Genomic DNA, 576,716 nt, shown 5'->3' with positions numbered 1-576,716 from the left:
AAGGCACCATATGAGCAGATCTTTTTCTACAATACTACCAGAATTTAACCACCTCCCTTCCTGGATGTCTCAGCCTTGATTTCTGCATTCTATCTTAAAATGGGGCTGATAACCCAGCCCAGAATAACAGATTTAAGTCATATTCCCCAAGTGAACTTTTGGTCATTCTAGGCTGGGTGCAAAACACTGAGCATTTTTGTCACACATACAAAATGGAAGTAATGCCTTGGTACACCTAATCCTATTTGTTTAACAAACAAATTCTACTACTACTACTACAAATTATTTCTATAGCTCTACCAGATGCACGCAGCGCTGCATAGAGTCACAAAGAAGAAAAAAACCAGTCCCTGCTCGAAAGAGCTTACAATCTAAACAGCCAAGACAGACAAATAGGAAGTCATGTATACAGTTAAGGGGAACGGTTAATCAGCTGGCTGGGTTGGAGGGCATTGTGACATAACTGATGAGGTTGGCTCTTATTGGTGGAACGAGGCATTATATGACATGACAATCTCAGCTCTGCTTCCCAAAGACAAACAGGATATCATGGATACAGTTAAGGGAAATGGTTAATCAGCAGGCTGGGTTGGAGGGCAGAAGAGTAGGGTTAAGGAATGAAAGTTATATCAAAAAGGTGGGGTTTCAGTCTGCTTTTAAACAAGGGAAGGGGCCTGACGGACAAACTCGGGTAATTTATTCTGCTCTAGCAAAAGGTCTCTATAGTAAACAAATTTGTTGGTTCCCAAATAATGTGCTTTGAATTCATCAGCACCCTGTTAATCTTGGATGTTTGGAAAAAAAAAAAAATGCTCTATTGTATCTGGTGCCCTAGAAACAAGTCCTTAATGGACTAGCCATTGATTATTCTTCAGACTTAACCCTGGACAATGACTTCGTTAAATGCTATATTGAATTTCACCACTTCTATTTGAACTACCTTGCTAGTAGTTCTCTGAAGGTTTTATAGTGACCAAAGTGCTGGATGCATATACGAGGTCACTGTGTGGAACCATAGACATGCTATAGGGGTGGACGCTCTAAAATAAAACAGCTGCACAAGAAATGTCTGAGGCAATGTGATAGCCGCTATTAAACCCCACTCTGCAAAGCTTCCCTTGGCTTTGATGATCTTTGCTCCTTCATCTTTTGCCCTAGAAGAGTTGTTACATTTTTGCTGACCTTAGAACAACCTCACAAAATCAATTGCATTTCTTCTCTATGTGTTGCATTAATGTTATATGCAGAAATTTAGATAAAGCAGGCAGTACAGGAAACCTTACCTGTCTCGCATACAAAACAGTTTTCTAGAGGGAGCCTTATATGTCACTTAACATGTGATTTCCTGCATCTGGCTGCACAGGTCAGAAATGAAGAAGCTACAGGGAAGCCCAGAGGATGATAAAGCTTCAGAAAAGTAATTTGAGTGTGTTGGTGCAGTGGTTAGAGTCACAGCTTCAGCACCCTGAGGTTGTGGGTTCAAACCCACACTGTTCCTTGTGACCCTGGGCAAGTCATTTAATCCCCACATTGTCCCAGGTACATTAGATAGATTGTGAGCCCACTGGGATAGACAGGGAAAATGCTTGAGTACCTGAATGTAAACCACTTATGCTATAAGTGGTATATAAATAAATACATTATCTAATAACCTCCCTCCCTTTTTTTTTACAAAAGCAAGAAAGAGGTTTTTAGCGCCAGCAGGCATGCTGAATGCTCTGCACTGCTCTGATTGTCATAGAGTTCCTATGAGCATCGGAGCAGCGCATTTGTAAAACGAGGGGTAAATTAGTGTCAGCCCATGGTCAGTGGTCTTTATTCAGTTTTGAACATGAGTGTGAGAATTGGAGAATCTGTCCTGCTTTGACAAAGTTCCTAGTAGAACTGAAGGACCTGCTCTAATCCAACAAATTTCATCCTTTAATATCTTCACAACCAAGTAAAGTAGTAGTGAATATTAAAGAGAATAGCAGATACCCACAATAGTTTAATAGTTTACCGCATTGTTCACACTATAAGACGCACCTGACCATAAGACACACCTAGGTTTAGAGGAGGAAAACAAGAAAAAAATACTCTGAGCCAAATGGTGTACTAATATATTTAACAAAATATACTAGACTCTGCACCCAGCCCTTGTCACTCCTTGCCAGGCTCTGTATCCAACCCCACACTCCTTGCCAGGCTCTGCACCATATCCCCCCTCCCTGCCAGTCTCTGTACCCCATCCCACCACCCTGCTCTGTACCCTGTCCCCCCTCTGGTGGCCTAGTGGTAGGAATCCACATGAAAAATCATAATCGCAAGAAAGTTTGATGACTACCAGTTTATTGTAATGGTGATGGTGAAGAAGAATACATTGCTAAGAAGAAAAAGGAAAGATGATTTATTAGTGAGGAGTGGAAATCAGAGAGAGAGAGATGAAGAGGTGGTTCTGGAATTTAGGGGAAGAGAAATGATGTTAGGGCAGACTGTGGCCTAATGTGTTATACATTGACTTTTTGGTGTCGTCGCTGGAACCATTTCCCATGACAACAGCATGATAGAGTCTGCTGTATTGCTGCTCATAGCTTGTACACAAACCAATTTGGGGGATCTCTAAACACATCAGGGTCAGGGAATGAGAGGTGAAGAAATGAACAGAAAAGCAGAGTCATTTTTAGAACATTTCTTGTGGCCCTTTATTCCCTTAAAATGAATTATTCTTTGAAATTACCTTTGCTGCCCAGTGACTTGCTTCTCTGTAGTGGGAAATATGCTTCACTGATTGACGATAGAAGGAAACCGGACTGTAAGAAATATTAACATAAGCCTTGCCCTGGCAGATGGCCATGAGCTGTCGTCCCGCACAACCTCCCTGTGTGAACATGGTGCCGACACTAGAGCCATTGTGACATTATGGCAGGAGAACGCACCCTGATTGACCAGTGGGCAGCTGTGACGCGCCGCTAATGTTTACCAGCGCTGTGCTGCTGTTGTTTTATTATAAGAAGCAGGCTCCGGCAGGACAAGGCTCCTTCTCGGTGCCCACCCCCAGCTTCAGCATCTCCCCACCCCCACCCCTGAATCCCAGCTACCCGGGCAAGGACAGCTGTCGTCACGTAGATCGCCCGCCCAGAGCAAGCTGGAGCTGACGCCAGGGCAAACTGGAGCCTTCTCTGGACAAAGAGTCGTAGGAAAGGGGGTGGTGGTAAAAAATTATCATATTCAATCCATAAAATGCACAGACATGTCCACCCACTTTTGGGGAGGAAAAGGTGCATCTTATGGAGCGAAAAATATGGTAATAAACTTAATATGCCATCTTTTATAAAAATCAGAGTGGTGTAAAATTCATAATTATACAATAAAAATAGATGAGAACATTTAAACACCATTAAAAAAAAAATAGGAAAGGTCCAACAAATACAAACCACTGGCCAGTGCCCCAGTACACACTGCCACCCCACACAATTTTGCTGGTGCAGCTGTTTTCTTCCTCCAATTGCTGATGTGCTCCTACCACTGTCCCTTCAACCATCAGGGGTGTGCAGATCCAGAAGACAGCCGGATTGCAGGAGCGGAAAGAAGGGCAGCATCGCTAGTGCTAATTTCAAGTTTCAGGTTTATTTAAGCTTGATATACCGCTTTAATTACCAAAGCAATGTACATTATACAGAATTCATAGTAAAAGAAAAATTTTAAAATATAAGTAACATAGGGAAAAGACAACATAAACTACAACAAATAACTGGTAATACATGCTACAAAAGGGAAATGAATGGGATATATTTTGTAAAAATCAAAGGAGGGGGGATGGGAAGAATGAAAGGGAAAAGGGAATTATCTGATATGTGGCCGTTGTCTGAGTCTCGTATGCATTTAGTCCTAGCTATAAATCTCATAAACCTCTTTAAAAAGAAAAGTTTTGAGGCTGGATTTGAACTTGCTAGGATTATTCTCTTGTCTCAGGCCCAAAGGAAGGGCATTCCACAAAGTAAGCGCAACCAATGAATAAGTGGTGTTGCGTGTGGTATCATAAAATAATTGTTGAACCGAGGCGACTGCTAGAAGATGCTGCTGTGATGAACGAAGAGAACATGAAGAGTCATATGGGATCAACAGACTATCGATAAATAAAGGGGTGTGATTGATTTGGACTGTGAAAGCGAGGAAATGAATTTTGAATGTAATTCTGTGGGTGATGGGTAACCAGTGTACTTTATTTTAGAAAGTGGAGTAACATGATCAAATTATTGGCGTTAAAGATAATTTTTATTGCAGTGTTTTGTATAAATTGTAATCTCCCAATCTCTTGTTGAGTTATTCCCTGGTAAAGAGAATTACAATAATCGAGGAAGGACATGAATACCCTCTAATTTGAACTTTTGTGTTGAAAGTGGGAATTTAAGACCAGATTTTGTCTCCATGATCAGTGTGATGCCTCAGAGTTCTTCCCAGTCAGCTATGTTGTCTAATTTGTTTATGGCGCCCATTGGTAAATCTTGCAGGTCTTGGTGTGAAATATCGATCATATGCGGATGATCTGAAGGGGTTTTTTTTTTAGTTTCCTGATGATTATGAGCAAGATTTTTGTTTACTATTTATGTGAATGTCATTGTGGACTGGATGACAAGAAATTGTCTATGTTTGAATGTTTCTAAAACTAAGATTTTGTGGCTGTCGGTGTCTGGGAAATTGGGATACCCCTCGGTCTCTGTATATGATGGGGTCAGATTTCAGTTCAACATGAGGTAAAAGCTTTAAGGGTTTTATCAGATTCCTCATTGTCATTTAAGGGCCACATTGCTGCTGTAGTTAGAAATTTGTCCTTTACTTTTCAAAAACACTGACTGGGCAGAGGTCTTTGAGGGGCTGCTGAAAAGTTCTCGGTCCAACCAACAACCTTGGGGGCAATCTCTATTGAGGGCTATACGGTACACTTAGTCCAGCGATTTTCTCCCTTTTTTTTTTTGTTCCATATTTTTCTGACAGAATAAAATACACTGGACTAAGTGTACTATAGCCCTTAATGAAGTCTGCCCCAACTTTGTTGGTTGGGCTGAGAACTTTTCAGCAGCCCCTCCTAGACCTCTGCCCAGTGTTTCTGAAAAGTAAAGGCCAAATTGGTCAGAAACATTTCAGTGACATGCTATGCTGAAACCTTTTTCTCAAAAACATAGTTTTATATATAAACATGAAAGAAACATTAGGAAATTTGAGCTTGTATTATTTCGAAAAGCCACCTGATTTGTCCTAGCATCTGATAGCCCTACTTTACGAGTTGTCAAAACATTAAAGAAATGATAACACTTACAAATATTTGTCTCAAAATTCCTGTTACCTTTCAAAGGTATTAGGAAAGCGCTCCCAACTGAAAACGTTTATGCAATCCCAACTGTTGTTTTAATAGCCATATTGCATGGGTGGCACTGGCTACTATTTTAAAACAAGGCAGTGGCTGTTCAAGATCAGCCTTTACTGCATGAAACCCAGAGTTTATTGCTAGTTCCAGCCTAAGCTGTCTATTCTGGCTTGGCCTTAGTATTTTAAACCCAAGTTGTGTGATTTTAATGTACGAAAGAGTAAGAAATACAGTTTATATAACTGAATATTGCACTATGTCATGGTTGATGTGGTTGACCAGGGTGTAATTTCTTTTAGGGGAAGGGAACTGACAAGAACCAGGGTACTGCAGATATCCAATCTGCCTTGCGATAGCTACTTTCGCTACTAAGTAAACTAAAGGTTAGAGCAGTCGGATGAGAACCAGAGAAGCCCAGTTCAAATCCCACTGCTACTCCTTGTGATCTTGGGCAAGTCACTTATCCCTCCATTACCTCAAGTACAACCTTCGGGGCACTGTTCCCTCCAAGCTGAGTGAGAGTCCTCCCTCTGTAGTCCTGCCAGTGGAGGGTGCTGCTTCACTATCACATTTTCGATAGTGGGGGCAAGGCAAGCTCTGCAGGACTCCAGGGAACTTGCCTGCCCCTTGCAATTGGAACACACAGTACTGAAGCACCACCCTCTACTGGCAGCAATGCAGTTGGAGGACTCCCACTCAGCTTAGAGGAGCAGTGCTTAAGGGCCCTTTTACTAAAGATCATTAAGTCTTAATGTATGCTTAATATGAGAGAAAATGCTTACTACAAAACATGCAACAGTATCCCCTTTTCCATGTGCTAACCATTTGGTTTTAACATTTGTTTTGGAAGGGATATGTTATCAGCAGAGAATTTTGCCGCGGCTTGCTGAATAGTCTCTTCTGATTGATAGAAGGTAGTCATGTGGTACATGATAATTTAAATGAGCAGAAAGATGATGACGCCATATTTAGAATGAAACAAGTCTGGCAGTGGGTCTTTCATAACGGTGAAATTGATTTTGAGCGGATAAAACTATACTTATTCTAATTGAAATTTTTTTTTCTCTAATATTTATCTTCTTTTTGATGTTTGTTAAGGATCGCTCCTTGAAACAGCATACCAGCTCCTGTCGGAGCCCCGTTTCAGCTTTTTGAATGAAAGATAAGTTATAGTTTTAATACTATTCAGTCTATAATAGAATTGAAAAAATATTGAATGAATATAAAAATAATATATATAGGTTATGGTGGAGGAAGACCGATGATGAGGCTAGCTACACTAAGCCTGAACTTGAATAGAATATTATGTTCAGGTGTAGCCGCTGAGGTTTGACTCTACTAGAAAAATGCTTAAAATTTAAAACTTAAAGTTCAATGATTGAAATTTAAAGTTCAAAGATTACTTTAAATACTCCGAAGCGGTATCGAATAAAATTGATATTATTGAGCAAGATGAAGATAATACTAAGATGAAGCTATATGATATATATATATATATATATATATATATGGTCTAATACTGTAGTGCTTCACTAGATACATTTGAATACAGATTGATACTTAAGTTGTTTATCTGGTGTTTATGGGCAGAGAATGAAAATGGAAGCACTAACCAGCTAGCATGTTGATATTACCTCACACTAACTGTCTAACACTAAATTAGGGGCAGGGACTAGGGCCTGGATTCACTAACCTGCCCAATCAGGCCCGATTCAGGCAGGTCCGACAAATTCTTCAAGCCAAAATATGCAGATGAGGGCGATCGGAGGAATGCCCCATCTGCAGGCATGGATCGCAGTTAAGCGATCCCCGTGCATACGCAGACCATCTGTAGATGGTCTGCGCATGCCCGTCCAGCTGCAACTTTTTGGTTGTTTTTTTTTAATTCTTCACCTGGGCTGGCTCTCCTGCTCCCCCCTTCCAGGCAATCTTGCCACCCAGACTCTCCTGCTCTCTGCCGCCTTTCGTGCAGTGCAAGCCCACGGGTTTAAAGCAGGGCTGCACTGCGGCGTGCATCCCCACTTTAAGCCCGTGGGCTCACACTGCAGGGAAGGTAGCAGTGAGTAGGCGCTCGGGGCGAACAGGTTCTTGGGCTGAGCTCCATTAACTACAATTGCATGTGCTAGACCCAGGGGAAGAGTGGGAGGTTCGGGGCCGGCAGGCATTCGGGGCAGGCTGGTGGCTTTCACCAGCATGTCACATTTTTGTGATGAGGCTCATTATATATAATTATAAACGTTAATTGGGTGATATATCATGCGTTTATAGTATAAACGTATAAGGAGGGTTAACAACAGTTGTCTTTGTTTTTTTATGCTACATACATTATTTACAGTGATTAATATCAGTCTTTATCAGTTTCTGTTACATCTGTGGTTCATTCATGGCGAAAGCACAACATCGCCCAATTACCGAAGATCTGAAGAAGGTATACAAATTGTACTTTGGCTGTCCACTGGGTGACTAGGATAAGTCTTGGGCTCCATATATCATCTGCACCAGTTGCTCCAACGGACTTTGTAACTGGTTCAATCGACAAAAAGCAGCAATATCATTTGCAATCCCAATGATATGGAGGGAATCGCGAGACATATTAAAGATTGCTACTTTTGCCTTGTGAACACAAGCACAAAACTAAGCACAAAATTATATATCCTATTCTGGATTCTGCTATTAGGCCTGTTCCTCATGATGACTCACTGCCTGTCCCTGTACCTCCACAAGATGGACTTGCTTCTATGGAACATGATGAGGAATGTGATGATGATGCAGCAGCTGGTTACAATCCAGAATTATCTGATCCTGATTATGTGAATAATGAAGATTCAGAACCAGAGACCTTTACACAAGCTGAGCTCAATGATCTTATTCTTTCAAAAGAAAAAGCAGAACTTCTTGCTTCAAGGCTTAATCAAAAGCACTTGCTTGCAAAAGATGCTAATATAACTCATTTCAGAAAAAGAAATCATAACTTAACAACATTCTTCACTGTGAATGGCTCATTGTGCTTTTGTCATGACATCAATGGGCTCTTCAACAGTTTGTCACAAGTGCATTGTCCAGATGAATGGCGGCTCTTCATTGATTCTTCACAGAGAAGCTTGAAGGCAGTGTTACTGTACAACGGAAATTCTAAAGCAAGTATACCAATTGCCCATTCTGCTCATCTAAAGGAGTCTTATGAGAATATGAAGAATTTACTAGAAGCAATCAGTTATAAAACATACCAGTGGAACATCTATGATGATCTGAAGGTCATTGGTATGCTAATCGGAATGCAAGGAGGATTCACTAAATACTGCTGTTTTCTGTGCTTATGGGATAGCAGATCTACAGCTGAACATTATGTCAAGCATGTCTGGCAGTTGAGAGATACTTATAACTCAGGGACACGCAGTGTGAAATTTATGCCATTGGTGGATCCACATAAAATATTTCTTCCACTTCTTCATATCAAGCTGGTGTTGATGGAAAACCTGGTAAAAGCCATGGATAAAGCAAACTCGCCTGGTTTTCAATATCTTGTTAAGAAATTTCCAAAAATCAGCACTGCAAAACTGAAGGAAGGGATATTTATAGGCCCAAAGATCAAGTCCGTTATGCAGAATGAAGATTTTAAGCAATCACTCTCAGCAGCTGAGTTTGAAGCTTAGGTGGCATTCAACTTTCTGGGCAACCATAAGTCTCCTTCATACAAGGAAGGAGTTCAGAATCTTCTTGACTTATATTAGAAACTTGGCTGTCGAACGTCATTAAAAATACACTTTTTGCACTCACATTGACATTTTTCCAAAAAATCTTTGTATGGTGAGTGACGAGCAAGGAGAACGTTTTCACCAGGACATTCAGTTATTGAAGCGTCACTACCAAGGTTTCAAGAATGAGAGTATGATGGCCAACTACTGCTGAATGTTGTGCCATGACAATTCAGACACAACTCACAAAAAGAAATCATACTCTAAGCATTTTTGAAGAATGAACTATCATGGCTTTGGCGGTATATAAAAATAAAATTATTATTATTATTATTAAATATTGGTTGCTAAGTGACACAGTCCAGTATAATTATACTATGCTGTGTGCTTATTTGACTTTGGACCGAAGATACTGCAACATTTCTTTAAGTTGATGCTGCAATTCTTAAAACCCTATATACTAAAATGCTATAAAGTAACATTAGTCAAAACTTTAAAAGTTTACGTGACTGAAAAAAAACTAATAACAGATCTGAAGTGGCGTGAAAAACTGATTTAGAAAAATGTGCTGTGTTGTCAGATGATTCTGAAAAAAAAATGTTTTCTTGCCTTGTGTAATTTATTTCATTTCGGGAAGGGAAATTGAAGATAATACTGAATCTTTAAAGCCCATCCTGGTCTACCTACTAATACGGAGACTAATTCCAGCAGAAAAGATGGTCCCTTTAGTAAAAGGGCCCCTTAGATTGAACCTAAGTCCCCAAGGACATGGAAATGCCTAGTGTAATTCAACTTGAGTTATTACTGAAAACGGGGTGTCAGGTCAAAACCGCGGAAGACAAAGGCGCGTGCCAACAACTGAGCGCAGCGCAGAGGTGCGCGCCAAAGAAAATAACTGTTTTTAGGGGCTCCGACAGGGGTGTGTGGGGGGAACCCCCCCCACTTTACTTTATACAGATTGTGCCGTGTTGTGGGGGCGTTGTGGGGGGTTTGGGGGGTTGTAACCCCCCACATTTTACTGAAAACTTCACTTTTTCCCTAAAAACAGGGAAAAGTTAAGTTTACAGTATAATGAGGGGGGTTACAACCCCCCAAACCACCCACAACGCCGCCGTGATCCGTATTAAGTAAAGTGAGGGGCTCCCCAACAAAAACCCCTGTCGGAGCCCCTAAAAACTGTCATTTTCTTCGGCGTGCACCTCCATCTTGCGCTCAGTTGTCGGCGCGTGCCTTTGTCTTCCGCGGTTTTGTCTATGAACCGAAAACGGTGTGAGCTAAACCCCATCCCCCTTCTATATTCACCGATGGACACTCTGGAAGACAACTGTGTTGTTATATTCCGAAAGAGAAAAAGAAATCATTCCAAGCTGCTGAGATGCTTCTGGACCTAGATTTTGACCCTTTTTTTTTCATTTCCATGCAAAGCAAGCTAAGGAGCTCTTATTTCATGCAATGTTGCAACCCTAAAATCCTGTCAAGATTCACGTTTATAAATTTAGAAGAACATAAAGTTTATCTCGCTCAGTGGTGATTTTGAATCTCAGGCACTTAATCATGTCCAGAAATCATTCTTCAGATGGAGAGCTATTTTACAGCACTAGTAATAATACACTTCTATTTTATTCGGAATTTAAAGTAAAATATAGGCCCCCTTTTATCAAGTTGCGTAAGGGTTTTTATTGCAGATCACTGCGGTAAAAGCTCCGACACTCATAGAATTCCTATGAGCATCAGGGCTTTTACTGCAACAGTCTGCGATTTTAAAAAAAAACCCTTACTCAGTTTGATAAAAGGGGGACATAGGCACAAGTACCAATTTCTGCTCAAAAACATGCAGAATCGCATAGCCCTTCCCTCCGCTTCTAAATAGCTCCTGCAGAAGTTTGAAAACGGCTTTGCAGAACCATGAAACCAGAGGGAGCACTTATTAAAGAGATAAAGAGAAAATGTCAAGTAAAGAGAAGAAGCATATCCTGACCTAAAACAACAAAAGAAGAAAAGCTGGATTTCACTGCAGCAGAGAACTGTGTTAAGGTTCCAGGAATTTAGAAGCAGGCCCGGGGGTGGGGAGAGAGGGGAGCTCTGTATCCTAAACCTTCTCCGAGTTTGCTGCAGCAGCAGGCTGGCAGAGCCCCATGAGGCAGGATGGAAGGGCTCTGTGCGCTAGACAAGGCTGCTCCGCTAGCATCTCAGCCAAAAGCCAACCTGTAATTACAAAGCAAACAAGTATGAAATATTGGATTGGTCTCGATTGTGACAAGATCTAGGCTGTTTTACTGCCAATTTGTTTGTGCAGCTATATTTAAAAGTACTTGATTGAGGAAACATTGAAAATAGCCGTTAGTGTTTCCTTAATGAGACCTCTAGAGGAAAACAACTGCATTCAGGGGCTCAAGCAGGGCCAAGGAGGTGGAGAAATAGTTAACCCCTTAAAGGTCTTGGCTTTTATCAGAAACATAAATGCCTGAGTGTGAAAGAATCTGTGTTACCCTTTATACAGGTATCTGTAGATCAGATGTTTCTAATTAATTATGATCCACAGAAGATGTCAGATTATATTCTTCAAAGTACCTTAGCAGCCTAAAGCCAATTTTAAGGACGGAGATTCTGAAGTATTACTATAACTATAAGCTTAGATTTCTTAAAATGGCTTATTACAAGTGTGAGAGAAATGGATTTCAGTCAGGGCTCCTCTGTCACTTATTGGCTTTGACGTACATATTTCAAAAGGTTTGCTGGACTAACATTGGGAATTAGAATACCAAAGCCCCCAGCCCACTCACCATGTGAATTTTGTTTTGCTAATTTGTTGCCCATGCAAAATACAGTGGATTGAAACAGGGCACTACTGCAGTATTCCTGGTACATAAGAACATAAGCAATGCCTCTGCTGGGTCAGACCTAAGGTCTATCGTGCCCAACAGTCCGCTCACGTGGCGGCTCAACAGGTCCAGGACCTGTGTAGTAATCCTCTAACTATACCCCTCTATCCCTTTTTCCAGTAGGAAATTGTCCAATCCTTTCTTGAACCCCAGTACCATGCTCTGCCCTATTACGCCCTCTGGAAGCGCATTCCAGGTGTCCACCACACGCTGGGTAAAGAAAAACTTCCTAGCATTCGTTTTGAATCTATCCCCTTTCAACTTTTCCGAATGCCCTCTTGTTCTTTTATGTTCTGAAAGTTTGAAAAATCTGTCCCTCTCTACTCTCTCTATGCCCTTCATGATCTTGTAGGTCTCTATCATGTCTCCTCTGAGTCTCCGCTTTTCCAGGGAGAAGAGCCCCAGTCTCTCCAATCTTTCAGTGTACGAAAGGTTTCCATGCCCTTAATCATTCTTGTCGCCCTCCTCTGGACCCTCTCAAGTATTGCCATATCCTTCTTAAGGTACAGTGACCAATACTGGACACAGTACTCCAGGTGCAGGCGCACCATTGCCCTATACAACGGCAGGATGACTTCTTTCGTTCTGGTCGTAATACCCTTCTTAATAATACCCAACATTCTATTTGCCTTCTTCGAGGCTGCTGCGCATTGTGCCGTTGGCTTCATTGTTGTGTCCACCAGCACACCCAAATCTCTTTCAAGGTTACTTCCCAGAGATTTGGGTGTGCTGGTGGACACAACAATGAAGCCAACGGCACAATGCGCAGCAGCCTCGAAGAAGGCAAATAGAATGTTGGGTATTATTAAGAAGGGTATTACGACCAGAACGAAAGAAGTCATCCTGCCGTTGTTTAGCTTTGGACAGTGAAGGAGTAATTCTATAAGGAGCCACCTAGATTTAGGTTCCAAAGATGCACCTGAAAGTCAGTACTCATATACTGTACGTGTGTACATGAATACACACAAAAGTAAATGAGCAGCTTCCAGCTAAGCTTGCTTCTGTAAGTAGGCACTAGCATTCAGTGGTGTGTACTTCAAGTAGGCATGCGCATTGGCATAGTTTGAACAGAACGTGGGTGGGATGCAACATTAAACAACAAATCCCGGTATTCAGAGAAACTCGGAGAAGTAGAGTAGCCGAACCAGGAAGTCCCAGCAGTGGTTAGAGCTACAGCCTCGGCACCCTGAGGTTGTGGGTTTGAATCCCGCACTGCTCCTTGTGACCCTGGGCAAGTCATTTAATCCCCATTGCCTCAGGTACGTTAGATAGAGTGGAAGCCCGCTGGAACAGTTAGGGAAAAATGCTTGAGTACCTGAATAATTTGTAATCCACATAGAATTGTAGGACATGTGGAATATAAATTATTAAAGTAAAGTAATTAATGAATAGTAAAAACAATACACAAAATGATTTAAAAAAATATAAAATATGTATAAATCCAATGAGAGCAGCTAATACTTTATATATTTATTTATTTATGTATTCAATTTTCTATACCGTTCTCCCAGGTGAGCTATAATGGTTTACACTTTCCCCTCCAAATCCGCGGTTTCAGCATCCGCAGGTTCGGTTATTCATGATTTTAAAGTAACATTTTAATTTTTTGGGCTATTTTAAGCCCCATAAGCCCCCCCCCCCCTCCCTTAAGCCTTACCTGGTGTTCTAGCGGGTTTTTGGGGCAGGAGTGATCTTCCCACTCTTCTTCCCTGTACAGATTGCTCATAGGAATTTTTCTTATTGCCTATCGCTTCCTTCACTAATTTAGTTATCCACGCCGGGTCTTTTGTTCGACTCTTTTTGCACCCCTTTTTGAATCTGGGGATATACAGATTTTGTGCCTCGCTCACCGTGTTCTTGAGAAAAGACCAGGCATGTTCTACTGTTTGCCATTTTTTGGAAGCGTTCCTAAATTTCTTCCTTACCATTTCCCTCATTGCTTCGTAGTTTCCTTTCCTGAAGTTGAAAGTTGTCACTATGGTTCTCTTTCCTTTCGGTATTCCTACCTCAGCCTTGAACTTGATCATGTTATGATTGCTATTTCCCAATGGTCCCACTATCTCTACTTCCTTTGCAGGTCCCTTAACCCATTTAGGATTAGATCCAGAGTGGCATTTCCTCTCGTTAGTTCTCTAACAAGCTGCTCCATGAAACAATCTTGTATAGCCTCCAGGAATTCTGTCTCCCTAGCGCATTTTGAGCTTCCAAGACTCCAGTCTATCCCGGGGTAGTTGAAGTCTCCCATAATAACCGTGTTACCGCTTTTGCATTCTCGCTTCATCTCGGCTTCCATTTCTTCATCGATATCTCTGGTTTGCCCGGGTGGACGATGATTGCATTAACTCATCAAACAATGTACTGTAGGTGAAGGAGACGAACCCTGGGGAACGCCACAACTAGGTCTTCACAAATCTGATATCTCATCATTCATCTTCACTTTATAAGACTAACTAGTTAAAAAACTAAAACATTGTTACATATTCCAAACATGTTTAAGGTCTATAGCAAAAGTGCATGATCTACAAGGCTACAAGGTCAAAAGTGCTAGACAAGTCAATCTGAATTATTACTGAGCTTATTCCTGATTCAACCAACAGTTACCCAATGCAGAGCCCAAATCAGTCTCTTTAAATCCTTTACAAAATCCGGATTGAGATTTATGAAGAATCTCAAATTTATAACATAGCATAACAGCTCATTTATATACCACATCTTCCTCGCAGTTCTGTGTGGTTCACAATTCCAAGATACTGCACATTTGCTGTGAAATGCAATTCAGCCTATTTAGGTACTTTTCCAAATAAGTAGGTCTTTAATGATTTCCTAAAGCTTAAATATGAGTCAGATGTTAGAATCAATGTGCCAAAATTACGATCCCAAAAGGCCCGCCTGATAAGCCAGTATTTGATTCAAAAATCTTTTATACTGGCAACCCTTTACTGATGGAAATTCAAATAATCTAGGGCCTCATACAGAATGCAAGTACCTGCAAACTTAAAATGATCAGGAAGATAAATCAGAACCAAGCCATTTATCATCTTATAACACATGCAGCCAAACTTAAAAAGTACTCTGGCCACTATCTGCAGCCAGTGTAAATGTCGGTAGTATTCCAATATATGACTGAATTTATTTAAGTTGACTATCAATCTGACAGCTGTATTTTGGATGATCTGCATCCTTTTGATGTTCTTTTTACTTGTAGCTAAATATATCAGGTTACAATAGTCTAGGTGTATTACGAATCTCCAATCCTGGACCCAATCTGTCCAAATGAAACTGAACGAGTCCAAAACAAAACTACTTTGGCTCGGCCCAACATTAGATCATTTACCCACCTCCATCCCATTACCTTCTGGACCCACTCTTCAGCTTGAGTTTTCAAGCAAAGTCCTAGGCATCGTCATAGACTCCTCTCTCTCCTTCAACGATCACCTCAACTCTTTGATAAAAAAATGCTTCTTTTGCCTTCAAATGTTGAGGAAGGTGAGATCCTGCTTTCATCATTCTCACTTTACCGTCCTCGTTCAATCTACTATCCTCTCTAGACTGGATTACTGCAATTCCATCTATATAAGCCTTACTAAGAAAAACCTCCATAGACTTCAGCTAATTCAGAACGCCACGGCTAAGCTTATTTTCGCAAAAAGCAAGTTCGATCATGTCTCCCCACTCTTCTCCAAACTTCACTGGCTCCCAGTATACTCCAGAGTTTTCTTTAAATGTGCCTGCTTGGCCTTCAAGATCCTACATGGCATCCTTCCTCCCGTTATCCCACTCTTTTGGAATTCCTCAAAACCACACTCCACCAGACCCTCCCAAAAACTGAAACTATCATTCCCCTCTATAAAAGGTATATCCCGCGCAGGAAAACTTGGAACATCTCTCCACTTTAGAACCACAGAACTCTGGAACAACCTCTCATCCCCACTCAGAAACTCAAGCTCCTTCCAATCCTTCCGCAAACACTTGAAAACGTGGCTCTTTGAAAAAATCTAATCACCTCCCTTTCTCCAGTACTCTGTCCCTCTCTTTCCTCTTAGTCCTTCTCCTTTATCCCTTATTGTAGTTCCTTTCCTCTTAATTCTGTAAACCGTGCCGAGCTCTGCGCTTGCGGAGATGGCGCGGTATACAAACCTAAGGTTTAGTTTAGTTTAGTTTAGTTTAGGTGTCTTAAAACTAAGGATTGGACCAAAAGTGAAATAAAGTCTGATCATCCAAAACTTCCATAACAAAAAATGACATTTTTAAACTAAAGAATTAATTTGAACATCTAAGATAAGTTCTCAGTCTAGATAGACCCCTAAAATTTTTATTGTTGAAAGGATGGGATACTCTACTCCATTCAATTTCACTGAATCTTCTTTAAGCTTGTTGGATGGTGAAGCAATAAAAAAAATTAGTTTTACTGGGATTAAGTTTTAACTTGAAATCTGTCTTCCGGGATTCCATGGAATGGAGAATACTGGACAAAAATTGTAGGGTTTCTACTGAGAAGTTCAATATTGGCACTGTGATTGTTATATCGTCTGCGCAACCATAAAGTTTGATTCCTAATGATGATAATTTGGTTCCCAGAGAAGCTAGATAAAGATTAAACAAGGTAGGGGATGGGGGGAACCTTGTGGAACCCTACTTGAGTTTTTCCATTGCAAGGAGTATTGCTCTTTGAAACAGACCTGATAAGTGCGACACTGCAAAATTCCGCTGAACCATTTCATAACATTTCCCAATATGCCAATAGTATCCAAACATCTCAACAAGATGTCATGATTGACTGGATCAAATGCACAGCTCAGGTCAAATTGCAGGAACAAAACACTTGTTCCTACAGTGAACAGTTGATGCAGGGCCGCCATCAGAAATTTCTGGGCCCCTTACTGAGCAATCCTATTGGGCCCCCCACGCACCCCTTCCTCCCCCCCCGACAGCCCCCCCCCCTTTCTTCCATGGGCCGAATACACACATACTTTTCTGCTAATGCTCCACCTAAGCCAGTCCCGTAAAATCTTCTCACGTCCATTGGGTGATTTGGCATAGAGGAGATATTCATAAAAAGAACGTCCGTCAAGATCTTTACTCATAGACTGTGCCATTTGCTTTAAATCATCTTCCATCATTAATCCAAATTGCACAATTCTTTCTCTGTCTTTGTCCTGAATGGCATCTGGCCACATTGCTGGATCCTTCCAGTCAACAAATTTATGAGCAGGTGCGGAGAACGCATTTTTAAACAAATGTAGTTTATCCTTATACTCCTTATGTAATTTTAATCATCTATGGATATGTTTGTATGTTTATTGTTCAAATGGTTTTATTTATTTCCCCAAATTTATTTTTGTTATACGCATTGAAAATATTTGATATTGCTTTTAAATCAAAATCTCAATAAACTTGAAACTTGAAACGAGTGCCCATGAGATTGTGGGAGGGTTAAATACTCAAAACTTAGAAGAATAACAATTTACTTAAAGTTTTTGCTACGCCAGCTTTCTGGTATCTTTACATACAGTGGCATACATAGCATATGTAACACCCGGGGCCCATCATTTTTTGGCACCCCCCCCCCCCCCCATCTGTAAGAAAAACATGATTTTTAGTAACAAACCACACGTCACACATGAGTACCTAGGAAAAGGCAGCATCTTACATATTGCAGTGAGCAGTACATCAATACACCCATTGTAAAACTAAACAAGCCAGACCAGCACAGATCAATCCTACATCGTCAATCCTAACAGAAAACCATGTCTTTCGAACACACAGAACACAGAAAACACCTTTGCCTAGTATGGAATATGTCATCACAAACTAACCCCTCACTCTTTTACAAAACTGTAGTGTGGATTTTAGCCACAGTGGTAACAGCCCTGACGCTCATAGAATTCTGAGCATCAGAGCTGCTACCACCACGGCTGGTGCTAAAAAACGCTCCACAGTTTTGTAAAAGGGGGGTAAAATAGAAATACACAGTTTCAACGCTCTAGGTCAGAGGTGCCCAAACTTTTTGAGCTTGTGAGCTACTTTAAAATGACCAAGTCAAAATGATCTACCAACAATAAAATTAAAAAACACAAAGCACAGTATACGCTGAGAAAATGTTAATTATCATTCCTATTCTGGGTTTTTTTCAAAGAGGTCAAGGCAGATGACTCTATGCATTGTCACATCAGTAACAACCATACAAAAATAGACAAATATACCCTCCCTCCTTTTTATTAAACCACAATAGCAGTTTTTAGCGCAGGGAGCTGTGCTGAATGCCCAGCGCTGCTCTTGACGCTCATAGGCTCCCTGCGCTAAAAACCACTATTGCGGTTTAGTAAAAGGGGACCATATTGTAAAATATAGACAGCAGATATAAATTCAGAACTGTGCATAGTAAGTGAAGGGAAGTTTTCATCTCTGGGAATTTACCCAGTTAACTATTAAGTTATTTGGGCAAATTCCTTTGAAAACTGTGGTAATACTGCCTCCACTTTGCTAAATTTAAAATAAAATCATTTTTCCTACCTTGTCTGGTGATTTCATGAGTCTCTGGTTGCACTTTCTTCTTCTGACTGTGCATCCAATCTTTCTTCCCTTCTATCAGCCTGTATGCTTTCTCTCCTCCACACCTCATTCCCTCCCCCAACTTTTTCTTCCTCTCTCCCTGACCTTTCTTTCTTTTTTTCTGTTTCTCTTCTTTCCTTCTGTTTCCCTGCCTGCCCCCTTTCTTTCTTTCTCCCTGCCGTTCCCCAAGCCACTGCCACTGCCGCTGCCATTGGGGAACAGGACCCACCAATGGATAACAGGCCCCAAAGCCGACGCCGACGCATGCTCTCCCTGCTTCGGGCCGATCAGTCTTCCTCTCCCCGATGTCAATTCTGCCGTCGGAGAGGAAGTTCCGCCCAGCCAGGCAGCGATTGGCTGGCCCGAACTTCCTCTCCGACTGCAGAATTGACATCGGGGAGAGGAAGACTGATCGGCCTGATAGATCGCCAAGACAAAGTGAGTCCTGGGTGATCAACTCACTTTGCCTTGGCGAGCTACTGGCGCCCCTGCCTTAGAACACTGCCTAGGACCCTGGGGAAGCCCGGGCCCCCTGTCAGCTCCGGGCCCCTGAATGCAGGACTGGTAGTACTGCCCTGATGGCGGCCCTGAGTTGATGCAAATGGTCCATTAAAGAAGCTAGTTCTGTCTCCTTACTATGGAGTGAGTGAAACCCTGATTGAGTGTGGTGCAAGACTGAGAACTGATCTAAATAATTATTCAGTTCTGTACATACTAATCCTTCCATCAGTTTAATCAAGAGAGGGATAACCGCAATTGGTCTGTAGTTGTAGACCTGCGTAATAGATTCCTTAGAATTCTTGATTATCGGGATAATCAAAATAAGACCTGAATCATAAGGGAAAACTCCTTTTTGTAATAGTGATTTTATCCAGGTATATAATGTACATTAGCTCTAAATTGCAGTGGGGCTGCTGACATTATTGTCAATGAGCATACATCTAATGGGCAATGTGATTTTACATACTTGTTGAACAACTGGCTAAAATTTTCCCATTTAGGAGTTTTGAATTCATTCCAGGATAGGTCAGCTCTACAATTTTGGTACGATGAATGGAGCATTTGGGAATCAAGGTGCTCCTGACCCTTGCTGAAATGTCTCAGCTTCTGCACTTTTGAATAAAAATGATTTGCTAGCTCATGTGGAGAAGGGACTATTTCTTGTGGTGCATGTTTTAAATGGGTGATTTCAAATACAGTATAGTATCAGTTAATCTAAACAATTCCTTGATATTAAGGGCTTCTTTTACAAAGGTGCGTTAGCGGTTTTAGCGCACGCTTAGTGCACGCTAAAATGCCCCGCGCGCTAGCCGCTACCGCCTTCTTTTAAGCAGGTGGTAATTTTTCAGCTACCGTGTGCAATAGCACACGCTAAAAACGCTAGCGCACCTTTGTAAAAGGAGCCCTAAGCCCTAAACTTTGCATAGGAATGTTTGTATTTGTCATTTTAATTTGCTTATATTTATGTCTGTGTGATTCGCTACCCATATTTGGTTATTTTAGCAATTGTACATCGCCTAGAACTTGGAATAGGCGATTAATCAAATTATATAATAAATTTGGAAACTTGTTAGAACCTATTTTAGAAGAATAGTAAGCACGTCTTTTTTCTTTTATAATTTTTCACATCCAATCAAGATTTTTTTGTCCTCGTTGGTCCCTGACCTACGACGTGTTTTTTCTAATTGTCTGTTTGATCTTTTTAGTTCTAAGAACTCTTCATCGAACCAATCATGGGTGTTACGATCTCATTTTCTCTTAATTCTGTGTAGAGGAGTGATTGAATCTAATGTGTCCTTACTAAACTTCTCCCAATTAAAATCTGGATCTTGATCTAAGAAATTATTAGAATTATAAAATTTCCAAAATTCAGAAGGGTCAATTCGACTTCTTACCTCAAATAACTTTAGTTGTGTTTTTATAACTGGAACAAGAAGATTTTTGCCAATTCAATCTATCTAGTTGTTTCACAAGTTTCCATTAAATTAGTAACTAGTGCAATGGATGCAACATTTGTGTTATTGAATATTTCTTGGGCACTAACTTGGGGGTGGGGGTTATTACAGTACATTACATTTCTAGACCGCACGATCGATGCAGTTTACAAAACAGAAAACTGGACATTCCCAATGAATAATAGAATATACATCTATCCATTCAATTCTCTAGAAAGTTTTCAAACAGAAATGATTTCAGTAACTTTCTGTAATGTATATAAGAGGAAGACCTTCTAAACAATGAGCACAATTCATTATCCCAACTAGCTGCCTGGAATGCAAATAAGCACTGCTGGAACTTCTTATACACACAACCACAAACTGGAAGAAAAACAAATAAGGCCGTATTACGTAGTGGACGGTTTGATGTAAATAAAGTAAGTAATTCTAACAAGTACACAGGCGCTTGGCCATATCAAATTTTATAACAGAGTGTTCCCAGTTTGAACATCACAGGCACCTCGAATGGGAACCAATGAAGCTTCCTAAAGTAGAATGTAATGTGATCTGATTTTTTTAAATCAATGATCAAACGTACTGCGACATTCTGTATTCTTCATTATCTTAGTATATTTGTACAATGCCCGACAATGTGAACTGAATTAGAATAGTCCAAAGTACTAAGTATCAGAGACTGAACAGCAATCTGTATAGTGTAATATAGCAGTTTGCAGAATTATATGGCGCAGGACCTGCTTACATTGGAAAGTTGGTCCTTAACATGGCAGCTAGACTTCAATGCTAAGAAATGTAAGGTCATGCACCTCGGAAGCGGAAATCCATGTAGGACGTACTTCTTGAACAGAGAAACTTTAACTAGGACTTCAGCAGAACGAGATTTAGGAGACATGAAAACTGCCAATCAAGTGGAGAAGGCTTCATCTAAGGCAAGGCAGATATTGGGTTGTACCAATAGAAGTTTCGTCAGCCGAAAGCCTGAAGTCATAATGCTGTTGTACAGGGCCATGGTGAGACCTCATCTGGAATACTGTGTGCAATTCTGGAGGTCACATTACAGTAAAGATATACGCAGAATTGAATCGGTTCAGTGGACGGCCACCAGGATGATCTCGGAGCTCAAGGGTCTCTCGTATGAAGAGAGAATGAACAAATTGCAGCACTACACTCTCGAGGAACGAAGGGAGAGGGGAGACATTATCGAAAGTACCTCACGGGACGTGTCGAAATGGAAGATGATATTTTCTTTTTCAAGGGACCCTCAGCCACAAGAGGGCACCCGCTCAAACTCAGGGGTGGAAAATTTCATGGCGACACCAGAAAGTATTTCTTCACAGAGAGAGTGGTTGATCATTGGAACAAGCTTCCAGTGCAGGTGATCGAGGCAAACAGTGTGCCAGACTTTAAGAATAAATGGGATACCTATGTGGGATCCCTATGAGGGTCAAGATAAGGAAACTGGATCATTAGGGCTTAGACAGGGGGTGGGTAAGCAGAGTGGGCAGACTTGATGGGCTGTAGCCCTTTTCTGCCGTCATCTTCTATGTTTCTATGTTTCTATGTCCATGGTAGTTAAGGAGCTCACCAAACTAAACAGTTTCTTAGGATCAAAATTCTCTGTTCCTATCACTTTATAGTAATATTATTTTCTTTTACAAATTATTTCTAATTTCTAATTGCTGGCCTCCAGCTTCTTTTATTATCAGCTGAAGGGTGTATTAAACCACTTATCTGATGTGAACTTTTTTTAATTTCTCAATTCTGGGGGCAATTTTATCTAAAATCTCCCTGCTAATATAATTCCAACCCTACACTAGACTAGCCTATCTGTTCCAACTGTATCAACAGATATCATTTCTTCTGCTTTATGCCAGAAATGAACATCATCTACCTTACTTACCCCTGGAAAAACAAGGGATGATAGATTCCCATTTCTGCTTGCATTTATATCTCCAGATATTAGATAATTATTTAACCCAGGAACCAACTGACAATAATTTAACTTAAAAGAAATAGCCTGAGGCCAATAAGTAGAAAATATTATCTCTTTCATTAGTTATTTGAAAAGGGGAAAAAGCAAATCCCAACAATTCAAAATATTCTGAAACATCAGCAGATTTTGGGTATGTTATTGTCTAAATGCAAGTTAACATTGCCTACTAATAAAATTTAATCATAATTCAAAATGTTTCCTACAGTAATATAAACCTTCCCTAGCAATATTCCAGTTCTACAGAGGACAAAAAAAAATTTACAGGAGTTATCACTAATTTCACAGGAAAACATCTCATAGAAAGGTGAACTCACTGAATCCATCAATTTTATATTGAAATAGCTCTATTAGATAATTGCAATTCTCACCTCCAAGTTACCAAATTTCAGTACAAGCAAGACCTTATAGCCTATTGTGCAAAGATTATTCAACCTTGGATTCTCAACTAAGAGAAATTCCTGATAACAAGTCACCTTCTGCTTCTATTCCTTTCTCTCCTCTCTTCTACCTTCCAAAGTATTTAGATCAATGCTGTCTTGTTAAAATGTTTATTTTATTTTTATTTTTCCTCTAACTCTACTTTTCACTTCTCTATTACCCTCCAGGTACTTTAGTTAGATTGTGAGCCTTCGGGACAGTAAGGGAAGTTTCCAAGTACCTTTCTTATTTCTAATCTTAATGTATATTTTCTGTAAACCGCTTAGAACCTAACGGATGTAGCGGTATATAAGAAATAAATTACATTACATTACATTACATTACCTGTTGACTTCCAATCTTGCATTAATATAATAGCCTAGAATAGGGGTAGATGAGTTAACTTCCTCTATCATACAAGAGGCAGACATCAAATTGCAATTTTTTGTATTTTTCATGGAGTATCTGCCATAGTTTTTATTTAAAATATTATTGGGGCCCTGACATGATATTTTTTATATGTCTTTTTACATATAATTAGAATAATTCGTTTGGTTGGGATATATTACATACACCCCCAACACAACACCTCCTGCTGCCTTTTCATACCACTACACCAGAGAGTGATGCAGGGACAAATATTCATCCCCATCCCTGAATTTTTATTCCCGTCCCCTCACTGTTCCTGCAGCGAAGTGCATTTTTTTATCCCCCCGTCTCCACACCATCCCCACATTTTTCTTCGTCTTAATTTTCTTCCCTACATCTCACTGCGGAAAGCAGGAAGATGATTTTATGCAATTTCATATGCCTTAAGGTATTGCAACTTTTTAAGCCTATAATGGGGTGGGTTCCAACTTTTATTTTGATTGAAAGAACATTAACAAAAGTACAACTTGTGAGGCATGCTGGGTTCTGCATTGCGCATAGAACACCAAACATCAGTTCCATACCAGTGATATTTTAGTCCAGACAATAATTTTTGTTCCAATTATTCATGCATAAAACATGGAATTGCAATTGTTATTATATTCTAGTTCTGTCAATGATAAAAATTTTAGGGCCTCTTTTATGAAGCTATTTAGCACAGGCTGCTATGGTAATGGTGGATTTAAAGGCCTTTTGGACCATTGCTGCTAGCACATCTTTGGAAAATGAGGGGTTAGCTTTTATTCAGTCCTTTCCCAAAAACTGTAGTTCTTATTCAGTTCCCAAACTTACGGTAAATAATTTTAGCTCTCCCAAAAATTTTAGTTCTTATTTAGTTCACATGGAGGACCATTTTCAGTTCACATGGAGGACCATTTTCAATAGGATGTCTAAGGGCTCCTTTTACTAAGGTGCGCTGGCGTTTTTAGTGCGCGCTGCATTGCCCCGCACACTAACCCCGTGCTGGCATTAGCGTCTAGCATGCACAGCAATGCAGCGCATGCTAAGCATGCACTAAAACCACTAGCACAGCTTAGTAAAAGGAGCCTTAAGATTGCCTTTGGACGTTTCCCACAAGATGTCCAAATATCGGGCGGAAGAAATGGCCATTTTTGAACCCGCAAGACGTCTAACTGTTTTTTTCGAAAAAGGCCCAGCTTTTTTTTTTTTTTTTGCCATTATCAAAAAAGAAGTCCATATTAAAAATGACCAAAGCAATTCATTTGCATATAGGAAGGATCAGCATTTTTACTGAACTGGCCACACAGACATACCAGCATAGCAATGGGGCACCCTAGGGGGTACTTCTGTGAACTTCAAATTAAGGGTGCCAGGTACATATCTCACCATAACCCCCATACATTATATGAAGAGCGCTCCAAAATTCCCCCACAACCCACCCACCTGTCTACCACGCCAATAGCCCTTATGCTTACAGGTGTACCTATATAGCAGTACAATGGGGTTTTGATGGGCTCACACTTTCTACCAGAAGTGTAGTAGTTAGGTTGCATATGGGCCTGGGTCCTTTTCTCTGCAGTCCACTGCACTGCCCACCAGGTTACTCTAGAGACCTGATTGCAGCTCTACTAAGACTGGCCATAGTATCTGCAGCTGTCATAGAGACAGATATGTACTGTTTCATGCAGATATTTGGGGAATGGGAGGGGGTCCCTTCATTGGTTATCTGATCAGTTTAGGTACCTTCTTAGTCCTTAAATGTTTTATTTATTATTTATTCAGGTACTTATTTATTTATTATTATTCAGGTACTTTATCATATTTCCCTATCTGTCCCAGCGGGCTCAAACTCTATCTAGTGTACCTGGGGCAATGAGGGGATTAAGTGACTTGCCCAGGGTCACAAGGAGCAGTAAGGGATTTGAACCCACAACCTCAAGGTGCTAAGGCTATAACTCTAACCATTTCACCACACACTCCCATAGGTCTACCCAAAATGTCTAAATTGTGCCTTGGACATTTTGTAAAATGTTTGATTATCTCTGCCCTAATCTCACCCTCTAAAATACCCCATTAATATTTAGATGAACTGGAGACAAAATAACCAGAAAGATGTCTAAAAAGTCAGTCTCAAAAATGCCCACTTTGACGTTTTGACTAATAAGATGTCCAAAGTGCCAATTTATGCCATCTTTTGGACATCTGTATTGAAAATGAGCCCCAAAATCACAACAAATAAAGCAAGAAGTGAATTTTTTTTTTTGTGAGCAAAACAGACACAATTGCAAACATATCAAAAACAGCCCTCAGAATATCACACACAAATTATTTTATTTAGTGCTTGTTTTTTTTCAGCATATAAGCCAGGGGTGTCCAATGTCGGTCCTCGAGGGCCGCAGTCCAGTCGGGTTTTCAGGATTTCCCCAATGAATATGCATGAGATCTATTTGCATGCACTGCTTTCAATGCATATTCATTGGGGAAATCCTGAAAACCCGACTGGACTGCGGCCCTCGAGGACCGACATTGGACACCCCTGATATAAGCAAACCAATAGCACATGGCTTAGTGCCTTTCTCAGTGTGAAGCCAAACCAAACAGCTTAAACAATGTCCATCACCATGCAACAAAACAAAGCCAGCAAATAAAGAAAAGAAAAATGCAATCAAGTACAGCCTTTAGAACAGGGGTAGGGAACTCTGGTCCTTGAGAGACGTATTCCAGTTGGGTTTTCAGGATTTCCCCAATGAATATGCATGAGATTTATTTGCATGCACTGCTTTCAATGCATATTCATTGGGGAAATCCTGAAAACCCGACTGGAATACGGCTCTCGAGGACCGGAGTTCCCTACCCCTGCCTTAGAATATAGCACGCAAATAACTTAGGGAATCTTTTACAAAGCTGTGGTAGCGATACTGCTGCGATAAACGCACTGAAGTCCATGGGAATTGAAGGACTTAAGTGCATGTACCGCAACAACATTGCTACTAAGGCTTTGTAAAAGAGTGCTTTTCTCTCAGTCATTTACATGAACCTTGAAACCTATACAGGCAATCCTTAACATGCTTATTGTCTTTTCAGTGAGAAACTAAACAGACAAAAGAATATCAATGCCCACTATAACTGTTCAAGCTTAGCATTAAGTTTTAGAAATACTCTTGTTTATTTTCTATTTTGTGATTACAATACATCAGATTTGAAATGTGTATGCTGCCAGAGCTGGTGTTAGACAGCAAGAGAGAGCTAGGACCTGTGTTTGTTTTGTTTACACTTGGCAGCGCCTACGTGGAGTTGGAGAGGGCAAAGGGGGTGGGGTGGGTGAAAAAGCTGTAAAATAAACACTTCAGCTAATTTTAAAGCTATATCATAGAAAGTGAAGTGAATAATATCAAATCAAAAAGTTTTTTTTCCTGAATTGGACAGCTCTAGTAGGGAGACTACTAGGAATTTTGTGAAAGAGAAATATAGCAATTATTTTATAAGTGCCTGACCCTTTTACACACACACACACACCCCGAGCATCAGTTCCAACATTAATGTGCAAATCTCCAGAAGGAAACTACATTTCCGAATGTATAGTTACTTTTTATCAAATAATGCAGCTTACATAATAATGAATTACTTTGCATATGCTAGCATATATCAGAGGTCATTATTTTTCATTTCATGTATGGCCTGATTTAAGCTGCCTTGAAATCATTTTATGTAGCATAAACACATTAGCATGCATTTTGGGTGTGCGCATTAATGCCATAACACACTTAGTAAACCAAAGGTTTCAGAATACTGAATTAAAGGAACTCAAAAACAGGCTAGGCAACAACAAATTAAGCATTTCTCAAAAGCCAAGCCTTTAATCTCTTCCTAAGTATAGTTTGTAACAATGAGCTCCTTGTGCTAAAGTGCATTGAGTTTCATTTCATGCTCAAATTCTAATTTTTCATAGGTGAGTTTTCTGCTGGGAATCATATGCAAATGAACCTGATAAAAAACCTAGGGCTCCTTTTACTAAGCTGCGTTAGTGTTTTTAGCGCACGCATTTTAGCGTGCGCTAAACCCGTGCTACGCGGCTAGAACTAACGCCAGCTCAATCATGGTGTTAGCGTCTAGCATGCATGGCAATTTAGCTATTCCGTGCGTTAATGCCCTAACGTGGCTTAGTAAAAGGAGCCCTTAATTGGGTAAGTCTCCTACACACAAATTTGCAGAAAGATAATTAGCTATCCTAAGGTATAGTTTATCATTTATGGCCATATTTTAGTGAGATGAAAATGATGAGCTGCTTTGCATCGCAAGTTATGAAGGTGGCTTATGTAGAAAACATCAACAGTGTAAACTGACAAGCCTTTAGTCTGCTACATGCAAAGCCAGAATTTTTGCAAAGAAAAACTTGTAGCTAAGACCAGCTTACGCTCATTTTTACATGTGAGACAAACTTTACAAGGTATATTTAGGATTCAGAAAGGGGCCTGGCAGACCAATTTGTACCCAGTTATTGGAAACACTAATTACTTTTTTCATTTTTTCCAATAACATAATTAGTCCTCCTTATCTCCATATTCCCTGGCTTGCACCGATACCTATAAGGTAACTAGCTACGTTGGACAATGAATTAGATCTCCCGCTTCCCAAAGTAGCACAGCCATCATTTGCATTGCCACAGAGTTAAAGGACAGAAAACATATCTTTAGAAACACTGCTAAAGATATGTAGTCCTCGCAGGGTAAAGTCTAGTTGTTGATAACAGAAATTTGAAATTTTTGTTTGCATGTTCATTGAATAAATCAAAGTAATTCTTGAAATATGTATAACCTTTATCAATAATCATCTTTTCCTAGATTTTCCTCTGACTCTCTGTTGTCCAGTACACAACGTTCACTGCTGTTGTGTTGGCTTCTGTTTCTCTCCCTTTCATACTGACAGCATTAGTTGAAGGTCAGAATCCCAAAAGAAAGAAAACAAATGACCAGCCTTCTCATTTGATAGCGCCTCCTGTTTAGAATTTTTTTTTTTTTTACTCCCTTGCTTTGAAATATGTTATAAAGCTAAGATATCATCAATCTTTCAATTCACCCAAAAACAAAATTTTTTGTAGCAACTACAGGTCATAATTCCATCGAATCTTCTTTAATGATAAATAATGCTAACCATGTAATACAACCTACTATTAAGATCTTAGGCATCATTTTATATCAAAATTTGACGATGCAAAATCATGTAGATGTTTATGGAAGCTGCGTAGCATTAGATCCTATTTTGATGTTGCATCCTTATGTAAACCGCATTGAACTTCTTGGTTATGCAGTAATGAATTATTAGATTAGACCCAAGTGCGCACAAAATATGTTCACTTTATGTGCTCACAATATATGCTTATAATGTCTTCAGCATTTGATTATTGTGAGCACATAAAGTGAGCATATTTTGTGCGCACTTGGGTGAATTCAAAGATTGATGATTTATGAGTGAGTTAACCAATTATACATACATATATATTCATAAGATAGTCGATATTAACAAATAGAATTGATAAAGCTGAGATATGGCATATGTTGCCTGTTGATAAATAAATATTTGCATTAAATTGTTTTATGTTTCTCTTGGCTTTTGCTAAAATGGTTTTCTATGTTTTTGAAATTCTTTCAGAAAGAATGAAGATAGATCCTCATATAAACTGACAAAGATCACTGAATTCTAAAGTGAGATTCCTTCTGTTCCTCTATGGGCAGTTTGTTGATGCCTTTACAATAGAATAAATGAATTTTAGGAAGGTTCTTCGAGTAAAAGTTGTGTATGCATAGCTTGCAATTTTAGAGAGAGAAAAATAATAAATGTCAATATGTGGAAAATTGGTTTATGTATGTCTGATATAAGTTTTAGCATGGCATTCTGATGTTTACTATAAAAAAGTATACAAACATCCCACTCAATTGCCAAGTAAACAAAAAAACAAACAAACATAAACTAGTTGAGAATCATTCAGAGCATGTAGTTTTGTAGTGAACTCATTACATTTGAAATCATAAAGTGAAGCACTATTTATTAGTAATATTTGGAAATGGGATGGGTGGAGGGGGAAGGGGAGATTTGAAGGGAGGGTGTGTTGGGAGGTACTTTATCATGTTTATATTGTGATGATAATTGATTGTTGATTTCTTTGAATTTATATATCTATAATGTATTAACTGATATTCTTTGTAATATTTTTGTTATGTATATTTTATTTTTTAAAACTCAATAAAAATTATTGAACATTAAAGAAAAAAAAACTAGTTAAGAATCAAAATTTAGCCATGTATTTGCAATAACTAAACAGATTACTACCCATTCATTCTCAGCACAATTTGAAATTTCCTTTTATAACAATTTTTATTTCAGTTTTATGCCATTATAGCACTGAAGTACGGTCTTCTTTTTAAATATATTTTCCTGCCAAATCCTTTTCCTCTCCTCTTTTTAATGTTTGAGTTCTTTATTGAGATTTTCCCAATATTTTTCTAGTGGAAGAACGTGTCCCTGTCTTGTTTTATTTATTTGTATGAAATGCAGTTTGAAAGGAGATCAGAGGGTGCAGGAGGGGTTTGTAATAAGAGAATGACCAAATGACCTAGAGACTGATTATGTGTCATTAACTGGAGACTCGGTGTATCCAAATTACGAAAAAGACCTCACTCAGCCAGATCAATTACGTTGAGACACATATAGGGATAGTTCTATGACCCTGTTTGTTGTAGTTTTGAAAAGTTGTTTTGTGATATTAAAGACTTTTCTAAAGGTTTTGGAGCAGTAAAGCCTATTTTTCGTTTCTTTGTTTGTTTGTTTGTTTTTGTGCAGGGGTTTCTTTAAGAAAACCACAGTGGTAGAATATTATCAGATAATATTTGTAAGATTTGCAAACCCAAATATATGTTCTCCATAAGCTACAGAGAAACTAGTTAACTAGCAGAAGACTAACGAGCACCTTTGAGTCAAATGAAACTGTCTTAAGATGTCCAACACTACCTAGAAAGAACTGTAATAAATTACTTTATAAACATAAAAAAATACAGTATTCTATGACTAAAAGCGATTTGAAAATAAAAATCCTTAACTGCTCACAAGCAAAAAATTACGAAACACAACCTAAGGGACAAAAAATATGCCAAAATAATGTAACTCACAGAAAATATATCCACTCTTCTGTACATTGTCGTTACTTGCGCCCAGAAACTGCGTTTGTGAAATGTTTGTATAGATAAATGTGACAGATATTTGAACAAGCAGTTTCTTTGGAGCTCACAATTTTCTGAGCCACTGTTTAACAGTGGAAATTGTAAAGAAATACCGTTTTATGTTAACGAGCTCCTGTCACTGTCTTATTTGTTCTGACCAATAGACGCTAATAATATTTTTTTTTCTATTGCATAGAATTTCACCGGCATCCTTGAACTTCTGCCTTGTTTCAGTGATGATTAATTACTGTACCGACTCAGCTTCGGGATAGGTTGGGAGCCACGAGTCAATGGCATTAAGTCATTTCTAAATACAGTAATGAGCTAGCAATTGACAATAAGCTGGTCTCAGGTTAATAACATCATCAATATCTCTGCATACAAAGCGAGGTGTTTGGCACTTGCACCGTGCGCTGAGCTAAAGGAGCTTAGTAACTGCAATCAAGGTGACTAAGAAACATAAGCAGTAGTATCCAGTTTCAAATCGGAGATTTGTTTCTGCACTTCCATATCTCTCACGTGTCTCAGAATTATAAGGGTCGTCTCTTCTTTGCGTCAAAAGGACAACATACTAGGTAGGATCTGCCAAAAAATTCTCAGCCCAGCCAAGAAGAGAATTATGTGGAGCCATGGAACTTACAAGTTATTCCCCACTTTTCTTGACACTTTTCGTTTCATTTCAAATAGTGGGGAATAGCTTGCAAGTTATAGTTCTTTATAAATTTATTTCTTCCATTTTCAGAATGTTAAAAAAAAAACCTGACCCATTTGTCAAAAAAAAACATCCAAGAGCAAACAAAACAAAACTGCAGATCTGTACAAGACGTAGGCATTGGAAATTTTCAATAATAATCTAAAAGACATTTCTACCTTAACAAAAACAGAATTCTGTACAGGGAAACATTTCAAATACATTAAATGAGAAGACCAAAACAAAACCCCAGAAAATAGGCTTTTTGACATAGATAAACCCATTTTTTCAGTTGTTTAAAATATTATTTGGCTATTAGAATATAGAAGGATCTTAAATAACTATTGACTCATAATTTTATTCTCGTTTTCTCTCGATTTAAAAAAAAACCATGTAAACAATGTTATATAAACATTATTATTATTAGCTAAATATCTGACAACTGTCTTACTAACAATTGTTCCTATGTCCTAATAGCTCTGCTATATCCGATCAAACTAATTTCACCTGGCATCTTGTCAAGATTTCATTTTTTAGTTATAAAACAAAAATAGATGCAATTTCATTTTTTAACTAAAGGCCAGATTCACTGTATTTTCCAATGGACGCAGAATGAGAAAAATCCCTTTAACACATTTGGCTCTAAATGTTGAAAATATGAATCCTTACAGGCAGATTATTACTTAAAAATACTAAAGAGACTGCTTTCAGCAACAAAACATTGGCAAAGAAGCCGATGTAAAGAATATGTACAGCTATTTATCACAATCTGTTGGTTGTCTGCCAGTAAGAAAGAAAAAAAATAGGACGAGTAAACTGGAATCTATTTTACTCTTGTCTTTTCTTTAGATGGATTGGCTGGAACCTATAAAAATCCTGACTAAATGAGATGCAGATTAATTGTCTACGTAAAGAGAATATGGGGGACTAGTTGTTTTCCTTTGTCTAGAAAGGATGAAACATCAAAAGAGCTACAAAAGAATCACTATGAGTCTGCCTAAGCTGGGAAGTACTGCAAAGTTTTTTGTTGGACTGCGCCCTCCTTAGACAGTTTCAATATTAAAGGGAAGGAATTTTGGTGCAAGATGGGTGGGTATGTGTGTGTGTGGAGATAGAGAGAATGTGAGAGTAAGAGACAGATGCACAGTAAGGTTAGATAGATAGATAGATAGATAGATAGATAGATAGATAGATAGATAGATAGATAGATAGATAGATAGATAGATAGATAGATAGATAGATAGATAGATAGATAGATTCAGCTATTCCTCAGCAACTAGAGGCAGCTTTTTAAAGAAGAAAGAATATGTCACAAACATGTGTGTTTCTGTTTGTCTGTCTGTCTGACTGTCTGTCTGTCTGTCAAGTGCACAAGATGAGTAGATAGATACATTTTTCAGTCTGTCCCTCAGCAACTAGAAGCAGATCTTTACAGAATAGATTGAGCGATAATATTCTGTATGGGTGTGGGCATGTTTGTTTTATGTGTACGGCCAAATATTTAAGTTCTACATATGAGGCAAGAATTATAGACACCGATATATAAAATTGTATAATGCACAGGGAGGTAAAGATGTAAAACATTTTTCCACTTTTTACATTTTCCATATAGGTGCCGATTCGACCGTTTTAAAATGTGCTTGCAATCAATCTGAAAGAGAAAATCCAGCAATTTATATAGTATAACAGCAATTTCCCAGTTTTTGCATAGTTTTGTCTCCCACACAATGATGTTGAAATTCACAGCTGCTTAAATAATGCAATGATCCATTTATAATCCCTAACAACACATGAAAAGCAAAATGGCTGTGACTTTGCAAGCGGGTTTTCAAATCAGTATCTCTAAAGCCCTTTATTACTTGAACTCCGTTTAATAGCATCATCTTCTCCGTTTCTCTCATCACTTGAGCTATTATCTAAACAACTCAGAGATTTATTCCTAAGCACAATAACTGTTCCTTGGGAAAACTAGCTCATGCTTTCCAGAGAATATAAAGATTTGATCAGGAAGGGAAGGAAAATAGAATTTTAGTTAGTAAACATTCTGGGTGTAGAGGGGACCCCACAGACATGTCAGCAATTTGAGCAGCTTCTCCACCCCAAATATGCTAACGTGAAAACAGCCCAGCTTTTCCGTTACCATTTTACTAGTAACTTCTCATTCTCAAAGCAGACTACTCATTATCCCCAAACTATATAGCCTGCTTGTTGCCTAATGGTTTGCGGCAGGACCCAGAGTCTTAGGTACTTATTTGGAAAAGCAGAACAATTCTTTGTTTTGGGGTTTGTTTGTTTGTTTTGCATGCCCCACAAAACTATTTTATATTTAGCATCTGCTCTGATCAAATATACTATAACTTTCATGTTTGTCTCTTGCAAGCCAGACTATAGTCCCTCTTTGAGTCAAACATAAGATATATGTAGAAAAATATATTTCGTATGCAAATAAACTGACTTCTTCAAAAGCTGTGGCCTTGTTTCAGTAGTAAAAAAAAAAAATAAAAAAAACACCCAATTTTCACCCTCTTAAGTTAATTCGCAATAAGTATTAATTTAAGGCCTCTGTTGATCACAATTAATTTCTCCTTTTATGATCATGATTATAGATTAGCATATGTCGACAGTAGTTGGTTGACTGAGACAATGCACTTGTATAATATGTATATCTGTAAATAGCAACATTGCAATATATATTCTCACGTTTTAAATTCAGGCAAGGTTAAACAACCAATTTAATCTTGTCAGGGTTTCCAATGATGTACCACTATTGTATTTTGCCCATAAGTCTTCCCCTTAGCAAGAACCCCCCCCCCCAAAAAAAAAAAAATAAATAAATCTTGGAGTCAGACCTAAGTATTTTGCCTTTTTGTTGAAATCAATTTTGATAAAACAGTCTCATCCATCAAACATAACATTTTTACTAAAGGCTCCCGGGCCCATAACAACCACAAAATTATCACACATTATTAATTGGTGAGATATAAATAGAATCACATTTTCTGTATCGATATAATACTACTATAGCTGAAAAAGGCCTATGTCTTGAAGCCTTATTTGTATTCCTTTCTACAACTGTTATAAGCAGAAGCAGTCTTAAAAGTATGATTAGAAAACCCATCAATTAATTTGTCATCCTATCTATTTGAAGGCAATACTTTACCTGGGTTATGATGATCCAGTATTAAAGACAAGTATTACAGTACTTTAAAAATATTGATATATTAATGAGCCCGTTAAACCCTTGTATTAACATCTATGATTAGTTTTTTTCAAAAAAAAAAAAAAAAAAAGAACTTTTTTTTTTCTTGTTTTAATTACGTTATGGTTATGGAGGGGTAGCCAATCCTTCAAGAGGAGTTCGAACAATTAGCATCGCGAACAGCAAAAAAAAAAAAGTTTTATTGCGGGCTTCTTGGGGTTCCCGCCCCTTTGGCTCGGTGATTGGCTGAGTCAGCCTCTGACGACATATATTAACCCGAGCCGCCCTAAAAGATGTGGCTGTGCGTGGAGCTCGCGCTTGGGAAATCTTGCCCGTGGCGAGACTTACACGCGGCTGCTCGAGCGCCCTTTGCAGAGCCCAGCGCTGTGGGAGCAAAATAGCCCCCCGGGAGCGGCCACAAATGCCTCCGAGAGTTCTTGTTGACTTTTTATGTCAGGGGACACGGAGGGCCCTGTGTGAAGAAGCGTTTCTGTGGCAGGATAAACGGTAGTTGGTCATTTGCAAAGCAAAGAAAGGCGATATGGACGAGGTCTCTTGTAAGTAGCATATTGACTCGCTTCGAAAGAGAAATAGAAACATTTAGAACTTTTCCCAAACACCCTATTGATCTTGGTTTTGTTTAATGAAAAGGATCGCTTGGGGAGAAAATAACCACAAGGAAAGCGATGCGTGACTTTAATCATTTACATCTGCTTTAGCAGCTTTTTGCTTGAATCCTGCAGAAGTCGAGATACGGATGCTATATTTTTTTTAATATTATTATTTTAAATTGCTTTTAAAAGACAGGAGATCTCCCCGGGGGGTGGGGGTGGGGGGGTCGGGAGCCTTTAATCAATCTATGAAGAAATCCCAGCACTAAGAAGGAAAAGAGAGCGAGAGGAGAGCTCCGGGGCTGGAGCAAAGGGGAGCCCGGTGCGGGAGAGCGGGCTGAGGGCCGGCTCTGGACTTTCCCGGGAGGGCGATGAGTCTGGTCGGGGGCTTCCCTCACCACCCGGTGGTGCACCACGACGGCTACCCTTTCGCCGCGGCCGCCGCCGCCAGCCGCTGCCATGAAGACAATCCCTACTTCCACGGCTGGCTCATCAGCCACCCGGAGATGTCTCCCCCCGACTACAGCATGGCACAGTCCTACAGCCCCGAGTATTCCAACGGCGTCGCCGGTCTGGACCACTCCCATTACGGGGGGGTGGCAGGGAGCGGGGCCGGCGGGCTGGTGGTGCGGCCGGTGAAGCGGCGCGGCACGGCGAACCGCAAGGAAAGGCGCCGGACTCAGAGCATCAACAGCGCCTTCGCCGAGCTGCGCGAGTGCATCCCCAACGTGCCCGCCGACACCAAGCTGTCCAAGATCAAGACCCTCCGCCTGGCCACTAGCTACATCGCCTACCTCATGGACCTGCTGGCCAAGGACGATCAGAACGGCGAAGCGGAGGCCTTCAAGGCGGAGATCAAGAAGACGGACGTGAAAGAGGAAAAGAGGAAGAAAGAGCTGGTCAGTATAGGCGAGCCCACAGCCTCGCCTCTCTTCTTTTGCTCCTTCTCTCCTTTTGCTTTTCTCTAGATTTTAGAGCAGTGGTTTCAAACTCAAACCCTTTGCAGGGCCACATTTTGGATTTGTAGGTACTTGGAGGGCCTCGGAAAAAATAGTTAATGTCTTATTAAAGAAATGACAATTTTGCATGAGGTAAAACTCTTTATAAGTTTATAAATCTTTCCTTTTGGCTAAGTCTTAATAATAATATTGTAAGTTATAGTTAAAGAGACATATGATCAAGAAACTGTTTTATTTTACTTTTGTGATTATGATAAACATACCGAGGGCCTCAAATTAGTACCTGGCGGGCCGCATGTGGCCCCTGGGCCGCGTGTTTGAGACCACTGTTTTAGAGGGAACTAGACAGAAGTATATTATTAGAAGTAACTCAAATAACTATTAGCAAATAAAAGAGTGAGAGAGTTGCTTATGTGATTTTTCAGTCGAGATCCCAAACTTATGTACCCGATTGAAAAATATTGATCTCATGTTTCCTAAAAGCTTGGGTGTTTAATGCAGATAGTTACTGTCTCTGTTCAAAACTGTTTCGAAATATAACCCGAAATATAACAGGAGGATCTACCAGGGGGGGGGGGATGCTGAAAATTTCTCAGCCCAACCAAGAACAACTGGATATGGTTCAATCAATGATCTGAAACAATGGTTTAAAAAAAAATAATAATAAAAACACCACCATAGAATTTTGTTTCTGCAAGTTGGCACTTAACTAGATAAAACTTTCAGCTATAGTGGCAAAATAAGGCTCAGAATTTAGGAAGTTGGTTGATTGGTTGGGCTGAGAACTTTTCAGCACCCCCTGGTATGATTACTTTCTCTTGGAAAAACTGGGGAGGGAGCTTTTATAGTTTATTTGCTAACAGAACTACTTTATTGTGGAAAAAAAATTTTTTTAAAAGCAAAGCCTTTCTCATTTGAAAAGATAAAGAAATGAGTGGATTTTTCTTTTATTCAAGAATTCGTATCCACCTAAGTACTACAGGATAGCAGAAGTATTTTGATGTACATATATCTCTTGCATCTAAGCTGTTGCTACATTATTTATAATCTGTTAAATCAGAAGTCTAGACAAGCAAATTAATTATAAAGCATTAGTTTACCCGTTTATACATAGAAAAGGAAGGAATACAACATTTTTCCCTGTTAGACTATATGCATTTTTGGATGGCAGGCCTGGCCGGCAGGCCAGCCAAATAAATTCACACAGCAACCTGATGTATTTCATAAGATTTCCAAGTGTGCTAAAATGATAACCAAACATCTGTATATGCATGTGGTTTTAACTATTTTAAAGTTGCTGTTTGTTTGGGGGTTTTTTTAATGTAGCTTACAATTGAAATATTCTTGCATCTGGATACTTCTGTGTTTCTTCTGCTCGCACAATGTAACTTGAATTGTTATGAGTTCTCCTTTAGCAGGCAAAACAAAAATGTATTTCATTACAAAGACACACATACACATACAATATTTATTATTTTATATTAAACTCTAACCAAGAATTAGGAAAAATACTAACCAGAACTGCCTATATAAGAACATAAGAAGTTGCCTCCGCTGAGGCAGACCAGAGGTCCATCTCGCCCAGCGGTCCGCTCCCGCGGCGGCCCATCGGGCCTATTGCCTGAGCAGTGGTCCCTGACTATTTCATAACCTACCTCTACTCCTATCTGTACCCCTCAATCCCTTTGTCCTCTAGGAACCTATAAGAACATAAGAAGTTGCCTCCACTGGTATCTGGTAATGAGACCGCGATATACTAGGTATACTGTAGAGCAGTGGTCTCAAACTGAAACCCTTTGCAGGGCCACATTTTGGATTTGTAAGTACTTGGAGGGCCGCAGAAAAAAGAGTTAATGTCTTATTAAAGAAATGACAATTTTGCATGAGATAAAACTCTTTATAGTTCATAAATCTTTCCTTTTGGCTAAGTTTTAATAATATTGTAATTTATAGCTAAAGAGACATATGATCAAGAAACTGTTTTGTTTTACTTTTGTGATTATGATAAACATACCGAGGGCCTCAAAATAGTACCTGGCGGGCCACATGTGGCCCCCAAGACACGAGTTTGAAACCATTGGTATAGTGCATTGTATGCATGTGGAATTCCTTAAAAAATAAGGGGAAATTATTGACACCATTAATGGTAGCTGTGAGAAAAAAAACGTTCCCAAGTTAAAACGCAGTGTTGCACTGTAATTGGAAATTGAATTGCAATTAATGCGACCAACCAGAAATCAAATATTTATATTTTTCACAAACTGATGGTGTGGAGTTTGAGAAATGAGGGCTTTCCTCAAGCATTTCTACCAGGAGAAATAAAAGTTGTATTCGAATGGAACATTTATTTCCCTTTTCTCTGAAAAGCTTTGTTATTTTGCTGAGATCTGAGGCCTGGTCTTGAGCTTCAGCTTCAATTGCTTTATCATGTTTAGTGGCTATTTTTATATCTTAATTTATTTATTTATTTATTTTATTTTGTTGTAGAAACTAGAAATACTGAGACCATAAACAATTGAATTTCTAAATACCTTTTCTTGTTTTGTTTTTCTTCTATTATTACCTATCAGAATGAACTCTTGAAAAGCACAGTTAGTAGCAACGATAAGAAAGCCAAGGGAAGGACTGGGTGGCCGCAACATGTTTGGGCTCTGGAGCTCAAACAGTGAAAGACAGAACTCAGCAGTCATGGAAATCTCCGAAACTGATTATCTGTCCTGCAAACGTTCTGTATGTGGAACCATCCAGGTTATTTATGTGCAATTTCTCCCTTACACACTCCCCATCCCTCCCCTCCCCCCCCAAAAAAAAATTGTGGATATTTGAAGAAAAAAAACATTCCATGTTTTCATATGAAGAAACAACTCCAAGTTGGTAAGGGGATTATGTTGTCTGGTAGTTTCGTGAATGTTATTTCTTTGTATAGGACACACTGCAACACAAACCAGTAACAAGAAGAAAAAAAAAAAAAAGACTCCTGGCATTAGTACGTACATGAATTGTATGGTTAAAAGTCATCATTTTGGATCTAAACATTTTTCATCAGAAACGCACCAATGTCTCAGCTGGAATTGGTATTTTAGTGTTGTGGTTTTGTTTTGTTGTGCTGGTTCAGTATTTGAAGCTGTTTCCAACAGTATTTGTCTCTTGTGCACCTCTGTCCTGCAATGTGGAGTTTTAATTAATATTTGAAATTGTAAACGTTGTAAGTGTCCAATAAACCACTGTGTGTGTTTTGTTTTTTACATAATCTTTTGTTTTAATTCACTTTTGTTTCTATAGACCAATTTCTAATGTACATCTATAACATGGCTTCCATAGGTGCATATGCGTTTCACAACCAGCAAAACTCTGGGTGAATCAGAACTTAAGCCTGGACTAGAAATTTTGGGAACCCCTGTGTTTTCTCTCTCTCTTTGCAAAGGGGGTGTATAGTATTCAGAACTGCCCTCCTTTGGCTACAAAATAATGCATGTGATTGAAACAAAATACATATTTGATTGTACAACAGATAGATTTATCATCTGCGACATCTTTTAGAGAACTTCAATTCTATAACCGTTATATGTGTTTATTAAATAGGGCAACCTTTGGTGGAAAAAACCATTGAGCTTAATATATGTGATCATGTCACAGGTACTTTTTCTGAAACAAGGAACAGTACAAAAAAAAAGTTTTAGGAAGAGGGTGGGGCAAATGCCAAGATATAACGATGGGCTTCAGACCTCTTTGCTCTCCAGTGTACGTTCAAATTTGTACCGTGAGTGCAATTTTATATCAAGTCCCTGGCTAAGATTATCTAGGCAACACAGACCCTTATTTTCGACTCTATGGCAGGAAAAAAAAAAAGGGTCCCTTGGTCTTAGAAGCTAGATTTATTTTATTTAGATCTGAAGGTCATGCAATTGCTTCTTGCAAAATTTATCAGCCATTGTGGCATCAGAACGATGCAATAGGGAGGAAAGAGGCATGAGCTCTGTCAACCCAAAAATAACCTTGCAAAATACTAATCTCAAACTGGACAGCTAAATCGATTAACATCCGTTATCTAAACCTGATGCATTTATAATTAGAACTTTTGAAACTTATATACGTGCATCTCGTTCTTAATAGCTTATGATGAACTGTGGCAGTAAGGATGGGCATATTTCCAATTGCCCATAAAAGATAAGGGGAACTTTACACCGTATTCCAGTTTCTCTGACGATAGGAAGGTTGATGGGTTAGAACAACTAGGCAAAAGGGCTGTGCCCTTTCCTCCCCTAGGGTCAGCAAGTCTGCAGTCCAGCTTTACAGGAGTCTTCTGCTTAGGGACACTTGCCTTTGTTTATAACACTCAAGAGAACAGCCACTCCTGTGTTTTTGTTTGCACAGTAACCCAACCATTTCTGTTGTTATAAAGTAGTATACTGTTCCCCAATATGATTCTTACCCCAAAGAGATGTGACCGCTATGCAGAAATACATATTATTATTTTTTTATAAATTTTATTATTTCCAATATGAACAGTGCAATACAAATATATACATCTGAAATATATCAAACCATTACAAAGCACTTTTGAACTACAGAAATTAAAAGACATCATTACCCCCCCCCATCGCTGTATAACTCAGAAATGTAAACATACATCAGATATATATATGCGGTATCCCCCCTCCCCCGGATGTGTATGGGAATCAAACCTAACTTAAAAGAGATATAAGACATAAATATATAACTACATATCTTCAGAAATACAATTTATTTATTTATTTTTTAACAGCCAAACAGATATAAAACTTACCAGTGGCTTTATCTTTTAAAAGTCTAAATATTACACTACTAGAATGGAATCCTTTGAATGTTTTTTTTATGTGTAATTCTGAAACCTAACGTTATTGTCCATAGGCAGAATTGGGAGTGGGAGGAGATGAAAAAGCCTTTGAAAATATTTTCTGTACACCCAAAATCAAAAAGTTAATGTGCCTTTAGAGAACTGGGGAAAAAGAAACCGCACAACAGCACTGTAAAAATGCAGAACTGGGATATTTTTCTAGCTCCTTAAAACGTTGATACAGTGATTGGACTGAGTTTTCATATGGTTTGAGAAATACTGGATTTTGTGTTGTACCATTATCCTCCAAAATTTAGGGAAAGGTCACGGCCTATTTCGGGGTTACAACACAAATCATCAACCAGTTTTCCTGACGGGCTTGAGTCTTCGGAATAAATGCAGTCTGTGGGGGGAGGGAAATTGATCGCAAATGGAAATTATTAATTCTGTTTTAAATGCTCTTGTATTTGTCAAATGGTTGCAACTGTTAGGCCAGCTAAAAGGAATCCATTTTAATTGCTTAGCAATGTGGACGTTGCAGTGTTCTAGAGAGCAATCACTCTTGAAGCTAAATCACAAGAGCCCTAGACAGGCCGGAGCCGACAAAAATGTAGCTTTTGACGTTAAAAGCTAAATGGGGAAGCTGGGCGGTGGGGAAGGTAAATTGATGGTGGATTGGGATGTCAGTGCCCTGGCCTCAGATCGGCTAGTGGTGTGAGCCCTGCACAGATAATGTGGGAAATCCTGACCCAGGAACTTTTCTGAAGCAGCATTACTAGCTTGACTTCCAGGACAGGAGACTTTGCAGGCTGGTAGTATTCAGGGCTTTTTTTTTAAAAGGTTTATTACTAGCGTCTCCTATTTTTCTAATCATATCTCAGACGGTTCAGCTGGTTACTTCCAGCAACAACGGACGCCAGTCATTGAATAATGAGAACTATGAAGAACAAGGACTTGCAGATCATTTTCAGTAAAAAGGCATAAATGCAAGATTTTAACCCAAGCTTAACTTGTTTCCACTTAAATTTTCGGTTTCCTGGAGAAAAGCTTTCCTTTTTCTGCTTATGCTTGGAGTATGAGGGGAAAGAGTGAAGGAGCCTTCAGCAGAGAAAACTCATGACCTAATGGTGCAGTATTGGGAATATTATTGCTGCAGACTCAGAGCCAGATTGGAAACAGAAAGGCAGCTCTCTGTTTTATCTTTACTGTACCCTTGCAGCTTTTCAGTGGCCCATACTTTACAATGATGTAGATGCGTGGGACTGTAGATAAAAGTAAGAAGGGTTCATGTCGCACCTCCCCCCAGCTGTCGTAGCAAACTAAAAAGGTTTTCAAGGAGTTCAAACTAGTTTTGCATACATAAATGGCTCTGTCACACTAGACATCAGTATATTGCATAGGCATAATAGTCACAACTTGAACATTTTTTTTTGTCCTTTGACAGTTTCCAAAGATGTTAATGTTTGGGTTTTTTTTAGAGAGAGTCTAAGATTCATTAGTAGAAAAATATATTAATATCCTTCCTTGACTAAAGCGCCAAAGACATTTTTTGTGAGATGGATATTTTGATCTTTACTAAAAATTCGTAAAACAAAGATAAAATAAACCTAATATTGAATGAAAAAAGAATAGTTTTTAAAACAGCAAAAAAGGCATATGCTTGTGTACTGTAGCAAAAAAGTGAACAGATGAAATACAAAAATGATTTAATATTTTACATGGAAATACAATTCGCAAAAATGGCATGTCATGATTCCAATTTTTATATATACTCCTACTACTATCCATTCAGTCATATCCGACCCTTGGATACGCTGTAGGCCCGTACTTGCTATGCTTCCCTGTTTCCAATGCATTCAGCCCTAGGAGCAGACTGGCAGGTCTGAACAAACAAAAATAAGGTATAAATTGTCGTTTGCAAATGCACATCTAGAAAATGACACCATAAGAGTAATTTAAAATCAACGATAACCTACACATCAATGAAGCTGTAATTATTACTGGTCACTTTTTCAGCCAGATCTATGGAATTTCAGGTTCCCAGGCTTCTCTTGATTTTTATGCCGAAACTGTATCACAAATTCACAAAACCTTGTGCTGTTTGGTGCTTAGAAGCACTAAAGTCCAGAGATTTTCCACTTTTTTCATTCCGTATTTTTCCGATGGAACGAAAAAAAGTGGAAAATCACTCGATGGAGACTGCCCCAACTTTGTTGATTGGGGGCCAAGAACTTTTCAGCGGTTTCTCATATATTTAATAATCTTTTACAAATAAATTAATTTTGTTCTTACAGAATATCCTTAATTTCTGAATAGATGATACAAGACAGTGGGAGTGACAGAGATTTTAAATAGTACGATAAGGACAGTGGATGATCTTCCTGCAACTTCTGGCTATCATTTGTGCTGGTTGTCTGATGACTTGAAACAATAAATTTTACCCCTATGTACATAAATACATACATACATCCATGTGTCTAGAAGCATGTTTATAGAGCTCTTCAAACACACGCATGCAAAGTTTTGTGAAAAGGAAATATAGCCAAGGCAATGCCAGTTCAGCCTTTAACTTACATGTTTTCTAAAATTGTGCCCGTTTGCCTCATAGGCAGAGTTTCAGCATTGCAGTATGTGGCTGCATTAGGTGTCAGTTGATTTGTATATAATAAAGAACAATTGAATCAAAGAAGATGTCCAAGATAAGAACTGTTTGTTAGTTCAGTAATAGGTTTGACGATAAAGGGTTGTTTTTTTATATATTTTTCTATCAGATCCTATTTCCTGTGTTAAATATCGCCCTTCCCCCTCCCCCCCAAAAAAGAAAAAAGCCATGATTGTTGTGTTCATGTGATTATACTCCTTTGAGGAGTAAACTTTGGATCTATGATTGCAAATGTATTCTTGGGCATTGTATGTATAAGGTCTTCGCATGTGCGATTAGAGGCATCTGGGAGTGATTAAAGGCCGCAGCCCTCCCCCATTTCTGCTGCCTCTATCTTTGCAGTTGGAGTCTAAGACAAGTTGACGTCAGATGAGACGGCTAGGAGCCATCCTGCTCTTGAGTTGGGCGTAATCAACGCGAAGCTTTCCAACCCCATGGAAAGTCCAGTCCACCGTCTGGAATGCGGATGCTACGGTACTGAATTCAACAAATATTTTTTAACCCCGAGGAATTTGCTTTCACTGGTTTACAGAGGAATGTATATCACTACCTTGCATATTGAAAACATTCACCTTAAGAATTTTTCTAAGGAATATTTTTAGATTTTTTTTAGTGGGGGAGGGGTGTGCTTCCAATGTAAACATTGGAGGGTTCTATGCTTTAGCCAGCAATTAATTATTACACCGAAGTGGAACTTTAATAATGACGGTTGCTTTTCTACCCACTGTCTCCAGTGCATTTTCCCAGTCAAAGGGCTCCTTTTACGAAGCCGCGTTAGCGGTTTAATGCGCGTAATAGCGTGTGCTAATTTGCTGGCTGCGCTAGCCGCTATCGCCTCCTCTTGAGCAGGCGGTCGTTTTCGGCTAACGCGGGGGTTAGCGCGCGCTAAAAAGTCACGTACGATAAAGCCGCTAACGCGGCTTCGTAAAAGGAGCCCAAAGATTCTGATGAACAATGAGGAAAACTGGGCCTTGTGAAAGCAGATGAATTCTGCAAATAAATAAATGATAGCGTGGAGTTTTGCACCTGTTATTAAATCTTAATCAATCACTTTTTTCTTGCCGTTTAAAGGATGCCAATACAAACTAGAACATGTTTACACTAGTGCGGTTTATTTAAAAGCATTCCTACTACTAATAGCGCTACTAGATGTACACAGCGCTGTATGCAGTCAACCAATTTTAATTTTTACACATATATAAATTCCCAATAGAGTCCGATTCTAAATGCTACTGGGGAAAGAGTAATTGTAACTAGAATGAAATGAGCCAAAATGTCCAGCAGACTACATATGTTGAGATGCAGGGAGAGAGAGGCACTATTTTTCTCTTTGTTACAGTAAAAGGCATCCCGATAATTATCATGTGAGCTGCCATCACTGCTAAAGAAAATCTTGCACCAACTCATATACCCTAAGGAAGGTCCATATTTTATAGCATATTTCTAACTCGGTAGTATATACTCAAAACATTTGAATAGAAACCCAACATGGTCAAGCACCATGAAAGAATTTTTATTTTATAAACTTTATAGATTTTCCTCCATATGCCTGAGAATTTAGTGCATTATTCTTTTCTAACATTCTCCTTTCTTCTTTGAGAAATTGAGGATTTATCCATACCAGCTTGTTTCTCATGTATACAATATGATTTAGATATAATTGCAAGTAATTTGTACTCCAAACTTATCGCATGTGTGTATAACAGGTATTGGGTGGGCTAATGAAGAGTAATCCCTTAGCTGCATTTTTGAGATAATATATAGAATTAAAATAAATAAGACAAAAGAAATAAAGGTAATACCCCTTTTATTGGACTAACTTAAGAACATAAGAATACTAGGACAGACCAAAGGTCCATCAAGCCCAGTATCCTGTTTCCAACAATGGCCAACCCAAGTCCCAAGTATCTAGCTAGATCCCAAGTAGTAAAACAGATTTTTATGCTGCTTATCCTAGGAATAAGCAGTGGATTTCCCTAAGCCGTCTCAATAATGGCCAATGGACTTCTCATTTATTCAAACCTTTTTTAAACCCCGCTAAGCTAACTGATTTCACCACATTCTCTGGAATTGAATTCCAGAGTTTAATTACACATTGTGTGAAGAAATATTTTCTCTGGTTTTAAATCTACTACTTAGTAGTTTTACCACATGCCCCTCCCCCTTATACTAAGCTGTGGTAGAGGTTTCTACCGTGACCCAGAGCGCACCGATTTTCTAGGCGTTGGTAGGTGCCCATATCTCCATTAAAAATGCCATCCAAATAGCATTTTTAGCCAAGATTTGAGGCACATACTGGCACCTTGAAAAATGGCACTGAAACTGCACCTATATAGGCACTTTAGGCTGCCGAACGTCAAAGTACACATGGCCAATGCCAGAGGTGGCATTGGCCATACCAAAAGTGCCTAAGTAGGTGTGATTCTCATGAAGATAAGTGCCAGAAATGTAGGCCCAGAAAACTCTGGCCTACATTTCAAATGCCTGTGCTTAACGTCAGTGTGATTACAAAACTGGCACCAATGCGTGACTGTCATGCAATAGGTGGCCGCCTTTAAGGCCGCCACGGATATTGGTGCCAGTTCGAGAATCCGGGCCTAAATGCTCCAACACTTGTAGAATTCCTATAAGCGGCGGAACAACATCGGAGCATTTAGCGCTCTAGTCCACGATAGAAATATTTACCGCGGCTTAGTAAAAGGGGGGGGAAGGGTTAATGCATTGATTGATTATCTTTCAAAGATAAGCCTTCTTCCTCAGATCAGAAATAGGCAAAAACTTATGGGCCTCAAATTTGTGAAAAGCACATACAATGAACACACCTACTTCTATCTAAAATTATGTCTTTTTCCAATTTAGCATTAAACAGAAATGTAAAAGAGATCACAAATACATTCAGAATTCAATACAAACATTTTTAAACATAAGGTAGTATATTCAGGAGTCAATGGACATTCTCAGGAAACTAATCTTTTAACTCTAGGAAACTAATCTTTTAACTCTTATCATTCCAAATAGCATAGCTCCTTCTTACCATCCCCCAAGAAAACAGATTCCTATTAGCAAGAGTCTCATTCTCAAGTCCAAGAGGAGTAAAATTTTCAAGCCACAAAACTGCAGTAAAAACCTGGTCAATTAACATTTGTTGTGTTGCGGGGGGGGGGGAGGGGGGAGGAGGTCACTCAAGCCAAATTGTGTTTTGGGCCTAGTCATCCAGTGTGACCAGTTCGAGGCTTAAGCACATTTAAGATATGTATACAAATATTTATTGTTGACTATTCGGAGCCCGACAGCAGTTTTGCTGAGTGACCTTAACAATGGGCTGAATGGCTTATGCTAGTCGCATACTAAGACCCTGCCAGAATATTTCAAGGAGAAGGGTCAACAACAGAGAGGCAGGAGAGTGGAGAGAGCGACGGGGGTAGGAGGGCAAGCAGTGGGAGGTGGGAAGCCATTTTTAAAACTAAGCTTTCCCACCAGGTTAGACAATTTGGGATTGAGCGAGGGAATTGGAGTGGTAGGCTATGGGAGGGGTATATAGGCCATTCAGTCTGAGGCACAGGGGCTTTTCCCTGTTCCTTGGATGTGTGTTTTTCCCTCCCACTCACCCTATAAAAATAAGAGGCTAGGCAGTAGGGTTGGCTGCAGTAGCGTAGCAAGGGTGAGGAGGCACCCAGGGGTGGTGGTGCCCCCTCCCCCACCCTTCTCTGCCCCATCTGCATTCGCTCCTTCCCTGCCTCCCTCCTGCCATGCGCCCGCGCCCCTTCCATACCCCCGTACCTTTTTAAAGCTCTGGGCACAAGCAGCAACCCAAACCTGCTGCTCACACCAGTGTCGGCTCCTCCTCTGACGCAACTTCCTAGGCACGGGTCCAGGAACTGACGTCAGAGGAGGAGCCGACACTGGCCCAAGCAGAAGGATGGGGTTGCTACTCGCACCTAGTGCGTTAAAGAGGTACAGAGGAAGGGAAGGGGCGGGAGCACACACGCAGTAGTGGGTGGGACAGTGAAGGAGCGGGCGGGGCGGAGATGATGGGTGCCAGCGCCCCAACAAGATGGTGCCCGGGGCATATCGCCTTTCCCTTAATATGCCACTGGTTGGCTGGCTTGAGATTGTCGCATCTGCAGTAATCCTGAGCTAGTGTGGTGGCTCATCAAGTGATGAGCAGTTCTTCAGGATCTGAACTCAATCAGCGGCTATTCCTTGGGTCAATTGACCCAAAAAGGAAGCATGGGGGGTCCAGTGGCATAGAAATGGGAGATGGGGGGGGGGCCATCCGCCCCAGGAACCGTCTTGGTGAGGGCCCTCCCCCATCTACGCGTGTGTGCTGCTTCATTTCCCCTGTACCTCTGTAATATTCATGGCACGAGGAGCAACCCCAAGCTACTGTCACGCCAGCATCGGCTCTTCCTCTGATGTTACTTCCTGGACCCATGCTAGGAAGTGACATCAGAGGAAGAGCCCATGCTTGCGTGACAGCAGTTTGGGGGTTGCTGCTCGTGCCAGGAATATTACAGCTATGGGGGAAGGGAAGGGAAGCGGCATGTGCACGGCAGGTGGGGGCAGGGAAGGAGTATATGGAGGTGGGGGCGGAGAAGAAAGTAGGAGAAGGGTGCCACCACCCCTGGTGCCCCTTACCCTCGCTATGCCACTGTGGAGGTCCATGCCTACCCCTAGGCCTTAGCTGACATGGCAGGATCAGGGGACTATAATGGGAAGTTATTTCATGTGTCAATGGTTTGCTAAAAATTGTGGTTTAATAAACAAAGCCGTGGCCTGTTTTTTTCCATCAATATAGATTTGAGAGTTTATTATTTATTGCCATTGCTATCGTTAAAGAGTGTATACCAAAGTTATACATAGAAAGAGTTGTAGGGTGCATAAGCTGTTAATTATAAGGATAGGGTGGGTGTTACTGGAGGCACAACCAGGCCATTCCAGATTCCTGAGTTAAGATCCTTGCAGGCATTCCAAGCTTAAGCGAGATAGGTGAAGGAAATCATTCATGGAATTCAGAGGCTCTTCTATTAAAAACCGCAGACCTCAGAAAACCGTACTGCATGTATAGTGGCTTCAAAAGACATACAGATTAATTACGGTAACCATGGTCGTCATAGGTCTCTAAAGTATTTTTATAAATATTTGTTTAGTACATTTTATTAACTTAAAGAAGTACTTATCTTATATCTATGCGGGCGGGGGTAGGCACTCCGACATAGACTATGTTTCGCCCCGAATGGGCTGTATCAAGGAATCCCCCTTATATCAAGCGACTCATGCTTCCCGCTATAGCATGAGTCGCTTGATATAAGGGGGATTCCTTGATACAGCCCATTCGGGGCGAAACATAGTCTATGTCGGAGTGCCTACCCCCGCCCGCATAGATATAAGATAAGTACTTCTTTAAGTTAATAAAATGTACTAAACAAATATTTATAAAAATACTTTAGAGACCTATGACGACCATGGTTACCGTAATTAATCTGTATGTCTTTTGAAGCCACTATACATGCAGTACGGTTTTCTGAGGTCTGCGGTTCTGAAAACAAGAAATTGTTATAGAAAATCTGTATTTGAAGACCTTTTTCATTTAATTATTCTATCCTTTGATGTTCAAAGAGGTTAAAAATTTTTGAGTCTGGATAACATATTCTTCTATTAAAAGGCATTAAGGGCTCCTTTTACAAAGGTGCGTTAGGGCCTTAACGCACGGAATACCACACGCTAAATTGCTGCATGTGCTAGACCTTAACCCCAGCATTGAGCTGGCATTATTCTAGAAGCGTACTGCGCATTTTAGCGTGTGGTAATTTTGTGCGTGCGCTAAAAACGCTGGCGCACCTTAGTAAAAGGAGCCCTAAGTCTGGGGCTTAGCTTACTATAATGTAGGTTTAACACATAGAGGGGACCACAATAGTCATAAGGCAGTTCTGGCGCCAATTAGTGTTTGCTAATGCCAATTCTTGGTATGTATTACCATTTTTTTTTTTTTGCCAATTTCATGCCAATTTGTTAAGTATGTTTCCTAACTGGCCCTAGTCTATAGCTGCACACTCAATTGTGCACTTTGGGCACCATTTATAGAATTGGGGGGTAAGTGCTTAACACCATGTAGTAGAAAAGCCCCTAAGGGCTCCTTTTACTAAGCTGAGCTAGCAGTTTTAGCATGCACTTAGCGTGCTAAATTGCCCCGCGCGCTAGATGCTAATGCCACCATTGAACTGGCATTAGTTTTTGGCACGTAGCGCGGGATTAGCGCGCTACAAACGCTTGCGCACTTTAGTGAAAGGAGCCCTAAGTCTTTTACAGCGGTTTTAAAAAACCCAAAAACAAATCTTACTAACAAATATCTATTAGCTATCATATGCTCTGTCAGTCATCTAACCTGCTGGGAGAAGGAATCTCTGAAACCGAATTCTCTGCTTGCCCCTTACCCAGTTTCACAATCGCTTCAACGCTCTCGGCTCGACTGTTTACAGATTCTGGGTTGTTTTTTTTCTAATTTCTCGGAAAGACTGTCTACAGCTTGCTGCTGTAACCTGTGGTCTTGCAGGCCTGCAGAACCGCTGTGATTGAGTAGGGTGCGCTTTGGAGCTGTAGCTAAGCATTGTGCAGAAGATCATGTCTGTGCCCCATGGTGCTGTCAGCAATGACAGATCCCAGATGGAACCGCTACTGTACGTGAGATTGGGTTTCTCGGCCGAAAAAAAAAATCTCTCTCTGCCTCCCTCTTTAACTTCTTCCTAAATCTTCACCAGATACTCCAGGTCACTTGCGCCGAAACAACAACAACAAAGGCAAAAAAAAAAGAGAAAAATCTCGAGCTTTCCGGGTCTCTGGATTTTTCAGCCCTTCTCACCGTGGCAGTTGCTCTGTTACTGGAGTCAGGCAAGTTTTGTTCATCTCCAGAAAGAAACTTTCCCTCATCAAAGCAAAACCAAACAGAAAAAGTCAGAAAGAAACTGGGGAAACATGGTAAGTAGAGTTTAGCGGCTGAAATCCGCGTTCTGCGTGCTTTGTACGTTCTGTTTTGTGCTGTTTCATGTAGTTTGCAAAAGCCTAAACGGATCGGCAAGGATTAGACGTAGGAACTTCAGCGTCTAATTGTCCACAGCTCACCAGTTGTGGTTTCGAGCTGGCGGGATTGAGTGCCTTCTCTGGACTTCGGTTTCTATTCCGAAAGCAAGGCCGGCAAAACGACATCTCGAGTGCAAGACTTTGGGGGTCTCCTACAGGGCCAAAACTGACCATCATTCGTAACACCGCGGATGGCTCAGGACCCTGCTAACATATCGAGGGCTGCCGGATCCTTTCTCGCATCTTCTGCTTCTCTCTTATTCGATTACTTAAAGAAAGCAGGGGTTGAGGATAGGACAGCTTTTGCCAGATTCGAAACTTCACCAGAAAGAATCATTTGGAACTGTTCAAATCTCAGTGTAGCTCTACTGACTTTAAAGAAGCAGTATGCTGCTGATTACTTTTCTCTTATATAAATAATATTGTTTCAGTACCGGAATGGAAAACCCAGAATTTTCTTAAAGCGAAAACCCAGTATAGCCATGACAAATACAAATGCACGCGAGATTTAGGGCTCCTTTTACTAAGCTGCGCTAACGGTTTTAGCGCGCGCGCTTGACGCTAACGCCACCAATAAGCTAGTATTCATTTTTGGCGCGGGGGCAGCGCGCACTAAAAACGCTACCGCAGCTTAGTAAAAGGATCCCTTAGCGCTGTTTATTCTGTTTTTAAAGATTTTGTTTTTGTAGTTATTGATCAATAAGATGCAAGTCCACTACATGGTCGCAATATCCCAGATCCCCAAATTATTGTTGTCACTGAATATACTTATCAGTTGTTCCTGACACCTCTGAATTGGTTGGCTCAGCTTTACTACAGAACGTGTTTCTTTAGGAATCCCGCAGAGAAATTCAGTTTCTTGTAATTTGGCAGCAAAAATGGTGTCAATTCTTGAAGTAAAACAAGGAAGCTTTAAGCAGTTGTTTCTCACTCCAAGTAAACAAATCAAAGGAGGGGGGGTGTATCCCCACCAAACAAAAGAAGGGGGAGGAAAAAGCCGCCATGTTCATTTCAGCATTTCAGCGCATTCATTTTTTTTTTTCTAGTCTCAGTCCCGTTTTCTTTTAATTCACAATTTACCATAAAGTACACATCATAATGCCCCTGTTTATACTAGGTCGAATGGCTAACGTTTAATGTTTCATTTAATAAAGCTGGTGCCTGGTTGCTAAAGAAAAAAAAAAAACCCTAATTGTAAGACTGAAGTCTTTACAATGCGTAAATATTATAAAAAGAACAGTGACTCGAACCCAGATGTTTTCAACCTGTTTCTAACTAAACTCTGGCTATGTTCAGTGTTGTACTGTATATGTACTTGTGGATTAGACTAGAGAACTGACCACAATCTACAACTTGGCCTGGGGGGGGGGGTTAATATTAGTTCATATTTACTATTATTCAAGTTAGTTTGTGCACAAAAAAGGCATAATGATCTCCTAAACAGATCCAGAGCAATAAAGGGACAGTCTAGCATTAAAACTAAAACTTCACAAGTTCGCAATTATATAATAACAGGGGGGAAAAAGTTTCTGAAAGAGTTTCAGTAAACCTGGTCTATTCCAAGCCTCATCCTACATGCCTCATTTTCTCCGCTATTAGCACAATTCTTAAGCCATGGGAGCTGCGTAATTGAGGGTCTACTCAGGCCAGAGCCTCCTGTGGGAAGCAGTCAGGGGCTGTGACTGGTTTAATGCGAGGGACCTCCCAAGTGGCTATGGCCTGGGTGTCAAAGGCAACGATTCTGCACACTGTCCTCTCTCTCTCTCTCATTTTTCATAAAAATTTCAGGCTTTGTGGACTCAAAAAAATCTTAGGATTTTTTTTTTTTTTTTTTTTTTTTTACATAGCCAAGCAAATCAATGGTACCAGACCTCTCAATAATTATAGGGGAGGAAACAAAATCCGGGAGGATCCTGATGCCTTCTAAGACTGGTAGGATTTTACATCACTAAGGATCTCTTTAAAAAAATATTTCTTCTATAGAACTTTCTTATTTTTATGAAACAAAAATAGTTAACTGTTTCATGGCGTTGTTTACAATTTCAAATACTATGCTCTAGAAAGTGCAATTTACCAATTTATAGCGTTATAAAAAATCAATTTTACAAAAGCACATGGGGCTCTAGAGGTATCTCACTCCACCATAAACCTTTCCAGAAGGAACGGAAATGAACAAATATACAGTAGAGTATATAGGGTCTGCTGAAAAGTTCTCAGTCCAACCAGCAAAGTTGGGGCAGTATACTTAGTCCAACAATTTTCCCACCTTTTTTTTTTTTTTCCAGTGGGAATAATATGGGATGAAAAATTGCTGGGCTAAGTGTATAGCCCTCGATGGAGACTGCCCCAATTTTGTTGGTTGGGCTGAGAACTTTTCAGCGGCCCCTCCGACTCAATGCAAATACATTGCTTGCAACATAATCATGGAAGCAAAATTATACGTAAAGAATAGAAAATCATATAGATAATATATATGAAAATTGGGAAATGAATGATTCCTTAGTAGAGATCCTGAATGCATAGTTCTTAGTGAGAACTGGCAATGAGAAGAATTTTCAAGAGATCAACATAACTTTCAATGCTAAAGACAGTAATGCATCTATATGTAAAAGGGTCAGCAACCTGCAGATTGCGAGCCACATTCAGCTCTTCTCCCATGTTCCTGCGGCTCTTCTCTCATGTATAGATAGGCCCCCCAGATCTACCAAAGTACCTGGTGGTCCAGTGGGGGTCTTCATGGCAGGAGTGCAGCCCTCTCGCTCCTGCCTCCTTGCAGCTTTCTTCTAAAATGGCTGCTGCAGCCTCTCGTGGCAGTTCATGGTACTACATGAAATGCCTCAAAAGGTCACGGAAGCCATTTTAGAGGGCAGCCACAAGGAGGCAGAAGAGAGAAGGCCATGCTCCTGCCACAAAGACCACCGGTGGACCACCAGGTATATCGGTATGTCTGGACCAGCTACCTATACATGGCAGAGTGGAGGAGGTGGGGGGCATTGTGGAACTGAGCTGCCACTAGAGGGTCATGCTCCTGCCCCCAAAACATTTCCCCCTCTGGACCTGGTGCCTAGGTAGGCCCTTAGGGGGAGGGGGAATAGTGGGGTTGGGAGGGAGATCAAAGGGTCAGGACCTGGAGAGGGGTGAGTGCCTTGGCTATGGGTTGAGGGAGGGGGAGGGAGGGAGGGATGAGACATGCAGAGACCTGTGAGGGGTTGGAGGGGAGAAAAGCTAGACCTTGGGGAGGGAAGAGAGAGTGAGAAACCTGGAATATCTCAAACCTCCTTCTCTACCCATTGTGGTTCTTTGTAAATCTTGGGTCAAACATATAGGATAAAATGGCTCTTTGCTTTAAAAAGGTTGCTGACCCCTGCATTAGACCAATAAACCTGAAGAGAAATACAATCAAAGAGTAAGGGGCATATTCTATAAACGGTGCCTTAAGTTAAGCACTGGAGGCACCCTACCAGTACCTAACTTAATTGGCAAAGATGTTAAAAAATTATTTTAAAATGGCACCTTCATTGTACCTTAGAACACCTAAGGTTTAAGTAGGCATGGTTAATGCTGGAAACAACCTTAGGCATTCTTAGGTGCCTCTGTAGACGCTATTCATGTCAAACATAGGTGCCAGAAAACAGGCCTTCAAAACCCTGACCTACATTTCCAGCACCTATGTTTGAGGTACAAGTGACTGTAGAAATGGCACCATTGCGTGATTGATATGCAATCGGTGGCCATTTTGGGGGGCAGCCGCTGATATCTGTGCCGTTTGTAGAATCGATACCTTTTTTGTAAAATGAAATATGAGTGTTGAGCACTTATATTTTTATTGTGGAGTTGAACGATGTGCATTTGAGGAGGCTCTTGTATTTGTTTGTTATTTATGGATGTTTATAATGATTAATATATGTGTACTTTTGTGACCCATCTTGTTAAAGGTGGGCTATAAATAAACTATAATCCGTCCCTAAGTGTTTAAGTGTGCCATTTTGGTCCAACAATTTTTAGATATAACAGTATTAATGTAATGAGATTTGAGGGGTGTCCAAATAGATCTATGAAATAAAAAAAACAAAACACGGATTGCATTAATTTAACAGATCTAGAAATTTTAAAAATCATTTAACTTAGGGTCTCACAATCATTATTGGGCAGTTTTAGTTGAAAATCAACTTTCCAACGTTTATGTATTTCAATGCAAGCAGAGGGAAGTTGATTATTAAGAAGATGCACAATGATCTATTTTATGAAATTTTGTAGAATAAATAAAATTATGAAGAGTACTAGTTACACCATTAATATTAAGACCTAACTTACGAAAGGCTGATTTAAGCTGAAGCCATCAGAAAAATTGGAAATAATTAATTTAAATGACAGTGTAATTGTATTTCAGTAAAAGTTCTCCAAGTTTAAAGGCTACCTATGAAATAATATGCATAAAATGATAAAAATATTTGCTTGTTCTCTAGAGCTATGTGTACCAGATATATTTTTAAAATCAACTTTCATATGAAGTCCTCTAGCAAAGAGCAGTTTTTCAGCATGTTTAGTCTCAGTATTTTTATTAATCAACTTTTTTAAAAAAAATACATAAAATATACAAACAAGTGAACAAAGAAAAGTAAAATACTTGTGTTATCCAAGCAACAAAGTTGTGCTAGCGGTTTTATCGCACACACCGGATTAGCGCACGCTATAGTGCGCGCTAGCCGGAAATCTACCGCCTGCTCAAAAGGAGGCGGTAGCGGCTTGCGCGTGCGGCAATCTAGCGCGCTATTCTGCACGTTACGGCCCTGGCGTGGCTTTGTAAAAGGAGCCCATAATGTAATGAATCCAAGTAACAAAAACAACTTATGTTAACTATAAGGAAGTATTTAAATATGTCCGCAAAGCATTCCATTTTATTAAAGATTTAAAATTAAGCTTTGACTTCTTAACTAAGTCTACCCGACCGGGCAGCAGAGGTAAATGCTCCATCGCTCACAGGAATTTTATGCACATCGGAGCATTTCCCTCACTGACTCACAGAAGAAACATCAACCGCGGCTTTGTAAAAGCCAGTGTAAGTATTTTTCATATGTATATGTGATACAAACCATATTCCACCATATATTATAATTACATTTAGATTTTTCCAAGACATTAATATAATTTTAAAGCTAAAGACAGCAATATATCTGTGAGTAAAGAGCCAGCTTTACTAAGATGAAAACATAATGATTTCATGAAAATAAACTTATAATGCAGAGCCATTGAAATATTACGTTTCCTTAATAGCTGCCCAAACATTAAACCAATAATCAAAGAGCAAACGTTTAAGGGTTTATAATCATTTTCTTTTTAACATATTTGGTTGCCATAATTTGAGTTTATGTAAGATGGATTTATAGTACTTGAAAATATAAACATCACAGAGCAGGCTGCGACAAAGAAAATTGGAGTGGGACTGAATCCCTCATTACCTGGGGCCAATGGGTGCAAATTCAAGAGAGCAACATTTCCATTTAGGTACAGTTCATGTGCAAGCTTTAGGGCGCCTTTTACTAAGCTGTGTTAGGGCTTTAACGCGCAGAACAGCGCGCGTTGCAATGCTGGGCGCGCTAGGCGCTAACACCGGCATTGAACTGGCGTTAGTTCTAGCCGTGTAGCGCGGTGTTGGCGCTCGCTAATCCGCTGTGGGCGCTAAAAACGCTAGCGCACCTTAGTAAAAGGAGCCCTTAATGTAATCCTATATCTTCTTGGTACACTTTATATTTTCAAGTTTATTTCTGTGTGCATCCATAAACATGTATAATTAGATGTATTAAGGCATTTAAGATTGTAATGTTTACGTATATTCTTAACTCTCCAATACTTTACCCAGCCTCCAAAATATCCAGCGTTCCCCCTCCGTAGAATTACAAATTGTTAAACATACTCTCATATATTTCAAATGTAACAAAATGTGGCCTCAGGTACACCTTTTTAACTTTTTTATCATGTAACCCAGTAGCATGATAAGTTAAGTATACAACTTATTTGAACACTTTTAAATAGAATAATCTCAAGGAAACTTCTAAAAAGAGGACGGTGGATAAAAAAGTTTAAAAAAAGTTTACTTAAATAATTGCAAAAAAAGAATGTGAGCCAACGAGGAATGAAAACACCGGTATTCCCACCGATCTTGAACACTACTAAGGGTGGAGGAGGTGTACCTGAGGCCACATTTTGTTACATTTGAAATATATGAGAGTATGTTTAATAATTTGTAATTCTACGGAGGGGAACGCTGGATATTTTGGAGGATGGGTAAAGCACTGGAGAGTTGTGTTATATGATTCCCAACCATAAATGAAACAGATTTAAATAGTGCCATCTTTAGTGTGAGTGCACTATGTATATTCTTAGGCACTAAAAATACACACATCTACCATACATTTAAAAAAAAATTATGGCAATCAAACATTAAAATAATAATGATTAACCAAATGCTGAAGAACTGCAGTGTTTGCTAGAATTCACCATGAAAATTAATTTTTAAAAGTATCTGTTATTCCATTAGGCTTACCTCTTATTTCCATTACTTTTGTATTCTTTTTAGCTATCCATTTCTATTACTTTTTAAACATGATAAGAGATAAAATTGCCTAAATGCTTTGATATCATATCTGGGTTTGAAAATAATTGAAGATATGTATGTTTGAAATTTTGAATCTTTTTCCATAGGCTTATAGGGAGAACGAAACCTTAAAAATATCCTGCTAAGTATGAAAGAGTTGCTGCTGAAAAAAACATGGAAACCACTTATTCAGTATAGCTTAACACTCGAATAACATCCAACTGTTAATATTAGATGTTTAATTTCTTATGTGTCCTATACGTTATTTATCTTTAGTGCACATCCATACTACTTTTTCTCTTTAGATGCCATTTTTGTGGTATATTGTTTTTGATGTTGTTGTCATACATATGTTCTGTATCTTTTATTATGGTAAATTGCTTTGTGTATGATACTTATTGTAATAATTATTAAAAATGTATTGAACTCTACAGTAGAGGTTTCTACCACGGCCCAGAGTGCTAAATGCTCGGACGCGGCTCCAACGCTCATAGAATTCTGAGTGTCGGAGCAGCGTCTGCTTAGTAAAAGGGGAAAAATGTCTAGAAACACTGAAAAGATTGTACCTGACAGAGAAATTCATATCAAAGTTTGATATATATTAAATATTTTAAAATAATAATAAATATTAGAAAGAAAATGGCTGAAAACATACTGAAAACTATTGAGAGGTAAATTCATATATTTCTGTTTTGATATGCATTTCCTTGTCAGGCATATCCATATTCAATATCTGTATAGAAATGTTCTGTTATTGTTACATATCTGTGACAAAAATGTCTGGAAATTCCAAATATTAATTTTCAAACTCAAATATTAAAGCATTTAGGCTGAGCGCTCTGATTCCCTTTATTATATCTAATGATCCTGTTATTTTTACCAAAAGGACAGAACTGACTTCAGATGACCTCTGCCTCGTTTACTACCACTCTGCATTGTATCACTCCGAAAAATGCATATGGTGCAAAGAGTGCCCTGCATATCTTGCAATATATTATGCACATACCACTTATTACTTGAGACCACTTTGGGCTCCAGCCTCTACTGTAATTTCAACCCCTTCCTCTGCAAAAGCTTCAAGAAATTCAGACAACTACAGAAATCAGTCCGTTCTCTGTTACATATTCATTAAATCCCATTTTCTTTGAGAGATCAATTGTAGACTTTGCTATTCAATATTTAGTTAGCATCTGTACATTTTTTTAAAAAGTATTTTGTTCCATGGTTAACACAAATATTTTACATTATTTTGTTCATTTTTTATATTTTTATGTACTGGAAAAATTCTCAATAAAAATACAAAGACAAAAAAAAATTAAATGTGTGTTCTATCAGACTGGTTAACAGGCAAGTCAAAAATATTGCTTTTCCCTGGTATGTTATTACTTTGCCTATATCATTTGTTCCATTGACTTTAAAAAGTTCAGCAAAGGATGCCCTAGTAAACTTGTTTCAAGGTGACAACAAATGCACACATCAGAAGATTCCCTCTTTCTTTTTTTTATTTTCATAAATGGCACAGTTCTGCATACTTCTAAAGTAGATCTTAATTATGTACTATGAGATAAAACTACAATTACTTAACTACTTTCTAAACCAACCAAACAAGTGTCATTTTAAGCTGTCTTTCCTTCTATGATTTATGAATGTAATAACAGAGCATTAAAAGGTGTTAGTCTGCAGCAATTTGGGGAAGAAAGAACAGATTGTATCTGCCTAGCCTATGGAAATTGTTCTACAGTAATATTTTTGATTTATTCTTATTTGTTTTGGTTACAGATCAGGTAGTCAAGCATTTTCCCTGTCAGACTCACAGTCTATTTAATGTACCGGGGGCAGTGGAGGATTAAGTGACTTGACCAGGGTCACAAGAAACAGTGTGTGGCATTTGAACCCCCAATCTCAGGGTGCTGAAGCTGTGGCTCTAACCACTGAGACACACTCTCCTGTATTAAATCCATCCTACAACATACCCTTAAATGCACAAATATGATTGTCAAAGAAAAAAAAAATATTTTCCTTCAAAAATATTTCTCTGGAAATGAAAAACACCAAATTAAAAATAGGAGGGGGGCTGCTGAAAAGTTCTCAGCCCAACCAACAAAGTTGGGGCAGTCTTCATGGGGGGCTATACACTTCGTCCAGTGATATTCCCTATTTTTTTCATTCTATATTTTTCCGACAGAATGAAAAAAGTGGAAAATCGCTGGTGTATATAGCCCACGATGGAGACTGCCCAAACTTTGTTGGTTGGGCTGAGAACTTTTCAGTGACCCCCTTGTAAATTAGTCACTGTTTTTGATAGTACTATTTAAGAAAAGTATTAGCCAGCAGTTGCCATAATACCTTACAAAATGCTTAAAGTCTAAACGAAACGTGGTTTATTATGTTTGAGAGGTAAGTGGACAAGCATATTTCAAGTTGTCACTAAAATTGATGTATCTTTCACTAATTTTTCTATTATTGGCAACGTTTTGGGTGGCCAGTCTATATCCATGCTCATCTTAATCTATACAGAATTTGATGAAATATTGAAAATCAATAGGCCAAACTATTTGTACTGCACAAATAATGTGGTTTTTTAAAAAAATCATTTTTCTCTTTTGTTGAGCGATGACTATAAGAAAGATAAAGCTAACAGGCTTTCCATCCTCTTATTCCCTCATCCCAAGTTCAGTCTCTGGTTTTCCAGGTACCATTCGAGACAGAATGGAAATTTACTGATTTTTGTCTCTTTTCTGTATATTTATATTAATTATGTTGGAATAATATGCGCTGTAAGTTTTATTATATGTATGATTTTATTATTATAATTCAATAAAGATTATTGAACAAAAATTCCGCCATATGCCAGACATTGTCATTCTCTCTTTTATGGGGTTGGGTGTTATTTTAATATCCAGGGTCCTTGATGCCCGCTGATACGAGGATTATTAGAATTAAGTAAGGTAATTAATGGAGAGATTTTAAGCGCCCAGTGGAAAGTTATTGCAACTAATGTTAAATGCTGATATTCTTAAGAAGGAGAAATTTCAGATGTTGTTTAAAGGCGCTTTGTAAAAAAAAAAAAAAAAAGAAGAAGGGGGGTGGGGTGGGGTAAGAGATACTCAGAGCAGAGGAGAAGCCTTTTAAACTGCATTTATTTCCCCTTTTATTGAACTCCAGCTCAGGATTAGAAAATAATTTATTGTTTGCCAGCGGTTTGGTTTTTTTTTTTTAATGTATTCTGCAGATACACATATTCTGCTGAGAAATATGATCCAAACTCTTATCTTTCTGAAATCTAAACCATCAATGAATGGTGGGGTTGGGGTTAGGGGGGTTGTTTGTTTTTTTTCTTGTGAGAAACACCTAAAATGAAAGTCCTATTCACTTACAGCTAAACAAAATGTTGGGGTCTGAAGTGAAAGGGTAAGAGCATTATTGCATAAATACTGTGAATATTTATCTTTTTTAAAGCAGACCCTACTATCATTTACATTAAAAACATTTTATTAAAAGGAAGAAGAAAACTTAATTTAAAAAAATTAGATTTGTTGATACATTTCAAAATATGGGAAAATGGTACATCTTAAATAGTAAATTATTATTTCTCTCTTATGTTTTGCCTGCATTATTTATAAAACTTATTCCAATCTGAGTAATTGTCACACGGAAATATTCCACACAGTATTGAAAACTGAAATCATGCGAGGGGGAAGGGAAAGAAAAAGGATGAAAAAGCATATGGATTCTATATTGCCTTGAAACAAAACAATTGAATTATACATGTCCGGCTTATTTCCTGATCTTTTTCAGCATGAAATAAACTGACTGGCCTGCCCGTTATTTCGGGTCCTTCAAAGTCATATAATGCACAGGGGCGCCATCCTGTGTCTTGTGTGTATTTGAAAACTTGAGAAGGTAAACGTGTCTTATACAGATCATAGTTAAAAACATAAATATTTATTGAGGGTTAATTCACTAAACGGAATTCTCCCATATAATGTACATTGGGAGGGAAAAAAACTTATTCTTCAGTACCTAAACAATAGAATTGTCTGAAAAGAGGTTGTTTATTATATTATTACGATGTCCTATTCCCATTATTATTTTTATCGCAAGAGACAAACGTTTAACAAACCATCATAATAAAATAGAGTCAAAGGACCCTCATTTATCAGTCAACTATCTAATGGGTGTCTACCAATGTATAACAAAAGTAGCATTGCCATGCAAATGGATATTTTACCATTTAATAATGCAAAAGCAATCACCAGTCAAAATTATGTACTACCTCACAGAAGTCACCCGGACAGGCCACGCACGATTTAATTTTCTGTCCTAAAGTTTGCTGCAGCTTGCTATCAAAGGTCTTTAAGCAGATCCTATGGCCACATTTTTAGATGCACTGCTCAAGATCATTTGAACCTGTTTTGCCTGAAGTTCTTGGATTTAAAAGAGAGAAAAAAAAACCTCACACGTCACCTAGCTAAAGAAAACCATTTCTTAAGAAACTTTCTTTTCTGATACAGGCATTTTAGGGGATTTGGGTTAGCTCATGCCTTTTTAAGTAGAGGTTTAAAGGTGAGTTACATTCAGGTACAGAATTTCCCTGTCCCCTAGGATTTACCATCTTTTGTACTTGAGGCATGGGTGGGTTTAAGTGGCCGCTGTTCTATTTCACAACAGGAGCACTCAGGACTTCACACCAATGCTTCTAAAATCAGTCAACATTCCTTCCCATTTTATTTGCATGAACCAGATCAGCCATTTCTCTTAAACCCCTGGTGTACAGCACATTTCCCACGAGAGGCCATCCTTCCAGGTTTGTCTACATAACACAAAAGTGGGCGCAAATGTAAGCCAAAATCCACAGCGTGCTTATCCCTAAAACATTTTCAGAGCTCAAAAAACTGCTGAAGTAATAGGAGATTTTAATGGTCACGTTCCTTTAAACGTAAGAGCTTCATATCTGTTTTGTGAAATAATTATAAGTGTAAACCCTGCATAATCTATTTACAACCTTATGCCAGAAGCATAAATTTAGCCTGCATCTCTCTTGTGATTGCCACAAATTCTGGGGAAGCTGTTGCATGATGTAGGGCTCCTTTGATTCTCTCCTTCCCCCCCATTAATTGCCCATAGGCAAAGACCTTCCAATGAACTGACGCCAAGGAGATTTGAGGGAGCATTTATAACTCGTTAACCCTGGCGTCACATAGCGCTGGCGATTCTATGCACAGGGGGCTGCTTTGGCGCAGATAGAACAGGAAAGGAAGGGCTCGTTCACAAGTCTTTAAGAGCTGCTTGATTATAATATTCCAGATGAGGACAAGCAAGCAGGCAGTCTGCCTCAATGGGATTACACGTCAGGGATTACACGTGACAATTGCGCCTGCCTGACCCTTATGCCAGTGGTCTCAAACTCAAACCCTTTGCAGGGCCATATTTTGGATTTGTAGGTATTTGGAGAGCCTCAGAAAAAAAGAGTTAATGTCTTATTAAAGAAATGACAATTTTGCATGAGGTAAAACTCTTTATAGTTTATAAATCTTTCCTTTTGGCTAAGTCTTAATAATAATATTGTCATTTATAGCTAAAGAGACATATGATCAAGAAACTGTTTTATTTTACTTTTGTGATTATGATAAACATACTGAGGGCCTCAAAATAGTACCTGGCGGGCCGCATGTGGCCCCCAGGCTGCGTGTTTGAGACCACTGCCTTATGCCCATTGCTTCAGGCAAACGAGTTCCAGTTTACATGCCAAATTTTTATCTATGTCTACTACTTGTCCATGGGTGATTTCTATGCATGAAAGATGGCTAAATGGTCTTCTTCTGGGCTGATAAACCGAATTACTTAGAATCTGGTAATGGTTTCACGATGCAGTTCATGCCTAGTCTAAGAAAACCTGCTTCTAGTGTTAACGGTGTATGGCACCAGCTTTATCGTCAGACTTGCCAGTGAGTGAGGTCAATGGGAAACTGTCTCATTGTGGTCGTCTTTATTCAGCAACTTCAGACTTTGAGGGGGAACCCCTCCACCCCCAAAAACCCCCTACATCATTGTTATCAAATTTGCTCTTGCCTCTCAAAAGTGGTAAATTGGGAGGTACTTTATCGTGTCTGTATTGTGATGATAATTGATTGTTGATTTTTTAAAAATTTATATATCTACAATGTGTTAATTGAGTTGAGAAGATTTTTGTTATGTATATTTTATTTTTAAAACTCAATAAAAATTATTGAACATTAAAAAAAGTGGTAAATTGAGAGTGGAAGGAACACCAAAGCAGATTGGCATTTTTTTTTTTTTTAATGTAGTAAATCTCAGTGAAATGCATAGCAAGATTTACATATGGAAAATGAAGATACAGAAAACTCTTTTAAGTATTAAAGTGAACATTGTTGGTTTGTGAATATGATCTCAATATTCACTTACACTAAACCAGTTGATCCTTACTAGCGTTATAAAAATTTGATCAGAATTACCTTTTGGTCCAGAGCCTATAAGAAATCATATAAAATCATTAACTTAAACTCATAATTTATTTGTAAAATATGTTTAGGTTGCTACAGAAGTTAATTAGTGTGAAGAAATGATTAACATTCTATGAAGGATAGCCGAATGAAAACTAGAACATTCAAAAATATATATATAATCTTGGGGGAGGGGATTTTCAAACATCACTAAGTCCTGACATTGGTTAAAAACACACCACTTCCTTCTTAGCACATCGCTACAGATCAAAAATATCTGTACTATTTCAACTCTCACAGACTAAACAAAAGGACATCGGGGCTCATTTGCAGAGTATCAAGCCAGCAGTCATAGATCATATTTACAAAGCAACTATTACAGATAGTGCTGAAAATAACTTTCCTTCTTCAGTGAAGGCGTATATAGTGCTGCTTTATAGCCCAAAACGAAACACCTTTATTTCCAGATACTTGAAGACGTAGCTGTGGACAAATTTCCCTCCACAATTCAGTGTAATAGGCTCTTCTATAATCCAATTCTCTAAACACTAAGGGCCAAGTTAGACACTGAACTGGCATTTTCCTCCTGATTGAGATGTTCTGCCGAAAATGTCTCAAGAAAACCTATAGCTCACAGCCATAACCGAACAAGAAAAATGTCTACATTTCTGTTTTAATTATGGCTTTGAGCTAAACGTTTTCATGCTCCTCAAGTCCATCCGTAAAGACTATTTTCAAAACTGTCCCAGGGAACACAAAGAAAACCAAGACATAGGGAAGTCTGGCAGCATTCCTAGTCAACTGGACACACAGACATTTCAGCAGTGCAGAGGGGCAGCCAAGTGGTCAGTGAAGTGGACTGACCACTAACTACCGTGTTTCCCCGAAAATAAGACACTGACTGTCATATTATTTTTGGGCCCAAAAAGGGCACTAGGTCTTATTTTTTTCATGTACCATGATCATCTCTCCCTTCCTTTCCTTCACCCCATTCTTCCTCTTTCCTTTCTCTCCCCCACATGTGCAAGATCTTCCCTCCCCTCTCACCCATCCCCTTGTGCAGTATCTTTCTATGCCTCCCTCCCTCTCATCCCCCTGTACAGCAGAACCCTTGCAGCTTCTATCCCTCCCTTCCTCCCATCCCCTGTTCAGCATCTTTCTATCCCTCTCATCCCAAGCATCTCACCGCAGCGCACGTACCCACCCCACTGACCCTTTCATCTCTCCCTCCCATCTGAACCCCGACCACGAGACCGAAAAATCTGGTAACAAACAGCAGCGTTGGCAGCACAGGCTGCATCACAGCCTTCTCATGCCCAGGAATTCCTCTGCCATATCACTGATGATGTAATCAGCAACGCGGCACGTGACAATTACAAACAATCCAAAATACAGCACTGAGACTTATCTTTTCATTAAGAAAACATGACCACATCACAGAGGCATACCTCAACTCACACTGGCTCCCAATTCCGGCAAGAATATTATTCAAATTATATTGTCTACTATTTAAAACCATAAACGTCGACAGCCCAACCTACCTGAACAACCGCCTCATCCAAACTACATCAACTAGACATAGGAAAACCCACACTCCATTCACGCACCCCCCAATCAAAGAAATCAAACGGAAAAAACTATATGATAGCCTCCTAGCCACACAAGCAGCAAAACTCGACAACCAAATCTCCAATCTACTAATTATGGCCCCAGACTACAAAACATTCAGAAAAGAAATAAAGACTCTACTCTTCAAGAAATTCCTGCAAACGACTTAATACCGCTAGCTCCTTCCCACTTCCCAATACCTTCCCGATTCCCCAAAGCAACCTCATCTACTCTTTATCTCCTCTAGAAATTACCAGATATCTTTTTCATGTAATACGTTTTTTTGTCATTCTTTTGTAATCCGCTTTGAACCACAAGGCAATGGCGGAATAGAAATCTCTAATGTAATGTAATGTAATGTAATACTTCTTGTTTTTAGCCTGGACCATTTTTTTTCTGTTCCATTATCTGAGTAAAACATCCACATTTTAAGCCCAAGCCCAAGTTTCCAGTACCTCCTCCCCCCTTTGCTATTTGGAATCACTGCCACTTTGTGCCTCTTCAAAGATGTTTATCTCTTTTGAAAATGAGTGCCATTGTTCTCAAAATATTTTCCTTATCCCTGAAAAATATACTCCCCAAAGTTTGGGATATACTTAGAAAAATGTTTAACCAGAAAGGGTAGATGTGAATTACTCGTTTCCTCTTTCCAAAATTACTAGGACTAGGGGGCATGAGATGAAGCTACTAAGTAGTAGATTTAAAACAAATTGGTGAAAATATTTCTTCACACTACATGTAATTAAATTATGGAATTCATTTCTGGAGAATGTGGTGAAATCAGTAAGCTTAGCAGGGTTCAAAAAAGGTTTGCATAGTTTCCATTATTGCGATAGCTTGGGGAAATTCGCTGTTTACTCCTAGGATAAGCAGCATAAAATCTGTTTAATTACTTAGGATCTAGCTAGGTACTTGGGACATGGGTTGGCCACTGTTGGAAACAGGATACTGGGCTTCATGGACTTTCGATTTGTCCCAGGATGGCAATTCTTATGTTTTTAATTTTGTAGACTTCTTCACTGAAGATGGCGAAAAAATGCCATTTTCTGACCAGATGCATAATGGAAGCTACAAGGTCAGCACTATGTATCGGCATTAGATCCAGTTTGTTTAAAACAGGAGTCAAAGTAGCCTTGTGGTTACAGCATCAGGCTGGCAATTAAGAAAGGCCAGCGTGGCTTCTCCTTGTGATCTTGGAAAAGTCATGTAACCCTCCACTATTTCATGTTCAAAACTATCCCCAGCATTAACATGCAGTTAATATGCTCTATAGGCATGTTGCACAGTACTGAATACTCAGATGATTTGCACATCATTGTTAATGCGCATGCCAAAGCTGGCCATCAGGGTGAGCTCAAGGTACTGCGGCACCAGTGGTGTAGTAACAGGGAGGGGGGGAGGTCCGCCCCGGGTGCCGTCATGGTGGAGGCACCAGCACCCATTCTCTTCTCTGCCCCCCCCCCCCCGTTCCTTCTCTGCTCTCCCATCCCTGTAGCACGCACCCCTTCGCTTTCCACGAACCTCTTTAATGTTTCCAGCACGAGCAGCAACCCCCAACCTGCTGCTCGCTCCAGCGTTGGCTCTTCCTCTGACATCACTTCCTGGACCTGCGCCTAAGAAGTGGCATCAGAGGAAGAGCAGACGGTGCGGGCAGCAGGCTGGGGTTGCTGCTCACACCGGGAATATTAAAGAAGTATGGGGAAAGGGAAGGGGGGTGCGTATGACAGGAGGTGTTGGAGAAGGAGCGGATGGGGTGGGTTGGAGAAAAGGGTGGGGGAGGGGTACCACTGCCCCAGGCGCCTCTCACCCTCACTACGCCACTATTGGACACCTTGAGCCAACTTTTCCTTGGTGCTCCCCCCTGCCACCTACAATCTGGTGTCTCTCCCTCCCCATTCCCCCCCCCCCATGATCCAGTATCTTCTCCTCTTTCTCAAGTCCCCTCCTCCTACTGGACCAGGTGAGGCACTGACAATACAGGGGACCAAAATCTCAGTCCAGCATCAATGCCTATAGGAGTCTGAAGGTGGACTGGATAGGGACTTTGGTGCCCTTTATCACTGGTGCCCTGGACCAGGGCCTCATTTAGTCCATAGGATGAGTCAGTTCTGATGACCATAAATAATACTGAAATTGTATTTAAATGGGTGTATAAGAAGTCAGTAGTGTTCCTTCCCAATTCTCAAATGGGAGCACCTCAAAGCTCGGAAGCAAACGATGTCAAAAACGTACACCAACTCAGGGATAGCATTAAAGGTTTTCAGGAGAAGATGATTTTTTTTTTTGTCAATTTGTCTCATTAAACTGTGGGTTTGTCTTCTTTTTCGGGTGGAAGGAAGCTATTGCAAGTTACAAACACGTGCAAGTCCGTGGAAAACCGTACATGGAAGCACATATCAGCACCTATTGCTCTATGCTTTAAAGGTGCAGAAGAATGGCGCCAATGTGAGCTTGCACTTCCATTGTGGACCCATTGTAAGCTTTTGTGCCCAGCTTTGAGTATCTTCTCCGTAGACTGTAAATCCTCCAAGGACAGGAAAATACCTACTGTACCTGACTGTAATTTGTCTTGCACTACAACTGAAAAAGGTGTGACCAAATCCAAATAAAGAACAATTCATTTGTTCCTGCCTTATTTATATACTGTCTATCAAGGTCAGTGGTTCCCAATCCTGTCCTGGAGGACCACCAGGCCAATTGGGTTTTCAGGATAGCTCTAATGAATATGCATGGAACATATTTGCATGCCTCTCACTTCCATTATATGCAAATCTCTCTCATGCATATTCATTAGGGCTAGCCTGAAAACCCGATTGGCCTGGTGGTCCTCCAGGACAGGGTTGGGAACCACTGATCTAGGTGGTCTTACAGTCAGGTACTCAAGCATTTTCCCTATCTGTCCCAGGGTGCTCACAATCTATCTAATGTATCTGGAGCAATGGAGGACTGAGTAACTTGCCCAGGGTCACAAGGAGCAGCATGGGATTTGAACCCCCAACCTCAGGGTGCTGAGGCTGTAGCTCTAACCACTAGGCCACTCCTTCCTCCATCCTACGCTCTTAAATTTTTCTTTTGTACAGTGAGCCTTTCTAAACATACTGTACACACACACACACTCACTTAGTAATACAGCTTGTAAATGAAAACCAATTCAGCTTTAGCTATGGAGGTACTCATTTACATTAGATGAGGGCCAGTGCTATAAGTATAATAATGGAGCAAGTAATTTATAATCTAAGCCAGGCCTGCACAACTCAAAAATGATCCGGGACTAAAACAAAGTCAGAAAATGTAGCAAGGGCCGCAGGTAGTGGCCACGGCTCGAGGCACCCGGAAGTGCCGTGATGACATCATGTGCATGCGTGACATCATCTCTCCCTCATTCTGAAACGCCTCATCTCCGCGTCCTACCTCTGAAGTTTCCAACAACACCCAAAACTTTGCTTCTCCAATGTCCTGCTCCCTCTGCCACAACTTCTTTCCATGTGCCGCGTCCTACCCTGCCAGAAACAGGAAGTTGCGGAATTGGGAGCAAAGCGTAGCCGCTGGAAAGCTTCAGGGCTGGTTCCTGTCAGTGTCAGTGGGAGAACTGGCGGCGCTGATGCGGTAGCTGAACCCCCATGGGCAGGAGAGCGGAGTGAGAGCCGTATTGTGCGTGGGCCGCAGTGAGAGCCATTTTGGGCCACATGCGGGTCACGGGCCGTATGTTGTGCAGGGCTGATCTAAGCTAACAAGGTCAGTGCTAGAAATAAAGATCTGCTTAAGAAAGGCTGTAAATTGTGACCTGATGTAGTTTATTGGAGTGTCATGATTTTAATTTTTAAATCAAGGTACAAAGGCCTGCTGAACAGTTCTCAGCCCAACCAACAACATCCAAAACTTTGCTTCTCCAACATCCTGCTCTCTCTGCCGCAACTTCTTTCCATGTGCCGCATTTTGTTGCACCTTCTAAAACGGTGTATGTGTGCTGATTGGATGAATGTGCAAGGTTCCTGGAAAATCTAGCCAGGAATCTCTCACAGTACCCCTCTACCTTCTCACTTCCATCAAATGTGCCCTCTGTCCTCCCCAATTCTTTCCAGTATGTGGCCTTTCCTTTCCTCTTCCTTCCAGTTTGTGCCCCTGTCCTCCCTACTTCCTTCCAGTATGTGCCCCTCCAACTCCCCAATTCCATCCAATATGCCCCTCTGTCCTACCCACTTCCATCCGATGTGCCTCCTCTGCCCTTCCTTAAAGCATTTGGTTCCTTACCCACTACCTGCACAGCTGCTTCCCCAATTCATCAGCAGAAGCAAAACAAAACACAAACAGTGCGGGGCTGCGCTGCACTTAACTGTGACTGCAGGTTCCATCCCAGAACAAAAAATAACATCGAGGAGTCAGGGTCAGCAGTTGCAGATAGGTACAATGCAGTGCATCGGTTTGCATTTTCGTATTTTACCGTTGCTGCTGATTTGGGGAAGTCAGCAGCAGTGGTAGTGGCAGATGGTGGCAGTGGGTCATGGAAGTTGCAGGTTGGCACGCTGGCTTCACGATTAGCCAGTTTAGCTGCACAGCCTCTTAGTAGATGTGCGGCTGCGCAGCTGCACAGCTTACAGGAGTGTCTCGTAAACTTTTCCGGCCGGCGGCATACTAAATCTAATGCCATGCCAGAAGGCACCCGTAAGTCAATGCGATGATGTCACGTGCATGCATGATGTCATCGCGTTGACATCCGCACATGCGTGGAGGCCCATCTGGCCGTGACCTCACCGTTACAGGGATCTGGGAGGTGCAGGGAAGGAGAGACGCCGGCCAGGAGGAGAGTCAGCTGCGCCGGCTGACTTCCCACAGGACGTGCCTCTCGCCGCGAGGAGCTGGTGTGGATGACTCTCCTCCCCACCAGTGTGTCACAGCACACCAGAAATCTCAGGAGGCACACAGTTTATGATACACTGGCTTACAGGGAACATTGCTCAGGGGGGTTGAATGCTGGCTATTGCCTAACCCCCAGTAAACCTGTTGATGATCAGACTGCTCCAGAGTGTTCCAGATTGAGAAGGGGTTACCAGAGTGACCATGGTGACTAAGCCTACATCCTCAAGTAGGCAGCGAAGGTCCACAGTGGTTTATTCCTACCCTGCATCTGTTGAGGGTATCTGCAAAGCAGGTACTTGGTCCTCAATCCGTACATTTATTTCTTCCTTCTATTTAGAATAAAACTATAGAAGAGACAGTTGGTTTGTACAAACAGTTCTGCAAAGTCTTCTCTACCTGAGTGCCAACTTTCTCTCCAACCCTCTGAGTTTCACCAGGCTCTTGTTTATGTATCCATTATCCTTCTCCGGAGTCATGATCCTGGCAGCTTGGGAGTCACACATGTGAGAATATTATGCCTGCTTGTCCTCAGAGAAAGCACATATACTTACCTGTAGCAGATGTTCTCTAAAGACAGCAGGCATATATTTTCACAACCTACCCACCTCTCCTAGTTGGTTTCTTAGACTTGTTACTGAACTTATGGTCCCACGAGCCAACGTCAGGTGGGAAGGCACCAGCATGCTTGCGATATGGGCACTGCCTAAAGATTTAAAGTGACACTGCACTTGGTAGTGTCTGTACCGGCCATTGCTGGAAACAGGAAACTGGGCTAGATGGACCATTGGTCTGACCCAATATGGCAGTTCTTACGTTCTTATGATTTTCTGGATAAATCTTGCATAAAGCTGCCTCTAATCTATATATATAAAATCGGAGGTATGTATGTGTGTATGTATGTGTGTGTGTATGTGCCGCGATCACGCAAAAACGGCTTGACCGATTTGAACGAAACTTGGTATGCAGATCCCTCACTACCTGGGATGATATGTTCTGGGGGTCTCGTGGCCCACCTGCACACGTGGGCGGAGCTACAAACAGAAAATCGGATTTCACCCATTCATGTCAATGGAAAAAATGTAAAACGCTGCCATTCTCACAGTAATTCACAAACGGCTTGACCGATTTGAACGAAACTTGGTATGCAGATCCCTCACTACCTGGGGTGATATGTTCTGGAGGTCTCGCGGCACTCCTGCACATGTGGGCGGAGCTACAAACAGAAAATCAGATTTCACCCATTCATGTCAATGGAAAAAATGTAAAAAGCTGCCATTCTCACTGTGACCAATTTGGACGAAACTTGGTATGCAGATCCCTCACTACCTGGGTTGATATGTTCTGGGGGTCTCGCGGCCCTCCTGCACACGTGGGCGGAGCTACAAACAGAAAATCAGATTTCACCCATTCTTGTCAATGGAAAATATGTAAAAAGCTGCCATTCTCACTGTAATTCAAAAACGGCTTGACCGATTTGGACGAAACTTGGTATGCAGATCCCTCACTACCTGGGGTGATATGTTCTGGGGGTCTCACGGCCCACAACTCTATTTTGCTTGCTCAAGGGTGGGTTCAACCAAGAATTTATATGTTCTTGCTCCAGGAGATGAAACTAAAATTGTTGTTTATAATCACGTTTTGCGTTAGTTGTATTGTATTCATTTTGTCAAATATTTCACTTTATAATTTGAATATTGTACTTTTTATTAAGCTGTAAAAAAATACTTTCATTCACCACTATAAAGTATCTTTATTTGAATCCATTTACAGTGTTATTGCTATAATTAAATACCCGTGCAACGCCGGGGCATCAGCTAGTATTTTATAAATGAGCTCCAGTCTTACTTATAAAGTAGCACTTTTTCATTTTATGTTTCCAACTAATCTGATTATAATCAATTTCAGTACTAAAGACCACTTTTGCCAAAAATGCCGAACAGAGGTATCATGCCAATGAGAAAAGGATTTTACCAGCCAACTCCAACAGAACACTCAGTTATCACAATCAAATAGCTGTCTTATATTCTCCTTTTTTTTCTTTCAATTAATCCTAACCTAGAACTAATAAGAAGATCAGATCACATTGGATTAATGTTGACACTTTCATCACATAACTGGAAAAATGTCTCTGATAACTCTGTATAGTGACAGTTTTAGGGTAAACATAATATGGAAAAAGAACACTTGTTAAAATGTCACAAGACTTTTTATGGGCTGGTAGTGGAAAAGACATGCTGCCTCACGGCTGGTTTTTTTTTTATAGTGCTCATGCAAATTGCTGTACAGAAGATCATAAGATGTATAAAGCATTAAAAAGAGCATAATAGACGGCCCCTTGCATTTATTATTCTAAGCTAAAAACCAAATGTCTTGTCCAGAAAAGATTAGCTATGGGGAAATAGTAAAAGATGACCTAATTCTGGAATCCATCCATGTGACTTTAGCACAATAAGTACCAGATGAAAATAAATGTTTCAGACAGCATTGCGGTAAAAAGTGTAACATAAATAAAACATTCCTGAGCCTTTACAATTTCTCCTTAACTTTTCTTTCTTTGATTCTTTCATTTATGTAAATATCTTCTAAAAACAAAGAATAAAAGTTCTTCTGACATTCCAGAAAATATAATCTGTTATTCTTTAAATTAGATGACAGTACTGTATATAACTGGAAACTCATCAAACACCCTTGCTGAAATTTACCAAGAAAATACAAAGCTGTACCTCAAATTTCAGCGTCCAGATAATAATAGAAAATATGAAGGCGGTGAGCAAAAAGACTCCTATGATGCAGGAGAATTGGGGGGGGAAGAGGTTCGCAAGATAAGAACTACCATACTGGATCAGACCAGAGATTTATCTAGTCCAATATCCTGTTTCCCAACAGTGATCAATCCAGTTCAAAAGTACCTGGTCTGGTGGGATCCCAGAAAGTGCTCCACAACCTATATTATACCTGAGCCATGTGGCACTTAGCACATGCTAATATCCGTTAGCCCATGCTAAATTTTAGTAATCCGACCCTTCCTCTCTGAGCACACTACCAAAACCCTTGTCCATGCCCTCATCACCTCATGCTTAGACTACTGCAACTCGCTACTCTCAGGCCTTCCACTTAGACATCCCGCTCCCCTCCAATCCATCCAGAATTCAGCTGCATGACTCATATTCCTTGAGAACCACTATACTCAAGTTACCCCTCTCCTAAAGTCACTTCACTGGCTTCCCTCCATTTCCGAATACAATTCAAACTCCTCTTACTGACCTACAAATGCACTCACTTGGCTGCTCCTCACAATCTCTCGTCACTTATCTCCCCATGTTTCCCCCTCTCCCTCCTGTCTGTGCCCTTCTCTTCTCTTCATACTCCATCCCTTCTACCTTGCTGCATCATATGCTTGGAACAAGCTGACTGAATCCCTACGGCGGGCTCTGTCTCTGGCAGTGTTCAAGGCCTAGTTAAAAGCCCACCTCTTTGAGAGTGCTTTCAACTTCTAACTCCTCATCTCCTAACTCCGCATCTTTAACCCTATATGTCATGTGTGTCTGTCCAAGTTAGATTGTAAGCTCTTCTGAGCACAAACTGTCTATTAAATGTCAAAATGTACAGTGCTGTGTACACTTTCCAGTGCAATATACGTGATAAATAGTAGTAGTAGTAGTACAAAGGCCCCATGTGAATTAAGGTAATGTAGTTGATGTGGTGCATCCAGATTTTCCAAAAACCTTTTGACAAAATTCTCCACGAGAAACTCCTGAAGAAAATAAAAAATAATGGTATAAGGTGAAATTGTAATATTATGGATTGGGAACAGGTTAAAGATAGAAAACAAAAAGTAGGGTCAAATGGACTATTATCTCAATGGAGGGAGGGAACTAGTGGAGTACTAAAGGGATCTGTACTGGAATCAGTGTTTTCAAAATATTTATAAATGATCTAGAAATGGTAATGAAAAGTGAGGTAGTCAAATTTGTAAAGGACACAAAATCATTCAATATTGTTAAATCACATGGGGGTTGTGAGAAATTGCAGGAGGACCCTGGGAGACTAGAAGACTGGGTATCTAAATGGCAGATTAAATTTAATATGCAAAGCGATACATGTGGAAGGGCATAATCAAAACAAACGTCTGTCCGATTTGGACGTAGGGCGCTAGTCAGCCAAAGTTGGCAGCAGCAATATGTCCGTTCTCGAAAAGTACGTCCAAATTTTTTTTTTTTTCTGAAAATCATCTACTTCTACATCCAGCCGTTTGATCATCCAGACCACTAGTATGTCTATCTTTATACTACATTCTCGTCCAAAAAATCGTCCAAGTTCCAAACACCTAGAACAATAACTTTTGGAAGTGGGAGGGGCCAGCAAAGTGATACATTAGCCACCCAGACATGGCAATACAGCAATGGGGCATTGCTGTGAACTTCACAAAAAAGATGCCACATAAACATCTCACCAGAACTCCCCTGCAGGTCATGGTGAGCCCCCCAAAACCCACTATACCCACCTGTCTAGAACCCCAATAGCCATTATGGCTGCAGGTGGCACTTATATGGCAGTTTGGGGGTATTTGGTGGGCGCACATTTTCCACCATGAATGTAGTGGTTAGAGTGGCTTATGGGCCGTGGTCCTCCTCTCTATGGTTCACTATCCCACCCCAAGACCACTTAAGCCACCTCTGTGCAGCTCTATTAGACTTTCCTATGCAAAATGCGGATGTTCCGGTGGCAGGTATGTACATTTTTATTCTGAACTTTGTGGGGATGCGACGGAGTCAGTGAACACGGGGGCTGGGGGGTCTTTATTATGTTTCAAAAAATACCCTTCTCAAATGTCATTTCAATTTTCTTAGTCCAAGTTATCCAGAGGTGTAAATCCACTATGAATAGCTCCTGAATTTAAATCCTTTCTAGTTACTATCAAAAGGGCTGAGCCTCAGATCCCCGTGTGTTGTGTGTGTTTTACAATTACACTAGAAAGAAATTACACTAGAAAGAGAATTAACCTCACTGGTTCATGCTCCCCTCCTGCCCTGTTGTTAATCAAAAATACTTATAGTTCTTAAACTTATAGTTCTTAAAACAGGGACTTAACTTTTAGATCCCGGGCAGGGTTTGTTGAAAATAGGCAGTGAAAGTCGTAATGTTAAGCTAGCTGTCCATTTTGCCCTCAGGCCCTCATTATAATATTGCGGCTCTATGATTCACAAGCTCACCACGGGAAAAGACACCAGCACCGTTCTACAAAAGGTATATCCCGTGCAGGAAAACTAGGAACATCCCTCCCCTTTAGAACCACAGAACTCTGGAATAATCTCACATCCCCACTCAGAAATTCTAGCTCCCTCCAACTTTTCTGCAAACACCTGAAAACTTGGCTCTTCTCAAAAATCTAATACCTCCCGCTCTCTGGTACCCTGGCCCCTCTCTATCCTCTTAGCTCCTTTCCTTTAACCCTTCATTGGAGTTCCTTTCTATCCTAACTCTGTAAACCGTACCGAGCTCTACGCTTGCAGAGATGGCGCGGTATACAAACCTAAGGTTTAGTTTAGTTTAGTTTTAGTTTACCGATGGTGTCATTCCCAAGCAGAGAGAAAAGGACACCGGCACCGTTTGCCGATGGTTGTGCTCCAGCAAAGAGAAAAAGACGCCAGTACCATTGGACCATGACCAGTACCAATGGCTTTAAGCCCCAGCAAAGAGAAAAAGACACCGGTACCGTTGGTTCATGACCGGTACCGATGGTGTCATTCCAGAGGAGAAAGAAAAAAGCACCGGCACCCAGGGGCCATGATCGGTACCATCGGTGCCGCTCCCGGAGGAGAAAGAAAAGAAAAGAACACCGGTACCCTTGGTACAGGACCGGTACCATAGGTGTGGCTCTGGAAATAGAAGAAAAGAAAGGGACACCGGTACCTTTGCCTCATGATCGGTACCCTCGGTATTGCTCCACGCTTTGAAGATGAACATGCACATATCAAGACAGTCATCGACGTCGAAGCAGAGCCAGAGATAGGACTGAAAAAGGTCGGCAGGGTTAGACTCACTGCTACAATAACCTGAAGTCTAAAGGAGAAAACCATCTTACCAAAGAAGAAGCATCACATGCGGTGTGGACCGGAGAAGCGGTGCCAGAAGTACGCTGGGTACCAGAGCACTGGCGTCGTTCGGTGCCCGATTGCTAGTACCAGATTCCTGGTACCGCATCACTGGCGTCGACTGGTGCCAGATTGCTGACAGCATTGAAGGGAAACTGCTTCTGGAGAAGACACATGAAAATGCGTTGAAGAGGAAAAAATCAAGGGAAGAAAAAACCACCAAGACCGAGGTCCCGAGATTGCCAAAATAACAGGAGGATGTCGGTGAAGACAAGTTCCACCACAAAACAACCGCGTGGAGGGAAAATGGGCAGGAAAAACCAGCCCAGGACAAAAGCCATGCAGAGGGGAGAAAACAAAATGGCGATCCATAAGGCCCCACTAGGCCAAACTGACAACAGTAAAAGAAAAAATGAAAATGTTATTAAAATATATATATATATTTTTTTTAGAAAGAACCTATCAACGAAAGAAAAGAAGAAACTGACAAAAAGTTAGTAAAACCGCGAGAGCGGGTAGGCAGCAAAATAAAAAATTTTCAACAGCCGTTGAAATGCAACTTCTTAGCTCCACGGAAACTAAGAAACTCAGGGACCGCGCGCCTACGTCAGGCGGGAAGGCACTCACGCATGCGCGGTGCGGGCGTCAATAACTTTTTTCAAGTTCTTGAAGTGTCCTTACCGAGGCTCCATCGGTGCCGTCACCCATCAGTGAGAATATGCTGCCTGCTTGTTCTGGGATAATCACCCCTGCTTCTAATATTGAAGCTCTCATTTTCTCATAGTGTACATTTACGAGCCCTTCACTAGCCAACTTTAACATCCCCTCTGACCTCAAGGGTCTATTGAAGACTTGGTTACAGAGGTCTCCCCAGTGTAATTTGTCTGACTTGGTGTTTTTTAACAAATCAGTTAATGGTGTTGATGTCTCTAAACTTTGGAATAAACTCTTTGTTACATCCATAATTCCTTTTTGATTTTAGGAATCTTATACTTTAAAAACTGGGGGATAGGTATTCAATCGGTGGCAGTCAGTATTTTTTTAAATGCTGACTATCGCTGGTTAAATTACCCCCAGATATTCAGTGCCAGGCTTATGTAGACACCAGAACTGAATATCTGGGGCTAATTTCAGTGGAGCTGGCCACAGGAGGGGCCCACATAGGACAGTTATGTATGCTCTGGCTCAATATTGGCTGGGACATGTATAACTTTGTAAAGTCTTTAGCAATCCTCTGAGCCCCCTCAGGACCCTCTCCTTCCTTCTCCCTTGCCTATAGAAACATAGAAACATGATGGCAGATAAAGGCCAAATGGCCCATCCAGTCTGCCCATCCACAGTAACCATTATCTCTTTCTCTCTCTGAGAGATCCCAAGTGCCTATCCCACTATTCCTCTGCAATGACCCTCACCCTCATCTCAGTAGGCCCCCCCCCATTCAGGTCCAAAATCTATCTAGCCCCCTCCCCATGGTCATTTATCTTTCTATTCCCACCTCCCCTTCCACTGGAGTTCTCCATAACCATGGCAGGTCACTAGTAGAGGAAAGTAGGAAAACAAGCTGCATCCAGCTGGCCCCACCTTTGCCCTTCCTCTGTCACATCCACTTAGAGGAAAAAGAGAATAAGTTAAAGGGTTAAAGAATGGCATAGCTTCAAATGGGACCAGGTAAGCAGGGACTAGAGAATGACACAGGGAAAAAAATTTATCACCGTTCCCGCCCCATCTCTGTGAGTTCGTCCCAGTCCCTGCAAGCTCTGTCCCCGTCCCCACCCCGCAAGCTCGATCCCTGTCCCTATCCTGCAAACTGTTAGATCCCATCCGCACAAACCTCGAATAGTTATGATTTTATACTGAACTTATTTTATTAAAATATAAAAAGAGACAATATTCTGTACAACTGTCATTTTATAAACCCAAATAATACAGGATCAACAAAACTCCTGTCTCCCCTCCTTTTCACAAATATCCCCTCCCCTATTGTGAAAACTGATCAAACCAAATTACTACAGAATGCTACATAGAAAAATCAAACTAACAAAATAGTGTTAGGGGAGTGCAACTAGAGCAACTGCCCCCTGGTCAGAGAGAGAGCCCTAAGCCAGCTGGAAGCTAAAGAGGCACAGCCTGGGCTTTGCGGTCCCCAGTTATGTCTAATACCAGCTCTAGCAGGATACATATTTCAGATCTGAAATATTCTAATCACAAAATATAAAAATAATTTTTATTCCTACCTTTTGTTGTCTGGTAATTTTATTCTTCAAATCACATTGGTCTCAGGCTTTGGTTTTGGGTTCCTTCTGTCTTCATCGTGGCATGGCTGGCTCCTGAAGATGCAACACAACAAAGAAAAATGGGGAGCCCCAATGATCCACAGTGAAACAATCCTCCGATGAAAACAAAAACAAAAAACTGTGGATACAGATGTTCTGGAGATAATTTATTATATACTGACATATAAAAACATGAAAATTCAATTTAAAAAGTACAATGATAAAAAATACAGTGGTAAAAATCCAACCGGACCCTACACGGTCCGTGTTTCGGCAAACACGCCTTCCTCAGGGGTCCAATTGTTTGCAAACTCATATATAAAGAATTGGACTGAAAACAGTCTATTGTCTTTAAACATGTGAGCAAAGAACACCGCAGACAAGCTGAAGTAGCAAAAAAACACTCCTAAAGGTAAAATAGGTGCAAGAGGAACTGGTGAGGAGATGCCGAGTCTGACCTGGGCATAATTTTTGTACCACAGGAGCAAGACTTTTTACCATTTCTGTGGGGCGGTAAAAGTTCTTGTCCCCATTCCTGCAGTAAACCAGTTGCACATGTCTCCATTCCTGCGGATTTACTGTGGTGACCATGGTTTACCGCGGTAAACGGTCCCCGTGTCATTCTCTAGCAGGGACCCACTGACTTTAGGCTCAGAGTCAACTAGCATTGGCACATCCTTGTTGTGGTTGGCAGGGATCACCAAGCAAGTCCTGCCAGCTAAAGACTTACAGCCTCTCTCTCCCCCTTCCTCCTCACCTCCACCAGCATCTCCCAAAGTCTCTTACACATACATACCCAGTATACCTGTAAAACTTCTCTTCACTTCTGGAGGTCATCAGTGGTGAACAGTGATTCACGCGTCCTGCTCGCACCAGACCTAAAGCCTTTAAAACCCTGGCCTACATTTCTGGTGCCTACTTTTCACAGAGCTGTGATTCTCCAAATGATACCGTAGTGTGACTAACACGCAATCAGTGGCTGGTTTGTAGGCAATCGGTGGCTGTTTTTTAGTTGGCAGCCGATAGTGGCATCATCTACAGAATCCAGCCCTAAATGGCCATTAATACAAAAGGATAACAAATGGGCCATTTTACAACTGAGCTAAAAATGACCTTAGTGCCCTTGTAAGGGCATGCTAAGACCACTTTATGCCACAGCTTAGTAAAAGGATCCCTAACGAAATTATAAACATCGACTCATTTGGAATTGATTGTAAAATCATGGTCCTGTTTCCGTATGTTTAGAACTATCTTACACAAGGGGGCGTGGCCTGACTGCCGCGGAGCTAACACGTATGGCATAACTGCTCCTCTTCACCCACACTCGAAATGAGCTTAAACAGTGCTTTTTTTGCAAAAATTTTGTGATATTCGCCAAGATCTTGTTGCCAGGATCCCCTATGTTGCCTCCAAAACCGTCGAAAAACGAGACCGCTTCACCCGCGCCACTCGGAGGGAAAAGGCTGAAACCTGATCCGAGCACGCCGGAGAAAATGGCGCCGAAAACCGATGAGGCCTCACTGGACCTGCTCCTGAAAGAAGTAAGATCGATCAGGGGCATAATACAGGAGCAGGTTGAAGAAACTAAGCTGTTAAGGGGAGAAATAGAGGCACTTAACTCACAATTCGTGGATGCTCGACATCGATTGGATGCACTAGAAGAAAAAACGTCTGCCATTCCTTCACTACAAGAAACGGTAACTAAACATGACAAACTGATTATTACTTTACAGAGAGACTATGAAGATCTTTCTAATCGCAGTAGAAGATCCAATGGAAGAATTATTGGGCTGCCTGAATCATCGGAGGGCTCTGATATGGCTTCCTTTCTTTCTACTTTCCTGCCTGCTACCCTGGGGCTTGTCTTTTCACCTCCACTAGAAATAGAGCGTGCTCACCGCGTGCCATCTCACCTCTCTCCACATGCCACTTCTCCCAGACCCATAGTGGCTAAGATGCTCAGATTTCAGCACGCGCTGCAAATTCTCACAGCAGCAAAATCTAAATCCCAGCTCTTACATCAAGGCAGGAAGTTCTTCATTGTGCCAGATCTCGCAAAAACCACAGTTTTGAAGAGAAAAGCATTTCTTTCCCACCGGCAGGAGCTTAAAGACATTGGAGCCAAATATGGTCTTATGTACCCTGCCAGGATGAAAGTAACTTACAATAACCGTACTACCTCCTATGCTGATCCTGAGGAATTGGCTGCATTCCTGGATTCTTTGAAAATGAACTGACATGCTGTGCTGCTGATGTCTTTGTTTGCCTCTGTTTCTGATGTTATAAATTGCATATACATAATTGTATAATTCACTGTTATTCACTTTTCGTGTGGATAAGCACACCACTCTCAGGTTTCTCAAATTGAGTGGGTGTGGAGTAATGCAAGTTGTTCCGTATGTGTTACTTCTCCGTGCTCACAGGAGCACCCTTAAACTGTTTCATCTCATGCATGATAGTATGGTCTTTCTTTTTTCTGACCTTGTATCGTGCTTTCATTGCTAGTCTACTTACTCTTACTCTTATTCTTATGCTCTCTTTATTTCCTCTCTCTGGCAGGAGTGTCTACCTGGTACCCTGGTTACATTATTTGTCTTTTTCTCATAAAGGTGATATCCACTATGTCCTAACACTGCTTGCAACAAAATATGGTTGATTTACATGTCTTTTCTTTTAATGTGAACGGTTTGAACCATCCCATTAAAAGGAAAAAGATAGCTAACTATGTGTTTAATAAACATCCTGATGTGATTTAATTGCAGGAGACCCACCTCCCGCCTGCTGCCGCCTCAAAATTTAAGTTGAAGGGATATTCCACTCATTTGTATTCCCCTGCAACTCAGAGGAAGAAAAATGGGATATCAATACTTCTCAGTGACAAGCTATCCCCAGTTATTCATTCTGTTAAAACAGACTCTGACGGAAGGTGGTGTCTGGTACATGCTGCGTTGCACTCAGTAGATTTTGTGCTCCTTAATATTTACGCTCCTGTTTTGGATCATCCGGACTTTTTCAAAGATCTTCAGCTGGCGTTAGTTGAATATGGTTTTTGCTCTCTGATATTAGGAGGTGACTTCAACCAAATTCAGGACATTTATATAGATTGATCATCCTCTTGCAGACCCTCAAAGTCCAGATCTTTCTCAGCCCTACATGCTTTAATGGAAGCCTTCTCCCTTGTAGATCCATGGAGTTTACTGCACCCGAAAGGTAGAGAGTACTCTCACTTTTCACCACCACACAACACTTACTCAAGAATTGATTTCTTTCTTCTTTCCCCCTCACTCATTCAAGACGTAACAAATACTATCATACATCCAAAATCTCTTACAGACCACGCAGCCATTTCCTTGCACTTAACTATCTCTGCCCCACGCAAAGAATCTCCCTCTTGGCGACTTAACAATGCCTTACTTTTAGATGATGCAATAGTGGACAAAATCAAATCTTTTACCACGGAATTTTTTGAAATTAACACCAAAGATTCAGAAACCTGTCCTGCTATTGTTTGGGAAGCTTACAAAGCCTCTCTCAGAGGCGAATTGATTAAACTTGCTTCCGGGAAAAAAAAACAATCCATACAAAAAGAAAAAGAATTAGAAATCTCTATCAAAAACTTAGAACTACAACATATGTCCACTCATTTGCATGATCCATCCATGTTCCAACGCATTCAAAACCTTAAATATGAATATAATACTCTGGTTTCCCACACGGCCCGGCGTGACATTTTCATTTCCTCCTCCGGTCACTTTATGGGAGATAATCTTATGGGTCGCCCTTTAGCTAGGTATCTTAAAACTAAATCAAAATGTTTACACATCTCAGCTGTTCAAGACTCATCAGGACAATTAGCTAGAACCAGATCTCTGATTTCTTCCCAATTTGAAAAATTTTATACTGCTCTATATCAATCTGAGCTTTCAGCCCCTGAATCGGATATAGACTCTTTCCTCGCCTCCCTAACTCACCCGACTGTATCGGAATCTATTAAAACAAAACTGGACGCTCCCATCACCACGTCTGAGATTGAAACTGCTATATCCTCCTTACCCACTGGGAAAGCCCCAGGTCCGGATGGCTTTACTAATGAGTTTTTCAAAAGTTTCCGAGCTCTCTTGGCGCCTCAACTCCTCACGTATTATGATTTTCTCCACTCCACTCCGGATAAACAGTTTAATTTCGCTGAGGCCACTATTGTAGTTATTCCTAAACCAGAACGCGATGCTACTTTGGTTAAAAATTTTCGTCCTATCTCTCTCCTTAATTTGGATTACAAAATTATGGCAAAACTACTCGCATTAAGACTCACCACAGTGATCCCAACCCTTGTACACAAAGATCAAACAGGATTCATCAAACAAAGATACATAGGAGATAATTTACGCTTATTTCACCATATCAATGCTCACGCCAAAACACTGTCGGATCCTGTGATTGGTCTAGCATTGATGCTGAGAAAGCCTTCGACCGAGTGGAGTGGCCATTCTTATTCCGAGTACTGAAATGGTACAATTTTCGTCCTTTCTTCACAGATTGGATAGAAACACTATATAGACAACCCACAGCTCGTATTCTGATTAACAACTCTCTCTCTCTAACAAATTCCCCCTTCATAGAGGCACCCGTCAAGGCTGTCCCCTTTCACCATTGTTATTTGACTTAGCGTTGGAACCTCTCCTGTCAGCTATCCGACAATGTCCCCTAATTAAGGGTATCCCCTCGTCCAGTCGAGACATTAAATTAGCAGCCTATGCTGACGATGTCCTTCTCTTTCTCAGAGATCCTCTTGTCTCCTTGCCCCATCTTATTAACACTGTCTCTCAATACTCTCAACTCTCTGGATATTCTGTTAATTGGGAGAAATCAGAGATCTTTCCTCTCAATGACCATATCTCCTCCTCAGATCTGGCTCAATTTCCTTTTTCATGGTCACAGGGAGCTGTGAAATATTTGGGGGTCCTAATTCATAAAGATCCAGTACACGCCCAGGATCTTAACATATCCAAAATCAAAAATTTAGTTTCAAACACTACAGCTCGTTGGTCCCCACTTTATTTGTCATGGTGGAGTAGAATAGCCTCCATTAAAATGACTCTAGCCCCGCAAATTAATTACACCCTTTCCATGCTTCCCCTCCTATGCCGGAAAACATTATTTCATTGGCTTAATATGAAAATCTCTGAATTTATTTGGAACAAGAAAAAACCCCGTATTGCTCTCGCCAAGCTGAAGGCCTCTAAGATTAATGGCGGATTAAATCTACCAGATTTTTATTATTATTATATCGCATCTTTAGCCAAATATGGAGCTCATTGGATCGTTGATTCTAATCCTCAGGATCAACCAGCATGGTTTGAAATGGAACGCTTTTTATATGCACCACTGCACGTTTCCTGCTTCCTTACAGTATCAGTACCTAGACACTTGAGAAAGTATTCTTTGTTGAGTGCAACGCAGCATGCTTTTCATCTTCTAGATGCAACGGCTGAGATCTCTGTTAGTGAAAGCCCACTCATGTCCCTTTGGAATAACTCTAAAATTCAAAATAAAGGTAGATCCCTCTCATGGAAGAGGTGGCAGCGGGCGGGTATCGAGTTTGCTCATCAATTGATCTCCTCCACCTCATTCGTTCCTTTTGATATCTTTTGTTCTGCATATTCACTTCCATCCTCTATACATTCCCAATGGCTTATGCTTACTGGAATACTGTCTAAGGTACATATGCGCCCTGACTTTATGACCTCTATCCACACTGTTCGCCACTGGTCTACTCTGGCCTTAATGAAGGGTAGAGCGATATCTCTTTTTTATAGTATTCTAAGGGATCACTCTTTCACCTTTTCACCTCAATCAATGAACCATTGGGACTCGATTCTGCAGACTACGATTTCTGATATAGATTGGGAACTTTTCTGGTCCTCCACAAACCGTCCTCTCCTATCTTCCAGAGTCTCGCAATCAATGTTCTTCGTTATGTGGAATGCAGTATGGACCCCATTTCGCATGTGGAAAGCGAAGCTAAAACAAGACTCCACCTGCTGGAACTGTTTGAAAGAGTCTGGAACTCTTGATCACATGCTTTTTCATTGCACTATGGTTCACTCCTTCTGGATTCGTATTTGGGACACTATAAAATCTATTACTAAGTGTTCAGAAGAGATTTCCATGGACATTGTAATTCTTCGTTCTCAACACCCTTGTTTCGCACAAACAAACTGCCCACCTAAACTCATTGATGCCATGTTTGTAACAGCTCTTATGCATATTCTGAAAAATTGGAAATCATCCTCGCTACTTGACTACACCTTTTGGTGGAACTCTCTGAGCATGTATCACAAATTTGAATCTTATGCATATGAGAAGAACATGATTTCTCTTCTCTCCACAAACATGGTGCGAAATAAATCACCTTGGTCATTCTTAGATTCATATGTTCATTCTACCCTGTAGACACTTCTGCCTCTCTATCTATCTATATATCTCTCTCTTTCTCTTTCTCTCCTGCTTTCTTTCCCTCTCTCTTATTTCACTCTCCCTGCTTTTCTGCCTTTCATATTTCTTCTATTAGCAGTTACGCATACCCTGGATTCTTTTTATTAATCTGGTTGTATGTTAATGACTGTAGATATGGACTTTTTCTACACCAATGTTTCTTATTAGATTTTGTGTGTTTGAACTGCTTTCTGTATATTTCTTATAATATTCAATAAAAATTATTGAACTAAAAAAAAAAAGAACTATCTTACATGGCCCTGCCATAGTTTATTTTTTCAATTTGGGCACTAAGGCCCTGATTCTCCAAAAGTGCGTCCCAATTTTAGGCAGCTGTAGACGTCCTACAGCTGTCTAATCAGCCAATCGGGATGCACTTTTTTTAAAAAAAATGCTCCCCAGGCAGGCCGCCCGGGAGAGGCGTCCTATACTAAATGCCGATTCTGTAACCGGCATCTTTAGAGAATCGGGTTAAATTAGACGCAGCCGCTATACTTATGGCAGCAAGGGATCTCCCTGCTGCAATATGTATAGCGGCCGCGGTTGTTGCGGACGCCTGTCCCATCACCAACAGGAGAATGCCTAACTCCTCCTGTCGGAACCCCTCCCCCCCTCCCCCCCAAACTCGTAATCGTCGACAGGAGGATGCCCAACTCCTCCTGTCGGAACCCCGGAACCCCCTCCCCCCAAACTCGTAATCGCCGACAGGAGGATGCCCAACTCCTCCTGTCGGAATCCCGGACCCCCCCTCCCCCCCAAACTCGTAATCGCTGACAGGAGGATGCCCAACTCCTCCTGCCGGAAAGCCCAACGACCCCCCGCCCCAACTAATCTCCCTCCCCCAACTAACCTTTGAATGTTGGTCAGCTGGACGGGTCTTGCTGCCGTCCAGCCGACGGGTCTGCCTCGTGGAAATGAGACGGCACGCCCCTTCCCGGCCCATCCCCGCTAAATCTAAGGCCTGATTGGCCCAGGCTAGGCACCTTGGCCAATCAGGCCTTAGGATTAGTGGGGATGGGCGGACCCGCTATGCCTAAGGCCTGATTGGTCCAGGCTTCTACAGCCTGGGCCAATCAGGCCTTAGATTTAGCGGGGATGGGCCAGGAAGGGGCGTGCCGTCTCATTTCCACGAGGCAGACTCGTCGGCTGGACGGCAGCAAGACCCGTCCAGCTGACCAACATTGAAAGGTTAGTTGGGGGAGGGAGATTAGTTGGGGCGGGGGGGTCGTTGGGCTTTCCGGCAGGAGGAGTTGGGCATCCTCCTGTTGGCGATTACGAGTTTGGGGGAGGGGGTTCCGGGGTTCCGACAGGAGGAGTTGGGCATCCTCCTGTCGGCGATTACGAGTTTGGGGGGGAGGGGGTTCCGGGGTTCCGACAGGAGGAGTTGGGCATCCTCCTGTCGGCGTTTATGAGTTTGGGGGGGAGAGGGGGTTCCGGGGTTCGGGGTTCCGACAGGAGGAGTTAGGCATCCTCCTGTCTGTGATGGGACAGGCGGCCGCGGCCGCTATACTTTATTGCAGCAGGGAGATCCCTTGCCGCGATCAGTGTAGCGGCCGCGTCTACTTACAATGTAGACCAGCATTTTGCTGGCCTACATTTTAAGCGTCTCTTCCTCTACTAGGGAGACGCATAGGGCCGCCTAAGTTCACCTAAGGCCTGTAGGCGAGCTTAGGCATCTTGCGGGTCTCCCTAGGCTCCCGGAGGCGCCTTCAGGCCTGCCTGGGGAGCATTTTTTTTTTAAAAACGTGCATCCCGATTGGCTGATTAGACAGCTGTAGGACGTCTACAGCTGCCTAAAATCGGGACGCACTTTTGGAGAATCAGGGCCTAAGTCCTTAAGACAGGTTTACTGCGCAAGAACAGGCCATCCACAAAATGTGTTAAACTGTTTTACATATTTTGCCTGTTGACACATAGGCCCTCTTTTACAAAAATGCACTAAGGGGCTCATAATCAAAACAGAAAAACGTCTAAAAACCAGCCTAAATCGGCACTTGCACGATCAGTAACAAAAGTCGTCCAAGTGCCGATAATCAAACCGAGTTTTAGACGTATTTAAAAATGACTTAGGCCTTCACAGTGATGCTGAACGACCAGAGCTAAAAGGAGGCATTTTAGGAGGAGTGGTGAGGGCGGGATGTGGGCCGTCCTAGACTTAGTTGTACTGCATGTATAAGCAAAAGTTTTACAACACTGCCTAGACAGAACTTGGACGTTGTGACTTAGGCCATCTAAAACCAGGTCTAAGTCACAAGAAGGTATCCAAAGTGACCAGATAAGCAATGCAGACACAAAGTACAAACCCCCACACACTGCCCCAGTGATCACTGATACCCCACCCCCATAAAAATCGTAATAACAACTTTACATATCTGCCTTCAGAACATCAGCATCTGGCAGCCTGGCATAGGAAAGCCTAGTAGAGCTGCACAGAGGTGGCTTAAGTGATCTTTGGGATGGATTAGTGAACCATGGAGAGGAGGACCCAGGCCCATAAGCCACTCTAATCATTGCAAGCATGGTGAAACATGTGCACCCCCCATAAAATCCCCAAACCCTTTTATAATGCTATATAAGTGGCTCCTGCAGCCATAAAGACTATTGGGGTGGTAGATAGGTGGGTCTAGTAGGTTCTGGGGGTGTTTTGGGGGGGCTCACCTTGACCTATAAGGGAGCTGTAGTGAGATGTTTCTGTGGCACCCTTTTTGTGAAGTTCACAGCATTGCCCTGTAAGGTACCCCACTACTCTGGTGCCATCACTTTTCTGGCCCCTCCCGTGCCCAAAAGGTCTTTTTCTAGGCGTTTGTGACTTGGACAAATTTTTGGACGAAAATGGGGTATAAAGATGGACGACTTAGCGGTCTGGGTGATCAGACAGCTGGACATACAGTTGGATGACTTTCAAAAAAAAAAAATATGCTGGATGTATTTTTTGAAAATGGACGTTTTCCCATGTCTGACTTTGGGCGACTTACGACTTAGGCCAAAACGGACTTAGACGTTTCATTTGATTATGTCCCTCTAAGCGTTTTAGCGCGTATTTGGTACGTGCTAAATCAATTTATGCACTACCCGCTAATGCGTCCATAGGATAACATGCATGTGTTAGCGTTTAGCGCGTGATTAGCTCAAGCTAATATTTACCGCACAATAAAAAGCATAGCGCGCCTTTGTAAAAGAGGGGGATAGTAACCCTCGCATTTCATATTTAAAATATTTTTCAGAGGGGCGTGTCATGGGCAGAGTAGGTGTTCCTGAACTATCCAGTTAGTGCATTAGGAGTAGCACAACCTAACTAGGGACTTCTTTTACAAAGCCGCGGTAGAGATTTCTACCGCAGGCCGGCAAGGTAAATGCTCCAATGCTCATAGAATTCCTATGAGTGTCAGAGCATTTACCTCACTGGTCCGCGATAGAAATCTCTACCGTGGCTTTGTTAAAAGGGCTCAAAATGTGCTAAGCCCAACTTTTACGGCACTTTAGTAAAAGGGCTCCTGAACTTGTCAGTTGTCACAGCCACCTTTCTCTGACTTAGTCTATAATATATTCTTTGTTCCCTGTAAAAGAAAGACCAAGAAATATACCCTGACAAAAAGAAAGCAAGCACATTTTATCTTACTGCAGCCAGGCTAAGGTATTTGCTATCAGGTTTGATTGTTTCATACACACTATTTTGTAAGTTAAACAGAGTAACATGGTAAATGATGGCAGATAAAGACATGCACGGTCCATCCAGTCTGCCCATTAGTTACATGCATTATAAATTCATAATTAAATTAAATTGTCCTTTTTTCTTTGACATCTCTGGGCCATAGACCGTAAAGTCCGCCCAGTGCTGTCCTTAGGTCCCAACTTCTGGAGTTGCCGTCAAAGCTAAATCCAGCCCATCCAACCATCTTATCGCTTGCGGATAAATACTATAAAATCTGCCCACCAATGTCCTCATGTTCCAAGTTGACAGGTGATGAGTGAAAAGGAGTGCTTTATGGGTTCATCCATGGCTCTGATTGGCCCTTCAGCAGTTGATTCTTTAATGGAAGGAACTTTTCCCCAGCCCAGAAGTGCTTTTAAATTGTAAGACCCTGTTTATACATCTATATTTATCTTTTTTTTTATTACTTGAATATATGGCAAGCATGTTACGTATAAACAATCAAATTCTTAAGGTGAATGTTGTTTTTATGTTCAGAATTTTTAACCTTCAGAAAATTTGAAAAACAGGCCTTCTTGTTAAAGCTGAAAAAAGAAAAACTTTACTGAACAAGAATCAGAAGACACCAGGCAATCACACAACTGCAGAGTAGAGAATGTCACAGTGATAAAATTCATCACCGTCCCCGTCCCCGCAGATAACCGCGGGAAACCATCTTCATGTCATTCTTTAAGGAGAGAGGAAAGAATCAGAGTATGAATGGCCACAACTACTGACCCACAAGCTTTGCTTTGAATAATGCTGGTGTAGAAGGACTGAGGTTGAAACAGACACTACAGAATGACAGTCTCTGGTATCCAGAGCAGATATTGTGATGTCATAATGCCTCATTCCACCAGTGTCTAAGAGCCAATCACATCAGTGATGTCACAATGGCTTCATTATCCTTGGCTCACATAAGAATCAGAGTATGAATGGTCACAACCACTGACCCTCAAGCTTTGCTTTGCAGAATGCTGGTGTAGAAGGACCGAGGTTGAAATAGACATTAAAAAATGACATGGGATTATTTCCCGCGGTTATCCGCGGGGACGGGAACGGTGATGAATTTTGTCACCGTGTCATTCTCTACTGCAGAGCTCATGATGAAGACGGCAATTAAGGGCCTCTTTTATAAAGGCACGCTAAGCGTTTTAGCGCGGATTTAGCACACACTGAATCAACGCATGCGCTAACCGCTCATGTGTCCATAGGATAACATGCACGCGTTAGCGTTTAGCGTATGTTTAGCACGCGATAATATTTAGTGCGCGCTAAAAAGCATAGCGCACCTTTGTAAAAGAGGGGGGGTAAATTCACTATTTCCAGGAAGAAAGGTCTGCATTTCTGAAATTGGTATATGAGGACGCTTAACATTTATGACTGTGGGATTTTCATAGAGTCCTGTTCTAAGGATAGGGAATACATTAATTTGTGCTAGAACATGAAGTATTAAGAGCGAAATTTCCGGTATTGTTAGAGACGCTGACTGTTTGATAGAGATTGAAATGCAGGTCTTGTTAATGCTCAAGATCCTCAATTTTATTACCGAGATAATATCTTCATTCTTCAAAGAATAATACATTTGAGTACAGAACGGGATCAAAGAGTAGAGTATAAAACATACGGAACACAGATGTTTGAACTGTTCTTTCTTGCCAAAATGTGCTACTATCTTTTAAAATTTGTTTTAAGTTATTGAGAGAAAAGAGATGATAAGCTTCACTGTTAATCATTCTAAATGTGTAAATTATTTAAGAACAGCATTGTTTATCTGTATGAAGGGCAGGCGTTGTGGGGAGGCAAACGGGGCAACTACCCTGAGCCCCACAGCTACGGGGGATCCCTGTTGATTAGCATCTCTTTCCTCCCATTGTCTGCCCAGATGTGGAGCATTCCCTCTGCCATGACCTGCCCCCTTGGATGCAACTTTCTGTTGCTGCCTTGGCAGAACACAGCAGAGAGAAAGTTCTAGAACTGGCCACGGGCAGTTTATCAGAATCACTGCCACTGCCAGCAACCCCTTTAAAGAAAGACTCATTTGAAGATAAACAAGAGAGAAGCCACTGCTTGCCCTGGGATTGGTAGCATGGAATGTTGCTATTATTTGGGTTAACAATTTGGGTTAACAGCAGGACCTGGAGTGACCCGCTTCCCCATAACAATCTACCTCCCACCCAACATACCTCTCACCCTTCCCAAGGAGACACATACTCTTTGGTTGGTAAAAAAAACCTGGCCGCAGCCCTGTTTATTGAACAGTAAACATATTCATATAACAATGTTAACATAATTAAATATATAAATTAACAGCCATAAATAACACATTAACCGATTACCCAGAACAATGGTATCACCATTGTGACCTTGATCCCGAGCTACCTTAATAGATGTAAATGGCCCCCGACCCCGCCATTTAAGCAAGGGTCCGAGGGGTGGCATGTCCCACACATGCCCCATTATCCAGGGTCATCCGACCCACCAGGCACAGCTCCCAGCTGGCCCACCACTCATCCCTTGATGAGCCCAGTAGCCAGTAGCTCGGGATACCGCAACTCAACCAACCCCATACACCCCCTAACATAAAGGGCGGGCGGGCGGGCAAGCTGCCTCGGAGGACCTAAAACCGTTAGGGTCCTCCGAGAGCCCCTCTTTTAACCCCTCCCACCCACAATCCTCTTCGGCTGCGACGGACCAATTGAGGTCGATCCCTCGACGATACGACCTCCCCCGACTAACATCCTGCTGCCCCCTTGACCCAAACAAAACCCCTCCCTTAGTCTACCTAGCCCACGGGTGACTCAGTGGGCCACCCAGACCCGCTTTAAGGTCGCCCATCGAGACTAGCTCTTGGGCTTTTTATTCTAGTAGAATACTGAGTTAGAAGTAGAATACTGGGCTAGATGGACCATTGGTCTGACTCAGTATGGCTATTCTTATGTTCTTAAGGTAAACTGGAGGGGGGAGTTGATAGAGAGAGAGAGAGTTGCTAGACTGTGGGCTAGGGGAGAGGAGAAGAAAATGGAGGGAGAAATGACAGGCTCAGGAGCAAAGGAAAAGGAGAAAGAGAAGCTGGACAATGGGACGGAGGATCAACGGAGAGGTCAGCTGGCAAACATCGAGGTGATCTTTGACTCCTCTCTCTCTCCTTCTCTGCTCAGATCCAACAACCAAGCTGCTAAAACCTGTCGCTTCCTCCTCTATAATATTACCAAAATCTGACCTCTCCTCTCTGAACACACTACCGAAACCCTTATCCACACTCTCATCACCTCATGCTTAGACTACTGAAACGTGCTTCCCTCAGGTCTCCCACTCATCCGTCTCTCACCCCTTCAGTCCATTCAAAATGCTTCTGCACGACTCGTATTCCATGAGAGCCATTATGCTTACATTACCCATCCATTTTCAAATATAGTTCAAACTCCTCTTACTGACTTACAAGTGCATTCATTCTGTAGCTCCTCAATATCTTTCCTCCCTTATCTCCCTCTATGCTCCCCCCACCCCCCCACCCCCATGAATTCCATTCATCAGGAAAGTCCCTCTTATCTGTACTCTTCTCCTTCACTGTGAACTCCAGACTCACGCCATATGTATGGAACAGGCTGCCTGAATCAATACGTCATGGACCATCTCTAGCAGTACTCAAATCCAAGCTAAAAGCCCACTTTTTTGAAACTGCTCTCGACTCTTAACTCCCACTCACTGTCAGATACCTATATCCATTGTATCATTCCTTCTACCAGAATCTCCTCAACCCTGAGATGTTCTATCTGTATGTCCATATTAGACTGCAAGCTCTTCTGAGCAGGGACCATCTATTGAATGTTATATGTACAGCGCTGTGTTCACCTTTCAGTGCTATAGAAATGATAAACAGTAGTAGTAGTGCTGCTGGATCTGGAAGCAGAAGGGAGGTAGAAAGAGATGGTGGGCAATGAGAGGGAAGGGAAGAGAGGGAGGAGATGCTGTACAGTAGAAGGGTCCAAGTTTCGCTTTTCTGCTAATTGTCTTTGCTAAGTGGCTGCTGTCCGTTTGTCTTTCTCTTGTCTCTTCCTGTCTTATTCCATTCTCCCCTACACCTGTCTCTGACATATTGATCTTTCCTTTTAAGAATGTCCTTCTTCTTTTCTGCCTCTGTCTACTGAAATTTCACCTTCTGTCTCACCCTTCGCCTTCTTTTTATTTTTCAGCTACCTATCAACTTTCCATTTCCTTCTCTCAACCCCAAGCTCTCCCATTTCCTATCTCAATCTTTCCATGGCCTCTTATTCCTTTTTCTCTTTCATGTACTCTCCACTACCACTTTTCTATTCTCTGTATTCACCATCCTCTTCTCTCCTTGTCACCTCCACCACCCAGCCTCTCTTACATGGTTCTACCATTGCCAACATCAGCCCTCCCTCTCCCATCCTCCACATTTGTAACACAGCATCTCCTTCCTCTTTCTTTCCCCATCTTTGCAGCCTGACATCTCCATGTTCCTTCCCACTGTCTACTCCCAACATCTTCTTGGCCCATTCCTCTTCACTCTTCCTTTCCTTCCCTGTGGTCTAGCATCTCTTCTTCTCTCTCCCCCTCCATGGTTCTCCTCTCTTTCCTGCAGTCCTTCTCCTCTTCCTCCCCCCATACAGTGGCTTAGTAAGGAGGGGGCATGGGGCAATCCACCGTGGGTGTTGTCTTGGTGGGGGCGCCGACACCCGTCCTTCTCTCCAACTTCCCCCCCCCCCCACTACCACACTCGTACACCCCTTTCCTTCCCTTGAACCTCTTTAACATTCCTGGCATGAGCAGCAACTCAACATGCTGCTTGCACTAGCATCGGCTCTTCCTCTGACATAATTTCCTGGACCCACGCTAAGTGACATCAGAGGAAAAGCCGATGCTGATGCGAGCAGCAGCTTGTGGTTGTTGCTCCCACCGGGAACATTAAAGAGACATGGGGAAGGGAAGGGGCATGCGGATGCGGCAGGAGGGGGCTGGGAAGGAGTGAATGGGGATGGGGTCAGATAAGAGAGCAGGGGAGGGACGCCTCTCACCCTCGCTACGCCACTGCCCCCATAATCTATTGTATCTCTTTCTCTCCCTCCCTCCCTTCCACTGCTGAGCATCTGTCCCTCCCTTCTTCCCTGTCTCATATTTGCCTTTCCTGCCTGGTTGTAGCTGATTTCCAAGCGCCTAATATGTTATGGCCTTTTCACTCTGTGTTTATGAAGTACTTTGCAAATCTTTTGACCTAGCTTTTGAAAAAATATCTTTCGATCAATTATTGGTTCCCAAATATTGCGAACAATAACTTTTTTCAGATTTAGAGTGAAATGTATGGGGGTGGTTGGCCGATTGGATTTAGGGTTCATTAGAAAAGAAAGTGCTTCAGAGGGCAAAAATGAATTTTTACATGCTGTGATTTTATACCCTATGGGATACCTATTTAAATACACTAGGTAACTAGTAGACATTTCACTTGCAAACTTTTATCATCCTTTACAAACTAGAGAATTAGTCCTTAGAAACAGAATGCTATAAAGCCTGTCCAAACCAGTGGCACCCCTCCCCCGCCTTCTTCTCTGCCACCCACCTCCTGCCATGTACGTTGCTTCCCTTCCCCCATATCTTTGTAACGTTCCTAGTGCAAGCTGCTACCCCCAAGCTGCTATCATGCCAGCGTCAACTCTTCCTCTGATGTCACTTCCTAGGCAACGGTCCAAGAAGTTTCTATGTTACATCAGAGGAAGACCCGAGTCTGATGTGACTGCAGGTTAGGGGTTGCTGCTCGCACCAGGAACATTACAGAGGTATGGGGGGAAGGGAAGCGGCATGCCTGGGCCCTCACCAAGATGGCGTCTGGGGTGGACCCCCCTCACCACCACCACCACCTTACTTCGCCACTGGTCCAAACACTTAGGCCCTCTTTTACTAAGGTGCGCTAATCAATTAGCGTGTACTAAATGCTAATGTGTCTATGGACACGATAGCGTTTAGCATGCGCTAATCGGTTAACACACCTTAGTAAAAGAGGGGGTAGCTTTCAATGATTAAACATAATCCGTCTGACATTCAGCGCTATTTAACCAACCAGGAACGACTCCTGGCTGGTTACATAGCACTTAACTGGCTCAGTGCTAATATTCAGCACAAGATGGCTGCTAAATAGGAGCACTTAGCAGCCAGTCCGGTCACCAACTATGTAATGTGTCATAGCCAGTTAGCACCATATTCATTGTCTGACTGGTTAAGCTGAGCAGCCAGATAGCTCCACAAAAATAGCATAAATAGTACTTAGCGGGCCAGCTTAACCGGCTGTGATTTTAGTGGCCACAAAAAAAAACCTGGAAATTCAATGCCAGTCACCAAATACGGCCCAGCATTGAATTTCTGGGTTCACCACTGACCACAGGAGGTAGACTGCCTCTCACAGTGTAAATATTGTGCCTAATATTACCCGACTGGAACGAAGGGTAATATTAGGGTAATTTTTCAGATTATGGGGAACCACAAGTACAAGGGGGCACTCGGAGAAATTAAAAGGGGACAGGTTTAGAACAAATGCCAGAAAGTTCTTTATCACCCAGAGGATGGTGGATACATGGAACGCGCTTCCGGAGGCTGTGATAGGCCGGAGCACGTTACAAGGCTTCAAAGAAGGTTTGGAAAGGTTCCTAGAGGAGAAAGGAATTGAGGGGTACAGAGAGTAGAAGTAGGTTATAGGGATAGTCTGGGACCACTGCTCAGGCAATGGGCCTGATGGGCCGCCACGGGAGCGGACCGCTGGGCGAGATGGACCTCTGATCTGCCTCAGCGGAGGCAACTTCTTATGTTCTTATGTTCTTATCCTGCATCTCTGAGGCCAAATGTTTACAAATGGGTTATTTTTGTGGATACAATATAACTAAAAATGATAGCAGGCCTTTAAAATATTTTTGTATAGATTTGTGTTTCTCCATTCTAGGATTTAGCTAGTAATACATTTCCTTTTCTTGTGTGTTTACTTTTGTGCAGATTTGGATTTTGAGAAATTATATATCATTTTGTAAACTTTTAGAACTTTTCTTTTAAAGACATTTTTCGCATGTTAACTTACATTGTAATATTTCTTGTAATTCCCAGTGTGGTTTCTTAAAATTGGAATCCATACTGAACCATGAGGTAGATGCGGAATATAAGAACATCTTATATGTGTATTTGCAATGGCATATCATGACTATAATGGACCTCCCTCCTTAGCCAAGATTTGTAGAATATGGATCTCAGTCTCTCAGATTTACTACTAACTCTTGTCATAGTGTTTTCATCATGCCAAGAGCTTTCTTACATTTTTTGTGAGCATTTTGGGCCTGATTCTATAAACGGCACCTAACTTGTAGGCCTAGGTCAACGCATATGTCAATCAATCATGTGGCGCCATTTATAGAATCACAGCTAGTAGGCTTAGACATCACTAGACATCTTAGTGGTAGGAGAGGTAGGGTTTTCCTGGCCTAATTTATTGGCTCCTATTACAGACAACTAGCAATGCCTAAGTCAACCACATCTATTTTCCACCCCTAACCACACCTACTTTTCAGGTAATAATAATAATTTATTTTTATATACTGCCATATCTGAAAGTTCTAGGTGGTTCACAACAATTAAGCATAGTACAAACAATGCAAATCATTTGAGATTCGGCAAGTTATATGCATACAATATAGGGAGAAATACATACAATATAAAAAAGATACAAGCAATTTTAAAATAGAATTTTTAAAAAATGGAATAAAAAATGTTAAAATAATAAAAATGCATTAAGAACCCGATCTGTTGAATAACTGAGTTTTTATCTGTTTTCTAAAATCAAGATAAGAGGAGGCTTCTAACACAGTATTGGCAAGCCATAAATTCAGTTTGGCCGCCTGAAAAGAAAAGGTTCTTTCAAGGAACCTTTTGTAATGACATAATTTTATTGAGGGATATGCAAACAAGTGTATTCTTCGAGAGCTCTTGTTAGTGTAACCCAATGTAAAATGAGGGATAAGATAACCCGGTAGCATGCCAAATACTGTTTTGTAGCAAATGCATGAGAACTTAAACAAAACTCTGGATTCCGATGACAGCCCATGGAGCTTTTGATAAAAGGGGGTAACGTTCCCTTTTTTTAGGCTGAAAATAAGGTGGACAGCCGTATTCTGAACCACCCTCAATTTTTTGAGGATTTTCTTGAAAGCGCCCAAATATAAGATGTTACAGTAATCAAGAATACTCAGAATGGAAGATTGAACTAACAGACGAAAAGAGGCTTCGTCATAGTACTTCTTAATGGTGTGGAGTTTCCAGAGCACCGAGATACTTTTCTTAAATACTAAATCAGAATGTTTTTCCAATGTGAGATGTTTATCCAAAGTTACTCCCAGTATTTTTAAGGATTGTTCAATATTATAATCCATCCTATTCACATGTATCATAGTTTCCTTGATTTTATCATTAGGAGCTGCTAGGAAAAATTTAATTTTTTCTGTATTTAATTTTAATTTGAAAGCAGACATCCAAAGTTTGACCTGATTTAAAATGATTGATAGAGAATTTATGAACTCAGATGAAAAACAAATTAGTGGAATGACTATAGTAATGTCATCCGCTTAGATGTAAAATTTGAGCTTTAGGCTCTGCAAGAAATTGCCAGTGGGTTGAGGGTGGGGTTTTGGGGGTGGGGGGTGTTGGGATGGAGCGGTTGGGGGGTTGTGTCTAGTATGGATTTGGAGGGCTCCAGGCTATCAGAGTACAGGCCTGGACTCTCGCTGATATCTGAGATTTCTAGTTGGGTGTTACCTTGTTAATCTGTATTGTGGCATTGTACTGAGAAAATAATTGTGTTCTCTCTGTTCTGTGTATATCTTTCATGTTGGTGAATAAAAAAGTTTATACTAAAAAATAGATGTTGAACAAGGTGGGGGACAAAAGGGAGCCCTGAGGAACTCCACAGGAATTATCCCAACCATAGGAGAGAATATCATCCTTAAACACCTGATAGGATCTTTTTCCCAGGAACTCACTGAACCAATTCAGGACATTTACCCGAGATTCCAAGCAATCCAGAAGAATGATATGATCAACCAGACCAAATGCACTACTCAGATCAAGTTGCAGAATCAAAGCACTTGAACCTTGGCTGAAAAGTAAGTGCAGATAGTCAAACAGTGACGCTATGACTGTTCGGTACTGTAATCTGACCGAAAACCTGATTGGTTGTCATGCAAAATGTTATATTTTTCCAAGTATGTAGTTAGTTCAGCATTTGCCACACCCTCCAATAATTTGGCGGTCAAGGGGATACTAGCAATAGGTCTAAAATTAGATGCACTATTAGTTGGTTCTTTAGCATTTTTTTTTAATTGGTGTGATCACAATATGACCTTGTTCCACTGGAAATTTTCCTAAGGATAATAAAGAATTGACTCAAGTCAGCAATTTAGCCTTAAAATTAACCAGGGCGGTTTTCATAACATTTGGAGGACAGGTGTTAAGTAGGCATCACTAGGTGCATTGCGGTATTTCACTCAAAACTTAAATTAATTGATTTTTTTTAACTGTTTTTTTAATGACATGGTTTACCACACAAATTAAACCAAGTAAAAAGAAATACCATATTTTTTGCTCCATAAGATGCAAAGTTTTCGCCCCAAAACTTGGGTGGAAATAAGGGTGCATCTTATGAAGCGAATATCACCCCCGGATACCTTTTTTAATTCCAGCGCTGTATCGGCAGGAGTTTTCTGCGTTCCTGCCCTTCCCTCTGCTGGACGGCTGGCTCCTGATCTCTTGTGGCAGAGCGACACACAAGGCAGACGTGAGCTTTTCGCGTGCTTGCTTGGTCCCGCACTGCTCCCTGAATGGCTGCCATCAGTTCTCATGGGGACCAACAGCAGCCATTCAGGGAGCATCGCAGGACCAGGCAGGCACGCAAAAAAGCTCACGCCTGCCTTGTGCACTGCTCTGCCACTACCGCAAGAGATCAGGAGGCAGCCGTCCAGCAGAGGGAAGAGCAGGAGCGGGGAAAGCTCCTGCCGATACAGCGCTGGAATTAAAAAAAGGTACCGGGGGGGCCCTACCTGCTGATATAGCGCTGGAATTTAAACAAGGTACGGGGGGGTGCCTGTGCCTGTATGCGCCTGCCTGTCTGCCCCTAGGCCGGCCTGCCCTGTGCCCTGTCCCGGCCTGTCACTAGAACTGCCCTGTCCCAGCCTACCACTAGACCACCAGAGGGAGGACAGGGTACAGGGCAGGGCAGTGGGACAGGGTACACCATTTGATTCAGAAATTTTTTCCTTGGTTTTTCCACCTCTACAGGTAGGTGCGTCTTATGGTCAGGTGCGTCTTATAGAGCGAAAAATACGGTGGAATGTAGGGCCGGATTCTCTAATATCACTGGTAAAATCCAATAAGCCGCTGTCACGGCCGTAAATGTAATGATTTAAAAAAGAACAGTCATTCTTGAAAAACCGCACATGCAAATGAGGTTTGCAGAGGGTCGCCAAATTTACATGAGATGAGTTGCTAGTGATAGCGATTGTCACATGCACAAAATAGTCCATGGAAAGAGGTGCAAATGTGTGCATGTGCCGGGAAAAAGCTACACTGTAAGCATGCATCTCATGGGCATGCCTTATTAGAGCACAATATATGCACACATCATAGGCACATGTCACATGTAGCTGTTGTGTCAATCATAGGTGTGTCAGCGCTTTTGGATGAAGGAGAAAGGAGGTGCAAGCATCGGTTTTTCAACATGAGCGCATAAGACGTGCCTTTAGTACATGCCCAAGATGCTGTTGAGATGTTTTTCCTCCCAAACTATTATACAACTATGCTACTATAATTTACGCGAACGGTGTATTTTTTAAAAAAAGTTTTATCATGAGCCACATCCAGAAACACATTTCTCAGACATGCTTTTCACAGTACTGGCACCTCCAGACCAGCCAGTAAATTTTGGTCATCAAAGCCGGCGCCGCACTTGGAAAATCACCCGGCAATGATGGAGAATTGCTCGGAGTGCTCATTTAAATATTAATGAGTCAGTTTTACTACCATTTTAATATTTATGACCTCATTGTAATACATTTACATGGCAGAGTCAGAAGCTTGGAAAAAAACACTATGAGCCGGTCTGATAATCGCACGGTAAAATACTGCCACACTAAACCGGTTAGAGACCTTAGGAAATTGGGAGACTGGGTCTAGCTGGAGCTGGTTTAGCAACCATCATTAAAGGCACGGTCAGTTTTGAGAATCTGGCCCTCAGTTTGGTGTCGCTCACCTAGGCACAATTAATAGAATTTCCCCCTTTTTGTGTACCCTCTCTTGTCAAACTGCTACTACTATTATTTCTAGAGCACTACCAGACATATGCAGCGCTGTAGAGTCACAAAGAAAACAGTCCCTGCTCTAAAGAGCTTACAATCTAAGCAGATAAACAGAATGTCACGAATACAGTTAAGGGGAATGGTTAATCAGCTGGCTGGGTTGGTGGGCAGTGGGGAGTAGAGGTGGGTTTTCAGTCTGCTTTTAAACAAGGGAAGGGTTTGTGGCATAATGGCAGCCATTTTAACTTCAGAAGTCCATCGAACAGCTTTTGGTCCTCTTAACCTTTTACTTGTTTATGTGGTTTATCTCCAGCTGCAGTAGGTCAATGAATACATTTCCTTTGGCCCTATTGATGCACCAGGGTGTTTCCTCCTAACGTGTTCCAGTATTGTTAGCATCTCCTTAGCCCTCGTGTACAGATGAGCGGCTTTTTATCCTCCTTTGCCCTTCCTACAATATGTCACTTTGCCCGAGCTTTGGTATAGATCTTATACAGCGTGGTCAGGATTTGAAGGTATTCAAAACACTTAGGAAGAAACCTTTATTCTCTTGCTCTCAGAGGTACACAGCAATTCACCAGCTTGCTGATGAAATCTATGCTGTATTCCCAGTTGACCCTCCCCCCCTCTTCATCTCTGCCATAAGTTGTAAACCATGTTTCATTGAATTATTTCTGATGAAACAAAACCATATTTCTCGTTTTGACTCTTCTTTTAAGTATGTGTACTGTATATACTATTGTCCTTCCTCATGACAGTTTAATTTCTTGGCAATAGCCTTAATTTGTTGAACTTCCGCTGTTTCTTTCATCTAAATAGCTCAAAAAGGACACACTACAAGGTTTGATTTACTAAGGTTTTTTGTGCCTATCTGTAGTTTTAGAGAATATTTTTTTTAATAAATTCAGCCTTAAACAGCACAAGTACATTTTATTTTTAAGAAAGATATGTTTATTGAGGAATCAGGGAACAGGCAATTGTTTCTTATTGCCTGTTCCCTAATTCCTCAATAAAAATTAAAAAAATTTTAAAAAAAAGATAATAATAATAACTTTATTCTTCTATACCGCCATACTTCTAGGTAGTTCACATCGAAGAGGGCTGGACAATCAGCTGTGTTTAGTTTGAAACATTTTTTCACCCTAGATTTCCATTTCTCTATTCATGTCTATATAATTTATTTATTTTTAAATGTTCTATTCTGCTTGGAACCTAAGCAGATTACAATATTCACATACACAATTTAAATCATTATAACAACAAGACACAGCAACTTTCACAGATCTGAAAACCTAAATCAAGAAACAGCGCTTTCCGGAAAGAAATTAAGACCGCTCACAGAGATTTATTACCTAGTTAGACAACTCCCTCCTTTTGTAAAGCAAATACTCATCATGTTGATACTGTGTATTCTCTCTAATTGTACCTGTATTCCCTGAATGTTCAGTGACTTCCTCCAACTGTATTCTGAAATTTGCTGGCTATCCAGCCCCCTTCACTGTAACATGTTAATATTACATTGTAACATACAAATATTATAATTCTTACTATTCTGTACTCTATAACCACTGACTGCTCAGTGACATCTTTCCCTATTTGTACACTGTAATTTGCTGATTGTACAGCTCTCTTCACTGTGAACCGCCTAGATGTCGCAAGATTATGGCGGTATAGAAAAAATAAAGTTATTATTATTATTATATAGCACAGCTTCAAATATGCTCTAACAAATAAATGAGTTTTAAAAGTTTCCTAAAAGATTTCAAATCTTGACAACATCTTATTGTACATGTAATTCATTCCATAGTTGTGGACCAGCCACAGAGATTGCTGTCCTCCATGTGCATCTTGTACATGCTCGAGTGTTAAATTTATTGTAGACTCTGAACGCAGGGATCGAGATGGTAAGTACTTTTCAGTGCTTGCACTAAATACCATGGTGCCTTCCCATATAATACCTGATGTATAATTGTCAGAATTTCATATTATATATGGATGTGACAGGCAACCATTGTAGCTGTTTCAACATTGGCGAACTGTGTTGAGCGAGATACTCCACTAATCATCCTAGTAGCTGTGTTCTGCACTACTTCTAAGGCATGTATTTTGGATTTAGTCATCCCTTAAAACAGAGTGTTGCAAAAATCTAATTTAGAGATCACAAGACTCTGTACTACTATCTGAAAATCCCCGGGACCGGATGGCATCCATCCAAAGGTAATCAAGGAACTGAAAGGGACTATAGCTGAACTGCTTCAACTAATACCCAATCTGTCGATCAAATCAGGAAGGATTCCGGAAGACTGGAAAGTGGCAAATGTTACGCCGATCTTCAAGAAAGGTTTGAGGGGAGATCCGGGAAACTATAGACCGGTGAGTCTAACCTCGGTACCGGGAAAGATGGTAGAAGTGCTGATAAAGGACCGCATCATTGATCACCTTAACGGATACGATCTGATGAGGACCAGCCAGCACGGCTTCAGCAAAGGAAGATCTTGCTTGACAAACTTGCTGCACTTCTTCGAGGGAGTAAACAGGCAGATAGACAAGGGTGAACCGGTAGACATTGTATATCAGGATTTTCAGAAGACGTTCGACAAGGTTCCGCATGAATGACTACTTCGAAAAATTGTAAGCCAAGGAATTGAGGGTGAAATACTCATGTGAATTAAAAACTGGCTGGCAGATAGGAAACAGAGAGTGGATGTAAATGGACAATAATCGGACTGGAAAAGCATCACGAGTGGAGTTCCACAGAGTTCGGTGCTTGGACCCGTGCTCTTCAACATATTTATAAATGTCCTGGAAATTGGTATGATGAGTGAGTTGATTAAATTTGCAGACAATATGAAGTTATTCAGAGTAGTGAAGACGCAGGAGGATTGTGAAGACCTGCAACGTGACATAAACACGCTCGAGAAATGGGTCACGACATGGCAAATGAGGTTTAACGTGGATAAGTGTAAGGTGATGCATGTCGGTAACAAAAATCTTATACGCAAATATAGGATGTCTGGTGCAGTACTTGGAGAGACCCCCCAGGAAAGAGACTTGGGAGTACTGGTTGACAAGTCGATAAAGCCATCCGCGCAATGCACGGTAGTGATGAAAAGGGCAAACAGAATGCTGGGAATGATTAAGAAGGGGATCACGAATAGATCGGGGAAGGATATCATGCCGCTGTACTGGGCCATGGTACGCCCTCACCTGGAATACTGTATCCAGCACTGGTCGCCAAACATGAAGAAGAACACAGTACTACTGGAAAGGGTCCAGAGAAGAGTGACTAAAATGGTTAAGGGGCTGGAGGAGTTGCCGTACAGTGAGAGATTAGAGAAACTGGGCCTCTTCTCCCTTGAAAAGAGTGGACTGAGAGGGGACATGATCGAAACATTCAAGATAATGAAGGGAATAGACTTAGTAGATAAAGACAGGTTGTTCACCCTCTCCAAGGTAGAGAGAACGAGGGACCTCTCTAAAGTTAAAAGGGGATAGATTCTGTACAAACGAAAGGAAGTTCTTCTTCACCCAGAGAGTGGTAGAAAACTGGAACGCTCTTCCGGAGGCTGTTATAGGGGAAAACACCCTCTAGGGATTCAAGATAAAGTTAGACAATTTCCTGCTGAACCAATCTCAGCATTAGGCTAACTGATATTGTACTGTTCAGTGTAGCTAAGTTTCACTGAGAAAACCCCTTTTCCTTACAATCATAATTGGGCTCTATCTTTTCACAGGAACAGAACAGAAGGATGTGTTTGGAAAACAAGGTTCTACACATCATCAGTGAACTCAGATTATCTGATTTCTTATACACCAAATTTGACATCCTGAGACTGAGCTTAATTGCTCATGTTTCCAAATGGTGTCTTGCAGGCTGGTGATATAAACATTTGCTGGTCTAATGAGGCAGTAAACATTATTTTTAAGACTCCAGTTTATATTACATCACAGGAGCCAACTTTTCAAAATGATTGGGAGTGCTGAACCAAAAGGAAATCACCTCTCCCCTGGACACTGTCAAGGAGTTTGTTCAATATTGGAGGTGCTTAAGCACCCACAACACCAAGAGCCGGCTCCTATGTTATTACATAATATCACTTTGATCGTGGAAACAGTGATACATGCTCATTAATTGGTGATACTAAGTAAGTGTGTGAATTATCACAAATAAATTTCACCCTACATATCCCAGTCCCGTTCCAAAATGTTAATTATTGTGGGAAAATTTTTAATTGCCTCAGTGGTAAAGTAGGGTTAAGTGGGATAATATATTTGGCACAGTATAATGCCTTTCTGTGGTACAACCAAAGGGATCCTTTTACAAAACTGCAGCTTAAAAGAGCTTACCACGGGGTGTGCTGAAGCATACTGCATTAAGATTCAAATATTTATATTTTTTTGCTGAGGGAGCATGTCTGGGACAGAGAGTAGGTACGTCTATGCTAATCAGGGCTGCAAGGAGGTGGGCAGGGGGCAAGATTGCCCTGGGCCTGGCCTCTGAGAGGGAGTCTGGCAATGGCAGGTCAGATGAGATCCAGCGTCTTTTCCTCCCCACCCCCTTATATCAACCTCTACTTATCTGGAGTCGCTGAATGGCAGGCAGCATCGATTGAGGAAGACTGCTCTGCCAGCCACGGATCCTTCTTTCTGCCACATCCTGCCACCTATGAAATAACTTCCTGTTTCCACATAGGCAAAACGTGGCAAGAAGAAGGATCCGTGGCCCCAAGGAGCAGTCCCTCTTGATTGCTGCTGCCTGCCATTGAATTATTCCAGACAAGTAGATGCTGGGGGGGGGGGAGGGTAGTAGGCTGGGAGGGTGGCAGGAATGGTCCCTTTAAAAATGTAAACAAAGAAGAAACTGCAGACGTGATGTACAAGGCTCAAAGTCTTTAAATGGTAAAAATACAATGCAGAAATACAAATAAAGGATTTTATATATGAAGAGACAGGACCCAACACGGTCCGTGTTTCGGAAAATACACCTTCCTCGGGGGTCTGGGATGTTATGATACATACACGTAGAGAACCTTATAAAAATTTTAGAAAACAGCAACATAGGTAATTCCATTACATTACATTAGAGATTTCTATTCCGTCATTGCCTTGCGGTTCAAGTGAACGATAATCCATGAAAGACAGGCGACGAAGTGCTCCTGTCCTGCTGCAACTGAGGAAGGAGTGTTTTCCGAAACACGGACCTTGTCGGATCCTGTCTCTTCATATATGAAATCCTTTATTTTAATTGCTACATTGTATTTTTACCAATTAAAGACTTTGAGCCTTGTACATCACATCTGCAGTTTCTTCCTTGTTTTCATCGTTTGACTCTCTGCTGAAGATCTGTTGGATCGTTCTTTTGTTTTCCCCTAAACAATGTCACAGGTCTGGCTTTGTCTTTCAGTGGCTCTGATGCTATTCAGTTAGTGCCTCAGCATTGCTATATGCTAGCTGATTGGCACATGCACCCTTACCACCTACAAAATAGGTGATGTTAAGGACCCATGGGCTAATGGCATGGTGGGGGCAGAATTAAGTTCGTGTTGAAGTGGGTTCTCTGAGGCAGCATGGCGAAACGCGTCAGAACCCGTTGAATCCCTGCATTAAAAGCTAAGTCTGTTTTGAAGTTCAGCATTTAAAAAGGCAAAAAGTTTTTTAAAAAGTTTTTTTAAAAAAGCAAAAAAAGTGAGAGAGTGTTATACTTAAAGATACTACAGGGACCAGTACAATGATTGAGAATTGAGCCGTATCAGTAGTGGACTAAAATTTTGCTTCACCCAGCGGGTCTCATAAGCTAAAAACGGTTCTCTGAGCACTGAGAAGTGTTAGAAGGTGTGTGTTATAATCACTTGTGTGCACATTAGTTCATATCTGTTAACATTAGTGTGTGGCCATTTATGCCAAAAATAGAACATGGGTTATTTTAATGCAATGCTAAAAATGATCTGACAGCATTGGCTACTTTTTATCACTGCTTTGTTAAAAGGCCTAAAGTAATTTACGTATTATAATAGTAGTCTTTCAACATGGAAGTTAGAAAGCATACTGGATGCACAACTCTCAAACAAAAAGAGATATTTCAGACATATGGGCAAGTAACTATACCTGACAGAAGTACACAGCTGTCCATGAGAGTTTACCTGGATCCTTTTCACCACAGCAACATCAAAAAAATCAATAGATGGTGCGATATGAACATTCAAGACCATCTGGGTCCCTTTTTCACCTGAACACTGTCTAGGACAGGGGTAGGCAATTCCGGTCCTCGAGAGCCGGAGCCAGGTCAGGTTTTTAGGATATCCACAATGAATATGCATGAGATAGATCTGCATCTCAAGGAGGCAGTGCATGCAAATCCATCTCATACATATTCATTGTGGATATCCTGAAAACCTGACCTGGCTCCGGCTCTCGAGGACCGGAATTGCCTACCCCCGGTCTAGGACAACAGTCCAGGTGGCCATAACATTCAAGTGCTGTTACATCTCATGATTATTGTCAGCTGGTCCCATGCAAAGAATTACACACATGCATTAACATTTTAAAGTGACAGAATTTATGATACGTGATTTTTTTTCCCCCATCAACAAGCAGTATTGAGTTAGGAACAACTTTTCCAGAGCTCAGAACTGATCTTTTTTTTTTTTTTTTTTTTTTTACTGCAGCACTTCTCAACTCTCTCCTGAAGTCACAACTAGCCAGTCAGGTTTTCAGGATTACTACTACTATTTAACATTTCTATAGCGCTAAAAGGCATATGAAGTGCTGTACATTTGACATGTAATAGATAGTTCCTTCTCAGAAGAGCTTACAATCTAATTTGGACAGGACAGGATATATAACGGAAGAGGAGTTTCTTGCAGACTGAATGATAGGAAGGACATAGGTAGCCCGCCTGCATCGGTAGGATTTTATTTTTTTTTTTATATAGAAAACATGCGTCCCGATGTTTTTATAGAAAACGTGAGTCCCGATCTGGTTAAGCAGCAGTTGGCTGCCTACAATCAGGATGCCGTTTATAGAATCCGGGCCTCAATGTGAACAAATGGAAAATAATGCATATGGGAAAGAGGAACTCAAACTATGGCTACGTGATGCAGAGTTTCACATTAGGAGTCACTGGCCAGGAAAAGGATCTAAGTGTCATTGTTGAGGATATGTTGAAACCTTCAGCTCGATGTGCAGTGGCGGAGAAGAAAGCAAATAGAATGTTAGGAATTATCAGGACAGGAATTTTCAGGAAAAAAAGAGAAAATATTATATTGCCTTTGTATTGTTCTATGGTACGGCCACACCTTAAGAGAGAAAGAAATGTTGGACTGGTGGAAAGAAGGGCATGTGCATTTCTGGTCACCGTATCACAAATAAAGATATAGTGGTATTAGAAAAGGTACAGAGAAGGGCAATGAAAATTTTTTTTTAAATTCTTTATTCATTTTCAAACTTACAATAAATGTGACATATGTTCAAACAAATTAATAATAAATACATCACTTAATAATCATCATTGGTACAAAACATAAACTCTTATCACCCCCCCCCCTTCCCACCCTTTCCTACCATATAATCAAATATCTTATAGAATATGTAATAGTAAAATAACCCCCCCTTCCCCCCTCACTATTGAACTTGTAAATTTAAGGGAAACAATTTCATCTAAACAGTACAATATTTTGTTAATGGCTCCCACACATCTTGAAATTTCCTGAAACATCCCCGCTGTATTGCAATAAATCTCTCCATTTTATAAACATGACATAAAGAATTACACCAGAAATTATAATTTAATCTACTCCAATCTTTCCAATTATATGTAATTTGTTGAATTGCAACACCAGTCATTATTAGTAATAATTTATTATTATTTGTAGAAATCTGACTTTTTGCTCTCATTGCCATATTAAATAGCACAGTATCATATGATAATGCCACTGGGTTATCTAATAAACAATTAATTTGGTCCCACATTGATTTCCAGAAATTCATAATAAATGGTCTAAAGTCCCTGCTTGTAGATGACAGTGCCAACATTTATTAGACATAGAGCTATCCAATTTTTGTAACCGAACAGGGGTCCATAACGCTCTATGTAACAGAAAAAAACAAGTTTGTCTCATAGATGCCGACACTGTACATCTCATCCTCCAAGACCAAATTCGTGGCCATTGAGATGCAGTAATTTGATGCTTAATCTCAATGCTCCAAATGTCTCTTAGACCAGTGTTTAATTTCTTTTTAATAAGTCCATTTAATAATTTATACCACTGGGCGACCTGGTGATCCAAGAAGTCTGCCTGAAAACATAGGAACTCCATACTATATTGATTATTAAGGTTTTTCCAGTCAGGTAACCCCCACCTGAATGGCATGCTTCAGTTGCAACCATCCAAAACTTTCTGATTTATTAAGTCCATATTTATGTTGCACTGTGAAAATTCAAGCATATTAGAAATAACATTATCTAATATACTTATTCCTGCTATCATCCAATGCTTCCAGCCAAGCCTTTCTCCGCCAATTTGAATCTTGGAGTTCACCCCTATAGATTGATTTGTAGATTTGTAAATTGGAATAGTTGTTAAATTGCTTACATAACACAATGTTTTCCATGTATCAGCTAATATTCTGTTCTCTTTACTGTAACTAGGCATTTTGATACTGAGCACATGGCAAAGGCACAATGGAGACATGAATTGCCATTCTAACCACAACCATTCTGGGAGTTTTTCCATGAGCTCTGGGAGGACCCAATACATACCCTGGCGCAAAATATAGGCTTGATGATACCTATAAAAATTGGGAAAATTTACCCCTCCCTCTGAAATTGGTCTTTGTAAAGATACCAAGGCCACTCTAGGAGTTTTACCCAGCCAAATAAATTTTAATAATAATAATAATAACTTTATTCTTATATACCGCCAACAATCTTGCGACTTTTAGGCGGTTTACAACGAAGAGAAACTGTACAGACAGCGACTTACAGAGTATAGCTGAGAACATCTGATAGTAACAACAGTGATAATAATAGCAACAGTTTATATGGTCCACCGGTATGTGGTCCACCGACGCAGCTCGGTGGACCACATACCGCCAAGAATCGACCCTGCTCAGCCGGACACCCCTCCCTAACCAGCAGGAACCCAACCGCGAAGCACTTGCGGGAAGACACCAGCACAGGCAGCCTCCGATACCAGCCCACCGACCACAGAACCTGCCCAGACCACTACAGTCACAGCCCCAGCACTCCAACAAAGACTCAACCGTCTCAACCCAAAAAGGAACTCCTTCCCAGACAGATCCAACAGCATCGACTCCGGGTCTCGTGGATAGAACCCTGATACCCCCAATCCGGATACGTTTTACTGTTACAAAAAACTCTAATGTATAACCCTGCCGGACCTATACAGATCATAGCACCACTGTATTGAAACCACATTGTTTATCCTTGTTACATTGCTTAACCTTCAGGACAGCTTACAGGAATATACCAAACCGCCCTCTGACCCACCAATCTAGAAACCCCAACTTCCGTTTTTTCCCCCCTTGCACTAATCCTGTCCTCAATCACAGGAAACACCCCAACGTCTCCAACCACAGCTGGGACGAGCCCCTCACAATGGCCAAGCCAAATACACAACAATGCGTAGCTCTACTTACACTCCTCTTGTTCTCTTCCAGGCTCTGCAACGCAGACAACTCCAATGCATCCCCCATTCCCATCCACATCACGCTGCACCGATCGGTAAAACCCAGAACCACTACATACACTCTCCACACCACACAAGACCACCCACACGCCCACTTGCCCAACAACCCCCCCCACCACTACAAACCGACCAAGTCCCACCCAAAAAAACTAAGAACCCTAAAAAAACTGGCGTACTCCCACTACTCCCCACCCAATCACACCAACCACCAGTCCCTGCAGGGCTTTTACCTGAATATCAGATCTATGAGGAATAAATCCACACTAATCAAAGACTGGCTAACTGAAAACAACCCTGACTTTGTCCTTCTCACAGAAACCTGGTTGCTTTCAGACAAAGACATCATTATTAAAGATTGTCTACCACCAAAATTCAAGATACTCTCTCTAGCCAGAACATGGGGAAGAGGAGGAGGACTAGCAATAATCTTCCGAGACCATCTCAATGCTTCCGTTCTTAACACAACCTCTTCACCTAATTCCGAAATGCTAACCATCGCCCTAGCATCAACATCTCTGCCCTCCTCACTAACCATCACTCTATTTTACATACCCCCCAAAAAATGGACCACGACCAAAGACGACTTTGCTGAATTACTTCTTACCAATTCTCTAACAAGCCCATACAACCTACTGTGTGGGGACATCAACATACACCTCGAGCAAACTGACCAACCTGAAACCGCGGACTTCTGGTCACTGCTCTCACAACTAGGCTTTGACAAACACCCCCCGATCAAAACCCACCAAAGAGGACATCAGTTAGACCTGGTAACTCTATCCTCCAAGGAACAGACCAATCCCACTTTTTATTGGAAACAAGGCAACTGGTCAGACTCCCTTTGGTCCGATCACCGCCTATGTAGCTTCACCATTGGATGCCAACTTAAACCCCCTAAAAGCGAAAAAACAAGAACAGTCAAAACCCACAATACCAGAGGAAAGATTGACCCAATGGAATTCTGGTCCCACTTCGAAATCAACACCAATCCAATAGAAGATACGGAACAAATCATGACCTCCTGGATACAAGATAGTACCAATATACTAAACGAGATTGCCCCCAAAAAAACCCGCAGAATAAGAACCCCCAACCAAGAAGGCTGGTTCGATTCTGAACTGCTGCAATGCAAGAAGGACCTCAGAAAAGCCGAAAGATCATGGCAAAAAACCGGAACGCTAGAACACAGACTGGCATGGAGACAAAAATTAAAACAGTACAAAACCCTCACTAGTGAAAAAAGAAAAAAATTCTACTCCAACAAAATCGGTAATCCTAAAACCAATAGCAATAACCTCTTCAGATTGGTCAATGATCTTTACAACATAGAAACCTACACAAACCTACACGAAGAAGCCACCTTAACCGCCAACACCCTGGCTGACTTCTTCAATACCAAGATCCAAAAAATAAGAACAACTCTACCAGCCAGCCCCAACCCCCTCGAGCTCTTCCCCATCCTCACAGACATGAATCCACCAAACCCAGACCCGGGAGCCAAAGTCGACCTTAGTTGGAAACAGTTCGCAGTAACCGATTGGCAAACCTTCAATACTTACTACAACAAGTATACTCACTCCTACTGCCATCTGGACACATGCCCACCAAAAATCATGAGAACGGCCCCCCCCCCCATTTTAAAGCAAAAATGATGACATGGGTTAATTACCTATTATCCAAAGGTAACTTCCCATCGGAGCAGGGTCAAATAATGATCACCCCAATTTTAAAAAATGAGAAAGAACCACCAAACTCCCCTTCTAATTATAGGCCGATCGCCAGTATCCCCCTATTTACCAAAATAGCGGAAGGGCTGGTAAAAGCGGAACTTTCCGCATACCTTGAAAAATTCAACATTCTAAGTGACAACCAATCAGGATTTCGGGCGGACCACAGCACTGAAACCATCATAGCCTCCCTTCTCGACCACCTCCTCACACTCTTCAGTCAAGGCTCAAGTGCCCTGATCATACAACTCGACCTGAGCAGTGCTTTTGACCTGGTCGACCACACCATTCTCCTGGAATGCCTAGCGCACATAGGCATCTCAGACCAGGTCCTCAATTGGTTTCAGGGGTTCCTACAAAATAGATCATACAAGGTACTCAAGAATAACTCTTTCTCATACTGCTGGGACAACACCTGCGGGGTCCCACAGGGCTCCCCCCTATCCCCCATCCTATTCAACATTTACCTTGCCTCACTAGGTAAACTCCTACACAACCTAAATCTCAAATTCTTCATTTATGCAGACGATATCACAATAACCATTCCATTAACCAACTTTTCACAAGAACTACTCGACCACATCTCAAACACTCTCAACCAGATAGAACTCTGGATGCTTTCATTCAGACTGAAATTAAACCCAGACAAAACAAAATTTTTTCTAGCCTCCCCCAAAGATAAAATTAAGGAAACCACAATTCAACTAAAAGGAAAGACCTTCCCCCTTGATCCGACCATAAAAATTCTGGGAGTCACGCTGGACAAAAACTTATCTCTAGATAACCATACCGACCTCATAATTAGGAAAAGCTTCTCGGTACTTTGGAAACTTCGCACCATAAAAAAACACTTCTATGACAATGCATTCCGCCTACTTGTACAATCCTCCATCCTCAGCATCCTCGACTACTGCAATATCATCTACCTTAACGCCACTAAGAAAACTACCAGGAGACTAAAAACAGTCCAAAATACCGCGGTGCGCCTCATCTTTGGCCTAAAGAAATGGGAACATGTCACCCCTTTCTATCACCAACTACACTGGCTACCATTTGAATCTAGAATTCTCTTTAAATTTGCATGCTTCTGCTACAAATCGGTTAACGGCTCCTCCCCAAGTTACATAAACACACACTTTAACCTCTACTGCAGCAACAGGACATCACGGAGAACTCAATTGTTCGCCTTCCCTTCGCCTAAACACTGCCCTCTCAAAAGATTCCTGGATAGAACTTTTGCCTTCCAAGCAGCCAAGTCGAACCCATGGCTAGCACAGATGATACTCGAGGCCCCCACTTACCTATCATTCAGAAAACTACTAAAAACGTACCTTTTCAGCAAACACGACCCTTAATAACCCATTCACCTCACAGGACACTTACCCCACCGCTGCCCCCTTCCTCCTTCACCAGTCCCTCCCTCCCCCACTCTCTACCTCCCCTACCTAGCTCGGTCAAACCTGCAATTTCTGTAATATTGATGTAAACCTGCCCTCTGTGCAGACAGTTAAGAATCGCTGTAACTTCACGGCTGACTGCGGCAAATCACTGTAATTTATCGTAATTCGGCCTGCAATTTTCTGTCAAAAATTCTTCTAATTATGCTGTAAATCTGCTTCTAATTTTGTAAACCTACTTCTAATTTTGTTGTAAATCTGCTATTCAATGCTGTAAATCTGCTTCTAATTTTGTAAACCTACCTCTAATTTTGTTGTAAATCTGCTATTCAATGCAGATCATTTGCTAATTGATGTAAACCGCCTAGAACTCACTGGGTATGGCGGTATATAAGAATAAAGAATAATAATAATAATAATAATAATATATACTGCAGGACCGTGAAGTTCCGTGCGATTTACAATGAATTAGAAAAATTCCATAAATTGAGTGGAGCATTCATAGTTAGAGATTAGAGGTTAACAGTTTTCAAGATCAGATCTGAGTGGGATTACGAAGGGGGCTATTGTCCTGAATCGTTACCTAGGTATTTCGAGAACAGGTATGTTTTTAGGTGTTTCCTAAATTCACCATAGTTGTTTGTGTGTGTAATTAGTTTTTCTAAGTCTTTGCCCCATAAGGCTGCTTGATACGATAGAAGTTGTTGATGGTATCTCTTATATTTGCATCCTCTAGCCGGTGGGGAAATTTTAAAAGAATGCTATTTAATTTTTTATAAAAGGACCCTTGAAAATAAACCAGCAACATACCCATCTGATAACAAACCACAGGCAAAATCATCATCTTAATAGTTTGGACTCTCCCCATGAAAGATGTAAAGGATTCCATTGCTCACACATTTCTGTAACCTTCTGCAATAACGATTTTTCATTTATTTTCATTGTTTCTTCCAACGTATTTTTAATCCAAATGCCTAAATACTTTATTCCATTTATGAAAATTTTAAAAAAGGGATGGGTCAACTTCCCTATGAGGAAAGGTTGAAGTGGCTAGGGCTCTTCAGCTTGGAGAAGAGATACCTCAGGGGTGATAAATTACTGAGTGGAGTGAAAAGGGTAAATGTGAATTGTTTGTTTACTCTCTCAAAAAATACTAGGACTAGGGGACATTCATTGCCGGAGAATGTGGTGAAATCAGTTAGCTTAGTGGGGTTCCATAAAGACTTGCATAATTTCCTAAAAGAGAAGTCCATAGGCCATTATTGAGATGGCTTGGGGAAATTCACTGCTTATTCCTAGGATAAGCAGTATAAAATCTGTTTTACTATTTGGGTTCTAGCTAGGTACTTGGGACCTGGGTTGGCCACTGTTGGACATATCAAAAAGTCACCAAGAAGGTAGAAGATACAAATATATCAAAACTCCACCCTCAGCAAAAAACTGATCAAAATTACAAAAAGCAACCTAAGATGGATTATGCTACAAAAATATATACAGATTCATGTATAAAAGTGAGATTTCAGCACACCTCATTTCTAATTGAAAAAAAATGGGGAGAGAAATATCAATGTGTATTATAAATGGATAATTGGAACTCCTGTAACACAAGTTATTCCAGGTCTTGGTCTATAGATCCAAGTCTTTAACCATCTGAATCTCTCCTCTATATTACAGGTTACATATGCTGCGCTTTTGAAAAGTGATTATTGTAAGAATGGAATTGTGGATGTAAGGTGGTTAAAACTGGAATAGATGAGGGGGGGTTGATTAATTAGATGATATTATTGATGCATGATTGGTGGGGGTGGGGTGGTGCATTTTGATGTGATGGATTAGGGGAGTTCATTGAAATAAACAAAGTGGAGTATGGTATAATTTGGTATTTAAATAAATTTCCCTCTTATATTGAATGTGTGAGTGAGTGAATGAATGGGCGAGTGAATGTGTAGGTTATTTTAGCATGTGAGGTCAGCACGTATTTACGTGGCTTCTCACATGTGATGCCAGATTGATAAGCCAACGTTCTCGTTTACATTTTCCAGTGGGAGTTAGCACTGCTGAAATTGAACGGTGAGCTTGTATATCCATTTGCTGATTATTGTTTACTAGTCTTTAAGCCCGTTACATTAACGGGTGCTAGAGTAGATGTCTGTATGTATGGTGTGTTGTTGTTTTTTTTATTTGTCTCTCTCCCTGGACGCTGTCTGTCTGTCATTCTTTGTGTCTGTGTCTCTCCCAGGTCCCCTGTCTGTGCGCCTGGCCCCCCCCCTGCTTGCCAAAGCAGCCCCCTTTCACCTCTCCCCCTGTTGTGCAATGCCTGCCTGCTTCGTGGCCCCCCTTCTGTTCCTCCCTCCCCCTGATTGCTGTCTGCCCCCAGCACAACTCTCCCCCCAAAGCAGCCCCCTTTCCCCCTGTTGTGCAATGCCTGCCTGCTTCATGGCCCCCCATCTGTTCCTCCCCCCGATTGCTGTCTGGCCCAGTACACCCCTCCCCCCAAAGCAGCCCTCTTTCCTGCCTGCTCCATAGCTCTTCTTTTTCGCTTCCCCTCCCGTTCTTCCCCTCCCTCCATCCACCCATGGTTGCTTCCGCCGCTGCCGCTCCTATTCAAAGCGGCCTGCTTAGGTTCACGAATGGCTGTAGTGAACCTCGCAGGCCGCTCTCCATATGGTAGCATGTTCCCTCTGACGAAATCGCGTCAGAGGGAACGTGCTCCATGTGGAGAGCGGCCTGCGAGGTTCGCTACAGCTGGCCGCAAACCTCAGCAGGCCGCTTCAAACAGGAGCAGCAGCAGTTGATGCGGGAGGGGGGACTCGTGGACATGTTCCCTACCGGACACTGTCGCCGCCAGCGCTGCTCCGCACCCCCTTCATCTTGCCCTCTGGTGCGCCAAGCCAGCGCATGCGCGTAAGCCGCTGGCCATCCGCCTCGGGGAGAGGGAGGAAGAGAGAGAGCAGAGAGGCGGCGACGGCAAAGTTAGTGTAAGGGAGACGCTGCGTCTTTCAACAGGGAGCAGGACAGAGCGTAAGCCGCGCATGCGCACTTCCTATGTGTCGCTACAGCTCACGGAAAACCGGCGCACACATAGGAAGTGCGCATGCACGGCCTAGCATTTTATTATATTAGATATTATAGGGGTCCTTTTAGTAAGGTGCACTAATCGATTTAGCGCGTGCTAAAGATTAGCATGTGCTAAATGCTAAGGCGCCCGTAGAAGGACCCCTTAGTGTAGGGGGTTGTTTGAATTGTATTAATTATGAGTTGTTATATATCTTTTCTAGTGTTGTGGGCAACTACAACTCCCTCAAAACAGGTTGTTGGAATCGAAATGCTCGGTAGATGAGCGTCAACGCTCATCGATGACTGTTTGAGCATCAAGAGTGTATGCTTGACCAGCACTGGAGTCTTTTTAGACAAAGATAATGATCGCCTAGCACATTATTAAAAAAATGTTTTGATGAATTTTGTTGCTACATCTTTTTGAATGTATGGTCTATTTTGGTAGCATTTTAATATGATCGTTTCAATTGAGGGCTTATTTGCTAGCATAGAGGAGAGATTCAGGGACCTGGAATAGTTTCCCCTCCCCCTTTTTTTTTTTTTTTTTTTTTTACAAAACCATAGCGCAGTTTTTAGTGCTGGCCATGGAGGTAACAGCTCCGACGCTCATTCTATGAGCGTTAGAGCTGTAACTTCTGCCGCCAGCTCTAAGAACTGTGCTATAGTTTTGTAAAAGGAGGGGGGGGTTGTGTTATAAGAGGCTTGATGATCTGTTTATAACACACAAGTCTGATGTTTCCTCATTTTTTCATGCAATTAGAAACAAGAGGTGTTTTGCCTACACTAAGGATTGTGCTGCAATCTTATCTATATTTCTTTATTTTTTAGCATAAGTTATTCATTTATAATTTTGGCCACTTTTGGAAACAGGATACTGTGCTTGATGAATCTTCGGTCTATCCCAGAAAGACAATTCTTAGCCATAATAATAATACCTGTTAGGGTTCATAGACAAGTCGGCGAAAGACAAAGGCGCGCGCCGACAACTGAGCACAAGACGGAGGGGCGCGCCGAATAAAATTACAGTTTTTAGGGGCTCCGACGGGGTTTTTTGTTGGGGAACCCCCCCAGTTTACTTAATAGAGATCGCGCCGGCGTTGTGGGGGGTTGTAACCCTCCACATTTTACTGTAAACTTAACTTTTTCCCTAAAAACAGGGAAAAAGTGAAGAGCTGCGCTGGCGTGCGCTTGCGCACAAAATATTACCTCGCAGCGCACAAGTTTATCGTCACAGCGCACACAGTGTAGAGCACAGTTCTTCAACCGCCGGTCCGCAAAAAAATCTTGCCGGTCCGCGAAGGATTCGGTCCCCGCCGCAACGAAAGGCTGGCGTCAGCTGACTTGCAACTTCCTGTTGCAGTCGCGGTGCCTGGACTCCTGCCTTCGCCGGGACTCCTGCCTTCCACCGCGTTTGCCTCCTGCCTTGTCTCCGCACCTCCAGACCAGCAGCGGCAGCTCTGTATATTTTTAACTTCGGCACAGAGCTGCCCCTAACCAATAGTTTAGCGCGGTTTCATGAGGCAGCTTCGGGGCCTTTGCTATGCCGGCCCGCTTCGATGATGCGATGTGGGCCGGCCTAGCAAAGGCCCCGAAGCTGCTTCATGAAACCGCGCTAAACTATTGATTAGGGGCAGCTCTGTGCCGAAGTTAAAAATATACAGAGCTGCCGCTGCTGGTCTGGATTCTTGGCCCACTGAAGGAGGGCAAAGAGCAGCTGTCCTGAAGGTTTCCCTTCCTCTCGCCTTTGCAGGTCCCTTTTTTCCACCTTTTTTTTTTTTCTTCTTCAAACGGCAACGGGCCCCAGCATCAACATCAATCAAGTAAGTTCCACTGTTCCTTGCAAGCGGTTCTGCTCGGCCAAAGCTTCCCCTCTGACATGAGCCACCTCAGGGGAAAGAAAGTGACCCGCAAAGGTAAGGGGAAGGGGGCAGATAATGGAAGTTGGAGGGGGGGAGAGAGAAGGAGCAGATGATGGAATGGAGGAGATGAGAGAGAGAAGGGGACAGATGATGGAAGTGAGAAGAAGGGAGAGAGAGCAGAAGGCAGATGGATGTCAGTTGAGAGGGGAGAGCAGATGCTGAATGGAAGTGGGGAAAGAACACATACTGGATGGAAGGAGATAAATAAAGGGGGAAGAAAATAGTAAGATAATGGAGGGGTGAGGGAAAGGGGTGACAAGCTTTCCCCACTCCCTTTGCAGCAAGGGAAGGAATGAGAGAGAGAGAGGAAGACATTGCACATGGGGGGTGGAGTAGAGAGGAAGAAATGCTGTGCAGTGGTGGGGAGAAAAAAAAGAGTGCACTTTGTGTAGTTTAATTTTGTGATTACCATTGTGTATTATTAATAAGATTATATTGTATGTCTATGAAAAATGAATGGAAGAAATGGTGTATACAATTAGTGCTATTATTATGGGGGTGAGGTCAAGGGAGGAGCTTGGACAGGTCTGGGGTAGGGGTCTAAGGTGCAGCTTTTGGGCCTCCCAAACAAAAAAGCGTTCCGCTGCCTATGTATACTGTGTTCTTCAGTGGAGTCTGGCTGGTACTTGACAACAGTTTGGGGCCAGATACTAATCGGGTTAAATAGGGAGGATAGCTCTACCAGCATTGGATCCTTGTATCTAAACAGTTAAGACAGGTTAAATGATTAGTAAAATAGCCCTTCCATCTGCAATGAAACCTACTCATGCTTGAAATAGAATAGTTAATATCACCTGGCCGAAAAGAGACAGGGCTGAAGTTTATGTGGCTGAGAATACATATCAGTTTCATAAGCAAATCCCATGTGTTCTTTATGCCTTAGAGAGTTTCCCTTTGTAAATTTTCCTGTTACACTATACGGACTAGAGTATGTCCCCATGAACCTACAAATCTTAAATTCAGTTCCATAACTGGCCTGGAACTTAAGCTGGCCTGATGCCTTGACAACATATTTATTTGGCTTATAACTTGCTGGCGCCCGATATTTTTAGCTCACAGTGAAAAAAGTTTGCTCACAACACCCGCCCGCTTAGAGGGAACACTGGTTACAACCCCCCACACCCCCCACAACTCCCCCACAACGCGGCACGATCTCTATTAAGTAAAATGGGGGGGTTCCCCCTCACGCCCCCCCCGTCGGAGCCATAAAAACAGTAATTTTGTGCGTTGCGCACCTCCGCGCTGCACTCAATTGTCTGCGCGCGCCTTTGTCCCGGCGCGCTTTTGACCTGACACCCCTGTTAGCGCATGCACACTATGATTGAAACTCCGTGGTTCCATGCCACATTAAAACGCATGCATAGTACAATAGAACTGCCGAGCAGGGAAGCATCTCAGCGCACGATATGCTGTCAGTATTCCAGAGCGAATGGGAACTGATTTCATTGGACCAGGGTCCAAGCCACACTTCAGAGGCAAAAGGAGTCAAATAGGAGAAGGGAACTAGGGGCTGAAAAAAGGGGTAGGTGGGAGAAGGGGGATGGAGCTGGGGTTGGTATTGTAAAAAGGGAACATGTTAGAGCAAGGAGCTGGGAGCTAATGGGGATGTGTAAGAGAAGGGGGTTGGGGGCAGAAAAGGGGATATGTGTAAGAAGGAGGCTGCAAAAGGGACATGTGAGAAAAGGAGGCTGGGGCTGGAGGCTGAAAGGGAAAAGATGGGAGAAGGGGGCTGGGGGGGGCTAAAAAAGGGTTTGGAGCTGGGGCTGAAAAAAAGGGACATGTGAGGGAAGGAGGTTTTAAAGGGGGGGGCTACAAAAGGGGACATGTGAGAGAAAAGGACTGGGACTGAAGCTGGGGACTAAAAAGGGGGCATGTGAGAGAAAGGGGCTGAAGATAGGAGCTGGAAAAATAAGTTAAGGTTGATGGGGAAAGGGAGAATGGAGAGGGAGTTCTATGGAGGTGAAGGACAGAAAAAGGGGACATATTTTTAAGTTGGTGAAAAAAAGTTGAAATAGGGAAGGTAAAAGGGAAAATGGGAGCTTGAATACGGGGGTAAGACATAAGAAAAATAGTCCTACTGGATCAGCCTAATCTATTCTAGCACCTGTTAATGTAACGGGCTTAAACATTAGTGCTCTTATATAAGAAGAAGAAGAAAAAAAAAAGAAAGTAGCTAAAGAGGGATTAAGAAAGATAAAGGAACAACAAAAATAGAAGATCAAGAAATAGAGATTTGCAACTGAACAGAAGTGAGGTTTGAAACTGAGGGATTGAGTCTCAAGATCATGTGTGCGAAAGAGAATTGGGGTGGAAAGGGAGAGAAAGCCTTTATCTTGTCCCTTCCCCAAAAAACAATGCTAGTCTGAGAGGGGTAGAGAGTTAGTTATCTTCTCTATCATTCTGGCCTTCTTATTTCTTACCTCTCCCCCCAACTAAATAGGCAAACTACAATTCTGACTAGAAGAAAACATCAATAATTTTGTTCAGGAAGTGCTGGGCCATGAGTTTTTGATATGATAGTAATTTTGGCACATACTGTGCACACAGGTACCACCTGGCTTGTTCTGAAAGGTGACGGTGCAGCACTCTGCATGGCCAGGTTTACAGTGTGTGCTGACCCTGGTGGGGAGAGGGAAGGCACCTGTGACTGTTAAGCACTGGCATTTGCACTGTTTTCCTCAAAAAATTATTTCTGTCCTATAAAATACTCTCCTTGTATGGCTCCTGTCTCGCTGATGCTGCATGGAGTTGCAACGCCCCCTTGTGGCTCCAGTGATATTACAATTTAGTATATAATAAAGGTATTCTTCACAGTGGATAAGCAATTGTTTCCCCAAATTATGATACACATAGGCATGTAGCATTCAGGAAGTTCAAATTTGTATTAAACTTACACTAAGATGTTTCTATGTTTAATTTATATAGTAATTTTAAACCGCATAGCTGTTATGATTTAGTGGTATATTAAAGATATTTGAACTGTGAAATATATTTATACGTTTAGAAGTTATAAGTGAGAAGAAGTACATTTTGAATAAATAACTGTGTTTATTGCACAAGTTAAAGTTTAAAAAATAAATATTGTAGACTTAAAATGTGTACTAGAACATCAAAATGAAAAACGATTTAAAACATTCTGTAAAAACCACAGCTGTGCTTATGTAAACTTTTCTAGATAAAGTACTTAATCTATGTACAATTGGTATATTACAGAATTTAAAATAAACTCCTTCTTACTTTCACAAGAAATATTTTTATACTACTGTTTCTGCAACTTTCACCTCAAATCAGATCAGATAAATAAAACCAAATTTACTTCAGATCTTCACTTTTACTACTGAACCTTGAAAATCATTCTTTGTAGTAATATTTATCTGTTTGTTCATGGTGTCTATTGGCATCCCTTAACCCCTTTTTCACGGCTCCCAGACCCTGCCCATTGTACCTGAAGCCAGGAGCAATGGCCATTTGCTCCTGCCTCTGGCAACGCCATCTTCAAAATGGAGGCACCCTGTCCCACATGATGCAAATGGCAGCACCAGAGGAAGGAACAAGTGCATTGCTTCTGCCTTCAGCTTTAATAGGGGGGAGGGGCTGCTAGATTACCAGGAATAGGGCCAGAACAGGAATTAGTCTAGGACAGGGTACTCTGATTGGAGTAAGAGAGAGGGTGTACCCAGTCCTCTCAATCAACCTTTCTAAACTATCCTGGGCCTAGTACAAAATTTCCCATGTGTTGGGGTTGTTGGGGGGTTTTTTTTGGGGGGGAGTGGGTTTATTCTGCATAGCTGTGAGATAGTAAGGGGTCCTTACTTATTCAAAATTCGGCAGTTGGTCTGATTTTTGGTTTGAAAAAATAGGCCCTATTATCAAAAATTACACTGGCTTGCGATGGAAGCAAGAGTTTTGTTTAAATTATCTTGTCTTTGCTTTAAACTAATATTTGGCTTGGCCCCTGCATATTTGGTCTCACTTTTTCTTGAATTACCCTAACAGGCCTACACGTAGAATCCATATGTTTACCTACCCAACAATAAAGGCTTGTCGTTATAAAAGATTCCTGGATAGAACTCTTGCTTTCCAGGCAGGTAAATTGAACGACTGGTTGAGTAATACTATCATGTGCGCTCCATCCTATTTTAGTTTTAGAAAATCAGTAAAAACGCAGTTGCTTTAATTTTATCTCGTATGGATGTATTTCTGGTGATTTGTATTGTTTCTTCACTGATTGTCCAGTGCTTCTTACTGTAAACCGCCTCGAACTGTTGAGGCTTTGGCGGTATATAAGAATAAAATTATTATTATTATTAAGGTGCGCTATCGTCCACCTGGGCAAACCAAAGCTATCGATGAAGAAATGGAAGCTGAGATGAAGCGAGAATGCAAAAGCAGTAACACGATTATTATGGGAGACTTCAACTATCCCGGGATAGACTGGAGTCTTGGGAGCTCAAAATGCGCTAGAGAGACCGGATTCTTAGAGGCTATACAGGATTGCTTCATGGATCAACTTGTCAGAGAACCGACGAGAGGGAATGCCACTCTGGATCTAATCCTAAATGGGCTAAGAGGACCTGTGAAGGAAGTGGAAGTAATGGGACCATTGGGAAACAGTGATCACAACATGATCAAGTTCAAAGTTGAAGTAGGAATAATGAAGGGAAAGAACCATAGCGACAACTTTTAACTTCAAGAAAGGAAACTATGAAGCAATGAGAGTAATGGTAAGGAAGAAACTTAGGAACACCTCAAAGAAATGGCAGACTATAGAGCAAGCCTGGTCTTTATTCAAGGACACGGTGATCGAGGTGCAAAATCTGCATATCCCAAGATTCAGAAAAGGGTGCAAAAAGAATCGAACAAAAGACCCAGCGTGGATAACCAAAGAAGTGAAGAAAACGATAGGTGATAAGAAGAATTCATTCAGGAAATGGAAAAAGGGCAAAACTGAGGAGAACTGGAACGAGCACAGGAAGTATTCAAAAGAATGTCACCGTGTGGTTAGAAAAGCCAAAAGAGAGTATGAAGAGAGGCTAGCCAGGGAAGCACGAAATTTCAAACTGTTCTTCAGATATGTTAAAGGGAAGCAGCCGGCAAGGGAGGAGGTGGAACCGCTGGATGATGGACACAGGAAGGGAGTGGTGAAGGAGTAGAAAGAAGTGGCGGAAAGACTAAACATGTTCTTTTCGTCTGTATTTACAAAAGAGGACACATCCAACATATCAGAACCTGAGCAAATCTTCAAAGGAGACCAAACAGATAAATTAACATCCATGGAAGTAAGCCTTGATGACGTACGCAGGCAGTTAGAAAAATTAAAAACTGACAAATCGCCAGGCCCGGACAGAATCCACCCAAGGGTTCTGAAAGAACTAAAGGAGGAAATAGCGGAACTACTACAGCAAGTTTGCAATCTATCCCTGAAAACAGGTGTGATCCCGGAGGATTGGAAGATAGCCAATGTTACGCCCATCTTTAAAAAGGGATCAAGAGGTGACCCGGTGAACGATGAGTCTGACCTTGGTTCCGGGGAAAATGGTGGAAGCGCTGATAAAAGACAGCATCGATGAGCATTTTGAAAGAAATAAACTTCTAAAAACAAGCCAACAAGAACGAGAGGGCATTCGGAAATGTTGAAAGGGGACAGATTCAAAACCAGTGCTAGGAAGTTTTTCTTCACCCAACGGGTGGTGGACACCTGGAATGTGCTTCCAGAGGGCGTGATAGAACAGAGTACGGTATTAGGGTTTAAGAAGGGATTGGACAATTTTCTGAAGGAAAAGGGGATAGCGGGGTATAGATAGAAGACTACTACACAGGTTCTGGCCCTGTTGGGCTGCCGCGCAAGCGGATTGCTGGGCACGATGGACCTCTGGTCTGACCCAGCAGAGGCACTTCTTATGTTCTTATGTTAACTGATTTAGCGCACGGTAAATGTTAAGGCATCCATTATATTCTATGGGTGCCTTAACATTTAGCGTGTGCTAAATTGGTTAACGTGCCTTAATAAAAGGACCCCCGAATGACTGCATTAATATGCATTTTAATTGGTTTACAGTAAGGATTTCTATGCATGTTAACACTCACACTGAAATCCTTTCTGCATTACTATTTCTCAGTACAACTGTGTTGAACCCGCAGTAACCACATGAAAGTTATCTCCATGGGCTCCAGAAACAGCTACTACTACTACTCGTTTCTATAGTGTTATCAGATATACACAGCACTGTACACGTGGAGGGACATAATCAAAACATACATCTAGTTTGATTTGGACATATGATGTTAGACGCCCAAAGACTCCCAGGCAGTGGCTGATATAAGCTAAGTACACACACTATTATTTGTGCCGAATTAGAACTGGAGACTACACACTTTTTCACTATAAATAATATTTATAAATTGATTAAAAAGCAACGATTATTAAATCATACAAGGGCAGCCAGTGATGAAGTGCCACATAATCCTTCCCGCGGTCACGAGATAGTACAGCGGTGGAGTGGTGGGGCTGAGGCTAACCCATAAATGCTATTAATCTTTACGATCCGGTCCACTAAATATATATTTGCTACATTAATATTTGGGACTGGTAGAAGACAACTACTAAGGTGCTTGCTATATTATACGAAGGAGAAGGTATTTGATGCATGCTGTGGACTGTCATAAGAAATAATAAATTAATTCTGGAAGAGATCAAACCGGCTATGTCACTCGAAGCCCAAATGATGAAGTTATGACTTTCTTATTTTGGGCACACCGTCTGAAGGGAAAGATCATTGAAGAAGGACATTATGTTTGGGAAGATCAAAGGAACCAGGTGAAGAGGGCGACCTGCAATCAGACGGCTGGACACGTTGAAAACAACCATGGGGGTGACACTGGAGAGAGAACCTTACCGAACTAGCACAAAACCAATCTTTTTTTAGATCTGTAATTCATCAAGTTGCTAGGTCTCGAGCAAGAGCCGATGGCACCTAACTATCCCTTCCTTTTATGAAGCCAGGTTAGACTTTTTTTATCGCTGGATGCAGTGGTATTAGCTCCAATGCTCATAGGAATTCTATGAATATTGGAGCTAATACCACCACGCCGGCGATATAAAAGCCTAACACAGCTTCATAACAGGAGCCCTATATAACTAAGGGACTCATAATCGAAACAAAAATATGTCTAAAAACCCGCCCAAGTCAGCAGTTGGACAATCAAAAGGACAAGTGCCTATAATCGAAAGTTTTTTAGATGTATCCACAGACTTTTTAGGCCTCAGAATCCCAATGTGCGCCCAGAGTAGAAAGGGGCATTTTTGGAGGAGGAGTGATTAGTACAGGATGTAGAAAGGATGTGGGCCAACCTAGACTTAGTTGTTCTGCAGTGATAATCAAAAGTTTGACAAGGCTGCCAGGACGGAACTTATACGTTGTGACTTACGTGATCTATAAACAGATATAAGTGCCCAAAAGTTATCCAAAGTGACCAGATAACCGCTGCAGGGACAAAGTAAGGACCCCACACACATTCCCCTCCCCCTCCTCCCATGTTCACTGACCCCCCCCCCTCATACTACCATAAAACTCGGAATAAAAACGTACATACCTGCTTCCGGAACATTAGCACCTGGCATAGGAAAGCCTAGTAGAGCTGCATAGAGATGGCTTAAGTAGTCTAGGGGGTGGGCTACTGAACCATAGAGAAGAGGACCCAGGCCCATAAGATATTCTAACCACTAAATTAATGGTGAAATATGTGAGCCCACCAAAACCCTACTCTACTGCCATATAGGTACCGCCTGCAACCATAAGGGTTAGTGTGGTTGTAGACAGGTGGGTTTTGGGAAGGTTCAACATTACTTATATGGGAATTCTGGTGAAATATTTATGGGGCACCCTTTTTGTGAAGTTCACAGCAGTGCCCTGTAAGGTGCTCTGTTGCTATATCTGGGTGGCCAGTCCATCACAATGCTGGCTCCTTCCACATCCAAAAGGTCTTCTTCTGGGTGTTTGAGACTTGGACAGATATTTGGATGAGAATGTGGTATAAAGATAGACATAGTGGCGGTCTGGACAATCAAACGCCTGGACGTACAGATGAGCAATTTTTGAAAAAAGTATACTTTAGATGTATTTTTCAAGAATGGGCATTTGTGCCCTGTCGACTTTGGGCGACTAGCGCCCTATGTCCAAATCGGACTTAGACTATGTTTTGATTATGCCTCTCTAAATTACTGTGACTATGTAAAATAATTATGGACCCAGTTCTATACATGGTGCCAAAAAAATCAGCACACAGAAAAAAAGCCCACACTAGGCGCTATTCTATAAATGGCGCTCAAAGTTAAGCATCGTTTATAAAATAGCGCTTATGGCCAGCATCCACACCTAGCTTTAGGCATGAGGATTTACACCAACTGAACTCTGTCGTAAAAAGTGTGCCTAAATTGGGCACAGATTCCCCTTATTTTATCGCAATGCACATAAATTTCAGGAACACCCCTGATCCGCCCATGACCATCCCATGGTCACACCCCCTTTCTGGAGTCACGCATAAAATGTATACACAAATTCCAGGGTCTAAAATGTCAGCCAATGTGTTGCTAATCAATTATTAGCACCCAATTGTCAGTGCTAATTGGTTTGCTATTCAATTAAATTGCATGCCGAAATTGGGCACGTGGCCAAATTTCTGCATGCAATTTTTAGCACCATTTATACAATTAGGACATTAATGGCATGTTCAATTACCACACCACTTAAAGTCAATTAAAACAATTAGATTAGGTGCTTTAGACTAACCCCTTCTTTTACTAAGGTGCGCTATGCTAAATATTAGCGCATGCTAAACACTAACACGTTAGCATTTAGCGTGTGCGTTGATTTAGAGCGCAATGAACGCGTGCTAAAATGCTTAGCACACCTTAATAAAAAGGCCTCAGTTTTGGCAGCCCTTACAGAATTTCCTCCCAGGGTTCTAATTTCAGATGTTTCTGGGCTTTGAGAAAAACAGACAGCCTTTTTTTTTTTTTTTTTCTTCCCCTCACTACCCCCATCCTCATTGCTCTTTCCCTTCCTCTCCTAAACCTAAATGAGCTCCTCACTTCTTTTTATATGTTGCTCTGCCATCTTCTGGCACAGCATGAAAATGAATTCCACCCTTCATTAACCTACATACCAATCACACTGTAACCTAAAGCAGGGAACATTGCCACTTACCACTGTAGCCCTACCACAAGACCACAACATTCTTTATACAATTGAAACATTCTTTGCACAATTAAAACATGTCGTACAGTTTGTTTTAATTTATTTGTTTGTTGGAGAGGGGGGCTAACCAACAATAGTCATTCTGTGTAAAAAAACAACACCCTCACCCCCTTTTACAAAACTGCGAAAGCGGTTAACGCCACTCAATACGCTGAACACTCTGCGTGGCTCCCGACACCCATAGGAACTCTACAAAAGCGCCGTGGAGCATTCAGCGCACCAGCCGGCGCTAAAAACCGCTTTTGCAGTTTTGTAAAAGAGGGGGAAAATATTGTGGTGGAACCAGTGCAGGGTGCTAAATTCAACTCTGACCACCTTGTGGGGCAGGCCGGATGGACTGTTCAGGTCTATATCTACTAACATTTACTTTCTCCGTCTTTTACTAAGGCGCACTAGCCGATTTAGCGTGCGGTAAATATTAGCGTGCGCTAAACTCTAACGCGTCCATCTAATATAATAAAACGCTAAGCGTGCAAGCGCACTCTTACCGCGTGTTCCCTGATCTGTATGTCCATGGCCGGCAAGAGTGCGTATGCGCGCTGAAAACGACCCCACGCTCGCGGCAGCAGAACCCAAATAGTGGCCCGGGAAGAGAAGCGCTGACCAAAAAGACTCCTTTGCCGGCTCCCCACTCACTCTGTAAGTTTTTTTCGCGTGCTGATCCTCCCATCCCTTCCTGACGTCTGACCGGTTCACTTAGTCCTTTGTCGCCCCCCAACTTCCCTTCCTGCGGTCCCGACTATAAACCTGCCGACTCCAGCAGCATCTGCAGCACTCTACACACGCTGCTATGGGGCCTTCTACTGCCCTGATTTGCTCTGCCGCATCTCTGATGATGTCATCAGGGACGTGCCAGAGTAAATCAGGGTAGTAGAAGGCCCCGAAGCAGCGTGTGTAGAGTGCTGCAGATGCTGCTGGAATCGGCAGGTTTGTCGGGACCGCGGGAAGGGAAGGGGGGGCGGTAAGGGACTAAGGGAGCTGGCCAGACCGTGGGAAGAGAAAGGGGGTAGGGGAAACGCTGCTGCTGCACAGGGAAGTGGTGTGGGGGGAGGGAAATGGAGGGGGAGTGAATGCTGCTGCTGTGGAGAGACAGATAGATAGAAAGAAAGACAGACAGCGGGAGGAAGGGAGACAGAAAGAAAAGAAGAAAGACACAGGGGCAGGGAGAGACACTGAAAGACAGACTGACAAAGGGGGCCAGGGAGAGAGACAGACAGAAAGAAAGACAGCGGGAGGGAGAGAGAGACAGAAATAAAGACAGACAGACATATATTCTAGCACCCGTTAACGTAACGGGCTAAAATACTAGTAGAATATAATAGTGTTTCGCGCACATTACATCGGCTAGCGTGCCTTAGTAAAAGGACCCCAATGTTAATATGTATTTAATTTCTAACCAGGAAAGACACTGCTAAATGGAGTTTAGTTCTTGAAAGCTTGTCACAAATGTTAGTTACAGTTCAGGAAGTTTCTCAAAGCACTGTCACACTAGTTAAGTTTTGTCTGAATTATACTAGTGTGTAATTTTATTTGTAGTCCAATGGTATGAATTGTTTTATGTTTTTACATTTTTATGAATGCAATTTTGTAAATCACCTACAGGGGTGTCAAATGTCGGTCCTCTAAGGCCGCAATCCAGTCGGGTTTTCGGGATTTCCCCAATGAATATGCATGAGATCTATTAGCATACAATTAAAGCAGTGCATGCAAATGGATCTCAATGTTGCCTTTCTCTACAAATTTTGTAGTTCTACCCTCTCTCCTCCTGTTTTCTGTAAGTCTGTCTATAAATTTGTCATTGTAAAGACAATTAACCCCCCTCTTTTACAAAGGTGCGATAAGCGTTTTAGCGGATTTAGCACGTGCTAAATCAACACGTGTGCTAACTGCTAACACATCCAAAGGATAATATGCATGTGTCAGCGTTTAGTGCGTGTTTAGCATGCATTACAAAGCTTAGCGCACCTTTGTAAAATAGGGGGTGTTTTTTGTTACCCTAATTTTATTACATTTGTACACTTCTCCCTCCTTATTCGCGGTTTCAGCATTCGCGGTTTTGATTATTCATGGGTTTTAGCTTGCCGACTCCTCCCCACTAATTACATCAGCTTGCATAAAGAAATCTCTGATTCCAAGCATTTACAGAGAAAAGAGCTGATTCCCAGCACTTTCTTCACCATGTTTTGCCTCTCCTTCAGGAACAGGCCAGGTCTCCCACCACGTTCACGATGGTTTTTAATAGAAAAGAGCGAATAACATATGAAAAACTTATTCACAGTTTTTTCTGCATTCACGGGTCTGTTAATCCCCTATCACAGCGAATAAAGAGGGAGAAGTGTAATTCGCTTTGAAATTAATATTATAACCATATGCATCAAATTTTAATAAACATGAAGAATGGAATAATCAAGGGCCAAGAAACTTCAAAAATAAACACATCCATAAAATGGCATAAAGTGGCACTTGGATATTTTATTCGCCAAAATGCCATTTTTGAAACTAATCTTCTAGACAGTTTTCTATGTTGTTCGTCAGTAGTCCATCTAAATTCGAAGAGGGGTATGTTAGAGGTGTGTGTTGGGCAGGACTAGGGCAGGTTTAAGATCTGTACGTTTTGCAGTGATAATTAGAGAATGACACGGGGACAAAATGTATCACCGTTCCCGTCCCCGCGGATAACCGCGGGAAATAATCCCATGTCATTTTCTAGTGTCTATTTCAACCTCAGTCCTTCTACACCAGCATTCTTTAAAGCAAAGCTTGCGGGTCAGTGGTTGTGGTAATTCATACTCTGATTCTTCCCTCTTTCCTTAAAGAATGACATGAAGATGGTTTCCCGCGGTTATCCGCGGTGACAGGAACGGTGATGAATTTTGTCACCGTGTCATTTTCTAGTGATAATCAAACATTTTCCAAAACGTTCAGGGCACAATTTGGATGTTTTGCAGGAATATCAAAACCTATTTAAGAAATGTATTGTTTCACAGTGTTATTCAGTAAATTTGTAGGTATCAAGGACACATTGTTTTTTCTATTATAGACTTTTATAATTCCTGGATATGTTCCAGTTTTAAGAACATAAGAATAGACCAATGGTCCATCAAGCACAGTAGCCCATTCTCACAGTGGCCAATCCAGGCCATTATTACCTTGCCAAAACCCAAAGAGTAGTAACATATTATGAGCCGCTCTGAATAGTTGTCACAAATGATAGAAGCAGATTTTGAAGATTGCTTGGATTTGGGGGATCAGAGTAGGTGCTGTTTCCCAAGGTTCCTCCTGTCTTGTGATTTGAGGGGGAGGTCATATTTCCCAAAAGATATTTTGATGTCATATATGTGCCCACTTGTGTTAGAGATCCATTAGGGCTGTACATCAATTAAATTTTAAACCACACAATTAATCACATAAAGTGCCTCCCCTGCACTGTGTAATATAGAGATAACAAATGTAAATTCTGAAAAGTGACATATTTCAATAACTAAAATAAAAATAAAATAATTTTTCTTACTTTTGTTGTCTGGTGATTTTATCTTTCTAATATTCACGTTCCCTAACTCTGGTTCTATTTCCCTGTGTATGTTGCAAAGTTCTGAGCTGTCAAATCTGTTTCTAGGGCCTCCTGTCTATTCACTATTTTTTTTCTCCTCCTTCACTCCTTGCTTTATATCAATCTTTCACATTCAACTTTCTTCTATTTTTTGTTCTTCCATCTCAAATCTATCTAGTTTTCATCTCTTCCTTTCCCTTCCCTTCCATAGGTATCATTTACTTCAGCCTCTCTTCTCTCCCCCTCTTCTCCTTTCCACATGTACCTTATTATTCTATCACCCTTCCCCTCCATAGGGCACCATCTCTTCCCTTCCCTTCATCCATGGTCCACTATCTTCCTTTTTTGTTTTTCCATCTTCTATCCCTCAAAAATCACTCCCCAAATATTTCTCTCTCTCTTTCCTTCTTTGTTCTGACACCTCTTCTTAAGAACATAAGACTAGCCTTACTGGGTCAGACCAATGGACCATCACGCCCAGTAGCCCGTTCTCACAGTGGCCAATCTAGGCCACTAGTACCTGGCCAAAACTCCAAGGAGTAGCAATATTCCATTCAAGTAGTGGCTTCCCCCATGTCTTTCTCAATAACAAACTATGAACTTTTCCTCCAGGAACTTCTCCAAACCTTTCTTAAAAACATCTGGTCTGGGCTTCCACGATATAATTTTTAAATAACATTCACGCCTGGTTTACAGTTTTAACCTTTGCAACTGATCCTTTTAGCGTCTTTTTAACCATTTTCCTCATTTTATCATAGTCTCCCTTTCGTAAATTAAATGTCCGTACAGTAGATTTCTTTTACAACATTACTCCCGGTATCAGCTCAAATTTGATCATGTTATGATCACTGTTTCCCAGCAGACCCAACACAGTTAACTCCTGTACTATGTCTTGCATTCTACTAAGGACCAAATCTAAAATAGTACCTCTTCTTGTCAGTTCCCGGACCAGTTGCTCCAATAAACAGTCATTTATGACATCTAGGAATTTTACCTCCCTAGCACTCCTCAATGTAACATTTAATCAGTCAATGTTCTTGTTGCACTTCTGAACTTTCAACAACACCCCCCCCCCTCCATTCACATCCTATATGCCCCCCAATCTTGCCTTTAACGCTGTAGTGCTGAAGGAATATTGCTTCTCTCACCCACTTAAAGAATATCTCTCTCTGTAGTGTCCACTTTATGTCTTACTTATGCTCACAACTCCATTCTAGGTCCCACCTCCAGGTTAGGTATCTGCTTCCCCCCTCCCCCAATGCAGCATCATTCTCCCCCTCATCCAAAATCCTTGTCTTATGATCTGGTATCTCCCAATTCCCTTCCTATTCTCCCCCTCCCCCCCAAATCTGTCATCTATCTTCATGGTACCTTCTTGGTGGTGTCAGTGATTGAAGCAGAGCACTGCCAGCTTGCTCCAGAGGCTTTCTCTCTAGCACATCCTGCCTCTTCTGACCCACCAGAGAGAAAGCCTATGAAACCAGCTAGCAATGCTCTGCTTTAATCACTGACACCACCTTGAAGATATGGGAAGTTAGAGGGCCACCTGTGGGTAGAAGGAAGGGAATCAGGAGGAGGTGTTGATCCGATGGTCACTAGACTGCTTGGAGGGATCTTGGGCAAACTCACCTCAGCGGTCAGGTTGAGGCCTCATGTTTGGCTGTAGCATGTGGTAGGAAAGAGGCACTTGTGTGATTACTCCCCTTGTGCATCCCCTTCCCCTGGCTACCTCTGGAAAAAGGTGCCAGTACACTGTACCGGCACAATAAAAGCCCTGAGGGGCATTTAACATGTTAATCACATTATTAATGCGTTAAATGTGCAGCCATAAGATCCATAGAAGCTCGGTTTATTCGGATTCAGGCAAAGTTTGTTGTTTTTTAGGCCATTCTTGAATTGCGCTAAGCAGATAGTCAGTTTATTCAGGGCTGTAGGTAAGTGAGGTTTCATGGGTATGAGTAGCTGCACATCATCCACGAAGATGTAGAACTGGATGTCCATCAACTGAATCTGTTCAGCTAGTGGCTTGAAGCAAATATTGAACACAATAAGTGACAGTATCAATCCTTATAGTACCCCACAGTCAGGGCCCACAGTGGCAATGAGGTGCTGCCAAACCGTATGAACTGTTTTCAATCTGATAAACGGGATCTGAACCGAGTACTATTCCACTGATGCCTGTTTCTGAAAGTCGTGCTAGCATGATATGAGCCACGGTGTCAAAATCTGCTGAGAAATCTAGCAGTGCTAACACCGAGGCGAATCCCCTGTCTTGTGTTTCTGTGAAGATCATCTAGTAGGGATACAAGGACCATCTGTATTTTCATACTTTCATTAATCTATGCATCTGCCACCTCCTATCTTTTCACTTTGGTTTATAAAGGATTTTATAATTGCAAGCATTCATATTTGATTACTTTATGCAACTACTGGTTTTCTGGGTCAGCACTTTTGAAGTAGGTTAGGATGAATATGTATGTAATTTTGTAACCCGCCCTGGGTAAGGGCGGGATATAAATAAACTAGTCTTTAAGCCCGTTATATTAACGGGTGCTAGAATAGATGTGTCTGTCTGTCTGTGTTTCTTTATCTCTCTCCTTGGCCGCTGTCTGTATCCTTCTGTCTCCCCCCCCCCGAACACAGCTGTCTGCCCCCATGACACACCTCCCCCCAAAGCAGCCCCCTTTCCCTCTCCCTAACTGTCTCTCCATGGCCCTCTTCTATCTTCCCCCCCCCGAGCAAAGCTGTCTGTCCCCAGCACCTCCCCCTATCTCTCCATAGCCCCTTCTGTCTCCCCCCAGCACATCCCTCCCCCAAAGCAGCCCCCTTTCCCTCTCCCTGTCTCTCCATGGCCCCTTCTGTCTTCCCCCTCAGAACAAAGCTATCTGTCCCCAGCACACCTCCCCCCCCAAAGTAGCCCCCTTTCCCTCTCCCTATCTCTCCATGGCCCCTTCTGTCTCCTCCCAGAGTAAAGCTGGCCCCAGCACACCTCCCCCCCCAAGCAGCCCCCTTTCCCTCTCCCTCTCCATGGCTCCTTCTGTCTCCCCCAGCACACCCCTCCCCCCAAAGCAGCCCCCTTTCCCTTTCCCTCTCCCCCTGGCTCCGGTATTGATCCCCTTCTTACCCTCCCCTCCATCCCGGCGTCTTCTGGCCTGCTCCTCTTCAAAGCAGCCTGTGATTTGGTGTCCGGCTTTAGCGAACCTAGCAGGCTGCTCTCCAACTCGGTAGCACGTTCCCTCTGACGCGATCCTGTGCGTCAGAGGGAGCGTGCTACTGAGGTTGGAGAGCGGCCTGCAAGGTTCTTTAAAGCCAGCCACGATCGCAGGCTGCTCTGAAGAGGAGGATCAGTGGCGGCGGCGGCGGCGAGTGAGGTGACACGGCAAGGACGCGGGCAGGCGAGTGAGAGGCAGCGGTGAGTGAGGGCGGGCGGTGACGCGCCGAGGACAGGGAGAGAGCACAGTCACGCGCCTTCAGCCCCCGCATGCGCCGTGAGGTTAGAATGTTGCCACAGAAGCACACCTCACGGCGCCATACCTCACGAATTTTCGAGAGTGTATGCGCGCTCTAGCGTTTTATTATAAATAAATAAACCAAACCAAAAAGTGTTCTGTTGTAATAAGTATGTTACTTACTAAATGACACACAGACATGAATAACATCACAATTGTTTGCTTAATTAAGTTTTCTTCAATAAAAGAACACTTTGCTAAGATTTTGCAATAAATAACATGTGGTGAAATTTTTACCACTACAGAGTTATGATGCAAAACCAAATGTAATGACTGATTCTTTCCAGAGAAGTCATCCCAGGTTAAAGAAAACCTTTATGTAGACCGTTAGTCACCATACAGCAGAATCACAAGGCACTGTACTCAAAGTCAAGAAAAAAGTAAGGATTCCATATTAAAAAGTAAAATTTTATTCAAAGTCCAGTATAAGGGCACTGTGGTTTAATCAAAACACAGAAGCACAGCCTCGATCGGGCTGCTCCTGCTTCCAGCATGTTAGTCCTATTTTGAATTAATTTCATTTAGGGTGCCCCATTCCAAAAGGGAGACATTTTGGCTAGTCCTGGTTTTAAAATTATATCCCAAGGCAGTGTAGTATTTGTAGTCCATGATTCTATCAATTGAAATCAGTGCTGCAGGTCCCAGAATGCACCAGAATGAGGTTGGCAGAAATCCAGGACTAGCCAAAAGTCTTCCTTCTGGAATGAGTAACCTGATCACCTTAATTTCATTAGTCACCCGTGCAGAAAAGAATTGATTTTAAAATATTACTTCAATACATAAGGCATTGAAACAGGATTCAGATTTTTATTTGGGTACAGATTTAACATTGAAAATATTCCATCAGACTATTGGATAAAACTAGACAACAGATTTGCCTGACTTGATACAGGAGATAGAGAGTCCGAATAGTTATGGAATGACATCAAAAACCATAATTAGTGATGAAGCTAAAAAAAACACTCCAGAAGAGAAGAAAGCCAAAAAAAAATCGCCTTGGATTTTAGAAAAGTAGCAGAACAAAGAAGACAAGCAAAAATTTCCGATGATAGAGAAAAATTATCACAAATGAACTGAGTGTTTCAACATCAAATTCGGCAAGGCAAAAAACAATATTTAAAGGATATTTGTCAAAAAATTGAAACGGAACATGAAAACAAAAAAAAAACAGATTAGTATATCAGCAGGTTAAGAGGTTGTAGCAAAAATTCCAGTCTCGATTGGGGATGCTTAAAGATGCCAATGGAATGATACTGAATGATCCAGAAAGCATTAAAAAGAGATGGAAAGAATATATGGAAAATAAATACAAAAAAAGGCAATGAGGATAACATTGGGGAAATTGAACAAGAAACTGATGCCAAAGAAGAACCAGATATTTTAAAAGAGGAAGTCATAGCAGCAATTAAAGCTTTATCGAAAAACAAGTCATATGGTATTGATGGCATTCCAATTGAATTAATCAAAAGCTGGGAGAAACAAAATGGCGGTGGTGTGGTAGCCGTGAGATATTCCTGTTCGCTCTACCTTACAATTTTGCTTTTGGAAATTACCTCTATCTATTGCAAGGACTTTGCAGTTCTGCGATGCCTCATACTAAACATAAGGGCTTTCTCCAGGTGGACCCTTTCTCGCCCTGACAAGCTACGCTGGACAGATTTCTCACTATCTCGCCAGATAGTATTGAGGGAGGAAGTTTCCCAGTGGTTACTCCAGCAGAGGGAGCCGCCAGAATCTTGGGTCTGGAAACATCGTTATCCCCTCCTACAATTCGACTTCCACCTAATCCGGTGTTAGAGGACATGGTGAGCATGAGCATCGATAACTAGAAGAGCCTGATGCCTTCACAAAGTGAGGGGTCTCATGCTCTCTTGGATGCTGAGTTTTCAACGTTGCAAGTTGCGGAAGAAACCCGAGCTTCTCAGGTGACTTTGGAAAATGTATGGCGAGTCTTTCAGAAGCTCGAAGTATCTGCTACAAAGTCTGCAGGTGATATCTCAGCTATATTATCTAAAATAAATACGTTATCAGCCTCTGTTCAGAATATCTAAGTTGAAACGAATGTTAAGTTTGATCAAATTAATGTTGAATTTGCCTCAGTACAGAAACTTTCAGGTTTCTTCATTAAAGAAAGACTGTTTCTTCAAAGGAAAATTGAACAGTTAGAAAATTATAATAGAAGGTTAAACCTGAGAATTCTGAATTTTCCTAAGTCTTTAGTTTCAACTCCTTTGGATATGTTCAAAAAGTACCTTATGGAAAATTTAAACTATACCATAGAATCTATTCCGCCAATGAATAGGATTTACTATCTCCCAAGGAAGAAAAGTGAGTTACTAGCAGAGAGTAATCGGGTTGATAAACCACAATCATTTGATTTCAACAACATAATGGATATATTGGAAAGTTCTCATGAGGAAATCAAATATCAAGGGACTTTACTAATATCATTTGTTTTTGAGCAGAATGGTTGAGAGGGGAGGAAAGATGTTGCACATGTGGGGGAAAGCAAAGAGGAAGAATTGGGGTGAAGGAGAAGAAGGAAGAGATGATCATCTACATGAAAAAAGTAAGCCCTACCCAAAAATAAGACTTAGTGCCTTTTTTGGGCCCCAAATGAATATAAGACACTGTCTTATTTTCGGGGAAACATGGTATTTACCAATTATATTGAAAATTGTAGAATACACATACTTTTAACTACAATCAAAGGTTGTAGTTGTGGGGAAAAAAGGTTATTTTCTATAGTTGCTAACTGGCTCCAGATTTTCAGGGTTGTTCAATCCTATCTACTTATAGTTCTAAATTCCTTATTTCCTGCCTTAAGAAAAGCAATCCCATGTATGCAGCCTGTCCTGAAAATCCAGATCCAGGTTGCAACCTCAGGACAGAGAAAGAAAAGTTCGCATAGATTGCATTTTCAAATTTTCAACAAAATTCTACTCTATGATGTCTAAATCCTAGTTTAGTAACCAAAAACCCAGAGAAGAGCACTGAAAGGTAAATGGAGAAAAAAGTCTCCTCTGACCAGTCGAAGGAGGGGAAGAGACAGCCCTGAGAAAGATACCTAATTTATTTATCAGGTATCTTTCTCAGGGCTGTCTTTTCCCCTCCCTCGACTGGTCAGAGGAGACTTTTTTCTCCATAAATCCTAGTTTGGACATTTTGTGGAAAACATCCAAAGCTCCAGCAGCAAATTTGACCATTTTCAATGCAGAAAAATGTGTTTTTGTTTCAATATATGGCCATTTCTTAGTTGTATTTGTCCTCAGTAAATCTATCTTTTAAAACCATTTTCAAAAAACAAACAGCCAAATGAAAATTGAAAAAAACCCAGCAATTTGGATGTAAGAGGGACCAGTATTCTTAGTAGAATGGCCACACAGACATTCCAGCAGAGCAATGGAGCAATCTAGGAGGCTCTGTAGTGAACTTCATTTATTTGTTTATTTAGATTTTTATCCCGTCCTCCCAGTAGCTCAGAATGGTTTACAAGTAAACATTCACAATGGAGTGCAATTGGACATACAAGATTATACAGTAGATTTAAATACTTGGACATATGAGACTGTGCAGGAGTTTAGATATAGGGACTATACAGCAAATTAAGAACAGTAAGTTAAATATAAGTAGTTTAGTTTAAGAACATAAGAACATAAGCAGTGCCTCTGCCGGGTCAGACCATAGGTCCATCCTGCCCGGCAGTCCGCTCCCGCGGCGGCCCAAACAGGTCACGACCTGTCTGAATCACCAGAAGGGGCTCCCTTGCCACCTTGGTTTCTCATTGAAGTCCTATCTTCCCATCGAAGTCCTAACCCTCCGGTCTTGCACATGCACGACCTGTTGGGTTTCTATACTTATTACCTGGTTAGCTTTCTATACTTGTGTTACATCCCAGCTCCTCCCTCAGTATCCCACGATCCCTTTATCCCTCAGGAATCCGTCCAATCCCTGTTTGAATCCCTGTACCGTACTCTGCCTGATCACTTCCTCCGGTAGCGCATTCCAAGTGTCCACGACCCTTTGGGTGAAAAAAAACTTCCTTGCATTTGTTTTGAATCTATCTCCCTTCAGTTTCTCCGAATGCCCCCTCGTACTTGTTGTCCCCTTCAGTCTGAAGAATCTGTCCCTATCCACCCTCTCTATGCCCCTCATGATCTTGAAGGTCTCTATCATATCTCCCCTGAGCCTCCTTTTTTCCAGAGAGAAGAGCCCCAGCCTATCCAACCTCTCGGCGTATGGGCAGTGTTCCAGCCCTTTTACCAGTTTTGTTGCTCTCCTTTGGACTCTCTCAAGTACCGCCATGTCCTTCTTGAGGTGCGGCGACCAATACTGAACGCAGTATTCCAGATGTGGACGCACCATCGCTCGATACAATGGCATGATGACTTCCCGCGTCCTGGTTGTTATGCCCCTCTTTATGATGCCCAGCATCCTGTTGGCTTTTTTCGAGGCTGCTGCGCACTGTGCAGATGGCTTCAGTGATGCATCCACCAGCACACCCAAGTCTCTCTCAAGTCTGCTGTCTCCCAATAATGCCCCCCCAATTTGTAGTTGAACAACGGGTTCTTTTTCCCTATATGCATGACCTTGCATTTTTCCACGTTAAAGCGCATTTGCCATTTGTTTGCCCAGTCTTCCAGCTTGTCCAGGTCCCTTTGCAGGTCCTCACACTCCTCCTGGACCTAACTCTGCCGCACAGTTTGGTATCATCTGCAAATTTTATAACCTCGCACTTTGCCTCCTTTTCCAGGTCATTGATAAATATGTTGAAGAGTAACGGCCCCAGCACCGATCCCTGTGGCACACCGCTTGTGACTCCCCACCAGTCAGAATATTGGCCCTTCACTCCGACCCTCTGCAGTCTACCCGACAACCAGTGCTTGATCCATCTGTGCACATCCCCTCCCACCCCGTGGTTCCACAGCTTCCTAAGCAGCCTTTCATGTGGCACCTTGTCAAAAGCCTTTTGAAAATCGAGGTAAATGATGTCTATGAGTTCCCCATTGTCCACCCGACTGCTTATTCCCTCAAAGAAGTACAGAAGGTTCGTTAGGCACGACCTTCCCTTACAGAATCCGTGCTGGCTTGTTCTCAGTAGGCCATTCCTCTCGATGTGCTCGCAAATGCCGTCCTTGATCATAGCTTCCACCATCTTCCCTATAATTGAAGTCAGGCTCACCGGCCTGTAGTTCCCGGGGTCACCCCTCGATCCCTTCTTGAAGATAGGTGTGACATTCGCCAATTTCCAGTCCTCTGGTACCTCACCAGTTTTCAAGGATAGGTTGCAAACATGCTGGATTGTGCCCGCTATTTCTTGTCTTAGTTCCTTCAGAACCCTTGGGTGGATCCCGTCCGGGCCCGGTGATTTACCGCATTTTAACCTGTCTATCTGTTTGAGGACATCCTCCTTACTTACCTCTATGTGCTCCAATTTTTCGGCCTGTTCCCCACTCATGAGCTCCTCTGAGTCCGGTATATTAGATGTGTCTTCGCTCGTGAAAACCGACGAGAAGAACGTGTTCAACCTCTCAGCTACCTCTTTATCCTCCTTAATCACTCCCTTCCTATCCCCATCGTCCAACGGCCCCACCTCCTCTCTCGCTGGTCGCTTCCCCTTTACGTAACTGAAGAATGCCTTGAAGTTTTTCGCCTCCCTGGCCAGCCCCTCTTCGTATTCCCCTTTCGCTTTTCTAACCTCTCGGTGGCATTCCTTTTGGCATTTCCTGTGCGCCTGGTGATTTTCCTCCGTTGGGTCCTTTTTCCATCTCCAGAAGGATACTTTTTTGTCATTTATTGCCCTCTTTACTTCAGTTGACATCCAAACCAGGTCCTTTGATCGCTTGTTCTTGCAGCCTTTCCTGAAACTGGGGACGTACATTCTTTGTGCTTCCTGCAGGGTGTCCCTGAATAGGGTCCAGGCGCTTCCCACAGTATCCATCCTAAAGATGTTTCTGAGCTTCCTCCCCACCATTTCCCTCATAGCAACATAGTTCCCTTTCTTGAAGTTGAGCGCAGTTGTTGCGGTCCTCCTTACTATGGGTGTCCCCCTTTCTAATGTGAATCTGATCGCGTTGTGATCACTGTTGCCTAGTGGTCCTCCCACTTCTACCCCTCTTGCAGGCCCCCCTAATCCATTTAGGATGAGGTCAAGAGTAGCACCCCCTCGCGTCGGTTCTTTGACTAGTTGCTCCATGAAGCAGTCCCTCACAGCTTCTACAAATCCTGTTTCCCTAGTGCAGTTGGAGTGACCCGTACTCCAGTTATTCCCGGGTAGTTGAAGTCCCCCATCACTGTTACACTTCCAGTCCTGCATTCCTGTCTCAGTTCCGCTTCCAAGTCGTGTCCGACTCCTTCTGGCATACCAGGTGGGCGATAGTACAGCCCCAGTTTTATGCCTGCACCCTTGTTTCCCAGCAATTTGACCCATAGCGATTCCAGCCCCTCTGCCTTCGTTGACATATCCATCCCGACCGAGTGGATATAGTCCTTTATATATAGTGCTATGCCTCCCCCCTTCTTGTGGGTCCTGTCCCTCCTGTAGAGCTTGTACCCCGGCAGCGCCACATCCCATTGATTTTCCTCTGTCCACCAGGTTTCTGCAATTCCAATTATATCTAGGTCCTCCCCCTTGGCCACGACTTCTAGTTCACCCATCTTGGCCATGAGGCTTCTTGCATTTGCGTATAAGCACCGCAGGTCCCGTAGGTCCCGTCGTTTTTCCTCTACCTCTGCATTTACCTGGGCCACCTGCCCTTGGATTTCGGGCAGTTCTCCCGTTCCCTGTGCTTCTGCTTTGCCCTCAGCCTTTACCCTCTTAGCTTTCAGCTTCCCCACATTCCCGCCACCCCACTTCCCCGCTTTTCCTCTGGGTTTTCTAGCCCTATCGGCCCCCTCCTGGGCTATCATCCCTTGAGCCTCTGTTTGATCCCCCTCGCCTTGTGGTACCTCTATATTGCCCTCAGCTTTCGCCCTCGTGCCACCCAGTCCCCCTGTGTCTCCATGCCCCTTAGTCTTCTCCCAGCAAGCTCCCTTTACCTGATGTTTCCCTCGCTGTCTGATCATAAGATCCTCCGGTCCCTCTGCTTCCTCCCTGCAGTCAGCCCGTTCAGCATCTGTTCTGGATACTGTTGTCCGAAGCGTCAACATCAGATCAGCTGTCGGCTTTCCCCCTCTCCTCAGTTTAAAGCCCTCTCGATCTCCTTCCTCACATTGGCTGCCAGTAGTCTAGTTCCCGCTGTGCTCAGGTGCAGGCCGTCCCGCCGGTAGAGCTTGCTCTTTCCCCAGAAGGACGTCCAGTTCCTCACAAAGTGGAAGCCCTCCTCCTGGCACCATCTCCTCAACCATGCATTCACAGCCTGGAGGTCTGCCTGCCTCTTTGCATCTGCTCTCGGTACAGGCAGGATCTCCGAGAATGCTATCCTCCGTGTGCTCTGCTTCAGCTTTCGTCCCAGGACCCTGAACTGGTCAGTCAGTGTGGCCATGCTGAAGTTCCTCCGGCTCCGACGTGGATTCATTCCGACGTGGATTATTACCGCAGTCTCCTCTGTCTCTGCTCCGTCCAGGATCCTCTCGATCCTATCAGTGATGTCTCGTGTCTTGGCCCCTGGGAGACAAGTCACTAGCCGGTCCTCCCTTCCTCCAGCTACGTGACTGTCTACCTCTCTCAAGATCGAGTCTCCCACCACAATAGCAGACTTCCCTTTCCTCAGCAACCTCCTCTGCCTCAGGTCAGTGTCCTTGGTGTAGTGCGGTGTCTCTCCCTCGGGGTCCCGGTGAGTCGCGGTCTCCTCCTCTTGCGTGGTTCCTCCGCTAGGTCCTTCCCCGGTGTCGCCTTGTGGATCCTGGGTCTCGTCTGCCGACATCCGTCTGTGCAGCTGCTGGTCCCGTTCCTCCACCTTCCTATAGGCCTCCTCGATGAATCTCTCGAGGTCCCTCACCTGGTCCACAATGGGGCCTGCTCCGTCTGTGTTCTGGGTTGACCAGCTCGTCTCCTCTGTGGTGCGCAGTCCCTCCAGTCCCTCCAGTTCCTCCAGTTCCTGGACCCTGACCCTCAATCTGCCGACCTCCATCCTCAGGCTTTCCAGTTCCTGACACCGACTGCATATGTACTCCCGCCTTCCCAAGGGGAGGTAGTCGTACATATTGCACTCTGTGCAGTATACCGGAAAGTACCTCTGGGATCCTGGGTCCTCCATCGCTCTCGTAAAGTGCTGGTGTGCTCCTGCTGATTGGAGCCTGTTATTTTGTTAGCTTCAGAATCCAACTGTCATCACTGCAGGCGCTTCACAAAGGCGCGCACTAAGGCGCATGCGCCTTTGTCTCGCGCCTTCGTTGGCGCGCCAAACAGCTGAGCGCCGTTGGCGCTGTGTTCTTTTAAATGTTCCCTTCGGTCAGGGAGAGGGGCGGAGCAGGGCTCCCACGCTGCCTCTCTTCGGGAACAATCTGGATACGCTGTCTCCCGCTGGTGGCCTGAAAGGGGGCCCGGCTGGCTGCTGTGCTCTTTTAGATGTTCCCTTTCGGTCAGGGAGAGGGGCGGAGCAGGGCTCCACGCTGCCTCTCTTCGGGAACAATCTGGATACGCTGTCTCCCGCTGGTGGCCTGAAAGGGGGCCCGGCTGGCTGCTGTGCTCTTTTAGATGTTCCCTTTCGGTCAGGGAGAGGGGCGGAGCAGGGCTCCCACGCTGCCTCTCTTCGGGAACAATCTGGATACGCTGTCTCCCGCTGGTGGCCTGAAAGGGGGCCCGGCTGGCTGCTGTGCTCTTTTAAATGTTCCCTTTCGGTCAGGGAGAGGGGCGGAGCAGGGCTCCCACGCTGCCTCTCTTCGGGAACAATCTGGATACGCTGTCTCCCCGCTGGTTTAGATAAAGGTTATTTGAGTATAGGCTGAGAGTGGACTATACAGAAATTTAGGCAGAAGATTAGAATGGAGAAAGAAGGGAAGAGGTGGGGCTTAAGGGGGAGGGGTGTAGACTGAGGGTGCCCTTTAGTTGAAGAGGAGGGTCTTTACCATTTTCCAGAATGTCATTAGTGAGTTCTGTAGTCTGAGTTGAGGGGGGAGTTGGTTCCAGAGTTGGGGAATGAAGTGGCTGTAGGAGCGTTTGCGGGCGGTCTCTGAGAGGAGGGACCTTCCGGGGGGAATGCATAGGCGTATCTAAAAGGTCCCAGATACACATAGGGTTACCAAACGACCAGGAAAACCCAGATATATCCAGATTTTTAGAGGACTGTCTGGACTCCCAGACAGACTTTCCAAAACCCCCGGCATTTGTCCGGGTTTTGGAAAGTCCTCGACAAGCTCCAGCACATAATGTCGCCCACATCCACGCATGCTTCGGGCCCTCCAGACGTGGCTGCAGCTCGTCTGGAAGACAAAAGGCTTTATGGGGCAGGGCTGGAGGCAGAACAGGGCAGGGTCACATGTTCAAAGTTTCCCAGAGAAAAATATAGTAAACCTAGGTACACATCTTACCATAACTCCCTTACATTGTTTGATGAGCCCTCCAAAACTCACTCCAAACCTACTGTACTATATACCACCCTGATAGCCATTATGCCTCCAGGTGTCACCTACTGCAGTGTTTCTCGACTCGGTCCTGGAGTACCCCCTTGCCAGTCAAGTTTTCAAGGTATCCACAATGAATATGCATGAAAGACATTTGCATATAATGGAGGCAGTGTATGCAAATCAAATTTGTGCAAATTCATTGGTGGATATCCTGAAAACCTGACTGGCAAGGGGATACTCCAGGACCGAGTTGAGAAACACTGACCTACTGTATATGTCAGTACAGTAACTTTTGGATGGGTTTTGGAGGGTTCACACTTCCCACCACAAGCATACCAGTTAGAGGGGAAGATGGGCCTGGGTCCCCTTTTTTACACTCCACTGCACCAATCATGAAACTATTCCAGAGACTTGATTACTGCTCCAATAGGACTGGCCATAAAATCTGAAACTGTAGAACATGCAGGAATGCACTGCTTCATGCCCATCTTGGGGGGGTGAGAGAAGAGTCAGTGACTACTGGGGGAGTAAGGGAGGGCCATGCCTTCCTGCTTCCAGTGGTCATCTGGTCAGTTTGGCCTCCTTTTTGGTACTTATTTGTTATTGAAACAGGTCTAGTCTCAAACGTCTAAGTTTTGACCTGGAAGTTTTCTGCAATGTTCCATCATTGAAGAAAAATGTCCAAATCATAAGTCTACCCTAATTCTGCCCAAAACAAGCTCCCAACACACCTCCTTGAGATTTAGACACACTGCAGGCAAACAGCATAGAAAACCATCTATAAAATGTTTTGATTATGGCAATTTGGATATTTTAGCAAACAAAATATCCAAATGCCACTTTATGCCACTAATCATTAACATTGCAAGATCTACTTTTATGATAGACTAAATTAATTTTTACTATCCTTACTTCTCCTTATTTTATGTATATTCTGGTCTCCTGACTACTTGTAAAACGAGTCGAGCTCTAATGAGAGCTGACCCGGTATATAAACCGAAGACTAGATTAGATTAGATTTTTCTCTTTTTGAAAATGAGTCCCTGTATGTGTTTAGCACCTAACACATACACATATTCAACATAAAGATACATGTGTTTGAAATTTGATGCAAATCTAATCAGTTTGAAAATTGCCTTCTTAGAGACAAAAGCAGTAGGCTGAAAGCAAAGTCTAAAAGCTGAAAATAGGAATTATTTAAAAAAAAATAAGAACTATGGACAAAAAGTGTAATAAATAAATGTTTTCTTTAAAATAGGAATAACTTTCAAAGGAAGAAAAAGGTATCTCTCTCTATTTTGAAATCAGACTCAATAAAAAGTCTGAGGGAATACTTGAAGGGAAGCCATTATGTGCCAACAGCTAACAATAATAGAAGTCAGCTGAAGAATTTAAAGGGCCAACATGAATTCTGGGAATTGTATCTATACCACTAATACAGAAAAAAAAAGAATGGGTAGCTCATTAAAGGGAAAAAAAAAGTACAAAATGGGAGTTTCACTAATTATTACGCTCATTTTGTAATTTATGTATTATGGTGTTCTTGTCAAAAGTAATGTGTACAAAAGACCAAAAGAAGTTTTGAGCCACAGAGCATATGAACACTATTAGCAATAAAAACAGAAAGACTGATCCCATTAGCTACACATTTTTAAAACACTGTGTCACAGTGAGACCTCCCTGTTGAACTCTGTAGAATGGGATCACATAACAAAACAATTTTGAGAAGATGACCATTATAAAAATACAAAATATAAGAACATATCCTATTTCCAACAGGTCTTAAGTACCTGGCAAAATCCCAAGGAGTAAAACAGATGTTATGCTGCTTATTCTAAGAATAAGCAGTGGATTTCCCCAAGTCCATCCTAATAATGGCTTATGAACTTTTAGGAAATTGCCCAAACTTTTTTTAAACACTGCTAAGCTAACCGCTTTCACCACATTATCGAACAATGAATTCCAGAGTTTAATTACACATTGAATGAAGAAATATTTTCTCTGGTATGTTTTAAATCTACTTCTTAGTAGTTTCAGCACATGGCCACACAAATTTGGGACTTAAAAGTTTTCTGCATTTTCATTTTTTTAGACTTCAGTGTCCCTTTTACTAAAGTGTGGTAAAATTTGGACTTAGGGTGTTCTAACAGGGGACCTTCCAACATTCTAAGCCCAGATTAAGGACTCCTTTTACTAAACAGTGCTAGTGGTTTTTAGCACAGGCCTGCGAGGTAAATGCTCCAAATTCCTATGAGCATTGGAGCATTTACCTCACTGGCCTGTCATAAAAACCTCTAGCGCCATTTAGTAAAACCCAGCGTTAATGTGGTATTTGTAGGACATTTCTTTTCTTTTTGTTCTTGTTACAGGTTGTGTGCTAATGCTCTCATTACCATGCAATACCTGAAAAAAAAACTTAACGGGAGTGTACTTACTGCCTCCTATTTAGAAGGCGTTAAGTGCTCCCACATTAACCTGCATTATCTAGTTAGCAAGTACTAATCCTAACATGCTAGCTAGCTGGTAACACAGGAATGCCCATTCTCCACCTATGACATGCCCCCTCCTAAATATGGGGTCCTTTTATGAGCGCTAATCAATTTAGCACGCTAATCAATTTAGCGCGTGCTAATTGACTTAGCGCATGCTAAAGATTTACATTCTATTGTAAATTGGTTAGCGCGCCTTAATAAAATGACTGGGGTTCAAAGCACTGTGTGTGTATGAGGGGAGAGAGGGCAATGGAGGAGGTAGCCTAGAGGGGGGAAGGAAAGAGAGGGAGTGATTGTGCAGTTATTACATTACATTAGTGATTTTTTTTATTCTGCCGTTACCTTGCGATTCAAGTTATCCTTTTTAAAACGTACCACAGAGAATTTTTTGTGGGATTAAGGGTGTGGACTGATTTATCACATTGATAATTTTTACCTCACAAGACCTGTGTTCTTATAGGAGGTGATGGATATGGATGCAAGCCATGGTTGATGACTCTGCTACCAGCACCCCGCACAGAAGCATAGAAATGGCTACAACCCCACATCTTGACTAGGTATATCATCAAGTGCACTTTTGGGGTGCTGAAAAAACACTTCTGCTAATTGCACCTCTCTGGAGGATCCTTGGAGTATAGCCCTCACAAAGTGGCAGACATCATGTTATCATCATCATCCGCTATAATAAAACCCTTAGCGCACATGCGCACTTTAAACTCCTTGCATCCGTGCTTTGTGCTTCTGTGCCACTGCATGCGCAGTAGAGTAGAACTCTGCCTGCGGCGGTTTCACCATTGCCCTCCCTCAGTGACGCTGTGACCGGGCCTACCAAGGGGTGGGGGAGAACAGCAGGCAGGATCATGGCTCTGCAGCAATCCCAGGGCAGGTAGAAGGTTTAATTGTGGCTCTGCAGCGATCCCTCGGGGGCTGAATATGAGGCAGCAGGCCGGGAAGAGCAAAAGAGGGTCCAGGGAACAAGTTAGAGACAGCGAGCAGCGAGCAAGGGCTAAAGGAGCCTTATCAACCCCTCCCCCCCCCCCACCCTGGAGAAAGTGAAAGTATGGAAGTGCATGCTGGGGTTTGGTTTGGCTCGCCATGGCCCAGCAGTTCACGAGCTTCCTGCGGAGCAGCATCAGGCAGCGATCCAGGGGTGAACGAACGGGGTCCGGAGGGGCGATGGAATGCATTTGACCTTTGTGAAGCTGGGCAGGTGTGTGTGGGCAGCTGGCCATAGCTGGATTGAGGAAAGGGTAAGGGATACCTTACTTGGCACAGCTGGAAGGCGGCTTCAGTAAGAGTCTGGGCAGGGAGAGAGACAAACAAAGAAAGATAGAAATAAAGAAAGATAGACATTGGGAGGGAGAGAGACAGAAAGAAAGAAAGATAGACGGGGCAAGGAGACAGAAAGAAAGGTAGACGGGGCAGGGAGACAGAAAGAAAGAAAGAAAAAAGATAGATGGGGGCAGGGAGAGAGACAGAAAGAAAGAAAGACAGATATCTATTCTAGCACCCGTTAATGTAAAGGGCTTAAACACTAGTGTTATATATGTAACTAGCTGATGCCCCGGCGTTGCACGGGTATTTAATTATAGCAATAACACTGTAAATGGATTCAAATAAAGATACTTTATAGTGGTGAATGAAATTATTTTTTTACAGCTTAATAAAAAGTACAATATTCAAATTATAATGTGAAATATTTGACAAAATGAATACAATACAACTAACGCAAAACGTGATTATAAACAACAATTTTAGTTTCACCTCCTGGAGCAAGAACATATAAATTCTTGGGTGAACCCACCCTTGAGCAAGCAACATAGAGTTGTGGGCCGCGAGACCCCCAGAACATATCACCCCAGGTAGTGAGGGATCTGCATACCAAGTTTCGTTCAAATCGGTCAAGCCGTTTTTGAATTACTGTGAGAATGGCAGCTTTTTACATTTTTTCCATTGACATGAATGGGTGAAATCTGATTTTCTGTTTGTAGCTCCGCCCACGTGTGCAGGTGAGCCGCGAGACCCCCAGAACATATCACCCCAGGTAGTGAGGGATCTGCATACCAAGTTTCGTTCAAATCGGTCAAGCCGTTTTTGAATTACTGTGAGAATGGCAGCTTTTTACATTTTTTCCATTGACATGAATGGGTGAAATCTGATTTTCTGTTTGTAGCTGCGCCCACGTGTGCAGGTGAGCCGCGAGACCCCCAGAACATATCACCCCAGGTAGTGAGGGATCTGCATACCAAGTTTCGTTCAAATCGGTCAAGCCGTTTTTGCGTGATCGCGGCACATACACACACACACACATACATACATACACACATACATACCTCCGATTTTATATATATAAGATATAGCACTGAGACATCGACTAGAGATCACTGTCAATGTGGCACCAGTGTTGGACATCTGCCCACCCGCTTCAGGATCAGATGTTGCCAGGGGAAACACGGTGTGATGGAAGCTGATAGAAAATTACTTCTCCTGACAGCTTCACAGTACAGTTGCTGGAATGTACTCTCCCTGCATGTTTTGTATAGAGTTGCATCTTGATATGAATGAAAATAGCATTACAGTACTGTTTCAATTAGAGGTTTTTTTGAAACAGCATATAAGAATGGGTGGCCAGCTCTGTTCTCCCCCCCCCCACTCCACACACATATACTTTCTCCCCAGGAGCAGACGCTCTGTTCTCCTGCGTTATCTGTTTAATAGGCATGTATGATTGATGTAAAGCACAAAAGACTATTAAACCAATAATAATGCTAGATTATGCAGATGGCCAACATGCACAGGGCATATGTGCGTCCAATAGGAGCATGAGCTAGCGTGTAGCTTGCATAAGTTTATAAGCCACACCCATCTCACCCCTGCAATGCTTAGCATTGGTTACAGAAGACGGAATGAGTATGTAAGCTGCTCAATAGTAGGCCATCTGCATATCACGGCCAACATGCACAGGGCATGCAAGCATCTAATAGAAGCATGTTCTAGCGCATAACTTATGTATGTAGGAGCTGTGTTAGATGTATCCCTGCAGGTACAAGCCCAGTTTTTCCAATTACAGCCTTCTCTGCCTGGCACAACTCTTCGTGATGAGCAAGAAGTGCCTCTTCACTAGAGAGGGGAACAGGTACAACATTTTGAAGATGGACAGGGGAAGAAGGACCCTCTAGACCAGGGGTGGCAAAGTCCCTCCTTGAGGGCCGAAATCCATTCGGGTTTTCAGGATTTCCCCAATGAATATGCATGAGATCTATTTGCATGCACTGCTTTCATTGTATGCTAATAAATCTCATGCATATTCATTGGGGAAATCCTGAAAACCCGAATGGATTGCGGACCTTGAAGAGGGACTTTGACACCGCTGCTCTAGATCTTGTTCAATGAGTGGGCTTCATGTCCACGCTCGGTAAGACTATAAATTATTCTGGTCATTTTACTGCGGCCTTGCTCCCTGTCTGCTTCTCTCTCTTTAACTTGTCAATTTGGCTCAGTATGTAAAGGGAAGAAGAATGGGACGATATTCCACATTTCTGTGGTTACTATGAAAGCACTTCATATATTATATTGTGACAGGGAAGCTCCTGTCACAGTGAAAACTACTGCTAAAACTCCCCAGAATGCAGCACAGGGCTCTGTAAAACCCGGCATGGAGCCAGGACAGCTAGCTCAGCCAAAATAATGCAAGCCCAGGCAGGTCCCAGCACAGCTGAAGAGCCAGTTAGGGAAGGCTCTGAAAACTACTAATTGCCCCTATCACTCCTTTCCCCAAGTCAGGGAGAATCCTGAGACCAATTTAGAGAGGGGTGGAGTCCGACCCGGGAGTTTGCCTTATAGGCAAAGTGAGTTTGGAGAGAGAAGGAGGACACAGCTGACTCTGATGAGAGAAGCCAAATCACTCAAGGAGTTTCCAGGTCACAGAGGGTGCCTAAGACCCAGCATGAGCGTATGGCAGGAAGCCAGCACCTAAGGAAAGGTGGTACAGCACTTGGGAGGTACAGTGACTGGCAACTTAAGCCCCAGAGAGAAGGGCGGGGAAATTATCCCCAGGGAAAGGCTGCAGGCATTTTGGCAGACTTGCAGAGAGGGGGATGGGAAGCACAGCCTGGGAGAAACCAGGAAACGTTGAGCCAGAGTTCCCATGAGGGTGAATGGGAAATGTGCAGTGTCCTGAGTGATAATATAAGTGAAGGGGACATGGACCTGGGGGAATACAGTATGTGAAAGTCCTCAGCTAATCTCCTGAAGAACGTTCTCCCAGTATTGCTTTGTTTCACACGGAAGCCAGAGCATTGCTGGCAAAGCTAATGAGGTGAGAAAGACGTATCAATAAGATAAAGGGAGCTGAGAGAGGAAAAGGCTTGACACAAGCCGTGCTCAGCTATAAAAGCCAGAAGGTGTTAAGGTCCAGAGAGATCAATAAATCCCAGTGGGGATACGAGCCAAGGAAGGCATGGAACTGATATAATATTTTGATGTGATAGTATTTTTCCTTTTGATAAGGAGGAGCAATTCAGCTCCTCAGTAAAACACCTGAGACTCACCTGGACTGTAAAATAATTGTGTGCAGGATGCACCCAAAGGACTTGAACAAACCAAGGTGAATGTTTTCTTTTTGCTTCTGGTTTCTTTTCTTTGTACTTTGGGACACTAATAAACCTGGTACTGTTTTTCAAGGAATCCGGTATCCGGGTCTTCCTTTCACCACCATATAAAAGGCGTACTAAAATTCTTACTTGTGGTCCGGGCCGGAGTTTCCCACCTACTCGGGGACGGGCCCGGCCACAAGAAGTTGGTGGCAGTGGTGGGATCGCGCCGCCCACTGGTTAGTGGAGGAAGTACGCCCAAAGACTTGGAAACAAAAAAACACCAAGAAGGAAAAAAAAAAAAAAACACGAACTTTGGTTTTTGGTTTTTTTTTTTTGACAAAGCAAACTGCTGACCTTTTTGAGGTGAAGACTAGTGCCAGAAAGTACTGTGTTCAAAGGCTGGCAATACAGTATTTTGGGATTGTGATTTTGGAGCAATTCGAGTGTTTTTTTGAAAGCCATAATTTACTTAACCTTACTTTATTGGTAGTGTGGATTACAAATACCCAGAGGCAAAGCAGGGAGAGGGAGCAGTATCCGGTGCAGTGTGGTTCCTGGTGGAGTACAAGGCAGCATCCAGGCGTCCGGAGGACACAGTCTGCTGAGGAGTGGAGCGGAGTCCGGAGGAGCGGTTCCTGGTTCCTGAGTTCCTGGTCGGAGGAGTGGCTGGGGAGGCCCAAATATACCCAAGGCTGAGACACATCAGTCCCTAAGGTAACGGTGCTTAGGGGTGGCTGATGTGGATTGGTGGGTAAGGGGACCAGAGGCTCGGGGCTAGTGAGGGAAAACCCTAGCAGTGAAAGTCCGCACTTGGGTTCCTGTTCTCTCTTGTTTGTGTTCTCTCTTGTTTGCGTCTAAGTTCCTGACTGGTCTGGAAGGGGAGATGCACAAAATGCAGCAGCGTTTTCAGGAGATGCTGCAGTCGCAGGCAGAGCTCTGGAAAGCAGACCACCAGGCACAGCAAACTCGGCACACGGAACTTTTGCAGCAAATGTCCGCTCAGATACAGGCCATAAACAATCTGGCACAGAGGCCTGCAACACCGGTGGCTGGCAGCGGTGATGGCGTCATCGGGCCGGTAGGCGCTCCTTTTGGGGAGCCGATAAGACTGCATAAATTAAATGTAGATGATGACATACAAGACTATCTAGTTGGTTTTGAAAGGGTGGCCATGGCTTTGCACTGGCCAGTGGACCAATGGTCCGTAAGACTGATACCATGTCTAAGAGGCAGAGCTTTAGAGGCTTATCAGACTTTGAGCGCTGAACAAGCAGCTAATTATCCCATACTGAAGCAAACTTTGCTAGATTATTTAGGGTATAGCCCAGACCACTATCGGAGCCAGTTACGGGCAGCCCGTTTGGCCCCGAATGAGCACCCAAAAGCCCTGATACAGCGGCTTAAGAGGCTATGTGAGAGGTGGCTACAGCCACAAGGAAAGGGGGTACGAGAGGTCCTGGATGAGGTGGTGAGGGAGCAAGTGTTGGAAGCCATTTCTCCAAGGGCTAAGGTATGGGTAATGCGAAAAGGGTCCCAAACTTTGGAGCAGGTGGGCAAGGATTTGGAACATTATTTAGAGGCTGAAGAAGCCCTAAAGCCTCCCAAGGTGGGTCCTAGTCCTACGAGGGGTCCCCATTTTCCCCTGGTGAGGAAGAAGGTAATGCTAGCCACCAGGGTAGGGGCTGTTCCAGAGCCTACCATAGAGGTGGAGGTGGAGGGTATAAAAATGAAGGCCCTAGTGGATTCCAGGGCAGACCAATCCTTCATTGCTCTTCCCGACTGGGCCAATATAGTGCGAAGGAGGGGACCGGAATGTGTGCGGCCCACGGGGAGGGCCAAGTTGAGATGTGTGCATGGAGTAGCTACCCCATATGATTTAAGGAAGGTTAACCTGAATTACCAGGGTCAGAAGAGCTGGGTAAAGTTGGCTCTAGTAACCCGCCCCCCGGTGGCCCTAATCTTGGGAAGGGATTGGGAGGGCTTTCAGCGGTACACCCAACAGAAAATCATTTTAGCCCACAGGCAGGCAGCAGATGGTCCTTCCAAACGAAGGGATAGGAGGGAGAGGCAGGTCGGGCCTTTTCGACCATGGATCCCTGGGAAAGTGTTGGAGAAATTCCTCTTTTTTTCCCAGGAGCAACAGAAGGATCAGGTTCTTAAACACGCCTGGGAACAGACTAAAGGGCGGGCAGACTTTTACCCCAGGTTCAGGGAGGAAGGGGGCCTGTTGTATAGAGAGACCCTAAGGAAAGGAGGGGGCCGGCCATGGAAGCAGTTGGTGGTGCCCGGGGTCTTTAGGCAGACTATATTGAAGTTAGCCCATGAACATCCGCTAGCTGGACATCGAGGCAGGGATAATACCCTAGATCAGATCCTGGCGCGGTTTTACTGGCCTGGGATTTACAAGGAGGTGAAAGAATTCTGCGAGACTTGTCCCTCGTGTCAGAAGCTGACAGGGTATAAACCCCCCAAAGCTCCATTAATACCCTTACCGAGAGTTGAGGAGCCTTTGGCTCGTATCGGGGTGGATATAGTGGGTCCCCTGGATAAGAGTCGGAGAGGGTTTGAATATATCCTGGTAGTGGTGGACTATGCCACCAGGTTCCCATGGGGGGTGCCCCTGAGATCTACTTCGGCACCGATTCTGGTGCAGGAATTAACGAAGATCTTTTGCCAGGTAGGGTTTCCCCGGGAAGTGTTAACGGATAGGGGGACCAATTTCCAATCGGGGGTGTTCGAGGCCTTTCTAGCCGCCTTTGGCATTGCCCATAAAAACACATCCGCTTATCATCCCCAAGCTAATGGCTTAGTCGAGCGCTTTAATCAGACCTTGAAACGGATGATAAGGAAGGGTGCTGCCGGGGATATTAGAGATTGGGATTTGTGGGTTCCCTTTTGCTTGTATGCGGCTCGGGAGAATACTCAGGAGTCGCTAGGGATATCCCCATTCGAGCTCCTTTATGGGAGACCCCCACGAGGCTTATTGGATATCATCCGGGAAAATTGGGAGCCCCAAAAAGAACAAGACATGAATGTTCTGTCCTATCTGCAGGGGATAAGGGGTAGGCTGAGGGAAGTGACTAAACTGAGCCAACAAGCCCTCCAGAAAAGTCAAGTCAAACAAAAGACATATTATGACCGGTGAACCCGGGTGAGGAATTTGTCTGTAGGGGACAGGGTGGTAGTATTAATCCCTGATGGGCCCCATAAATTTGAAGCCAGGTGGAGGGGTCCTGGGGAAGTGGTAGAGAAACTTAATGCAGTGGATTACCGGGTAAAGGATGACAAGGGGCGAGAGTAAATCTTCCATGTGAACTTGTTGAAGCCATGGAAGGAAAGGACAGTGTTGTACACCCAGGCAGGGGAAGAAGAAGATGGGGAATTAGGACCCCAGGTAGCTGACATGGGGTCAGGGGAGACCCCCAAAATTGGGGATACACTGAGTGAGGTCCAAAAACAACAGATGGGGATAGTGTTGGGACAGTTTAGCTCAATATTATCTTCCAAGCCAGGGTACACTCGACTGGGGAAACATGAAATTATTACCGCCCCAGGGAGAATTGTACGTCGCAGGCCCTACAGACTACCGGAGAGTAGACGGGTGGAAGTGAGGCAACTGGTGCAAGAGATGTTGGACTTGTGGGTGATTGAGGAATCCCACAGCCCGTGGAATAGTCCCATTGTGCTAGTGCCCAAGGCAGATGGAACCACGAGGTTCTGCATAGACTTTCAGGGGGTAAACGCCATATCCAAATTCGATGCATACCCCATGTCACGGATCGAAGATCTGCTGGATAAGCTAGGAAGGGCGCGTTATTTATCTACCCTAGACCTATGTAAAGGGTATTGGCAGATTCCTCTGTCCGAGGGGTCAAAGCAAAAGACAGCGTTTCAGACACCCCAGGGGCTCTTCCAATTCCGCCGCATGCCCTTCGGATTGCATGGCGCTGCTACAATTTGTCAAAGAATTGTCAACAAGGTGCTAGAGGGGCATGAGGAATACGCAGCAGCCTATATGGATGACATCATTTTTACCCAAACCTGGGAGGAGCACTTGGGAGCGGTGGAAGCAGTCCTAATAGACTTAGGTAGGGCAGGACTCACTGTGAATCCCCAGAAGTGTTGGTTTGGGCAGTCCCAGGTAAAATACTTGGGGTACCAAGTGGGCCAAGGGCAGATACGGCCGTTGACGGATAAGGTAGGATGCATCAGGGATTATCCCCGTCCGGTAGACAAGAAACAGTTGAGGGGATTCTTGGGATTGGTAGGGTACTACCGAAGGTTTGTAGCCCGGTTTTCTGAACTGGCAGCCCCCCTCACTGATATGCTTAAGAAAAATCTGCCGGTCCGGCTGGCCTGGTCTGAGAGGGCGAATGAAGGGTTTGAGAGACTGAGAAAATGTTTGTGTCAGGATCCTGTATTAAAAGGGGTGGATTTCGAGAAGCCATTCCTACTACAGACCGATGCATCCCAGGAAGGGTTGGGAGCAGTCCTGTCCCAATTACACCAGGATAGGGAACACCCTACTATGTACCTGAGCAGGAAGTTGTTACCCCGGGAGCAAGCTTACTCTACGGTGGAGAAGGAATGCTTGGCCATTAAGTGGGCCATTGACACTCTGAAATATTATTTAGAGGGGAGATCCTTCACCCTAGTCACAGACCATGCAGCCCTGACATGGTTGGAGAAAATGAAGGACAGCAATGCCCGCCTAACCAGATGGTATCTGGCCCTTCAGCCATATCATTTTAAGATAGTACATAGGCCAGGGGCACTTCATAAAAATGCAGATGTTCTCTCTCGGTTAGGGGAAGAATCCTCTGAGAGTTTAAAGGAAGAAAGGACCGATAGGGGTTTAAGTAGGGGGGTATGTGACAGGGAAGCTCCTGTTACAGTGAAAACTACTGCTAAAACTCCCCAGAATGCAGCACAGGGCTCTGTAAAACCCAGCATGGAGCCAGGACAGCTAGCTCAGCCAAAAGAATGCAAGCCCAGAAAGGTCCCAGCACAGCTGAAGAGCCAGTTAGGGAAGGCTCTGAAAACTACTAATTGCCCCTATCACTCCTTTCCCCAAGTCAGGGAGAAACCTGAGACCAATTTAGAGAGGGGTGGAGTCCGACCCGGGAGTTTGCCTTATAGGCAAAGTGAGTTTGGAGAGAGAAGGAGGACACAGCTGACTCTGATGAGAGAAGCCAAATCACTCAAGGAGTTTCCAGGTCACAGAGGGTGCCTAAGACCCAGCATGAGCGTATGGCAGGAAGCCAGCACCTAAGGAAAGGTGGTACAGCACTTGGGAGGTACAGTGACTGGCAACTTAAGCCCCAGAGAGAAGGGCGGGGAAATTATCCCCAGGGAAAGGCTGCAGGCATTTTGGCAGACTTGCAGAGAGGGGGATGGGAAGCACAGCCTGGGAGAAACCAGGAAACGTTGAGCCAGAGTTCCCATGAGGGTGAATGGGAAATGTGCAGTGTCCTGAGTGATAATATAAGTGAAGGGGACATGGACCTGGGGGAATACAGTATGTGAAAGTCCTCAGCTAATCTCCTGAAGAACGTTCTCCCAGTATTGCTTTGTTTCACACGGAAGCCAGAGCATTGCTGGCAAAGCTAATGAGGTGAGAAAGACGTATCAATAAGATAAAGGGAGCTGAGAGAGGAAAAGGCTTGACACAAGCCGTGCTCAGCTATAAAAGCCAGAAGGTGTTAAGGTCCAGAGAGATCAATAAATCCCAGTGGGGATACGAGCCAAGGAAGGCATGGAACTGATATAATATTTTGATGTGATAGTATTTTTCCTTTTGATAAGGAGGAGCAATTCAGCTCCTCAGTAAAACACCTGAGACTCACCTGGACTGTAAAATAATTGTGTGCAGGATGCACCCAAAGGACTTGAACAAACCAAGGTGAATGTTTTCTTTTTGCTTCTGGTTTCTTTTCTTTGTACTTTGGGACACTAATAAACCTGGTACTGTTTTTCAAGGAATCCGGTATCCGGGTCTTCCTTTCACCACCATATAAAAGGCGTACTAAAATTCTTACTTGTGGTCCGGGCCGGAGTTTCCCACCTACTCGGGGACAGGCCCGGCCACAATATAGATACTTATTTTTCACCCAGTACAATGGAGGGTTATACGACTTACCCAGAGTCGTAGTGGGAATCAAACCCTGTTTCCCAGGTTCTTAAGTCACTGCACTAACCTCTAGGCTACTCCTCCACTCCATGCTGCCTTCCAGGTTCACTGAGATTTCTTTCAGTTCCTCCACATTGTCATCCTTGAAAACTATTTCTGGTTCAGGTAGATCTCTTGCATCTTCATTCAGTCTGCTATGGCTGTAGCCTCTCTCAGTGCCCCTTTTGCTCCTTAATGATTTAACGGTTCCAAGGGTTCCTTCACAGACTTTCTGCTTTTGATGTACCTGAAAAGGTTGTTACTGTGAGTTTTTGCCTCTATAGCAAGTTTCTCTTCATATTCTCTTTTAGCCTTCTTTATCAGTGCTCTGCATCTAACTTGCCAGTGCTTATGTTGCATCTTATTTTCTTCATTTGAATCCTTTTTCACTCTTTGAAGGATGTTCTTTTGGCTCTAATAGCCTCTTTCACTTCACATTTTAATTATGCTGGCTGTTTGCTCTTCTTTCTACATTTTTTAATACATGGAATACATCTAGTCTGGGCTTCCAAGATGGTATTTTTAAACAATGTCCATGCCTGATTTAAAGGTCTAACCTTTTTGGCTGATCCTTATAGCCTCCTTTTAATTTTCCTCATTTTATCATAATCACCCTTTTGAAAATTAAATGCTGCTACAGTAGATTTCCTTTGTAACTTCACTCCAGATATTAGCTCAGATTTGATCATGTTATGATCACTGTTTCCCAGACCCAGCACCTTTACCTTTCCTACTATGCCTTGCATTCCACTAAGAACTAGATCTAAAATAGCTCCCCCTTGTCGATTCCTAACCAGTTGCTCCAAGAAGCAGTCATTTATTGCTTCTAGGAATTTTACCTCCCTAGCACTTCCTGATGTAACATTTAAAAAGTAATCTGTACATTTCATGTAAAACAGGGCTCTAAAACCCAGAAAAACTGAGGGGCCTTTTTACGAGTACTAAAGCTTAGCATGCAAATAGCTCCTGTTTTGCAAATATGAGCTAGGTGGTACTTAAAGCTTACTAATGTCTATTAGCACAGTGGTCCCCACCCTGTCCTGGAGGACCACCAGGCCAATCGGGTTTTCAGAATAGCCTTAATGAATATTCATGGAGCAGATTTGCATGCCTGTCACTTCTATTATATGCAAATCTCTCTCATGCATATTCATTAGGGCTGGCCTGGTGGTCCTCCAGGACAGGGTTGGGGGACCACTGTATTAGCACACACTAAGCTCTAGTAAAAGGTCCCCTGACTAACTTGACATAAGCAAGCAGTTATCCCAGGGCCTACCCATAGAGTGCCTGGTTGATTTATGAACCTTAAAAGGTAAGACAGATTTGCAAATATACCAAATTCTCAGTGCTTTCCTCTTATCTACATTTCTGGTCACCCAGTAAAGCATGTCAATCAGATTTGTCTCACATGTTCTCCATCTCATAAAATCATGCTGCCTCTGATCCAACAAGTTGAAAGAATGAAGATGATTTACTATCCGTTCAGAAATTTCCATTAATGTTTCCATTTCCAAAGTGAGATTAAGAAGCTTGCAATGTCCAGCCTCCTTTTAGCCTAATTGTGTTTTCCTAGGAGGATACATGTACCTGGATTGGCCACTGTGAAAACAGGACACTGGGCTAGATGGACCATTGTCTGACCTAGTATGGCTATTCTTATGTTCCATTTTTATAGTACTGGTATTAGTCCTAAAAGTTAATGCCAGTCGTCTTTTGCTTTCAAACACTGGGTGGCGCCAGACAATAAGATTCATCATTATTCTCAATCTAAATACCAAACACAGAAAAATCAAAAATAGAGGCTATGTTTGCAGTTCAACGATCTCAAAACAGTGCAGAAATGAAAACAATATAAAACCAAAGGCACATGAGCCTGAGTTGCATATTGTGATGCAATAAGGTTGATACACATTAAACATAAGAGACTGAAACCCCCCCCCAAAAAAAAAAAAAAAACAACAACAAAAAAACAACAAAACAATTGGACCAATATTAAAAGGCATTTATCTGGTTAGTAGATGCTACCAGCCAGAGAGATATTCATTGGCACTAACCAGAGCCACTAAATATTTCAGCTTTGAAACCCTGTTCTTATTAACCAGTGTTCTTTTTAATTGTAATACATCTTATTGAAATAGTACTGCAATGCTATTTTCATTCATATCAAGATGCAACACTATATAAAATATGCAAGGAGGGAACATTCTGGCAACTATACTGTGAAGCTGTCCGAAGTAATCTTCTATCAGCTTCCATCTAACTGTGTTTCCCCTTGTGACATCTGATCCTGAAGCAAGTGGGCAGATGTCCAACACTGGTGCCACATTGACAGTGATCTCTAGTCGATATCTAGGCACTATATTATGTATATAACATTCAGCACACAATCATGATGTAGTCCAAGGTGTCACATGCTAGACCCCTGCCTAGGACTGCAGGTGGCACTAAAAGTAACTTTCCAGACCTTGGCATTGCTCCCCCTGGAAATGGGGAGACCCTTCAAATAAGACGATGGACTAGTATGTCAGGAATACACTGAGGAGTGGACAACCCCAGAATAGGAAAATCCAAGCAAAAATAGCATTCAAACAAATCTCAGCCTTTATTTGATATTCCAACTGGCCAATACTGAGCACAGACACTTCCAGCCATGCAATTCACACAAAAATAATGAAATTTGTCAATGCATAAATGGAAAAAGAAATTTCACAAACACTTTACAGCAGTGTCTATCCCAAAGTCTATTTGGTACCCTAAACACCAAAACTCCTGAACTTTGCAGCTTGTTAAACAGTCCTCTTCATCCGGGAAGGTAAGTGTGTATCATAAAGTGCTGTCAGTTCATAAACTCCTCAAAAGTAAAATGAGTCCAAAGAAAACTAAAAGAGAAGCCAAACTTCCAAGGCTCCAATTAGAGAATGGCAAGAGGAAAAAATTTGTCCCTGTCCCCATCTCCACTTATTATATTAAGGTATATAAAGAAACAATATTCTGTACAATTGTCATTTTATAAATCAAAGTTCTGGCTGCCGAACTAGAGGAAGAGATCTTCAGCTGGCCGGGCTTTGTTTATAAATGTTTATCAACACAACTAATATACTACTTTATACTAAAGCAAAAAAAAAAGAAATATAAATTATTTTTTTTACCTTTGTTGTCTGGTTTTTGCTTTCCTCATCTTGTCATTCTATTCCTTCCATCCCCTGTCTGCTTTCTCTCTGCCTCTTCCATATGGAATCTGCTCTATTTCTGTGCTTCTACCAGAAACTGTGCCTCTCTCTTCCATCTCTCCCTCCACCCCACCTCCAATTGGTCTGGCACCCATCTTCTTCCCTCCACTTCTCCCATAGTCTGGCATCTGTCTTCTTCCCTTCCATCTTTCCTTCCCTCCCCCAGGTGGTTTTTAGCATTTCTCTCCTTCTTTCCTCCCCTCAGATCTGGTATCTGTCTTCCCAATCCATCATGTACCCTTTTTTCTTTATCCCCTTCCATCCAGTATGTACTCCCTTCTCTCTCCCCTCCCCACTTTCCTTCAGCATCTTTTCCCCTCTCTCTCCTACCCATTTCCATGTAGCATCTGCTCCCCACTCTCTCCTCCCCATTTCCCTTCAGCTTCTGTTCCTCTATCCCTTCCTCCTCTCTCTCCACTCCCCTTCAGCGCCCTTTGCGCGGTCCAGCAGCCCCCTCCCTCCCGATCGCCGCAGACCGGGCATCTCCCTCCCTTCCTTCTCCTCACATTTGCTGGCCATTTTCATTTTTCTGTCTCTAAGTGGCCCGAGCCTTTAAACAAGTCACATGAAGCTGCACTGAACTTCTGACGCAACTTTCTGTTTCCGGTTGCATAAGAGGAGATGTTTCAGGCAGCCAATGTCACAATACAACTCAAGAGATTTTATTGAAATTTCCTATGGGAAGTCCCAACTAGGATCCTGATTTCAAATGAGCACTACTCTCTCCTGCCGAAATCCCCCCAAACTTTTCGATTACCAGCAGGAGGGAGCCCAAGCCCCCCTGCCAGCAGGAACCCCCCCCTTCGAAACTTGCGATTACCGGCAGGAGGAAGCCCAAGTCCTCCTGCCAGCAAGAACCTCCCCCCGCGAACCTTGTGATTATCGGCAGGAGGGAGCCCAAGCCTTCCTGCCAGCAAATGCCACCTCCTGAACCCTCGATCAATGGCAGGAGGGAACCCAAGCTCTCCTGGCAGCAAATACTACCCCCCCTCCCGAACCTGTGATCAACGACAAGAGGGAGCTCAAGCCTTCCTACCGGAAGGCAAGCACCCCCTCGAACCCCCAGACCGGGAACCCCCCGGACCCACCAAACCCGCAAACCCCCCTAACCTGAAAGGCAGGCCAGCCAATTTTCCTCCAAATCGCAGGCCTGCCCCTTCCCGGTGCATTGTGTGATGCACTGAGGGGCCTAGGGCCTGATTGGCCTAGGTGTCTAAGGAGAGGCCTTAGGTAACTGGCCCAATTCCAGTTAGCCCAGGTGCCTAAGGCACCTCCTATGAGGCACCTGGGCCAATCAGGTCATAGGCCCCCTCCCCGGTGCATCCCACAATGTGCTGGGAAGGGGCAGTCCCGCTATTTGAAGAAAGGCAAGCCTGCTGGATGGGTGGGAGGACCCGTCCAGCTGGCCAACTTTTCAGATTAGAGTGGGGTCCGGGGGGGCTAGGGGGGTTCAGGGATTCCCAGTCGGGGGGTTCGGGGGGTGCTTGCCTTCTGGCAGGAGAGCTTGGGCTCCCTCCTGCTGGGCATCACGGGTTCGGGGGGGTGGTTCTTGCTGGCAGGAGGGCTTGGGCTCCCTCCTGCCATTGATCGTGGGTTTGGAGGGGGTTCTTGCTGACAGGAGGGCTTGAGCTCCCTCCTGCCAGTAATCGCGAGGTTCGGGGGTGATTCTTGCCTGCAGGAGGGCTTGGGCTCCATCCTGCCATTGATCGTGGGTTCGGGGGTGTTTCTTGCCAGCAGAACGTGGGCTCCCTTCTGCTGTTGATCGCAGGTTTGGGGGGGGTTTCTTGCCGGCAAGAGGGCTTTGTTCCCTCCTGCTGGTAATCACGAGGTTCAGGGGAGGATCGCAGCAGGAGAGATTAGGCATATCTCCAACCATGATGTTTGGGGGGGGGACAGTTACAGGATTCTGTAATCGCGTTGTTTGTGATAGATGCAGGTTAGGGAATTCTGCTTTTAGGCGAAGGACTGGTCTTTTTTTGGGCATTTGGAACTTGGGCGATTTTGTAGTTGGAAATGTATCTTAAGGATAGACATAGTGGTGGTTTGGGTGATTAAACAGGTGAACATAGAGGTAGGTCATTCTAAAAATAAAAAAAACTCATTTTGGATGGGTTTTTTGAGAATGGACATTTCCCTGCTGCCTACTTTCTACATCTAGGGACTTTGGCCAAAAGGGGACTTAGACGTTTTTAAATGAAGGAATAGGATCATGGAATACATCTGAGAAGAGTCAGGTGTGACTGCTATCCATTAGACACGAGAAAATTTTTTCAGATGGGGGAGGAAAGGGAGAATGCTGTTAGACACCAAAGATAGCTTTTTAAAAATCAGGGTAGGGTAGTTGGGTGGGAAGGAAAAAATGGGTGCCAGTACTCTCTAACCCTTCTATGCTGCCCCAAATCTGGCATAATTTTCCTCACAGTAGCCATGTGACCCAAACATTTTTTTTTTAATTGTGAATGCTGCAGGATAGTTTCAAGTTTATTTAATCTTTGATATACTGTTTATCAAAAGCATATACTATACAGCATTTGCATGCAGTGTGTTTGCACGTGAGAACCCTTTCTGCATTGCTATCCTGTGGTAAAATGCTAATAAACTTGCATTACTGCCTTTCCGCATTGGCCTCCTAGTCAGTCAGATTTTCAGGATAGCCACTATGAATATGCATGAGCTATATTTGCATAGCTTAGAGACCTACTGTGTGCAGATTCATTGTGGTATTTCTGTAAACCTGATTGGCTAGTTATGCCTCCAGGGCAGGGGTGTCAAAGTCCCTCCTCGAGGGCCGGAATCCAGTCGGGTTTTCTGGATTTCCCCAATGAATATGCATTGAAAGCAGTGCATGCACATAGATCTCATGCAGATTCATTGGGGAAATCCTGAAAACCCGACTGGATTCTGGCCCTCGAGGACCGACTTTGACACCTGTGCTCCAGGGCAACACTATATTTTAGGACTTGGTATAGCTCAGTGGTCTCAAACTCATATCCTTTGCAGGGCCACATTTTGGATTTGTAGGTACTTGGAGGGCCACAGAAAACATAGGGCTCCTTTTACTAAGGTGTGCTAGCATTTTTATCATTCGCGCTAACCCTGTGCGGCAATGCAGCACACGCTAAGCGCGCACTAAAACCGTTAGTGCAGCTTAGTAAAAGGAGCGCATAGTTAATGTTTTATTAAAGAAATGACAATTTTGCATGAGGTAAAACTCTTTATAGTTTATAAATCTTTCCTTTAACTGTTAAAGGAAAGATTTATAAACTATGGGGCTCATATTCAAAAGAGAAAAATGTCCAAAAACCAGCCTAAGTTGGCACTTGGATAAACATTGTCAAAATATGTCCAAGTGCCGATAATGAAAACAGGTTTTGGACGTATTTCCAAACGACCTAGGCCTTCATAGTGCTGCTGAACGACCAAAGCTAAACAGGGCATTTCAGGAGGAGTGTTGAGGGCGGGAGTTGGGCGGGACATGGGCCAGCTTAGACTTAGTCGTACATGTATAACCGAAAGTTATACAGCCCAGGATCGGCGGAACTTGGACGTTGTGACTTAGACCATTCAAAAGTCAGTGTTCTTCAACCTTTTTACACCTATGGACCGGTGGAAATAAAATAGTTATTTCGTGGACCGCAGGGCCGCCATCAGGGCAGTACTACCAGTCCTGCATTCAGGGGCCCAGAGCTGACAGGGGGCCTGGGCTCCCCCAGGGTCGCAAGCATAGTCTCCTCTCCTTCTCCTTACCTGCCCTGCCGCAGCACACAGCCAAACGGAAGTCTTCCCGATGTCAGCGCTGACGTCGGAGGGAGGGCTTAAGCAAAGCCCTCCCTTCCTCCGACGTCAGCGCTGACATCGGGAAGACTTCCGGTCGGCTGCTTGCGGCAGGGTAGGTAGGGAAAAGGCAGTCATGTATCGAAGGGGGGGGGGGGCGGTTCGCCTCGGGTGTAGCCATGGGGGGAATGTGCACAGCCGGTCAGGTCCCCTTAGCCTTGTGGCGCTTCCCCCGACCGACTGACAACAGGCCCGGCCGACAAACCTCCCTGCCCTGTAGCAGTGAATCTAAATTACCTTCTTACAGCAGCTTCAATACTCCAGCTGCTGTAAGAAGGTAATTTAGATTCGTGGCTACAGGGCAGGGAGGTTTGTCGGCCGGGCCTGTTCTGTTGTCGGTCGGGTGGGGATGCGCCACAAAGGTAAGGGGCAGGGAGGGAGAAAGGGAGGAAAGGTGGAGTGGAGAAGAAAAGACACTTAAGGGAAATGGGTAAAACTGAGGGGGGAGAAGGCCGCTGAAAGCACTGGGGAAAACAAAGGGGTGGAGAAGGACGCTGAAAGGACATGGGGAAGACGGGAGGGGGGAGAAGGACCCTGAAAGCACATGGGGAAGACAAAGGGGTAGAGAAGGACGCTGAAAGGACATGGGGAAGACGAGGGGGGGAGAAGGACGCTGAAAGCACATGGGGAAGACAGAGGGGGGGAGAAGGACCCTGAAAGGACATGGGGAAGACAAAGGGGTGGAGAAGGACGCTGAAAGGACATGGGGAAGACGGGGGGGGGATAAGGACGCTGAAAGCACATGAGGAAGACAGAGGGGGGGAGAAGGACCCTGAAAGGACATGGGGAAGACAGAGGGGGGGAGAAGGACCCTGAAAGGACATGGGGAAGACAAAGGGGTGGAGAAGGACGCTGAAAGGACATGGGTAGATGGGGGGAGAAGGACGCTGAAAGGACATGGGGAAGACAGAGGGGGAGAAGGACGCTGAAAGGACATGGGGAAGACAGGGGGGAGAAGGACACTGAAAGCAAATGTGGAAGACAGAGGGGGGAGAAGGATGCTGACAGGACATGGGGAAGATGGGGGGGAGAAGGACACGGAAAGGAAATGGGGAAGAGAGAGTGGGGAGAAGACACTGGCAGGGAAGAAGACAGAGATGCCAGACTATGGGGGGAGCGGAGGGAAGAAGATGGGTGCCAGACCAATTTGGGAGGGGGGAGAAAGGGAGAGGCACAGTAACAGAGCAAATGGAAGACATAGAAAGAAGAGAGACAGTGGATGGAAGGAATTAAATGAGAACATGAGGAAAGCAAAAACCAGGCAACAAAGGTAGGAAAAAAATTATTATTTTTTTTTTGCTTCAGGATAAAGTAGTATATTAGTTGTGTTGATAAAAATTTATAAACATTAGAGGCTCTGGTAGAAACCCGTTTACAAAGTATGTATTCTTCCCAATTAATATTTCCAAATTAATAGTCTTTTTGCTTATTTTTAAATGGGTTTCTACCAGAGCCTTTAATTCAGTAGCATAATTAAATGAAATAACTATTTCTGTAGTTTATAGGGACGGAGGGGATTCCTCGCAGGGACGGGAGGGGACGGAGGGGATTCCTCGCGGGGACGGGTGGGGATGGAGGGATTCCTCGCGGGGACGGTTGGGGACGGGTGGGACTTTGGCGGGGACGGGTGGGATTTCTGTCCCCGCGCAACTCTCTACCCCAGGGTCCTAGGCCACCATAGCACAAATTCCTGTATTATGCTTCTGCTGTGCACAACAATAAACAATAAACACTACTGTCATACTTTTTTTTGTCCCCTGCCAATTTCCTGATAGCACCCCCCCAGGACAAAAGTGGATCCGTCTACCTGGCCCGCGGCCGCAGCCAGCGATATACCAGGTGCATGCCTCTCGTCTCCTGACTCCTTCACCAAGGCCCGCCCTGTCTCCACTCCGATTGGCTTGGGCTTTGGGTGCCTAGCCAATCAGGAGACACATCACTTGCCTGCCACTCAATCTGCGAGAGCGGGTCGGCCAGATGATGTCACCACCTCTCTAGGAGGACAGGACGAGAGGAGCAGCCTGAGGAGCTGCAGAACTAGTAAGGCAGTGATCAATTTAAACATGCACCTTTCTTCCTCCATCCCATGCACCTTTCTTCCTCCATCCCATAACACACACAGCCTGGTGGTGATGATTATCAGATTGATTCATGAATATATAATGATGTTATGAGTGTGCACCTCTTCCTTCCCATCCTCATTAGCATGTCACATACAGCATGTTACATTACACAAAGTCTGTGTAATGTAACATGCTGTATGTGACATGCTGAGGAGGATGGGAAGGAAGAGATGCACACTCATAACATCATTATATATTCATCCATAGCTGCATGTTAATGATGTGCTCATATGCACTTATTTATCATCATAACATATACATCATCATTAACATGCAGCTGTGGATGTGTAAGGACAGGCTGAGGAGGATGGATGGGAAGGAAGGAAGGTGCACATATTGTACATTTTTAACATGCATGATGCAGCTATAGGCAAGCATCATACAGATGTGTATGTTCAGATATGCGCTCAGATGTGTATGTTTAGATATGCGCTCACATATACAGTCAGATGTGTATGTTCAGATATGCGCTCAGATGTGTATGTTCAGATATGCGCTCAGATGTGTATGTTTAGATATGCGCTCAGATGTGTAGTTTTTTCTGATATATTTATTAAGCTTACAGTATTTATAAAAACACATTTAATACTTGTTACAAAAAATATTGTGCAATTGTGATCTACTTCTGGCCTAAAAAGGTCAAAAGAAATCCTTAACTGAGATTTTACATTCAAAAGTGAATTATAGCTACTAGCACTATTATTTATTAGTTATTTATTATGCAGATGTTTGTTAGTTTGTTATTAGTTCAGTATTAGACATATGTTAGTTTAGAATAGATAGGTATAGATTAGTTTAGTTTAGGTTAGGTTAGGGCCCTGCTGAAAAAGTCTACCTTGACGTGGTTGCAGGCTTACAAATCTTTTGGTCAAAGAGTGCGGCGACAGAGAAAAGTATGTGTGTATTCGGCCCATGGAAGAAGGGGGGGCCGGGGGGGGAAGGGGTGCGTGGGGGGCCCAATAGGATTGCTCAGTAAGGGGCCCAGAAATTTCTGATGGCGGCCCTGGTGGACCGGCAAACTACTAAGACTGAAATATTTTTTAAAAAACCATCGCCGCCCCGTCCCCACGAGCTCGGTCCCACAAACCATCTGATCCCATCCGCACAAGCCTCAAATAGCTATGATTTTATATTGAACATATTTTATTAAAGTATAAAAAGAAACAATATTCTATACAATTGTCATTTTATAAATACAAATAATACAGGGCAAAGATCAACAAAACCCCTGTCTCCCCTCCCCTTCACATATATCCCCTCTACTATCAAGAAAACTGAATAAGCCAAATTATTACAGAATGCTACACAAATATCATGTAACAGAATACCACAGTCACACATGAAAGGAATGGTGTTAGGGGAGTGGAACTAGGGCAACTGCCCCCTGGTCAGAGAGAGCCCTAAGCCAGCTGGAAGCTAAAGAAGCACTGCCTGGGCTTTGCACTCCCCAGTTATGTCTAGCAAGATACATATTTCAAATCTGATATATTTGAATCACAAGATAGAAATAAAATTATTTTTTTCTATCTTTTGTCGTCTCTGGTTTCTGCTTTCATTGCCTTTTCACTCTCTTCCAGCCAGTGTCTGCCCTAAGAACATAAGAATTGCCACTGCTGGTTCAGACCAGAGGTCCATCATGACCAGCAGTCCACTCATGCGTACCATGGCCCAGTACAGTGGCATGATGACCTTCTCTGTCTCTTCAGTCCAGCATCTGCCCCTTCCATTCACTGTCTGTCTTTCCCTGCCATCTCTCCTCCTGCCCCCCCCCCAATTTGGTCTGGCATCCATCATCTTCCTTCTGTTCCCCTCATGGTCTGGCATCTCTGTCCTTCCCTCCCCCCCTGTCCTTCCCTCCCCCTCTGTCCTTCCCCCCCTGGCATCTCTCTCTTCTCATTTCCTCTACTCAGATCTGATATCATTCTCTGCTCTCTCTTCCCTTTTCTTCTCTGGTCTTCCTTCTCTAATTTCTGCCTCCATCTAAATTAAATTATTTCTTACTATTTAGTCCCGTTTAATCTTTTCACTGTGTCTACTCACAGCTTGTCACCCCTTTCCCTCACTCCTCCATTATCTTACTATTTTCTTCCCCCTTTATTTATCTCCTCCTTCCATCCAGTATGTGTTCTTTCCCCACTTCCATTCAGCATCTGCTGTCCCATCTCAACTGACATCCATCTGCCTTCTGCTCTCTCTCCCTTCTTCTCACTTCCATCATCTGTCCCCTTCTCTCTCTCATCTCCTCCATTCCATCATCTGCCCCTTTTCTCTCTCTCCCCCCCAACTTCCATCATCTGCCCCCCTTCCCCTCACCTTTGCGGGTCACTTTCTTTCCCCTGAGGGTGGCTCATGTCAGAGGGGAAGCTTTGGCTGAGCAGAACCGCTTGCAAGGAACAGTGGAACTTACTTGATTGATGTCGATGCTGGGGCCCGTTGCCGTTTGAAGGAAAAAAAAAGGGACCTGCAAAGGCGAGAGGAAGGGAAACCTCCAGGACAGCTGCTCTTTGCCCTCCTTCAGCGGCCCAAGAGTCCAGACCAACAGCGGCAGCTCTGTGTACTTTTAACTTCGATGATGCGATGTGGGCCAGCCTAGCAAAGGCCCCGAGGCTGCCTCATGAAACCGCGCTAAACTACTGCTTAGGGGCAGCTCTGTGCCGAAGTTAAAAGCACACAGAGCTGCCGCTGGTGGTCTGGAGGTGCGGAGACAAGGCAGGAGGCAAACGCGGTGGAAGGCTGGAGTCCCGGCGAAGGCAGGAGTCCCGGCACAGCAACTGCAACAGGAAGTTGCAAGTCAGCTGACGCCGGCCTTTCGTTGCGGTGGGGACCAAATCCTTTGCGGACCGGCGAGATTTTTTGCAGACCGGCGGTTGAAGAACTGTGGTCTAAGTCACAAAAACCCACCTAAAGTCATGAGATAAGCACTGCAAACACATAAAACAGACCCCCACACACTACCCCAGTGATCACCGACCCCACCCCACCTCATAAAAATCGTAATCACACTTTTAAAATTCAGACTCCAGGCCATCATCACCTGGCAGCCTGGCATAGGAAAGCCTAGTCATCCAGCACAGAGGCAGCTTAAGCTGTCTTGGGGGTGGGTTAGAGACCCATGGAGAGGCGGACTCATGCCCATAAGTTCCTGTAATCACTGCATTGATAATGAAACATATGCACTCCCCTATACACCCCGAAAACCCTTTTCTACTGGCATATAAGTGGCTCCTGCAGCTATAAGGGCTATTAGGGTGGTAGATAAGTGGGTCTAGGGGATTCTGAAGGTGATTTGGGGGGCTCACCATGACCTATAAGGGAGCTGTAGTGAGAAGAAGACATGGCACCCTTTTTGTGAAGTTTACAGCAGTGCCCTGTAAGGTACCCCACTATTTAGATGCCATGTCTGGGTGTTCAGTCCATCACTTTGCAGACCCCTCCCACGTGGTATAAAGATGGATGATTTAGCGACTTGGACAATCAGATCAGCAGGACGTATAGTTAGATGATTTTTGAAACAAAAAAGTTTTGGATGTATTTTTTGAAAATGTGTTCTAGGCTGTTTTTTTTTACTTTGGACGACTTGCGACTTAGATTTAAACGGACTTAGACGTTCTTTTCGATTATGCCCCTCCACAGTTTTACCTCATACAAAATTGTCATTTCTTTAATAAGACATTAACTATTTTTTCTGTGACCCTCACAGTTAAAGTTTAGCATATTTCCTCTCTCAGAACTGACACATTTCAATCACTTTATTTTTCTGTGCTTTTAACTATGTTTCCAGGGCTGCCTTGTCCATTGACTGTTTTACTCACCGTCTTCACTCTCTGCCTTGCATCCATCTTTGCGTCAGAAGAGAAGCTTCCGCTCAAACACATGCTATTGTTTGCAGGTTCCGACGGCTTTGTGAAAGTTACTCAAAACATGCAGCGAAGGTAAAGGGGAGAGAGGGAGGGAGGGAGATAGATAGATTTGGGTAGGTAGGAAGGAGGGAGGGAGACTGCGCGATTGGTGCCGAAAGGTGGTGAGGTGGCAAGAGGGAAGAGTGGTGGAGGAAAGGAACAGATACTGAAGGGGGTGGAGAGGAACAGATGCTGAAAGAAAATGGGAAAGACAGAGTGGGGAGAAGATGCTGAAAGGACATGGGGAAGACAGAGTGGGGAGAAGACGCTGAAAGGACATGGGGAAGATAGAGTGGGGAGAAGATGCTGAAGGGAAATGGGGAAGACAGAGTGTGGAGAAGACACAGAGTGGGGAAAAGATGCTGAAAGGACATGGGGAAGACAGAGTGGGGAGAAGACAGAGTGGGGAGAAGACGCTGAAGGGAAATGGGGAAGACAGAGTGGGGAGAAGATGCTGAAAGGACATGGGGATGACAGAGTGGGGAGAAGACGCTGAAGGGAATAGGGAAGAGAGAGTGGGGAGAAGACGCTGGAAGGGAAGAAGACAGAGATGCCAGACTATGGGGGAGTGGAGAGAAGAAGATGGGTGCCAGACCAATTTGGGGGTGTGTGAAGGGAGAGGCACAGTAACAGAGCAAATGGAAGACACAGAGAGAAGATGGATGGAAGTGGATGGAAGGAATTGAATGAGAAGATGAGGGAAGCAGAAACCAGACAACAAAGGTAGAAAAAAAAATTCTATTTATTTATTTTATTTATTTTTTTGCTTTAGGATAAAGTAGTATATTAGTTGTGTTTATAAAAATTTATAAACAAAGCCCTGCCAGCTGAACATCTCTTTCTCTAGTTCAGCAACCAGAACTTTGATTTATAAGGAAGGAATAAGTTAAATATTGCAGTACTGAGGCTTGTATGGATACTGCGTGAATAGGAACAGAGCAGGGACAGTGGTCGCGGGGATTTGGCGGTGACAGGGATGGTGGTCGTGGGGACGGGGCAGGGATGGGGACAAATTTTTCCCCCATGTCATTCTCTATTGGAGACCGCTGATATAGCTGGAATACTTTGTTTCAATTAAATGCAACGTTAAAATTTCATATTTCCAAATCATGCATTTTTCCTACTTGCAAATGGCACAATCTGTGGCTCCCAGCTTTCTCATGCAAGCACATTTATCATTTGTTTTTTTAGAATATTTGTGATGAATATGCCTGGAATATTTGCTTATGTTATAGACCCATAATATACATATTCACTGTGGCTATCCTAAAAATCAGAGCACTATAGAAATGATTAGCCATAGTGTGCCTCTAAGACTGAGTCGAAAACTACCTCATCTTACTAGAAGAAAAAAATACAGTGGGAATGGTGGACTTCAATTTTCCTTCCAGTGTTACCAAATTTGAGGTGTGGGGGGGGATAATAATAATAATAATAACTTTATTCTTATATACCGCCAACAATCTTGCGACTTCTAGGCGGTTTATAGCAAAGAATATTGCAATGTACATCTGATAGTAACAGCATTAATGATAATAACAACAGTTATGTATTGCAGGGAAGTGAAGTACCTTGCGGTTTGCACAGGGTTGGAAGTAGCTGAACATAAGAATAGCCTTGCTGGGTCAACCCAACAGTCCATCTAGGCCAGTATCCCGTCTTCAGGGTGACCAATCCAGCTCACAAGTATTTGGCAAAGACCCAAATAGTCGCAACATTCTTTGCTACCCATCCAGGGCAAGCAGAGACTTCCCCCATGTCTCTCAATAGCAGACTATGGACTTTTCCTATAGGAATATTATACATGATTACAAATATGAATAACTGGCATTGAGCTTGGATTGGAAAAGTTGAATACAGTAATTAAATGTAACAATCAAATCTAAGCTTTCAAATTTCTATTTTACCAGTATTTTCAGTGCCTTTTTAAACTGGCCCAAATAAGTTATCCATCATAGCAACTGTTACCAAATACTGAGAAACTCTGGAGAACCTTCAAAATCTTTTCTGTAACTAAACATCAAGATGCCAGACCCTTGGGGTGATAATATTGTCTTAGGCTCTGGACGTCCTCAATCTCTGTACAAATTGTCCAGTGGTCCATAACTCTTCTGTAGCTATTACAAGTTAGGAACTAGAGGTGGAGGAGCCTGTATTGATTTGCTTCTATTTCCTAGCCTCTGCATCTCTAAGGACGGCTTTGTTGCATCCCCTGGAAAGAAGCTGTTTACTGATTTCTTGGAAGCTGCAAAGGTTTGAAGGAGCTACTTTTTTGGCAGCTAAAGCAGGGGAGAAGCTTGTCACTCAGCAGCACTCCAAAGAAACAAAGGCGCCTTTACAAGATATAAAGCTGTTCTCCTCCCTCCAGTCCTTTACTGGAGCCGTAGCATCAGTCCTGCACCCACTCCACCAAGAACCAGAGAAAGAGACATACAACCACAGCAAGGTAAGTCCCTACTCCACCAAACCCATGAAACTAGGGGGAAAGAATAATCACGCTGTCAACGATTCTTCCTTTCTTTGAAGGAAGAGTAAAACGCTCTAAGTAGATGTTACTGCACTCTTCTACCTTTCACTAAAGAATGAAATTTAAGATCATAGTGCAAAATCCAGTACAAAATCAGTCTTTTGATACTTACCAAGCAACAGTTTTTATTATTGATTGGATTTAGCAATACTAATGGCTCAGTTTACTAAGGTGCGCTAGCGTTTTTAGCACACGCAGCAGATTAGCTCGCGCTAACCCCGCGCTATGCAGCTAGAACTAACGCCAGCTCAATGCTGGTGTTAGCATCTAGTGGGCGCGGCATTGTAGCGCGTGCTATTCCGCCCGTTAATGCCCTAATGCAGCTTAGTAAAAGGAGCCCTAAGAATATAGTCCTGAATCAATAAATAATGAAGCTAAAATTCTTGCCAAGAACCTATGGCTTGATAGTGGGTTATTTGGGGGTATTTTGCTTTCATTTTTCTTTCATAAAATGTTCACATCCGAAAAGAAATCCTCAATGGACTGCCCTGCATTTAAATCTCACTTTAAAGACCATTTAAAAAGCAAACATACAAAAAAAAAATCCTTTGATGCTGTTAGTCTAATTTACAGAAAATCTTCACAATCTTACACAAGCATATCAGCAAACCTATAAGATGTCACATATTTATATCTCATGTGTACCATTTAATTGATTTGTAAAATTAAATTATTGACATAAAAGACAATGTAGCATAGAACTAGCAATCCTCTCCAAGGACAGGTTGATTGAATTGCTTCTTTACAACCACACTAGTTCTCTGCATCTGTAAGATTTGAAAGCTGGCTCTGTGATACCTTAAGACAGGGGTGTCCAATGTCGGTCCTCGAGGGCCGCAGTCCAGTCGGATTTTCAGGATTTCCTCAATGAATATACATGAGGTCTATTTGCATGCACTGCTTTCATTGTATGCTAATAGATCTCATGCATATTCATTGGGGAAATCCTGAAAACCCGACTGGATTGCGGCCCTCGAGGACCGACATTGGACACCCCTGCCTTAAGACAAAACAGAGAAGCAAGAATAGCAGTGGCAGTTTGTTTTAGCAGAAAGACCCTGTTCTGGTATGAGTAATTTTATCAGACAAACGATATTATTTATTAAATTGAGTCACTTCTGCTCCCTATCCATTGACCTTAAGCTTAGAACTGGTAAGAGTTAAATCAGTCTGTTGTATTCTCAAGCATGGGTGGGACTTGTTTACTGCTTTTTCTTTATGGTTTGCACAGTCATAGCAATTTACATATTTTCAACAGGTACTTATTTTGTACCTGGGGCAATGAAGTGTTAACTAGCCCAGAGTCACAAGGAGCTGCACTGGGAATCAAACTCACAGCTCCAGGGTGTTGAGGCAGCTGCTTTAACCACTGGTTCACCGAGATTTGTTTGTTTTTAAGTCTCTGAGCAGAGTATACTGTGCCAGGGAATATCTGGCACCAAATTTTAAAAAATATATATATATTTATCATTTTTCAATAACATATCAAGTATCCACTTGTACAGAAAGGTAAAATTAAGCAGAAAATAAAATAAAATACAATGCAAATTTATACTAATATAGGGCTCCTTTTACTAAGCTGCAATAGCGGTTTTAGTGCGCGCTTAGTGCGTGCTGAATTGCCGCACGCGCTAGACCTTAATGCCAGCATTGAGCTGGCATTAGTTCTAGCCGTGGAGCGTGGGTTTAGTGCGCGCTAAAATCCTGCGTGCGCTAAAAACGCTATCACAGCATAGTAAAAGGAGCTACCTTCCTTCTTATCATCCTCTCCCTAACCCCTGATCCTACCTGACCCACTCTTGGAAATGATCTTTGATCTAACTTTGTAACCCTTCTTCTATAACTCTTTTTGTAATCCGCATTGAACCGCAAGGTAATGGCGGAATAGAAATCTGTAATGTAATAATCAACCATAATAAGAAAATTATAGCTTAACTTCGACTCAAGTCCTCAAAATGGGATCCAAGAAGTCGAATCAGCGAGCAATATTAATAAAGACACATTAAAATATAAAAGAAACAAGGGATTCAATTAGCTGACGAAGGATATCAAACAAATCAAAGAGCACTCATGTTGCCCCCGCTACCAGGCGAGCCCCTGACAGAAAAGTTGTCAGTTGGCTAGGGTCAAAGAAAACATATTTTTGCATTTGATACTGTATCACACATTTACATGGGTGACGAAGGAAAAAAAGTCGCCCCAAGAACAATAACGCCTGACTTTAAGATCAGAAATTCACATCGCCGTTTTTGTGTGTCCCGTGCCAGATCTGGAAACATTTATATTTTGTACCCAAGAAATTCTTTTTATTTTTTTTAAAGAGTCTAACGGCCTCTTTTACAAACCCGTACTAGCGGCTGCCACAAGGCAACAGCCCCGAAGCCCTTTAAATCTCTATGGGCTTTGGGGCCGTTAGCGCAGAAGAAGTGTTGCCGCTGTTGCCACTTCCCTATCGGAAAGTTCCAGCATCGTTGTACTATTAAGTGATTGTTGATTATCTTCTTGTACAGTAATTTTAATGGTTCTTCTCTTTTAATGGGTAGGTAATACACTTGGGATAATGGTGGCAACAAATCTTCTGAAATTTCTAGAACTTCCATCATATAGCGTTTCAACATGTCTCTAGGAGATACTGTCACAACTCTAGGAAAATTAATCAGTCTAAGATTGTTATTGCGGGAAAAATTTTCTAGAGACTCCAGGTTTCTTCTGAAATTAATATTATCTCTCACCAATGTTTCTGAAATTTGTTTGGAAACTTTTGTTTACTGAGAAAAGTTTAAAGTGGAGTTTTTTAAAAAAAAATCTTGTAATACAATTTTAAGATTCTTAATGTCAGTTTCTTGAGTATTAACTTTATGCTCCAGCTGAACCAGCTGGGGCTTAATTGATTTAGCCAGGTCTGCCATGAGATCCCAAATAGCTTCAAGAGTTACCTCTCGGGGTTTCTCTAGTGTAAAAGAAACTTTTTAAATTTCAATATTCTCACCAACCGGCCTCTCTTCCTGGCAGTGACTCTCCTGTTTGTGGTCCACCCACGAAGTTGTTAAGACCTCAGGCTCCACAGGACTCTCCTGAAAATGTAGGGAATCCAAATTAGAGAGCTGAACGGAACGGGGACGACGGGTCACGGAGATCCCATGGGGATGCCCCCTAGGGTCACGGGGATCCTGTAGGGATGCCTCCTAGGGTCACGGAGATCCTGCGGGGTTCGATACAACTCGAGCCACGAGGCTCATCTTCTTTTTCCTACCTATCCTGCCGCAGCACACATAGCCGACCAGAAGTCTTCCCCGATGTCAGCGATGACGTCAGAGGGAGGGCTTAAGCAAAGCCCTCCCTCCCTCCAACATCAGCGCTGACATCAGGGAAGACTGTCGTCGGCTATGTGTGCTGGGCAGTGCAGGCAAGAAATAGAAGACGAGCCTCGCGGCTCGAGCTCCATTTGGCTGAGAAAGTTGCTGGTAATTTGCTTGCAGATGAGGGCTGGGAGGCAAACGCGGAACACAAAAGGGGGGAGGGAGTGCATTTTTGGACACAAGGCATGAACTTGGGAAAGAGGATGGAGGAAGGGAAGGAAAGAGATGCTGAGGTAGGGGAGGGAATGTGTTTTTGGACACAGAAGGCATGAACTTGGGAGAGAGGAAGGGAGGGAAAGAGATGCTGAGGTGGGGGAAGGAATGCGTTTTTGAACGCAGAAGGCATGAACTTGGGAGAGAGGAAGGGAGGAAAAGGGACGGTTGTGTACACGGGAATGGAAGAAAGGACAATTTTGGGTCATAGGGAGGGAGTGAGGTACAGATGAGGGAGAAATATTGTGGTGGAAAGGGAACAGTGGGACAGATTGGAATGGATGCAAGAGGGAGGAATGTTGGACATAGTGGTGAAGGGAATGGAGGGAGAGATGTGGCATGGTGCTGGAGAGGGGTGATAGAAGGAAAAATGTTTGGCATGGGGCTAATGGGCAGGCACGAAAGATGAGAAAGGGATAAATGCTGGACCATGGTAGGAGGAACCAATGGACAGCAACAGAAGAATTTACAGAAGATGGGAAAACGGAAAAAAGAAACTGGGACAAACTTTATGGAAAAATAAGTCTCCAGACAACAAAGGTAAAAAATGGAATTTATTGACTAAAATATGTTAGCTTTGGGAAATGTATATAGCAGATGTCTTTGTATTGTGTTCAAAAGAAAAGGAAATGCATTTCTGGTTTTATTTCTACAGTGTTGAAGTACTTGCTGACCCTTGCTGTGACTGGTGGGGATTCCCAAGCACTGCCAGCAGAGGACCTCCTCTAGAGATGGCCAGAACTCCCCTCCACCAAGCACAGCAGTCGCTGACAACATCCATGAGCCACTGAGGTGCCAGCATTTGTGACTCAGGGACGCTACTGCTGCCTTCCAAGCTTGGCAAAAGGGACCCCTGGCTAACTGCAAAGGAAGTCCTCAGCTGACAGCTTGGGAGTTCTCATCAGCTGAGTATTTATATTTTATTATTTACATTAGAGGATCTGGTAGAAACCCATTTACAAAGTATTTATTCTTCCCAATTAATATTTCCAAATTAATAAAGTCTCTTTGCTTATTTGTAAATGGGTCTCTACCAGAGCCTTTAATTCAGTAGCATAATTAAATGAAATAACTATTTCTGAAGTTTATAGGGATGGGCGGGGCAGAGGGGATTCCTCGTGGGGACTGGTGGGGACGGAGGGGATTCCTCAAGGGGACAGAGGGATTCCTCGTGGGGATGGATGGGGACGGGTAGGATTCCTCACGGGGACGGGTGGGATTTCTGTCCCTGCACAACTCTCTAGTCCAACTCCATGCTCCCCTCCATGTTTTTAGTGGCCGCTGGGGAGAAGTGCACACTGCCTTCTGGTAGCTCCTCCACCTGTGGGGAGCTGGTACTCTGAAGGGGAGGGGAAGGTGCTCTGGCGTCGGAGCCCAAGGAGACTGCCTCCATCTCGCCTCTATGGAGCGTTTCCAGCAGGTGTGTCGACACCCCCGAGATTTCCTGCATTCGATGCAGGAGCTCCTCAATATTGTCAAAATTAGTTGGGTCAGGAGGTTGTGAGACTCCAGTGGCGCTACAGCCTCTCCTTTTTGGCATACTTGCAGGTACATGTCTTTTTGAAGAAACAATGTTGAGCGAGCGCCCGTAACGAACTGCTCAGCTAACAGGTCCGTCGTAGAGAATGACACGGGGAAACAATCTGTCCCCGTCACCGGCCCACCATCCTCTGCACCGCCCCGTCACCGCCATCCCATTCACCGCCCCATCACCGTCCCCGCTGCATCCATATAAGCCTTAGTACTGTAATATTTAGCTTATTCCTTTCTTATAAATCAAAGTTCCTGCTGCTGAACTAGAGAAAGAGATGTTCAGCTGGCAGGGCTTTATTTATAAATTTTTATCAACACAACTAATATACTATTTTATCCTAAAGCAAAAAATAAATAAATAAATAAATATAATTTTTTTTTCTACCTTTGTTGTCTGGTTTCCACATCTTCTCATTCAATTCCTTCCATCCACTGTGTGTCTTCTCTCTGCGTCTTCCACTTGCTGTTACTGTGCCTCTCCCTTCACCCCTCCTCCAATTGGTCTAGCACCCATCTTCTTCCCTCCGCTCCCCCATAGTCTGGCATCTGTCTTCTTCCCACTCTGTCTTCCACATTTCCCTTCGGGGTCTGTTCCTCTCCACCCTCCTTCAATGTCTGTCCTATTCCTTTCCACCACCACCCTTCCCTCCCTCCTTTACCATCTGTTCCTTTCTACTACCCTTCAGCTCCTCTCGCGTGGCCTATCTATCTATCTACCTTCCTCCCTCTTATTTTCATGGCACGTTACAATGTAATTTGTGCAAGCCACTGGAGCCTGCAAGCTCAGTCCCTGTCCCATCCCCACAAACCATCTCGCTTCTGTGCTCCTATTTTCTCCTATGTATCTGTCATTGCCCTCCCCCCGTGTCCATATACCATCCCCATGGCATGTCCCCTTTATGTCACTGTCCCTATGCCCCATGCACATAATTTCCCCTCTTTCTGTTACCTTCCTGTGTCCAGATTTCCCCTATCTTCCTCTTCCATACCAGTGTGTCTCTCTTCTTTTCAACCCCATCTAGCTTTTTTCCCTCTTTCTTCCCCTCCCCCCCCCCCTCTTGCTTCTAGCATCTGGCTCACCTGCCTGTCCTTCCCTTTCTTTCCTGCAGTGGGTTTTTCTTTCCGTCTTCATCCCCTTGGCCCAGAATCCTTTTCCCTTTCACTCCCTCCTTCCAATTTGAGCCGGGAACACGAGCGATCGCACGGTCGCTGCAGCCACCACCCGCCTGCCCAATCGATCCTACTGTTTAGCCAGCTCTCTCCCTTCTCCTCACCTTAGTTTGTAGGCGACATGCACGCTTTCCCAAAGCGTTTTTTTCGGCGACATGCACGCTTTCCCAAAGAGCCGCGCACACGCGGCTGCTCAGTGTTCAATCTTCTGCTCTGCTGCAACTTCCTGTTTCCAGTTGCGTCAGAGCAGAAGATCGAAACTGAGCAGCAGCGGGTGCACGGCTCTTTGATAGCCTGCGGGTCGCCGAAAAAGAAAACCTACAAACTAAGGTGAGGAGAAGGGAGAGAGCTGGCTAAACACTAGGATTGGGCAGGCGGGTGTGTGCTGCGGGGACCGCGCGATCCTTCATGCCTCAATGCGGGGACAAGACCATTCACCGCCCCACGTTTTAGCAGATTGGGAAACAAAAATCAGAAAGTGCTAAACAAAAAAAGTGGCAAAGGGACTCCTGACCCCAAAAGCCATGACTTTATCAAACCATGCACAGCACACTCTAATTGTGTAGCACTATGGCATCTTACACACTTGGTTCTGTACTAATGGCAACTAGAGCTTGCACAGAAGTCTGATAATGTGCCCACATATGCTGGAATGCTGTTCTGTGCATAAAATGTTTGCAAGAGCCATACACATGCATAGATGGATATGCAACTCCAGGTGTCAATGCAGTTTTGGGTTTTGTTTGTTTGTTGTTGTTTTTTTGTGGGTTTGTTGTTTGTTTGTTGGGGGGGGGGGTTGTTCTTAGGTCTGTATGCAGCTGAAGCTGCTGTTAGAATAAAATCACATGACCATAAATAACGTGCTCAGCCTTTTGCTTCTGATTTGAATTCATAAAAAAAATAAGCACACCTCCCCTTCAGTTTTGACCTTTTTTTAACTGTGCTCTAAGTCACTGGCAGTATTGAGAAGAAATAGGCATGAAATCCCAATTAGTGTGACTGCAGACGAACAAGCTAACCTTTTAAGCCTTCCAAGAGTTGGTGTTAAAGCCCCATTGATGTGCTCAGCCTTTTTGTCTACTGTGCACTTTCTGGGCTGAATAGCTAGCACAAGGCTATGTTCAGGATTAACATCTGCACAAAACCTTTTTCTGCATCTGTGCTCCTACAAAAATTGTACACTGAAGGTACATTCACTCCACCCTAGCACCACACAAACCTTTGCACCCTTTACTGCATCAGACCCTGAGGCTTTAATGAGTAAGAGAAAGGGATCAAAGAGGGGCTGATGCAGGACCAGAGACAAGCACTGATACTTATGTTAGACAGCAGTGAGCTAAGCTAATGCCACATTTTTGCTTGCTAATTCAGTAAACAAATTATATGCAAATAGGATCTGCAGAAAACTTGCTCACTAACCCCGCCCCCTCCTTTTTACAAAATTGTAGTGCGGGTTTTAGCGCCGGCTGCAGTGATAACAGCTCTGACACTCATAGGAATTCTATGAGCACCGGAGCTGTTATGGTTTTGTAAAAGGGGTGTGAGCTAGGAGAGGGCATTAGACATATGCACATATGATTGTGCACTAAGGGCAGCTAGCATCTAAACAAAAAAAAAAAAAGCATCAGCACACATCTGTGCATGTGTTGGAATGCTCTGTGGTCTGCCAATGACACTATGCTCTACATATACTCCCCTCCCCCCTTTACAAAACCTCAAAAGTGGTTTTTAGCGCAGGCTGGCACACTGAATGCTCTGTGCTGCTCCCGACGCTCATAGAGTTCCTATGAGCATCAGGATAAGCGCAGAGTATTCAGTGCACCAGCCTGTGCTAAAAACCACTTTTGAGGTTTTGTAAAAAAGGAAGGGGGGGGGGGATAATTTTTGCCATGCTGATATTTATGCCCAGGAAGGCATCATAAGAACATAAGAATTGCAGCTGCTGGGTCAGACCAGTGGTCCATCATGCCCAGCAGTCCGTTCATGCAGCGGCCCCCAGGTCAAAGATCAGTTCTCTAAATGAGTCCAGCCTCACCTGCGTACGTTCCAGTTTAGCAGGAACTTGTCCAACTTTGTCTTGAATCCCTGGAGGGTGTTTTCCCCTATAACAGACTCTGGAAGAGCGTTCTAGTTTTCTACCACTCTCTGGGTGAAGAAAAACTTCCTTACGTTTGTACGGAATCTATCCCCCTTTCAACTTTAGACAGTGCCCTCTTGTTCTCCCTACCTCAGAGAGGGTGAACAACCTGTCCTTATCTACTAAGTCTATTCCCTTCAGTATTTTGAATGTTTCGGTCATGTCCCCTCTCAATCTCTTTTCAAGGGAGAAGAGGCCCAGTTTCTCCAATCTCTCACTGTATGGCAACTCCTCCAGCCCCTTAACCATTTTAGTTGCTCTTTTCTGGACCCTTTCGAGTAGTATCATGTCCTTCTTCATGTATGGCGACCAGTGCTGGACACAGTACTCCAGGTGAAGGTGCACCATGGCACAGGACAGCGACATGATAACCTTCTTTGATCTGTTCGTGATCCCCTTCTTAATCATTCCTAGCATTCTGTTCACTCTACATATGTGCAAATGTATGCCGATAATTTTTTTTCTGCTGAGATCTTTGGGCATCAAATCATGCATTCTTGCTCTTCCAGCACACCTCTTCCATTTGTCTTTTTTTAATTCATTCTTCATGGAGGCCAAGAAAAAATTGTTGTGGATGCTGATTCACAGTCAAAAGAACTGGGTATTATATTCTCACAGATGTACTGCAGAACAATGAGCTAACCCCTCTACCTCTTCCAAGACTTGGCATCAAAGGCTCGGCCTATAAGTCTTCTGCTCACTTCCCTGCATCGGCATAGACTCATTATCATTAATTTTTTAACATGCTGTGTGCTAGTGTCTAACCCAAGGCTTTTCGCAGGGTTATCTTGTGGAAAAAAAATGTTTTTTTTTGCATCTGTGTGCTCACAAAATAGTGGAATAAAGTCACACACTTTCTGTGGCCCCAGAGCATTAAGAGTGAGAAGAGCCTTCAGACGCATAGGACTCACATCTAATGAATGAGATTTGGCTTCTCTAAAGAGGTCACTTAACTTGTATGGCAGGAATGATCATAATTTATTTTAGTTTTCCAAAGAGAAAGGCCCAGCTTCTATAAATGGTGCCTGAAGTTAGGCATCTAGATCGGCATGCCTAGCCATTCTAGGCACCTAACTTACCCTCCCCACCCCCTTACAAAGCCACACTAGCAGCTGCCACGCAGCAATGACACTGAAGCCCATAAATTCCCAATGGGCTTTGGTGCAATTACCACTGACTGCCACAGTAATTGGTTTGTAAAAGAGGGCCTTAATTTTATTTATTAGCTCAATTGGTGCCATTAATTGAAAGCATCATTAAAAAAATGATTAAAAAAAAATATATGAATTATCTGGTAAGCGCTGAACTCTAAGATGCCTACTAGATTTAGGCACCCTCACTTAGGCCAAGAAAACACTGGTCTATATGGGAGTGTACCTAAGGTTTCAATGCCTAGTGGTGCCTAAGACTGCTTAGGTGCCACTAGGCCTGATTCTATAAACAGCACCTAGCAGATGACTGACAGTTGCGCTCAATGGTGCCGAGAAGTTTGGTCCTGATTCTATAAATGGCACCTAAGGGGTCCTTTTACAAAGGCGCGGTAGCGGTTTACGTGCGGAATACCGCGCGTTAAACCTCCTGCCGTGTTAGTACCTAACGCCTCCATTGACGAGGCGTTAGGATTTTAGGCTGCCGCGGGGTTAGCACGCCTTGATAAAAGGAGCCCTAAGTGTCTGCATTCCTTTTTTTAAAATTTCCTACGGACATGCTCAAATTTGACAGAGGAAAGGAGGAGATACGATTCAGACATTCAAATACTTGAAAGGTATTAACGTAGAACAAACTATACTCCAGAGAAAGGAAAATGATAAAACCAGAGGGCATAATTTGAGGTTGAGGGGTGGTAGATTCAAGAGCAATGTTAGGAAATTCTACTTTACGGAGAGGGTGGTGGATGCCTGGAATGTGCTCCCGAGAGAGGTGGTGGAAAGGAAAACGGTGACGGAGTTCAAAGAAGCGTGGGTTGAACACAGAGGATCTAGAAATCAGAAAATAATAGTAAATATTGAACTAAGGTCAGTACTGGGCAGACTTGCACGGTATGTGTCTGTACTGTATATGGTCTTTTGGTTGAGGATGGGCTGGGGAGGGCTTCAAAGGCTGGGAGGGTGTAGATGGGCTGGAGTGAGCTTTGATGGAGACTCCAGTAGATGGAACCTAAGCACACTACTGGGCAGGGCTCTGGGTTTCTGGCCCAGAAATATCTAAGTAAAAGGACCATTTAAACTAAATAATTAATTTATGGAACATGTCTGGTTGGGCAGACTGGATGGACCGCTCGGGTCTTTATCTGCCACCATTTACTATGTTACTGTATAACTCAGAAGGCAGGAATAACTCTAAGGAGATTGTACAATAGAATCTCAGATAACCATTACTCGGTCAACCATCCCTCTCACCCAAAAAAAATCACCGGGAAAAAAAAGTCCCTCAAAGCAGCAGCAGTATTGAACTGTGAACCCCTCCTTCCTTCAAGTCCTGAAGCAGTAAATGCAGTGGCAGTCCTGAGCCGTGAACCCCCCCCTCTCCTGCCCCAAAGCACCAGTCCTGAGACGCAAAGCCCCCCTCCCTCAAGCCTCAAAGCAGAAGTAGACAGCGATCCTGAGCCACAAACCTCCCTTACCTGAAGCAGTTGCTAGTCAGCAGGAAGTAGGCTTTGGTTTGTTTTTTGCAGTAGTTAGGGTTGAGCAACAAAGCAATCAAGGCTTTGTTACTGTTTGGATCTTCTTATCTTTGCAAACTTGGATTTTCAGCTCCAACAGAAATTAAATCTAAAAAAAGAGAATGACTGCAGCTAATGGATGATGAATGCATGTTTGCTTATCGACTATCAAGCCATGTTTTGAGTTAATTTCTACTCAAACAAGAACATCCATTGCATTGATTAAAAGTTACAGTTGATTAAAAGTTACAATTATCCATACCTAGCTTAAAGAACTTTAAATAAATAACTCTGAAATTATAAAATTGCGAAACCAACAAAAATTAAGTTATAATGTGCCACAAAAAACATTTGCTCCGTTTAGTGTGCCAGAACTAAAAAAAGTTTGGCATGGCTTTCAGTTTTGTGTCCAGTTACATCAGCCATACTACTACTAATCATTTCTATAGCACTGCTAGACATACACACAGTGGACTCACAATCTAAGCTTCATATCTAGGGCAACGGAGGGTTAAGTGACTTGCCCAAAGGTTACAAAGAGCTGCAGTGAGAATTGAACCCAGTTTGCTGGGATCAAAGCCCACTGAACTAACCATTAAGCTACTCCTGCACTCCATAACTGCAGGCATCTAAATGCAGCAAGGGTGTTTGTAACTTACTGTGTTCTGTAAGTTAGCTGCAGAATTAGCAGCACCGCCAATACCCCTTATGCTCCAGCCATGTGCATGCCCCCTTGCCTTTATATCTTATGCCACTTAAGGGTTTTCAAAGATGTCAAGGCAGATGACTTTATGCAATGTCACCTCAGTAACAACTATACAAAAATAGACAAATATACCCCCTCCCTTTTTACTAAACCGCTGAATGCCCTGTACTGCTCTCAATGCTCATAGGTTCCCTGCACTAAAACCGCTATTGCGGTTTAGTAAAAGGGGGCCATAGTGCAAAATATAGACAGCAGATATAAATTCTCAAAACGGACACATTTTGATCACTAAATTGAAAATAAAATCATTTTTCCTACCTTTGTTTGGTAATTTCATCAGTCTCTGGTTGCACTTTCTTCTTCTGACAGTGCATCTAATATTTCTTCCCTTCTTTCAGACTCCTGTATGCTTCCTCTCCTCTAGACCTCATTCCCTTCCCCAACTTCTTTCTTTCACCCTGCCCCCTTCTTTCTTTCTCTCTCCATGACCATGCCCCCTTTCTTTCTGTCTGTCTTTCTCTCTCCTTGTATGCCCCCTTTTTGTCTGTCTCTGTCTTTCTATCTCCCGTCTCCCTTCTTTCTGTCTCCCTGCCCCCCCCCTTTCTTTCTTTCTCCCTGCCCTCCCCCAAGCCACTGCCATTGGGGAATAGGCTGCCACCGCCGCCATCGGGGAACAGACCGCCACCGAGTTCTGAGCTCTCCCTGCTTCCCTTCCCCATAAAGAGGACGCTGAAGCACCGGGCCGATCAACTTTCGCCACCCAACATCAATTCTAACATCAGAGAGGAAGTTCCAAGCCACCCAGGCAACGATTGGCTGGCCCATAACTTCCTCTCCAACGTCAAGAATTGACGTCGGTTGGCGAAGTTTGGTCGGCCCTGCGCTTCAGCGTCCTCTTTACAGGAAAGGGAAGCAGGTTGGGCACCCCTGCTCTAGACGAGCCATGAGCCGCACTCAAGTGGCTAAAGAGCCGCATGCGGCTCACAAGCCGCAGTTTGCCGACCACTGGTCCAGAGGAAGGCTACTAAAATGGTGAAGGGGTCTTCGTCATAAGGCATATGGGGACAGACTTAAAGATCTCAATATGTATACTTTAGATAGAGGAAAGGTGGGAGAGGGGAGATATGATAGATATTTAAATATCTAAGTGGCATAAATGAGCATGAGTCGTCTTTCATCTGTAAGGAAGCTCTGGAATAAGAAGGCATAGGATGAAGTTAAAAGGTGATAGGCTCAGAAGTAATCTAAGGAAATACTTTTTTACAGAAAGGATGGTAGATGCGTTGAACAGTCTCCCAGAAGAAGTGGTGTAGACAGAGACTGTGTCTGAATTCAAGAAGGCGTGGGATAGGCAAGTGGGACCTCTTAGAGAGAGAAAGAGATAAATGGTTACTGTGGATGGGCAGACTAGATGGTCCATTTGGCCTTTATCTACCATCATGTTTCTATTTAATTGTTGCCGCTTATGCATGTATGCATTAAAGTGTTGTTATTCTACACATTTTGGGCCAGATTCGACGAGTAAACTATTTAGGTGCTCTATAATTAGGGATGCCTAGCTAAGTTCCACCTGGAACTCAAAGTTGAAGGAGCTTAATCGGCCTGGTAAGTGGCCACACCATTAAAAGCACATTTAAAAAATGTAAACAATTGAGTTCTGTGCAGTACTCAAGAGTGGTTCCTACCAACGCCTAAGTTGAGGCACCTAACAATGCCTACCTTTAAAGTAGGTGGTTTGGAGCATAGAATAAGCGTGGCATGACTTGGACATCATTAACCATCTGTGATAGGTGCTGGTAAATTAGGCCAGGAAAACCCTGGCCTAATATACCAGTGCCTAATATTAGGATGCCTAAGTCAAATGTAGACATGATTCTGTAGTGTAAATGGGGCCCAGTGGCTCATTGACAGCCATGCCAAGCTAGGAGTTACCGTACATACTCGAACATATAAAAAATTGGCCCAAAAATGGGAGTCCCGGTTTATATTCGGGTCATCCCCAGTGACCACCCAAAACTCTCCCGGACTTCCTGCAAACCTGCCTTAGGTTGGGACAGGAGGGATCCCTCTCGTCTCCTGCCCCAGCCGACACTAATAATTACTACCCTCCCTCGCGTACCTGTTAGTTCAGCATGTATCCTGAGCTGAAATCCTCCTGAAGATTGTAAATGTAGTAGCCAGTGACGCACCAGGGACGGCACGCAGGAGCGAGCTTTTCATGCTACTGGCCGGCCCTGCACCGCTCCTTGATAGGCTGCCACAAATTCTCGTGGGATTTGTGGTTCTCGCGGCAGCCTATCAAGAAAAGCTCGCTCCTGCATGCTGGCCTGGGTGTGCCGCTGGCTACTACCTTTACAAAGGAGGATTTCAGCGCAGGATACATGCTGGACAACCAGGGAACAGGTATGCAATGAAGGAGAGAAGGTGGTAATTATTAATGTCGGCAGGGGCAGGAGATGGGAGGGTTCCCTCCTGTCCCAGCCTACCACTAGGTGGTTTAAGTTAAGGGGAAGGGTTAATCTGCTAGCTGGGTTAGAGGGCAGAGGGGAAAAAGAGACAATCAAGCCATAGAAACATCACTGATGAGGTTGGCTCTTTTTAGGGGGAAGAGGGTACAGGAAAGGAAGATGGGACAGTGTTCAGAGCCTAGCAGGAAGGGGGGTTTGGTTCACAGCCTGGTAGGGAATGGGACTGAGTGCAGGGCAGGGAGGGGAGGGAAGGGGGCTGAGTGCAGAACCTGGCAGGGCAGGACACTTGAATATTAAGCCGCCCGACTTATATTCGAGTCAACCATTTTTTCCTCCATTTGGGGGGGGAAAATTGGGGGTCTCAACTTATATTTGAGTATAAATGGTAGGTGCCATTTATTGAATCGGGCCCTTTCTGTACAAGGGGCACATAAATGCAGGCACCCAGTTAGAAAATTCCCTATAAAAATCTCAAAGCATTGCATTTTTAGCAAAACCACTATGGTAGAAAAACACTCAAATTTTGTAGCCTGTGCATGGTTAAACACTTATGAGAGCTAGGTGGGACAGAGCTAGGAGACCAATACAGGTGAAAAAAAAATTAAGTAGAAAAACCTTGCATGTTCAACAGGTTTATAGTATTATTATAACTTCTCTCCTCAGCACGTGTGCCCCCATTGGTTGCAGAAGGAGAAGATGAAGATTACTATAGCTTTTGTTTTGCTGGGTACACTGTTTGGAGCTAGTGCAATATCTATCAACCACCTTTCTTGTTATAAGAAGGTTTTACGAGACCACAACTGCCATAACATCCCAGGCCTGGCCAATCTGCATCATATCAATGAAAATCATCAGGGTCACTTCTGGAATGGAAAAGACTGCGAGATGGTGTGTTATTGCAATTTTAGAGAATTGCTCTGCTGTCCAAAGTAAGGCAACTCTCTTTCATCTTATTTGTACTGTTATATGTGAATACTTTTCTGCATTTTATCTGCTTCATTTAGCTATTACAGTAAAAGGAAAGTTAGTAACAGAGATTTCAGTTTTCAACACCTGAAGGCAGTGTTGATGTTAGTGACATCTAACTTCACCCTTGGACTGAGGGGCATAAATGAAGTGATTTGTTTTAACTGCTTGATGCACAGCAGAAAAGCATGCAAATCATATGCATGCTATTTATAGGGCAGCCAGCTTCAGTAAGATGTTATCTCACTGATTTACCATACTTCATTCTGTATGACTTCACTATTTTAAGGTCCTCAGCGGGCCACCACACACTCAAACCATCTCATTGTGTGGGGCTTTATGCTCCCATTCGTCATTGGACCCATCTATATTTTATGTGTGCATGTGTCGCAAATATTAATTTTTTAGAAAATTTTTTTTGTATAAATACATATATGCTAAAAGTACTTAGCTTGTGGAATCGACGCTAATCGGGAGGGTAGAAACATCAATCACCCAACATGTTTCGCCCATGCAACTCAAGGGCTTTATCAAGGCTCCCTCTCCCGTTCATAACCGTTTTCTCCCACCATTTATAGGGAACAGCATCAGTAAAAGGGAAACTGTGCCTGGCACCTGCTCAGAAGAGCAATCACTAAGCACAGCTCCTCCTCCCCATCCCTCCCCCCCCCCCAATTGCTCCTGTCACTGAAAAAAAAATTAAATTTTAAACAGCTCTTTTGGGGCTCTTGTTACCTGCTGCTTCTCCCTGCCGGCTCATCCGAGCATAGCAGGGAATTCCCCCGATCAGCTGAGCTGGCAGAACTCGCCAAAGCTATTTTTCCTACGATACAAAACAACAGGAAACTCATTGGACTAAATATATAGCCCTTGATGGAAACTACATTGTGTTAACTTGCTTTTTTTTTTTTTTTTACCAAAGTTTTCAAACCACCCTCCTAGGTTTTGTGAATTTTTTCTGTGCATTGATCTCTACAGGCAGTTGTCTGTTATTTACTTTTATGCGGTTTGTTTCATACCTTATTTACCATGGACCCCTGAGGAAAGTGTGTTGTCCGAAACACGGACCATGTCGGGTCCTTTGGTTGGTAATAAGGTTGTATATTACTGCATTTTTATATGAGTATAATAAACTTTGCCTGCATCCTATACATAGCCTACAGTTTTCATTTGGTTTCCTCTAGTAGATCTAAGGATCACACACCATTTTGGGTGCCCAAATTTAGAAGCCATTTATAGAATCCCGGGGCATATTTGTCAAACCAGGGAATTTATACCATTTTCTATTTTCAGAGTGGTTATCCAAAGCAGTTTGGAAGTGAAAAGAATTCTATGATTTTTCAATGTTAAATTTATACATTCTTAAAGTAACTTACCCCCTCTTCTATTAAACTGTGCTAGCAGTTTTTAGCGCAGAGAGCCACGCTGCTCCCGACGCTCATGGGAACTCTATGAGCGTTGGGAGCAGCGCGGGCCATTCAGCGCGGCTCACCGCGCTAGAAAACTGCTAGCGCAGCTTAATAGAAGAGGCCCTTAGTATGATTTACTAATCACCTCTATAAAGAGGTTCATTCAAGGCAGTATACAACAGGTACAGTTTAGCGCAAAACTTACAATGTTGTTATGACCACTAAGTCTGACCTTTTTATTCTTTCAGAGACATTTTCTTTGGACCAAAGATCTCTTTTGTAATACCTTGCAACAACACCTGATAAAATCTTCATGTTGCAGTAGGAAGGAAAGCAGGATTCTGATGAGGAAGACCATGATGACTCTTAAATCCAGTTGTTTCACTCAGACCAACTGAGTACAGACTAACTTTTCCAAAAGAAACAATGTTATCTTATTCACTATAATGACCCAAGTACAATGATTTTCATGATCAGCTCTTTTTTGTGCTAAATGGTATAATGCTCCTTTCCAATACAGGCTACATTTATTTTTCTGGTACCTTTTACTGTAGTGGGTAAGTAGTGACTTCTGTGTAAAATTATTCCCTTTTCCACATTTTTGTTTCACAGAAGTCCAGTCATTTTCTTTTCCCTCAGAAATAATTCCGTCCTGCAACAATATTCTCATCCCTCCTATTTTTCAGAGTGCTCAGTTAAAGAATCAATACTGCAATAAATGTTTTAAAACAGTTCAACAGCAAGAAGGGGGCTTTTCATTACCCCTGATCTGTGGTTTTATTATAAGAAATGTAGAGAAATGTTTGAAAGCAGTTTTTCCTAGTCACTCCCACTGTGATGACTATGAGAGTTGACAGTTGCCTGAATCCTCTGCCATTCTTACATACCGTGTGTCCCTGAAAATAAGACCTACCCCGAAAATAAGCCCTAGCATGATTTTCAGGGTAGTTCTTAATATAAGCCCTACCCCCCAAAATAAGCCCTAGTCGTAGGCAGCCGCGCTTTCCCCTACCCCCGCTGCGCAGCCAAACCGCTGCTGACCCTCCACTCCGATCCCCGCCGACCGCGACCATTAATACCTTCCGGCAGAGGAGCGTCGAGCCAGCAGCACTCACAAGCTGCTTTGCGGCCTTCTTGCTGGGGCCTTCTGTCATCAGTACACAGAAGGCCCCAGCGAAGCAGCCTGTGAATGCTGCTGGCCTAACGCTCCTCTGCCAGAAGGTATTTATGGTTGCGGTCAGCAGGGATCAGTTAGGAGGAAAGGATGAAGGGTCAGCAGGGGTTTGGTAGTTCGGCTGCGCGGCGGCAGGTGCTCAAGGTTTGTGCTGCACAAGGGATGGGAAGGAGAGAAGGATGGAAGCTGGGCAAGGGTTCTGCTGCACAGGGGGATGGGAGGGATAGAAAGATGCTGCAGAAGGAAGGCACAAGGGGATGGGTGAGAACGGAGGAAAGATATTGCACATGTGGGGGAAAGCAAAGAGAAAGAATTAGGAGGAAGGGAGAGATGATCATGTACGTGAAAAAAATAAGCCCTACCCAAAAATAAGACCTAGTGCCTTTTTTGGGCCCCAAAAGAATATGACACTATCTTATTTTCAGGGAAACACGGTACTTGCTCAAAGATGAGCATACGGAATATGGCTAAAGAGCACCCTAAAGGAAACAACTTTTTTTTCCAAAATAAAAGGGCAAGGTCTTAAAAAAAACAAAACCCAAAACATGGCCCAAGAAAAAAAAAGAAATCTTTATTTTTATTTTATTTCTGTTATTTGCTATATCGCAATTCCAAATGGTCATTGCGGTATATAGTCTAAAAAGATACAATAAAAGAACTCCATCAAAAAATGGTAAAGAACACAAGCAGCAGACATTCATTCCAAAAGCATACTGTGTTTCTCAGACAGAGACACTGTAGGTCAATGCAAAGGTTATTTTAAAATAATATTAACAGACAGAAGCCAGTAAATTGTATTCCAAGGATTGCTAAATAGTACCAACATTTAACAGAATAGAATTTCATCCTCTGGAACTTTGGTTTTAATGTTAAAATAGAAATCTTTAAATGTGCAAACTTTTATTTCAGCCTCAGCTTTGGAAGAGTATTATGAGCTGTGCAACTTTTGAAGGTAATTATCAAAGGCATTGCCATAAAACAAGAATTTATCCATGAAAATGGCTTTTTTAAAACATGCACGTTTACAGTAACAGGAGGGGGGGGGCTCTTCTATAACTGGGTACCTCTGTTTAAACATCCTGAGGATGCCTAGGCACATAGATCCTGTTATAGAATACCAGCATAACCTAATATTGGCATGTAGCAAAGCTACTTACCTGTAGCAGGTGTTCTCCATGGACACCAGGCTGAATATTTTCACATCTGGCCGACATCATCTACAAAGCCCAACATTTATGCAGAAAGTTCTAGTTGCACCATACCATGCAGGTGCCTTCCCACCCAACGCATGAGCAGTAGTCCCACAGTTCTGATATAGCTTGTAGAATACAAATCCAAAGGAAGGTGGGAGGGTATGTGAGAATATTCAGCCTGCTGTCCTCAGAGAACACCCGCTTCAGTTAATAACTTTGCTTTCTCCAAGGACAAGGAGGCTAGTAATTCTCACATCTGGGAAGCTCTAGCTAGGCAGGATAATAGGGACTCAAAATGTCGAGGCCTGCTCAGTAATTAACCTACAAAACAAACACATTCTAATGTGGAGGTGTAGCCTGGATCATAAAAAATGGGCCTGGGGGAGGGGGTGAAGTTGGATTTTAGACATCAAACAAATTCTGCAGGGCTATCATGTCGAGAATTCTGTTCAACACAGTAGTGAAATGTGAATGTGTGAACAGAAGCCCATGTTGCAGCCTTGCAAATCTCCTCTATGGAGGCTGATCTCAAGTGGGCTATCAACATCAGATTGGCTGTGGCATTATGAGCCTTGACATCACCCCTAAGAACCCAGCCTGGGAATAAGCAAAGCAGATGCAATCTGCTAGCTAGTGCTGCCCGATTCAGGAAACAAATTTCGATTCGATTTAGCCTATTGAATCGGTTTTTCGATTCGATTTTCCTGCCCAGTTGGGTGTTTTTATAAAACATCCTGGTGGGTTTATTTTTTAGCCTCTTCACCCCCTTTGCCTTTTTCTAACCACACTGGTGCAGTGGCGTAAGCAAAATAAACAAATAAAAAATACTTTTCCTCTCTCTGTTAAATCCTAGCTCACGTTTGCAGTCTAACAACAGTTCTAGCAGAATACACTTTTCAAATCTGACATACTGTAATCACAAAACAGAAAATAAAATTATTTTTTCTACCTTTTATTGTCTGGTCAATATTCAAATCTTGATGATCCCAGGCTCTGGTTGTCTTCTGATAACTTGCTTGCCAGGGTCTCCTTCTTTTCTTCTTTCTCCGTGCTAACCATCAATCTTCTATCTCTGTCCTCCCCTTCCGTTTCCCTTCCCTCCCCTGGAGGTCTGGTATCTTTCCTTTTTTTCATCTCTATGCACAGATCCATCTTTTCTCAACTACCCTTTCATACAGCATCTCTCCCTCCTTCCCCACCACCCCAGGGTCCACCATCTCTCCCTTTTGGTTCCCAACTACCCTCCTATCCAGTATCTCTATCCACCCCTCCACACCATCCCTTGTGTCCAACTTCTCTCCCTTTCTGTTCCTTCCCTCTCTAAATCCAATTATCCACCATCTCTCTCCCACTCCTCTGTTTTTAGACCCATTATTTCTTCCCCCTCAAAGTCCGGCATATGCACGTCTCTTGGAACCCCCCTCTTCCCTCCCTCCGTGTACTTCTACAACAGGGCTCCCTCCCCTGAAGGTCTGTCCCCGCTGAAGGGTACCCCACCCCTGAAGGCCTGTTCCACCCAAAGATCTGTCCTCTCTGAAGGCCTGCACCCCCCGAACATCTACACCCCGCCCCTGAAGGCCTGCCTGTCCCCCCTGAAGGCCTGCACCCCACCCCTGAAGGCCTATCCTCCACGAAGAACTGTACCTCTCCCCAAAGGTCTGTCTCCCCCTGCAGGCCTGCACCCCCCCCCCCCCCGAAGGCCTACACTCCACCCTTGAAGGCCTGCACCCCACCCCTGAAGGCTTGTCCCCACTTGAAGGCCTGTCCGCCCCGAAGGACTGCACCTCTCCCCCGGAAAGCCTGTCCCCCCCCAAAGAACTGTACCTCCCCCCGAAGGTCTGTCTCCCCCTGAAGGCCTGCACCCCCCTGAAGGCCTACACCCCACCCCTGAAGGCCTACACCCCCCCAAAGAATTGTACCTCCCCCTCGAAGGTCTGTCTCCCCCTGAAGGCCTGCAACCCTCTGAAGGCTTACAACCCCCCTGAAGGCCTGTCCCCCGTTGAAAGCAGTCTGGGATGGACTCTTTTGGAGGAAGCTCTCGTGGAATCTGAGTGAAATGAAGACAGTATTCTTCCCTGATTATTGACAGCACCCAGAGGTCGAATGTAATGGTCTCCCAAAGATGGTAAAAATGATGGAGACGACCTCTGATGGGAAGAGGTTATGTTCTGTTTGAGACAGTCAAAAAGGCTGAGAAGCCTTTGGGGTAACAGAAGGCTGAGGTTTCTGTTGCTTTTGCTGTTGTTGCGGTTTCTTGGGAGGTGCTCAAGTATAAGGAGCTGCCCTCGGAGGATAACGCCTCTGATAGGATGGAAGAGGTCGAGAAGACTTGGAAGGAGCTGGCTTAGGCTTTGGTCTGATGATGGAAGCAAAAGATTTCTCATGCTCAGACAACTTCTTGGTGGCGGCCTCTATCGATTCATCAAAGAGGTCATTGCCTTCACAAGGAATATTGGCCATACGATCCTGAATGTTGGGATCCATATCAAAGGTGCGAAGCCAGGCAAGGCAGCACTTCGCTACTGAGAAAGCAGTGACCCTTGAGAAAGTTCAAAGGCATGATAAGATGACTGAAGAAGGTGTAACCGGAGTTGTGCTAAAGTAGCAATGACTTGCTAGAACTCTAAAAGCTTGTGTTGACCAAGGTCTTTAGAAAAGCCAGGGAGTATATCAATAAAATACTTGAAATAAGTAGTAAAGATAAAATTATAATTTAAAACCCTGGAGGCCTCATCGAATTTTGATAAAGATGATGGCCAAACTTGTCCATGGTCCTGCCCTCTCTACCAGGAGGGATGGTAGAATAGACCCTGGAAGGATGACTCCTCTTAGATTCCACAAGAAGGGACTGATGAGATAGTTGAGAGTTCTCAAAGCCCTTGCAATATACAGTTCTATATCTCGATTCCAACTTGCCTGGAACAGCAGGGATGGCATAAGGAGTCTCCAGGTTTCGTTTGAAAGTTTGAGAAAGAAGCCTGTTAAGAGGAAGTTTGAGAGACTCTGCAGGAGGCCGAGGCAAACTCATTCCCTCTAAATACTCCTTAGAGTACTTAGAACCAGAGTCCAATTTAAGATCCAAGTCCTCAGCCATTTGACGGAGGAAGGAGTTAAAGGACAATTGATCCGCAAGAAGATGGCCTCGAGAGGGACTTGATGACCTCAAGGCACCTTGAGTGGAAAACGAAGGTGAGGCCTCTCTGGAGTATTGATATCCCAGCGAATAAGCAGACTGGGACGAGGCACTGGGAGAAGCAGAGCCTTCAGGTTCTGCTATTGGTATCCTGGATCGAGGAGTTGGAGGCCTCGAAGAGCTAGAAGGCCTGGACAAGGAAGGTTTCTCTCTGGAGGAGGACCTGCGCCTTGATGAGGGCCTCGATTAGTGATGAGAGTGCTGCCTGGAAGCAGGTCTCGTGCGAGATCGAGGAGACTTCACCCTATGCTTCGTAACGGGCAATGCCTTATGTGAGGATATAGGGCTGGAAGCTGTAGGTCAGGGGTGTCCAACCTATTGGCTTCCCTGGGCCGCACTGGCTGAAAAAAATGTTTCTGGGGCTGCGCAAACGCTGCAGCAAGACAGAGGAGGGAGCCAGCAAGATAGTAAACACCCGGGGGCAGCAGAGGAAAACACTGCATCGCCCTTGACTGGGGCCGCACAAAATACTTCACGGGGCCGCATAAGGCCCTTGGGCCACAGGTTGGACACCCCTGCTGTAGATCAAAGTCCCATAGACTCTGTGGTCTGGATCGAGGTATCTTGAAGCACTCACAAAGATTCGGCTCCTTGTATGGAGTGTGAGGATTCCATACGAGACACTTGCAAAGACTCGACTCCTTGCATAGAGTGTGAAAATTCAAGACCAGACACTCGCAAAGACTGGACTCCTTGCATAGAGTGTGTAGATTCGAGGCACAGGCAAGGATTCAACCTCTTGTGAGACTGCTGAGTGCCCAGGCTGGACTGCAGGAGGTAGAGTCGAGGCAGGACTATATTTGGTCAGTAACTGAACAAATTCCCGCTCTAAAATGGTCTGGATGGTAGCCTGCAATTGTGGATCCGAGTCTGAAACTGGACCACTTGCTGAGGCTAAAGGCTCCAAGGACGAAGAGGAAGAATGCTTCGACTTGGAGGAATGATGTTTAGGTAGCTTGAGGACTACCGCTGGAACCGTCTGCTGAGGTATCTGACCTGAGGGAAGTTCAAGGGAAGATTTGGCAGATTTATTCGAGTATCGAGGACGTTCTAAAAGAGGAAGGTCTGATGAGAGTTGAGGTCAAAGTCGTGGAGGCAGGAGAACACCCTGTAGCAGGCCTGACCGAATCGGAGGTCGAGGGTGTAGCAGGGTTTCCATACCTAAAATCTCTTCCACTTGAACTCGACGTCTGAGGGTTCGAGATTGAAGGGTAGCACAGTCAACACACAACTCCGGGCAATGATCAGACCTCAGACACTGAAGGCACCAGAGGTGTGAGTCAATGAGGGAGAATGCACGCTGGCACTGGCTATACTTCTTGAAGCCCGTGACCGGCCTGGACATAGAAGGAAAGATAGCCGCCGCAAAGTCGAAGCCCGCAGGCTGAGAGCGTGTGACAGGCCCAGCCAGTCACTCGATGAAAAAATTCAACTTTTTTTTTTTCTTCAATGACCGAAAGAAAAGCACAGTGACACAGTAATAAGAAAATAAAACACAAGCCGCAGTGAGAGAAGGCACGAAGCAAACTAAGTTCAGCGTAGAAACATAGAAACATAGAAATTGACGGCAGAAAAGGGCCACAGCCCATCGAGTCTGCCCATACCAATGACCCACTCCCTGACTTCTACTCCCCTATAGATCCCACGTGAATATCCCATTTCCTCTTGAAATCCAACACGCTGCTGGCCTCAATCACCTGCTGAGGCAGCTCTTTCCAATGATCGACCACCCTTTCGGTGAAGAAATACTTCCTAGCATCACCTTGAAACTTCCCTCCCCTGATTTTCAGCGAATGCCCTCTGGTTACCGAGGGCCCTGTAAGACTGAAGATATCATCTTTCACCTCTATATGCCCTGTGATATACTTAAAGGTCTCAATCATGTCCCCCCTCTCTCTTCGCTCCTCCAGTGAGTACATCCGCAATTTTTTTAACCTTTCCTCATACGTGAGATCCCTGAGCCCCAAGACCATCCTGGTAGCCATACGCTGAACCGACTCAACTCTCAACACATCTTTCCGGTAGTGTGGTCTCCAGAATTGAACACAATACTCGAGATGGGGTCTCACCATGGATCTGTACAGTGGCATTATGACTTCAGGTTTTCTGCTGACAAAACCCCTCCGGATGCAGCCCATCATTTGTCTTGCCCTGGACGAAGCCTTCTCCACCTGATTGGCAGCCTTCATATCATCGCTAATGATCACTCCTAAATCACGTTCCACCGTGGTCCTGGACAAGGTTTCACCATTTAGTGAGTAAGTTCTGTGTGGATTTTTTTTGCCTAGGTGCATTACTTTACATTTTTTAGCATTGAAGCCTAGCTGCCAAGTTGATGACCACTGTTCCAATTTCTGTAGGTCTTGCATCATAAAGTCAGGAACACTGCCTTTGCCTACTATGTTGCATAGTTTGGCGTCGTCGGCAAACAGTGATACTTTTCCTCTAAGCCCTTGGGTCAAATCTCCTATGAATAAATTGAATAGAATCGGCCCTAAGACGGAGCCCTGAGGTACTCCACTCGTTACTGCTGATGTTTTGGAGGGGGTACCGTTTACCATTACCCTTTGAAGCCTACCATCTAACCAATCCTTTACCCATGCAGTGAATGTATCCCCTAATCCCATCGATTTTAGTTTGTTCAACAGCCTGCGGTGTGGGACGCTATCAAAAGCTTTGCTGAAGTCCAAATATATCACATCCAGGGACTCCCCGGCATCCAGACAACTGGTCACCCAGTCAAAGAAGTCAATCAGATTAGATTGGCAGGACCTTCCCCTGGTAAATCCATGTTGGTGTGGATCTCGTAAATTTTCTTCGTCTAGAATCTCGTCGAGTTTCTGCTTGATCAGTGTTTCCATGAGTTTGCACACTATGGATGTATGACTCACCGGTCTGTAATTTTCTGCCTCTGTTCTGCAGCCCTTTTTGTGGAGTGGAATTACGTTAGCTGTTTTCCAGTCTAGGGGTACTTTTCCCGTGCGCATGGAAAGATTGAAGAGCACGGATAGTGGTTCAGCCAGAACTTCACTCAGTTCTCTGAGTACCCTGGGGTGTAGATTGTCAGGTCCCATGGCTTTGTCTACTTTGAGTCTTGAAAGTTCGTGGTAGACACTACTGGGTGTAAACTCGTAATCATGAAACAGATCATTTTGGCTGTCTCTTATCTGTAGTTGCGGACCAGCTCCTGGCGCTTCACAGGTGAATACTGAGCAGAAGTATTCGTTTAGCAGTTCTGCCTTGGTATAATCAGATTCTGCGTAGTTTCCGTCTGACTGCCTAAGGCGTACTATCCCATCTTTGTTTCTCTTCCTGTCGCTAATGTACCTGAAAAAGGATTTGTCCCCTTTTTTAATATTCCGTGCCAGATCTTCCTCTGTTTGAAGTTTGGCTTCCCTGACTGCCTTTTTGACAGCCTTAGATCTGACCAGATAGTCTTCTTTTGCCTCTCTTTTCTCAAGATGTTTGTAGGTGATAAATGCTTCTTTTTTCTTTTTTATGAGGTCCGAAATTTCCTTGCTGAACCATTGTGGTTTTTTGTTTCTCCGGCGTTTGCTTACTGTATTTATGTAGCGGCTAGATGCTTCGTTCAGGATGGATATTAGATTTGACCACATAGTTTCCGGATTGTCTGTTACTGCATGGTTTTGCAGCTCCTGATGGACAAAGTCTCTCATGTGGTCAAAATCTGCGCCCTTAAAGTTGAGGACCTTCGTTGCTGTGTTTGATTTAGAGAAGCCTATCCTGAGGTTGAGCCATACCATGTTGTGGTCACTGGAAGCCAGCGTGTCTCCCACTGATACTTCCGAGACACCGTCTCCATTTGTGAGTACCAGGTCCAGTATTGCTTTTTCCCTGGTGGGCTCTAATACCATTTGTTTTAGTTGTGCACCCTTAATGGAGGTTAATATTCTTCTGCTGCCACTCGTAGTCGCGGAGAGGGTGTTCCAGTCTGCGTCTGGCATGTTGAAGTCCCCTAACAGTACTGTGTCACCACGCAGAGTGATGTTCTCTATGTCCTCAATCAATTCCTTGTCTTTGTCTTCCTGCTGTCTTGGAGGCCTGTATACCACACCGAGGTAAAGGCATTTTTCTTTCCCTCTGGCCAGGTTTACCCAAAGTGATTCCCCTGTGTATCTAATCTCTGTGATCCTGGTAGTTTTGATATTATCCTTAGTGTATAGTGCTACCCCCCCTCCTAATTTGCCCTCTCTGTCCCGACGAAGTAGATTGTAGCCTGGTATAACCATATCCCACTCATGCGAGTCCGTGAACCAGGTCTCGGATATCGCTACTATGTCAAGGTCAGCATTCCTTATCTCTGTTTCTAGTTCCAGGATTTTGTTGCCCAAGCTGTGTGCATTAACATACATTGCTCTCCAAATTTGTGATGAGATGCCTATCCCCATTCGTTTGTCTCCTGTTTTTATGTGTATACTATGGGCACTTACCTTAGGCTCGAAAGTGTGGGATTTACTTGCTTCCCCAGGGTGGATCCTTGCTGCCCTTGTATGTGTGTATGAACCCTCCCCCAACTTACCTAGTTTAAAGCCTTCCGAAGTAGGCGTGCTAGTCGATGTCCAAAAACTTTCTTGCCCCTCTTTGTTAGGTGTAGTCCGTCTTGTCCCTGTAGTCCTTGTAGCGCCTCTCCGTGGTCTAGGAATCCAAAGTTCATCTCTAAACACCATTCGCGAAGCCACTCGTTGGTCCGATGGATACGCTCTTCCCTTTCTCTGCCTTTGTCTCTTACCGGGAGAATTGATGAGAAGACCACCTGTGCTCCTGTCTGCTTCAGCTTTCTTCCCAGGGCCTCGAAGTCTTCAGGGATGCTGTCTGATGTGCTTCTGGCAGTATCGTTGGTACCTACATGAATGAGAAACATAGGGAAATGGTCAGTAGGTTTCAGAAGTTTGTCTATACTGGTGGTGATGTCCCGGATCCTGGCTCCAGGGAGACAGCAGACCTCCCTCGACTGCAAATCTGGTCTGCAAATTGGTCCTTCGGTGCCCCTTAGCATGGAGTCTCCGATGACCACCACTCTACGCTCCTTCCGAGGTCAATGACGGACTTCTCGGCTCTGTGGAAAACTAAGAACTGAGGAGACGCGCCCTGTGCTGGGCGGGAAGGCACTCACGGTGTGGAAGACTCCAAACTTCTGAGTTTCTTCAAGCAAGTCTGCTTGCGAGGCTATCCGCATCTGGGCTCCGTGGATGACATCACCCACATGTGAGAATAGGCTGCCTGCTTGTCCTGGGATAAATGGTATTTCCTTATTCAAAATCCGAGATATTTCCTATGACTGGAAAGTATTCATATGCCGGTTATAGGCATCTGAAATCCAGACAACACAGCCAATCTTTTCTGAATCATGGGAGGAGGGGTCCCAGGGAAAGAATCCTGAATTTTTCTGTGACCAAGAATTTGCTCAGGGCCTTAGGCCTTGGATAGAATAAAATCCCCCCATTTTTCTGTGCTGAAAGTGAGAAATTATGCTGGTAAGTGTTAATACCAATTCAGAGTGCAACTTTGAGGAAGACTATTTGAAGAACCCACTGATCAGAGATAAAGGGGGTCACCTTTGAAGATTTAAAAAAAAAAAAAAAAATCGGCTTCCCTCCCACCGGTAGGTCACCCAGGACAGTTACTTTAATGACAGCTACGCTATACTGAAGCCAATCAAAAGCTCATCCCCTGCTTTGACTGGGAAGTCAGCTGGAACTTCTAATGATGGGATGGGAACACTGGAACTGGGACTGCTGGGCAGGGCAAGAAGCAGGCGAGTATTCATGCCTTTGAGAATAGGGACACTGTCTCTGCCCACCAGAGAGATTATGTACTTACCCTGCTAAGTCCTTTTCCAGTAGATAGGTGAGACATTCTAGACAAGCGGGTTGTGTCCCCTTGGCAGTGTGCCATCTGCAGAAGGAATCCACTCCGCATTTTTTTCTCTGTGCCTCTGCTGTACTTCACTGGCTCTGAGTCCTTAGCTCTACCTACAGATAGTACCCAAGCACCAAGCGCCACAAAATAAACGTGAAGTAGACACAAACCCATGGCAATCAACACAGAAACATGATGGCAGACAAAGGTCAAATGGACCATTCAGTCTGCCCATCTGCAGTAACCATTATCTCTTCCTCTCTCTAAGAGATCCCACGTGCCTATCCCAGGCTTTCTTGAATTCAGACACAGTCTCTGTCTCCACCATGCAACTACCACCCTTTCTATAAAAAAAAGTATTTCCTTACATTACTCCTGAGCTTATCACCTCTTAACTTCATCCTATGCCCTCTCAATCCAGAGCTTTCTTTCAAATGTGACTCGACTCATGCACATTTACATCACATAGCTCAACTTTATGGAACGCCATACCACCTCAACTCCGCCATGAAAATTCACTTGACAATTTAAGACTAAACTAAAAACGTTCTTATTACAAGATGCATACCATAGCATTTAAAATCTTCTTTATCAACAGTACAGCAGTATATTAAACAAACCGCTTTTAAGAAGATATCCCTTTTCCTAGTGTTTTATTCCGCCCCCCCCCCTTCTTCCCCTAATTAATTTATTTTAATGATGTAATTATTAACTTTCCTCCCTCTTTATCTTCAGCTCATGTTTGCATTTGTAATTTGTCTATTTAATGTTCACAATATTTTTTTCCTCTTACCCTCATTTTAAAATTTATTGTAACATTATTTTTAGCTTTGTAAACCGGCCAGGTGCATGTCGATGGTCGGTATATCAAAATTTAATTAAACTTGAAACCTAGGCATTTAAACATCACTCCTCTCTCCCGCCTTTCTTCCAAAGATTGAGATCTTTAAATCTGTCCCCATACGTCTTATGACGAAGACCACACACCATTTTAGTAGCCTTCCTCTGAACAAACTCCTTCCTTTTTATATCTTTTTGAAGGTGCAGCCTCCAGAATTGTACACAATATTCTAAATGAGGTCTCACCAGAGTCTTACACTGGGGCATCAATACCTCCTTTTTCCTACTGGCCATACCTCTCTCTATGCACCCTAGCATCCTTCTAGCTTTCACTGTCACCTTTTCAACCTATTTGGCCATCTTAAGATCATCACATACAATCACACCCAAGTCCCGCTCTTCTGTTGTGCACTTAAGTTCTTCACCCCCTAAACTTTATTGTTCCCTCAGGTTTTTGCAACCCAAATGCATGACCTTGCATTTTTTTTTTTTTCAATTGATTTATTGAAATTTTAACATAATTCACAAGAATATCTCTTGTACAAGAAAAACAGATGGAAAACAGCAAAATACAAACTAGCAATTTACCATTATATTAAACAAGAAAAAAATAAGAACATAAGAAGTTGCCACCACTGGGTCAGACCAGAGGTCCATCACGCCCAGCGGTCTGCTCCCACGGCGGCCCATCAGGTCTGTGACCTGTGAAGTGGTTCCTGACCATTTCTGTAACCTACCTCTACATCTATCTGTAACCCTCAATCCCCTCATCCTTTAGGAACCTATCTAAACCTTCCTTGAAACCCTGTAGTGTGCTCTGGCCTATCACAACCTCCGGAAGCGCGTTCCATGTCCACCACCCTCTGGGTAAAAAGAACTTCCTCGCATTTGTTCTAAACCTGTCCCCTCTCAATTTCTCCGAGTGCCCCCTTGTACTTGTGGTTCCCCACAGTCTGAAGAATCTGTCCCTGTCCACCTTTTCTATGCCCCTCAGGATTTTGAATGTTTCTATCATGTCTCCTCTAAGTCACCGCTTTTCCAGGGAGAACAGCCCCAGCATTTTCAACCTGTCAGCGTATGAAAAGTTTTCCATACCATTTACCAGTTTAATTGCTCTCCTCTGGACCCCCTCAAGTACTGCCATGTCCTTCTTGAGGTACGGCGACCAGTACTGGACACAGTACTCCAGATGTCGGCGCACTATTGCACGATATAGCGGCATGATGACTTCCTTCGTCCTGGTCGTGATACCCTTTTTAATGATACCTAACATTCTGTTCGCTTTCTTTGAGGCTGTCGCACATTGTGCTGATGCTTTCAATGTTGTGTCCACCATCACCCCCCAGGTCTCTTTCAAGGTTGCTCACCCCTAGCAGTGATCCTCCCATTTTGTAGCTGAACATCGGGTTCTTTTCCCCTACATGCATGACCTTGCATTTCTCTATGTTAAAACTCATCTGCCACTTTTTTGCCCGCTCTTCCAGTCTCGTTAGGTCTCTTTGCAGGTCTTCACAGTCTTCCGTGTTTCTAACCCTGCTGCAGAGTTTGGTGTCATCAGCAAATTTAATAACCTCACATTTCATCCCCGTCTCCAGGTCGTTGATAAATATATTGAACAGGAGCGGTCCCAGCACCGACCCCTGTGGAACTCCAGTCGTGACCCATTGCCAGTCTGAGTAATGGCCCTTTACTCCAACCCTCTGTTTCCTGCCTGCCAGCCAGTGTTTGATCCATCGGTGGACATCCCCCTGCACCCCGTGGCTTCACAGCTTCCTAAGCAGTCTTTCGTGAGGTACCTTGTCGAAGGCCTTTTGGAAGTCAAGGTAAATGATGTCTATGGATTCCCCTTTATCCAACTGGCTGTTTATTCCCTCAAAGAAATACAGTAAGTTCGTGAGGCATGACCTTCCCTTGCAGAAGCCGTGCTGGCTCGCCTTCAGTTGTCCATTGTTTTCTATGTGTTCGTAGATTGTGTCCTTGACCAGTGCTTCCATCATCTTTCCTGGAACCGAGGTCAAGCTCACCGGCCTGTAGTTTCCCAGGTCACCCCTTGATCCCTTCTTAAAGATGGGCGTGACATTGGCTATTTTCCAGTCCTCTGGGTCTCCCCAGTTTTCAAGGATAGGTTACAAATTTGGCGTAGTGTTTCTGCTATTTCGTTTCTCAGTTCCTTGAATACCCTTGGGTGGATGCCGTCCGGACTGGTTATTTGTCGCTCTTCAGTCTGTCTGAGAACATCCTCTTTGCTTACTTCTAGTTGGACCAGCTTTTCATCATGGTCTCCGTTTATGTTCTCCTCGGGTTCTGAGATATTGGATGTGTCCTCTCTCGTGAAGACTGACGAGAAGAACTTGTTTAACCTGTCAGCTATCTCTTTTTCCTCTTTAACCACTCCCTTCCTGTCTCCATCGTCCAAAGGTCCCACTTCCTCCCTGGCTGGTTGTTTCCCCTTCACATACCTGAAGAATGGTTTGAAGTTTTTTGCTTCCCCTGCCAGTCTCTCCTCATATTCTCTTTTTGCTTTCCTAACCACTCGGTGACAGTCCTTTTGGTGCCTTTTGTGCTCCTTCTGGTTGTCCTTAGTTTGGTCCTTTTTCCATTTTCTAAATTATGTTTTCTTGTCACTTATCGCCTTTCTCACTGCATTTGTTATCCACGCCGGGTTTTTGGTTCGATTTTTTTTTGCACCCTTTCCTAAACCTGGGGACATACAGGTTTTGTGCTTCGTGCACCGTGCCCTTGAATAGGGCCCAGGCTTCCTCTACGGTCTCCATCTTCCCTGAGCTGTTGCTGAGTTTCTTTCCCACCATTTTCCTCATGGCCTCGTAATTTCCTTTTCTAAAATTGAGTACTGTTGTTATAGTTCTTTTCACTTTTGATGTTCCCATTTCTAGCTTGCACTGGATCATGTTGTGATCGCTGTTTCCTAGTGGCTCTAGTACTACCACCTCCTTTGCGGGTCCCCGTAGCCCGTTGAGGATTAGGTCAAGGGTGGCATCTCCTCTTGTTGGTTCCATGACCAGCTGCTCCATGAAACGGTCCCTTACTGCCTCCAGGAACTTTGTTTCTCTCGTGCAATTTGAGTGTCCAATGCTCCAGTATATCCCAGGGTAGTTGAAATCCCCCATCACCACCACATTTCCGCTTTTACATACCTGCCTCAATTCAGCCTCCAGGTCCTGGTCATTTGCCTCCAGTTGTCCTGGTGGGCGATAGTACAGTCCCAATTTTATGTCTGCTCCATTTCCTCCTGTCAGCTTTACCCATAGTGATTCCAAGCCGTCCGCCCTTACTGTTGTTTCCATCCTGGTTGAAGGAATGGAGTCCTTTATATATAGCGCTATTCCTCCACCCTTCTTATGTGTCCTGTCCCTCCTATACAGTTTGTACCCTGGTAGGACCACATCCCATTTATTGTCCTCGGACCACCATGTCTCTGACTCCAATTATGTCTAGGTCCTCCTTACTGGTTATAACTTCTAGCTCCCCCATTTTGGTCCTTAGGCTCCTAGCATTAGTGTATAGGCAATTTAAGTCCCTGTTGTTTACCTTCTCTGTTTGTTTTCCTCGTGGTTTGGTGCTCCTGCCGACCCCTTCATGGGCTGCCAGTCCCCGAGCCTCATTCCGTCCATCCTCCTCCTGCGGTGTGTCTGTCTCATCCTCATCCCCCTCCTGTGGTGCGTCTATCTCGTCCTCAGCCTGCTTCACCATTTTTGGATGTCCCTCTGGCTCTGGCTGTTTCCTCCTTTTTGCGCTCTTTAGTTTCATTAGTTCCTTGGGCCCCTGCATCGCATCTTTGGGTTTTTAAAAAAAAAAAAGTCCACTCCGTCTCGAGTCTTCTATCGCCTTTTCCCGGTTCAGTATCCTTGTTTGATACTCTAGTCCGATGTGTCGATGTCGGATCAACTATCAGCTTTCCCCTTGTCCTCAGTTTAAAGCCATGTCTATGCCGTTCTGGATGTTGCGTGCCAGCATCCTCGTCCCAGCCGTGCTCAGGTGCAGTCCGTCTCTCCTGGAGAGCTTGCTTTTCCCCAGGAAGGTTGTCCAATTCCGTACAAAGTGGAAACCCTCCTCATCGCACCATCTCCTAAGCCAACCGTTTATTGCTTGCAGCTCGGTCTGCCTCCTTGCATCCGCCCTTGGTACTGGCAGGATTTTTGAGAAGGCTATCGTCCTTGTCCTCAGCTTCAGTTTCCTCCCCAGGATCTTAAACTGCTCGGTCAGTGTAGTCCTGTTGTAGTTCCTTCTGCTGACGTCGTTGGTTCCAACGTGGATTATCACTGCTGTCTCCTCCGTCTCAGCTCCCTCCAGGATTCTCTCAATTCTGTCGGAGATGTCCTTTGTCCTCGCCCCTGGGAAATATGTCACTAGTCGGACCTCTCTGCCTCCTGCTACGTGACTGTCCACTTCTCTCAGGATTGAGTCTCCCACTACGATTGCAGATTTGCCTTTCCTCAGCTTCCTCTTGAGTCTCAGGTCCGTATCAGTGACTCGATCCTCCAATCCTTCCTACAAGTTCAGATGGGTCTCTGCCCCCTCTGCCCGCTCAGTTCCTCCGCACGGTCCTTCCCCCCCGGGATCTGGTGCATTCTGTCCTCCCTCTGTTGGTTCCCTTCTGGATTGCTGGTGCTCCTGTGCCTCCACCATCTTGCAGGCCTCCTCGATGAATCTCTAGATGAAATAATCTTTCTTAGACCACAAACTCAAAAGGGAGGAGGATTGAATAGAATGAAGAGAAAAAAAGCAAAGAACAAAAATACAAATTTGGAAAAGACTTAACAGCTTTAACCTCCCCCCCCCCTTTCTGCTAGCTAGATTCTTCACATCTAGGAAAGCTGACAACTGTTCTGGTGTATAGAGACATATTTAGCTCCTTGATATTTTATCAGGCATTTGCACGGGTATGCCAGCAAAAATGTCACTCCAAGGATTAAAATCTCATTCCTCATAGCAAGAAATAATTTTCTTCGTTCCTGCGTTATTCTAGTAACATCAGGGAACATCCATAGTTTTTTTTCTATGAAACAATGATTGAGGATTTTGAAAATACAATCTCATAATTGCATTCATATCTTGTTCAAAGACAAAAAATATGAACAATGTGGCTCTCTCTGACAATTCAGAAACTGTAGCTTCTAATAGTTCAGTAACATTAAATGGATCTGGTTGTGAAAATTCCTCAGCTCCTGGGATAGATCCAGCAATTTTTTTTGTAGGTAAATAGTAAATTCGATTTAGTGGTGGAATATGCTCTGGGGAAAATTTTAGTATTTCAATTAGGTATCTCTTCCACATATCTATGGGTGTCACCCCAAAAGCCTTTGGAAAGTTCAATAAGCGGACACTTACTCTTTGATTATAATTCTCCAACTGCTTAATTTTTCTGCTCAACACAGTTCTCTCATTAACCATACTATTAGTTAGCACTTGAATGCCTGCCACATCGTCCTTTACGATTTTTATCGCCTTAGAAAAATCTTCGCCAATTTTATCCAAGGACTTCCCCAAGACGTCTACCATACTTACAAGTGTTATTATTTCTTGTGAAGATCTGGCCATCTCGCAATTCAACCGCTTGAAAGACTCTCAAATTCTCTCAAGGGTAATCGCTGCCGACTTTGTTGGTTCAGAGCTAGCTGGCAAGCTGGCTCGCATAGCTCCCTGCTTCACCTCAACTCTCACGAGTCCAAACCCCTGATTCGGGACCTCCCAAGCGTCCACTTTCACAGACTTCCCCTGACTGGACTGCAAGCTGCACAGGGTGCGGCTGCAGAATAGCCACTGGAGGGGAGAGAAACCTCTAGCTCGACATCCCCAGTTGCTCTTCAAGCCGGGGAAAGCTCAAGAAAACCACCAAGTAAACCAACGGGGTTAAAGGGAGAAAGCGGTGAAGTCCAGGATTGATCTCTGGGTAGGGGTAGATGTCCTTACCACAGTGGGCTCGAGATGGATACTACCCTTCTGTTTAGAATACGGCATTGCCAGATCTTTCTTCATGTTGTTCACACCATCCTGGGTGTCTACTCTATTGCAGATTTTGTTATAATCCGCAAAGAGACAAATCTTACCAGACAGCCCTTCAGCAATATAGTTTATAAAAAATAACATCCCTTTCCTCAGAGCGATCTCCATTGATCACTACCTTTTTTCACGTTCCACTCAACCAGTTCTTGACCTAGCCCATCACTTTGAGACCCATCCCGAGGGCACTCAGTTTATTTATTAGACATCTGTGTGGAACACTGTCAAAGGCTTTGCTAAAATCTAAATACACCACATCTAGCGTACTCCCTCTATCCACTTCTCTGGTCAACCAGTCAAAGAAATTGATCAGATTTGTCTGACAAGACCTACCTCTAGTGAATCCATGTTGCCTCCAGTCCTGTAATCCACAGGATTTCAGAAACTTCACCATTCTCTGTTTTAAAAGCATTTCCATTAATTTGCTTACCACAGAAGTCAGACTTCTGTAATTCCCTACAGAAGTCAGACTTCTGTAATTCCCTACTTCTTCCCTATATTTGGTGAGATTTTAATATCAAAAGTCTTTGTAGTTTTACCTGTTTGCATTTTATGATTTGCTATTATAGGCTTGCTAGAATGTGTTGCATGTAAGAATATTTGAGCTGCTCTGAAGAAAAGCATGGTCCGAAGTTAAAACAGTCACTCCATTAAGACACGTCACATCTGCACTAATAACTTTTACTTTTTTTTTACCTTATACTTTTAATTCTATTTCTTGTCAGTCTCTGCCCTGGTGAAAGGCCCAATGCACATTGGACTAGAACTGGCAGCTGACATCTCTCCTCTTTAACAAACTTCTTATATTTTTTTCCTGCTAAACTTCTGCCTGTAAATTTCAGGTAGTAACCAGTGTCGGCAGGTGTGGGCATAAGTGTATTCTTTATGCCGGTGACTCTTTCCTAACATGCTTTACCTCATTTTTTCTACCTATTACTAAAGTGTCCCTCTTTCATAAGTGGGAGCATTTCAATCTACACACAGACAGAGACATTTAGAAGGCCATATAAATGTATGAGCAAGGCCCACGAACCAAGGCAGACTTCTGCAGCCTCAAATATGAACCCTTTTGATTTTCAAGAACTCACAGATATTGTACAGAAATATTTTGACAAGAAGGGAGGTCCTTATGAGGGTAATTTTCCAAAACACACATGGTATGCTATTCAGAAGCAATATCTGTACACCTGGACCCATTGTATATCTTAAGCTGTCCATCTGAAGCACCAGACATTAGCATATCTTCTTAACACTGTACCATCCACACCATTCAAAGTTAAGTTGTTGTTAAAGGAGTAGGTTGTTGTTGGTGAAGGAGTAGGGTAGCAGTGTCCAACCTTTTGGCTTCCCTGGGCCACATTGGACAAAAAAAAATTTTCTGGGGCCGCACTAACATTAGCTGATGAGCAAAAAAAAAAAAGGCTGAGCAGGTCCCAAATTTGCAATCATTAATATAGAAGATGTACGTATCTAATAATAAATCTTAATTAAAAGCACACTGTGGAGAGGAACCCAAAAAAGCAGTAATTCTCCACGTGCACTGCTGACAGTAGGAGCAGCCACAGACTTCCATATCCCCACTGATGAGCAGGGATGCTCGCTCCTGGTTTTCCCATTCACTTCTATTACAGCTACGGTGAGCCTCATCAGTGGGGATGCTGCATCAGCTGTCAGCGGCGCACGTGGAAGATCGTTCAGTCAGGGTAAATATTACTGCTTTTTTGGGCCTCCCACTTTGAGCTTAGGCTCCCTCAAAATGAACATCTCCTCTGCTGTAGCTAGTAGGGATCCCCAAGCCTCACCAACTGACGGCCACCTCCTCCTCTCCAACTTCCCAAGTTCTGCAGCTGGCAGCAATATTGCAGAGCTGCTGCCTTCCCTCCTCCCTGCCCCCACCCCCACCTTGGCTTTCATGCATGCATGAAAGCAGTGGCAGCTTGAGGATATTGCCATTGGCTGCAAAGCTTGGAGATTTTGGGTTGCCAGACTGCAGGAAGATGTCTTCAGGTGGCAGGGCTTGGGAATCCTCAATAGCTCAAGTATTTGTAAATTGCACTCAGGCAGGGAGAAATTTTGGTGCCCATCCACTAATTTTGGGCTCCCTTCAACTATTCCGTAAGCATCTGAAAACTTGGCTCTTCTCCAAAATGTAACCTCTCCCCCTCTCTGGTATTCTAAGCCCTAACCTCTCTTTATACTTATTTCTATAATTCCATTGGAGTTCCGTTCTATCCCAACCCCTGTAAACCGTGCCGAGCTCCACATTGTGGAGATAAACCCAAGATTTAGTTTAGTTTAGTTTGACATTCCATTTTAACAATTTGAAAATTAACCAGTGCTGTGGAGTCGGAGTCAGAGGAAATTTTGGGTACTTGGAGTCGGAGTCAGAAGTACAAAACACTGAGGAGTCGGAGTCGGAACATTTATCTACCGACTCCACAGCCCTGCTTGTGAAGCTGAATGTGTGTATATAATCCTTATAAAGTTTGAGAGTGGAGACAGGCATAAGATCCGCATCTTTAAAAAAAACCGATGCTGAAAAGACACCATGTAGATCTCAGCCCACCTCAACAGAAAGCAGAACTGTATGACTGCCAAGCAAATCAAAGAAGTTTTAGGAAGTCAATTTACCAAAGCCAGTTATTCAAGTATTATTCATACCGTACACCTAAGAAAGCACAGTTACTTACCGTAACAGGTGTTATCCAGGGACAGCAGGCAGATATTCTCTACATGTGGGTGACATCATCCACGGAGCCCCGTCGCGGACAGCTTTTCAAGCAAACTTGATTGAAGATCTCAAAGATTGCTAGTGCTGCCCACGCATGCGTGTCCCTTCCCACTTCACTAGAGGGCACATCCCCTCCTCGTGGTCTTCAGTTCAGATAGCCAGCAAAGAAGCCAACCTGGGGAGGTGGGAGGGTTGCGAGAATATCTGCCTGCTGTCCCTGGATAACATCTGTTACGGTAAGTAACTGTGCTTTATCCCAGGACAAGCAGGCAGCATATTTTCTACATTTGGGTGACCTCCAAGCTAACTAAAAAAAAGGGATGGAGGGAGAGTTGGCAATTTAGGAAAACAGATTATGCAAAACCGACTGGCCAAATTGGCTGTCGCGCCTGGAAAAGGCATCCAGACAGTAGTGAAAGGTGAAGGTATGAACCGAAGACCAAGTGGCGGCCCTGAAGATGTCCTCAATAGGCGTGGACCCGAGGAAAGCGACAGACGCCGCCATTGCTCGGACTTTATGCCCTGTGACCCGACCTTGCAGCGAGAGCCCAGCCTGAGATTAGCAGAAGGAAATACAAGCAGCCAACTAGTTGGATAAGGTGCGCTTGGAAACAGGACGGCCCAACCGATTAGGATCAAAAGAGATGAAAAGTTGAGGAGCCGTCCGATGAGACTGGGTGCATTGCAGGTAAAAGGCCAACGCCCTCTTACAGTCAAGAATGTGAAGCGCCACTTCACCAGGATGAGAATGGGGCTTTGGAAAAAACACCGAAAGAACAATGGCCTGGTTGAGGTGGAAAACCGACACCACCTTGGGCATGAACTTCAGATGGGTACGCAGGACCACCTTGTCATGGTGAAAAAAGATAAAAGGCGGGTCCGCAACCAGAACCTGCAGCTCACTCACTCTACGAGCAGACGTGAGAGCAATCAGGCACATCACTTTCCAAGTAAGGAATTTCAGAAGAGCCTTATCAATGGGTTCAAAGGGGGGCATCATCAACTGAGCGAGAACCACATTTAAATCCCATACCACAGGGGGAGGCTTGAGGAGGATGGACATTCAAGAGGCCCCTCATAAAGCGAGAAACCATCGGGTGGACCGAGAGGGATTTCCCATCAAGCTGCCGGTGAAAGGCAGCAATCACACTGAGATGGACTCGAATCGAATTCGTCTTAAGGCCAGACCGAGACAAATGAAGCAAATCCAGCACCGAGGACAAAGAGACAGATAGAGGCTCCACGCGGCAAGAAGCAAACACGTGGCGAATCGAGTCCACTTCTGGGAATAGCACAGCCTAGTTGAGGCCTTCCGAGAAGTGTAAAGAACATCCTGCACCGACTGAGAGACCTCAAAGGAAGGAGTCAGGTGGAAAGAAATCACGCTGTCAATTGCAGAGATTACAGATTGGGATGCAGCAGCAAACCCCGACTCTGAGACAGCAAAGAAGGAAAAACAGGTAGAAGTAGAGGCTCCCTGACATTGAGCTGGAGGAGCAGGGAGAACCACGGCTGCCAGGGCCACCGAGGAGCTATCAAGATCATGGTGGCGCGAACCGACCTGAGATGTACCAGTGTCCTGAGAATCAGAGGGAAGGGAGGAAACGCGTAGAGGAACCTTCCCGTCCAATCGAGAAGGAAAGCATCCGCCTCGAGACGATCCGGGGAGTACATCCTGGAGCAGAATCGAGGCAACTTGTGATTGAGGGGCGAAACGAACAGATCTATCTGCGGAGTGCCCCATCAAACAAACACCTGCTGCAGAGTGCGAGAATGGAGCGACCATTCTTGCGGCTGAAGAAGGCGACTCAACTTGTCCGCCAGACAATTCTGCTCGCCCTGGATATACACCGCCCAAAGGAAGATGTTGTGGCGCAATGCCCACTGTCAAAGACAAAGGGTTTCCCTGCAAAGAGATAGGGAACCCGTACCCCCCTGCTTGTTCACATAATACATCGCCACCTGGTTGTCCGTACGCACCAGGACCACGCGATCCTGCAGAAAATGATGAAAAGCCACCACGGCACTGTAAATGGCCTGGAGCTCCAGGAGGTTGATGTGGCAGCGACGGTCCGCACTCGACCAAAGACCCTGAGTCAGAAGGCCGTCGAGATGCGCTCCCCAGGCGTACGCCGAGGAGTCCGTCGTCAGAACCTTCTGATGTGGGGGGGCACGAGAAAGAGCAAACCTCTGGACAGATTGGACGAGCTGGCCCACCAACGGAACAAGCATCGCAAGGAGGGAGTCACCGCAATATGCCGAGAAGCGGGATCCCGATCCTGCCGCCACTGAGACGCCAGAGTCCATTGAAGAACACGAAGATGTAACCTGGCGAACGGCGTGACATGAACAGTGGAGGCCATGTGCCCCAAGAGGATCATCATCTGCTTGGCCTAGACCGACGATCTCTGGGACACCAGCTGACTCAGCTGCAGGAGGGCGGCCTGTCAAGGCAGAGGTAAAAACGACCGGAGGCGGACCGTGTCCAGCACAGCCCCGATAAATTGCAGGGACTGAGATGGGCACAGCTGGGACTTTGGGAAGTTTATCTCGAAACCCAGATGCTAAAGGAAGATAATAATCCAACGAGTCGCTGAAATAACTCCCTCCCTTGATAGAGCTTTGATAAGCCAATCGTCAAGGTACAGGAAAACCTGAAGGCCCTGCGACCGCAAGGCCGCCGCCACCACCACGAGGCACTTCGTGAAGACCCGTGGGGACGAAGCGAGCCCGAATGGGAGGACCAGATACTGCAAATGAAGGTTCCCCACTTGAAAACGAAGAAACCGTCGAGAAGCCGGGTGGATTGGAATGTGTGTAGGTTTCCTTCAGGTCCAGGGAACACAACCAGTCCCCCTCGTCCATCAAGGGATACAAAATGGGAAGCGAAAGCATGCAGAACTTCTCCCGAACTAGGAACTTGTTCAACTTCAGCAGATCCAGGATAGGACGAGGGTCCCCGGTCTTTTTGGGAACCAGGAAGTACCAGGAATACATTCCGGAGCCCCGTTTACAAGGGGGAACCTCCTCCACCGCCCGCAGACGAAGGAGGGCTTGCGCTTCCTGAAGTAGTAGGGGAAGCTGCGCCCTGTCGGAAAGAGACTCTCCTGGAGGCCTGTCTGGGGGGAAGCCCGGAAGTACCCTTCTCGGATAGAAACATAGAAAGATGACGGCAGAAAAGGGCCAAGGCCCATCAAGTCTGCCCACTCTATAGACCCTCCCCTTAAGATTAGCCAATGTTTTACCCTGACCCACGTAGGGATCCCACATGGGCGTCCCATTTATTCTTAAAATCTGGCACGCTGCTGGCCTCGATTACCTGTACTGGAAGCAATGCCTAAACTGTGTGCATTGACATTCATGGCCCTCCATCCCTTGTGTTTGCTAGGGCTGTCATGCGTATTATGGGTGCTTACCTTGGGCTCAGAAGGGCGGTTGTGTCTCGCCTCCACAGGATGATTCCTTACTGCTCTGGAATGTGAGTGGATACCCACCCCCAGCTTACCTAGTTTAAAGCCCTGCGAAGTAGGCGGGCTAGACGGTGTCCAAGTACGTTTTTACCTCTTCTGGCCAGGTGAAGTCCGTCCGGTCCCTGCAGTCCCTGGAGTGCCTTTCCATGGTCCAGGAATCCAAAGTTCATCTCTATGCACCAGTTGCGAAGCCACTCGTTGGTACGTTGGATGCGTTCTTCCCTGGCTCTTCCTCTGTCTCTAACTGGGAGGATGGATGAGAAGACCACCTGTGCACCTGTTTGCTTCAGCTTCCTACCCAGGGCTCTGAAGTCATCGGGTATGTTCTCTGAGGTGTTCCTTGCAGTGTCGTTTGTACCTACATGGATAAGAAGCATAGGGAAATGGTCATTAGGTTTTAGTAGTTTATCGAGACAGGTGGTGACGTCACGAATCCTGGCTCCAGGGAGACAGCAGACCTCCCTTGACTGCAAATCTGGTCTGCAAATTGGACCCTTGGTTCCTCGCAGCATGGAGTCCCCAATGACTACCACTCTGCGCTCCTTCCGGGGGGGCTGATCAGCGTGCTTTGGAGTCCAAGTTGTGCGCTGGGTGTCTTCCCGAGCCTCTTCCGCTACCTCCTCGGTAGTAATGTCCTGCAAGATGTGGTATCTGTTTTTCAGGCTGAGTTGTGGTGAGCTACCCTGTTTGGGACAAAAAGAAAAGGGAAGTGAGAAAAGGGGGGGGGGGGTTTCTCCGTTTTCCCGTGGAGGAGGTTACCAGCTGCCAGGGACCGGCATCTCCTATCATTTCTTGCACCCCGATCGTGGAATTTATAACTGGAGACTTGGGTGTCTCGAGGATGGAGTCCGCAGTAATCTCCGCCCAAAGCTGATAAAAGGCGCGGAGACGTCCCCCGAGAGGCAGAGGGGGAATACCCAGGGTGGGGGAGGCCAGCCCCCTCCCGCCGGGCCTGTCAAAAAGACAGCGGTGGCTTAGACGCCGCAGGGGTCTGGAGCTTAGGAGGGGCCCTCTGATGCTGCGGACGCCGAGGGGGAGGGCGATAGAACACCGGCGTCGATTTCTGCGGGTAGTGCCAAGGAGGCAGCCTATAGGACTTGGGCGGAGCAGGTTTTGCCTTAGCCCAAACCAAGGAAGCGAAGGAGCGTTCGTGTTCTGAGAGGCAGTTTGTAGCAGCTTCGATGGAATCATCGAACAGCTCGTTTCCCAAGCATGGAAGATTGGCCAACCGATCCTGCAGGTTGGGGTCCATATCGACAGGCGATGCATGGCCACCGCGAAGGCCGAGACCCTTGAGGAGAGCTCAAACGCATTGTAGGAGGCCTGGAACATGTACAGCCGAAGCTGCGACAAAGTATCCACAAGCCCGCGAAACTCCGCACGGTGCTTGGCAGGCAAATCGTCCTCGAAAGATGGAAGGGACTTAACACACCACTTGAGATAGGACGTAGAAGTAAAGTTATAATTCAGGACCCTGTTCGCCATCATGGAGTTCTGATACAGGTGTCTCCCAAACTTATCCAAAGTCCGGCCTTCCCGGTCTGGCGGGACAGCTGCATACACCTTGGACGGGTGAGACTTCTTGAGTGTAGATTCCACCACCAAGGACTAGTGAGAAAGCTGCGCCTTCTCAAACCCCTTGCAGGGCACCGTCCGGTATCAAGACTCCATTTTGGATGGAATGGCCGGAATAGCATAAGGAGTCTCCAGATTACGAAAGAAAGTCTGATGCAACACTGGATTCAAGGTGAGCCTCAAGGACTCCCTAGGAGGGTAGGGAAATTCCATCTCCTCCAAATATTCCTTGGTATACTTGGAATCCGACTATAGGTCCAAGTTTAACGCCTTTCCCATATCCTGAACAAATCTGGTAAAGGAAGAGAGCCTGCCCTTGGAATGCCCCTCAAGGGGAGTGGTCGAACGAGACCGCAAGGCAGCCGAAAAGGAGGGGGAAGCCTCCCTGGAATACTGCGCCAGCATATCCTTATCCACAAGCATGGACGCCAAAGAAGCCCTGCTAAAAGAACAGGGTGGGGGGGTCGACGAGAGCCTGCGCTTAGAAGTCCCCGGAGGGGAGGACCCCGGGGTCCAGGCCGCCGAGGTCTGATGACACCATCCCGGAGACCCCCAGCCCGAAGACAAGCCCCGAGAAAAGGAGGCAGGACCCCCTGAGGTCCGCTCCTCTCGGATCGGGGTCCCTGACCGGACAGGCGACCTGAGCAGACTCAGGTTGGACAAGATGAGGTCCGAGGTTTTAATGGACCCGGTAGTGCGAGGACCCGGGGACCTACCCCGCCTCAGGGGAGAGTCCCGGGGGCGCTTCGCAAGTCGCCTAGGCGAGGGCGTAAGACGCCTCGACCGAGGCCGGCTCGAGGGTGAAGCATGCCTCGATGGAAGGGGCGAGGAGTCAGACGAGGATAGACGCCGAGACTGACGCACCTTGCCCCGAGAAACCTTGACACGATGCTCAGGCTGGTTCACAACGCGCAAGGTCGAGGCAGGAGCGAGCTGAGCCAAAGTGGAGGAGAGCTCCGAGGAGATGATCGCCTTCAGCACCTCCTCGAACATCGGCACCGTGACCATATTAGGCCGAGCAGGTGCAGCAGTGCGTTCCACCAAGGGTGACCTCGAGGAAGAGTATTCCCGTATGGTGGAAGCACGCTTGGAGGTCTTGGAGGGTGGTCTCACCACCTGGATGGCCAGACTCCGAGGGAGGCTTCTTCGGCAGCTGAACTGAACCTGAAGGAGGAAGAGGAGACTTACCCGAAGCCGAGGTCTTCGAGGTCAAGGCCGCCAAGCCCTTCGAGGTCGAGGGAGACTTGCCCGGGGCCGAGGTCTTCGAGGCCGACGTCGAGACCGAGGTAGAGGCTGAGACCGGGGTCGAAGCAGGAGCAGTCTCCATGGCGAAGAGCTCCGCAATCCTGGCCCTAAGTCGCCGAAGAGCCCGAGGCTGAAGAGTGGCATAAGGAGTCCATCAGGTGATCAGCACCCAGGCACAGAATACACCAGTGGTGCGGGTCTGTGATTGAAATAACCCGACCGCACTGGGAGCACTTCTTAAACCCGGTAAGAGGCCGGGACATAAGGGATAGACGGCCACGGCGAACCGGGAGCCCCCGGTCACCGAGTCGAAAAGACAAAAATACACAATCAAGTAGCAAAACGAAGTAATGAACCGCACAGCGACTCCCGAACAAAATAAAGAAGCTGCGGTGCTAGAAAGGCACTTAGAAGAACGCAAAGAGAGACAGGGCTTTCTGGCTCCGCAGAAAACTAAGAACTAAAAACCACGAGGAGGGGATTCGCCCTCTAGTGGAGCGGGAAGGCACACGCATGCGTGGGCAGCACTAGCAAACTTTGAGATCTTCAATCAAGTTTGCTTGAAAAGCTGTTCGCGACGGGGCTCCGTGGATGAAATCACCCACATGTAGAGAATATGCTGCCTGCTTGTCCTGGGATAAAAGGATTTTCTGCCTCAGAAATAGCCAGGAACAAGTCCACTGATGGATATGTTCTAACTGCCAGTCAGGCGGACCCTGACCACAGCGGACTCCCACCCCTGAAAGTCCACACAAAATGCCAGGGGGAGAAACTTCAGTTCACTCCCTGATACCCAGGAGGTTGTTATTCAGGGACCCCAAAGCCTCTAACCTCTAAGTCAGCAGGCAACTCAGTTCCCAGGGAAAGAGATCTCAAGCTCCTGAAGAGACACCAAGCAGGCTGGCTCCACAGGTGCTCAAAGAGGTTGGCCTGGGAGCAGCAGTCCATCATGTGGAACTGTGTCCTTTCTCCAGCAGAGTAAGCCCAAGCACAGAAGTCATGCACAAAATTCAAAGACCGATAGCAAAAATACCTGCAAATAATAAAAAGCAGATCAGATCAGAACACACCTTCTGAGTTTGTTTGCAGAAGGAAAAACTGAAGAGGGAACTGTTCTCAACAGCAGAAGAGTTCAGAGTTTTGGAGTGACACCCTTCTGCAGATTTACATAAGAATTGTTGCTGCTGGGTCAGACCAGTGGTCCATCGTGCCCAGCAACAGCTACTGTCTTCACTACTGAATTGGATTTCTGCCAGGTACTTGTGACCTGAATTGGCCACCAAGAATACTAGGCTAGATGGACCATTGGTCTGACCCAGTATGGCTGTTCTTAGCCTGCTTGTTCTGTCTGCTTTATGTTTAAGATTGTACCAATTACAGTGGTACCTTGGTTTACGAGCATAATTCGTTCCAGAAGCATGCTCGTAAACCAAAATACTCGTATATCAAAGTGAGTTTCCCCATAGGAAATAATGGAAACTCGCTTTGATACGTTCCCACCCCCAAGGCCAGCGGCGCTGCTCCTCCCCCCCCCCCCAAGAACCGGCATTGCTCCCCCTGCTCATGAAGGCCCCACTATGATCTGCCATCCCCCCCCGCTCGTTTCGCCCCCCTCCCCTGCAATCCGGCGCACCCCCTCCCCGCCGCAATCCAGCATCCCCCAGGCATCCACCCACCCACCCGATCACATTTCTTAACCCTGTTTGACACCGGCACCAACGCACAGGACATGCCGGTGCCGGAAGATCTGCCTCCTTCGCGCTGGGCCTTGAGCAACTGTGCATGCTCAAGGCCTTAGGGTTCCCGTTTGATCCGAGAATCTCGGAGAGAACAGGAACCCGAAGGCCTTGAGCATGCGCAGATGCTCAAGGCCCAGGGTGAAGGAGGCAGATTTTTGGGCACCGGCACCAGCATGTCCTGTGCATTGGTGCCAGTGCCAAACAGGGGTAAGAAATGTGATCGGGTGGGTGGATGCCGGATCGCGGCGGGGAGGGGGGTGTGACGCGAGCGGAGGGTGCCGCATCGCAGGGGGGCACTCGTAAATCGAGGCACGCTCGGTTTCCGAGGCACCGATTTGCGAATGTTTTGCTCGTCTTGCAAAACACTCGCAAACCGAGGTACCACTGTACTTTGTGCAGGTTATACCCCTCTATGTTTCTTTGCTTTGATCCCATTCTCTTGTTATATAAAGATTCTCTGTGATTATCTCATCCTTTTTTTTGAAACATGATCCTTTATGCTTAAGGCTTTACAATTGCACATCCATACTTCAATACAGATGTTAATGCTTGTGCAAACCTTTAGGAGTAGAGTGCTGCAGATAACATCAGTTAATCAGACAGTATCTATGGAGTACAGTGCCTTCATTGTCTACTTTTCAGCTTGCTCAGAGAAGGCACCAGTATTGTTAGCGCATTATAAACTATTTTGGGGTATTTTTGGAAGAGCAATCTAAAAAAAAAAAAACGTGGGCCTAACAAAATGTAAAAACTTTAATAAAGAAAAGGAAAATACTGTATAGTCCAAAGACAAAAAAAACATTCATCCTTTAACATAAACGGGAAACAAAATAAGAAAAAATAGAGTCCAAGGATAAGAACAGAAGAAATTGTTAGGTAAAAACTGATGCATCTCAAGAATAAGTCTGTTTGGACACCAAGAAGTACTGCAAGTTGTTTATGACAACCAACATGCTGAACTTTAAGATACAATACACGTTTCTTTTTAAGGCACAGCAACGTTTTTTACGATGTTTGTTAATAGAATCTTCCGAGACCATCTATTCAATGTTAAATGTACAGCGCTGCGTACACCTTTCAGCGCTACAGAAATTACAAATACGGTAGTAGCATTAGGACACTAGTAGTTATTAAGGGAGAATACCTACAAGGACTGAAAAGACAGCAAAACGGTTCGGAATAACAACCGAGATAATAGGACAAATACAGAACTATATATGTAGTTAAGAGATACCATATTAAGACAAAAAGACCAGAATCTACATAAACACTCGATTTAAAACGTAAATAAAAATGCACAGAACATTATCCATACAGCAACAATAAGAACCGCCACGTTCACTATTCAACGCAGAAATGATCAATTACTTCTTTAAGTTCTTTCAACAACGCCTCCGTTTGTTCTTTTTTTTTTTGTATTTTTAAACCACGCTAATCTGCCGACTGTTGACCAATTCTAACCAGAATATAATATAACAACCAATCCCACGGGGTCCCGCCAATTTAAAAAATGCCGCCATCCACGCCCACCTTCCCCCTCTTAACCAGTTCGAACGAGTAAGGCTAAAGCGCTCAACCTACCTTAATAGGTGGTCTAGTGACGTCTTTCAGGAATGGCGGACAGCCAATCTGGTTCCTCTCCAAGGGAAGAGGCGGGTATCTTTCCGGTTTGAATGGACGGAATGAGACAATAGGGCGCCAGTGGGTGGGTACTCGCTGAGTAACTATTAAGCTACTGTGGCTGGGAGCATTGTGGAAAACAAGAGACTGTTATTACGTTGGCGATATACCATTTCAAGGCGGGAGTAGACAAGTACAAGTTAGCAGGAAGATCGGCTTTTTCCTAGTGCGCACGCTGTAAGTTCTTTTTAGCATGTTTTCTTTCTTTAAAGAATGTATATGTTTTTTTTCTTGGTAATTGGTTTTGGGGTATGTAAGAAGACTAGAAAGGAAGTAATTGGGGGTAAAATATTTTTCGGAGTGGTAGTTGAGGGGGATGGGAGATAATCCTTTTACCTATTTTCTATGGAATTTCTCCCCCATCTTATTTGGGATTTTTTTTTTTTGTGGTGGTAAGCTCGCGCGCGTAAAGCTTCAAACTTTTCCTTGGGCGCGAGAGGCAACGGGGAAGGAAGGTGCGTGGTAGAAATTTGTCGCGTACCTTTTCCGGATTTATCACGCGAAGGGGCGGGAAGGGTCATAACGCTGCGCTTAGGTGAGTGCCTCGTGTATAGTTAGTTAGCTTTTAAACCTTTTCTTGTATTAAGTTTGGCGGGTTTTTGTGTTTGGTTTTTTTTAAAGCTATTATCGACCTGCTAGGGAGGAAGTGACTGCTTCTGCGCGAAGTCGGCGTTACGGGGTCTGCGCTTCTCAAGTTTAAGGTATGACTTTTTCGCGTTATAGGCTTTAAACTTGTTCCGCCATTTCTGCTGTCGTTTTGGGCGGGAAACTACAGAAGCTTTGCTTGCCTCCCTATTCCGCGCTGGAGGACGGAAAGTGGGTGGGAAAGAGTTTCACAAGACGAGGGGGAAGGAGGTGGGGGACTTGTTTACGGGAAGCCTTTAAGAATACTTCCGCCTACTACAGCGGCCTCGGTTCAGCTTTAACTTTTTATTTTGTTTATGTTTTAGAGGTGAAATTCGACCTTGCACAATGGGTAAAGGAGATCCAAACAAACCGCGGGGGAAGATGTCCTCTTATGCTTTCTTCGTGCAAACGTGTAGGGAGGAGCACAAGAAGAAGCATCCAGATGCCTCGGTCAACTTCGCCGAGTTTTCCAAGAAGTGCTCAGAGAGGTGGAAGGTGAGCAGACAGCAGCGGCAAAACCTTTAAGAATGCATTAAATCTCTTAACATATTTGCATTAGATTTCTGTTCTGAACACAACTTTTTTCAGACCCTTTTATTGGTAGAATTGACATCCTAACCCTTTAGCAATGTTGCAGTTTCTCTCTGACCTTGAGAGAGAGACAAGATATCTGTATGAAAATGAATGAATCTAGTTTGGTTACAGAAGCCATTCTGTCAAGTATTTAAAGGCTGTTAACTTAATACTTCTAGGTATTCCTAATGTTTACTCTTTGTGTAAGTAACTGACTGACCGTGTTGTAGTTCTAATTTTTTTTACTTTACTTTTGATTTTGTACAATTTACGCACATTTTAGACGATGTCTGCAAAGGAAAAAGGAAAATTTGAAGACCTTGCTAAGAATGATAAAGCTCGTTATGATAGAGAAATGAAAAACTATATTCCTCCTAAGGGTGAAAAGAAGACCAAGAAAAAGAAGGACCCAAATGCACCAAAAAGGCCACCGTAAGTAAACCCAAAGGGCAGCAGAACAACTTTTTAGTTGAGGGTGCCAAACAAAAACTAATTAGCCTTTGCTCTGCCTGCCCAAAGATACTACTTTTGTGTGGGACCAAAATTTGGTTGGGCTATAACCCACTCCATTCTGCCTATGAATAAATGTTCTAGTAAAATATTCATAGTTCAGGCTTTAAAAATTAAGTAAACTCTTTTGTCTTTTTAGTTCTGCTTTCTTCCTCTTCTGCGCAGAGCATCGGCCAAAAATCAAGAGTGAAAACCCAGGGTTGTCAATTGGAGATACTGCTAAAAAGCTGGGTGAAATGTGGGCTGAGCAAAGTGCCAAGGATAAACTACCACATGAACAAAAAGCAGCAAAACTAAAAGAAAAGTATGAAAAGGTATGTTTAGGATTTAAATTGGCATTTATATTTTTTCTGCCTATTAATCCTAGGTCTGGTGACTTAATTAGAGCAACAAAACAAAGGAGAAAGTCCAACTTTGTCTGGAGAAAAAACAAGCAGGAGAAACAAACAAAACTGCAGACTGTGTACAAGATGCAGGCAAAAATTTATTGTACCAAAATTGAAATGCAAATAAGTAAAATAAAACCCTTTTACCAATCAAGGGACCCGACATGGTCCGTGTTTCGGACAAACCTTCCTAATAAATGCAAATACAATACAGAAAACATTAAAAATATTTGTAAACTCTTATAAAAAGCAGACTTAATTAGAGCTACTTAAAATTAATGCATTTAGTTAATGGTGAAACATTCCTGACAGATTGATCCCAATGATGGATTTCTCCAAGGTGACAGCAGAGGCAGGGATGAGTGGGCAACATTGCTGATGTTGGAGATGCATGGGAGGGGTGGTTGGAGGGTCCACTTGGGCCTGTGGTGTATTTTATGTGGGAGGGAAAGGGTGAAAAACAGCCATAAAAATCTTTCTGAGATGTAGGAGAGATCTGAAAGTTAAGGGAGGAGAGAAGGTTCTTTGGTGAATATTAGGGGGCAAGAAAATACTTGGATCATCTGAGGTGGGTGTGACACCTAGGCTGCCAAATAGACAGTGTTGAAAGTTAAAATCTGCCTTAAGGGTTTTAATGCAACATTTGTATTTTTGTTTTACACTGGGAATAACTTTCTTTTTAGATCATTGTATGCCTATAGTGCTGTCATATAGGGTTTAAACAGCGCTAGAGGATTTTAGTGCAGTCCCATGAGGTAAATGTTCCGACACTCATAGAAGCATCAGAGCATTTACCTCAGCGGCCTGCACTAAAAACCTCTAGCACCATTCAGTAAAACCTAGCAATTAGCACATTGCTTGTGCTTGGTTGTTGTTTTTGTTTTTATCCCAGGACAAGCAGGCATGATATTCTCACATATGGGGGTGACGTCATCTACGGAGCCCCGGCGCGGACAGCTTTTCAAGCAAACTTGATTGAAGTTTCAAGTTTGCACACTGCACCACGCATGTGCATGCCTTCTCGCCCACTAGAGGGCGCATCCCACCTCGTGGTCCTCAGTTCAAATTTTTCCGCGGAGCAAGAAAGCCCTGTGGATCTGAGCTCCAGTGTTTTTGCCTTCTAGCTGCCGCGTTTAGTTTGTTTTCCCTTCGAATTAGTTCGCGGTGCTGTTTTTCTTTTCGGTTCCTTTCAAAAAAAAAAAAAGTCTTTCGTTTTTCCTCGGGCTCCGGGGGCTCCCGGAAGCCGTGGCCGCGGGACGTCGGTACGTTCCCGGCCTTCTTCTTTTTCTTCGTGGATGTCCCGTCCTGTTACGGGATTCAAAAAGTGCAGCCGGTGTGAGAGGTTGCTTTCCATCACCGACCCTCACCGGTGGTGCATTGTCTGTCTTGGGCCCGAACATCCGACAGACTCGTGTGATCGTTGTGCTACCTTCCAAAACAGGGCCCTCCGTCGCCGTAAGGCAAGAATGGCCGAATTGTTCGCCGTCGACGCGCCGCCTAAGGCCTCGACGTCGGCCTCGGCTTCGGCCCCGGCCTTGACCTCGGCCTCGGCGTCCTCGGGGGCCTCGGCCCTCTTCCTCGAAGGCGTCGTCAGTGAAGCAAGCTTCGGGTAAGTCCTCTGTTCCATCCCCTTCAGCAAAGAAGCCATCCTCGAGTCAGGCCAAGGCGGGTGGGTCGACCCTGGCCCCGCATCGGACCTCGACTCCGCACACCCCGAGGGAATACTCGAGACCGAGGTCGCCCTCCAGGGAGTGTGCCCCGGACTCGGAACTCCCCACCTTCGTGGGGATTCCGGCCTTCCAGGATCTCCTCCGAGCTCTGATCTCATCGGAGCTGTCGGGAGCCCTGGAAGTGTTGCAGCGTGCTGCGGTTCCGGCGGCCTCGACCTCGGCCGGGGCGCCGTCGGTCTCGGAGGCCCCGGCCTCGGCTCCCTCGGGAGCCCCGGCCTCGGCGACCTCGGTCTCGGGTACTGTGGCCCCGTTCACCTCGGTCTCGGCCCCGCCCCGGACCTCGACCTCGGGGGAACCCCCTGAGCGGAGTGTAAGGCCCAAAGAAAAGTTGCGCAGAGTGCGCCGTCTTTCCTCCTCTTCCTCCGGGTCTTCCAGGCACGCCTCGCCCTCGACGCGACCTCGGACGGGGCGTCGATCGAGGAAGTCTAAGCGGCCCCGAGGCTCGCCTCGGCGCGACCGTTCCTCGTCGTTCGGGGGCGAGGCGCTGCAGGTGTCGGAGTTGCGCCTCGACAACCCGAGGCTCCTCCGCTCACCTCGTGGGAAGTCTTCCCGGGCCGCCTCGCCGAGGAAACGGGAGAGTGTCCCACGAACCCCTGGGTCCTCACCCAAGGGTTCTGCGAGGAGGATAACTTCCCCTTCCCCCTCGAGGGCCCTCGAGAGGGGATCCTGGGATTCGGGATCGGTTAGGGATCCTCATTATTCCCATGAGGCCTCCCCCCTCTCCTCGGTGGGGCGGTCGAGAACCCCGTCTCCCCAGGCTAGGCCGTCCTCATTTTCATCCTTCGTTCAGGACATGGCCCAAGCCCTGGGGATTGACCTGATGGTAGGTTCTCGGTATTCCAAAGAATTTTTGGAGGAACAGGACCTCCCCACTCTTCCTAGAGAGGTGCCTAGACTCCCTCTCAACAGTGTCCTTCTGCAAACCTGGCTGAAGAACTTGTCAAACCCTCTTACAGTCACGTCTGTGCCTTCAAAAATGGAATCGAAGTATAGGACGATTCCCCCCAAAGGGTTCGATAAGGCGCAGCTCTCACACCAGTCTCTTCTGGTGGAGTCTGCTCTTAAAAAATCACAGCCCTCACGGGTTTCTGCGGCGGTTCCACCAGGCAGGGAGGGGCGGACCCTGGACAAGTTTGGCCGTCGCCTCTATTCAAATTCCCTGATGGCCACCAGGGTTCTAAATTACGCCTTCACCTTTTCCTCCTATTTGCGTGGTATGGTGAAGGACCTTCCTCAATATCGAAACTCGTTACCCGACTCCCAAAGAGCAGGATTCGATAAGTTTATGTCCAACCTGTCTCAATTGCGGTTGTACCTATTCCATGCAGTGTACGACGCCTTTGAGCTGGTTTCGAGGGTGTCGGCCCTCGCGGTGGCCATGCGCCGCTTGGCCTGGCTTCGCACCCTCGACATGGACCCAAACCTGCAGGAACGCCTGGCAGACTTGCCTTGTGTGGGGTCCGAGTTATTCGACGAGTCATTGGATGCGGCGACCAAGCGCTTGTCGGAACAGGAGCGCTCTCTAGCATCCCTGGTCCGCCCCAAACCTAGGCCCCCGCCGCAGAAACCCTTTCGGCCTCCGCCGCGCCGATACCCTCAGAAGTCGACCCCGGCTTTCTCGAGACCGCCTCCGAGACGTCCGTCTCAGCGAGGCAGAGGGGGACAAACCCAAGCCCCGGCGCAGGGCCCTTCTAAGCCCGCGCCTTCCTTTTGACGGGCTGAGCGGACGGGGCGGGTTCCCCTCCGCACTTTCACAGGAAACCCTTCCTATCGGGGGCCGTCTTCGGTCCTTCCGGGAGGCATGGACCGGGATTACCTCAGACGCTTGGGTGCTCCGGATCGTCTCCGAGGGCTACTCGCTCAACTTTGTGTCCTCGCCGCCGGACAGTCCCCCAAGTTTAGTCCCCTGCAACCGTTCGCAGCTACCGACCCTTATAACCGAAGCCAAAGCCCTCTTGAAGCTTCGGGCGGTCGAGCCGGTCCCCAAGGACCAGTGGGGTACGGGGTTTTACTCCCGCTACTTTTTGGTCCCAAAAAAGACGGGGGACCTGCGCCCCATACTGGACCTCAGGAAGCTCAACAAATTCCTGGCCCGGGAGAAGTTTCGAATGCTATCTCTCCCGGTTTTGTATCCCCTCTTGGAGGAAGGGGACTGGATGTGCTCCCTCGACCTGAAGGAAGCATACACCCATGTTCCGGTGCACCCCGCCTGTCGAAGATTCTTACGATTCCAGGTGGGGGACCTCCACCTCCAGTACAGGGTACTGCCCTTCGGCCTGGCCGCGTCCCCACGAGTATTCACGAAGTGCATGGTGGTGGTTGCAGCAGCCCTCAGGTCACGTGGACTCCATGTGTTCCCTTACCTGGACGATTGGCTCATCAAAGCCCCGACCAGGGAGGGGGTTATCTCAGCGACCCGACAGTCTATTGCCTTCCTGCAAACTCTCGGGTTCGAGATAAACTTTCCAAAGTCTCAGTTGAGGCCGTCGCAGTCTCTTCAATTCATAGGTGCGGTGCTGGACACGGTGCGCCTACGCTCCTACCTGCCGACCCAGCGGTTGGAAGCCTTGGTACGGATGAGCCGCCAGGTCTCTCAACTATCGAGGGTGTCGGCCAAGCGCATGATGATGCTGCTGGGCCATATGGCCTCGACGGTACATGTCACGCCGTTTGCGAGGCTACATCTGAGGATCCCTCAGTGGACCCTCGCGTCCCAGTGGCGTCAGGAGTGCGACCCGGTGTCTCGCCTCATTTCGGTGACTCCGCCCTTGCGGAAATCGCTGCGTTGGTGGACAGACTCTTCAAATCTGTCCATGGGGCTATTGTTCCGCACTCCGCCTTTTCGCAAGGTCCTGACCACGGACTCCTCGGAGTACGCGTGGGGAGCCCATCTCGACGGTCTTCGCACGCAGGGCCTGTGGTCGGCAGAAGACCGTCAGTGTCATATCAACGTGCTAGAGCTGCGGGCCATCTTCCTAGCACTTCGAGCCTTCGTTCACATATTGCAGGACCAGGTGGTCCTCGTCCGCATGGACAATCAGGTGGCAATGTATTATGTGAACAAGCAGGGAGGAACGGGGTCATGGCCCCTCTGCTCCGAGGCTCTTCGCCTCTGGGAGTGGGCGGCCTCCCGGAACATCTTCCTCCGGGCGATCTACATCCAAGGAGAACGGAATTGCCTGGCGGACAAACTCAGTCGACTTCTGCAACCGCACGAGTGGACTCTACACTCAGCAGTTCTACGCGAGGTTTTCGCTCGCTGGGGAACGCCACAGGTGGATCTGTTTGCCTCTCCGGAGACACACAAACTACCACTATATTGTTCTCGGATGTACTCGCAGGACCGTCTGGAAGCGGATGCCTTCCTACTCGACTGGGAAGGGAGGTTCCTGTATGCATTCCCTCCGTTCCCTCTGATCATGCGAACGTTGGTACACCTAAAATCGTCCACGGCCACGATGATTCTCATAGCACCTCGGTGGCCGCGTCAGCACTGGTTCTCCCTGCTGCTCCAGCTCAGTGCCAGGGAGCCTCTTCCCCTGCCTGTCTCTCCTTCTCTGCTGTCTCAGAGTCAAGGATCCATGTTACATCCCAATCTGCAGTCATTGCACCTGACAGCCTGGTTTCTTGTTCCCTGACTCCTCCGGACCTGTCTCAATCGGTGAAGGAGGTGTTGGAAGCCTCCCGCAAGATCTCGACGAGGCTTTGCTATGCGCAGAAATGGACCAGGTTTTCCACCTGGTGTTCGTCTTTTCACCTGGATCCGGTATCAGTTCCGGTATCCTCGGTTTTAGAATATTTATTTCATTTGTCGCGCTCCGGCTTGAAAACCACTTCGGTGCGGGTTCATCTCAGTGCGATTTCTGCTTTCCACCAACCTCTGGAGGGACGCCCTCTGTCACTCCATCCCTTGGTGACACGCTTCATGAAAGGGTTACTCAGGGTTTGCCCCCCTCTTAAGCCTCCGTCTGTCGTGTGGAATTTGAATGTAGTTCTGGCTCAACTGATGAAACCCCCTTTTGAGCCACTCAACAAGTCCCTCTTGAAATTTCTGACTTGGAAGGCGGTGTTTCTGATTGCCCTCACCTCCGCCAGGCGGATTGGGGAGTTGCAAGCCTTGGTTGCGGACCCTCCTTTCACTGTCTTTCATCACGACAAGGTGGTTCTCCGCACCCATCCTAAGTTTTTACCTAAAGTTGTTTCTGACTTCCACCTCAATCAGTCCATTGTCCTTCCTGTGTTCTTCCCGAAGCCCCACTCCCATCCTGGCGAGACGGCGCTTCACACGCTTGACTGTAAGAGGGCGTTGGCATATTATCTTCAACGCACCAGGTCTCATCGGAAGGTCCCTCAATTGTTTTTGTCCTTCGATCCCAATCGATTAGGGCATCCAGTTTCCAAGCGCACTCTGTCTAACTGGTTGGCCGCTTGCATTTCCTTTTGCTACGCTCAGGCTGGCCTTCCTCCCCCGGGTCGGGTCACGGGTCACAAGGTCCGAGCAATGGCAGCTTCGATAGCTTTTCTCCGATCCACTCCGATGGAGGACATATGTAAGGCTGCCACTTGGTCTTCGGTTCATACATTCACCTCTCATTACTGTCTGGACACTCTATCCAGGAGTGACGGCCGGTTTGGCCAGTCAGTATTGCAAAATCTGTTTTCCTAAATTGCCATCCTCCCACCTGCCCTGTTTGGGTTAGCTTGGAGGTCACCCACATGTGAGAATATCATGCCTGCTTGTCCTGGGATAAAGCACAGTTACTTACCGTAACAGGTGTTATCCAGGGACAGCAGGCATATATTCTCACAACCCGCCCGCCTCCCCGGGGATGGCTTCCTTGCTAGTTATGGAACTGAGGACCACGAGGTGGGATGCGCCCTCTAGTGGGCGAGAAGGCATGCACATGCGTGGTGCAGTGTGCAAACTTGAAACTTCAATCAAGTTTGCTTGAAAAGCTGTCCGCGCCGGGGCTCCGTAGATGACGTCACCCCCATATGTGAGAATATATGCCTGCTGTCCCTGGATAACACCTGTTACGGTAAGTAACTGTGCTTTTTCTCCCTGCACACTGGAAGTGTTTTCTAAATTGGAAGTAGACTGAGGTAAGACAAATGAGCAAAACTCAGTACAGTAGAATCCTAGTCAACTGGCAAAAAAAAAAAAAAAATCTGATCCGATGATAACCCCCCCCCCCCCCAGCCCTAGCAGGGCCTTTTGCAGCAGAGGAAAGACCCTGCCAGGGTTGGCCACAAGCAATCTGTTTACAACGTTGCTGCTTTGAGAAGAGCCATAGGTAAGAGAGATCAGCTCTATTGGGGGTGGGGGGGGGGTCCATTGAAGGCCAGACCCCAGGGGGGGACATGGATGTTGGACCCATAAGTAGAGTGAGGAAAGGAGGGTGGGAAGGGAGGAAGGAGATGCCAGACTTAACAAGTGGAGATGGGGGGTCCCCCCCCCCTAAGTTACTTGAAATTCAAAGTTGAAAAGTTTGACTGCTATTTAAAATTGCACACTGCATTCACAAAGTTAGTTTGTTTGTTTTTTTTGTCTTAATTTGCTTTTATTTATGGTACTTTGTTTCAATATTTAATGTTCAAGACAATAAAGAGTTTATGGTATTGGGGTATAGTATTAGGCCTGTTTTTAATAGTAACTCTCAAGCAACCAATTTATCCAGCATTTGCCAATCCCCATCGGGTGCCAATTAACTGAGTCTACTGTATTAAAAACTGCATTGGCTCAGAGTCAGAACTGAGGTCCATTGTGTTAATTAAAAAAAAAAAAAAATTAGCAATTAAAACTGATCAGAATACAACAGAAAATAGTTGACATTGTAAATAGACAAAATAGAATAAACACTGTAAACATAAGAAGGTATTAAAGGTAAGCATTCACTGAAAAGTTGCTTTAAAGCAGGAGTAAAAGGTAGATCTTTTACAGTTTTTATAGAACTGTGTGGTTCTTAAGGTCTACTTAGTATGCTGTGTTAAAAAGTGGTATTCTGCAATTTATCACCCTACATTATTAAAGATGCATTGGTTGAGTTTGTGAGTAATAGTATTAGTGAACTTCTAATTGATGCATTTGTTTGTAGGAGGTTGCAGCATACCGTGCCAAAGGTAAAAGTGATGCTGGAAAGAAAGCTCCTGGTAGGCCTACAGGATCCAAAAAAGTGATAGAGCCTGAGGATGAGGATGAGGAAGAAGAAGAAGAAGAGGAGGAGGAAGAAGATGAAGAAGAAGAAGATGACGAGTGAATGGAATGCCTGTTGTAAAGATTGTGCTGGAATTCATTTGCTGAGAATGTGAACTCAAAATGCAACTCATTTTTGTTGGCTTTTCTATAAAAACTGTACAGAATTGTGTATAGGTAATGTGATTCTCTAGGGAAAACTTATATTTTAATGTAAGTAGTGGAGAGCCACATTGGTAACAGCTGTGTAATGTTTTCTGCATATTTAAAGGTTTCTAAGGTTTTTAATTAGGATAGCCTGCTGATGTAGTACAGTAAAACCTAGAAGGAGATCATGTAATAGCAGAATTTTTGGTAGATTTTGGTGCATTCTAACTTTTATAGCAGTTTTTGTAATAAATGTATATTACTTTTGAAGATGTCATCTGGTTTCTAAGTAGACATACTTGTTCTAGCTCGGTGTTCTTCAACCACCAGTCCACAGAAATTTCCTGCCGGTCCACAGGGCCAGCATGTGCATCAGGCCCAAAACAGTGTTCTTCATCCGCCGGTCCACAGTGCCATTGATGCGGCATTATCTTTGAGCCAGCTCCCTCTTCCTCACTGATTCAGTGCACAAAGCCATGGGCAGTGGCTCCTACAGGCATCCTGCGCCTGAACCGGAAGCCTTCTTTCCAGCGTTGCAGCGTCAGCGGGACGCGCAAGGAGCTTCTGCCTGCAGCTTTGTGCACTGCATCAGTGAGGAAGAGGGAGCCGGCCTGAAGATAATACTGGGGGCGGCATAAAATGGCCAGGCGGGAGCAAGCCAGAAGATAAGGCATAGCATGGAGGGAGGAAGACAACAACAATAGTGGGGAATGATTTTATTTTTGAATTTAGTGATTGAATTATGTCAATTCTGAGAATTTACACCTGCTGTCCATGTGCTTTGTGTAGTTTAATTTTGTGGCTAACCATTATGTGTTGTCAATAAGATTATATTGTGTATCTGAAAAATGAATGGGAAAAAAAGAGTGTTACAATTAGTACTATTATGGGGTGGGGTCTGGGTTGGAGATTGGGTAGAGATGAGCGGGGTCTGGCCCACGACTTAGCCCAGTGTTCTTCAACCGCTGGTCCACAGACTGATGCCGGTCTACAGAATAATTATTTTATTTCTGCTGGTCCATAGGTGTAAAAAGGTTGAAAAACACTGTTCTAGCCTATTAGGTGCTGAGGTGAAATTGGAGTTCACATGTATTTTGTGGTTCCAGTCTCTAGCTGTTCTTAATGGTCACAATAGCAAATGTAAATGGGATTTGCTATAACTTTAGATCCCTGCTTAACTAACTAGTTATCCTAAAAGATAATACATACATGGGGTATGATTATTATGGTTTTTCTTTATCTGGTAGTCATTCTATCCTTTTTTTTCACTGCCATTCTGTACCTTTTTCTAATTTTGCTATCTTCTTGAGATGAGACTTATATGAATTGCAGTACTCAATATTAGTTTCTACTGCTGAGCTGTAGAGAGGCATAATTTGTTTTGTTTTTTTTAAATTTCTTTTCAAACAAATTCCTATCATTTGCTTTTCTGGCTGCTGCAACACAAGGCAAAATATTTTAAAGTATTGTCTGAGACACCTAGGAGGTTACCATCTGGAAAAAGACTAATATGAACCTAGTATTATATAGCTATTATTTAGGTTATTCTTCCTTCTGTGTATTATGTACTGGTTGAAATTTAAATTCTCTGCCCTTTGGATGCCCAGACCTGTGATTTCTCAATTAGTGCTTTTAACAACTTGAGTTTCCTTGTTCTGTAAGCAGACCAAATGAGATTAGTTATGTCCATTTTACAAGTGAATGCAGAATGAAAAATACTAAATCACATTTGTGTGGACTAGGCTGGGTAGATCTAAAGGAAAGAAAATTCAGGATTATTTTTTTTGCCATCTGTAAATGTGATTACCTCATTTTCCATTCCTATTTCTATATATTCCTGCCATTGTTCCTATCCCCATGGTTTCTGATTTTCTCATAAGAAACTTTGGCAAAAGCCTTCTGAACAACAGGACATAATGCATATTAACACCCTTTAGCCAATAAATTTAAGAAGCACATAAAGTGGAACAAGGTAACGGTGGAAGAACAGCCAATCTTTAGATACAGTGGTGCCTCGCACAGCGAACGCCTCGCACAACGAACTTTATGTCTTGATTCGTACAACGGACTTCGTTTCACACAACGAAGTCCGGGGTTCCTGCGGGGTTGGATCGCAGCGGGGTTGGTCGAGCCGCGAGGGTAGTCTCCTTCTCCTTACCTGCCCTGTCGCAGCACACAGCCGAACGGAAATCTTCCCGATGTCAGCGCTGACGTCGGAGGGAGGGCTTAAGCAAAGCCCTCCCTTCCTCCGACGTCAGCGCTGACATCAGGAAGACTTCCGTTCGGCTGTGTGCGGCTGCGGCAGGGCAGGTAGGAAGAAGGCAATGGCGAACGAAAGAGGGGGGAGGGGGCGGTCCGCCCCGAAGAATGTGCACAGCTGGTCAGGTCCCCCGATCGACCGACAACAGGCCCGGCCGACAAACCTCCCTGCCCTGTAGCCGCGAATCTAAATTACCTCTTACAGCAGCTTCAATAATCCAGCTGCTGTAAGAAGGTAATTTAGATTCGCGGCTACAGGACAGGAAGATTTGTCCGACCGGGCCTGTTCTGTTGTCGGTCGGGTGCAAAAGCGCCACAAAGGTGGAGGCAGGGAGGGAGGAAAGGTGGAGTGGAGAAGAAAAGACGCTTAAGGGGGGAGAAGGCCGCTGAAAGCACATGTTGGAGCAGGGGATGAGAGGGAGGGAGAGAAGGGGAAATATTGGACAAGGGCAGAAGGGATGCTAAATCATAGGGTGACAGGCAGAGAGAACAACAGGAAAAAGAGTGGAAGCAATCTTGAACCCTGAGGGTGAGGGCAGAGAGAGGTGGTGAGATGATTGATCATGGGGAGAGGGACAAAAGGGAATAGAGATGGGATAGGAAGATAGTGGAAGTAAAAGGACAGGGAGATGTATGTTTTTAGATGTATCTAAATAAAAATAATAACAAAAAATTTATCTTTTTTATGTCATCTTAGCATATTTTATGCTGCAGAACGAATTATTTTTTTTTACATGTATTCCTATGGGAAAACGCGTTTCACATAACAAACTTGCTCCTGGAACCAATTAAGTTCGTTGTGTGAGGCACCACTGTACCTTGGATAACATTCATGACCAAATTGATACTTCTATTTATTGCGAGTTCTTCAATACAGGCGGTTGTATACCATCTGGGTTATGTGATTTACTGTTCCTTAGTTAGGTTGTAGCTTATCACCCTTTAATATTTTGGGCCCAGCTCGCTCCTTTACATTCTTGGTAAGCTTCTGTTCCTGTCTGCTCTCTCTTGGCCCTATTTCCCTATATTCTAAAATGCTGTCCATCCTTGTCCTTGAGACAGACCAGAACCTCACCAACCTCCATGAGAACATTACAGCTTGCATAATGAGACTCCATTCCTGGTCCATCTCGATACAGATGAAATTGAATAAATCAAAAACAAAATTACTCTGGCTCGGCCCAAAATTAGAACACCTGCCTACCCTCTTCGCACTACCCTCAGGCGCTGCACTGCAGCTTGAGTTCTCAAGCAAGGTCCTTGGCATCATTATCGATTCTTCTCTCTCCCTCAATGACCACCTCAACTCCTTGGCTAAATCATGCTTTTTCAGCCTCCACATGCTGAGGAAAGCAAGATCCTATTTTCACCAACAACATTTCACTGCTCCCAGTGATTTCCAGAATCCATTTCAAATGCTCCTGCCTGGCTTTTAAGATCATTCACGGCATCCTTCCTCCCTTAATCCCACTATCTTATAACTCCTCGAGTCCTAACTCTACCAGACCTGCCCAAAGGTATAAACTATCCTTCCCCTCTCTACACGGTATTCGCTATGCAGGCAAACTGGGAAAATCCCTTCTCTTCAAAATCACAGGTCTTTGGAACAACCTTACTACCCCGCTGCGGAACCTGGGCTCCCTCCAATTATTCCGCAAACAACTGAAAACCTGGCTTTTCACTAAAATGTAATTCTATCCCCCCTTACTCTTCTCTTCTATATATAAGTTCATGTAAACCTTTTTTTCCCTTCTCTTTCTATATTTTAAGTTCTTGTAAACCGTGCCGAGCTCCATATCCGTGGAGATGATGCGGTATATAAACTTAAGGTTTAGTTTAGTTTAGATTTAACTCTCAAACCACCATCTCTTGGAGTACTGCGTTCAATTCTGGACTCCTTATCTCAAGAAAGATATAGCGGTAATAGAAAAACTTCAAAGAAGAGCAACCAAGATGAAACTCCTCGTATGAGGAAAGACCAAAAAGATTAGGGCTCTTCAGCTTGGAAAAGAGATGGTTGCGGGGGGTGGGGGGGGGGAGAGATATGATTGAAGTCTACAAAATCCTGAGTGGAGTAGAATGGGTACAGGTGGATTGATTTTTCACTCAAAAATTACAAAAACTAGGGACATTTGATAAAGTTACAGGGAAATACTTTTAAAACCAATTGGAGGAAATTTTTTCTCACTCAGAGAATAGTTAAGCTATGGAATGCATTGCTAGAGGATGTGGTAAGAGCAGATAGTGTAGCTGGTTTTAAGAAAGGTTTGGATAAGTTCCTGGAGGAAAAGTCCATATTCTTTTTGAGAGCTACTGTATTAGTAGCATGGAATATTACTACACCTTGGGTTTTTTGCCAGGTACTAGTGACCTGGATTGGCCACCGTGAGAATGGGCTACTGGGCTTGATGGACCAGTGGTCTGACTCAGTAAGGCTATATGTGATGATATTCTGTACTCTCCTGGTTTGCCTCTTACCTCTCCAATCGCACCTTTAGTGTATGCAGTGGTGGGTTGTCTTCTGCTATCCCACTAGTGGTTGGCATAGCCCAGGGCTGTCTTAGGACTTTTTTTTTTTCCTCTATACCTCTTCTCTTTGTGCCCTGATCTCCCATGGCATCCAGTTTCACCTATATGTTAATGATGCCCAGATCTACCTCTATACCTGAAATTTCACCTAAAGTCCAAGAAAAGGTCTCAGCCTATTTGGCTGACGTTGCTGCCTAAATGTCTTGCTGCCATTTGAAACTAAACATGTCCAGAAAGCTGCTTTTCTCACTCTCTTCTCCATCTCTATAAATATCATTCCAGTCTTCTTGGGCCTCTGGCTTCATTTTCTACTCACATCCAACACATTTCTAAAGCCTGTTGCTTCTATCTACAACATCACCAAAATTTGCCCCTTCTTCTCTCAATACACTACCTGGACCCTTGTCGACACTCGTAACATCATACTTAAACTACTGCAATTCACTTCTAACAGGTCTCCAACTGAAGCGCCTCTGCCCCTACAATCTTTAAAACTCAGCTTTATGACTTGTCTACTGCCAACCTTGGCTACACTCACCCCTCAAATCACTTCAGTTGCTCCTTATCTGCTGCCTCATACAGTTCAAATTCCCATTTAGCACTCTCCAGACCGGTAGAGGTTAATCTTTATGAGTGGGTATATATCCCAATCATGACCAGCAGGTGGAGACTGAAACAAAACTGTGGAATAGTACATAAGAGATACCTTCCCTAATTCCTATCAGTCTCCAGCAGGTGTTGAGTGAGCTGTACCCATCTCCCTTGGTAGGGCTGCTGGAATTTGTTTAGGGGTTTCAGGTCCCTGTTTTTGGCCAGATTGAGCTTGGGTGGGTGCTGTTTGAGGGTCTGTCTGACCATGGGGGTGTCAAACTCGGCGGGTCTTGAGCAGGATCCCTCCCCCCAATTCTTCCACATCCACATTTTTTTAGAGGAGTCTTAGGAGATCCTTGCCCCCTAAATCAAGCAAGGGCATACTGCTTTGAGAGCCCATGGAGTTTATTCTTTTTAAAAAATAAAATAAATCCTGAGGTAGTGCTGGTCTGGAGGGTTGTTTCCCTTTAAATTTACTGTATTTTTGCACTAACCGGCACTTTAAATCTAGCTAGGTCACATATGGAGCAATGAGCACTTCTCAGGGGAAAAAGTGCTCCAGATGTGAGGCACTTGCGGCCTGCCTGTTCAAGCAGTGTTCAGGCCAGTGCAGTGGAGGAGCTCCGTCGACAGCAGCTGTAGGTGCCCAGAGCTCCCCGTCGGCTAGAAGCAGTGGGGAGGCCCAGTCTTCCACCACCCACGGAGGGATTTCCTTAACCGCCATCTCAGCTGATTTTTTTTTTTAACAGCTGATGCCAGCTTGCCTGCTTTAGGGGCTGGGACTGTTTAGGCTTCCCAGTTACTATAGGCCCAGGAAGGGTTGTTTTTTGGCGAGAACTTCACCATTTTCTCAGTCTGGCCCCTCCATTTTGTCTGCAACCTCAGGTGACCTTCCCCCCTGTATTGGAAAAGCAGGGGCAGGTTTCTGCTGGGTCCCCTGCTGTGTCAGGGATTCCCTTTAGATCCCCCAGGGTTTTTTCCCCTGTTTTGATTTTTTTTTCTTTGTGCAGAGCCTATTTTCAGGCAGCTGGAGGTCCCATGTGCACCCAGGGGGTTTCGGGGGGGGGGGGGGTTCCCTCCTCATCCCGTGTGGCTTTGCCTCCCTCTTTGGCATCCCCTCATCCAAGCGTCTGGGTGGCTTGGGATGAGGATTTGTGGTCTGAGGAATGTGTCGGCCTGGATGACCTGGGCCTTTTTGAGGATTTCCAGGACCCTCTCGGGATGACCGCTGGCGGCGGGTTGGCGGGTTTCCCGCCTTCGGTGAAGAGGCGTCCGTGGTGCGCCTTTTTCAGAGGGATGAGCTACCAGACCTGATTCAGCAGGTCTCCGGTGCTGTGTTTTGAAGAGGCACCACCGGAGATTCCGCATATGGGGGACCCTCTGCTTAGGGGGATCCGTACTGTTTCCACTCTTACTATGCATCAGGATATTCGAGATATTGTACTGGCGCAATAGAATACGCCGGAGGTGCCATTTCAGTTAGCGCATGCATGACTCGTTTGTATCCCATCCTGGAGGGGGATCTGGCTACTTTAAAGTCACCAGTGGTTGACGCTGTGGTCTCAGCAATTTCTAAGTGGCATACCGTGCCTGTTGAGGGCGGTTCTGCTTTACAGGACTCTGAGGAGCGTAAGTTTGAGACCATTCTTAAGCAGACACTTGAGGTATCTGTATTAGGGGTCCAGGCAGCTATTTGTGGGGGGCTGGTGGCTCGCGCTGTGTTTCAGTGGGCTGAGCATGTCCTGGATCGTGAGTCTGATGACTGATCATTGGCTGCCTCATTCCTCTCGGATGCTCTTTATGACTTGGTGCGGACCTCAGCTAAGTTTATGGTCTTTGGCGTGGCTGCGGGGCATACTTTGTGACTTTGCGCTTGGTCGGTGGATGCCGTGTCCAAATCTAACCTTACTAAATTTCCCTTTTAGGGAGTCTTTTTTGTTTGGAGAGGACTTAGATAAGTTGGTTCAGACTCTGACGGACTCTAAGTTGCCCCGCCTGCCTGAGGACTGTGCCTGCCTGGCGTCTTGGGGTGGCACTGCCCGTGGGCATCTGCGGGAGTTTTGCAAGTATCACCCTCGGGCGTGGGGCTGCTTCTTTCCTGGCTTCGGGGTTTTCCTAGGGTCGATTTTATCAGCGCATGCAGTCCTTTTGGGGGGGGGGACAGGAATCCCTCCACCGGTTCCCCCGCTTCCCGTCCTGCACAATGACTCGTTGCCGGCACCCCCTTTGGTTTTGGTGGGTGCCCAGCTGCATGACTTTTTTTCCCCAGTGGGCCAAGATCACGTCCGATCAGTGGGTTCTGGAGGTGGTGTGGGACAGTTATGCTCTGGAGTTTGCCCGCTCTCTGCCAGATCTTTTCCTAGCCTCTCCGTGTCAGGTGGCATGGAAGACAGGCCTTTCGCCAGATCCTTCAGTGCTTGTTAGATCTCAAAGCAGTTGTTTCAGTGCCACCTCAGGAGTGCAGCACCGGCAGTTATTCTATTTGCTTTGTGGTGCCCAAGAAGGAGGGGACCCATCTTGGATTTGAAGGGGGTAAACAGGGCTCTCAAAATTCCCTCTTTGCATGGAAACACTGGTCTGTCATTCTGGCGGTTCAGCCAGAGGAGTTGCTGACTTGTCTCGATCTGACGGAGGCCTTGCATGTTCAGACCTCTCAGCACTTCCTTTGCTTTGAGATCTTGGGTCAGCACTATCAGTTCTGTGCGCTTCCCTTTAGCCTGGCCACAGCTCCCCGAATGTTCACCAAGGTGATGGTGGTTGTTGGGGCAGCCTTGCAGTCGGAGGGCATTCTGGTACACCCCTACCTGGAGGACTGGTTGATTCGGCGAAGTTGTTACAGGAGAGCGCCCAGGTTATGGCTCGGGTAGTGGAGTTTCTCCAGTCGCTGGGCTGGGTGGTCAACCTTTCCAAGAGTCGGTTGGTCCCATATCAGCGTTTGGAGTACCTTGGGGTTCTGTTCGACACCTCCTTGGGAGAAGGTCTTCCTTCCAGAGGCCCGGGTAAGCAAATTGCAATCTCAGATTCGCCTCCTTATGGCGTCCTGGGCGCAGGACTTCCTCCAATCGATCTCCACTCTCTTGGGGTCCTGGAGGCTTTCCACCTCTCGGGCTTATGTGAGGGTTGACGTATATTTGAGGAGTGTGCTTTGCGTAGAGCCAGTGGCGTACCTAGGGGGGGGCGGGGGGGGGCGGGCCGCCCCGGGTACCAGCCCTAAGGGGGTGTTCCCGGCCTTGCCGTTCAGTCCCCCGCCACCCCCGAAGGACCGCTCGCCCCCCTGGCCTCCCCGCACCACCTATGAACAGCCGCAGCAGGATCGCGAAGTCAGCGTCAGCATCCCTGCGCTGCTTCCTACGACGCGATCCCGCCCCTCCTCTGACGTCAGAGGAGGGGCGGGACCGTGGCGCAGGAAGCAGCAGGGATCGCTGACGCTGACTTCGCTATCCTGCTGCGGCTGTTCATAGGTGGTGCGGGGAGGCCAGGGGGGCGAGCGGTCCTTCGGGGGTGGCGGGGGACTGAACGGCAAGGCCGGGAACACCCCCTTAGGGCTGGTACCCGACGCTGACTTCGCGATCCTGCTGCGGCTGTTCATAGGTGGTGCGGGGAGGCCAGGGGGGCGAGCGGTCCTTCGGGGTGGGTCGGGGCATCAGGCCTTCAGGGTGGGGCGGGCGGGCAGGCAAGCAGGCTTTCAAGGGGGAGGGGGTGACAGGCAGGCAGGCAGGCCTTCAAGGGGGGACAGGCCTTCGGGGGGGGGGTGCAGACATTCAAGGGGTGCAGGCCTTCAAGGGGGGCAGGCAGGCCTTCAGGGGGGTGCAGACCTTCGGGGGGGGGGTGTAGGCCTTTGGGGGGGTGCAGACCTTCAAGGGGGTGCAGGCCTTCAAGGGGGGAAAGGCAGGCAGGCCTTCAAGGGGGGGACAGGCCTACAAGGGGGGGGGGGGACAGGCCTACAAGGGGGGGGGACAGGCCGACAAGGGGGGGGACAGGCCTTCAAGGGGGGGTGCAGGCCTTCAAGGGGGGGTGCAGGCCTTCAAGGGGGGTGCAGGCCTTCAAGGGGGAGACAGGCCTTCAAGGGGGGGAAAGGCAGGCAGGCAGGCCTTAAAGGGGGGACAGGCCTACAAGGGGGTGGGACAGGCCTTCAAGGGGGGGACAGGCCTTCGGGGGGGTGCAGACCTTCAAGGGAGTGCAGGCCTTCGGGGGGGGGGGTGCAGTCCTTCAGGGGTGGGGTTTAGGCCTTCAGAGGGGGACAGACCTTCGGGTGGGAGGTAAAGTCCTTCGGGGGGTGCAGGTCTTCAGGGGTGGGGTGTAGCCCTTCGGAGGGGGGACAGACCTTCGGGGGAGGGGGGTCCTGGTGTAAAAGTACACAGAGGGAGAGAGGGAAGGGGGGGTTCAAAGATACATGCATATGCCAGACTTTGGGGGTTAGAAATAATGGGTCTAAAAACAGAGGAGTGGGAGAGAGATGGTGCATAATGGGATTTAGGGAGGGAAGGAACAGAAAGGGAGAGAACTTGGAAACAGGGGATGGTGTGGAGGGGGGATAGAGATACTGGATAGGAGGATAGTTGGGAACAGAAAGGGAGAGATGGTGGATCCTGGGGTGGTGGGGAGTTGAGAAAAGGTGAATCTGTGGATGGAGACAAAAAAAAGGAAAGATGCCAGATCTCCGGGAGAGGGAAGGGAAACGGAAGGGGAGAACAGAGATGGCAGACGGATGGTTAGCACGGAGAAAGGAGACCCTGGCAAGCAAGACAACAAGAGCCTGGGACCAACAAGATTTGAATATTGATCAGAGAACAAAAGGTAGAAAAAATAATTTTATTTTCTGTTTTGTGATTACAATATGTTAGATTTGAAAAGTGTACATGAGACAGCTTGAAATGGGAACTTTTCTATTTTTGTGAATGGCAAGGCTGAGTTCAGTTAAAATATATGCTTTATAAGAAAATATAATAATGTGTTTTATAAAGTTTATAAGCATTGCTGGCATACTCGGTGAGGTGTTCCTAGTGTTGGTGGTGGTGGTAGCATGTCAGTGTGTTGAGAGGAAGAGGTAGTCTGGGAAATTCTGCTGAGCAAACTCTGGGCCCATTTCCACCCCCAGTTAGTCCACTCCACTCAACTGGTTCACACACTGAGTGGGTCTTTGGGTGTTATTTCTGGGTAGTTGTTTTAGAATCTCTTCCAGTGGTTTGTCAGTATCTCCTTCTGGTCCAAGGAAGGAAACTTTGTCAACCTTAGCATTGACCTTCAGAATATGTTTGTAACAGCGCTGCTTGTGTGGCATTAGGCTATGTAGTAATCGAAAGAAAAAAACAGACCTTTGCACATTTTTGCACTATATGGTGGGTGTATGAGGAGATTCATTTCCTGCACAGTTAAGTCCATTTTTTCTACTGAATAATAGTATAGGTACAATGAAAGTAAATAGCAAAAATGTTTGAGTAGATAATTAAGGAAATCTTTTTCATATTGCTTGCTTATGGACTGGGAAAAAAGACTGTTCAAGCAAATGTCTCCAGAACTGCTTTAATGGAAAAATGTGATTTTTTTTTTTAAGTACTTTGTGAAATTTATTGTTGTTGTGAAATTTATTGTTATACTTTGTTTAAACTTAAAAAGCGGTGTCATTAACAGTGAATCTAATCGAAAAATCGATTCAACAGGGTGAATCGGATCGAATGAAATATTTTTCTCTGAATCGGGCAGCACTATTGGCTACCATGAGAATGGGCTACTGGGCATGATGGACCATTGGTGTGACCCAGTTAGGCTATTCTTATGTTATGTTCTCATCTGTAGGGGCCTTTGTTTTCACTTCTTATTTTAATGTATTTTTTTCCTGGGAACTTATCAGTGTTTTTTTATAATGGGAACAAAAATGGAAGAGAATTAATGTGTGTGGAATGGGGGGGGGTAACTCATTTCTTCAGCTAAATAATTCAATCCACTTCAAACAGACATAGGAGAACTCACGCACCATTCACACACCCTCCAACCAAAAACGTCAAAAGAAAAAAACTGTTCGACAACCTCCTAGCCATTCGAGCTGCAACACTTGACCCCCAACTCTACAACCTATTGACCTCGACCACAAACTACAAAACCTTAAAAAAAGAAATAAAAACCCTTCTATTAAAAAAACACATAAAACCAAACTAACTTAATCAGAACTGTCCCAAGCATCACCTGCAACTACTCCATATGTACTTCTGATGTCATGACAATTCAGACATAATTTATGTTATGTTATGTTTGGAATAATGGTTACATAAATGAGGTTCAATAAAAGAAAATTTTCTGTGGGAGCATTTGTTGGAACTTCTGTTATCCTGATTTCTTCTATCTGTGGGCTTTCTTTAGCTAACCTACTTATCTGGGGCTTTCCACTTCTGCAGCTGCCCTTTTCACGGTCCACTTTGCGCTTGCACTCTCTGGGGAGGGGGGGTTGGGTCTGGGCTTGGTGGGGTAGGTGTGTCTGGTAGTTTTGTCTGGGTGGTGGCTGGGTGTTTCTTGGGTGCTTGTTGTGCGGATTGGTGTGTCTGGTGAGCGGTCTGGGTGTTGTTGCTTGTGGGGGTTTTTTTCATTATAAAATATGGCTGAGGGTCTAGTCCGGCTTATTATTCTTGTGGGTTCTGGGGTGGGATTTGTTTGCTTGCCCCAAGTTTTGGCCTTTTGTTGTGTATTGCTATGCCTCTCATTGGCAATTTTCTCTTGGGAGAGGCTTGTTCATGCTTGTTGTTGCTGTTACTCTCATTCTGTGTTCTTTTTGATAATGTATAAGTTTCTGTACAGACCATGGTTGCTTGTCTGGACCTTTTGCCATTCTCAATAAAAATACTTTGGAAAAAAAAAAAAAAAAAAAAAAGAAAATTTTCACTGCCTGTTTCTATTCTGACCATTTATTCCATTTCATGGTTATTGCAAAAAAAAAAAAAAAAATTTTACATGAGGGGGGGGGGGGGGTGTCAAAAAATGATGGGCCCCGGGTGCCACATACCCTAGGGACGCCCCTGCGTAGAGCGGTCTCTTTGCGCTTCCCTGCCTAGCATCTTAGAGTTCTTGCAGGATGGCCTGGATAGGGGACTGGCTTGGTCTTCTCTCTGGGTTCAGCTTGCAGCCTTTTGTGAGTTGTTGACAGGTCAGCGTTTGACTGCCATTCCTGATGTACTTCGCTTCTTCCTGTACGACCCTCTGTTCCATCTTGGGATCTGAATCTGGTTTTTTCAGTGCTAGTGCTTTGAACCATTGGGCGCATGCTCTTTGAGGGACCTAACTCTTAAAGCGGTCTTGGTGGCCTTTACTTCTGCTAGACATGTTTCTGAGCTGCAGACTTTCTCTTGTAGGGCTCCCTTCTTGGAGTTTTCTAGGGTGTGGGTTGGCTTGAGGCCTGTTCCTTCCTTTCTGCCACAGGTAGTTTTCTCCTTTTCATGTCAATCAAGCAGTGGTCATCCCAGTGTTGGGTAGTCAGGAGGACTCTTCTGAGCAAAAGGAGTTGCGCAAGTTAGATGTCGGTCTGGTTTTTTGCTCTTATGTACAGAGGACCCAGGAGATCAGGAAATCGAATTATCTCTTTGTCCTAGCGGGTCCTCGTTCCAGAATTTCTCAAGGCTCATTCCACTTGGGGTCAGGCAGCTTCTTGGGCTGTCTTCGCTTATGCCTTCGGTGGACATTTGTAAGGCGGTGGTTTGGTCTTCCTTGCATTCCTTTGTCAGACACTATCGGGTAGACGTTCAGGCGCTTCGGGAAGCGGTGTTCAGTGACTGTGTGCTGGTATCGGCCCTTCGGGGGTCCCACCCGTGATGGGGACTGCTTTGGTACGTCCCACTCGTAAAGATTAACCTCTACCGGTCTGGAGAGTGCTAAAGAAGGAGAAATTAGGTTCTTGCCTGCTAATTTACTTTCTTTTAGCTTCTCCAGGCCGGTAGAGGTCCCCACCCTGTCTCTGTTATTTTCTTGTGGCTGTTGCACAGGCAGTTTTTGTTTTTTTGCTGCAGGTTCTAGTATTTTTCTAGGGCGGGTAGAATTGAAGAACAGCGGCTGTGTCTCAGCAGGCGAGCTGTGGGGACATTTTCTTTCTGGTATCTCTCTCTTATGCATTTTCCAACAGCATTTGGGTATGTTAGTTATTACTCCTGTTCGGAGTATTGTTTATTCTGTTTCCAGTTTTTAAGGTATCTCTTGTGTACTATTCCACAGTTTTAGTTCAGTCTCCACCTGCTCGTCATGAGTGGGATATATACCCGCTCATAAAGATTACCCTCTACCGGTCTGGAGAAGCTAAAAGAAAGTAAATTAGCAGGTAACCTAATTTCTCCTTACTAACCTATGTGTGCTTATTCCACAGCCCCTCAGTATCTCCTTATATGCCTCCCCAACAATGCCATTCCTTGGGTAAGCTGCTTTTATCTTTACCCTTCTCCACTGCCAATTCCAGGCTTGCTTCCTTTCATATATCTGCCCCGTATGCCTGGAATAAACTATCTGATGTTGTCTGTCATGCCCCTTGTTTAAAAGCAGACTGAACACCTACCTTTTTGATATATCCTTTAATCCATAACCCCACTGCTCACCACCCCAGCCAGCAGATTAAACTCCTAATTGCATCCCCCATTCTGGTATTCTAGTTGTCTCTTTTGAGCTGTGTATGTCTGGTAGCACTCTAGAAATAGTAGTGCTTCTTTTACAATAACCTCTGGAATCTACACCATAGGTTCATTTACCTTTTCCATTTTGGAAACTAGGGAACTTGAAACCAATTTGTAGCCCCTCCCTCTGCCTCTGCTTTTACTTACCCCTGGATATTAAGTTTTGTTTCCTACAAGCCTAGGCTGTAGGGAGCTTATCTTTTCTAAAAGTTTTTTGATTCTGGGCATGGGTCTTGCCCTGGTGCTGCGGATTCACTCTGTGGGGTAATCCTTCGGCGGGAGATCACAGATTTTCTGAAAAAGTCTGCTTCTGGGTGGTTCCCTATTAGTAGAACTGCAGTAAGCCCCCTGGACAGTCTGCTGGTCAGATCAGGTCTCCAGGTTCGGGAACCATCTCTTCTCGGTTAGTCCACTAAGGGGTAGAGTGCAGGCTGTGCGGTTTGGTGGAGGTGTGCCTGGGATCGGAACCAGACCACGTGTCTTCCCTAATTTGCCCAGAGGGTCCTGGTAGTCACTGTTTGAGGTGGCAAGGAAGGTGAGGCGGTCAGAAGACTTGAAATACAGTTTTTCTCAGCTCCTTAATTTGTACTCAGGGTAATAGAGGATTAGGTGACTTGCTCAGTGTTGCAAGGAGCAGTGCTGGGATTTGATCCCACAACCTCAGGGTGCTGATGTAGCAGCTCTACGCACTATGCCACTACACACTCAACTCCAAAGGAGATAATTCATTTACTCTCTTGGCCTCTGGCCCTATCATCCCAGAGCATACCTTATACTCCTTAGGCCCCCTTTTATCAAGCTGTGTTAGGGTTTATTTTTTTTAATCACATGTCACTGCAGTAAAAGATCTGACACTCAGAATTCCTGTGAGCATTGAAACTTTTACCACAGTGCCCTGCAATAAAAAAGTAAATCCTAACCTAGCTTGATAAAAGGGGGGCCTTAATATCTTGACAGTCCCACTACCTCCCTCACAGGCTTTCTGTTTCTAGCATTCATGGAAAGTTAGTATGAGGTTTCTGCCTCTATTGTAGTTTCTTCAAGTTGAATAGCTTGGAGCAGCAGAGATTTTCAAATAGACATTCCAAAACCGCAGATATTCTAATTAAACTAAAACTAACTAAACCTTAGGTTTGTATACCGCGCCATCTCAGCAAGCGTAGAGCTCGGCACGGTTTACAGAGTTAGGATAGAAAGGAACTCCAATGAAGGGTTAAAGGAAAGGAACTAAGAGGTTAGAGAGGGGCCAGGGTACGAGAGAGCGGGAGGTATTAGATTTTTGAGAAGAGCCAAGTTTTCAGGTGTTTGCGGAAAAGTTGGAGGGAGCTGGAATTTCTGAGCGGCGATGTAAGGTTATTCCAGAGTTCTGTGGTTCTAAAGGGGAGGGATGTTCCTAGTTTTCCTGTGCGGGATATACCTTTTGTAGAAGGGAAAGATAGTTTCAATTTTTGGGAGGATCTGGCGGAATTAGGGTTTGAGGAATTCCAAAAGAGTGGAATAACGGGAGGGAGGATGCCGTGAAGGATCTTGAAGGCTAAGCAGGCACATTTGAAGAGGACTCTGGAGGGTACTGGAAGCCAGTGAAGCTTGGACAGGAGTGGAGAGACATGGTCGAATTTGCCTTTTGCAAAAATAAGCTTAGCCGCGGCATTCTGAATTAGCTGAAGTCTATGTAGGTTTTTCTTAGTTAGGCTTATAAAGATGGAGTTGCAATAATCCAGTCTAGAGAGGATGGTGGATTGAACAAGGACGGCGAAGTGAGATTGATGAAAGCAGGAGCTCCCTTTCCTCAGCATGTGGCAGCTAAAGAAGCATTTTTTTTTTTTTTACCAAGGAGTTGATGTGGTCATTGAAGGAAAGAGAAGAGTCTATGATGATGCCCAGGACTTTGCTTGAAAACTCAAGCTGAAGAGTGGGGCCGGAAGACAGTGGGATGGAGGTGGGTAAATTATCTAATATTGGGCCGAGCCAAAGTAATTTTGTTTTGGACTCATTTAGTTTCATTTGTACAGATTGGGCCCAGGATTGGAGGTTCATTATACATGCGGATATGTTCTCAGCGAGGTTAGAGAGGTTCGAGTCGGTCTTGAGGAGGATATGGATGTCGTCAGCATAGGTGTAGAGAGTTTCTAGGGGGGATAGATGGAGGAGTTTCAGAGAGGACATGTAGATGTTGAAAAGTTAAACTACTTTTTCTACCTTTTGTCTAGTTAGTGTCTCCTTGCCTCACCTCTTCCAGCCAGTGTTGTCTTCCTTGTATAAACACCCCACCCTATTTCTCCAGCCTGACAGCAGTAAAACAAAGCAGTTGTAAGGCTGTACTGGACATGTACATAATAAGGCTGCTGCTGTGCCCTTACCTAGGACCAGGAAGTTGATATTAAAGGGGATGGATGACTGCAGAGATGCACATAAGAGATTAAAGCCCACAAATCTTTTGATGATGATGATGGAGGAGATTTTATATCAGGCACCACATGTTCAAAACATATACTACTATGAGTTTCACATATTTATTTAGATTTTTTTTAAAAAATGTTCATTTAGTTATACCTTCATTTATTTGGATCTGCAAAAATATATATAAGTTATGTACACTTGTGCAAAATTCCTCTATTATAAGAGCTGGTTACCCCCACCCCCCACACACACCATGAAATACAGTTGACGTTCTGGTCTTTTCATTTCTCATATTGTATCTCTTCTATGTTAGTTCCAGTCCTCAGCTTTTTCTACCCTCTTGCAGCATTCTGCATTATAGAAGTCTCCCAATTCTTCAGCCTTCCTATGTTGCCTCCTTAACTGTCAGCAAGACATCTCTCCCCTTTCTCCCAGGGCTAGAGAAGGGTGGCTGTAGACCGTTTCAGAAGTTAGGAACTACACTGCTGGTTGGTCTGACCTCACTAATCACTGTTTTTAGAAGATTTTCAACCGATTAACAGAGATCAAACTGACCTTAATTTTTTTTCCCAACACACTATCTTCTGCCAGCCTTTCACTCCATGATACGTGCACATTCTATCCAACTTGCTTCAAATCCCACTACATACCATATAGAACCCCTTACACCTTCCTATAACTCTCCACCCATTCTCATGACACGCCATCCAGCTTTCCTTCCTCCCTGCACACATTAGTACAGCAGGGTAAAAGAGGAACTGCACATTGGACTATTTCCTTTGCAATCTTGGACTCATGCAACTTAACAACTACTGGGGATGATAGAGAAAGTAGAAGCATCTCTGTGCTGCTCTTCTCATTTGCTGCATTGGTGTGTTTGTGTGTGTGTGTCTGTGTGTGGAGGGAGGTAGATGGAAACTTCACAATAACCTGCACAGAATTTTTTTTGCAGTAGACAGAGGAGGGAATTCTGTATAGGAAGCTCCAGAATGAGAGGGCATAGGCTGAAGTTAGGTGATAGGCTCAGGTGTAATGTAAGGAAATACTTTTTTACAGATAGGGTGGTAGATGTGTAGAATAGTCTTTTGGTAGAGGTAGTGGAGGCTGAGCTAATTCCCCTTTTAAGGCAAAGACTGAATTCAAGAAAACATGGGACATGCATGTGGGATGTCTTAGGGAGAGGAAGAGATAGTGGATGCTTTGGATGGGCAGACTTGATAGGCCATTTAGCATTTATCTGCCATGTTTCTATGTATGAATTTAGAAGAGAACCTAAACTGTGCATTGGATGAATAGGAAAATAAATGTCTATTAAATGTTGGAAATGCTCCTTGATGCCAGAAACAATGGATGAATCTGTTGCATTAATGGTAAGATGCTTCAGCAGCTTGGCACATGATAGAAGGACTTTGCAGATGATAGGAGTCTGATTAGCAGACAAGATTCCTGTTGCCACATTGTTATGGTTTGCCTTGGGGTAGTTTTGGGCCTATAGGCTATAGCAGGGGTAGGGAACTCCAGTCCTCGAGAGCCGTATTCCAGTCAGGTTTTCAGGATTTCCCCAATGAATATGCATGAGATCTATTTGCATGCACTGCTTCCAATGCATATTCATTGGGGAAAACCTGACTGGAATACAGCTCTCGAGGACCAGAGTTCCTTACCCCTGGGCTATAGGGAAGTTAGGTTAAACTTGGGCTTTGTTACATAGCTGTCCAGACCAGGCCTTAACTATTTTTTTTAAGAGAATTAAGCTGTCGGAATTATTGATCCAAGCTGGTGTACTGAAAAACATTGTATCATGGAGCTGGGTTGTTTATTCTAAATGAGATCATGGGACATAAGACTCATGGTGGAAGACCATTTAGATCATGATGATCTGGGACACTTAAGCACACCCATGAAGGTGGTCAGAGGGCATGACTGTTGAGCCTCCCCTTTAATGAGCCTATCATTTTTTTAACACCCTCGTCTCTATATGAAAAAAATATTTTTAGTAACAATCCATGAATCACAACAAGGGTGTACATAGGAAAAGGCATCATCTTGCTGCGAGCACTACAGCATCAGTACACCCATTGTAAAGCTAAACAATCCAGATTGATCCTGCACAGTCAATTCCAACAGAAAAGCATGTCTTTTTTTTTTTTGCACACACAGAACACAGATACTTCACCCAGTCAGTGGCGTACCAAGGGGAGAGCGGGGGGCGATCCGCCCCGGGTGCAGCCTTAGGGGGGGTGCACAGCCGGACAGGTCCGGAAAATTCCTGGGCTGTGACGGCACTCAGCGGCATCGGTGCCCCCCCATGCCCCGCGACAGCACTCAAGTTTGGCCTCATCTCGGCATCAGCAGAACTTCAGATCGGCAACAGGTGCTCAGTCAAAAGCTTCCCCTGACTCAACTTCCTGTTTCCGCCCAGGCAGTTGTCAGGGGAAGCTTTTGACTGAGCACCTGTTGCCGATCTGAAGTTCTGCTGATGCCAGGAGGAGGCCAAACTTGAGTGCTATCGCGGGGCAGGGGGGCGCCGATGCCGCTGAGTGCCGTCACGGGGGGGGGGGGCGCTGAGTGCCGTCGCAGCCCAGGAATTTTCCAGACCTGTCCGGCTGTGCACCGCCCCCTGAGGCTGCACCTGCGGTGGACCCCCCCCCCCCCCCCCGCCTCCCCCTTGGTACACCACTGCACCCAGTATAGAATAACTGCAACCTAAGAATATGTAGACAATGCAGTACCATAGAAAGAGTGATGTGTGTCCCCCTAGTACTGTGCAAAATATAAAGACAGCAGATGTAAATTTGAAAAGAATGACAAACACCAATTATTTATTCCTTTTTATTGCCTGTCCTCCCCAGGAGCCCAGAACAGGTTACAAGATTACGTACAAATTGCCGCTGCTGGGTCTGACCAGTGATCTATTGTGCCCAGCAGTCTGCTCACGCAGCGTCAAAGACCAGTGCTTTAAATGAGTCCAGCCTCACCTGCATACATTCCAGTTTAGCAGGAACTTGTCCAACTTTGTCTTGAATCCTTGGAGGGTGTTTTCCCCTATAACAGACTCCAGAAGAGTGTTCCAGTTTCCTACCACTCTCTGGGTGAAGAACTTCCTTACATTTGTACGGAATCTATCCTTTTTCAACTTTAGAGAGTGCCCTCTTGTTCTCCCTACCTTGGAGAGGGTGAACAATCTGTCTTTATCTGCTAAGTCTATTCCCTTCAGTATTTTGAATGTTTCGATCATGTCCCCTCCCAGTCTCCTCTTTTCAAGGGAGAAGAGGCCCAGTTTCTCCAATCTCTCACTGTACAGCAACTCCTCCAGCCCCTTAATCATTTTATTCGCTCTTCTCTGGACCCTTTCGAGTAGTTCCATGTCCTTCATATATGACGACCAGTGCTGGACGCAGTACTCCAGGTGAGGGCACACCATGGCTGGTACAGCGGCATGATAATCTTCTCCGATCTGTTTGTGATCCCCTTCTTAATCATTGCTAGCATTCTGTTCACCCTTTTCGCTACCGCCGCCGCTACACAATGCGCGGATGGCTTCGACTTGTCAATCAGAACTCCCAAGTCTCTTTCCTGGGAGGTCACTCCAAGTACCACCCCAGACATCCTGTATTCGTGCATGAGAATTTTGTTACTGACATGCATCACTTTACATTACAGAGTCAATAATATACTACAGGATCAAAACACAAAGCTATAGAATTAATCACAACTTATAGAGAATGTGATTAAGAACACATGCTTTGCAGAATCTAAGAAAATAAATCATAGAGTCACGAATGGGTATTAACATCTGCAGTGAACGGTAGAAGAATTGGTTAGCAGGCACAGGTGTTCTGAGATAAAGGAAGGTCTGTCAAAGTTTGAGACCAGAATTGATCCGGTTCTTGAAAAGAAGTGTCTTTACTGCTTTCCGGAAGGTCAGTAGGTTATCAATTGCCCTAATAGCAGGAGGGGGTTGATTCCATAATTTAAGTATGCTTTAGGAATATGATCGCTTTCGGGCTATCTCCCAGTGGAGGCTGTTTGCTGGAGGGTTGGAAAGTTTTGAGTTCCCGTTGTGAACAGAGGGACCACTGAGAGTGGTATATTGGGAGTTTTTTTTCGCCACATAAGTGTCATGTGGAAGCGTTTAAACGCTAATACTAGTTTGAAGATATTGCATTGTATTGGAAGCCAGTGGACCTGAATCAGTGCTGGGGAGATATGGTTGAAAGGGCAAAGGTTTTCTTAGGAGTCACACTGCAGCATTTTGGACTCTTTGTAGATGGTTCTGCTGTTTGGCCGGTAGATCAGTGTAAAGAACATTGCACTAGTCCAGGCAGGCTAGAACAAAGGCATATAACAATTGGGTGAAGTCAGAATCAGATGGGCTTTAGTTGCTGTAAGTAGTAGAAGGAGGCGGATACTACCTTGGAGATTTGTGTTGAAAGAGTCAGATCCGCGTCCAGTATAATGCACAAACTGAACACTTGGTCTTGGGGTACCAGAGTGTTGTTATCCCAGGATATGCAAGGATGAGAGGCAGAGCATGAATCATGACGAATCCATAATAATTACTACATAGAAATAAAACAAAATGGTAAATAGGAGAACATCAATTTTTATTTTTATTTCGCAATACCTTGCAGTTCAATGCGGGTAACAATAAAATAAACTGTTTATATACAACAAATTACAAGTATAACTCATACAATTAATAAATCAACAATCATATATTAATATCTAAATGCTGTACTTCTAAAAATGTCTTAAACTAGTAGGTTTTAAGCAGTTTGTTTTAATGGAGATATGATGAATTTCTGATTCCCAACTTGCTGCCTGGTAAGAAACAATTTACCCTGAAATTTCTTAAACATGTATCCTCTGGCCAGGCGAAAAGACAAAAAAATGTCAGATTTCATGAAGAGTGATTCATTAAATAACCAGGCAACAAACCGTGAAGTGCCTTATAACAAAAACAAGATACCATGTTATCCCAGGATAAGCAGGCAGCCTATTCTCATATGTGGGTGATGTCATCCACGGAGCCCGGATGCGGACAGCCTAGCAAGCAGACTTGTTTGAAGAATGAGTCTGCCGCACCACGCATGTGCGAGTGCCTTCCCGCCCAGCACAAGGCGCGTCTCCTCAGTTCTAAGTTTTCCGCAGAGCCAAGAAGTCCATCTTTGATGCTCTGCGCTGAACTTAGTTTGCTTCGTGCCTTCTCTCACCACGGCTCATGTTTTATTTCTTTATTACTGTGTCACTGTGCTTTTATTTAGTTTGTCAAAAAAAAAAAGTTGAATTCTTTATTGTTTCTTCATCGAGTAACCGCGGGCCTTGCCACATGCCCTCAGCCTGTGGGCTTCAACTTTGCGATGGCTATTTTTCCAACTATGTCCTGGCCGGTCAGGGGCTTTAAGAAGTGTAGCCAGTGCCAGGGTGCAATCTCTCTCACCCACACCGCTGGTACCTTCAGTGTTTGGGGCCTGACCATTGCCTGGAGTCTTGCGTTCGCTGTGCTACCCTTCAACCTTGAGCCCTTAAACATCATCGAGTGCAAGTGGAGAAGATTTTCGGTATGGAAACCCCCACTCGGCCTTGACCTCTGACTCGGTCAAGCCGGCCACGGGGTATCCTGCTTCCATGACCTCGACTCTCATCAGACCTTCCTCGTTTGGAGCATCCTCAACCTCGAATAAATCTGCCAAGTCTTCTCCTGAGCTTCACTCAGGTCAGTTACCTCAGCAGAATCTTCCTGTGGTAGTTCTCAAACTGCCCAAGAAGCATGCCTCCAGGCTGATGCAACCTTCCTTTTCACCCTTGGAGCCTTTAGCCTCAGCAAGTGGTCCAGTTTCAGACTTGGATCCACAATTGCAGGCTACCATCCAGACCATTTTGGAAAGAGAGTTTGTTCAGTTACTGACCAAATATAGTCCTGCTTCGACTCTGCTTCCTGCAGTCCAGCCTGGGCACTCAGCAGTCTCACAAGTGGTCAAATCCTTGCCTGTGCCTCGAGCTGAATCTACACACTCTATGCAAGGGGTCCGGTCTTTGTGAGTGTCTAGTCTGGAATCTTCACACTCTATGCAAGGAGTCGAGTCTTTGTGAGTGTCTAGTCTGGAATCTTTACACTCTATGCAAGGAGTCGAGTCTTTGTGAGTGTCTGGTCTTTGGGAGTGCTTCAAGATACCTCGATCGAAGCCACTGAGTCTATGGGGTCTCCTCTTCGATCTACAGCTTCCAGCCCTTTATCCTCACATAAGGCATTGCCCGTTTCGAGGCATAGGGCGAAGTCTGCTCGACCTCGCCAACGACCTGCTTCCAGGCAGTACTCTCATCGTCGGTCAAGGCACTCATTGAGGCACTCATCGAGACACAGGTCCTCTTCAAGGGAGAAACCTTCCTCATCCAGGTGTTCCAGTTATTCGAGACCTCCAACTCCTCGGTCAAGGACACCAGTAGCAGAACCTGAGGGCTCCGCTTCTTCCAGGGCCTCGTCCCAGTCTGCTTATTCGCTGAGATATCAATACTCCAGAGAGGCCTCACCTTCTTTCTCCACTCGAGGCACATCGAGGTAATCGAGTCTCTCTCGAGGCCATGCTCTTGCGGATCAATTGTCCTTTTCCTCCTTCCTCCATCAAATGGCTGAGGACCTGGATCTTAAATTGGACTCTGGTTCTAAGTACTCTAAGGAGTATTTAGATAAAATGGGTTTGCCTCGGCTTCCTGCTGAGTTTCTCAAACTTCCTCTTAACAGGCTTCTTTCTCAGACTTTCAAACGAAACCTGGAGACTCCTTATTCCATTCCTGCTGTTCCAGGCAAGTTGGAATAGAGGTATAAAACTGTTCATTGCAAGGGTTTTGAGAACTCGCAACAATCTCATCAGTCCCTTCTTGTGGAATCTTCTTTAAAGAGAAGTCATCCTTCTAGGGTCTATGCTACCATCCCCTCCTGGTAGAGAGGGCAGGACCATGGACAAGTTTGGCCGTCGTCTTTATCAAAATTTGATGATGGCCTCCAAGGTTTTGAATTATAATTTTATCTTTACTACTTATTTCAAATATTTTATTGAAATACTCCCTGGTTTTACTTAAGACCTTGTTCAACACAGGCTTTTAGAGTTCCAGCAAGTCATTGCTACATTAGCACAACTCAGGTTGCACCTTCTTCAGTAATCTTATGCCTTTGAGCTTTCCTCGAGGGTCACTGCTTTCTCAGTAGCGATGCGCCGCCTTGACTGGCTTTGCACCTTTGATATGGACCCCAACATTCAGGATCGTCTGGCCAATATTCCTTGAGAGGGCAATGACCTCTTTGATGAATCTATAGAGGCTGCCACCAATAAGTTGTCTGAACATGAGAAATTTTTTTGCTTCCATAGTCAGCCCAAAGCCTAAGCCAGCTCCTTCCAAACCTTCTCGACCTCTTCCATCCTATCAGAGGTGTTATCCTCCAATAGCAGTTCCTTACAATCGAGCACCTCCCAGGAAACAACAGCAGCAGAAACCTCAGCCTTCTGCTGCACCCAAGGCTTCTCAGCCTTTTTGACTGTCTCAAACAGAGCATAACCTCCATCGTTCTGCCTCTGTCCTCTCCTCTTCCCATAAGTGGTCATCTCCATTATTTTTACCATCGATGGGAGACCATTACATCAGACCTCTGGGTGCTATCCATCATCAGGGAAGGATACTCTCATTTCACTCAGATTCCACCAGAAATTCCAACAGAACACCGATAGCTGCTGAGCGAAACTGCAAAAACCTAGTGAGGAGCTACAACCCGGGATCTTTCTCTCCCTTCATTCAGCATTTCCCTTCTCTCTCTCCCCCCCTTCTATCCAGCATTTGTCCTTTCTCTCTGTTTTCTCTCCAGCATCTTCCCTCTCCTCCATTTCCATCCAGCATCTGCCCCTCCCCCTCTTTCCATCCAGCATCAGTCCCTCTCTTCTGCTTCTGCCCAGCATCTGATGTCTCTCTTCCTCCTTTCTGCCCCCTCTGTCACCCCATCCATCATCCACCCTTTTATATCCCCCTTCCATCCAGCATCTGCCCATCTTTCTCTCCCCCTTTCAGCCCAGCATCTGCTTCATTTCTCTTTCTCTCTCTTCTATTCAGTGTCTTCCCCATCTTTCTCTTTCCTCCCTTCCATTCAATGTCTTCCTCCCCTCTCCTTTTCTTTACATCCATCATCTGTCTTTTTCTCTCTCCCCAGGCATTCCAGCTTGTCTGTTATCTTTACCCTTTCATCCAGTGTGTCTGATCCCTCCCCCTTTCTATCTACAGTCTGTCTCCTCTCACCTCCTACATCCAGTATCTACCCCTCCCACCTGACACCACAGCCGCCGCCAGACTGACGCAAAGCCTTCCCTCCGACGTCAGCTCTGACTTTGGGGGAAGACTTCTGGATTGGCTACATATGGTGTGCTGCAGGCTGCCTTCAACCCCTGCTGTTATCTGGACTAGAATGAAGGGGTGGGAGGGAGTGCATTTTTGAGCACAGAAGGCATGAACTGGGGAGAGAGGGAGGGAAAGAGATGCTGAAGTGGGGGAGGGAATAGAAAGGGAGAATTGGGCCTGGGTGTGTCAGTGAACAGGAAAGAGATGGTTGTGTACACACAGGGAATGGAAGAAAGAGGAAAATTTTTGGTCATAGGGAAGGAGTGAGGTACAGATGATAGGGAAGATAAAGATGAGAGTGAAAAACGTAGTGGAAAGGTAACAGTGAGACAGATTGAAAGGGATGCAAGAGGGAGGAATGTTGGACATAGTGGTGAAGGGAATGGAGGGAGAGATGTGGCATGGTGCTGGAGGGGTGATAGAACAGAAGGAGAAATGCTGAGCATGGGGCTGGTGGGCAGGCACAAAAGATGAGGAAGGGATAAATGCTAGACCATGGTAGGAGGAACCAATGGACAGCAACAGAAGAATTTACAGAAGATGGGAAAGCAGAAAAAAAAGAAACTGGGACCATCTTGATGGAAAATTAAGTTTCCAGACAACAAAGGTAAAAAGTAGAATTTATTGACTAAAATATGTTAGCTTTGGGAAATGTATATAAGCAGATGTCTTTGTATTGTGTTCAAAAGAAAAGGAAATGCATTTCTGGTTTTATTTCTACAGTGTTGCTGTACTTGCTGACCATTGCTGTGGCTGGTGGGGATCCCCAAACATCGCCAGCAGAGGACCTCCTCTAGAGATGGCCAAAACTCCCCTCCACCAAGCGCAGCAGTTGCTGGCAGCATCCATGAGCCACTGAGGTGTCAGCATCTGGGACTCAGACACTACTGCTGCCTACCAAGTTTGACAAAAAGGATCCCAGGCCAACTGCAGAGGAAGTCTTCAGCTGAAAGCTTGGGGGCCCTCATCAGCTGAGTATTGCTATTTTATATTTACATTAGAGGCTCTGGTAGAAACCTGTTTACAAAGTATGTATTCTTCCCAATTAATATTTTCAAATTAATAAAGTGTCTTTGCTTATTTGTAAATGGGTCTCTACCAGAGTCTTTAATTCAGTAGCATAATTAAATTAAATAACTATTTCTGAAGTTTATAGGGACGGGCGGGGACGAAGGGGATTCCTCGTGGGGACGGGTGGGGACGGAGGGATTCCTCACGGGGATGGGTGGGATTTCGGTGGGGACGGGTGGGATTTCTGTCCCCGCGCAACTCTCTAATTTCTACTTCATCCCAACCTGCAGTCTCTACACTTGACAGCTTGGTATCTCTCAACATAACTCCTCTTCAGTTTTCTCAACCTGTTCGGGATATTTTAGAGGCTTCCAGAAAGCCTGCCACTAGACAATGCTATCACCAAAAATGGACTAGATTTTCTATGTGGTGCATATCTCACAACAAGGAGCCTTGAGCTACCTCCTTGTCTTCCGTCTTGGATTATCATCTGCACTTATCTACCTCTAGCCTCAAGTCCACATCCATTTGAGTCCATCTTAGTGCAATTGCTGCTTTCCATCAGCCCATCGAAGGAAAACCTCTTTCTGCTGATCGTGTGGATTCCAGATTTATGAAAGGTCTTTTCAATATCAAACCACCTCTCAAACCACCTCCAGTGGTTTGAGATCTCAATGTTGTTCTTGCTCAATTGATGAAGCCTTCTTTTAAACGAATGGCTCATCTCAAATACCTCACTTCTGCTCGAAGAGTCAGTGAGCTGCAAGCTTTAGTTGCTGATCCACCTTTCCCAGTTTTCCATCATGACAAGGTGGTCCTCTGTACTCATCCTAAATTCTTACCTAAAGTGGTTTCAGAATTTCATCTCAATCAATCCATTGTACTTCCAGTGTTTTTTCCAAGGCCTCACTTTCATCCTGGAGAATCCGCTCTTCATATCCTGGACTATAAACGTGCTTTGTGCTTCTACTTAGAATGCACCAAACCACACATGAGCTTCATGGGCTCAAAAAAACCCTCCACTTTTTCTCATAAGGACTCTGTTTTTCTGAATCAAAATGTTCACTGAATCACGTATCAGTGGTAGCACTCCCCAGTTAGAGATTGAAACATCCAAAAATCTTGGAAAATGCAGGGAAAGTTCAAAAATCACTAGCAGGCACAGATTAAACTCAGCACATGAGATGGCAAAAAACAGATACTTAGCTGCCGGTCATCTCATGCCTCTCGTGCCATGATCCCCCAAACGAACATGCACATGCAGGACAGGAGCCGGGAGGTTTTAATGCTCGGGTGGAATAGTCTGCTTTTTTTAAAGGTTTTTTGGTTTTTTTTTAGCTGTGTCTGGTTTCCTTTGAAGTTTGCTTGAAGCTTATTGGGGGTTGGTCTTTGGACTTCTTACTTAGTCTCCTATTGGCTGGATGGGGGTGGAGGTGTTGCTTTTCTTCCTCCTCTCTGCTTATTTGTTTAGACCTTTGGGGGGCGGAGCCTTCTCAGTAATTTTCACCAGCTGCCATTGTGCAGTAATTGCACAAGCAGTGATATCTTTGAATGTGGCTTTTGCAAGACTCCTGAAGCAGCTTCGGTGAAACAAGGAAGTTCCCTGTCGGGTCCTGTAGTAAAGATGTTGTTTCAAGTTCTGCTGTCCTGCATGTGCATGTTTGTTTGGGGGAATCATGGCACGAGAGGCATGAGATGACCGGCAGCTAAGTACCTGTTTTTTGTCATCTCATGCGCTGAGTTTAATCTGTGCCTGTTAGTGATTTTTGAACTTTCCCTGCATTATCCAAGACTTTTGGATGTTTCAATCTCTAGCTGGGGAGTGGCTACCGCTGATACTTGATTCAGTGAACATTTTGATTCAGAGAAACAGAGCCCATATGAGAGAAAGTGGAGTTTTTTTGAGCCCATGAAGCTGGACTGAGGCTTTTTCTCCACTTTCTTTTTCTCTTCTGATTCTCTTGTGATCCTTTCCCCTCTGTTCTGCTTTGATTTTAGTGTGTGGTGTATGATAGTAGTGGTGTATCTCCTCTATCTGTGAGTGATTATTTGGTAGTACTGAGTTGAATTGTAGGGGGTTCTATAGATATATTTGTTTATAGAGTATGAGCTTTGTTACTTGCTGATTTCAATTACCCCCAATATTGACTGGGAGTCCTAGGGAGGTAAAATTCATAGATATCATAAATGACTGCTTCTTGGAGCAACTGGTCCGGGAACCAGCAAGAGTGGAGTGCTATTTTAGATTTGCTCCTTAGTGGAATGCAAGACATAGTACGGGAGTTAACTGTGTTGGGTCTGCTGGGATCATAACGTGATCGAATTTGAGCTGATAATGGGAGTAACGTCGCAAAAGAAATCTACTGTAGGGGCATTTAATTTTCAAAAGGGCGACTATGATAAAATGAGGAAAATGGTTAAAAAGAAGTTAAAAGGAGCAGTTGCAATGACTAGGACTGTAAACCAGGTGTGGATGTTATTTAAAAATACCGTCATGGAAGCCCAAACCAGAGGTATTCCACATATCAGCAAAGGTAGAAAGAAGAGGAAACAAGAGCCGGCGTGGTTAAAAGGTGAAGTGAAAGAGGCTATTAGAGCCAAAAAAATATCCTTTAAAGAATGGAAAAAAGATCCGAACGAAGAATATAAGAAGAAACACAAGCACTGGCAAGTTAGATGCACAGCATTGATAAAGACAGCTAAGAAAGAATATGAAGAGAAACTTGCAAAAGAGGCAAAAACTCATAGCAATTTTTTTTAGGAATATCAGAAGCAGAAAACCTGTGAGGGAATCTGTGGGACCGTTGGATGATCAAGGAGCGAAAGGGGCGTTCAGGGAGGTTAAAGCCATAGCGGAAAGACTGAATGAATTCTTTGCTTCGGTCTTTACAGAAGAAGATGTAAGAGATCTACCTGAACTAGAAATGATTTTCAAGGGTGATGATGCGGAGGAACTGAAATAAATCTCGGTGAATCTGGAAGATGTAAGCCAGATCGACAAGTTAAAAAGTGATAAATTGCCAGGGTATACATCCCAGGATATTAAAAGAACTCAAAAATGAAATTGCTGACCTGCTTGTTAGTGATCTGTAACCTGTCGCTAAAATCATCTGTAGTACCTGAAGATTGGAGGGTGGCCAATGTTATACTGATTTTTAAAAAGAGCTCCAGGTGAGATCTGGGAAATTACAGTGCCAGGCAAAATGGTAGAAATTATTATAAAAAATAAAATTGTGGAACACGTAACCTCTGGCAATGTGTTCCAGAGCTTAACCATTCTCTGAGTGAAAAAATATTTCTATTGGTTTTAAAAGTATTCCCCTGTAACTTCGAGTGTCCCCCTAGTCTTTGTAATTTGAATCATACTTTGTAATTGAATCATACTTTAGAAAACGTTTTATTGACTCCAATAAAGTTCCTATATCCTGTACATCATCTCTGCAGTCTTTCTTTTGAATTTTGTTTGACATTTACCGCAGACTTGTTGGATTCTTTCCTTTTTTATCCTCTGCTACTCATCAACATAGCATTCACCCCTGGTATTGCTCAAATGCCCAATGTTAGATATGACAAATATTTATTTAGACATACTAATATACTTCTTTGGTATATGAGAACCATAAATGAAAATTGGAAGACACCTTTGAATTCTCATTCTCCTCATACCACAGCTTCCATTTTAAAAAAAAATTTAGACAAAAGGGTTGACTTCTTTGCTAATCAGTTGAAACTCGGCCAATCAAAATTCGATGCCATAGTTGCTCCCTTGCAATCTTCCAGTCTGCCCACGCAGACTTCTCTGAAAATCCTGGGGTTAATTGATAATGCTCTTACATTTCATTAATAGGTTTCCACAGTGGTCAATAAAGGCTCTCACAAGTTAGTGCAGATTAGCTCTCTTCAGGCAATTCTTGATCTTCCTTCCCTTCAAACTCTTGCTCTGGATCTTGTGATTACAAAAAAGAGTTATTGTAATTTTCTATATCAGTCTTTCACTCAAATTAGGAGATTACAGCTGGTCCAAAATATGACAATGAAGCTACTATTTATGGGGGAGTAGGGGGTGGAATATGACCATGTTACACTCTTATTTCTGTCTGAACAATGGCTTCTTGTGACTTATCATATTCCTTTTTAACATAGTAATATAATGGATGATGGCAGAAAAAGACCCTGAATGGTCCATCCAGTCACACTCATGATCAATTCACAATTAAACCAATGAAGGTGGTATAAAATACTTGATCCTGGTCTTTCTTTGCCATTTCTGGGATATAGACCATAGAAGCCTGCCTAGCACTGTCCTTACATTCAAACTACTAGAGTTCCCATCAAACCCACTCCAGCCTATATCAACCTATCTTGTCAGATACAGGACACAGATCCATTGACATCCACCCAACCTATCCTCACATTCCAACTACTGGTGTTGCCAAAGCCTTTACCAGCTCATCTCATAATTGTTCTTCAATTTTCTCATTTGGGTGCTCCTCTATTCTTTGCCAACCTCCTTATTTTCTATTCTCTGTTGAGGAGCCTCTATTCACCCTATCAGCATCTTATCCCGTGATCGTGATCCTGGAGGATTGGAAGATAGCCAACGTTATGCCCATCTTTAAAAAGGGATCAAGAGGTGACCCAGGAAACTACAGACTGTTGAGCCTGACCTCGGTTCCGGAGAAAATGGTGGAAGCACTGATAAGACATCGATGAACATTTTGAAAGAAACAAACTTCTGATAATCAGCCAACATGGTTTCTGCAAGGGGAGATCGTGCCTAATTAACAAACGGCTGGACAGAGGAGACCCCATAGACATCATATATCTAGATTTCCAAAAAGCCTTTGACAAGGTACCCCATGAATGCCTACTTCAGAAACTGAAGAACCATGGGGTGGAAGGAGACATACATAGATGGATCAGAAACTGTTTGGCAGGTAGGAAACAGAGGGTAGGAGTGAAGGGCCACTACTTGGACTGGAGGAGGGTCACGAGTGGTGTTCCGCAGGGCTCAGTGCTCAGACCGCTGCTATTTAATATATTTATAAATGATCTAGAAACAGGGACGAAGTGCAAGATAATAAAATTTGCGGACGACACCAAACTATTTAGTGGAGCTCGGACTAAAGAGGACTGCGAAGAATTGAAAAGGGACTTAAACAAACTAGGGGAATGGGTGACGAGATGGCAGATGAAGTTCAACATTGAGAAATGTAAAGTGCTACATGTGGGAAGCAGAAACCCAAGGTACAGCTATACGATGGGAGGGATATTATTGAAGGAGAGTATCCAAGAAAGGGACTTAGGGGTAATGGTGAACATGACAATGAAGCCAACGGCACAGTGGCAGCGGCCGCTAAGAGAGTGAATAGAATGCTAGATATAATCAAGAAGGGTATTACTACCAGAACGAAAGAAGTTATCCTGCCGTTGTATCGGGCGATGGTGCATCCGCATCTGGAGTACTGCGTCCAATATTGGTTGCCGTACATTAAGAAGGATATGGCGTTACTCGAGAGGGTTCAGAGGAGAGCGACACGTTTGATAAAAGGTATGGAAAACCTTTCATACGCTGAGAGATTGGAGAAACTGGTACTCTTTTCCCTGGAGAAGAGGAGACTTAGAGGGGATATGATAGAGACTTACAAGATCATGAAAGGCATAGAGAGAGTGGAGAGGGACAGATGCTTCAAACTTTTGAAAAATAAAAGAACAAGAGGGCATTCGGAAAAGTTGAAAGGGGACAGATTCAAAACGAATGCTAGAAAGTTCTTCTTTACCCAACGTGTGGTGGATACCTGGAATGCGCTTCCAGAGGGAGTAATAGGGCAGAGCACAGTACTGGGGTTCAAGAAAGGATTGGAAAATTTCCTTGTGGAAAAGGGGATAGAGGGGTATAGGTAGAGGATTACTGCACAGGTCCTGGACCTGTTGGGCCGCCGTGTGAGCGGACTGCTGGGAAACAATGGACCCCCAGGTCTGACCCAGCGCAGGCATTGCTTATGTTCTTAACATGTCTTCTACCTGACACATCTGGCTAGATAGCGCCAGAGCCATCTGTTTTAGTGCTATTGCTCCTGAACTCTGAAATGTTCTTCTCACTATTAGGCTTGAACCCTCTTTTCAAAAATTAAAATGTGCTCCCAAGACTTTCTTTTTGCTCAGGCTTTTTTCCCAGCCATTTCCAGTTGATTTGTCATCACTGGTGAACACAGCTTTATTCCATTGTGTTTTTCCCTCCCCCTTATCCCTAGTGATTGCTATTAAAGCTGCATTTAAATCCTAACCCCCAAACCACTTGTAAAACATCTGTATCTGCCATTCCCTCTATAGTCCCTTATCTACCTCATCATTCCCTTTGCAATTCCCTAAGTGAGCAGCATGTCTAGATTCACCCTTTTTGCTGTTATAGATTGTCAGCTCTTTCAAGCAGGAACTGTCTCTTGCGTGTTTAATGTACAGTGCTGTGTGTGTCTGGCAGCGCTATAGAAATAATAAATAGTAGTACTGATTTTGTCACTTGAAATATTGTGAATCACTGTTTATTGGTCTTGGAAAGAGCATACAGATATAGAATATCAAAATGCCAGCCATGTTGGGTTTAATGAGGCTGATTTATTCTCTCTCCATTGCTCCAGGTACAAAAACTTAGATTGTGAGTGTACTAGGACAGGGAAAGCATCTGCATAAATGTAAACTACTTTGTATTACAGAAAGGTGGTATCATGAGGGGCAATTTGGAGGAGCAAGTTTGGAAGAGTAGAAAATACAACATGGAAGTGTGAAAAGCGGATTCCCTTACTGCTGTGTTTCAATATGTATAAGTTTCTATGCCACAGAAATGCACTAGACCACTTTTTGAGGGGGCTTATTTTTCTATAACCTTCCCCCCCATCCAGATTTGGCCCACTTTCACATCAAATGTGTCTTTTGTTTCCCCTCTCCCCCACCCCAATTTCTGTGATATAGAAGCTGGCTGGAACTCCTATCTATTTCCCTCAAATCACAGTCTAATTTAGTCTATTTTTGATCTCTAAATTGCCCTTCACTGCTTTTCCCCTCATGCTAAGTTTTATTCCATTATGTTACATTTTCAGAGTTCAAGTTCTTCTTCACTCAGAGGGTGGTGGACACCTAGAATGCGCTTTCAGAGGAGGTGGTAGAGCAGAGTACGATTTTGGGATTCAAAATGGGATTGGATGATTTCCTGAAGGAAAAGGGGATTGAAGGGTATAATTAGAGGGTTACTATACAGGATATTATAAGATTAGGGAATAAAATGTTTTAGGTAAAAGATCACTTACAGGTCATGGGCCTGGGGGCCACCGCGGGAGCGGACTGCTGGGCATGATGGACCCATGGTCTGACTCGGCAGAGGCGATGCTTATGTTCTTATGTTTTTACTCACAGTTATTTTGTCCCTTTTGTGCAATTTCCCAACTTCCAGTGGGTTGGAACTAATAAAAAGGAGTTCCACTTGCAGTCCACCTAACCACTACCTCCCCGGCCCCAAGGGCAGAATGCTACATTTGGATCAAGTTTCTCTGGCCTTCATTGCTTTTGATGATGCAAATTTTCTGCCCATGTGCTTCATTTCTGATGCTCAGGGATTTCAGCCAGCATACTGTGTGAAATCCTGCTCTCGCAGCGGTCCTTCTCTCTTAATCTTCCTGCCAGAATGTCCTACTGCTTAGATCCTTCTTGATTTCCTCTGCTGAAAAAGTGATTCAAAAATCAAAGAAATAATGTTGACAGTGCAGTAGGGTCAGGACTAGTCACTGACTTTGGAGCCCGAGAATGCCAAATCTGCTAATAGTGAATCTACCAAAGCACCTTCAGTCACCATGGTTGCAACTGAGTCCTAGCTTGCACCTGTTACAGGCTGGGTACCATCACTATGGGATGGGTATTCTTCCCACTTTTTATGCATGACTGGAGATCTCGGCTTGCTTCCTTGAGTGAAGAGGGGCCAAGTGGCTAGAGCTGCTGCTTCAACACATTGAGGCTGTGGGTTCAATCCCAGCACAGCCTTGTGATCCTGGGCAAATCACTTAATAGTTTATTCATTTATAGCCCACCTTTATAAAAGTGGGTTACAGAAATACATACTTATTAATCATTAGAAACATTCATAAATAGCAAACAATTACAAAAACCTCCCCAATAAACACATCATTCAAATACTAAAGAGCTTACACTCTAATTATGAAAGATACATGGTGAATCAATATGTGCTGCTCATCTTTTTTTTTTATTTTTTTTATTTTTAACTTTTTAAATTATAACTTCTGGTGGAACTCTTTATGCCATATTTATAAAATGGAAAGGTTTATTGCATTGCAACGGGGATACTTTAAGAAGTTTCAGGATGTGTGGAAACCATTAACAAAGTATTGTAAAGATTAATTTGAAATTGTTTCCCTTATACTTATCGATTTAAGGGGTAGGGAGGGGGGAATTTTATTATTACATGTTTTATATGATAATGGAATATAAGGGTAGGTGTGGTGGGAAAAGGGAAGGGATATGTTTTTATGTAATATATCAATGATTGTTTGTAAGTGATGTAGTTAATGTTAATCTGAATGAATATATTTAACACTTAATGTAATTTTGAAAATGAATAAAGAATATTAAAAAAAAAAAATGTGCTGCTCATCTAGGGAAATATAAAGGGAGAAGAGATGGAGAGGGTATGGGGCTACAGAGGGAAAGACAAACCGATGTGCTTTGCAAATTGCTAAGGTTAAAACCGAAATGCAGTTTTGAAAAAGTGGGCCTTCTGCCTAGATTTGAATACCTCATTAATAGAGAGAATCCATTTATACAACATACTTTGTATCATATATAGTTTTATAAATATTTAATTCATTAAAATTGCAGATAAAATGAACATATATATATGCAATATCCAGTGGACTAGAATAATAATATAATAAAAATGACACAATAAATATTGATAATCCACACTTCTAAGAATACAAGTACAATCATCAATGCAAGCACGATCATCAATAACAAAAATTCAAACAAACAAAACTTATCTGAAACAGATTGCACAATCAGTGATGAAATCCAATGTTCATTGAAGTTCTGATCCAAATAGAAGTGGCAAAAGTCAATGGAAACAAATTAGATCCAACTGGAGAAGCTTAAATCCACATGCTCTCACATCCCAAAGCAGTTAAAGATGAAGTCATACGGTGTGTAGTGCAAATGCAATTTCATCCATAAAGTGACGAGTGCAAGTTCATTGTGTTAGTAATACAAATTCATGCATAATCAGTTCATAACATATTCAACTCCCTCAACACAAGTCATGTTTCGAACAGCTCTTTGTCAAGTGGAAGAAAATCACAGCTGAGTTCCAGGTCAAATCTACTAATAACAAAGCACACGAGAATCAACAAGCCCCAGCTTCCACTCATTGCTACCACTATATCGTTATATATGTTCATTTTATCTGCAATTTGAATGAACTAAATATTTATAAAACTATATATGATACAAAGTATGTTGTATAAATGGATTCTCTCTATTAATTAATTTTTCGCTTCAGCATCCTATTTTTGAATTATTGTCTCTCTTATTTTTAATCTGAAGATTTGAATACCGCCAGATGGAGCCCGAAGTTGTTCCAGCATATGGTGTGGCAAGGCAGAAGGGACAGAGTCAATAGTTGGCTGTAGAGAAGGGTATAGACAAGAGAGACATACCTGACAAATAAAGTTTCTAGGGCAGAGTGTAGTGAGAGATAAAAGATATTGAGGAGCTGCAAAGTGAATACACTTGTAGGTCAGTAAGAGGAGTTCGAACTTTATGCAGAAGAGGACAGGGAGCTAATGAAACGACTTGAGGAGGGGGGTAACGTGAGCATAATGACCTTGGCGGAATATGAGGTGCGTAGCAGAATTCTGAACAGATTTTTAGCGGAGAGAGATGGGTTAGTGGAAGACCCATGAGAAGCACATTGCAGTAATCTAGGTGACAAGTGATGAGTGCATGGATGAGGGTCTAGTGGAGTTCAGTCCAAACGAGGAGGTCAAGGAACTAGAAAGATTCATAGAGAAAGCTCACCAGCAACACGTAGAGATCCCAGGACTGGATAGCTGTACCCAGGAAACCCAGGAAGAAGGGAAGTGAAGGTGGCCTTCTCCGAGATCCTCCCAGTACCAAGAGCGGATGGAAAGAGACAAGGGGAATTGCAAGCGATCAACGCTTGGATGAGACAATGGTGCGAAGAAGGCTTTGACTTCGTGCGCAACTGGACGGCGTTCTGGGGAAAAAGCGAGTACTACAGAAAGGACGGACTACACCTTAACATGGAAGGAGCAAGAGTATTGGCAGGCAACATGAAAAAGGCCATTGAGAAGGCCTTAAACTAAAAGACAGGGGAAATCCGACAGTCGACCACCAGTCGATGGCACGGACAGGATGCCCCGACGAAGAAACCATGGGCTACTACTCATACACAGGAGGGGACGACCTCACAGCAAATAAGGGAGATAAGGCAGGAAGGGACAACTCGGACACAGGAGGAGACGACCACACAGCAAACAAGGGAGACAACACAGGAGCGGTAAAGGACACCGTGAAAGAAACAGTAGGGACAGCCAAGAGTAGAAAGTCCAAAAAGGTAACACGAAGAGAACTCAAATGTATGTATACAAATGCTAGAAGTCTAGGAAACAAAATGGGGGAACTAGAGACAATAGCAAGACATGATAAATTGGGATACAAGCTATACAGGGAGTAATTTTTTAGCCAGAGGTTACCAAGGAAAACGCAGAGGGCAAAGAAAAACCAGAGGCAGATACCAGAACAGTACTCGACCCAACACTCGATCGCAGCAACAGAACAAATAGCAATTGTAAATTTATCTCATTATGAATTAACAGAGACTGAAAGATCTATCCTTGCAAAGGGATTAACTTTTGTGCCTGAGTCTAAGGTTGATTCTTTCCAATTAAGAGTAGATTTGGAAAAATTTTTTAGAAAACTTCAACTTTGTCTACACTTTTCTAACATTGGTGATAACAAAATAGACCGTTCAGTAGTTAGATCTAAATCTGTATGGACCCCGAGTGGTCCATTGGATCCAGCTCTAAACCTATATAAAGATCTGGTAATGAAAGATATAGAACAGATTGAATCTAAAAAAATTTTCTGTTCATGGAATACCTCTAAACAAGAACGAGAGGCGATTGGTTCCTTACAATCTAATCAAAACATCATTATAAGACGTGCCGATAAGGGAGGCGCTATCGTTATTTTGGATCATCAACAATATACATCAGAGATTTTACGTCAACTTACTAATACATCAGTGTATGCTCCCCTGGACAGTGATCCCACAAATACATTAAAGAAAGAACTAATGAAGTTAGTAGGACAAGGATACCAACAGGGATTCATAACACAAAATGAATTGAATTATTTGAGTCCCCAACATCCTAATATACCATTTTTTTATATCCTACCTAAAATTCACAAAAGTTTAATCACTCCCCCAGGCCGTCCTATTGTATCTTCGTGTGGATCTTTGTTAGAACGTGTTAATGAATATTTGGATTTTTTTTGAAGCCTTTTGTTCCTTTAATTCAATCCTATGTACAGGACACTACACATTTTCTACGGATACTATCCTCATTTCAGCCTAGTAGAACTACAGTATTAGTTACCTTGGATGTGCTGTCGTTGTATACGAGCATCCCTCAAGATCAGGCTTTGATTATTATAGAAGAATGTCTGGAGAAAAGAGTGCGTCCGCATGTAGTACCATCTGAATTTCTAATCCAATTACTAGCCATATCGCTGAAGAAAAACTACTTTATGTTTCAAGGAGTTTTTTATCAACAATTAAGCGGCACAGCTATGGGGGCCACTTGTGCACCGTCATTAGCTAATTTATTTATGGCGAGTTTTGAACAGAAATTTGTATATACATCTCAATGGTTTTCAAAGATAGCCCTTTGGTGTCGCTACATCAATGATATTTTTATACTGTGGGAGGATACAGTTTAAAATTTATCTTTGTTTGTAGATTTTTTGAATTCTTGTCTGCCCACAATTAAGTTTGATGTTACCTTCGATATGTCAAAAATTTCATTTTTGGATGTAGCGATTACTAAGAATGAAGAGTGTTTTGAGACATCAGTACATAGGAAGGCTACAGATAAAAACACCCTTTTAGAATTTTCCAGTTCTCATCCTACTCACTTGAAAGAAAGCCTCCCATACTCACAATTCCTCTGTTATCGGAGAATATGTTTGTCCAAAGCTGAATTCAAGAAACAAGCTCATGTTTTAAGTGAAAAGTTTCAGACTCGTGGATATCCATCTACTTGTATTAAGAAAGCATACACGATAGCTCTGTACAATCGAAGAGATCTTCTCCTAGAGTATAAAACACCTGAACAGGAAGCAGAAAAATTGGTGTGTGTGCTAAGGCACTCCCAACAATCCAGACATTTTTCTAAAATTGTAAAAAAACATAGGAATTGTTTGTCTGTCCATCCATGCTTTCAAAATATTCAAGTCACGACTGCTTATTCTAGAAATAGAAATTTGCAAGAGCTGATAAGCCCCACCAGTAAGGGAGCTGTTCAATATCAGATAGAGAGATTATCTCAAAGAAGTCAAATTGGGCACCTGAAATGTGGGCATTGCTCAGTAAGTGACAACATGCAAGAGGGTCGTGCTTTTATCAATCCTTATGATAAGAGGGAATATCTGTTGACTTCAATGACATCGTGTGATACTAGTGGGATTGTTTATGCCATTAGTTGCCCTTGTAACCTATTATATATAGGTCAGACCTCTAGACAGTTTAGAACCAGAATTATTGAACACAGGTCTTGTTTGACCTGTTGTAAAACAGAGGCACCGATGGTGCAGCACTGCTTAGAGACCAATCATAAATTTTCTGAAATGCGTTGCTGGGTTATAGAAAAGCTGTATCCCTCAAATAAAGGGGGTGATTTCAAATTATACCTGAGACAAAAAGAACAAAAATGGGTATTTAGACTAAAGACGTATACTCCATATGGCATATGGATTGAATGGCGCGCGTTTTTTTAAGAGAAACCCGGAAGTCATGGCGATTGGCTATGATTCCGTGTTCCTCAGTTGCTGATTGGTGCGGTGCTGTCCCTTATTTTCCTTTATAAACCCGGTAGTACGCCGAGCCGCCATTTCGCTGGGAGAAAATCATTGAAGCAGTAGCTCATATTGAAAAGTAGGTAGTCTTAAAATTAAGGTAGTTTTTATGGGAAATATATATGTTTGGAAAGTAACAGTATATTTTGTTTTATAGATAATCCCCTGATGCAGCCGTAGGGCGAAACAGGGCCTGTTGGGATATTTCTGAATTGATCAAATTTGAAACTGTTCAAAAGCGGCATATGGATACCGCTAAAACTGCAGCTGCGGTGATTTTGAGCTATCAGAAGGCAACAAGATAAGTGCTTACTTCTCTATAAAAGTATAAAAATATAAAAGTTAGCAAAAAGTATAAAAGCTAATAAAACGTTAAAAAGCTGAAAATAAGAGCTAAGTGTAACGGTAAAATATAAGACCAAGGATGTATTTCTCTATGTCAATATTATTATTGGCATAGTTTGTTTCACAGGTTTTATCCTGGGAAACACTGAGGTCTTTACCGTTTTCACAATTGAAATAAGTGTAGCACTTGATTTCTGATAGCATTAGTATATGAATATCATTTAGTGTGGCTATAAATTTTGAAGATATTCTGCTTGTACCTTACATAGTAATTGTGACTACAAATTATGCCAGGTGTACACCTGGGAGGGCCTCCACGTGTGCGGATCGCCGGACTTGATGGACCGAAAGTCTGATCCGGAGATGGCACTTCTTATGTTCAGATAGCAGGGATGACAGTAGGAGAGATGGTAATCAGAAGATGGGTGAGGATGGGATCAGAGAAACAGGTATTGTGTCTGGAGGAGGAAAATGTGCAGTTTCTTGTCCAGTGATTTCAGAGAGGAAAGAAAAGGCAGCAGGGATCGGTGAAGGGTCGGCGGGGCACTATCCATCACTTTCTAGCTCTTTCCTCATACTATGCAGCTCCAATCCCAGCTGACATCAGGAAAGGAGAGTGAGTCAGTGGCTTAGCCGGCCGGGTGCTTCTCTAACCTGCTTTACTTGTTGGAGGCTTATCTTTCATTGTATAACATAAATTTGCCACGCACCAGGTGAATCAGCAGGAAAATATCTGCCCTAGTTTAAGAGCCACTACCTACTCTAAAACCAAAAGTTAGAATTACAGCAAACGAACATGGAAGAATCGAGATTTAGCTTCTTAGCCAATGAATATGTCTAAAGGAGAGATTTGCAGGGGTGTCTCAGATTCAAGAAGGACTTGCTTCCTGGATTGGTGAGCTATCATTTTTGTGAAATAAATCAATCTTATATTATACCACAAGAATAGGCTTCTGATCATCAGAGGCCACAGCAAAGCCTGCCCCTGTCCATACCACCTTTCTACTTTGCTCAATTTAATAAACTACCTTTCACAAAACAAAATCTAAAAAAAAAAAAATCAAACAAAAAAGGAAAAGGAAGAAAAGGCCTGTTAGAGAAAAAGGCTACAATTTAGAAGTAAGGGACACAAAGGGACAAATATAGACAGTGACATGACTATAACACAAAAGCTGCCTCCTCCATTAGCCACATTTATTCAATATGGGGTTTTTTTATCCTGTTCTCCCCAACGAGCTCAGAACATACTAAAAAGAATGATTCCTCTAAACAACAAAGTCTTAATTCCTCATTCAAAGCAGGCACTGAGCATTTCATGTCTTACTGGCAGCAGGGCATGTTGAAACATCATGACTTAATTCCTCATTTCTCTGTCTACACTCCAGCCAGGAATTCTGCCAGCCATGGATTTATAGCAAACCATTTTAGAAGAGTGAAGCAGCAGCAGTTCAGTATATACTTCCTGCATGGCACATATCATCTCAAAGTAAATTTTCTTTTTTTCAAACAGGAACCTGTTTAACTTGATTGTAACAATACTTACTTAAAGCAACAGTGCATCTTCTCTAATACAGTTCCTATATACTCATGTATATTACACCTCTGCTCTAAACATTCTTTACTTCCTTCTGGGTTAGCTAATAAAACAGCTCACATTGCTGGGTTAGCTAATAAAACAGCTCACATTGCATAATGCAGAACTAAGGAAATGGCTACAAATGTTGAAAAATAAGATCCTTCTTTTGGGGAGATTGGTAACCACACCCTTAGGAAATTTCTATGAAGACTGAAATCTTAAATAACATGTCAACATTAATGCAAATAAACTATTTTCATTAAGCCCGAGACAGAATAGTACAAACACAATTATAATAAAGTATGGACATCAACTAGCATAAATTAAAATATTCTTTTATTTTTCCCAACTAGAAAAACAAGCAACCCCGAATGGACATGACTGTCTCCCAGATTTATCCCTAATAAAACTTTATATATATATATATTATATTTGAACAGTTTCTACAGAAACATACAACGTATCAAAATCTGCATAAATCAACTTTATAAAATGTTTAGAGAAATGCATAGTAATATTAACTTACAAAGCAAGGATTTTTTTTTGTGGTTTTTTAAATTGTGGGTCCTGAGTAGCTCAGACACATTTTTTTTAGTAGAACACCCTTCAAACAATGGTAGCCCCAGGATTATTAATTCGAAAAATAAGTGTCATTTTGTCCTGTAAATCTCAGGTCTTATCGTGGTGAATCCAGTTGGCAGCTAATTCCTAGGATATCGTCATTTGATTATATGTTTCTTTCCCAAGGACACAGCAGTTACAGGGTTAAATTAGGCAAATAGTTATTACAGGAATAGCTTCCAATATTTTTCTAACATTTACAGAGTCAAAATACATATTTAAGATTTACAGGTACAATTATTTGCTTTTTATACATTGCACAAAATACTTATTTCAAATATACATATAATGCACAGTTTTTGACACCTATCTCACCCCTATGCATAGTATATGATAAATTAATACTAGCCAACCAGAAAATTGAGTCAGTTTTCATATATACAAGTAATATGAGTTCCTAGATGCTTCACTTATTCCTATTTTCCCTGTGGCAATACATAATTTTCTTGGCCCAGCAGTTTCCTTTCACTACTTTAAGATTCCAGCTTCAGCTAGGCTATTGTGTTGTGAGGTTTTGGTCAAAAATGCTGTTTTACTCCATTTTGTAACCCTCCTCCAAATCTATTCTCAGTGATCGTCCTTGGCTGGGGGGCAGGGGGGAGGCCACAAATCATGGCTCCTTCGGTATCCTGGATACATAGACCCAGGTGACGTGAGTGCGTTCAGTGTGTGGATGCTTCTTTGTTCTCTTCAAATCTCCTTGGGCACGTGGACAACCAGAGAAACAGAAGCTTGGACATTTACTTGTTGTGCACTAATTTCAGTAAAAAAAAATAAATAAAGAAGGGAAGTTTCAATTTAGTCTCACCCATACTGGAACAAGGCATAAGGAACTAAATAAATTGGTCTGCCTGAGCATTGTACACCAACGAAGTTTCAGATTGGTGAATTAAGGACCCTGCCTCCCCCTGCTTATGTTCTCTAATCCTGGTCATAAACATTAGGTGGCGTATGAATTCTCTCTAGCATGGATTCTTAGATACAATGGCGTGAGTAGTAGTTTACAAATATTTCCAACTATGCCATTTATCGTCCCATAGCTGAATACACCGAAATCCAATACAAAAATCTTGTCTATCTTTTCAGCTTATTCACTTTCCACGGCAAGAAAGAGAAATTAAACACATAAGCTTCTAACACTGTATATTTGATGCAAGATGCTTTCTTAAAAAGGTAAGCATGAGTCTCGATACAAGGCATTTCTGATGCTAAAATTTGAAATTGACAGTTCTAATTATTGTTCATTATTAAATTAAGACGCTTGTTGCAGGCCAGGCAAAGACGCAGAGTCCATACACAAAACCCTGCAATTAGTGCCCCATGTTTCTTGCCACAGCTCTGGGGTAGATTTCATAGTAAGTGTTAGGCAGTACATGCATGTAATCAAATAGTATACCTTTATTGTACATTATGCAAATAAGATCATTTTCCATCCTTACTAGTATATATATATTTTTGGGATGTCTAAAAGAGATTTCTGGTATTGGTGGGGGAAGAGAGAAAGCAGGAGAGAGGACGGGGAGGGGGGACAGGGCAAGAAGTGGGAATGAAATTCTTGGAGCATTTGTGACACAGAGGGAGATTTTAAAATTAGGGATGATAAAGAAGGGTCAAGAGGAGGGAGGACCTGAAATTTAGGACAGGGGAAAAGCAGGAAATGAAGATCGAAAAGGTATACAGGCTTTGCTCCTACAGTACTTCTTGCATCTTCCCCCCTCCCCTCCCAGTGCCGATCACCTCTCACAAAAACCCTGGCTGTGAAACCTCTCCTCCCTGTTAACCCCGTTTAGAGAATGACATGGGTACAAATTTGTCCCCGTGAGTTTTGTCACTGTACTCGTCCTTGCCCCATTCCTGTAAGCTCTGCCTTAATCGTAGAAGCCTCAGACTATGATTTTAACGTGTTTGGGGCTTCTCCAGATGAGGACAGAGCTTGCAGGAATGGGGCAGGGACAGGAAAAGAACTTGCCAGGAGTTCCCGCAGGGACGGGGAAAAATTTGTCCCCGTGTCATTCTCTAACCCTGTTCTCACAATTCCTTTAGTGCCAAGCCAAAGCTCTCTCACCTGCTGCTACTGATCACGGACTGAAAAAAGGAAGCGGCTATCCCTTGACTTCATTTCATCTGCTAGAAGGTGAACTGCATGGAATACAGCACCACACATTTCCAAGTGCAACACTCACTCTGGTTATAGCCAAGTCAAGGCAACAACATGTGCAGAGGCATGGTCAATGTCATTCTCTTCCCAGTTTCAACTGGCAGCAGAGAGCGAGAAGAAGAGAGGGTCCTAGTTCTTGTGATTCTTTGAACACTGAGCAATTCCATGGCAAATGCAGTGATATTTCATAGAACACTATGCTGACAGGCATAAAGGTAATGCATTTGTGTTCTGTACGGTCTTGACCAGGGATGTCAAAGTCCCTCCTCGAGGGCCGCAATCCAGTCGGGTTTTCAGGATTTCCCCAATGAATATACATGAGATCTATTTGCAAGCACTGCTTTCATTGTATGCTAATAGATCTCATGCATATTCATTGGGGAAATCCTGAAAACCCGACTGGATTGCGGCCCTCGAGGACCGACTTTGACACCTGTGGTCTTGACTGTCTCAAAAGACATCAGTATATTTCTTCACTGAATATGACAACTTTCTTCATGGCACTGTACTCAGCAATCATTTGTGTACCATAGTGGACTAAAAGCAAACTGAGGTAATCACAACATAGGAGTGGATAGCTTAGAGCACAGGAGTTGTAATATAATTAAAAGTCTCAAGGAGTTTACTGGTAAAACAAGAGCCATCCGAGGACAAGCTCACCTCTTATGGGGGTGGGTATTACCACAGACTTTTGCAACTAGATTTGCAGCTCTAATGGTTGACTTGTAACATTTAGTCAGCTAGGTTTGTTCAATTGTTGGTTGAAATTAGAGTCTCTGCACATAAAGACCCAAATAGTTCTCTTTCTACAGTCTCACTTAAATGTGCTGTCCCTTTGGTCTAACATTTCTGGTTTTACATCAGCAATTAGTAAGAAAAGTAGCTTCTTCCATTCTTGGGGGGTCATTTTATACACATTTTCCCATGTGTAAAGTTTGTTGTACACATAAAAAAAGGTTTAAAAAATAAAATAAAATTGTACATCTGCAAACAAGTAAAATGTACACACATCTATCTGCTAGTAGGAACTCCTCAGGGAGACTGCAGGAACTCACGAGATTGCAATGAGAACTCATGGCAGGCAGTTCGATCGCAACTCTTATGGGGCAGGAGAATAGGAACATCGCCCCTGTCCTGCTTCACCAGTAGCCCACCAGGGCTTTAAAGGTAAGGGATCAGGGAGGCGGGCTGATTTAGAGTCAGTTGAGACAGGACATGGGGATTGCTTCTGTTCTGGCTCACCGCTAGACAGGCGCAGGAAGGACAGGCTAGAATGTCTCACTTATCTACTAGAAAATATATTTTCAAGGTAAGAACATAATCTCTTTTTCCAGTGCAAGAGGTGAGACATTCTAAACATGAGACATACAAAAGCAGTCCCAAAAAGCTAGGGTGGGCCAACTGAGCCGGCCCTCAAGACCGAGGACCTGAAAGCAGAGCCCTGTCTTGCTGCCTCATCCATTTGGTAAAATTTAGAGAATGTGTGCAATGTGAACCATGTCACTGCCCTGCAAATCTCCTCTGGAGAGACTGCTCTCGTGTCAGCCCACGAAGAAGCCACACTTCTGGTAGAATGTGCCTTTACAGAGATGGGAGACTGTTTCTCGGAAAGAATGTGGCCTAACAAACAGTGGCAGGAGCGCCCCGCTTAGAAGAATGAGTCAGCAAGAACAGATGATCAGAGAGACGAAACTCGTTAGTAACCTCCAGATAGCGTAGAACAGGGGTGTCAAAGTCCCTCCATGAGGGCCGCAATCCAGTCGGGTTTTCAGTATTTCCCCAATGAATATGCATGAGATCTATTTGCATGCACTGCTTTCATTGTAGGCTAATAGATCTCATGCATTGGGGAAATCCTGAAAACCCGACTGGATTGTGGCCCTCGAGGAGGGACTCTGACACCCCTGGCATAGAAGAACCCTGCACACATCTAATTTTCTCAAGATGGGATCCTGCTACTGAGCCAGAAGGCTGAAAAAAACAGGTAAACACACCTCCTGATAAACATTGAAAGCCAAAACTACCTTTGGCAGAAAGGAGGGGACCGTGTGCATGGTAATCCCAGTATCCGAGATCCGCAGGAAGGGCTCTCGACAAGAAAGAGCCTGGAGTTCCACAACCAGAAAAACAGTCTTGAGAGTCAAGTCCAAGAGGAAAGCATCTCTCAGAGGCTTAAAAGAAGCCTTGGTAAGGCCAGATAGAAACAAGTTCAGGGAACAGTGGTTTGATAGGAGGTCTAATACGAAGAGCACCTTTCAGAAATCTGGCGATGTCAGGATGAGACGTGAGAAAAAAAAGTCTCGGGCTCTGAAACAGGAACGCCCAGCAACTTGGACCCAAAGAGACACTATGGAATAAGGCAAGGACTACCAAAATCTGAGTGGTATACGGCCGCACCAAAGTTGGAAAGTCTTCTAAGCCATAGTGTAGGGCAGACACAGCAGTCGACTTCTTAGCCACAAGCAGCTGAGGAGGGGGCTCATCACTCTCCAGTGTGTGTAGTCGAGACAGACAAGCGCTTCAAAGAGTCTCCTGAGGACCACATCCACCTGGCAGTCTTGCATGTCCTTGGGCACCACACCACTCTCACTGGGAAGAGAGGTGTGCTTAGTCACCTGCGCTACCAAAGAATCTATCTTAGGCTGATCAAGAAACTGCTGGCATTCCTGTGCCATAGGATAGAGATGAGAATATCAAATAAAATAAGAAAAAAGAGCAGAACTGAAACACTCCTTCAGGCATGAGTGCAAAAGGGAAAAACTACACGTGGTGCTAGAGCTCCCAGTGAGAAGAGAGTCACAGAAAAAAATCCGGAGTGGATTCCTTCTGCATAGGGCACACGGCCATTGGGCGATAACCTACATGTCTAGAGAATGTCTCACCTATTGCACTGGCAACAGCATTCCAGCACATGCAGTTCTGGGTGCCAACATGTGTCCAGTGGGCTCTCCCATATTAGCATACAGTTTTTGAGTACAATCCATTTGCATTCAATTTGTTTACTGCATTGGGGAATAACCTTTCTTTTAAATGTGCATTACGAAACTAAACAGAGCCCTAATGTACTGCTCTCTGCATTGACCCTCATGTTTCACCTCAATAAATATTCGTCAGAGCTTAGACCAGGTGACTGGTTTACCACTGTGCTGTAGCAGATAATTTTTTTTAAGGAAATTGAGGGCTTGTTCAGTGGCTCAGCTGCTGGGCACTGCTGTTTGGAAGGCTTCTGGTTTGATCAAGTTAGGTTTTATGCTCCCTAGGTTTGCTGGGCCATGGATGCTGCTGCAATCATGATCATTGCTCAGGAGTGACACCTGGGTACTGAATTCAGAGCCCATGACTGCAGGACTTCAGAAGGAGCCTAAGAGAACGACCCCTGGCCCAGAACCACTATTGAAATGACTAGACTAGATATATGCTGAGACAGGAATACAAAGAGAGGAAGAAGCCCCAAATAGCTGAGAATGAAGCTTAGTGCCTAATCCCGGTCCTGATTCAAATTGGACGGGAAATAGAAAGAAGCAAGAAGAAACTGCTGGATCAAAATACCAAAAAATGATTCAAAATGAATTAGCAAATGATTTACCCCTCTCCTGATTAACTGCACACAAATATTGCTCTATAGCAGGGGTTGGGAACTCCGGTCCTCGAGAGCCATATTCCAGTCGGGTTTTCAGGATTTCCCCAATGAATATGCATGAGATCTATTTGCATGCACTGCTTTCAATGCATATTCATTGGGGAGATCCTGAAAACCCAACTGGAATACGGCTCTCGAGGACTGGAGTTCCCGACCCCTGCTCTATGGAGTGATATTTAATATCTGTTAAGTTACCCTTATAAACTATGGAACCACATACATGCTAATTTTGAGGGCCATTCTCGGCATCGATGGCAAATCCCATCACGGGTTCCTTGAGATGTTTGACATGGGCATTGATATGATGAAAGAGTCACAGGTTGTCTCCAATATGACGGTGTCGAATAAATCCAATTTGATCTTTATGAACTAAAGAGGCTATCGAGAGAATTTTGACCAAGATTTTGTAATCCAGGTTCAGGAGAGATATTGGTCTGAAATTTTTAACAAGGGTAGGGTCTCTGGTTTCGGGAAGACCACAATGGTAGCCTCAGCAAAGTTAAATTGTTTTGCATGGGAATTATGAATAAAGTTATAATAATCGAGACGATAAGGGGCCAGAAGAACATTGAATTTTTTATAGAATTCATTGGTGTACCCGTCAGGTCCAGGGGCTTTGTTATTGGCCAAAAATGAGATTGCGAGGAATATTTCAGAGGGATATATGGATGTTTCTAATTCAGATTTAGTAGAAGAACTCAGTTGGGGGTGATCAATTGTAGCTAAAAAAGAATCAATGTCTGAGTCAGAGGAAGTAGATTCGGTTTTACAGAGATTAGTGTAGAAAAGTTCGAATTGGGATGCAATGGTATCAGTAGTGGTGAGAATTTGTCCAGTGGAATTTTGAATAGAAGAAATATGCAATTTTTTTTGTCTCATTTTGAGGTATCTAGCCAGAGGTTTTCCCATGATGTTATCTCCCATATAATGACCAGAAGCATAAATGAAAAGGTCCTGTCTGGCTTTGTAAGATATAATGGAGTTATATTCATATTTCAGTTTCAGAAGTTGATGATATATAAAAGGGTTATAAGTGTGTTCTGACATGTGTTGAGACTCTAATTGTTTGATGGATAGTTCTAATTCTTTTTCTTTTCGTACCATATTTTTTCTTCCAAGATGATAACTTGATTAGTTCCCCTCTTAAGGAGGCTTTATATGCTTCCCAAAGGTTGCAGGGACAAATCTCAGGGTCTTTAGAATTTAGATGAAATAATTCTGAAGTAAAGCATTTTATTTTGTTAATAATATCATCATCTAGAAAAAAGGTGATTGTTGAGTCTCCAGGAAGTCCTGTTGGGAGAGGGGGAGATAGTAAGGTGCAATGAGATGGATGCATGATCAGTAAGAGTGATGGGATGAATTGTGACATTAGTAACAGAGTGAAATAGTGGAGAAGAAAGAAGATAGTAATCAATTCTTGTGCATGTATTGTGTGGTGGGGAGAAGTGGGAATATTCTTTGCCTTTAGGATTAAGAAGTCACCAAGGGTCTACCAAAGTGAAATTGTCTATAAGATTGTGAAGTTCCAAATTTGTTCTGGATTTAGAGGTTTTGCATAGGGACGATCTGTCAAGTAATAGGTCTTGTATTTGATTAAAATCGCCACCGATAAGATAGCAAGAGCTAAATTCTAAAAGAATTGTTTGGAGGTCTCTAAAGAAATCTGGGTCATCTGAGACTGGAGCATAGATATTCAGAAAGATATATTCAACTGAGTGCAACACAGCATGTACCAAATACCATCTACCCTCTGCATCATTTTTGTGGGATAGAATGTTGATGGGCAGTTTAGAGTTAAAGAGAATAGATACACCATTTTTTTTTTCCTGTGAGTAGCAGGTGAAAAAAGATGTGATGAAAATCCCATAATTTTGAATTTGGATACAGCAGCAGAGGGGAGATGTGTTTCTTGTAGAAATATGACATCAGGATGTTTGGTGGTGAGATAATGGGTTATTTTCTTCCGTTTGATGGGATGATTAAGCCCATTGACATTATATAAAATTATATGTAAATCAGCCATTAAGAGAATCATGAAATATATAGGAACAATAATCACAGGAATCCACATGAAAAAACATAACATATATATAATATGACCTGAATTAGCATTACATAATGTACAATAAAATGAGAGACCACTTCTATTCAAAAGCTGTGAAAGATAAGAAAAGAAAAAAAATAAAGTTAGAAGTTCAGAGAAAAGAATCCACTGCATGGCTACCAGAAAGCCGTGCAAGTGAGATATTAGAAACACAATTTATGGGTGCTCCTGCAAACCACAGGTGAGAAACACACGAAGCAAGAAACTGCTCCACACTGTATAAATAATACAGATGGGTATTCAAGTGATAAAGAGCAACATGAAGATATCGAAAAAAGCCCTGCAAAGATGATAAATCACTGCATTTTCAGGGAGTCCAGGAAAGTTTTAAGTTCATCCGGATCGGTGTTTGAGGTGGTGTGATTATTATAGGTTACCGGAGTGGAAAAAGTTAGGCCCAAGGTTTTCGGCAGGAACTCTGTGAGGAAGACGATCATGTCCGCCCCCTCCGAAGTCTCCGGTATACCAATGATTCGAATGTTATTCCTCCGACTTCGATTCGACAAATCTACCACATCACGTTGAAAAGAAGTAATTAGTTTTTCGTGTTTGTCTACTAAAGCAAGTTTGGGTTTAATTAGAGCCGATTGTTCCTCGAGCGCATCAAGACGATGCCGAACATCAACAAATTGAGCATTTAGGGCTTCAATCTCCACACAAAGTAGTTTGGTCTCTTCTACTTGCTCTTGCATGATTTGTTTAATGGAACGCAGCTCCTTGATGAGAGTCCTCATGTTTCAGTGCCATCTTTTCAGGCTGCAGGGGTCTGTTTTCAGCCTTTTGCTACTGGAGTGTGGCGTCGGTGTTTGGTCTCCTTTGGTAGTTTTTGGCGGTGTCATGAAGGAAAGTATAGTGCACACGTTCAGTGGTAAAGATGATAAAGAGATGGTTTGAATATGCCACAATAATCTTTAAATGATGCCGGTGTGGAGGAGCTATTACTCCATATGTTTGCAGTCCTCGATCTTCAGGCTCCGCCCCCTTTGAGGGCCATTCTATATGGAATGTGTAGAACATTTTATGTGCTTTAGTAAGGGTCTATAAAAATTGCCTGGGTTATGTGTATCTAAAAAATAGTTGCAAAGAAACAGTGCCTACTTTTCTATGGTATATGCACAGGGATTCCCAGGGGTAGGCTTGGCACTTATGTGCATATTTTATAATATAACGCTTTAATACTAATTCCCCACATATCATCTATTCATAGATGTTGGACCATCAGAATCTGTCCAGTACCAAAACCATTCTTCCAGTTCCTCATTAGTCCATATTTTCTATTGACTTGTTATGTTTAATTATCATAAATTTTCAAAGTTAACAAAATTGATTTATCTTCAAAAACCTAGGCAACCTCCCTCCAACACGATCATACTTTGTGTCCGTTTACTAGCTATATTCTGACAGTCTGATATCCACGAATAGATATAATTTGGGAAATTAGTATTGACGGGTTGCATGTAGGCTTCCCCTTATAAGCTGTCTTTAGATACCATAGTTATAGATACAATATTTTATAATACAGACACATATGTGTCCATCCGCTCACAAATGTGTACGCCTGCTTTCTCTAAGGTAATTCTAGAAAGGCAGATGAGTGCTTATTTTGCCTTTATAAAACAGATACAACATATGCTCCCATATACTTTTTCTGCCTAGCTGTCCTATTATAAAATTAGACTACATTTTCAGGTTAAACAAAAATTATGGGTTTTTTTATTTTTTTAATTAATGATGCAGTTCAATCAAGTGAGTTCTTCTTTTCTTTTTCAAGACCCAGACTGAAGGATCATTATGGGTTTCAGCAGCAGCAGCACAAGAGGTAGATTCTACGGCAAGCGTTAGGAAATGCTGCAGCAACATTTTTGAAATTCAGTATATTTGCATAAATTTACATGACTGTATATTAGTTATAAAGCAAGTCCATTTTATTTAAATTCCTAGTTTTTGGTATTTTAGCCTACTGTATGAAAAACAGCTTTGTATAATTTTCCTTTCCTATTTCACTTTTCATTCTTTTGTACACACCCCTTGCTGTTTTCTCTTCTTACCTCACATTATGCTTCTCCCCTTCCCAGATTCGTTATTTTCTTCTTTACTTCTCGTCCAACTTATTTTTTCCTTCCTCGCACCTGCCTCTTTTTCCTTCTCAGCATTGTCATCTTTTTCCTTCCTGTATCTTCTCTCACTTGAGCTGCAGGCCTCTTCTCCATATTGCTTAATTACCTCTCTTTCCTTCCTCACCCTTGAACCACAAACAGGCCAGATCCTCTCTATCAACCTTCAATACTGGCCTATTTCTAACCCTAGATACTGGTCTGCCTTCCCCACCACCAAGACACCTCCCGGTGCACTGTCTATACCAGCTCCCTCTTAGGTGTCGGCCACCTTTTTCCTACCCCTCTCCACTAAAGATACTGTATTCCTTCGCCACCACTCCTTCGCCACCAATCCAGAGGCACCAGCTTCTTCCTTGCCTGTATTTCTCCCTGAAATTCCACTGCACATCTCTTCTTTGAGGTATGCAACACCAGTCAAAGGTTTTGATGTCACAAGAGTCATTGTTACTGGTTGCAAAGCTGAAAGCACATATGTGAAGCACTAAAAGTGGCTTGGAGAAAAAAAGATAATGGCACTTCAGGGCCAAAAGAAAGAAAAGGAGGGGGAGGATAAGCTAGTGTTTGGGAAAGAGAGAGAAGATGCTATATCCAGCAGTTCTGCAGCAAAAGGCAAATTATGAATGATTTGGGATACTGGGCACTATGATTATTTCACAATGAAAAGGTTAAATGGTCATCAAAAGAGGGAGGAGACATACAACAGAGCAATTAGATTTTCTAGTTTCTTTAATCTGATAATCGTATTTGATCTTGAAATTACTTTTTGTCAGATCTTCACACTTGATAAAGTGTTGGAATCCGACTATAAAACTTACAAATTTAGTTCCCCTTCAATAAAACTTTGACTCTTGGACAGTACAGACATGGAAGATGGAGAGAATGGCCTGGGAGAAGAACAGATCTAGTGGTTAATGTTTTAGATGATGGTACAAGAGGAGTCCTGGTACATAAACTTAGACCTTTTTTCCATTACTACCCATGTGATCTTGGGTAAATCAGTAACTTCTATAGCACCAGCATCCAGTTGAAAATAAGATACTCCTCTTAATCTGATTACTTCTATTAAGAAAACTTAAAATACAACTTTATCAGTGAATCCATTTCTCATTTCTGCTGGGGCCAGCTCTGAGATTCCCCATCTTGGCATTTACTATAGTTGAAGAGCTAGCATTTCATCCCTTCTAGAGCTGTGTATTATTTGAAATTAATCTATTATGGTGATCTAGTAGATTAACATTCTTTAAACCTCTTGAGCTAAAGTGGGAAAAGTGGAAAGTGACAGCAGAAGGAAGTATATGCAGACAAATAACCTAGGATTTTAAGCATAACCCTGGACAATGACTAATCCCAACAATCCTGCCTTGAACCTTTCCTAATAGCTTGATGTTTTTATAATACTTCCTCTTATCAAAAAAGTCTTTGTCAGGCTAATATTTCTGGGCAGTTTTGCCAATAAGTTAATATTCAATGATTCGATATTTTACTGGGTATGTTTTGTAGTATACAGATCATATGTTATCGGTCAAGTAGCTGGATATTTTTGACAACGCACTGTATGACCCTTTGGAAATTCTTGCCTAGGCATTTAAAGCAATCTCTATCATGGCGATGTGATTTAGTATAGCCATAGTGAAAACCTTACTCAAGTTTAGTACAGTACAGTTTTCGGATCTAATAAATATACTGAGACACAAGAGGCACGCGGCATGCTGAAAATCTCCCTTCAGAAAAGCAGCATGCCTGTGAATGAAGGCAACCTTTACTAATTATCTGTGGCAGTGCTTTATAAAATGTCAGATTAATATTCAGCTGCAGGATATTGAATTAAAGACAACTGGATAACTTATCCAATTATTTTTAACCATATATTCAAAGACATAATTGGTTTAGTCAGCAGAGTTATCTGGTTAACTTAAGGTCAGCAAATTTTCTCAACTAGACTTAACTGGTTATGTTTAACCACATAGTGTTTATTTGGTTAAAAGTTAATCGTGCCCCCCTCCAGCATGCTTTTGATTCCTTCTCTTTTTAACCAGTTACACTTTTGCCAGATATCCTTGCCAGACAAAAGAAAACCGGTCGCTGGGACAAAGTGAAGATTTGTCTGGTTGATTTCCAATATTAACTGGACAAATATTTTGAATATCAGTTCCTATTAATTTAAAATGCAAAAGGCTGACAATCATAAGTGAAAACAAAAGTTTGGCTACTAGAATCATCTTCAAGTGTATATTAAAAAAATGCCTTCAAATCCTGAGTAGAGTCCCAAATAAGACGAATTATGCCTTTAACTTTGCTTTTAGAAACACAGCTAGAGGCACGTTTACAAAGGTTATCCTAAAACCAAAAGATGTAAACATCTATCAAATTTAAGGTAAAAGCAGTTTTGTAAACATTAACTGCAGGATGGCAACGCTACCGTAATATCACAGTTCATTACTGTCCTTTATCCATTCATACGGCTTTAGGCTCATAGCTGTGCAAAGTCACCAGCTGCAGTAGTTTTCAGGTGTGGTAGAATGCGGGAGGGCAGTTGGATTCCCTAAACATTGAGAATGTTGTTCATTTCCCACTTCTGTGTACTTTTGTTGGTGTCGCATTCAGATAGGAACACTTGATGTAAGACCTCGGAGCGATCTAAGCACTTTCCTGTAGGAATGTGGGTATATCTGTGCAGCTCCTGGGAAATGGCATGAACAAAGCAGGTTTCAAACAGGGTTTTCAGAGGTACACACAAACCACAAAAATGGGCAATGGACCAGAGCAAAGTACTCATGGTTTAGGTTTCTTTATTTTGTTTAATGGAGTCAGACAAAAAAAATGACATACTGGGAGTCTACAAAATGCCTTTATCTTAGGCTGCTTTGAAACCAGATTTGGCTGAGATATTATATTCTGCTGTTTCCAATACCTCATCTACAACATAATCTAGAAATATACAATAAAACTCAGCAGGTAGAAAACAATAATTAAGTCAGCATAAAACACATAAATAATACAGTTTCATAAAGCACATCCAAAGACTGTTGCCATATAAATATCATTTCAGCATTTGCACCAGCTTAAATAAATGGCTCTTTCAGTTGTTGCTTAAAAGAAGAAAGCCAGATTCAGTAAATGGTACCAAAAATACGTACAAAAAGAAGAACCCCTTGTCTTGAGAAAAAGTAACACAAACAGGAGAAAGAAAAGGTGGATGTCCAATTAACCAAATTGGGTCTTTATTGAATTAACATAGAAGATGACGGCAGAAAAGGGCTACAGCCCATCAAGTCTGCCCACTCTGCCTACCCACCCCCTGTCTATGCCCTAATGACCCAATTTCCTTATCTTGACCCTCGTAGGGATCCCACATGGGTATCCCATTTATTCTTAAAGTCTGGCACGCTGTCTGCCTCGATCACCTGCACTGGAAGCTTGTTCCAATGATCAACCACTCTCTCTGTGAAGAAATACTTTCTGGTGTCGCCATGAAATTTTCCGCCCCTGAGTTTGAGCGGGTGCCCTCTTGTGGCCGAGGGTCCCAAACGTTAAAAGGGTCCCAACAAGGATCCCTGTTTCGGTGCTGCTAAATAGCACCTTTTTCAGGGGACACATTTGTTGAGTGCCGTCCGCACATATGCTGTGGAGCCAAAGCTAAGCAGTCTGTACTGAATGCTGCACAGACTGCCTAGCTTTAGCTCCATAGCATATGTGTGGACGGCACTCCCACACCCTCCTCTCACCCCCCCCGGATCATGTGCATTTTTCACCATTACCCACCAGCCCCATGCCCAACATTTCTCCTTCTATCACCCCTTTCCAGCACCATGCCACACCTCTCTCCCATCACTATGTCTATCATTCCTCCCCCTTTAATTTGTCCTCTCCACCATCATATCCAACATTTCTCTCTCTCATCCTTCTCTTCCCCATGTATATCTACCTCATTCCTCTCTCTATGCCCACCAATTTTCCTCTTTCTTCCTTTCTTTCCCCATGTGCACCATCTCTTTCCTTCTCTTACACACTCATGCCCAACAATTCTTCCTTTCTATTCCCTCCTTTGTGTCCCAAGTTCATGCCTCCTCCCTTCCTTTTGTCCCAAGTTAATGCCTCTCCCTTCCTTCTGTATCTCATGTTCATGTCCCCCTCCCTGCCTTCCAGCCTTTGTTCCAAATTTATGCCCCACCCGTGTCCCAATGTGCTCCTCCTTTGTCCCACGTTATCCCCTCTATCCCTTACTGGTTCCCTTCAGGGCTGTCCAGCTGGGTATGCCCCCCTCCGCCGAAGCAGACACGAGGACTTCCCTCCGATGTCAGAGCTGACGTTGGAGGGAAGCCTTTCTGGTCAGTTACCTCAACCAACCTCCTTCCAGCTTGGCTACTCCTTCTTGTCTTCAGCGCCAGCTGCACTTGTTTGCCGGGATAGCGCGCAGCGGCTCTTACATGCTGCACATGGCTGACCAGATCAGCTTCTGGATCAGCCACATACAGCGTGTAAGAGCCGCTGCACGCTGTCCCGACAAACAAGTGCGGCTGGCGCTGAAGACAAGAAGAAGCAGCCAAGCTGGAAGGAGGCCGTCAAGGTAACTAGGATCCCCAGCTGACCAGAAAGGCATCCCTCAGACGTCAGCTCTGACATGGGAAGGAAGCCCTCGTGTTGGCTTCAGTTTATAAATGGAATCCCCGGTGGTGAATGCATTGGGTCCGAGGGTGGGGCGACTGTTCTACCACCGATAGGGAGGGAGAGTGGCTGCTGGAGTCACTGTTGTTGCACGCGCAATCACAAGGGGAGCTGTTGATCCAGAGGGGAAGGGAGGCAACTCAGCAGATCTTTTACTGTGGGGACAATGCCATTCACCACTCCATGGGGTGGTGAATGACCTTGTCCCCCATACCTGTGGCAACCACTTAATTGTTTCCCCGCAGGTAACAGTCACCGTGTCATTCTCTAGATGAATAGTTGCTGGATGCACCTCTGTGCTAGTTCTGATGCTATCCAACCTACAATGCAGGTAGGCAAAAGACACTCTCTTTACAAGTGCATGAAAGAGACAATAATAAACAGAAGGACCTCAATGCCTACTGTACAGAGCTATCTCTGCCGGACAATTTAAAATTTGTACAAGCAAGCAAAACTATTATTCTGCAGCTTTCCGATTGGCATTGGGCTGTCACTGCTAAGGTGTCTTCTAGAAGGAAGGAGATATTGGATTCCTTAGGAAGACTTGTTCCAGCAATTAGTAATGGAACCTACATGGGATAGAACCATACTTACATGCAGCTGGTGTTCTCACAGCATGGGTGATGCCACTGTCCGAATGAGAAGCTACTCCAGCTTTGCAACAAAAAATCTTTTAAGCCACCTTATCAAGCATGCATGTCCCTGCTGCACTCATACAACTACTAATCATTTTTGTAGTGCTATCTTGGATTCACGCAACACTTTACACAAACACTTAAAACACAATCCCTGCTCAACAGAAGATACAGTCTATTCAAGACAAACAATAAATGAAACTCCCTAATTTCTTATGAAAATGATTAAAATAACGGATATTAAACAGGCAAATACATACATGGGCAAAACAATTACATCGACAAAACAACTTCGTTCCTATCCAAGATACTCAAGTGTGCTATTCTCCATCGCTGCTTGGACTTCCTTTCAGCTCAACAGATTCTCGATCCTCTACAATCTGGTTTTCACCCCCAACACTCTACAGACTGCCCTCACTAAGGTTTGCAGTGACTTGTTCATGGCCAGATCTAAGGGCCTTTACTCTATCCTTATCCTTCTTGACCTGTCTGCTGCCTTTGATACTGTAAATCACAGCTTACTTCATAATATGCTGTCCTCGTTTGGATTCTGTGAATCTGTCCTCTCCTGGTTTGTCTCCTACCTTTCCAAAAGCACCTTTAGTGTATGTGTTGGTGGGTCCTCTTCTGCTGCTACCCCGCTAGAGGTTGGTATACCCCAGGGTTCTGTCTTAGGACCTCTTCTCTTCTCTCTCTACACCTCTTCCCTCGGTGCCCTGATCTCCTCCCATGGCTTCCAGTATCACCTATATGCTGATGACTCCCAGATCTACCTCTCTACATCTGAAATTTCATCTAAAGTCCAAAAAAAGGTTTCTGCTTGTTTGGCTGGCATTGCTGCCTAGATGTCCTGCCGTCATCTGAAACTAAATATGTCCAAGACTGAGGTGCTCCTCTTTCCTCCTAAACCCTATGCTCCTCCTCCTCCTTTCTCCATCTCTGTAAATAATACTATCATTGTTCCAGTCTCCTCTGCTCGCAACCTTGGAGTGGTCTTCGATTCTGACCTCTCATTTTCTATCTCTTCAATATCACCAAAATTCGCCCCTTCCTCTCTGAGCACACTACCTGGACCCTTGTTCAAGCTCTCCTAACCTCATGCTTAGATTACTGCAATATACTCCTAACTGGTATCCCTCAGTGTCACTTCTCCCCCTTGCAATCTGTGCAGACCTCTGCTGCGCGACTCATCTTCTACCAACCTTGCTACGCTCATGTCACCCCTCTACTTAAGTTTCTTCACTGGCTCCCTATCTGCCATCGCATACAGATCAAGATCTTATTGCTGACCTTCAACTGTGTTCATTCTGCTGCCCTTCAATATCGCTCCTCGCTTCTCTCTCTTTATACACCTTCCAGAGAACTCCATTCCTCAGATAAGTCACTTTTAGCATTACCCTTCTCCTCCACTGTCAATTCCAGACTTTGTTCCTTTCATTTAGCTGCCCCCTATGCCTGGAATAAATTACCCAAGTTTGTCCGTCAAGCCCCTTCCCTTGTTTAACAGCAGCCTGAAAACCCACCTTTTTGATATAGCTTTCAACCATTAACCCTACTCCTCTGCCCTCCAACCCAGCCCGTTGATTAACCATTCCCCTTAATTGTATCCATGACAGCCTGTTTGTCTGTCTTGCTTGTTTAGATTGTAAACTCTTTCGAGCAGGGACTGTTTTCTTACTCTTTGTGACTCTGTGCAGCGCTGTGTGTGTCTGGTAGCACTATAGAAATAATTAGTAGTAGTAGTAGTAGTAGTAGTAGTAGTAAAAGCAACCTCAAACAGGCAAATAAAAGTTAAAAGCAACCTCAAAATGGTCTCTAGTCCATTAATTCAGCTTTCAGTAAAATTCAACAAGGGCCAGCTCAAGAGGCTGTGGCACCCTGAACATAAGAATAGCCTTTCTGGGTTAGACCAATGGTCCATCAAGCCCTGTAGCCCATTCTCACAGTGGCCAATCCAGGTCCCTAATACCTGGCTAAAACCCAAGGAGCAGCAATATTTCATGCTACCAATCCAGGGCAAGCAGTGGCTTCCCCCATAGGTCATCTTTTGCTTCTGTGTACCTTGCCCCACCCCCTCTAATTTCGTAGGTGCCATGTAGGCATCTACACTAAGATGCTTACCCGAAAAGTAGGTGTGGATATGGGGCGGAGTTTGGGTATGGAATGAGTGAGGTGCCAGGATTTTAGACCGAGAAAACCCTGGCCTAATATACAGTGAACTAAACAAATAACATCTAACTTGATTTTGGCACTGCTAGATGCAAATCTATAAAAGGTGCTTAACTTTGAATAACAGGCGGAAGGATCTGTTTTCCTAGGTGCCTACCTTATAAAACAATGCTTAGTGCACATTGGTGCCTGCCAATTAATGGCACCTTCGATAATGGCACCCCATGAGTGGCTACTTAGGAAGGGGAACCACGGGGTGGAAGGGGACGTACACAGATGGATTAAACACTGGTTGGCAGGCAGGAAGCAAAGGGTTGGAGTGAAGGGCCACTACTCAGACTGGAGGAGGGTCACGAGCGGAGTTCCGCAGGGGTCGGTACTCGGACTGCTGCTGTTCAGTGTATTTATTAATGACCTAGAAACGGGGACGAAATGTGAAGTTATAAAATTTGCGGATGACACTAAACTCTGTAGCAGGGTTAGAACTGGAAGAATGTGAAGACCTACAAAGGGACCTGAACAAACTGGAGGAGTGGGCGAATAAATGGCAGATGAGCTTCAATGTAGGGAAATGCAAGGTCATGCATACAGAGAAAAAGAACCCGATGTTCAGCTACCAAATGGGGGGATTAGTACTAGAGGGAAGTAACCTTGAAAAAGACTTGGGTGTGTTGGTGGACACAACAATGAAGTCAACGGCACAATGTGCAGCAGCCTCAAAGGCGGCAAACAGAATGTTGGGTATTATTAAGAAGGGTATTACTACCAGAACGAAGGAAGTCATCATGCCGCTGTATTGCACGATGGTGCGACCGCATCTGGAATACTGCGTCCAATATTGGTCGCCGTACCTAAAGAAGGACATGGATATACTTGAGAGGGTTCAGAGAAGAGCGACAAGAATGATAAAAGGTACGGAAAACCTTTCATACCTTGAGAGGCTAGAAAGGCTGGGGCTCTTCACCCTGGAAAAGCGGAGACATGATAGAGACTTACAAGATCATGAAGGGCATGGAGAAGGTGGAAAGGGTCAGATTCTTCAGCCTATTGGGAACTACAAGAACAAGGGGGCACTCGGAGAAATTGAAAGGGGACAGGTTAAGAACCAATGCTAGGAAATTTTTCTTCACTCAGAGGGTGGTGGACACCTGGAATGTGCTTCCGGAGGCTGTGATAGGACAGAGTACATTAAGGGGATTCAAAGAGGAATTGGACAAGTTCCTGAAGGATACGAGGATTGAGGGATATAGATGGAGGTAGAGATAGGTTTATAAAAGGGTATAGATAGAAGAATAATGAGGATTGAAAGGTTTTAGTCAAAGGATCACTTACAGGTCATGGACCTGATGGGCTGCCGCAGGAGCGGACTGCTGGGCACAATGGACCCCTGGTCTGACCCAGCGGAGGCAATTTCTTATGTTCTTAAGTTGCCAGTTTTGATGCATGCAAGTTTTCAGCAGGGAGAATTAAGGGTAAAAATTTGATTCTTAAGGAAAAGCAAAGCAGAATCAAATGAAAAGGTCAAGAGAGTTAGACACAAAGGATGACTTTTCTTTTTCTTATTACAGTAAAAGATTTTCAACAGTAAGTATAATAAAGAAATGGAATATAGTTATTCAAGGACAGAAGGTAATAGTAATTTAGTATTTATTTTTGTTTAAAAAAATTGGATGGTGTGGTATGTTTGGAAGGATGAATTAAGGAAACACTGGCAATAGGATCCCACAGACTAGAACCTACCTTGTATAACTTCCACTCTTTGTACTCTTTTATTTCGCAGTGGGTAATCATAACTTTTGATCCATCAGGTCCTTTTGTCAAGCACTGATCGTACTGCATCAGCTGATCAGCTTCATTGATTCTAAAAAGCTAACCATAATAATGCTGTTAATAAATCTTTGTAATAGTTACTATACATATAAAACAACCTAAAATTCTAGATAATAGAGCAAAAGGAATTATAGGCTAAGAAATTTTGAATGTATGACAAATAAATTATGAACCCATGCTAAAATAAAGGACAAACATCAAATGACTTTATATACAATAACAGAACCGAACTGGCAGTTATCAAGTGGTGTGTGAAAAGCACTGAGATGTACTCTTACTGAAGTAATTTAAGGCCAGAGATGGATAGGTGCAGAAGATAGTCAAGAAATGATGTCAGAGGACATGTATCCAGAAGTAATGATTGATTGATGAAACAAGTCCACTTGAAGTAGTAGCAACGCTGCATGGAAGATTTCCTGGAAGCCTCAATGATGGCCCATACTGGTGTATATAGAGCGAACGTATCTACTCTGGGAAAGAGATACCATGCTGTGAGAGCCAATGAATGTAGATTGCAATGAAGGGGCCCTTCATTCAGTGTTAGCAAGGTTGGAAAGATTTGTAGTGGAATGGGTTCCCATACACAGCATTGAAGAGGAGGAGGAAATCAGGGTTGTCTTGGTCAACGAGGAACTATGAGGATCATGTTGACTGGTTCCTGTTAGAGCTTGAATCAAGTTCTCCCGATGAGAGGAATTGGGGAGAATACATAGAGAAACTTGTCTGTCCAGTCTCGCAGGAAAGCATCTGTTTCTAGTTGATTGGGAGTGTATATTCAGAGGCAGAAGAACGGAAGACTGTGACTGTTTTAGAAAGCAAAGAGATCTATCTGAGGAGTTCCCTAATGAGAGAATATCTAACAGAAGGCAGTTGAGCTGAGTGACCACTCGTGAGGTTGGAAGAATCTGCTCGGCTTTTCTGCTAGAATGCTCTGTTTTCCTGCTAAATAAACAGCTTTGACAAATATATTGAGAGGAATCGCTTAGGTCTATATCTGCATTGCTTCTTGACAAAATGAGTGAGACCCTGTACCTCTCTATTCATCCACGGAGTACATGACTACTTGGTTATCTGTTCGGATCAGTACTACTTGGTTGAGAAGGCAATCTTGGAAGGTATGGAGAGCATTGTGGATTGCTAGAAGTTCGAGGAGATTGATATGGAGAGATCTTTCTTGAATATTCCAGGTGACCTGAGTGTGGAGGCCATCGAGGTGAGTTCCCTACCTGAACATGGAAGTATCCACTGTCAATATTTTTTGATGAGGCAGAGTGTGGAAGAGGAGGCCTCTGAACAAGTTTGTCAGTGTTAACCACCACTGAAGGGATTGACGAAATACTGGGGTGACTTGCAGCTTCTCAAATAGGCCTGCAGGGGTAATTCTGCCCACTGGAACAGAATTTGAGCCTCCAAGCGAAGGGCAAAAAATAATAAAGAAAAAAAACAGAGCAGAGCAAAACACATCTTATGAGTTCGCTTGCAGAAGGAATAACTGATGGGGGGATAAGAGGGGAAGGGTGCTGTGCTCCACTGCAGAAGGGGAGGAGTTCTCAAGTTCTAAAAGGGATATCCTTTTGCAACAAAATTTAGCTAAATTTATCATTAGAAACCTTGAGAACCAAATCTCATTTCCCTTTTGGGATCTTAAATGACCCAAACACAGAGTAGCAATATAAAACCAATTACTGTTTATTAGAAATTCATAAAAATACCAAAACAACCTTATAATTAATAAAAATAATGGCTCCAAAGAACCTGGAGCTGCCCCTACAAAGCCTTGGGCCTTTGACCGCAAGGGAGAAGGAGTCAGGCTGGCATGGGAGACGAACTCCACCCCCCAATGTCCCTTGCAGCGCCGGATTTAAAATCTTTTAAAAGCTTTCCTCTTCAGAGCAGCTCTACAGCCACTAGGAACTTCCCCAATGAAGCCTCGGCCATCGACCGCAAGGGAGAAAGAGTCGGGCGGACTTGGGAGGCAGACTCTGCCTCCCCAAGTCACTTACGGTGCGGAGTGATGCCATTTAGGGCAACGCGCCTAGCGGTGCATCATCGCTCAGTGCGACGCCTAAGGCACAAGCCAAAGGCACGCTCCTTTGCACAGTGACTGAGCGCAGTAAGACTACCCAAAAGACAGGGTCCAGACAAACGCTGCAGAAAAACCATAAAGGGATAACACTGCCTCCCAGCCCATACCAGCAAAGCATCACAACGCCTCAGGACATCTCCACCTCCCAAAAGACCACCCAGCAACCAAGTCCTCCCCTCCTCCCTGCTGTGAACCCACCTGGACAAGGAGGTAAGAATCAACATCCACCCAGACCTACAAAACCCCCCAAAAACCCTCTCCTAAACAACGCTATTAACATCTTCTAAGAGCATGCTACCACAGGTCTGATGTTATTCCAGCCCAAAGACCTCTCCCTCTGCACTAACTTCTTCTCCCTTCCAGCATTCCAAGATGAAATCTCCACTCACTCAAATCCTACTAGTGCTATGCCTCACCAACCTCATAGTAATACAGAACATATCTCACACTGGTAGTACTATCTCCCCATGGCACCTCAACCAACAAAGGCCTAGACCCCAAAATCCTTATACTATACCCGAAGAACGCTATGATCCTTGCCAAAACCCCATCCCCATACTCTGGAACAAATGGAATACCAACAACAGACAGCGAAAGCTACCCCTCTTCAGAAACTATACCAATCTAGAGCCTATTAAACATGCAGAAAACTCAAAAAATGACAAAACTCTCAACCACTATCCCCTGCATGTATGCCAAAGCGAGATCAGTGGTAAATAAACTATTCTTCCTAAATGAGCTAATCGAAACAAAAGGCCTAGCACTGTCATTCATCACAGAACTCCCCCCACATATGTTTGCAAAGCTACAACATGCTTCAATTTCCTAGGAAACACAAAAGAGGCGGCCTAGCAGTAATCTACAAAAACACATACACCATCACAGAGACTGACTCCGCCAACCATCCAGATCTGGAATACAAAGCATGCAAACTAGAGGATAAGCCCAACTCCACGTTGAACAACATCGGAATCCTTCTGGTCTAGAGACCACAGAATTCCCAATCAAATGCAATCCCCAAATTAATAGAAATAATATCAAGCCTAGCCTGCAGGCCATCACACCAAACTGCTCATTCTTGGAAATGTCCATCTGTCTTTTATAACTCCTGTATTATCTGTAAATTGAATGATTTGTTCATCGCTTAGATATTTGAGTAAGCGATTAATCAAATACTTATTAAACTTGAAACTTGAAACCTGCCTTTTGAATCAACCACAACCAAAGATGTCATCAAACTCAAAACACTGTTCGAAGACTGCCAAATCACAATCATGCTTTCAGGCCCCACACATGAAAGAGGTCACATCCTTGACTTCCTCATGTCCACCCCCTATTATCTTGCCTCTGACATCAAATGGTCTCCAGTCCCTTGGTCAGACCACTCTACCTCCTAAACTTCAACCTGAACATCACAAGATTACATCGGGAAACCAGAACAACAAAACTACCAGAGAAGAAAAATTAGTATGTGGTAAAACAAACCCAGATCTATTCTGAACCAGAGTAACCAAATCTCTGACCTCCCCCTCAGACTGCGTAATTGCAATGCTAGCTTGTTGGAATAAATCCATTACTAATACCCTTGACACTCTTACCACCTTACACACCCACAAAATAAAGCAAAACTAAAACACTCCCTGGTTTACTGAGACCCTCAGAAGTGAAAAACAATGGTGTAGATGACTAGAAAGAACATGTCGAAAGAGCAAATCTTGGGACAACAGAACACTGCGGAGAACAGCAATAAACAAATAAGCACAACATCTCAGAGGCCAAGAAAAATTATTACGCCAACAAAATAGGAACCAAAACTCTGGACAACAAAAAAATATTTCACCTGGTATGACAATTAACACCACCACTGCAACAAAACACAGGACATCCCAACAGTTCAGTTAGAAGTGGCCAAAATGACCATCATCCAAGCGCTATCCCCTATACACCTGAGCATCCCTTGGAACCTAACAATGCAGACCAAACGTGGACCTCCTTTACCACCCTATCAACCTCCGAAACAAAAAGACTAATATCCAAATTATACACCTGCTGCAGCCCCCTGGGTATCTGCCTCTCTATCTTCTCTCCTCTATGCCTAAATAAATCATCACCTGGATACCAATCTCCTAAACAACATGCTTAATCAAGGCTATCTACTGGGAAAAATAGCACTCACTCCAATACCAAAATCTTCCAATGCTGATCTTTCCACACCCACAAAGTACAGGCCCAGCACTGTGATACCCTTACTTACCAAACTCCTAGAAACCCATGCAAGCAGGCAACTCATGACATATATTGAACAGCACTCTTGCCTTCATCCCTCCCAATACGGATTCCAACAGCAGCAGAGCACCGAACTCCTCATTCTCACCGAAATTAAGAAGTTACTAAGCACGGGCCGATAGGCAATACTTCTTCAATTCAACAGATCCGCCGCCTTCGACTCCATTGACCACCACCTTCTCCTAATGAAACTCTCTGAGACAGAAGTGGCGGATACCATTCTAAACTGGTTCACCCACTTTCTTCAGAACAGAGAGTACATTGTCAAGAAGGATGGGGTCCTTTCCAACATCTGGAAGGTCTTCTGTGAAGTTCCACTCTACGGAAACTCAGCTGCACCACTTATTCACCTATTCTCCACGGCATGGTCCAACTCATGCATAAATCTCAACATGATACAACTGAACTTCCCCACAACAAAAAATCTCAAGTACAAACGAATATTCAACTCAGTGCTCACCTTCTTAAGAACATAAGAAACGCCTTCGCCAGATCAGACCTAGGTCCATCTAGTCCGGCGATCCGCACATGCGGAGGCCCAGTTAGGTGCTCCTTATTGGAGACCCGGATTTCCCGTATCCCCCGATGTGATTTGCAAGAAGGTGTGAATCCAACTTGCGCTTGGTAGTAAAAACCTTGCACTTGGTAGTAAAAACCTAGAATGACCTCACAGAAACTTTCAGAACAGAATCTAACTACACCACATTTTGGAAGAAACTTAAAACTCTTCTTTTTGATACCTGAACTCTACCCCTCCTCAACTAAATGAGATCTTAACGAGAACATGCTTCCATCTCCACTCAGACCAAAAATCCTTGACCTAAGTAACACTCCCCCTTCTTAGTAATAGTTCCCTAATATTAAGAATTCTCAAACTGTAATTTCTATGTATTGTCCTTCGCAATCTCCCGCTAAATCCCTCTCTTACCCTCCTTGTTCTCATGTGTCTTAACTTCTCCTTTCTCACTGTAAGTCACCTTGAGCCTATATAGGTATTGCATGATACACAAATACCAGATTAGATTAGATTAGATTAGTTCACCAGCCTAACATGTTTCAGCTCATGCTGCCTGCTTCAGAGGCAGAATTTAAAAGTGTCTATTGGACAAATGATCCACCTAGGTAGTTGCCTAGAACATTTATAAGTTTGTACTTGTGGGGTCTCCACTTCCTATAGCAACAGGGGACCCCACAAGTACAACCAAGTATTATAGACAACTGCCTAGGTGTATCATTTGTCCAACAGACACTTTTAAATTCTGCCCCTGAAGCAGGCATCATATGTCAAAACCTGTTGGGCTGATGGACTAATATTTTACGCTCACTGGACTCATTATTTCCAATAATTATAAGGTTGTTTTGGTATTTGTATGAGCTTCTAACAGCTACTGACTTTATATTACTGTTCTGTGTTTGGACTATATTTGTACTGCAGTAATTTGCCTTCTTATCTTTCTGTGACTTTAGAAGACCCAACATCTTGCTTTGATTATTTGTGAGCCTTAGGAAAATCATAATCACAAACTATCTACTTTTTTGAATTTGTCATTAATTTTTATCTTAAAACCCTTATATAGGCAAGGGCAGCATAATTTTCAAAGCCTTGATAATATGTTTTGGCTGAAAACTGCTCTTCACTGCCCAACTTAAAAGCACTTACTGGTTTCCATGACACACAAGCTTTTAGCCATGGGTAACAAGAGGCATTCCTGAAGGAGTTCTTAGATTTCGGTGGGAAGGGGATGAAACAGTACACAAACATTTGTTATTTTACATCCATTTAACTGACTACAAGAATCTTAGGTGCAAAGTACTTGGAAGCTTCATGTACATTTGTGCTTTACTTCCATGTTAGGAAATAAAACAGGTTAAATCAGTGTTTCTCAATCTGCAAAACGCGTACCCCAGGGGGTACGTGGCCAACTGTTGGGGTGTACATGGAATGGCCGCAGCCTGGGATCTCTCCCTGCCTGCCCCCCCTCCCCCGCTGAAGCCACTGCCGCAAATTCCTCCCTGCCCCACCCCTAAAGCTGACCCTGCCACCCGGCACACTCATTCCCACCCCCACCCCCGCCGCTGCCGCAGCAACAGGGACGGACTAGGCGCATGCAACAACTGCCAGCCCACAAGCATTTCCCTGCTAAGTCAATTCTGACGTCGAAGAGAAGGTTCTGGGCCAGCCAATCGCTGCCTGGCTGGCCCGGAACTTTCTCTCCGACGTCAGAATTGATGTCAGGGGGTAGGCTTGTGGGCTGGCTGCATGCAGTTTCTGCATGTGCCTGGCCCGTCCCTGTTGCTGCTGCGGTGGCAGGAATGGAGTGTGGCAGGTGGCAGGGTCGGCTATGGGGTTGGGGCAGGGAGGAATTGGCGGTGGCTTCAGCGGTGGGGAGTGGCAGGCAGGGAGAGAGGAAGAAAAATGGGGGGGGATGGAGTCAGCTTCGGGTGGCAGGGTCAGCTTCGGGGGGGGGGGTTACTTGGACTCATGGAGGGAGAGAGAGATGTTGGTTGGGGAATGGAATGAAGTCTGGAGGAGAGGAAACATGCAGGAGGCAGAAAGAAATATTGGATGCACAGTCAAAAGGAAGTACAAACAGAGACTCATGAAATCACCAAACAACAAAGGTAGGAAAACTGATTTTATTTTCAATTTAGTGATCAAAATGTGTCAGTTTTGTGAATTTATATTTGCTGTTTATATTTTGCTCTATATTTGTCTATTTTTCTATAGCTGTTACTGATTGAATATTTTAAAGTTATCTGCCTTGACCTCTTTGAAACCACCCCCAAATATAAATGATAATTAACATTTTCTCTGCGTACAGTGTACTTTGTGTTTTTTTCATTTTGTGGTTACCATTATGTATTAATAAGATTATATTATTATGGGGGTGGGGTCTGGGGTGGAGCTTAGGCAGGGGTATTTGGTTGGTATTTGTTAGGCTTATGGGGTACTTGGCTTGAAGAAGTTGAGAAACACTGGGTTAAATAAACCAAATCAAACTTGTGAATTTTCAAAGGTAAAACTATGTGAGTAGTTGCCCTTTGAAAATTTTATATAATGTGCATATATTAAGGGCTCCTTTTACTAAGCTGCGTTAGTTCTAGCCGCATAGCGCGGGTTTAGCGTGCGCTAATCTGCTGCATGTGCTAAAAATGCTAGCGCACCTTAGTAAAAGGAGCCCTAAGTTCCTACATACAACACAAACAATGCTGACTTTTCACAATGAGCTCCTGGTCCTTCTTCAGATTAGCTTTAATTCTTCCTCTTTATGAGTAAATTTTGGACTTTGAACAAACACAGTCCTTAGGTGATTACTTCTCACTATTTTAATACCTACTTTGTTGTTGCAGTAACTAATTTATTTTGAGAAATACATTCTGCAAAAACTCATGAAGGCAACACACATCACTTCATGTCTGGCAACAATGTTCCCCTTTAAAGAATGTAATCAGAAATTTCACATTTTTAAAAATTATGTTGAGAAAGGCTTCCAATATCCCCTTCACCATCTGGTGGTATAATCTGTTCTGTCTCATGCACTCTGGCTGTCCCACTTACCTGATTTCCCCCCATTCTGTGGCATGGTCCCAGTTCCACAAAGCCACCATTTGTGTGTCCCATGCTGTCTATGCAGTATACAGAGTCCAAGCCTCTGATCTAGAGCAAAAACATGGCAATAGGCTTTAGCACTTAAGGTTAGAAAATGAGCCCCATGAAAGCTAAAAACAAATAGCTGCATGGAATTTCTAGTTTCAAAAGCTAAGCTTCCCTTGAATTAGATGAGAAAATCATATATTATTTATGGCAAAAAACAGAAGAAAACCCACTCTCCTCCTCCACCTCAGTAACCAGTCCTTGGAGATCAGAGGCTGTTATTAATGCAAGAAGGGAAGTATGGAGAGCAGAGAGGAAATGGAGAAAAATGAAAGATCAGGATGATAAAGAAGGATTTAGCATCAGAGGGCATAGACAGGGGGGTGGGTAAGCAGAGTGGGCAGACTTGATGGGCTGTAGCCCTTTTCTGCCTTCATCTTCTATGTTTCTAGGGCATTATGTGGCAATGAACGCAGCAGATATTTTCGAGAAAGGATTAATAATGCTTAGAATAGGTCTCATGAACTTTTTCAGAAGGTTAAATTTCTCTTACAGGGAAAGAATGATTTTTGTAATGAGGAGCAACCAGGTGTTAATAAATATGCAAATTATTTACAGAAGAAGTTGGGGGAGGTAGTTCCTAGTGAATCTAAGGGAGGGGGATGTTTGGAGAATGATTCTGTTGAGCCAAGTGTGGGATGGCGATCATTTAAGACAGTAAGTAGGGAGGAGATCTATCAAGTTATTACACATATTTCACCAACACATGCGGATTTGGATCCATGTAATTCTAGTATACTTCAGCAGATACCTTTGGTTTTAAGTACTTTTGTTACCTCATTTGTTAATAAATCCTTGGTGGGGGGACAACTCCCTAAGGGGTGTAAGGAATCTACAATTACCCCAATACTAAAGAAAAAAGAATTGGATGTTGAGAACTTAAAAAAATTTTGTCCTATTTCTGTCGTACCTTTCTTGGGTAAGGTGATTGAGAAAGTAGTGTTAAACCAACTGAATGACTACATATTACAAAATAATTACCTTGATGCATTTCAATTTGGGTTCTGTCAGGCACATACTGCTCTCTGTGATGGAGGTTTTACAAGAGGGAATTGATAAACGGAAGATGTATCTTATGATATCACTTGATGTAACAGGTGCATTTGACACAGTAAATTTGGATACGTTGCTGTTGAAATTGAAGCATTTAGGTTTAGCGGGGGTGGTTTTGCATTGGTTTGCATCATATTTAAAAGATAGAGCTTTGCGAGTAAGGCGTGGGCTATCTGTTTCCAGAATTGTGGAGGTTAAAAGGGGAGTACCTCAGGGTTCTGCAATTCTGTTTAATATTTATATGTCTACTTTGGGGGTGAAGTTTCAGGAGATGGGAGTGCAATACCGAATATACACCGATGATATTTTATTCCTTTTTTCCGGTGAGCGATGCACTCACTGCTGAGCAATGTTTGCAATGATATATGGAAATGATTGTGGGATGGATGGATGAACATAATCTGAAATTAAATGTTAACAAAACAGAGGTGATGGTAGTGAAAAGCCAAAGGGATAACTTTAAGTTAGAAAGTGTTGAAGTGATGGGTGAGAAACTGTTAGTCAAAAAAGAGATGACGATACCGGAGTATGACCATGGAAAAACAAATATTGAAAACGATTTGGATGGGTTATGCAATTGTTATATAAATTAAAACCTATGTTATCAGCATATGATTTCCATAGTGTGGTGCAATCATTAATACTAAGTAGAGTGGACTATTGCAATTCTCTTTATTTGGGCGTTACTAAAGTGAAAATGAGGGCACTGCAGATGTTAATTAACTCTGCTGCAAGATAGATTACTAGGGTTTTAAGAATGACTCATATAACCCCAATGTTGAAACAATTGCATTGGTTACCTATGCAGCAGAGAGTACAGTTTAAGATTCTTTCAGTCATACATCAAATTTTATATCACGTTTCTTCAATGGTACTAAAGGGTTGGTTTTTTTTTTTTAATCTATCAACCCAGAAAATGTTTGAGATCTGAAAATAGTATGAAACTGAGTTTGGAGGGTAAGATGTTAGTATCTCATGTTAAGATTGGGGCAACAATGTCTGTAGCTGGTGCCAAGCTCTGGAATGCGCTGCCTGGTATTTTGCGATTCTGTGATGGGAGACTGAACTTTAAGAAAATGTTGAAAACGCAATTATTTGTCAATACTTTCCTGTGGCAATGCTATTCTCTGTTAATGCCTTCTTGTCTTGTAAATGATTTTACGGGATCTTGCAGGATGAATTTAAAAGATTTTAATAATGATACCATTAATGTCTTTTTGTGTTTGTCTTGTTGAAACATGTTTAACATTTCTTAAATATGCATGCATGTAATTTTGTAAATCACATAGTTATTATGCGGTATATAAATTTAAAAAAACTAAATAAATATAGGAGATTATGACTCTTTTCCTTTGAACAAACACATTAATCCCAGAAAGCACTCATTCCTCAACACACAAGCGCAATAACATATAAATGGATCAGCAAAGTAAAGCAAGACTAACGGCTCCATATGAGAGCAACAGACTGCAAAACTCAAAAGACAAGTGTTCAAATTATCAGTCTGCTGCCGATTATCTAGTGCAGGGGCCTCAAAGTCCCTCCTTGAGGGCCGCAATCCAGGATTTCTCCAATGAATATGCATGAGATCTATGTGCATGCACTGCTTTCAAAGCATATTCATTGGAGAAATCCTGAAAACCCAACTGGATTGTGGTTCTCAAGGAGGGACTTTGAGATTCCTTGATCTAGTGGTTCTGTGGGTCTTGTCCAGCACTTGCTGCCATTTTTAGTAGAAGGAGTAAGAGCTAATAAGGAAGCTGATGGTACAAGTGAAACCCAAATCTATCAGATGAGCACCATGCCTCCACTACTGTCCTGGCTCTGTATGTCTTACCATGTGCCACAAAACACAATGAGAAGGTGGTAGATTCAGGGGCAATGTTAGGAAATTCTACTTTACGGAGAGGGTAGTGAATGCCTGGAATGCGCTCCCGAGAGAGGTGGTGGAGAGTAAAACTGTGACTGAGTTCAAAGAAGCGTGGGATGAACACAGAAGATTTAGAATCAGAAAATAATATTAAAGATTGAACTAGGCCAGTTACTGGGCAGACTTGGACGGTCTGTGTCTGTGTATGGCCGTTTGGAGGAGGATGGGCAGGGGAGGGCTTCAATGGCTGGGAGGGTGTAGATGGGCTGGAGTAAGTCTTAACAGAGATTTCGGCAGTTGGAACCCAAGCACAGTACCGGGTAAAGCTTTGGATTCTCGCCCAGAATTAGCTAAGAAGAAAAAAAAAAAAAATTTAAATTGAATCAGGTTGGGCAGACTGGATGGACCATTCGGGTCTTTATCTGCCGTCATCTACTATGCTACTATGTTACTATTAAGGGAAAAGCCCAATAGAACATCGAGCACCAGTTTCGGTTCTCAATTCTTTAACAGTATTAAGGAAGAAAAAACCTGGACTGGATTCTCATTTTAAAGAACAAACATAGTAAAAGATGGCAGATAAAGACCCGAGTGGTCCATCTAGTCTGCCCAAACATACATGCTCCATATGGGCCAGAAACCCAGAGCCCTGACCAGTAGTGTGCTTAGGTTCCATCTACTGGAGTTTCCATCAAAGTTCACTCCAGCCAATCTTAACCATCCCAGCCATCGAAACCCTCCCCCAGCCCGTCCTCAACTGAATGTTCACATACGGGACACAGGCCGTGCAAGCCTGCCCAGTACTGGCCTTAGTTCCTTCAATGTAAACCCATTATTTTCTGATTAGAGATGCTCTGTGTTCATTCCACACTTGTTTGAACTCTGTCACTGTTTTCTTCTCCACCAGGCAGAATCCTTGACAAAGACTCGGATCTGACAGGATGAGCTGACTTGTATGCATAAGGATCTACTTTACAAAGTTGATGATTTGAAAAACCACAATCAGTGGAACAACTTGCAATTTCCACCAGCCAATAAACTTTAGGGATATTGTGGTGTGTTTTTCTTTCAATAAAGACAGAGCAGCTCTGTCAGAAAGCTAGAAAGGGAACTGAAACATTAAAAAGGATCTGAAAAAGTTAGAAGAATGGTCTAATATCTGGCAACTAAAATTCAATGCAAAGAAGTGCAGAGTAATGCATTTGGGGATTAGAAATCGGAAGGAACCATATGTGCTAGGAGGTGAGAGGCTGATATGCATGGATGGGAAGAGGGACCTTGGGGTGATGGTGTCTGAAGATCTAAAGGCAAAGAAACAGTGCGACAAGGTGGTGGCTGTTGCCAGAAAAATGCTAAACTATATATAGAGAGGCGTAATCAGTAGAAGAAAAGAAAGAAAGTGTTGATGCCCCTGTACAGGTCGATGGTGAGGCCCCACTTGTGTTCAATTTTGGAGAATGTATCTGGTAAAGGACATAAAAAAAGACTTGAAGCAGTCCAGAGGAAGGTGATAAAAAAAATGGTAGGAAGTTTGCGCCAGAAGACCTATGAGGAGAGACTGGAAGCCCTAGAGGAAAGGAGGGACAGGAGAGATATGATTCAGATGTTCAAATACTTCAAAGGTGTTAACGTAGAACAAAATCTATTCTAGAGAAAGGAAAATGGTAAAACTAGAGGGCATAATTTGAGGTTGAGGGGTGGTAGATTCAAGAGTAATGTTACGGAGATGGAGGTTGATGCATGGAATGCGCTCCCGAGGGAGATAGTTCAAACAGTGACAGAGTTCAAACAAGCATGGGATGAACACAGAGCATCTCTAATCAGAAAATAATGGGTATATATTGAAGGAACTAAGACCAGTACTGGCAGACTTGCACGGTCTGTGTCCCGTATATGGACATTCAGTTGAGGATGGGCTGGGGAGGGCTTCAATGGCTGGGATGGTTAAGATGGGCTGGAGTGAGCTTTGATAGAGACTCCAGTAGATAGAACCTAAGCACACTACCGAGCAGGGCTCTGGGTTTCTGGCCCAGAAATATCTAAGAAAAAGGCCCATTTAAATTAAATGATTAATTTATGGAGCATGTATGGTTGGGCAGACTGGATGGACCATTCGGGTCATTATCTGCTGTTACTATGTATAGGATCTCTAAGGGAATGGATGGCTTGGAGGGGCACACTGGATGGGCCATATGGTCTTATCTGCTGCCTTCATTTTTCTATCTTTCTGTGATTCTTTGTCTACAACAGCAGTGATTAGTGGGCTGCAAATGTTTTTAAATAACCAACAAATTCAAACCTGTTTTAAGCATAGTAGTAAGTCAACATAACACAGTAAAACAAATCATCTTTTCTCCTCACAGCTCATTCAAAACACATTAACACAAAAATTTCTAATGTATTTCACAAGCCATGTACCTACCTCACCCCACTCCAGGTTTTTAGATGGTAAAGGGTAACTTAAGGGAATGTCATAAGCTATTTCTTCCATGAACCATTTAAAGCTTTTGCAGTTATGATCTTCCCGAAACTTTTTGAGACTAGATATATCTCCAAATGCGAGTGCCTTTGTCTCAGGACGGCTTGCATAGAAGTAATCTTTGTAATCATCCCACCAAACTTCCACAACACGGACATAGTTCTGTGAGAAAACAAACAATGAGATCTTGCCTAAATAAAAGAAAAGAGTAAAGATTTGGTAGCACAAGAAGCCAGCCTTAAGAATAAATAGTACATTATACATGTATAATGGTGTTTCATAGATAACCTCAACACCTGCTACATGCCACCAGGCCAAGAGTTTACATCATTGCTTCAGCCAACTCTGGCAGAAGAAGCATCACTGGCCCAGGGCTGAAAGGAGTCAGAGTAATAGTGAGACTGAATGAAGGAGGAAAATATATACCAAATTATACAAAACAGAATAGCACAATAAAATAAAAACAAACAAGATTGGAGCTGTCAGGGTCCATTTCCAGGATCTTGAAATTTTTGGCTAGTGCACAAGTTTTAGAAATATTTTCCTACCCCTGCAATTTATACACAAATATATACAGGCTCACTAGAAACAGATTTGTAATGAATGAATTGTGTAAAAATATAGCTCCTGCATGCATGAGAGTATTTCATTGTTCAGTTTTGCACAACGGGGCCCTCAGGTCAGGCAGTGCCAGCTTGGGAATGGATGGGTACAAGCAGAGAAATCATTTGGGACCTCAACAATGCAAAGGGTTCCCCCAGCAAAGAAAAATGATGTCGCTTCAGAGTGCCTGACACTGGCTGGATCCAAGCACCAGTATAATGCGTACTCATGTTGTTGCATCATCCACTTTACTTTTAACAGCTTGTTGTAGACCAGTAAGGCAAGAAGCCTTAGATCCCCAATGCATGAACCAGCAAATATGTTTATGTTTATTTAAGATTTGATATACCGCTCCTGCATTTTATTGACCTAAGCGGTTTACAATGCATCAAACTAAAATGAAATTAGGTACTTGAGAAAAACTAACTTATCTGTCCCAAAGGCTCACAATCTAGCAAAAATACCTGATAAACTAAGGGCTCTTTTTACTAAGGTGCGCTAGTGGTTTTAGCGCGTGCGCTAAACGCTAACGCTTCCATAGAGCTTGCGTTAGTATTTCTCATTTAGCACGTGGTTTGCGCGTGCTAATCTTTTGTGCGCGCTAAAAATGCTAGTGCACCTCAGTAAAAGGAGCCCTAAAAATATGTGATATTACAACATATTTCTAAGATCAAAAATCAAAGAAATAGAAAAGAGAAATAATAAAAGAAGATAAAAAATTAAAAATAAAATAAAACAAATTTAAGAGAGAGAAAAGTCTCTGAAGCGGCCTGATAGCAAACAGTCATATTTTAGTGCAGGTCTTAATAATAATAATAGCTTTATTTTTGTATACCGCAATACCACAAAACAGTTCAGAGCGGTTTACAGGAGAAGAGATTGTACATTTACAGCGAAGATGCAGAGTCAGATTAACCAGGGTAAAGTAACCAGTAACAATAACAATTAAAATTAAAAAGTAAGATAGGTACTTAGAAATTCCCTTACTGTCCCGAAGGCTCACAATCTAACTAAAGTACTTGGAGAATAACAAAGAAGTGAAAAATAGAGATAGAGGAAAAATAAGAAATAAACATTCTAACAAGACTACATTGATCTAAAATACTTTGGAAGGATGAAGAGAGGAGAGAAAGGAATATATACAGTTACAAGGGAGTGCAGGATGAGGATAGTAAGATCTGGGGAAGAAGAGGTATATAGGTGAGGAAGGAGATGAAAGGAAGGAAGGATGGGGTTAGAGAAATTTATCAAAGAGGTAAGCTTTGAGAGATTTTCTGAAGGATAGGTAAGATGGCGCAAGAGAGATGAGGGTGGTAAGGCAATAATTCCATTTGCCAGCTTGAAAAGAGAGGGTTTTGTCCAGGAATCTTTTTTAAATACATCCCTTTGGCGAGGGGAAGGCAAACAGGTGGGCATTGCGTGTTCGGAACAGCACAATTCACAGATCTGCCACTGGCAGAGCTTGAGAGCATTAAAGAAATTAACTTTTCTAAAACAAATCCACTAAAACTGTTATATGAAATAAATAAATCCAAATCAACACGAATCAGTACAAATTAATACAGATTGCAGTCCCCATTCCATTATTCAAATAATGGCTTCCTCACTCTTGCTAATATGTGGTATCAGTTAAGGGGCCATTTTGCCAAACAGCAGTAAAAAGTGACTTTAGTGTATTCTTATGTGGATCATTCCTGCGCACTAAAGCCCTTTTTACCTCAAGGGTAAAATGTCCAATTTGTTCCAGCATTAATGGCCATGCGCTAATTTTCCCATTAGCGTGTGAGCCCCTACCACCACCTATTTTGTGGATGGTAATAGCTCATGTGCTAACCGTGCGCTAATCAGTTTGCACTTGGCAATGTAGCAGTGTAACTGATTAGCGCAGAACATGCCCAGTCTACCCCCAGCACTAAAAAATACATTTCATCTACTGAGGGATGCCTGAACATGCCCACGGTAAAGAATTTTTAGATGTGGTAAGCAATCACGGTTTCAGCATTTGCAGTTTCGATTATTCACGGTTTTTAGCTTGCTGGCTCCTCCCCCCAAATTACACCAGCTTGAATATAGAAATCGCTAACTCCAAGCGTTTACAGAGAAATTCACTGATTCCCAGCACTTTCTTTATCATGTTTTTCCTCTCCTTCAGAAACAGGCCAGGTCTCCTACCATGTTATTCGCGGTTTCACCATATTCACAATGGTTTTTAATAGAAAACAGCAAACAACATATAGAAAAGTTATTTGCGGTTTTTCAGTATTTGCGGTTCTGTTAATCCCCTATCACAGCGAATACGGAGGGAGAAGTGTACTGTGTTTTACCCTATAATGATTTGATCTTCCATGGAGATGTGTGTTTTACACTTGAGATAAGGGCAGATGAACAGACTTTGGTTAAATTAGTACCAATATTTTTCTGAGGTGAAAAAGTCAGGCCTCTTTTGCAGATAAGGCACAACAGCAGGAAATAGCACTGGCAAGGCCTACCTGTAGGTGAGGAAGAGCTGTCAGTGAGAGGGAACCACTGAGTTGTAATGAAAAGGACTTGGTCCTGTGATGTGAGATGGAGATGGGCACCAAGAAGTGGTATGAGCGTATATTTTTTAAAAAAAATTTCCTATGTAGTCTTTTTCTTAGGCTTTTGAACAGCCCTATTCTTCCACAAAAGGGCCCAAGGTAGTTTACATTATACAACAGAAGGTGCATTAATATAGCACAATATAAAATATACATTTAAAAAAATCCTAATGTTGCACTACCTTTCCCGTATCTTCACTAAAGGAAGGATAGGGCCCATTATGCAACCACAAAATAAAACTCCCTCCATGTTTCATACCAATAAATATTTTAAACGAATATGAATAAAAAGCATAATATAAAAAGTACATAAATCAATTTAGCAATATCATAGCAATATACTCACTGCATCTTCCAAGAACTAGTAGCAAAATCCAAACTTTAAGATCTACTGATTACATAGAAACATAGAAAGTGACGGCAGATAAGGGCCAAGGCCCATCCAGTCTGCCCACACCAATGACCCTCCCCTACCTCCCTTTGTGAAGAGATCCCACCTTTCGATCCCATTTAGCTTTAAAATCAGGCACACTGCTGGCCTCAATTACCTGTATCGGAAGACTATTCCATCGATCTACCACCCTCTCTGTGAAGAAGTACTTCCTGGTGTCGCCATGCAATGTCCCTCCCCTGATTTTCCACGGATGCCCTCGTATTGACATGGGTTCCTTGAAGAAGAAGATATCCTCCCCTACCTCGATACGACGCGTGAGGTATTTGAATGTTTCGATCATGTCCCCTCTCTCCCTGCGTTCCTCTAGGGAGTAGAGCTGCAATTTATTCAGCCGTTCCTCATACGGGAGTTCCCTGAGCCCTGTTACCATCCGTGTGGCCATTCGCTGGACCGACTCAAGTCTCAGCACATCTTTGCGGTAATGTGGTCTCCAGAACTGCACACAATATTCCAGATGGGGTCTCACCGTGGACCTATATAATGGCATTATGACTTCGGGCTTACGGCTAACGAAACTCCTGCGTATGCAACCCATGATTTGTCTGGCCTTAGATGAAGCTTTCTCCACTTGAGTTGCAGTCTTCATGTCCTCACTGATGATTACCCCTAAGTCACGTTCTGCTACAGTTCTCTCTAGGATCTCACCATTAAGACTGTAAGTCTTACATGGATTTTTGTTACCAAGATGCATGACCTTGCACTTTTTGGCGTTGAAATTTAGTTGCCAGGTCCTGGACCAATTCTCCAGTAGGAGGAGGTCATGTGCCATACTATCGGTCTTGGATTTGATGTCAGGTCCTGTTGTGTTCTTGTCTACTATATTGCATAATTTGGCGTCATCGGCGAATAACATTAATTTACCCTGAAGCCCCTCAGCCAAGTCCCTTATGAAGATGTTGAATAAGATTGGGCCCAAGACCGAGCCTTGCGGTACTCCACTGATCACCTCTGTCATTTCTGAGGGGGAGCCATTCACCACCACCCTCTGAAGTCTACCTCCTAGCCAGTCCCCCACCCATGTAGTCAAGGTTATCACCCAAACCTATAGAGTTCATCTTGCTCAATAACCTGCGGTGTTGTACGCTATCGAATGCTTTGCTGAAATCCAAGTACACGACGTCCAGGGACTCCCCAATATCCAGCTTCCTCGTCACCCAGTCAAAGAAGCTGATTAAGTTGGATTGACAAGACCTCCCCTTTGTGAACCCATGTTGACGGGGATCTCGCAGATTCCCCTCGTTCAGGACCGTATCCAATTGGTGTTTGATTAGGGTTTCCATCAGTTTGCTCACTATTGATGTGAGATTGTTGCAGTTGTTAAGGTCATGCTCTTGAAGAAGCTACCCAAAGGGCCCCGCTCCCCTTACATTTGGGACTGTCCTGTCCTAACCAAACAGCTGGTCTAAATGAAAGACTTTTCTGGATGAAATCAACAGGGAGTGGATAGGACCAATACTAGACCAGAACGGTGGAGTTGAAAAGCCTCTGCAGAGGCCAGCTGGAACTGGAGGAAAACAGCAGCAGCTGGCAGGCTGGTGAGATGTGTCCTTTTTCCTCTCCCTGCCATAGGAGTGGCCTAAATTGCTCCCCCATGGCATCAGTTTGAAGGGCACTGAGTCAACATCTGGCCAGCAGAGCAGGACAGAAAGTTTGTGTAAACAAGTTTTACAGAAACATTATGAATGACCAATTTGTATGAAGAGAAGTAAAAGTGAATAGTTACTGCATATGATTCAATTTACAAAGTTTGAATGTCTAGATCTGATGTTTTTTCTCCAGCCACTCACCTTTAGTGTTGGAGAGGACCCTACATAAACAGGAGGGGGATTTCCTTGCCATCCTTGCAGACGATAGATGTGTCCAACACGAGAGCATGGCACAAACAGTAGTTTTCCTCCACACTGCCAAATCTAGAAGACAGAAAATCCAAACAAACTGGGTGACTATAACTGGAGTGCCAGCCTTCATGAAATCCCAAAAGAAGAGCAAAATACATATTTCTAACAAAAAATTAAACATAAAAATTGTCCTGCTTCCAATAATCTACTCTCCTCTTCTGGGCCAGATTCACACTTGGGTTGACAGATCGATGCTACCTCCTTTAAAATTTCTTAAGTTAAGAATCTCCTAAAGTAGTTTGTGCTCATGAAATAGTACTCATAAGAGCATAAGAATAGCCATAATGGATCAGACCAATGGTCCATCCCGTCCAGAATCCTATTTTCATAGTGGCCAATTCAAGTCACAAGTACCTGGAAAACCCCCAAATAGTAGCCACGTTCCATGCTACCGATCCAGGGCAAGAAGGCTTCCCCCCATGTCTATCTCAATAGCAGACTATGGACTTTTCCTCCAGGAACTTGTCTAAACCTTTTTTAAAACCAGATACGTTAACCACATCCTTCAACAACACATTCCAGCACTCAACTATTCTCTGAGTGAAAAAATATTTCTTCCTATTTGTTTTAAAAGTATTTTCCTGTAACTTCATCGAGTGTCCCCTAGTCTTAGTAATTTTGGATGGAGTAAAAACTTAATTCACTTGTACCCATTCTACACCACCCAGGATTTTGTAGACTTCGATTCGATTATATCTCCCCTCAGCCATCTCTTTTCCAAGCCAAAGAGCCCTAACCCATTTAGTCTTTCCTCAAATGAGAGAAGTTTCAACCCCTTTATTATCTTGGTCACTCTTCTTTGAACTTTTCTAATTCTGTGATATCTTTTTTGAGATACGGCGACCAGAATAAAACGCAATACTCAAGATGAGGATGCACCATGGGACAATAAAGAGGCATTATAACATTCTTCGTCTTATTTACCATCCCTTTTCTAATAATTCCTAGCATCATTTGCTTTTTTGGCAGCTGCTGCACATTAGGCAGGTTCTGGCGTATTGTCTACAATCCAGCATTCAGTGAAATCAGTGCTGGATTGTAATCTTGTAATTGGCATATCAAAGAACTGCCATCATTTCTATCTGCCCACGGGACTATTCCCAAGCCTGGGGGAAGTTTTAGGGGGGGGTCACAAGAACATAAGAGTTACCATACTGGGACTGATTAAAAGGTCCATTAAGCCCAATATCCTGTTTCCACAAGTATCTGGCAAGATCTTAAAGCATAGAACAGATTTTACGCTGCTTATCCTAGGAATAAACAGTGGATTTCCCAAAGTCCATCTTAATAATGGCTTCTGGATTTTTCTTTTAGAAAATTATCAAAACCATTTTTAAATCCTGCTAAGCTAACTGCTTTCACCACGAATTCCAGAATATAATTACATGTTGCTTAAATAAATATTTTCTCCGGTTTGTTTTAATCTACTACTTAGTAGCTTCATCACATGCCCCCTAAACAGGGTAGACGAGGTTCCTGGCCAATTAAATCAGTTATTTGGGGCTGTCTACTGATATTCAGCAGCTCTTAACTGGTTACTGCCACTGAATATCAGCACCAATCACAAAAGCCATAGATGGCTATTTTTTAGGCCGTGTGGGCAATTATGTGGTTAAGTGTCAATATTCAGCACTTAACCACTTAAATTAACCAGGCAAAACCATCAGAAGGAAGGACTCAGCCAGAAGAAGAACTCGGAGCAAGCCTGCGATGTTGCCTCTTCATCCACATAGCTTTTAAGAGGCTGGTAGGCCTGGGGCAGGAGGCACAAAGGGGCTGGCCCAGGGGAGTTACTGGGTTTTTTTCTGCCGGTTTTGACCAGCAAGTAGGAGAGTGCGAGGTAGTCTGTTGGACCCGTGATAGGGAGGAAGGGCATAGAAAAAGTAGACAGGGACAGATTTTTCAAATTATGGGGAACCACAAGTACAAGGGGGCACTCGGAGAAATTGAAAGGGGAAAGGTTTAGAACAAACACCAGGAAGTTCTTTTTCACCCAGAGGGTGGTGGATACATGGAACGCGCTACCGGAGGATGTGATAAGCAGGAGCACGCTACAGTGATTCAAAGAAGGTTTGGATAGGTACCTGGAGGACAAAGGGATAGAGGGGTATAGATAGGAGTAAAGGTAGGTTATAAGGATAGGATTAGAGGTAAATTACAAAATTAGTTAGGGACCACTGTTTCAGGCAATAGGCCTGATGAGCCGCCGCGGGAGCGGACTGCTGGGCAAGATGGATCTCTGGTCTGCCTCAACGGAGGCAACTTCTTATGTTCTTATGTCTGCTGGACTCGCGAGGGGTGGCTGCTGCTGGACCTGTGATTATGAGGGGAGCTGATGGGTGGGGAGAGAAGTGACTTGCAGCAAATCCTTTCCTGCGGGGACAAATGGCCAATTTGTTTCCCCTGTTCCTGCAGGTTTGCTGCGGGTAGCCGTGGGAAATGGTCCCCGTGTCATTTTCTAGTCTACAGCTACAAGCTCTCGAGAGTCTGAAAGCTATTGAAACAGTGTACAATCCAGGGCATTGCATCTTTAAAGACACATTAACCTAGGAGAAGTTGTTTCTTTGCAGCATACCTGAGTGGGGACCTCTGAGCCCAAGTTTCTAGCTATCTTGGCATTTGTCGGGCTTGCTCAGAGTTGCCGATGCTACCAGACAAAACTAAGGTTGCCCCCCAGTAACATCATAGGGGGCCTCGTGGTTCCTTATAAGAGACCCACGCTCCTGTGGCGCACACAGCCACAGGCATATAGCCGGAGGGGCATGCCCTGCCCCCTGGAACTCCAGGAAACGAGGTAGAGTGAAGATAGATTGATAGAAGATAGATTGATAATAGGAAAACGTAAGGCTAAAACTAAGTGTCAACCCTGGTTCCAATTGGCCCCATGGACCACCATTTTGAACCAGTAGGTAATTTGAACTTTACTCAAATCAAGGTTCCTCACTAACAGAGGTCTCATTCCCCCCTCCTCTTTCTGGACTTTGCAATAAGATGACCTTATTAGAAGGTTCTCTATCAGAGAATGGGCCTCACAAGGATTCACAAAGTGTGACACAGCTTTTACTAAAATGCCTCAGATGGTGACTTTGTTAGATATTCCATTGAGTGAGCCAGTATCTTACAAAAAAAAGCAAGATATTATCCTTAAAGACTTGTGGGGTATTAATCAAAGGATGGAGGGGTTGTTGAGATCAGTTATTTCTCATAATAAGATTTTTTTTCACAAGAAGTGGTTGAAAAATTTGTTAATGTGGACTTAAATGTTACTTTATTGGATAAACGTTGCAGTATGGTAGCTTCTCAGGTTTCTGATCTACAGGCTATTTCAGCCTCTGCAATAAAAGATTCTTGGAATATATATTTTAAAATGGAAATGCTTGAGAATGCAGGTAGAGCGAGATTTATTAATTTTCCTATTATATATTTACTTTCACCCGAGATCCTATTGAGGAAATACCTCAAAGAGATTCTAGGTATGGAAAATGCTGCTACTATGACTTTCCTGAAATATTATTATATTCCTGATAAGAAAAAGCTCCTGGATGATCAAGGAGTTGATTGTCTAGTATCTTCAGGATTAGATTTGACTGCTTTTTTAGAGGATTCTCAAGATAAGATACAGACAAGATCTACTCTTTTGGTAACTTGTCTCAATGAAGGTTATAAATATTTGATAATGAAGTTATACTTTAAAAAGAAACGAGAATTTCTGTGATGCTAGGGTAATGATATTTCCAGATGTAGACCGAGCAACCCAATTAAGATGGCAGGCCTTTTTTTAACTTTGAAGCCTAGAGTGGTTGCTCTGAATGCTACCTTCTTTTTGAAATTTCCTTGTAAATGTTTAATTAATTTTCAGAATGATTATATTTTTTGGGATCACTTCAATTAGAACAGTTCTTGAAAGACTGAGAATAAAATATCTTGATAAATGAATATTTAAGGCAAATGCAATGCTGATAAATTATGTTAGGAAGGCTTATCCTAACTTTTTTTTCTTCTTTATACAACTTGATTTCTTATTTTTTGTAATTCTTTATTTGGGAAATTCAACACTCCACATATTCACCGGTGCATATAACATCAATACAATACCACTGAGAGCACAACAAGATGAATAAAACCAAGCATCATAACATGTTTGAAAGAACTCCCCCCTCCTAACAACATGGTAAATACCCCTAAACCATACTCCCTTATAGCTCCCAAATGATCATAGACAGTCAACCAAATAGAATATGATCAGAACCATAACATTCAGAAACCCCTAAACATCTCTCCCCCCCCCCCCCATCATCCCTGATCCGGTCCACCCACATCCAAACCCTCCACTTCCAGGTATCTACTCCAAAAGTCCATATACTGTTGCCACTGCCTGGTCAGCATAGCCGAGAGCCGACACCGTGCACACAACCAACCCAGCTTTTCCTTCCTTAGGGTCAAGATGGGCAAAGTCATAAGAACATAAGAATAGCCTTACTGGGTCAGTCCAGTAGCCTGTTCTCACGGTGGCCAATCCAGGTCACTAGTACCTAGGCCAATACCCAAGGTGTAGCAAAATTCCATGCTACCAATACAGGGCAAACAGTGGCTTCCCCTGTGTCTTTTTCAATAACAGACTATGGACTTTTCCTCCAGGAACTTGTCCAAACCTTTCTTAAAACCAGCTATGCTGTCTGCTCTACAACATGATTTCTTTTTGAAAGTTTTTTGAGGCAACTTTTCCACTGATGGGGGCTGTTTGGTATTTCTTTAAGTTGTTTTCCTTTTTTTTATTGAGTTTGAAATGATTACCATTTTTTAATAAACTTTTTGGATTGTATGTTAGAATTTTAAAAATTAATAATAATAAAAAAGATGCATTAGCCTAATAAAGCAATCATTCCTGCTCATAAAAACTCAACTACTTAGCTACTCTTTCAGCTGATTTTATTTTGGCAGACTTTAGCAGTGCATACTTCCTTCTATCTTAAATAGTCATTGCTGGACATTTTTGATTTTGTTTCCCTGAAATTAGTTTGGGGCAAATTGGAGAGGAAGGAGAAGAGAAAAAGAACATATTCAGCATTTTCTGGTAGAAGTGAATATGGACTCTCCTGGTCACAAATCAGTGACAAAGAGTGGGTTAGAAGTGGTCAATGTAACAATTTTTACAAAGGGTTCCAAGGGTGATCTGGGAAATTACAGACCAGTAAGCCCGATCTCAGTGCCAGGCAAAATAGTGGAAAGTACAGTCAAACCTCGATTTATGAGTAACCCGGTTTGCGAGTGTTTTGCAAGACGAGCAAAACACTCGAGCAAACTGTAACTCGCAAACCGAACATTGACTCGATTTGCGAGCCCCCACCCGACCCGACCGCGGGAACCAACAGTATTGCTCACCAGCGCTGCTCCCTCCCTTTACGATCGTCTCCTCCCCATCTACTGACCGGCCCTGTCCTTACCCGTGTGCCACCGGAGTTAGAAAGGGCCTGCCGCCGGTCTGCTGCTGAGCCTTGAGCATCTGCGCATGCTCAAGGCCTTCTGGATCTCATCCTCACCGAGGTTCTCATGAGACTCTCGGAGAGGGTGAGATCCAGAAGGCCTGAGCATGCGCAGATGCTCAAGGCTCAGCAGCAGACCGGCGGCAGGCACTTTCTATCACTGGCAGTGCAGGGGTAAGGACAGGGCCAGTCGGAAGGGGGGAAGAGGCGATAGCAGCACCGGTGGCCTCGGGTGGAGCATGGGAGTCAGGTAGCGTCCAGCAGGAGTGAGCCAGCACCTGAGAGTCCCAGCAGAGGGGGTAGTGGCATCCGGGGAAGGGGGGGGGCCAGCGTCCGGGAGCGGCAGAGCCAACAGTGTCCAGTCGGGCTCTGTGGCAGCGGTGGCGGTTTGCTTACAGCCACCACCACCTGCAGTGAGAGGCAGCGAACAGCAGCAGAGGAGGAGAACCGGAGGAACCGCGTGGATAGATCTGTGGCAGAGGCAGCGGTGGAGGCGTCCCTAATGGTAATTAAGTTTTGGGGGATGTGGAATGAATTGTTCAAGTTTACACTAACTCTTATGGGAAAAGTTGCTTTGATATATGAGTGTTTACGAGCATGCTTCTGGAACGAATTATGCTCATAAACCAAGGTACCACTGTATTATAAAGAATAAAATTACTGAGCACACAAGACAAACTTGGTTTAATGGGACAGAGTTAATCTGGATTCAACCAAGGAAGTCTTGCCTTACCAATTTACTTCATTTCTTTGAAGGTGTAAATAAATGTGGATAAAGGTGAGCCAGCTGATGTAGTGTATCTAGATTTTCAGAAACTTTTGCAAGGTCCCTCATGAGATATTCCTGAGAAAATAAAAACTCCATGGGATAGAAGGAAATGTTCTATTGTGGATTAAGAACTGGTTGATGGATAGAAAACATAGGGTAGGGTTAAATAGCTACTTTGTTCAGTACAGGAGGGTGAATAATGGAGTGCCCCAAGGATCTGTACTGGGACCAGTGCTATTTAACATATTTAAAGATGATCTAGAAATGGGAAAGAATGAGGTGATTAAATTTTCAGATGACACAAAGTTGTTAAAATGCAGACTATGAAAAAATGCATGAAGACCTTAAGAAATTGGAAGATTGGACATCAAAATGGCAGATGAAATTTAGCGTGAACAAGTGCAAAATGAGACACATTGGGAAAAATAATCCAAATCATAGTTACCTGATGTTAGGTGCTGACTCCTAAGGTCAAGCCTAAGAAAAAGATCTAAGTATCATCGTGAACGATATGGTGAAATCTTCTACTCAATCGGCGGCAGCAGTCAAGAAAGCAAACAGAATACTAGGAATTATTAGGAAAGGGATAGAAAATAAGACAATGAATACTATAATGCCTCTGTATTCCTCCTTGATATGATTTCACCTTGAGTATTGTTTACAAATCTGGTTGCTATATAAATGATACAGTATTGTGGAATCAAAAAAGGTTCAAAGAAGGATGACCAAAATGATTAAGGGGATGGAATTCCTCTTATATGAGGAAAGGCTTAAGAGGTAAGGGCTCTTCAACTTGAACGAGAAACAGCTGAGAGGGGTGATACGATGCAGATCTGGAAAATCCTGAGTAGTGTAGAATGCATAAACGAGAACTGAATGTTTATTCTTTCAAAAATTACAAAGACTAGGGTATACACAATGAAGCTGTATGGTAGTATTTTTAAAATGAACAGGATGAAATTATTTTTTCACTCAAAAAATAGTTATCTCAGGAACTCGTTACTAGACATGTGAAAAGCCACTGCTATCCCATAAAATCTTAGTATTATTTGGGATGCCGACAGGTACTTTGTGACCTAGATCAACAATGTATGCTGGCAGAGGGTCCCTTGGTCTGATCATTATCTTGGTGAATTTACATTACCTATTTTTATATACCACATACCAGAAAGGGTTCAGCACAAAAGAATTGTAACTTTTAGAAAGAAAATTAGTCCAGATTTATTCTGGACTCAAACTTTAAAGTTGTTATCCTGCTCTCTTAGAGAAGGCTCTGTAGATGGTAGTTGGGCTAACTGGAGAACAGTTTCCAAGAATACATATTTAACTCTCACTTCGCTTGTTACTAAATCCATCTCTCATTCCAGGAATTCTCCTTGGTTCACACTATACCACAGAGAACTTAAGCAAATATGTAGGAAACTTGAATGAAAATGGAAGAAATCTACCTTAGACTTAGATAAACTTAATTGGAGGCTTACTATAAGAAAATATAACTCCAAGTTGAGGAAAGCAAGAAAACTCTACTATGGATTTAAAATTGCCAATTCTAATCATCAAAGTAGTACCTTATTTAGACTATGGCACACATTAACTAAATATGACCATACTTCTCCCCAGGTTTCACTACCTACAGCAAACTCTCTTGCCTTTTTCTTTGAAGATAAAATCGTCACCATTAGGAATTCTTTTTCTGTAGTGAACCTAGGTCTCTTTTAAAGGATTCCAAGGATAATTCAATGATGATGCCAGCTGATCGTTTCTGGTGTTCATTTGACTCAGTATCTGAGTCTCAAGTCTTAAAACTATGTGCAAAATTGATGAGATGCAAATGCATTCTTGATCCTTTTCCCTCTTATGTTTTTGCTAATATTCCATCTCAGGTGATCAATTGGTTAACTACATTATTAAACTATGCTTTAGAAACAGGATATTTCTTGCATGATATGGGTATAATAAGTCTTACTCCCCTTCTGAAAAAATCTGATCTTGATCCAACTGTCACTTCCCATTATAGACTGATTGCTAACATACCTCTTGACTAAACTTATGGAATCAATCGCTGCTAGCCAACTCTCAAGCTATCTAGAGAAATTCTCTATCCTCTTGTCTTTTCAGCATGGGTTCCACCCGAATTTCAGTACAGAAACTCTTCTGGTTTCTCTTCTAAGATTCAACAGTTACAGTCCAGTAAGAAGCATGCTATCTTACTTCAGTTTGATCTGTCTGCAGCTTTTGATGTAGTTAATCACAATATTCTGCATTACCTGCTTTTAGAAATTGGCCTTGATCAAATTGTCTTAGACTGGTTTGACAAATTTCTATTTTCCCGCTCTTATTCAGTCAATATGGAAGGTTCCAACTCAAAATTGTGGAAAGCCTTCTGTGGTGTCCCTCAGGGCTCCCCATTGTTTCCAATCTTATTCAACATCTACATGAGCACATTGAAACATTACGATTTGAATACCCGAGAAACCTTATTAACATAGGCTGATGATATTTTCATATTACTTGAGGTTGATCCATATCTTGATAATCTGACATCCAATATTAACCACTGCATTACCAAACTTCAGTCCTGGACTACGATGGTCCAGATGAAATTAAATGCTGCCAAGACTAAGCTTTTATGGCTTGGCCCAAAGTTAGACTCTCTCCTTTCTGCTGTGATCTTATGAAATTAAATGCTGCCAAGACTAAGCTTTTATGGCTTGGCCCAAAGTTAGACTCTCTCCTTTCTGCTGTGATCTTAGACCCAGGAGAATCTTTGAAACTTGAGTTTTCCTCGCTAATATTGGGTATTGTCATCGATTCATCACTTACATTTAAGGACCAACTAAACTCGCTTATTAAAAAGTGTTTTTTTCAGCCTCCGTGCTCTGAGAAGAGTGAGAGTACTCTGTATTGGTTCAATCAATCATTTTGTCAAGGTTGGATTATTGCAGGGATCTCAAAGTTCCTCCTTGAGGGCCGCAATCCAGTCGGGTTTTCAGGATTTCCCTAATGAATATGCATTGAAAGCAGTGCATGCACATAGATCTCATGCATATTCATTGGGGAAATCCTGAAAATCCGACTGGATTGCGGCCCTCAAGAAGGGACTTTGAGACCCCTGGATTATTGTAACTCAGTGTATTTGGGTCTTTAAAGGTCAGTCTGCAGAGACTCCAATTTCTGTGTTCCCCCAAAAATAAGCCCTAGCATGATTTTCAGGGTAGGTCTTAATATAAGCCCTACCCCTGAAAATAAGCCCTAGTCGCTGGCAGCAGCGCTTCCCCCCACCCGAATGCCTTGCACACCCCCTGCCCCATCTCTCCCTCCCATCTGAACCGCAAGACAGGAATACCTAATAACAACATCAGCAGCAATCTACTCAGGCAGCTTCGTGGTCTTCTATCTCCTGGATGTTCCTCTGCGGCATCACTGATGATGTCATCAGCAGCGCAGTAGAGGAACGCCTGGGAGATAGAATGCCACGAAGCAGCCTGTGTAGATTGCTGCCAACGCTGTTAGAAGGTATTCCTATCTCGCGGTTCGGATGGGAGAGAGAGATGGGTCAGCAGGGGGGGATAGAAAGATGCTACACAGGGGGATGGGAGGAAGGGAGGGATAGAAGCTGCAAGGGTTCTGCTGCACAAGGGATGGGAGGGAGGGATACAAGCTGCAAAGGTTCTGCTGCACAAGGGGATGGGTGAGAGGGGTGCTGCACATGTGGGGGAGAGAAAGGAAATAGGAAGAATTGGGATGAGGAGAGGAAGGGAGAGATGATCATTACATGAAAAAATAAGACATCCCCAAAAATAAGACCTAGTGCCTTTTTTGGGCCCCAAATTAATATAAGAAAGTTTCTTATTTTCGGGGAAACACGGTAATACAGAATACTGCAGCTAAACTTAATTTCGGTAAGAGTAAATTCGACCACGTAACCCCTCTGCTCAAGGAATTACATTGGCTTCCAGTGTATCTCAGAATTCAATTTAAGTGCATTTGTATTGCATTTAAGATCTTATTTGGCATTTTCGCTACTTTGATTCCTTTAGACTGGAATGTGCATAGATCTTATCTTGCCAGAAGTTCTCAAAAATTAAAACTTACATTTCCTTCCTTTAGTGGTAAAAACACATCTTTTAGGAGATTTAGGGCTCCTTTTACTAAGCTGCGCTAGTGGTTTTAGTGCACGCTACAATGCCATGCAAACTAGACGCTAACGCCTCCATTGAGCTGGTGTAAGTTTTTCTGTTAAGTGCGGGGGTTAGCGTACGCTAAAAACGCTACTGCAGCTTTGTAAAAGGAGTCCTTAATCATTCTTTCGCCTTCAAATTAACAGAATTCTGGAAAGCTTTATTGCTTACATTAAGAAGTTTACGTTCCTTCGTTCTATTCCAGAAAGCCTTGAAAACCTTCTTGTTTGCTAAACACTTTGGAAACTAGCCATTCTAGTTTACTTTTCCTTTTATTATGTTTAGTGATTTTTTAAAAAGAGAGTCATTCTCTCCAAAATGCTCATGCAAATGAGGTTGGCAGAGAGTGATAGCGATAGGCACATGTGCAGAATAATTGCAACCCCCCCCACCAAAACCCCAACAACAAACCGAGCTGCCAAAGTCAAGCAACCCTCCAGCTGACAGTGGTAGAGATGCCCACTTTTCCCCTGCAGGCAACACCCTCCCCCCACCCCCCCGGAGGCAAGAGAGATGCCCAATTTCTCCCATTGCCAAGCAACACACACCCCAATAACCCCTCGACAGCAGGAGAGATGCCCAATCTCTACCGCCACCAAGCAACATCCCCCCAGTAATGGGAGAGATGCCCAATCTCTCCTGCTGCCAAGCAACACCCCCCCCAACACCTCCTTGGCAGTGGGAGAGATGCCCACGCTCTCCCACCGCCAATCAACACTCTCCTGGCAGCAGGAGATGCGCATAATTTCTCCCGCCGCCACACAACCCCCACCTCCCCACCCTACCTCTGACAACTCCTGGCCTCTCCCCCTTACCTTAAGTGGATGGCTGGCTGGAGGGATGCCTACTCCCTTCGGCCAGCTGGCCCACCTTGTCAAAATGGTGGGTCTTCCACTCCCCGATGCATCCTGGGATGCACCAGGGAAGTCCTGAGGCTCTGATTGGCCCAGATTGTTTAAGGCCCTTCCCATAGTATTTCCTTAGATTATTCCTGAGCTTATCACCTCTTAACTTCATCCTATGCCCTCTCATTACAGAGGTTCCTTTCAAATGAGAGATTTGATTCATCTGCATTTACACCACATAGATATTTAAACGTCTTTTAAGCCACTTAATCTTCCGTTGTCCCAGGTACAAAATAAGTACCTGTATATATATATGTAAACTGCTTTGAATTTCTAACCACAAAAAAGCAACATATAAGTCCCATTTCCCCCCTCCTTCCCCATGGCATTTGGATTCCCATATGCAATATGTGTGCACATATCCATTCACCATAGAGACATTGGCTATAAGTAAAGCTGACCAGTGTGCTATAGCATGCACCGTATATACTTGAATATAGGATGAGATTTTGGGGCCAAAAAATGGCCTCAAAATGGGGGTCTCGTCCTATATTCGGGTCATCATCCAACCCCCTCTCGGACTTCATGCAGGCTTCTGGTAGGCCGGGACAGGAGGGATCCCTCTCATCACCCGTCCTGGCCATCTAACAATTTTTTTTAACTCCCCCTCCCCCCCCCCCGCCTGTCTGCCCACCTGTGCGTACCTTTCTTACAGGTTTTAATCCCTGGTGGCCCAGAGATGTAAGGGGCAGGAGCTATCTTTCTGCGATCCTGCCCCATGCCGAGCGGGACGAGAACTAGCGGAAGCCAATCAAAGAGCAGCACAGGGCTGAGCAGGGGGCACAAATAGCTCGGTCCTGTGGGGTGCATCATGAGATCGGAGGCAGCGGCTTGACACGGGGCAGGAACACGGAAAGATCACTCCTGCTCCATACACTGTGGACCACCAGAGATTAAAACCTGCAAAAAGGGTACGCATGGGTGGGCAGACAGGCGGGGGTGGGGGGGAGTTAAAAAATTGTTAGGTGGCCGAGATGGGAGACAAGAGGGAGCCCTCCTGTCCCGGCCTACCACTAGACCATCAGAGGGGGTACAGAGTAGGAAGGTGGAACAGGGTGTAGAGCCTGGCAGGGAATGAGGGGAGCTGGCTGCATAGCCTGGTAGGGCAGGGAAGGAAGGGAGCTGGGAGCCGAACCTAGTAGGGAGTGATGGGGGCTGGCTGCATAGCCTGGTAGGGCAGGGAAGAAAGGGAGCTAGGTGCAGAGCCTGGTAGGGAAGGGGGCTGGGTGTAGAGCCTTGCAGGGCAGGGAGAGAAGGGGCTGGGTGCAGAACCTGGCAGGGAGGGGGCTGAGTGCAAAAGCTGGCAGGGAGGGGGCTGAGTACAGACCCTGGCAGGGAGGGAACTGAGTACAGACCCTGGCAGGGGAAGGCGTGATGGAGGGGACACTGGGTGCAGATCCTGGCAGGGCATGACACTTGAATATTAAGCCCCCGTCTTATATTCGAGACAACCATTTTTTTTCCTTTTTGGGGGGAAAAATGGGGGTCTTGACTTATATTTGGATTGACTTATATTTGAATATATACAGTATATTGTTGCTAGTATGCTGATCCTGTTAAAGAGAATCTCCCTATGGCTAATAATTCTGATTCAAGCCAAAAAACAAAAACCTCTCCATTTTTAGTCTGTAAACTATACATTACCTTGTAAGAAATTTCAAAGTTTTCACCTCCCCAGATCTGAAGACCTGGATCATAGAGACCCAGTTCAAAGAAGAACTCACGCTCAATGGCAAATAATCCACCAGCCATAGCAGGTGACCTGTGAAAAAGAAAAAAAACCAAAATACCCTCTTACCACAACCACCCTTACTTTTGGAGAAGACAATTCAGCTATAAGTGCAGCTATATATAGTAATATAGTAACTATAGAATACAATTAACATTCCCAGATGAGAATCAGAACAATAACAATCTGATTTGAAAGTATAAAGCTTTGTTTTGGCTCTTGATTAAAAAGCCACCGACATTCACCTCCTCCAATAATCTGAATGTACTCATATGATCCAGTCAGTCAAAGATACAACCACAATTGTGCTGCCACACTTGCCAAAATGACCTCACCCTACATCCTTGAATATCCCCACTATGTGACAGGCTCCAGAGCATCACCTTATTCAGAATGAAGAACAAGGAGAGAGAATGTGGCAGCATAGGAAAGTTTTACAACTGATGGCCTTTATGCATTTAGTTCTTTTTGATATAATTTCAGGTCTTTAATTCAGGTTGATGCCACTGTTGCCTTCTAATCCAGTCTAACTCATGCAGCTGCTGCAATAGAAGCTCTGAGGAAGGCTTTGAGATTGAAGCTACAATTTTTGAAATTCACATGCCCAAATTAAGAAAATATGGCTTCTCTGTAAAGTTTATTTTTCCCTTTTGAGGATTTATAGTGCTATATTTTACCAGTGCACATTCTAAATTGTTATTTCAACCCTACCAGGATTTTAGATGTATTTGCATGAAATGGTTAGGAGGGCAAGGGAGGAATTATTCACAATGGAATTGACATAGCTTCCATTTATCTCCAAAATGGCTGCCATGACCCCTAGTGATAGTCTCATTGTAAGAGGCAAAACCTGAGCAAAAACAGATGGGGACCACAGCGGGAAAGATGACCCCTGATAGATCCTTGGGGATGAGGGGTGTGGCAATTTTTCCCCACTGGGGTAAGGTATCAGGACAATGATTGGGGGGGGGGACGATGCTAAGGCGGCACTTGGATGTTTGGTGGAGGATGGGGGTGATCAGACCATGGCATTAGGGATCGGTGTCAACTGGAGAGGAGGGGAATCAAGGGATGTCAGGGAGCTTTAATGTGCAAGGGGGAATCAATCAGAGAAAGATATAGGGGAGGGTGCTTTGCCATGCCAGGACATATAGCATTTATTCAATTTTATGGGGCCCAATGAGCAAGGACTGTCAGCGGCCACAGTACTGAATTGCTGGTGACGCGCAGCACTTATCACCTCATCGTGAGTTGGCATTTAAGTACAGCTGAACTATCAGCAGTAGTAACAGCTAGCAGGCAATGATACTGAGTCATGTACACCAGATTTTTCATCCAGCTCCACCTACAACTGCTTTGTTACACCCATATCCCTCCCACTCTTGCATTAGACAGCTAATGCAGGATTTTTACAGCAGCGGCTGCATTTTTAGAGTAAGAGGCAGTGCTATTGGTCTGTACGGCCGTCTACCATGCATTAAACCAGGGGTGTCAAAGTCCCTCCTCGAGGGCCGGAATCCAGTCGGGTTTTCAGGATTTCCCCAATGAATATGCATTGAAAGCAGTGCATGCAAATAGATCTTATGCAGATTCATTGGGGAAATCCTGAAAACCCGACTGGATTGCGGCCCTCAAGGACCGACTTTGACACCTGTGCATTAAACCCTGCATTAGCTGACTAATGCAGCTTAGTTAAAAGGACCCTAAATGTTTACAGTAGAGCACACCAGTCATGAGCACAGTTAACCAATTTTTTGAAAGGTAGAAGATAGTAAAACACAAAAGTTATTATTCAAGAGCTGCCCAATTAGGCATACCAGCATTTGCTGAATGAGTTTTTTGAAACAATTTGATCTAAACTAGCTTTGACATAATTAATGATGTGCAACAGTTAACCACCAGACAGGCTTCATCTTAGCTGCAATTTTAACCTTTCTTCAACAAGTTTTGTGAGGTAGCGAGTTTATAAGTTTATAATTGTATGCACAAATAAAGAGTATGCAAACTTGAGCTTTGAAAATTCTTACATTAAATTAAGCACACATTTTCTGGGTTATTCTATGAATGTATTTTCAGGAGTGGGCATGTAAACATTAACACCTCCCCAATACCACCCCTGGGAATTGCTGTACAGTCTATATGCATGTAAGCATTTAGGGATGCTTACATGCATATAGGCTGTACACCAATTAAAAATATCCAAATATTTTGTTCAAAAATTTAGAGTTATTGCTCTGAAATGAATCTTGGGTCTTGGATACAGCAGAACCCTTCCTCCTTTTTAGAGTGGAGGAATAGGTTGCAGACATTGGTTCTCATGGAACTCCAGAGGGTCAAAAGGTGGCCCAGATGAAGGGAAAATTTTTCTACAAGCTTGGAAGCCCTATGTTCAAACATTGTCTCCACAGGCGTGGAGTTTGATTATAAACTCATTGGGAGGAGATTCTAGAATGTTATAAAGATGATGGCATGGATTCCAGTTGGGGGAAGGAGGTGGCTTATTTTAAAGGATAGGAATAGCTGATTGGGGGGAGTTGGCAAGATAGTGATATGTTCTCAAATGTTCCTGATTTAAGATTGGGGTGGATTATAAGAGTCCAAGTCCTTTCCCACCTGACAGACTTTGGGAGTAAAGGTTGCTCATATTTGCTGTTTTTACATATTCTAATGACTGGGAAGTCTATATCACAATATTAAGGGCAAGAGATTTAACTAGGGGATGGGGAGGATCTTGGCTAGATGCTTGGGGATACCAGACTATTTGGTTATTTGAATTCTGTTCTTCTGTATACTTGTATAGTTTTAAGAGTTGGAGATGGAATGTTAGTTCCCAGCTCCATATATTCTATTGGATTATGGAGGGCTAGACATTTTTGGGTGAGGTAGTCAGGAGGAGTTTTTGTTTCAAAAAATGGGTGATCTGAATCTTGATCGATTTGTATATTCATTTTTTTTGTTCTTAGAGCTGGTTATGCTTGCATATGTAATTTGTATGTTTGATCACCAATAAAAATTGCTTGAAAAGTTTTTTAAAAATCAAAATATTGGGCAGATAGTTACATAAAAAATAATTTTTGTTCACAAAGCAGTGCTTTATATGCAGAAATGTTCTGGAAAATTATCTTTGACTGTGTACCATCCACAAAAATAGATTTATAAAATAAAATAAACTTTTTAGAATTAAAGCACAAGGTATCTTTATACAATGTTAGACAAACCCAATCCACACTTTTTTTTTTAAACTATGTACTGGTTACTTGCATTGCTCATACTTGTGCACACCAGGACTTTACAGTAAAGCTACAGTATTTACTTGCAGACCAATATAACAATGTCCTAAGCTTTGCACAGTAGATTATGGTACTTACAGCTTTGTGCTGATTTTTCTTGCACTCGGATTAAGTAGTGCACAAAAAAATCCATATTGATTGGCAAGTAACATGCTTCATTAATCAAAGCATAATTAGAATACTGATGAGCTAGGAATCTTAGCTACTTTCAATAAAGCAAGTTACACTATAGAGCAGTTTCTTACATCCTCAATAGCAATGAATCTTTAATCACTTCAGGCGATGAAGTGAAGCTTCAATTCCCCATTGATTTCAGTGCACATCAATAGGAAGATTAAAGTCAGCCACCAGAGACTGAAGATCACCAAATTGGGGATCCAGAGATACAACATCCTTTATACTCAAGGCCCACAGGTCATAGGAAAGACAGTTTACTCATGCATCATGAAACAATCTTGTGATCAGAAACTCCCCCACCCACCCATCTGCAGAAAGCAACCACCTCTTTCAGTGTTTAATCCTGCTAGCCACCTTTTAAAAATGGCAGGGATTCAGCCAGGATCACTGACTTCAAATGAACTGTCATCATTTTTTAAATGGTGGCTGGTAACAGCAGACACTGAAGGAGGAGAAAATAACCACTGGGGACTATAAAGTATAATGGGGTACTGGAAAGTTCTCAGCACAACCAACTTCCTAAATTCTGAGCATTATTTTGCCACTGTAGCTAAAAACAGAGTTATTTTATTTTGCAAAGTGACAATCTGCAGAATCATAAGGCTATGTTTTGACATTGTTTCAGATCATTGATTGAATCATGTCAACAAAAAGTGTGGAATTTTCAAGTGTAGAATTCCAAGCAGTCATGAAGTTCCTATTTCTCCAGAAGAAAACTCCAAAAGAAATTCATGAATGTATGATGCAAACATTGAGTGACAAATGCTCATCATACTTCACAGTGAAGACATGGTATGCAAACTTTCAGCATGGAGATTTTGAAACCAAAGATGCAGCAATGTCTGGAATGCCTCAAACGGTGCCAACTCCAGAAACTGTTGAGCATGTCCATGACCTAATTTTGGCAGATCGGTGAATATCAGCTAAAACAATTGCTGAGACACTACAGATACCCAGGGGAACATGTTGGATGTATAATCCATGAGTAGCTTCATATGCAGAAGCTGTCAGCCAAGTGGGCGCCAAAATGTTTGAATAATGATGAGAAACGAAGTCAAGTAGACACTACCCAAGTTGATTTTGTAGCATTTGCAGAAAGCTGGTGCCAACTCCAGATAGGGATGAACTTGAAACCCCATGCACCGAAGATGAGCTGTAACCACCACCATAACCTTGGTAAACATGCTAGGGGCTAATGGGAGAGCCGTAAACTGGAAAAGCTGCTGAAGTACATGTAAAAGCCGATATCTTCTGTGGTCCGGAAAGATGGGAATATGCAGAAATACTTCTGTGAGGTCCAGAGGGAATATAAATTCTCCTGGAGCCACGGCCACAATGACCGAGTAGGCTATCTCAATGCAAAAACAAGGGACTCCCAAAAATGCATATACTGCTTTCAGTGAATGCAAAATGGGCTTCCAGTCTTTTGTGCCTTTCTTTGGCATGATGAATTATTTGGAGTATCTGCCTCAGCATGAGTTGTCATTGGGGACATGTTCTATGGCACAAATGTCCAGAAATCTCTGGAGTGTGGCTTGGACCTTGATCTCCTTTTCTGGCCAGAGAGTCGAGGAAGAAATCCATGGAAGGGAGATAAAACTCGATCTTGTGACCCTCTTGGATGATATCCAGCACCCATTAGTCGAGGAAATCTTCTCCCATTAGTCCAGAAATGCCAACAATCACCCCTAATATGCGGAAGCAGGGCAGGCAGCCTGGCATCATTGGGTCTTTTTAGAAGGTGGGTTGAGGTGAGACCCAGAAGCCTTCTGATGGCTGGAGCTGCTGAAATGCTGCCAGCAACCTTAGAAGGACTTTTGAGTAGAGAACTTGAGTAGTACTGCCTAGAGCGGCGGGAGGGATGAAAAGTATTTCTACTCCTTCCAGGAAGTTGGCGATGCCTATTCTCTGGCAGGGACTTAGGACAGTGATCTGCCACACTGGCCATAAGGTCTTCAAGACTCTTACTAAAAAGCATCTGCCCCTTAAAAGGTAATCTGCTCAAGGACACCTTGATTGCAGTCACCCACTCACTGCAAGATCCAGAGCATTCTGCGAGCTGAGAATGCATAAACTGACACCTAGCTCATGATTCTGATAAGGTCGTAGAGAGCAGAGCATCTGCCACATAATTCACCCCTTCCTTTACAAGATGGGGACAGGCTTCCTCCTCCGCCGAGGAAGTGGTGTGGTGTGGCAGGCCTGCGCAGCAAACAAAGTAGCAATAGCAGCAACCTTGATCCCCAGAGTTAGAGCTTCAAACTGCCTCTTAAAAATCATGTCCACCCTGCAGTCCTGAGCATCTTTAGCATAACACCGCCTTCGCTCAGGAGATCAATATACTTAGTGATCTGAGCAACCGCTGAATCCACCTATGGCTGGTCAAAGAGCTGCTGGAACTCAGGCGCCATGGAATAAAGCTTAGCATGACCTTAGTAACCCGCAAGGACCTCTCTGGGGTCTCCCAATGTTCAATGACCAGGGCAGTAATGTCCAGATGCACTGGAAAGAAAGAAGTCTGGTCGTTAAAACCACTCATGATCGTGTATTGGGAACGGAAGAATTGCGCTTTCAGCTTCAATTTTGACACCGCATCAGAAACAAAATGGTGGATGGAGACTGATTTGAACAGATGGCAGATATGAGGATCATCCCCCTGGTCAAGAGCCAGGGAGGCCTCTCAGCTTCTGGGCCTGAACAGGGTACCGGAGTCATCCAGGATTGAGTCAGAATCCTGGGAAAAAAGTGGCATGAAATCTGAAAAGCCATCCGACCCATCAAGATTCGAAAGGGTCGGCTGGTTTACTTGAGCAGCAAATACCGGAAAAGATGCTCCCTGGGTCAATGGCTATACACCCATAGACTGTGCCACCTGTTCTGGATGTCCAAAAGGCTCTCCATATGAGATTTACAAATTCTGGGGAGAAGCCTGGTGAAAGGAGTAGTAAATGAAGCCTTTAAGTCCTCTGGCTGGGCTTTCGTGGGATCTCCAGATGCTACATGCCTCCGCTTTGCTTCATCGAGAGTATAAGGTCCCGGGCGGTATTTTTTACTCATGTCATGGACCCATAGCAGTTCATCAGCCTTGGAGTATGAGGCTAAGCTCGAGGTTCCTGCCTCTCTCTCCTATGTGTTGTGCTATGCAAACGCTCTTCTGTCGGTAACTCGGTACAAACTTTACAGGAATTCGTGTCCTCACCCCTGAGAAGTCCATCCCAGTTGACTGGGAGCAAAATTGGGGGGGAGGGGTGTAGGGGGTGTTAGGCAGATAGAGGCTTTTGAGGGGAAAAAAAGATCCACTTGAAATCCAAGATGGCTGCCACCATTAAAACTGGCAAAACTGGCAAAAAAGTGGAGACTTTCTAAAAAGTTCTAAAACATAGAAAAAGGGGTTTTGGAGTATAAGACCTGAAGCCTAACCTCAGAAACCCTCAAATTTGGGATTTTTTAACCCACTCAGATTCTCCCATAGGAATCAATGGGTTTTACTCACAGTTCTCTGATGATGTCTACCTGAGCTTCTTCAATGCAGCTGAAAAGTGGAAAGAACTTTTCACCTCAGATACTTCCTGAGACTATCTAAATCCAAGGAATCTTTGGGCTGAAAGCTGGACCGACACTGACCTCCACCCCCAGGGTCCTCGAAGCACAACAGGGATGGTCAAATATGCAGCTGGTGCCCTAATACCCTGAGGGTTCTTACACAGGGTGCCCACAGCCTGTGCTGATGCCACTGAGAAACTCAGAAGGCGAGCCAGCTCCCAGAGGGATGGACCCCAAGGCCAGAAGAAGCACAGCAGGCTGGCCCTCTAGGTCCACCCAAAGGCTTGCTCTGCAGAGCTAAAGTCCGGCAGAGCGGAACCTGCATCCTTTCCCTGGCAGAGAATCCCCAAGAATGGGGTCAAAGGCACCAAAGCCTAAGAAAAAATGAACTAAATGCAAGAAAGAAAAAAAATCTAAGCAGAGCAGATCAGAAACACATCTGCACAGTTTACTTGCAGAAGAAAAACTGGAGGGTGCACTGGACTCCGCCTCCATATGGGAGGTGCTCAAAGCTGTAAGTATTCTCACTTCTGCAAGTCAAGTTTGCAGGAATGGATTGATCACCACAAGTACAGAATCTGGAGCAGGTATAACAGAATATTAGCACATCAAAAAAGTAAACAATTAATTCAGAAGCATAAATCTGTACTAAAAAAATCTAAGGTAGATGTTTTAATGCAGCCTATTTACATCAGCTGTGTTAGAGGAAAGACCAGAAAGGCAACAGAATACAACCTTCAGCTTGCGTTCTCCGAGAGATGTTTACAAACCAGCAATAAAACTAGTCCTCCCCAGTTATGGCCAATTATTTGATATCAATTTATGCTAAAGGTCTTCTCTTAGAATTTATTATCAGAGTAAAACAAAGCTTTATAGTTTCATCAAGACCCAATTTTTCCAAAGGTTTAAGCATTGCCATACCACCTGAAAATGTGCTCCAGTTCAAAACCACCTTCAGATGTTCTTAGAAAGGTTTAAATCATGGTGCATAACATGAAGAGCAACAGTTTGGAGAGCAATTTCATGGAAAGACAGATAAATTTTTATGCAGGCTTAAAACAAACTATAAGCATAACCACAGCTAAATCTAAGGTAAAAAAAAACCAACCCCCCCCCCAAAAAAATAGGCAGGAGATATGCTACCACTTATCCTCCTAACATAAGCAACACAGGTTACTTCCCGTAACAAAACCATAAGGCTGATCTATTTTCAATTAAATAAATACAAATTTAAAGAAGCTTCTGATAGTAATAAACCCATAACAGAGGAATTGCAATACTGGGTCAGATCAATGCTCTATCTAGCCCAGTATCCTGCTTCCAACAGTGGCCAATACAGGTCACAAGTACCTGGCAGAAACCCAGATAGTAGCAACATTCCATGCTACTTATCCCAGGGTAAGCTGTGGCTTCCCACACACTAAAGACTGCCACCACTCTAAGAGGATCAGAACCAAAAGTCAATGCCCTGGACAATCTTTCTGTATGCCTACTTACTAAAAATGATTTCCCACTAGGTTTCTATGCTTTTATATTAATAGAGGGCCCAATACTCAGAAAATGCTGAGCGCCTAAATTTATGCTCTCAAGAAAACCTAAATGTATGCCCTATTTTCAGCCAAACTTAGGAACATAACTTTTCAGATGAAAATTCACCTTAATTTAGAAGCTTAAAAGTTATGCTTAAATTTAGACCTGTCATTCATTTGCTTAGATTTATGAGCCTAGTGCTAAATTCAGTACTAAGCTCCTAACTTCTTTTCCACACCCCAAATCCATTCCCTTTACTACCCACTTTTTATGCTTCTAAATTTAAGAGTTTAGGGAGGAGCCCAGATGGCTGCCTGAATACTGGTGAGGAGCTCCTGCAGCAGCAATCCCTACTTCAAAAGAGAAGCAAAAGGGTTAGGTGAAATATGGCATCTCCTTGAACCCAAAGGGGAACTACCTTGCTCAAATGAGTAATGCAATGGCTTCTCCCTATAGCATAACTGGAATTAAATCAGGGTGGAAGGAGGGCTCAACCTTGGATGTGTTTTCTCTCAGCGTTTCCAACACCTTGCTAAGCCATGAACAGCATTTGCCTCCTCTTATGCTGGGAGAGAAGGTCTTCTTACACCCAACTGCAGTGCTCTGACCTGGAAGTTCAGTAGCCTGGGGCTTTTCCTTTGGGTAGTTATGGAACATTATATGGAGACCCCTCCTGATTTAGCCTCTTCTGTCAACCTGAGAACCTGCTTGTTGCTTCTCAGTTCTATAGCTATTTTTAGATTATTTTTGGTTTTTTTCTTTTTTCTGCTATTACCATATCTTGGATCCTTTATTTGAGGACTTGAGTTGATTTAAGCTATTCATTTTCTTTTTGTGGTAAATTTTATCTTTCTTTAAAGTGAAATATTTCTTTGGCTTAATTGCTTTCTGTACAAGTTATAATGTTTGTTATGTAATGTAAAATTTTTTTTGTTGTTTTTTTTCTTGAAAATGTATTATTTTAAAGATGGCAGTGGCTACAACTTCCTTAGTTCTCTGGAGGAGATCATCGTGGTGGAAAGACCTCTTTGGGGAACATTCTACCATATCAGGCAGTCATAGTAATAAAGTTTTCTACAATAACATTAGATTTGATTTTGGTTATTTTACAGAAAATGAAGGCTACTTTAGCCTCCAATATTGATAATACACTGATCCAAATGGAACAATTGTACCAACACGAGTGACTGTTGTTGAGCAGAAATGTGAACAATTTGATACCAAGATATCTTTGCTCGAGAATCAGATGGTAGATCTTAAGAACATTGCTACTGTTATTTTTAAGGATGTATCTGCATTTTAGGCAGGAAAAGAGACCTTTGAGAACTTTACTAAAAGGTTAAATTTATGATAGCATAACTTCCCTAAAAGTGATCTTATCCCTCTTCTGGATAAGTTACTATAGAGAGGTCTCACCAGACACGATTCTACCTATTACTGGGTCATTTTACTTACTAATACTACTAATCATACCAACAAAGGTCTTGGGTAAAAATAAAAGTGAAGAGTCTGGAACTGCTTTCTGAAGTCAGTTTGAATGTTACAGCTTTGACAGAAGAGTCTCACTTGGAAGTAATTGCTAATGGGATGCTTCTGGTTACTTGCACCTTAGAGCAAGATAAAGTTTGGACTAAGAAACTTTTCTTGAAAAACAGATCGGTTTCTTTTTGGAATCATTGATTTCTATTTTTTCCTGATATTTCTAGAAAATTGCAGGCAAGGTGTAGTCTTTCTTGCTTTACTACCTAAGAGAGCAACATTTTTGTTGTTGCCTGTGTCTTTGTGTGATTAACTATCAAAATCATATATATTTTCTTAATAACCAATTCAGTTGAAATAGTTTTTAAAGAACAGCTCAGATTTCTCTACTTATGTTCCCCATAAGTCACTGTGTTCTAGTGGTAGATATCTTCTTGCTATTACGGAACCTAGTTCTGCTAATTCTGATAAATCTTCTTCTTGTTAAGCTCCATTACTTTGGAATGCACTCCCTGTATATTAACAGGAGGAACGTTCCATAACTCATTTTTGTTAACTCAAAATGTTATTTATTTCAGTTGGCGATTTTGGTTCTTAAAAAAAAAAATAATCATGATCCAAGATAGCTGCTGGCTATATGCACCGAGTAATACGTCTCAGAGCATTTCCTCTATTTTTAAACTTCTTTCTTAGCTTAATTGCTATTTCTTACTTGAAAGATGCCGAAGAGAAGAGGCCGGAGTGTGGCTGGTGCCTCACAGCACCCCTGAAGCAGTCAGCTTCAGCAACACAGAGGAGCTTGTGAAGCAGATGCAGAGTACCTCGACCACTTGGTGGCTAGCCTGCTGGAGATGCTGGTGAAGGGCGGGACCGAAGTGAACATCCTTGGGCTGGATACAACTTTGAGCCCAGATGTAAGAGCGCCACCCCATAGTCTCAAACTAACAGCTTCCCATGGGTTGAGGAAAACCCGGAGTGCGGGTTATTCCACTCTCCGGAGGCAATCGAGGTAACAATGGGGAGTCTCTCCTCAATTACAGAAAATCCCTAAAATAGAAACTAAGGTTTTTTCATCTTTGGGGATTGGACAACTCCAGAAGGAGGACTAACAGGAAAGACAATAGAACGGTGAGCGTTCGTTGGTAATGCAACAACAAATTTTCTTAACTGAACCCCCTGAAGTGACACTTGAATATTTGTGGGATCTTGTGGCTAACCTCGGTAAGTCCATAAATCCCCATTTTCAATTTAAAGAAGGAAACTTAACGAACATATTGATGAGATTAAAAATTTAAAGCTGGACGTGAATGCCTCTAAATTTTATATGGAAAAATCTAAACAGGATTTAAGGGCTCTTAAACAAGTCCAAGATATTTTAATAAAAGATAATACAAATTTAAGAAGAACAATTGAAATGTTAGAGAATAATTCTCCAAAATAATAATCTGAGACTGATTAATTTTCCTAGGGTTACTATGGTAATGCCTAGGGAGATGTTAAAAAGGTATCTATTGAAAATTTTAGAGGTACCTGAAACCAATCCCGTTTTCATAAGTTTATTATCTACTAAATAAAGATAAAGATCAGTAACAGATTATAAATCAAGAACAATTGAATATCTCAACCTTATTGGAAATGTCTGATAAAGAGATAGTAAGACCTGCTACATTGATATTTACAGTGGCTCTTCACCAGATAAAGGATTTTGAGGCTTTTCTTTAAGGACAAAAGGAATTTTGGGGATTCAAAATACAGATGTTTCTAGATTTGTCACATGAAACGCAAAGGCAGAGGCGTGAATTTCTTCTTTTGAAACCTGGTGTCATATCACTGGGGGGCAACATTTTATCTTAGACATCCCTACATAGTGAACTATTGCACACTTAAATATATATTTTTTGAACCATTTCAGTTAACAACTTTTCTGTCATTGTCACGTCTGGAGAAAGAAGGAACTTGAACTCTTTAGATTAAGATTAAAATGAGTTACTTCTTCTACGTTCTATAGCTATTTTTAATTTACTTTTGGTTTTTCTTTTATTTTCCACTATTACAATATCTTTTTCTCTTACGGCACACTAAAAAGGGGGGATTTGGAAATAATTTTACATAATATGTTATAATATGATATATAATTTGTGTGTATTTTATTGAAAATATGATGAAGGGTGGGTGGTAGGGGGGATATTGATGTACTAGATTTTTATGTATCGATATCAAAGTGATATTGTGGAATATTTTAGTGTAATATACTCTTTTGTGCACTTGTTGTTCAATTTGAAAACGAATAAAGAATTGTTAAAAAAAAACAACAAATAAAACAACAACAATATCTTGGATCCTTTATTTGAGGACTTAAGTTGATTTAAGCAATTCTTTTTCTTTTTGTGGTAAATTTTTATCTTTCTTTAAAGTGAAATATTTTATTTGACTTAATTGCTTTCTGTACAAGTTATAATGCTTGGTATGTAATGTAAAAATTAATAATAATTAAAAAAATTATTTTTTTCTTGAAAATTTATTATTTTAGAGATCTTTGTAGGGGCCTTTCCTATTATATTTTGTACTTCCTTTCTGAAATGTTTATTTAAATTTTGTAATTGTAACCACTGATTGCTTTTGTATTTTAGCGGTATAGCAAACAAAATAAATCTGTAATCTGTAAGTCCTGTTTTTATTTCAGCTTTGTAAGTCACTGTGATTAGAAGTCTCTAGGACTTTCTGTCTAAAGGATGCAATGTTTGTGACTGCCCTTATGCACATCTTGAAAAATTGGAAGTCCTCTTCATTACTAAACTATACCTTTTGTTGGAATTCTTTAAGCATGTATCATAAATTTGAATCATATGCTTATGAAAAGAAAAATATAATTCGACTTTCCAAAAGTTTTACACAATGTAAATCACCCTGGAAATTCCTAGACTCATATGTTCAATCTATTTCATAGACACTCCTCTCTTCTTCTTCTTCTTTTTCTTTACCTTCATCTTTTTCCTCATTTTATTCTTTTTCTTTCTTCCTTCAATTTCTCTTTCCTCTTATCTTTTCTTTTATTATCTTTTCATGAACAGTCCTATTATTTTAGATCTTTTAAAACGATTCAATTCTACATTGCACAATATAACTGAATATTTGTTATACTAAATGTTTTGTTTTATTTTTTGATACCCTGTACTTGAACTGTTTCTTATATTTTTTCAAAAAACTCAATAAAAAATATTGAACTTAAAAAAAAAAAAAGGAATGCTTTAGGAGTACTTCCAGTTGATTGTTTCAGGCATAATTCTTGGTATACTATGTGGGGTTTTGTTATAGTTTTTTGCATTTTTTCCTTATTGGTTCCTTTTCCTCTTTTCTTTGGCTTTTAAAGTTTTTTTTGTCTATAAAACTGTTATTTCCATGATTTCTATATTGCTTTGCTTCTTTTCAGACTGATAAGACTATTACTTAAAACAAGTTTATCTTATCTATATAATTTAAAATTATGCATATATATATATATATTTTTACATTATAGTTTAGTTATATTTCAAGTAAAAATTTATGCATGTAGCCCTAGTAAATTTTCAAAGAGCCCAATTTATGATCATAACTCTCAAAGCGTTCTTTTTACAAAGCTGTGTTAGCAATTCCTGCACAAAAAAATATGATGAAGCCCACAGGAATTGAATGAGTTTTGTCGCATTTCTTGCGGCGGAAATCGCTAGCGCAGATTTGTAAATGGAAGCTCAAAGTTAGGAGCTTCCTTTCAATATTGGGCCCATATTTTTGAAAGGTCCAAAAGAAAAAGGCCAGATACAAATTTCAAAGTAAAAAACACTAATATATTTGGAAGATTTCAATATACTATATTCCAATCAAAAATAAATTAGCAGCTAATTTGCGTACAACTGGCTTACTTTCGTCTCACATAGCTATTTCTAGTTTATCATGCTTGGGCAACTATACTAGTCATAACTACAACTTAAGAAAAATCATGTTTATACAATAATGCTGGGAAGGAGAGAAAGGAAGAACTCTGTGTTGCTCTGAGGTTGAACTGGATTCTGCCGTGCAGGAGAACTAGAATTTCTGCCTGAAGACAAACACACAAAAGAGGTTAATAAAGAAATCAAAAATCTTGCCACCCAATTCAATTAGTAATGGTGAACAAAATGACACAAGGTGCAGCGTTAAATCAGCAGTTCCACCCTAACAGATTGGGGGAAGTTCATGGACCAGCTGTACTTATCAGTTCTAATTTTGCCAAATTTAAAATCAAATCAAATCATAGTTACATTTTCTCAACTGAAATTTTCCTGTGGCTGTCAAACACTACCTCCATCTACTGTTCCTGAGTTTCAAAGTGAATTATACCAAAAGACACTCCCCCCCCCCAAACAAACGAAAGATGCTAACAAGAGAACAAGCTGGTCCATGACAAGTTCATAGAATAAAAGCAGCTGTCACATTTTTTATTTAACATACCAAAACCCAGGACTACAGCAGAAGTAAACAAATTTAGTTGATCAGTTTCCACTTGGCAAGAAGAAATTGTGTTAAATGATTTAGAGTTTACCGATACGGTTCAGTTTTTGTTTTTCTTTTATCCTTTTCTCGCTGGGTCAGGGGTACCCGCTTCCATATCATACTCCAATCCCATGCTCCTCTAGCAAACCCATCGTCATCACCACCTGCTTGGGGGACTATATGATAATTGTTGCCATCTATTACATCTATAAGTGGTACTGTGCATGCAGTTCTGTAGGGTTGTCATGGCAGCAGGGAGGATGAAGTCAGGTAAATGGAGCCCAGATGGTACACACAATGCATGGATCAGGGTGCATGGGAAAGAAAAACAACAAAAAAAAAAGAGTTTAGACAAGCATTCACATGGGAAAACAACCAAACTTTACCGATAAGGCTCAGTTTTATGCTTTCTTTTGGCCTTTTCCTTGTTGTTTAATGGAACACGTTTCCATAGCAAGCTCCAGTCCCAGGCCCCTCTGGCAAAACCATCTTCATCCCCGCCTTGCTGAGGCTCGATTGAATATTTATTCCCATCTATGTAATCTATTAGAGGCACAGTACATGTAGTTCTGAAACATTCACAGAAGGGAAAAGAGAACACAATATAACTAACAAGAACAGTCATTTAAGAGGAAGATACATGTGTGTACTTTCCATGCAATATCAAGAATTCATGCTAGTTTAACGCACACACAGTTAAAACATGCATTATTTACATAGTTTCAGATGAATATTGGAGTACTGCATGATGAATTTTTAGGGCCATACCTGACAGATACTTTACTTAAGATCTAAAGCATACCTATACAACTAAAATATTTATTTGTTTCACATTTTTAATAACAAAGCTGTAAAGGGCCTGATTTTACAACAGGGCGAATATGCAAGTCCAAAGAGGCATCTATTTTATAAAGGCAAAACAGACACCTACATGTCTTCATAAAACAGACATCTAGAATCAGTTCCAATTGCACATATACACTTGCTCTTCTCAAACTACACTTCCAGAAAGGCCTTTGAGTAGATCTTATAAATGTACACACACCATTTCTATGCTTGCATACTTTATGGACATATGCAGTCATACAATTTTATAAAGTCCTTTTCCACATGTAAAACAGATAAAACTTTATGCATTTAGGGTTCCTTTAATTAAACGGCATTTAGCCCTAACATAATTAGTGCGTGAGGAAAGGCTTTCCACAAAACACATTTGAGCATTTTGCAGTAATTTCCCTGTTTGCTGTGCATTAACTGTTTAAAAAAAATATTTTTGGTGGGGAACATGTCATGGGAGGAGAGTGGGTGTTCCTGCACTATCTGGCTACTGTATTATTATTAGAAAGTGTTAACTGGACAATGCAGACTTGTCTGGCAAAGTAACTCGAGAAAATAGAGTAGATTCTACGTTGTTCACGGAGGAGAGTGTTTATGAGCAACTTGAAAAACTGAAAGTGGACAAAGCGACGGGACCGGATGGGATCCATCCCAGGATACTGAGGGAGCTCAGAGGAGTTCTGGCGGGTCCTATTAAAGACTTGTTCAACAAATCTCTGGAGACGGGAGTGGTTCCTGGGGATTGGAGGAGAGCGAATGTGGTCCCTATTCACAAAAGTGGTCACAGAGATGAAGCGGGAAACTGCAGGCTGGTAAGCCTCACTTCGGTAGTTGGAAAAATAATGGAAGTGTTGCTGAAAGAAAGGATAGTGTGCTTCCTTGAATCTAATGGGTTACAGGATCGGAGGCAACATGATTTTACAAAAGGTAAATCGTGCCAACGAACCTGATTGAATTTTTTGATTGGGTGACCGGAGAGCTGGTTTGTGTGTAATTTACTTAGATTTCAGCAAAGCCTTTGATATGGTTCCTCATAGGAGGCTCTTGAACAAACTTGAAGGGCTGAAATTAGGACCCAAAGTGGTGAACTGGGTTAGAAACTGGCTGTCGGACAGACGCCAGAGAGTGGTGGTTAATGGAAGTCGCTCAGAGGAAGGAAAGGTAAGTAGTGGAGTCCCTCAGGGTTTGGTGCTGGGGCCGATCCTGTTCAATATATTTGTGAGTGACATTGCTGAAGGTTTAGAAGGAAAAGTGTGCCTTTTTGCTAATGATATCAAGATTTGTAAGAGAAGACACCGAAGGAGTGGAAAATATGAAAAAAGATCTGCAAAAGTTAGAGGAATGGTCTAATGTCTGGCAACTAAAATTCAATGCAAAGAAATGCAGAGTAATGCATTTGGGGATTGATAATCGGAAGGAACCATATATGCTGGGAGGTGAGAAGCTGATATGCATGGACGGGGAGAGGGACCTTGAGGTGATAGTGTCCAAAGATCTAAAGGCGAAAAAACAGTGTGACAAGGCGGTGGCTGCTGCCAGAAGGATGCTGGGGTGTATAAAGAGAGGCATAGCCAGTAGAAGGAAGAAGGTGTTGATGCCCCTGTACAGGCCCCACTTGGAGTATTGTGTTCAGTTTTGGAGACCATATCTGGCAAAGGACGTAAGAAGACTTGAAGCAGTCTGGAGGAGGGCGACGAAAATGATAGGAGGTTTGCGTATGAGGAGAGACTGGAATCCCTGAATATGTATATCCTAGAGGAAAGGAGGGACAGGGGAGATATGATTCATATGTTCAAATACTTGAAATGTATTAACGTAGAACAAAATCTTTTCTTAGAGAAAGGAAAATGGTAAAACCAGAGGACATAATTTGAGGATGAGGGGTGGTAGATTCAAGAGCAATGTAAGGAAATGCTTCTTTAAGGAGAGGGTGGTAGATACCTGGAATGCGCTCCCGAGAGAGGTGGTGGAGAGGAAAACGGTGACGGAGTTCAAAGAAGCATGGGATCAACACAGAGATCAAGAATCAGAAAATAATAGTAAATACTGAACTAAGGCCAGTACTGGGCAGACTTGCATGGTATGTGTCTGTATATGGCCTTTTGGTTGAGGATGGGCTGGGGAGGTCTTCAATGGCTAGGAGGGTGTAGATGGGCTGGAGTGTGTTTTGATGGAGACTTCAGCAGTTGGAACCCAAGCACAGTACCGGGTAGAGCTTTGGATTCTTGCTCAGAAATAGCTAAGAAGAAAAAATTTAAATTGAATCAGGTTGGGCAGACTGGATGGACCATTCAGGTCTTTATCTGCTGTCATCTACTATGCTACTATGTTAATGAGGAAGCACTTAGGGGCAGATTCTGAAAACGGAACTGTAAGTTAGGCAGTGGTAGGTGCTCTACTGCAGCTTAACTTAATTGGTTTAATGGGCATACTAATTGACTGCACTGATTAAAAATTAATTAAAATCTTGTTTAAAAAACCTATGTGCCCATAAGTTACTACAAAAATGACGCCGGGATCACATCTACAGAGGCGCTTAGTGGTGCCTAAGGTCAAAATAAGCGTGGTTTGGCCTGGAAATGACCTTAAGCGCCATTAGGCGTGGTTCTCTGTCAAAGGTAGGCACCAGTAATGAAGGCCTTTTAAACACCAGCCTACATTATCGGTGCCTTTCTTTAACAGGAGCCGCGATTCTGCAAACAGCGCTATTACGTGATTGACATGCCACTGGTGCCGTTCTTGTAGGTGGCCGCTGATTACGGCACTGTTTGCAGAATCTCGCCCTTAATGACTCCTAAATAGAAGGCAGTTAAGTACTCCTGTGCTAATTTTTGCAGGTCTCTCATGCTAATGAACACAAAAGCCCTAAAAATGCCACATTAAACCTGGGCTTAGCATGTGGAAAAGTTTTACATTAAACCACGCTAAGCCCAAATTATATCACACTTTAGTAAAAAGGTCCCTTAATGTCTTTGTGTTTGTGCTGGAGGCACTTGCAGATCTGTACAACAATTTGTGATAGGAACAAATCTGGCTGACCAAACAAGACAGATGTTTCAACACCTAGACTACAACAGAGTATAATGTATAATGAAAACATCCTGTAACATGGACATTATTCTAATTACCTGCAGCTCTGCTGTGTGCTCTTGTACCCACTAAGTGATTAACCATACAGGGATGACAGGGTAGTGCTAGAGATTCTATATATGAAGGACTAGAGTGTTGGAGAAGGCCATGATTCATAATAATATGGTTGTATTTATTTTTTAGTAAGATACCAGGAGGCATAATTGCTGTGACTAAACATGACGAGCCATCAGTGATTACTATTCCTGCTCAGAACAGAAAAAAAAATAAAAAAAATCAAGCACTGATGAACATTAAGAATTACCATATACATAGCATATTTTCTTCATTAATCTTGTTCAGTGGAAGGACTTGTGTATAAAACATTTATTGGAATTTATTAACCGCCTTTATGAAGAGATTCACCCAAGATGGTAAAGGGGATGGAAGAACTCCTCTCGTATGAGGAAAGACTAAAACAGTTAGGACTCTTCAGCTTGGAAAAAAGAGACCTGAGGGGAGATATGATTGAAGTCTACAAAATCCTGAGTGGGTACAAGTGGATCGATTTTTCACTCCGTCAAAAATTACAAAGACTAGGGGACACTCGAAGTTAGGCGGAAATACTTTTAAAACTAATAGAATATTTTTTTTCTCTCAGAGAATAGTTAAGCTTTGGAACATTTCTTCAGAGAATAGTTAAGCTTTGGATAGCGTAGCTGGTTTTAAGAAAGGTTTGGACAAGTTCCTGGAGGAAAAGTCCAGAGTCTGTTATTGAGAAAGACATGAGTGAAGCCACTGCTTGCCCTGTATTGGTAGCATGGAATATTGCTAAAACTTGGGTTTTGGCCAGGTATTAGTGACCTGGATTGGCCACTGTGAGAACGGGCTACTGGACTTGATGGACCCTTGGTCTGACCCAGTAAGGCTATTATGTCCTTAAGGTGGTATACAGCAGGTTCAGGTTAACATAACAATTTTGTTAACAACATAACACTGGAAAATGACCAAACATCAACATAAACAGAATAAAAGCGGTACATTTGGAAAAGCAAATTGAAACCTAATAGGGCTAATATGAAACCGTATCGGAAATGGGAAAATTATATCTTATATGATAATTTTCTTTCCTTTAATCAGAGAAGATGAATGCTGAAACTTGTGGGTTTTAGAGGACAACTGTTATATAGGTTAGTAAGCCTTCTAATCAGTCAGTATTTTTCTTAAAACACAAGGAAAGAAAAATTAGAACTAATCCATTTTCCTCACAGAAAAATTGAAGAACCACATATGATCCAAATCTTGAAATAATGAACCTTAAACAGAGAAAACAAAACTAGACAGAAGAAATGGGGGGGGGGAATTCTGGATTCATCTAGTGTAGTTAAGAGGAATGAAAATTTTCAGGTAAGACAATATTTCCTTCCTTAGGATCAACAGTAAATGAATCCAGAAGCTTGTGGAATATAGCAAAGCAGTCCTCAAACAGGGTGGGAGAGAGAAACCTTTAGAGGAGAAAACCAATGCTCCAAAGATGCTTCATACCTCGCCGTGATAACCAATTAATAATGCCTAGAAAAAGTGTGTAAAGAGGACCATGTAGCTAATCCACAGATCTCTACAGGAGAAAAGGCCCGCTATTCCACCCATGAGGCAGAAGGTGCTCTGGTAAAATGAGCCCTAAACCTATCTGGAGTGCAATTGCAAGAACATAAGAAGACAGTCCAATAAGTCAGTGATGCCTTAGAGGTCGAATACCTCCTATTTAGTCTTGCAAGACCAACTAAAGATGATCCAACCACCAAAACTCACTGGCAACCTAGAGATAATGAATGAGCACTCAATGGACATCAGGAGAAATAAATGAATCAAACTCCTCCCATAAACCTTCCTCTGAAGAATGGAAACTAGAAAGATTGGTCTAGAAGCCCAGACCAGATGTATTCCACATATTAGCAAAGGTGGAAAGAAGAGGAAACAAGAACCAGCATGGTTAAAAGGTGAAGTGAAAGAGGCTATTAGAGCCCATCCTTTAAAGAATGGAAAAAGGATCCAAATGAAGAAAATAAGAAGAGACACAAGCACTGGCAAGTTAGAAGCAAAGCATTGATAAAGTTTCAAGTTTATTAAAAGTTTGTTGTACACTCAATGTCAAATACTTCAATGCGTATGACAATAAAGAAAGCTAAGAAAGAATATGAAGAGAAACTTGCCAAAGAGGCAAAAACTCATAACAATTTTTTTACGTACATCAGAAGCAGAAAACCTGTGAGGGAATCTGTGGGACAGTTGGATAATAAGGAGCAAAAAGGGCGCTCAGGAAGGATAAGGCCATAGTGGTGAGACTGAATGAATTATTTGCTTCGGTCTTTACGACAGTTGTAAGAGAATTACATGAACCGGAAATTGTTTTCAAGGGTGATGATGCCGAGGAACTGAAAAAAATCTCGATGAACCTGTACTAAGCCAAAACGACAAGTTAAAAAGTGATAAATCACCTGGACCGGATGGTATACACCCCAGGGTACTAAAAGAACTCAAACATGAAATTGCTGACCTGATCTAACCTGTTGCTGAAATCGTCTGTAGTACCTGAAAATTGGAAGGTGGCCAATGTTACACCAATTTTTAAAAAGGGTTCCAGGGGAGATCCGGGAAATTACAGATTGGTAAGCCTGACTTCAGTACCTGGCAAAATGGTAGAAACAATTATAAAAAAATAAAATTGTGGAACATGTAGACAAACATGATTTAATGAGACGGAGTCAGACTGGGTTCAGCCGAGGGAGATCTTGCATGTGATAGGTCAACTGCCACCTGATAAAGAAAACTGCTGAGGCAGAGAAGAATATAGCTGCCAGAAAAGCCAAGAAATACAAAATGCTATTGAAGTCTGCTTAGCAACCAACTAAAAATGTATACTGTAGGCATAGGGACAACTTGTGGAACTCTGATATACCTGTCATTGCTGAGAGACATAAAATTAGGCAGCTGCTGTAGATGTGAAATATGTAAATATAGCTCTATGCAGACAAACTAAGCTGAGCTGTAAAAGGGGGCATCTACTGCAACCATTTTCGATACAGGCAAAACCGCTAGAAGTCCACATTTTCTATTTTAAATCGCATGCTTAAGACGTCTTAGCTGCCAGGACATCCAAACTTAGGATGTCCAATTTTGTACATTGTTTTTGACCATAAAAATGTCCAAATTCGTTAGTTAGTTAGTAAGTAAGTTAGTAAGTAAGTAAGTGAGTAAGTGAGTGAGTGTGTGTGTGTGTGTGTGTGTGTGTCTACGTTCCGTCTAGGACATCTTGGAAAAGGTTCAATTATTACCACAAGATGTCCACGTCTACGCCCACCCAGTACACCACGCCGCCGCCGCCCCCCCCCCAACCTTTAGTTTTGGATGCACAGCGGCTATGGCATCTCACATTATGTCCAGAAAACCAGTTTCAAAAACCAGCATTAGATGTCCAAGTGCTGATTTATGCCATTTTTGGACATCTTAGTGTGTTGAAAATGCCCTTAATAGCCACTCTGGGAGTAACTTCCAGAGTGTAGGAGCTACTCTTGAGAAGGCTTGCCAGCAGTTATATCATACAATTTCTTTTGATGAAGGTACATATAGTGATGCTTCTTGAGAAAACTTTTAGGTGTCTCAAAGATGTGTAGAAAGCCAACTTATAGTCAGTGTAGTTTTTACAAAAAGGGTATGACGTGTCGACACCACATGCAGCATGCTATTAGTTGCAGCTGGTACAAACTCTCATTTTCACCAATGTATAGGGCATTATAGTAGTACAATCTTGATGTTATCATGGCATGGACCATAAATACATATGGTAGCTGCCAATTTATAGACAAATTGACGTATGATTTTTCTAATAAAACCCTCCCAATATATTTAACAATTAAAATCTCTTCTGCAAAATTAAATAGAAGGTTGGGCATCAAGGAGATATCTGAGGATTAACCTTGGACTCCATGGTGCAGAATTGACTTTGTGGTGCAGAATCATCTGGAGTACTGCGTTCAATTCTGGTCTTCTTATCTCAAGAAAGATATAGTGGCGCTAGAAAAGGTTCAAAGAAGAGCTACCAAGATGATAAAGGGGATAGAACTCCTCTTGTATGAAGAAAGACTAAAACAGTTAGGGCTCTTCAGCTTGGAAAAGAGACGGCTGAGGGGAGATATGATTGTTGTCTACAAAATCCCGAGTGGACTAGAACAGGTACAAGTGGATCAATTCTTCACTCCGTCAGAAATTACAAAGACTAGGGGACACTTGATGAAGTTACAGGGAAATACTTTTAAAACCAATAGGAGGAAATTATTTTCCACTCAGAAAATAGTTAAGCTCTGGAACGCATTGCCAGAGGTTGTGGTAAGAGCGGATAGCGTAGCTGGTTTTAAGAAAGATTTGGAAAAGTTCCTGGAGGAAAAGTCCATAGTCCGTTGTTGACAAAGACAGGGGGAAAGCCACTGCTTGCCCTGGATTGGTAGCATGGAATATTGCTATTCCTTGGATTTTGGCCAGGTATTAGTGACCTGGTTTGGCCACAGTGAGAACGGACTACTGGGCTTGATGGACCATTGGTCTGACCCAATAAGGTTATTCTTATGTTCTTATGACCTTAATTATGAGAAACTTATTTTTATAGGATTGGAAATATAAGAGATTTAGATAAATGGGAAGGGATGAGTTTTTCATGGCTAGGTTGCATTGAGATTGTTTTTGTTCCAGACACTCCCAATATGGAAGAAGCAACTGGTTTTGGACAATTTTCAACAGATAAGTTTTTGCTTTATTTGGACTAATAGATGGCTTTGAGCGGAGGGGGGAGGAGGATACTTTATTTATGTAAGGGGGAAGGGGATCTAGATTTCCTAATCTTGCTAAATATTATCAAGCAGCTCAATTAAGGGTGATTCTTAAATATCAGGCCCAAGAATACAAGGATATTGAACTTTCTACAGTGGGCTAGATACCCCTAATGAACAGGCCATGAATCCCTTGAGTTAGTATACAAACGCGAAGTCCAAAATCAGTTGAAACTACCCTGTGGGTATGGAATGTAGTTAACATAAGAACATAAGAATTGCCGCTGCTGGGTCAGACCAGCGGTCCATCGCGCCCAGCAGTCCACTCATGCGGCGGCCCCCAGGTCAAAGAACTGTGCCCTAACTGAGACCAACCCTACCTGCGCTCGTTCTGGTTCAGCAAGAACTTGTCCAACCTTGTCTTGAATCCCTGGATTCAAGAGTTAAAGAGTTTCTTTCAGAGGGATGGCGGTACTTGTGTTATGTTCCCTTAAGATTTAATTTTGAGTTTGCTCTAGGTAGGGAGGCGAGGGTGCTTGTATCCTGGGAAGCAAAGGGGCTATTGTGTGCAGGTCAACTCTGAGACACTGCCTTGGGGCAGATCCATCCATTTCTAGAAATACAGGCGAGATATGGATTGGTTCTCCAGGATATATTTCCCTATCTCCACGTTAAAAGCACTACCTTATATCCTCTGGGCTTCTATAAGAATTGTCATGAGGGAAAACTGAAACATTATTAGATCCTCGACTGCAGAAGGGGGCAATCTCAGCAATCTGTAAATGTTTAAATACTAGCCAGGTTGAGATATTGCCTTATATGAAGGCTTGGGAACAGGATCTGGGGCAGGAATTAGGGAGAGAGGAATGGGAATTGATATTGTGCAAGGTTGCATTTTTAGGAATAGCAAATCTGTTGATGTAGAATGGATATAAAGTGCTATGCACTGGTATTACACTCCTATACGCTTGGCTAACATGGGCAGGGGAGAGGATGGGAACTGTTGGAGGGGTTGTGGGAAGCAGGGAACTTATCTGTACATGTGGTGGACCTTCAGGCTAGTGCAGGGGCTTTGGACTTTGGTTTTTCAAGGACTCACAAATATTGGGAAAAAGGATGACTTCATCTTGGGAAGCAGCGCTATTGCACAGATAGATTTGGAGGAAGGGAAATTAAGTTCTGTCAAATGATCCTTACAGGTGCCTGACTGGGCTTTGCTGCCAGCTGGAAGCAAGCAATTGGACCACATTGGAAGCTAGTAATGGCTACACTGGGCTGCTTGCATGATATGTATATACTGACTTCATTAAAACATGGAAAGCCTCATTGTTATAAGATTTGGAGGTTATTTGAACAACATGAACGGCACTTTGAATACGATGTACTTTAGGGAGATTTTGTGGGTGGGTGTTACTTTACTTTCTGATGGGGGAGGGGAAGGGAAGGGAAATTAGGGAAGGGTCAAGTGATTACTTTATAGACATGTTTCCATTGTATAATAGGATTGGTGCACAGAAGAAACCACATGCACCTATCAGGAATGATTTTTTTTGACTTTGTCATGTGTAAAAGTTCAATTGTTCAATAAAATAATTAATTTAAAAAATATGAAATATTATTTTACACTGTGGAAAGCAGCACAAAGCATTTTCTTAAGCTGTAGCAGAATCTGATTTAATGGTTATGCTGCTTCATGCATTCCAGTTTAGTTTCAAAAATGTAATTCCCAAGGAAGCTCTTTGTGTTGGCGAGTGGGTCTTGTATATATATTTGGTGGGTATGTCCTTGTGACTAGTGTTTTTGTAAACTAGATAAAGGAACTTTCCTGACACCATATGTAAAATGAACATTTTAATGATATTACAATAATTTTATCTACCCAGAAGATACAACTATATGTAGACACAAGGATCACAACACAAGATGTTTTTAAACTCTCTAGGAATAAACAGGGCCCTCTTACCTGTCTTTTGATATGGGAGCTACCAGTGGTGCATACCAGTTGATTCCCACCTCACAATGGGCATCAAGGTATATCAAAACCTAGAAAAATATAAATGAAGGGAAGGAAAAAAAAAAGCAAATTTAGTGCACCACGCTTAAAGAACACCCATAATTAAGAAGCTTTGATTTATCCTATTTTCCCTGTCAGTCTTCCTTCTTCATAAATCTTAAGAATAAAACAGCACAAACTACATCCAAGCATCTCATCTCCTAATAAAAAATGAGCTGGCTGTCAAAACATCAATTAGATTCGCTTATCGTGTGCATTCATATAATTTTAAAATTTCCATGAACAATATGAGAGTTCAATCAGTGGCTCTGTATGGAAGAACTAATTACATTCTTTTATGGGGAAAAAGTATGACTAGACTCCAGCTGTTGGAAATTATCACAGGGAGGCATCCAAAGATCATGGGCAGTGTAATACCTTTTCGGTTGAACTAGCCACATCCCCAAGCTCTTTAGTTGCTCATTCAGCATTCAGCAAAATTATTGGTCAGACCACGGCCACAGTGCCCAACTCCATTCTATTGCTTACATCTAAAATAATTTTATGAACCCAGGGCTCAAAAAAATTATTATTATTATTTTTTTTTTAAATCACCAGGTTAATCTATGGGCAGATTGTTCTAACGTTTAAAAAGCTCAGACACCGCAAGAGACCAGAATTATATTCAGCAAGGTTAAAGGCCATGAGCCATTAGGGTGTGTCGATTTTAGGGGTAGATTTTTATTTTTCAAGTACTACTACTAATAATAATAATAATAACTTTATTTTTGTATACCGTAATACCACAAAACAGTTCAGAGCGGTTTACAGGAGAAGAGACTGTACATTTACAGCGAAGATGCAGAGTCAGATTAACCAGGGTAAAGTAACCAGTAACAGTAACAATTAAAATTAAAAAGTAAGATAGGTACTTAGAAATTCCCTTACTGTCCCGAAGGCTCACAATCTAACTAAAGTACCTGGAGAATAACAAAGAAGTGAAAAATTGAAATAGAGGAAAAATAAGAAATAAACATTCTAACAAGACTACATTGATCTAAAATACTTTGGAAAGATGAAGAGAGGAGAGAAAGGAATATATGCAGTTACAAAGGAGTGCAAGATGAGGATAGTAAGATCCGGGGAAGAAGAGGTATATAGGTGAGAAAGGAGAGGAAAGGAAGGAAGTGATTAAATTGTGCAATACTGCATGCTGAATCTAAATCTATCCTCAGAAACTGCTTAAAGTGAGTCTTACCTACATCCATGCCAGAATTTGTTCACCTGAAAGAAAACAACATGAATAGATACAGGAAGATTCGAAGGAGAGGAGAAATGGAATGATAGAAACAGAGAAAAAAAGGAAATGATGGTTTATAAAAGATAAAACTTAACTCTGGCAAAATAGTTTTTTGCCTTGTGTGTTTAAAAGGATTAATTGCATCAATGATCTCAGCCTTAGTTACTCCCTTCTTCCCAGCCAATTGGATTTTCAGGCTGTCCCAAATTATTATGCATGAGAAAAAGTTAATTACAATAGAGGCAGTGCATGTAAATATACCTCATGTATAATAGAGGGTATCCTGAAAGATTTGCGGGTGGGGTGGGGAGGAGGCAAAGAGATACAGGTATCCTTAGGTCAGGTTCCTGAACCACTGGGGTAGGTAACCGTGGAAAGGAGGAGCTATATGTGACAGCAAGAAAAAGGAACTTCTTTGTACACAACTATATGGCAAAGGGATTTTTCTATGTGATTAAAATGATCGGTGGTCTTTGCTATGAAGCATATGGGGACAGAAAAAGATCTCAATTGCATACTTTGGAGGAAAGGCAGGAGAGAAGAGATATGGTAAAGATGTTTAAATACCTATGTGACAAATGCACATGAGGCGAGTTTCTTTCAAGTGAAAGGAAGCTCCAGAATGAGAGGGCATAGGATGAAATTAGGAAGTCACTGCCTCAGGACTAAGGGTGGTAGATGCATAGATAGTCTTTCAGTCGAGGTGGTGGAGATAAAGATTGTCTTAATTCAAGAGAGCATGGAACAGGCACAAGGGATCTCTTAGAGCAGGGTTTCTCAACACGCGGTACACAAGACGCTTGTTGGGGGTACGAAGCACTAGCCACCGCCGAGGATATTGCCTGCCTGCCCGTCGAAGCCACCACATGGGATCCCTCCTTCCTGCTCTCCACCCTCCGTTGAAGCTGCCATTGGGGAACATTTTCTAAAATGTTCGTGAAGCCTTTTCTAAAATGTTCGTAGGCGAAATGGCATGTGCCAAAACTGAAAACGCTGCTCCAAGAGAGGCAAGCAAACCTAGTGCCTATTCGGAGTCCATAGTGAAAAAGTAAATATTCTCCCAGTTTTTCTGCAGAAATGTGTAACCCTGAGAAACTAATTCAGCAGAATGAGTTCTAGCCTGCCCAATGCCCCTTTCTTGGGCACCATGCAGTAAGTGGAACGTCGTCTCTTAGTTCCTGAAGAACTACAAGAACTGCCCTGAGTACCAGTAACACTTAAAAGGGAAACACAAAACATAGAGACTCCAAGAACGAACCGGAAACCTGAGGAGGATGCAAAGTTGCAAGCATCCTGAAAAATGTTCACAGCCCCCTGACCTGACATTCTAGCGTCTTCTCCCTCATGAGAAAGCCTGAAGAGTCATTGGAAGAAGTCAAGATCCCCTCAGAATGAAGTGCAGAAGGTCAGGGAACGGCAGAATGAGAACTGTAGGATCTGTAAAAAGAAAGAAATTCTCCTAGGAAAAATCAAGTTTCGCAATGTAAAGAGGATTATACTGGAACCATGAAAACAGTACTAACTCCATGCAACGTGAGCGAAATACGTACAGTGGTGCCTCGGTTTACGAGTGCACCAGTTTGCGAGAGTTTTGCAAGACGAGCAAAACATTCGCAAACTTGGTGCCTCGTAAACCGAGCTTGCCTCACAGTACGAGTTCCCCCCAAGCGATCCGGCATACCCACCAGCGATCCGGCACCCCCCCCCCGCTCGCGTTGCCCCCCTCCACCGTGATCCTACTTCCCCCCCCCCGAGCAGTCAATGACACCCTTTACCCGACTTGGCACCAGTGCCCGAAGATCCTCCCTCTTCTGGCGCGGCTGGGCGGTGCGTCGGAGATCCTCCTTCTTCTGGTCTGGGCTGGGCTGGCTTTGAGTATTTGCGCATGCTCAAAGCCTTCTGGTCTCGCTCTCTCCGAGATTGAGAGCGAGATCAGAAGACTTTGAGCATTCGCAAATGCTCAAAGCCAGTCCAGCCCAGCCCAGACCAGAAGAAGGAGGATCTCCGACGCACCACCCAGCCGCGCCAGAAGAGGGAGGATCTTCGGGCACCGGCACTGGTGCCAAGTCGGGTAAAGGGAGTCATTGACTGCTCGGGAGGGGGGAAAGTAGGATCGCGGTGGAGGGGGGCAACGCAAGCGGGGGGGGGATGCCGGTTCGCAGGGGGGGGAAGCTGGATCGCGGGGAGGGTTTGGAACAGCGTCGGATTCCTCAAGGGGGGGGGGGAATGGAGCAGCGCTGGTAGCCTCGTTGGGGGGGGAGGAGGTGGAACCAATCAAAGCAGTTTCCCTTACTTCCTATGGGGAAACTTGCTTTGATATACGAGCAATTTGATTTACGAGCATGCTTCTGGAACGAATTATGCTCGTAAACCAAGGTTCCACTGTATGTCCTTTAAAGTGAATACCTACTAGATGCAATCAAGATGCTGCATCTACTGCCCCGTGGAAAACAACAGCATCCAGACAAAGCTCACATCTCTAATGAGAGCCTCAGGGATGAGGCTAACAGCCACATAGAGCGTGCTCCTCCGCGGTTTTGATAGAATAGGTAACTGGCTCCTGGTTAGAAGGAGCTGCACAGCCCTTCCTGTCTGGTCGGGGAGGGGGTGTGTGTCTAGCATGTGTCATGAGAAGTTGGCGACAGGAGAAACCAGCGTGATAAGCATGGAAATCTGAATTCCAGGCCCTATCAGAAATAGAGAAAGAGAGTCCTGGCCGCAGGAAGATGCGAAGTGTCATCATGCCCATAGAGACAGCCCGAACTTGGAAACTGTTAGTACTATCTTTAGGCATATATATCCTATGCCACTTCTAGACACATGCAGCACAGCACAGAGGCCCAAATAAGAAGGACAGTTACCAACAGACAAAGGCTCAATCTGCAGGGACCCAAAGAGAGACAATGAGATACCCATGTGAAATACAGGGCACTATCTTACTGCTGATCTCACTGTGCCGTGAGTTGCCGTATGTCGACCCAGTCCGGAGACAAACCGAGACTGGGTGACCTAGCACAGGTCAGAGTCTCTCTGGTAATCCCTCTGAGTGCTAACCCCAGAGTCCGATTAAACTAGCAGCTTCCTTCAAGAGAATACAGCAGGAACACAGACATAGACATCTGCCCAAGCTTGTCCCAAAGCTGGTGAAACACGTACAACTTGTCTGAACCGGAAAGGAGAGAAGCCACGGCACACCTTAACCATAGTCAGGTGTAAATAAACTACCGGAATGCTGCAGCTCTCCCGCCATTGCCGGAGACCTAAGCGCACGCCTGATTCTCGCTGACATATGGCCGCTGCATCAACGCTCCTAGAAACATAGTCGAATTCAAGCCCCGCAAAATTTACCCTGCCGCGGCCTGCATAGAAAGAAAATCAGACTCGGGGAATAACCAGAAAAATGGTGTGGTGCTTCCCATAGCGCCGGAAAAAACATGTCCCATCTCATGTGCGCTGCTATAAACCAGCACCTGCACAATCAGCTACACATGGTTGCGACAAACACCGACGAAAGAGAGCCTCAGAATAAACAGGACTACTACTGCTGCACTGAAACCCAACGAGGAGAATAAGTGCGAGCATGAAATCACGCCGCTACTGCCGTGCTGTAACAACAAGGAAACCAAGTGCATGCATGCAAAGGGCGGAAAAGTCCCAGTTCCCTCAACGGATTTCTAGTCATAAAACTTAGCCTCAATAAAATATCCATTCGTTAAACGTACGTTGACCAAACCCACAGTATTAAGACTCCCAAATAGAACCTGAAGTTCAAACAACAGTAAAACACACATACATACTCACAAGCTTGTTGTTAGGGCTGGTTGAAGCCAGTAAGAGCTGGTTGTACAGCACTAACAGGGCAGAATGTAGCAATTATGGTCTCTTTTTTTTTTTTTTTTTTAAACAGAGAAGGGAAAGAAGAAAAAAATCGAGACCCAATCAGACCCTCTAGCAATGGAGGGAGGGTGAGGCAGGGACCTGGGGGGGCCCAGGTGTAACCCCTAAAGCCGGCACCGTTCAGCCAGACACCCCTGTCTCACTGAAAAGAAAATCTCAACAGAGAAATAGCATTGCCAGTTCACTGAAGAGAAACCTCAACAGGAGAAACAGAATGGCAGTCTCACTGAAGAGAAACCTCAACAGGAAAAAATAAAGTTCCAGTCACAGCCAGAATCCAGGAGCTATTCGAATAGCGACCATCACCTGCTGGGAGATAAAGCATACTGGAGATACAGGAGGACCAGCCAATAGGACCACCTGTTAATCAGTTTCTCTATCTCCGCCTGCTGGTAGATGTGTGCTATCCCATTGGTCTCTGGATTCATCTGCTGCTGTTGCTACGGAGGATACTATTGAAACAGGTTATTTAGGGAGTCCCAGTAGAGAGATTCCAATAATGGTGAAATAAAGCCAGGAGAGTTTAAGAGGAAAGCAGAGTAAAAGACTCAAATGTTCCCTGTCTTCTCAGAAGCCTGTAGTTACAAGGAAAAAGCACAATTTGAAGTGTCTGTATACAAATGCTATAAAGTCTAAAAAATAAAATAGGAGATGTAGATGATGATGTAGATATAACAGGCATCTTGGAGACCTGGTGGAAGGAAGACAATAAATGGGACACTGTATTATCTAGGTACAAATTATATCACAAGGACAGAGTAGATAAATTGGAGGGGGAGTTGCACTATATGTTAAAAGAGGGAATTGAATCAAATCAAACAAACATTCTACATGATATTGATAGCAGTGTGGAATCCATATGGATAGAAATTCCATGTGTGAAGGGAAGGAATATAAAGATAGAATTATACTACCGTCCCATGGAACAAAATGAGCAGACAGATTAAGAAATGTTTTCAGAGATTAAGAAAGCTGGAGAATTGGGCAGCAGTATAATAATGGGTGATTTTTAATTACAGAAAGGAAAAAAAGAAAAATTATGCTAGACACTTCTAGAGCGCCACACTGCTGCATGTAGGCCACAGAGTCAACAGGTCCTAAATAAGAACATGTCCAAGAAAGAAACCACAAACAGCACATAATGTGAACAAAAAAAGACCTCAGTTACAGCTTCATGGGTCTTACAAAAAAACTCCACAGAATTGTAGCATTTCTTCCAATCAATATCCATGTATATCATATAATGGCAATCAGTCATTAAATATCAACGTGTATCATAGTCTGTTCCTTCCAAACTTTACAGTCGCAGTGGGACTCAATCACTAAATCCGATTGTGGCATAAATCCAGAAAACTTAGCTGCACTCCAGGATCCAGCGTTGTCCTCTCAAAGATCATCCGACTCGCTGTAGACTCTGATCGCACTGTTTTTCTTATAAATCTGCCCAACAGGGAATCCCCGTTTCACCAGTCAAGGTAACATCAGGGGACTGAAAACCATGAACTGAATCAACTAAGCACACTCATGCGCTGACTCACACCCGATATCCACACTCAGATTCAAAATGGTGTCTGGGCCAATCAGAGCCTTAGGCCCCTAACCGGTGAATCCGGGAAGGGGCCTAAGGCTCTGATTGGCCCAGGTTGTATAAGGCCCCTCCCTTAAACAACTTGGGCCAATCAGAGCCTCAAGCCCCTCCCCGGTGCATTCTAGGATGCCCCAGGAAGGGGAAGGCCCATTTTGGAAGATGTGGGCCAGCTGGGTGGAGGGAATCCATGTCCCTCAGAGCAGACATCTATATGGAGGAAAGGGGGGGTGTCTGAGGCAGAGATGTATTGTATAGTAGTGGGAGAGAGTGGGCATCTCTCCCACTACGGGCGGTAGTTTCGCTTGGCAGTGGGAGAGAATGGGCAACTCTCCCGCTGTAAGTGTGTGTGTGTGTATGTGTGTGTGTGGGGTGGGGGGTTCCACCACTGCTGCAGAGGGGAGTGTTTGTAGCAGGAGAGATTGAGGATTTCTCCCGCTGTGGGGGGAGGGGGGTTGTTGGTTGGCAGCAGGAGAGGATCAGCATCTCTCCCACTACAGGTTGGTGTCCCTATCACCGCTAATGAGGGGGGGGGGGGAAATGGTCGCTGTCACTGTTGAGGAAGGGTGTTGTGATGCAAGGGGAGAGAATGAGCATCTCTCCCGCTACATCATAACACAGTCTTTTAGAAGTCTTTGACACTGCCATACTGGGGTTTAAAACCGTCCAGCATAGTCGCTTATTTTTGTAGCTAAAAGTAAACGCCACTTTTAGAAAATGGCAAATTTTAAGAATCCACTGGAAGATTCATTTCAATGTTGAAGAGCCCATTTGCATGTCATTATCAGAGACTGCTAGAAACCTCGCTAAAGACAGATAATCAATTTTGATAATCCGCCGTTAAAATGTGTGCAGGCTAAACTGTCCTTAAACAGTTTAGCGACGACGTTAAACTTTTGAGAATCTGGGCCCTAAAGCCTGAAACCCTCAATCCCAGTAGCTCCTCATGCATCTGGACCACCACGGGGCCACTTAGCCTGAGCTGAAGTGCTTGATAAATCAGGGGTGAGCCGAAATCCCAGGGGAATGTGCCATGAACTATCCTAAAAATTAGTGTGGGCCGGCTAGATAGGTACCTGCAAAAGATTTGCCCCTCCCCCCACCCACAGCCCTCTGATCCAGTGACTGTATCTTCTCCCAGGCAGAGCTATTCCAGAATCCAGGGAATCTCTGTAGTACCAGGAAGCCTCAAAAGTCAGATTAAAAAAATTAAAAATCAGATGCAGAGCAGTAGAAAAGACCTTCTCAACTCGCTTTCAGAAGGAAAAACTGAGAAGCTGAGACACTGCCCAGTGACACAAGGAGGCAGAGTTGAAAAATATAGATGATGCCTTCTGCAATCCTTGCAGGTGACAGGAAGAAACCCACTTGTCAAGACTCACATCTCTTTTACACTGGTAAAATAGTTATGAACTACTAAAATAAGGCCATCTTGAATTTTATTTTAAATGTTCTCTACCTGTCCATGCTTAGCTTTCTTTGCTCCAATGCTTCTTGCTTGGATTAAACCTTCTCTCCTCTCATTTCGGAACACTTTTACAAGTCCATTCCACTGCTTTATATATTCAGTAAGTCTTTCTTTCAAATGCTCTGCAAAAGAAAAACAATTTTAACTCATGTCCACAATGCAACATTTTACATTTGATCAAGTTAATAAAAATTGAAACTACATGAAGCATACATATAACACCTCTTCTAGAAAAAATTGGGCCTACTAAAGGGTGTTAAGCCCATGATCCGTGGTTAGCGCATGCTAACAGGCTACTACAGAAATGCATTAAAGCATTTTGCAGTGTTTTCCTTGTTTGCGCAATCTAACCCAGAGTTTCTCAATTTCTCGTAAGAACATAAGAATTGCTGTTGTTGGGTCAGAACAGTGGTCCATGATGACCAGCAGTCCGCTCTCGCGGCGGCCCCTAGGTCAAAGACCAGTGCCCTAACTGAGACCAGCCCTATCTGCGTACACTCCGGTTCAGTAGGAACTTGTCTAACTTTGTCTTGAATCCCTGGAGGGTTTTTCCCCTATAACAGCCTCCGGAAGAGCATTCCAGTTTTCCACCACTCTCTGGGTGAAGAAGAACTTCCATACATTTGTACAGAATCTATCCCCTTTTAACTTTAGAGAGTGCCCTTCGTTCTCTCTACCTGGGAGAGGGCGAACAACTCGTCTTTATCTACTAAGTCTATTCCCTTCATTATCTTGAATGTTTTGATCATGTCCCCTCTCAGTCTCCTCTTTTCAAGGGAGAAGAGCGCTAGTTTCTCTAACCTTTTGCAGTACGGCAACTTCTCCAGTCCTTTAACCATTTTAGTCGCTTTCTCTGGACCCTTTCGAGTAGTACTGTGTCCTTCTTCATGTACGGCGACCAGTGCTGGATGCAGTATTCCTGGTGGGGGCGTACCATGGCCCGGTACAGCGGCATAATAACCTTCTCCGAACTGTTCGTGATCCCCTTCTTAATCATTTTTAGCATTCTGTTCGCTCTTTTCACTGCCGCCGCACATTGCGCGGACAGCTTCATTGACTTGTCGACCAGTACGCCCAAGTCTCTTTCCTGGGGGTCTCTCTGAGTACTGCACCAGACATCCTGTATTCATGTATAAGATTTTTGTTACCAACATGCATCACCTTACACTTATCCACGTTAAACCTCATTTGCCATGTAGCAGCCTATTTCTCGAGTGTGTTTATGTCCTGTTGCAGGTCTTCGCAATCCTTCTGTGTCTTCACCATTCTGAATAGCTTCATATCGTCTGCAAATTTAATCACCTCGCTCATTGTACCAATTTGCAGATCATTTATAAATATGTTGAAGAGCACGGGTCCAAGCACCGAACCCTGCGGAACTTCACTCGTGACGTTTTTCCAGTCCGAGTATTGTCCATTTACCCCCACTCTCTGTTTCCTATCCGCCAATCAGTTTTTTATCCAAATGAGTATTTCACCCTTAATTCCATGGCTCGCAATTTTTTGAAGTAGTCATTCATGCGGGACCTTGTTAAACGCCTTCTGAAAATCCAGATATACCGGCTCGCCCTTGTCTATCTGCCTGTTTACTCCTTCGAAGAAGTGCAGCAAGTCGTTGAGCAAGATCTTCCCTTGCTGAAACCATGCTGGCTGGTCCTCATCAGATTGTATCCATCAAAGTGATCAATGATGCGGTACTTTATCAGCACCTCTACCATCTTTCTCGGTACTGAGGTCAGACTCACCGGTATGTAGTTTCCCAGATCTCCCCTCAAACCTTTCTTGAAGATTCACCACTTTCCAGTCTTCCGGAATCCTTCCCGATTTGATTGACAGATTGGCTATTAGTTGAAGCAGTTCAGCTATAGCCCCTTTCAGTTCCTTGATTACCCTGAGATGGATGTCATTCAGTCCCGGGGATTTATCATTTTTAAGCCTATCAATCTGCCTGCATACCTCTTCTAGACTGACCGTCAACCTTGTCAGTTTCCCATCTTCGTTTCCTGCGTATAGCCTGTCAGCTTCCGGTATGTTGTGTATATCCTCTTTGGTAAATAGAGATGCCAAGTACCCTCTAAGTCTAACAAATATCAACCAAGTACCCCACCCAAGCTCCATCCCAGACCCACCCAAGCTCCACCCCTGACCCCACCCTCATAATAATAGTACTAACTGTAATGCAATTTCTTCCATTCATTTTTCATATACACACAATATAACCTTATTAATACACAATGGTAACCACAATAAAAAAACAACTCAAAGCACACTGTATGCAGAGAAAATGTTAATTATCATTTATATTAATTTTTTCCACAAAGAGGTTAAGGCAGATGACTTTAAAATATGCAATGTCACCTTAGTAGCAACTATAGAAAAATAGACAAATATAGTGCAAAATATAGACAGCAGAAATAAATTCTCAAAACTAACACGTTTCGATCACTAAATTGAAAATACCATATTTTTCGCTTCATAAGACGCACTTTTTTCCCACCCAAAATTGGGTGGAAATTTGGGTGTGTCTAATGAAGTAAAGGTAACTTTTTAAAATAACTCCCACCCACCCCGTCGTACCTTTTAAAAATGTCCCATTCACTGAGGGTATATGGGCTGACTGCTCTCTGCCCCTAGTGTTGTGCTCCATGCTCGCTTGCCTGCTGCCGCTGTTCCCTGCCACTACACCGCAACTGCAGGAAGGGAAGGCTTGTGGGCCGGCGATGTGAAATCGCTGCACGCTGGCCCTTCCCAGAGTTGTGGCGCAGTGGTTGCAGCGGACTGGGTGCAGAGGAGGAGTAATTGGCGGCAAGGTAGGGTAAGGTGGATGTAAAGATAAGTGGTTTGAACACTCTCCTCCTTCGATACTGCTGCCTGGTCTTGACAGGATGCGACTTCATAGGCCAGCTGATGTGAGGAGGGAGGGCTAGCGCTAGCATCAAAATCAGCGACAGAGGAATGAGGTCCCTTCTAGTCCTAATACTGCTGGTTGATACTAATGCTGGACTTCCCTCCTCGTGGCAGCTGGCCTATGAAGCTGCGTCTTGTTAGGACCAAGTAGTAGCATCAGAGAAGGGAGGAGGGAACAGGCCTGGGGATGTAAAGCATGGGAGGTGCTAAAACAGAGTGAGTCTGGGCCTGGGTGCCAAAAGAGAAGAGTGGATCCAGGATGCCATAACATTTTGAGCCAGCCATGGACTGGGAGATCTTGATTGCCCAGTTTGCAAGTCAGAAGATGGAAGCTGTTTTTGGTTTTTCCTGGTAACTGCTAAAACATAAAATATACCAAGTTTTCTGTTCCAACTTGGGAGATTTAAATTCAGGAAACTTTATTGGCATGACAATTGGCACTCTGTGGCAGATTAGTGTAATGCATTGTTGTGGGCATTCCAGAATCCACACAAAGGGCCAGATTCTCAAAACTTAAGGTTGGGTAAGGTTAAGGGTAGGCAGGCTTCGGCGCGGCAGGATGGACAAAGGCTGGAAGGCAGTGAGGGGACATGAATTCGGGACAAGGGAGGGAGGACGAAGAACAAAGGCTGGAAGGCAGTGAGGGGGTACAAACTCAGGACATGGGAGTGAGGGAACAGAAAGGGACAATTGTTGGGCCTGAGTGAAGTAAGGAAAGAAGGAAGGACTCATGAAATCACCAGACAACAAAGGTAGGAAAAATTATTTTATTTTCAATTTAGTGATCAAGATGTGTCAGTTTTGAGAATTTATATCTGCTGTGTATATAGTGTGTGTATATGAAAAATGAAAGGAACTGCCTGGCAGGGAAGGGGAGACAGGGTGCAGAGCTTGGCAGGGAGGGGAGACAGGGTGCAGAGCCTGGTAAGAAGTGTGGGGTTGGGTACAGAGCCTAGCAGGGAGTGAGGGGGGGCTGGGTGCAGAGCCTGGTATATAGTAGTACACAATTTGGTTCAGAATGGGGGTTTTTTTTCCCCTTGTTTTCCTACTCTAAATCTAGGGTGCATCTTATGGTCCTGTGCATCTTATCGAGTGAAAAATACGGTAAAATCATTTTTCCTACCTTTGTTATCTGGTGATTTCATGAGTCTCTGGTTACACTTCCTTCTGACTGTGCCTCCAATATTTCTTTCTTTCTGCCTTTTGCAAGCTTCCTCTCCTCATTCCCTTCACCAACCCCAACCAATATCTCTCTCTGTCCCTCCATGAGTCCAACATTTCTTCCTATCTCTTCCACCCCTATTGACATGTCTCCCTCTCTCTCGCACTGTCCATCTGTCTTTCTCATTCCCTCCCTTGCTGCAAAGGAAGTGGGGAAAGAGAGAATGAGAGATCCAGGGTGCCTCTCTCCCACCCCCTCTAATGCCACATCCAACATTTCTCCCTCTCTCATCCCCGAATCATGTGCAACATTTTTCATCACTGCCCACCAGCCCCATGCCCATTTCTCCTTCTTTCATCTCTCTCCAGCACAATGCCACATCTCTTCCTTTATCACTATGCTCCTCCTTGCATTCTCTTTAATCTGTGCCTCTGTTCCGTCTCCACCACCATATCCAACATTTCTCCCTCTCATCCTTCATCTCCCCATGCATCTCTACCTCAATCCTCTTTCTCTCCATACCCAACAAATTTTTCTTTCTTTCTTTCCCTGTGTGCACCATCTCTTTCCCTCTCACTCACATACACACATGCCCAACAATTCTCCCAAGTTAGTGCTTCCTTCCTCCCTCCTGTACCCTATGTTCATACCCTCTCCCTTCCTTCTGTATCCCGAGTTTGTGTCCCTCTTCCTTCTGTGTCCCGAGTTTGTGCCCCACCCCCAGCCTTCATCCCAAATTTCCCTCCTCCTCCTTTCTCTCTTTGTCCCACGATCATGTCCCCTCTCTCCCTTACTTGCTACAATGCACTCGCTCCATCCAACTTGACTGCTCCTTCCTACCTTCAGCTGCACAGGGGCATATCGTGGGCAGTGGTTTTTACATGCTGCACGTGGCTGACCCACAAGCCTTCCCTCCGATGTCAGCTCTGATGTCGGAGAGAAGGCTTCTGGATCAGCCATGTGCAGCATGCAAAAGCCGCTGCCCATGACATGCACCTGTGTCACTGAAGGCAGGAAGGAGCAGCCCTGAAGGAGGTAACTGAGATCTTCCGCTGACCCTGAAGGCTTTCCTCTGATGTCAGCTCTGACATCGGAGGGAAGCCCTTTCAGGTTGGAGGGTATGGGATTTCCGGCAGCGGCGCTTTGGCGGAGGGGGGCAGGCAGGAAGGAGGGCATGGGATCCCCAGTGGCGGACAAAGTTTAAGGAAGAAGGGGGCAGGAGACCCATGCAGTGTTGTGTACCCCCAACAACTGGCTTACATACCCCTAAGGCAGGGGTCTCAAAGTCCCTCCTCGAGGGCCGCAATCCATTCGGGTTTTCAAGATTTCCCCAATGAACATGCATGAGATCTATGTGCATGCACTGCTTTCAATGCATATTCATTGAGGAAATCCTGAAAACCCAACTGGATTGCGGCCCTCGAGGAGGGACTTTGAAATCCCTGCCCTAAGGGTACACGTACTGCATGATGAGAAACTCTGCTATAACCCATGCGTTAATTTATAATATGAAGGTCCTTCAAAAAGTTTCCGCACTTTCATATTTTTGCACAAAATGGTTGGGGTGGGAGAAGTAGTAAGAGGGCTTGTCGTAGAATGTCATGTGACTAATCAGTCAGGCAAAATAGAGTGATTATGTGGAAAAGTAATGTAATTTGCTTTTGAGATATTTAATAAATGGTGTTTAAAAAAATAAAAGTGTGGAAACTTTTTGAAGATCCCTCCTAATTTTGGGAAGATGTGTGCCATGGACAAAGAGTAGGCGTTCCTGCTTTATCCAGCATAGCGCATTATGCTTAGCGCATCAATGCAGGAGCACTTAGCACTTCCTAAACAGGTGGTGGTAAGTGCTCTTGCATTAATTTGTGCAGATTATCATGTACTAATAGGAACATCAGCTCATGACTTGAAAATAAAACAAAGAAAGAACCCTAAAAATTGCAGTGACAAATGTGGGCTTAGTGCATGGGAAAGTCCCGCATTAAAATGCATTATGCCTAGATATTAATGCACTTTAGTAAAACAGCTCCAATATTAACTAAATTCTCAAAATATCAATTTACGCATTCCATTGGTTTCCTCTTTACTTTTTTGTTTAATGTCCATTTTTATAAAATGATTTCACACAATTTGGGATTACAGAAATGTGCTGTTTTGCTGTGATCACACTATGGTGTTAGAGAAGCCTTTATGCTTGCACCCATTCTGCAGTTCATGCTATATTTACGCATCATGAAGCTGACTTGTTTCAATTCAAGATTACAGAAACTAGAAAGAGTTTTAAATGCTGGTACCTTAGGAATTAGACACAAATTAGAATGGGAAAAAAGTGAAACAACAATGGTTATATTTTTATTATGAGGTAAACTGCCGTCACAAAATGAGCTTTTAAGATATGCTGCTTTAGCTTAAACACTATCAGAGAATTCAGTCCTGAAGGAATGATAGCACATCATCCTAAAGCTAATCTTATGATCTTTTAAATTAGTGAAATAAAAGATGAACTTGACTCTAACAGGAAAAGGGAATGGGGTTGAGATTTGATATACCATCTTTCTGTGGCTATAATAAAAGAAGTTTACATGTTATCAAAGGTTTATGCTTTTAATAGAGAGAATAGTGATGTTTCTGGAATCCAGCGGATTATTTCTTAGTAAATGTTTTATTTTGGGGAAGAAATGTATCTTGTGTTGCTGGCTGTCTTCTGAACCACCTTCATTCTGGTATTGGAGAAATCGCCTCCATGAACTTATGGGTTGGGAGGCACGTTTGGCACGTTCTTCCCGACGCCGGAGCAGAGACTTTGTTCACACTTGGACTCCATATTTGAACATTTTGCCTCCTGAGAGTCGTAGCCGGGTCTTGAATAGACTCCACCTCTGAAACTGTGCTTCTAGATGTCTCTGTTTTTCCCTGCTTCCGAGTGTTTCTGTCTCTGTGGGGGGATGGGGAGGGGGGGGGTGGGGGGTAGGGTTTTCTTTGTTGGGGGGGGGTCGGGTGGGTCCGGGGAGGACATAAGAGTCCAGTCCTCCGCGGGTGTTTGCTGAAAATGTATACCATGGTTGCTATTGTAGTTGTACTTACTGTTGCTTAATAAAATAGATTTAAACATAAAGGATATGAGGAAACATAGATTCACTAGAGGCAGGTCTTGTCAGACAAATCTAATCAATTTTTTTTGACTGGGTGACCAGAGAATTAGATTAAGGGAGTGTGCTAGATATGTTATATTTAGATTTTAGAAAACCCTGAAGGGAAATGTGGAAGGCAGAGTGGGGAGAAGACGCTGGAAGGGAAGAAGACAGATGCCAGACTATGGGGGAGCGGAGGGAAGAAGATGGGTGCTATACCAATTGGGGGGGGGGTGAAGGGAGAGGCACAGTAACAGCAAATGGAAGACGCAGAGAGAAGACACACAGTGGATGGAAGGAATTGAATGAGAAGATGTGGAAAGCAGAAACTAGACAACAAAGGTAGAAAAAAAATTCTATATATTTATTTTTTGCTTTAGGATAAAGTAGTATATTAGTTGTGTTGATAAAAATTTATAAACAAAGCCCTGCCAGCTGAACATCTCTTTCTCTAGTTCAGCAGCAGGAACTTTGATTTATAAGAAAGGAATAAGCTAAATATTACAGTACTAAGGCTTATATGGATGCAGCGGGGACGGTGACGGGGCGGTGAATGGGATGGCAATGGCGGTGACGGGGCGGTGAAAGGGATGGCGGTGACGGTGACGGGGCGGTGAAGGGAACGGCGGCGACGGGGCGGTGCAGAGGATGGTGGGCCGGGGACGGGGCGGTGGCGGGGACAGATTTTTTCCCCGTGTCATTCTCTATTACACATCAAGGCAGGCGAGCACTAATATGCAGCCTTTATGATGAAGTCCTGTATCAAATCATACATACATCATTTTCTTTGTAGTGTGTGTTAGAATTACTGCACTGAAATCAACAGCTCAAGAACAAAAAAGCTAGTGTTTGAATAGTAGCCTTCCAGCACTTTGCTTGCCATTGCATGCATAACATTGCATCTAGTCACAAACACAAATTGGTATCTGTTCAACAGTTACATTTAGTCTTTAAAACGACATAGTGCCATCTACTGTGTAAATTGAGCATATAATCCACAGAAGAGAAAGCATAAAGCATCAGATTTCCAGTACTATTTCGAAAAAAGGAAGCTTAGCCTCCTCTGGTTAGCAGTAGGTTCTTGATTAATGGCATAAAATTACCTTTGTTACTGTAGTCATCGATCATCACAATTTCAGCCAAGTATTTTCTCGGTGTCCGTTTAATGACACTATGAACTGTTCTCATGAGTGTAGACCAGCCTTCATTGTGGAAGACTATCACCACACTGGATGTTAGCAGGTTTTCATCGTAGTGCCAGTACTTGCACCTATGAAAGATTACTTGCATTATAATTGAATAATCACAATTTGCAGTCATGTGTCCTTGATTTAAAAACAGAGCTTCCTGTTCTGCTGCCACATTTGGAACTGCCTAGTGGATCTGAAACAACTTGGTAGCCTCTATAACAATGCATGCAAGATAGTAGGCTAAGACTTTAAATACAGTGCTAAAATGTTTCTCGTTTGTTCTCAGTTGAAATAGCAAATATGAAATTCAAGTTCTCAAATTTTAAAACAAAGATCAATTGAGGTTAGCAACATAAGTAGTAAATGTAGAACATTTTTACACAAAAGGATCAGAAGATATAAGTCATCTCCCAAAGTATGTACTCAGGGCCGCCATCAGGGCAGTACTACCAGTCCTGCATTCAGGGGCCCGGAGGTGACAGGGGGCCCGGGCTCCCCCAGGGTCTACCAGTGTTCCCTCTAAGGCAGTGGTCTCAAACACGCGACCCGCGTGTGGCTCTCCAGGTTTTATTTGTGGCCCACGGTCTGGAGGCGATCATTCTCTTCCTTTTGGAGCAGCAGTCGGCTCGTTCGTTCAAAGCCGCGGGTTGGCGGCTCCTTGCGCTATCCACTCCTGCATCGGAAGCCTCTCTGACGTCACACCATTAGAGAGGCTTCAGACGCAGGCGCGGATCTCGCAAGGAGCCGCCACCCGCGGCTTTGAACGAATGAGCCGGCCAGACACGCTGCTGCTCCAGTGGCGTACCAAGGGGGGGCGGTCAACTGTTCTCCTTAGCGTGCGGCTCGCGGCTCGTCTAGAGCAGTGGTGCCCAACCTGCTTCCCTTCCCTTCTCACTGCTGCCATCGGGGATCAGGCCGGCACCGTGTCTTTAATCTCCCTGCTTCTCTTCCCTGCGGGGCCGACCAACTCTCGCGGCGGCCCAACATCAATTCTGACGTCGAGAGGACGTTCTGGCTAGCCAATTGACGTCGGGCGGCGAGAGTTGATCGGCCCAGTGCAGAAGAGAAGCAGGGAGATTTCGGCCTGTTCCCGATTGCAGCAGCGGCAGCGGCCTATTCCGCGGCGGTGGTGGCATGGGGGAGGCAGGAAGGAAGAAAGAAAGAAGGGGGGGGACAGGGAGCCAGAAAAAAAAGCAAAAAATGGGGCATGGAGGAAGGAAGGAAGGAAGAAAGAAAGAAGGGGGGGGACAGGGAACCAGAAACAAAGCAAAAAAATGGGGCACAGAATCAGAGAAAGACAGACATTGAGAAAGAAAGAAAAAGTTGGGGGAGGGAATGAGGTCTGGAGGAGAGGAAGCATACAGGAGGCTGAAAGAAGGGAAGAAATATTGGATGCACAGTCAGAAGAATAAAGTGCAACCAGATGAAATTACCAAACAAAGGTAGGAAAATGATTTTATTTTCAATTTAGTGATCAAAATGTGTCTGAATTTATATATGCTGTCTATATTTTGCACTATGGCCCCCTTTTACTAAATCACAATGTTTTTTAGTGCAGGGAGCCTATGAGCGTCGAGAGCAGCGCTGGGCATTTAGCGCAGTTCCCTGCGCTAAAACTGCTATTGTGGTTTAATAAAAAGGAAGAGGGGTATATTTGTCTATTTTTGTATGGTTGTTACTGAGGTGACAATGCATAGAGTCATCTGCCTTGACCTCTTTGAAAAAACCCAGAATAGGAATGATAATTAACATTTTCTCAGCGTATAGTGTGCTTTGTGTTTTTTAATTTTATTTTTGGTAGATCATTTTGACTTGGTCATTTTAAAGTAGCTCGCAAGCCCAAAAAGTTTGGGCATCTCTGAGCTAGAGCGTTGAAACTGTGTATTTCTATTTTATCCCCCCTTTTACAAAACTGTGGAGCGTTTTTTAGCACCAGCCGTGGTGGTAGCAGCTCTGATGCTCAGAATTCTATGAGCATCAGGGCTGTTACCACCATGGCTAAAACCCACACTACAGTTTAGTAAAAGGGGGAGGGGTTCGTTTGTGATGACATATTCCATACTAGGCGAAGGTGTTTTCTGTGTTCTGTTTGTTCAAAAGACATGGTTTTCTGTTAGGATTGACGGTGTAGGATTGATCTGTGCTGGTATGGCTTGTTTAGTTTTACAATGGGTGTATTGATGTACTGCTCACTGCAATATGTAAGATGCTGCCTTTTCCTAGGTACTCATGTGTGACGTGTGGTTTGTTACTAAAATTCATGTTTTTCTTACAGATGGGGGGAGGGTGCCAAAAAATGCCCCGGGTGTTACATATGCTAGGTACGCCACTGTATGTAAAGATACCAGAAAGCTGGCGTAGCAAAAACTTTAAGTAAATTGTTATTCTTCTAAGTTTTGAGTATTTAACCCTTCCGCAATCTCACGGGCACTCGTTTCAAGTTTATTGAGATTTTGATTTAAACGCAATATCAAATATTTTCAATGCGTATAACAAAAATAAATTTGGGGAAATAAATAAAACCATTTGAACAATAAACATACAAACATATCCATAGATGATTTAAAATACATAAGGAGTACAAGGATAAACTACATTTGTTTAAAAATGCGTCCTCCGTGCCTGCTTATAAATTTGTGGAGTATGTAACTTGTCGCTCATGCATATTTTTTTTTTGCACACACCTCATCAATCCTTAGAGGAAACATTGGTCCTAGGCCACCATAGCACAAATTCCTGTATTATGCTTCTGCTGTGCACAACAATAAACAATAAACACTGCTGTCATACTTTTTTTTGTCCCCTGCCGATTTCCTGATAGCACCCCCCCGGACAAAAGTGGGGGGAAGGGGTGCGTGGGAGGGCCCAATAGGATTGCTCAGTAAGGGGCCCAGAAATTTCTGATGGCGACCCTGTATGTACTTCCTTGTAAACATTCGTTTTCAGAATCATACGCAGTATTATTATTTCAAAAGTGTCAACAGAGTCAATTACAAAAAAACACCACTCAAAAGTCTCACCACTGTAAATTTATCCCTGGCCTTTATGGTAAGGGATGGGGGAAGGGGAAGGAAAATACAATTAAAAATGTGTCACTGCCTGGCAGATGACCTGACGAACAATCAGAGACCCTGGAGGGAACATCATAGAGGAACCTGTGAGCCAGCCAGGGCCAAACCAAGGAAACCAAGCACTAGCGTCCACGCTGTTTGTCGACTGAAAAGGCACCGGTCTTTCAGATCTCTGCTGAAGCCAACAAGACTCACAGGGGCTAAACCCAGCTCTCGAAAGAGCAGACTGAATGGCTTCAGTGTGTGGAACATGCTCCTAAGACCAGGAACTGTCAGCCGAGGAAGACTGCTGGAATATTGTTGACTCCGGCCCCATTGGATGCCAAGAAATACTGAAGAAGCTCTTCTGCCCAGTGTGCCGCCGATCTTTCTGGCCCAAGAGAGAGAGAGAGAGCTCTAGAGCTCCCTCGTGAAGTACATACGCCACCTCCATGGCGTTGAAGAAAACTTGCACCACTGGTATTTCTGAAGGGGCAGGAGAGTGAGTAGTGCCAGCTGAATTTCCGAAGCTTCAAACGAAAGATCAACCAATGGTGCGGACCAGGAGTCCACTACTCCTGAATGGGGAAAAACTCAGCGGAGATCATCAAGATAGGAAGGACTCCCGTAAAAGGTGCATGGTCGCTGTGACCCAGTGGATCACCTCCAAGGAGGCTGTCTGAGACCCCAGAATCTGCAGATAAACCCAAGCCGAGAGAGCCGGACAATCCAAGAGAATTTTAATCTGTTGATGAAAATACTATCTATGTGCCCTAAGAAGAAACACACGACCCCATATGGAAATGAAGAGAAGCCCTAGAAAATCCAGGGACTGGGAGGATGCCTTGCTTCTCTTTCTGAACTTGCCCACGCCTGTAGCAGAGACATTACCATCCCCACTACGTCTTCGTACACACAACAAGACGGAGCCCAGAGCACCCATTGTCCCAGGAAGGGTGGACATGGACGCCCTGTTGGTGGAAAGCCGCCTCAACTACAATCACTGATGAAAGTGCGAGAGCCGTCACGAGGCCAAGGGGCAGAGCCACAACCTGGTAACGGAGACATAGCCCTGGGAATGGCTCCAGGAGGAAACACCTGAATATCCTTGACAACATCTGTGGGAGAACGAAGAGTACGACAATCCCCTTCTGACATCCAGCCAAACTGGTTCACAGGGAGCAACGTAGGGCAGCGCTCATCACACCTGAGTATAGGTATACCAACAAGAATCTGGCCCTTGAAAGGACAACCACCGGAGATCCTCGAGGTAGCATCCTCATGCAAAGACAGATCCAAATAATTCGGCACTCAGGTTCTGCACCAGCAGAAAATGTCTCAAGAATTGAATGAGATCATAAAGGTCGCCCAGCACAGCGGATGATAGGCATGCACCACCACAGAGGATGCAATGGACAGGCCGGAATGACAGGCACACACCATAAATGAAGTGGCCACCACCACTCGGCTACTTGAGGATGCTAGAAAAGAATATTTTGTATCATAACAGCCTTCTGCAATCCTGAGTCCTAAAACTTCACCCCCCCCCCCCTCTCCCCGTCACTAGGGATGGCTGCATGCTGAAAAACCTGTGCTATGGCAGAATATACCTCAGGCTGTTCAGATCTGCCAAAAAGCAGGATTCAGGTGATAGTGTAGACATAGCTTTAGCAGATCGGAAAAAGCTGTATGGGGATCACATTTTTCTGAAACCAGACCTAGGAGTTGCAGATGGAATGGAAAAGGCACAGGAGAATGGTCTAGGACCAAAGCATGGAAAGTGGAAAATCCAAATGCAGCTCTTTCAGAACATCAGCCATAAAGAGGCAGACAGAAGTCCACTGAAAATGTGAAGGATCATCTTATGTGAAGGATCATCTTATCCCAAGATGCACCGGGGAGGGGAAGGCCCATTTTAGATGATGCAGGCAGCAGGGTGTCCACATCCCTCCAGGTCATCTATTTTGAGGTAAGGGGGGGGGTCAGTTGAAAGTGGGGGAAAGTAGGCATCTCTCCCGCTGGGGGGAGGGGTGGTTGGGTTATGGTAGGGATTTTAGTGCAGCGGGAGAGTGTGGGCATTTCTACTGCTGCAAGGGCTGGCCAAGGAAAGGATTTTAGGGCAGCAGGAGAGAGTGGGCATCTCTCCCGCTGTTGTTGTGTTTTTTATTTTTCTTGACAGTCTTTTCTGCGCATGGACACATGCAAATTTAGCAAATCTTTGCTGCCCTTTATAAGGGCCCTAAGGGTATAACTAAAAAAGAAATACGAAGACTTCAGATAATACAAAATTCAATGCAAAGAAATCTGACCGTGTCAACCCCTTGTTGCAAGAAGTCCACTGGTTGCCAGTGGAACACAGAATCACTTACAAAATTCTTCTGTTAACATTTAAGACTAGACAAAACAATCAACCGTAATTTATAAATAATCTTCTTATCCCTTATATTCCTTCTAGGTCCCTAAGATCAACAGCTAATAACCTCTTCTCTATACCGTCGCTGAAGTTTATATACACAATTAGATCTACCATCTTCTCTGTCACTGCCCCCTCTCTTTGGAATAGTATTCCAAATTATTTACGCGAAGAATCAAATCTTAATAACTTTAAGACAAAGCTAAAAACATTTCTCTTCCGTGATGCCTTTGAGGCCTAACTGTCCTTTTAAGGGCAATTGAGTGAAAATACTACTGAGCTTACAGCAGCCCTCCCTCTTGTTTTTTCCTTAATTGTTTTCTTTTACTTTGCCTTATGTAGTTCTTGCCTTTTACCTTATGTTCTTGTTTGTCTGTGTTTTTAATAGTTTTTAAAAGTTTTTATAGTTAGAGTTTGGTGACGTAGTGTCACTTCAAACTTTTATTGTATTTAAAGTTTGTCCTTTGTTTTTACAAATTTGTACACTGCCTAGAAGACTGATTGGGCGGCATAAGAAATTTTAAATAAACTTGAAACTTGCTGTCCGCCAACCTCATTTGCATGCACAATTTTTTGAGAATGTCTCGGTTTTTTAGATTTGTTATCAAAATGGCTGCGTTAACAGTACGTCATTTTTTAACACGGACTTTTGAGAATCCTGGCTTAGGTGAAATATGGAATTCCACTGAAGCAGAAATACTCAACGAATGACTGACAACCCCAGACTCCTTTTTATTGGAGGAGGTTCACTTCAGATTGGCAACTGACATCTTCATTACTTCAATAGCTTGGGCTCTAACATGCTCTTCTAAGGAAATAAGGCAATCTGCAAACACTTTACCATTTACACTATGGGAACTCCAGGGGGCTACTGCAGTAAGCTGAACTATGCATAAGCACAGTAGTTGATACTCGATATTCCTGCATTAATCTTACTCCTGATGGAGAAAAAGATTAGCAGGAGAAAAATCAGTATAAAACTACTTTGTTATAGGTTAGTATAGTAGGCAAGCAAAATAAATGCAAGTTATTGAATTTGAAATTGTTCCTCAATGTAAAAAAAATTATACTAAAAGCTATCATGGTTTTCACTCATTCTGTAGTGCTGAGGTGAACTACCGCACCACCTCAGATGATCTAAAGATCATTTATGGCTCAAATCCTCTGATCCATTCCCCCAACCCCAAAAATGATCATGGTGATCCAAGTGGGTCCCCCCCCCCAATCCCAGAAGCATCCTAATCCATGACACTCCACTTCCCATCCCAAAGATTTCTCTAGTGGCCTTGGAAGGCCTCTTCCCTGAATCCTAGAACCTCTAAATAATAAAAGGTGGAAAAGCAGGATGATGCCCACTTGCTCCCATCTCTGCTCATGCTCTAAATAGGAAGGCAGATATTTTATTCCCCAATGCATCAAAATGGCTGCATTTTACTGTAGCAATTTGCAGCTATTTTTGTTTTTAAACACAGCAGTACATAACATAAGTGTTGCCATACTGAGACAGGCTGAAGGTCCATCAAGTCCATGATCCTGTTTCCAATAGATCATTTCTATAGTGTTACTAGATGCAGCACTGTACATTAAAACATTCAAGAGACAGTCCCTCCTCAATCTAATCAAACAGACAAACAGGACAAAGTCCAATCCCCATCCTTTTATGTGAACAAAATTACATGTAATTTTTCAAGCTGCTTATGGACCCATAACATGAAAAATTGACCATTCTCAACATTTCAGATCTGTTATTGTAGTTATCTTTTCCTAGAAACAGTCACAAATGTGTTCCTCATTCAAACTTTCCCCTCTTCCTCCATAAAAAAAGGTAGTTCAGTAAAATTCTTTGGACGATTAAAAAAATAATAATAATTTTAAGAGGAGTGATTTCTGTTCCATTATCCCTATATACACTTATATTCAGTTTCTAGAAAGCTCTACAAATATTCTTGCAGTGATACAAACATGGAAACAATTGCTCATACATGTCTCAACTTAATTTGCTTCTCAGATAAAATTTCTAAAGCTGTCCATCTTCCCTTCTACTTTTAGCATTCCATTTTCACAATTATTCTTTTTTTTTATTCTTTATTTATTCATTTTATCCTTTTTTTTTAATCTTTGAAAGGATGTATCCTAATATATTAGTTCAAATTGGTATTGTATTATTTCTTTGTTTTTGACTAAGGGCCTGTTTTACAAAGCCGCAGTAACGGCCCCGAAGCCCATAGAGATTTAAAGGGCTTCGGGGCTGTTGCCGCGCGGCAGCCACTAGCACGGCTTTGTAATACAGGCCCTTAGTCAAAAACAAAGAAATAATACAATACCAATTTTAACATCTTTGAAGAAGTACATCTAATACACAAGGTGAACTAATATATCAGGATACATCCTTTCAAAGATTTTTAAAAAAACAAAAAAAGTCAGAAATAAGCCAAGGAATCAAATATATTGGTTTGTATTCCTTAATATGAGAGGCCGAAGCTATGAATTTAACTAAAAATTTTTGATTGTTAATGTGTACAAAGGAAAATAAAGATGTGGCTGGCTGGGCCTAAAGCGGGGATCTTTGGCAGAAATAAACTTTGACAACTGTTGGGGTTAAAAAAAACAACCCATATCTATTCCCTTGATAGACCATCACACATTTGCAGGGGTATCTTAGAATGAACGTCACGCCCAACTGCAAGGCCCAGGGGTCTCAAAATAAGAAACTGTTTTCTTCTCTTTTGAGTAGATCATGACACATCTGGATACATTCTAACTATTTTTGACATAGATGGAATATCCTTGTACAGTCAAACCTTGGTTTGCGAGCATAATTCATTCCAGAAGCATGCTTGTAATCCAAAGCACTCGTATATCAAAGTGAATTTCCCCATAGGAAATAATGGAAACTCAAGACGATTCCAAAACCCAAAAATTTTAAAACAAAATACATTGTATTGCAGGACCTCGCTCGTTTAGAACAGAAACTACATTCCTGCAGTGCCAGAGAGAGAAGAACCATTGGCTCAGTTGTGATGATGTGATACGTGTATACTGTATGTATTCGTATTGCAAGATTTTGCTTGTTTAGAACAGTCACTACACTCTTGCAGAGAGAGAAGAACCATTGGCTCAGTTGTGATGTGTGTATACTGTATGTACTTGTATTGCAAGACATTGCTTGTATATCAAGTTAAAATGTAATAAAATGTTTTGCTTGTCTTGCAAAACACATGCAAACCAAGGTTTTACTGTATTTAAAAAAACAACTTAAGCATCCATTCTCTGTCCGAATCAATGGCAAATTGTACAAACAGCGTAGCAATCGCCGGTGCCTCATCTGATCTCTCCATGAAATTTATTAAATCCAAACTATCAGCAGAATAATTCTGCTGGTTTGGTTTTTGAGCCTGAACTCTACTAGGTAAATAATAAATTTTTGAGAGAGGCGGATAAGAGGACTCAGGAACTTTCAGAATTTCACGCAAATATTTCTTAAATGTATCATACGCTGGTATAAGTGGTAATTTTGGAAAGTTTCTAATCTGAAGATTACATCTCTTGGTCATGTTCTCCAGTAGTTTTACCTTAAAATTAAGATTCTCACAACCCCTAATCCACGTTAAGGCCTAGGATTCTATAGTTTTTACTCTGCTCTCATGTCCATCCACTTTATTTTCCAGGCTAGATAGTCTATTTTTTAAGTCCAAATTTTCTGAAACAACCGTAGTGTAACGTTGCTGCATTTGAGTCCCCAAAGAGAGTTGTAAATTGGATATTGCATCCCAGAGTGTTTCCATATTAAAGACCTTGGGTCTTTGCATGGGTACAAGCTATGATCCAAGACCCTCTGGTAAAGATAAAGTACCTGTAACCTCAACAGGAGCAGTATTCAACTTGAGAAAATCATCAGGGATCTGCTGCTTCAGTTCCTCCGAGTGCTCCGCTGGCTGTCTTAGCTTCTCTACTCCCCCTGCAGAGTCGGCCACCGCACTCAGCTGGTTGGGAAAGAGAACACTGGGTCCTGGGCATTTCTTCCTCTGACTTCTCCTCCAATGCCCCAGGGCGACTCGGAGGACTCCGCTCCTCCGGAGATAGATATGTACCCTCGAGAAAGAGTGACGACTCTTCAGCTTGCATGCCTCTCGCAGCCGAGAAAACTCCAGTTCACTTGCTTGGGCACCTCACTGAAGAAAGGCCCGCTGCCACCAACGATTCCTCCGGGGTTTAGATTTGCGCTTTACCATCGGAATGGTAGGAAAATGTTTCTCCTCTGCAAGTCCGTGGCGTCTCAACTTCAGCTACCATCTTATGTCCGCTTCGCCTCACAATTATTCTTTACATGTGAATTCACAATCCTGCCACTCACAATTAAAGTATTTAGCAAACACCTTTGATCCACCCGTCTAAATCCTCATTTGATTTCTTTGATCAGTTTGATGTTCCTCAAGAATTTAAAAAAAGGCTGACGACATCAGTTTAGATAAATTCATAGCTTTATTTTACAGCAGCTTCTCGTGCACATATATTGTTTGCAGATATGTGCAATTATTTGCTTAAGGCAGGGGTGTCAAACTCAATCACATAAGGGACCAAAATCTAAAACACAGGCTAAGTCTTGGGTCAAATTTTTTATTAAGATACTTAGGGGTCCTTTTATTAAGGTGCGCTAACTGATTTAATGTGTGCTACAGATTAGCGCATGCAACAGTTAAGACATCCATTATATTCCTATGGGCATCTTAGCATTTAGCATGTGCTAAATCGGTTAGCACATCTTAACAAAAGGATCCCTTAGTCTTTGTAGAAGTATAGGGTTATAACCTTTCCAACCCCACGCTGGCTTTATGGTGTAAACAAAATAAATAAAAAAGACTTTTCCTCTCTCTTTTAGGTCCTAGTTCACGCTTGCTGTCTAACACCAGCTCTGACAGAATACACATTTCAAATCTGACATATTGTAATCAAAAAATAGAAAATATAATTATTTTTTCTACCTTTTGTTGTCTGGTCATTTTGATTTTCCATCATCTTGGTTCCAGTTTCTCTTTCAAATTTTTGTCTATCTTCTACTAATTTTCTTTCCAGTGTCTGATGTATTTTTCCCATTCACGTTTCTTAACTTTTTCTTAATTCTTTTTTGCCTCTGTCCACTCAAACCTTGCCCCTCTTTCTCACCCTTCTTTTAAAATTTTTGGCTACCTCTCAATTCTCCATCTCACTCCTATACCAGCCTCCTATTTCCTTCTATCTACTCCCCATTACCATACCTCTCCTCTCTCCCCGTGGTCCAACATTTTGTTCCCTCTCTTTTCTGTTGTTCTTCCCTCCCTCCTTGATGCTGAACACTAAGATGGAAGGAAAAAAAAAGAAGATGCTGCATCTCTCTCTTTCTTCCACCCCCCGGGCCTAACATTTTTCCTTCCCTTCCACCCCCAGATCCAACATCCCTCCCTTTCTCTTCCCAACTGTCCCTCATTCCATCTCTCCCCTCATCTGCCTGCCTCCATCCCTTTCCCCAGGTCCACCATTTCTACCTCTCTCTTCCAAACAGTTCTCCTTTCAAGTATCTATTTCCCTCTTCCTCCACACTACCCCAAGTTCCAACTTCTCTCCCTTCAGAACATTGTCCACCATCTCTCTCTCTGTCCTCTGTTTCTGGCCCCATAAACTCTCCCCCCACACCCAATCTGGCACTGTTTTTAATACCTTCCTCTTCCTACTTAAAAAAAAACAATCAAAAACAAAGAACCTGTTAATCCAGGAGGTTTCCTTGGCCCAGCATGTACTTCCCCTCCTCGCCTCGTGGTCCATTGTCACAGTCACGCTGAAAAATGGTCCACAGCAGTGATCCCGGAACTTCCCCTTCTCACAGCCTAGTTCCCTCCCACGTCGGTCCAATGTTGGCGTCATGCTAAAAAATCTGCTGGCCTCGGCAGTAATTCAGCAACGTTGTCCACGGCTCTCCTTCCTGCTTTCCATCTGCCGTGGTCTGTTTCCAATGACACAACTTCTTGTTTCCGCCCGGGTGGACCACAGCAGACGGACAGCAGGAAGGGATGCCTCGGACAATGTTGCTGAATCACAGCCGAGGCTGGCAGATTTTTCTGCATGCCAGCAACATGGGACCAGCGTGGGAGGGAAGACTTGCTGGGCCATGAGAAGGGGGAAATAGAGTATGTCGGCAGAAGAGGGCCGGTGGCCCAACAATCTGCCCATTCAAGAACCCTCCCTCCCTGGAGTACCCATCTTATATGCATAACTCTGTAGTGCCCCCACCTGTATGTCCCATCGACTTTTGAAGTCAAGCACGCTACTAGCCTCGACCACCAGGCGTGGAAGTTTATTCCATCGATTAATCACCCATTTGGTGAAGAAGTATTTCCTGGTGTCACCATGAAATCTTCCCCCCTTAAGTTTTAGCGGATGCCCTCTTGTTGCTGTGGGACCCGTAAGAAAAATATTTCTTCCTCCACTTCAATGCGACCCGTGATGTATTTCAATGTTTCTATCATGTCCCCTCTTTCTCTGCACTCCTCGAGAGAATATAAGCGCAGTCTGGTCAGACATTCTTCATAAGGGATGTCTTTAAGTCCTGAGACCATCCTAGTGGCCATTCTCTGGATTGACTCCATTCTTTTCACATCCTTTTGATAATGTGGCCTCCAAAACTGGACACAGTACTCCAGGTGAAGTCTCACCATGGATCTGTATAACGGTAGTATGACTTCAGGCTTTCGGCTGATAAAGCTCCTTCTGATGCAACCCAGCATCTGTCTTGCCTTTGCTGAAGCTTTCTCCACCTGATTGGCAGCTTTCATATCTTCCCGGATGAGAACTCCCAAGTCCCTTTCTGCAGTGGTTCTTGCCAAGTTTTCACCGTTTAAGGCAGGGGTCTCAAATTCCCTCCTTGAGGGCCGCAATCCAGTCAGGTTTTCAGGATTTCCCCAATGAATATGCATGAGATCTATGTGCATGCACTGCTTTCAATGCCTATTCATTGGGGAAATCCTGAAAACCCGACTGGATTGCGGCCCTCGAGGAAGGACTTTGAGATCCCTGCCCTAAGCCTAACAAATACCAATCAAGTACCCCAGCCAAAGCTCCACCCCAGACCCGCCCAAACTCTGCCCCTAACCCCATAATAACAGTAGTAATTGTAATGCAATTTCTTCCATCCATTTTTCATATACACACAATATAATCTTATTAATACATAATGGTAACCACAAAATTATAAAAACACAAAGCACACTGTATGAAGAGAAAATGTTAATCATTTATATTCGGGGGTTTTTTCAAAAAGGTCAAGGGAGATGACTTTATGCAATCAGTATATAGAAAAAAAGATAAATATAGAGCAAAATATAGACAGCATTTATAAATTCTGAAAACTGACACATTTTGATCACTAAATTGAAAATAAAACCATTGTTCCTACCTTTGTTGTCTGGTGATTTCATAAGTCTCTGGTTGCACTTTCTTCTGACTGTGCATCCAATATTTCTTCCCTTCTTTCTGCCTACTGTAAGCTTCCTCTCCTCCAGACCTCATTCCATTCCCCAAGCAACATCTCTCTCTGTCCCTTCACGAGTCCAATTTATTTTTCCTCTCTCCCTGCCTCCCCGCCCCAACCCACAAAGCCGATCTGCCACCTGACATGCTCTATTCCCACCCTCCACCCCCTGCCACCGCCACAACAGCCACCCGACATGCTCCATTCCCACCCCCACCCACCGCTGCAACAGCCACCCGACATGCTCCATTCCCACCCCCACTCCTCCTGCACTGCCACAACAGCCACCCAACATGCTCCATTCCCATCCCCCACGACACCGCTGCAACAGGCCAGCCCATAATCCTTCCCCCCAACATCAGAGAGAAGGTTCCAGCCCAGGATTGCGGCAGGGGTGGGTGGGAATGGAGTGTATCAGGTGGCTGTTGCGGTGGCAGGGGATGGAGGTGGAAATGGAGCATGTCTGGTGGCTGTTGTGGCGGTGGTGGCAATGGCATTTACGGGGGACAGGCAGGAAGAAATCCCAGGCAGCGGTAGCCAGCCCGCGTACCCCCAGGTGGCCCCCCATACCCCCTAGGGTATGCTTACTGCAGGTTGAGAAACACTGCTCTATGCCTCTTCTGACTGAACATTAATGTTTTGGCATTGTTCTCAGGCTTTCACTCTTCACTGCAGATGCAGACAAAAGTACTGAACAGTGAATTAACCATATTATTCCACAGTACTGAAATTATCCTCCTCAACATCGATGACTGCTGGCAAGGGTAATGATGTCCTTCTGGTGCTGTTGGATCTCAGCGTGGCCTTCGACACTATTGATCATCCTCTCCTCAATAAGCGGGTCTCTGAAATAGGAATCAGATATTGCGCTACGACGGTTCTCCTCTTTCCTAAATAGCAGATCCCAAAGCGTTCTGTTTAACGATGTGCTATCGAAACTGATCAAATACAGTTTTCCGCAGGGGGCTCTGCTATTAGAGAATGACACTGGGAAAAAATTTGTCCCCGTACCCAAAACCACTATCCCGCCCCATCCCCATGACCACTGTCACCGCCACTTCCCCGTCCCCACGACTACTATCCCCGCAGCATCTATACAAGCCTCAGTACTGCACTATTTAGCTTATTCCTTCCTTATAACTCAAAGTTCTGGCTGCTGAACTAGAGAAAGAGATGTTCAGCTGGCAGGGCTTTGTTTATAAATTTTTATAAACACAACTGATATACTACTTTATCCTAAAGAAAAAAAAAGAAAATAAATAAATAGAAATTTTTTTCTACCTTTGTTGTCTGGTTTCTGCTTCCCTCATCTTCACATTCAATTCCTTCCATCCACTGTCTGTCTTCTCTCTGCATCTTCCATTTGCTCTGTTACTGTGCCTCTCCCTTCAACCGCCTCCCCCCCGAATTGGTCTAGCACCCATCTTCCCTCTGCTCCCCCATAGTCTGGCATCTCTGTCTTCTTCCCTTCCAGCATCTTCTTCCCACTCTCTCTTCCCCATTTCCTTCAACGTCTTCTCCCCACTGTCATCCCCATTTCCCTTCAGTGTCTTCTCCCCACTCTCTGTTCCCCATTTCCCTTCAGTGTCTTCTCCATTTCCCTTCAACATCTTCTGCCCCCTCTGTCTTCCCTATGTCTCTTCAGCGTCTTCTCCCCACTATCTGTTCCCCATTTCCTTTCAGCGTCTGTTCTCCACCCCCTTCCCTCTTGCCACCTCACCACCCTTTAGCACCCCTCGTGCGGCCCCCTCCCTCCTTCCTACCTACCCAAATTTATCTATCTCCTTCCCTCCCCTTTACCTTTGTGGCGCATTTTGAGTAACTTCTTCAAAACCGTCGGAGCCTGCAAGCAGTAACATGCGTGTGTGGGCGGAGGTTGCGTCAGAGGAGAAGCTTCCGCCCACATATGCACGCTATTGCTTGCAAGCTCCAACGGCTTTGTGAAGAAGTTACTCAAAACGCACCAAGAAAGTAAGGGGGAGGGAGGGAGATAGATTCGGGTAGGTAGGAAGGGGGCCATGCGCGATTGGTGATCGCGCTTGTTCCCTCCCTTAACTCCTGGGACAAGGCCATTCACCGCTCCATAGGGTGGTGGATGGCCTTGTCCCCGTACCCACAGTGAGCACTTTTCCCCCCCCTCACCATTGCTGCAGGTACAGCCACCGTGCCATTCTCTATCTGCTATCCCCCCTACTATTCAATCTCTATCTTAAACTTCTCCTAGAAATAGCCCGCAAATATCAAATACGGATTCATTCCTTTGCAGATGACATCCAACTATACCTACTGCTAGGAGAAGCCTGTGATGCCTTGATTGTGAAACTCCTAACCTGACTCTCGGCAATCAAAAATTGGAATGTCCATCAACAAACTGCAATTGAATGCCTCCAAGACAGAATTCCTTTGGATCCACAAAGAATGCTGTGATAATGCCCATCCCTTGCTGTGCTGGGACTCGACTACTATAACTGTGAAAGACCAAGTACACAGCCTAGGAATATTCCTTGATTGCAACCTGTCACTTGCCTATCTAGGTAAAAAAAAGTACCTAGCAGATCCCCAACAGTAAATTAGATGTATCATACATAACTCATTGCCAGGGATGAGCAATAGTTTTTTTTTTTAATACAAAATGTTCATGCAAAGTGTGACAAAAAATAAAAAATAGTAGCCTTTTGTGAAAAGGAGGAAAAAGCCTCAGAACCTTGTCCATAGCAGTGTTTCTTCACTCTCAGCCTAGATAGGGTAGATAACTTCATAGGTAAAAAAAATCCCAAACCCTATCTTTTTTATTGTGTATCAACAATTTTCAAAAGATATGTTTACTTAAACGAATCCACAAGGAGAACTGGGGGAGGTGCAGGGGTAAGATGGAATAGGTCATATAGAAATGTATATTGAAGGAATGATAGAAATATGTATGTAAATATAATAATTTATTATAATTTGATTAATTACTTCAATACAATGTTAATAGAAGGGGGAAGGGGAGGGGAGTGGGGGGGGGAGTAAGGGGGTTGATATGGGTCATAGGGAAATACATTTTGGAGGAATGATAGAAATATGTATGAAAATATAATTGTGAATTCAGTAGCATAATTAAATCAAATAACTATTCCTGAAGTTTATAGGGACGGGTGGGGATGGAGGGGATTCCTCGCGGGGACGAGTGGGGACAAAGGGGATTCCTCGCGGGGACGGGTGGGATTTCTGTCCTCACGCAACTCTCTACTCTGCTCCCAGGATGAAATATGCTTCAAAATGGCCCCTGGTCATGCCCTTCAACTGCAAATCGCAAAGTAATGGTCCTACTCCCACTTCATACCGAGTCACTGAAATCAACTGCCCCTGCAGATCAGATTCCTTGAAGGACTCCTCAGCTTTAGAAAAGCAATAAAAACATACCTCTTCACCTAAACCCCTACCCTTGGCCAATAGACTACAAAGAGATGTATACTGGTACCAGAACCAGTATGTGTCATATTAGGTATTACCTGCATCTTACACTGTAACTTTCTGTGTGTAAAATTAGGTATAACTTGTACTCTGGATAAGGACAACCATAGCAAATTGTAACCAGTAAATTGTATATTATCATTAGCCCCTAGCATGTATCAAGTTAGGATAAAAACTTGTATCATAAACTTGTACAAAAATTATGTACGTTAAACCTGTAACCCGTTCTGAGCTCTTTGGGGGACAATGGGCTAGAAAACGAATTAAATAAATAAATATTTTTTAAAAAAACTATGCCTTGCATTGAGGCTTTGCAGAGTTGGTTGGTACGTAAAACTTCTTGCCAGAATCATGTACTAAACAAATTGTGTGCTACAGCTGAACTAATCCCACGCAAAACCGAAGCATACTTTATTACCTAGGCCCCAGAGACTGGAAGAAACCGGAAGAGACCAGTCAAGCGGCATTGGAACAAGAGAAATTAGAGCAAAGAATGACAATAACCAATATACAGCATTAATCATAGTTATAAACCGCTTTCAAACCAATTAACTGCAATAGAAAAAGTCCAATGCCATGAAAACACATGTGAACAATTTTGCTGGCTTGTTTTAATCCATAAATTTAATGATTATTCCAAGTTGACATAAAATCTAAATAGCCAACCTTTTTATGGTAAAATGAATGGAGCTGATCATTCTTGACCTCTAATGTAAGTCATACCTTAAAAGCTGGAAGTTTTCTAATTGTCTATTTAGACAAATTAATAAGACATAATATTCCACATAATTTACTTCATATCCTAAGTTATTTCCAGAGTAGTGCTACCCGATTCAGGGGAAAAATTTTGATTCGATTCAACCTATTGAATTGATTTTTCGATTCGATTTTCCTGCCCAATTGGGTGTTTTTTTCAAAAATCCTGATGGGTTTATTTTATAGCCTCTTCACCCTTTTGCCCTCTCCTACCCACACTGGCACTGTGGTATAAACAAAACAAACAAAAAAGACTTTTCCTCTCTGTTAAATCCTAGCTCATGTTCATGGTCTAACATCAACTCTGGCAGGATACACATTTCAAATCTGACATATTGTAGTCACAAAACAGAAAATAAATTTTTCTACCTTTTGTTGGCTGGTCATTATTCAAATCATGTTGGTCTGGTTGTCTTCTGAAAACTTGCTTGCCAAGGGTCTCCTGCCATTTGTCGTTTCCTTCTTTCTCCATGCTAACCATCCATTTTTCATCTCTGTCCTCCACTTCCATTTCCCTTCTCTACCCCGGAGGACTGGCATCTTTCCTTTTTTCATCTCCATCGCAGCAGCTGCAGCGATGGACCCCACCAACCCCAGGTCCACTATCTCTACTTTTCTCAACTACCCTTTCATCCAGCATCTCTCCCTCCTTCCCCACCACACCAGGGTCCAACAGCTCGCCCTTTCTCTTCCCAACTACCCTCCAATCCACTATCTCTATCCCCTACTCACCCCCTATGTTCAACTTCTCTCCCTTTCTGTTCCTTCCTTCCCTAAATCCCTTTGTCCATCATCTCTCTCCCTCTCCTGCTTGCCAAGGGTCTCCTGCCATTTGTCGTTTCCTTCTTTCTCCATGCTAACCATCCATTTTTCATCTCTGTCCTCCACTTCCATTTCCCTTCCCTACCCCGGAGGACTGGCATCTTTCCTTTTTTCATCTCCATCGCAGCAGCTGCAGCGATGGACCCCACCAACCCCAGGTCCACTATCTCTACTTTTCTCAACTACCCTTTCATCCAGCATCTCTCCCTCCTTCCCCACCACACCAGGGTCCAACAGCTCTCCCTTTCTCTTCCCAACTACCCTCCAATCCACTATCTCTATCCCCCACTCACCCCCTATGTTCAACTTCTCTCCCTTTCTGTTCCTTCCTTCCCTAAATCCCTTTGTCCATCATCTCTCTCCCTCTCCTGTTTTTAGATCCATTAATTCTTCCACCCTCCCTTCCCCCCCAGTCCGGTATATGCACGTGTCGTGAACCCCCCTTCCTCCCTCCCTTTGTGTACTTCTACAATAGCCCCCCCCCCCCCGAAGGCCTGCATGTTCCCCTCTTCTTTGCAGCATCCTCCAGCTTCTCCCCTGGCCTCTTGCTCTTACCTTCAGATAATTACCGCAACCTGCAGAGAGGATCACCAGTGCTGTAGCAATCCTTAAAAGCTGTCGTCAGTCTCCGCAGCACGTTCCCTCTGCTGCAGTGCCGCCCCTCCTCTGACATCAAGGGCAGGATCGTGACTGAGGACGACGGCAGGCTGCAAGGATCGCTACAGCACTGGCGATCCTCTCTGCAGGCTGCGGTAATTATCTGAAAGTAAGAGCAGAAGGCCAGTGGGGGAAGCCGGAGGATGCTGCAAAGAGCGCCTGAGCACTACAGCACTTCCTGACTGACCCTTCTCCCCCTGCCTTCAGAACTCCTAAAGCAGGAGCAGCAGCAGCAGCAGTGGACAGACAGCAAGAGGCAGCGCTGCCACTCCTGCTTTAGGAGACCTGAAGGCATGGGAAGGAGGGTTGGTCACTAAATCGGCAAGGCCGATTTAAGAAAAACAAATCAAATCGATTTACCAGAAGTGAATCGGTAAATCGATTCGAATCGAAAATTGGTCAACACTATTCCAGAGATCTCATTTCTTGGCTTGCTAGTATGATGACATAAAAAGAGTCATGGAAAGTTTAGACCAGTTCATGAACATCTTCCGTTTCACGCACTATTCACACAGAGGCCTTTTGCTTCTGATTAGGAGGGACTCAAAAGAGGTGAGGGATGGCCTTATTGTTTTATAATTCCGTAATGATGCAGATTCTGCATGTGAAGAGAGATCTGAAGGGAAGATACTTATTTGTTCATGTCTCAGGCCCAGATGAACTAGTCAGCGAACATCTAACGATTGTTGCTAAACAGGTTTTGACTGGTTCAGTGCGTGGTTTTGTGCATGGTTCAGTGCGCGATTCAGTGTGTGGTTTTGTGGATGATCGCTCATTCTCCGGTCTGGCCATGCAAATAAGGTCATTAATACTGAAATACCACATAAACTAGCAGAGTGACTGATGCTCTAATATGGCTTCCCGATGCACAAAAAAAAGTAACATAAATCTTTATTTATATACAGCAAAAGTCTTTTGGTTCTAGGTGGTTTACAAAAGAGGTAAGGTTGATTAGAGTCAGTGAACTACAACGTAAGTATACAGGTCAATAGATGGACAGTTCACAGTGTAGTAATAAAACAGATTTTTATAAAGAGGAAGGCTTACAGAGGTAAGGATATCCATTGTCCATGAGCTGCAACATAGAAAAAAGTACTCCCTTATCTGTCTTACTAATAGTTCAGCCCTAAAATTATTATACAGCACACCATACTTTTTTAAAAATAGATACAGATGCTGTGCGTGTGTTCTTTCTTTCTTTTGAAACACCGTGTTCTTTCCGAGCACACACAGAATGAATACTGTCCCTGCCTCTGTCTGAGAGGAAAGAAAGAAAGAAAGAAAGAGAGCAGTGTTTAATTCACTAGCTGTCTAGGATTCTTGACTGTTAATCACAGAGAACACACTGGGAGAATCTCAAGGCTGTTTCCCCCCCCCCCCCCTTTTCCAAATCTGAGCTGTCTTGGGCTTTGGGAGCCATACGGGCTGGATTTGCAGGCCCCGAGGAGGGGGGAGGGAGACAGACGCTAGGGGCTCCTTTTACAAAGATGCGCTAGCGGTTTTAGCACGCACTTTGCGCTCGCTAAAATGCCCCACGTGCTAGCTGCTACCGCCTCCTTTTAAGCAGGCAGTAATTTTTCAGCTAGTGCGCGCAAATCTTGTGCGTGCGCTAAAAACACTAGCGCACCTTTGTAAAAGGAGCCCTAGGTAGATTACAGTCAGAGGCTCTAGCTCAGGGGTGTCCAATGTCGGTCCTCGAGGGCCGCAGTCCAGTCGGATTTTCAGGATTTCCCAAATGAATATACATGAGGTCTATTTGCATGCACTGCTTTCATTGTATGCTAATAGATCTCATGCATATTCATTGGGGAAATCCTGAAAACCCGACTGGATTGCGGCCCTCGAGGACCGACATTGGACACCCCTGCTCTAGCTGATTCTATACTTTATTTGATAAAAATAAAGGGAAAAAAATACTCTTAATATCTGGTCACTAATACTGCTCCGCTGCTGCAATCACCTCCAAATCATTAAAAAAAAAAAAAAAGTCACCCTTTCAAACTCTTTTTAGCGTTTGGAAGTGGAAAATAGTCAGATGGAGCAAGATCTAGTGAGTAGGGTGGATGGTCAATACAATGAAACCCCAACTGCGTCAAAAACATCCATCATTTTGCCAGCCTTGTGAGCAGGTGCATTGTCTTGAGAAAAAAAATCTTTTTTATTTCAATGTCTCCTTTAATCGGCACAGCAGGTTACAGTAGTATTCTAATTAACTGTTTGGCCCCTCATCACACCACTTCCTGATCCCAAAACACTGTGGCTATAACCTTTTCTGCTGACTTTTGGGTCTTGAATTTCCTTGGCAACCCTGAGTGCCACCATTGTATGGCCTGTTGGTTTTGTCTCAGGATCATCATAGTGGTGTAACCATGTTTCATCAATAGTAGCTAGTTGTTCCAACAAGATGGCACCAGCTCACTGAAAATGCTGCAAAATCAACTTTTATGAGGAACTTTGTCAAAAGTTTTTTGAAAATCTAAATATACTGTGTCAATTGGCTCTCCTTTATCCACATGTTTATTCACACCTTCAAAGAAACCCATGCTGACTCCGTCCCTTGAACCATGTTTGTCTACGTGTTCTATAATTTTATTTTTTATGGAATGATTTCAACTATTTTTTCCGGACACTCATAGGATGTGGAATATGCTAAAAGCAACCACAGGGTTACTCCGGATGCACAGAGGAACTGTACACAGGTGTTAGTTTGCGCAGGAAGACACAGCCAAAGGTTGTATTAAAATGCATGCTAACGAGCTAATTAAGGTATTCCATGCAATACAGAGAGAGTACATCACCCACTTTTGACACACGCAGAATGTGAAAAGTTTTCTAACAGTTCCACAGCTCCATGGAAGATTTTGCAAAGAAGATTTCTTGTTAATTTTTCACATTTCAGTGCTACTTTCGTCTTGTTTTGGAAGGAGAAGGAAGCCCAGGCATGTTTTAAAGGCAGATGGTAAGTAATAAACGTGTGCTGTGCGTGACTGAACAAAACCAAAAGTGAAAGCACACATTGGCACCTAAGTAACTAAATATGAGCCGCTAAAATTTCAAGTGCAATTTTTGCAAGGCTTATATTTATATGCAAAAACAATATGCGCCAATGTGTGCCAAAATTTTTGGTTTTGCTTTCAACACATGCACACAATGCCACACTTAACACATTACCATGCTTGCCTGACATTTGCTGCAGGGTTTCTGTGTATAAACTATAAACTTATAAACTAAGTAGTATTATGTCATGCGCTTAGACATCCATGTGCGGCCTATGTGAGCCTTTCTGCACTGGCCCCCTAGAGCAGTAAAAAGTGAAAGAAGGAGGGTGAGCCCCAGGAAGTATAGTTATGTGTAATGAAGTTGGTATGCATTTTCAACTTCTTTACAGTTCTAAAATGATTATGATAAGTCAGAGGAAGCAGACATAGAAGTACCATAAGGAAACACGTTTTTACAGTAAAGGTGTTAAGTGAACAAACAGCCTCCCAGTTAAGCAGTGGCAAGACGATGGGCAGCAGGAGCAAAATACTATTGGAAGACATGAGACAAGTAGAGAGAGGTTCTTTAACAAAAAGTAAGCCAGAGAGAAAAAGCAGAACATGTATTAGGAAAAACGGGCAACCAGATGGTGAAGGCACCCTTGATCTGTCATTAATTTATCTGTTTTTACAAGCTATTAATATACCTCCTGTCGAGAGGATACAGAATTCTGTTAAGCTTCTTTTAACAAGTAATAAATAAAATCTTACTAGAACAAGGAAAATCTTTATTGTTCCATAATCTCTCTCAATTTCTCAGTGCCAGGGGATGCCATGAATCCCAAGGAGCACAAGAGGCATATTTATAACACATGAATTACCAGAGTCAATTTGTAGCAGCCCATAGGCAACTTCAACGCATAATCCCTACATGGCAGTGAAACTTCACCAGAAAACAGCAACATTTGATATTAAATTCTATTTCATGATTGACAGTTTTATACTGAGCATGAGTACAGTATTTGTATTTATTTATTTATACCCCGCCTTTCCCAAGGCGGGTCACAATAGAGTACATACACAAACAGAATCACGTACAGTAAAACAAATTGAACATAAATAAAACATAACTGTGATAATGTATGTAAATCCTTCTAAAATTACAGAGGCTACCAGCACCTCGCATCAAAAAACTATAAATCTTACATATTTCATCTCATAGGAGAGATATTTCTTCAACATTTTCTTAAAACTACTCAAACATGTTTGCTGTCGTAAATATCCCAGAAGCTTATTCTACTCCCGAGGACCCACACACGAAAATATGCTAGCTCTAGACACAGCTAAGTGCAGCTGTTTCACTGTCGGAATATGTAGGTCATCGTGAGTTGCCGAGCGCAACATGCGCTATGGTTCGTATAGCAGAATGCTGTGTATACAAAGATGCACCATGACCAGTAATTTATAAAGGATTCGATGTTCTAATTTTAACCAATACAAAGATATATAGCATTCTGTCACATGATCACTCTTTCTTAATCGAAACAGAGTTCGAACAATCGCGTTCTGGGCTACCTGCAGCATACTCAGTGCTGATGCAGGTATACCCAGAAGCACCAAATTGAAGTAGTCTAAGCGTGATAATGCCACACTCTGCAAAACAGTCCTAAACATAGAAATATAGAGGCAGACAAATATGAGCGCAAACTGTTCAACAGACACAATTTAAAAAATACAAAATCCTGAGTGGAGTAGAATGGGTACAAGTGGATCAATTTTTCACTCCGTCAAAAATTAAAAAGACTAGGGGATACTCAATGAAGTTACAGGGAAATACATTTAAAACCAATAGGAGGAAATTTTTTTTTAACTCGGAAAATAGTTAAGCTCTGGAACACGTTGCCAGAGGATGTGGTAACAGCGGGTAGTGTAGCTGGTTTTAAGAAAGGGTTGGACAAGTTCCTGGAGGAAAAGTCCATAGTCTGTTATTGAGAAAGGCATGGGGGAAGCCACTGCTTGCCTTGGATCAGTAGCATAGAATATTGCTATACCTTGGGTTTTGGCCAGGTACTAGTGACCTGGATTGGCCACCATGAGAATGGGCTAAAGGGCTTGATAGACCATTGGTTTGACCCAGTAAGGCTATTCTTATGTTCTTATGTACCACTGCTGCACATATATGCCCCCTGAATGTCAGACAAGAATCTAGTAAAACCCCTAAGTATTTTACCTCTGTGGATATTGCAACAGTACTGCCTAAAAGGTCGATTTTATCAGGAAGAGCATATCCCAATGAACGAACAAAACATAACCTTCGTTTTCTGAACACTCAATTTCAATCTGTTACAATTCATCCAACTATTAATCTCTGTCATCACCCTCTGCAGCTGCTGAACTGCCTTTCCAAAATCCCCATCAATAGGGAGCATAAACTGAACATCATCCGCAAAAAGCCGATACAAGACCTGCGCGGACCACAGCAGTCTACAGAAGGGGATGAGATAGAGATTAAACAAAACAGCCGACAGGGCTGAGCCCTGCGACACACCCGTCGTAACTTTCAATACACCATCCACTAAAACTTCTTGCTGCCTATTCCGCAAGAAGTCGGAGAACCATTTTAAAACTACTCCTCCAATTCCACAACCTTTCAGCCTATCAGGTATCAAGTCGAGCAGTCTGGGAGATAAAAAAAACCCTTAGGACCGCATACTATCAATGCGCATATAACTAAATCTGCCTCTGGAGTTGTCTTACAAAAGTTGCCAAAAGCAGGAAGGTGATTGCTGTTTGGCATTTCCTGTTCGGCTTTGCAGGGAGTGGGGGTGGGGGACTGCATTGGATAGTGCTCCCACTGATTGTGCTGCACAGTGCAGTCAATGGTTAAGGTGAGCGTTGTGTCTGATCTAGCTAAACTAAAGGTGCACAAAGTGAAGGGGCCAAATGGTGTACAACTGAGGGCATTGAAGAAATGGTGTACAACTTAGGGAATTTCTGGCAACTCCGATGGCTACGTTTTCATTGCTTCTCTAGAGTCGGGAGTGATACCAAAGGATTGGAGAAGGGCGGGTAAGGTCTCTCTCCACAAAAGTGGAAGTAAGGATGAAGTATTGATTATTGTTTGCTTCTATACTGTTACTATTCATTTATTTATTTATTCAATTTTTTAGCCCGTCCTCCCAAAGGAGCCCAGAACAGGTTACAAAGTATATCCATAATAATCGAGACAGGACAGAGATGACATAATTTACATAAATTACAACATAGACATGACAATAATTTACAATATAGACATGACAATAAAGCATATGCACTAAGTAGCATCTAATGACTGGGATGTCAATTCAGAACAGTTTGCTTGAGTTTCTGTGGAGATGTTACAATACAGAGTTATTAATACCAGCATAAACATGGCATAAATCAATCATCCTACTTAAGTTACTGGCACATTGATCATCCTACTTATGTATATGTTCATACCAAATCAATTGTCCTACTTATCTTCACATCTAATATTAAATTTACTATTTCAGTTAAGCACACAATATTTACACACCTCCTAAGGAGTTTGGTCTATTCAACTAAATATAGACTATATACATGTATCTGTATTGTGTTTTAACTTTGAAGTACTGTATTATCTTCTTCAGGCTAGTTTTCTGGGCCTCAGCCCTTGGTCTATTTATAGCCTATTATGTCCTTCCTATTGCATTCCTGATTGGGGGGAGGGAGGGCAGTAAGTCTGACTTCTGTAGTAAGTAAATTCATGAAAACCCTTTTAAAATAGAGAATAGTGAAGTTTCTGGAATCCTGGATTAAAGGAGCTGAGGTAACATGGATTCTCTATAGCAATCTCTCAAACTGTGTGCACAGTGGTGTACCCTGAAGAGATTCGGGGTGTGCCATGAGAAATTCCAGAATTTTACTTAATTTTTAAAAATTCCCTTCATAAGTATGCAGTAGAACAGATGACATGTATGTCAATGTTATGAGCCTCTTTATATGTAAGGATACAACTGCCCAGGCAAGCAACATTCTTCGACATGATTGGTCCTTGAAAACTAGCGGCAAGTAATTTTAGTTTTATTTTTTATGCAGTAGTTATCCTAACTTGGGCAACAAAGCAATCAAGACTTTGTTACAGTTTGGATCTTCCCATCTTTATGAACTTGGATTTTCAACGTTAGCAGAAATTAAATCGAACAGAGAACGACTGCACATGGTGGATGATGAAATGTGTATTTGCTTGTTAACTAGCGAGCCACGTTTGGAGTTAATTTGCATTCAAAAACAACAAGCACATCAATTTCATATAGTTTCACAGTTGTTACAATTTCCTATACATAGTTTAAAGAACTTGAAATACATACATCTAAAATTTAATTTTGTTGGTATTGCTATTTTATAATTTCAATTATAATGTGCTGTGAAAAACATACGCTCCGTTTAGTGTGCCACGAAAAACATTTGCTCTGATCAGTATGCTGCAGCTAAAAAAAAGCTTGAGATGCACTGCTCTAGAGGAAGGTCTTGTCAAAGAAATCTGATCAATTTCTTTCACTGGGTGATCATAGAATAGTATAGACGGAGAGTGCTAGATGTGGTGTATTTAAATTTTAGCTTTGACAGTGTTCCACATGGGCATCTGATAAATAAACTAGGTGTCCTCAGGATGAGCCCCAAAGTGATGGAATGGATCAGGAACTGGTTGAGTGGAAAGAAAGAGAGGGTAGTGGTCAATAGAGATCGCTCTGAGGAAAGGGAAGTTACCAGTGGTGTGCCTCAAGGTTCGGTTCTTAGGCTTGTTCTTTTTAACATTTTTGTAAGCAATATTACTGAAGGGCTTTCTGGTAAACTTTGCCTCTTTATGGATGATACTAAAATCTGTAAAAGAATAGGCACCCCTGATGGTATGGATAACATGAGGAAGGATCACCCCTCTACCGCCCATAGCTCATTTCTTTATTTATAGTCTTAATTTATTGTCAATTATTCTAATTAGGACAACAGGAGAACCTGCAAAGAATCAAACGCTAAATAAGCATACAATATAACCCTAAGACTACACTATCTAAGAAACAAACACTAAATAAAGCATATAATATAATCCTAAGGCTCTCTATACTAGTCTAATATATTCCTAGTAGCTTAATAAGGTTTAATTAATTAATTGATCAGCTCAATAATAAGATACAAACAGTAGTCCAGCAATAAGAGGGGTGCTATCCAGTCTTTTGCACTGAGTGTCACATGTATGATTATCTCCTGGTTGGCAAGAAGTTATATACCGTATTTTTCGCTACTTAAGACACACCTGACCATAGGACACACCCTTGATTTAGAGGAGAAAAACAAGAAAAAACATTCTGAACCAAATTCTCCCTGCCAGGCTCTGCACTCAATCCCACACTCCTTACCAAGCTCTGCACCCTGTCCCCCTTCATGCCAGGCTCTGTACCCTGTCCCCCCTCTGGTGGTCTAGTGGTAGGCCAGGACAGGGCACGGGGCAGGCAGGCCTAGTGGCTGGCAGGCAGGTAGGTACAGGGAAAGCAGGCGGGCAGGAAGGACCCCTACACACACCTTTTTCTAATCCCAGCAGGGACCCCCCATATCTGTTTTTAATCCCTGCACTTTCCTCACTGGACGGCTGTGGCAGCGAGAGGAAGAGTGGCAAACAAGGCAGGCGTGAGCTTTTCGCGCTCCGCTGCCTGAATGGCTGCCGTCAGTTCTCGCAAGAAGCATGCTTGGGTGCACAGGGAGAGAAATGGTCAGTAGAAAAAAAAAGGAGGTACTGAGGCTCCAGTAGGCAGTAAAATATTGCTCTCATTTTCTACATTTCTATCTTTAATACATATTTAAAGGAAGTCAAAGAAGCACTGTTCCCCCTTTATTTTAATGACAACATAATTGTTGTAGCCTTACTTCTATTATATTTTATCTCAGATGATTCATCATCTTAAGTAATGATTAGCTCCTTTGGGAAGAGAACTGCTACTGCTGCTTCTGTCTCAAGAGACCTACATTCTATCTAACGTGGTACTAGGGTAGCAGAAGGCTCTGGGGTTCTGTTACTCAGCCGAAGATTTGCAAGACACATTGTTTCCCCCGTGCTTTGCAGTATCTTAGTTTCATAAACAGTAAAAAACACATTGCATAAAGTGACATAAAGGTGAAAGAGTATCCCATAGAAACATGACAGCAGATAAAGGCCAAATGACCCATCTAGTCTGCCCATCCACAGTAACCATTATCTCTTTCTCTCTTTGAGAGATCTCATGTGCCTATCCCAGGCCCTCTTGATTTCAGACAGTCTGTTTCCACCACCTCTTCTAGGAGACTGTTCCATGCATCTACTACCCTTTCCGTAAAAAAGGATTTCCTCAGATTACTCTGGAGCCTATCACCTCTTAACTTCATCCTATGCCCTCTCTTTGCAGAGCTTCCTTTCAAATGAAAGAGTCTCAACTCATGCACATTTATATTATGTAGGTATTTAAATGACTATCATATCTCCCCTCTCCTGCCTTTCCTCCAAAGTATACAGATTGATATCTTTAAGTCTGTCTGGTTACGACTTATCATGAAGACCACATATCATTTTAGTAGCCTTCCTCTGGACCGACTCCATCCGTTTTATATCTTTTGAAGGTGTGGCCTCCAGAATTGTACACAATATTCTAAATGATGTCTCACCAGAGTCTTGTACAGAGGCATCAATACCTCCTTTTTCCTACTGGCCATACCTCTCCCTATGCACCCTAGCATCTTTCTAGCTTTCACCGTCACCTTTTCAACCTGTTTGGCCATGTTAAGATCATCACAAACAGTCACACCCAAGTCCTGCTCTTCTGTCGTGCGCGTAAGTTCTTCACCCCCTAAACTGTACCATTCCCTCTTGTTTTTGCAGCCCAAATGCATGACCTTGCATTTCTTAGCATTAAATTTTAGCTGCCAAATTTCAGACCATTCTTCAAGCTTCATCAGATCTTTCTTAATGTTATTCACCCCATCTGACATGTCTACATATAAGCAGATGTGAGAGGAAAACACTTTAATCTATCAAATGAATGTATTACAGTAAGATTTCTGCTTTGGAAAATTATATTGTTTTGGTAAAATAGAAAGGAGAGTTGACAATGTCATGGCTTATTTAGCTTAACGAGCGCTAGATTTACTGACTAGCACATTAATACACTTAATTAGTAAAAATGCCCCACTGCATAATACACAACTGAGGTATATAACAATTTAATGCATGTTAAAGAATGCTAACATAATAGTACCTTTTAATACGTCTAGCTCTGAATGATCAAGTTGCATGCTGTTGCCCTGGTATTTCAAGTACTACAATCACATAACCATTAATAGACCACACACAGAATAGCAGCACCAGGACATGCTAGTTCCAATCTCAAAATGGCTGCCACGGGAAGTTATTGTAGCCATTTTCGCTGCGTAGCCAGAATGGAGAGGAGCAACTTGCTCTCTGGAAATCAGAGGGGCCGGGGAACACAGTGTTATGTTGTCAGTTTTGGTTTTTGGATGAAACTGAGCAGCAAATTTGGGTTGCAGATTTGGCTTCAACAGTTTTGGTCATCCTCTAGTGCAGTGGTCTCAAACTCAAACCCTTTGCAGGACCACATTTTGGATTTGTAGGAACTTGGAGGGCCTCAGAAAAAAAGAGTTAATGTCTTATTAAAGAAATGACAATTTTGCATGGGGTAAAACTCTTTATCGTTTATAAATCTTTCCTTTTGGCTAAGTCTTAATAATAATATTGTCATTTATAGCTAAAGAGACATATGATCAAGAAACTGTTTTATTTTACTTTTGTGATTATGATAAACATACTGAGGGCCTCAAAATAGTACCTGGCGGGCCGCATGTGGTCCCCGGGCTGCGTGTTTGAGACCACTGCTCTAGTGGGTTGGTTCTTACCCATCGTTACTCACTCAAGTTTGTCATGCAAATAAAGTTTTTGAATCATGTGTTACTGAAGAAATGAGCCACACCTCAAAGCTTCACACAAATGATCTACCTTTAACCTTAAACTAAAAAGGCCTTATTTTAGAGGTATCACCATATCTACATAACAGCATTTAAACCTCTGGAGAGGCACAGAAGTGTAAATGCCATTTCAGAACAGGGACCATTCAGTCATGGGGAAGCTAAGTACATCAGCATGGGAAGGAGGTATGGGGAGAGGAAACGGATAGAAACATGACAGCAGATAAAGGCCAAATGGCACATCTAGTCTGCCCATCCACAGTAACCACTATCAATTTTGCTCTCTGAGAGATCCCATGTGCCTATCCTAGGCCCTCTTGGGATAGGACAACAATATAGTCATGCGCTCCCTATTTATTGATTGATTTACTTACTTACAAAGATTGGATATACTGCAGATTGCATTAAATTGCAGCAAAGCAGTTAACAATTAAAAAGTCTGTGAGGGTAGGCAGAAAGAAAACCAGAAAGAAACAGGAAGAAAACAGAGTATGACCAAGAAGATATGGATTTTAAATGAGATCATATCTAAAAGGAAAAGGCACAAATCAAATCCAAAACAAGAGTTACATATTTTTTATCCAAAGTAGAAAGGAATTCCAGATTTTTTAAAATATGAGATGATATAGTTTTAATTTTAGTTGGTAAGGCATTCCAACTGGGGTAGCATAGGCAAATTTGTTGTTTTATGGGTTATGTCCGAATGTAAATGAGATGGGTGAAGGGAGTTGTAAAAGCACACTTTGAGACAAACAGAGGGTATGAATAGAAGTGTAAAATGGAGTAGACTGTGAGCCCGCTGGGACAGATAGAGAAAATGTTTTAGTACCTAATTTGTAACTCATGCTGAGCTTTCTTTGGGAGGTTGAATAAATAAGTCAGAAATATAGTCTGGCGCTGAGGGTTTCAAACCTTTGCATACCAGTGTTAATTTAGCTAGTATATGAGCTGAAGTTGGCAACTAATGTCTGAGATGACGAGTGGTATTACACCTTGCCCAGTTGGTCGTGGAGGAGGAGTTGGGCTGCTAATCTCACCCTCCTGTAGATTTCAACCTCTTCTCCTATCCCAGTCTCACTGCTTCTCCTCCTTTGAAGTCCACTCCATCTATTCGCTCCCCTCTCTCTCTCCGAGTAGTCATTTATTGACCCCCCTGATAACCCCCTACATTCCTTGTTCACTGAGCTTGACTTCTGGCTCTCTGTCTTTCTTGAACCTTCGTCTCCCTCCCTAATCCTTGGTGATTTTAACATTCATGCTGAGGACACCTCTGACTCTTATACCTCAAAGTTTCTTGCAAACACACACACATAATCTCTCACCAACTGGGAGATAATCATACATGTGACTCGGTGCAAAAGACTAGATAGTTCCCCTCTTGCTGTTAGACTAGACTACTGTCTGCATCTTATTATTGAGCTGCTTAATTAAATCCTATTAGGGTACTAGGGCCTAGATTCTCAAAACAAAATTGGCATTTAACGCAGTCGCTAAACTGGTTCCAGATGGTTTAGCCTGCATGCATTTTAGCGGTGGATTATCAAAACAGCTTATGGCGGTTTTTGCGAGCTTTCTAGCAGTTTCCGAAACTGCCATGCAAATGGGCTTTTCAGTATTCAAACGAGCACTCCGGTGGATTCTTAAATATCGCCGAGCCATTCTCCAAGAGTGGCATCGGCTTTTAGTGGCAAAAAACAGCGACTGGTCCGGGGCTGCTGGTTCTGTGCCTGCACTGTTAATAGTGTGTATTTTGACTGTAGATAAAGACAAAAAATAAAAATTAGTTTTTTTTTGTGGTAGTAGTAAAAGCACACTTCCTGAACGTGTGCATTATACAATCTAGACTAATCAGAGCCTCAAGCCCCTCCCCAGATGCACCAGGGAAGGGCCTAAGGCTCTAATTGGCCCAAGTTGTTTAAGGCCCTTCCTATGGGTGGGGCCTTAGGCTCCTCGTCAATACATCTGGGGAGGGGTCTAAGGCTCTGATTGGCCCAGATTGTTTAAGGCTCCTCCCATAGGGGCAAATTTAGCGAATCTTCGCTATTGTCCACTGACCTCATTTGCATGAGCAATTTTTTTGCGAATGACTTGCGTTTTTGAAATCGCTACAAGAACGCCTGCGACAGCGTGTTGGTATTTAACAACAATTTTTGAGAATTGGTTTAGAGACTGGTTTAGAGAGCCCTAAAATAATTTGTATGCTTTATTTAGTGTTTGAGTCTTAGCAAGTAATGAAATGTGGTAAGAATTCAGTCATGTGAAAAAATTAGGACACCCCAAGAAATTTTCAATTCTTTCTTAAGAAATGTTCACATATCGATGTAAAATTTTTTTTTATTTATCTCTGGAAAAGAAAGATGTAATTGCTGGTAAACAAAAATTTTCCTTGATTTATTCACAAAACAAAAGAAATCCACAAAAATGTGTATTCTAACTGAGGAATAAATTAAGATACCCCCCATATATCCTCCAACTTAAAGTGGCTCAAATCACACAGGTGTATCACATCGGGTGCACATGATTAGAACATTGTTACTCAGTATTTTGAGGTTTGCCCTACTTAAACCTCAGACATTTAGTTTGGTGTGCTCATGATTGCTGTGATGAGAGTGAACACCATGGTGAGATCAAAAGAGCTATCTAAGAACGCTTATAAGTCTGGTAAGGGATTTAAAAAGATCTCAAAAGAATTTGACATTAGCCATTCCACGGTCTGGAAAATAGTGTACAAGTGGAGGACTTTCCAAACACTTGCGTTTATTGACTGTGGCCTTGGAAAAGTCAGGAACAAAGAAAATCTTCTTGCCTTCATATTGTAAGGTAGGAAAAGCTTTAGCAGTTTGTAGTATTTGCAGGGTGTGAGAATAATGCAGCATCTTGAAAATTAGTGACCTTGGGTGAGAGTTGCCTTATGCGATTGTGGCTTGCACTCTGTGTGTACGTTCAATCTCGAGCGGTAGGTTGAAAGAAATTTGCAGTAATTTAGGAAGAAAAGATTGTAAAAAAGACAGGATCTTTACCTTCAATTAACTCAGGTAGACCTAACAGTCTAATATTCTTCCTTCTCATCCAGTTATTCATGTCTTCCAGCTCCGCCTGGAAAAAAAAAATCTAGCTTATTTAGTTTCCGTTGCATGGGCACGTGTTGCTCATCATGTGCTGCGGCCCTTCCCTCAAGAAATTCAATTCTAGCGATGAACTGTGCAAGTTGAGTGGTTACAATGACAATTCAGTCTTAATCTCAGAGGTATGTTGTAGATTCTGTTGCATAAGATCTTTGAGCATTTTGATATTGGCCATGATGTAATCAGAAGAGTTAATTTGAGATTCAGGCGGTATCAGTGTGCGCATAGCCTTCTCAAGAGTAGGCAGATCTTGCTTGGAGTGTTTCGTTGTTGATTGGATTGCAAAAGAAGAGTCAATTTTAGCTGGTTTAGATGCCATAATACATCAGGCACACATCTATAATAATAAAATATGAAATCTCCATGGATAGAGCTGAATGGGAACTTAATATCAAAACCGATGAGAGAGGGTATTTTAAGCGTTCATACTGGTGACAATCATGTGACGCCCCCAAATTCTCTCGTTTTAGAGCCAAAATCAACTTATTTTGGATAATCTGTATCTGGGTCCCCTTAACCTAGGAAAGAGAGCTTTTCATTTCCAGAACGTTCTGCTCCTGGATTGCAAATATGCACTTAACTCTTTGAGGAGGAGGAGTCAACAGAAGCAGATATAGCAGCTACACAAACCTTATAGAGAGATACCACTACTGCTCAGATTGAATCTAATGTGATCTCTAAAGTTTTTCCTATGGCTGCAGCAGAGTCACATCAAAGCATTGACTTCCTTCACAAATCAGCAAAATCTCCTCTGCTGCCACAGCCAGTAGAGATCCAGCATCTGGGAGATCAAAGCCACTGATATATCCACTGATACACAGTCTCTCCTCAGCTAGGTCCACAAGTCTTCATGTACTCTCCGTCTCAGCTCTCAACATGCAATGAAGACCCAACAATGCTCATTTTCAAAGCAGATGGACATCTCAAATGGCCAAAAAAAATATCCAAATCATTTTCAAAAGACAGAATTTTAATGTTTTGCACTGTAGTCTGTTGGAGGTGTGTTTTGGATAGGACTAGGGAGAGCCCAAAATTAGGATGATTTCAGCAATAATGGAATAGGAAGAAACGTCCAAGGCAAAAAAGAAGGACTTTTTGTTCTAGGCCTTTTCTTTTTTATAAGTCATTACATTACAAACATAATGATTTAAGAAAAAAGGAAATACTATAACATAAAGGAAAATCCATCATAACAACATTTCCTTTCAAGCCCACATTAATGAGGTGTCACACTAAATATTCCCAGAAATATATCCTAAAGATAAACAAATTGAGTGAAATAAGAGTCCTTAAATAGACCCGGGTTCAATCAAAAGTACTAGGGCAAAATATTACATTTTATTCCTCAAAAATAGGTAAACAATATTTTATTTCATTTCTCTAGCAAGCAGAAATTGTTGTAACTGTATTGGGTCCCAGAACACAAATTCCGTATCATGCAATTTAACTAAACATTTACATGGAGCTTTTAAGTAAAAAGATGCCTCCAGAGCACCCTAAGTTTTAATTTCAAAAATTCTTTCCTTTTTAATTGGGTGGCTCTGGATACATCATGGAAAATTCTCACCAAGTCTCCACAAAACTTTGTCAATCTATTTTTAAAATATAGTTTCATAAGTAATATCTTATCCATCTCATTCATGCAAGTTATTATCAGAGTGGACCGAGTCTGAATCATATCTTAACTATCCTCTAAAACAGTGTTCTTCAAACTTTTTACACCCGTGGACTGGCAGAAATAAAGAATTATTTTGTGGACTGGCAAACTACTAAGACTGAAATTTTAAAAAAACATTTCCGCCCCATCTCCACGAGCTCAGTCCCCGCAAACCATCTGATCCCATACGCACAAGCCTCAGTTATGATTTTATATTGAATATATTTTATTAAAGTATAAAAAGAAACAATATTCTGTACAATTGTCATTTTATAAATACAGTGGTACCTTGGTTTACGAGCATAATTCGTTCCAGAAGCATGCTCGATACACTCCCACCCCCCCCCCCCCCCCGAGGCCAGCGGCGTTGCTCTATCCCCCCCACGAGAACTGGCATTGCTCCCCCCGAAGGCCCCCCCTGCGATCCGGCACCCTCCCCTCGCGATCCGGTACCCCCCCCCCCCCGCCGCAATCTGAAGTCCCCCAGACCCACCCGAACCTGCTTCTTACTGTCATCTGGGCTCGGCACCGGCATGTCCTGTGCATTGGTGCCGGTGCCCGAAGATCAGCCTCCTCTTCTTGCTGGGCCTTGAGCATCTGCGCATGCTCAAGGCCTGCGAGTTCACGCTCTCTCCGAGATCTCTTTAAAACGCTGTCCACATTTGTATTTGGCGGACATGACATGGGACATGTTTCAGAAAAACACCTTCCTCAGGGAGTACAAATACAGGATAGAGATTGTATGCAAATGTAAAACACTTGGCCAACCAAGTCTGGAGTTGAACTCTAGAAAACAAGACGCTATAGCACGTACGTCTGAGCACAGCATCTTGTTTTCTAGAGTTCAACCAGAACTCTAAAAATGTCCTCTCCCCACTGCCTGCCGGGAGAGGAGACTTTTGCAGCCATCAAGTCTCATTGAATTTCGGTGAGACCCTGAGGGATTCCAGCCCACGCCGTCGGAGAGAGAGGACGACCATCGGACCTGCCTGCAGGTCTAGCGAGCCCGCTCCGACTCCTCCCCACTGCCTGCCGGGAGAGAAGACTTTTGCAGCCATCAAGTCTCAGCGAGTTTCGGTGAGACCCTGAGGGATTCCAGCCCATGCCGCCGGAGAGAGAGGACGACCATCGGACCTGCCTGCAGGTCTAGCGAGCCCGCTCTGACTCCTCCCCACTGCCTGCCGGGAGAGAAGACTTTTGCAGCCATCAAGTCTCACCGAGTTTCGGTGAAACCCTGAGGGATTCCAGCCCACGCCGCCGGAGAGAGAGGACGACCATCAGACCTGCACGTCGGGAGAGGAGACTTTTTTAGTCCCCCAAGTTTCTACTCCTGATCCCTGACCCAAGCCGATCACCCATACTCAACAACATGGCACCCCCCACTACCAAACTCCTATGCATCCTCTTACTGCTCTCCCTACTCTCAACAAACTGGAAAACAGCAGGCTATCACTTTTCACCAATTCCAATAGTGACAACAACATACAGACAGACACACCCATCCAAGAAACTTCACCAGACAAGAAATCTGATAGATTGCACAACAACCACCCATGAAAGCATCCCACCCACATAGGGACGAAAATCACTCACCAACACAAAGAAGTCAGTTCACAAACTCCCTCCAACACCCAAGAACCTCCTCCACCCAAAGTTTATTCCCAACACCCACAAAAATCATATCTCAATCCCCTGTGCGTACATGAACATAAGATCAATCAGCCCAAAGGCAGACCTAATAAAAAACTGGATAGTTAAAGAACAGTTAGGCTGCCTTTTCCTAGCCGAAACCTGGCAATCCTCCGACTCGGACCCAAGCATAACATAATTCTGTCCCAAGGGATACAAACTTGAATTAGTCTGCCGAGAAAAAAAGCGAGGGGGCGGTCTGGCCATCCTAGTAAAAAACAACCTTAATATTACAATCCTAGACAAACACTCCACCCCCAACTCAGACCTGCTAGCCTGCCAACTCTCCAGTAACTCACTCAAAGACACCCTAACCTGCATCCTCTGTTACATAGCTCCAGGAAAATGGAATGTCACAAAACACAAACCTGAAGATTTCATCTTCCGGAATTCATTAACCTCAAGTGTGTGGCGCAGTGGTTGGATCTACAGCCTCAGCACCCTGGGGCTGTGGGTTCAAACCCCGCACTGCTCCTTGTGACCCTGGGCAAGTCACTTAATCCTCCATAGCCCCAGGTACGTTAGATAGATTGTGAGCCCACCGGGACAGAGAGGGAAAATGCTTGAGTACCTGATTGTAAAAACCGCTTAGATAACCTTGATAGGCGGTATATAAAATCCTAATAAACTTGAAACTTGAACACACAACCTGCTCCTCGGCGACATAAATCTCCACCTAGAAGACAACTCCTCCAAACAAGTGGATGGCATAATCTCATACCTCAATGCACTCTCCTACCAAATTCTGTATCCTCAACCCACACACGAAAAAGGCCACCAACTTGATATTGCAGCTTACATGTCCCAACATCCCCACACACCTGACATTCATATCTCTAATGGGGCCTGGCACCCCTCCCTCTGGTCAGACCACTTCAAATTCACCTTCAACATCAACTGGACACAAAGCACAAGCAAACACGAAACCCACAAAACCTCCTTCAAAACCCGACCAAAAATCGACCCCTCCACATTCTGGACCACTGTAGACCCCTCAATCGCCTCCATAGACCACAATGTATTCATTCGCCAGAGGCACTCCCTGAGCGAAACAACCCTGAACGGACTAGCCCCAGAAAAGACAAAACACAAACTCTGCAGATCTTCAGACAAATGGTTCGACACCGAACTTCTTCAACTAAAAAGACACTGCAGACAACTCGAAAGAGACTGGAAAAAAAAGAACCAAGAACTTACCAAAGTAGCTTGGAGAAACCTAATAAAACAATACAAGGTCAAACTTAAGGAAAAACGAAGAGCTTATTACTCCAAACTAATTGGCACAGAATCCATAGACACAAAGAAACTCTTCCAACTTGTGAAGAACCTCACCGACACTCAGCCATTCCTAGCCACTCAAGGAATCTACCCTCCAACGGCCACCCAACTAGCGGACCACTTCAAGAGCAAGATTGTCACTATCAGAGCCTCCTTCAACAACTCACTGACCCTCCTAGACGAGATCATAATAAACCCTACAACAGATGAAGCCACTGCAGCTGACAGGCACTGGTCCAACTTTACAAAGGTACAATGGTCGGACATGAACCGACTCTACAGAAAATATAGTCGAGCGTCATGCGACCTGAACAATTGCCCCTCATATTTACTAACAAATGCCTCCCCCAAATTTAGAGCTTGCCTCTTGCAATGGATCCAAACAACGCTCACGGAAGGCCAATTCCCACAAGACCAAGGAGAAATCATAATCACCCCAATACTGAAAGATCACAAAGGCCCAATAGACACCCCCTCCAACTACCGGCCCATCGCCTCAATTCCATTATATGTTAAACTAATAGAAGGTCTGGTTGCACAATACCTCTCCAACTACCTTGAAGACCACAACCTACTCCACCCAACTCAATCAGAGTTCAGATCCAACCATAGTACTGAGACACTGCTAGTTTCACTTCTAGATATAGCCCGACAGCACCTTAGCAAAGGAAGAAGGATGCTGATAATTCAACTCGACCTCTCTGCCGCATTTGACTTGGTTGACCACACTATACTTCTTCAGATATTAGAAGCAATAGGGATCTCAGGCGGAGTATACAACTGGTTCCAAGGATCCCTCAAAACAAGAACATACAGAGTAAAAACAAAAGATCTTATATCGGAATCCTGGACCAATCCCTGCGGAGTACCTCAAGGTTCACCAATGTCACCCATGCTCTTCAATCTCTTCATTTCCTCCCTCGGTACCGTTAGACAAACTCGAAGTAACCTCATTCAGCTATGCAGACGATATAACCATACTCCTCCCCTTTGACTCACAAGACCCCACCACAACAGATAATCTGGAAAAAACACTAGAAGCAGTGGAAAAATGGATGACAGAACACAAACTGAAGCTCAATCCAGACAAAACAAAATTTCTACTGCTTGAAAAGGACAAAACCCCTTCTATAACCGAACCGGAAATAAAAACCACCAAATACCCCATAGAGCCCACTCTCAAACTCCTAGGAGTAACAATAGACAGATGCTGCACTCTTCAGGTGCAAATCAACAAAATCACACAAAAAGCATTCTTTACCATGCGCAACCTTCGCAAAATTAGAAAATTATTTGACAAAGAACAATACAGTCTCATTGTCCAATCCCTAGTCCTAAGTCTAATGGACTATTTCAATATCCTCTACCTTCCTTGCCCCACCTACTTAATAAAACAACTACAGACCGTGCAAAACACAGCCCTCAGATTGATCTATTCTCTTGGAAAATTTGACCACATCACCAACGCCTACCTAGATTCACACTGGCTTCCTATACAAGCCCGCATCCAATTCAAACTATACTGCCTATTATTCAAAACATTAAACGGAACAGCACCCACCCACCTAAACAACCGCCTAAACAGGAACCTCTCATCCAGACAGAGGAGAACCCAGTCCTCTTTCTCCTACCCCCCTTTCAAAGGAACTAAGCGCAAAAAGATGTATGACAACCTACTAGCAACACATGCAGCAAAATTGGACCCCTCCATCGCCAACCTGCTGACAGCAACAACAGACCTCAAAGCTTTCCAAAAAGAAATTAAAACCATACTATTCAAAAAATTCATCCAGATGTCCTAACCCCCCATTTTTTTCCCCTCTTTCTCCCACTTAGTATCCTCTCTTCAAAATTGTATTAGGCCCAACGCCTTTAATTGTAATCCTCTTCCTGGAAATGTCCAGTTATCTTTTTGATGTAATTCGCTTAGAACTGCAAGGTACAGGCGGAATAGAAGTCATTAATGTAATGTAACATTGTGTTTGTTAGGGTTGTTGTTAGGTTTCAAACGGCCTGGAGAGTTTATTTGTAGCCTCTTCACCAATCCCACGCCCTCTCTAACCCCACACCGGCGCTGTGGTGTAAACAAAACAAAACTTTTCCTCTCTCTATTAGGTCCTAGCTCACGCTCGCTGTCTTAACACCAGTTCTGGCAGGATACACATTTTAAATCGGTCATATTATAATCACAAAATAGAAAATAAAATTATTTTGTCGTCTGGTCATTTTATTATTCAAATCATGCGGGTACCAGGCTTCATTTTCCTTAACTTGCTCACCAGGGTCTCCTTCCCATTTGATGTTTTCTTCTTTCTCCATACTCACCATTCATCTTCCATCTCTGTACCTTCTCTTCCACTATCATATCCAATATTTCTGTCTCTTTTCCACTATCTACATCTCTCTCTCTCTCTCCCTGCCTTGTGCCCTGGGTCAAACCTCTCCATTCCCCTCCATGAAGCATCTCTCTCCTTTCCTCCCCTCCATTATCATGTGCAACATTTCCTTCTCTCTCCCCATGCACCATATCTCCTTGCCCTCCATCCTATGGTTTATGAGCAGAAGGAATAACTCAAAGAAGCAGCAGAGCCCTCTAGAGGAGGAGGAGCTGAAAACCTGGAATGGATAAGAATATAAGAACTGCTATAATGGGAAAGACCAAAGGTCCATCAAGCCCAGTTTCCTGTTTCCAATAGTAGCCAACCCAGGTCCCAAGTACCTAGCTAGATCCCAAGTAGTAAAAAAAATGTTATGCTGCTTATCCTATGAATAAGCACTGGGAGAATACCCTAAAGACCAGAATGACACCACTAGAATACCCATTAGAAATCGCCCATTAGTACTTATTAGGATATGCACAAGGGAAACATTTTTGGTCTGTTTTTGAGTTTTGGGCTATTTTTTTTAGTTCATTTCACAGATTTATGTTACAGTATAAAAAAATTAATGTACATTAAACTGAATTTGGACACACTAAATTGAAGGCATGCTACTAAACTGAATGTGTTCCTTATTTTCTTTTGATGTTCAAAGATACCGGCCTTTCATACTGCTTGAGGACGTTTTCACCTGTTTTCTTTCTGGCAGAAATTCAGCATTGTTCTCTGCATAGGAGTTTAGGAAATTCAGGTGTGCTCAACTTTACAAAACCTGTTTGTGTATTTAGAGCAACTTAAATGATCATCATGAAGCTGTGGAATCGTTCCTGCTACTCCCTATTTACACTGAACTTAAATATTTCACTTTTAACATCTTTGAAAGGAGAGTTGATGTTCCCATCCGCAACCTGTAACCTATTAGCTACAGAGATGCTTCTGAAGGTTTCAGCTGTCAAGCTGATACTTTAAACCACAAACAGGAGATTCATTGGTTAATTACTTTACTGAAGTGTGTATCTGAAACCAAGAATAACTACGTAAAGCTTATTTCAATAAATAGTATTAATCTTTAGCGAGGGACCTTATTCTTCATAGCTGGTACTTTAGAAGGATTATGTTGTGACTTAGAAATTTTTCTGTTTTACACCAGTGCATTCATTGATGATTATATAAGATAATGTAACTATATATAACATATGACGAAGCCTTGACACATCAAAAATAATGACAGCTTATATTAAGTTTAGGCAGAACTGCTTACCAAAGTACAAGCACAGCTGCAGGTTATATAGCTACATCTCACTGAGTTAAAAAAGAAGTATGTTATTACAACATACAAAATTTATTATTTATTTAATTTTCTATACCGTTCTCCCAGGGGAGCTCGGAATGGTTTATATGAATTTATTCAGATTCTTAAGTATTTTTCCTTGTCTGTCCTGAGGCAATGGGGGGATTAAATGACTTGCACAGGGTCACAAGGAGCAGTGCGGGTTTGAACCTACAACCTCAGGGTGCTGAAGCTCTTGCTTTAACCACTGTGCCACACTCTACAAGTAAACCCTAAACCAGGGGTGCCCAAATGGTTGATTGCGATCGACCAGTAGATCGCAAAGGCAACGCGAGTCGATCATGTTGCCTTTGCGATCTTGTTTTTCCTGCCTTCCCAAGCCAGGCCAGGCACGTACAAGTGCCGGACCCATAAGCCTTCACCTCCGACGTCAATTCTGACATCGGAGAGGAAGTTCTGGGCCAGCCAATCACTGCCTGGCTGGCCTGGAACTTCCTCTCCGACATCAGAATTAACGTCGGAGGTGAAGGCTTCTGGGTCTGGCACTTGTACGTGCCTCGCCTGGCTCGGGGAGGCAGGGAGAAATCGGCGTGGTGGCTTGGGGGGGCAAGGGGAAAGAGAAAGAAAGACAGAAATAAAGACGGGGCAGGGGGAGAGAGAAAGAAAGACAGGCAGGCAGGGGGAGAGAGATAGAAAGAAAAGGGGAGGAGACAGAAATAAATAAATACTGGATTTACAGAAGAAGAAAGTGCAACCAGAGACTCATGAAATCACCGGACAAAATGGTATTTAGAGGAGGAAAACAAGAAAGAAAACATTCTGAACCCAACTCCACACTCCTTGCCAGGCTCTGTATCCTTTCCCGATTTGATCGACAGATTGGCTATTAGTTGAAGCAGTTCAGCTATGGTCCCTTTCAGTTCCTTGATGACCCTCGGATGGATGCCATCCGGTTCCGGGGATTTATCACTCTTAAGCCTATCAATCTGCCTACACACCTCCTCTAGACTGACCGTCAATCCTGTCAGCTTTCCATCTTCATTTCCAGCTTATAGCCCGATGGGTTCCGGTATGCTGTGTGCATCTTCTTCGGTAAATACAGATGCAAAAAATGTGTTCAGTTTGTTGGCAATTGCTTTGTCCTCTTTTAGCGCTCCCTTTATTCCATGGTCATCCAACGGTCAGACCGCTTCCTTCGCGGGTCATTTCCCCTTAATATATCGAAAGAATGGCTTGAAGTTCTTCGCCTCCTTAGCTATTTTTTCCTCATAGTCTCTTTTGGCCCCTTTTACCGCCTTATGTCACCTGCATTGATGTTGTTTGTGCTTGTTCCAGTTTTCATCCGTTTTTGACCTTTCCATTCCTTAAATGAAGTTTTCTTGTCTCTGATCGCTTCCTTCACCTCTACAGTGAGCCACATCTGTTCTTTATTCTTTTTCCTCTTGGATCCCTTGTTGATACACGGTATATATAGATTTTGCGCCTCGGTGACTGTGTCCTTAAAAAGGGACCAAGCTTGCTCCAGCGTTTTTACAGTGCTTATCCTCTTCTTAATCTTCTTCCCTACCATGAGTCTCATCCCTTCGTAATTCCCTTTTCGGAAGTTCAGTGCCATGGCTGTCATTTTGGACCAATGTTTCTCCCCTGCGTCCAGATCAAAGCGGATCATATTGTGATCGCTGCTTCCCAGCGTCCCTTCTACTTCTACATCTTGTGCCGGTCCTCACAGGCCATTTAGAATTAAGTCCAGAATTGCATTTCCGCTAGTATTTTCCTTGACAAGTTGTTCCAGGAAGCAATTGCCTACAGCATCCAAGAACTTGGTCTCTCTAATGCAGCCGGAGGTGCCTAGGTTCCAGTCTATTCCCGGATAGTTGAAGTCACCCATGATAACTGTGTTGCCTCCCTTGCAGTTGTGTTTAATCTCTTCTGTCATTTCTCCATCAATTTCTTCAAACTGCCCTGGGGGTCGATAGTAGATGCCGATATTCGTTTCCAGGCCATTTGTTCCTGGAATTTTGATCCATAGAGACTCTAACTTATGCGTCCAGTTGTGGCGTATTCTCTCCAGTAGATTCAATTTCCTCTTCGACGTATATGGCAATGCCCCCACCTTTTTGAGCCACTTTGTCTCTGTGGTATAGTTTGTATACTGGTAGCACAGTGTCCCAGACGTTTTCCTCAGTCCACCATGTTTCCGTGATGCCTATGATGTCAATGTTATCTTTTTGTGCCATGGCTTCTAATTCACCCATCTTATTTCTAAGGCTCCTTGCATTCGTGTATATACATTTGAATTTGTGGCCTGTTCATTTCTTGCATTTCCTTCCCTCTTGTGTCCTTTTCGATCTGTCTTGCCTATAATCCGGTGAGTCTTTCCCTCTTATCTTCTTGCACGGTATCCTCCTGGTATACCAGTTCCAGAACCATCGACTCTTTCTCTCGGTCAACTGTCGGCTTTCCCCTTCTTCCTAGTTCAAAAACTTGTCCACTTCTCCCTTGATGTTGCTTGCAAGTAGCCTTGTTTCATCTCCGCTGAGGTGGAGTACATCCTTCCTGTAGAGCTTGCTCTTCCCCCAGAACGTCGTCCAGTTGCGCACGAAGTGGAATCCTTCTTCCTCACACCAGCACCACGCATTGACTGCTTGCAGCTCCATCAGCCTCTTCTCATCTGCCCTGGATACCGGCAGGATCTCCGAGAATGCTATCCTCTGCGTTCTGTCTTCAGCTTCCTTCCTAGCATCTGGAACTAGTCCTTCAGTACTTCCTTGTTGTAGTTCCTGTTGCTCATATTGTTCGTCCCCACATGGATCACCACTGCCGTATCTTCTTCCACACTATTGAGGATCCTGTCGATGCGGCTCACTATGTCTTCTACCTTGGCTCCCGGTAGGCAGGTCACCAGCTGATCAAGTCTTCCTCCTTTTTTCAGATTAAAAATCAAACGAATAGCTGTATTTTGTATGATTTTTAGTCGGCTAGTAGTTATTTTATACGATCCCATTGCATCTGCTGATTTGAGTTTTAAAGAACTTTTCAGTAAAGATTTTTTTTGGGGGGGAAGGAATAGGGGTGGTTCTGAAAGCAAATTTTGATACTAATGTGCAATGGGGACAATTTCCCCAGGTAACCAAGATTCCTAAACAACACTGACAATAGACCAGTATTTTCATGAGTGCATTTTAGAACTACAGCATTTTGATACACACTCTTATCCTGCACTGGATAGGTTGGTATTTCCCTGTACAGGGTCACATTTTCCATTTTACTAAGACCTGAAGTTAATACCGTAGAGGGGCATAATCGAAAGGGACATCTAAGTCCATTTGCGTCCAAGTTGCAAGTCGTCCAAAGTAAAAAACAGCATAGGACACATTTTCGAAAAATACATCTAAAATTTGTTTTATTTCGAAAATCGTCTAATTATACGTCCTGCCAATCTGATCGTCCAAGTCGCTAAATCGTCCATCTTTATACCACATTTTCATCCAAGTCAAAAACGCCTATAACAAGCCCTGTTGGACGTGGGAGGGGTCTGCAAAGTGATGGACTGAACACCCAGACATGGCACCTAAATAGTGGGGTACCTTACAGGGCACTGCTGTGAACTTCACAAAAAGGGTGTCATGTCATCATCTCACTACAGCTCCCTTATAGGCCTTAATGAGCCCCCCAAATCACCTCCAGAATCCCCTAGACCCACTTATCTACTACCCCAATAGCCCTTAAGGCTGCAGAAGCCACTTATATGCCAGTACAAAAGGGTTTTGGGGGTGTAGAGGGGAGTGCATATGTTTCAATATCAATGCAGTGATTACAGGGGCTTATGGTCATGGATCCTCCTCTCCATGAGTCCCTAACCCACCCTCAAGATGGCTTAAGCCGCCTCTGTGCTGGACGACTAGGCTTTCCTATGCCAGATTGCCAAGTGATGATGGTCTGGAGGCTGAATTGTAAAGGTGTGATTAATATTTTTATGGGGGTGGGGGGGGGTCGGTTTTATGTGTTTGCTATGCTTATCTGGTGACTTTAGGTGGTTTTTTTGTGACTTAGACCATGTTTTATATGGCCTAAGTCACAACGTCCAAGTTCCGTCGATCCTGGGCTGTATAACTTTCGGTTATACATGCTGTATGACTAAGTCTATTCCCTTCATTATCTTGAATGTTTCGATCATATCCCCTCTTTTCAAGGGATGCCTAGTTTCTCTAACCTCTCACAGTACGGCAACTTCTCCAGCCCCTTAACCATTTTAGTCGCTCTTTTCTGGACCCTTTTGAGTAGTACCATGTCCTTCTTCATGTACGGCAACCAGTGCTGGACACAGTATTCCAGGTTGGGGCGTACCATGGCCCGGTACAGCGGAATGATAACTTTCTCTGATCTGTTCGTGATCCCCTTCTTAATCATTATTAGCATTATGTTCGCCCTTTTCGTTACCACCACGCATTGCATGGACGGCTTCATTGACTTTTCGACCAGTACTCCCAAGTCTCTTTCCTGGGGGGGTCTCTCCGAGTACCGCACCAGAAATCCTGTATTCGTGTATAAGATTTTTGTTACCGACATGCATCACCTTACACTTATCCACGATAAACTTCATTTGCGAGTAGTTCTTCTTGCCTGAGTTTCTAAATGTTCCATTTCCATCCTTCTCCTCATAAAGATCTTACCTTTAGCCAGGGCACTATAAATGCCCTGTAATTCAATCACGCAATTGTCCAAAGCAACTGCCTTGATCTCTTGCTGGTTATATGCTTGAACTTGAACATTCAGAACTTCCTTCACATTAGAAATCGCAGAAGAAACATTTGTAGCGACTTTCATCAAAGAAGAATTCAATGTTTGCATGGTGTCCCATAGCACATCCAAAGTCACTATATATGGCTTCACAAGCACAAACACTGTTTCCAAAGTAGAGTCAAACCGTGGTTTGCGAGTGTTTTGCAAGATGAGCAAAACACTCGAGCAAGCTAACTCGCAAAACGAGCGTTGACTCGATAAACGAGCGCGTCACTCCCCAAACCAAGCTGCCACCACCCCATCCCGGGAGCCGGATTCTCTCCCACCGCGGCCCACCCCCAAACCCTTACCTCCAGTGAATACTGGCAAACAGCACACACCAACCCACGCCAACACCACCGCCTTGCCCATACCGCATCCAGCTCTGCGGGAAAAGGAAGTGGAATCAAAAGGGGGTGGAGCTTGGCTGAGGGAATGCTGCGATGCTGGCAGGAACCAGTTTATCTGACTGTGGCTGTCAAGGCAGGCTCGAAGGCGAACCACGGTGGAGAGAAAGAAAAAGGGAGGGATGGGGAAAGTGAAGAGAGAAAGATGATGGATGGGGAACAAGAAAAGGGAAAGATGGTCTGTGGGGATGGAAAGAGAGGGGAGTGCAAATGCTGGATCTAGTTGGAGAGGGGAGGGGAGAAGAGGCTCTAGCAGTACATGTTGTGCCTCAAAATCGTGAAACGTGAATAGTGGATCCTATTGAGAAAATAGGATTAGATTGCTGCATGGGACAGCACTATAGACACTTGGGGGCCATATCTGGAAGTGAACGCCAGATGCGAAGTGAAAATGAAAGCAACGAAAGCTAGTATTTTTTAAAGCAGATCAAAGCGAACACAGCAGCATGAATGGGGAATATTGTCACAATAAATGCAGCTGCGGATATGTGAAATTGTGCACTGGGAATGCGCGAATAACGAGAACAGACTGTACCACTCACTAGCTGACTGGGTTGAAGGCACAGTTTCAAAAACTGCAGCCTACTCTCCTGGCCACAAGAGATCAAGGCTGTCCTTGACCAATAAACAGAAAAGTGGGTAGATGGAGTAAGAAGGCCTATAGATAATGACTGCTGGAAACAGTTCTCTGTCATAGATTGGTTGTAGGCCTGCTTCTTAATTAGACTGTTGAGAAATTAGCTATACAATTTGTCCTTCCTCTTATAAAAATTACAAAAGAAAGTACTTAAAAAAAAACATTTTTCGTACAGGAAAGAAATGCTTTGGGGAGGGAGAATTTTCCTCCTGCCTTGCAGAATATGGAGGATAACCTTTATTCTCTTTACTTCTGAGGTACCAGATTCTTAGCAGGTTATTTTTGACTGGGTCAATATAGGAGTGATTTTCCATACGCTTCTCCAAGTACAATATGGTATTACTACATCTGGAACAAAACTGAGTAAAACTTGAACATTTAAGTTGTAATGTTGCAGTTTATTTAAAGTATTAATTTCTCAAGGCATCTATTATCTGTGTAGTTTACAACAGGCAGCATATATAAGGTGGGAACACTCAATAAATAAGCAATGTATACAAGTCACTCTATAGGATAGCAACAAAGCAAAGACTTGTGAGAGAATGAGTTTAAAGTATTTGATTAGTACCCTCAGATACCGTGCACATAGTATCAACACGGAGTGAAATTGTACCCAATGAATGATATCTACTCACCTGTAATAAGCTGTTATAAAATCACTTGATGGTTTAACAGCACAGGTATCTGAGGGTACTAATCAAATACTTTAAACTCATTCTCTCACAAGTCTTTGCTTTGTTGCTAGCATATATAAGGTGACCATACGATCCGTTTTCAACGGGACAGTCCCGTTTTCGGGCCGACCGTCCCGTTGTCTCGACCCACCGCTTCGGGACACCAAAAATGTCCCGTTTTCAGGGACAGCGTCCCGAAGCTGTGCGCGGGGACACCAGGACGGCCGATAACTTTCCCTCCCTGCCGCGCAGATTGAAAACCTGGGCCACCGCCGCTGCTTCTTGTTCTTCCCGACGTCAATTTTGACATCGGAGAGGAAGTTCGGGGCCAGCCAATCGTGGCCTGACTGGCCCGAACTTCCTCTCCAACGTCAAAATTGACGTCGGGAAGAAGCCAAGAAGCAGTGGCGGCGGCCCAGCGTTTCAATCGGCCCGGCAGGGAGGCAGACAGGCAAGCAGCGATGGTACACAGGCCGGCGGGTGGGCAGGGGTTTGAATTTGCAGGTGGGGGTGGTGAATCAAGCACTGGAGAGAGGTTAAGGAGGCAGGCAGGCTTCGGGGAAGGGACAAAGTCAAGAGACACTGGGGGCACTAAGGACACAGGACAGGCACTGGGGGCACTATGGACATGGGAAGGAGGCACTGGGGGGCACACTATGGACATGGGAAGGAGGCGCTGGGGGCACTAAGGACACAGGACAGGCACTGGGGGCACTAAGGACACAGGACAGGCACTGGGGGCGCTAAGGACATGGGAAGGAGGCATTGGGGGCACTATGGACACGGGAAGGAGGTACTGGGGGCACTAGGGACACAGGACAGAGGCACTGGGGGGCACTAAGGACATAGGAAGGAAGGAGGGAGGGAATAGAAAGGGACAATTGTTGGACCTGAGTAAATAAAGAAAGAAAAAAATGAAAGAAAGGATACACAGTAAGAAGGAAATACAACCAGAGACTCATGAAATCACCAGACAGCAAAGGTAGGAAAAATGATTTTATTTTCAATTTAGTGATCAAAACGTGTCAGTTTTGAGAATTTATATCTGCTGTCTATATTTTGCAATATATTTGTCTATTTTTCTATAGTTACTGAGGTGACATTGCATATTTTAAAGTCATTTGCATTGACATCTTTGAAATCCCCCCAAATATAAATGATAATTAACATTTTCTCTGCGTATAGTTTGCTTTGTAGTTTTTTTTAATTTTAAGGTTACCATTATGAATTAATATGAAGATATTATGTGTACATGAAAAATGAATGGAAGAAATTGGGGGCGGGATTGGGGGTGGGATTGACAATTAATAGATGTCCCCTTTTGATGAAAAAAATAAATGGTCACATTAAGCATATATGACAGAAAAACACCAAGGACCATCCAGGTTAGGGACAATCAAGTATCTTTTATTGTTGGACTGACAAAGGCCGTGTTTCAGCGAAAAACACCTGCCTCAAGGTCAAAAAAGTGAAACAAATATTGAAAATAAGCTTTCACTTAAACACCAGTAGTCCCACCAAAAACTATTGGCATCATCAAATCTGACAGACTGAAGGCACTGAAAGAAAATATTAAAATGAATAAGGAAAAAATATCCCTATTTGTTTTAATCAATTGACTTTCCAAATCAATTGGTGAAAAAACAATTTCTACCCCTTAAGTTTAGGCACTTTGATTAAGATCAGATTGTTTCCACAGACTGGTGGACAGTAATGTTTAATTAAATATGTTGTTTAAAAGATAATGTGTACAAAACATTGGTCGAAGGTACTCACAGTCAGTTCCCCCACTCTCTATTTAATTCCCATTCCCTGGGCAGCCCAGTCTCATATGTAAAAGAATGTCCCCCTGTGAAGTGTACCCACAGAACAGATCACTAGCCTCTGAGACCAGCAGCCACCTTCCCTCCCTGGCCGTTTATGCACATTAACTGTTCCTGTGTGAATCTTATGAGCCCAGTCCTGTCATTTTATAAGCCTTTCAAATGGGTAGAAAATGCTTCAGGGTCCAACCTCTTGCTGAGGCTTATTAGAGTTTTTAACAGGTTGGAGAAGTGTTGCCATGGGAAAAATCCCCCAAATCATGACTAAATAGCTTTTTCGTTTTAGTTACTTGTTTCAATGAAGGCAGTGATTTTGCTTCACTAAAACTGAAGCTAAACTACATCAGTTTTCCAAATCAAAGCTGAAATTCAAGCACTCTTTCACTAAGCTGCAGCAGAAGTTTCTACCACAGTTCGGGGCACTAAAAGCTCCATAGAATTCTATGAGCAACGGAGCATTTAGCGCTCTGGGCCGCAGTACCCCTCTACCGTGGCTTAGTTAAAAAAGTGGAGGGTGGGGGGGTAGTGGTGGTAAGTGTTTTGCTTTCAGCCTGACAAAAGGAGAAAGATGGAAAAAGTCCTGATCTCTTCAAGGGGAGTAATCAAGCAGTTAAACTCTTTTTAGGACACTAGTCTCAAAAACATTACTAAGTTGGACCTTCAGTTCTTTAAGCAAATCTTTCTTACAAATCCTTACAATTAACGTGAAAACAAAACTGTTGAATACCTATGGGCCTGAGAAAGAGAAGTTCAGCCAGGGAATCACCGCTTTAGCAGTACTGAAGACAGGAGATTTTCTTGTTGGCTCTGGTGATGGGAAGATCTCTCTCTGCAAAGGATCAGCCATTAAAGCAGTCAAGACAGTTCAGTTACAGGGGTCAATAAATTCCATCGCAATCCGTGGACAAGGCCATCAGTTCTACGTGGGGACAGGACTATCACAGATTTACCGTTTCAACTACTCAGAGTTTAAAGAAGAACTTATTGCCTCCTGTCACAATGAAGCCATCAATGACATTGTTTTCCCTTTTGGTACCTCTGAACTCTTTGCTACCTGCTCCAAGAGTGACATCAGAGTGTGGCACAATGCAAGTAACAAGGAACTGCTTCGCATCACAATCCCAAATATGACATGTCATTCCATCACATTTATGAAAGATGGCAGGAGCATCATTTCAGGTAACAGAAACAAACAAGCTCTTGGACAGATACTGAATGGTATGATGAATCTTAGCCAGCATTTCAGAAATGGCCCAGTATTCTTATTCCTCAGCTTGATTGTTCTGAAGACAAAGATACGAGTTTACTTCGCTGCTAGCATTTTTTTTCTTTTTACATTTCTATATCTCATTTAACTTTAAAACATCATAATTTACTTTTAGTTTATCCAATATATTATTGTTTGAGATGTATATTTTGCTTTAAAAGTGCGGCCTTAAAAAGATCTATGTATTCTTGTTAGGATGTTTCTTATCTTATTTTTACCTCTGTCTTTATTTTACTTCTCTACCATTTACTAATTGTTTTTCAGGTACTTTAGTTAGATTGTGAGCCTTCGGGACAGTAAGGGTATTTCTAAGTACCTATCTTTACTTATCTTATTTTTATTGTATCCTTAATGTATATTTTCTGTAAACCGCTTCGAACCTAACGGATTAGCGGTATATAAGAAATAAAATTACATTACATTACATTTCTTTAATGCTACTACTACTATTTATCATTTCTATAGTGCTGAAAGGCATACACAGCGCTGTACATTTAACATTCAACTGATGGTTCCTGCTTAGAAGAGCTTACAATCTAATTTGGACAGACAAACGGAAATTCTAGCAGAAGAAATATGATGGGTATAGATATCTAATGAGTGGGAGTTAAGACTTGAAAACAGCTTCAAAAAAAGTGGGCTTTTAGCTTGGATTTGAATACTACTAGAGACGGGTACTAATGACCTGGATTGGCCACCATGAGAACGGGCTACTGGGCTTGATGGACCATTGGTCTGAGCCAGTAAGGCTATTCTTATGTTCTTATGTATTGACATTGGCAGCTTGTTCCAGGCATACAGCTGGCAAGAAAGAAGGGACAGTCTGGAGTTGGTGGTGGTGAAGGGTAGAGATAAGAAGGACTTACCTAATGAACGGAGTTCATGGGGGAGGAACATAGGGGGAGATAAGTGATAAGAGATATTGAGGGGCTACAGAGTACATGCACTTGTAAGTCAGTAAGAGGAGTTAGAACTGTATTCAGAAACAGATGGGCAGCCAATGAAGTGATTTGAAGAGAGGGTAATGCAAGAGTGGCAGCTCTCATGGAATATGAGTTGTGCATCAGCATTTTGAACGCAAACTTAAAACAAAGAAAATAAACTTACAGTTTAGCCGCTTTTACAGAACAGTTGCATCTGCTATTGATCCACTCTCTACCAGTACTGACAGAGGAACTTTCAGAAAACTCCTCAACACACAATTGTTTGTTAATGCTTTATTATAGGGTCTGACTTGTCCTGATCTAAGATTAACTGTGAATTTAAATTCCGATGTTTTGTCTCTCTTTTGTACTGCCTTCAAGTATTATAGTGTGTGGAAATATTGTAAACCGCCTAGGATTTAGATGGTATAGAAATTTAAAAAATAAATAAATAAATAAATAATGTTGTATTGTATAACTGAACAGTACTATAAACCAGTGTTTCTCAACATGCGGTACCCTGGATTAAATATCCTGCATGCAGTACCCTGGATTAAATATCCTGTACCGATACCTGAGCGGGTATCAACTGTGCAACAGGGTGTTTCGGGGTGGGAGACCTCAAAGAGGATGCACACCCTGTACTGAGGAAGAATGCCGTCATCGAGGGACTTGATGCTGAAGAAGCTTCTTAGCAGGCTTACCAAAAGCAGGTATATTCGATGCCAATGTCAATGCAGGCACCGTTGATACTGAGGACTGAGATTTCTCTTCTTCAAATGTACCGAAAATCCTTTCTTGCTGAAACCGGATAGGCCTTCAAAAAATGTTTTTGATGGGTAGAACAACGAATGCAGGAGTCCACCCAATGTTCAGGTATGTGGGTCAGTGATGGAAATATGCCATTGACACTGACTGCACTTTTTAAACCCACTCAATGTCTTCGACATGGACGGGAAAACCTGAGTTGCTAAGTTAAACTCAATTTTGAACTAAAAGAAAACCGCCGACCAAAAAACAAAGGCCCCAGACCTCAGAGAGAACTGAGGAAAACATAAAATAAAAAAATCCTTTTTTTTTTCCCCGAACTAAAAAAAGAAATAAAACAAACTTCAAGAAAAAAGTTGTGAAAATAAATTTCACAAATAGTCACGCTGAGGGAAGGCAATGCAGCACTAGAAAAACACAACTTCTTTGCTCCTCAGAAAATAAAGAACTGAGGTACCTACCGCAAGCCTATATCGGGCGGGAAGGCACTTGCGCATACATGGTGCAGGCAGTCTGAAAGCTTTTAAGTTCTTAAAGTGCTGGTGCACTTTTCACTGTCCGTACCAGGCTCCGTGGATGACGTCACCTACATGTGAGAATATCTGCCTGCTTGCCCTAGGATAATATATTCTGCTAAGTATCCAGAGAGAAATGTTAGCATTTGAGTATATGGAGTCAGCCATGGGGCTATACTAGTTTAAGCATACCAGGCATACAATTAACAAAAATAAGGGAAAAGAAAGTATCTACTTACTCTTCATTCCGCAATTCATTTATGGTCCGATCTAAGCTGATCATATCACTTGCTACCATATTAAACCCAAACTCTTTGATGCTTGCTTGAATGGTTTCCTTGTACTCTGGTCCCAAAATAAATTCCTTGGCTCCCTCTCCAGGCCCATTCGCAATTCCCTGAGGCTCAGGTTCCTTGGGCTCAAGATTGCCAAGAAATCCAGATTTTAATACTGGGTCCTGGTAGACCAGTGTTTGCGGTTTGAATGTGAGATACTGGTGTTGGATGATATTCTGTTGATTATTAGCTTTGACTTCCAGATGGTCTTGAACTTTTTTGGCTTTGTTTTTCCTTCTAAGAAACTCCAGATCCACTTCCACCCCTTCTACATTTGGCCAAGGTATAACAGGCTGAAACATGTCATTCTTTGGAACTGGGTTAATAGCACCTTTGTTGTCCTACAGGGCAAGAAGAAAGCCACATTAGAAGCAGACCATAACAGACAGCCATGACTGAAATTTTTAATACAAACAACCCATTAATTCAATCTAATTTCATCCTTCATGTGCTGCTACAATAGTGCTTCAACAATAGTTGGGCTCTGGAGAGTCATTCTTATTTCATTAAAAGCAATATATGAGTATTAGCTTATCCCCAAGCCATTACCTATATAAGCAACACCTAAATCAAATACTTTCAGCTACCTTATTGTTCTTCAAAACAACTAGTATTACTTGTTATGTCATCCATGGAACAAAAGGATATTGTTTTTATGCCATTTTACTGAAATCATTTAAAAGTAGCTAATTTACAGCCTGCTGTAATTGCAAAAAAAGAAAACATTACATTCAAAGCAAAGCCTTTTTGTTCCAGCTCATATGATTTCTTAGGTGGCTAACACTTTCTAGAGATGCTTGGCTACCATATCTATCAATCAGAAGTCTACGTAATGTACATGAAAGTGAAAAGGGTGGATGTACCTCAACATCTAGACCAGTGTTCTTCAACCTTTTTACACCCGTGGACCGGCAGAAATAAAAGAATTATTTTGTGGACTGGCAAACTACTAGGACTAAAATTTAAAAACCCCGTTTACACCCCATCTCCGCGAGCTCGGTCCCCGCAAACCATCTGATCCCATCTGCACAAGCCGCAATTATGATTTTATATTGAACGTATTTTATTAAAGTATAAAAAGAAACAATATTCTGAACAATTGTGATTTTATAAATACAAATATACAGAGCATAGACCAACAAAACCCCTGTCTCCCCTCCCCTTCACATATATCCCCTCTACTACCAAGAAAACTGAACAAGCCAAGTTATTATAGAATACTACATAGAAATATCATGCTAACAGAATACTGCAGTCCCCAGTTATGTCTCTAGCAGGATATATTCTAATGACAAAATAGAAATAAAATTATTTTTTTCTACCTTTTGTTGTCTCTGGTTTCTGCTTTCATCTTCTTTTCACTCTTTTCCTTCCAGCATCTGCCCGTTCCATCCAATGTCTGCCCTCTCCCCCTTCCATATGTATCTGACTTCTTTCTATGCCCCTCTTCCTTGTCCATCATCCTCTCTCCTTTTTACATCATTCATTCCAGCTTCACTGCCTTCTTCATTTTTATCTCTCTTACACCAGATCTAGCATCTTTATCCCTCTCTTATTTCTCTGCTGACCCCCTTTCCAGCATCAATGTCTCTCTACTTTCTCATTCCTCTCTCTCCCCTTTCTCTCATCTGATCTCTCCATTCCACCCTGACCCCCTTCCCCTCCTGTAATCTCCCTGCCAGCTGTTTCCTTCCTTTTTTCTTTCTCCCTACCCTCCTTCCTTCTTTTCCTTCTCCCTTCCCTCCTCCCTCTATCCAACATTAACTCTCTTCCCATCCCTTTCCCTCCTCCCCTCCCAGCAGCATCTCTCCTTCTTCTCCCTTCCCTCCTCCCTCTATCCAACAGTAACTCTCTTCCCATCCCTTTCCCTCCTCCCCCTCCCAGCAGCATCTCTCCTTCTAACTCCCTTCAAGTCCAGTAACAGCTCTACCTTTTCCAGACCTTCCCAGCCTCCTACAGTGGCTTCCTCCCCTTCCAGCAGCTCTCGGTACTTGTCTGCAGGAAGTTGCCGGTAAATCACTGCCCTGGCAAATTGGAGAGCTGGTGGGAGGGGAGACAGCCACTGTGAAGGCTCCCCAGGATCTTGTTTGCACACGCTGACCATCTCCCTCCATCTGCACCTGAATCTGCAGCTCTCTCCGGTATAATCGCAACTTCCCCGTGGCCCTCTTCAGCAACTCGGCAGGATCAAGACACGCTGCCGACGTCGGGACCTTCACTCTCTGAGTCCCGCCTATTTTGTTTCAACTTCCTGTTTCCGAACAGGTGAGACTCACAGAGGGAAGGCCCCGACGTTGGCAGCCTATCTTGATCGCCTGAGGCTGGGAGGAACATTAATCAGCAGGAACCGCAGTCGGCAGGAAATTTAACTGCCGACTTGATCTCGCCGGCCCTGCGCGGACCGGCAGAAATTTTCTGCGGACCGACACCGGTCCGCGGACCGGCGGTTAAAGAACTGTGATCTAGACTACTAAGGGCTAGATACACTAAAGTCAGTCGGCAACAGTGACTTGATCACTGTTGGCTGATTCTCTGGCCAATTGTGGAACAGCAATCGATGTGCTACCAAGTTTGCATGCAAATCATTTGCATGTAAACCCAACAGATCAATTGCTCATGGCACAGATGTTGTGCGTGTGTTACACATGTATAATCTATCCCATTAAAAAAAGATAAAAAAAACCCTTTGCTACACATTGGGAGCTAAAGAGAAGCACATTCCTCCAGCTCCAAGGCCCGCCTGTAGAAAATGAACATAAGAACATAAGAATTGCCACTGCTGGGTCAGACCAGTGGTCCATCGTGCCCAGCAGTCCACTCACGCGGCAGCCCCCAGGTCAAAGACCAGTGCTCTAAATGAGTCCAGCCTCACCTGTGTACGTTCCAGTTTAGCAGAAACTTGTCCAACATAGTCTTGAATCCCTGGAGGGTGTTTTTGCCTATAACAGACTCCGGATAGGGCCATATTAATGAATAGGCCCAGTAGGTACGTGCCTAGGGCCCGAAATGGTCAGGGGGGCCCGCTGAAGGAGAACACTGAAAAAAAATTTTTTAAACGGCGACAGGCCCCCACCCAGCATCGATCAGCAAGATCGAGCCCCCCCTTCGATCGGCAACATCATGACCCCCCTCAATCGGCAATACTGGACCCCCCCTCGATCGGCAACACCGGGCCCCCCTCGATCGGCATCACCGGGCCCCCCTCGATCAGCAACACCGGGCCCCCCCCATCGATTGGCAACACTGGGCCCCCCCATTGACAGAAACAGGGCCTGCGACTGTTCTCTCTCCTGCCACTGCCGAAACCTGTAAACAAATGTAACACACACTGCAGGGCTCTAACACTGCGCGTGATGCTGCCGAATTCCCTCCTCCTCCTCCTCCATAAACGAAATGGGAAGTTAGATCATGAGGGGGAGGAAGGAGGAGGGAAGCCATCAGCAGCACGCGCATTGTTTGAGCCCCGCGGCATGTGTTAAATTTGTTTACAGGATTTGGCAGTGGCAGGAGAGAGAGAGAGAGAGCACAGAGCAGTAAATGAGTTGAAGTCGGCAGGCCTAGGGAGGGGAAGATGCTAGATGGAAGGGCAATCAGGAAGAACAAGAAATTCGGTATGTTGGAGCAGGGGATGAGAGGGAGGGAAAGAAGGGGAAATGTTGGACACGGGTGGGAGGGGGGCTGGATCATAGGGTGACAGGGGGAGAGAACAGCAGGAAAGAGAGCTGAAGTAATCTTGGACTCTCTGGGTGAAGAAGAACTTCCTTACATTTGTACGGAATCTATCCCCTTTCAACTTTAGAGAGTACCCTCTCGTTCTCCCTACCTTGGAGAGGGTGAACAATCTGTCTTTATCTACTAAGTCTATTCCCTTCAGTATCTTGAATGTTTTGATCATGTCCCCTCTCAGTTTCCTCTTTTCAAGGGAGCAGAGGCCCAGTTTCTCCAATCTCTCACTGTACGGCAACTCCTCCAGCCCCTTAAACATTTTAGTCACTCTTCTCTGGACCCTTTCGAGTAGTACCGTGTCCTTCTTCATGTATGGTGCAGTAATGGATGCAGTACTCCAGGTGAGGGCACACCATGACCCGGTACAGCGGCATGATAACCTTCTACGATCCGTTCGTGATCTCCTTCTTTATCATTCCTAGCATTCTGTTTGCCATTTTCGCCGCTGCCGCACATTGCGCAGATGGCTTCATCGAACTCTCAAGTCTCTTTCCTGGGAGGTCTCTCCAAGTACCGCCTCAGACATCCTGTATTCGTGCATGAGATTTTTGTTAGCGACATGCATCACTTTACACTTATCCACGTTGAACCTCATTTGCCATGTCAATGCCCATTTCTCGAGCTTGATTACGTCACATTGCAGATCTTCGCAATCCCCCTGTGTCTTTACTACTCTGAATAACTTTGTATCGTCTGCAAATTTAATCACCTCACTCGTCGTACCAATGTCAGATCATTTGTAAAGATGTTGAAAAGCATGGGTCCAAGCACCGAATCCTGCGGCACCCCACTGGTAATGCTCTTCCAGTCCGAGTATTGTCCGTTTATCCCCACTCTCTGTTTCCTATGCTTCAGCGAGTTTTTAATCCACGTGAGTATTTCACCCTCGATTCCATGGCTTGCAATTTTCCAAAGTAGTCGTTCATGTGGAACCTTGTCGAACACCTTCTGAAAATCCAGATAGACAAGAGCGGCCCGGTCAACATTGTATATCTGCCTGTTTACTCCCTTGAATAAGTGCAGCAAGTTCGTCAAACAAGATCTGCCTTTCCTGAAACTATGCTGGCTGGTCCTCATCAGACCGTGTCCGTCAAATGATAGGCCTTCCCCTCCCCAGTGCATCATGTAATGCACGGGGAGGAGCCTAAGGCCATGATTGGCTCAGACACTTGGGGGCCTTATGCGTATGAGCCAATCAAGGTCTTGGGCTCCTCCCTCTGTATCTCATGTGATGCATGGGGAGGAGCCTAAGCTCCTGATTTGCTCAGACGTCAGACCTTAGGTCCCCCCCTGTGCATCACATGGGATACAGAGGGAGGAGCCTAAGGCCTTGATTGGCTCAGACGCCTAGGCTCCTTCCTGTGCATCACATGGTGCACCGGGGAGGGGAAGGCCTGTCATTTTCCACAGGTGGGGCTTGGAGCTGGAGGGACATGCTTCCCTCCAGCTCCCAACGTCTAGAAAAGATACAGAGGGATTCGAGGGAGCATCTGGTGGAAGGAGGGTGTGGGCATCCCTCCTGCCAATTTTTTCTCGTGGGGGGGGATTCCCGGTGCCATGTTCGTCGGGGGAGGGGAGCAAAATTAGCAATGGGGGATTTCTTTTTCTTTTTTAAATGGAACAGGCTGACCTGTCGAAAAAGTTACTGACAGGTACCAGTCGTTTTTTTCCAATAACTAAAACCCCTGGGTTTATTATTTTTTTTGCATAGCCAAACGATGTTAGTGCATCAATCACTTGACTACTTTGCATGGGGTTTTAGCCAATTTGCATGGCTGGATTTGAAAAATTGGCGATTGAGTGGAAAAACACGTGGTGAGCCATTTTATGCACTGCGTAGGTAAAAGCGACTGTCACTAAAGCTGTGACAACAGATTTAGCAATGATCACTGACTTCAGTGCATCTAGCCTTAAATCTGCAAAATCAGGACATGTCTGCCAAATACAAAACATTTTCTTCCTATATCCCTTTTTAAGCATTCCCCATATGCAACAAAGTTCTCACTGAGACCAGCATCTCGCAAACTTTTCCAAGCCAAGGCAAAGAGAATGACACGGGAAAAAAAATTTATCCCCGTCTCCGCCCTGTCTCAGTGAGCTCGGTCTCCGTCACCGTCCTGTCCCCACAAACCATCTGATCCCATCCACGATCCCAAGCCACTAATACCGTATTTTTTGCTCCATAAGAACCACCTGACCATAAGACGCACCCACCTCTAGAGGAAGAAAAACTAAGAAAAAAAATTCTGAACCAAATGGTGTACCCTGCCCCCCCTCTGGTGGTCTGTAGGCCAGGACACGATACAGGGCACATCAAGTGGTGGGCACGTCTAATGGTAGGCAGTCCCAAGCCAGCCTGCCAGCCTCATGAAAGCACCTCCCCCCTGTATCGTACCTTTTTAAATTCTTCCATCAGCTCCAGTTGGCTTCTCTCCCTCCCTGCCTGCCGCGGCAGTCTTCACTATTCCGGGCTCCTCATTTCTCAGCCAGAAATCAGCAGCGCGGATGTCAGGAGCAAGCTTTACGCTCTCCTGCTTGGCCCGCGCTGCTTTCCAAATGGCTGCCGTAAGTTCTCATGAGCCCCACGAGAACCTACGGTAGCCATTCGGAAAGCAGTGTGGGGCCGAGCGGGAGAGCATAAAGCTTGCTCCTGACGTCCGCGCTTCCGATTTCTTTCGCTGCTGGCTGGGATGTAAGACGAGGGCACTGGACCACCAGGTAAAAAAGAAGGGGGAACGGCGCTGACAGATGGACGGAAGGACTGGGGGGGTTAAAAAAAAAGGTGGTGTGGCAGCAGCAGGCGGGTGGGTTTAGAAAGGAGGTGCGGCGGGCGGGTTTTAAAATGGTAGGAGGGGGGAGGGTAACAAAATTTGTACCTTCGCTTTATAAGACGCACTGAGATTTCCTCCCACTTTTGGGTGGAAAAAAAGTGTGTCTTATGGAGTGAAAAATACAGTAGTTTTATACTGAACTTATTTTATTAAAGTATAAAAAGAAACAATATTCTGTACAATTGTCATTTTTTTTCTACTTTTTCTCTTCAGCATTTTCTCCCCACTCTCTCTTCCCCATTACTGTCTTCTCCCCACTGTCTCTTCCCCATTTCCCTTCAGCGTCTGTTCCTCTCCACCCCTCCCTCTCTCTACCCACCTTCAGAACCCTTCATGCGGTCCGAGCTTCTCCCTCCCTTCATTTTTAAAAAATACCTATTTTATTGAAAAAAACCCGCAAATTACAATTTAAAAGCCAAACACCAAAAAAACACCCCAAACACAATATCACGGATAAGATATAAGAGGGTCAGGAGACAATACAATTGATGTACCATAATTCTTTAGTAATGGTAAAAAAAAACCCAACCCCAACCCCCCCTTTTCACCTTCCACCCCCCTATCTCTTCTCTCCAAACATCCTCCACCCCCCACACCCCTGCAGCTTAAGAAACATTACAAGGTGGAGCAAGAGGAACAACCCAAAGAAAACTCAAAGAATCCGGGGAGAAGCTGAAATCCTCAAAATAACTACTAAAATAGGTTGTGCATCAGCAAACTCTTTCCAAGAAATAAATCCTTCCCCTTACTTTCAGGCGATTTAGAATTATAATTTATTTTTTTTTAAAGCAGCCAGAGCCACATGTGGCTACCGGAAAGTCCTCCTCTGATAAAACCGGAAGTTGCATCAGAGGAGGACTTTCCGGGTGCCACACGCGGTTCTGGCTGCATGTAGAAAAAAATTTCAAAATTGCCTGAAGATAAGGGGAAGGGGGGAAGGGAGATGCCCAGACAGACGACGGCAGCAATCTTTAGGGAGGGGGCTGCACGTGATCATTGACCGCGCGCGTTCCCTCCCTTAACTGAGGAGACAAGGCAATTCACCGCTCCACAAAGCGGTGAATGGCCTTCTCCCCATACCTGCGGTGACCATTCCCCCTCCCCCTCCCCCCACTGTTTAGACAGGTTACCCGCAGTTGGTGTGGGTAACTGCCACCGTGTCATTCTCTATCGTGGCACACTAAACTCGAAGCTGTGGCTAGAGCAGCGGTCTCAAACTCAAACCCTTTGCAGGGCCACATTTTAGATTTGTAGGTACTTGGAGGGCTGCAGAAAAAAAAAGTTAATGTCTTACAGTATTAAAGAAATGACAACTTTGCATGAGGTAAAACTCGTTATAGTAACTATAACGAGTTTTACCTCATGCAAAGTTGTCATATAGTTGTACTATAGTTTATAAATCTTTCTTTAATTGCTTCTGATAATTTCAGCTATACACAGCTGAAAGAAGTGCAACATGCAGAAAGTGAAAAACTATCAAAGTATCAACTGCAAGAGACAAGATTTTGGACCAACAATTTTGAAGCCCTCGGTATTATAAAGAATGATTCTTTATGGAAAACTTGTGCCTTAAGTGTCCGGTAGTCACGTCCACAAACGCCTTCAGCTCTCACTTCCTCCAGCACCAGACACACGCACAAGCTGCACTGCCTCCAATGCTTACCTTACATTCTGGAACATTACCCGCCTCACTGCTGTAATTTCATGCAAGTGCTTTCCTGCATCTGCACATGATTGGACTTCACCTCACAATTACGTACAGACGCAGAAAAGCACTTACATGAGGTTACAGTGACCGGATGCAACCGCCAGACACCTAAGGCACAAGTTTTCCATAAAGAATCATCTATATAATAAAACCGTAGGCGGCGCATGCGCAGTCTTATCGGCGTGCTTCCATGATCCGTATGTCCGTGGCCGCCAAGACTGCAGCATGCCCCGCTCTTACTACGGCCCCACTGCCCTACACTCTCCAGAAGGACTGGACTGTACGAGTCCCCAGCAGAAGCGCGTCGGCTCGAGCCACTTCTCATCTCTGCCTTGATTACACATAACAATAAAAAATGCCCCAGACGTTAACACCAGCCAGAGAGCAAGAGGAGCGCCTGCGATCCACTGTCACGTGAGCCCTGCATTTGACACATAGGAAGTGTGCATGCGCGGCTTACGATTCTTTGAAAGACGCGGCGGTGGCTAATCTCACGATCCCCGCCTGCGTTGGACTTCCGACGCAGGCGGGGATCATGAGAGGAACCACCGCCGCATCTTTCAACTAAAAAAAAACAAAAAACCAAGGCGGATGTCGGCCCGATGGCTGGAGTTCACCGCTGAGTCCGGTGAGGAGTGCTTCCCTCAACAGGAACCGTCGGGTCTAATTCAAATACTCCCAGCAGGTCGGGAGGGGGCGGAGCAGGCTCGCACGCCTGGCGCGGACCGGACAGGAACTAGACTCCCTGCAGGAGCCATCCTGTTGGCTGGAGATCACCGGACTGGACAGGGGGAGCAGGTAAGGGGGTGCTGCAGTACAGGAGGAGCGGGGAAGAGGTGATTCTGGACAGGGGGGGAGGTAACAGGAAGGGAGGCCTACTGCTGGATAGGGGAAGCAGGGAAGAGGTACTGCTAGACCGGGAGGGGGGGGGATAAAAAGAAGGGAGAAGGGCTCCTGCAAAGGAGAATAGCTACTGCTGGATATGGGGAGCTGGAAATGGGGTGATGCTGAACAGGGGGAGATAAAAGGAAAAGGGCTACTGCTATATAGGGGGAGCAGGGAATGGGTGGGGGTGCTGCTGGATAGGGAGGAGGTAAAAGTAAGGGAGAAGGGCTGCTAGCACCCGTTAATGTAACGGGCTAAACAACTAGTTCTTTATAATACAGAGGGCCTCAAAATAGTACCTGGCAGGCCTCATGCGGCCCATGAGTTTGAGACCACTGGGCTAGAGGCTCTCAGCACTTGCGCAGATGTCGAAATATCATGCGCATGTGTGATGTCATCACATCGACGTCTGCGCATGCACGGAGGCCCTCTAGACGGGCCCTGAGCTTTTGTTAACCCTAAAACGACTACGCCGGTGGGGAGGTGCGGCGATCATGAGAGGCGCTGGCTGACTTGCCTACACGACATGCCTTTCAGTGTGGTACACTAGTATGCCATGGCACCCTGTTTGCGAAAAAGTGCTCTGGACAATTCATCTGGTATAAACTCACCTTTCAATATGAATTCGATTAGTGAATACCCTCAAATTACTCCTGGGTGAATTCTGTACACTACAACAAATTTTGGCAAAATTCTGCACACTAAATTTCTAATTTTTCATTTAATCATTCTTACATATTCTTTTATGTAAATTATAGAAGATAATTTAATGCACATGGGATAACCCCAGATCAGAACAGACATTAACCCCCTCCTTTACTAACGCGTAGCATGGGTTTTAGCGCCAGCAGCAGCGATAACTGCTCTGACGCTCATAGAATTCTTATGAACATCGGAGCAGTTACTGCCGCTGCCAGTGTTAAAACCTGCGTTACGCGTTAGTAAAAGAGGGGGTAAATTTTTCACTTTTCAAATCTTGAACAATAGATAATTTACCGTTAAACTGATAAGCACAAGTAGGTAATATTATACATCTAAACTCCTAAATCCACTTAGAACGGATCTCAAAACTACAAAGACAAGTCTTATTTATCATGCCTTTGGTAGACTGTTTTGTTATCGGTCCATTATAGACTTTTATGCCCATACTTCTATTTCAAAGGCCCATTCCGTTCTATAGCTTTACTGGACAACTTGTAAAACTATACTTCTACACCGCCTAGAAGGTTTGATTAGGTGGTGTAAGAAATTTTAAATAAACTTGAAACTTTAACTTTGAAGCCCTAATAGTGGTGTGAAGATGGGGAGGTTGCAGGAATTTCTAGATTTCCACCTAATATATGCATTTTCCCTCAGTACTAAAACATTATATAATCTATATGCAATCAAGAGTGTGAAACACACACATTTACCATTTTATTAGCTTGTAGTAAATGACAATTGTACTAATAACACTCCACTCGATCTTAGCATTACGTCCTTTAGGCCATACTGTATCATGCAAAAAATATTAAACATTGTTCAATTTGCCATAATTTAGTTTTTTTTAATCATTCCGTCAATCTATCTTGTTAAAGATCGCAACACTGTGCATTTAAACTCCAAGAACTAATGCTGGCTATTAACACAAAGGTTCTACTTTATCTGCCATCATTTACTTTGTTACCTCTTCTATTGTCAATATTATATTTGTGTTCAGACAACCAAATCTTCAATGCTCTTGTGGACTGTCCAATGTATAAATTTTGACAAAGGGCAATTAATTCATAAACCACAAAGCATGACTTGCATGTGGTATAATTAAATAATTTTGAATACAAGTCCCTTCTACTCAAAAACACAAAGGAGAAGAGGATAGAGTGGAAATAAATACCAAATTCCCTGTCAGTGCAAGGGCTTCACAAACATCTTAGCCAGACCAATGTGAAGGAATATAAAGGAAAAAGTCTCAGAGCACCACCCCCCCAACAAACACACACATACACACACACAAACACCTCAAGTGGAACAAATGTGGGAAAATTCTCCAGTGGTAAATCTCATCATATGCATAAAAAACCTCTCACATTGGGAGGTGTTACAAGCCTTAAGCCAGGGGTGCCCAAAAGGTCGATCGCGAAGGCAACGCGAGTTCATCGCGTTGCCTTCGCGTTCTACTTGCTTCCCAACTCAGAAGCGCCAAGCTGACCAACTTCCCCCACCCAACGTCAATTCTGACGTCCGAGATGAAGTTCTGGGCCAGCCAATCACTGCCTGACAGAAAGAAGGAGGAGCAGGGAGACAGAAAGAAAGAAGGGAAAAAGAAAGGGGGGACAGGAAGACAGAAAGAAAGGAGGCATGGAGAGAGAAAGACAGACAAAGAAAGGGGGGCATGGAGACAGATAGAAAGAAAGAAAAAAGGGGATGGGGCAGGGAGAGAGGAAGAAAAAGTTTGCAGAGGAAATGAGGTCTGGAAGCTTACAGCAGGCTGAAAGAAGGGAAGAAATACTGGATGCACAGTCAGAAGAATAAAGTGCAACCAGAGGTAGTGTGGCCTCCAGAATTGCACACAGTACTCCAGATGAGGCCTCACCATGGTCCTGTAATGCCTTTGTACAGGACCATGGTGAGGCCTCATCTGGAGTACTATGTGCAATTCTGGAGGCCACACTACCGTAAAGATGTGATGAGAGTTGAGTCGGTTCAGAGAATGGCTACCAGGATGATCTCGGGGCTCAAGGATCTCCCGTACGAGGATAGGCTGGACAAATTGCGGCTATACTCTCTCGAAGAACGTAGGGAGAGGGGAGACATGATTGAGACATTTAAATATATCACTGGCCGTATCGAGGTAGATGATGATATTTTCTTTCTCAAAGGCCCCTCGGCCACAAGATGGCATCCGCTGAAAATCAGGGGCGGGAAATTCCATGGTGACACCAGGAAGTACTTCTTCACAGAAAGAGTGGTTGACCACTGGAACGGGCTCCCAGTGCAGGTGATCGTGGCCAGCAGTGTGCAAGATTTTAAGAAAAAGTGGGATGCCCATGTCGGATCTCTACAAGGGTAATGTAGAGGTGATGCCATCAGAGCATGACCCTTAGGAGGGTAGTTAGGGGAGGGTTAATGGAGTGGGCAGACTCGATGAGCTATGGCCGTCATTTTCTATGTTTCTATCTCATGAAATCACCAGACAACAAAGGTAGGAAAAATGATTTTATTTTCAATTTAGTGATCAAAATGTGTCCATTTTGAGAATTTATATCTGCTGTCTATATTTTATACTTTGGCCCCCTTTTACTAAACCGCAATAGCGATTTTTAAAGCAGGGAGCCTATGAGCATCAAGAGCAGCGCAGGACATTCAGCGCAGCTCCCAGCGCTAAAAACCACTATTGCGGTTTAGTAAAAAGGGAGGGGGGTATATTTGTCTATTTTTGTATAGTTGTTACTGAAGTGACATTGCATAAAGTCATCTGCCTTGACCTCTTTGAAAACCTGCGGAATATAAATGATAATTAACATTTTCTCTGCATAGTGTGTTTTGTGTTTTTTAAAATTTTATTGTTGGTAGATCATTTTGACTTGGTCATTTTAAAAGTAGTTCACAAAGCCCAAAATGTGTGGGCACCCCTGCCTTAAGCAATGCAGGGAAAACACAGATTAAATACTTGAAGCACTCTCAGCTGCTTGTTGTCTTCATTCCAATAATCATGAAGAATAAAGAACATGTATATACTTATTCCACACAATGGTGGGTACGTAGAGCAAGTGTCACACCAACGCAGTGCCCAGCGTTTCGCCGGAAACGGCTGCTTCAGGATGTACTGGCTCCCAACCACTCAAAACTCCTCTGCTTCAATGTGGCCAAGCTGGGCACCGCGCCGATGTGACACTTGCTCCACGTACCTACCATTGTGTTGGATAAGTATATATATGTTCTTTTTTCTTCATGATTATTTGAATGAAAACAACAAGCAGCTGAGAGTGCTTTAAGTATTTAATCTGTGTTTTCCCTGCATTGCTTAAGGCTTATAACATCTCCCAAATGTGACAGTATTTTTATGCCTATGATGAGATTTACTCCCGGAGAATTTCCCACATTTGTTCCACTTGAGGTGTTTGTGTGTGTGTGTGTGTTTGGGGGGGGGGGGTCTGAGGCTTTTTCCTTTATATTCCTTCACATTGGTCTGGCTAAGATGTTTGTGAAGCCCTTGCACTGACAGGGAATTTGGTATTTATTTCCACTCTATCCTTTTCTCCATTGGAGTATGTTTTTGAGTTGAAGGGAGTTGTATTCAATATTATATTGTCCTTCCACACTTGTGTTTGTTGATCTGCAATTAAATAATTTAACAGTTTTACCATTCAGAAGGACAGATTCTTTCCCTTCTAACATTACTTGACAATGCACACATGAACCACATTGCCAATGTCCACCTAAGGTTTTCTGCTGCACAGTCCAAACATCTGAGGTGCAAAATAAATCCTTCAAATTTTGCCCCCTACTGTATGACATCATAAAATTTGAATTTTTGAAATAGACATCCGTCTGCAGCATTCTTCAATGTTTTTTCATGATTTTATTAATGGCTAAAGAAACTTAAGCCTAAAGAATTTAATGCCAAGATCGAGTGGAATGCATTTTTATAGTGCAATTGGAATTGATTGTTACACATCCTGGAAGTTCTTTATACACAATGATTGGAAGTGTTCTATCCCGCTGAGTTCTTATAAAGAATGGCGCCATGATGAATAGCATTAGACATGGGAGATGTGATGCGACTATTCCCATGAAGTAGCTGGGGAGACTGGCAAAATAGTAATTCTTGTTGGGTTTTTCAGTTAAATGCAGCTCTACTCTTATGAAGTTTTTCTAATCATAACAAGAACATGGTATTGGAATGCTGTAGTGAAGATTTCCTGTAGAGCGGCTCAGGTAAGTTCCTCACTGTGTTATATCTACAGGTTGTGTGAGTTGCTTTTGTTCATTGCAAAATGGACTATATTTGTATCGGTGGAGTTTTTTTTATGCCTATGATTTGAAGTAAGCAGTATCAGATTGATTAGCCTTTGTGCTTCTTTACTGCTGCTATTGTCTCTGAGGCTTTTTTTCTCCATCAAACGATCAATGTTACAATGTAACGTTCTGGCAATCTCAAAAGTTTTTCCAACAGTATTTGTTATACAGTAAAAGCTTGGATTGTAAGTAACTTGGTTTGCAAGACAAGCAAAACATTTTATTAAATTTTAACTTGATATACAAGCAATGTCTTACAATACAAGTACATACTGTATACACAACTGAGTACATACTGTATATCACAACTGAGCCGATGATTCTTCTCTCTCTGACACTGCAAGAGTGTAGTGACTGTTCTAAACAAGCAAAGTCTTGCAATACAAGTACATACTGTATACACGCATCACATCATCACAACTGAGCCGATGTTCTTCTCTCTCTGACGCTGCAGGAGTGTAGTGACTGTTCTAAATGAGTGAGGTCTTGCAATACAAGTATGTATAGTATTTTGTATTAAAGTTTTTGGGTTGTGGAATGAATCATCTTGAGTTTCCATTATTTTTTATGGGGAAATTTGCTTTGATATACAAGTGTTTTGGATTACAAGCATGCTTCTGGAACGAATTATGCTCGGAAATCAAGGTTTTACTGTATTTTGTTCTGAGATATTCTCTGTTGGAATCCTCTGTTGAGTAATACATATAGGTTAGCCATTGAGAGAGCAAAGGATGCCCCCATTACTACCCCAGAACATTGTTGAAAAAAGCTACCCGTCGTTATCGCTAGTTTGGCAACCGCCCCAGCACATGGTATATTGTTTTGCTTATTAGCAATCCATTCTCTGTGGTTTACAGCAACAATGGACCCGGAAGAAAGTCTTGTGACTGAAACACACACTGTGTTGGGTCCATACCACAATTCTTTTACTGTGTTGCCTATGTATTGCATCATGTATACTACAATTGGCTAATAAAGACTCTTATCAAGATCATCACTTCCACAGTTGCTTTCCTTGTTTTTGCTCAAAAGCTATACCCAAACATAAAATAGATATGCTTCATTTCTAGCTCACTTAGCGTCACCAAATAATCTAATCTAATCTAATCTAAACCTTAAGTTTATATACCGCATCATCTCCATGAGAATGGAGCTCGACACGGTTTACAAGAACTTAAAATAGTGGGTAGAGAAGAAGAATAAGAGGTAGGAACCACATGGTGTTGAATTCTCTGATCTAAACTCTCTTCAATCACTACTAAGGCTTCATGTTGAGGGACTGATGTACTAAATAGGAGGTGCTAAATCCTCCTGCATTAAATCTGAGTTATCTAGTTAGCACGCTAGCAGGATAATGCAGGAATGCTAACTAGACCGACATTTAACACTAGCAGAACACATGAACTTAGTGGTACAAAAATGCTTTTTTACATTGTGGAAATTAAGAACCATAAAAAATATTTTGATCCTTTATCATTCAGACTATTGGTGCTGGAATTAGTTTTAACTAGGAGAGTCTCTAACTGCATGGGTTAAAGATTGGCTTAGTGGCAGACTTCAGAAGGTGGTGGTTAACGGTACCCTCTCTAAAATGTCGGAGGTGACAAGCGGAGTGCCGCAGGGTTCAGTCCTGGGCCCACTCCTCTTCAACATATTCATTGGGGATCTGACTCAAGGGCTTCAAGGTAAGGTAACCTTATTCGCTGATGACGCCAAACTATGCAATATAGTAAACGGCTACAATCTACAGAATACTATGGAGCAGGACCTGCGTACTTTAGAAAGTTGGTCCTCGATATGGCAGCTGGGCTTCAACGCCAAGAAATGTAAGGTCATGCATCTCGGTAACAGAAATCCATGCAGAACTTACACCCTGAATGGAGAAACTTTAACTATGACTACGGCAGAACGAGACTTAGGAGTAATCATCAGTGCCAACATGAAGGCTGCCACTCAAGTGGAGAAGGCTTCATCTAAAGCACGGCAGATGATAGGTTGTATCAAGAGAAGCTTCGTCAACAGGAAGCCTGAAGTCATGATGCCATTGTACAGAGCCATGGTGAGACCTCATCTGGAATACTGTGTGCAGTTCTGGAGGCCACATTACCGTAAAGATGTACTCAGAATTGAATCGGTTCAGCGGATGGCCACCAGGATGGTCTCCGGGCTAAAGGGTCTCCCGTATGAAGAAAGACTGAGCAAACTGCAACTCTACACTCTCGAGGAGCGTAGGGAGAGGGGAGACATGATTGAGACATTTAAGTACATCACGGGACAGGTCAAGGTGGAAGATGATATCTTTCTTCTCAGGGGACCCTCGACCACAAGAGGACATCCGCTCAAACTCAGGGGAGGGAAGTTTCGTGGAGACGCCAGGAAGTACTTCTTCATGGAGAGAGTGATCGAGCATTGGAACAAGCTTCCAGTGCAGGTGATCGAGGCACGCAGCATCCCAGACTTCAAGAACAAATGGGATACCTATGTGGGATCCCTACGAGGGTCATGCCAAGGGATAGGGTCACTAGGGTATAGACTTGAAAGAGAGAGTCAGTAGAGTGGCAGTATAATTACAATTATACTTAAGAGGGTCAGTAGACTTAAAAGGGTGGGTCAATAGTGTGGGCAGACTTGATGGGCTGTAGCCCTTATCTGCCGTCATCTTTCTATGTTTCTAATCTTGTTTAGGTAAATGTATTCAGAAAGCTATGTTATCCTATTGCAGTTTTCGGAAATTAATTAAGACCACTTTGTTCGATAAGTTTATTACTTAATGAGAGTTTTATTATTGAAATTCTATTTTACAAATATTTGAATCTTTTACTGTATTATTGTATTTTGCTGATTGTCCAGCTCTTTTTAGTATAAACTGCCTAGAACTTTTGGTTATGGCGGTATAAAAGAATAAAGTTATTATTATTTCCATCCATGACATGCCCCTCCTACAAAAATATATTTTTTAAAATTGTTAAGTGCACTTAGCGCATGACAACAGGCATAATACTGCCAAACATTTCAATGCATTTTACAGTAGCCTGTTTACCTCTGCTAATGCCAGATTAAAAGTTTAATGCCCTTTAGTAAAAGAGCCCCTTAAATCTTTATACTCCTGAACCTTCATTCTATGCCATGGAAACCTTGAACAGCTTCCGACTCTTCCACTGGAACAGTCAGTTTCTTTTCAGCTGAAGACTCGTCTTGCCTTCTGATTTGATATAACATTCTAACTGAAATACTTGATAGCCTGACCTTCAAGCCTTATCAGTCCTATTGTGCCTCCCCTCCTTTATGTCATTGCCCTGATATTTAAGTGCTTTGTTTGGCTTCATTTCCCACACAGGAAATCTTTATGAGTCTCGGGACATACAATACTTGTATGAAAAACGCTATTAAATAAACTGTGCTGTATCTTAAGTGTGCTGTAGTTTAAATCCACATATTTGGAGAAGTCATTTCAAGTTTGGTTACAGCTGTTTCCATGAGACTCACTTGTTTATGTCAGATCAACTGGCCCAAAGCTCACAGAGTTTGCATGTGCCCTTTGTGTGTGGAATAAGAAAAAAAATGGGGGGGGGGAGGGAGACTGTCTTGGCATTGTAAGTACAGTACGGTACAGTTCTGTTCACCAGCTATTGTCAGCATTGGAATTTTGTATGCATGCAGAGTAAGAAGAGATCTCAAGATTTTTTTTAAAAGGCAGTTTAAAAAAACTCATCAACTTAAAAGTAAATCAGCTATTTTCAGTTAATGCACCCTGATGCAATGGCTCACTCTTCACTTTCTATACTGAAATCATGGACAAACACAAAACATGCTTCATAATCAATCAGAAAACAAACAGCCCTGCTGCTCTAACTCCCCCCACCCCGCCAAAAGAATGATATGAAAATTTAGAGACATCAGCAAGCATAAAAAGAACATTTATGCAAATCCTGGAAAAAAGTTACCATATAAACAAGATGCTAAGTTTGTATGCATAAAGAAAAATGATCCATCCAGAACATTAAAGCACAAATGAATATGCTCAGATTCCAAGACATTTGTCTTGCAAACTGTGATGGCACAAGAAGATTAAACAATTTTTGTTTGCAAGGGCAACGGAAAAATCAGTTATTAATTTCATGCCAACTGTGGAAGGGAGAGTCCTGTCATGCCATGCCAGAAGAAACTCTGCAGTGCTCTAAAAATATCCCTAAACCTGCTCCTAGAAGCAGGCAGGTTAGGGAAAGGCAGCCCTAAAGTGACCCGATTATACTTGCCTAGTTCTAGTGTAGGGAATGCTAAAAGCAAAGAACTACAAGTACCAGCAGGCACCAGACTGGTGATAGAAAAACCCACAAAGGGATTAGCTCCTGCAATCAGCTCTGCTGGGGAAGGCTAGTCAGCAGGGAAGCTATCCAGGTTCATTAGCAAAGCACCAGAGAACCACAGGTGTCCCTAAAGACAATCAGCACAGGGCTAGAGAAAAGGATGTGGTCTCTTGGCCAGAGAGGCAACTACCAACCTTCAGCTTGCCTGAACCCATGGAAAGAGGCAGACCAGTGCAATCCAGAGAACAGAAGCCAGCATTTTCCATGGGCAACAGGGAAAAACGCTTAGGACTGAAGCTTGTAAGCACTCTTCTGAAGGTAACCATACTTTTGATATTGAAATGCCAGAAGAAAGGTGCACACTTGATCGTGAAATGGAACCTGATAGCTCCTGTTTACCTGAAGACATGCTTATTGAATAAAAGCTTCGGGAAACTATATGCTGTGCTGATAAGGTGGAACTACCTCACAAACCCTGAGGATAGAGGAGTGAAGAATCACTGCTTCTAATTAAGTTAGGGGAACAGAAGAGTGGGAAGCACTGCTTCTGACATTGTATAAAGCACAAGAATACTGTGAGGGAACCAGCAGAGCAGTCCTAACTGATTCCAGGACTGTGATACAGAAAGTTTGATTTTTCTTTGTTTGAAATACAGACTGGCAGAGCATAGTTTGCTGCAAGCACATGTTCTGATTGTGGAACTGTACAATGGTTGAAACCTGGATAGGCTAACAGGCTGTTTAGCTACCAGGGCAAGTTTTGTGTTTTTGTTTCACCAAAGTATAAGTCATAAAATAAAGAAATAATAATTCACACTACACACCTCTGCTGGACATTCTTTATTTGATGCAGACACCCCTCTAACCCTCCATGCCTCGCTCAACTGCTCGGCCGAGGCTTAGATGGCCCAGGGCAGGACTCTGGCCGATCCAGTCCAGGGCTTACCCGGTCACAAAGGTTAGAGAAATTCAAATAGACAAAAGTCTGCTCCTTGTCCTGAAGAGGTGCTAAGTGAGGATCTGCTAAAGGGAAGAAAAACTCCCATGGAATATTTTACCTGCTGGTATTCAAATTTGGGAAAAGGTTCAAGTACTTCAGCAATCACAGTATGGCTGGGAAACATTGTATCGCTAAACCTGTTGCCCAGGTTACAGTTTGTGTCTCTGTGCAGACAGAAAATGTTACTCAAGCAGAAGGGGTGGTTCCATGTGCAAGCTGTTTTCAGTTTCAATCCCTCATAAAAGGAAGCGAAGAAACTAAGAGAGGATGTGGCAAGACTGAGAAGTATCTGCGAGAATGAGAGATACATCGATGAAATGATTCATGAGGCATCAAAGATTTCCAGCAGTGAGGAAGAAGAGACCATGCTGAAGGAGGACAGCTGGACTTAGGTTACGAGATCCTACAGAATTGATACAGTGACTCCATCTACCCCTGAAATGAAGAACTGGTATGCAGTCCTAGAAGTGGAGGAGATGAGAGAATCCCAGGGAGAGGAAGGATCAAAATTTGAAATTCCCAAAGTTGCTGGATCCGTGACCACTAGGAGGTAAAAGGTAATGGTGGTTGGTGATCTGCTTCTGAGGGATGCAGAGGCGTCCATCTGCAGACCAGACATGTTCCGGAAGGTGTGCTGTCTGCCTGGTGCCAAACCAAAATGTTACGGAGAGTTTGCAGAGACTCATCAAGCCTAATGATTATTATTTGATGCTGCTCATCCATGTTGAACTAATGATACAGCGAGGTACCCCTCTGAATGTATCAAAAGTGATTCAGTGGCTCTGGAAGAAAAGGTGAAGCAGTCACATCATGGACATGTGGTATTCTCAACAATTCTTCTGGAGATGAATGTGTGGCTGTGTGGATGGTGTTGTGGAGAGCATTTTGGCTTTCTGGAACATGGGATGATCTTCCAAGGGCTGCTGAAAATAGGGATGCTGTGCATCTATCAAAGAAGGGAAGAAATGTCTTCAGCAGCAGATTGACTAACCTACTGAAGAAGGCTTTAAACTAGAATCATTGGGGCATGGTGATCAAAGCCTCCAAGTAATTATAAGCCCTCAGGTAAGTGAATCACTAAATACCTTTACACAAATAAAAAAGAGGCAATGTGTGGAAAAGTATTACTGTATATACTAACACTCAAAGTATGGAAAACAAGGTTTTGGACCTAGAGGCTGTGATAGAAGAAGCTGAGTTGGATTTAGTGGTGATCACAGAGATGTGGTTCAAGGAGAGCCATGACTGGGCTATAGTTATGCTGTTCAAAAAACAAAGTATAAGAGAAAAGGAGGGGAAGTGGCATATGTTATAGATCAGTGTTTTTCAACCTTTTTACACCTATGGACCGGCAGAAATAAAATAATTATTCTGTGGACTGGCATCGGTCCGTGGACTGGCGGTTGAAGAACACGGGGCTAAGTCGTGGGCCAGACCCTGCTCCCATAATAGTACTAATTGCACCTTGCACGTCCCATGCCTCATTTGGAAGCCTTCCCTCTGACGTTGCGATGTCAGAGAGAAGGCTTCCGGTTCTGGCGCAGGATGCCCATAGGAGCCGCTGCCCGTGTCTTTGTGCACTGAATCAGTGAGGAAGAGGGAGCTGGCTCAAAGATAACGCCGCATCGATCGCATCGTGGACCGGCGGTTGAAGAACACTGTTTTGGGCCTGATGCATGTGCTGGCCCTGTGGACCGTCAGGAAATTTCTGTGGACCGGCACTGGTCCATGGACCAGTGGTTGAAGAACAGTGTTATAGATCATATTAAAGCCACACAGTAATGATCTACAGGGTAAAAAAAAGAGTAACTATGGGTTAAACTGGAAAAATGGACTCAAAAATGTATTTACATTGGTGTGATATACAGACCTCCTTCACAGGTTGAAGTGAACAGAGATTTAATAGAAGACATTCAGAATATAGCTGTAAAAGGGGGTACTACTAATAGGAGATTTTATTATGCCAGATGTTGATAGGTGTATCTCTATTGTGGGGTCTTCTAGAAGTAGAGAGGTACTGGATTTTGTACAAGAACTGTTCCAGCATTTGGTAATGGAACCCACACAGGATGAAGCCATACTGGACTGTGGGCTAGATTCTCTAATATTCATGGTAAAATCCGACAGACTTATCGAGGCCGCTACCGTAAAGACTTCAAAAAAGTCAAGTCATTCATAAAAGACCCTGCATGCAAATGAGTTTCACAAATAAAGAGACCCCCTTAATCGAAGATTGGCAGGAGGGATGCCTCTCCCCTCCCACTGTTACTGCTGCGGTACCCTAACAACCAAGACCCAACACCACCGGCAGCAGGAGGTATGTCCAATCCCTCCCGCTGCCCTCCCCCCAACAATCAAGCACCTGCCCCCCCCCAAGGCAGTAGGAGGGATGCCTATTCCATCTCGCTGCTGCCACCCCCCAAAAAGCAAACACCTGTGCCCCCCCCCCCCCCCCGGGCAGTGGAGCAATCCATTCCCTCCTGCTGCTGCCCATTCCCTGACAATCAAGCACCTGCCCCCCCAGGGCAGCAGGAGGGATGCTCACTTACTCCCACCCCCCAAAAAAAACAAACACCTGTGGCCCCCCCACTGGGCAGGAGAGAGGTCCTTTCCCTCCTGCTGCTGCCTGACAATCAAGCACCTGACTCCCCCCCCCCGGACAGCAGGAGGGATGCTCACTCCTTCCCTGCCACTGTCACCCAACCCCCGACAATACCCACCCCCCGGTATCTTTAGCACAAAGGGTGGCTGAAGAGATGCTTATTCCCTCTGGCGGGCAAGCCCACCTCTTCAAAATGGCGTGCCTTCCCCTTCCCAGTGCATCCTGGGATGTGGCCTAAGTATCTGATTGGCCAAGGCACCTTAGGCCCCTCCCTATAACTAGCAGAGCAATCCATCTAAAGAATTCTAAATTGCTTTTCTAAATAAGTAAAATACTTAGCAGCTTTGCTACACAGGGACATATTCCTGAAAAAAAGCTGCAAAAGTACCTTCTGGCAATAAATAATGTGTTCTCTATTCTTCCCTTACTTTATCTAACATGTCTACAGTTCTGGCTAATCTCAAGGCAAATTACTGACATGGGAAATTATGTACCGATGATGCCTGCTACTATGGCTACTCTTGTTTAAGAAATATTCTATTTTGCATATTTCGGAATGTTTATCTAAATACATCTTTTTTTTTTTTTTTTGAAAAGTGCCTACTAAAAGCCCTTCTGAAAGCACTATAACATTCAATTGATCTTAGAAATGCAATGACATGGATCACCAAACACAGGCTAAACTAAAGTACATAGAAGCTAATTCACCCATTTACAGACATGGTAAAGAAGTTTTGATAAATATCTATTTGGGAGGGTGAAATGTGCATTGTATTCACTACCTTTAGTACCAAAAGAAGCTCCCTGAGAGTCTTAATAAGCATGTAGGGCCGGATTCTGTAACCACCTTAAAAACAGCCGCCAATTCTGTGTCAGTAACTCAACAGCACCAGTTACAGAATCGTGCCTAAATTCAGCCAAGATAGATGGCTGAAATGTAGGCCTGGAAGGCGGCTGAAATGTAGGCCCATAAAACTCTGGCCTACATTTCAGCTGCCTATCTTTGCCACTGTGGGATCCTAAAGTCAGGCCGCAGCAGCCATAAGCTGATCTCAGCAGGAGAAGTTATCCCCGATCAGCTGAGCCTGCAGTGCTTCTCAAAGTTGTGGCTTTGGGGAGTCCTGCCAGCTCAAATGATTGGGGGGGAGGGAGAACACCCCTGCCGCGATCAGCTGAGCAGCTACGGCAGGGGTCCACCATCCCCGACATCAGCAGGAAGGATGCACACTCTTCTGCCGGAACCCACAAAGCATCCCATCCCACCCCCCATCCCCCACCACAATAGGTAGGAGGGACATCCACTCTCTCCTGCCTACTTCAAGCTGGCAGGCCTACTGCTTGAAAGGACACCTTTAAAAGGACACACATATCTTATAAGTTTTCTGTCTCTGTCTGAGCCGGGGGGGGGGGGGGGGGGGGGGGCTCAAACACAGACACAGTTTGTATTTATTCTGCTGATGTTCTGAGACAGGGCCATTTAATCTTGTTAATTAAGTTAGCTGTTTGAGACAATGGAGGTTCGACCCCCCCACTGCCATGTACCAGTTGAGAGAGATAAGGGAAGCTTTAACACCTTTTGATTTAGCACATATCCTGCTCACTCACCCACCCCCCTTTTCTTGTGTTGATTACTTCTTTGAAACCTATGTATCCTGTCACCAGATATGGTTTGTACTTACATCATCTGCTAATACCATTGACCCATGTTCAAAAAAGTATAAAAGCTGGATGTAAACTAATAAAAGATTAGGCAATCTCTTTAGGACACTGTGTGCTATCCTTTCTTTCTAAGGGGAATGCCTTTGGATATCTGTACCCAGGCGACAGGGTGTGGGCAGGGCGGTTTTGGGACCAAGAAACAGACTCCGTTCGCTTCACTGCTTCACAATGGTGGGCCTTCCCCTTCCTGGTGCATCCTGAGATGAACTGGGGAGGGGCCTAAGGCCTTGACTGGCTCAGGTGTCTAGGGCCCCCTCCCTTTGTATCCCAGGATGCACCGAGAAGGGGGTTTAAGGCCAATTGTAGGCATCCCTCCAGCTGGCCTTACTACAAAAGATATGGGGGGTCATGAGTTCGGGAGGTTGGGGTTTGGGGGGGGTCTGGAGTGTGAGGTTCCTGCGTATTGGCAGTTGGGGCAGGTCATAGGTTCGTTGGGCCTAGAGAGTTGCGCGGGGACAGAAATCCCACCCGTCCCCGCCAAAATCCCACCCGTCCCCGTGAGGAATCCCTCCGTCCCCACCCGTCCCCGTGAGGAATCCCTCCGTCCCCTCCCGTCCCCGCGAGGAATCCCCTCCGTCCCCACCCGTCCCCGCGAGGAATCCCCTCCGTCCCCATGAGGAATCCCCTCCGTCACCATCCTTCCCTATAAACTTCAGAAATAGTTATTTTATTTAATTATGCTACTGAATTAAAGGCTCTGGTAGAGACCCATTTACAAATAAGCAAAGAGACTTTATTAATTTGGAAATATTAATTGGGAAGAATACATACTTTGTAAATGGGTTTCTACCAGAACCTCTAATGTAAATATAAAATATAAATACTCAGCTGATGAGAACCCACAAACTGTCAGCTGAGGACTTCCTTTGCAGTTGGCTTGGGGTCCCTTTTGCCAAGCTTGGCAGGCAGCAGTAGCGTCCCTGAGTCACAGATGCTGGCACCTCAGTGGCTCATGGATGCTGCCAGCGACTGCTGCGCTTGGTGGAGGGGAGTTCTGACCATCTCTAGAGGAGGTCCTCTGCTGGCGGTGCTTGGGGATCCCCACCAGTCACAGCAAGGGCCAACAAGTACTTCAACACTGTAGAAATAAAACCAGAAATGCATTTCCTTTTCTTTTGAACACAAAACAAAGATATCTGCCATATACATTTCCCAAGGCAGATGACTCTATGCAATGTCACCTCGGTAACAAAATACAAAAATAGACAAATACACCCCCCTTTTTACTAAACCACAATAATAGGTTTTAGCACAGGGAGTTACGCTGAATGCCTCGCGCTGCTCTCAATGCTCATAGGCTCCCTTTGCTAAAAAACATTATTGCGGTTTAGTAAAAGGGAGCCATAGTGCAAAATATAGACAGCAGATATAAATTCTCAAAACAGACACATTTTGATCACTAAATTGAAAATAAAATCATTTTTCCTATCTTTGCTGTTTGGTGATTTCATGAGTCTCTGGTTGCACTTTCTTCTTCTGACTGTGCATCCAATCTTTCTTCCTTTCTTTCAGCCTCCTGTATGTTTCCTCTCCTCCAGACCTCATTCTCGCCCCCAACTTTTTCTTTCTGTCTCCCTGTTCCCCCTTCTTTCTGTCTCTCTGTCTGCCCCCTTTCTTTCTTTCTCCGTGCCCTCCCCCAAGCCACTCGGTTTGCTGCCACCACCATCGAGGAATAGCCCCCAAGCCACCGCTGTCCCAAGCTTTCCCTGCAGAAGCGTCGCGCTGACCAGCATTCCGCTCCCTGACGTCAATTCTGACGTAGGAGAGGAAGTTCCGGGCCAACAAGGCATTTCTCCTCATTTCATCCAGCCTGAGCCCCATCTCTCCTTGATCCAGCATTTCCCTTCTGTGTCTGTCAGAATTACCATTCCACCTATTTTCCAGCATCACCCTTCTTTGTGTCCATCTCACCTATATCCCTATCTCACCACTTTTTCAGAATCTTCATTTGACTCTGTCCTTGTCTTTACCCCATATTCACCATTTGCCCTTTCAATGTCTTTATCTCCCCCCCCCCACACACACACACACTTTTTCAGCATTACTTCTATGTCTCTATTTCACCTCCTCTTCATGTCCCCTCTGTATCTCTATCCTTATTCAGTAGGTCCTGCTTACCCTTTCTCTTCTTTGTGTCACTATCTCCATTTTCAGCTTTCCCCCCTTTTCCTTTGTTACTGCACCCTGTAGCCAGAATCTTTCCACCCTCTCTCCACTCCGGCCCAGCCCAGTATGAAATATTTCCTTTTGTTTCCCTCCCCTCTCTCTTCTCCTCCCTCACCCACGAGTCCTGCATCTGGCCCTCTCCCTTCTACCTGCACCTGGCAACACCCCCCCTGCTCCGCGGCTCTCTTAAGCAACTCGTCAGCAGCGGTGATCAAGACAAGCTGCCGACATCGAGGCCTTCCCTCTACGAGTCCCGCCTTTGTGGAAAAAGGAAGTTGAAACAAGCGGGACTCGCAGAGGGTAGTCCCCGACGTCAGAAGCTTGTGTCGATCGCTGCTGCTGAGTTGCCGAAGAGAGCCGCGGAGCAGGGGTTGTGGCCGGAAGCAGGTAGAAGGGAGAGGGAGATAAGAAGGCTGTAGAAGCTCCGGAGCATGACACCGAACCCGGCCAGGATGATTTCTTTTTCAGGCTGCTGCTGTCGCTGCCATTCCCCACCCGAAATGACAAAAAACAGCCTAATGCCCGCGTCGGGAAATAGCCATGCTGAGCAGTGAGCTCAGCACGTACACAGATGAAAGCCTTGCTTGCTGATTGGTCCGGCGGCACGGCGGGGCGGGGCCGCCGGACCAATCAGCAAGCAAGGCTTTCATCTGTGTACGTGCTGAGCTCACTGCTCAGCATGGCTATTTCCCGCCACGACGCCAGACTTGTAAGCTGCATGCCTGCATCGCCAGAATTTAGGTAGGCTGTTTTCATCCCTGTGGGAGTCCCGTGGGCCAGGGGGCGTCCCCGTTGGAGTCCCGTGGGTCAGGGGGGCATCCCCGTGGGAGTCCCGTGGGCCAGGGGGCGTCCCCATGGGAGTCCCGTGGGCCAGGGGGGGAACCCGCGGGACCCCCGTGATCCCCGTTCCCGTGCAGACCTCTAGTTGGGCCTGCAGGCAGGAGGGAGTGGGTATCCCTCCTGCCGATGTTGGGGTTCCCCTGCCACAACTGCTCAGCTGATTGGGGGGCAAATACCCCTGCCAAAATCAGCTGAGCCAGCATGACTCCCTGAAGTCGCGGCTTTGGGGAGCACTACAAGCTTGGCTGATTAGGTATAACTTCCCCTACTATGATCAGCTTATGGTTGCTGCAGCCTGATTTTAGGATCCCGCAGTGGCATAGATAGGCAGCTGAAATGTAAGCCAGGGTTTTTCGGGCCTATATTTCAGCCACCTATCTTGCCATGAATCATGGCTTTAGCTCATCTAACACCAGTTCCGGTGTTGGCCACGCCTACTTTGGCATTCAGTGTCCTAAAGCGGCTGCCTAGCCACGATGCCAGCCACCTTTTATTTAAGCATTAGAGGGTGCTTTAACACTGCCTTTTTTGCTGTTTCTGATGGCGTTTTCCAATTAACTTAGGCATTGGCAGGGTGCCTACCGGCACCTAAGTTTAAGCGTTGGTTTAGAATTTCCCCGATATTGAATATTTTATGGAAGCTCTATTATGTGAGAAAATGCATTTGTCTCCTCAAATTATGCATAAAGGTTCACTATTCCTTAACAGAGAAATAATAATAACTTTATTTTTATACACCGCAATACCACAAATAGTACTAAGCGATTTACAGAGGAAGAGACTCATATCAATATCTGGAATTGGGTAGAGGCATTATATGAAGCTTGCTCAAAAAGTGATGTCAGCATGATCTAAGGGGCAATAAGTCAAAAAGAGAAGTCAAATATTCTCTACACTTATGCAGCCCACCCACACAGTACAGTATATAATGGAATAAAGGAGAATGCATTGTTAAGTCTGAAAAAAAACCTGCACCTGAACCAGATCAACTAAGTATAAAATATTAAATTACTGGTATGGAAGATCAGGATGTATACTGCATAGGCATCATGAAGGGGGAGGGGGGGACATGGCCCCTCCAAAATTGGTATGCGCAGGAGAAATTCATTTAACCACCCCACAGGAACGGTAAAAAGTCTTGCTTGCGCGATTACCACATCTCCCTCCCTCCCTCTGGCACATCCCTTCTAAGAGAGCGAGCGGATCCCTACACAGACTTGCTCAATGGTGCATCATAAGGAGGGGCTCTGCAGAGGGAAGGCTGCAAGCACCTTCAAGCAGGCCTGTTTAGGGATCCGCTCGCTCTCCCAGAATGAATGTGCCAACAGCAGGGAGGAAGAGAGGTGTGGTATTATGCTGGACATGCGGGAGGCAGGCTGGAGCCGTCAGACCCGCACGGAGGAGGTGGAGCTTGAGCCATTGGACCCGAGGGGAAGGAGGCAGGAATGCAAGGCAAAGCAGAGAGATGCTGGAGAGAAGGGCATGGGAGAGAGGGGGCTTCAGCTGCAGGGCACAGGAGGGGAGGCTGCAGCTGGAGGAAAAGAAAGGGAAAAAGCTGCAGGACCCACAGGAAGTCGGGGAGCGATGCTGCATTTGTGGAAAGGGGATGCTGGAGGATGTAGAGAGGTGCTGAACCAAACAAATAGAAAACTTTTAAAAAATCCCAATAAAAATGAAGAGTTATGATGAAAACAACAAGAAAATATTGGCAAGGCACAAAAATTATTTAAAAGTTTGATGCACTAAGGAGAAACACAGCTTCTCAGCTTCACAGAAAACTTAGAATTGTTGGTCCCACGTGCTGAGGTGAGGCAGGAAAGCACTGCCTAAAGATTAAAACAGTGCACTTGGCAGTGTCCATACAGGGTTCCATGGATGATGTCACCCACATGTGATGTTAGATTATTATACCTGCTTGTCCTCAGAGAATAAAGCATTCCTCTCCTTCCTTCCCACCCCCAGTGTTCTGTCACTGCTCAAAAGCAAAAGCTCCCTCATATCCAGCTTCCCTCTCTCCGAGAAAATAACCCCCCTCAGGCCTAAAGTACAGCCCTGGAAGTCCAGTGGTGAGCTGGGGAAGGAGTGATCCCTAAACGCTCCTGCCCATACCATCTCCCTTTGAAAAATGGCTATCAGGAGTTCCCTCAGCAATCTCACAAGACTGGCATTGGAACTTGCAGCAGCCATTTTTGCAAAGGTAGATGGCTTAGGCAGGAGCATTGCTCTTGCTCCAGCTCATCACTGGACCACCAGGGCTGTATAATAGGCCTAGGAAGGGAGGAAGATTTCTTAGGCAGGAGCATTGCTCTTGCTCCAGCTCATCACTGGACCACCAGGGCTGTATAATAGGCATAGGAAGGGAGGAAGAGTTTTTGCTTGGCAGAAGGCAGGACGGATGGATATGAGGAAGCTAGCTGTTTGGGAGGAGGGGGTGGCATGGGCAATGACTACAGAGAAAGAGGGCTGAAAGATAGGCTCAAGAGGATAGGCCCATATATAAACTGAGATTCAATTATTGATGTTTTTTTGGCCATAAAATCTTTATTCAAGGATATAAAGAAATTCCATCCTTCATCCATAAGGACTAATAATAATAATAATAATTTATTTTTATATACCGCCATACCCAGAAGTTCTAGGCGGTTCACAACAATTTAAACATGATACATACAATGCAAATCATTTAAAATTCAGCAAGTTAGATACATACGATATAGGAGGAAATACAAACAATTTTAAAATGAATAAAAGATAGTAAGATAAATATTAAGATACATTAGGAACCCTGCCTATTGAATAATTGAGTTTTTATTTTTTTTTTTCTGAAATCAACATAAGAGGAGGCTTCTAACACAGTTTTGGCAAGCCATGAATTCAATTTGGCCACGTGAAAAGAAAAGGTTCTCTCTAGGAACCTTTTGTAATAACAAGATTTTATTGAGGGATATGCAAACAAGTGTATTCTTCGAGACCTCTTGTTAGTATAATTATAATTCAAAATAAAATGAGGAATAAGATAACCTCATAGCATGCCAAATAATGTTTTATAACAAATGCATGAGAACTTAAATAGAACTCTGGATTCCAATAGCAGCCAGTGAAGCTTTTGATAAAAGGGGGTAACATGCTCCCATTTCTTTAAATAAAAAATAAGGCGAACTGCCATATTCTGAACAACCCTCAATTTTCTGAGAATTTTCTTGAAAGCACACAAGTAAATGATATTGCAGTAATCAAGTATACTCAGAATGGAAGATTGGACTAACAGACTAGAGAATGACACGGTGGCCTCTGCGGGGACGGGGACAAGGCCATTCACCGCACTAAAGACATGGGAAGGAGGCACTGGGGGCACTAAAGATAGGAAGGGTGGTGGACACCTGGAATGTGCTTCCGGAGGTTGTGATAAGACAAAGAACACTAAGGGGGTTCAAGGAAGGATTGGATAAATTCCTGAACGATAGGGGGATTGAAGGATACAGATAGAGGTAGAGATAGGTTTTAGACAGAGTATGGATAGAAGGATAAAAAGGGATTAGAGAAGGATCACATTACAGGTCATGGGCCTGATGGGCCGCCGCGGGTACGGACTGCTGGGCACGATGGACCTCGGGTCTGACCCAGCAGAGGCAACTTCTTATGTTCTTATGTTCTAAGGACATAGGAAGGAGGCACTGGGGGCACTAAAGACATGGGAAGGAGGCACCGGGGGCACTAAGGACATAGGAAGGAAAGAGGGAGGGAATAGAAAGGGACAATTCTTGGGCCTGAGTGCAGAAAAAGAAATGAAAGAAAGGATACACAGACAGAAAGAAACGCAACCAGAGACTCATGAAATCAATCACCAGACAGCAAAGGTAGGAAAAATGATTTTATTTTCAATTTAGTGATCAAAATGGGTCAGTTTTGAGAATTTATATCTGCTGTCTATATTTTGCACTATATTTGTCTATTTTTCTATAGTTACTAAGGTGACTGAGCTTGCAGAGATGGAGCGGAAACAGGGTTTTAAAATTTTAATCCTAGTAGTTTGCCGGTCCTCAAAATAATTCTTTTATTTCTGCCAGTCCACGGGTGTAAAAAGGTTGAAAAACACTGATGTAGAGTATGCCGGCTTTCTTTTTCGCCCAGCTGCACGCGTTCAAAAAGCCGCACACGCGCGGCTGCTCGAGTTGATCAATCTTCTCCTCTCTTGCAACTTCCTGTTTCCGGTTGCGTCAGAGGAGAATATTGAACAAATGAGCAGCCGCGCGTGTGGCTGGGCGAAAAAGAAAGCCAGCATACTCTACATCTAAGGTGAGGTGGAGGGAGGGAGATGGCGGAACGCTGCAATCGGTCGGGTGTCTGCTGTTTTTATATCACTGCCTGCCTGTGCTCACGTTCCAGATCCTCCTGCATTTTTAGTGTGCACAATTGACCTGATTCGAGCTATAGGTGAACATGGGGGATAGTCATTGCAAGGGAGGACAAGTCAATTGATTTATTTTATGTTCTGTTTTTACTACAGGGCAGAGGCACTGAAACAGATTCTCAGTGCAGTAGTAGTAGTGGCAGGACTCTCTTCTGTCTTCATGGTGTTTCGCAGTACTGAGGCTTATATGGATGCTGCGGGGATGGTGACGGGGCAGTGAATGGGATGGCAGTGGCGGTGACGGGGCGGTGAAAGGGATGGCGGTGACGGGGATGGGGCGGTGATGGGGCAGTGCAGAGGATGGTGGGCCGGGGACGGTGCAGTGACGAGGACAGATTTTTTCCCCCGTGTCATTCTCTATAACAGATGAAAGAGGCTTCGTCAAAGTACTTCTTAATGGTGCAGAGTAGAGAATGACACGGCTAGCTACGGGTAACCCGCTGAAACGGGGAAAGAAAAATAGTAGTCGCTGTGGGGATGCGGACAAGGCCATTCACCGCCCTGTGGAGCGGTGAATGGTCTTGTCCCCGCAGTGAGGTAATCAAGGATCGCACGGTCCAGCAGCCCCCACCTGCCCGATCGCAGCATTCAGCCAGCTCCCTCCCTCCACCTCACCTTATATGCAGAGTTTGCCAGCTTTCTTTTTCGCCCAGCAGCACGCTTTCAAAAAGCCGCGCACAAGCGGCTGCTCGAGTTGTTCAATCTTCTCCTCTGCTGCAACTTCCTGTTTCCGGTTGCGTCAGAGCAGAAGATTGAACAACTGAGCAGCCGCGTGTGCGCGGCTTTTTGAAAGCGTGCTGCTGGGCGAAAAAGAAAGCTGGCAAACTCGGCATCTAAGGTGAGGTGGAGGGAGGGAGCTGATGGAACGCTGCAATCGGGCGGGAGAGGGCTGCTGGACCGCGTGATCGCGCATGTTCCCGGCTCACATTAGGAAGAAGGGAATGAAAGGGAAAGAGATTCTGGGCAAAGGGGATGAAGAGGGAGAGAAAGAAACCCACAGCAGGAAAGAAAGGGGAGGACAGGCAGGTGAGCCAGATGCTAGAAGCAGGGGAAGAGGGGAATAAAGAGGGAAAGAAGCTATATGGGGTTGAAGAGAAGAGACACATTGATGTGGAAGAAGAAGATAGGGGAAATCTGGACACAGGAAGGTAACAGAAAGAAGGGAAATTATGTGCATGGGGCATAGGGACAGAAACATAAAGGGAACATGCCATGGGGATGGTATATGGACACGGGGAGGGGGCAATGCCAGATACATAGGGGAGATATTAGAAATGGGGAAAATAGGAACACAGAAGCAAGATTGTTTGGGGACCGAGCTCGCAGGCTCCAGCGGCTTGCATAAATTACATTGTAAAGTGCCACGAAAGTAAGAGGGAGGGAGGTAGATAGATAAGCCATGCGAGAGGATCTGAAGGGTGGTAGAAAGGAACAGATGGTAAAGGAGGGAGAGAAGGGTGGTGGTGGAAAGGAATAGAACAGACATTGAAGGAGGGTAGAGAGGAACAGACCCTGATGGGAAATGTGGAAGACAGAGTGGGGAGAAGACACTGGAAGGGAAGAAGACAGATGCCAGACTATGGGGGAGCGGAGGGAAGAAGATGGGTGCTAGACCAATTGGGGGAGGGGGGTGAAGGGAGAGGCATAGTAACAGCAAATGGAAGACGCAGAGAGAAGACACACAGTGGATGGAAGGAATTGAATGAGAAGATGAGGAAAGCAGAAACCAGACAACAAAGGTAGAAAAAAAAATTATATATTTATTTATTTATTTATTTTTGCTTTAGGATAAAGTAGTAGTATATTAGTTGTGCTGATAAAAATTTATAAACAAAGCCCTGCCAGCTGAACATCTCTTTCTCTAGTTCAGCAGCCAGAACTTTGATTTATAAAGAAGGAATATGCTAAATATTGCAGTACTGAGGCTTATATGGATGCTGCGGGGATGGTGACGGGGCGGTGAATGGGATGGCAGTGACGGTGAGGTGAAGGGAATGGCGGTGACGGGGCGGTGAAGGGGACGGTGGGCCAGGGACGGGGCAGTGACGGGGACAGATTTTTTTTTCCCCTTGTCATTCTCTACTGCAGAGTTTCCAGAGCACGGAAATACTTTTCTTAAATACTAAATCAGAATGTTTATCCAATGTAAGGTGTTTATGCAAAGTTACTCCCAATATTTTTAAGGCTTGTTCAATATTATAATCCACCCCATTTACATGCATCATAGTTTCCTTGATTTTATTGTTAGGAGCTGCAAGGAAAAATTTAGTTTTTTCTGTATTTAATTTCAATTTGAAAGCAGTCATCCAAAGTTCAACCTGATTTAAAATATATATATACTAGCTGATGCCCCGGCATTGCACGGGTATTTAATTATAGCAAAACACTGTAAATGGATTCAAATAAAGATACTTTATAGTGGTGAATGAAATTATTTTTTTACAGCTTAATAAAAAGTACAATATTCAAATTATAATGTGAAATATTTGACAAAATGAATACAATACAACTAACGCAAAACTTGATTATAAACAACAATTTTAGTTTCACCTCCTGGAGCAAGAACATATAAATTCTTGGGTGAACCCACCCTTGAGCAAGCAACATAGAGTTGTGGGCCGCGAGACCCCCAGAACATATCACCCCAGTTAGTGAGGGATCTGCATACCAAGTTTCGTTCAAATCGGTCAAGCCGTTTTTGAATTACTGTGAGAATGGCAGCTTTTTACATATTTTCCATTGACATGAATGGGTGAAATCTGAGTTTCTGTTTGTAGCTCCGCCCACGTGTGCAGGTGGGCCACGAGACCCCCAGAACATATCATCCCAGGTAGTGAGGGATCTGCATACTGTGGCCCACTGTAGCCCAGGTCAGGGCTTCAATAGTACTCTCAGTGGTAAGCCACCCAAAATAACACCCAGTCGTGTGTCCCGGACTGGAGCCACCCTGCAGGACCGAACTCCACACAGGAATAAAAAGGAAAAGAAAATCAATCAACAAAAGTCACTACAATATTCCTTTCATAGAAAAGTAATATTAAATTTATTTCCTTATTGTCTCAAGGTGAGTAGTCTTTCAAAATAATCGCCAAACTTGTCAGAATGTTCTTAATGAAAGCAACACAAAAAGTAGCAAACCAGGAAAGCGAATAACAGCACAAAATAAAGTCTTTAACTTGCTCTCAGCAGTGCTTCAACTTCAGCTGTGGCAGAGAGTTTAATTCCCCTCAGTCGCAGCCCTGTCTGCTCCCACGCAGGCAGTTTCAAAATACAAACATAATACAGTTCATGGCACTCACTCCACACTGGTGCCCAAAGTCCACACAAGCCTCTGGCCAGTTCCACTCACTGCCAGGTCAGGAGAGTGATAGGTTTTGCCAAAACAAAGTCCTTAAATAGACTTTCAAAAATTCCCACCCAGGATGTATGCAAAACCTCTCCCCAAGAAAAATCACTCTCTAGCTTGCAATCAAAAATAGTTCCTAAAACAGTCCAAAAACAAACCAAGTTCACTCACTGTTTGTGGGTGAAAGCCAAATCCACCTGCATAGTTTCCACAAATTCAGGGTCATATTCTGCCAGGCTTTCCTCAACTTCCATGGACTGATCTTCTGGCAACTGTGGCTCCTCTGCCTGACCAGCCTCAACCAGCTCCATTGGAATAGGCTTGTTGCACCTGTTTGGCTCCAGAGACTCTCTAGGGAGAAAGGACTTAAATCTCCTCCCTAGTTAGCTTCCCTTTCTGTTCTCAGTTACAGGTTTAAGTACCTTGGGGCAACGCCCTGCTGTGTCAGCCCTGGCAGTGTTCCAAGGACCTCTTGGGCTCCCCCGGTGGACAGAGTTATTATCATTGTCAGGAACTGCCTGTACCTTCCCGATTCCTCCCCGGGATTTCTTTCTTTCTGCTTTTTCCTCTGTCCTAACTGGGACCTGAGCAGGGAGAATACCTGGCTGGTCACATACCCCCACCCTTAAATAGTGCTTATCCCTATAAGCATCAGTAGCCCCGGTATTTCCAGGTATACGGGACAGAATGTCGACGTTAGTGTTCAGGCGACCCGGGCGGTGTACCACGGTAAACCTGAAAGTTTGAAGGGCTAGGTACCATCTGGTAAGGCGAGCGTTGTTATTTCACATGGTCCCTAACCATTTAAGGGCAGCATGGTCCGTTATCAACGTGAATGGCCGCTCCCCTAAATAGTGTTCGAGCGTCTGCATCGCCCACTTTGCGGCCAAACACTCTAATTCTACTACAGCATAATTCCTCTCATTGGGATGCAGTTTCCTGCTTAAATACAAGATGGGATGCTCTATGCCGTGACTCTCCTGGCTAAGTATAGCACCCAACCCACAACCTGACGCATCCGTCTGAAGGATCAAGGATTTGTTGTAATCGATGGCGGTAAGCACCGGTTGTTCACACAAACTATCCTTCAGATCCTGAAAAGCTTTTACCCCTTCACTTCCCCATTGTAAGGTATCTGGGCCATCCTTTTTTAGCATATTCGTAAGTGGGGTAGCCCTGGTGGCAAAGCTAGGTATAAATCTTCTATAATAGCCTAGCAAACCTAAGAACCCTCGCATTTGTTTCTTTGTGTTAGGCTGGGGATAATCCTGAATACACCGCACCTTATCCACTAAGGGTTTGACCTGACCCCTACCCACTGTATATCCTAGGTATTTGACCTCTCTCTGGCCTAGAAAACACTTTTTGGGGTTCACTGTAAACCCAGCACTCCTAAGTGCCTCCAATACACGAGTGACATGTTCGAGATGTTGATGCCAGGAGGGGGAGTAGATGACAATGTCATCGAGGTATGCCTCTGCATATGCGTGATGTCCCCTCAAAACTTCATTTACAGCCCTTTGACAAGTAGCAGCTGCCCCATGCAGTCCAAATGGCATGCGGGTGAACTGGTACAAGCCATAGGGAGTGCTGAAGGCCGTCTTAGGTTTAGCACTAGAGGTCAAAGGAATTTGCCAGTAGCCCTTGGTGAGGTCAATAGTCGTCAGGTACTGGGCCTGGCCTAAACGATCCAGCAGCTCGTCAACCCGAGGCATTGGGAAGGCATCGAATTGCGAAACCTCATTAACTTGCCGGAAGTCAATGCAGAAGCGAGGAGAGCCATCAGCCTTGGGAACTATAACTATTGGGCTACACCAAAGACTTTGTGAGGGCTCGATGACTCCGAGAGACAACATTTCCTGCACTAGCTCATCAACTAACTTTTTCTTTTCCTCGGAGAGACGATAGGGCCGAATTCTAACTACCTTACCAGGACTTGTAATTATGTCATGAGCAACCCCTTTAGTGTGTCCGGGTATGGATGAAAATACGTCAGGGAACCTGTTAATAAGGGCCTGTACTTGCTGGATTTGAGGCGCCGACAGTTCTTCCCCTATATTTACTTTTTCCGCTTGTCCCAAGTCTACAACCTGAGGTCCCAGCTCATCCTCTTGGTATCTTTGTGCCACTAAAGCCAAGGTTTCCCTATCCCTCCAGGGCTTAAGTAGATTAATGTGATAAGTTTGAAGGTGTTTTTTTCATCTTTCACCCTATAGTTTACAGGACCTACTTTCTCTACCACCGTGGCTGGCCCTTTCCAGTGGGCTAGGAACTTATGAGGGTCGGATGGTATGAGTATAAGTACCCTATCACCGATTTCCAATTGGCGATCTTTAGCCTTCCTATCGTAATAGGTCTTTTGTTTTCTTTGGGCAAATTCTAAATTTTCTCTTCCCAGTGCAGCCACTTGAGCTAGCCTCTGTTTTAGTTGAGACAAATGAGATAACACATCTAGTTCGGTCTCACTCGGAGGATCCCAACCCTCCTTTACAATATCGAGCAGCCCTCTGGGAACCCGCCCATATAACATTTCGAAGGGACTGACCCCCAAAGAGTCCTGAACCCTTTCACGGGCGGCAAATAAAACATAGGGAATAAACAGGTCCCAATCCCGCATATTTCCTTTTAGCCCCTTCTTTAACATATGTTTGAGAGTCTGATTGAACCTCTCTACTAAGCCATTTGCCTGCGGGTGATAAGCAGAGGTTTTAATATGCCTTATCCCCAGATCTCTCCAGAATCCTTCCATCTCCTTGGATAGAAAGTTACTCCCACGATCCGACAGAACCTCCCGGGGAAAACCAATGCTACAAAATAATCCCATCAACTCTTTCATGAGAGCTTTAGAAGTTGTTTTCCAAAGGGGGAAAGCCCAAGGAAATCTTGTGGCCACATCCATCACCACAAAGATAAAATTATACCCTCACCGTTCTTTCCAATGGCCCTATTATGTCCATGGCTAATCTTTTGAGCGGTTCATCTACCACCGGGATCGGAATTAAGGGGACTCGAGGTGGCCGATCCATAGTCAGTTGCTGACAGGAGGGACAGGTCTTACAAAATTCCTCCACCTCTTGTCTCATTCTCGGCCAGAAGAACCTGCCCAACATTTGGGTCTGCATCGCCAATGCTCCCTTATGTCCAGCTAATGGGGAATCATGAGCCAGTTGTACAATAATCTTCCTAAACCCTTTCGGGACCACCAATTGTTCATTCCTTTCCCCTGACCGTTCGGGGCAAGGTTCTATCTTATGTTCAAATATATTTTATTGAGCAATCATGAAAGACAACAGAATGCCACAACAAGAACAAAACCAGCTCAAAAGAGTTTGAAGTATTCCCCCCAAATAGCCTCCCTCCCCACCACCCAACCCAAGCCACCCCTCCCCCACCCAATCCCACCCCTGGGTCCTCCTTCCAATTACCAAAAATAAATAAAGAATAAACTCCACACAAAAGTAAGCAAAGAATTAGCAGTACAAAAAGCATCAATTAAGTATCCGGCTACGAGCCAGAGGGGTCAAAGTAGTCCAGAAGGGTTCCCAAGTAGTCTGGAAAAGGCGGCCCTGACGAGAGGACAAATCAGCCACATCCCGTCGCTCCCACATCAAGAGAGCAATCATGCGGCTCCTCCAAAGGGAATAGTCCGGAGCTTCAGCTTCCAGCCATTTCAGCAAGATGCATTTCAAAGCAATCAGGATAGACCACTTGAGGAAAGCTGCAACTCCTTTGGAACGTGGAAAGTAGTGAGGAATAGTCCCAAACAAAATCAAAGGGGAACTGCGGATGGTAACATGCCAAAGAGTCTCAACAAAAGCAAAGATAGCAGTCCAAAAATGCTGTACCTGAGGACAAGTCCAAAACATGTGTCCCAAACTGGCTTCCGGAGCCCGACAACGAAGGCAGGTAGCGGTTAAACGAAAATGAGCCAAATAAGCTCTTTTAGGAGAGATAAATAAACGAAAAATCAATTTAAAATGTTGCTCCCAAAAGGTGGTATATTTTCGAAATGCTGGCAGACGTCGGACAGCCTGCAGGAGTATGTCTGAAGGCAAGTCTACAGCAAGATCGCAAGACCAAGCATCCCGCAGCCGAGAATGGTCAAACAAAGGGCATTCATCCTTCAAGTGGCGATGATGGAACTTGAGAGGGACCGGCTCCTGCGAACCAATGGTAAAGGCCGTAGACAACGACTCCTGGCATGAGGCTTGTAAGGAACTAGGAGGTAAGGAAGAAATGTAATGATGGATTTGCATGTAAGCAAAAAAATCAGAAGGGGGAATATCAAATTCTGTTCGCAATTGAGCAAAAGATTTAGGTGTACCATCATCATTAACCAAATGAAATAGAAAGTGAATGCCCTTTGCTTCCCACCGAACAAAACTCGGCCCATCAATCCCAGGCAGAAAAGAACCATTAAAGCGAAGAGGTAGAAAGGGAGAGACAGAGGAAGAAAGAGTGTGAAATTTACAGACCCAACGCCAAACCTTCCTCAAGGGTCGATGCAATACTTTCATAGAAAGAGATTCAGGTAGAAGAGAAGGGATAGAATGCAGATAGGCACTAAAGTGAGCAGAAGAAAAACAAGAAAGTTCTAGAGAAGTGTTAGTGAAAGCTGAAGTACCCCGAAAGAGGTCATTAATATGTCGCATGCCACAACCAATTGTCAAATAACGAAGATTCAATAAGCCCAAACCCCCTCTATACCAGGGAGTCGCCGCCCGCTTATAAGACAAACGTGGTCTCTTACCAGCCCAAAGAAATTTCTGTACTAGGCGCTCTATTCTACGCTCATCACGATAAGTCAAATAAAGGGGAAGGACCTGAAAAACATAAAGCCAACAGGGAACTAAGAGCATGTTATACAAGTGTACCCGGCCCAAAAGCGAGAAAGGAAGAGATTCCCAGAGGTGCAACTTATTGTGTAAAGCGTGAAACAGCGGCGTGACATTTAACCTGTACAAATCAGATAAATCTAACGGAATCGTAACCCCTAAATACCTTAAAGTGGAATCAGCCCAACGGAGAGGGAATGCACCCCTCCAGGAAGTGCGTAAATCCGGCGGAAAAGGTAAGGCCATGGATTTATCCAAATTAAGAGACAGCCCTGAATAAAACCCAAATTCAGAAATGAGATCCAGAGCTGCCGGGAGAGAATCTTCAGGGTGGGTAAGAATTAGGAACAGATCATCTGCATACGCCAGAGTCTTAAGTTCAAAATCGCCAACTGAGAGACCTCGAACCTCCGCGAATCCCCGAAGAGTGCATAACAAGGGTTCCAAAGAAAGAAGAAACAGAAGAGGGGAAAGAGGGCAACCCTGCCGGGTTCCACGAAGAATAGGGAAAGAATCCGAACGGGTCCCATTAACCAGCAAAGAAGCATGCGGATTAGAGTAAAGGGAACTTACCGCATCTAAAAAGAATCCCCCGAGCCCCACATACTCCAAGGTACGAAACATAAACGACCAATGAATACTATCAAATGCCTTGGAGGCATCTAGGCTAACAAATAAGGTCGGAATTTGGCGAGATTGGCACTGGGCAAGAGCAAAAAGGACCTTACGGACATTGTGTACAGACTGACGGCCCCTAACAAAGCCAACCTGATCCTCATGTATAAGCTGTGGTAAATGAGGAGCAAGACGATCCGCCAGCATGCGTGCAAAGAGCTTGAGGTCAACGTTTATTAAAGAAATGGGGCGGTAGGACCCAGGCAAGTCCGCTTCTTTACCCGGCTTCAAGAGTAAGGTAATAAGGGCCTCATTCGCAAAGCGCGGAAAGGAACCCCGGGCAACAGCTTCATTAAAATATGCCAACAAGGGTCCAGAAAGAGAAGGAGAAACGATCCGATAGAAGTCACCCGAGAACCCATCTGGGCCAGGCGCCCGATCAGAGCGGAGCGATTTAATAGCTGATTCCAATTCAGCTGCCCGGAACGGACTATTAAGCGAAGAAACCGAAGCCTCCGACAAACGAGGGAGCCCAGAAGAGTGAAGATAGTCCGTCACCATCTCCAAAGAAGCATCTTCCGAAGCGTCATATAACCGACGAAAAAAATCAAATAAAACCCCGGAGATTTCAGAAGTCTGGGACACCACTCCACCACCCTTGGTCCGTAAAGTCAAAATTGGTTTCCTCCCAGTCTTAGCGTTAACCAAACGAGCCATAAGGCGGCCGGGTTTATTCCCATAGCGATGAAAACGATGCTGGTAAAAAGCTTTACATTTTTGAAAACGAGAATGAAGAAGGGAGTTCAAGGCCACTTGGGTAGACAGATAACAGTCACGAGTCTCCTGGGAAGGGTGAAGAGAAAAGGACCGCTTCGCCAAACGCAAGGCCCGCTCGAGAGTAACAATCCCCTGATTAATACGCCTGGAACGGGCACACAGAAATGAAATGATATGACCTCGAATCACCGTCTTCCCAGCCTCCCAGAACAAAATAGGATCATCCAAGTGGGAAGCATTATTCGCGGAATAGTCATCCCATTGGGCCTGCAAAAAGGTACGAAATTCCGTATCCTGTGCAAGATAGAAGGGAAACCGCCAGAATGACGCTCGGAGGTATGAAGAATCCAAGAAAACATCTATCCATATAGGGGCATGATCCGATATAGACAGAGGTCCTATCTCAGCCGATTGAACGGAAGGAAACAAAGAGGAAGACAAGAAGATATAATCCAAGCGAGACCAAGAGCCATGGGCACGAGAAAGATGAGTGTAATCACGGACTTCAGGGTGTAGGAGGCGCCAAGGGTCTACAACCGAAAGAGAGTCACAAAAATCCGAAAGAAGGTGACCCTTAGAACCCAAGGAAGAAACAGGAGATCCGGATTTATCCTGATCAGGAGCCATGACCAAATTAAAATCACCCAGGAGAAATAGAGGATCACCAGGGAAACGAGAACAAAGTTGGAGCAACCGCTGCAAGAAGGCTGATTCACCAGAATTGGGCCCATAAACCACTAACAAAAGATATGAGCGCCCACCCAAGGTAAGACGTAAGAGCAGGGATCTGCCGTCGGGCTCCTTATCCAGAACCTGGACACCAATAGGAGAAGACTTGCGGACCAACACAGCAATGCCCCCATGACGGCCCGATGAGGAAGCAAAATACACCTCTCCCACCCAGGACCGACGCAACTTAAGATGTTCAGCATCGGTTAGTCTAGTTTCTTGTAGACATGCAATATCTGAGTGATATCGCTGTAGAGCTGCAAGTATTTTGGATCTCTTAACAGGCGACGTAATCCCCCCTACATTCCAAGATGTAAGTCTAAAAGGGGTACTCACAGCGGAAAGGCAGGAAAGATGCAAGAAAAGAAAAGGGATTCCAAAAGAAAACTACCCCAAGGGCCCAGCCCCCCCCAGAGTAGCAGTGACCACCAAAGGAAAACAATGCAACAAATATGGAGCAAAAGAGCGCAGCAAAATTGAGGCAAACCCTGTGAAGGAGGACCCCCCACCCCCAAATACCAACCCCCACCCTCCCCAACCCACCCCCCTTTCCCCAAACCCCCCCCACCCCCCAGCAACAAACCCTCCAAGAACCCTACCAGGATGAAACCCTCGTCCCACACACGTGGAACAAAGATAGAGTCACCAAGATGCAGGTAGGGCCCCAAATCCCTCAAACCCATCCCCATCATAGACAAGCAGAACATCCCATCCATCCATCACACACTCCGAAGGAGCCATAGGAGAGCGAAGCGAAGAAACAAAATAACCCCCAAACCCGGGGAGTAACGCAGTCCAATGCCAGCTGGCCTAAAGGATCACCAAGAAGCCTCCCAAGGGGCGTGTAAGCCAAACAATCATAATACAGTCAACCCCACTGGCATAATGCTAAAAGTGAACAAACACCAACCCCCAGGCACACAAATACTCCCCCCCAGCACTCATACCCAGCAATACACACACATGTCCGCCCCAAACAAACGTAGCTCCCACAAACATACGCCCACCCGCCACAAGAAACAAACCCCCGACTCAGGCAGGAAACCAACTCCCCCCCATGTACACAATACCCATATAACCCTTCAAGAACATCCACACCTACCAAGGACACCTAAAAATGCCCTAAACAGAAACAGGAAAAAATACAAAACAGCAAATCCAGGCACACACCTCCAGAATGACCAGTTACAGTAAAACAGAAAATATATCAAGAATGGGCCAAAAACCAGCCCAAACTCTGGGTGAAAGGGAATAGTCAAAGTCCAAGAGGCCAAAAGGCCAAAAGGAAGCAATCTGGAGCAATGCTCAAAGGGCTAACAATGGCCCAAACAGAGTAAAGCCACTCAAATGTGGGAGAATAGCACCAATCAACCATTCTGCTACAGAACTCAGGTGGCCGATGAGGGTCCCGCTTCTCCCGGTAGGGAATCCAGGGAGTTCTGTGCCTCCTCTGCGGTAGCAAAAACCTGCCATTCTGTAGAAGTCCAAACTTTTAATTGCGCCGGGTAGAGAAGTTGAAATCGATGCTTCCGATCAAACAAAGCAGAGCACACTCGGGAGAAGCGCCGCCTGCGCTCCTGCAGCGCTGGAGAATAATCTTGGAACAGGCGAACCGGAACTCCATCATACTGAAGCGTATTCCTCTTTTGTCGGTATTGCTTCATCAACTCAGCCTTCATGGCTGAGTTGTGGATCTTAAAGATGGTGACCCGAGCTCGATCACTGCCATCAAATCGCCGGCCCAGGCGGTGCGCCCGATCAAGTTGCAAGGGGCCCACACCAGCCGGAAGAGGGAACTCCGTCCGGAGCCAGGACTCCAAAGCAGCGAGCAGGCGGGATTCAGGAACCGCTTCAGGGAGGCCAATCAAGCGCAAGTTGTCCCGTCTTGAGCGGTTTTCAAGATCTTCCAGCTTGTCCGCTTGCCGCTTTAATTGCGCCTGCATCGCCGCCAGATCCACAGAGGAAGCAGAGTGGGCATCCTCCACCTGTGAGACCCGGTGCTCAAGCTCGCCTGTTCGCCGCGTGGTCTCCCCCAACAGAGTCTCCAACGATGTTAATTGACCAGACAGTTGGTCAAATCGGGAATCCAAGGCCCGCACGACCGAGGCAGACAGTGCAGCTATGTGAGCCTCCGACAAGGGGAGCGCGGAACCGGAGTCACCCGCCGCCATCTTGAAATCCGGCCGCGCCGATCTGGTCTCCCTGTCTCTTGTAGTACGGCACGATTTGCTGCTCATGGCCGGGCTAGGCACAATGGGAGACCTGTCCATGTACTCCCCCGATCGGGCAGTTAAAGATCCGAGCCAGAAAATCGCAGGAACAGGTTCAGAGGGACCCGGGGCCCCGGAGCACGAGCAAGGCACGTCCCGCTCGGCTCAACACATCACGTGACTCCAAAGGTTCTATCTTATAAAGAAGCCCCCTTCTAATCTTAAATCCAGCTTTTCTTGATTGGGGACCTGTAGCCTGTTGCCACAGATCTTGCAAGGACGGGTCAGCACGTTGCTCTCTAAGAAAGGTAGGAAAGGTGTCCATTATTTCCTGGGGAAGTCCTGGGAACTTGTGCGTCTGACCCATCTGTTGCAAGGCCTGAGTGCGTTGTTGCTGCTGCCTTCTCTTCTGAGCCCTTGAGGCTCTTGCCTGTTTTTGAGAAGGTCTTTCTACAACTCCCTCTTGAAATGGAAACAGTTTCCCTAGCTCACCCTCAGTACTTGCATAGGGTATACCCTGTGAACGCGTATTAACAAACCCGTGTTTAGTATCCAGACATTTCCTTAATCCCGGCCAATCCTGACCCAGAATCAAATCATAGGGGGCACCGGGTACTAAGGCTACGGAAACTTGGTAAACCCTATTCTGGTGTAGGATTGTGGTTGGCCTAAGTGCATAATGAACGCTATCTCCGTGTATGCATTTAATAACCACCCTTGCTCCTTTTGAGGTTCCTCCCTCCCCAGGGAATACTTTTTTCCAGAAACCTACCGACATCATCGACTGATTGGCCCCGGTGTCAATCAAGGCTAATGTTTCGTGTCCACCTACAGACACTGTGGTAGTACATGCATTTTTTAGTCCTTGTTCATGAATATATTTTTTTCTTTCTCCACTAGTATCACCCCTGGCCTTCCGGCTGGATATATTTACTACCCTACAACCATCTTGTGAATGTCCTAACCGTCCACACCTAAAACATCTCCTTTTACTTCGTGGAGCGTTAGGTTGCGATACAAGCATAGAGGTCACCTTAAGGGAGGGTTTCTTATTCCGCAATACACCTAACCCACGAGAGTTCTGCCTTGGTGGGTGTGCTTGCATCGGAGTAACCCTAGGGCCTACCTCTGAGAGTCTCTGGGTACCATGACAGGTGTCTACGCCTTCAAAGCCCCATCCTAGCCCCTCAGGAGCAAGAAAAACTTCACGGTCCTCTCTGGTTATAGACTCTGACCATTTTAAATGAGGAGATATATTAAGTCCTACCGGAGCTGAAGAGGCTACCCTTGTAGGCACCTGGCCAAGTGGAACGGTAGTGTTCTGTTGGAGTAGTTGTGCAAACACTCTGGCCTGCTCCTGAACTGCGGTCATTAATGTTCCATACTGCTGCATTATAGCGTCCTGCCGGGTTTGCCAACGGGTCTCATTGCTCCTTAATATCTCCTGTAGTTCCTGGGCTTGCCTCTGATCCTCCTCGGCTACCGCTGCCAAAATCTGGGCCTGCTCCATAGCACCCCTAGAAAACAAAATAAACAAGAAAAGGAACCCAAGTGTGGCCGCTTGGTAAGAGTGTCCTCCCCTTACTAGCCTCCCCAGCTTCCAGTCCTCCCCCAACCAGCACCACTTTATCCTCACCAGCTACCCCTAGATACCCTTACCGGAGGTACTGGTGAGTCTTCGCATTCGTGCTGATTGGGTGCACCGCCCGTGCTGTGTCCGGTCTGGAACTGGGTCACCGGCTCGGTCCACTGGTCCTTCGGGTCCTCCTGGAACTCGGCTCTGGAACTCCGGAACTCAGCTCTGACTCTCTCCACCTCCGACCTCCAACTGAGCTCCACGCCGTCCTCCACAGGATATGCAGTTATCTTTATCTTGATATCCGGTTTCCGGTTGGAAGTTCGTCCTTCCGAATTGGTCACCGAATTTCCGGGAAACCTCAATATGATTCTCCCAAACAACAATTGGTCAGCAATCCAATAATCAAAAATAAAAGGTAAGTACATATGCCATTCCTTAGCACAAATCCAAAATGGCGCAGCAAAAGAAAAAAAATTTTTTTTTTTCAATTTCAGTTCCTCGGGTGTCCTGCAGGAGGTGCTAAGTCCCACTTCTGACACCAAAACTATGTGGCCCACTGTAGCCCAGGTCAGGGCTTCAATAGTACTCTCAGTGGTAAGCCACCCAAAATAACACCCAGTCGTGTGGCCCGGACTGGAGCCACCCTGCAGGACCGAACTCCACACAGGAATAAAAAGGAAAAGAAAATCAATCAACAAAAGTCACTACAATATTCCTTTCATAGAAAAGTAATATTAAATTTATTTCCTTATTGTCTCAAGGTGAGTAGTCTTTCAAAATAATCGCCAAACTTGTCAGAATGTTCTTAATGAAAGCAACACAAAAAGTAGCAAACCAGGAAAGCGAATAACAGCACAAAATAAAGTCTTTAACTTGCTCTCAGCAGTGCTTCAACTTCAGCTGTGGTAGAGAGTTTAATTCCCCTCAGTCGCAGCCCTGTCTGCTCCCACGCAGGCAGTTTCAAAATACAAACATAATACAGTTCATGGCACTCACTCCACACTGGTGCCCAAAGTCCACACAAGCCTCTGGCCAGTTCCACTCACTGCCAGGTCAGGAGAGTGATAGGTTTTGCCAAAACAAAGTCCTTAAATAGACTTTCAAAAATTCCCACCCAGGATGTATGCAAAACCTCTCCCCAAGAAAAATCACTCTCTAGCTTGCAATCAAAAATAGTTCCTAAAACAGTCCATAAACAAACCAAGTTCACTCACTGTTTGTGGGTGGAAGCCAAATCCACCTGCATAGTTTCCACAAATTCAGGGTCATATTCTGCCAGGCTTTCCTCAACTTCCATGGACTGATCTTCTGGCAACTGTGGCTCCTCTGCCTGACCAGCCTCAACCAGCTCCATTGGAATAGGCTTGTTGCACCTGTTTGGCTCCAGAGACTCTCTAGGGAGAAAGGACTTAAATCTCCTCCCTAGTTGGCTTCCCTTCCTGTTCTCAGTTACAGGTTTAAGTACCTTGGGGCAACGCCCTGCTGTGTCAGCCCTGGCAGTGTTCCAAGGACCTCTTGGGCTCCCCCGGTGGACAGAGTTATTATCATTGTCAGGAACTGCCTGTACCTTCCCGATTCCTCCCCGGGATTTCTTTCTTTCTGCTTTTTCCTCTGTCCTAACTGGGACCTGAGCAGGGAGAATACCTGGCTGGTCACAATACCAAGTTTCGTTCAAATCGGTCAAGCCGTTTTTGCGTGATCGCGGCACATACACACATACATACCTCCGATTTTATATATATAGATATGTGACTTTCTAGTAATATTTTCTAAATTTGAATCTTTCTGTGCCTTAAGAAATAAAGCAAATCCAAAGACTGAATACTGTAGGTGTTACCAGCTGTACACAAGTTAGCTGCCAGCGTAATCATAGAATATTCATCACTGAAAGGTTATTTTCAGAAACAACTTTTTAATGCTTAAAGCCTCACAGAAAAGGTACAACAGCTTCACTGAGAACAGTACTAGAAATTTGAGGCACTAGAAACCAGTTTCTTAGCAATGGCAATTTGATTAATGCAGATGTCAAGGAAGATCTTTAGTAATATAACAGGTAAACAAAAACGGCACACATGATGGACCCAGAGACCTCAACTTCTGCCACTTTTAAATGTTTCTAAAATATTTCTTACAGTTATATATAGCTGGTTATTAAATCGGTTATGCCCTCTTAATTTTTATAAAAATAAGAATACTGTTTAGAAATACTCTCTTGATTAGTAGTTGTAAGCTAGTCCTTGAGAATCCCCAACAAGCCTGATTCACAGGGAAATCTCATGAATATGATTAAAGAGTATAATGAAATCCTATGAGGGATTTCAATGACTTTAGAAAATACTGCTTTAGAAAATAATGCTTCCTCAGCCCCAACTACTGTATGACCTTCTCTGCCTCTCTCCCATTGCTGCTGCCTCTCAAGACCAAATATATATAACCCTAAAAACAGAGTAACCAAAACTCCTAACAAATAGAGAATTTCTTTGAAGAATATAATAATAATAATAATAACTTTATTCTTTTATACCGCCATAACCAAAAGTTCTAGGCGGTTTACACTAAAAAGAGCTGGACAATCAGCGAAATACAATAATGTAGTAAAAAATACAAATATATGTAAAATAGAATTTCAATAATAAAACTCACTAAGTAATAAACTTATTGAACAAAGTGGTCTTAATTAATTTCCGAAAACTTCAATAGGCATTGACAAAACAGTTCACAGGTAAGAGTAGGCATGGCATCACCATTCCATTTAGTAACATACATTGCACAGTTCAACTCTGGTATATTATCTAACAAAAATTTATGATAACATTTTAAAGGAACCAGCAGATGTACATCTAACTAGTAAGTCTCAGTTAAAAGCTCCTGTAACTCTGCCGTCAGAGATCCCGAGGGCAGGAAAGCTACATAGTGCTGGAGTTGTAAATAACTAAAGGTATCTCACCCCAGGATTTTGCCACAGGATTGGAAAAGGTTTCAATTTCCCCTGAGCAGTAAGCACCTGAGATAAATAACAAAACCCCTTCTGTGCCCAGCGTTGAAATACTGAAGCTGTAAAGACCATGTGGAAATTCCTACTACCACACAAAGGAAGCAAAATATGTTGTGAAAGACAAAATATGTCACAAAATTGATAGTTTATTAACTTATATTCCGTCTTTGTCCAAGGCAGATAATAAAATAAGGCAGACCTCAGTAAGGTTTTAGGAAATTTGGGGGTGGCATTCAAATTTATGCAGATGTACATTTTTTTCTTTCTTTATCTGGAAGTTGAGATGATTAGGAATAGTATCTATGTCAAGTGTTAAATAAGGTTAAGGACTGGATGTCTAATAATAAAACTATTGTTAAATATAAGGGACTGAAATTATGATTGATGGGAGACAGGAAACGTTGGATTTGCCTACAGAAGTAGATATTGACGGAGTGGCTGCATCAGTGAAGAAGTTTGGGAGTGATTTTAGATGGTACATTGTGCAAGAACAGGTAATGCAGGTTATTCAAAGTGCCTTTTTTCAATTGAGATTGTTGGGCATGTTAACACCTTTACATTTGCAATCTGATTTTAAAACAAATGTTAATCATCAAATATTTGAACTATTGCAATGTTCTGAACCTTGGTATTTCTGATTCTAGGCGCAAGGCCTTTCAATTGATCCAAAATGCATTTGAGAGATTAGTAATAGGTGCTGCAAGAAATGCGCCTATTACCGTATTTTCGCGGATATAACGCGCACCATTGTAAAACGCGCACAGGGGTATAGCGCGCAGAAATCACGATGATATGTACAAAAACTTTTCTATACCGCGCTCAGGCATATAACGCGCATGCTGCCCGACTCTCCTCTGGCCACCCCGACTCTCCTTTCGCCCTCCCCGACTCTCATCTGGTTGCCCCGACTCACCCTGACTTTCGATGCACTGCCCCGACTCTCCTCTGGTTGCCCCGACTCACCCTGACTTTCGGTGCACTGCCCCGACTCTCCTCTGGTTGCCCCGACTCACCGTTCACCCGCCCTGACTTTCGGTGCACTGCCCCGCCTCTCCGTGCCTGTCCCCCTTGAAGTCCTGTCCCCCCTTGAAGGTCTGCCTGTCCCCCCTTGAAGTCCTGTCCCCATCCTGAAAGCCTGATGCCCCCCCTCGACGTCCGATTCTTCTCCCCCCTCGGCAGGACCACTCGCACCCCCACCCCGAAGGACCGCCGACTCCCCGACTATATTGGGCCAGGAGGGAGCCCAAATCCTCCTGGCCACGGCGACCCCCTAACCCCACCCCGCACTACATTACGGGCAGGAGGGATCCCAGGCCCTCCTGCCCTCGACGCAAACCCCCTCCCCCCAACGACCGCCCCCCCCCCCAAGAACCTCCGCCCGTCCCCCAGCCGACCCGCGACCCCCCTGGCCGACCCCCACGACCCCCCCACCCGCCTTCCCCGTACTTTGTGTAGTTGGGCCAGAAGGGAGCCCAAACCCTCCTGGCCACGGCGACCCCCTAACCCCACCCCGCACTACATTACGGGCAGGAGGGATCCCAGGCCCTCCTGCCCTCGACGCAAAGCCCCCCCTCCAACGACCGCCCCCCCCCCAAGAACCTCCGACCGACCCGCGACCCCCCTGGCCGACCCCCCACCCCCCTTCCCCGTACCTTTGGAAGTTGGCCGGACAGACGGGAGCCAAACCCGCCTGTCCGGCAGGCAGCCAACGAAGGAATGAGGCCGGATTGGCCCATCCGTCCTAAAGCTCCGCCTACTGGTGGGGCCTAAGGCGCGTGGGCCAATCAGAATAGGCCCTGGAGCCTTAGGTCCCACCTGGGGGCGCGGCCTGAGACACATGGTCGGGTTTGGCCCATGTGTCTCAGGCCGCGCCCCCAGGTGGGACCTAAGGCTCCAGGGCCTATTCTGATTGGCCCACGCGCCTTAGGCCCCACCAGTAGGCGGAGCTTTAGGACGGATGGGCCAATCCGGCCTCATTCCTTCGTTGGCTGCCTGCCGGACAGGCGGGTTTGGCTCCCGTCTGTCCGGCCAACTTCCAAAGGTACGGGGAAGGGGGGTGGGGGGGTCGGCCAGGGGGGTCGCGGGTCGGTCGGAGGTTCTTGGGGGGGGACGGTCGTTGGAGGGAGGGGGGTTTGCGTCGAGGGCAGGAGGGCCTGGGATCCCTCCTGCCCGTAATGTAGTGCGGGGTGGGGTTAGGGGGTCGCCGTGGCCAGGAGGGTGTGGGCTCCCTTCTGGCCCAACTACACAAAGTACGGGGAAGGCGGGTGGGGGTGTCGTGGGGGTCGGCCAGGGGGGTCGCGGGTCGGCTGAGGGACGGGCGGAGGTTCTTGGGGGGGGGCGGTCGTTGGGGGGAGGGGGTTTGCGTCGAGGGCAGGAGGGCCTGGGATCCCTCCTGCCCGTAATGTAGTGCGGGGTGGGGTTAGGGGGTCGCCGTGGCCAGGAGGGTTTGGGCTCCCTCCTGGCCCGATATTGTTGGGGAGTCGGCGGTCCTTCGGGGTGAGGGTGCGAGTGGTCCTGCCGGGGGGGGGATGTATCGGACGTCGGGGAGTCGGCCGGGCAAGAGGGCTTGGGCTCCCTCTTGCTCCGATCGTGGATGCGGGTGCGGGTGGGAGCGCGTGCGAGCGGTCGTTCGGGGTGGGGGTGCGAGCGGTCCTGCTGGGGGGGTGAATCGGGCGTCGGGCGGGGTGGGAACTATGTTTAAAAACTTTTGTATACCGCGCTCAGGCATATAACGCGCGAGGGGTATGCGCGGTACGTAAAATCACGTATAACGCGCGCGTTATATCCGCGAAAATACGGTATTCAGATGTTAAAATCTTTACACTGGTTGCCTGTAAAGTAAGGATCCATTTCAAAATTCTGTCTTTGGTTAATCAAATACTATATCATGATGCACCATTATCATGTGCAGCTTATATTGACTCACTATTTTGTTCACTGTGTCCGTCATTATTAGATTGTAAGCTCTTTTGAGCAGGGACAGCCTCTTGTATGTTTATATAATATACAGCACTGCATGTGTCTGGTAGAGGTACAGAAACAATAAATAGTAGTAGTAATAGAATTTTTAAAGCAGGCATTATTTTTGTACTGGCCAAACCGTAATTTACGATCAGCATTGGGTATGCTCTTTTCTTTGCTGGAAAACCAGATGGCTCATTATCAACAAACAAGTTTAGCTGCTTTCTCTTGTGCAGCACCATTGATGTGGAATAAGATTCCAGGATTATTATGACTTTATACTTCTAGGATTGGTTTTAAGAAATTATTAAAGACACTTTTTTGTGCAGGCTTTGAATTAACATGTAGTCCTGTTGTTTATTATGTTTTCCAGAAGCAGTTTTAAAAATTTATTGAAGACACATTTGTATATGTATATTATGTAGCTTTTATATAGCTTTGCTGTTTTATAATACTTTGATGTCATTCTGAGACTATGGGGCCCATAATAAAACAATAAAGACGTCTAAAAACCGTCTTAAGTCGGCATTTGCACGTCCTAATTGCTGGGGCATCCAAGTGCCGATTTTCAAAGCCAACTTTCTGGACAACTAACAAGTAGTTTTGCCCGCTGTGTGTCCAGAGGTCTAAGGGGCATTTTGGAAGGCGTGTTATGGGTGGGCTTTCAGCAGGTTAGACTTGGACATCTCGCGGCACTTTCCTGGAACTTCCTAGATGGAACTTAGATGTTTCAGGCTAGTCTTGTTTTAGAAGCATTTAAGTGCCACAAAGGTACCCAAACTTACCAGATGACCACAGGAGGGATTAAGTAATGACCCCCCCACACACTCCCTCAGTGGTCACCAACTCCCTCCCACCCCACAAAGATCTGAATGAAACAGTACATACCTGTTTCTAGAACAGTAGCATTTGGTATGGGAAAGCCTAGTAGAACACCACACAGGTTGTTTTAAGTAGCCTAGTGGGTGGGTTAGTGAACTATGGAGAGAAGCTAGGCCCCTAAGCTACTCTAACCACTACATTTATGGTGGAAGGTGAGGCCACCAAAATCCTACTCTACTGCCATATAAGTGCCACCTGCAGCTATAAAGGCTATTGGGATGGTAGACAGATGGGTATAGTAGGTTTGGGGGTAGTTTGGGGGGGGCTCACCACAAAGGGTTTATGGTGGGATGTATATCTGGCACCCTTTATGTAAAGTTCACAGTAGTGCCCTCTAAGGTGTCCCACTGCCCTGTTGGGATGTATTAAAATGCTGACCCTTCTCATATCCAAATGATCACAGAGGTCAAGATACATGACTTTAAAATATGCAATCAGTAACAACTATAGAAAAATAGACAAATATAGAGCAAAATATAGACAGTAGATATAAATTCACAAAACTGACACATTTTGATCACTAAATTTAAAATAAAATTATTTTTCATTCCTTTGTTGACTGGTGATTTCATGGTTGCATTTCCAATATTTTTTCCTTTCTGCCTCCTGCAAGCTTCTTCTCTGCCTCCTGCAAGCTTCCTCTCCTCCATACCCCATTCTCTTCCCCAACATCTCTCCCTCTCTGTCCCTCCATGAGTCCAACTTTTCTTCCTCTCTCCTCGACCCCTATTGGCATTATGTCTCCCCCTCTCTCACTGTCCATCTGTCTTGAGAGATCCAGGCATCTCTCTTACCCTCTCTACTGCCATGTCCCAACATTTCTCCCCCTTGCATCCCCTTCAATCTGCCCTCTCCATCACCAAATCCAACATTTCTCCCTCATCCTTCTATTTCCCATGCATCTCTACCTCACTCCTCTCTCTCTATGCCCAATTTTCCTTTCTTTCTTTCCCCATGTGCACCATCTCTCTCACACACTCATAGAAACATGATGGCAAATAAAGGCCAAATGGTAAATCTAGTCTGCCCATCCGCAGTAACCATCAAGTCTCTCTTTCTATTCCTTCCCTCCTATGTCCCAAGTTAGTGCCCTCATGTGTCAAGTTAGTGCCCCCTCCTCCCCGTCAACAAAAGCCGCAGGCACCGCCAAGGATCTCTGCCCCCCCGCTGAAGCCGCCAGGGATGCCTCCCTGTCTGCAAGCATGCACCACTCCCTACCCCCAAAGCCGACCCAGCCACCAAGCCAGAGTAGACATTTTCCATTGCCCCCCCCCCCCCCCAGCAGCAACTCCGAGTAGGGACAGGCCATGACGGCACGTGCAGCAACTCATATGCTGCACAAGCCTACTCTCTGGTCGATTTCTAGACCATCTGGGAGAAAGATTAGGTCCAGTGTGCTTCCAGAGGAGTGTGTGGGAGAGGTGAATTGCTGAATGAGTCCAGGATCTGATAATGTTTTGATGAAATCTCGTGGAGCACCAGTGACTTTTGGGTAGTCCATGAAATTGAGGTCTTCTAGGACTATGATTTGGTTGTCATTTACTGACAGGTTGCTTACAATGGTTAGTAGTTCGTCGAGAACAGACACAAGGAAGGAGGCTCTGCAGGCTAGGATGATCGTGATTTTTTTTTTGTCATGACTTATTGAGAAAATGAGGCATTCTAGGTCTTGTAGTAATATGGAGTTTATTTGGCATGGGTTTTCCATGGACTTGGTAATCAATGCCACTCCTCCCCCTCTTTTGTTGGGGCAGGAGCATGCCAGTGCTTGGTAGCCTTGAGGGCACAGTGCACCCAAGGTGGCCCCATCTTTGAGCCATGTTACCGTCACTAGTAGAAGGGCCCATTTGTACTCTGTGATGGGGTCTATAAGGATAAGGTCTTTGCCATTTACAGACCTGGTATTCACTAGGGCTGCTGCGACATTGTGTGCTTTGGGGGTGTATGTGTCATAAGAACATAAGAAGTTGCCTCCACTGGGTCAGACCAGAGGTCCATCACGCCCAGCAGTCCGCACCCGCGGCGGACCCATCAGGTCCACGACCTGTCAGGTTTTCTTGATTTAGCCCTATATCCCTATCTACCTCTATCTGTACCCCTCAATCCCCCTATCCTTCAGGAATCTATCCAATCCCTCTTTGAATCCCCGTAGTGTACTCTGCCCAATCACATCCTTCGGGAGCGTGTTCCCTGTGTCCACAACCCGCTGAGTGAAGAAGAACTTCCTGGCGTTAGTTCTAAACCTGTCCCCTTTCAGTTTCTCCAAGTGCCCCCTTGTACTTGTGGTTCCCCGTAGTCTGAAGAATCTTTCCTTGTCTACCTTCTCTATGCCGTTCATGATCTTGAAAGTTTCTATCATGTCTCCTCTAAGTCTCTGCTTCTCCAAGGCGAAGAGCCCCAGCTTGTCCAGCCTGTCAGCGTATGAACAGCCTTCCATACCTTTTATCATTTTCTTCGCTCTTCTCTGGACCTGCTCAAGTATCGCCATGTCCTATGGCAACCAATACTGGACACAGTATTCCAAATGCGGGCGCACCATCGCTCGATACAGTGGCATGATGACTTTCTTCGTCCTGGTTGTGATACCCTTCTTAATGATGCCCAGCATTCTGTTTGCTTTCTTTGAGGCCGCTGCGCATTGTGCCGATGATTTCATTGTTGTATCCACCAGCACACCCAAGTCCTTCTCAAGGTTACTTTCCTCTAGCAATGATCCCCCCATTGTGTAGCTGAACATCGGGTTCTTTTTCCCTATATGCATGACCTTGCATTTCTCTATGTTAAAGCGCATTTGCCATTTATTTGCCCACTCTTCCAGTTTGCTTAGATCCCTTTGCAGGTCTTCGCACTCCTCTGCGGTTCTAACCCTGCTGCAGAGTTTGGTGTCGGTCTTGATCTTTAAGAGGTTATGGTTTCTGGTTGTTGTGGACTTAGTGTGGTAGCAGTTTGTTAGATCTCCATTTCAGCCCTGGCCCATGATGACGGGTATATGGTATGCCATCATGAGAAGTATAAATGTGATGACCATAGGCTTTACATCATTTGCATATGCGGATGACATCCAGTTTCTCCATCCATTTGATCCTGGAAATATCGATGAAATTACGGTAATTAATAAGAAACTAGAAACTGTAAATAATTGGCTTAATTCTAATAAATTAGCTTTAAATATTCACAAAACTAAAGCCATGCTCTTTTCTTGGAAAAAGGAGACAACTTTTGTTCTCAATTCCATCACTATTGAATTAGTTCCCTCTTTAAAAATCTTAGGAGTTATCGTCGACAAAAAACTATCATTCCATGACTACATTAGCTTTACAGTTAAATCATGTTTTTATAAATTACCTTTGATCCGCTCCATTTCTAAATTCCTTGAACCAAAATCCATCAATATATTAATTCATTCCCTGGTCAATTCTAAAATCGACTATTGCAATTCACTTTTGCTTAATGTTACACAAAAAGAGACACGCAGGCTTCAAATAAAGCACAGTTACTTACCGTAACAGGTGTTATCCAGGGACAGCAGGCATATATTCTCACATGTGGGTGACGTCATCTACGGAGCCCCGATGCGGAAGCATTTTCAAGCAAACTTGGTTGAAGATTTAAGTTTGCTCTGCTGCTCCACGCATGCGTGCCTTCCTGCTCCACTAGGGGGTGCATCCCCTCGTGGTCTCCAGTTCACTTAACTAGCCAAGAAGCCAACCTCGGGGAGGTGGGCGGGTTGTGAGAATATATGCCTGCTGTCCCTGGATAACACCTGTTACGGTAAGTAACTGTGCTTTATCCCAGGACAAGCAGGCATGATATTCTCACATGTGGGTGACCTCCAAGCTAACTGAAAAGGGATGGAGGGAAGTTGGCAATTTAAGCAAATAGATTTCGCAATACCGATTGGCCGAACCGGCCATCGCTTCTGGACAAAGAGTCCAGGCAGTAGTGGGAGGTGAAGGTATGGACCGAAGACCACGTGGCAGCCTTGCAGATTTCCTCAATAGGTGTGGACCTGAGGAATGCTACGGAGGCTGCCATCGCTCGGACCTTGTGTCCCGTTACTCGACCATGCAGCGCAAGACCAGCCTGAGCGTAGCAAAAGGAGATGCAATCGGCCAACCAGTTGGACAAGGTGCGTTTGGAAACTGGGTGACCTAACCGGTTTGGGTCGAAGGACAAAAACAGTTGTGGGACTTTCCGGTGTGACTGAGTGCGTTGGAGGTAAAAGGCCAACGCTCTCTTGCAGTCAAGAGTGTGGAGCGCCACTTCTCCGGGGTGAGAGTGGGGCTTGGGGAAAAACACAAGTAGGACAATGGACTGATTGAGGTGGAAATCAGACACTACTTTAGGTAAGAACTTTGGATGGGTGCGGAGTACCACCTTGTCGTGGTGGAATATCGTGAAGGGTGGGTCCGCTACCAGAGCTTGTAGCTCACTAACCCGCCGGGCGGACGTGAGCGCGAGTAAGAAAATTACCTTCCAAGTGAGGAATTTTGGATGGCATTTGTCTAGGGGCTCAAATGGAGGTTTCATTAGTTGAGCCAGAACCACGTTAAGGTCCCAAACCACCGGAGGAGGTTTGAGAGGAGGGCGGACGTTCAGAAGACCCTTCATGAAGCGAGAGACTAAGGGATGGAGCGAGAGGGCTTTCCCTTCCAGGGGCTGATGAAAGGCCGCGATCGCACTGAGGTGTACTCGAATGGAGTTGGTCTTTAGGCCGGAATGAGATAGTTGAAGTAAATAGTCAAGGACCAGAGGGACGGGGACCGACACCGGGTCCTGGCTGTGGGAGGAGCACCAGGTTGAGAATCTGGTCCACTTTTGGGAGTAGCAGGTTCTCGTCGAGGTCTTTCTAGAGGCCTCCAATATCTCCTTGACTGATTGAGACACGGGGAGAGCAGTCAGGGGGAGAGAAACCAAGCATTCAGATGAAGAGATTGAAGATTGGGATGTAACAGTGAACCCTGACCCTGTGATAGTAGAGAGGGAAACAGAGGCAGAGGCAGTGGATCTCTGACACTGAGTTGAAGTAGAAGGGAAAACCACGGCTGGCGTGGCCAGCGAGGGGCAATCAGGATCAGGGTGGCTTGTACTGTTTTCAGGTGGACAAGCGTCCGCAGTATCAGAGGGAACGGCGGGAACGCGTACAGGAACCTTCCTTCCCAGTCGAGGAGGAAGGCGTCGGCCTCGAGCCGGTCCGGGGTGTGTATCCGGGAGCAGAAGAGAGGCAGCTTGTGGTTGTGAGGGGATGCGAACAGATCTATTTGAGGCGTCCCCCACCTTTCGAACACCCATCGCAGGGTTTGAGAGTGTAGTGACCACTCGTGTGGCTGGAGGAGGCGGCTGAGTCTGTCCGCCAGACAGTTTTGTTCTCCTTGTATGTACACCGCTCGAAGGAAAGTGTTGTTGGAGATTGCCCATTTCCAGAGGCGCAGGGCTTCCCAACAAAGGGACCAAGACCCTGTCCCCCCCTGTTTGTTTATGTAGTACATCGCTACCTGGTTGTCGGTTCGGATGAGGACCACTCGGTCGTGGAGCAGATGTTGGAAGGCTACAGCTGCGAGATAGATGGCCCGAAGCTCTAGTACGTTGATGTGGCAGCGACGGTCTTGTGCTGACCACATCCCTTGGGTGCGTAGGCCGTCCAGATGGGCTCCCCAAGCGTACTCCGACGAGTCCGTGGTGAGTACCTTGCTGTGGGGTGGGGTGAGGAAGAGCAAACCTTTGGAAAGATTTGAAGAGTCGGCCCACCAGCGGAGCGATCGTTGCAATGAAGGAGTCACTGTCACGGGACGGTCGATCGGGTCCCGGTCCTGACGCCATTGAGATGCCAGGGTCCATTGAGGGATTTCTCAGATGGAGGCGGGCGAAGGGTGTGACATGGACGGTGGAGGCCATGTGGCCCAGGAGAGTCATCATCTGTTGAGCTGATACCGAGGTCAGCAGGGAGATCCTTCGGCTCAGACTTACTAACGCCTCTAGGCGCGGAGGGGGGAGGAAGGAACGTAGGCGAACCGTGTCCAGCGTGGCCCCGATGAACTGTAGTGACTGCGAGGGGCGTAGTTGGGATTTTGGGAAGTTTATTTCGAACCCCAGACTTTGTAGGTAGGTAATAGTCTGTTGGGTCGCTGAGATAACCCCTTCCCTGGACGGGGCTTTGATTAGCCAGTCGTCCAGGTAGGGGAATACCTGGAGGCCCTGGGAGCGTAAGGTTGCTGCGACCACCACGAGGCACTTGGTGAAGACCCGAGGTGATGATGCAAGGCCGAAGGGGAGGACTCGGTATTGTAGGTGCCAGTCCCCTACCTGAAAACGCAAGAACTTGCGGTGAGCGGGGTGCACTGGGACATGTGTGTACGCCTCCTTGAGATCGAGGGAGCAGAGCCAGTCGCCCTCGTCGATCAGGGGGTAGAGTGTCGGTAGGGAGAGCATCCGAAATTTTTCCCGTATCAGAAATTTGTTGAGGCGTCTCAAGTCTAGTATTGGGCGTAGGTCTCCCGTTTTTTTTGGTACCAGGAAGTAACGGGAGTAGAAGCCCTTCCCCCCGTTGGTCGGGGGGAACCTCCTCCACTGCTCTCAGGTGAAGCAAGTCTCGAGCTTCGGAGAGGAGTAGGGGTAGCTGAGTCCGGTTGGGAGGGCAATTCCTTGGGGGGTTGTCCGGAGGAATGGCCCGAAAGTTGAGAGAGTACCCTGATGAGATCACGCCAAGGACCCATGCGTCCGACGTGGCTTGTTCCCAGCGAGGGTAAAAGGCTTTGAGTCGACCCCCGATGGGAAGGAAGCCTGTGGCTATGGCGGAGGGGGCCCGCCCCCTTCCGCGTGTCCCGTCAAAAGGACGGGGATGGTTTGGTGGTCACAGGCGGTTGGGATTTGGGCATGGCCCGGTGGTGAGTTTGTGGGCGCCTGGGTGGGGGCCGCAAGAAGACAGGGGTGGACTTTTGTGGGTAGCGGCGCGGAGGGGCCCTATACGGCCTGGACGTGGGCGGTTTGGGCTTTTGCCGGACGAGGGAGGCAAACGAGCGTTCGTGTTCGGAGAGGCGTTTTGTAGCCGCCTCGATAGTGTCATCGAACAGTTCTTTTCCCACACAGGGGAGGTTTGCCAACCGGTCCTGTAAGTTGGGGTCCATGTCGACCAGGCGCAGCCAAGCTAGTCGGCGCATGGCGATAGCGAAGGCTGCCTCTCTGGAGGAGAGTTCGAAGCCATCGTAGGCCGCGTGGAATAGATGAAGGCGCAGGTTGGAGAGGGACTCCAAAAGCAGGCCGAACGTTCCTTGCCGGGAGGCCGATAGGTCAGTCTCAAAGGCTCTCAATAGTCCAATGAGGTGTTTGAGGTAGGATGTGAAGGTGAAAGTGTAGCTTTGCACCCTAGAGGCCATCATTGCGTTTTGATATAGTCTCCTGCCGAATTTGTCCAAGGTTCGGCCTTCTCGGCCTGGGGGGACCGCTGCTGAGACCCGGGATGGGTGAGCCTTTTTCAGGGAGGATTCTACTAGCAGCGATTGGTGGGAGAGCTGTGGTTGTTCGAATCCCGGGAAAGGTACTGTGCGGTACTTGGCCTCCATTTTGGAGGGTACGGCTGTGACCATGTAGGGGGTCTCCAGGTTCCTGAAGAAGGCCTGTTGGAGTACCGGGTTAGGTGGTAAGCGAAGGGACTCTCTGGGCAGTGATGGCATATCCAGCTCCGCCAGGTACTCCTTAGAGTATCTGGAGTCGGACTGGAGGTCTAAGTCCAAGGCGTGGCCCATGTCCTGGACAAAGCGAGTGAAGGATGGGCGAGATGTTCCCGGGGCCCCGTGCGGGGTTGGTGAACGAGACCTTCGTCGGGTGGAGAAGGATGGGGAGGCTTCCCTCGAATATCGAGGTTCCTGCTCCGATCCATGCTCCGAGGCCGGGGAAGCACTGTGAGAGTGTTCCGGGGTTGTGGATCTTCGGTGTCTCGAGGAGCCCCTCGGAGACGGTGCCGGGGTTCGGGGTACCGATCGATGTTGAATCGGTGACCTCGATCCGGACTCCCTCGGAGAATACCTGCGACCTAGGGTCGGGGTTCCGGTCCGAGGGGGAGTTCGGAGGATGCGCGGGTTGGAGAGTGATAATTCAGCCACCCTTAGTGGTCCCGTACGAGGTGTGGGAGAACAGCCTCGTAGAGTTGGTGAACCTCGGGCCTTCTTGGAGGTACGGCAGTTCGAGGTTTCTGTCGTTTTAGCCCGACGTTTTGCCCCTCGGCGGTCTGCGGAGGGAGAACGTCTCGGGCGCCTCGGCGAGGAGTCCGAGGAGGATGGGATGCGGCGAGGATTGCGCACTTTTCCTCGAGGTTGCTCGATGCGAGGCTCAGGCTGGTCTGGCACAATCGGGGTCGAGGTCGAGGCCGATTGAAACTGGGCCATTGCAGCGGACAGCTCCGACGTGATCATCGCTCGGAGTAGGTCCTGGAAGACGGGCACGGACAGCATCGAAGGCATGAACCCTGCCTCGGTGCACTCCACCGGGGGCGACCTCGTGTCAGAGTATTCCCGTGTGGTGGAGGCACGGCCTGAAGGCTTGGAGGGCTTAGCCGGGCCTGTAAGCATGGGGCTTGCGCCATGCGTCGACGTTGTCCCCGAGGTTGGCTTCTTCGATGTTACGGAACCTGAAGAGGGAAGAGGGGACTTACCCAGAGCCGAGGCTTTCTGTTGTCCCGAGGACTTCGGAGTCGAGTCTCGAGGCGATGCTGAGGTATCCGGGGCCGAGGTCAAGGCCGAGGCCGGGGCCAACCTCGAGGCCGAGGTGGAGGGTTGGTCCGGGGTGAAGAGATCCGCCCTGCGGGCTTTTCTTTGACGGAGGGCCCGGTTCTGGAATGTAGCACACTGGGGACAGGAGTCGGTTGGATGAGCCGCCCCCAGGCAGAGAATGCACCGGCGATGCGGATCTGTGAGGGAAAGGAGCCGCTCACACCGGGTGTACTTTTTAAAGCCGGTCAAAGGCCGGGACATTAAATCGAAAGTAGCCGCGGCTCGATTAGCCACGCGGCCACGGGGACCCGGAAGCCTCCGGGTCGTCAAAAACGAAGCAGGAATCAAGTTAAAGAATTCGCGCACAGCGACTTAATCGTGAAAAAACAAGAAAAAATCGCGGTGCTAGAAGGCAGTTGGGGCAGAGCCTGAAAAACACGACTTCTAGGCTCAGCGGAAAATTTTGAACTGGAGACCACGAGGGGATGCACCCCCTAGTGGAGCAGGAAGGCACGCATGCGTGGAGCAGCAGAGCAAACTTAAATCTTCAACCAAGTTTGCTTGAAAATGCTTCCGCATCGGGGCTCCGTAGATGACGTCACCCACATGTGAGAATATCATGCCTGCTTGTCCTGGGATAATACAAAATACCGCAGTTAAGTTACTTCATAACGCTAAAAAATACGACCACGTTACTCCCTTACTGATAGATTCCCATTGGCTGCTGATCAGACATCGAATTACCTTTAAAATACTGCTCTTAGTTTATAATAATAACTAGTCGTTAAGCCCGTTACATTAACGGGTGCTAGAATTTATGTCTGTCTGTATTTTTCTTTCTGTCTCTTTCCTCCCTCCATTTCCCTGTGTAGCGCTGTCTCTGCTTTCTTCCTCAGTCTGCACTCTCAAGCTGTAACATTACTGCTTAGCTTTTTCTCCCTGCAAGCATCTCTGCTCTCTTTCTCATCCCCAGTCTCTTTGCTATTTTTCTCTTCTTGCAGGGGTCTCTGCTCTCCTTTCTCTATATGTTCCTGATTCCTGCAAACTTCTGTTTTCTCTGTATGCTCTTGATCCTGTGTTTCCCTGTAGGTGTCTTTTCCCTTTTTTTTTTTTTTTAAATTCCTTTTTCATGTATGGTTGATTTATTAAAAGTTTTTTATTTTTCCTATTTGTTGCATGCCTGTCTCCTTGGCCGCTGTATGTTTCTAATTTTTTGCTTTGTGTGTTTGTTTGTGTTTTTTTGCTGATTGTCTACTTGGTCGCTGTCAGTCTCATTGGCTGCTGTATGTCTGTATGCCTTTTTTTCAGTCTAACTCCTTGGCCACTGTATGTCTGGAAGGTTTTTTTTTCCTGAATTTATCCTTGGGCATTGTAATTTTTATTTTTTTCTGTTTGTCTCCTTGGCTGTTTATATTTTTTTGCTGTCTCTCTGTCTGTCTACTTGGACGCTGTATGTAAGTATGTCTGTCTCTTTGGCTGCTGTATGTCTGTTTGTCATTTTTTTTCTGTGTCTCTCTCTCTGTTTTGTTATTTTTTCAATCTGTCTCTTTAGCCCCCTGTCCTTCTGTGACTGTCTGTGTGTCTCTCTCTGCTTGTGCACTGTTGTTTGTTTGTTTTTTTCAATCTCTCTTTAGCTCCTGATCCCCTCTCACTGACCCTTGCGCGACTGCATGTAATTCCGGTTAGGTTTCCATGGCAACCCTGCTCGCGGGTCTGTGAGTGTAGGGCCGTTTTGTCGGGTCTGGCGGCGCCGGGTTGGGAAGAGTCCTGGCTCCTTTTTTGGTTTGGGCCCATGCAGAGGAGCTCAACAGCGCACAACCACCTTTCCTTCCCTCCCTCCATCAGGTGCAGTGCAGCTCCACCAATGTTAAAAGCAGCCGCATCGAAATCGGAGCCCTGCCACTGCCGTAGCACTTTCCCCTCTGCCTTGGTCCCGCCCCTTCTCTGATATATGGGACCGCGGCAGAGGGAACGTGTTACGGTGGCGGTAGGGCTCCAATTTCAAAGCAGCTGCTTTTAACATAGGCGGAGCTGAACTGTACCTGATGGAGGAAGGGAAGGAACGGTGAGGCAAATTTGGTCAACGGCAGGAATTGTTTGGCGGACCAAGCACCGTGAAACCGTGAGGAAGGCCGCCGCAGCCTCGCAGCTAGGTAGGGGGACAACAATGGCGCTTATGCTCAAGCCCCCGCCGCAGCTCCTCTCTCGATCCTGGTGCGGTTCGAGAGAGGATTCGTGGTGGCGGCTTGAGCATAAGCGCAATTGTTGTCCAAGTTGCCGAGTTTGGTGACGTAAACCCACGCATGCGCACTAAAAAAAACGCGACGGATCAGGGAACACGTTTTTTTTAGTGCGCATGCGCGTCCTACCATTTTATTATATTAGATAATAACTTTATTTTTCTATACCGCCATAGTCAAACTGACTTCTAGGCGGTTCACATAGAAAGAATGCTGGACAAGCAGCAAATTACACAATGTAAGAAGAAGGAAGTTACATAATAATTAGGGAAGCATAGGGAAGGAATACATAAGAGAAAGAAATTACATAATACATTGGGGTTATAAGGGGAAAGAATATCTGAGAGAGGTCATCTGATTAGGCAAAGAATTTGTCAAATAGAGCGGTTTTAATTGATTTTCGGAATGTGTTGTAGGTCTGTCTGACTTTATTTATGTGGTTTCCCAGCCAGGATTGCTGTCTGTTTGCTTGGAACATGAAGGTTCTGTCTAGGAAGGATTTGTATTTGCAGCCTGTGATCTTTGGGTATGCAAAGATGTTTTTGTTTCTGGTTGTACGTGTGCGGTTGTGCAGAGTGAAGTGTGTTTGCAGGTAGGAAGGTGCTAGGCCCCAGACTTGTTTGTAACAGATTCATGCAAATTTGAACAGTATTCGCGCCTCCATTGGTAGCCAGTGTAATTTTTTGTAATAGGGGCTGATGTGGTCTTTTTTCTTCAGTCCGAAGATCAAGCGAACTGCAGTATTTTACACTAATCTTAATTTTTGTACTGTTTTTTTTGGGGATACCCAGGTAGGCGATGTTGCAGTAATCTAGGGTAGACAGGATCAGCGATTGCACCAGTAATCTAAAGGATGTTGTGTCAAAGTAATTTTTGATAGTCCTTAGCTTCCACATCGTGTAAAAGCATTTCTTCACCAGTAGGTTTGTGTGGTCAGCCATGATTACGTGAGTATCTAGAGTGATACACAGTATTTTTATGGTTTTGTAGATTGGGTATTCATGGTCATTTATTTTTAACAATGTTTTCGTTATTTTGTCGTTGGGGCTTGCCAAGAAGATTTTTGTTTTCTCTGGGTTTAGTTTTAGTTTGAAGCTGATGGTCTATTTTTTGATTTCTATCATAGTATGTGAGAGTTTATCTAAAGTTTCATTTGTGATGTCAGTTATGGGGATTAGGATGGTTATATCGTCTGCGTATATGTAGTGCTTTAGGTTTAGTTTTTGTAGTAGGTGACCTAAGGATGCGAGGTAGATGTTGAATAATGTGGGTGATAGAGGGGAGCCTTGAGGTATCCCTGAAGGGTTTTTCCATGAGTTGGAGTAATTTCCGTTGCTGGTTATTCGGTAGGATCTGTTTGTTAGGAATTCTTGGAACCATTTCATTACCTTTCCCGAGATTCCTATTGCGTCAAGGCACAGTAGCATGATTTTGTGGTCTACTAGGTCGAACGCACTGCTAAGGTCTAGTTGCAGAATCAGTGCGCTTTTGCCTTTGCTGAAAAGATCATAGAGGTGGTTTAGTATGGAAGCTATGACAGTTTATAAATCCTTATCCTTTAATTAACCTCAATTTATTTCCAGAATGCTGGTCCCCCCAGAATTCCTCACGGCCACTCCGCTCAATGTCTAAAAATTTACTATCCGTTCCTTCTTTAAAAGTTATAGGCACTAGAAGACAGGATATGTTCTCCGTTTCGGTCCCCCAATTGTGGAACTCTTTACCACAGTACATCAGAGAAGAGAATGACTTAACCACGTTTTAAAAAAATGCTAAAAACCTTCCTTTTTAAAGACGCATTTAATTCTTAAAATGAGACCTATGTCAAAGATTCTAGGTCCTCATTTTTTGTTCCCTTCCTCTTGTTTTTTCCTTTTTTGTAATTTTTCTTCTTCTACTATAAAAATTGTAACTTTTCCCTCCTTCCATCACTTCTCTTGCGCACTCTTGTGGCCACATCGCAACGGATCAGGGAACACGGCTTTAGAGTGCGCATGCGCGCTTACCATTTTATTATTATATAGATGTGGTAACCCACTACTGGTGAGTGACATTTTTTGAATTTTTGGTTTAATTATCACTACGATAGTGTTCTTAAGAGACATTTAAATACCAATGTGGCGTAAATGCTTGGCGAAAACTTTCAGCATGTCATATAAGGTGTTTGCCAGGTAATCCATTCCACTGATGACAAAGTCAGGACCACCCCTCCATCAGTAGTGAGTGAGGTACGCTTGGTGACCTAAGCCACCACTGAATTCACCTTCAGGGGAGCAAAACACTTGATAAAGGCAATCGCCAAAGGGTAAAGCCTAGACATGGCCCGAGCGCATTTCAAGGGACTCTCCGGGGTATCCCAAACCTCCGACAGAATGTGGACCAGGTCCAGGTTATCTGGAAAGGAGGCAGTGAGCGGTCTCTGATCACTCATCAAGGAACATGTTATAATGCCCCTGTATCGCTCCATGGTGCGACCTCATCTGGAGTATTGCATTAAATTCTGGTCTCCTTATCTCAAGAAAGATAAAGTGGTGCTAAAAAAAGTTCAAAGAAGAGCAACCAAGATGGTAAAGGGGATAGAACTCCTCTCATATGAGGAAAGACTAAAACAGTTAGGGCTCTTCAGCTTGGAAAAGAGACAGCTGAGGGGAGATATGATTGAAGTCTACAAAATTCTGAGTATAGTAGGATGGGTACAAGTGGATCGATTTTTCACTCTATCAAAAATTACAAAGACTAGGGGACACTCGAAGTTACATGGAAATACTTTTAAAACCAATTGGAGGAAATTTTTTTTCACTCACTAAATAGTTAAGCTCTGGAACATGTTGCCAGAGGATGTGGTAAGAGCAGATAGCATAGCTGGCTTTAAGAAAGGTTTGGACAAGTTCCTAGAGGAAAAGTCCATACTTGGTCTGTTATTGAGAAAGACATGGAGGAAGCCACTGCATGGAATATTGCTACTCTTTGGGTTTTGGCCAGGTACTAGTGACCTGGATTGGCCACCGTGAGAATGGGCTACTGGGCTTGATGGACCATTGGTCTGGCCCAGTAAGGCTATTCTTATGTTCTTAACATTTCACCTGTACTAGCTGATCTGGCTGCAGCTTCAATTCCTACAGAGATTCCATAATCGGATCCTCAAGATGACCAGGTTTGAAAAACCAGTGCACTGTAGGATCGTCCACCAGGTCTCGAGACCCACATACGAATCTTGATCATGGAACTCCGCCAGATTAGCAACATCATTGGATGCCCCTGAGCAGCCCTGGGAGAGCAGGGGAATGGAAAGAGTGGCAGATGAAATTGCAGGCATCACCCACCTGCACTCCGAGGTCTCTGCCGGGGATCAAAGAGAAAGACTGATGTCCAGTGAAGGGGGAAAACCCCACAGGTGGACTAGGCTTCAGTGGGGGAACCACAGGAATGGTCTTAACCAAGTATGCCTATATGCAGTAACTCTCAAGCAACCAGAAACTACAGTTATTCAGCATCTATCAATCCCCATGAGTGCCGGATAACTAAAAGTTTTACTGTAATGTCTTTGTATCACTATGGTACATCAAATACTTATCTCAAAAGATCTAGAAGAATTAGAAAAGGTACAGAGAAGGGTGATGAAAATGATAAAAGGGACAGGACAACTTTCCTATGAGGAAAGGCTAAAGCGGCTAGAGCTCTTCAACTTGGAGAAGGGACGGCTGAGGGGAGATATGACAGAGGTCTATAAAATACTGAGTGGAGTAGAAAGGGTGGATGTGAATTGCTTGTTTACTGTTTCCAAAATTACTAGGACTAGAGGGCATACAATGAAGCTACTAAAATAGTAGATTTTAAACAAATTGGAAAAAATTATTTCTTTACTCAACATACAATTAAACTCTGGAATTAATTGCTGGAGAACGTGGTGAAAACCAGTTAGCATCCTATATAATAAAAAGCTAGCCGCGCATGCGCACTCCTATTTGCGTGTTCCGTGCGCTGTAGGTCTGTGGCCGCAGGAGTGCGCATGCGCGAGTCCCCAGCCTTACTTCTCTCTGACTACGGACCCACAAAGCCACCGGCTCCTCTCTCTCATCTTCCGACACAACTGCAGCTCATGAGAGGAGCCGCGGGGACGCCTTTGAAAACGGCTCCCTTGCAGCGCTTTACAGAGAGTCTGACTACAGACCCACAAAGCCACCGCCGCGGCTCCTCTCTCATCTTCCGATGCAACTGCAGCGCATGAGAGGAGCCATGGGGGCGCCTTTGAAAACGTCTCCCTTCTCAGAGTGCCCACCCCTCCTCCTTTTTTTGCGATCCATCGAGCGGCTCCCCAGCCTTCTTCCACCACCTACCGAGCCCCCAGCCCTGTTTTCAGCTCCTGCACGGGCCCAAACCAAAAAAGGGGCCGGGACTCTTCCCCACCCGAAACACTATGCCTGCTGCTCACAGAAACAAAACTCCCCCGACAGATATTCTCCGAGTGCCCACCCCCTCCTCCTTTTTTTGCGATCCATCCGTAACCAGGTAACCGACGCAACCGTCTGAAAGTCCAATTACACATTAAGACAGGGGAAACTCAGAAGAAAGCAGGTACAATTGAAAACATCAAGCGCTACTGTCCGACGAAACGATATAGCACTGTGTGTATTAAAGCCTGAAACGAGATACGGTGATGTTTAATTAAAGATAGTATAATTAGCAGCTTTTTTTTAAGGCCCTGGGGACTCAGTGTTCCCAAAAAGTTACATTACTTCTACGTTTCAAGTTGATTTTAGGGGCCATGGAGAGACAGGGAGAGGGTTGGGGGGAGGGTGTGCTGGGGGGAGACAGAAAGGGCCATGGAGAGATAGGGAAAGGGGGCTGCTTTGGGGGGAGGGGTGCTGGGGACAGACAGCTTTGCTCTGGGGGGGGAAGACAGAAGAGGGCCATGGAGAGACATTTGGGGGGCAGGTGGGTGCTGGGGGCAGACAGCTTTGCTCGGGGGGGGGGGAGGGGGAGACAGAAGGATACAGACAGCGGCCAAGGAGAGAGAGATAAAGAAACACAGACAGACAGACACATCTATTCTAGCACCCGTTAATGTAACGGGCTTAAAGACTAGTAGCAGAATAATTTTCTAAAAGAGAAGTCCATAGCCGCCATTAAGATTGCTTGGGGAAATCCACTGCTTATTCCTAGGATAAGCAGAATAAAATCTATTTTATTCCTTGGGATCTTGCCAGGCACCTGTAACCTAGGTTGGCCACTGTTGGAAACAAGATACTGGACTTGATGGACCTTCAGATTATTCCAATATGGCAATTCTTATGTTATCATGTAATATATCCCTGGAGTGGAGGGGGAAAAAAAAAACAAAAAAAAAAAACAGGCTTGTGCCAGGCAGTCACTGGGACTCAGAAAGAGGAAGGTGTAAGAATGGTCACCTCCTACAAAAACTAAACTTAAAGCACTACATATACGCAGATGACATATCCATCTTAATCCCTCTAGCCGACATCACAAATGAAATTACCGACAACCTCTCAAACACAATGACAGAAATCGAAAAATGGACCACCACCTTCAAACTGAAATTAAACACAGCGAAAACAAAAGTCTTTTTGGCAAGCCCCAATGACAAAATTACGAGAACATCGCTAAAAATCAACAACTACGATTACCCAATATCCAATACCATAAAAATACAGGGTATCACTCTAGATACTCATCTAACCATGGCTGACCACACAAACTTACTGGTGAAAAAATGTTTTTACACGCTATGGAAACTAAGGACCATAAAAAAATTCTTCAAACCAACATCCTTCAGGTTACTGGTGCAATCGCTGATCCAATCCCTCCTTGACTACTGTAACATCATCTACCTGGGTATTCCAAAAAAAACAGTAAAAAAATTGAGATTAGTACAAAACACTGCTGTTCGCTTAATCTTCGGACTGAGAAAAAAAAGACCACATCAGCCCCTACTACAAAAAGCACAGTTACTTACCATAACAGGTGTTATCCAGGGACAGCAGGCATATATTCTCACATGTGGGTGACGTCATCTACGGAGCCCCAATGCGGACAGCATTTCAAGCAAACTTGATTGAAGATTCAAGCTTGCTGTGCTGCACCACGCATGTGTGCCTCCTGCTCCACTAGAGGGCGCATCCCCTCCTCATGGTCTCCAGTTCACATAACCAGCAAAGAAGCCAACCTCAGGGAGGAGGGCGGGTTGTGAGAATATATGCCTGCTGTCCCTGGATAACACCTGTTACGGTAAGTAACTGTGCTTTATCCCAGGACAAGCAGGCATGATATTCTCACATGTGGGTGACCTCCAAGCAAGCCAAAAAAGGGAAGGAGGGAAGTTGGCAATTTAAGAAAACAGATTACGCAAAACCGATTGGCCGAAACGGCCATCGCTTCTGGACAGCGTATCCAGACAGTAGTGGGAGGTGAAAGTATGAACCGAAGACCATGTGGCAGCCTTGCAAATGTCCTCAATAGGCGTGGACCTGAGGAACGCTACCGAAGCTGCCATCGCTCGGACCTTATGTCCCGTTACCCTACCATGCAGCGCGAGACCAGCCTGAGCGTAGCAAAAAGAAATACAAGCAGCTAACCAGTTGGACAAAGTGCGCTTGGAAACTGGGCGTCCCAATCGATTAGGATCAAAGGACAAAAACAATTGAGGTACCGTCCGATGAGACTGAGTGCGTTAGAGATAAAAAGCCAACGCTCTCTTACAGTCAGGAGTGTGAAGCGCCACTTCTCCAGGATGAGAGTGGGGCTTGGGAAAAAACACAGGCAGAACAATGGACTGATTGAGATGAAAATCAGACACCACCTTAGGTAAAAACTTAGGGTGAGTGCGGAGAACCACCTTGTCATGATGGAATACAGTGAAAGGTGGGTCCGCCACCAAAGCCTGCAGCTCACTTACCCTCCGAGCAGAAGTGAGGGCAAGCAGGAAGATCACCTTCCAAGTGAGAAACTTAAGATGACACTTATCCAGAGGCTCAAATGGAGGTTTCATAAGTTGAGCCAGAACCACATTAAGATCCCAAACCACAGGAGGAGGTTTGATAGGAGGATGAACATTTAGGAGACACCTCATGAAACGAGAAACCAAGGGATGAACGGAAAGAGACTTTCCATCCAGGTGCTGATGAAAGGCGGCAATCGCACTAAGATGCACTCAAATGGAATTGGTCTTTAGGCCAGAGTGAGATAAATGTAGTAAATACTCTAGAACCGAAGAGACAGAGACTGACACCTGATCCTGACGGTGAGAGGAACACCAGGACGAAAATCGAGTCCACTTCTCTGAATAGCAGAGTCTAGTCGAGACTTTCTGAGAAGCCTCCAATGCCTCCCTGACTGACTGAGACACAGGGATAGAAGTCAGGGGGAAAGAAACCAAGCAGTCAGATGAAGAGACTGAAGATTGGGATGTAACAGTGAACCTCGACTCTGAGATAGTAGAGAGGGAAACACAGGAAGAAGTAGAGGTTCCCTGACGCTGAGTTGAAGAAGCAGGGAGAACCAAGGCTGACGAAGCCACCGAGGAGCAATCAAGATCAGAGTGGCCCTCACTGATTTCAAATGAACCAGCGTCCGCAGAATCAGAGGGAAAGGCGGGAACGCGTAGAGGAACTTCCCCTCCCAATCGAGGAGGAAGGCACCGGCCTCGAGACGTTCCGGGGAGTACATCCGGGAACAGAAGAGAGGCAGTTTTTGATTGTCGGGGGAGGCGAACAGATCTATCTGAGGAGTCCCCCACCTGTCGAACACCTGTCGCACGACCTGAGAATGCAGGGACCACTCGTGAGGCTGGAGGAGGCGGCTGAGCCTGTCCGCCAGACAGTTCTGCTCCCCCTGTATGTAAACCGTTCGAAGGAAGATGTTGCGGGAGATCGCCCATTCCCAGAGACGTAGAGCCTCCTGACAGAGGGACCAGGAGCCCGTCACTCCCTGCTTGTTTACGTAATACATCGCCACCTGGTTGTCCATGTGGACGAGAACCACACGGTCGTGAAGTAGATGTTGAAAGGCCACTGCGGCGAGATAAATGGCCCGAAGCTCCAGCACGTTGATGTGACAGCAACGTTCCTCTGCTGACCACATTCCCTGAGTGCGGAGACCATCCAGGTGAGCCCCTCAAGCATACTCCAACGAGTTCATGGTTAGGACCTTGTGGTGTGGAGGGGCGAGAAAGACCAAACCCTTGGAAAGATTCGAAGAGTCGGCCCACCAACGGAGCGATCGTTGCAAAGAAGGAGTCACTGTCACGGGGCAGGTGATCGGGTCCCGATCCTGACGCCATTGAGAGGCCAATGTCCACTGCGGTAACCGCAGATGTAGACGGGCGAACGGTGTGACATGGACGGTAGAGGCCATATGGCCCAGAAGCGAGATCCGGCGACTCAGATTTACCAACGCCTCCAGACGCGGAGGGGGAAGGAAGGAACGAAGGCGGACCGTGTCCAGCACGGCCCCGATGAACTGTAAGGACTGAGAGGGGCACAGCTGGGATTTCGGAAAGTTTACCTCGAACCCCAGACTCTGAAGGGAAATAATAGTCTGTCGGGTCGCTGAGATAACCCCCTCCCTGGTCGGAGCTTTGATCAACCAGTCGTCCAGGTAGGGGAATACCTGCAAACCCTGGGAGCGCAAGACACTTCGTGAAGACCCGGGGAGACGAGGTCAGGCCAAAGGGGAGGACCCGATATTGCAGATGAAGGTCACCAACCTGAAAACGCAGGTACCTGAGACAAGCAGGATGCACCGGAACATAGGTGTAGGCCTCCTTCAGATCGAGGGAGCAGAGCCAATCGCCCTCATTGATCAAGGGATAAAGAATCGGAAGGGAAACCATCCGAAACTTTTCCCGCACTGTTTAGGCATCTCAAGTCCAGAATCGGGCGCAGAACTCCCGTCTTTTTCGGTACCAGGAAGTTACAGGAGTAAAACCCCTGGCCCCGTTGACTGTGGGGGACCAGCTCCACCTCCCGCAGGCGAAGGAGGTCTCGAGCCTCCGATAGAAGGAGGGACAACTGCGCTCGATTGGGGGGACACGCACTTGGAGGGCTGTCGGGAGGAACCTCCCGAAAGTTGAGTAAGTACCCTAATGAGATCACGCCAAGGACCCATGAGTCCGACGTTATGGCTTCCCAGCGAGGGTAATAAGCTCGCAGGCGGCCCCCGATGGGAAGAAGGCCTGACGGTGGCGCGGAGGGGGCCAGCCCCCCTCCGCGCATCCCGTCAAAAGGACGGAGACGGCTTCGCAGGCGCATTAGGCTGAGATTTCGGTAAAGCCCTAGAGTGAGCCTGTGGGCGCCGAGGCGGAGGCCTAGAAAAGGCCGGGGTGGACTTCTGGGGGTAACGTCGCGGCAATCCCCGAAAAGGTCGAGAGGCGGGCGGTTTAGGTTTTGGACGGACGAGAGAAGCAAAGGACCGTTCGTGTTCCGATAACCGCTTTGTAGCCGCCTCGATAGTGTCGTCAAACAGTTCTTTACCGACACAAGGAAGGTTAACCGATCCTGGAGGTTAGGATCCATATCGACCAGTCGCAACCATGCCAGCCGGCGCATGGCCACTGCAAAGGCAGCGACTCTGGAGGAAAGTTCGAAGCCGTCATAAGCAGCGTGGAACAGGTGCAGGCGGAGGTTTGAAAAATACTCGAGGAGGAGGCCAAACGCTGCTTGACGAGAGGCAGGCAAATCCGCCGAGAAGGCACCCAGCAGCCCAATGAGATGTTTCAGATAAGAGGAAAAGGTGAATGTATAGTTCAGTACTCTAGAGGCCATCATAGAGTTCTGATACAGACAGCGGACAAACTTGTCTAGGGTCCTGCCCTCGCAACCCGGAGGGACCGCCGCGGATACCCGAGAGGGGTGAGCTTTTTTCAAGGAAGACTCCACCAGCAAAGACTGGTGGGACAACTGCGGTTGCTCGAACCCCGGGCAGGGCACCGTACGGTACTTAGACTCCATTTTAGATGGGACAGCCGTTACCATATAAGGAGTCTCGAGGTTCCTGATAAGGGTCTGCCGGAGTACCGGGTTCAGCGGCAGCCGGAGGGACTCTCGGGGCGGAGAAGGCATATCCAGCTCCGCCAGGTACTCCTTGGAATACCTCAAGTCAGATTGTAAGTCCAAGTCAAGGGCACGTCCCATGTTCTGGACGAACCTCGTAAAGGAAGGGCGGGATGTTCCCATAGCCCCTTGCGGGGACGGTGAACGAGACCTCCGTTTCGCTGAAAAGGAAGGGGAAGCCTCCCTCGAATAGCGAGGTTCTCGCTCGGACCCTCGATCTGACACCGGGGACACGCTCCGGGGTCGAGGACCTGCATCACCGCGAGGAGCCCCTCAGGGACAACGCTGGGGTAAGGGGCACCGACCGACGCCGGGTCGGAGACCTCTCCCCGAACTCCCTCGGCGAAAGCCTGGAGTCTCGGACCGGAGCCCCGGACTGAGGGGGAGTCAGCAAAAGCTTAGGGTTAGCGAGGGACAGCTCAGTAACACATAGCGGTCCTCCCGAGCGAGTCGAGGGTGAGCGGCCTCGGGTCGGAGGCAAACTCCGGGCCTTTTTGGACAATCTGCGGCCCGAGGTCTCGAGGGGCTTTGATCTACGTTTCGCCCCGCGCAGCTCCGCAGGGGACGAACGCCTCGAGTGTCTCGGCGAGGAATCGGAGGAAGAAGAGAGGCGGCGAAAATGGCGCACTTTGCCCCGATGGGCCTCGACACGGGGCTCAGGCTGGTCCGGCGCACGCGAGGTCGAGGTCGGGGCCGGGTGAAGATGAGCCAAGGCAGCAGATAGCTCTGTCGAGATCATCGCCCGGAGCATGTCCTGGAACACCGGCACAGACAGCTTCGATGGCATGTCCGAGGCCGCAGTGCACTCCACCGAGGGCGATCTCGACTTTGAGCATTCCCGAGTGGTGGAGGCACGTCCAGCAGACTTCGAGGGCTTCGCCGGGGCAGTGGGTAAGGAACTCCCCTCTTGCCTGGACATCGTCCCCGAGGTTGGCTTCTTCGGTGGTACGGAACCTGAGGAAGGAAGAGGGGACTTACCCGGAGCCGAAGACTTTTGAGAACTCGGGGTCTTCGAAGTCGAGTCCCGAGGCGGGGCCGAAGGACCCGAGGCCGAGGCCAAGGTCGAGGGTTGGTCGGCAGCAAAGAGGTCCGCCATGCGGTCCCGTCGGCGGCGGAGCGCCCGGTGTTGGAAAGTTGCGCACCGGTGGCAAGTCTCGGTCGGATGATCGGCCCCCAGGCAAAGGATGCACCAGCGATGCGGGTCTGTGATGGATAATAGACGCTCGCACCTGGTGCACTTTTTAAAGCCGGTAACAGGCCGGGACATAGAAAAACAGGCGGCCGCGGCCTACCAGGCCACGCGGCCGCGACGACCCAGGGGCCCCCGGGTCGCGAAACAAAATCGCGTTACGCGAGGAAAGCAGGAAAAGAACTAAAAAAAACAATTAACTACTCGCACAGCGACTTTTTACACGAATAAAATAAGAAATTGCGGTGCAAAGAAGGAACTTGGGGCAGAGCTAGAAAATACAAGTCTTCTTAGCTCCGCGGAAAAAAAACGAACTGGAGACCACGAGGAGGGGATGCGCCCTCTAGTGGAGCAGGAGGCACACATGCGTGGTGCAGCACAGCAAGCTTGAATCTTCAATCAAGTTTGCTTGAAATGCTGTCCGCATCGGGGCTCCGTAGATGACGTCACCCACATGTGAGAATATCATGCCTGCTTGTCCTGGGATAAAACTACACTGGTTACCAATAGAAGCGCGAATACTATTCAAATTTGCATGTATCTGTTAGAGAATGACACGGGGAAAAAATCTGTCCCCGTCACCGCCCCGTCACCGGCCCACCATCCTCTGCACCGCCCCGTCACCGCCGTTTCCTTCACCGCCCCGTCACCGTCACCGCCATCCCTTTCACCGCCCCGTCACCGCCACTGCCATCCCATTCACCGCCCCGTCACCGTCCCCGCTGCATCCATATAAGCCTTAGTACTGTAATATTTAGCTTATTCCTTTCTTATAAATCAAAGTTCCTGCTGCTGAACTAGAGAAAGAGATGTTCAGCTGGCAGGGCTTTGTTTATAAATTTTTATCAACACAACTAATATACTATTTTATCCTAAAGCAAAAAATAAATAAATAAATATAATTTTTTTTTCTACCTTTGTTGTCTGGTTTCTGCTTTCCACATCTTCTCATTGAATTCCTTCCATCCACTGTGTGTCTTCTCTCTGCGGCTTCCATTTGCTGTTACTGTGCCTCTCCCTTCACCCCCCCCAAATTGGTCTAGCACCCATCTTCTTCCCTCCGCTCCCTCATAGTCTGGCATCTGTCTTCTTCCCATTCTGTCTTCCACATTTCCCTTCAGGGTCTGTTCCTCTCCACCCTCCTTCAATGTCTGTCCTATTCCTTTCCACCACCACCCTTCCCTCCCTCCTTTACCATCTGTTCCTTTCTACTACCCTTCAGCTCCTCTCGCGTGGCCTATCTATCTACCTTCCTCCCTCTTATTTTCATGGCACGTTACAATGTAATTTGTGCAAGCCACTGGAGCCTGCGAGCTTGATCCCTGTCCCATCCCCACAAACCATCTCGCTTCTGTGCTCCTATTTTCCCCATTTCTAATATCTCCCCTATGTATCTGCCATTGCCCCCCCTGTGTCCATATACCATCCCCATGGCATGTCCCCTTTATGTCTCTGTCCCTATGCCCCATGCACATAATTTTCCCTCTTTCTGTTACCTTCCTGTGTCCAGATTTCCCCTATCTTCCTCTTCCATACCAGTGTGTCTCTTCTTTTCAACCCCATCTAGCTTTTTTCCCTCTTTCTTCCCCCCCCCCCTGCTTCTAGCATCTGGCTCACCTGCCTGTCCTTCCCTTTCTTTCCTGCTGTGGGTTTTTCTTTCCGTTTTCATCCCCTTGGCCCAGAATCCTTTTCCCTTTCACTCCCTCCTTACAGTTTGAGCCGGGAACACGGGTGATCGCACGGTCCTCGCAGCCCCCACCCGCCTGCCCAATCGATTCTAGTGTTTAGCCAACTCTCTCCCTTCTCCTCACCTTAGTTTGCAGGCTTTCTTTTTCAGCGACCTGCACACTTTCCCAAAGAGCCGCACACGCGCGGCTGCTCAGTGTTCAATCTTCTGCTCTGCTGCAACTTCCTGTTTCCGGTTGCGTCAGAGCAGAAGATCGAAACTGAGCAGCGGCGGGTGCGTGGCTCTCTGATAGCGTGCGGGTCGCCGAAAAAGAAAATCTACAAACTAAGGTGAGGAGAAGGGAGAGAGCTGGCTAAACACTAGAATCGATTGGGCAGGCGGGTGTGAGCTGCGGGGACCGCGCGATCCTTCATGCCTCACTGCGGGGACAAGACCCATTCACCGCCCCGCGGGCGGTGAATGGCCTTGTCCCCGTCGCCTCAGCGACTGCTAGTTTTCTTCCCCGTTTTCGGCGGGTGACCCGCGGCTAAAATGCGGTGGCCGCGGGTAAACCGCCACCGTGTCATTCTCTAGTATCTGTTTCAAACAAGTCTGGGGACTAGAACCATCCTACCTGCAAACTCACTTCGTTCTGCACAACTCCACACGAACTACCAGAAACAAAAACATCTTTGCCTATCCAAAGATCTCAGGCTGCAGATACAAATCCTTCCTGGATAGAACCTTCATGTTCCAAGCGAATAGACAACAAGTCTGGTTGCGAAACTGCATAAATGAACCCAAACTGACTTACAATGCATTCCAAAAAGCAATAAAAACTGCCCTATTCGACAAATTCATTGACTAAAACAGACCTCCCTTAAACTAAAACAAACCCCCCTTAAACGCTATTCAATCTCCCAGGAAGCTCCAATTTTCATGTATTCTTTACCCATGGAACTTAAATTAGAATGTACCTTGTTTATGTAACTTTTCTATTTTAGGCTCCTTATCATTCGCTGACTGTCCAGCCTTCTTACAATGTGAACCGCCTAGAAGTCGCCTGACTATGGTGGTATAGAAAAATAAAGTTATTATTATTATATTAGATAAAGGGGGGTTAAGCAGGAAGGGAAAAGAGGGCAACAATAAGAAAAATTCAAACAGAACCCAAAATTGAATTCTTCCACTGACTTACAATTACCAGTAGTTGTGGCTGTTGCAGTACTAATGCGTGGTTACAGCTCAAAAAACGGCTTACTGCAGGATGCGCCGAATGTGTTGAATGATAGATAGCATGTGCACATCCCAAAATTAAATGCTAAAAAATAAAATTATTTTTTTAGCACTGGGGGCAGGTCTGGAGATGGAGAGTGGGTATGTTTTGTGCTAATTAGTGTGTGAGCATTAGTGCTGCCCAATTCAGGAAAAAAAATTTCGATTCGATTCAGCCTACTGAATCGATTTTTCGATTCAATTCGATTTTTTATGCCCAATTGAGTGTTTTGGTTTTTTTTCAAACATCCTGGTGGGTTTATTTTATAGCTTCTTCTAACCACACTGGCGCTGTGGTGTAAACAAAATAAACAAACAAAAAAGACTTTTCCTCTCTCTGTTAAATCCTAGCTCACATTTGTGATCTAACAAAAGCTCTGGCAGGATACACGTTTCAAATCTGACATATTGTAATCACAAAACAGAAAATAAAATTATTTTTTCTACCTTTTGTTGTCTGGTTATTGTTCAAATCTTGTTGGTCCCAGGCTCTGGTTGTCTTCTGATCTTGCTTGCCAGGGTCTCCTTCTTTCTTCTTTCTCCATGCTAACTAACCATCCATCTGCCATCTCTGTCCTCCCTTTCCGTTTCCCTTCCCTCCCCTAGAGGTCTGGCATCTTTCCTTTTTTTCATCTCCATCTACAGATCCACCTTTTCTCAACTACCCTTTCATCCAGCATCTCTCCCTTTCTGTAACTTTCATCCCTAAATCCCATTGTCCACCATCTCTCTCCCTCTCCTCTGTTTTTAGACCCCTTATTTCTTCCCCCCAAAGTCCGGCATATGCACATCTCTTTGAACCCCCCATTCCCTCCCTCCCTCCGTATACTTCTACACCAGGGCCCCCTCCCCTGAACGTCTGCACCCCCTTGAAGGCCTGCGTATTCAATTTACCTAATTTCAGCAGCCTGCCCTGCAGAAGATTGCTGGCTCTAGCGATCTTTGCAAGCTGCCATACGTCGTCCGACTTGTCTTCTCTCTGCCGCGGTCCTGCCCCTCCTCTGACATCAGAGAAGGGGCAGGACCGCGGCAGAGAGAAGACAACTCGGACGATGTATGGCAGCTTGCAAGGATCGCTAGAGCCAGCGATCTTCTGCAGGGTGTAGGCTGCTGAAATTAGGTAAATTGATGCGGGGAAGTCGGACACCAGTGGCGAAGCCACTTCCCGACTGACCCTCCCCACACGCCCTCTAAAGCAGGAGCGGCAGACCAGCAAGAGGCAGCGCTGCCGCTCCTCCTTTAGTGGTGAGGGGGGAGGGTCAGTCAACGAATCAGGAGGCCAATTTTTTGTCGTGGTAAATCGATTAGAATCGTGAATCTGGCAGCCCGATTCTCAGCTTTCCCAGCCCGGTTCTAATTTTCCCCAGCCCCCCTGCCCAATTCTCAGCTTCCCCAGCCTCGCTATCCTATTCTCAGCTCTCCCAGCCCAATTCTCAGCTTCCCCAGCCCCCTGTCCGATTCTGAGCTTCCCCAGCCCGACTCTAATTTTCCCCGGCCCCCCCAATTCTCAGTTTCCCCAGCCCCCCAGCCCGATTCTCAGCTTCCCCAGCCTCCCTGCCCGATTCTCAGTTTCCCCAGACCCCCTGCCCGATTCTCAGCTTCCCCAGCCTCCCTGCCCGATTCTCAAACTTAAACTGGGAATCGCGTGGAGGAGAGGAGAAATGTTTTTGCGGCGTGAAGGAGAAAGCCAGTACGACATCTGCTCAGCACTACCAGGTCCTTCTGATGTAACTTCCAGTCTCACAAAACCAGAAGTTACTTTAGATGGGGACAACTCCGGCAGATGGCAGCGGCAGAGGGAAAGCATGAACACAATGAATGAGTCTTGAATCGATGAGTTCAAATTTTGCCAAACCAAATCGATTCGATTCACCTGAAGTGAATTGGTGAATCAATTTGAATCTTGAATCGGGCAGCACTGGTGAGCATTGCCGTGTGCTAAATGATGAGCACAGGTTTAGCACATGAGACCCTATCGCCTATGTGAAAATTAGTGCCTGGTCATTAATATGGAAAATAGAAAAATCAAATCATTTTACCCCAGGAGTAAAAATAGCAGGCAAGGAATAACCCATGTAAGGACATGCTGAGGCCACCTTTTACTGCAGTTTGGTAAAAGGGCCATGTAAATAATTCAGTCTTCATTATAGAACAGAGAAGTATGGGTTAAAAGTCATGATATCATTGATAAAAGTTAAAACAAAATTGTACACAAGTGATACTGAACACTTGAGTAGTTTTACAAAGCAGAAATTTAAAAAAATATTTGGACACTGCCAAAGAGGAGCTGGAAACATAACACACATACTGAGGAACTATATTATGCAATAAGGTCAGGCAGGTAACTGACAAAATAACTACCGACACTGCTTTGGGTTGGACTACGTAAGGAAAGCGGTACACACCTATACCAATAAAAGCTTTCATCAGTATCCTGCATAACTTCTTAGAAATGTTACCAATTAAAGTAAAAATTAACCATGCTCGGCTCGCAAAAATACTTACCAGAGCTTTGCAAATCCAATTTGAGGATTAGTTCAGAAATATAGCCATAACCACAGATTATTAGTCATTTATTTACAAGTTAAATGACATTTTAGCAAAATCTGGGTCACATAGCTCAATAAGTATCTGGGTGGGTTGTAAGATACAAAGACATACACATGACAAACAACTCTCATCCTATGTTATTACAGAATATATCTCACATTACAGAGCATTATTGCACACACTGCAGATTTAGGATTTTAAATTTTTTTTTTACTTGTCACATTGTTAGTCTGAAAAGTGAGCACTAGAGAAAACCTTCCTAGAGCAGTGTTTCTCATCTCGGTCCTGGAGTACCCTCTTGCCAGTCAGGTTTTCAGGATATCCACAATGAATATGCATGAAATAAATTTGCATATAAAAGGAGGCAGTGTATGTAAATCAAGTTTATGTATATTCATTGTGGATATCTTGAAAACCTGACTGGCAAGAGGGCACTCCAGTACCAAGTTGAGAAACAATGTCCGACCTAGAGGATACCTTGGGGGTGAGAATACACATGCTGCAGTTATGCATAGTTCCACACTCCAGAAACAAGAGGAGTTTGTTATTCAGAAATGGCCTTTCCACTGTATACCATCTTCTTCTCCCACCTCTCCCTTTATTTGTGGGAAGCTCACCCCTCCCTCATTTCTCCAACCTCAGTTTTCCAGTTTCTAGCCATGACACAAGATAACATTTAAAAACTACAAGATGAAACCTGGCATGTGATCAGAAGAGTTTATGTATTGCATTTTTTACTGCCAAAAGGATGGGTTGTAAATTTTAAAAATTCCAGGAGCGTCTGTTGTCTTTTCAAGCAACTTTATGGGCTAAGGACCTGAATCATGTATTTACATCTTCCAACTCCTACCAACAGTTTCAACGTGCTTTAAAACACTTTTTTTTATCGAATCTTTTGGAAGTTAGATCTCTGTTGCTGTATTCACCTGTATTCTTTATCTTTTGTGAATCACATAGAACTTAGCAGTATTTGCGGTAGTGCTGCCCGATTCAGGAAAAAAAATTTGATTCGATTCAGCCTATTGAACTGGTTTTTCGATAAAATTCGATTTTCCTGCCCAATTGGGTGGGTTTTGTTTTGGTTTTTTTCGAACATCCTGGTGGGTTCATTTTATATAGCCTCTTCACCTCCTTTGCCTTTTCCTAACCACACTGGCGCTGTGGTGTAAACAAAATAAACAAACAAAAAAGACTTTTCCTCTCTCTGTTAAATCCTAACTTAAGTTCACGGTCTAACACCAGCTCTGGCAGGATACACATTTCAAATCTGACATATTGTAATCACAAAACAGAAAATAAAATTAGTTTTTCTACCTTTTGTCTGGTCATTATTTAAATCTTGTTGGTCCCAGGCTCTGGTTGTCTTCTGATAACTTTTTCTTTCTCCCTCCTTCCTCACCACCCCAGGGTCCACCTTCTCTCCCTTTCTTTTCCCAACTACCCTCCTATCCAGTATCTCTATCCCCCCTCCACACCATCCCTTGTGTCCAACTTCTCTCCCTTTCTTCTGACATCAGAGGAGGGGCGGGACTGGGGTGGAGGAAACAGCACCGAAGCAGCACAAAGATTGCTGGCATTGCGATCTTGCTGCAGGCTGCTTCTATACGGTAAACGGTGCGGGGAGGCCGGGGGGGGGGAGCCAGACGCCAGGAGGGAGAACCGGATGCCGGGGGGGGGGGAACTGGAAGCCAGGGAGGAGAACCGAACAGCAGCACTAACCGGCTGATGCTCCCCCCTCATCCTCTAAAGCAGGTGCGGCAGTGGCTGGCCAGCAAGAGCAGCGCTGCCGCTCCTGCTTTAGGGGGCGAGGGGGGAGGGTCAGCCGAATCATGAAGTCAATTTTTTTTTGTTGTTTGAATCGATTCGAATCGATTCACCCGAAGTGAATCAGTGAACCGATTCAAATCATGAATCGGGCAGCACTAATTTGCGGTATATGAGTTTTATGTTTGTTACAGTGGTGCATACTAGCAAAAGGACCTCCTTTGCACAATATCTGCATCCATGGTAAAAGCATGTCTGCTTGAGAATCACCCACAGGGCATGGAGCTTTGATCACAGTTGACCCGACCGCAGCTGACCTACAGATAAAAAACAAAATCCCCATGAAAACATGCAGGGAGCCATTAAGGAAGCCGCTCAGCATTGAGCCGCAGTGCCAAATTGTGCTTCTCAGGGCGGCCGAAGACACTCATGGAAGCCTGTTAACAGCAGGGCAGAAACTTGGAAAGTTCGCTCCTGCCCGCTGCACCTCCACCGGGGATCGGAGGTAGAGGATTGAGGCTAGGGCAGGGAGGGGGGCAGGGTGCAGAGCCTTGTGGCAGCCTGCAATAATTCGGAAGAGTGATGCATTGGCTCGAATATAAACCGGGACCCCCATTTTTGTGCCAATATTTTGGCCCAAAAATCCTGGTTTATATTCAAGTATATATGGCAATTCATTTGCTGAACTATCTTTTACACAATTAACTTGCTTTCTATTTTATATTCAATTATATGTCTTTGTTTCAGTTCTCAGGTACAGGGCAACTTCTCAGGTACAGGTACTGAAATTAGGTTAGTCCTTATAAAACCAGTATCAACTGCACCTTTATTTCCATCTGCTGCACTTGAAATTTAAAAAAAAAAAATTGATTTAAGGCAAAGCAGGTACAGCTCTACAAAGTGAAATGACAAAAAAAGGAACTGGGCTTAGAATGGACTCAGAGAGAGGCTTTATAAATCTAAGCATCTGACAGAAACAAACCTCATAGAATCACAGAACAGCCCTGTTGGCAGGGAACTATTTTCTTCTACTAGCTATGGTCTGTCAGCCCAGGGGCTCAGCACAGTTCATCCTTGATTCTGCCCCTCAGGCCAGAAGGGGCCGAGGATGCCGTGGACAGATCATTCATAACCCTAGTAGTGGTAGGGAAGGTAGTTATAGTCATCTATAAAGACTGACACCTGCTGGCTGGACTTAGAGCCCATAACACGGAGTACCAGTGTATGGCTCCCAGCCTCAAGACCACTACCAGAAACTGCCCTTGGGGGTCCATGAGCTTTCATTCACAATCATCCATGGATTTTCCCCATATTTTAATAGCTCCCAGACCCCCTGTACTTGCCAGAACACACCACCACCACCTTAGAGTGCTAGAACTTCTACAAGCTAGAAAAAAGTTGCCCTACAGAGCATATTTTTTGCAAAATTCGTTTTCAGTTAGGCAGATAGAAACTGCTCTTTTGTTTAGTTGCCTTTCAGTTTAAAAAATAGTGCCTGATTAAAGGGAAAAGTCAAAAGGTCAGGAGGATCAGTGCAGAGTCTCATCCAGGAGGTGTAGCTGACATTTTCACTTTAGAAGCACAGCTAACAAAAAGGTAATTCAGATCTCAACTGCTTCTTGACCTAAAGAGGTGCCGAGTGAGGATCTGCTAAGGAGAAGAAAAAAAACTCCATTGGAATATTTTATCTTCTGGCATTCAAATTTGGAAAAAGGTGAAACTTGTGAATCAGTAGGTTATTTCATTGTCTCTCTTTTTTTACTTTTTAGTTCAGTACTTTCCTTTTTCAGCAAAGTCAGTTTAGGCAATAGTATAGCCAGAGTCTCTGTTACGGTTTTTATATAAAGTGTTTTAGTCTAGATTAGTATTTTAGGTTGCACTTCAGAGCATAAGATCAGATTAGATTAAGGCACAGATAGCAGAAAAAGGCCTAGATTCACTAAACTCACCGATGTTGGGCGATCCGTGGCCGAGTCTTGCCAAGCGACCGATTCACAACAGTTTCAGCATGCAAATGATGTGATCGACGGATCATTGTAGAGCAATCGAGACGCATCCTTGTTGGTTGTAGATGCGATTTGCGCATGGGCTAGCTCTTAGCACAAGTGAGGTCAAAGGGGGAGCGGTGGCTGTAGTTTATCTGGCCCTACGAGTGGACATTAATAAGGAATCATTTCAACTTGGCCTAGGTGCAGCCAGATTATATGAACAGAACACGCTTGCTTGCCAGATTGTGGAACAGAACATGCTTTTAACCCGCGGGTAAAAACCACGGGCTCGCACTGCACTTTTATGGGGATTTACTGGGATTTCAGGGCGGCAGAGAGCAGGAGAGTCGGCAGGGACAAACTGGGATTTCAGGGCAGCAGAGAGCAGGAGAGTCGGCATGGACAGGAAGCGACTGGTTCTCAGCAGTCCCTTCATTTTGGATCAGCAAGCCCAATCAGTGTTCCTTCTGTTTAGTGAATTGCTGCCTTCCTACTTGTGCATGCCATTTCCCCTCATTTGCATGGGCAGATCGGATTGGGTGAAAGATTGATCGGCCAGAAGGTTAGTGAATCGGGTAGGGGAATGCTCACAAACTGGTCGGGACATGATCAGTGAGCTTAGTGAATCTAGCCAAAAGGCTTTGTTTAGTAGAACAGGTTTCCTTAAATAAAGAGAGGGCTGATTTAAAAAATTTCAAATTATCCATGCTAACTGCTAAGCAAATTGTAATTAGATATGATAAACATTCTTTGAAATGTCTGTATGCAAATGCCAGAAGCTTAAGAACCAAGATGGGAGAGTTAGAATATATTGCACTAAATGAAAAGAGATATAATGGGCATTAGTGCTGCCCAATTCACCGATTCACTTTGGGGGAATCGATTTTTTTTTTTTTTTTTTAAATCGGCCTTCTGATTTGGTGACCCTCACTCCTCGCCCCCTAAAGCAGGAGCAGCAGCTGGCCGCTGACGCTCCTGCTTTAGGGGGCAAGGGGGAGGGTCATTCGGGAAGTGCTGATGTCCTCCAACTTCCTCCCTGGTATCCCGCTCTTACATTTGCCTAATTACAGCAGCAGAGCAGCCTGCAGAAAGGATTGCCAGTACTGTACAAATTGCAGGCTGCCATCGGCCTCAACAGCTGTTGTTACTTCTGCCGCGATCCTGCCCCCCAACGGCAGAGGAAGGGGGGCGGGACCGTGGCAGAGGGAACGGCAGCTGCGGAGGCCGATAGCAGCCTTCAAGGATCGCTACAGTACTGGCGATCCTCTCCGCAGGCTGCTCCGCTGCTACAATTAAGTAAAAGTAAGACCAGGAGGCCAGAGGGTAATATGCAGGCCTCAGGGGGGTGCAGGCTTCGGGGGGACGGAGGGAGGGAGGGTTCAAAGAGATGTGCATATGCCAGACTGGGGGGAGGGGGAAGAAATAATGGGTCTAAAAATAGAGGAGAGGGAGAGATATGGTGGACAATGGGATTTAGGGAGGGAAGGAACAGAAAGGCAGAGAAGTTGGACACAAGGGATGGTGTGTGTGGGGGGGGGGAGGGAGATAGAGATACTGTATAGAAGGGTAGCTGGGAAGAGAAAGGGAGAACTCTTAGACCCTGGGTGGTGGGGAAGGAGGGAGGGATGCTGGATGAAACGGTAGTTGAGAAAAGGAGAGATGGTGGATCTAGGGATGGTGGGGTCCATCGCTGCAGCTGCAGGGATGGAGATGAAAAAAAGGAAAGATGCCAGACCTTCGGGGGAGGGAAGGGGAAGACAGAGATGAAAGATGGATGGTTAGCACAGAGAACGAAGAAAGAAGGAGACCCTGGCAAGCGAGTTATCAGAAGACAACCAGAGCCTGGGACCAACATGATTTGAATAATGACCAGACAACAAAAGGTAGAAAAATAATTTTTTTCTGTTTTGTGATTACAATATGTCAGATTTGACATGTGTATCCTGCCAAAGGTGGTGTTAGACCGCAAATGTGAGCTAGGATTTAACAGATAGAGGAAAAGTCTTTTTTGTGTGGGTAGGAGAGGGCAAAGGGGGTGAATAGGCTATAAAACAAAGCCACCAGAATGTTTGAAAAAAACACCCAATTGGGCAGGAAAATCGTCGAAAATCAATTCAATAGGCTGAATTGAATTGAAATTTTTTTTCCTGAATCGGGCAGCACCAATGGGCATCTCTGAAACCTGGTGGAAGGAAGATAACCAATGGGATACTACCATATTGCAGTGATAGAGTGGACTGAATTGGTGGAGGCATAGCATGTGAGAGCAAATCAAAAATGAAAGGAAATTGTTAAATTACGCAGTAACTGAAATAGAGCTAGTGAAATACAACATATGTACTTGTATATTGCCTGTTAGATAGTTTGTCCATGCACAGTGCAGCACTTGGCCTTTAGTCATGTGGCAGCCATGAGGTCAGAAACATGGACACTCCTTTGCAAGATTGCAGCACTAATGAAGAATAATATGCAGTAGTGCACTTTCTTTGGGCAGAGGGAGTGAAACCTGTGGAAATTTACTATCAGATATTGACTCAGTATGGATACAGCACCATGAATCAACAAAAGGTTTGAGTGGGTAAAAAGATCTAAAGAGCGAAGAACAAGTGTAACTGATGAAGGTCTTTCTGGTCATCCATCATCATCTCATACAAACACACACGAGCATATTGACAGGGCAGATGCTTGATAAGAGAATACTGACAGATAATGGTGTCTCAATTGGCTACAAAATTGGATATCAATTATGATCTGCATTTGCCATAATGTATGATGACTTGGGGTACAGGAAAGTCAGCGCATGATGGGTTCCCAAACAGCTTACTGATTCGCACAAGCAATGGCATGTGGAGGTTGCAAACCAGTTCGTGAGACGGTATGAAGAAGAGCTGAGCATTCTGGAGAGAACTGTCACTGGTGACAAGACATGGGTGCATCACTACGACACGGAGAACAAAAGACAAAGCATGAAGTGGAGACATCTGTCTTCTTCAGCTAAGAAGAAATTCAAACATCAGCCCTCCTCCCAGAAAATCATATTAACCTTCTTTTGGGACATGAAGGAGTCCTATTCTGGTGCATTTCCAAGTGCATGGGCAAACAGTGAACAGTGAAAATAAAATTACCGTGCATTAATGTGAAATAACTTAAACCTGCAATTCGCTAGCAAAAGCAGAGGAATGTTGTTCAACACAGTCTTGCTACACAATGTCAATGCGTGCCCTCATACAGCAGCTGCAACAGAAAGCACAGTTACTTACCGTAACAGGTGTTATCCAGGGACAGCAGGCAGATATTCTTGACTGATGGGTGACGGCACCGACGGAGCCCCGGTACGGACAATTTTAGAGTGATTGCACTCTAAGAACTTGGAAAGTTCTGGTAGGCCGCACCGCGCACGCGCGAGTGCCTTCCCGCCCGACAGAGGCGCGCGGTCCCCAGTTAGGATAAGCCAGCTAAGAAGCCAACCCGGGGAGGTGGGAGGGACGCAAGAATATCTGCCTGCTGTCCCTGGATAACACCTGTTACGGTAAGTAACTGTGCTTTATCCCAGGACAAGCAGGCAGCATATTCTTGACTGATGGGTGACCTCCAAGCTAACAAAAAGAGGGATGGAGGGAAGGTTGGCCATTAGGAAAACAAATTTTGCAAAACAGATTGGCCGAAGTGTCCATCCCGTCTGGAGAATGCATCCAGACAATAATGAGATGTAAAAGTATGAACTGAGGACCAAGTAGCAGCCTTGCAGATTTCCTCAATAGGAGTGGAACGGAGGAAAGCTACAGATGCTGCCATCGCTCAGACTCTATGGGCCGTGACAGAACCTTCCAGTGTCAGTCCGGTCTGAGCATAACAGAGTGAAATGCACGCTGCCAGCCAATTAGACAACGTACGTTTAGAAACAGGACGTCCCAATTTATTCGGATCAAAGGACAGAAAGAGTTGGGGAACTGATCTGTGTGGTTTCGTACGCTCTAGATAGTAAGCTAGAGCCCTCTTACAATCCAAAGTATGCAGAGCCTGTTCCCCAGAATGAGAGTGAGGTTTCGGAAAGAAGACAGGCAGAACAATGATGGAATTCAGAGACAACCTTAGGGAGAAACTTTGGATGTGTACGCAGAACCACCTTGTCATGATGAAAGACCGTAAAAGGTGGATCTGCAACTAGTGCATGTAGCTCACTGACCCTTCTGGCAAAGGTAAGAGCAATAAGGAAAAGTACCTTCCAAGTGAGAAACTTGAAAGGAGTGGTAGCCAAAGGTTCAAATGGAGGCTTCATTAAGGCGGAAAGAACCACATTGAGATCCCAGATAACAGGAGGGGCTTTAAGAGGTGGTTTCACATTGAAAAGACCCCGCATGAACCTGGACACCAGGGGATGAGCTGAGAGAAGTTTTCCATGGACCGGCTCATGAAAAACAGCAATGGCACTGAGGTGGACTCTGATGGAAGACGACTTAAGGCCAGATTCAGACAAAGAAAGCAAATAATCCAACAATGTCTCCACTGCCAGGGAAGTGGGATCAAGATGATGAAGAAGACACCAGGAAGAAAATTGTGTCCACTTCTGATGGTAACATTGCAGAGTGGCTGTTTCCTGGAGGCATCTAGAATGGAACGAACAGGCTGAGACAAAAGAGTATCATGAGAGGTCAGCCCGAGAGATACCAAGCTGTCAGGTGCAGAGACTGGAGGTTGGGATGTAGAAGGGTCTCCTGATGCTGTGTAAGCAGAGAAGGAAACAGTGGAAGAAGAAAAGGTTCCCTGGAACTGAGTTGAAGTAGAAGGGAGAACCAATGTTGCCTGGGCCACCTCGGAGCAATCAGAATCATGGAGGCTCGTTCCCTCTTGAGCTTGAACAAGGTTCTTAACATGAGAGGCAGAGGAGGGAAAGCATACAGGAACAGATTGGACCAGTCGAGGAGAAATGCATCCGCTGCCAGACGTGAGGAGAGTAGAGTCTGGAGCAGAATAGGGGCAGCTGGTGATTGTGAGGAGCTGCAAAGAGGTCTATCTGAGGAGTGCCCCATTGAGCGAAGATAGACTGTAGAGTGAAAAGATCGAGTGTCCACTCGTGAGGCTGGAGAATTCTGCTGAGCTTGTCCGCTAAGGAATTCTTTTCTCCCTGAATGTAGATAGCTTTCAGAAATAGATGGTGATTTATGGCCCAAGTCCAGATCTTCTGGGCTTCCTGGCACAAGAGGCGAGAGCCCGTCCCACCCTGCTTGTTGATGCAACTTGATTGTCTGTGCACAGAAGGAGAACTTGAGGAAAGAGAAGATGTTGGAAGGCCTTGAGGGCATAAAACATCGCTCTGAGTTCCAGGAAATTGATGTGATGCTTCTTTTCCTGGGCTGTCCAAAGGCCTTGAGTTTGGAACTCATTCAAATGAGCTCCCCAGGCATAAGGGGAGGCGTCAGTGGTGATGACTAGTTGATGAGGAGGTAGATGGAGCAGAAGACCTCTGGAGAGATTTGAGGATATCAACCACCATTGTAGAGACTGACGAAGAGATGATGTGACAGATATGTGACGTGAGCAAGGATCCATCGCTTGGGACCACTGGGTAGCTAGGGTCTATTGAGGAGTGCGCAGGTGAAGACGTGCGAAGGGTGTGACATGAACTGTGGAGGCCATGTGACCCAAGAGTATCATCATTTGCTTGGCAGAGATGGAAAGTTGTAGAAGCACCTGCTGACACAGATATTGAAGTGTTTTGAAGACGGTTGGATGGCAGGAACGCTCTCATGAGGACTGTGTCCAAGACAGCTCCAATGAATTGAAGTCTCTGAGTGGGGATGAGATGAGATTTGGGTAGATTGATCTCGAACCCCAAAAGTTGAAGAAACCTGATGGTTTGGTTGGTGGCCAGGAGAACAGTCTGAGATGAATTGGCCTTGATTAACCAGTCGTCCAGGTAAGGAAAGACCTGAAGGTGGTGAGATCGTAGAAAGGCAGCCACCACAATCAGACATTTGGTGAACACTCTTGGAGAGGAGGCAAGACCGAAGGGCAGCACCTTGTATTGGTAATGACAACGATTGATCATGAAGCGTAGGTACTGTCTGGAGGCCAGATTGACCGGTGATATGAGTGTATGCTTCTTTGAGATCGAGGGAACATAGCCAGTCGCCTTGATTGAGAAGAGGGTAAAGAGTGGCCAGAGAAAGCATTTTGAATTTCTCCTTGACCAAGCATTTGTTTAGACCGCGAAGATCTAGAATGGGTCTTAGATCTCCTGTCTTTTTGGGGACTAGAAAATAACGGGAGTAGAATCCCTGGCCTCTCTGATCTAGAGGAACTTCCTCTATAGCGTTCAGAAGGAGGAGGGATTGAACCTCTTGAAGAAGGAGGGAAGACCGAGGAGTGTTGAAAGCAGACTCTCTTGGCAGACTTTGGGCAGGAGGTGACTGAAAGTTGAGAGAGTAGCCGTGGCGGATGATGTTGAGGACCCACAGGTCCGAGGTGATGATTTCCCAACGGCTTATGAAATGTATAAGGCGTCCTCCTATGGGCTGTGGAAGATGAGTAGAAGGAGGAAGATTGGCTATGTCCAGGAGAACCAAGTCAAAAGGGTTGAGTAGGTTTTTGTGAAGGAGGAGGTTTCACCTGCTGCTGTTGCTGAGCCTGTCTAGCAGCTGGTCTTTGTTATCTCTGACGTCTAGGCTGTTGTGTAGTCTGTGGCAGAGGACGAGCCACAAATCTTCGTTGGTAGGCCGAGTGCTGACGAAAAGGCCTGGTAGGTGGAGTTGCTTTCTTAGTTTTAAGAAGAGTGTCCCACCGAGTTTCATGAGCCGAGAGCTTTTGAGTAGTGGAATCCATGGAATCTCCAAACAGCTCATCCCCCAAACAAGGTGCGTTGGCTAGCCGGTCCTGATGATTGACATCGAGTTCGGAAACTCGAAGCCAGGCTAGCCGTCGCATGGCTACTGACATAGCTGTGGCTCTGGAGGTCAGTTCAAAAGTGTCATAAATTGATCTGACCATGAACTTACGAAGCTGCAAAAGAGAGGAACAAGTTTGGTGAAAAACAGATTTCTTCCGGTCAGGGAGATATTTCTCGAAAAGAGCCAGATTCTGTATAAGCTGCTTTAGATAGAATGAGAAATGAAATGCGTAATTTCCTGACCGGTTGGCCAACAATCGCATTCTGATACAGCCTTTTTCCAAACTTGTCCATGGATTTACCCTCTCTGCCAGGAGGGACTGAGGCGTATACACTAGCCCCCTTAGACTTTTTGAGTGTGGACTCAACTAAAAGGGACTCATGAGGTAGTTGGGGCTTGTCAAACCCAGGAATGGGAATGACTTTATACAAAGAGTCCAATTTGCGGGGAGCTCCAGGTACAGTTAAAGGGGATTCTGAATTTTTATAAAAGGTCTCTCTCAAGATATCATGGAGAGGTAACTTAAGATATTCCTTTGGAGGCTGGTCAAAATCCAATGCATCTAGAAAAGCTTTGGATTTCTTTGACTCAGCCTCCAAGGGGATGGAGAGAGAATCACACATTTCCTTCAAAAAGGAAGAAAAAGAGGACACATCTGGTCTAGAGGAAGGTCCCAAAGCAGAAGGGTCCTCGTCACCAGAGGAGCATTCCCCTTCAGAAAGGAGAGGATCTTCTGAATCACCCCACAAATCAGGATCTCGAACTTGAAAACTCCGGTCCCGAGATTCTGGTGTGGAGGGTTCTAGGTGACGAGATTTGCGAAGCGATTTCCCTGACCTGATCGACTCGGTACCGGGAGATGTCACTGGATGCACCGGAGCCGAAGTCTGTACAGCCTGATGGTGAGCTCTCGGCTCCGGTGCAAGAACCGGCATGGAGGCCGAGGAAGCAGATTGTACCGGTACCGACAAAGTGGAAGCGGATAAAATAGGGCGTTCCACTGTCGGTACCGGTGGCTCAGACCGGACCGGGACCGGAAGGCTCGGTGCCAAGAGTGAAGGAAGAAGGTGTTGCAACTGTTCTTTAAGCTGCACTTGCAGAACAGCAGCTATACGTTCTTCGAGTGAGGGCACCGGTACCGCCTTTTTCTTCTGCGGTACCTTTAAAGAAAAGAAAATAAAGAAAAAAGGAAGGAAACAATATTTCCTTCACGAGTTTACGCGAGCGGGAAGAATCAAAAAGATTTTCTCACAACGGCCGTTGAGAGAAACGCGTCTTCTTAGCTCCGCGGAAACTAAGAAACTGGGGACCGCGCGCCTCTGTCGGGCGGGAAGGCACTCGCGCGTGCGCGGTGTGGCCTACCAGAACTTTCCAAGTTCTTAGAGTGCAATCACTCTAAAATTGTCCGTACCGGGGCTCCGTCGGTGCCGTCACCCATCAGTCAAGAATATGCTGCCTGCTTGTCCTGGGATAAGAGACAGTACAACAGCTTGGGTTCAAGCATCTTCCACATCTTCCTTATAGCCCAGATCTGGCACCTAGAGATTACCATATCTTTGGTCCACAGAAGGAGATGCTGCAAGGTTGCCTGGATTCAAGAGCAGCTGAAAAACTTCTCTGCAGGAAGCTAGTTGAAAGATACAACAAATGTGTTGTCTTCCATGGGGACTATGTGGAAAAGCGATATGCTCAATTGCTCTCAATTACTTCTATTAAAGCCGTTAAATGTATTTTGCCTTTACTTTTTTATTTACCTTTGTATGTTAAAGAGGGCCTTGAATTGAATGGACTGAAAAATTCTACAGCAGAAACACACCTTCAACTCCCTATGTGTAGAAATTCCATGTGTAAAGGAGAGAAGGATAGTGATAGGAGTGTATTACCATCCGCCTGATCAGAATGAACAGACAGATGCTGAAATGTTATCAGAAATTGGGAAGACTAACAAACTTGGTAACATAATAATAATGGGTGATTCCAACTATCATACTTTATTAAATGATAAGGGCCAGAATATACCACTTATTCACTCAAACCAGAGCCCCAAATGGAAATCATACAATACTCTACAACACTACAAGGCCTTAATCACATACATGTCATTCACACACCCATAACAAGGAAAAAAAGAGAGAAAAGAAAAAGAAGTGGAGAAAAAGGCCTCAGTTCAGCTTCATTTGGCCAAAAAACTCCACTCCTTCAAAACTATTCCTGCATGAACGCCAAAAAAATGTAAACAAAGAAAAAAGCAACTGTAGTAGCCTGCAGAGCAGTATTAAACAGCACGCCTCGTAGAGATGAAAATCAGTGGGAAAATACAGCAAGAGGAACTAAGGTCCGGTTATAACATCATCACTGAAGCAAGGAAAAAAACACTTAGCTGCTACTGGCTATAACAACCAAGCCAGGCAGCCACTGCACCCTCCGTTTTGCGTCGTGTCGCTGCGTCAGGGGTGATGATTCCGTTGCTTCACATCCAGATATTCCAGACCCACCGTGCTCCTCAAGCTCTCTCACCACTTCATCAATCAATACTGGGCTCTGGTTTGAGTGAATAAGTGATTCCAATTGTCCCCATATTGACTACGTAAATGTAACATCAGGGCATGCTAGGCAGATAAAATTTCTTGATGAAATTAAGGACTGCTTTATGGAACAGCTGGTTCAGGAACTTGACAAGAAGCAAAGCAATTCTAGGCCTAGCTCCTAGTGGAGTGCATGAATTGGTGCAGGAATTAATGGTGCTGGGGCCACTTGATATCAGTGGTCATACCATTAGATTTGATATAATCCCTGGAATAAGTTCAAACAGGAAATCCAATAGCATTTAACATTAAAAAAGGAGATTATACCATGAGGAGACTACCGTATTTTTCGCTCCATAAGACGCAATTATTTCCCCCGGGAGGAAATAAGGGTGCATCTTATGAAGCAAATATACAAAAAAAACACAAAAACACAACCCTGGCGGTACCTTTAAATATTGGAGGTCGGTGGACGGCTGCCTTCTGCTTGTTGGGGTCCGCGGCACACAAGCGCACTAATGCCCGAGCCCGGACACTTCCCTAATTGGGCCTGTCGCTGGTGCTTCGCAGGGCTACTGCCAGATGATTACCGGCATGTCGGGGCCAGCAGCACACAAGCACGCTGCTGCATGGGCGGGCGCCATTTCTGAATTGCTGCCTCGGCAGCCCTGCGAAGCACCAGCACAAGGAATAGCAAGTTAAATGCAAGACACGAAGGCAGGCAGGCAAAAAAAGACCCCGGCAAGAAGATTACACTGGAAGAAAAAACACACAGTAAAAACTTTTTTTTAGGTATATTAAAAGCAAGAGGCCAAAAAGAAAATCGGTTGGATTGCTAGACAATAGAGGGATAAAAGGGGCTCTCAGTGAAGACAAGGTCATAGCAGATAGATTAAATGAATTCTTTGCTTTGCTCTTCATCGAGAATCAGAGAAACTCAAACAAATCTCTGTAATACTGGAAGATGTCAATATGACAAACTGAACAGCAACAAATCGCCTGGACCGGATGGTATACATCCCAAAGTATTGAGAATTGAAAAATGAACTTGCAGAGCTATTGATAGTAATTTGTATTTTTTCTCTATAATCCAGCATAGTACCAATATTTATTCAATTTTTTAACCCGTCCACCTAAAGGAGCCCAGAACGGGTACATCCATAATAATCCAGCCAGAACAGAGATGACATAATTTACATAAATTAAAATATAGACTTGACAATAAAACATATGAGCTAAGTAGCATCTGGTAAGATTAGGTGGCATAGTTGTGTTAACTGAGTGGTATTTCTGGGTAAATGACCAAGGTGCTGGGTTAGTAAAGAGGAAGGTTTTCACAGCCTTCCTGAAGTTCCAGAGTCCATCTAGTGATCTGACAGATGGGGGGATGGTGTGCCAAAGTTTGGGTATGAAATGTGAGTAGGAGCGTTTGTGGGCTGTTTCAGTTTTGAGGGAGCGGCCAGGAGGTATGGTCAATCGTTTTTCTCCTTGGGACCTCAGTGGTCGCTTTGGGAAGTAGATTTGTAGTTTAGTTTTCATGTAGTACGGAATCATTTCATGGAAGGTTTTGAAAGCGAGGACCAGGGCCTTGATGGTGCAGTGTTTTTGAATGGGCAGCCAGTGCATGGGTTTAAGTGTTTAAGGGTTTAAGTGAGCAACAGAACCAAAAGAAGGGAGGTCCAACCTTGTCTGCAGTAAAAAAACCAGCCAGGAACAAACAAACCAAAACTGCAGATATGTACAACGATGTAGGCAAATTTTATTGTGACAAGCAAACAATATATTAAAACCTTTTTACCAAACGGGGGACCCAACATGGTCCGTGTTTTGGACAACCTTCATCAGGGGTCCTATTAGGTACAGATATAACATAAAACACAATATTAAAAATACAATTATATAAACAGTTGTAATAATGATTATAAAAATGAAAAGATAACAAATATTAAGAATAATCTAATCTAATCTAAACCTTAAGTTTATATACCGCATCAGACAACAAGATGATCAATTTAGAAACATAGAAACATAGAAACATAGAAGATGATGGCAGAAAAGGGCTATAGCCCATCTAGTCTGCCCACACTAACAACCCCACCCCCTTGAATTTACCCCCCTAGAGATACCCCATGTGTATCCCCTCTACATTTTTTTACCTCCCTAGAGATCCCACATGTGTATCCCATTTCCTTTTAAAATCCGGCACGCTGCTGGCCTGAATCACCTGAAGCGGAAGTTCAATTTGACCATAGACTATAATATTAAGAAATTTAAAAGCACGAGGACAAATATATGTTTTAAAAGGTGATAAGTACGCATGCCATGTCAATAGAAATGCATGCAGAAAAGACAGAATTGATAATAAATGACTGCTAGTGTTAAGTATGAACGAACTGTGACGGAACATAAGCCAATAAGGTAGTGCAAAGAAAAGAAAGAAAAAAAGAAGGAGAACCAGTGTTATGATAAAACATAAATAATAGCATCAAATTTAAATAATGAAGGAAAATATGAGCAACGAAATGGAGAAAGAGAAAAAAGAAAAACGAATGAATGTAAAAATACATACCATGGTAGATAAAGGAAAAAACATATGTCACAACAAATATTGAAAAAGATAATATAAAACCAAACTATCATAAAGCAGAGGAAGAGAGAAATATAAGAAGGGAAAAAAGAAGAAACCAATTAGTGTATAGAGTTAAAATCAGTCACAACATGCACCAATTTTTTTAAAAAAAATATAGTTAACATATTGAATCATCACATAAATAGCCATCACATATAAAATCCTTACAATAAAACCGCATTGAGGTACTATATTACCCACTGTTATATGCGCACAAGCAAATATATGTTAAGTCATCATATTTAAAAGACATATCATCAATACATACATATGGAAGTCTCTTATGTTTCTCATATGCATATAAAACAATCATATTCCAACAACGTATACAGTGTTCTCCCCAGAAATTTTTTCCAGCCGGGTGGCATGAAAAAGTAGCCGGGTGGGGCGGGGTGGGGAAATTTGGTAGTGGAGAAAATTAAATGTATACTATTTTTATTAGTTAATTATTATTATTTTCCAATGCTCGATATGACTTCCTTTTTTAAGGTTTGACACTTGTGCCAGAATATTTTTACTAAATCTAAGAAGTATCCAATTCTAGAAGTGAATAATTAGATATTCACCCTCTTTCAAATGGTATAGAGGTTTAAAAAAGGGAAATGCGTTAATGAAGTCATTAGGTTCAATCTAACCATTTATTTCTGCATGAATTTAAACAACTAAAAAAAAAAAAAAGATAAATATAGCTCATCCAGTCATACAAGAAATGGCTGTACAACACCTCTAATAATGTTTTGATCACTAAGTTCCTTCCTGAAGTCTCACTGAGGATATAAAATAGATGCTATCCCCACTTCCAGACCTCTTCCACATAATTTAGGGAGAGGTGTTACTGAGCCTTGAAGGGCACCTGTGTGATTGATCTTTATCTGCTTCTTTTTTATTTTGCTATAGTGCAAAGTAAAAGCTAGGGCAAAGCAGTATAGGTAAAGATGTAGGTAATAATTAGCAATGTATTAAAAATATTTTATTTTTATTTGCTTATAATGTCATTTGAAAGCTGCTTGATGATAATACAACTTTAATTTAATTCTTTATAATGTGTGTGTCTGTGTGTTGGGGGGGGACAACACCTACGTCAACAGTAAAGTTAGAACAGGGTCATTAAATCCAGTGGTGTACCTAGTATATATGACAGCCAGTGCTAATTATTTTTTAACAACCCCCTCCTCTATATAAAAAAAGATATTTTTAGTAATAATCCATGAGTCACACAATAAGGGTGCATCTAGGAAAAGGCAGCATCTTAAACACTGCAGTGAGCACTAGAACACCAACACACGCATTGGAAAACTAAACAAACCAGATCCTACAGTCAATTGATCCTGTAGTCGATGCTAACAGAAAGCCATGTCCTTTTCATACACATAGAACACAGATACACCCTCACCCAACATGGAATAATCACAAACTAAAAATAGAAATATGTAGTCAAAAGTTAAACTGAACCAAGAAACCAGACTCTGCATACAATGCAACACCACAGAAACAGTGACACATGTCCCCTAATACTGTGCAAAATATAAAGACAGTAGATGTAAATTTGAAAAAAAACTTCTACATAACAGTCACCACTTTACAAATTAACAAATAGAAATAAAACAAATAATGAGAAATATGAAAATACCATTTTATTGGACTAATCCATTTTTCAATTAGCTTTCAGAGGCCAAATCTTTCTTCAAGACAGTACAGTAAACAGCTGTTATGGTATCCTGTCCTGATCTGAGGAAAGGGGTTTAGTCCCCCCCCAAATTGCCTTATTTCCATTTCCTATTGATAAATTTTAATCAATACAGTTACAATACTACTTGATTCTACGTAAAGCAAAAAAAATATTTTTTTTTCTACCTTTTGTCTTTTCTGCTTTAGTCATCTTCTCTTCACTCTCTTCTTTCTATTCAGCATTTGTCCTCGCTCTCTTCCAGGCAACATCTGTCCTCTCTCCTTGCCCCTTCCACCCAGCCTCTACCCTCTCTCTACCCCTTCCATCTACTGTCCACCCTATCTCTACTCCTTGCATCCACTGTCCACCCTTTCTGCCTTTTCCATCCAGTGTCTGCTCTCTCTCTGTTCCATATGGTATCTTCCCTCTTTCTATGTCTCTTCAGTAAACTCTATATCCTGTGCCCTTTCTCTCCTTTGTACATGATTTATTTCAGCTTCAACCCCTCTCCATTTTTTGTCTCCACCCTTCCCCTATGCTCTGGCATCTCTCTCTTCTCCTTTCCTTCCTTGCCACTCCACCCCATGGTCTGACATCTCTATCTCCTTCCCTTCTCTCCCCCCCCTCTCCAGTATCTGCCTCTCTCTTTCTCTCCGTCTTTCTTCTGTGAGGAGATCATGTTGATCTTGAACACTGAATAATTCTTCCATATTCCCCATATCACTGAACTGTAGTCTGGTCCAGCAGACTGCTTTGGCACTATTACATGCATCAGCTTTCCACACAGAATGCCACAAGTCTCTATTTCTTGTGCTGTGTTTACATCTGCCAGCAGCAGAAACTTGTGAGACAGATCCCTTGGCAATACTACACTTTGGAGCCCTTTGACTATCTGGTTCTGTATGGCTGCAGGCTTTAAAGCTCTGTTTACTGGAGGAGACTGTCCAGCATACATAGTTGCATCACTCTTAAGGATTTGATCAGAGATTACATTAGACAAGGTGGAATTTTTAGGCATGGAAAAACAGGACATGTTCTCCTCAATCTGCTCAGATGCCCTTTAATGTTCGTCTGATCTCGGGCTAAATCTTGCCTCCTGAGCTAATCTTCAAAGGAGAGCGGAGCGAGAGCCATATCGGCAGTGACATCCGTTTTGGGCCGCATGTTGTGCAGGGCTGGACTAAGGCAAGTTGTAAGCTTCCTTCCATCGCTGATCTATCTTCCATAAGTCAGCAACGGAGGGAAGCTTACAACTCACTGCTCTTGCTTGCTTCGGGCTTTCCTCGTTGCTGGGTCCTGCCTTTACGGAAACAGAAAGTAGGCAGGACCCGGCAGCGAGGAAAGCCCGAAGCAAGCAAGAGCAAGTTGTAAGCTGACCTGTCTCCTATAGCGAACCCATGCTCCGGTGCGTGTGCATGCCGACTTCCCTTCTCTTCCCCCCTCGGGACGTGACTTCCGGTTTCGGAGGGAAGCGACATGCACGTTAGAGCCCCGCCGGGGAGCATGGGTTCAAGTCGCTTGCTGGCGTTAAAAACTAAAAAAAAAAACAGTCAGGCTCTTGAGATTCAGGCTGTGCCGAGTCAGCCCGGTAAATCTCCAAGCCGGTGAAAAGGTTTTTTTAAAAAATGATGAGCAGAAGGCGGCAGCAGCAGCAGGATTGTGATCGAGATTACAGCCGGGCGCTCATCTAAATTAGCTGGATGGAGCGCCCGGCTGAAAGGCCCTGGGGAGAACACTGAACGTATATAAAGAATATATATATATATGTAATCACATAAGAAATCTATAATGAGATATCAAGAATTAACCCCATAGTAATATGACCCAGTTTAAAATATAATAAAAACATATTTAATAACCACCCTTAAAAATGTAAGCATATAAAATCACCACAATTAAAACAACATAATTAAAAAATTTTTTGCTATATCATTCATTAGAAAGAAATTAAACATATTCTGTCATCACTTATAAAAGAACCCCTTAAGAGGATCATCTAGAGTATATCATAACTTAACCCCCTAAAAATGCCAAATAAGAACAAAAACTACTATATATGAAATCATCACATATGAAAGAGCAATTATATATCAGCGAAGGATGTATACAGAACACTGTATAGCCAAATAAGGAATATGTTAAAACTTAAATAATATTCTTCAATTGGATAACAGGAAAATGAAACACCAAATATAATAAAAAATACATAAGCAATGAACTTCACAGAAATTAAAAATGAAGAACAAATAAAACATGCTGCCAAGGGTGGTGTGTATAATGAAACCTCTAGAGAAAAATAAGTGTAAAGGATGGCTATAAACCAACTGTACATAGTTTGTATTAATAAGAAAGGTGTATGTAAACAAAGGGTGTGAATACAGTGGAACAGTAGTATAGAGGAGTGAAAAAATCTATCCAAAAAAGAGGAGAAGATCTCAGGTAAAAAAACGTCATCTAGCAGGGTTGGTGATATTTTATGGTCATATTATGCTAAAAGCTGAACATGCACGCCACAGGAAAAAAACTCCTATAAAGAAACAGTCCACTAACTTTGATAGTGTGTATAAATTTAGCCCAAATGCAAAGAAGGAGAATACAGGGAAAAAGACAAACCGGCATATGAAGTGTAAAGTAGGAACCGAACTCAGAAATGTCACAGCTGTGAGTAGGGCTAGCCTAGGGGGCCAAAAAAAATGGAAAAATGCAGAAAAAGTAAAGTAGAAAGGCAGTAGGAGAAAAGGTAAAAACGCTTACCAGATGATGTGTCACACCGAGAGTCTCTGCAAATAGTAAAAATCGCTAGAGTGAGAGCGCTGCGAAGAAATCATGGATTATGAATAAATAAAAAACATAAAGCAACCAGAAAAGCCGTAAAGCAAAACGTAACAAAACTGTCGAAAAATCCGAATCAGGAAGCTAAGGGGATTGTAAACCAATCATAAAATAGCCTGAAAAATGGGCATGTTTCTATGTGAACCAAATGTATAACTAGGTGGATTGAAGGGCAAACAGTCCAATCAACTGGGAGAATGGGCGTGTGTGTGTGATGTCAGTAAAAATGAATAGGTGTTGTGCCTGTAGATATTAAACAGAGCCTGATCTTATGTAAAAGATTAAATGTAAATGTGAAGAAAAAGTTAAGAGGATTAAAGACAAAAGTTAAAATAGCAAATAGCTACATGAATTATAGATGTAAAAAATAGGGGTAATACTAAAAATATGCAAAATATTAAGATGCCTGTATATAAGAGGTAAAAAGTTAAACGGTATTATGTATGAATTCTTAAATGTAAACTGGGCCATATATAAAAGTATAAACATAAATAGGTGAAAAGAAACAGCAGTAAGATAATATTAGATAAAACACCAGTATATAATGTCATTATAATAGTTCATAAAAAAGGACGATAATCTATCTCTGGAATTAAGACCTGATGGTATAATAGTGTTCAATTCAAAAATAGTTCTCTGTTCTGTGCGTAGCAGGGCATTGTCAATATCTCCACCTCTCTAGTTGTTTTTGAGGGTCTTGAAAACCAAAAATCGTAGTTCATCAATAGTGTGAGCTAGTTCTTTCCAATGTTGAACAAGTGGTGCTGTTAAAACTTCTCTTAAGATGCAGCTTCTATGTTCTATGATTCTTGTTTTAATTTTCCTCTTGGTTTTACCGACGTACAGGAGATTGCATGGACAGATAATGATATAGATAACATGATGAGTGTTACAGTTACTGCTAAAGTTTAAATTATATGTCTTACCAGTATGTGGGTGTTTGAAAATGGAGGTTTGGAGTGAATGCTTGCATACTGAGCACAATGTACAGGGTTGATGTCCTGTATGATGGTGCTGAACTCTTGACATTGTAGGAAGTGCCGATGGAACTAGTTGATCTCTAAGATTACGGTTTCGTGATAAGGCAATGAGAGGTGTCTTGCCCTTGAAGCACTGGTATAGTTCTAAAATATGCCAGTTGGATTTGATACTACGTTTCACTTGATTGGACAGATGTGAATACTTGAGAACACAAGTGAAGTCTGGTGCCTTGCGCGTTTTATTTCCAGTCTGTAAGAGATCTTCACGGTGCTGGCGTTGAGATCGTTGATAACACTGTGAGACCTCAGTTAAGGGATAACCTCTCTGGATAAACCTCTGAGCCATATGTGGGGCTTGTCTTTCGAATTCGTTTTGTGTAGTGCACAGTCTCTTTAGTCTAAGGAACTGACTGTAAGGAAGGTTCTTTTTGAGAGAGTGTTGATGAAAACTAGAATAATGTAAATAGTTGTTCTTGTCTGTGGGTTTCTTGTATATGGAGGTATGGAAGCCATAGCGAGTTTTGGTAATCAGAATGTCCAAAAAAGCAATATGGTATTCATGATATTCCATCTTGAACTTCAGGTTGCGATCACAGGTGTTAATCCATTCTAGGAATGCATGAAGTTTAGGAATGCTTCCTTTCCATAAGATAAGAACATCATCAATGTATCTTTTGTACAGTCTGACCTCATTTTGGTATTCGTGTATAGTAAGGAATTTCTCTTCGAAATCTGCTACATATAAATTAGCAATATCGGGAGCCATGGAAGCTCCCATGGCTGTTCCCTTAATCTGTAGATAGAATTGACCTAAAAAACTGAAATAATTTTGTGTGAGTGCCATGGTTGCAGCTGTCAGAATGAATCTATTAGGTATGCGTTCTAATGTATTTCTATTACGCAATGTTTTTTCAATAATGTTTATAGCCTCCATTTGAGGAATGTTGGTATAAAGAGATTCTATGTCCAGTGTCACAAGGATGACATATTCAAGATCTCCGTCGAAGTCATCCAGAGTATTAATCATATGGGCTGAATCTCGGATGTATGAGGGTATAAGAGGTACATAAGGTTGGAGGAAAAAATCAGTGAAATCTGATAAAGGTTCTAAAACGGATCCGATGGCTGAGATAATGGGCCTTCCTGGGGGATCTGTCACTGTTTTATGAATTTTTGGCAATATGTAAATAGTAGGTGTAACGGGATTTTGATTAATCAAGAATTGTTTCTCTTTTAGGGTAATATAGCCTGCATTGTGGGCTGTGTCTACTAGTTCTTTAATGTCTTCCATAAGCAGAGGTGTAGGGTCGTGGTCTAAGGGGATGTAAAAGGATGTATCTGTGATATGTCTGTGAATTTCGTTAATGTACTTCTCCCTGTCCATGATGACTATACCACCTCCCTTATCAGCAGGTTTGATAACTAAATCATAATTTTTCTTAAGTTCATTAATCGCCCTAGACTCCAAGGGGACATATTCTGTTGATGTTTTACAAATCTTTGTTTCTTTTCCATCTTCGCTAAATCTCTCAGAACGCAATCATAAAAGGTGGTGATAATAGGATCACATGTCCCTGGGGGAATCCATTTAGATTTCTTCTTAAGAATGGATTGATCTGTATACGTATTTATTGATTGATCTTTATTGAAAAAGTGGTGGATATGTAGTTTTCTTTTAAATTTATAGAGATCTATACGTGTCTGAAAGGCATCATAATGTGCGGTGGGGACAAAGGACAACCCTTTCTGTAAAACCTTAATTTGTATTGCTGATAATGAATGGGAAGATAAATTTATGACTGGTATCTCATTTATCGATTCCTATTGTAGGGGGGATTGAATTGACCCTTGCCCAGGAAGGGGCCTCTCTGGCCCCCCTGTATGATACCCTGTAATGATCCGTATTCCCCTGATATCTTCTGCTCCGACCTCCTTGATGGTATATATTGTTCGGAGTTTTCTGTAAATGTTGACCCTGATTCATTGTGCTCCAAAGCAATTCTAAAAAAAGAGTACTATTATTTTGTGACTGTCTATATAATGGTCTATCTTGTTGTGGACTAGAGACTATAGGAATATTGGCATTAGTGGGACTGGTGACTGTTGATGTATATTCTTCGTCTGAACAGCTCCTAATGCGTTTTCTACCACAATCTACAGCCTGTGTGTAGTTTTTAGTGTTAAAATGAATTCTATTGTCTCTATTATCTCTATTATATCTAGTTTGAGATCTGGAATTATGGGAGTTAGATCTATATGATGGTCTCTTCTTTGGATTTGTTCTAGACTTACCCCATGGGTATATGTTTCCATTTTGGTAGTCTAAAGTGTCTCGTTTCAATTTATCTATTTTATTAGCTTTAATTTCTGTCCATGCAATCTCCTGTACGTCGGTAAAACCAAGAGGAAAATTAAAACAAGAATCATAGAACATAGAAGCTGCATCTTAAGAGAAGTTTTAACAGCACCACTTGTTCAACATTGGAAAGAACTAGCTCACACTATTGATGAACTATGATTTTTGGTTTTCAAGACCCTCAAAAACAACTAGAGAGGTGGAGATATTGACAATGCCCTGCTACGCACAGAACAGAGAACTATTTTTGAATTGAACACTATTATACCATCAGGTCTTAATTCAGAGATAGATTATCATCCTTTTTTATGAACAATTATAATGACATTATATACTGGTGTTTTATCTAATATTATCTTACTGCTGTTTCTTTTCACCTATTTATGTTTATACTTTTATATATGGCCCAGTTTACATTTAAGAATTCATACATAATACCGTTTAACTTTTTACCTCTTATATACAGGCATCTTAATATTTTGCATATTTTTAGTATTACCCCTATTTTTAACATCTATAATTCATGTAGCTATTTGCTATTTTAACTTTTGTCTTTAATCCTCTTAACTTTTTCTTCACATTTACATTTAATCTTTTACATAAGATCAGGCTCTGTTTAATATCTACAGGCACAACACCTATTCATTTTTACTGACATCACACACACACGCCCACTCTCCCAGTTGATTGGACTGTTTGCCCTTCAATCCACCTAGTTATACATTTGGTTCACATAGAAACATGCCCATTTTTCAGGCTATTTTATGATTGGTTTACAATCCCCTTAGCTTCCTGATTCGGATTTTTCGACAGTTTTGCTACGTTTTGCTTTACGGCTTTTCTGGTTGCTTTATGTTTTTTATTTATTCATAATCCATGATTTCTTCGCAGCGCTCTCACTCTAGCGATTTTTACTATTTGCAGAGACTCTCGGCGTGACACATCATCTGGTAAGCGTTTTTACCTTTTCTCCTACTGCCTTTCTACTTTACTTTTTCTGCATTTTTCCGTTTTTTTTGGCCCCCTAGGATAGCCCTGCTCACAGCTGTGACATTTCTGAGTTCGGTTCCTCCTTTACACTTCATATGCCGGTTTGTCTTTTTCCCTGTATTCTCCTTCTTTGCATTTGGGCTAAATTTATACACACTATCAAAGTTAGTGGACTGTTTCTTTATAGGAGTTTTTTTTCCTGTGGCGTGCATGTTCAGCTTTTAGCATAATATGACCATAAAATATCACCAACCCTGCTAGATGACGTTTTTTTACCTGAGATCTTCTCCTCTTTTTTGGATAGATTTTTTCACTCCTCTATACTACTGTTCCACTGTATTCACACCCTTTGTTTACATACACCTTTCTTAATAATACAAACTATGTACAGTTGGTTTACAGCCATCCTTTACACTTATTTTTCTCTGGAGGTTTCATTATACACACCACCCTTGGCAGCATGTTTTATTTGTTCTTCATTTTTAATTTCTGTGAAGTTCATTGCTTATGTATTTTTTATTATATTTGGTGTTTCATTTTCCTGTTATCCAATTGAAGAATATTATTTAAGTTTTAACATATTCCTTATTTGGCTATACAGTGTTCTGTATACATCCTTCGCTGATATATAATTGCTCTTTCATATGTGATGATTTCATATATAGTAGTTTTTGTTCTTATTTGGCATTTTTAGGGGGTTAAGTTATGATATACTCTAGATGATCCTCTTAAGGGGTTCTTTTATAAGTGATGACAGAATATGTTTAATTTCTTTCTAATGAATGATATAGCAAAATATTTTTTAATTATGTTGTTTTAATTGTGGTGATTTTATATGCTTACATTTTTAAGGGTGGTTATTAAATATGTTTTTATTATATTTTAAACTGGGTCATATTACTATGGGGTTAATTCTTGATATCTCATTATAGATTTCTTATGTGATTACATATATATATATATTCTTTATATACGTTGTTGGAATATGATTGTTTTATATGCATATGAGAAACATAAGAGACTTCCATATGTATGTATTGATGATATGTCTTTTAAATATGATGACTTAACATATATTTGCTTGTGCGCATATAACAGTGGGTAATATAGTACCTCAATGCGGTTTTATTGTAAAGATTTTATATGTGATGGCTATTTATGTGATGATTCAATATGTTAACTATATTTTTTAAAAAAAATTGGTGCATGTTGTGACTGATTTTAACTCTATACACTAATTGGTTTCTTCTTTTTTCCCTTCTTATATTTCTCTCTTCCTCTGCTTTATGATAGTTTGGTTTTATATTATCTTTTTCAATATTTGTTGTGACATATGTTTTTTCCTTTATCTACCATGGTATGTATTTTTACATTCATTCGTTTTTCTTTTTTCTCTTTCTCCATTTCGTTGCTCATATTTTCCTTCATTATATAAATTTGATGCTATTATTTATGTTTTGAACAGTGCCTTCTATAATCACAGTTACTCTTTGTAAATATAATTATAATTATAATTTGTTGTGGAAATCTCAGACCCAAAAACCCGTGAATGGTGTTTTTGCTGTTCTTTCCGTATTGAGGAGGCGGTACTAATATGAGATTCTATACTTGTTCTTATACTGTCCATCCCTGAAGAAGGAAGATATTCGAAACTCGAGTCGGAGGGACAAGCATATAGTTTGAAGGAATTGCAACGAATGTTTTTAACATATCACAAACACTAGAATTATTCAATCACCGATGAGGCTCAACATTGATATCATACCATCCAGTCCACAGATAAGTTTTGTTTTATTTCTTTTTTAGTTTGTTTAGTTGGTTTTCACACTATCTTTATTTGGATGGTAGTGGGGACGGTGAAAATCTATGATGGTCCCCTCATTGAACCTCATTATGGTGATATCACCATTCACGGGTTTTTGGGTCTGAGATTTCCACAACAAATTATAATTATATTTACAAAGAGTAACTGTGATTATAGAAGGCACTGTTCAAATACATTATCACAGGATATTTTATAGATTTCTCTCCAAATTACAAGTGTCTATTATTTATGTTTTAACATAACACTGGTTCTCCTTCTTTTTTTCTTTCTTTTCTTTGCACTACCTTATTGGCTTATGTTCCGTCACAGTTCGTTCATACTTAACACTAGCAGTCATTTATTATCAATTCTGTCTTTTCTGCACGCATTTCTATTGACATGGCATGTGTACTTATCACCTTTTAAAACATATATTTGTCCTCGTGCTTTTAAATTTCTTAATATTATAGTCTATGGTCAAATTGATCATCTTGTTGTCTTATTCTTAATATTTGTTATCTTTTCATTTTTATAATCATTATTACAACTGTTTATATAATTGTATTTTTAATATTGTGTTTTATGTTATATCTGTACCTAATAGGACCCCTGATGAAGGTTGTCCGAAACACGGACCATGTTGGGTCCCCCGTTTGGTAAAAAGGTTTTAATATATTGTTTGCTTGTCACAATAAAATTTGCCTACATCGTTGTACATATCTGCAGTTTTGGTTTGTTTGTTCCTAAGGGTTTAAGTGATCCAGGAAATGATAGACCGGTGAGTCTGACGTCAGTGCTGGTTTTAAGGGTTTAAGTGATCCAGGCAAGTCTGACGTCAGTGTTGGGCAAAATGGTAGAGACTATTACAAAGAACAAAATGACAGAACATATACATAAGCATGAATTGAGAGAAAGCCAACATGGATTTAGTCAAGGGAAACCTCGCCTCACCAATCTACTGCATTCTTTGAAAGGGTGAATGAACATGTAGATAAAGGTGAGCCTGTGGATATCATATATTTAGATTTTCATAAGGCATTTGACAATGTACCTCATGAAAGACTTCTGAGAAAGAAAACTATAGGATTACTAGGTAATGTCCTATTATGGATTGACAACTGGTTGGAAAACAGAAAATAGAGAGTAGGTTTAAATCAGGGATCTCAAAGTCCCTCCTTGGTAGAAGATGAGTCATGAAGCAGAGTTTTGCAGATCATATGGGGTAGAGATGGCACAGCGGGAGGCCAGTTAGGAGTAGATTGCAGTAACCTAAGAGTGAGGTTACGAAAGTGTGGACAATGGTCCGGGTAGTGTGCTCAGAAAGGAAGGGGCAAATTTTAGTGATTTTGTAGAGATAGAAGCGACAGGCCTTATCAGTTTCTTGGATGTATGTAGAAAATGAGAGGTTGGAATAGAATACTCCAATGTTGCGGCCAGAGGAGACTGGAATGATGGCAGTATTATTTACAGAGACGGAGAACAGAGGGAGAGGAACAGAGGGTTTAGGAGGAAAGAGGAACAGCTCAGTCTTGGACATGTATTGATTTAGATGACAGCAGGACATCCAGGCAGCAATGTCAGCCTGACAGGCTGAGACTTTTTCTCAACTTCAGGTGAAATGTTGGGTGTAGAGAGGTAGATCTGGGAGTCATCAGCATATAGGTGATACTGGAAGCCACGGGAGGAGATCAGGGCACCGAGGGAGGAAGTGTAGAGAGAGAGAAAAGAGGTCATAAGACAGAGCCCTGGGGTGCGGGATAGCAGCAGAGGAATACCCACCTTTGATGCATAGATGGGAGAGGTAGGAGGCAAACCAGGAGAGGACAGATTTGCAGAATCCAAGCTAGGACAGTGTATCAAGGAGTAAGCAGTGATTAACAGTGACAAAGGCAGCAGGACAGGTCAAGAAGGATGAGGATTGATTACTGGCCCTTAGATCCGGCCAGGAACAGGTCACTGCAGACTTTAGGTGATAGTCTCTGTGAACTGGGAGTGCAGGGATCAGAAGCCTGATTGTAGAGATCAAGAGGCTGGGACGGAGGACATCATGCTGGAGTAGCTTGGATAGAAACGGAAGAAGGGAGACAGGGCGATAGTTGGATGGGCGATATAGAGCAATACATACAAACACACACGTACACGTCAGAAAAACGTATATGAAGAAGTGGAGGGAATTGTAGGACAGCTAATAGTAATCTACAAATATTCATGCCTTGATAGATCTGTCTGTTTCTTGCTCGTCTAAATATTTTTTTTTTTAAGTTTTATTATACTTCTAAACCGGTTTGGGCTTGATTAGAAACAATAGGTATAGAGATCTTCAGCCTTACCACCACCATCTCCTTCCCCCGGGCAGAAGAGGGAGGGGTTCGTTACAACCGGGTAGCTCTAGAGCCGAAGGTGAAGGAAGCAGAGGAACCCCCCAGGGGCTGCACCACAGTTCGCACGCAAAGCGAGCCGTTTCTTGGCTGCTCCGAGCTCTTTGCACTACAGCTCAAGTCTTCAAGGCAGCCGAAAAAGGGGGCCGGCCTCAGGCTCCCTGCTCCTTCCACCTTTGGCCTACAAGCACAGGACACGGCCAGCTTATCACGGGGGTCACAAGCGGCCCCAGTGTCCCTCTCCCCCAGCGAGCAGTGCGTTGCAAGGACACAGCCCGTCACCATGACAACGCCGCCCTTCCCTCAGCAGCCCGGTGCCCTTCAAGAGCTCAAAGCCCGACCACCTTACCTGCACTCTGGCCAGCGGGAGGTCATCGGTGGCCTTGGGAGTCATCGAAGACCAGAGCACCACCAGCCCCAGGAAAGTGCCCACGATCAGCAGACTGCGTAGAAGGAAGCCGACTTTCAGCCGCATCCTTCGAGGCAACGAGATAAGCCCAACCGACCGACTGACGGGCTTCCGAATCCCCGGGTTCCGTTCGCTCTACCCCCCCCCCCCAGCACAAAAGCAAACTTTCGGTCTGGGCTTTGGGTTGCCTTCTTTCTTCTCCCCTTACACACCCTTGCTCCCTCAAGGTACAGAGAGCGCTTTTTCGCTGCTTTTGTTCTACAGTAATCTGTTGGAGAACAGGATCTAGACCAGGAAGTGTTTTAAGTCCACGTGGCTCGTGCTCCGCCAGGAAGGCCTTTATTTTCCCTTGCCCTCTTTTTTTTTTTAATGTGAACGTCTCCGAGGTAAATTAGTAACAATCCAGAATACGATGCCTGGGCAAACGCGGCTGTGCTTTTTGGCTTGGTGTGTGCTGTGGGCGGGCTTAGTGTGAGCCTGTCATCTATTACACACACACTTACCCCCCACCCCCTGTGCTAAGCACTAAAGTAATTAATCTCCTTGTCAGAAATTAAAATAAATGCTTATCTAAAGGGTTAGACTACTTTTGCATACAAATAAAGCAGCCTTTCAAATAGTCCTGGTAAGATGCTTTCTTTTATCTTTTGGTCTAATGCTTTTAGCCCCTCTGCACAAAACACTGGTTAGGTTCTTCTCTGAAAGTTGGTCTCCTTTTTTTTTTTTTAACCCTCCCCAGCAAAGTTAGTATCGCGTTTTTTCTCTTCCTCTATAATTTTGCTATGCTTTCCCTGTATTTTTTAAGCCCCGTCAAGTTACAGGAGCAACTTAGATACCATAAACTGAGAAAAGAAACCGCTTGCTTGTTTCTTCTCTGCTACCTTAGCACTGCATTTTTAACTGAAATTAAAGCTCTGGTCTTCTCCCTTCTATTTCCCCTTTTCGTGGTCTTGCCGTGAAGGACCAAGCCTCTTTCTTGCAAGTTTTATTTTATAGTATGGGCACCAAAAAGAAACAAGATCGAGCTTTCACTAGGTCTGTAGAGCATATTAAAACAGACCTCCCTCTTCCCTTCTTTGAAACACATTCTCTAATATGGCTAGCGAGGTTCAAAGCATAAATGTAGTGAGCAGTGAGGAAGGTGACGCCAAAGCAGCAGTAACACCAACTATTTTTAAAATCAAACAGTACGTCTTCAAAGGAATCGCTATAATTTGGGCTCAAAAGTGCAACTTCCATACAAATCCATTCCTTCCCTGTCCCCACCACTTCCTGTACGGGCAACGCAGCAACAGGAAATTCTTAAAGCTGTAGCACCTTTATTTTATTGCACCTAACAGAAGCCCTGAGACGCTCGTATCTCACCTAACAACTCCCTGAACCCCTGCAATGAATGGGAAAAGGGGCGTGGTTTTAACTTACTGCTCAAGCATTGATCTGTCTCATGCATTTTGAGGAGCCAAACTCTGTTGTGCACAGACAGGAAAGGAGGGAGAAACTAAAAGCAGGGGAAAGATAAAGAGAGGAGAGGATTCTCTTCTCTCCCCCATCTTAAGGAAACCCAGGTTAAAGTATGGTCCTGTTCTAGGCTGAGAGAGATAAACACAAGGAAGGGAGGGAGTGGAGTGGAGACAGATCACAGAGAACAGAAAGGAAAGACCAGAGAGCATTGGAGGCAAATGGGATCCAGAAAGATAGTGCAATGTATTTATCTCTAAATAAATTGGGAATGTCACTGTAACTACAAAACTCCACACAACTAAGAGATTCAACAAGAAGAGAATTATAAAGTTTATTAAATAGAAGTAGAAGAAAAGCACTAGGTAGGCTCTTCAGGTAGATACCAATTTGTATGAGATGGTATTTAGCAGGTGGTAACATTTACAAAGGTAACGGTGTTAAATTTGCCACTTGAAGTTGGTAGAGTTTCAAGTTAAATACCGTATTTTTCACTCCATAAGACACACTTTTTTCCCCAAAAAAGAGGGTGGAAAAAAGAGTGCGTCCTATGGAGCGAATACCAAATCCCCCCCCTCCCCGGCCGTTACCTTATTTTGACCGCCGTCCGCTACCGCTGCTCCTGGTCTCTCAATGCTGCCATAAGAGGAAGGGAAAGGCCAGGTAGGTGCAGCGATTGCACCCACCTGGCCTTACCCAGCAATTCGCTCCGTGCCGGCTCCCCGCTTGTCCCTTGACCCGCTGCTGAGCCAGGAGTCCAACTCCCTCCCCCCCCCCCACGCTGCTGCTTCGTTGACGTATCCTCACAGCAGCAGCAGCGGGAGATAATTAAATTCAGCAGGCAGGCTGGGGGGGGGGGGCTGAAGAGGACAAAGGCTGGAAGGCTGTGAGGGAAACATAGGAGGGAGGTTGGAAGGGACAATTGTTGGGCCTGAGTGGGGGGAAGAGGACAAAGGCTGGAAGACAGTGAGGGGAACATAGGAGGAAGGAAGGGACAATTGTTGGGCCTGAGGAAGGAAAGAAATCACCAGAGAATGAGGGGAGGAAGAGGACAAAGGCTGTAAGGCAGTGAGGGGAATATAGGAGGCAAGGAGGGAGGAAGGGACAATTGTTGGGCCTGAGGAAGGAAAGAAAGAAATAACCAGACAACCAAAGGTAGGAAAAATGATTTTATTTTCAATTTAGTGATCAAAATGTGTCAGTTTTGAGAATTTATATCTGCTGTCTATATTTTGCACTATATTTGTCTATTTTTCTATAGTTACTGAGGTGACATTGCATATTTTATAAAGTGATCTGCCTTGACATTTGTGCCCTGTCCCTGCCTACAACCAGAGGGGGGGGGGGGTCAGGGTGCAGAGCCTGGCAAGGAGTGTGAGGTTGGGTGCAGAGCCTGGCAGGGAGAATCTGGTTCAGAATGGGTTTTTTTTCTTGTTTTTCTCCTTTAAATTTAGGGTGCGTCTTATGGAGCGAAAAATACGTTACAATAAAATCAAAACCATTTCACACGATTACACACAAAATTATTTCTTCATTCTCCTCAGTGGTTCAACTACTGGAACCATCAACCTATGAGGACTAGAGTATCAGATAAGTACACCGTTATTTTCTTTCACTTATACAATTTAGATCTTTTGCATTAAGACTATGATTCTTTGTCCTCAAATTTCTCTTCTTCCCCTATAGGTTGCAACAAGTTTACATTCATCATACAAGGAATGTCTACAGGTAACTCGAGTACTCGGATCTGAGTGCATTGTGTTGGAATGAATCTGGCCTAGTATCCTAAATCTGTATGCCCACAGTGTTACTAGTCTAGGAAAGTCTCTGGAGATGTTGCAGCTGTCAACGTTGGGTACCATTCTTCGGAGTTCACGTCTCTGCAGGAAGGTGAGATCGGCTCGCTGACTCAAGAACTCCAGGGTACCTACTGTCCTAACTTAAATAAAACAAGACCCTAACTCCCGGTCCCCAGTCATTGAAGAGGGTAGGGGGGTGGGGGGTGGATTCTGGCAAAGGGGACTGGATAAACTAAATACAAAATAAAATAAAATATGCAAAGAGGGGGGTTCCTAACTAATACTCCCCAACAGCAGTGATGTCTGTGCTCCTTTCAGTTTGGCTCCTCCTACCCTTCCAGCATTAACTCTATAATCACTGACTATCACTAATCCCAAAGGCAAGCTTTAAATCAAGTTCTTGGAAGCAGGCTTTAAATCAGACTTCTCAAGGGCAGGCCTTCACATAAAATTTATTGGAGGTAGGATCCTAAATAAAAGTTCTCAGGGGAATACTGGGCTCACTTCCCCAACCAGGCTCTCTCACTTCAGCCCCTGACCACCTTCAGCTTCCACAAAGGCTTACCTCTGCTCCTCAGGCTTCCAGTTCTTCTGGCCAAGCTCACCTCTTCCAGTAGCAGCTCCCTTCTTTTAGTGTGCAGCTTTTCTTCCAGTCTGCAGCTTTCCTCCTACCAAAGCTTACACTCTCTCAGGTGCCTGGGCTTGCCTTCTCGACTGCTTCCTGTTCTCCCCTCTCCTGCAGCATGGCTTCTTTCTCATCTGCTTCCTGATCTTCTCCTTCTTCCCAGGCTCCCTTGGAGTTCCTCTCCTTTCTGATATCTGATTGGTGCAGGATTTGTTGCCAGGCGGGGGCTTTCACCTTCTTCTTCCTCTGATTTGTTCAAATTTTCTCTGGATTGGTTGCTGCTGTTTGGGGCTTCCATTTGGCTGTCTTGCTCTGGCCTGCCTTCTTTCTGGTTCTGGATTCTGATTGGCTCTCCCTGCAGCACTGCCTCTTCTGGTCCTTCCTAATTGGTTAGCTCTTCTTTAACATAGAAACATAGAAGATGACGGCAGAAAAGGGCTATAGCTCATCAAGTCTGCCCACTCATCTTACCCACCCCCTGTCTATGCCCTAATGACTCAATTTCCTTATCTTGACCCTCGTAGGGATCCCACATGGGTATCCCATTTATTCTTAAAGTCTGGCATGCTGTCTGCCTCGATCACCTGCACTGGAAGCTTGTTCCAATGATCAACCACTCTCTCTGTGAAGAAATATTTTCTGGTGTCGCCATGAAATTTTCCGCCCCTGAGTTTGAGCGGGTGCCCTCTTGTAGCCAAGGGTCCCTTGAGAAAGAAAATATCATCTTCCACTTCGACACGTCCCGTGAGGTACTTAAATGTTTCGATCATGTCTCCCCTCTCCCTACGTTCCTCGAGAGTGTAGAGCTGCAATTTGTTCAGTCTCTCTTCGTACGAGTGACCCTTGAGCCCCGAGATCATCCTGGTGGACATCCGCTGAACCGATTCAATTCTGCGCACATCTTTAGGTCCCTTTCCAGCTGTTGGTGAGCCGGGGGAGCTCTGAGGGTTTCCAGGTGGGGTGCTCTAGGCCTCAACCTCCGCCATTAGTGGGATGGGAGGCCCAGTAGAAGGTGATGTGGTTGCTTTAGCCGCTGTTTTCTTTGTCCTTTTCTTGAGATGGTCGTCGGACAGGAAGTCCTTTAGCACGTGCAGATGGTGTTTTCTGGCCCTTGGTGACATCTGGAGGCATAGTGAGCAGGACACCGTGAGGTGAGGCTCCCGCAAGCACCGGACGCACACCTCTTGGGCGTCTGTAGAGAACATCTTGTGGTTGCACTGCAGGCATTTTTTGAAGCCCGGCTTGGAAGTAAAGTTTTGTTTCTGTGTTTCTGCCATTCTTTCGGTCCTTTCTTTTTGGAGAGCAGTTTATGATCTGACCATTGGGCTGGGCAGATAAGATAATCTGGAGCAAGAGGGCGACGGCAAGAGGCTATATAGGGGGACTAAGACACGCCCAAGAGGATGCCCTAAAGCAGGGGTGTCCAACCTTTTGGCTTCCCTGGGCCGCATTGGCTGAAAATGTTTCTGGGGTAGCACAAACACTAACAATAGCCAAAGATCAAAAAAAAAAAAAAAAGGTTGAGCAGGTCCCAAATTTGCAATCACTAATATAGAAGATGTATATATCTAATAATAAACCTTCATTAAAGGGATACTGTGGAGAGGAATCTTAAAAAGCAGTAATACTTACCCTGACTGAATGATCCTCCACGTGCACCGCTGACAGTAGGAGCAGCCACAGGCTTCCACATCCCCACTCTGATGAGCAGGGAGGCGCGCTCCCGGTTCTCCCATTCACTTCTATTACAACTACGGTGAGCCTCTTCAGAGGTGAGCCTCATCAGAGTGGGGATGCTGAATCAGCTGTCAGGAGCACATGTGGAGGATCGTTTAATCAGGGTAAATATTACTGCTTTTTTGGGCTTCCCACTTGGAGCTTAGGCTCCCTCAAAATGAACATCTCCCCTGTTGTAGCTAGTAGGGATCCCCAAGCCTCACCAATTGACAGCTACCTCCTCCCCCTCTAACTTCCCAATATTGCAGCTGGCAGCAATATTGCAGAGCTGCTGCCTTCCCTCCTCCCTGCCCCCCCTTTGGCTTTCATGCATGCATGAAAGCAGGGGCAGCTTAAGGATATTGCCATTGGCTGTAAAGCTTGGAGATTTTAAGTTGCCAGACTGGAGGAAGATGTCTTCACTTGGCAGGGCTTGGGAATCCCCACTAGCTCAAGAATTTATAAATTGCACTCAGGCAGGGAGAAACTTTGGTGCCCATCCACTAATTTTAGGCTCATCCCTCCCCCAGATCAACTGAATACAAAAATAATTGTGATGCACATATCCCAAAGCTAACATATTCCAGTTAATAAATTCAAAATCAAACCATTTTTTCTACCTTGTTGACTGGATGTTTTGTTTTTCCATCATCTTGGTCCCAGTTTCTCTTTCTGTTTTTTCTCTATCTTCAACTAATTCTCTTTCCAGTGTCTGCTGTCCATTTTTTTTCTTCTCTTCTCTCGTTCCATTTCCTTCTTATGCCTGTCTCCAACGTATTGATTTTTCCCTTTCAGCTTTCTTAACTTTTTCTTTTTCTGTCTCTGTCTACTCAAATCTTGCCTTCTTTCTCACCCTTCTTCTTTTTAAATGTTCAGCTATCTCTCAATTCTCCATCTTCTCTGTCTCTAGCTCTCCCATTTTCCATCTCACTCCTTTCCCAGCCTCCTATTCCCTTCTATCTACTCCCCATTACCACATTTCTACCACTGTACTCACTGCTCTCTCACTCATCTTGCCATCTCTATTTTGACCTCATCCACATGGCTCACCACTTTCAGAATCCCCCTCCCTCTCTCCACTGGTCAGGTATAATGCCGTCCCTTTCTTTCCATCCCCTAGCATCATCTTATCCTAACTCTGTTCCCTCCTGCCCTCCCATGGTTCCATCTCTCCTCCTCTATCTCCAAGGTCCAACAATTTGCTCCCTCTCTTTTCTGTTTTTCTTCTTCCCTCCCCCTTGATGCTGAACAATGAAATGGAGGAAAAAAAGAGAGAGATGCTGCATCTCTCTGCCTTCCATCCACAGGCCTAACATTTCTCCTTCCCTCCCATCCCCAGATCCAACTTCTCTCCCCTTCTCTTCCCAAGTGTCCCCCATCCCATCTCTCCCTCTGCCTGCCTGCCTCCCTTCTCCAGGTCCACCATATTGCCTACCATCTCTCTCTGTCCTCTGTTTCTGGTCCCATAAGCTCTCCCCCCACGCCCAATATGGCACTTCTTTTAATACCCTCCCACCCCCCAAAAAAAAAAATCCCATCTCTGAACAAATCCCACTTACTTTAATCATCTTATCCTTACTCTCTTCTTTCTAGACAGCATCTGTCCTCTCTCTGTCTTCCATGCAGCATCAGCCCCTTCCATCCACTGTCTGCCCTCTCTCTCTGCCCCTTCCATTTCTCTGTCTGATCTTTCCCCGTTCCATATGATATCTTCCCTCTTTCTATGCTCCTTCCATAAACTGTGTATCCTGTGCCCCTTCTCTCCTTTGTATGTGATTCAGTTCAACTTTACCCCCTCTCCATTTTTCTGTCTCCACCCCTACCCTATGCTCTGACATTTCTTTCTTCTCCTTTCCTTCCCTCCCCCATGCCCTGGTACCTCCTCTGTGGCACCTCTTCTCCCTCTGGTCTGGCATTTGTCTCCTTAGTTTCCCTTCCCTCCCCCATGCCCTGGCATCTCTCCTCTCCTTCCAACTCCCCCTTCCCTTCCATTATCTGGCATCCCCTCTCATTCCTTTCTCTCTTTCCTTCCTACCTTCCTTTCCCCTGGCCTGGCATCTGTCTCCTTCCCTCCCCTCCCATGCCCTGGCATCTCTCCCTCCCATGGACTTGACATCTCTCATTTCTCTCCCTTTTCCTTCTCCATCCTTCCTTCTCCCCAATTGAGTGCAGCAGCAGCAGCATTTCTCTTCCCCCCTTCTCTTCCCTGTGCAGAAGCAGCATTTATCCCCCCCACCCATCAACAGTGCAGCATTGACCCCAAATTACCCCTCAGGGCCAAGTGAAGCATTAGTTTAATACTGCTGATCCCTTACCGTTCTCCAGCAGGGTCATGCAGAGCACTGGGTTGTTGGACTTGTCCATGGAGCAGCTTGTATGTTCCACGTGGCCACACGCAGCAAGGGTCGGCACTTGTGCACGCCGGGGAAGGGCTCGATGGGTGCATGTGTCACCTGCAGCTGTTCGGTCACTATGGGCTCCCCAGGATCAGGCTGAAGTTACAGGCGGCACGGAACTTGCGGCTCTTGGAGCAAAAGCTCTGCCTGCAGCGTTTGCTCAAAGCCGAGGGCAGCATCTTCCATGCGCCTCCTGCGGCTGATCTGGAAGCGTTGCCTCTGATGTCGCAACGTCAGAGGGAACACTTCCGGGTCAGCCGCAAGAGGCACATAGGATCCGCTGCTCACGGCTTTAAACAAACGCGAAAGCAAGACAGAGGAGGGAGCCGGCAGAGGAAAACATCGCATCGTGAGCAGGGCCGCACCAAATTCTTCACCTTCACGGGGCCGTGGGTTGGACACCCCTGCCCTAAAGGCTTCCCTCTGAGCTCTGGGAGAGCAAATTTGGGCTCGTCAGATGACATCACCAATGTGTGGCTAACTACTCCTGTTTGTCCATGGAAAATAAGATTATCAGTGCTGTTATCTCTTACAGTTAGCTGACACTGTGGATGGAAATCCAGGGAGACTGAGAGAAAGATTCTCAAAACTTCACAATAAAATCCAATGGGCTGTTACCAAGGTCGCTATTGTAACGATTTCAAAAAGGCGAGTTATTCTCAAAAGACACCACATGCAAATGATGTTCACGGATGTTCACGTAGGCTCACTAAATTTACTTGAGATGAGTCGCTGGTGGTAATGATCAGCACATGCACAGTATATACCCACATATTTAAAAAAATAAACACCAAACCAAATTGAAGATCGACAGGAGAGATGCCCATTCTCTACCACCAAGCTCACACAACATAAGGACACCCACCCCTGTCAGTGGGATGGATGCCCACTCTCTCCCACTGCATCACACAATCCCTCAACACTACTACCTACTCCACCTACGCCCCGCATGGGAAGCGATGCCCACCCTCTTCTGCCATGTCGCACAATCCCCCGACACTACTACCTACTCCTTCACCCTGCAGCAGGAGAGATGCCCACTCCCACCGCAAAATCTCTCGACACTACTACTACCCATCTACCACCACCACCACAACCCCTCCACCCCCTGCAGCGAGAGGAATACCCACTTCCTCCCACCACCGTCCAACCCCGCCTGACACTACTCCCTTGTCCCCGACACCCTCCCTCTCCCTACCTTATTCACAAAGTCCAGCTGAAAAGACTCCTACCCTCTCTGGCTGGCAGGGCTGCCTCTTACAAAATAGTGGGCCTTCCTCTTCCCGGTGCATCCTGGGATGCGCCAGGGAAGGGCCTAAGGCTCTGATTGGCCAAAGTGCTTAGCGCTCTTCCTAGGAGGGACCTTAAGTGCCTGAGTAAATTAGAACCTTAGGCTCGTCTGCGGCGCATCCCAGGATGCACCGAGAAGTGGAAGGCCTGCAATTTTGTAAGAGGCAGACCTGCCAGCTGGAGCAGGTAGGCGTCCTTCCGGCCAGACTTAGTGAATAAGGTAAGGAGGGGTGGGGGGGTCATCATGGGGAGTTGGAAGGTTGGACAGTGGCGGAAGGGAGTGGACATCTCTCCCGCTGGGTGGTGGGGGGAAGGGTAGTAATGTCAGGGGGATTGTGCAGCATGTTGGGCTGGTGGATAGTAGTGTCAGATTGTGGATGCAGTGGATTGTGTGATGCAGTGAGAGTGTGGGCGTCTCTCCTGTCAATCTTCGATTTGGGGTTTATTTGTTGTTGTTTTTTAATTTGCATTTGGGGGTCTGAGCTGTCAAACCTTACTTTCTTATCAGTGCCTGAGCCAATCGGTGCTCAGGCACTGTTCAGAATGTAAGGCTATGACAGCTCAGACCTGTCGGCAAATATGGCACAACTAGGTTAGGGAATCACTCGGTGATGATAAAGAATCGTTCAAAGTGCATCCCTCCTGCTTCTAACTTGAGGTACGGAGGAGCCAGACTGGTCTGGTCAGGGGGTGGGAGGCCTACAGAGCAGGAGGGACTGAGTACCCCTCCTGCTCTCAACATTTATGTATGGGTGGTGTCGGGCCGGGCCAGGGGTGGGCCGGGGCGGGTGGTGAGTCCTATGCCGGTCGGGGGGTGAGTCGATTGGTGATAAGAGGGAGTTGCCATCCCTCCTGCCATATTCGCATGGGCGGGGAGGGCAGCGTCGGGTGGTGGCAGGAGGGAGTGGGCATCCATCCTGCTATTTGTGGGTCGCTGGGGGGATCGTGTTTGTCGGGGGAAGGGGGCCCTCGGTCATTTTGACAGGTCTGCCTGTCTTTTCAGTTTTTTTTTTATGGGGCAGATATTTTGCGTGTATAACACATGCAAAATATCTGTGCCATGGAAAAAAAATGAATAAAAAAGGCAGGCAGGCCTGTAAAAAATATGCAGACAGGTCTGCAACAGTCGGGTTTGACAATAGTAAAGCCTGATTCAAAATAGCCAAGCATTGTTAATGAATCAATCGCTTGGCTATTTTGCATGGGGTTTTATTAATTTGCATCGGAGGATCGGGATCGGATCGCTGCACAGCTTGGTGAATCGGGTGGGAGGGAAATCGGGTCGCAAAGGGCTCGCAAACCGATCGGTACATGATTGGTTTGCTTAGTGAATCTAGCCCTAATTCGTTCTGTCTTTCAATCAGTTCTCAATCCATTTAGGCCAATTTTCACTCGCCTAATTTAATAGTGCCTATGTCAGATGTCTAACAACTCCTAAGCAATGTTTCCTCTAATTTTTCATAGGCTGTGTGCGCAAAAAATTTCATCTGTGCGCATTTTAAAGAAAAACTAAATTTGTGTGCGCTATAAAAATGATTGCCAGAGGGCCCAGAGTTCAGTTATGGGCATTTATGGGCAGGTCTTTTGAGTTTAGTCTGAATTAACGAAAACACAATGTAATTTTAGTTACACTTTATGTTAGTTATACTTTATGTAACATAAAGTCTCATTTCAATAAACATAAATTATGTTTCATTGAGTGCTATCTATAAATAGGGTATCATTGTACTTTATACTTAAAATTTAGAAAATAACAGCAATTTAGTTTTCAAAGTTTTTCATAAGAACATAAGAACATAAGCAATGCCTCTGCTGGGTCAGACCTGAGGTCCATCATGCCCAGCAGTCCGCTCACGCGGCGGCCCAACAGGTCCAGGACCTGTGCAGTAATCCTCTATTTATACCCCTCTATCCCCTTTTCCAGCAGGAAATTGTCCAATCCTTTCTTAAACCCCTGTACTGTACTCTGCCCTATTACTCCCTCTGGAAGCGCATTCCAGGTGTCCACCACTCGTTGGGTAAAGAAGAACTTCCTAGCATTCGTTTTAAATCTGTCCCCTTTCAACTTTTCCAAGTGTCCTCTTGTTCTTTTATTTTTCGAAAGTTTGAAGAATCTGTCCTTCTCTACTCTCTCTATGCCCTTCATGATCTTATAAGTCTCTATCATATCCCCTCTAAGTCTCCTCTTCTCCAGGGAAAAGAGACCCAGTTTCTCCAATCTCTCAGCGTATGAGAGGTTTTCCATCCCTTTTATCAAGCGTGTCGCTCTCCTCTGAACCCTCTCGAGTAACGCCATATCCTTCCTAAGGTACGGAGACCAATATTGGACGCAGTATTCCAGATGCGGGCGCACCATCGCCCGATACAATGGCAGGATAACTTCTTTTGTCCTTGTTGTAATACCCTTCTTGATTATGCCTAGCATTCTATTTGCTTTCTTAGCGGCTGTTGCGCACTGTGCCGTCGGCTTCATTGTCATGTCCACCATTACCCCCAAGTCCCTTTCTTGGTTGCTCTCATTCAATAATATCCCTCCCATCGTATAGTTGTACCTCGGGTTTCTGTTTCCAACATGCAATACTTTACATTTCTCAACGTTGAACTTCATCTGCCATCTCGCCGCCCATTCCCCCAATTTGTTCAAGTCCCTTTGCAATTCTTCGCATTCCTCTTTAGTCCCAGCTCCACTAAATAGTTTTGTATCGTCCGCAAATTTTATTATCTCACACTTCGTGCCTGTTTCTAGATCATTTATGAATATATTAAATAGCAGCGGCCCGAGCACTGAGCCCTGCGGAACACCACTCGTGACCCCCATCCAGTCCGAGTAGTGGCCCTTCACCCCTACCCTCTGTTTCCTACCCGCCAACCAGTTTCTGATCCATCTATGTACGTCTCCGTCCACTCCATGGTTCTTCAGTTTCCGGAGTAGACGTTCGTGAGGCACCTTGTCAAAGGCTTTTTGGAAATCAAGGTATATGATGTCTATGGGGTCTCCTCTGTCCATCCGTTTGTTAATTCCTTCGAAGAAGTGCAATAAGTTCGTTAGGCACGATCTCCCCCTGCAGAAACCATGTTGGGTTGTTTTCAAAAGTTCGTTTCTTTCCAGATGTTCATCGATGTGTTCTTTAATCAGTGCTTCCGTCAGTTTCCCCGGAACCGAGGTCAAACTCACTGGTCTGTAGTTTCCCGGGTCACCTCTTGATCCCTTTTTAAAGATGGGCGTGACATTGGCTATCTTCCAATCCTCCGGGATCATGCCCGTTTTCAAGGATAGGTTGCAAATTTGCTGCAGTAGTTCCGCTATCTCCTCCTTTAATTCCTTCAGAACCCTGGGATGGATTCCGTCCGGACCCGGGGATTTGTCAGTTTTAAGTTTTTCTATCTGCCTGTGTACATCATCAAGGCTCACTTCCATGGATGTTAATTTTTCTGCTTGATTTCCATTGAAGATTTGTTCAGGTTCCGGTATGTTGGTTTTCCATGCGATCTTTCATATTTATCCAGTCTGTCAAGATCTGTTGAGCCTCCATCTTGAAGGTGACTCTTAACACGCATCAGCATTTCCAAATGCTCTAAATGTAAATGATTCCTTTGTTTAGTCTTCAAATTGTTCATTAGACTAAAACCACGCTCACAATCTGAACTAGATGCTAAGAATGTGGCACCAATGTCCATCAATTTTGCTAAATCTGTAAATTGATCATTCAGAAATGCAAATTTCGTCATATCTGGAAAGCTGTTTATCAGATTGCTTTTGATTTTTTCTGCAACAAGGAATTTAAAGTCATTGTATTGCTGAATAATAACACTTTCCTCTGGAAGAAATTGTTTATACTTTAAACAAAGAGATCTGATATGTCCATTTCCGAAGTCAAAGTCGCATTGTGATATTGCTGTACAGTCAAAAGCAGACCATTCCTCGACTTCATTTTCAGGAAATCTTTCACCCAGATGCAAACATAGGATGTTGATGAAGGTTAATATGGAATTAGTACCCACTGAAACTTTTTCTCCAGACCTCATCCTGTTGTCAAGAAGACTGTTGACTTTATCACTCTACTTAACCTTGTCGCCTAAGTATTGCATTCAAAGTTTGTTCAATTTATCCTGTGCAAGATGATAAGCTTCCAGTGGTGTCAAACAACGTTTTTAATTTGGAAGCCAGTTCTGATAAGACATCATTCAAAACTTAAAGTGTAATATGAAATTGTTCACTGTTCAGCTTCTTATAGCAGTACTTTGCAATAGGATCATTATCTTTGTCTTTTTCAAAATATTTGAACAGGGGATCATAATTTCAAATAATTGCTTTAAGTGCAAAGTGCCTAGATAAACAGTGCACTTTATTCAGAGGTCTGAAAGCAATTGATTAACATTCAGATGCATCTGCTATTTCTTGAAATTTTCATCGTTTAGTAGAAGACCGACAGAACACCGTGTACACAGTTCTCATTACAGTTTCTACTTCTTTCATCAATTTTACTTCTTTCCATGAATCAGAAAGTCCCAAATCTTCCTGATGTGCAACACAATGTTGCTGCACTAAATGTGGAATGTCTTTTCTCAGCTGTGCTGCAACACCATCTATTTTGCCCAAAATAACAGAGGCACCATCAGAGGTGAACATAACCATTTTATTCAGATCAAGTTCATGTTTCATATAGAATTCCCTAATTGCTGTTACTATTGATGTAGCATCACATGCTTCCAACTGTAGCATCCCACCAAATGATGTCCTATACTCATTTGAATTGACTGGCCGATACTTAAAGTAGAGTATTAAGTACTTGTTGACAGAAATGTCTGTGCTTTCATCAACAGTTAACGTATGATGCGTTGCTAATTTAATGTCTGCCATACGATCATCTTGCACAATGCCATTGATAATTCCAAGAAATTCAAAAGCATAGTTTTTGCTTTTCCAGCTATCAGGTATACTAACATACTTTGCTATGTGCTCACTGATATCTTGAACAGAGAGCATTGAGATATTCATCTTAATGGCTAGCACAACACTGTCGACAAGAACCTTAATTTCATCAGGACTGGAACGTTTCCGTTCATTACTAATTTGCCTGTTTTCTTTTTTGGTTGGGCTTTCAAGCAACATGTTAACCAGTCCCCCTCTTAAATTAGGATTTTTACTTCTGAGTTTCCTAATGCTGTCGGTATGAGATTTACTTGATAGATGGTGTTTCAGAAAGTCCAGTTTCCAAACATCGTCCCATATTTTTCCAGTAGAGAATTTTCCAGTTGCTTTGGCATCTTGACATTAACAACACACAACTCCATCGTCTTCGTCATAGGTAAATATTTCACACAGTTGAACACGCATTGTATTTCGAGATTCCGGTGTCTCCGTTTCAACAATTTCTTCAAGCCATTCAGACCTAAAAGCTGTTGCAGCTCTCTTGCGTTTTACACTTTTCACCATTCGCAGTTTAGACATTTTAAGAGTTATATCTGGTTGCAATTTAATAAACGAATACAGTTATACAACCGCAGTACCACGCTGCACACTACAATTCCACGAAATAAACAATATGGCGGAACTTCAGGAAGTCAAAGAATCGGAAGTGTTTCATATCCTATGGGTCATAGGCTATGGCCCTATGGGACACGTGATGTGTCAAGTTCAACTGCCAAAGATAACGGAATCACGTGAATGACTTAAAATTTATATTACAGCGCTTCAATAAATGTGATAAATGGGAAATCAGAACAGCTGGTCTTCTGCAACATTTCATTTTAGCAGTGAAAATCATTTTAGGCAAAAAAAATTTTTGTGCGCGCTATTTTAATTTGTGTGCGCGGGTTCGGCAAGTTGTGTGCACACGCACAAGCGCACAGCTTAGAGGGAACAGTGCTCCTAAGGCAACCACACCTATTCTCTGCCATATATAACCACACCTACTGTTTCAGATAGGTATTGTTAAGCATCCTTAGGCTTGGGAAGGCACCTCCACTTAGGCGTTGCTTGACGTCCTAAGAGTTCAGCGCTGAACTCATAAATTGTTTAATGGTGGGGGGCTTTATTGGCTGAAAACTGGTGCTGTCTCAATTACCACTGATTAAGTCAATTGAATAAAAAAGTTAGGTACCAATTCCGAACTTAGGCATTGCTGGGTAGCCGCAATTAGGATGTTTAGTGGTGCCTAATGTAGGCGCTATTTATAGAATATGGCCCTTAGGTTCTATAATATTGTCAGTTGCATGCACAAATTTAATTGTGTTCATTCACACCAGCCATTGACATGGAGTAAGCAGCTGCCAACTTAAACTAGTATTCTATAATGGCAATTACATGTGAATTGATACTTGGAGTGCAGCATCCTAGCTTCTAAATGTCAATGACCTTTTCAGTTATCTATAGTTTTCCAAATTTTAAATCCAGTCCTATATTCTACTCTACATAAGAACATAAGAATTGCTATACTGGGACAGACTGAAAGTCCATCAAGCCCAGTATCCTGTTTCCAACAGTGGCCAACCAAGGTCCCAAGTACCTAGCTAGATTCCAAGTAGTAAAACAGATTTTATGCTGCTTATCCGAGGAATAAGCAGTGGATTACCCCAAGCCATCTCAATAATGGCCTATGGACTTCTCCTTTTAGGAAATTATTCAAATCTTTTTAAAACCCTGCTAAGCTAACCGATTTTACCACATTCTCTGGCAACGAATTCCAGAGTTTAATTACACATTGTGTGAAGAAATATTTTCTCCAGTTTGTTTTAAATCTATTGTTGATATAGCCATTTCACTCCCATCTACCTCTGGTGACACTGCCCTCCCTCCTCCAACTTCCCAGTCTCCTTACAGAAATGTACAGCAACAAGTGTGGTATTTCCAGACAAATGCTCATTCATTAGTGCGACTGGAATTTTAGCAAACTGTTTTTATATGTTTTGGCCAGTTTAAATCTCTAACCCACTTCCATGATTCTCTTCTTTACAGCCCTTCATGTTCTCCATCCCCCCCCCCCGATGCTCTTCTCTACAGCCCCCATCCCCAATGCTCTTCTCTATAGCTTCTATAATCTCTAGGCCCCTTCCTAATACTCTTCTCTAAAGCCCCCGTATTCTCCAGTTGTCCCTCCCCAATTCTTTCCATCTCCCTCCCCGATTCTTTCTAGCTCTCCTCCCTTGATGTTCCCCCAGGTCAGGCCCCAACTCAACTAACCTTAATTGGGCTGTAGCTGAACAGAGATCCCAGTCCTGCAGTAGCTGAAGAAACAGCAGCAGTACCGCAGTACAGTGGTGGCGGACCTGGGACAGCACAGTCTGGTGGCAGGCGACAATACAGTAGTGCTGAAGAGGATTCTGGACCTGGGGGCAGTCTGGCAGCGGCAGCAGTGAGGTGGATGCAGGAGGTGAACAGACACTGCACAGAAGGCTGTAGGAAGTTATATGTCATATAACCTCTTACCTTCAATTTTTATTGGGGGGAGGGCATGGCCCCTCATTTCAATGCCTATGATTGTAGTCATATGTACATATATTAAGTACTGGTCTGAAACCATCAGTTCATTTCCGTAGGTTTCTAAAAGGGCAGTTTTCCAAGTGCCCAGTTAGCTGCAAAGTAGAGATTTGCACGGGCAAAGAGTTTTTGGTTTTGGGACTCATTTCACAAAATAATTTTAATTAAAAAAATAAATGTATTTATTTTATTTATTTAAAAACATTTATAAACTGCTTAAAATCAAAATGATGTGCAAAATAACATACATATTATAAAGACAAACCAAATGTATGCATGCATTAGAACTTTTTAATGCACCTAAATTGATTATACAATTCATAGACCAATGTGTGCTAGATTGATTTTGTGTGCACTGAATTTTTAAGGTCTGCTAAACTAATGCACATCAATACCTCAAAATTCAGGGGTACTTGTTTACCCTTTAATCCTCCTAGCTTTAATGCACAGGAAACAGCTTTGGTCAAAGCCTTGAAACAAAAGAAAGCAAAATACTGTAGCTTAAAGACATCCTCTGAAAGAAACCAGCTTCAGCCTCCATTGTCATTGGTCATACTGTGATTGGAATGGTGATCCTCTCCTTTACCTCAGATAGATTAATGAGCTGTAACAAAGCTTACAGTTCAAAGGGAAGATGGGAGGGAATTTATTACTTTATCCAAGTCATTCATAAAGTTCTGACTTTCCTGCCAGCAAGGCCTTAGAATCAGTGTTTTATTTAATGTTTAGCTTATGACACAAACACTTTTTAAAAAATCCTTGTAGGGCCTCTCTCATTGTTAACTTCTAGCTTTCAAAGTTAGATAGGGATCATATATCAACACCACTCTTGTTCATGAGTGTCTCTCTGCTAATTACTCCTCCATGGAGTTTTGATGGAGCCAAACCAGAAAAATAATGCCTTTTTATGTATTGATGTTGTAGGTGCTTCCTTTTGGGCCATCTTATACATTTTCAAGTAAGTTTTTGCCATCCATGAAGTTCCATTTTGCATAGTATGTCTATGTATGAATTGGACATTCAGGTTTACAAAAGTCTTTGGTGAACATCGAGCCTTTTGTAAAATATGTATAAGGACGCTGACAAATACACATGTATACAGTGGGATCATTGATTTCATGAAATTACATGGTCCAGAAAAGAACACCATCATGTGGGTCTTTACTTGTGTATTTATTTATTTTTAACACTTTAACAAGAAAATAAACTTCTTGTACAGAAATGAATAAGATATAGATTCCACAATAACAGGAATTAAATTATAGAAAGTAAAGTTATTAACTTAATATTTAAAGTCCCATATTTGAGAGATCCAAGATTCAAATGAGTGATAATTCAGCAAAGAAAAAAGGAAATAACATATCCTATTTAGAAGATAAGCGGTCAACTATTAGTGATTATAGAAAAGTTTTCTTATTTAGGTTAATATTGTTACATTTTCCCCCTCAAGACGTTTCATGATTAGAAATCCTGACAGCTGGAAGGGTTCAAAGAATATATAATTATAGGACTTATATTTTACAAGACATTTACACGGATATCGTAGAAGAAAAATTGCACCCATTGCAGTTACCCCTGGCTTTAACAACAGAAATTGTTTTCTTCGTTTCTGAGTTTCTTTTGTCACATCCGGAAACACTTGAATTTTTTGACCCAGAAATTCCTTATGTCTATTCTTGAAGAATAATTTCAATATCCAATTTTTATCAGGTAACAATACTACTGTGACCAACAAAGTAGCTGGTCTAATTAATTATTTTAATGATGTATCCAACATAGTTGTTAAATCTATCTGTTGCTCCTGATCTTGTTGTTACCAAAGTTGCTTTACTTGTTTAAATGTTTGTTCTGTTACATCCCTTCTGGGTTCCATATGCTAGATGTTCAATCCTAACCCACATACCAGGAGTTGCAGAAATCCAACACTTTTCTGAGCACATGCTCCTCTCCCTTAATCTGAGAGCTAGAGCCATATCCAGTTTCAATATCTGCAAGCAATCTGTTCAGAAGTCTTTTGAATTGCTCTGCTTCTTTTTCTTATTTTAGCACTTAAAGTTCATCTTTTTCGGTGACTTCAGTGCCTTGAGACCCCTTTCTGGTAGTCCCCTGTCAGAGGAAAGGATGCAGTCCTTTGGTAGATCTGTGGAGCCAGCCTGCTGTGTGCCACCCTTCTTGAACTTGGGGTTCATTCCCCTGGGAATTCGCTTGCCTGCTGACCTTGTCACGGGTTTAAGTGCAGGCTGTATGTATCTGTTTTAGGGCATAGGCTGTATTTCCTACCCCCGATCACGTGGCAAGGATCCTTGAGGGCAAATGTTACAGTCAGTGTTTGGCCTACTGGCTGTCCAAAGATCTTCAAGTTTGGTCCATTTGGAGCTATTCTGAGGCAGAAAATTTTTCTCCATGCAGCTGCTGTGTGAAAGAGCTGACAAGCAAAGTACTTCAGAGACTATGAGTAACCCTCCATTATTTCCTATGGGAACTTTAGGAGTGTCTTAATTGTTTTAAAAGTCGTTTTTCAGTTTCTGAAGGTAATATTCAGGTCCCCCACCTCCCCAGACCCCAAATCGCTATTTTTTATTTTCATCTTTTATTTTTGCTGTTTTGGCGCGAGTTCGCTGGTGGTGGCCATCATGGATTTTAATCATTCTTTTTTTAAAGTTCTATTTCTGTCTCAAAATCCCTCAATTTGATTAAAAATTGTTTGGGATGGACTCCCCAGCCCCTAATCTGTCGAAAGTGTACCTTGGTTATGCCGGATTGGCGTGGGATCTGCAATCATTTACCGTGTGCCGCAGCACGGCGGGGGCGGGAGCTTTGGGCTTTACCTCCTTCAGGTTCCCCAGGGCTGAGGAGCTGGCCTGGGTCCACAGTTTCAAGGAAATATATCACCCAGACGCTGTTCTGGAGTTTGGCATCAAATGCATGCATTCCGAGTCTGAGGACTCTTTTTTGGCATGGTGCAAGTGCCTCAGCTAGGCCCTGCAGTGCTCATGGTGTGGTTTTTCACTGGACTTATTTTCGGCTCCTCTGGAAACTGTATTCTTTGGACCCAGCTCATTGCAGTCGTGCGCATTGTTTTTCTTTAGCCCAGTTGTGCCAGTGACAGAGCTCCTTTTTCAGGAGCTCTCTCATCCTGCTATGGCAGCGCTCGATTGCATTATGCCATTCGGATATTATGCCGCTTTTATCTCCTGACATGTGCCTGTTTATTCCTTGTTTCATGTTGTGCAGAACAGACCAGTTTAGAAATTATTTATTTAACAGGCTGGATTCTTAATGTATTCTATTGTTTAATTTAATACTTTTTATCCTATTTGAAACTGTTTGTATTTTTTCTTGTAGTGCAGGGGTATGGAACTACAGAGCTGCACGGGAACGGGGACGATGGAAATCCCGCGGGATCCCCCTTTGGGTCGCCCCCTAGGGTCGTGGGGATCCCGTGGGGATGCCCCCTAGGGTCGCGGGGATCCCGTGGGGACGCCTCCGATGGTCTCAGTGTTCCTGCGGGGTTGTGAGGCTCATCTTCTCCATACCTGCCCTGCCGCAGTACACAGCCGATCGGAACGGAAGTCTTCCACGATGTCAGTGCTGATGTCAGAGGGAGGGCTTAAGCAAAGCCCTCCCTCCCTCTGACATCAGTGCTGACATCAGGAAGACTTCCGTTCCGATCGGCTGTGTGCTGCGATCGGCAGTGGCGTACCAAGGGGGTCGGGGAGGGTGGTCCGCCCTGGGTGCAGCCATGGGGGGGGTGCACAGCCGGCCAGGTCCTCTTACCTTTGTGGCGCTTCCTCCGACCGACCGACAACAGGCCTGGTCCGACAAACCTCCCTGCCCTGTAGAATCTAAATTACTTTCTTACAGCAGCTTCAATACTCCAGCTGCTGTAAGAAGGTAATTTAGATTCGCAGCTACAGGGCAGGGAGGTTTGTCGGATCGGGCCTGTTCTGTTGTCAGCCGGGCGGGGAAGCGCCACAAAGGTAAGGGGCATGGAGGGAGAAAGGGAGGAAAGGTGGAGTGGAGAGGAAAAGACGCTTAAGGTAAAACTGAGGGGGGAGGAGGATGCTGAAAGCACTGGGGAAGACAAAGGGGTGGAGAAGGATGCTGAAAGGACAAGGGGAAGACGGGGGGGGAGAAGGACGCTGAAAGGACATGGGAAGACGGAGGGGGAGAAGGACGCTGAAAGCACATGGGGAAGACAGAGGGGTGGAGAAGGATGCTGAAAGGACATGGGGAAGATGGGGGGGAGAAGGATGCTGAAAGGACATGGGGAAGACGGAGGGGGAGAAGGACACTGAAAGTACATGGGGAAGACAGAGGGGGGAGAAGGACACTGAAAGCACATGGGGAAGACAGAGGGGGGAGAAGGATGCTGACAGGACATGGGGAAGATGGGGGGAGAAGGACGCTGAAAGGAAATGTGGAAGAGAGAGTGGGGAGAAGACGCTGGCAGGGAAAAAGACAGAGATGCCAGACCATGGGGGGAGCGGAGGGAAGAAGATGGATGCCAAACCAATTTGGAAGGGGGGAGAAAGGGAGAGGCACAGTAACAAAGCAAATGGAAGACGCAGAGAGAAGAGAGATAGTGGATGGAAGGAATTGAATGAGAACATGAGGAAAGCAGAAACCAGGCAACAAAGGTAGGAAAAAAATTATATTTCTTTTTTTTTTTTTTTTGCTGTAGGATAAAGTAGTATATTAGTTGTGTTGATAAAAATGTATAAACATTAGAGGCTCTGGTAGAAACCCGTTTACAAAGTATGTATTCTTCCCAATTAATATTTCCAAATTAATAAAGTCTTTTTGCTTATTTGTAAATGGGTTTCTACCAGAATCTTTAATTCAGTAGCATAATTAAATGAAATAACTATTTCAGTAGTTTATAGGGACGGGTGGGGACGTAGGTGATTCCTCACAGGGACGGGTGGGGACGGAGGGGATTTCTCGCAGGGACGGGTGGGACTTTGGTGGGGACGGATGGGATATCTGTCACCGCGCAATTCTCTATAGGGAACTCCGGTCCTCGAGCGCTGTATTCCAGTCGGGTTTTCAGGATTTCCCCAATGAATATGTATTGAAAGCAGTGCATGCAAATAGATCTCATGCATATTCATTGGGGAAATCCTGAAAACCCAACTGGAATACGGCTCTCGAGGACCGGAGTTCCCTACCCCTGCTGTAGTGTATGCCTTCAACTTGCCAAATCTCTGATGATTTATATTGTATGTATTACACTTGATTGCTGTGAGCCACCTAGAACTTCTGGGTGTGGCGGTATATAAAAATAAACTATTATTATTATTATTATTATTATGTTGCTGGGAATCTTCCCCCTTGTCATGGATTTGTTCAGGTATGTTGCTTGGCTTTGGGACTCAAGTGGATATAGCTCTAGCTTTTAGTCTAAAGGGGAAGAGCATGTGCTCAGAAAAGTGTTGGATTTCTGAAACTCCCAGATTGCGGGTTGGGAATGAACACCTAGCATATGGAATCCTACAGGGACTAACAGAACGAAGATTATCAAAGGTAAAAACCTAATGTTCCATAAATACATGTGCCAAGTACAAGATTTCAGATTGCTTGTATCAGAAGAACCAATTAGGAATCCGAGATAAAAAATACATTTTTTTTTTTTTGCGCTAGACACCAGTGAAATAAACACAATTGTCCCTTAATCACTGATTGAGATCACTGCTCCAAAAGAGCAAGTAGCTGACACTTACATCTGCTTCAGAGCAAGTGTAAATGTTTACAGGGAAAATTTTAAAATATTCAGGTATTGCCATTATAAATGGGAAATGTATATATAGGGCCTGATATTCAGCCAGTGGCAATCAATGTTTTGCTGACCACCGCCAACCTTAAACCCAGAAATTCAGTGCTGAGCCATATCCATTGCAATTCCTCGTTTCCAGAGCCATCTAACGCATTGCTGGTTAAGTGCAATATTCATCACTTAACCAGTTATGTGTTACCTCAGAAAGATAGGACTTACTTTTATGCAGTCCTCTTGAGAGGCTAACCAACTTTTAAGTTTTCATTTTGGATACGGCTCCAAAACAGACCTGATATTCGGATTCATGTTTCAGCTAAAAATGCTCCATGCATATTCGGCTGAAACTGAAACTCTCTCCTTCCCCCACTCCCCATGATCACCCTCCACTGCCAAAAGTCTTCTTCCCCCCTTCCCCCAGGAAGAGGGCAGATCCTCCTGGATCAGCTGGCCATCCAACCCCACCATCTGTCCTCCCACCATCCGAAGGCCCTCTCCAAGTCTATCTTCAGTTGGCCTTGTGGTATAGTGGAGTCTTCTGATTAAGAATGATCCCCAGTTACTCTTGCCCTCTCAGATTTCTCAGCCAAAATTGTTTACGGGACCTCCCACGGCAAACTCACGAGACTGCCATGGGAGGCCCTGGTAACCATCTTGAGACTGGAAGCAGCATAAGCATGATAATCTCTTCTATGTATTTACAGTGTTACTTGTACCTTGTGTTACTCTTTTATGTACATGTGTTATATAAATTGAATAGAGGGAGTGTGCTAGATGTGGTGTATTTAGATTTTAGCAAAGCCTTTGACAATGTTCCACACATGTGTCTAATAAATAAACTGAGTGCCTTCGGGATGGGCCCCAAAGTGATGGGCTGGATCAGGAACTGGTTGAGTGGAAGGTGATAGGAGGGTAGTGGTCAATGGAGAAAGTTCTGAGGAAAGGGATGTTACTAGTGGTGTGCCTCAAGGTTCTGTTCTTGGGCCTGTTTTTTTTTAAACATTTTTATAAGCAATATTGCTGAAGGGCTGTCGGATAAGATTTGCCTCTTTGCGAATGATACCAAAATCTGCAGTAGAGTAGACACGCTAGATCGTGTGAATAACATGAAGAAAGACCCTAGTGAAGATTGAAAAATGGTCTGAAATTTGGCAGCTAAAATTTAATGCTAAGAAATGCAAGTTTATGCATTTGGTCTGCAAAAACCTGAAAGAACGGTACAGTTTAGGGAATGAAGAACTTATGTGCATGAGAGAAGAGCAGGACTTGGGTGTGATTGTATATGATGATCTTAAGGTAGCCAAACAGGTTGAAAAGGTGACAGTAAAACCTAGAAGAATGCTAGAGTGCATAGGGAGAGGTATGGCTAGCAGGAAAAGTAGATATTGATGTTCCTGTGTAAGATTCTAGTGAGACCTCATTTAGAATATTGTGTGCAATTCTGCAGACCACACCTTCAAAAAGATATAAAAAGGATGGAGTCAGCCCAGAGGAAGGCTACTAAAATGGTGCATGGTCTTTGTCATAAGGTATATGGGGACAGACTTTAAGATCTCAATATGTATACTTTGGAGGAAAGGCGAGAGAGGGGAGATATGATAGATGTTTAAATACCTACATGGCATAAATGTGCATGAGGAAGGGTAGATGCGTGGAATAGAATCCTATCTTGCCAGTCGGGACAGCACAAACCCCCAACAATGTCTAATTTGAGCTGAGCACAATGTGTTGCTTATTAAAGCAGTCACTTCTAGTGCAACCCAGGAAGAGGCACCAAGCTCAAATTAGAAAAAAAAATAAAACACTGACATTTACTGTGTTCCTTTCCTGCTTCCAGACTACACATTGCTCTTTCTACCTCCTTGTAATTCAATCAGTAGTGCCTGCTGTGGTGAGGAACAAGAGGTACGACAAGAAGCAATCTTGATGGGAATCTTGAGTACTGGAAACAATTCACAAGTTGTTTGTTTGATACCACTGACCTAGTAGTTTATGGCAGATAAAGACAAACTGGCTCATTCAGTCTATCCAGTAAGGTGCAGAGGTGGCTTAACCATTGGACCAGGTGAGTTATTGGCTCAGTGCCAGGAATAAAGAGTGCCAAAATCTCCAGCCTCTGATGTTACCTGAGCCAATGGCTCAACCTTCTCTTCCTTCTCCCCAGAGGTCCAGCAACTCCTCTTCTCTCCCTATCCCCAGATCCAGTCTCTTTCTCCCCCTATGCAACCTGTCCCTGCAGGTCCAGCATCACTGTTTCTCCTCTCCTTTCACATAAGTGCTCACCCCCCACCTGTGGTCCTGTAAACAGTGTGTGACTTGCCAACAGCAACAACAAGCTCTATCATCAGCTCACCTGCTATCTGTAACCAAATGTGTCTTCAAGGGCCTGGTGCTAGTGTTCAAAACCTTGCATGACATGCTACATGACAACCAAACTTCCTCCATATATGCCAAACAGGTCCCTCCACTCCCAGGATGAAATATGCCTCAAATGCCTGGTCATGCCCTTCAACTGCAAACCGCCAAACGACGTTCCTACTCCCACTTCATACCAAGCCACTGGAATCAATTGCCCAACAGATAAGATCCTTTAAAGGATTCCTCAGTTTTAGGAAAGCAAGAAAAACACACCTCTAATTAACTCCCCTGCCTAAGGCCAATAGATTACAAAGAAATATAAATGATACTAGCTCCTCGGTATGTGTCACGTTAGGATAAAAACTTATACTGATAAATCTTGCACTGTAACTATGTCAAATTTAACCTATATTAGATCCCTTGTATGTGTCGAGTTAAAATAAAAATGTGTATCATAAAAAAAGCAACCCAACTTGTACTGTAACTATGGCATATTGTAACCTGTTAACTATATATAATGCATGTCAACCTGTAATCCATTCTGAGCTCTTTTGGGAGAACAGGATAGAAAACAAATAAATTATATAAATAAATAAAAGCCTGAAGATAGTCTGCATCCACCCAGGCCCTGGGTCTTCCCTCTGCCACATCCTACAAACAGGAAATTGCATTCCCTTCTTTTCTCTTTTCTATGCTTCATTCTAATTCTTTCACTTCATTTCTAGTTGCTTTCCTCTTGCTTTCTTTTGGTTCCTATTTACCCATCCTATTGTCCATCCCCTACTTGTCTTCTTTCCTATCCGATATTGTATTTCTTACCCTCCTTTCCTTTGGCACAGTTACATCTTTTGTACATTTGACATATGGTACTCCTTGAGTGTTGTAAATTTTTAGCTATGTTCATCGCTTAGAAGACTGATTAAGCGATTTATCAAATTTTAAATAAAACTTGAAAAACTTGTGGAATGCAGCAGAGGAAAGATCCAGGGTGGATACAGACTATCTTCAGGCGGCTGCTGCTGCTGGCAACTAGCACACTGTTTACAAGACCATGAGGGGAGGGAGAAAGGAGAACCAGCAATGCTGAACTTGCATGGATGGGGTTTAGAGGGGGTGAAAGGGGAGAGCAGCTATACTAAAGGAAAGAGAGAGAGATGAAAGACCCATGGTGGTGGTGTGGGGGGTAGGGGGTGGGGAGAAGCAATGCAGAGGGGGGATGCAGATGCAAACTGGATCAGGATGCCACAATTCCTTGAGCCAGCCCTGGCAAGGGCAGGTTACCCCCTTCCATGCCTTTGCTTAGGGTTGTAAGTGATGCTCTTTGCATGTTATTTAAGTGCAAATCTGTTTCACTGCTGTTTTGAGCTGCAGTGTTCAATGTTTTTCCTCAGTATCTACATTTCTAATCTCTGTCCCACATTCTACTATTACAGGATCTGCTTGTCCCTTTATTTTTGAAGTCTGTTATCTTCTACAAGTTGTTTTCTTCTCTTGCTTAGACTATTAGAATTGCTCCCTTGCTAATCTTACTGATTTGTCTATTTGATCGCTCTAGCTTCTCTTGAATATCACAGCATTTACAGTGTTCAAGTATCTATGCTATTGTCATGTTACTCCGCTCTTGTTCTCGTTATGTACATTGCTAATTAAATACTGAATGATATTTAAGCTTCATATCTTACATAGAAACACAGTACCTTAGCCTTTGGGAGAGATATTTTTAGTTCTCCTGTTTAGCTTGCAGGCCCATAGGTACTTGATATCTGTGAGCTTGTATGCAGATTTTGAAAGAGAAACTCTGCAGAGTTTGTGTTTCAAAATTCACTGGGAGGCTTTTCAAGTAGAAGGTAATTTTGTCAGTAGGCAGCTAGTAAGGGAAAAAGGCATCAAGGAATACATAAGTGCCTAGTGCAGTGTATCGCAAAGTGTGTGTGCCACAGGGAGATTCTAGGTGTGCCGCAAGACGCTGGTGAGGAGGATAAGCGCTGGCACCAGCTGATTGCCTACAGGACGTGCTTTTTGTGGTGAGAGGCTTGTCCTGTAGGCAGTTAGACAGCATCTGTACCTCTTCTCCTCACTGGCGCCTCTCCTCCGTACCTCTCCTGCTCCAGCACCTTCCACTGGCAGCTCAGGACCCCATCTGGAGGGCTTTCACACACATGCAGATGTCAATGTGATGACAACACGCATGCATGTGATCTCATCACATCAATGTCTGCGCATTTCCGGGTGCCCTCCAGCTGTGGCCTGGAGTTTACAGTGCTATGAGTAAAAAGGTTTGCGGGACAGTGCCCTATTGTGTTCATAAAATGCTAGCATAAATGACAGAAATCGTAAATGTTTCTGTCTGCAATGTAGGAACATCTGCTATGTTAGTATGCTCGTAATGCTGACAAATTCTATCTGTTCTCCATCATAATTCTGCCCTTGTACAGGCCTACCAGAAAAGAACATATCATTGTGTCAATGTATGTACTTCCCACCCCCCACCCCCCTTTTTATGAAGCCGCATTAGTGTTTTTTATCGCCGGCCGCAGCAGTAAAAGCTCTGACACTCAGAATACCTATGGGCGTTGGAACTTTTATTGCCACAGCTGGTGATAAAAAATGCTAAGGGGGATGGTGGTTATGTTGGTTGAAATTTTATTGACAATATATCTGATAGAGAGAATACAAAACAATAACTACTCTAAGCTCTTTATGAAATCTGAATATTCAAACTCCAGAGGAAAAACCAAGAAGGGACCGACGTGGATATTGTGGCGGGGCTGAGGGTGCCAATGAGCAAACCTCCATTTCCTGCCTCAAACGCTCGATCCTACACCTCCCTTAGAGTGCCAGTGGTAATAGGTCTCTTAAGGCTGACAAAGCAAATATCCCAAGTCATCACAGTTTCCAAAAGAAAAACACTTTATTTCCATCAAATAGCTCCTCTTCTCACAGGCACTCACTCATGAGCATTACTTTGCATAGTCCACAAGCAGTCCCTGCACTGAGGATAAGCAAAAAGGAAAAATAAATTTTCTCTGTTCAATTATAATCCTGTTTTCATCAGAATGGTGTTACCGGTATATAATTGGGCTGCCCTGTTAAGCTCAGTCCAGGCAGTACCCTGCTCCGGGACTGGAGCCTCAGCACACACACCCCACCCTTACTGTGGACCCTACTGTCTCTCAGCTTGGCCATGTCCTACAGTATTCTTTGCACTGTTTCCACTTCTCCATTAGTGACACACTAGCAAAACTCTTCTCACCACTTTTGCCCACACTAGACTATGGCACTAATGACCTGTTTTAAAGCTGGTCAGAGTGGAGGAGATGTGCCACCCTTATTGATCAGTTGGTTCTAATCCCCCCAATCCCCTTATGAAGTGTTTCATGTATCTAGGATAAGAGCAAGCTTCCCAGCTTTAAACCCCCTTTCCTTTCACAGGGTTCTGCTTTTCCCTTAAGGAATAAACACATCAAATCCTTTTTATATCTCAGGGGATTTTCTCACTCACATCACACTTTGTATGTCCTAGAACCAACTTCTTCATTCACTTCCAACCACCCATTATCATATTACAAGGCTTTATTCACTCATACCTTCAATCAAATTGTCTTCTCCAGCAGATATCTACTCTATGCTGTACTCTGGGTCACTACAAACAGTATCTCTGGCTCCTAGTTCCATTAAACATTCATCTTCTAATAGCTTCTCACTGCTCTCAAGACAGCTTCAAAATCTCTACCATTCCCCAGTCTTTCCTTCCCTGTTAACCTGAGCTTAAGAACCTTAACTTTCCCAATCTGATCCTCACTAAAAGCAGAGTTCCTTGAGCATAATGGAGTAGGAACTTTCCTTTCTAGTGAGCTTTTATGCTGTTCTCTGTAACGCTCTTCCTTTGGGCTTTTGGGCTGTCTGCTGATCACTATAGCTGGCTCTAATTTATCTCCAGCCCACTCTCTTCCTGCTTTGTAACCCTTAGCAACCACCAGTTGCACAGTGTGCATCTCGGCTCCCTTAGCCATACCTCCTTGGTTAACCCCTTTTGTGTCAGATTTTATTCTCTGTGGCTTGCAGATGTCTACAAAAAGAATAATAGGAAGGTGTGCTAGACCAGAGATCTTAAAGTCCCTCCTTGAGGGCCACAGTTCAGTCGGGTTTTCAGGATTTCCCCAATGAATATGCATTGAAAGCAGTGCATGCACATAGATCTCATGCATATTCATTGGGGAAATCCTGAAAACCCGACTGGATTGCAGCCCTCAAGGAGGGACTTTGAGACGCCTGTGCTAGACTGTTTAGTCCTGATAGAAATCTTTTTTGTGGGCTGCACTTCTGCCTGCCTGCTAACCCCTTCTCTAGTATTCAAGTGACTGTCTTTAACCACAGGGCTTGGGGCAGTTTGAACTCTGGCAGAGTCCACTGGAGGATTTCTACTCATGAAAAGAAATTGTCTGTCACAATATGAATCAATCAATGATCTGAAATAATGTCAAAACATAAAATTATATTTCTGCAAATTGGCACTTAACAAAATAACATAACATTCTTTTCAGCTTGCATGGCACAATAACACTCAGAATTTTTAAAAACATTTCACTGGGTAGCTACATAAAAGAAAAAGAAAAGAACATTGTTTATCTCAACTCACAGGCCCAGATGCACTAAAGCCAGTGATCATCGCTAAACCTGTTTTGACAGCTTTAATGACAATCTCATTTGCCTACCCGAAGCACAAAACGGTTCACTGTGTGATTTTCGCCTCGATTGCCCATTTTCCAATCCAGCCATGCAAATTAGCTAAAATCTCATGCAAACTAGCCAAGCAATTGATACACTAACATCGCTTGGTTATGCACAAAAAAGTAAGGGTTTTAGCGATCTGAAAAAACAGGTCTGCATGTTTTGTTTTTTCATTTTTTAAAATAGTACAGATATTTTGCGTGTTACACATGCAAAATATCTGTCCCATTAAAAAAAAAAGGAAAAAAGCCCCCTCCTCCCGCCAATGACGGCCCTCCCTGATGACCCCAACAAATGCAGCACCTGGAATCCCCCCACCGTGCTAGTAAAAATCAGCAAAAAGGCTGCCCATTCCTTCCTGACACGCTGCGCCACCCCCAAACACACACACAAGAAAAACATGGCAGGAGGAATGCTCACTCCATCCTGCCAAGAAGGCTCATCCCCACGCCCGGCGCCCCGCATACATCCTCTCCCCCCTTCCCACCCACCCTCAAAAAAGGTAGAAGGGATGCCCACTCCCTCCTGCCACTGGAGGTCCCCTGGACCTCCTCATACCTTTCAAGGAAGTTGTGAGCATGAGGGATGTTTCATCACTCCTCCAAGGCCCACCTGTCCAAAATGCGGGCCTTCCCCTCCCCGGTGCATCATGTGGTGCACCGTGAGGGGCCAAAGGTCCTGATTGGCTCAGATACCAAAGGCCCCTACCCTTGGGAGGTGCCTTAGTCATCAAAGCCACTCAAGGCCTTAGGCTCCTTCCTCTGTATCCCGGGATGCAAAGGGGAGGAGTCCAGGCCCTGATTGGCTCAGTTCTTACTTGTGTTTGTCTTTTGCGATTCCGCTCCTGGCACTTCAGCTGTGAACACAGAAGAGAAATATTTGTGAAGCAATTCAACCTTATCATTGTCAACTTCTACATATTTCTCCCATTTACCTTTGAGTCTCACAATACCACTTTTACACTTATTTCTATCACCAATATACCAAAAAAAATGTCTTGTCTCCCTGTTTTACCATGTTGGATATTTTTTCTTCCATTTTCATCTTTGCCTTCCTGTACTCAATCAGCCTCTTTTAACACTTCCAGATATTTTATCCTTTCTTTGTCTTTCTGCAATTTTTAGTAGTATATGAAAGCTAACCTCTTTTTCGTTACCTTTTTAGGTACTACTTTTGAGAACCAAAGCGGATTTCTTTTCCTCTTACTTTGATTTACTTTCCTTACAAAATGGCTATAATTCTATAATAGTAGTTCCATATGAAACTGCCATTATAGAATTTGCACTTAGAGCCGGATAATGTATAGGATGCCTACATTAGGCGCTACTAGGTACCCGAATCAAGGATGCCTAGTGACACCTAACTTCAGAATTCACGTGCAACTTTTTTTTTTAATTAGTTTAATTGGTGTGGTAATTGACCTTGCCTGTTTTCATTCAATAAAAATAAATTAAATGATCAATTAAGGGTTTCACGTAGAATTCTTAGGATGCCTGGCACTGCCTAATTTGAAGCACCTAGTGATGCCCAATGACACCTTCCTGAAAAGTAGGCATGGTTTACTTAGGCATTGCTAGCCATCGGAGATAGGCACCGGTAAACTAGGCCAAATAAAACCTGGCCTAATATACCAGCGCCTACCTCAAGGACGCCTAAATCTGATTAGGTGCCACTAGTTGTGATTCTGTAAGTGGCACCTACAATGTAGGTGTGCTTAAGTGCCATTTATAGAATTTGGCCCTTAGTGCGCATCATCCTAGTACCTAAATTTTGGCATTCTTTTTTTTTAATCCACCCCTATATCCATATTAAAAAAGTTACTTGGAATAATTACAATTAAAGGCTTGAATAAGAACAGAAATCTTTTTTTTAATTCTTTATTGATTTTCAAACATCAATAGTACAAAACATAAACATATATACATGTGCTAGTAAATCAATAAAAGCACATTAATCTTACAAGAATAAATAAACAACCATTTTATCCCACCCACCCAATGACTAGTCATTAAAAACACAAAAACAAATTATTTCAATAACCTTTCACTATTCAAAATAATAATATCCTCCCACCCACCTTAGGTGTATATACTCAAGGACCAAATTAGGACAAAAATAAAAATAGCCCTCCCCTCTCCCACCTTCTCACCCTACCCTGGATGTGTATGAAAATAAACAAAAATTGACTTAAAAACAAAGGCCAACTATAGTGAAATAATAAAAAAATGTCAATGGGCCCCAAACCAGTATTAATAAATTACTATGCCCCAACCTGTCAGCATTCATTTTTCATACCTATAGCTGGAGCATAAACTCACCCACTAAAAAGGAAAATTGAGTCAATCATAATTTTTCCAATTCCGAATTACCATGTGCATGGCTATCCTGGTCGTAATTAGGAAAAGCCGGCATTTAAAGCATGTAATAATGTTCCACATATGACTACCTCATATGTCAATGGAATTGATGATTCTAATATGTTATTAATCTTTCCTCATATTGACTTCCAAAAGTTGAGTATCAAAGGACAATAGAACAACAGATGATCCAGTGTCCCAATGTCTAGATAACAGTGCCAGCATCTATTACATTTAGAACTTTCTAACTTTTGCAACCTAACCGGGGTCCAAAAAGACCTATGTAACAAGAAAAACCATGTTTGTCTTATAGATGCTGACGTTGTACATCTCATCCTCCAAGTCCAAATTCGTGGTCATCGAGACACAGAAATATACTGCTTTATCTCAATGCTCCAAATGTCTCTAAGACTAGATTTTGGTTTTTTTTCAAGAATTCAGATATTAATTTATATCACCGGACAGCCTGATGTCCTAAAAAATCTGGAAGGATAGGACCTGCAAGCTATAATGATTTTTTAGATTTTGCCAATCAGGGAACCCCTTCTGAATTGCTTGCTTCAACTGCAACCACTTATAATTTTGAGACTTAGCAATACCAAATGTTTGTTGCAATCATGAAAAATCAAGCATTTCCCCACTGCTTCCAGAAGATCCCAGACCTGCCAATTTGAATCTTGGAGTTTAGTCATAAGGATTGATAAGTGGATTTCTCTACTGGAATATCTGTTAATTTGTTAATAAATTTCAAAGTTTTCCAGGTATCAAATAAAATACTATTGTCCTTAACATATCTGGGTAACTTGATACTCAACACATGAAACAATCGTAATGGGGACATAAGTTGCCACTCTAAATACAACCAATCAGTGAGATGTTTCATGAGCTCAGGAAGGATCCAATACATACCCTGACACAGTATATAGGCCTGATGGTACCTATAAAAATTTGGGAAATTTACCCTACCCACTGCAATTGGTTTTTGTAAAGATACTAAGGCAATTCTCGCGGTTTTACCCAGCCAAATAAATTTAGTAAGAATACTATTTAATTTCTAGTAAAAGGACCCCTGAAAATAAACTGGCAACATTCCGATTTGGTAGCAAACCACAGGCAAAATCATCATCTTAACCATTTGTATTCTCCCCCACCAAGACAGATGTAAAGGGTTCCATTGCTCACACATTCTGTGACCTTCAGCAATAAACATCTTTCATTTACTTTCATCATCTCTTTCAGCATTTTATGAATCCAAATACCTAAATATTTTATACCCTCTTCCTTCCAAAGGAAGGGGAATGAATCAAATAATCCTTTTGGATAATGTACATTTAGCGGAAGAACCACCGATTTACTCCAATTTATTTTACACTCAGAAAATTTCCTAAATCAGTCAATCAAATCCAGTAAATGTGGAATGGTAGTTTCAGGATTCCTCAAATGAAGCAAAATATCATCTGCATATGCAGAGACTTTATATTCCCGACCTGCATAAGGAATACCTTGAATCTTCTTTGCCTGTTGAATAGCCAATAGCAAGGGTTCCAGAACAATATCAAACAGCAAAGGACATAATGGATACCCTTGTCTAACTCCCCTCTCCAGACGAAACCATTCTAAAAAAGTATTATTAATATATAATCTGGCAGAAGGGGAACTATACAAGGTTTGGATCATTTGAATAAATCCAGATCCTATACCAAACCAATCCATTGCTTGATACATAAAGGTCCATTCTACATGATCAAAGGCCTTTTCTGCATCTAAGGACACAGAGAAGGCTGGATCTTCCATGGTTTTTGTTAAATTTAGCATGTGAAAAGCCAATCTGGTGTTATTTGAAGAATACCAGAAAGTTCATAAGATGGATTCTTATCTCCAAGATTCTAGAGATGTCATAGTAAAACTGAGTGATATTCCCAGTGAGTCGTTTCCTTTCATCCTTGCTTCCTTTGATATCACAGCATTATATACCTCCATTCCCCAGGAGGCAGCTTTAAATATCATTTCCAATGTATTGGACAATAGAGAAAGACCACATGCCATCCCTACAGAATTTTTATCTTGTTTAGCAAGAATCACGATGAAAGAAAATTTTTTCATCTATAATCAGAAATATTATAAACAACGAAAAGGTGTGGCTATGGGGGCGGTGTTTGCCCCCTCAGTGGCCAATTTATATATGGCAGATTTTGAGTCGTGCTGGATAAAACAATGTCCTTTTGAAGAAGTTTTGTATGGTTGGCATAGATATATCGATGATATTTTGATCCTATGGAAGGGAGGAGAAAAGGATCTTCAAGATTTCCTAGTTTGGCTTAACAGGTGCGATGAGAATTTGAATTTTACCATGAATTGGTCTAAAACTAACATCGAATTCTTAGATCTGTCTATCATGCAAAAAGAAGACCACTTTGAATTTGATATTTTCACCAAACCAATGGACAGAAATACATTTTTGGATTACCGCAGCTGTCACCCTATCAGTTTAAAAAACAATCTTCCTTTTTCTCAGTTTTTGAGATTAAAGAGGAATTGTTCTTCTAAGAAAACTTTCAAAATGAGATCTCAGGAGTTAATAGTGAAATTGCAAGAAAGAGGTTATCCATATACAACTTTAAAGAAAGCCTTAAAACGAACTAAAAATTACCACAAAGAGTGGCTATTCCAAAAAAAACAAAAAGATATGACATCTGAGGATAAAATTATGACTTGCGCACTCCGTTATTCTACTGATGGTAATTCTATAGCTCATATTTTAAAAGAAAACTGGAAAATCATGGAAACTAATCCTCTTTTTGAAGATGTTCATTTAAGAATAGCCTTTTCTAGAAACAAAAATTTAAAAGACATTCTGTCCCCGACCATGTGTGATATCAGAAAACCTCCAATATCATTGTCAGTAGGTTTTTTCAAATGTGGACATTGCAACATTTGCAATTTTACGATCTCTCAAAATGAGTTCATTAATCCATCAGATGGAAGGAGGTATAAAATAAAACATTTTTTAACATGTTCCACTGATTATATCATCTATGTGATCGTGTGTCCATGCAACAAGCTATATGTGGCATGTCCACAAGATCATTTAAGATCAGAATAGGGGAACATAAGTCCAACATCAAATGTTTTAAATGCAATGCTCCTTTGGCTGAACATTGCATTCAGATGAACCATTCATTTTCTGATCTGAAATGTTTTGGTATTGATAGAGAAGTACAGACTATCAGAGGAGGCAATAGACAACGGAGGTTACATCAGCGGGAATCTCGTTGGATATTCAGATTAGACACATTAAAACCAAAAGGGTTGAATTCCAAGATCGATTGGTGTTCTTTCTTTTAATATTTTTTATAAGTGGCAGATTTTGCATTAATGTTTTTTCTTTAATAAATTTTGTTTGCACAAACAATATTCTTAAAAGGGATATTAAGTTAGTTTTTTCTTTTAGATGTGACGTATAGTCAACACATGCGCACTATTATATACGTCACCGTTTAGGGATGTTTAAAATGCGCATGCGTGGCGTTTAAAGTTCGCCAGCGCCATTTTTTCTATATATGTCAACCGAAACAAAGTTGCACAGTGAGTACTTCCTTTGTAGTTTTGTAGATAGTTTTCTTGCACTATTGCATACAGATATATTAATCTCATTTATGATTTGTTTATTTGTAGTTTACAAATACAAGACCCCTGAAGAAGCCCTTTATTGTGGCGAAACGGGTCCCGTAGGGCGTTTAGCCATTCTAGGACAACTACAATGATTTACTACAAGTCAAGCTTATATACAAGTTAAGTGCGAATTTTTGATACATTTTAAAGTTATTTCACTCAGCACTTTATAACAGCTTGTTGCACATTTGTAGTTTTGCACATAAAAATACCGGCTCAATGAAAGATACCATTTACCTGTACAAGTGGTTTCCAAACACTGATGTGTTTTGAACATTACAGGTTTCTGAGAGCGGTATAAAAGAATAGCAAGAATTCTTATTAGTATCAGTCCTCTATTTTGTTTGTTTATTTTGATTTGTTCAAGAGGACTTAGTCCAGGTTTGTGGTTAAGCATATCACTGGTTATTTGAAGAATGCCTTTGAGCCACGAAACTTGTTTGGTGCATACCGATAACATAAGGGAGAGCTTTAGCCAAGCACAAAGCCAATAACTTAGCCAGCAGTTTTCCATCTAAATTGATCAAAGAAATAGGCCTGTAATTTGAAAACAACATGGGATCTCTATTTGGCTTTAGAAACATAGAAAGATGACGGCAGAAAAGGGCTACAGCCCATCAAGTCTGCCCACTCTACTGACCCAATAACAATAGTTAAAGATTCTGCCATAGTACCTGAAATGCCGAGCGGCAACAGCCCTGAAGCCCTTTAAATCCCTATGGGCTTTGGGGCCATTAGCGTAGCAGGGCCACTAGCGCGGCTTTGTAAAAGAGGCCGTAAGGGACTTCAACGCTGCTTGTAATTCAGTGATATAGGTGCCTCAAGATTTCTTTTTATATGCTCGTAAATTTTTGGTCCCTTGATCAACTTTAAAAACTCTAAACCTTCTTTATTTGAATAAGGCTCAGAAGAATATAAAGCTTTATAAAAATTCTAAAATTGTTTTAAAATATTTCCAATTTGATAATGAGTTTTACCGTTCTCATCTTTAATCGCAACATGGAATTGAGGGTGAAATACTCACGTGGATTAAAAACTGGCTGGAGCATAGGAAACAGAGAGTGGGGGTAAATGGACAATACTCAGACTGGAAGAGCGTCACCAGTGGGGTGCCGCAGGGCTCGGTGCTTGGACCCGTGCTCTTTAACATCTTTATAAATGATCTGGACATAGGTACGACGAGCGAGGTGATTAAATTTGCGGTTGATACGAAGTTATTCAGAGTAGTAAAGACGCAGGGGGATTGCGAAGATCTGCAACGTGACATAATCAAGCTCGAGGAATGGGCATCGACATGGCAGATGAGGTTCAACGTGGATAAGTGTAAAGTGATGCATGTTGGTAACAAAAATCTCATGCACAAATACAGGATGTCTGGGGCGGTACTTGGAGAGACCTCCCAGGAAAGAGACTTGGGAGTTCTGATCGACAAATCGATGAAGCCGTCCACACAATGTGCGGCGGCAGCAAAAAGGGCAAACAGAATGCTAGGAATGATAAAGAAGGGGATCATGAACAGATCAGAGAAGGTTATTATGCCGTTATACCGGGCCATGGTACGCCCTCACCTGGAGTACTGTGTCCAGCACTGGTCGCCGTACCTGAGAAGGACACAGTATTACTCGAAAGGGTCCAGAGAAGAGCGACTAAGATGGTTAAGGGGCTGGAGGAGCTGCCGTACAGCGAAAGATTAGAGAAACATAGAAACATAGAAGATGACGGCAGAAAAGGGCTACAGCCCATCAAGTCTGCCCACTCTGCTTACCCACCCCCTGTCTATGCCCTAATGACCCAATTTCCTTATCTTGACCCTCGTAGGGATCCCACATGGGTATCCCATTTATTCTTAAAGTCTGGCACGCTGTCTGCCTCGATCACCTGCACTGGAAGCTTGTTCCAATGATCAACCACTCTCTCTGTGAAGAAATACTTTCTGGTGTCGCCATGAAATTTTCCGCCCCTGAGTTTGAGCGGGTGCCCTCTTGTGGCCGAGGGTCCCTTGAGAAAGAAAATATCATCTTCCACTTCGACACGTCCCGTGACGTACTTAAATGTTTCGATCATGTCTCCCCTCTCCCTACGTTCCTCAAGAGTGTAAAGCTGCAATTTGTTCAGTCTCTCTTCGTACGAGAGACCCTTGAGCCCCGAGATCATCCTGGTGGCCGTCCGTTGAACCGATTCAATTCTGCGCACATCTTTACTGTAATGTGGCCTCCAGAATTGCACACAGTACTCCAGATGAGGTCTCACCATGGCCCTGTACAACGGCATTATGACTTCAGGCTTTCGGCTGACAAAACTTCTATTGATACAACCCAATATCTGCCTTGCCTTAGATGAAGCCTTCTCCACTTGATTGGCAGTTTTCATGTCTGCACTGATGATTACTCCTAAATCTCGTTCTGCTGAAGTCCTAGTTAAGAAGTTCAAGAAGTACGTCCTGCATGGATTTCCGCTTCCGAGGTGCATGACCTTACATTTCTTAGCATTGAAGCCTAGCTGCCAGGTTGAGGACCAACTTTCCAATGTAAGCAGGTCCTGCGCCATATAATTCTGTAAACTGCATTCACTTACTATATTACATAGTTTGGCGTCATCGGCGAATAGTGTTATTTTACCTTGAAGCCCTTGAGTCAGATCCCCTATGAATATGTTGAAAAGGAGTGAACCCAGGACCGAGCCCTGCGGCACTCCACTGGTCACCTCCGATGTTTTAGAGAGGGTACCATTAACCACCACCCTCTGAAGTCTGCCACTCAGCCAATCATTGACCCATGCAGTTAGTGTCTCTCCTAACCCCTTCGATTCCATCTTGCTTAGCAGCCTGCGGTGTGGGACACTGTCAAAAGCTTTACTGAAGTCCAGGTACACGACATCCAAAGACTCTCCCAAGTCCAACTTTCTTGTTACCCAGTCAAAGAAGCTGATGAGATTGGATTGGCAGGACCTACCCTTGGTGAATCCATGCTGACTGGGATCCCGAAGATTCCCTTCATTCAAGATCGTGTCCAATTTGCTTTTAATTAGTGTTTCCATGGGTTTGCACACTATTGATGTGAGACTCACCGGTCTATAATTTGCAGCCTCTGCCCTGCAACCCTTTTTATGCAGAGGAATGACATTAGCTAATTTCCAGTCCAGGGGAACTTTCCCCTTACTTAGGGAGAGATTGAATAGCTCAGCCACCGGTTTTGCCAGGACATCGCTCAATTCTCTGAGCACTCTTGGGTGCAAATTGTCTGGTCCCAAGGCTTTGTTCACCTTGAGTCTTGCCAGTTCACTGTAAACTTCATCTGGTGTGAACTCAAAATTCTGAAACGGGTCTTCTGTGCTTTGTGTTGCCTTCAACTGCAGACCGTGTCCCGGTGCCTCACAGGTGAAGACTGAGCAGAAATATTCATTCAGTAGTTCGGCTTTATCGGAATCTGCTTCCACGTAACTTCCGTCCAGTCTTCTAAGGCGTACTATCCCGCCTGTGTTCCTTTTTCTGTCACTAATATACCTGAAGAAGGATTTGTCCCCCTTTTTAATGTTTTTTGCCAGAATTTCTTCCCCTCGAAGTTTTGCCTCCCTAACTGCCATTTTGACCGCTGCAGACCTGGTCCTATATTCAACTTTTGCCTCTCTTTTCTCCGTGCGCTTGTAGGAGAGAAACGCTTTTTTCTTCTCCTTAATGAGGTGCGAGATCTCCGCGGTGAACCATTGGGGTTTATTGTTTCTTTGTCGTTTATTTACTGATTTTATGAAGCGGCTAGTTGCTTCATGTATGGTTGATTTCAGTGTTAACCACTTAGCTTCTACATCATCGATCTCCGCTTGGTCCTGCAGCGTCTGATGGACGAAATCTCCCATGCGTGCGAAGTCTGTGCCCCGGAAATTGAGTACCTTTGTTTTCGTGTTTGATCTAGGGAAGCCTTTCCTAAGGTTGAACCATACTATGTTGTGGTCGCTGGAGGCTAGCGTATCTCCTACTGAGACCTCTGAGACCAGTGTTCCCGCTAAGCTGCGTTGGCCTGCGCTCGCGCACAAAATATTACATCGCAGCGCAAAGTTTCTCTTCACAGCGCACACACGCGTCGGTAAGGGGACGCATTGGGGGGATTGCACTTCCCCACAATTGCCATGCTTCGGTTCCTCTTCTTCCTTCCTTCCTCCCCCCCCCCGCGGGACCCTGCGGCACCATCAACTCTTACTCCCTCTAATGTCGGCCCTGCAGCTCCAGACTTCCTCGCACCTTCTCCCCTCCCCCTTTGGATCGCTATTATTTTAAATGTTATAGCCGCGGAGCTGTATCCATCAGTGGAGATGTCTAACCTCGGCCTGCCCCGGAACTCTTACTGCAACAGTGACTTCCTGTTCCTGCCTAGACGGGCGTCTGCTGCAGTAAGAGTTCCGGGGCAGGCCGAGGTTAGACATCTCCACTGATGGATACAGCTCCGCGGCTATAACATTTAAAATAATAGCGATCCAAAGGGGGAGGGGAGAAGGTGCGAGGAAGTCTGGAGCTGCAGGGCCGACATTAGAGGGAGTAAGAGTTGATGGTGCCGCAGGGTCCCGCGGGGGGGGGGGGGGAGGAAGGAAGGAAGAAGAGGAACCGAAGCACGGCAATTGTGGGGAAGTGCAGAGCTGCAGGGAAGAGTGTTGCGGTACCCAGCTGGAGGGAGAAGGAAGATGAGGGAGGGAATTAAAGGAGATGCCAGGGCTTGGAGCGTAGGAGGAAGGTATGCCAGTCTAAGGGAAAAGGAAGGGGGAGATGTGAGAGCATGGAGGGGGAGCGAAAGATGGAAGAAAAGGAAAGGAGAGAGATGCCAGAGAATCAGGGAAGGGGAGATACCAGACTATGAGGAGAGGTGTGGGAGAGGGAAGGCGAGGAGAGAGATGCCAGACCAATGGGGTGAAAGGAGAGATGGAAGGGGGAGGCATACAGTTTCTGGAAGGGGCATAGAAGGAGAGAAGATGCCATATAGGGGAAGAGAGACGGCAGACAGTGGATGGAAGGAAGAGAGTTACAAGAAGATGAGGAAAGGAGAAACCACAGAAGACAAAGGTAGAAAAAAATTTCTATTTATTTATTGCTTTAGGAGACATGTGTCACTGTTTCTGTGAAGCATTGTATGCAGAGTCCAGCTTCTTGCTGGTTCAATTTAACCTTTGTCTATGTATTTTTATTTTATCCCCCCTTTTACAAAACTGTGAAGCGTTTTTAGCACCAGCCTTGGTGGTAGCAGCTCTGATGCTCAGAATTTTATGAGCATCAGAGCTGTTACCTCCGTAGCTAAAATCCACACTACAGTTTTGTAAAAGAGGGAGGGGTTAGTTTGTGATTACATATTCCTTACTAGGCGAAGGTGTTTTCTGTGTTCTGTGTGTTCGAAAGACATGGTTTTCTGTTAGGATTGACGGTGTAGGATTGATCTGTGCTGGTCTGGCTTGTTTAGTTTTACAATGGGTGTATTGATGTACTGCTCACTGCAATATGTAAGATGCTGCCTTTTCCTAGGTACTCATGTGTGACGTGTGGTTTGTTACTAAAAATCATGTTTTTCTTACAGATGGGGGGGGGTGCCAAAAAATGATGGGCCCCGGATGTTACATATGCTAGGTACGCCACTGTATGTAAAGATACCAGAAAGCTGGCGTAGCAAAAACTTCTAAGTTTTGAGTATTTAACCCTCCCACAATCTCACGGGCACTCGTTTCAAGTTTATTGAGATTTTGATTTAAACGCAATATCAAATATTTTCAATGCGTATAACAAAAATAAATTTGGGGAAATAAATAAAACCATTTGAACCAGTGTTCCCGCTAAGCTGCGCTGGCGTGCGCTGGCGCACAAAATATTACATCGCAGCGCACACGTTTCTCGTCACAGCGCACAATCGGAAGAGGCGTACGGCAGATGGCAGGGCGGCGAGAGGAGAATCGGGCGAGTTGGCTCATAACTTGCTGGCGCCCGATATTTTTGGCTCACGGTGAAAAAAGTTTGCTCACAACACCCGCCCGCTTAGAGGGAACACTGTCTGAGACGCTTTCCCCGTTGGTGAGTACCAGGTCGAGGATCGCCTGGGCCCTAGTGGGCTCCGTTACCATTTGTTTGAGACGTGCTCCCTTTATGGAGGTTAAGAGCCTCCTGCTACCGCTGGTTGTCGCTGAAAATGAGATCCAGTCTGCATCAGGCATATTGAAGTCCCCTAGCAGTACAGCTTCTCCTCGTAGAGTGATATTCTCTATGTCTTCAATTAATTCTGCGTCCATGTCTTCCAGTTGTCTTGGGGGTCTGTATACCACACCTAGATACAGGCATTTTTCTCTGCCTCTTGCCAGGTTTACCCAGAGGGACTCCCCGGTGTACTTGACATCTGTGATCCTGGTGGTTTTGATGTCCTCTTTAATGTATAGAGCTACCCCCCCTCCTAACCTGCCCTCTCTGTCCTGACGAACTGGGCCTCTTCTCTCTCGAACAGAGGAGATTGAGAGGGGACATGATCGAAACATTCAAGGTACTGAAGGGGATAGACTTAGTAGATAAGGACAGGTTGTTCACCCTCTCCAAGGTAGGGAGAACAAGAGGGCACTCTCTAAAGTTGAAAGGGAATAGATTCCGTACAAACGTAAGGAAGTTCTTCTTCACCCAGAGAGTGGTAGAAAGCTGGAATGCCCTTCCAGAGGCTGTTATAGGGGAAACACCCTCCAGGGATTCAAGACAAAGTTAGACAAGTTTCTGTTGAACAAGAACGTGCGCTGGTAGGGCTAGTCTCAGTTAGGGTGCTGGTCTTAGACCAGAAGGCCACCGCTTGAGCGGACTGCTGGGCATGATGGACTGCTGGTCTGATTCAGCAGTGGCAATTCTTATGTTCTTATGTTGTTTTCTTTAGCTTTAAGATAATTAGCTAATAATCTTCCCGCTTTATTCGAGTTTCCATAATACAGAGCCTGTTGAGAAAACAAATCTTTCCTGGCCAATTGTGAAGAGATCTCATTGTATTTATATTTTTCTTTTAAGAAGGCCTGTAAAGTAATTTGTTCCCATTCCAAATTCTTAATATTTTGTTCCAAATTAGAAAATTTCATTTTAAGTTGTTTCCTTAAAATGAGCCGAATATGATATGATTTGCCCCTAGAAGCCTGGACCAATCAGGCCTTAGACATAGCGGATCCGCCCATCCCCACTAAGTCTAAGGTCTGATTGGCCAATCAGGCCTTAGATTAAGTGGGGATGGGCGGACCCGCTATGCCTTAGGCTTCGGCGGGATGGGCCGGGAAGGGGCGGGCCTGCCTCATTTCGACGAGGCTTGCCTGCCAGCTGAACGTTCAAGACCCATCTCGCCGGAAGAACAGGTTTGGTGGAGTGGAGGTTTGGGGGTTGTTAGCGCCGGGGGGGGTGGGGTGCGTCTTCGGGCAGGAGGGATTGGGCATCCTCCTGCCAGCGATCAATATTGTCGGGGGGGGAGATCGGTAATGTCGGGGGGGGGGGCGGTTGGTAGTGTCGGGGGGGTGCGTCTTCGGGCAGGAGGGTTTGGGCACCCTCCTGCCAGCGATCGGTCAGGGGGGCCACGGCCCGCTATACTTATAGCGGCAGAGAGATCCTTTGCTGCGATAAGTGTAGCGGGCCATGTCTAATCTAACCCGCGTCTGTAACATGGACGCCGGTTTACAGAATCGGGGTTTAGTTTAGGCCGATTCTGAATAGGACGCCTCTCCCGGGCGTCCTATACAGAATCAGGGCTTAGGTGTCTTGCGGGCTTCGCCTTCAATATAGGCGGCCTGCCTGGGGAGTATTTTTTTAAAAAAACGTGCATCCCGATTGGCTGATTAGACAGCTGTAGGACGCCTACAGCTGCCTAAAATCGGGATGCACTTTTGGAGAATCAGGGCCTAAGTGTTTTCTTCCTCTTAATTGGATGGTTGAGCCCATTGACATTTAAGGAAAATATTTTAAAATACATTTTCCCATTTAACAAAATATATATTCTCAATAATTAGCTGTTTACATAATAATAATTCTAGACACATCCGGGATCCCCCATCCCATACCCTACCCTTCCCCCACTCCCTAAAATAATACGAACACTTGGATGTAAGCATTGGATTAATAGCCTCTAAGCCCTCCCCCAATGCAATTCAACCTAACCTCCTAGCTCAACAGATACATTCTCAGTCATATATGTTAAATAAATAAAAACATTCATAAATCCATTTTTTTATTTTAAAAACTTTCACAAATGTGTTCATAATATATCTAAAATTTAAACATTTCATTTATCTCTCTTATACATTAATGACGTCATATACCTTTTAATTTATAAATTATAATCCTCTATAAACTAGACCAAGCCTATAAACATTCCCATATATTTCTTTTACCAATTGGTATCAAATTAATAATTCATAAAACCATACCCTCCCTCTATTCTCTGCCCTAAATTTAAATATAATCCTGTGTTATAAATAAACTTAAAATTAATTTCATAGTGATAATAATAATTCACCCCTAAATACAAGCAGGTAAATTCTAATATTCATGCAATATCTTATCAATTGTTTAAAAAACCCATCTAATAACCAACCTACTCCATTTCATTCCTAATATGTTCTTTAAATAGAAATAGAAATTAAGTTAATCCATTGAAAAATATCTTTATGTATTTATAACAAATAAATTAGTACCTTTTAATAAATAATAATAGCAAATTAATTTCAGTTTCAATTTAAGACATGGGTCCAGAGTGTAAATTAATATAATCTTCCAATGTAGTCGGATCTTCGCAATTTACAGTTTTGTTTAGATGAGTCGCTTTCATGACCGCAGGGCAAAACAACCCATATCTGGCTCCTATTTGTTTCAGCTGCTCCCTCAAACTCAGGAACTTCTTCCTTTTCTCTGCCGTATTTTTCGCAAAGTCTGGGGAAAAAGAAAAGTCTTAACTGCTGCCACTCAAAAGCATGTTGAAATTGTAATAGTTTGAATATTATTGGTCTAGATCTCTGAGGGGGCCCAGACCTAGATGAAATACGGTGGGCTCTTTCTATTTCAAATGGTAGATATTTAGTCAGAGAAAGAATCTTTGGAATGTTCTCTTCTAGGAATAAGGTTAAGGGCTCCTTTTATGAAGCCGCTTTAGTGGTTTTATCGCACGCAGCTTTTTAGTGCGCGCTAAACCCGCGCTACATGACTAGAACTAACGCCAGCTCAATGCTGTCATTAGCATCTAGTGCGGCTGGTAGTTTAGCGCACGCTATTACGCGCGTTAAACCGCTAACATGGCTTCGTAAAAGGAGCCCTAAATTATTACCTTCAACCCCCTCAGGCAAACCTATAAGTTAAATATTGCATCTCCTACTACGGTTACTTAATTCCTCCATTTCCCTCTCAAGTCTGTTAATGACCATATGATCTTTTTTGCAAATTGTTCTGAGTTTCTGTTTCTACCATCCTTTCTTCCAGTTGATCTGTACGGATATTGCATACCTTTAGTTGACTGGCCATATTTGCCATCTCCTCTTGCATCACCCTTATACTCATCCGATTTTCCTGTAACATATCCTTGGTGACTTTAAGCTCCGCCATTAATTAGTCAAAATGATCAGCAGGCTAAGATGGCAGCGGAACCTTAGATGGGGTGGGAGGGTCCGTTTATGACCGTTTGACTTTACCCGCAGCAAACGCTGCATCTATTTTCACTTGTTTTCCTGAAGCCATTTTGCGAAAAAGGGTTGAGCCTCTTCTGAGTTGCTTCTGGCCAACAGCAGCAAACCTGATTTGAAGCCAAACTATATAGGAAGGAAACACCTTTTAGTAGTATTATATAGACTACTTATCCTGCGTCTCCCCCACCTTTCCAGCGTTGTTTTTATAATTAGAGCATCAAAACCTATTTTAAGGTAGCAATCTCCTCTGCCAATTGCCAGCTGCCAACAGTCAACTGCAGCTTCAAGCTTGTCAGAGCTTCAGCATGAAAATGAGATTAATCATACGTTCACTTCTATTTATTGACAGAAAATTATAACAACTATGGAAAACAAATAGCTCTGGCAAAAGCTAGTCCACTGCAGGTAAAACTCCCTTGATCTCCACCTATCAACAGTTTGCTGAAACCTCAGAGCCTGTCAGTAGCATCAATGTGTGTGAGAAGATCAGTCAATTGTATTAAAAATTTACAAAGTAAAAAAAGGAGACTTATATTTCCTTCTTTCCCCTCTCGTTTTATTATTAAGAATTAGTTCTGCAGGAAGTAGTAAATTTCACTTTTTATGTTTATCAGCTGTAGCTATCTTTATCAGAGCTGGGAAATAGAGATGAGTCCAGATTGTACTCCTTAGTGCTGAATTGCAGGGAGAGATAAAATAGCAATGACAAACAGCTATCCTATAGGATACAAAAACTCCTCTACTAACCAACCATCAGTCAGCTGTAGTTTATCTAGTTGTCAGATGAATTTAATATATTGTATATCTTCGTTAAAAATAACTTTGGCAGTTGTCCTGCAGCACTAATTCCCAGCTTTTTTTTTTTCACTTCAGAGTGCCATGTCTCATAAATAAATAAAACAGCAAGCCGGCCAAATATCCAGTTTTACCTTCTCAAACTGTCACAACTGCCATTCATGGAATTTCAATGTTCCATCTGCTCTATACAGCTCAAGGCTTTTTTAATTTTAATTTTCCTCCATTTAAACTTCACTTCACTTCAAGCCTCCTTCCCAATCACGACTCCACCTCCAAACCTAAACAGGAAACCCGAAGCCCGACTCTGAAAGGCTAATCAGGACCTAAAGAGGCAGAGCAGAAATCCTCCGATCACTTCCCGATTTCAGCTCAGTGACAACATGGCAAGTATCTTCTTTAATGTGCTATAAGGGCTCCTTTTACTAAGCTTCGTTAGGGCATTAACGCGTGGAATAGCGCATGCTACAATGCCACGCGCACTAGATGCTAACGCCAGCATTGAGCTGGCGTTAGTTCTAGCCACGTGGCGTTGGATTAGCGCACGCTAATCTGCATGCACTAAAAACGCTAGCGCACCTTAGTAAAAGGAGCCCTGAATTTCTGCTGCCCTATCCTAACAGACAGCGAAAAAAAAATCAAGTAAGGTTAGAAAAACCTTCAAATGTCTTTTAAAAATGGCATTTAGGAGGAGGAGCTCACAGACTAGCCCTCCATTTTGACTCGCAGCCAATCCAAGCCCCAACAACAGATATTTTTGAGTTTTTTCTTGTGACTCATATTTATGAAGCATCATTTTGTTGAGACTGCTTCATACTGATGAAACAGTTGCGTGCAAATATATGTAGATCATGCAGATTTATAATTAGTATGAGTCACACTTTTCAGGTAAATTTGGTTTTACATTCATGAGTCACTGGCATTCTGCTAAAATGTAGATCTGATTTGTTTAATTACAGAGTCATTAATCTCCTTTCAGGGGTTTCTGATTTTGAAAATATGCTTTCATACATGAATGAAATACAGAGAATAGATTGCCGGTATGAAACAGAAATTTCTCCCACATTCATATCAATGAAAAATAGGTGTATGAACCGAGACTAATTAAAACTACAGCCAGTGGCATAGCTAGGATTGAATGGGTCCTGGGCACAAATATTGAGATAGGACTCCCTTATAACACCATCATTTCCTAAGTAGTGGGAATGGGGGAAGAAGATGCACATTTCTTAAAGCTGAAATATTACAATTAATAAATTCAGAAACCCCCCCCCCCCCACTTTTTTTTTTTTTTTTGTTACCTTTGTTGTCTGAGCATTGCTTTTTGTCCTAGTGTCTCTCTTCTGGTTTTCTGTCTTTGGAAAAAAAAATCATTTCTCACCAAGGTCTCCTTATGTTTTGGCATTTCTTCTCTATGTCTTGCATTCATGGGTTTTTTTGGTACCTTTGTTGTCTGAGCATTTCTTTGGTCCTAGTGCCTCTCTTCTGGTTTTCTGTTTTTGGAAATTTTTTTTCATCTCTCACCAAGGTCTCCTTTTGTTTTGTCATTTCTTCTCTATGTCTAGCATTCATCTTTCTTGTGTGCCTCTATCTGTCCTGTCCACCATCTGCCCTATGTATATCTGCCCCTGTGCATCCTCCAGACCCACAATCTATTGTATTTATATATTTTAAAAATGCATAAACTACTTATACCTGTCCCTGTCCTAGTTCAGCTTCCTTGCTCTATTTCCTTCATCCTGCACCCTCTCTCATTTTTTTTTTCTCTCTCTCCCACTCTCTGTGTTCTGACATTTCTCCTCCTCCCTCCCTTGGACAAGTGTCTGTCCCCCTTCTGTCCCTTAGTCCAACATCTGCCCCTTTCTTGCCCCTCCCCTTTGGTCCAGTTCTTTCTCACACTGCTCCCTCAGCTTCCCTTACCATCTAGCATCTCTCACTCTCTCTTCCCCCTCCCTTTTGCTCCATTTCTCTCCCTCACTCTCTATTCCCAGACCCCCCATCAAGTGTCTCTCTCTTTCTTTCACCCTCCTCCTGCATGATCCAGCATCGGTCGAGCTCCCCTCCTCCCCCATATCTGGATCTCGGGATCTCTCCGCACCCCTCCACATGTGAGTCCAGCCTCTGTCTCCCTCTTCTTTGCTGCTCCAGCAAATGCTGCGGGCTGGTTGCAGCACAGGCAGTACTAAAGGCTGCTCTGTATTCAGTGGGGCCTTTCTTCTGCTGTGACCCAACTTTCTGATGTAATTTCTTGTGGGTGAGTCGCAGCAGAGAAAGAGCCCTTTCCTCAGAGTGAGCTCCATTTTCCTCTACCCTCAATTGCCTTCCGCTCAACCAGATTCTAACCTAGGGCTAGATTCACAAAGCAAACCAATCGTGTACCGATCAGTTTGCAACCCCTTTGCGACCAGATTTCCCTCCTGCACTATTCACTAATGCCTTTAGGGATCCGATCCCGATCCTCCCATGCAAATTAGTAAAACCCTATGCAAAATAGCCAAGCGATTGATTCACTAACAATTGCTTGGCTGTTTTGAATCGGGTTTTACTATTGGCAAACGCGACTACTGCAGACCTGTCGGTAACTGAGTTACCGACAGGTCTGCAGGTTTTTTGACAGGCCTGCCTGTCTTTTTTATTCATTTTTTTTCCCATGCATTTTTTTTCCCATTTTTTACACATGCAACATATCTGCCCCATAAAAATAAATGAAAAGACAGGCAGACCTGTCAAACAGCCGAGGGGCCCCCCTGACAAATGCAACCCCCACCCCAACAAACGCGAACCCCCCCGGTGACCCAAAAATAGCAGGAGGGATGCCCACTCCCTCCTGCCACCACACGACGCTGCCCTCCCTGCCCGCGTGAATATGGCAGGAGGGATGCCAACCCTCCTGCCACCAACTGCCACCCCCCAACTGGCATGGCACTCGACACCCCCCTGGCACTCAACACTCCCCCAGGCCGGGCTGGGCCCACCTCCGGCCCGGCCCGACCCGTACCTAAAAGTTGGGAGCAGGAGGGGTGCTCAAGCCCTCCTGCTCCATAGGCTTCCCACCTACCTCCCGGCCGGGCCTGGCACCCCTGTACCTCAAAGTTTGGAGCAGGTGGGATGCTCAATCTCTCCTGCTCCGTAGGCCTCCCACCACCCCCTAGCCGAGCCCGGCATTCCGTACCTCAAAGTTGGGAGCAGGAGGGGTGCTCAATCCCTCCTGCTCCTTAGGCCTCCAGTGATGTCTTTGAGGAGCAGGAGGAACCACAAAGAGGAAGAGCCTAAGGCCCTGATTGGCTCAGGCACCCCAGGCCCCTCCCAAGGTAGGAGCCTGAGCCAATCAGGGATTTACTTAGGGCTGAGTCTAAGGAAGTCCCTGATTGGTCAAAGCAATAGCCTATCGGGGACTTCCTAAAGCTCAGCCCTAAGGAAGTCCGTGATTTGCTCAGGCGCCCCAGGCCCCTCTCAAGGTAGTAGCCTGAGCCAATCAGGGCCTTAGGCTCCTCACATGATGCAATTGGGTGGGCCTAAGGCTCACATTAGCAGTGCATCATCGAGGAGGGGCAGGAGCAGGAGGACTTTGCGGTTCCTCCTGCTCCCCGAAGACATTGCTGAAAGCTTAAGAAGCAGGAGGGACTGAGCACCCCTCCTGCTCCCAACCTTTTAGGTACAGGGGAGTTGCCGGGTCGGTCCAAGCCCGACCAGGGCTGGTCGGGTGAGTGGCACAGTGGGCCAGTCGGGGGGGGGGGGTT

At 43.8% G+C, this 576,716-nt stretch overlaps 4 protein-coding genes across 10 annotated transcripts; 3 read left to right on the top strand and 1 right to left on the bottom strand.

The window, feature by feature from the left end:
* Positions 1-34,630: 34,630 nt before the first annotated feature.
* HAND2 (heart and neural crest derivatives expressed 2) lies at positions 34,631-39,152 on the top strand. Its single transcript, XM_033942600.1, has 2 exons — positions 34,631-35,842; positions 38,473-39,152. Exons 1-2 carry the CDS (start codon positions 35,315-35,317, stop codon positions 38,569-38,571), a joined length of 627 nt encoding a protein of 208 aa, XP_033798491.1. The 5' UTR covers positions 34,631-35,314; the 3' UTR covers positions 38,572-39,152.
* Positions 39,153-49,864: 10,712 nt separating this feature from the next.
* Positions 49,865-190,063, top strand: SCRG1 (stimulator of chondrogenesis 1). Of its 4 annotated transcripts, none has more exons than XM_033942568.1 (5): positions 49,865-50,355; positions 146,460-146,556; positions 151,085-151,308; positions 187,288-187,553; positions 189,248-190,063. In XM_033942568.1, the coding sequence occupies exons 4-5, from the start codon at positions 187,321-187,323 to the stop codon at positions 189,300-189,302; spliced, it is 288 nt and encodes a 95-aa protein (XP_033798459.1). In that variant the 5' UTR covers positions 49,865-50,355; positions 146,460-146,556; positions 151,085-151,308; positions 187,288-187,320; the 3' UTR covers positions 189,303-190,063. The 4 variants fall into 4 exon arrangements, with proteins under 4 accessions (XP_033798459.1, XP_033798468.1, XP_033798450.1 ...); XM_033942577.1 differs by lacking the exon at positions 49,865-50,355 and adding an exon at positions 135,623-135,805; XM_033942559.1 differs by lacking the exon at positions 49,865-50,355 and adding an exon at positions 135,623-135,989.
* Positions 190,064-219,746: 29,683 nt separating this feature from the next.
* Positions 219,747-230,181, top strand: HMGB2 (high mobility group box 2). 3 transcript variants are annotated; one of them, XM_033942535.1, is made up of 6 exons: positions 219,779-219,917; positions 220,362-220,441; positions 220,691-220,862; positions 221,224-221,372; positions 221,590-221,764; positions 229,662-230,181. In XM_033942535.1, exons 3-6 carry the CDS (start codon positions 220,713-220,715, stop codon positions 229,821-229,823), a joined length of 636 nt encoding a protein of 211 aa, XP_033798426.1. In that variant the 5' UTR covers positions 219,779-219,917; positions 220,362-220,441; positions 220,691-220,712; the 3' UTR covers positions 229,824-230,181. The 3 variants fall into 3 exon arrangements, with proteins under 3 accessions (XP_033798436.1, XP_033798417.1, XP_033798426.1); XM_033942545.1 differs by lacking the exons at positions 219,779-219,917; positions 220,362-220,441 and adding an exon at positions 219,747-219,765; XM_033942526.1 differs by lacking the exon at positions 220,362-220,441 and having other exon boundaries at positions 219,772-219,917.
* Positions 230,182-283,660: 53,479 nt separating this feature from the next.
* Positions 283,661-528,198, bottom strand: GALNT7 (polypeptide N-acetylgalactosaminyltransferase 7). Of its 2 annotated transcripts, none has more exons than XM_033942515.1 (12): positions 526,819-528,198; positions 417,758-418,194; positions 364,578-364,744; positions 356,266-356,396; positions 347,995-348,074; positions 337,689-337,871; positions 322,690-322,807; positions 309,597-309,719; positions 304,117-304,335; positions 298,676-298,774; positions 290,655-290,783; positions 283,661-284,125 (listed from the first exon to the last, which is right to left on the bottom strand). In XM_033942515.1, exons 1-12 carry the CDS (start codon positions 526,942-526,944, stop codon positions 283,988-283,990), a joined length of 1,950 nt encoding a protein of 649 aa, XP_033798406.1. In that variant the 5' UTR covers positions 526,945-528,198; the 3' UTR covers positions 283,661-283,987. The 2 variants fall into 2 exon arrangements, with proteins under 2 accessions (XP_033798406.1, XP_033798397.1); XM_033942506.1 differs by lacking the exon at positions 337,689-337,871 and adding an exon at positions 337,352-337,534.
* Between the last annotated feature and the right edge of the window lie 48,518 nt (positions 528,199-576,716).

The sequence above is a fragment of the Geotrypetes seraphini genome, chromosome 1 (assembly GCF_902459505.1).
Source record: "Geotrypetes seraphini chromosome 1, aGeoSer1.1, whole genome shotgun sequence".
NCBI lineage: Eukaryota > Metazoa > Chordata > Amphibia > Gymnophiona > Dermophiidae > Geotrypetes > Geotrypetes seraphini.
Note: the sequence above shows the minus strand (reverse complement) of the source record. Positions and strands in the feature narration are given on the sequence as shown.

What these genes read in the sequence shown, in the direction of transcription:
- GALNT7 (XM_033942515.1), bottom strand. Translation starts at nt 526,944, where the DNA reads ATGCGGCTGAAAGTCGGCTTCCTTCTACGCAGTCTGCTGATCGTGGGC. An exon ending in CGATGACTACAGTAACAAAG is followed by an intron (nt 356,397 to 364,577) that starts GTAATTTTATGC and finishes TTTCTTTTGCAG; the next exon opens with AGCATTTGAAAGAAAGACTT. An exon ending in AAAACCTGGAGTGGGGTGAG is followed by an intron (nt 298,775 to 304,116) that starts GTAGGTACATGG and finishes TTTTTGCTCTAG; the next exon opens with ATCAGAGGCTTGGACTCTGT.
- HAND2 (XM_033942600.1), top strand. Translation starts at nt 35,315, where the DNA reads ATGAGTCTGGTCGGGGGCTTCCCTCACCACCCGGTGGTGCACCACGAC. An exon ending in AAAAGAGGAAGAAAGAGCTG is followed by an intron (nt 35,843 to 38,472) that starts GTCAGTATAGGC and finishes ATTACCTATCAG; the next exon opens with AATGAACTCTTGAAAAGCAC.
- SCRG1 (XM_033942568.1), top strand. Translation starts at nt 187,321, where the DNA reads ATGAAGATTACTATAGCTTTTGTTTTGCTGGGTACACTGTTTGGAGCT. An exon ending in GAATTGCTCTGCTGTCCAAA is followed by an intron (nt 187,554 to 189,247) that starts GTAAGGCAACTC and finishes TTATTCTTTCAG; the next exon opens with AGACATTTTCTTTGGACCAA.
- HMGB2 (XM_033942545.1), top strand. Translation starts at nt 220,713, where the DNA reads ATGGGTAAAGGAGATCCAAACAAACCGCGGGGGAAGATGTCCTCTTAT. An exon ending in AGTGCTCAGAGAGGTGGAAG is followed by an intron (nt 220,863 to 221,223) that starts GTGAGCAGACAG and finishes CGCACATTTTAG; the next exon opens with ACGATGTCTGCAAAGGAAAA. An exon ending in TAAAAGAAAAGTATGAAAAG is followed by an intron (nt 221,765 to 229,661) that starts GTATGTTTAGGA and finishes ATTTGTTTGTAG; the next exon opens with GAGGTTGCAGCATACCGTGC.